Below are 576,716 nucleotides of genomic sequence, written 5' to 3' on the forward strand. Positions count from 1 at the left end.
TGGGGTCTCGAGGCTTGAGCTTGGAGACAGGCTTGGGAAGTTGAGGCTTGAGCTTGGATACAGGCTTGGGGTCTTGAGGCTAGAGCTTGGAGATAGGCGTGGGGTCTTGAGGCTTGAACTTGGAGACTGGCTTGGAGTTTTGAGGCTTGAGCTTGGAGTTAGTCTTGGGGTCTTGAGGCTTGAGCTTGCAGACAGGCTTGGGGTGTTGAGGCTTGAGCTTGGAGAGTGGCTGGAGGTCTTGCGGCTTGAGCTTGGAGACGGGCTTGAGCTTGTAGACTGATTTAGGGTGTTGAGGCCTGAGCTTGGAGACAGGCTGGGGGTCTTGTGGCTTGAGCTTGGAGACAGACTGGGGGTCTTGAGGATTGAGCTTGGAGACAGTCTTGGGGTCTTATGGCTTGAGCTTGGAGACAGGCTTCTGGTCTTGATCTTGAGCTTGGAGAGATGCTTGGGGTCTTGAGGCTTGAGGTTGGAGAGAAGCTTGTGGTCTTGAGGCTTGAGCTTGGAGACCGCTTGGGGTCTTCAGGCTTGAGATTGGAGACAGCCTTGGGGTCTTGAGGCTTTAGCTTGGAGACAGGCTCGGGGTCTTAAGGCTTGAGATTGGAGACAGGGTCGGGGTTTTGAGGCTTGAGTTTGGAGACAGGTCTGGGGTTTTGAGGCTTGAGATTGGAGACAGGCTCGGTCTCCTGAGCCTTCAGCTTGTATACAGGTTTGGGGTCTTGAGGCGTGAGCTTGGCGACAGGCTTGAGGTAGTGAGGCTTGAGCTTGGAGAGAAGCTTGGGGTCATGAGGGCTGAGCTTGGAGACAGGCTTGGGATCTTGAGATTGGAGAGAGGCCTGGGCTGTTGAGGCTTCAGCTTGGAGACAGGCTTGGGGTCTTGAAGCTTGAGCTTTGACACAGGCTTGGGTCTCAAGGCTTGACCTTGGAAACAGGCTCGGGGTCTTGAGGCTTGAAATTGGCGACAGGCTTGAGGTAGTGAGGCTTGAGCTTGGAGAGAAGCTTGGGGTCTTGAGTCTTGAGATTGGAGACAGGTTTGGGGTCTTGAGGCTTGAGCTTGGAGAGAGGCTTGAGCTTGGACACGGTTTTGGGGTTTTGAGGCTTGAGCTTTGAGACAGGCTTGGGGTCTCGTGGCTCGAGCTTGGAGAAAGGCTCGGGGTCTTGAGGTTTGAGCTTGGCGACAGGTTTGAGGTCTTGAGGCCTGAGCTTGGTGAGAAGATTGGCGTCATGAGCCTTGAGCTTGGAGACAGGCTTGAGCTTGGCGAGAGGCTCTGGGTATTGAGGCTTGAGCTTGGAGACAGGCTTTGGGTCTTGAGGCTTGAGCTTGGAGACAGGCTTGCGGTCTTGAGTTGGAGGTTGGAGACAGGCTGGGGTTCTTGACACTGGAGCTTGGAGACAGGCTGGAGGTCTTGAGCCTTGAGCTTGGCAACAGGCTGGGGGTCTTGAGGCTTGAGCTTGGAGACAGGGTCGGGGTCTTGAGGCTTGAGCTTGGAGACAGGCTGGGGGTCTTGAGGCTTGACCTTGGAGACAGGCTCGAGGTCTTGAGGATTGAGCTTGGAGACAGGCTCGGGGTCTTGATGCTTGACCTTGGAGACAGGCTTGGGGTCTTCAGGTTTGAGCTTGGAGACAGGCTTGGGGTCTTGAGTCTTGAGATTGGAGACGCTCTTGGGGTCTTGTGGCTTGAGCTTGGAGACAGTCTTGTGGTCTTGAGGCTTGAGCTTGGAGACAGGCTTGGGGTCTTGAGTCTTGAGATTGGAGAGAGTTTTGGGGCCTTGAGGCTTGAGCTTGGACAGAGGCTTGGGGACTTGAGGCTGGAGCTTGGAGGCAGACTTGGGGTCTTGAGGGTTGAGATTGGAGACAGGTCTGGGGTCTTGAGGCTTGAGCTTGTATACAGGTTTGGGGTCTTCAGGCTTCAGGTTGGAGACAGGCTTCGGGTCTTGTGGCTTGAGCTTGGAGACAGGCTTGGGGTCTTGAGGCTTGAGCTTGCAGACAAGCATGTGGTCTTGAGGCTGGAGCTTGGAGACAGGCTGGGGTTCTTGACACTGGAGCTTGGAGACAGGCTCGGGGTCTTGAGGGTTGAGCTTTGAGGTAGGCTCGGGGTCTTGAGGCATGAGATTGGAGACAGGCTCGGGGTCTTGAGCCTTGAGCTTGGAGACAGGCTCGGAGTCTTGAGGCTTGATATTGGAGACAGGCTCGGGGTCTTGAGGCTTGAGCTTGGAGACAGGCTCGGGGTCTTGAGGCTTGAGCTTGGAGACAGGCTCGGGGTCTTGAGGCTTGAACTTGTAGACAGTCTTGGGGTCTTGAGGCTTGAGCTTGGAGACAGGCTCGGGTTCTTGAGGCTTGAGCTTGGAGACAGGTTTAGGGTCTTGAGGTTTGAGGTTGGAGACAGGCTCGGGTTCTTGAGGCTTGAGCTTGGAGACAGGTTTAGGGTCTTGAGGTTTGAGCTTGGAGACAGGCGGGGTCTTGAGGCTTGAATTTGGAGACAGGCTTGGGGTGTTGAGGCTTGAGCTTGGAGACAGGCTGGGGGTCTTGAGGCTTGATCTTGGAGAGCGGCTGGAGGTCTTGAGGCTTTAGCTTGGAGACAGGCTTGGGGTCTTGTGGCTTGAGCTTGGAGACAGTCTTGGGGTCTTGAGGCTTGAGCTTGCAGACAGGCATGTGGTCTTGAGGCTTCGGCTTGGAGACAGGCTTGTGGTCTTGAGGCTTGAGCTTGGAGACAGGCTCGGGGTCTTGAGGCTAGAGCTTCGAGACAGGCTCGGGGTCTTGAGGCTTGAGCTTGGAGACAGGCATGGGGTCTTAGGGCTTGAGCTTGGAGACAGGCATGGGGTCTTGAGGCTTGAGCTTGGCGACAGGCTTGAGCTTGGAGAGAGGCTTGGGATCTTGAGGCTTGAGATTGGCGACGGGCTTGTGGTCTTGAGGCTTGAGCTTGGAGACAGGCTCCGGGTCTTGAGGTTTGAGGTTGGAGACAGTTCAGGGGTTTTCAGGATTGAGCTTGGAGATAGGCTCAGGGTCTTGAGGCTTGAGCTTGGAGACAGGCTCGGGTTCTTGAGGCTTGAGCTTGGAGACAAGTTTGGGGTCTTGAGGCTTGAGCTTGGAGACAGGCTTGGGGTCTTGCGGCTTGAGTTTGGAGACAGGCTTGGGGTCTTGAGGCTTGAGCTTGGAGATAGGCTTGGGGTGTTGAGGCTTGATCTTGGAGACAGGCTTGGGGTGTTGAGGCTTGAGCTTGGAGACAGGCTTGGGGTTTTGTGGCTTGAGCGTTGGGACAGGCTGGGGATCGAGGCTTGAGCTTGGAGAGCGGCTGGAGGTCTTCAGGCTTGAGCTTGAGGAGAGGCTTGGGGTCTTGAGGCTTGACCTTGGAGACAGGCTTGGGGTCTTGGGCTAAAGCTTGGAGACAGGCTTGGGGTCTTGAGGCTTGAGCTTTTAGACAAGATTGGGGTCTTGAAGCTTCTGCTTTGCAGAGGATTGGGTCTGGCGGCTTGAGCTTGGAGACAGGCTCGGGGTCTTGAGGCTTGAGCTTGGAGTCAGGCTTTGGGTTTTGAGACTTGAGCTTGGAGTCAGGCTTTTGGTTATGAGGCTTGAGCTTGGAGTCAGGCTTGGAGTCTTGATGCTTGAGGTTGGAGAGAGGCTTGGGGTGTTGAGGCTTGAGCTTGCAGACAAGCTTGGGGTTTTGAGACTTGAGCTTGGCGACAGGCTTGAGTTATTGAGGCTTGATCTTGGAGGGAAGCTTGGAGTCATGAGGCTTGATCTTGGAGACGGGCTTGGGGTCTTGAGGCTTGAGCTTGGAGATGTAGGCTTGAGGTTGGAGACAGGCTTGGGATCCTGAGGCTTGAGCTTGGAGACAGGCTGGGGGTCTTGACGCTTGGGATTGGAGACAGGCAGAGTATCTCTAGGCTTGAGTTTGGAGACAGGCTTGGGGCTCGAGGCTTGAGCTTGGAGACAGGTTGGGGGTCTTGAGGCTTGAGCTTGGAGAGCGGCTGGAGGTCTTGCGGCTTGAGCTTGGAGACAGGCTTGGGGTCTTGAGTCTTGAGATTGGAGAGAGGTTTGGGTCTTGAGGCTTGAGCTTGGAGAGAGGCTTGGGGACTGGAGGCTGGAGCTTGCAGACAGGCTTGGGGTCTTGAGTCTTGAGATTGGAGAGAGGTTTCGGGTCTTGATGCTTGAGCTTGGAGAGAGGCTTGGGTCTTGAGCCTTGAGCTTGGAGACAGACTTCGGGTCTTGAGGCTAGAGCTTGGAGACAGGCTAGAGCTTGGACCCAGGTTTGGGGTTTTCAGGCTTGAGCTTTGAGACAGGCTTGGGGTCTCGTGGCTTGAGCTTGGAGAAAGGTTCGGGGACTTGAGGCTTGAGCTTGGCGACAGGCTTGAGCTTGGAGAGAGGCTTGAGCTTGGAGACAGGCTCTGGGTATTGAGGCTCGAGCTTGGAGACAGGCTTGCGGTCTTGTGGCTTGAGCTTGGGGACAGGCTTGGGCTCTTGAGGCTTGAGCTTGCAGACAGGCATGTGGTCTTGAGGCTGGAGCTTGGAGACAGGCTGGGGTTCTTGACACTGGAGCTTGGAGACAGGCTCCGGGTCTTGAGGCCTGAGCTTGGCGTCAGGATTGAGGTATTGAGGCTTGAGCTTGGAGGGAAGCTTGGGGTCATGAGGCTTGATCTTGTAGACGGGTTTGGGGTCTTGAGCCTTGAGCTTGGAGATAGGCTTGAGCTTGGACACAGGTTTGGGGTTTTCAGGCTAGAGCTTTGAGACAGGCTTGGGGTATCGTGGCTTGAGCTTGGAGAAAGGCTCGGTGTCTTGAGACTTGAGCTTGGCGAAAGGCTTGAGTTTGGAGAGAGGCTTGAGCTTGGAGACAGGCTCTGGGTATTGAGGCTTGAGCTTGGAGACAGGCTTTGGGTCTTGAGGCTTGAGCTTGGAGACAGGTTTGCGGTCTTGTGGCTTGAGCTTGGAGACAGGCTTGGGGTCTTGAGGCTAGAGCTTGGATACAGGCTGGGGGTCATGAGGCTTGAGCTTGGCGACAGGCTGGGGGTCTTGAGGCTTGAGCTTGGAGACAGGCTTGGGGTCTTGAGGCTTGGGCTTGGAGACAAGCTTGTTGTCTTGAGGCATGAGCTTGGAGACAGGCTCGGGGTCTTGATGCTTGAGCTTGGAGATAGGCTTGGGTCTTGAGCCTTGAACTTGGAGACAGACTTCGGGTCTTGAGGCTAGAGCTTGGAGACAGGCTAGAGCTTGGACCCAGGTTTGGGGTTTTCAGGCTTGAGCTTTGAGACAGGCTTGGGGTCTCGTGGCTTGAGCTTGGAGAAAGGTTCGGGGACTTGAGGCTTGAGCTTGGCGACAGGCTTGAGCTTGGAGAGAGGCTTGAGCTTGGAGACAGGCTCTGGGTATTGAGGCTCGAGCTTGGAGACAGGCTTGCGGTCTTGTGGCTTGAGCTTGGGGACAGGCTTGGGGTCTTGAGGCTTGAGCTTGCAGACAGGCATGTGGTCTTGAGGCTGGAGCTTGGAGACAGGCTGGGGTTCTTGACACTGGAGCTTGGAGACAGGCTCCGGGTCTTGAGGCCTGAGCTTGGCGTCAGGATTGAGGTATTGAGGCTTGAGCTTGGAGGGAAGCTTGGGGTCATGAGGCTTGATCTTGTAGACGGGTTTGGGGTCTTGAGCCTTGAGCTTGGAGATAGGCTTGAGCTTGGACACAGGTTTGGGGTTTTCAGGCTAGAGCTTTGAGACAGGCTTGGGGTATCGTGGCTTGAGCTTGGAGAAAGGCTCGGGGTCTTGAGACTTGAGCTTGACGAAAGGCTTGAGTTTGGAGAGAGGCTTGAGCTTGGAGACAGGCTCTGGGTATTGAGGCTTGAGCTTGGAGACAGGCTTTGGGTCTTGAGGCTTGAGCTTGGAGACAGGCTTGCGGTCTTGTGGCTTGAGCTTGGAGACAGGCTTGGGGTCTTGAGGCTAGAGCTTGGATACAGGCTGGGGGTCATGAGGCTTGAGCTTGGCGACAGGCTGGGGGTCTTGAGGCTTGAGCTTGGAGACAGGCTTGGGGTCTTGAGGCTTGAGCTTGGAGACAGGCTTGGGGTCTTGAGGCTTGGGCTTGGAGACAAGCTTGTTGTCTTGAGGCATGAGCTTGGAGACAGGCTCGGGGTCTTGAGGTTTGAGCTTGGAGACAGGCTTGAGGTCTTGAGGCTTGAGCTTGGAGACAGGCTTTTGGTCTTGAGGCTTGAGCTTGGAAGCAGGCTCTAGGTCTTGAGGCTTGAGCTTGGAGACAGGCTCTGGGTATTGAGGCTTGAGCTTGGAGACAGGCTTGCGGTCTTGTGGCTTGAGATTGGAGACATGCTTGGCGTCTTGAGGCTTGAGATTGCAGACAGGCATGTGGTCTTGAGGCTGGAGCTTGGAGACAGGCTCAGGGTCTTGAGGATTGAGCTTGGAGTCAGGCTCGAGGTCTTGAGGATTGAGCTTGGAGACAGGCTCGGGGTCTTGATGCTTGACCTTGGAGACAGGCTTGGGGTCTTCAGGTTTGAGCTTGGAGACAGGCTTGGGGTCTTGAGTCTTGAGATTGGAGACGCTCTTGGGGTCTTGTGGCTTGAGCTTGGAGACAGTCTTGTGGTCTTGAGGCTTGAGCTTGGAGACAGGCTTGGGGTCTTGAGTCTTGAGATTGGAGAGAGGTTTGGGGCCTTGAGGCTTGAGCTTGGACAGAGGCTTGGGGACTTGAGGCTGGAGCTTGGAGGCAGACTTGGGGTCTTGAGGCTTGAGATTGGAGACAGGTTTGGGGTCTTGAGGCTTGAGCTTGTATACAGGTTTGGGGTCTTCAGGCTTCAGGATGGAGACAGGCTTCGGGTCTTGTGGCTTGAGCTTGGAGACAGGCTTGGGGTCTTGAGGCTTGAGCTTGCAGACAAGCATGTGGTCTTGAGGCTGGAGCTTGGAGACAGGCTGGGGTTCTTGACACTGGAGCTTGGAGACAGGCTCGGGGTCTTGAGGCTTGAGCTTGGAGACAGGCTCGGGGTCTTGAGGCTTGAGCTTGGAGACAGGCTCAGGGTCTTGAGGATTGAGCTTGGAGTCAGGCTCGAGGTCTTGAGGATTGAGCTTGGAGACAGGCTCGGGGTCTTGATGCTTGACCTTGGAGACAGGCTTGGGGTCTTCAGCTTTGAGCTTGGAGACAGGCTTGGGTTCTTGAGTCTTGAGATTGGAGACGCTCTTGGGGTCTTGTGGCTTGAGCTTGGAGACAGTCTTGTGGTCTTGAGGCTTGAGCTTGGAGACAGGCTTGGGGTCTTGAGTCTTGAGATTGGAGAGAGGTTTGGGGCCTTGAGGCTTGAGCTTGGACAGAGGCTTGGGGACTTGAGGCTGGAGCTTGGAGGCAGACTTGGGGTCTTGAGGCTTGAGATTGGAGACAGGTTTGGGGTCTTGAGGCTTGAGCTTCTATACAGGTTTGGGGTCTTCAGGCTTCAGGTTGGAGACAGGCTTCGGGTCTTGTGGCTTGAGCTTGGAGACAGGCTTGGGGTCTTGAGGCTTGAGCTTGCAGACAAGCATGTGGTCTTGAGGCTGGAGCTTGGAGACAGGCTGGGGTTCTTGACACTGGAGCTTGGAGACAGGCTCGGGGTCTTGAGGCTTGAGCTTGGAGACAGGCTCGGGGTCTTGAGGCTTGAGCTTGGAGACAGGCTCAGGGTCTTGAGGCTTGAGCTTGGAGACAGGTTTAGGGTCTTGAGGTTTGAGGTTGGAGACAGGCTCGGGTTCTTGAGGCTTGAGCTTGGAAACAGATTTAGGGTCTTGAGGTTTGAGCTTGGAGACAGGCGGGGTCTTGAGGCTTGAGTTTGGAGACAGGCTTGGGGTGTTGAGGCTTGAGCTTGGAGACAGGTTGGGGGTCTTGAGGCTTGAGCTTGGAGAGCGGCTGGAGGTCTTGTGGCTTGAGCTTGGAGACAGGCTTGGGGTCTTGAGTCTTGAGATTGGAGAGAGGTTTGGGTCTTGAGGCTTGAGCTTGGAGAGAGGCTTGGGGACTGGAGGCTGGAGCTTGCAGACAGGCTTGGGGTCTTGAGTCTTGAGATTGGAGAGAGGTTTCGGGTCTTGATGCTTGAGCTAGGAGAGAGGCTTGGGTCTTGAGCCTTGAGCTTGGAGACAGACTTCGGGTCTTGAGGCTAGAGCTTGGAGACAGGCTAGAGCTTGGACCCAGGTTTGGGGTTTTCAGGCTTGAGCTTTGAGACAGGCTTGGGGTCTCGTGGCTTGAGCTTGGAGAAAGGTTCGGGGACTTGAAGCTTGAGCTTGGCGACAGGCTTGAGCTTGGAGAGAGGCTTGAGCTTGGAGACAGGCTTGCGGTCTTGTGGCTTGAGCTTGGAGACAGGCTTGGGGTCTTGAGGCTAGAGCTTGGATACAGGCTGGGGGTCATGAGGCTTGAGCTTGGCGACAGGCTGGGGGTCTTGAGGCTTGAGCTTGGAGACAGGCTTGGGGTCTTGAGGCTTGAGCTTGGAGACAGGCTTGGGGTCTTGAGGCTTGGGCTTGGAGACAAGCTTGTTGTCTTGAGGCATGAGCTTGGAGACAGGCTCGGGGTCTTGAGGCTTGAGCTTGGAGACAGGCTTGAGGTCTTGAGGCTTGAGCTTGGAGACAGGCTTGGGGTCTTGAGGCTTGAGCTTGGAAGCAGGCTCTAGGTCTTGAGGCTTGAGCTTGGAGACAGGCTCTGGGTATTGAGGCTTGAGCTTGGAGACAGGCTTGCGGTCTTGTGGCTTGAGATTGGAGACATGCTTGGCGTCTTGAGGCTTGAGATTGCAGACAGGCATGTGGTCTTGAGGCTGGAACTTGGAGACAGGCTCAGGGTCTTGAGGATTGAGCTTGGAGTCAGGCTCGAGGTCTTGAGGATTGAGCTTGGAGACAGGCTCGGGGTCTTGATGCTTGACCTTGGAGACAGGCTTGGGGTCTTCAGGTTTGAGCTTGGAGACAGGCTTGGGGTCTTGAGTCTTGAGATTGGAGACGCTCTTGGGGTCTTGTGGCTTGAGCTTGGAGACAGTCTTGTGGTCTTGAGGCTTGAGCTTGGAGACAGGCTTGGGGTCTTGAGTCTTGAGATTGGAGAGAGGTTTGGGGCCTTGAGGCTTGAGCTTGGACAGAGGCTTGGGGATTTGAGGCTGGAGCTTGGAGGCAGACTTGGGGTCTTGAGGCTTGAGATTGGAGACAGGTTTGGGGTCTTGAGGCTTGAGCTTGTATACAGGTTTGGGGTCTTCAGGCTTCAGGTTGGAGACAGGCTTCGGGTCTTGTGGCTTGAGCTTGGAGACAGGCTTGGGGTCTTGAGGCTTGAGCTTGCAGACAAGCATGTGGTCTTGAGGCTGGAGCTTGGAGACAGGCTGGGGTTCTTGACACTGGAGCTTGGAGACAGGCTCGGGGTCTTGAGGCTTGAGCTTGGAGACAGCCTCGGGGTCTTGAGGCTTGAGCTTGGAGACAGGCTCAGGGTCTTGAGGATTGAGCTTGGAGTCAGGCTCGAGGTCTTGAGGATTGAGCTTGGAGACAGGCTCGGGGTCTTGATGCTTGACCTTGGAGACAGGCTTGGGGTCTTCAGGTTTGAGCTTGGAGACAGGCTTGGGATCTTGAGTCTTGAGATTGGAGACGCTCTTGGGGTCTTGTGGCTTGAGCTTGGAGACAGTCTTGTGGTCTTGAGGCTTGAGCTTGGAGACAGGCTTGGGGTCTTGAGTCTTGAGATTGGAGAGAGGTTTGGGGCCTTGAGGCTTGAGCTTGGACAGAGGCTTGGGGACTTGAGGCTGGAGCTTGGAGGCAGACTTGGGGTCTTGAGGCTTGAGATTGGAGACAGGTTTGGGGTCTTGAGGCTTGAGCTTGTATACAGGTTTGGGGTCTTCAGGCTTCAGGTTGGAGACAGGCTTCGGGACTTGTGGCTTGAGCTTGGAGACAGGCTTGGGGTCTTGAGGCTTGAGCTTGCAGACAAGCATGTGGTCTTGAGGCTGGAGCTTGGAGACAGGCTGGGGTTCTTGACACTGGAGCTTGGAGACAGGCTCGGGGTCTTGAGGCTTGAGCTTGGAGACAGGCTCGGGGTCTTGAGGCTTGAGCTTGGAGACAGGCTCGGGGTCTTGAGGCTTGAGCTTGTAGACAGTCTTGGGGTCTTGAGGCTTGAGCTTGGAGACAGGCTCGGGTTCTTGAGGCTTGAGCTTGGAGACAGGTTTAGGGTCTTGAGCTTTGAGGTTGGAGACAGGCTCGGGTTCTTGAGGCTTGAGCTTGGAGACAGATTTAGGGTCTTGAGGTTTGAGCTTGGAGACAGGCGGGGTCTTGAGGCTTGTGTTTGGAGACAGGCTTGGGGTGTTGAGGCTTGAGCTTGGAGACAGGTTGGGGGTCTTGAGGCTTGAGCTTGGAGAGCGGCTGGAGGTCTTGCGGCTTGAGCTTGGAGACAGGCTTGGGGTCTTGAGTCTTGAGATTGGAGAGAGGTTTGGGTCTTGAGGCTTGAGCTTGGAGAGAGGCTTGGGGACTGGAGGCTGGAGCTTGCAGACAGGCTTGGGGTCTTGAGTCTTGAGATTGGAGAGAGGTTTCGGGTCTTGATGCTTGAGCTTGGAGAGAGGCTTGGGTCTTGAGCCTTGAGCTTGGAGACAGACTTCGGGTCTTGAGGCTAGAGCTTGGAGACAGGCTAGAGCTTGGACCCAGGTTTGGGGTTTTCAGGCTTGAGCTTTGAGAGGCTTGGGGTCTCGTGGCTTGAGCTTGGAGAAAGGTTCGGGGACTTGAGGCTTGAGCTTGGCGACAGGCTTGAGCTTGGAGAGAGGCTTGAGCTTGGAGACAGGCTTGCGGTCTTGTGGCTTGAGCTTGGAGACAGGCTTGGGGTCTTGAGGCTAGAGCTTGGATACAGGCTGGGGGTCATGAGGCTTGAGCTTGGCGACAGGCTGGGGGTCTTGAGGCTTGAGCTTGGAGACAGGCTTGGGGTCTTGAGGCTTGAGCTTGGAGACAGGCTTGGGGTCTTGAGGCTTGGGCTTGGAGACAAGCTTGTTGTCTTGAGGCATGAGCTTGGAGACAGGCTCGGGGTCTTGAGGCTTGAGCTTGGAGACAGGCTTGAGGTCTTGAGGCTTGAGCTTGGAGACAGGCTTGGGGTCTTGAGGCTTGAGCTTGGAAGCAGGCTCTAGGTCTTGAGGCTTGAGCTTTGAGACAGGCTCTGGGTATTGAGGCTTGAGCTTGGAGACAGGCTTGCGGTCTTGTGGCTTGAGATTGGAGACATGCTTGGCGTCTTGAGGCTTGAGATTGCAGACAGGCATGTGGTCTTGAGGCTGGAGCTTGGAGACAGGCTCAGGGTCTTGAGAATTGAGCTTGGAGTCAGGCTCGAGGTCTTGAGGATTGAGCTTGGAGACAGGCTCGGGGTCTTGATGCTTGACCTTGGAGACAGGCTTGGGGTCTTCAGGTTTGAGCTTGGAGACAGGCTTGGGGTCTTGAGTCTTGAGATTGGAGACGCTCTTGGGGTCTTGTGGCTTGAGCTTGGAGACAGTCTTGTGGTCTTGAGGCTTGAGCTTGGAGACAGGCTTGGGGTCTTGAGTCTTGAGATTGGAGAGAGGTTTGGGGCCTTGAGGCTTGAGCTTGGACAGAGGCTTGGGGACTTGAGGCTGGAGCTTGGAGGCAGACTTGGGGTCTTGAGGCTTGAGATTGGAGACAGGTTTGGGGTCTTGAGGCTTGAGCTTGTATACAGGTTTGGGGTCTTCAGGCTTCAGGTTGGAGACAGACTTCGGGTCTTGTGGCTTGAGCTTGGAGACAGGCTTGGGGTCTTGAGGCTTGAGCTTGGAGACAGGCTCGGGTTCTTGAGGCTTGAGCTTGGAGACAGGTTTAGGGTCTTGAGGTTTGAGGTTGGAGACAGGCTCGGGTTCTTGAGGCTTGAGCTTGGAGACAGGTTTAGGGTCTTGAGGTTTGAGCTTGGAGACAGGCGGGGTCTTGAGGCTTGATCTTGGAGAGCGGCTGGAGGTCTTGAGGCTTTAGCTTGGAGTCAGGCTTGGGGTCTTGTGGCTTGAGCTTGGAGACAGTCTTGGGGTCTTGAGGCTTAAGCTTGCAGACAGGCATGTGGTCTTGAGGCTGGATGTTGGAGACAGGCTGGGGTTCTTGACACTGGAGCTTGGAGACAGGCTGGGGGCCTTGAGGGTTGAGCTTGGCGACAGGCTGGGGGTCTTGAGGCTTCGTCTTGGAGACAGGCTTGTGGTCTTGAGGCTTGAGCTTCGAGACAGGCTCGGGGTCTTGAGGCTTGAGCTTGGAGACAGGCATGGGGTCTTAGGGCTTGAGCTTGGAGACAGGCATGGGGTCTTGAGGTTTGAGCTTGGCGACAGGCTTGAGCTTGGAGAGAGGCTTGAGCTTGGAGAGAGGCTTGAGCTTGGAGACAGGCTTGGGGTCTTGAGGCTGGAGCTTGGAGACAGGCTCAGGGTCTTGAGGATTGAACTTGGAGTCAGGCTCGAGGTCTTGAGGTTTGAGCTTGGAGACAGGCTCGGGGTCTTGAGGCTTGACCTTGGAGACAGGCTCGGGGTCTTGAGGTTTGAGCTTGGAGACAGGCTTGGGGTCTTGAGTCTTGAGATTGGATCGCGCTTGGGGTCTTGTGGCTTGAGCTTGGAGACAGTCTTGTGGTCTTGAGGCTTGAGTTTGGAGACAGGCTTGGGGTCTTGTGGCTTGAGCTTGGAGGCAGTCTTGGGGTCTTGAGGCTTAAGCTTGCAGACAGGCATGTGGTCTTGAGGCTGGATGTTGGAGACAGGCTGGGGTTCTTGACACTGGAGCTTGGAGACAGGCTGGGGGCCTTGAGGGTTGAGCTTGGCGACAGGCTGGGGGTCTTGAGGCTTCGTCTTGGAGACAGGCTTGTGGTCTTGAGGCTTGAGCTTCGAGACAGGCTCGGGGTCTTGAGGCTAGAGCTTGGAGACAGGCATGGGGTCTTAGGGCTTGAGCTTGGAGACAGGCATGGGGTCTTGAGGTTTGAGCTTGGCGACAGGCTTGAGCTTGGAGAGAGGCTTGAGCTTGGAGAGAGGCTTGCGTTCTTGTGGCTTGAGCTTGGAGACAGGCTTGGGGTCTTGAGGCTGGAGCTTGGAGACAGGCTCAGGGTCTTGAGGATTGAACTTGGAGTCAGGCTCGAGGTCTTGAGGTTTGAGCTTGGAGACAGGCTCGGGGTCTTGAGGCTTGACCTTGGAGACAGGCTCGGGGTCTTGAGGTTTGAGCTTGGAGACAGGCTTGGGGTCTTGAGTCTTGAGATTGGATCGCGCTTGGGGTCTTGTGGCTTGAGCTTGGAGACAGTCTTGTGGTCTTGAGGCTTCAGTTTGGAGACAGGCTTGGGGTCTTGAGTCTTGAGATTGGAGAGAGGTATGGGGCCTTGAGGCTTGAGCTTGGACATAGGCTTGGGGACTTGAGGCTGGAGCTTTGGGACAGGATTGGGGTCTTGAGTCTTGAGATTGGAGAGAGGTTTGGGGTCTTGAGGCTTGAGCTTGGAGAGAGGCTTGGGGACTTGAGGCTTGAGCTTGGAGACAGGCTCGGGTTCTTGAGGCTTGAGCTTGTAGACAGGCTCGGGGTCTTGAGGCTTGAGCTTGGAGACAGGCTCGGGTTCTTGAGGCTTGAGCTTGGAGACAGGTTTGGGGTCATGAGGCTTGATCTTGGAGACGGGCTTGGGGTCTTGAGGCTTGAGCTTGGATACAGGCTTGGGGTCTTGAGGCTTGAGCATAGAGACAGACGTGGGGTCTTGAGGCTTGAGCTTGGAGGCAGGCTTGGGGTCTTGAGGCTAAAGCTTGGAGACAGGCTTGGGGTCTTGAGGCTTGAGCTTTTAGACAGGATTGGGGTCTTGAAGCTTCTGCTTTCACAGAGGATTGGGTCTCGTGGCTTGAGTTTGGAGAAAGGCTCAGGGTCTTGAGGCTTGAGCTTGGCGACAGGCTTGAGCTTGGAGAGAGGCTTGAGCTTGGAGAGAGGCTTGAGCTTGGAGACAGGCTTGGGGTCTTGAGGCTGAGCTTTCAGACCGGCATGTGGTCTTGAAGCTGGAGCTTGGAGACAGGCTGGGGTTCTTGACACTGGAGCTTGGAGACAGGCTGGGGGTCTTCAGGCTTGAGCTTGGAGACAGGCTTCGGGTGTTGAGGCTTGGGCTTGGAGACAGGCTTGTGGTGTTCAGACGAGCTTGGAGACAGGCTCGGGGTCTTGAGGCTTGAGCTTGGGGACAGGCTCGGGGTCTTGAGGCTTGAGCTTGGAGACAGGCTTGGGGTCTTGAGGCTTGAGATTGGAGACAGGCTTGGGGTCTTGACGCTTGAGCTTGGAGACAGGCTTGTGGTCTTGAGGCTTGAGCTTGGAGACAGGCTTGGGGTCTTGCGGCTTGAGTTTGGAGACAGGCTTGGTGTCTTGCGGCTTGAGCTTGGAGACAGGCTCGGGTTCTTGAGGCTTGAGCTTGGAGACAGGCTTGGGGTCTTGAGGCTAAAGCTTGGAGACAGGCTTGGGGTCTTGAGGCTAAAGCTTTTAGACAGGCTTGGGGTGTTGAGGCTTGGGCTTGGAGACAGGCTTGTGGTGTTCAGACGAGATTGGAGACAGGCTCGGGGTCTTGAGGCTTGAGCTTGGGGACAGTCTCGGGGTCTTGAGGCTTGAGCTTGGAGACAGGCTTGGGGTCTTGAGGCTTGAGATTGGAGACAGGCTTGGGGTCTTGAGGCTTGAGCTTGGGGACAGGCTCGGGGTCTTGAGGCTTGAGCTTGGAGACAGGCTGGGGTCTTGAGGCTTGAGATTGGAGACAGGCTTGGGGTCTTGACGCTTGAGCTTGGAGACAGGCTTGTGGTCTTGAGGCTTGAGCTTGGAGACAGTCTTGGGGTCTTGAGGCTTGAGCTTGGAGACAGGCTTGGGGTCTTGCGGCTTGAGTTTGGAGACAGGCTTGGTGTCTTGAGGCTTGAGCTTGGAGACAGGCTCGGGTTCTTGAGGCTTGAGCTTGGAGACAGGCTTGGGGTCTTGAGGCTAAAGCTTGGAGACAGGCTTGGGGTCTTGAGGCTAAAGCTTTTAGACAGGCTTGGGGTGTTGAGGCTTGGGCTTGGAGACAGGCTTGTGGTGTTCAGACGAGCTTGGAGACAGGCTCGGGGTCTTGAGGCTTGAGCTTGGGGACAGGCTCGGGGTCTTGAGGCTTGAGCTTGGAGACAGGCTTGGGGTCTTGAGGCTTGAGATTGGAGACAGGCTTGGGGTCTTGAGGCTTGAGCTTGGAGACAGGCTTGTGGTCTTGAGGCTTGAGCTTGGAGACAGTCTTGGGGTCTTGAGGCTTGAGCTTGGAGACAGGCTCGGGGTCTTGCGGCTTGAGTATGGAGACAGGCTTGGTGTCTTGAGGCTTGAGCTTTTAGACAGGATTGGGATCTTGAAGCTTCTGCTTTGCAAAGGATTGGGTCTCGCGGCTTGAATTTGGAGACAGGCTCGGGGTCTTGAGGCTTGAGCTTGCAGACAGGCTTGGGGTTTTGAGACTTGAGCTTGGAGACAGGCTCGGAGTCTTGAGGCTTGAGCTTGGCGACAGGCTTGAGTTATTGAGGCTTGAGCTTGGAGGGAAGCTTGGAGTCATGAGGCTTGATCTTGGAGATGGGCTTGGGGTCTTGAGGCTTGAGCTTGGAGATGTAGGCTTGAGGTTGGAGACAGGCTTGGGATCCTGAGGCTCGAGCTTGGAGACAGGCTGGGGGTCTTGAGGCTTGGGATTGGAGACAGGCAGGGTGTCTTGCAGCTTGAGCTTGGCGACAGGCTTAGGGTGTTGAGGCTTGAGCTTGTAGACAGGCTGGGGGGTTTTCAGGATTGAGCTTGGAGTCAGGCTTAGTATCTCTAGGCTTGAGTTTGGAGACAGGCTTGGGGTGTCAAGGCTTGAGCTTGGAGACAGGTTGGGGGTCTTGAGGCTTGAGCTTGGAGAGCGGCTTGGGGTCTTGCAGCTTGAGCTTGGAGACGGGCTTGAGCTTGTAGACAGATTTAGGGTGTTGAGGCCTGAGCTTGGAGACAGGCTGGGGATTTTGTGCCTTGAGCTCGGAGACAGGCTGGGGGTCTTGAGGATTGAGCTTGGAGTCAGTCTTGGGGTCTTATGGCTTGGGCTTGGAGACAGGCTTGGGGCCTTGAGGCTTGAGCTTGGAGACAGGCTTGGGGCCTTGAGGCTTGAGCTTGGAGACAGGCTTCTGGCTTGAGGCTTGAGCTTGGAGACAGGCTTCTGGTCTTGATCTTGAGCTTGGAGAGAGGCTTGGGGTCTTGAGGCTTGGGCTTGGAGACAGGCTTATGGTCTTCAGACGAGCTTGGAGACAGGCTCGGGGTCTTGAGGCTTGAGCTTGGAGACAGGCTTGGGGTCTTGAGGCTTGAGCTTGGAGACAGGCTTGGGGTCTTGAGGCTTGAGATTGGCGACCGGCTTGTGGTCTTGAGGCTTGAGCTTGGAGACAGGCTCCGGGTCTTGAGGCTTGAGCTTGGAGACAGGCTCGGGTTCTTGAGGCTTGAGCTTGGAGACAAGTTTGGGGTCTTGAGGCTTGAGCTTGGAGACAGGCTTGGGGTCTTGCGGCTTGAGTTTGGAGACAGGCTTGGGGTCTTGAGGCTTGAGCTTGGAGACAGGCTTGGGGTCTTGAGGCTTGAGCTTGGAGACAGGCTTGGGGTCTTGAGGCTTGGGCTTGGAGACAGGCTTATGGTTTTCAGACGAGCTTGGAGACAGGCTCGGGGTCTTGAGGCTTGAGCTTGGAGACAGGCTTGGGGTCTTGAGGCTTGAGCTTGGAGACAGGCTTGGGGTCTTGAGGCTTGAGATTGGCGACCGGCTTGTGGTCTTGAGGTTTGAGGTTGGAGACAGGCTCGGGTTCTTGAGGCTTGAGCTTGGAGACAGGTTTAGGGTCTTGAGGTTTGAGCTTGGAGACAGGCGGGGTCTTGAGGCTTGATCTTGGAGAGCGGCTGGAGGTCTTGAGGCTTTAGCTTGGAGTCAGGCTTGGGGTCTTGTGGCTTGAGCTTGGCGACAGGCTGGGGGTCTTGAGGCTTCGTCTTGGAGACAGGCTTGTGGTCTTGAGGCTTGAGCTTGGAGACAGGCTCGGGGTCTTGAGGCTTGAGCTTCGAGACAGGCTCGGGGTCTTGAGGCTTGAGCTTGGAGACAGGCATGGGGTCTTAGGGCTTGAGCTTGGAGACAGGCATGGGGTCTTGAGGTTTGAGCTTGGCGACAGGCTTGAGCTTGGAGAGAGGCTTGAGCTTGGAGAGAGGCTTGAGCTTGGAGACAGGCTTGGGGTCTTGAGGCTGGAGCTTGGAGACAGGCTCAGGGTCTTGAGGATTGAACTTGGAGTCAGGCTCGAGGTCTTGAGGTTTGAGCTTGGAGACAGGCTCGGGGTCTTGAGGCTTGACCTTGGAGACAGGCTCGGGGTCTTGAGGTTTGAGCTTGGAGACAGGCTTGGGGTCTTGAGTCTTGAGATTGGATCGCGCTTGGGGTCTTGTGGCTTGAGATTGGAGACAGTCTTGTGGTCTTGAGGCTTGAGTTTGGAGACAGGCTTGGGGTCTTGAGTCTTGAGATTGGAGAGAGGTATGGGGCCTTGAGGCTTGAGCTTGGACATAGGCTTGGGGACTTGAGGCTGGAGCTTTGGGACAGGATTGGGGTCTTGAGTCTTGAGATTGGATCGCGCTTGGGGTCTTGTGGCTTGAGCTTGGAGACAGTCTTGTGGTCTTGAGGCTTGAGTTTGGAGACAGGCTTGGGGTCTTGAGTCTTGAGATTGGAGAGAGGTATGGGGCCTTGAGGCTTGAGCTTGGACATAGGCTTGGGGACTTGAGGCTTGAGCTTGGAGACAGGCTCGGGTTCTTGAGGCTTGAGCTTGTAGACAGGCTCGGGGTCTTGAGGCTTGAGCTTGGAGACAGGCTCGGGTTCTTGAGGCTTGAGCTTGGAGACAGGTTTGGGGTCATGAGGCTTGATCTTGGAGACGGGCTTGGGGTCTTGAGGCTTGAGCTTGGATACAGGCTTGGGGTCTTGAGGCTTGAGCATAGAGACAGGCGTGGGGTCTTGAGGCTTGAGCTTGGAGGCAGGCTTGGGGTCTTGAGGCTAAAGCTTGGAGACAGGCTTGGGGTCTTGAGGCTTGAGCTTTTAGACAGGATTGGGGTCTTGAAGCTTCTGCTTTCACAGAGGATTGGGTCTCGAGGCTTGAGCTTGGAGAGAGGCTTGGGGACTTGAGGCTTGAGCTTGGAGACATACTTGGGGTCTTGAGGTTTGAGCTTGGCGACAGGCTTGAGCTTGGAGAGAGGCTTGAGCTTGGAGAGAGGCTTGCGTTCTTGTGGCTTGAGCTTGGAGACAGGCTTGGGGTCTTGAGGCTGGAGCTTGGAGACAGGCTCAGGGTCTTGAGGATTGAACTTGGAGTCAGGCTCGAGGTCTTGAGGTTTGAGCTTGGAGACAGGCTCGGGGTCTTGAGGCTTGACCTTGGAGACAGGCTCGGGGTCTTGAGGTTTGAGCTTGGAGACAGGCTTGGGGTCTTGAGTCTTGAGATTGGATCGCGCTTGGGGTCTTGTGGCTTGAGCTTGGAGACAGTCTTGTGGTCTTGAGGCTTGAGTTTGGAGACAGGCTTGGGGTCTTGAGTCTTGAGATTGGAGAGAGGTATGGGGCCTTGAGGCTTGAGCTTGGACATAGGCTTGGGGACTTGAGGCTGGAGCTTTGGGACAGGCTTGGGGTCTTGAGTCTTGAGATTGGATCGCGCTTGGGGTCTTGTGGCTTGAGCTTGGAGACAGTCTTGTGGTCTTGAGGCTTGAGTTTGGAGACAGGCTTGGGGTCTTGAGTCTTGAGATTGGAGAGAGGTATGGGGCCTTGAGGCTTGAGCTTGGACATAGGCTTGGGGACTTGAGGCTTGAGCTTGGAGACAGGCTCGGGTTCTTGAGGCTTGAGCTTGTAGACAGGCTCGGGGTCTTGAGGCTTGAGCTTGGAGACAGGCTCGGGTTCTTGAGGCTTGAGCTTGGAGACAGGTTTGGGGTCATGAGGCTTGATCTTGGAGACGGGCTTGGGGTCTTGAGGCTTGAGCTTGGATACAGGCTTGGGGTCTTGAGGCTTGAGCATAGAGACAGGCGTGGCGTCTTGAGGCTAAAGCTTGGAGACAGGCTTGGGGTCTTGAGGCTTGAGCTTTTAGACAGGATTGGGGTCTTGAAGCTTCTGCTTTCACAGAGGATTGGGTCTCGAGGCTTGAGCTTGGAGAGAGGCTTGGGGACTTGAGGCTTGAGCTTGGAGACATACTTGGGGTCTTGAGGCTTGAGCTTGGAGACAGAATTGAGCTTGAACACAGGTTTGGGGTTTTCAGGCTGCAGCTTTGAGACAGGCTTGGGGTCTCGTGGCTTGAGTTTGGAGAAAGGCTCAGGGTCTTGAGGCTTGAGCTTGGCGACAGGCTTGAGCTTGGAGAGAGGCTTGAGCTTGGAGAGAGGCTTGAGCTTGGAGACAGGCTTGGGGTCTTGAGGCTGAGCTTTCAGACCGGCATGTGGTCTTGAAGCTGGAGCTTGGAGACAGGCTGGGGTTCTTGACACTGGAGCTTGGAGACAGGCTGGGGGTCTTCAGGCTTGAGCTTGGAGACAGGCTTCGGGTGTTGAGGCTTGGGCTTGGAGACAGGATTGTGGTGTTCAGACGAGCTTGGAGACAGGCTCGGGGTCTTGAGGCTTGAGCTTGGGGACAGGCTCGGGGTCTTGAGGCTGGAGCTTGGAGACAGGCTCAGGGTCTTGAGGATTGAACTTGGAGTCAGGCTCGAGGTCTTGAGGTTTGAGCTTGGAGACAGGCTCGGGGTCTTGAGGCTTGACCTTGGAGACAGGCTCGGGGTCTTGAGGTTTGAGCTTGGAGACAGGCTTGGGGTCTTGAGTCTTGAGATTGGATCGCGCTTGGGGTCTTGTGGCTTGAGCTTGGAGACAGTCTTGTGGTCTTGAGGCTTGAGTTTGGAGACAGGCTTGGGGTCTTGAGTCTTGAGATTGGAGAGAGGTATGGGGCCTTGAGGCTTGAGCTTGGACATAGGCTTGGGGACTTGAGGCTGGAGCTTTGGGACAGGCTTGGGGTCTTGAGTCTTGAGATTGGATCGCGCTTGGGGTCTTGTGGCTTGAGCTTGGAGACAGTCTTGTGGTCTTGAGGCTTGAGTTTGGAGACAGGCTTGGGGTCTTGAGTCTTGAGATTGGAGAGAGGTATGGGGCCTTGAGGCTTGAGCTTGGACATAGGCTTGGGGACTTGAGGCTTGAGCTTGGAGACAGGCTCGGGTTCTTGAGGCTTGAGCTTGTAGACAGGCTCGGGGTCTTGAGGCTTGAGCTTGGAGACAGGCTCGGGTTCTTGAGGCTTGAGCTTGGAGACAGGTTTGGGGTCATGAGGCTTGATCTTGGAGACGGGCTTGGGGTCTTGAGGCTTGAGCTTGGATACAGGCTTGGGGTCTTGAGGCTTGAGCATAGAGACAGGCGTGGGGTCTTGAGGCTTGAGCTTGGAGGCAGGCTTGGGGTCTTGAGGCTAAAGCTTGGAGACAGGCTTGGGGTCTTGAGGCTTGAGCTTTTAGACAGGATTGGGGTCTTGAAGCTTCTGCTTTCACAGAGGATTGGGTCTCGAGGCTTGAGCTTGGAGAGAGGCTTGGGGACTTGAGGCTTGAGCTTGGAGACATACTTGGGGTCTTGAGGCTTGAGCTTGGAGACAGAATTGAGCTTGAACACAGGTTTGGGGTTTTCAGGCTGCAGCTTTGAGACAGGCTTGGGGTCTCGTGGCTTGAGTTTGGAGAAAGGCTCAGGGTCTTGAGGCTTGAGCTTGGCGACAGGCTTGAGCTTGGAGAGAGTCTTGAGCTTGGAGAGAGGCTTGAGCTTGGAGACAGGCTTGGGGTCTTGAGGCTGAGCTTTCAGACCGGCATGTGGTCTTGAAGCTGGAGCTTGGAGACAGGCTGGGGTTCTTGACACTGGAGCTTGGAGACAGGCTGGGGGTCTTCAGGCTTGAGCTTGGAGACAGGCTTCGGGTGTTGAGGCTTGGGCTTGGAGACAGGCTTGTGGTGTTCAGACGAGCTTGGAGACAGGCTCGGGGTCTTGAGGCTTGAGCTTGGGGACAGGCTCGGGGTCTTGAGGCTTGAGCTTGGAGACAGGCTTGGGGTCTTGAGGCTTGAGCTTGGAGACAGGCTTGGGGTCTTGAGGCTTGGGCTTGGAGACAGGCTTATGGTTTTCAGACGAGCTTGGAGACAGGCTCGGGGTCTTGAGGCTTGAGCTTGGAGACAGGCTTGGGGTCTTGAGGCTTGAGCTTGGAGACAGGCTTGGGGTCTTGAGGCTTGAGATTGGCGACCGGCTTGTGGTCTTGAGGTTTGAGGTTGGAGACAGGCTCGGGTTCTTGAGGCTTGAGCTTGGAGACAGGTTTAGGGTCTTGAGGTTTGAGCTTGGAGACAGGCGGGGTCTTGAGGCTTGATCTTGGAGAGCGGCTGGAGGTCTTGAGGCTTTAGCTTGGAGTCAGGCTTGGGGTCTTGTGGCTTGAGCTTGGCGACAGGCTGGGGGTCTTGAGGCTTCGTCTTGGAGACAGGCTTGTGGTCTTGAGGCTTGAGCTTGGAGACAGGCTCGGGGTCTTGAGGCTTGAGCTTCGAGACAGGCTCGGGGTCTTGAGGCTTGAGCTTGGAGACAGGCATGGGGTCTTAGGGCTTGAGCTTGGAGACAGGCATGGGGTCTTGAGGTTTGAGCTTGGCGACAGGCTTGAGCTTGGAGAGAGGCTTGAGCTTGGAGAGAGGCTTGAGCTTGGAGACAGGCTTGGGGTCTTGAGGCTGGAGCTTGGAGACAGGCTCAGGGTCTTGAGGATTGAACTTGGAGTCAGGCTCGAGGTCTTGAGGTTTGAGCTTGGAGACAGGCTCGGGGTCTTGAGGCTTGACCTTGGAGACAGGCTCGGGGTCTTGAGGTTTGAGCTTGGAGACAGGCTTGGGGTCTTGAGTCTTGAGATTGGATCGCGCTTGGGGTCTTGTGGCTTGAGATTGGAGACAGTCTTGTGGTCTTGAGGCTTGAGTTTGGAGACAGGCTTGGGGTCTTGAGTCTTGAGATTGGAGAGAGGTATGGGGCCTTGAGGCTTGAGCTTGGACATAGGCTTGGGGACTTGAGGCTGGAGCTTTGGGACAGGATTGGGGTCTTGAGTCTTGAGATTGGATCGCGCTTGGGGTCTTGTGGCTTGAGCTTGGAGACAGTCTTGTGGTCTTGAGGCTTGAGTTTGGAGACAGGCTTGGGGTCTTGAGTCTTGAGATTGGAGAGAGGTATGGGGCCTTGAGGCTTGAGCTTGGACATAGGCTTGGGGACTTGAGGCTTGAGCTTGGAGACAGGCTCGGGTTCTTGAGGCTTGAGCTTGTAGACAGGCTCGGGGTCTTGAGGCTTGAGCTTGGAGACAGGCTCGGGTTCTTGAGGCTTGAGCTTGGAGACAGGTTTGGGGTCATGAGGCTTGATCTTGGAGACGGGCTTGGGGTCTTGAGGCTTGAGCTTGGATACAGGCTTGGGGTCTTGAGGCTTGAGCATAGAGACAGGCGTGGGGTCTTGAGGCTTGAGCTTGGAGGCAGGCTTGGGGTCTTGAGGCTAAAGCTTGGAGACAGGCTTGGGGTCTTGAGGCTTGAGCTTTTAGACAGGATTGGGGTCTTGAAGCTTCTGCTTTCACAGAGGATTGGGTCTCGAGGCTTGAGCTTGGAGAGAGGCTTGGGGACTTGAGGCTTGAGCTTGGAGACATACTTGGGGTCTTGAGGTTTGAGCTTGGCGACAGGCTTGAGCTTGGAGAGAGGCTTGAGCTTGGAGAGAGGCTTGCGTTCTTGTGGCTTGAGCTTGGAGACAGGCTTGGGGTCTTGAGGCTGGAGCTTGGAGACAGGCTCAGGGTCTTGAGGATTGAACTTGGAGTCAGGCTCGAGGTCTTGAGGTTTGAGCTTGGAGACAGGCTCGGGGTCTTGAGGCTTGACCTTGGAGACAGGCTCGGGGTCTTGAGGTTTGAGCTTGGAGACAGGCTTGGGGTCTTGAGTCTTGAGATTGGATCGCGCTTGGGGTCTTGTGGCTTGAGCTTGGAGACAGTCTTGTGGTCTTGAGGCTTGAGTTTGGAGACAGGCTTGGGGTCTTGAGTCTTGAGATTGGAGAGAGGTATGGGGCCTTGAGGCTTGAGCTTGGACATAGGCTTGGGGACTTGAGGCTGGAGCTTTGGGACAGGCTTGGGGTCTTGAGTCTTGAGATTGGATCGCGCTTGGGGTCTTGTGGCTTGAGCTTGGAGACAGTCTTGTGGTCTTGAGGCTTGAGTTTGGAGACAGGCTTGGGGTCTTGAGTCTTGAGATTGGAGAGAGGTATGGGGCCTTGAGGCTTGAGCTTGGACATAGGCTTGGGGACTTGAGGCTTGAGCTTGGAGACAGGCTCGGGTTCTTGAGGCTTGAGCTTGTAGACAGGCTCGGGGTCTTGAGGCTTGAGCTTGGAGACAGGCTCGGGTTCTTGAGGCTTGAGCTTGGAGACAGGTTTGGGGTCATGAGGCTTGATCTTGGAGACGGGCTTGGGGTCTTGAGGCTTGAGCTTGGATACAGGCTTGGGGTCTTGAGGCTTGAGCATAGAGACAGGCGTGGCGTCTTGAGGCTAAAGCTTGGAGACAGGCTTGGGGTCTTGAGGCTTGAGCTTTTAGACAGGATTGGGGTCTTGAAGCTTCTGCTTTCACAGAGGATTGGGTCTCGAGGCTTGAGCTTGGAGAGAGGCTTGGGGACTTGAGGCTTGAGCTTGGAGACATACTTGGGGTCTTGAGGCTTGAGCTTGGAGACAGAATTGAGCTTGAACACAGGTTTGGGGTTTTCAGGCTGCAGCTTTGAGACAGGCTTGGGGTCTCGTGGCTTGAGTTTGGAGAAAGGCTCAGGGTCTTGAGGCTTGAGCTTGGCGACAGGCTTGAGCTTGGAGAGAGGCTTGAGCTTGGAGAGAGGCTTGAGCTTGGAGACAGGCTTGGGGTCTTGAGGCTGAGCTTTCAGACCGGCATGTGGTCTTGAAGCTGGAGCTTGGAGACAGGCTGGGGTTCTTGACACTGGAGCTTGGAGACAGGCTGGGGGTCTTCAGGCTTGAGCTTGGAGACAGGCTTCGGGTGTTGAGGCTTGGGCTTGGAGACAGGATTGTGGTGTTCAGACGAGCTTGGAGACAGGCTCGGGGTCTTGAGGCTTGAGCTTGGGGACAGGCTCGGGGTCTTGAGGCTGGAGCTTGGAGACAGGCTCAGGGTCTTGAGGATTGAACTTGGAGTCAGGCTCGAGGTCTTGAGGTTTGAGCTTGGAGACAGGCTCGGGGTCTTGAGGCTTGACCTTGGAGACAGGCTCGGGGTCTTGAGGTTTGAGCTTGGAGACAGGCTTGGGGTCTTGAGTCTTGAGATTGGATCGCGCTTGGGGTCTTGTGGCTTGAGCTTGGAGACAGTCTTGTGGTCTTGAGGCTTGAGTTTGGAGACAGGCTTGGGGTCTTGAGTCTTGAGATTGGAGAGAGGTATGGGGCCTTGAGGCTTGAGCTTGGACATAGGCTTGGGGACTTGAGGCTGGAGCTTTGGGACAGGCTTGGGGTCTTGAGTCTTGAGATTGGATCGCGCTTGGGGTCTTGTGGCTTGAGCTTGGAGACAGTCTTGTGGTCTTGAGGCTTGAGTTTGGAGACAGGCTTGGGGTCTTGAGTCTTGAGATTGGAGAGAGGTATGGGGCCTTGAGGCTTGAGCTTGGACATAGGCTTGGGGACTTGAGGCTTGAGCTTGGAGACAGGCTCGGGTTCTTGAGGCTTGAGCTTGTAGACAGGCTCGGGGTCTTGAGGCTTGAGCTTGGAGACAGGCTCGGGTTCTTGAGGCTTGAGCTTGGAGACAGGTTTGGGGTCATGAGGCTTGATCTTGGAGACGGGCTTGGGGTCTTGAGGCTTGAGCTTGGATAGAGGCTTGGGGTCTTGAGGCTTGAGCATAGAGACAGGCGTGGGGTCTTGAGGCTTGAGCTTGGAGGCAGGCTTGGGGTCTTGAGGCTAAAGCTTGGAGACAGGCTTGGGGTCTTGAGGCTTGAGCTTTTAGACAGGATTGGGGTCTTGAAGCTTCTGCTTTCACAGAGGATTGGGTCTCGAGGCTTGAGCTTGGAGAGAGGCTTGGGGACTTGAGGCTTGAGCTTGGAGACATACTTGGGGTCTTGAGGCTTGAGCTTGGAGACAGAATTGAGCTTGAACACAGGTTTGGGGTTTTCAGGCTGCAGCTTTGAGACAGGCTTGGGGTCTCGTGGCTTGAGTTTGGAGAAAGGCTCAGGGTCTTGAGGCTTGAGCTTGGCGACAGGCTTGAGCTTGGAGAGAGTCTTGAGCTTGGAGAGAGGCTTGAGCTTGGAGACAGGCTTGGGGTCTTGAGGCTGAGCTTTCAGACCGGCATGTGGTCTTGAAGCTGGAGCTTGGAGACAGGCTGGGGTTCTTGACACTGGAGCTTGGAGACAGGCTGGGGGTCTTCAGGCTTGAGCTTGGAGACAGGCTTCGGGTGTTGAGGCTTGGGCTTGGAGACAGGCTTGTGGTGTTCAGACGAGCTTGGAGACAGGCTCGGGGTCTTGAGGCTTGAGCTTGGGGACAGGCTCGGGGTCTTGAGGCTTGAGCTTGGAGACAGGCTTGGGGTCTTGAGGCTTGAGATTGGAGACAGGCTTGGGGTCTTGACGCTTGAGCTTGGAGACAGGCTTGTGGTCTTGAGGCTTGAGCTTGGAGACAGTCTTGGGGTCTTGAGGCTTGAGCTTGGAGACAGGCTTGGGGTCTTGCGGCTTGAGTTTGGAGACAGGCTTGGTGTCTTGAGGCTTGAGCTTGGAGACAGGCTCGGGTTCTTGAGGCTTGAGCTTGGAGACAGGCTTGGGGTCTTGAGGCTAAAGCTTGGAGACAGGCTTGGGGTCTTGAGGCTAAAGCTTTTAGACAGGCTTGGGGTGTTGAGGCTTGGGCTTGGAGACAGGCTTGTGGTGTTCAGACGAGCTTGGAGACAGGCTCGGGGTCTTGAGGCTTGAGCTTGGGGACAGGCTCGGGGTCTTGAGGCTTGAGCTTGGAGACAGGCTTGGGGTCTTGAGGCTTGAGATTGGAGACAGGCTTGGGGTCTTGAGGCTTGAGCTTGGAGACAGGCTTGTGGTCTTGAGGCTTGAGCTTGGAGACAGTCTTGGGGTCTTGAGGCTTGAGCTTGGAGAGAGGCTCGGGGTCTTGCGGCTTGAGTATGGAGACAGGCTTGGTGTCTTGAGGCTTGAGCTTTTAGACAGGATTGGGATCTTGAAGCTTCTGCTTTGCAAAGGATTGGGTCTCGCGGCTTGAATTTGGAGACAGGCTCGGGGTCTTGAGGCTTGAGCTTGCAGACAGGCTTGGGGTTTTGAGACTTGAGCTTGGAGACAGGCTCGGAGTCTTGAGGCTTGAGCTTGGCGACAGGCTTGAGTTATTGAGGCTTGAGCTTGGAGGGAAGCTTGGAGTCATGAGGCTTGATCTTGGAGATGGGCTTGGGGTCTTGCAGCTTGAGCTTGGAGACGGGCTTGAGCTTGTAGACAGATTTAGGGTGTTGAGGCCTGAGCTTGGAGACAGGCTGGGGATTTTGTGGCTTGAGCTCGGAGACAGGCTGGGGGTCTTGAGGATTGAGCTTGGAGTCAGTCTTGGGGTCTTATGGCTTGGGCTTGGAGACAGGCTTGGGGCCTTGAGGCTTGAGCTTGGAGACAGGCTTGGGGCCTTGAGGCTTGAGCTTGGAGACAGGCTTCTGGCTTGAGGCTTGAGCTTGGAGACAGGCTTCTGGTCTTGATCTTGAGCTTGGAGAGAGGCTTGGGGTCTTGAGGCTTGAGGTTGGAGAGAAGCTTGTGGTCTTGAGGCTTGGGCTTGGAGACAGGCTTATGGTCTTCAGACGAGCTTGGAGACAGGCTCGGGGTCTTGAGGCTTGAGCTTGGAGACAGGCTTGGGGTCTTGAGGCTTGAGCTTGGAGACAGGCTTGGGGTCTTGAGGCTTGAGATTGGCGACCGGCTTGTGGTCTTGAGGCTTGAGCTTGGAGACAGGCTCCGGGTCTTGAGGTTTGAGCTTGGAGACAGTTCAGGGGTTTTCAGGATTGAGCTTGGAGATAGGCTCAGGGTCTTGAGGCTTGAGCTTGGAGACAGGCTCGGGTTCTTGAGGCTTGAGCTTGGAGACAAGTTTGGGGTCTTGAGGCTTGAGCTTGGAGACAGGCTTGGGGTCTTGAGGCTTGAGATTGGAGACAGGCTTGGGGTCTTGAGGCTTGAGCTTTGAGACAGGCTTGTGGTCTTGAGGCTTGAGCTTGGAGACAGGCTTGGGGTCTTGAGGCTAAAGCTTGGAGACAGGCTTGGGGTCTTGAGGCTAAAGCTTTTAGACAGGCTTGGGGTGTTGAGGCTTGGGCTTGGAGACAGGCTTGTGGTGTTCAGACGAGCTTGGAGACAGGCTCGGGGTCTTGAGGCTTGAGCTTGGGGACAGGCTCGGGGTCTTGAGGCTTGAGCTTGGAGACAGGCTTGGGGTCTTGAGGCTTGAGATTGGAGACAGGCTTGGGGTCTTGAGGCTTGAGCTTTGAGACAGGCTTGTGGTCTTGAGGCTTGAGCTTGGAGACAGTCTTGGGGTCTTGAGGCTTGAGCTTGGAGAGAGGCTCGGGGTCTTGCGGCTTGAGTATGGAGACAGGCTTGGTGTCTTGAGGCTTGAGCTTGGAGACATGCTCGGGTTCTTGAGGCTTGAGCTTGGAGACAGGCTTGGGGTCTTGAGGCTAAAGCTTGGAGACAGGCTTGGGGTCTTGAGGCTTGAGCTTTTAGACAGGATTGGGATCTTGAAGCTTCTGCTTTGCAAAGGATTGGGTCTCGCGGCTTGAGCTTGGAGACAGGCTCGGGGTCTTGAGGCTTGAGCTTGCAGACAGGCTTGGGGTTTTGAGGCTTGAGCTTGGGGACAGGCTCGGGGTCTTGAGGCTTGAGCTTGGAGACAGGCTTGGGGTCTTGAGGCTTGAGATTGGAGACAGGCTTGGGGTCTTGAGGCTTGAGCTTGGAGACAGGCTTGTGGTCTTGAGGCTTGAGCTTGGAGACAGTCTTGGGGTCTTGAGGCTTGAGCTTGGAGAGAGGCTCGGGGTCTTGCGGCTTGAGTATGGAGACAGGCTTGGTGTCTTGAGGCTTGAGCTTTTAGACAGGATTGGGATCTTGAAGCTTCTGCTTTGCAAAGGATTGGGTCTCGCGGCTTGAATTTGGAGACAGGCTCGGGGTCTTGAGGCTTGAGCTTGCAGACAGGCTTGGGGTTTTGAGACTTGAGCTTGGAGACAGGCTCGGAGTCTTGAGGCTTGAGCTTGGCGACAGGCTTGAGTTATTGAGGCTTGAGCTTGGAGGGAAGCTTGGAGTCATGAGGCTTGATCTTGGAGATGGGCTTGGGGTCTTGCAGCTTGAGCTTGGAGACGGGCTTGAGCTTGTAGACAGATTTAGGGTGTTGAGGCCTGAGCTTGGAGACAGGCTGGGGATTTTGTGGCTTGAGCTCGGAGACAGGCTGGGGGTCTTGAGGATTGAGCTTGGAGTCAGTCTTGGGGTCTTATGGCTTGGGCTTGGAGACAGGCTTGGGGCCTTGAGGCTTGAGCTTGGAGACAGGCTTGGGGCCTTGAGGCTTGAGCTTGGAGACAGGCTTCTGGCTTGAGGCTTGAGCTTGGAGACAGGCTTCTGGTCTTGATCTTGAGCTTGGAGAGAGGCTTGGGGTCTTGAGGCTTGAGGTTGGAGAGAAGCTTGTGGTCTTGAGGCTTGGGCTTGGAGACAGGCTTATGGTCTTCAGACGAGCTTGGAGACAGGCTCGGGGTCTTGAGGCTTGAGCTTGGAGACAGGCTTGGGGTCTTGAGGCTTGAGCTTGGAGACAGGCTTGGGGTCTTGAGGCTTGAGATTGGCGACCGGCTTGTGGTCTTGAGGCTTGAGCTTGGAGACAGGCTCCGGGTCTTGAGGTTTGAGCTTGGAGACAGTTCAGGGGTTTTCAGGATTGAGCTTGGAGATAGGCTCAGGGTCTTGAGGCTTGAGCTTGGAGACAGGCTCGGGTTCTTGAGGCTTGAGCTTGGAGACAAGTTTGGGGTCTTGAGGCTTGAGCTTGGAGACAGGCTTGGGGTCTTGAGGCTTGAGATTGGAGACAGGCTTGGGGTCTTGAGGCTTGAGCTTTGAGACAGGCTTGTGGTCTTGAGGCTTGAGCTTGGAGACAGGCTTGGGGTCTTGAGGCTAAAGCTTGGAGACAGGCTTGGGGTCTTGAGGCTAAAGCTTTTAGACAGGCTTGGGGTGTTGAGGCTTGGGCTTGGAGACAGGCTTGTGGTGTTCAGACGAGCTTGGAGACAGGCTCGGGGTCTTGAGGCTTGAGCTTGGGGACAGGCTCGGGGTCTTGAGGCTTGAGCTTGGAGACAGGCTTGGGGTCTTGAGGCTTGAGATTGGAGACAGGCTTGGGGTCTTGAGGCTTGAGCTTTGAGACAGGCTTGTGGTCTTGAGGCTTGAGCTTGGAGACAGTCTTGGGGTCTTGAGGCTTGAGCTTGGAGAGAGGCTCGGGGTCTTGCGGCTTGAGTATGGAGACAGGCTTGGTGTCTTGAGGCTTGAGCTTGGAGACATGCTCGGGTTCTTGAGGCTTGAGCTTGGAGACAGGCTTGGGGTCTTGAGGCTAAAGCTTGGAGACAGGCTTGGGGTCTTGAGGCTTGAGCTTTTAGACAGGATTGGGATCTTGAAGCTTCTGCTTTGCAAAGGATTGGGTCTCGCGGCTTGAGCTTGGAGACAGGCTCGGGGTCTTGAGGCTTGAGCTTGCAGACAGGCTTGGGGTTTTGAGGCTTGAGCTTGGAGACAGGCTCGGAGTCTTGAGGCTTGAGCTTGGCGACAGGCTTGAGTTATTGAGGCTTGAGCTTGGAGGGAAGCTTGGAGTCATGAGGCTTGATCTTGGAGATGGGCTTGGGGTCTTGAGTCTTGAGCTTGGAGATGTAGGCTTGAGGTTGGAGACAGGCTTGGGATCCTGAGGCTCGAGCTTGGAGACAGGCTGGGGGTCTTGAGGCTTGGGATTGGAGACAGGCAGGGTGTCTTGCAGCTTGAGCTTGGCGACAGGCTTAGGGTGTTGAGGCTTGAGCTTGTAGGCAGGCTGGGGGTTTTTCAGGATTGAGCTTGGAGTCAGGCTTAGTATCTCTAGGCTTGAGTTTGGAGACAGGCTTGGGGTGTCAAGGCTTGAGCTTGGAGACAGGTTGGGGGTCTTGAGGCTTGAGCTTGGAGAGCGGCTTGGGGTCTTGCAGCTTGAGCTTGGAGACGGGCTTGAGCTTGTAGACAGATTTAGGGTGTTGAGGCCTGAGCTTGGAGACAGGCTGGGGATTTTGTGGCTTGAGCTCGGAGACGGGCTGGGGGTCTTGAGGATTGAGCTTGGAGTCAGTCTTGGGGTCTTATGGCTTGGGCTTGGAGACAGGCTTGGGGCCTTGAGGCTTGAGCTTGGAGACAGGCTTGGGGCCTTGAGGCTTGAGCTTGGAGACAGGCTTCTGGCTTGAGGCTTGAGCTTGGAGACAGGCTTCTGGTCTTGATCTTGAGCTTGGAGAGAGGCTTGGGGTCTTGAGGCTTGAGGTTGGAGAGAAGCTTGTGGTCTTGAGGCTTGGGCTTGGAGACAGGCTTATGGTATTCAGACGAGCTTGGAGACAGGCTCGGGGTCTTGAGGCTTGAGCTTGGAGACAGGCTTGGGGTCTTGAGGCTTGAGCTTGGAGACAGGCTTGGGGTCTTGAGGCTTGAGATTGGCGACCGGCTTGTGGTCTTGAGGCTTGAGCTTGGAGACAGGCTCCGGGTCTTGAGGTTTGAGCTTGGAGACAGTTCAGGGGTTTTCAGGATTGAGCTTGGAGATAGGCTCAGGGTCTTGAGGCTTGAGCTTGGAGACAGGCTCGGGTTCTTGAGGCTTGAGCTTGGAGACAAGTTTGGGGTCTTGAGGCTTGAGCTTGGAGACAGGCTTGGGGTCTTGCGGCTTGAGTTTGGAGACAGGCTTGGGGTCTTGAGGCTTGAGCTTGGAGACAGGCTTGGGGTCTTGAGGCTTGAGCTTGGAGACAGGCTTGTGGTCTTGAGGCTTGAGCTTGGAGACAGTCTTGGGGTCTTGAGGCTTGAGCTTGGAGACAGGCTTGGGAAGTTGAGGCTTGAGCTTGGAGACAGGCTTGGGGTCTTGAGGCTAAAGCTTGGAGACAGGCTTGGGAAGTTGAGGCTTGAGCTTGGAGACAGGCTTGGGGTCTTGAGGCTAAAGCTTGGAGACAGGCTTGGGGTCTTGAGGCTTGAGCTTTTAGACAGAATTGGGATCTTGAAGCTTCTGCTTTGCAGAGGATTGGGTCTCGCGGCTTGAGCTTGGAGACAGGCTCGGGGTCTTGAGGCTTGAGCTTGCAGACAGGCTTGGGGTTTTGAGACGAGCTTGGAGACAGGCTCGGAGTCTTGAGGGTTGAGCTTGGCGACAGGCTTGAGTTATTGAGGCTTGAGCTTGTAGGGAAGCTTGAAGACATGAGGCTTGATCTTGGAGACGGGCTTGGGGTCTTGAGGCTTGAGCTTGGAGATGTAGGCTTGAGGTTGGAGACAGGCTTGGGATCCTGAGGCTCGAGCTTGGAGACAGGCTGGGGGTCTTGAGGCTTGGGATTGGAGACAGGCAGGGTGTCTTGCAGCTTGAGCTTGGCGACAGGCTTAGGGTGTTGAGGCTTGAGCTTGGAGACAGGCTGGGGGTTTTTCAGGATTGAGCTTGGAGTCAGGCTTAGTATCCCTAGGCTTGAGTTTGGAGACAGGCTTGGGGTGTCGAGGCTTGAGCTTGGAGACCGGCTTGGGGAGTTGAGGCTTGAGCTTGAAGAAAGGTTGGGGGTCTTGTGGATTGAGCTTGGAGAGCGGCTGGAGGTCTTGCAGCTTGAGCTTGGAGACGGGCTTGAGCTTGTAGACAGATTTAGGGTGTTGAGGCCTGAGCTTGGAGACAGGCTGGGGGTTTTGTGGCTTGAGCTTGGAGACAGGCTGGGGGTCTTGAGGATTGAGCTTGGAGACAGTCTTGGGGTCTTATGGCTTGGGCTTGGAGACAGGCTTGGGGCCTTGAGCCTTGAGCTTGGAGTCAGGCTTGGGGCTTGAGGCTTGAGCTTGGAGACAGGCTTCTGGTCTTGATCTTGAGCTTGGAGAGAGGCTTGGGGTCTTGAGGCTTGAGCTTGGAGACAGGCTTGTGGTCTTCAGACGAGCTTGGAGACAGGCTCGGGGTCTTGAGGCTTGAGCTTGGAGACAGGCTTGGGGTCTTGAGGCTTGAGCTTGGAGACAGGCTTGGGGTCTTGAGGCTTGAGATTGGAGACAGGCTTGTGGTCTTGAGGCTTGAGCTTGGAGACAGGCTCCGGGTCTTGAGCTTTGAGCTTGGAGACAGTTCAGGGGTTTTCAGGATTGATCTTGGAGACAGGCTCAGGGTCTTGAGGCTTGAGCTTGGAGACAAGTTTGGGGTGTTGAGGCTTGACCTTGGAGACAGGCTTGGGGTCTTGAGGCTAAAGCTTGGAGACAGGCTTGGGGTCTTGAGGCTTGAGCTTTTAGACAGGATTGGGGTCTTGAAGCTTCTGCTTTGCAGAGGATTGGGTCTGGCGGCTTGAGCTTGGAGACAGGCTCGGGGTCTTGAGGCTTGAGCTTGGAGTCAGGCTTTGGGTTTTGAGGCTTGAGCTTGGAGTCAGGCTTGGAGTCTTGATGCTTTAGGTTGGAGAGAGGCTTGGGGTGTTGAGGCTTGAACTTGCAGACAAGCTTGGGGTTTTGAGACTTGAGCTTGGCGACAGGCTTGAGTTATTGAGGCTTGAGCTTGGAAGGAAGCTTGGAGTCATGAGGCTTGATCTTGGAGACGGGCTTGGGGTCTTGAGGCTTGAGCTTGGAGATGTTGGCTTGAGGTTGGAGACAGGCTTGGGATCCTGAGGCTTGAGCTTGGAGACAGGCTCGGGCTCTTGACGCTTGGGATTGGAGACAGGCAGAGTATCTCTAGGCTTGAGTTTGGAGACAGGCTTGGGGTCTCGAGACTTGAGCTTGGAGACAGGCTTGGGGTCTTGATGCTTGAGCTTGGAGAGAGGCTTGGGTCTTGAGGCTTGAGCTTGGAGACAGACTTCGGGTCTTGAGGCTAGAGCTTGGAGACAGGCTAGAGCTTGGACCCAGGTTTGGGGTTTTCAGGCTTGAGCTTTGAGACAGGCTTGGGGTCTCGTGGCTTGAGCTTGGAGAAAGGTTCGGGGACTTGAGGCTTGAGCTTGGAGACAGGCTCTGGGTATTGAAGCTAGAGCTTGGAGACAGGCTTGCGGTGTTGTGGCTTGAGCTTGGGGACAGGCTTGGGGTCTTGAGGCTTGAGCTTGCAGACAGGCTTGTGGTCTTGAGGCTGGAGGTTGGAGACAGGCTGGGGTTCTTGACACTGGAGCTTGGAGACAGGCTGGGGGTCTTGAGGCTTGAGCTTGGAGACAGGCTTGGGGTCTTGAGGCTTGGGCTTGGAGACAGGCTTGTGGTCTTGAGGCATGAGCTTGGAGACAGGCTCGGGGTCTTGAGGCTTGAGCTTGGCGACAGGCTTGAGTTATTGAGGCTTGAGCTTGGAGGGAAGCTTGGAGTCATGAGGCTTGATCTTGGAGATGGGCTTGGGGTCTTGAGGCTTGAGCTTGGAGATGTAGGCTTGAGGTTGGAGACAGGCTTGGGATCATGAGGCTCGAGCTTGGAGACAGGCTGGGGGTCTTGAGGCTTGGGATTGGAGACAGGCAGGGTGTCTTGCAGCTTGAGCTTGGCGACAGGCTTAGGGTGTTGAGGCTTGAGCTTGTAGACAGGCTGGGGGGTTTTCAGGATTGAGCTTGGAGTCAGGCTTAGTATCTCTAGGCTTGAGTTTGGAGACAGGCTTGGGGTGTCAAGGCTTGAGCTTGGAGACAGGTTGGGGGTCTTGAGGCTTGAGCTTGGAGAGCGGCTTGGGGTCTTGCAGCTTGAGCTTGGAGACGGGCTTGAGCTTGTAGACAGATTTAGGGTGTTGAGGCCTGAGCTTGGAGACAGGCTGGGGATTTTGTGGCTTGAGCTCGGAGACAGGCTGGGGGTCTTGAGGATTGAGCTTGGAGTCAGTCTTGGGGTCTTATGGCTTGGGCTTGGAGACAGGCTTGGGGCCTTGAGGCTTGAGCTTGGAGACAGGCTTGGGGCCTTGAGGCTTGAGCTTGGAGACAGGCTTCTGGCTTGAGGCTTGAGCTTGGAGACAGGCTTCTGGTCTTGATCTTGAGCTTGGAGAGAGGCTTGGGGTCTTGAGGCTTGAGGTTGGAGAGAAGCTTGTGGTCTTGAGGCTTGGGCTTGGAGACAGGCTTATGGTCTTCAGACGAGCTTGGAGACAGGCTCGGGGTCTTGAGGCTTGAGCTTGGAGACAGGCTTGGGGTCTTGAGGCTTGAGCTTGGAGACAGGCTTGGGGTCTTGAGGCTTGAGATTGGCGACCGGCTTGTGGTCTTGAGGCTTGAGCTTGGAGACAGGCTCCGGGTCTTGAGGTTTGAGCTTGGAGACAGTTCAGGGGTTTTCAGGATTGAGCTTGGAGATAGGCTCAGGGTCTTGAGGCTTGAGCTTGGAGACAGGCTCGGGTTCTTGAGGCTTGAGCTTGGAGACAAGTTTGGGGTCTTGAGGCTTGAGCTTGGAGACAGGCTTGGGGTCTTGCAGCTTGAGTTTGGAGACAGGCTTGGGGTCTTGAGGCTTGAGCTTGGAGACAGGCTTGTGGTCTTGAGGCTTGAGCTTGGAGACAGGCTTGTGGTCTTGAGGCTTGAGCTTGGAGACAGTCTTGGGGTCTTGAGGCTTGAGCTTGGAGACAGGCTTGGGGTCTTGCGGCTTGAGTTTGGAGACAGGCTTGGTGTCTTGAGGCTTGAGCTTGGAGACAGGCTCGGGTTCTTGAGGCTTGAGCTTGGAGACAGGCTTGGGGTCTTGAGGCTAACGCTTAGAGACAGGCTTGGGGTCTTGAGGCTAAAGCTTTTAGACAGGCTTGGGGTGTTGAGGCTTGGGCTTGGAGACAGGCTTGTGGTGTTCAGACGAGCTTGGAGACAGGCTCGGGGTCTTGAGGCTTGAGCTTGGGGACAGGCTCGGGGTCTTGAGGCTTGAGCTTGGAGACAGGCTTGGGGTCTTGAGGCTTGAGATTGGAGACAGGCTTGGGGTCTTGAGGCTTGAGCTTTGAGACAGGCTTGTGGTCTTGAGGCTTGAGCTTGGAGACAGTCTTGGGGTCTTGAGGCTTGAGCTTGGAGAGAGGCTCGGGGTCTTGCGGCTTGAGTATGGAGACAGGCTTGGTGTCTTGAGGCTTGAGCTTGGAGACAGGCTCGGGTTCTTGAGGCTTGAGCTTGCAGACAGGCTTGGGGTCTTGAGGCTAAAGCTTGGAGACAGGCTTGGGGTCTTGAGGCTTGAGCTTTTAGACAGGATTGGGATCTTGAAGCTTCTGCTTTGCAAAGGATTGGGTCTCGCGGCTTGAGCTTGGAGACAGGCTCGGGGTCTTGAGGCTTGAGCTTGCAGACAGGCTTGGGGTTTTGAGACTTGAGCTTGGAGACAGGCTCGGATTCTTGAGGCTTGAGCTTGGCGACAGGCTTGAGTTATTGAGGCTTGAGCTTGGAGGGAAGCTTGGAGTCATGAGGCTTGATCTTGGAGATGGGCTTGGGGTCTTGAGGCTTGAGCTTGGAGATGTAGGCTTGAGGTTGGAGACAGGCTTGGGATCCTGAGGCTCGAGCTTGGAGACAGGCTGGGGGTCTTGAGGCTTGGGATTGGAGACAGGCAGGGTGTCTTGCAGCTCGAGCTTGGAGACAGGCTGGGGGTATTGAGGCTTGAGCTTGTAGACAGGCTGGGGGTTTTTCAGGATTGAGCTTGGAGTCAGGCTTAGTATCTCTAGGCTTGAGTTTGGAGACAGGCTTGGGGTGTCAAGGCTTGAGCTTGGAGACAGGTTGGGGGTCTTGAGACTTGAGCTTGGAGAGCGGCTTGGGGTCTTGCAGTTTGAGCTTGGAGACGGGCTTGAGCTTGTAGACAGATTTAGGGTGTTGAGGCCTGAGCTTGGAGACAGGCTGGGGATTTTGTGGCTTGAGCTCGGAGACAGGCTGGGGGTCTTGAGGATTGAGCTTGGAGTCAGTCTTGGGGTCTTATGGCTTGGGCTTGGAGACAGGCTTGGGGCCTTGAGGCTTGAGCTTGGAGACAGGCTTGGGGCCTTGAGGCTTGAGCTTGGAGACAGGCTTGGGGCTTGAGGCTTGAGCTTGGAGACAGGTTTCTGGTCTTGATCTTGAGCTTGGAGAGAGGCTTGGGGTCTTGAGGCTTGAGGTTGGAGAGAAGCTTGTGGTCTTGAGGCTTGGGCTTGGAGACAGGCTTATGGTCTTCAGACGAGCTTGGAGACAGGCTCGGGGTCTTGAGGCTTGAGCTTGGAGACAGGCTTGGGGTCTTGAGGCTTGAGCTTGGAGACAGGCTTGGGGTCTTGAGGCTTGAGATTGGCGACCGGCTTGTGGTCTTGAGGCTTGAGCTTGGAGACAGGCTCCGGGTCTTGAGGTTTGAGCTTGGAGACAGTTCAGGGGTTTTCAGGATTGAGCTTGGAGATAGGCTCAGGGTCTTGAGGCTTGAGCTTGGAGACAGGCTCGGGTTCTTGAGGCTTGAGCTTGGAGACAAGTTTGGGGTCTTGAGGCTTGAGCTTGGAGACAGTCTTGGGGTCTTGCGGCTTGAGTTTGGAGACAGGCTTGGGGTCTTGAGGCTTGAGCTTGGAGACAGGCTTGGGGTGTTGGGGCTTGATCTTGGAGACAGGCTTGGGGTGTTGAGGCTTGAGCTTGGAGAGCGGCTGGAGGTCTTCAGGCTTGAGCTTGAGGAGAGGCTTGGGGTCTTGAGGCTTGACGTTGGAGACAGGCTTGGGGTCTTGAGGCTAAAGCTTGGAGACAGGCTTGGGGTCTTGAGTCTTGAGATTTTAGACAGGATTGGGGTCTTGAAGCTTCTGCTTTGCAGAGGATTGGGTCTGGCGGCTTGAGCTTGGAGACAGGCTCGGGGTCTTGAGGCTTGAGCTTGGAGTCAGGCTTTGGGTTTTGAGACTTGAGCTTGGAGTCAGGCTTTTGGTTTTGCGGTTTGAGCTTGGAGTCAGGCTTGGAGTCTTGATGCTTGAGGTTGGAGAGAGGCTTGGGGTCTCGAGGCTTGAGCTTGGAGACAGGCTTGGGAAGTTGAGGCTTGAGCTTGGAGACAGGCTTGGGGTCTTGAGGCTAAAGCTTGGAGACAGGCTTGGGGTCTTGAGGCTTGAGCTTTTAGACAGAATTGGGATCTTGAAGCTTCTGCTTTGCAGAGGATTGGGTCTCGCGGCTTGAGCTTGGAGACAGGCTCGGGGTCTTGAGGCTTGAGCTTGCAGACAGGCTTGGGGTTTTGAGACGAGCTTGGAGACAGGCTCGGAGTCTTGAGGGTTGAGCTTGGCGACAGGCTTGAGTTATTGAGGCTTGAGCTTGTAGGGAAGCTTGAAGACATGAGGCTTGATCTTGGAGACGGGCTTGGGGTCTTGAGGCTTGAGCTTGGAGATGTAGGCTTGAGGTTGGAGACAGGCTTGGGATCCTGAGGCTCGAGCTTGGAGACAGGCTGGGGGTCTTGAGGCTTGGGATTGGAGACAGGCAGGGTGTCTTGCAGCTTGAGCTTGGCGACAGGCTTAGGGTGTTGAGGCTTGAGCTTGGAGACAGGCTGGGGGTTTTTCAGGATTGAGCTTGGAGTCAGGCTTAGTATCCCTAGGCTTGAGTTTGGAGACAGGCTTGGGGTGTCGAGGCTTGAGCTTGGAGACCGGCTTGGGGAGTTGAGGCTTGAGCTTGAAGAAAGGTTGGGGGTCTTGTGGATTGAGCTTGGAGAGCGGCTGGAGGTCTTGCAGCTTGAGCTTGGAGACGGGCTTGAGCTTGTAGACAGATTTAGGGTGTTGAGGCCTGAGCTTGGAGACAGGCTGGGGGTTTTGTGGCTTGAGCTTGGAGACAGGCTGGGGGTCTTGAGGATTGAGCTTGGAGACAGTCTTGGGGTCTTATGGCTTGGGCTTGGAGACAGGCTTGGGGCCTTGAGCCTTGAGCTTGGAGTCAGGCTTGGGGCTTGAGGCTTGAGCTTGGAGACAGGCTTCTGGTCTTGATCTTGAGCTTGGAGAGAGGCTTGGGGTCTTGAGGCTTGAGCTTGGAGACAGGCTTGTGGTCTTCAGACGAGCTTGGAGACAGGCTCGGGGTCTTGAGGCTTGAGCTTGGAGACAGGCTTGGGGTCTTGAGGCTTGAGCTTGGAGACAGGCTTGGGGTCTTGAGGCTTGAGATTGGAGACAGGCTTGTGGTCTTGAGGCTTGAGCTTGGAGACAGGCTCCGGGTCTTGAGCTTTGAGCTTGGAGACAGTTCAGGGGTTTTCAGGATTGAGCTTGGAGACAGGCTCAGGGTCTTGAGGCTTGAGCTTGGAGACAAGTTTGGGGTGTTGAGGCTTGACCTTGGAGACAGGCTTGGGGTCTTGAGGCTAAAGCTTGGAGACAGGCTTGGGGTCTTGAGGCTTGAGCTTTTAGACAGGATTGGGGTCTTGAAGCTTCTGCTTTGCAGAGGATTGGGTCTGGCGGCTTGAGCTTGGAGACAGGCTCGGGGTCTTGAGGCTTGAGCTTGGAGTCAGGCTTTGGGTTTTGAGGCTTGAGCTTGGAGTCAGGCTTGGAGTCTTGATGCTTTAGGTTGGAGAGAGGCTTGGGGTGTTGAGGCTTGAACTTGCAGACAAGCTTGGGGTTTTGAGACTTGAGCTTGGCGACAGGCTTGAGTTATTGAGGCTTGAGCTTGGAAGGAAGCTTGGAGTCATGAGGCTTGATCTTGGAGACGGGCTTGGGGTCTTGAGGCTTGAGCTTGGAGATGTTGGCTTGAGGTTGGAGACAGGCTTGGGATCCTGAGGCTTGAGCTTGGAGACAGGCTCGGGCTCTTGACGCTTGGGATTGGAGACAGGCAGAGTATCTCTAGGCTTGAGTTTGGAGACAGGCTTGGGGTCTCGAGACTTGAGCTTGGAGACAGGCTTGGGGTCTTGATGCTTGAGCTTGGAGAGAGGCTTGGGTCTTGAGGCTTGAGCTTGGAGACAGACTTCGGGTCTTGAGGCTAGAGCTTGGAGACAGGCTAGAGCTTGGACCCAGGTTTGGGGTTTTCAGGCTTGAGCTTTGAGACAGGCTTGGGGTCTCGTGGCTTGAGCTTGGAGAAAGGTTCGGGGACTTGAGGCTTGAGCTTGGAGACAGGCTCTGGGTATTGAAGCTAGAGCTTGGAGACAGGCTTGCGGTGTTGTGGCTTGAGCTTGGGGACAGGCTTGGGGTCTTGAGGCTTGAGCTTGCAGACAGGCTTGTGGTCTTGAGGCTGGAGGTTGGAGACAGGCTGGGGTTCTTGACACTGGAGCTTGGAGACAGGCTGGGGGTCTTGAGGCTTGAGCTTGGAGACAGGCTTGGGGTCTTGAGGCTTGGGCTTGGAGACAGGCTTGTGGTCTTGAGGCATGAGCTTGGAGACAGGCTCGGGGTCTTGAGGCTTGAGCTTGGAGACAGGCTTGGGGTCTTGAGGCTTGAGCTTGGAGACAGGCTCCGGGTCTTGAGGCTTGAGCTTGGAGACAGGCTCCGGGTCTTGAGGCTTGAGCTTGGAGACAGGTTCGGGGTCTTGAGTCTTGAGGTTGGAGACAGGCTCGGGTTCTTGAGGCTTGAGCTTGGAGACTGGTTTGGGGCCTTGAGGCTTGAGCTTGGAGACAGGCTTGGGGTCTTGAGGCTTGAGCTTGGAGACAGTTGAGGGGTTTTGAGGCTTGAGCTTGGAGACAGGCTCGGGGTCTTGAGGCTTGAGCTTGGAGACAGGTTTGGGGTCTTGAGGCTTGAGCTTGGAGACAGGCTTGGGGTCTTGAGGCTTGAGCTTGGAGACAGGCTTGGGGTGTTGAGGCTTGATCTTGGAGAGAGGCTTGGGGTCTTGAGGCTTGAGCTTGGAGCCATGCTTGGGCTCTTGAGGCTTGAGCTTGGAGACAGGCTCGGGGTCTTGAGGCTTGAGCTTGGAGACAGGTTTGGGGTCTTGAGGCTTGAGCTTGGAGACAGGCTTGAGTTATTGAGGCTTGAGCTTGGAGGGAAGCTTGGAGTCATGAGGCTTGATCTTGGAGACGGGCTTGGGGTCTTGAGGCTTGAGCTTGGAGATGTAGGCTTGAGGTTGGAGACAGGCTTGGGATCCTGAGGCTTGAGCTTGGAGACAGGCTCGGGCTCTTGACGCTTGGGATTGGAGACAGGCAGAGTATCTCTAGGCTTGAGTTTGGAGACAGGCTTGGGGTCTCGAGGCTTGAGCTTGGAGACAGGTTGGGGGTCTTGAGGCTTGAGCTTGGAGAGCGGCTGGAGGTCTTGCGGCTTGAGCTTGGAGACAGGCTTGGGGTCTTGAGTCTTGAGATTGGAGAGAGGTTTGGGGTCTTGAGGCTTGAGCTTGGAGAGAGGCTTGGGGACTGGAGGCTGGAGCTTGCAGACAGGCTTGGGGTCTTGATGCTTGAGCTTGGAGAGAGGCTTGGGTCTTGAGGCTTGAGCTTGGAGACAGACTTCGGGTCTTGAGGCTAGAGCTTGGAGACAGGCTAGAGCTTGGACCCAGGTTTGGGGTTTTCAGGCTTGAGCTTTGAGACAGGCTTGGGGTCTCGTGGCTTGAGCTTGGAGAAAGGTTCGGGGACTTGAGGCTTGAGCTTGGCGACAGGCTTGAGCTTGGAGAGAGGCTTGAGCTTGGAGACAGGCTCTGGGTATTGAGGCTTGAGCTTGGAGACAGGCTCTGGGTATTGAAGCTAGAGCTTGGAGACAGGCTTGCGGTGTTGTGGCTTGAGCTTGGGGACAGGCTTGGGGTCTTGAGGCTTGAGCTTGCAGACAGGCTTGTGGTCTTGAGGCTGGAGGTTGGAGACAGGCTGGGGTTCTTGACACTGGAGCTTGGAGACAGGCTGGGGGTCTTGAGGCTTGAGCTTGGAGACAGGCTTGGGGTCTTGAGGCTTGGGCTTGGAGACAGGCTTGTGGTCTTGAGGCATGAGCTTGGAGACAGGCTCGGGGTCTTGAGGCTTGAGCTTGGAGACAGGCTTGGGGTCTTGAGGCTTGAGCTTGGAGACAGGCTCCGGGTCTTGAGGCTTGAGCTTGGAGACAGGCTCCGGGTCTTGAGGCTTGAGCTTGGAGACAGGTTCGGGGTCTTGAGTCTTGAGGTTGGAGACAGGCTCGGGTTCTTGAGGCTTGAGCTTGGAGACTGGTTTGGGGCCTTGAGGCTTGAGCTTGGAGACAGGCTTGGGGTCTTGAGGCTTGAGCTTGGAGACAGTTGAGGGGTTTTGAGGCTTGAGCTTGGAGACAGGCTCGGGGTCTTGAGGCTTGAGCTTGGAGACAGGTTTGGGGTCTTGAGGCTTGAGCTTGGAGACAGGCTTGGGGTCTTGAGGCTTGAGCTTGGAGACAGGCTTGGGGTGTTGAGGCTTGATCTTGGAGAGAGGCTTGGGGTCTTGAGGCTTGAGCTTGGAGCCATGCTTGGGCTCTTGAGGCTTGAGCTTGGAGACAGGCTCGGGGTCTTGAGGCTTGAGCTTGGAGACAGGTTTGGGGTCTTGAGGCTTGAGCTTGGAGACAGGCTTGAGTTATTGAGGCTTGAGCTTGGAGGGAAGCTTGGAGTCATGAGGCTTGATCTTGGAGACGGGCTTGGGGTCTTGAGGCTTGAGCTTGGAGATGTAGGCTTGAGGTTGGAGACAGGCTTGGGATCCTGAGGCTTGAGCTTGGAGACAGGCTCGGGCTCTTGACGCTTGGGATTGGAGACAGGCAGAGTATCTCTAGGCTTGAGTTTGGAGACAGGCTTGGGGTCTCGAGGCTTGAGCTTGGAGACAGGTTGGGGGTCTTGAGGCTTGAGCTTGGAGAGCGGCTGGAGGTCTTGCGGCTTGAGCTTGGAGACAGGCTTGGGGTCTTGAGTCTTGAGATTGGAGAGAGGTTTGGGGTCTTGAGGCTTGAGCTTGGAGAGAGGCTTGGGGACTGGAGGCTGGAGCTTGCAGACAGGCTTGGGGTCTTGATGCTTGAGCTTGGAGAGAGGCTTGGGTCTTGAGGCTTGAGCTTGGAGACAGACTTCGGGTCTTGAGGCTAGAGCTTGGAGACAGGCTAGAGCTTGGACCCAGGTTTGGGGTTTTCAGGCTTGAGCTTTGAGACAGGCTTGGGGTCTCGTGGCTTGAGCTTGGAGAAAGGTTCGGGGACTTTAGGCTTGAGCTTGGCGACAGGCTTGAGCTTGGAGAGAGGCTTGAGCTTGGAGACAGGCTCTGGGTATTGAAGCTAGAGCTTGGAGACAGGCTTGCGGTGTTGTGGCTTGAGCTTGGGGACAGGCTTGGGGTCTTGAGGCTTGAGCTTGCAGACAGGCATGTGGTCTTGAGGCTGGAGCTTGGAGACAGGCTGGGGTTCTTGACACTGGAGCTTGGAGACAGGCTGGGGGTCTTGAGGCTTGAGCTTGGAGACAGGCTTGGGGTCTTGAGGCTTGGGCTTGGAGACAGGCTTGTGGTCTTGAGGCATGAGCTTGGAGACAGGCTCGGGGTCTTGAGGCTTGAGCTTGGAGACAGGCTTGGGGTCTTGAGGCTTGAGCTTGGAGACAGGCTCCGGGTCTTGAGGCTTGAGCTTGGAGACAGGTTCGGGGTCTTGAGTCTTGAGGTTGGAGACAGGCTCGGGTTCTTGAGGCTTGAGCTTGGAGACTGGTTTGGGGCCTTGAGGCTTGAGCTTGGAGACAGGCTTGGGGTCTTGAGGCTTGAGCTTGGAGACAGTTCAGGGGTTTTGAGGCTTGAGCTTGGAGACAGGCTCGGGGTCTTGAGGCTTGAGCTTGGAGACAGGTTTGGGGTCTTGAGGCTTGAGCTTGGAGACAGGCTTGGGGTCTTGAGGCTTGAGCTTGGAGACAGGCTTGGGGTGTTGAGGCTTGATCTTGGAGAGAGGCTTGGGGTCTTGAGGCTTGAGCTTGGAGCCATGCTTGGGCTCTTGAGGCTTGAGCTTGGAGACAGGCTTGGGGTCTTGAAGCTTGTGCTTTGACACAGGCTTGGGTCTCGAGGCTTGAGTTTGGAGACAGGGTCGGGGTCTTGAGGCCTGAGCTTGGCGTCAGGATTGAGGTATTGAGGCTTGAGCTTGGAGGGAAGCTTGGGGTCATGAGGCTTGATCTTGTAGACGGGTTTGGGGTCTTGAGGCTTGAGCTTGGAGATGTAGGCTTGAGGTTGGAGACAGGCTGGGCGTTTTTCAGGATTGAGCTTGGAGTCAGGCTTAGTATCTCTAGGCTTGAGTATGGAGACAGGCTTGGGGTCTCGAGGCTTGAGCTTGGAGACAGGCTTGGGAAGTTGAGGCTTGAGCTTGGATACAGGCTTGGGGTCTTGAGGCTAGAGCTTGGAGATAGGCGTGGGGTCTTGAGGCTTGAGCTTGGAGACTGGCTTGGAGTTTTGAGGCTTGAGCTTGGAGTTAGTGTTGGGGTCTTGAGGCTTGAGCTTGGAGACAGGCTTGGGGTGTTGAGGCTTGAGCTTGGAGAGTGGCTGGAGGTCTTGCGGCTTGAGCTTGGAGACGGGCTTGAGCTTGTAGACAGATTTAGGGTGTTGAGGCCTGAGCTTGGAGACAGGCTGGGGGTCTTGTGGCTTGAGCTTGGAGACAGGCTTCTGGTCTTGATCTTGAGCTTGGAGAGATGCTTGAGGTCTTGAGGCTTGAGCTTGGAGACCGCTTGGGGTCTTCAGGCTTGAGATTGGAGACAGCCTTGGGGTCTTGAGGCTTTAGCTTGGAGACAGGCTCGGGGTCTTAAGGCTTGAGATTGGAGACAGGGTCGGGGTTTTGAGGCTTGAGTTTGGAGACAGGTCTGGGGTTTTGAGGCTTGAGATTGGAGACAGGCTCGGTCTCCTGAGCCTTGAGCTTGTATACAGTTTTGGGGTCTTGAGGCTTGAGCTTGGCGACAGGCTTGAGGTAGTGAGGCTTGAGCTTGGAGAGAAGCTTGGGGTCATGAGGGCTGAGCTTGGAGACAGGCTTGGGATCTTGAGATTGGAGAGAGGCCTGGGCTGTTGAGGCTTCAGCTTGGAGACAGGCTTGGGGTCTTGAAGCTTGAGCTTTGACACAGGCTTGGGTCTCAAGGCTTGACCTTGGAAACAGGCTCGGGGTCTTGAGGCTTGGAATTGGCGACAGGCTTGAGGTAGTGAGGCTTGAGCTTGGAGAGAAGCTTGGGGTCTTGAGTCTTGAGATTGGAGAGAGGTTTGGGGTCTTGAGGCTTGAGCTTGGAGAGAGGCTTGAGCTTGGACACGGTTTTGGGGTTTTGAGGCTTGAGCTTTGAGACAGGCTTGGGGTCTCGTGGCTTGAGCTTGGAGAAAGGCTCGGGTTCTTGAGGTTTGAGCTTGGCGACAGGCTTGAGGTCTTGATGCCTGAGCTTGGTGAGAAGATTGGCGTCATGAGCCTTGAGCTTGGAGACAGGCTTGAGCTTGGCGAGAGGCTCTGGGTATTGAGGCTTGAGCTTGGAGACAGGCTTTGGGTCTTGAGGCTTGAGCTTGGAGACAGGCTTGCGGTCTTGAGTTGGAGGTTGGAGACAGGCTGGGGTTCTTGACACTGGAGCTTGGAGACAGGCTGGGGGTCTTGAGCCTTGAGCTTGGCAACAGGCTGGGGGTCTTGAGGCTTGAGCTTGGAGACAGGGTCGGGGTCTTGAGGCTTGAGCTTGGCGACAGGCTGGGGGTCTTGAGGCTTGAGCTTGGCGACAGGCTGGGGGTCTTGAGGCTTGAGCTTGGCGACAGGCTGGGGGTCTTGAGGCTTGAGCTTGGCGACAGGCTGGGGGTCTTGAGGCTTGAGCTTGGCGACAGGCTGGGGGTCTTGAGGCTTGAGCTTGGCGACAGGCTGGGGGTCTTGAGGCTTGAGCTTGGCGACAGGCTGGGGGTCTTGAGGCTTGAGGCTGCTAACTCGGAGGCTGGAACTTGGAGACAGTCTGGGAACTGTACATCAACTTCAGGTCGGGACTTATCCTTCAAAAAGCCAGGAGTCATCTTTAACACAACACCAACATGAGACTGGACAGAAGATAGACATAGAGCCGGGGCTTATCCTTCGAGGTGCCGGGACTCAACTTCACCTCCACACCAAGCTGGGACAGGTCTATCTGCTCAATAACGACAGAACAGCCAGACTTTCCGAACAGAGGCAAAGACAAGACAGATCCCCCCACAGGGCAAGGCGGAACGGCCTGACTTACCCCACAGAGGCAAGGACAAGACAAGACAGATCCTCCTGCAGGGTAACAGTAGAACTGCCTGAATTACCCTACGGAGGCAAGGACAAGAAGAGACAAACACTGAAGAACAACAGACAGTTCCATCTCTGCATCGGCGTTGCTCTGAGTCGCAGTTCAGCCAGCAGCCTCAGCTGGCTATGGAAACAGCCCGATCCCTACCTAGCTCATAGTGGCTGGCAGCCACTCAGCTGGCCCAGGAAACAGCCAAATCCATACTGTAACGACAGCTCCAACTACCGACAGCAAGGCTTCATGAAGTGATGGTTCTCCAACATGGCCTAAAGATGGCAAGTGGCCACTCTAGCCTTCCACCGGCAGGTTGCTCTCAGAAAATCTTGACAAGACAAACCAGCCCCTCACACTCAACCCCAAGGCTACTTATATTCCAAACCGCAAGATGGGAATCAGGTGCCCATGATTAACTCAATCAAAACAAGGGGCAGCTGGAAGACCCGGAGTCCTGAGTCCACGGACTGGACCACGAACCGGAATGCAGAGTTCACAGACCAGACCATGACAGGGTCTATTGAGCAATATAGGGTAGCAAGAAAGGAGCTTGAGAAGGGGCTAAGAAGGGGAAGAAGGGGGCATGAGAAGGCCTTGGTGAGTAGGGTAAAGGAAACCCCAAGGCCTTCTTCAATTATGTGACGAACAAAAGGATGACAGGAGTGAAGGTAGGACCGATTAGAGATAAAGGTGGGAAGATGTGCCTGGAGGCTGTGGAAGTGAGCGAGGTCGTCAATGAATACTTCTCTTCGGTATTCACCAATGAGAGGGAACCTGATTACGGTGAAGACAATATGAGAGAGGTTGATGTTCTGGAGCATGTGGATATTAAGGCAGAGGAGGTGTTGGAGTTATTAAAATACATGAGGATGGATAAGTCCCTGGGGCCTCATGGAATATTCCCCAGGCTGCTCCACGAGACGAGGGAAGAGTTTGCTGAGCCTCTGGCTAGGATCTTTATGTCCTCGTTGTCTACGGGAATGGTACCAGAGGATTGGAGGGAGGTGAATGTTGTCCCCTTGTTCAATAAAGGTTGTAGGGATAGTCCGTGTAATTATAGACCAGGGAGCCTTACGTCTGTGGTGGGAAAGCTGTTAGAAAAGATTCTTAGAGATAGGATCTATAGGCATTTAGAGAATCATGGTCTGTTCAGGGACAGTCAGCATGGCTTTGTGAAGGGCAGATCGTGTCTAATAAGCCTGATAGAGTTCTTTGAGGAGGTGACCAGGCATATAGATGAGGGTAGTGCAGTGGGATGTGATCTATATGGATTTTAGTAGGCATTTGAGAAGGTTCCACACAGTAGGCTTATTCAGAAAGTCCGAAGGCATGGGATCAAGGGAAATTTGGCCAGGTGGATTCAGAATTGGCTTGCCTGCAGAAGGCAGAGGGTCATGGTGGAGGGAGTACATTCGGATTGGAGGATTGTGACTAGTGGTGTCCCACAAGGATCTGTTCAGGAACCTGTACTTTCCGTGATTTTTATTAACGACCTGGATGTGGGGGTAGAAGGGTGGGTTGGCAAGTTTGCAGATGACACAAAGGTTGGTGGTGTTGTAGATAGTGTAGAGGATTGTCAAAGATTGCAGAGAGACATTGATAGGATGCAGAAGTGGGCTGAGAAGTGGCAGGCGGGAGTTCAACCCGGAGAAGTGTGAGGTGGTACACTTTGGAAGGACAAACTCCAAGGCAGAGTACAAAGTAAATGGCAGGATACTTGGTAGTGTGGAGGAGCAGAGGGATCTGGGGTACATGTCCACAGATCCTTGAAAGTTGCCCCACAGGTATATAGGGTAATGAAAGTTTATGGGGCGATAGCTTTCATAAGTCGAAGGATAGAGATTAAGAGTCGCAAGGTAATGATGCAGCTCTATAAAACCCTGGTTAGGCCACACTTGGGGTACTGTGTCCAGTTCTGGTCACCTCACTATAGGAAGGATGTGGAAGCATTGGAAAGGGTACAGAGGAGATTTACCAGGATGCTGCCTGGTTTAGAGAGTATGCATTATGATCAGAGATTAAGGGAGCTAGGGCTTTACTTCTTGGAGAGAAGGAGGATGAGAGGAGACATGATAGAGGTATACAAGATATTAAGAGGAATAGATAGAGTGGACAGCCAGTGCCCCTTCCCCAGGGCACCACTGATCAATACAAGAGGACATGGCTTTAAGGTAAGGGGTGACAAGGTCTAGGGGGATATTAGAGGAAGGTTTTTTACTCTGTGACAACAGACCAAATTATCAGAAGATTGATGCCGATAAGAGGACAATGGGGGAACATTCAAAAATGCTAATAAGAGAGACGAGAGAGATTACCGAAAGGAGACACAGTTCCGAGTATTGTCAGAGACCAGTTGCTTTGAACCCGAACTGTTTGAAGTTTGATGGACGGGCGATACCCCAGCAGGGGGATAAAAGGAACAGGTTCGTTAAGGCAAGACACGCATGACACCACGAGGTAACGAGACACTGGAAGCGGTGTGCCCCCACAAGTTGGTGGGAGTTTTGGAGGTCTGGTCGCGGGACCAGCTATAGACACACAGGGTGGAAAGGTGCGGTCGGGCGGGAACCCGATGTGTGTGTCTGCCCTTGCCTGTGTGCCGGGTTCCCCGCAGAAGAACGATCGTATCTGGAACGGAGGGGTCACAGTCGGTGACCTCAGAAGACATTACAAAGGGCTCGCCCAAAAGCTAACTGAGAGGAATATCGAAGGTCTGTTTGGAATCCGATTTGCATATTCATTCATTCTCTCTCTCTCTCTCTCCCCAATGGCACAACGGCGATTACTGCGAACTGAAACTGAACTGAACTCTGTGTCACTTGTGACTGATCATTTTACCCCTAGACTGTGATAGAGCTTGATTGATCCTATTATCCTAGTTCTGTGTACATGTGTGTTTTATCATTGCTAACCTGTTGCATTTATATCCTTACTATTAGAGTACTGTGTTACTTATTTCTTTAATAAAACTTTCTTAGTTCCAGTAATCCAGACTCCAACTAAGTGGTCCATTTCTGCTGGTTTGGCAACCCAGTTATGGGGTACGTAACATAAGTGGGGTTCTTGTCTGGGATTTTGAACGCTAAATTTGGGGGACGGGGTAAATTGATTGGGTTAAAATTCCCGAAAGAAAGAAAAGGCAAACAGCAGAAATGGAGGTTGAGGAATTTCTAAAGGCACTGACCTTGGAGGCACTAGAGGATGCCAGGAAAGCGGAATTGGCAGCTGTGGCCAAACGGTTGAATCTTGTTAAGGGGAAGTCGACAATGAGGAGAGAGGAGATACACAGAGCTATCATAGAGCATTATGTGTCTAAAGGTGTGTTTCCCCAAGGGGAGCTGGAGGTGATGTCTATTGGAAAATCTGGTGGAGACACAGTACAGGTGCAGATTGAAAAACTGAGACTCGAGCACGAGTTCCGGGTACGGCAGCTAGAACATGAAGAGAAACAGTTAGAACGGCAAGAGAAAGAGAGGCAGTTGGAGCGAGAAGAGAAAGAGAGGCAGTTGGAGCGAGAAGAGAAACAGAGGGAAAGGGAATTTGAGCTGGAGAGGTTAAAGATGATGGCAGAGCAGGGGCCCATGCCGAACCAAGGTGGAGGGTTCAGGGCGACCCAGGAGGTTAGGCTGGTTCCCCAATTTGACGATACCGATGTGGATCGCTACTTTCTCCATTTCGAAAAAGTTGCTGCAAGTCAGGACCAGCCGAGGGATAAGTGGGCTGTTTTGCTTCAGAGTGTACTTAAAGGAAAAGCCCAACAAGCTTACTCGGCTTTGTCCGCAGAAGATGCCCAGAGGTATGAGGTGGTGAAAGAGGCCATCCTCAGGATTTATGAGTTGGTCCCGGAGGCATACCGGCAGAGGTTCCGGAATGCAAGGAAGCAGTGGGGCTGCACGTATTTAGAGTTTGCCCGTGAGATGCAGATATATTGTGAGCGTTGTTGCACCTCGAAAGGGGTCAATGGGGATTATGACAGACTGCTACAGCTGATCCTGATTGAGCAGTTTAAAGGTTGTGTCCCTGAAGGTACGAGACCCTACCTAGATGAGAAAGAGGCAGACACTTTAGCCTCAACTGCTAAGTTAGCGGATGAGTACGCGTTGACACATAAAACGAAGTTTGCCCCGAGTAAAGGCTACCAGAAGGGTCGTCAAGATGGCGGGAGAGCCCGCCAGAAAAGTCAGAAAGTAAGCCGGGGACTAGTGAGAAGGATAAGGTAGACCGGGAGCAGTTTGGTAGGAAGTCTCCTGGGGTTGTATGTTATAATTGTGGGTCCAGGCGCTTTGCCCCAAAGTAGGAGACGGGAAAAGGAAAGGCGGTGGTTCCGACTGGTTGTATTGAGCTGGTAAGCAAACCGCTAGGAGGGAAGAGGGCTGACAAAGTTCAGGAAGAGCACGAGAGGTTTATCTTGGCTGGATTGGTGTCGGTGAAGGAGGGCTTAAACCCAGTTCCAGTACGGATCTGGAGAGGCACGGGAAACATAGAAACATAGAAACATAGAAAATAGGTGCAGGAGTAGGCCATACGGCCCTTCGAGCCTGCACCGCCATTCAGTATGATCATGGCTGATCATCCAACACAGAACCCTGTACCTGCCTTCCCTCCATACCCCCGATCCCTTTAGCCACAAGGGCCATATCTAACTCCCTCTTAAATATAGCCAATAAACTGGCCTCAACTGTTTCCTGTGGCAGAGAATTCCACAGATTCACCACTCTCTGTGTGAAGAAGTTTTTCCTAATCTTGGTCCTAAAAAGCTTCCCCTTTATCCTCAAACTGTGACCCCTCGTTCTGGACTTTCCCAACATCGGGAACAATCTTCCTGCATCTAGCCTGTCCAATCCCTTTAGGATTTTATATGTTTCAATCAGATCCCCCCTCAATCTTCTAAATTCCAACGAGTACAAACCCAGTTGATCCAGCCTTTCCTCATATGAAAGTCCTGCCATCCCAGGAATCAATCTGGTGAGCCTTCTTTGTACTCCCTCTATGGCAAGGATGTCTTTCCTCAGATTAGGGGACCAAAACTGCACACAATACTCCAGGTGTGGTCTCACTGAGGCCCTGTACAACTGCGGTAGTACCTCCCTGCTCCTGTACTCGAATCCTCTCGCTATAAATGCCAGCACACCATTCGCCTTTTTCACCGCCAGCTGTACCAGTCATTGATATTAAAGAGTGTGTTAGACTTTAGTTCAGAAACCGAGACTGGGAAAGTCAGGGTCATAAAGGGCATTGAGAAAGGGACTGAGGCAGTACCTTTGCACTGGATACACCTAAAAAGCGACTTGGTCTCTGGACCAGTCACGATTGGGTTGAGGCCCGAACCACCGATGAAAGGCGTGGAAGTCTTACTCGGTAATGAGCTCGCCGGCAGAAATGTGTTCTCAGCAGTAAAACTGACAGGCCAGCCTGCCAGCATTGAGAACCCGCCCATCGACGCACAGGTTCATCTCGGTTGCGCAGTGACTCGGCCTGAGTCCAGAAAGGCTGCCGACGTAACTATAGAATTGGCTGAGATGTTTTTACCAGCCTTGTACCAAGGGGGTTAGAAAGTGAAAAGAAGGAGTGTAGTGGAACAGGAGGAAGTGAGGGAGGTGAGGCAGACTTAGCATTAGCAAGGAAGGACTTTGTACAGACACAGGAGCGAGACGAGGAGCTGATGGTTTTGACGGAGACAGCTCTCTCCAAAGCAGAATTAAAAAGGGAGTCAGTAGGCTTTTGTGTGGAGGAGGGAGTGCTAAGGAAGAAAGGGAGACCAAGTACCATGCCTGCAGATGAGGAATGGGGGATGGTGCCAAAAATTTATGGGGATGAGATTTTTAACCTGGCCCACAAGATACCCCTCGGTGGACATTTTGGGGGGGAGGAAAACAGTCGGCGGAATCATGAAAGAGTTTTACTGGCTGCACAGGAGGAAGAATGTTATTGACTATTGCAGACGTGAGTTAACACAGTTAGAGGCTATTAACATGTTAAAAGCTCACCACGATCAGAAAACAGATCTAGCTGGTGATATGAAAATTAATGAGGCTAGGGTGCCACCTGATAAGGGGAGGACCCATTTTGAAAAGATAAGTATGGGGCCGACCAGATGGGAGATGTCTATTGTTTTGACCAGTTTTGCTGATGAGTTCTCTCCCTTAATACCCAAACAAAGCGACCTGTTAAGAGAGCTAATTAAACGGCACGCACACGTAGGTCCAGATGTCCGGAGGCGATGCAAAGAGCTGGGACGTGGAGTTGTTGTCACGTCAGGTCAGCCTAGTGAGCAACACCCCTATAGAATGGTTAATTCAGTGACAAATGGGCTAAAGAACACAGAAGTGTATATCGGCGATGTAGTGGTCTGGAGTGACACGTGGGAAAAGCACATTGTGGCACTGTTTAAATGGCTGTCTGAAGCCAGCCTGACCGTGAACCTCGCAAAAAGTGAGTTCGGCCGCGCGAAGGTCACCTATCTGGGGTTTGTGGCAGGACAGGGGCAGCTGGCTCCGATGCAAACTAAGGTGCGGGCTATCTCTGAAGTCCCCACCCCGACAGACAAGAGAGCCCTGAGAAGGTTCTTGGAGATGGTGGGGTACTATCGGAAGTTTTGCAGGAAAAAAACAACTTTGCGGATATTACCCACCCTCTTACTAAGCCCTTGCCAAAGAATGCTAAATTGGTGTGGGACAATCCTTGTTATCTGTGTCCGGGACGAAAACCACTGAGAAGCTACACTGATCACCACTCATTAGTGTCTTTGGCCACTATGAAGTTTGCTGAGTTGGAGCCTGGTTTTAGAGGATTATTAAAATAACACATATAAAAGGAACAGAAAATATGATTGCTGACTGTCTGTCAGGTGTTGACAACTTAAAGTTCTCTGTATTAGCCAAATAGCTGATAAACATGTACATCTGTGTGTGTCTAATAGTGTATTCATGACTATAATTTTTACCCCGGTAAAAATCCTTAAAGGATAGGGGTGTGACAACAGACCAAATTATCAGAAGATTGATGCTGATAAGAGGACAATGGGGGAAACATTCAAAAATGCTAATAAGAGAGATAAGAGAGATTACCGAAAGGAGACACAGTTCCGAGTATTGTCAGAGACCGGTCGCTTTGAACCCGAACTGTTTGAAGTTTGATGGACAGGAGATACCCCAGCAGGTGGATAAAAGGAACAGGTTCGTTAAGGCAAGACACACACGACACCACGAGGCAACGAGACACTGGAAGCGGTGTGCCCCCACAAGTTGTTGGGAGTTTTGGAGGTCTGATAGCGGGACCAGCCATAGACGCACAGGGTGGAAAGGTGCGGTCGGGTGGGAACCCGATGTGTGTGTCCGCCCTTGCCTGGGTGCCGGGTTCCCCGCATAAGAACGATCGTATCTGGAACGGAGGGGTCACAGTCAGTGACCTCGGAAGACATTACAAAGGTCTCGCCGGAAAGCTAACTGCGAAGAATGTCGAAGGTCTGTTTGGAATCCGATTTGCATATTCATTCATTCATTCTCTCTCTCTCTCTCCCCAACGGCACGACGGCGATTACTGCGAACTGAAACTGAACTGAACTCTGTGTCACTTGTGACTGATCATTTTACCCCTAGACTGTGATAGAGCTTGATTGATCCTATTATCCTAGTTCTGTGTACGTGTGTTTATTCATTGCTAACCTGTTGCATTTATATCCTTACGATTAGAGAACTGTGTTACTTATTTCTTTAATAAAACTTCCTTAGTTCCAGTTATCCAGACTCCAACTAAGTGGTCCATTTCTGCTGGTTTGACAATCCAGTTACGGGGTACGTAACAACTCAGAGAGTGGTTGGTGCATGGAATACACTGCTTGAGTCAGTGGTGGAGGCAGATACGCTAGTGAAATTTAAGAGACTACTAGACAGGTATATGGAGGAATTTAAGGTGGGGGGTTATAAGGGAGGCAGGGCTTGAGGGTCGGCACAACAATGTGGGCCGAAGGGCCTTTACTGTGCTGTACTATTCCATGTTCTATGTTCTAAAACCTGCCCTCTCATGTTCACCATTTGAGCCCTGGGAAAAAGCCTCTGACTATCCACACGATCAATGACTCTCATCATCTTGTACACCTCTATCAGGTCACCTGTCATCCTCCGTCACTCCAAGGAGAAAAGGCCGAGTTCACTCAACCTATTCTCATAAGGCATGCTCCCCAATCCAGGCGACATCCTTGTAAATCTCCTCTGCACCCTTTCTATGGCTTCTACATCCTTCCTGTAGTGAGGCGACCAGAATTGAGCACAGTACTCCAAGTGGAGTCTGATCAGGGTCCTATATAGCTGCAACATTACCTCTCGGCACTTAAACTCAATCCTACGATTGATGAAGACTAGTACACCGTACGCCTTCTTAACCACAGAGTCAACCTGCGCAGCAGCTTTGAGTGTCCTATGGACTCAGACCCCAAGATCCCTCTGATCCTCCACACTGTCAAGAGTCTTACCATTAATGCTATATTCTGCCATCATATTTAATCTACCAAAATGAACCACCTCACACTTATCTGGGCCGAACTCCATCTGCCACTTTTCAGCCCAGTTCTGCATCCCATCGATTTCCCGCTGTAACCTCTGACAGCCCTCTACACTATCTACGACACCCCCAACCTTTGTGTCAACAGCTGATTTATGAACCCATCCCTCCACTTCCCCCTCCAGGTCATTTATAAAAATCACAAAGAGTAGGGGTCCCAGAACAGATGCCTGAGGCACACCACTGGTCACTGACCTCCATGCAGAATATGACTCATCTACAACCTCTCTTTGTCTTCTGTGGGCAAGCCGGTTCTGGATCCACAAAGCAAGGTCCCCTTGGATCCCATGCCTCTTTACTTTCTCAATAAGCCTTGCATGGGGTACCTTATCAAATGCCTTGCTGAAATACATAATCACTACATCTACTGCTCTACCTTCATCAATGTGTTTAGTCACATCCTCAAAAAATTCAATCAGGCTTGTAAGGCATGACCTGCCTTTGACAAAGCCATGCTGACCATTCCTAATCATATTATGCCTCTTCAAATGTTCATAAATCCTGCCTCTCAGGATCTTCTCCATCAACTTACCAGCCACTGAATTTGCTGGGCCCTCTGTACTTCCCGGTGAGCAATAATAACATTTGCATGGGGTAGAATTTATACATTTAATTCACTATAACCTGTTTTCCCTTAACGGAACATTCCAACTTTCCTGTTTGGTTGAACCTGAATCATCCCAGCCCTAGTCATGTGTTGCTCATTGGAGATGGCTGTCTCACTGGACCCAGGCGTCACTGGTCACATGGCTGTTAGCCAGAGATAGCTAATTTGTTACAAGCCATAGTGAGAGGGTTACATACTGTATGGGAGTCCCAGTCAATATGTGGAAAGGTAAAATTGCCTACTATGACAACCTTATGTTTCTTGCAACAGTATGCAAATTTGTTCCCCTAAATCCCGCAGATTATTGGGTAGTGTATAATATAGCTCCATTAGTGAAGTCATACCATACGTATTCCATAACACCTCACTAGACAAGTTTTCCAGTCCCTGCCTGAGCACTGCCATGACACCACCCCTCCCCCTTTATTCCTTCCCGCTGTGTTGGTTCTAAACAATGAAATCCCGGAATATTGAGTTTCCAGCCCTGCCCCTCCTGCAACCAAGTCTCACTAATGGCTACAGTATCGTAATTCCATGTGTTGATCCATGCCCTGAGCTCATCGGTCTTTCCTACAATATTTCATGCATTGAAATATATGCAGCTCACTAGTCAGGACACTAGTCGCACCATGCTCAAATATTCATTTCCTAACTTTTTCTGAGGACTTAACAATATGCCTCCATAATCTCTCCACTAACTGTTCTCGCACTCTGGTTCCCATCCCCCTGCAACTCTAAACTCCCCACCCCCTCGTACAACACCAGCGAACCATCGCATTAGGATACCAGTCCCCCTCCAGTTTAGGTGGAAACCATCTCTTCTGTACAGGTCCCACCTTCCCTGGAAGACAGCCCAATGATCCAAACATCTGACACCTTCCCTCCTACACCAACTCCTTAGCCACATATTAAACTGTGTGATCTTCCTGTTTCTGGTCTCACAAGCAGATGGCATGGGTAGCAATCCTGGGATTACAACCCTGCAGGTCCTGCCCTTTAACTTAAGCCTAACGCCCTGAACTCACTTTGCAGAACCTCATCACTCCTCCTACCTGTATCATTAGTACCTACATGGACCACAACCTCTGGCTGCTTTCCCTCCCACTTAGGAATGCTGAAGACTCGATCAGAGGTGTCTTGGACCCTGAAACTCGGGAGGCAACATACCATCCGGGAATCTCATTCTCGCCCACAGAACCTCCTTTCCGTTCCCCTAACTAATGAGTCCCCTATCACCACAGCTCGTTTCTTCTCTCCCTTTCCCTTCTGTGCCACACAGTCAAACTCAGTGCCGGAGACTCGGCTGCTGTAACTTTCCTCTGTCATCCCCCTAACAGTGTCAAAACAGTACCTGTTATCGAGGAGAAAGGCTGCCTCCTGACTGTCTCGCAGTTTCCGGTGTAACTATCTCTCTATATGTCCTATCTAACAAACCCTCAGCCTCCTGAGTGATCCAGAATTCATCCAGTCCAGCTCCAACCCCTGGACACAGATTGTTAGAAGCTGCAGCTGGATGCACTTCTCATTGGAGAAGTTGTCAGGGGCACTGGTGGTCTCCCTGTCCTCCCACATCTATAAGAGGAGCATTCTACTATCCTGCCTGGCATCTCTACTGTTCTGAGTAAATGTAGAAAAGAAGGAAAACAATAAACTGGGGAAAAGAAAAAAAAAATCCTTCAGCTTTTTTGCCTTTTCTCAATCAAGCCTCTCCTGCTTGAAGCCTCGAAGAGCTTAAACCCTGAAATCCCTGCTGTAACACTGTCCAATCCACCAAGAATGCTGGATGGACTCAGCAGGTCAGGCAGCATGGATGGAAAAGAGGCCAAGACTCTTCTTCAAGACTGAGAAGAAAGAGGGAAGATGTCAGAATAAAAAGGTGTGGAGGGAAGGGGGTTAGCTGAAAGGTGATAGGTGAAGCCAGGTGTCTGTGATTTACCACTCACTTGCCCTTGCCTTATTTTAATTTGTTCTTGCCAATCAATCCCGATTGCTGATTGGCCATTGCTTAAAACACCAAACTGCCGTGAATCAACGTCCTTATCTACTCAATCGGTGAACCTGAGTAAACGACATCCTCTCATGCTGCAGATGGCTGGTTGGCCGCTTCTCAACACACTGCTCATTTTGGACCCCTCTATCAAATCACCTCTCATGCTTCTTTGTTCCAGAGAAAAGCCCTAACTAGTATGACAATAATAGCCTACCTGACAATAAAATAGGTTATCTATCCGTTAGTCTCATGAGACCATGGATTTGTGCCTTGGAAGGTTTCCAGGGCGCAGGCCTGGGCAAGGTTGTATGGAAGACCGGCAGTTGTCCATGCTGCAAGCCTCCCCTCTCCCCGCCACTGAAGTTGTCCAAGGGAAGGACACTAGGGCCAATACAGCTTGGCACCAATGTCGTCGCAGAGCAATGTGTGGTTAAGTGCCTTGCTCAAGGACACAACACGCTGTCTCAGCTGAGGCTCGAACTAGCGACCTTCAGATCACTAGACCGACGCCTTAACCACTTGGCAGCACGACAGGACAATATCAAAGGAGGAGAAAAAGACTGACTGCTTAAGAAACAAAGTGGAAGTGCTAAAGCAATGGTGTATTTAGGGGAAGCTGCTCAGTCAGCACAGACCCAAGTTAAGAGAGGATAGCTGTACAGATATGGTCTGTCAGCTAGAAAAGGTGTGGCAGTCGGAGGCTGCCCATAGGGCTTAATGGTGACTGGACCCTCTTAAGGTCCGAGTCCTGATGTTGTGAGGAGATGACCCTGACAGGTGGATGGGAGATAGGGACAACTGGTTAGATAGGGGGGATGGAGAAGAGAGGTTAGAAGAGAGCCTTGGGGTTCACCCTCTAAGTGAATGCCCTCCTCCCCATACAGTCAAGCTAGTACAGGCCAGACACTCAGTCTAGGAACTGGTGGAGAAGGGAGACAGAGTTAAGGTCAGGTATTCTCACTCTTTGAGTGGGATCCAAGGCCTGGTGTCCTTATTGTGGTACAATGGGGTGGGGGGGGGTGAGGAATGTACCCGGGGGGGGGGGACGACACCTTGTGTATCTATTGTGGTTCACTGGGGTGGGGAATGTACCAGAGGGACACCTTGTATACATATTGTGGTACACTGGGGGGGTGGGGAATGTACCAGGAGGTGGGGACTCCTTGTGTACCTATTGTGGTACACTGAGGTGGGGGTGGGGAATGTACCAGGGGGTGGGGACACCTTGTGTACCTATTGTGGTTCACTGGGGTGGGGAATGTACCGGGGGGGGGATACCTTGTGTACCTATTGTGGTACACTGGGGGGGTGGGGAATGTACCAGGAGGTGGGGACTCCTTGTGTATCTATTGTGGTACACTGAGGGGTGGGGAATGTACCGGGGGGACACCTTGTATACATATTGTGTTACACTGGGGTGGGGAATGTACCAGAGGGACACCTTGTATACATATTGTGGTACACTGGGGGGGTGGGGAATGTACCAGGAGGTGGGGACTCCTTGTGTACCTATTGTGGTACACTGAGGTGGGGGTGGGGAATGTACCAGGGGGTGGGGACACCTTGTGTACCTATTGTGGTTCACTGGGGTGGGGAATGTACCGGGGGGGGGATACCTTGTGTACCTATTGTGGTACACTGGGGGGGTGGGGAATGTACCAGGAGGTGGGGACTCCTTGTGTATCTATTGTGGTACACTGAGGGGTGGGGAATGTACCGGGGGGACACCTTGTATACATATTGTGTTACACTGGGGTGGGGAATGTACTGGGGGGGGAACACCTTGTGTACCTATTGTAGTTCACTGGGGGGTGGGGAATGTACAGGTTGGGGGGTGGGGACACCTTGTGTACCTATTGTGGTATAATCGGGGGGCGGGGGGGGCGGATGTGGAGGGAATTTACCGGGACCCAAGACCTTGCATACCCATTGCAGGCAGTCGAGTAGGCCTTCCCCTGGTCCCTCTCCAGCGTGTGGAGCTGTTTGAGCTGCAGGTTTCAGGTGACAGAGTGGAGCCTGATTCAGGTGGTGACGGGGCATCACACTCCCTCGGGGTTTTGGATTAAAACCTTTCGCGAAGTGGTGACCAACACATCCCCTTCGAGAGGCAGCTGTTGGCCTGCTACTAGCCACAGAGCATGGGACAGCCTCTGGGTCGGTTTTGCTGTGACCTGTCATGCAGTGGGTAAAGTCTGACAGTGAGGGCCATGCCCACCGGCCTTCCATTGTAAAGTGGAAGCGGTACATTGCTGACTGGGAAGAGATGGGATGAGCTGCCTCCCCGAGCAGGTCATGGCTCTCCCTGATTACAACCACCCCAACCCCGATGAGGTTCCCATGGTCAACCACTCACCCATACCAAGGGGAATACCTGATCGGCGAGCAGAGGCAGGTTTGATTTACCAGAAGGTCCAGCCGTAGGCAGGCTGGTAAACTGTGGTGGAACATTGCTTCTCTCCATCCTTCATTAGAGTGGCTTGTTACTCAGGAGGGTGAGGGATGATCTGAGCTGCCCCTCCAGGAGGTGATGGGGTCTGCGAGGATCTACACCGTCTCCTGGGTAGTGGCTTAAGGCATGGTTGTGTAGGTGCCTCATTGACATGGGCAGGACTGGGAAGTGCATGGACTCCGGGGGCACTCCATCTGGGAGGATGTGCCCATCACAGTCTACCTTGAGGATGGCCATACCTGTTGTCCAACCTGTGGTGAGCCTAACAGTGCCTTGGATCATCTGCCTCATTTGTCGTGCTCGTCACATTTAGGTAAAAAGACCTAACGGCCAAACTTCTATTTCATCTATTTTCTAATTTCTTTTCTCTGCCTTTGGAATTCTCATTTTTCTTTTACTTTACATTTACATATCAAGACAGCAGGGTATGAATCTGAGTGGGGTGTATCTGGGACGCCAGGTAGCACCGTTGAGCCCTCTGGAGACGTCGTGGGCTTATCAACGAAATGTCACAGAAGGAGGATGCCCACCTGATGACCCCGATGACGAACCTACCCTCCCTCCTTGTCACCACTCCAAGCCCACTGCCAACATCGAGAGTGCCAACTTACCATAGGGATTGAAACATCAAGTCCTAGTAGCTCTACTGTATCTTCAATTTCTGAACCTTAACTCAGCTTCCCACCCTCCTGCCAAATTAGTTCAAACCCTGCGGCAACGGCGCAGACAAATGCACCTGAATATTGGCCTCAGCTCCAGCTGAAGTGGAAGGCAATGGCCTGTGCACACCGCACAGTCTCCAGTGCTGCACGTCAGCAGGTCCGAGCAACACACACAAAATGCTGGACCAACTCAGCAGCCAGGCTGCATCCATGGAAAAGAGTACAGTCGACGTTTCAGGCTGAAGCCCTTCGGCAGGACTAGGGAAAAAAGCTGAGGAGTAGATTTGAAAGGTGGGGGAGGGGAGGGAGAAGCACCAGGTGAAGGGTGAAACATGAAGGGGAGGGGATGAAGTAAAGGCTGGGAAGTAAATTGGGAAAAGAGACAGAAGGCTATGGAAGAAAGAAAAGGGGCAAGGAGCACCAGAAGGAAGCATTGGGGAGACAACAAGATAAGTTGAGAGAGGGAAAAGGGGGTGGGAAATGGTAAAGGTGAGGGGGTGGGGGATATTACTAGAAGTTTGAGAAATTGAAGTTTATGCCATCAGGTTGGAGGCTACCCAAACGGAATATAGTGTTTCTTCGTCCAGCCTAAGAGTGGCCTCATCACAACAGTGGAGGAGGCCATGGATAGGCATATCGGCATGGGAATGGGAAGTGGAATTAAAATGGGCGCCCACTGGGACATCCCACTTGTTCTGGCAGGTGGAGTGTAGGTGCTCAGCGAAGTGGTCTCCCAATCTACATCCAGCCTCATCGGTTTGCAGGAGGCCACACTGGGAGCACCGGACACAGTACATGATCCCAACAGAGCCAGAGGTGAAGTGTCACCTCACCTGGAAGGACTGTTTGGGGCTCTGAATGATTGTGAAGGAGGTGTAGGGGCAGGTGTAGCACTTGTTCCACTTGTAAGGATAAGTGCCAGGAGGGAGATCTGGGGGGAAGGGACAGATGGGCAAGGGAGTCACGCAGGGAGTGACCTCTGTGGAAAGCAGAAAGTGCGGGAGGGAAAAATGTGCTTGGTGTTGGGATCCCCTCGGAGTTGGAAGAAGTTGTGGGGAATTATGTGCTGGATGCAGAGACTGGTGGGATGGTAGGTGAGGACAAGAGGAACCCTATCCCTGGTAGGGTGGCCGGAGGATGGTGTGAGAGCAGATGTGCGTGAAACGGAAGAAATGCGGTTGAGGGCAGCGTTGTGCTGAAGGAAGGGAAACCGCTTTCTTTGAAGAAGGAGGACATCTTCTTTGTTCTAGAATGAAAAGCCTCATCCCGAGAGCAAATGGAGAAATTGAGAGAAGGAGATGGTGTTTTTACAGGTAACAAGGTGGGAGGAGGTGTAGTCTAGGTAGATGTGAGAGTCCGTGGGTTTGTAATAGACATCGGTGGATAAGCTGTCTCTGGAGATAGAGACAGTGAGATCGAGAAAGGGAAGGGAAGTGTTGGAAAAGGGCCAGGTGAATTTGAGGGCAGGGCGGAAGTTGGAGGCAAAGCCAGGAAGCAGCTCCAATGCAGTCGTCGATGTAACGTAGGAGAAGTGTGGGATGGGCACCAACGTAGGCTTGGAACATAGACGGTTCCACGTAGCTGACAAACAAGTAGGCATAGCTGGGACCCATGCAAGGGCCCATGGCTACCCCTCTTGTCCGAAGGAAGTGGGAGGAGCTAAAGGAGAAATCATTAAGAGTGAGGACAAGTTCTGCTAGGTGGAGGAGAGTGCTGGTGGAGGGGAGCGGTGGTGGAGGGGAGCGGTGGTGGAGGGGAGCTGGGTGGGTCTGGTGTCCAGAGAAAAATGAAGAGCTTTGAGGCCTTCCTGGTGGGAATGGAGGTGTAGAGGGACTGGACATCCAGAGTGAAAATAAAATGATGGGGATCAGGTAGCCTGAAATAATTGAAAACATCCGGAGTGTGTGAAGTGCCACTGATGTAGGTAGGAAGGGACTAAGTTAGGGGGAATAGAACAGTCAAAGTACGCAGATATGAGTTCAGTGGGGCAGGATAAAGCAGGATCTCCCAGTGGTCACCCATTTTAATTCCCATTCCCATTCCGACATGTCTGCCCACGATCGCTCCTCTGTCATGATGAAGCCACACTCAGTTTGGAGGAACAACGCCATGTATTCCGTCCGGGCAGCCTCTAACCTGGTGGCATGAATATCGATTTCTCGAACCTCTGGTAATTTCACCCCCCCCCACCTTCATCATTCCCCATCCCCCATTCCCTCTCTCATCTCATCTCCTTGCCCGTCCATCACCTCCCTCTGGTGCTCCTCTGCTCTTTTGTTTCCTCCATGGCCTTCTGTCCTCTTCTATCAGACTCCCCCTCCTCCAGCCCTGTATCTCTTTCACCAATCAACTTCCCAGCTCCTTACCTCATCCCTTGCCCCTCCCGGTTTCACCTATCACCTTGTGTTTCTCTCTCTCCTCCCCTCTCCTTTTAAATCCTCTCCTCAGCTTCTTTCCCTTCAGTCTTGCCAAAGGGTCTTGGCTTGAAACATCGAGTGTACTCTTTTCCATAGAAGCTGCCTGGCCTGCTGATTTCCACCAGCATTTTGTGTGTGTTGCTTGGATTTCCAGCATCTGCAGATTTTCTCTTGTTTATGTAATTTGATAATAAGTTTACTTTGATTTGGGCAGTGCTGGCTCATTGGGCTGGAAAGATTATTGTGCTGTATCTCAAATAAGTTTTAAAAAAGTGTGAAAATAGCAGGATTGTTTCATGAATTTATTCATAATTGTAAAATAAAGTATGCTGTCACAAGAATTAAGAATGTGAAATAGAAGCAGATGGTTCCTTCAACCTGTCTGAATACTTTATAAGGTGGCTGATCATGCCATCTTAATTTATTAATTTTGCATGTTTTGTAACTTACAGTAAATGTTTATGTATTGCACTGTACAGCTACCATTTTACAACTTGATTAGTCAGGGCATCAAAGATCCTTGGGAGAAGGCAGGAGAATGGGGTTGAGAGGTATAATTCACCAGCCATGATGGAGTGGCGGAACAGACTCGATGAGCTGAATGGCTTAATTCTGCTCCCTGTGTCCGATGGTCTTGTATGATAATTATACTAAACCTGATACTGATTCAATATTGTGCCTGGTGAGTTTTGGGCTCCTCACCTAAGAAAAGATGTGCTGGCATTGGACAGGGTTCAGAGGAGGTACACAAGGATGATTCTGGGAATGAAAGGGTTATTATACGAGGAACGCTTGATGGCTCTGGGTCTGTACTCACTGGAATTCAGAAGAATGGGGGGTGATTTCATTGAAACCTTTTGAATAGACAGAGTAGATGTGGAAAGGATGTTTCCCATGGTGGGGGAGTCCAGGGCAAGAGGGCACAGCCTCAGGATAGAGGGGCATCCATTTATAACAGAGATGTGGAGACATTTCTTTGGCCAGAGGGTGGTGAGTTTGTGGAATTTGTTACCACAGGCAGCTGTGGACACCAGGTCATTGGGTGTATTTAAGGCAGAGATTGATAGATTCTTGATTGGACATGGCACCAAAGGTTACGGGAGGACAGGGGAGAGGGGCTGAGGAGGGGAGGAAGGGATCATCCATGATTGGTGGAGCAGACTCGATGGGCCAAATGGCCTGATTCTGCTCCTATGTCTCATGGTGTTATGAGAAGATCCTACATGGCCCAGCTCTAATATGTATTATAATATATACTTCACTGATGAAGGGCGACTCGTTGCATGCAGCTCTGATGTAAATTAACAAATATTTCATTCAGGACTTCTACAGCTGAAATCTACAGTCACAGCCATGGCTACTTCACTAAGCAACATCATTTATAGACGATTTTAAAAACCTATTAAAACTCAAAATCAATGGATCCTTGACTACAGATTCAGGCCGCGAGTTGAAGAGAAAGGAAGCACGGAAAGCTTGCTGGGCTGCAGGCACTGGAGGAGCGAAGCTACATAATCACGGGCACGAAACTGCGCACCCTGATGCCTTCCCTAACATCGGGATTTCAGCTAGACCAGCTCGAACAACTACCACCAACATATCACCTGTGGGACCAACACACGCTTGATCACAGTTACACCACCATCAAGAATGCTTAGCGTGCCATCCCATGCCCACACTTTGGAAAGTCCGATCACCTGGCTGTACTTCTATAGGCAGAGCCTAAAGACCACAGCACCAGTGATGAGAGTCAAGAAAGTTATGGTCAAGGGAGACGGAGGAACGCTTAAGGACTGCTTTGCTTTGATCTTCAAGTCTGAATAAATACATCATAGATGTGACCAGCTTCATCAAAGCTTGTGTGGATGAGTGTCTGCCTTCGGACACACCCGAATAAAAAGCCATGGATGAACCAGGAGATCCATAGTCTGTTGAGGACTAGACCCGTGGTATTCAAGAGTGGTGATCCAGAACTATACAGGAAGTCCAAGTATGACCTATGGAAGGTTATCTTAAAAGCAAAACACAACTCTGATTGAGGCTAGAGACAGAATTGGATGACAGAATCAGGACTGGCAGGCTTTTCAGCCATCACTTCCTATAAAGCAAAGCCTAACATCGTGAATGGCAGTGACACTTCCCCTCCAGATGAGCTCCATGCCTTTGTTGCACGCTTTGAAAGTGAGGATAAAACCACATCTACACAAATCCCTGTGATCTCGGTCTCAGAGGCTGACATCAGAGTGTCTTTCAAAAGAGTGAACCCTTACAAGACATCAGGCCCTGGTGATGCACCTGTTAGGGCTCTGAAAACCTGCGCCAACCAACTGGCAGAAGTTCAAGGACATCTTCAATCTCTCCCTGCTGCAGTCGGAGGCTTCCACCTGCTTCAAAAGGGTGACAATCATACCAGTGCCCAAGAAGAGCAGGGTGACCTACCTCAAACACTATCGCCCAGTGGTTCTCACATCTGCTGTGCTGAAGTGCTTTGAGAGGTTGGTCATGGCCAGAATCAACTCCTACCTAAGCAGAGACCTGGACTCCCTGCAATTTGCCTGTCCACAGCAGCTGCAACCTCACTGGCTCTCCACTTGACTTTGGATCATCTAATACTCATGTCAGGCTGCTGTTTATTGACTGCAGCTCAGCGTTCAGCACGATCATATCCTCAGTGCTACTCAAAAAGTTCCATACTACCTCCTGCATCTGGATCTGTGACTTCCTCACCAGGAGACCACAGTCTGTGTAGGATGGAAATAACACCTCTTCCTCGCTGACAATCAACACTGGCGCACCTCAGGGATGTGTGCTTAGCCCACTGCTCTACTCTCTCTACATCCACGACCATGTGGCCCAAATGTCATCTATAAACTTGACGATGACATAACTATTGTTGGCAGAATTTCGGACGGTGACGAGGAGATGTACGGGAGTGAGATAGATCAGCTGGTTAAGTGGTGCCGCAGCAACAACCTGGCACTCAACGTCAGTAAGACCAAAGAGCTGATTGTGGACTGCAGGAAGGGTAAGATGAAGGAACACAAACCAATCCTCATAGGGGGGTCAGCAGTGGAAAGGGTGAGTGGTTTCAAGTTCCTGGGTGACAACATTTCTAAAGGTCTATCCTGGGCCAAACGCATCGATACAGTTACAAAAAAGACACAATGGCGGCTATATTTCATTAGAAGTTTGAGGAGAGTTGGTATGTCATCAAAGACACTCGCAAATTTCTAGATGTGCCATGGAGAGCATTCTAACTGGCTGCATCGCTGTCTGGTACGGAAGGGCCGCTGCATAAGTTGCAGAAAATTGTGAACTCAGTCAGCTCCATCATGGGCACCAGCCTCCCCAGCATCCAGGACAGCTTCAAAAGACAATTCCTCAAAAAGGTGGCATCCGTCATTAAGGACCGCCATCACACAGGACATGTTCTCTTCTCATTGTTACCATCAAGGAGGAGGTACAGGAGCCTGAAAACACACAGTCAATGTTTCAGGAACAGCTTTTTTCCCTTGGCCATTAGATTTCCTAAGGGACAATGAACCCATGAACAGTTCTTCAGTATTTTTTACTCTTTTTTTTGCAGTACTTATTTAGTTTTTTAAATATTCCTATTGTAATATACAGTTTTTATTATTATGCATGTACTGCTCCTGCAAATCAAATTTCACGATATATGTTAGTGATCATGATCAATCTAACCCTTTCCTCCTAAATAACTCTCTACTTATCTAAGAGTTTCATAAATATGTCTAATACATCTGTCCCTACCAACACCCACTACTCTCTGTGAAGAACTTACCTCTGACATCTTAAACTTTGTGACCCCTTGTATTAGCTACTTCTGGCCTGAGAAAAAGTCTCTGGCTGTTCACTTTCTATGCCTCTTATCACCTTTGACACCTCTACCAAAACACCTTTCAGCCTCCTTCCCTCCCGACAGAAAAGGCCTAGCTCATTTAATCTGTCTTCATAAGACACACCTTCTGGTCCAGGCAGCATCCTCCTCCACACAGAGGAGGCAAACCTCCTCTGCACCCTCTCTAAAGCTTCCGGTCTTTCCTAAGGTGACTAGAACTGAACACAATATTCCATATGTGGTCTAACCAGGGTTTTATAGAGCTTCCTCACCCAGCTCTGCATTCCGTCAATATCCTACAGTGAACTACAACAGCCCTCTACACAGCTCCATCAAACTTCATGTTATCTGCAGACTAACTAACCCACCTTCCACTTCCTCATTCAAGTCATTTATGAAACCACTAAGAGCAGGGGTCCCAGAACAGATTCACGTGGAACACCAGTGGTCATAGATTTCCTGGCAGAATACTCTCCATCTACTACCATCCTCTGCCTTCTATTTGCAAGCCAGTTCTCTATCCACACAGGCCAAGTTTCTCTGCATCCCAACCCTCCTGAGTTTCTGAATGAACCTACCATAGGGAACTTTATCAAACAGTTTACCAAAATCCATCTGCAGCACCTTCACTGCTCTGCCTTCATCAATGTGCTCAGTCACATCCTCAAATAATTCAGTCAGGCTCGTGAGGCACGACCTACCCCTCACAGTGCCATGTCGACTATCCGTAATCAGTCGTTGTTTCTCCAAATGCTCATAAATTCTGTCTCTGAGAATCCCCTCTAATAACTTGCCCATTGTTGACATAAGACACACTGGTATCTAATTCCCAGGGTTATCCCTATTCCCTTCCTTGATCAAAAGAATAACATTTGCCACATGCCAATTATCTGACACTACTCCCGTGGCCAGTGAGGATGTAAAGATCATCGACAAGGACCTAGCAATCTTTTCTTGCTAACATAGGGTATATCCCATCTGGCCCTGGTGATTCATCTATCCTAATGTTTTTCCAAAGTTCAAGTACATCCTCTTTCTTAACATTAACATGGTGTGTTCTTTTAAAATTATATAGTGTTAAAGAAAAAGTGATATTAGATACTGTTACAGAATAAAGCAAGGAAACTAACTGCAAATAGTATTTATTGCCAGTGTAGACATGGAAAGATGCTAGGAGTTAAGTCTGAGGTCCTATCAGGGCAAGACATTTTGTAGTACTTTATCTTATTTTTAATAAGTTCATGTTTCATCTTATGCCAGTGTTCTTTGTGGTATCTGTGTTTGCATTACTGTCTGATTTGAGTTGGGTTGGGTTGGGTCTAGTTGGGTTTTGCTGCCTTGTAAGTATTGACTGATTTTCCCATTTAGGTAGGTTAAGGGCTAACTTAGATAACAGGTTTGGGTGAACCTACCAACTCCTTCACCTGCATTACCTTCTCCTTTCTTTACTCATCCAAAGACTCCTACTGTGTGAATCCTACTGTAATCCCCTCTGTAAACTTGGCTCAGTAGTGAACTCTGCTAACAGCCATGTAACTCAATGGTGAGGAGGTCACTTTTCACAAACAATATACGTCTAGGGTTGGTATGATTTGGGGTTCAACCAAACAGGAACATCCAATTAAAGAAACCTCAATTTGAGCAAGTGCTTTGTGAATACTGCCCATACAGTTTTCAGTCAGCAAGAAATAACAGATCATACACCACATAAAATTACAACAAAAGTGTATTTACTAATTTCAGCTTTATCAAACAATTAGTAAGAGAAGAAAAAAAATATAAAGGCCCTAAACCAGTTTAAGTGACCATTGGAGATTGTGTCTTACTAACATCCAATTAAAGAAACCTCAATTTGAGCAAGTGCTTTGTGAATACTGCCCATACAGTTTTCAGTCAGCAACAAATTGTCTTCCAAAAGCTGGGTATAATTGTTACTTACGGCACTGAATTCTCATCACCAATCACTGGTAGAACTTCCCATCTTGGACTCCTTCATCTTGTGAAACACTCCTTGTAATCATGTCTTCCCGTCAAATTGAATCTTACTGCCGTCTCCTCTCGTCCACATCTCCTGCCAAAAGACCACAAACCCCACCAGAGCCCATCACAAATCTCTCTCTGCCCAGCTTTCTATAGAGCAGTCTCCCAATTCCACCATCCTGATTGGCTGACACCACATTCCTAAATTGACTAACATGCCTCATTATCTTTAACTGAAACCAAAACATTCTACCAGCAGGACACACAGCTTTAACCGAAAGCTGCTAAATGAAATACCTACAGCATAGCAGTATAAGTCATAACCAGGGCATTACACTACTTTTTAATCTAATCTTTAACTCCTTAAAACTCTTCAGTAGGACCTGTAACCTTCTTGTACAAATGTCATTATGGACCACAATCTATTCACTACCCACCCCCTCCCTGACAGTTCTGCAGCTGCTCCGTGATGTCTTTAGCCACAGCATCTCTGACTGCAAGAACACCTGTCTGGTGCCCTGTTATTGCTCCTCTCTCTGTTTCCCCACTCTCCCTGCAAAACTGAGCATGGTCTTTGATGGTGTACCCATCAGTGGAAACCTCTCTCCAACCAGAATTTAGAAATTAGTGTCAGTTGGAGACTAGGATATTCCCAGGAATCTCCTGAACCACATATCTGCAGTTACCCTGTTCCCCTCTCTGTACACTCTCTTGGCACATACTTGTGGAGAACTCTGAGCTCAGGCTCCATACGCCGGTGTTGAGTTCCTCCAGCCGGTATCACTTCTTGAATCTACACTTGCTGAGGACACATTCTCAGGATGTGGTTCAGGATGATTCACATGGTTCAGGATGTGCATTTCACAGATCTTATTCTGCTTTGATTAGCTCAGTAAATAGACGCTGAAGTTATTTATACTTAATTACATTAAGGCTCTGTTAATTTGGCATTTTTTGGATTCTGGAGGTGCCAGACTGGCAGAATCCTCAGACAATTGAATGTTATTTCATCAACACTCCATTAGTAATCGATGACTTTAGTACGCCACCCCTGGTAGGCAGTGGAATAATTCATTTTCCAGTCAACGTGTTCAGTTTAAAGGAAGCACAGAAAACAAACTCAGGTAAATTTGAAGGGAGTGTGTGAACAGCGGCCTTGGTGAGTTTAAACAGAACATAATATATTGCTACATTGCCCTAGTGAGTGATACGGGAACTGGGGCCCCGATCAGCTCAAAGGGAGCACGATGAACTGCCCCTAGTGAGTGATACAGGAACTGGGGCCCCGGTCAGCTCAAAGGGAGCACGATAAATGGACCCTAGTGACTGATATAGATTAGATTAGATTAGATTATGAGGACACTCAGTCCTCGTTTATTGTCATTTAGAAATGCATACATGCATTAAAAAATGATACAATGTTCCTCCAGAGTGATATCACAAAAAAACAAGACAAATCAAAGACTAACACTGACAAGACCACATAGTTATAACAAATAGTTACAGCAGTGCAAAGCAATACCATAATTTGATAAAGAACAGACTATGGGCACGGTAAAAAAAAGTCTCAAAGTTCCGATCGACTCCCTATAGTCCCCGATAGCAAGTGGCAGAAGGGAGAAACTCTCTCTGCCATAAACCTCCAGGCACCAACAACTGTCGATGCATTGGAAGCACCCGACCACAGCCAACTCTGAGTCCGTCCGAAAACTTCGAGCCTCCGACCAGCCCTTCGACACCGAGCACCAAGCACCATCTCTGCCGAGCGCTTCGACCCCGCCCCGGCCACCGAGCAACAAGCAAAGCCGAGGACTCGGGGCCTTCCCCTCCGGAGATTCTGGATCACACAGTAGCAGCGGCAGCGAAGCAGATATTTCAAAAGTTTCTCCAGATGTTCCTCCGTTCTCTCACATTAACTCCATTTATAAGTTTGCAGATGATATCACCACTGTGGACCGTATCTCAAAGGATGAATTGGAGATAGAGTTTAGTAATGTGGTGTCATGACATTTCCCTTATTGACAGCAAAGTGAAAGAGCTGCTGATTGGCTACAGGAAGGTGATGGTGCACATGGTCCCGTCTACAGCAATGGTGCAGAGGCTGAGAGCTTCAAGTTCCTCAGAGTGAATAACATCTGGCCACTGTGAATATCAATGGCCAGGTCCAACAACAGTGGCGTTGAGGCCAAGTGAACTTACCAATGCCTCTACTTCCTGAGGACGCTAAAGAAATTACACACGTCTCCATCAACCCTTCAATGCACCACAGAAAGCGTCCTATCCAGATACATCACAGCTTGCTATGGCACCTGCTCTGCATGTGACCACAGGAGACTACAGAGAGTAATGGGCACAGCTCAGCACATAACAGAAACCAGATGGTTTCTGGATGGACTCTGTCTATGTTTCTCATGCCTCAGTAAAGCAGCGAACATAAGCAAAGGGCACACCACTCTGGACATTCTCTCTTCTCCCCACTCCCTCACACTCTCACACAGTCACTCACACTCTCACACACTCCCTCACACTCTCACACTCTCACTCACACTCTCACACTCTCACTCACACTCTCACACTCTCACTCACACTGACTCTCACACATTCACTCACACACACTCACTCCCTCACACTCTCACACTCTCACTCACACTCTCACACTCTCACTCACACTCTCACACTCTCACTCACACTCTCACTCTACCCCACTCACACTGACTCTCACACATTCACTCACACACACTCACTCCCTCACACTCTCACACTCTCACTCACACTCTCACACTCTCACTCACACTCTCACACTCTCACTCACACTCTCACTCTACCCCACTCACACTGACTCTCACACACTCACTCCCTCACACTCTCACACAGTCACTCACACTCTCACACTCTCACTCACACTCTCACACACTCCCTCACACTCTCACACTCTCACTCACACTCTCACACTCTCACTCACACTCTCACACTCTCACTCACACTCTCACTCTACCCCACTCACACTGACTCTCACACATTCACTCACACACACTCACTCCCTCACACTCTCACACTCTCACTCACACTCTCACACTCTCACTCACACTCTCACACTCTCACTCACACTCTCACTCTACCCCACTCACACTGACTCTCACACATTCACTCACACACACTCACTCCCTCACACTCTCACACTCTCACTCACACTCTCACACTCTCACTCACACTCTCACACTCTCACTCACACTCTCACTCTACCCCACTCACACTGACTCTCACACACTCACTCCCTCACACTCTCACACAGTCACTCACACTCTCACACTCTCACTCACACTCTCACACACTCCCTCACACTCTCACACTCTCACTCACACTCTCACACTCTCACTCACACTCTCACACTCTCACTCACACTCTCACTCTACCCCACTCACACTGACTCTCACACATTCACTCACACACACTCACTCCCTCACACTCTCACACTCTCACTCACACTCTCACACTCTCACTCACACTCTCACACTCTCACTCACACTCTCACTCTACCCCACTCACACTGACTCTCACACACTCACTCCCTCACACTCTCACACAGTCACTCACACTCTCACACTCTCACTCACACTCTCACACACTCCCTCACACTCTCACACTCTCACTCACACTCTCACTCACACTCTCACTCACACTCTCACTCTACCCCACTCACACTGACTCTCACACATTCACTCACACACACTCACTCCCTCACACTCTCACACTCTCACTCACACTCTCACACTCTCACTCACACTCTCACACACTCCCTCACACTCTCACACTCTCACTCACACTCTCACACTCTCACTCACACTCTCACTCTACCCCACTCACACTGACTCTCACACACTCACTCCCTCACACTCTCACACAGTCACTCACACTCTCACACTCTCACTCACACTCTCACACACTCCCTCACACTCTCACACTCTCACTCACACTCTCACTCACACTCTCACTCACACTCTCACTCTACCCCACTCACACTGACTCTCACACATTCACTCACACACACTCACTCCCTCACACTCTCACACTCTCACTCACACTCTCACACTCTCACTCACACTCTCACACACTCCCTCACACTCTCACACTCTCACTCACACTCTCACACTCTCACTCACACTCTCACTCTACCCCACTCACACTGACTCTCACACACTCACTCCCTCACACTCTCACACAGTCACTCACACTCTCACACTCTCACTCACACTCTCACACTCTCCCTCACACTCTCACACACTCCCTCACACTCTCACACTCTCACACAGTCCCTCACACTCTCACACACTCCCTCACACTCTCACACACTCCCTCACACTCTCACACTCTCCCTCACACTCTCACACTCTCACTCACACTCTCACACTCTCACACTCTCACTCACACTCTCACTCACACTGACTCTCACACATTCACTCACACACACTCACTCCCTCACACTCTCACACAGTCACTCACACTCTCACACTCTCACTCACACTCTCACTCTACCCCACTCACACTGACTCTCACACATTCACTCACACACACTCCCTCACACTCTCACACACTCCCTCACACTCTCACACTCTCACTCACACTCTCACACTCTCACTCACACTCTCACTCTACCCCACTCACACTGACTCTCACACATTCACTCACACACACTCACTCCCTCACACTCTCACACTCTCACTCACACTCTCACACTCTCACTCACACTCTCACTCTACCCCACTCACACTGACTCTCACACATTCACTCACACACACTCACTCCCTCACACTCTCACACTCTCACTCACACTCTCACACTCTCACTCACACTCTCACACTCTCACTCACACTCTCACACTCTCACTCACACTCTCACTCTACCCCACTCACACTGACTCTCACACACTCACTCCCTCACACTCTCACACAGTCACTCACACTCTCACACTCTCACTCACACTCTCACACACTCCCTCACACTCTCACACTCTCACTCACACTCTCACACTCTCACTCACACTCTCACACTCTCACTCACACTCTCACTCTACCCCACTCACACTGACTCTCACACATTCACTCACACACACTCACTCCCTCACACTCTCACACTCTCACTCACACTCTCACACTCTCACTCACACTCTCACACTCTCACTCACACTCTCACTCTACCCCACTCACACTGACTCTCACACACTCACTCCCTCACACTCTCACACAGTCACTCACACTCTCACACTCTCACTCACACTCTCACACACTCCCTCACACTCTCACACTCTCACTCACACTCTCACTCACACTCTCACTCACACTCTCACTCTACCCCACTCACACTGACTCTCACACATTCACTCACACACACTCACTCCCTCACACTCTCACACTCTCACTCACACTCTCACACTCTCACTCACACTCTCACACACTCCCTCACACTCTCACACTCTCACTCACACTCTCACACTCTCACTCACACTCTCACTCTACCCCACTCACACTGACTCTCACACACTCACTCCCTCACACTCTCACACAGTCACTCACACTCTCACACTCTCACTCACACTCTCACACACTCCCTCACACTCTCACACTCTCACTCACACTCTCACTCACACTCTCACTCACACTCTCACTCTACCCCACTCACACTGACTCTCACACATTCACTCACACACACTCACTCCCTCACACTCTCACACTCTCACTCACACTCTCACACTCTCACTCACACTCTCACACACTCCCTCACACTCTCACACTCTCACTCACACTCTCACACTCTCACTCACACTCTCACTCTACCCCACTCACACTGACTCTCACACACTCACTCCCTCACACTCTCACACAGTCACTCACACTCTCACACTCTCACTCACACTCTCACACTCTCCCTCACACTCTCACACACTCCCTCACACTCTCACACTCTCACACAGTCCCTCACACTCTCACACACTCCCTCACACTCTCACACACTCCCTCACACTCTCACACTCTCCCTCACACTCTCACACTCTCACTCACACTCTCACACTCTCACACTCTCACTCACACTCTCACTCACACTGACTCTCACACATTCACTCACACACACTCACTCCCTCACACTCTCACACAGTCACTCACACTCTCACACTCTCACTCACACTCTCACTCTACCCCACTCACACTGACTCTCACACATTCACTCACACACACTCCCTCACACTCTCACACAGTCACTCACACTCTCACACTCTCACACTCTCACTCACACTCTCACTCACACTGACTCTCACACATTCACTCACACACACTCACTCCCTCACACTCTCACACTCTCACTCACACTCTCACACTCTCACTCACACTCTCACACTCTCACTCACACTGACTCTCACACATTCACTCACACACACTCACTCCCTCACACTCTCACACAGTCACTCACACTCTCACACTCTCACTCACACTCTCACTCTACCCCACTCACACTGACTCTCACACATTCACTCACACACACTCACTCCCTCACACTCTCACACAGTCACTCACACTCTCACACTCTCACTCACACTCTCACTCACACTCTCACACACTCCCTCACACTCTCACACTCTCACTCACACTCTCACTCACACTCTCACTCTACCCCACTCACACTGACTCTCACACATTCACTCACACACACTCACTCCCTCACACTCTCACACTCTCACTCACACTCTCACACTCTCACTCACACTCTCACACACTCCCTCACACTCTCACACTCTCACTCACACTCTCACACTCTCACTCACACTCTCACACTCTCACTCACACTCTCACTCTACCCCACTCACACTGACTCTCACACACTCACTCCCTCACACTCTCACACAGTCACTCACACTCTCACACTCTCACTCACACTCTCACACAGTCACTCACACTCTCACACTCTCACTCACACTCTCACACTCTCACTCACACTCTCACTCTACCCCACTCACACTGACTCTCACACATTCACTCACACACACTCACTCCCTCACACTCTCACACTCTCACTCACACTCTCACACTCTCACTCACACTCTCACACACTCCCTCACACTCTCACACTCTCACTCACACTCTCACACTCTCACTCACACTCTCACACTCTCACTCACACTCTCACTCTACCCCACTCACACTGACTCTCACACACTCACTCCCTCACACTCTCACACAGTCACTCACACTCTCACACTCTCACTCACACTCTCACACTCTCCCTCACACTCTCACACACTCCCTCACACTCTCACACTCTCACACAGTCCCTCACACTCTCACACACTCCCTCACACTCTCACACACTCCCTCACACTCTCACACTCTCCCTCACACTCTCACACTCTCACTCACACTCTCACACTCTCACACTCTCACTCACACTCTCACTCACACTGACTCTCACACATTCACTCACACACACTCACTCCCTCACACTCTCACACAGTCACTCACACTCTCACACTCTCACTCACACTCTCACTCTACCCCACTCACACTGACTCTCACACATTCACTCACACACACTCCCTCACACTCTCACACAGTCACTCACACTCTCACACTCTCACACTCTCACTCACACTCTCACTCACACTGACTCTCACACATTCACTCACACACACTCACTCCCTCACACTCTCACACTCTCACTCACACTCTCACACTCTCACTCACACTCTCACACTCTCACTCACACTGACTCTCACACATTCACTCACACACACTCACTCCCTCACACTCTCACACAGTCACTCACACTCTCACACTCTCACTCACACTCTCACTCTACCCCACTCACACTGACTCTCACACATTCACTCACACACACTCACTCCCTCACACTCTCACACAGTCACTCACACTCTCACACTCTCACTCACACTCTCACACACTCCCTCACACTCTCACACTCTCACTCACACTCTCACTCACACTCTCACTCTATCCCACTCACACTGACTCTCACACATTCACTCACACACACTCACTCCCTCACACAGACTCTCACACACTCACTCACACTCCCACACAGACTCTACCCCACTCACACACACTCACTCCCTCATACTCTCACACAGTCACTCACACTCTCACACTCTCACTCACACTCTCACTCTACCCCACTCACACTGACTCTCACACATTCACTCACACACACTCACTCCCTCACACTCTCACACTCTCACTCACACTCTCACACTCTCACTCACACTCTCACACTCTCACTCACACACACTCACTCCCTCACACTCTCACACTCTCACTCACACTGACTCTCACACATTCACTCACACACACTCACTCCCTCACACTCTCACACAGTCACTCACACTCTCACTCACACTCTCACACTCTCACTCACACTCTCACACACTCCCTCACACTGACTCTCACACATTCACTCACACACACTCACTCCCTCACACTCTCACACTCTCACTCACACTCTCACACTCTCACTCACACTCTCACACTCTCACTCACACTGACTCTCACACATTCACTCACACACACTCACTCCCTCACACTCTCACACTCTCACTCACACTCTCACACTCTCACTCACACTCTCACACTCTCACTCACACTGACTCTCACACATTCACTCACACACACTCACTCCCTCACACTCTCACACTCTCACTCACACTCTCACACTCTCACTCACACTCTCACACTCTCACTCACACTGACTCTCACACATTCACTCACACACACTCACTCCCTCACACTCTCACACAGTCACTCACACTCTCACTCACACTCTCACACTCTCACTCACACTCTCACACTCTCACTCACACTGACTCTCACACATTCACTCACACACACTCACTCCCTCACACTCTCACACAGTCACTCACACTCTCACTCACACTCTCACTCACACTCTCACTCACACTCTCACTCACACTCTCACACTCTCACTCACACTCTCACTCACACTCTCACTCACACTGACTCTCACACACTCACACTCACTCCCTCACACTCTCACACACTCCCTCACACTCTCACACTCTCACTCACACTCTCACACACTCCCTCACACTGACTCTCACACATTCACTCACACACACTCACTCCCTCACACTCTCACACTCTCACTCACACTCTCACACTCTCACTCACACTCTCACACTCTCACTCACACTGACTCTCACACATTCACTCACACACACTCACTCCCTCACACTCTCACACAGTCACTCACACTCTCACTCACACTCTCACACTCTCACTCACACTCTCACACACTCCCTCACACTGACTCTCACACATTCACTCACACACACTCACTCCCTCACACTCTCACACTCTCACTCACACTCTCACACTCTCACTCACACTCTCACACTCTCACTCACACTGACTCTCACACATTCACTCACACACACTCACTCCCTCACACTCTCACACTCTCACTCACACTCTCACACTCTCACTCACACTCTCACACTCTCACTCACACTGACTCTCACACATTCACTCACACACACTCACTCCCTCACACTCTCACACTCTCACTCACACTCTCACACTCTCACTCACACTCTCACACTCTCACTCACACTGACTCTCACACATTCACTCACACACACTCACTCCCTCACACTCTCACACAGTCACTCACACTCTCACTCACACTCTCACACTCTCACTCACACTCTCACACTCTCACTCACACTGACTCTCACACATTCACTCACACACACTCACTCCCTCACACTCTCACACAGTCACTCACACTCTCACTCACACTCTCACTCACACTCTCACTCACACTCTCACTCACACTCTCACACTCTCACTCACACTCTCACTCACACTCTCACTCACACTGACTCTCACACACTCACACTCACTCCCTCACACTCTCACACACTCCCTCACACTCTCACACTCTCACTCACACTCTCACTCTACCCCACTCACACTATCACACTCTCACACAGTCACTCACACTCTCACACAGTCACTCACACTCTCACACTCTCACTCACACTCTCACTCTCTCACTCACTCACTCCCTCACACTCTCACACAGTCACTCACACTCTCCCTCACACTCTCACACAGTCACTCACACTCTCACACTCTCACTCACTCACTCCCTCACACTCTCACACAGTCACTCACACTCTCACACTCTCACTCACTCACTCCCTCACACTCTCACACAGTCACTCACACTCTCACTCTCTCACTCACTCACTCCCTCACACTCTCACTCACACTCTCACACTCTCCCTCACACTCTCACACAGTCACTCACACTCTCACACTCTCACTCACTCACTCCCTCACACTCTCACACAGTCACTCACACTCTCACACTCTCACTCACTCACTCCCTCACACTCTCACACAGTCACTCACACTCTCACTCACACTCTCACTCACACTCTCACTCACACTCTCACTCTATCCCACTCACACTGACTCTCACACATTCACTCACACTCTCACACTCTCACTCACACTCTCACACAGTCACTCACACTCACTCACTCCCTCACACTCTCACACTCTCACTCACACTCTCACACTCTCACTCACACTCTCACACTCTCACTCACACTGACTCTCACACATTCACTCACACTCTCACTCTATCCCACTCACACTGACTCTCACACATTCACTCACACACACTCACTCCCTCACACTCTCACACTCTCACTCACACTCTCACACTCTCACTCACACTCTCACACTCTCACTCACACTGACTCTCACACATTCACTCACACACACTCACTCCCTCACACTCTCACACTCTCACTCACACTCTCACACTCTCACTCACACTCTCACACTCTCACTCACTCACTCCCTCACACTCTCACACTCTCACTCACACTCTCACACTCTCACTCACACTCTCACACTCTCACTCACACTGACTCTCACACATTCACTCACACACACTCACTCCCTCACACTCTCACACTCTCACTCACACTCTCACACTCTCACTCACACTCTCACACTCTCACTCACACTGACTCTCACACATTCACTCACACACACTCACTCCCTCACACTCTCACACTCTCACTCACACTCTCACACTCTCACTCACACTCTCACACTCTCACTCACACTCTCACTCTATCCCACTCACACTGACTCTCACACATTCACTCACACACACTCACTCCCTCACACAGACTCTCACACAGTCACTCACACTCTCACACTCTCACTCACACTCTCACACTCTCACTCACACTCTCACACAGTCACTCACACACACTCACTCCCTCACACTCTCACACTCTCACTCACACTGACTCTCACACATTCACTCACACACACTCACTCACTCACACTCTCACTCACACTCTCACACAGTCACTCACACTCTCACACTCTCACTCACACTCTCACACAGTCACTCACTCACTCCCTCACACTCTCACTCTATCCCACTCACACTGACTCTCACACATTCACTCACACACACTCACTCCCTCACACTCTCACACTCTCACTCACACTGACTCTCACACATTCACTCACACACACTCACTCACTCACACTCTCACTCACACTCTCACACAGTCACTCACACTCTCACACTCTCACTCACACTCTCACACAGTCACTCACTCACTCCCTCACACTCTCACTCTATCCCACTCACACTGACTCTCACACATTCACTCACACACACTCACTCCCTCACACAGACTCTCACACACTCACTCACACTCCCACACAGACTCTACCCCACTCACACACACTCACTCCCTCACACTCTCACACTCTCACTCACACTCTCACACTCTCCCTCACACTCTCACACTCTCACTCACACTGACTCTCACACATTCACTCACACACACTCACTCCCTCACACTCTCACACAGTCACTCACACTCTCACACTCTCACTCACACTCTCACACAGTCACTCACACTCTCACACTCTCACTCACACTCTCACACTCTCACTCACACTCTCACACTCTCACTCACACTCTCACACAGTCACACACACTCTCACACTCTCACTCACACTCTCACACAGTCACTCACACTCTCACACTCTCACTCACACTCTCACACAGTCACTCACACTCTCACACTCTCACTCACACTCTCACACTCTCACTCACACTCTCACACTCTCACTCACTCACTCCCTCACACTCTCACACAGTCACTCACACTCTCACACTCTCACTCACACTCTCACTCACACTCTCACACTCTCACTCACTCACTCCCTCACACTCTCACACAGTCACTCACACTCTCACACTCTCACTCACTCACTCCCTCACACTCTCACACAGTCACTCACACTCTCACACTCTCACTCACACTCTCACACTCTCACTCACACTCTCACACTCTCACTCACTCACTCCCTCACACTCTCACACTCTCACTCACTCACTCCCTCACACTCTCACACTCTCACTCACACTCTCACACTCTCACTCACACTCTCACACTCTCACTCACTCACTCCCTCACACTCTCACACAGTCACTCACACTCTCACACTCTCCCTCACACTCTCACACTCTCACTCACACTCTCACACTCTCACTCACACTCTCACACTCTCACTCACTCACTCCCTCACACTCTCACACTCTCACTCACACTCTCACACTCTCACTCACTCACTCCCTCACACTCTCACACTCTCACTCACACTCTCACACAGTCACTCACACACACTCACTCCCTCACACTCTCACACTCTCACTCACACTGACTCTCACACATTCACTCACACACACTCACTCACTCACACTCTCACTCACACTCTCACACAGTCACTCACACTCTCACACTCTCACTCACACTCTCACACAGTCACTCACTCACTCCCTCACACTCTCACTCTATCCCACTCACACTGACTCTCACACATTCACTCACACACACTCACTCCCTCACACTCTCACACTCTCACTCACACTGACTCTCACACATTCACTCACACACACTCACTCACTCACACTCTCACTCACACTCTCACACAGTCACTCACACTCTCACACTCTCACTCACACTCTCACACAGTCACTCACTCACTCCCTCACACTCTCACTCTATCCCACTCACACTGACTCTCACACATTCACTCACACACACTCACTCCCTCACACAGACTCACACACACTCACTCACACTCCCACACAGACTCTACCCCACTCACACACACTCACTCCCTCACACTCTCACACTCTCACTCACACTCTCACACTCTCCCTCACACTCTCACACTCTCACTCACACTGACTCTCACACATTCACTCACACACACTCACTCCCTCACACTCTCACACAGTCACTCACACTCTCACACTCTCACTCACACTCTCACACTCTCACTCACACTCTCACACAGTCACTCACACTCTCACACTCTCACTCACACTCTCACACTCTCACTCACACTCTCACACTCTCACTCACACTCTCACACAGTCACACACACTCTCACACTCTCACTCACACTCTCACACAGTCACTCACACTCTCACACTCTCACTCACACTCTCACACAGTCACTCACACTCTCACACTCTCACTCACACTCTCACACTCTCACTCACACTCTCACACTCTCACTCACTCACTCCCTCACACTCTCACACAGTCACTCACACTCTCACACTCTCACTCACACTCTCACTCACACTCTCACTCACACTCTCACACTCTCACTCACTCACTCCCTCACACTCTCACACAGTCACTCACACTCTCACACTCTCACTCACTCACTCCCTCACACTCTCACACAGTCACTCACACTCTCACACTCTCACTCACACTCTCACACTCTCACTCACACTCTCACACTCTCACTCACTCACTCCCTCACACTCTCACACTCTCACTCACTCACTCACTCACACTCTCACACTCTCACTCACACTCTCACACTCTCACTCACACTCTCACACTCTCACTCACTCACTCCCTCACACTCTCACACAGTCACTCACACTCTCACACTCTCCCTCACACTCTCACACTCTCACTCACACTCTCACACTCTCACTCACTCACTCCCTCACACTCTCACACTCTCACTCACACTCTCACACTCTCACTCACTCACTCCCTCACACTCTCACACTCTCACTCACACTCTCACACTCTCACTCACACTCTCACACTCTCACTCACACTCTCACACAGTCACTCACACTCTCACACTCTCACTCACTCACTCCCTCACACTCTCACACAGTCACTCACACTCTCACACTCTCCTCACACTCTCACACTCTCACTCACACTCTCACACTCTCACTCACACTCTCACACTCTCACTCACACTCTCACACTCTCACTCACTCACTCCCTCACACTCTCACACAGTCACTCACACTCTCACACTCTCACTCACTCACTCCCTCACACTCTCACACAGTCACTCACACTCTCACACTCTCACTCACTCACTCCCTCACACTCTCACACAGTCCCTCACACTCTCACACTCTCACTCACACTCTCACACTCTCACTCACACTCTCACACTCTCACTCACACTCTCACTCTACCCCACTCACACTGACTCTCACACATTCACTCACACACACTCACTCCCTCACACTCTCACACTCTCACTCACACTCTCACACACTCCCTCACACTCTCACACTCTCACACTCTCACTCACACTCTCACACTCTCACTCACACTCTCACACTCTCACTCACACTGACTCTCACACATTCACTCACACACACTCACTCCCTCACACTCTCACACAGTCACTCACACTCTCACACTCTCACTCACACTCTCACACTCTCACTCACACTGACTCTCACACATTCACTCACACACACTCACTCCCTCACACTCTCACACAGTCACTCACACTCTCACACTCTCACTCACACTCTCACACTCTCACTCACACTCTCACTCACACTGACTCTCACACATTCACTCACACACACTCACTCCCTCACACTCTCACACAGTCACTCACACTCTCACACTCTCACTCACACTCTCACACTCTCACTCACACTGACTCTCACACATTCACTCACACACACTCACTCCCTCACACTCTCACACAGTCACTCACACTCTCACACTCTCACTCACACTCTCACACTCTCACTCACACTGACTCTCACACATTCACTCACACACACTCACTCCCTCACACTCTCACACAGTCACTCACACTCTCACACTCTCACTCACACTCTCACACTCTCACTCACACTGACTCTCACACATTCACTCACACACACTCACTCCCTCACACTCTCACACAGTCACTCACACTCTCACACTCTCACTCACACTCTCACACTCTCACTCACACTCTCACACTCTCACTCACTCACTCCCTCACACTCTCACACAGTCACTCACACTCTCACACTCTCCCTCACACTCTCACACTCTCACTCACACTCTCACACTCTCACTCACACTCTCACACTCTCACTCACTCACTCCCTCACACTCTCACACAGTCACTCACACTCTCACACTCTCCCTCACACTCTCACACTCTCACTCACACTCTCACACTCTCCCTCACACTCTCACACTCTCCCTCACACTCTCACACTCTCACTCACACTCTCACACTCTCACACACACTCTCACACTCTCACTCACACTCTCACACTCTCACACACACTCTCACACTCTCACTCACACTCTCACACAGTCACTCACACTCTCACACTCTCACTCACTCACTCCCTCACACTCTCACACAGTCACTCACACTCTCACACTCTCCCTCACACTCTCACACTCTCACTCACACTCTCACACTCTCACTCACACTCTCACACTCTCACTCACACTCTCACACTCTCACTCACTCACTCCCTCACACTCTCACACAGTCACTCACACTCTCACACTCTCACTCACACTCTCACACTCTCACTCACACTCTCACACTCTCACTCACTCACTCCCTCACACTCTCACACAGTCACTCACACTCTCACACTCTCACTCACACTCTCACTCACACTCTCACTCACACTCTCACACTCTCACTCACTCACTCCCTCACACTCTCACACAGTCACTCACACTCTCACACTCTCACTCACTCACTCCCTCACACTCTCACACAGTCACTCACACTCTCACACTCTCACTCACACTCTCACACTCTCACTCACACTCTCACACTCTCACTCACACTCTCACACTCTCACTCACTCACTCCCTCACACTCTCACACTCTCACTCACTCACTCCCTCACACTCTCACACTCTCACTCACACTCTCACACTCTCACTCACACTCTCACACTCTCACTCACTCACTCCCTCACACTCTCACACAGTCACTCACACTCTCACACTCTCCCTCACACTCTCACACTCTCACTCACACTCTCACACTCTCACTCACACTCTCACACTCTCACTCACTCACTCCCTCACACTCTCACACTCTCACTCACACTCTCACACTCTCACTCACTCACTCCCTCACACTCTCACACTCTCACTCACACTCTCACACTCTCACTCACACTCTCACACAGTCACTCACACTCTCACACTCTCACTCACTCACTCCCTCACACTCTCACACAGTCACTCACACTCTCACACTCTCCCTCACACTCTCACACTCTCACTCACACTCTCACACTCTCACTCACACTCTCACACTCTCACTCACTCACTCCCTCACACTCTCACACAGTCACTCACACTCTCACACTCTCACTCACTCACTCCCTCACACTCTCACACAGTCCCTCACACTCTCACACTCTCACTCACACTCTCACACTCTCACTCACACTCTCACACTCTCACTCACACTCTCACTCTACCCCACTCACACTGACTCTCACACATTCACTCACACACACTCACTCCCTCACACTCTCACACTCTCACTCACACTCTCACACACTCCCTCACACTCTCACACTCTCACACTCTCACTCACACTCTCACACTCTCACTCACACTCTCACACTCTCACTCACACTGACTCTCACACATTCACTCACACACACTCACTCCCTCACACTCTCACACAGTCACTCACACTCTCACACTCTCACTCACACTCTCACACTCTCACTCACACTCTCACTCACACTGACTCTCACACATTCACTCACACACACTCACTCCCTCACACTCTCACACAGTCACTCACACTCTCACACTCTCACTCACACTCTCACACTCTCACTCACACTGACTCTCACACATTCACTCACACACACTCACTCCCTCACACTCTCACACAGTCACTCACACTCTCACACTCTCACTCACACTCTCACACTCTCACTCACACTGACTCTCACACATTCACTCACACACACTCACTCCCTCACACTCTCACACAGTCACTCACACTCTCACACTCTCACTCACACTCTCACACTCTCACTCACACTGACTCTCACACATTCACTCACACACACTCACTCCCTCACACTCTCACACAGTCACTCACACTCTCACACTCTCACTCACACTCTCACACTCTCACTCACACTCTCACACTCTCACTCACTCACTCCCTCACACTCTCACACAGTCACTCACACTCTCACACTCTCCCTCACACTCTCACACTCTCACTCACACTCTCACACTCTCACTCACACTCTCACACTCTCACTCACTCACTCCCTCACACTCTCACACAGTCACTCACACTCTCACACTCTCCCTCACACTCTCACACTCTCACTCACACTCTCACACTCTCCCTCACACTCTCACACTCTCACTCACACTCTCACACTCTCACACACACTCTCACACTCTCACTCACACTCTCACACTCTCACACACACTCTCACACTCTCACTCACACTCTCACACAGTCACTCACACTCTCACACTCTCACTCACTCACTCCCTCACACTCTCACACAGTCACTCACACTCTCACACTCTCCCTCACACTCTCACACTCTCACTCACACTCTCACACTCTCACTCACACTCTCACACTCTCACTCACACTCTCACACAGTCACTCACACTCTCACACTCTCACACAGTCACTCACACTCTCACACTCTCACTCACACTCTCACACTCTCACTCACACTCTCACACATTCACTCACACACACTCACTCCCTCACACTCTCACACTCTCACACAGTCACTCACACTCTCACACTCTCACTCACACTCTCACACACTCCCTCACACTCTCACACTCTCACACAGTCACTCACACTCTCACACTCTCACTCACACTCTCACACTCTCACTCACACTCTCACACATTCACTCACACACACTCACTCCCTCACACTCTCACACTCTCACACAGTCACTCACACTCTCACACTCTCACTCACACTCTCACACTCTCACTCACACTCTCACACAGTCACTCACACTCTCACACTCTCACTCACTCACTCCCTCACACTCTCACACAGTCACTCACACTCTCACACTCTCCCTCACACTCTCACACTCTCACTCACACTCTCACACTCTCACTCACACTCTCACACTCTCACTCACTCACTCCCTCACACTCTCACACTCTCACTCACACTCTCACACTCTCACTCACTCACTCCCTCACACTCTCACACTCTCACTCACACTCTCACACTCTCACTCACACTCTCACACTCTCACTCACACTCTCACACAGTCACTCACACTCTCACACTCTCACTCACTCACTCCCTCACACTCTCACACAGTCACTCACACTCTCACACTCTCCCTCACACTCTCACACTCTCACTCACACTCTCACACTCTCACTCACTCACTCCTTCACACTCTCACACTCTCACTCACACTCTCACACTCTCACTCACTCACTCCCTCACACTCTCACACAGTCACTCACACTCTCACACTCTCACTCACTCACTCCCTCACACTCTCACACAGTCACTCACACTCTCACACTCTCACTCACTCACTCCCTCACACTCTCACACAGTCCCTCACACTCTCACACTCTCACTCACACTCTCACACTCTCACTCACACTCTCACACTCTCACTCACACTCTCACTCTACCCCACTCACACTGACTCTCACACATTCACTCACACACACTCACTCCCTCACACTCTCACACTCTCACTCACACTCTCACACACTCCCTCACACTCTCACACTCTCACACTCTCACTCACACTCTCACACTCTCACTCACACTCTCACACTCTCACTCACACTGACTCTCACACATTCACTCACACACACTCACTCCCTCACACTCTCACACAGTCACTCACACTCTCACACTCTCACTCACACTCTCACACTCTCACTCACACTGACTCTCACACATTCACTCACACACACTCACTCCCTCACACTCTCACACAGTCACTCACACTCTCACACTCTCACTCACACTCTCACACTCTCACTCACACTCTCACTCACACTGACTCTCACACATTCACTCACACACACTCACTCCCTCACACTCTCACACAGTCACTCACACTCTCACACTCTCACTCACACTCTCACACTCTCACTCACACTGACTCTCACACATTCACTCACACACACTCACTCCCTCACACTCTCACACAGTCACTCACACTCTCACACTCTCACTCACACTCTCACACTCTCACTCACACTGACTCTCACACATTCACTCACACACACTCACTCCCTCACACTCTCACACAGTCACTCACACTCTCACACTCTCACTCACACTCTCACACTCTCACTCACACTGACTCTCACACATTCACTCACACACACTCACTCCCTCACACTCTCACACAGTCACTCACACTCTCACACTCTCACTCACACTCTCACACTCTCACTCACTCACTCCCTCACACTCTCACACTCTCACTCACACTCTCACACTCTCACTCACTCACTCCCTCACACTCTCACACAGTCACTCACACTCTCACACTCTCACTCACTCACTCCCTCACACTCTCACACAGTCACTCACACTCTCACACTCTCACTCACTCACTCCCTCACACTCTCACACAGTCCCTCACACTCTCACACTCTCACTCACACTCTCACACTCTCACTCACACTCTCACACTCTCACTCACACTCTCACTCTACCCCACTCACACTGACTCTCACACATTCACTCACACACACTCACTCCCTCACACTCTCACACTCTCACTCACACTCTCACACACTCCCTCACACTCTCACACTCTCACACTCTCACTCACACTCTCACACTCTCACTCACACTCTCACACTCTCACTCACACTGACTCTCACATATTCACTCACACACACTCACTCCCTCACACTCTCACACAGTCACTCACACTCTCACACTCTCACTCACACTCTCACACTCTCACTCACACTGACTCTCACACATTCACTCACACACACTCACTCCCTCACACTCTCACACAGTCACTCACACTCTCACACTCTCACTCACACTCTCACACTCTCACTCACACTCTCACTCACACTGACTCTCACACATTCACTCACACACACTCACTCCCTCACACTCTCACACAGTCACTCACACTCTCACACTCTCACTCACACTCTCACACTCTCACTCACACTGACTCTCACACATTCACTCACACACACTCACTCCCTCACACTCTCACACAGTCACTCACACTCTCACACTCTCACTCACACTCTCACACTCTCACTCACACTGACTCTCACACATTCACTCACACACACTCACTCCCTCACACTCTCACACAGTCACTCACACTCTCACACTCTCACTCACACTCTCACACTCTCACTCACACTGACTCTCACACATTCACTCACACACACTCACTCCCTCACACTCTCACACAGTCACTCACACTCTCACACTCTCACTCACACTCTCACACTCTCACTCACACTGACTCTCACACATTCACTCACACACACTCACTCCCTCACACTCTCACACAGTCACTCACACTCTCACACTCTCACTCACACTCTCACTCACACTCTCACTCACACTCTCACTCTATCCCACTCACACTGACTCTCACACATTCACTCACACACACTCACTCCCTCACACAGACTCTCACACTCTCACTCACACTCCCACACAGACTCTACCCCACTCACACATACTCACTCCCTCATACTCTCACACAGTCACTCACACTCTCACACTCTCACTCACACTCTCACTCTACCCCACTCACACTGACTCTCACACATTCACTCACACACACTCACTCCCTCACACTCTCACACAGTCACTCACACTCTCACTCACACTCCCACACAGACTCTACCCCACTCACACACACTCACTCCCTCATACTCTCACACAGACCCTCACACTCACTCCCTCACACTCTCACACAGACTCTACCCCACTCACACTGACTCTCACACACTCACACTCACTCCCTCACACTCTCACACAGACTCTCACACTCTCACTCTCACAGTCACTCACACTCTCACACACTCCCTCACACACTCCCTCACTCTCACACAGAGTCTACCCCACTCACAGACCCTCTCACACTCTCACTCACACACACACACTCCCTCACACTCTCACACAGACTCTACCCCACTCACACACTCACTCACACTCTCACTCACACTCTCACTCACAGACTCACTCACAGACTCACTCACAGACTCACTCTCACACAGACTCTCTCACACACTCACTCACACTCTCACTCACAGACTCACTCACTCCCTCACACACTCCCTCACTCTCACACAGAGTCTACCCCACTCATAGACTCTCTCACACTCTCACTCACACACACTCACTCCCTCACACTCACACAGACTCTCACACACTCACTCACACACTCCCTCACACTCTCACAGTCTCTACCCCACTCACACTGACTCTCTCACACACTCACACACTCCCTCACACTCTCACACAGACTCTACCCCACTCACACAGACTCTCTCACACACTCACTCACACTCTCACACAGACTCTCACACAGTCACTCACACTCTCGCACAGAGTCTACCCCACTCACAGGCTCTCTCACACTCTCACTCACACACACTCACTCCCACAGACTCTCACACACTCACTCACACACTCCCTCGCACTCTCACACAGTCTCTACCCCACTCACACTGACTCTCTCACACACTCACACAGACTCTACCCCACTCACACAGACTCTCTCACACACTCACTCACACTCTCACTCACAGACTCACTCACACTCTCACTCACAGACTCACTCACAGACTCACTCTCACACAGACTCTACCCCACTCACACAGACTCTCTCACACACTCACTCACACTCTCACTCACACAGACTCTCACACACTCCCTTGCACTCTCACACAGTCTCTACCCCACTCACACTGACTCTCTCACACACTCACACACTCCCTCACACTCTCACACAGACTCTACCCCACTCACACACTCACTCACACTCTCACTCACACTCTCACTCACAGACTCACTCACAGACTCACTCACAGACTCACTCTCACACAGACTCTCTCACACACTCACTCACACTCTCACTCACAGACTCACTCACTCCCTCACACACTCCCTCACTCTCACACAGAGTCTACCCCACTCATAGACTCTCTCACACTCTCACTCACACACACTCACTCCCTCACACTCACACAGACTCTCACACACTCACTCACACACTCCCTCACACTCTCACAGTCTCTACCCCACTCACACTGACTCTCTCACACACTCACACACTCCCTCACACTCTCACACAGACTCTACCCCACTCACACAGACTCTCTCACACACTCACTCACACTCTCACACAGACTCTCACACAGTCACTCACACTCTCGCACAGAGTCTACCCCACTCACAGGCTCTCTCACACTCTCACTCACACACACTCACTCCCACAGACTCTCACACACTCACTCACACACTCCCTCGCACTCTCACACAGTCTCTACCCCACTCACACTGACTCTCTCACACACTCACACAGACTCTACCCCACTCACACAGACTCTCTCACACACTCACTCACACTCTCACTCACAGACTCACTCACACTCTCACTCACAGACTCACTCACAGACTCACTCTCACACAGACTCTACCCCACTCACACAGACTCTCTCACACACTCACTCACACTCTCACTCACACAGACTCTCACACACTCCCTTGCACTCTCACACAGTCTCTACCCCACTCACACTGACTCTCTCACACACTCACACACTCCCTCACACTCTCACACAGACTCTACCCCACTCACACACTCACTCACACTCTCACTCACACTCTCACTCACAGACTCACTCACAGACTCACTCACAGACTCACTCTCACACAGACTCTCTCACACACTCACTCACACTCTCACTCACAGACTCACTCACTCCCTCACACACTCCCTCACTCTCACACAGAGTCTACCCCACTCATAGACTCTCTCACACTCTCACTCACACACACTCACTCCCTCACACTCACACAGACTCTCACACACTCACTCACACACTCCCTCACACTCTCACAGTCTCTACCCCACTCACACTGACTCTCTCACACACTCACACACTCCCTCACACTCTCACACAGACTCTACCCCACTCACACAGACTCTCTCACACACTCACTCACACTCTCACACAGACTCTCACACAGTCACTCACACTCTCGCACAGAGTCTACCCCACTCACAGGCTCTCTCACACTCTCACTCACACACACTCACTCCCACAGACTCTCACACACTCACTCACACACTCCCTCGCACTCTCACACAGTCTCTACCCCACTCACACTGACTCTCTCACACACTCACACAGACTCTACCCCACTCACACAGACTCTCTCACACACTCACTCACACTCTCACTCACAGACTCACTCACACTCTCACTCACAGACTCACTCACAGACTCACTCTCACACAGACTCTACCCCACTCACACAGACTCTCTCACGCACTCACTCACACTCTCACTCACACAGACTCTCACACACTCCCTTGCACTCTCACACAGTCTCTACCCCACTCACACTGACTCTCTCACACACTCACACACTCCCTCACACTCTCACACAGACTCTACCCCACTCACACTCTCACTCACACTCTCACTCACACTCTCACTCACAGACTCACTCACTCCCTCACTCTCACACAGACTCTACCCCACTCACACAGACTCTCTCACACACTCACTCACACTCTCACTCACACAGACTCTCACACACTCCCTTGCACTCTCACACAGTCTCTACCCCACTCACACTGACTCTCTCACACACTCACACACTCCCTCACACTCTCACACAGACTCTACCCCACTCACACTCTCACTCACACTCTCACTCACACTCTCACTCACAGACTCACTCACAGACTCACTCTCACACAGACTCTACCCCACTCACACAGACTCTCTCACACACTCACTCACACTCTCACTCACACAGACTCTCACACACTCCCTTGCACTCTCACACAGTCTCTACCCCACTCACACTGACTCTCTCACACACTCACACACTCCCTCACACTCTCACACAGACTCTACCCCACTCACACTCTCACTCACACTCTCACTCACACTCTCACTCACAGACTCACTCACTCCCTCACTCTCACACAGACTCTACCCCACTCACACAGACTCTCTCACACACTCACTCACACTCTCACTCACAGACTCACTCACTCCCTCACTCTCACACAGACTCTACCCCACTCACACAGACTCTCTCACACACTCACTCACACTCTCACTCACAGACTCACTCACTCCCTCACTCTCACACAGACTCTACCCCACTCACACAGACTCTCTCACACACTCACTCACACACTCTCACACAGACTCTACCCCACTCACACAGACTCTCTCACACACTCACTCACACTCTCACTCACACAGACTCTACCCCACTCACACAGTCTCTCTCACAAACTCACTCACAGACTCTCTCTGTCATGGTCCGGATCGGGGTCCCTTTAAATTTAGCTTGTTTATGTTACGATCTGGTCCGTTGATTCCCTGTTTTCCCATGTCCCTCGACTTTGGTGATTAGAGGCAATTAACACTCGGCTGAACCGGTAGTTTATAGTCTCCGGCTTTCAGCCGTTCGGCGCAGGAGCGTCTGCAAAGTCATCTAAGGTACGGTGTGTCGATGTCATCTGGCCGGAGCAAGCCCAGTCTCTGCCGAAACGAGTACCGGTTATTCACCTTTCCTCACTGGAGCGACTGATGTGTAAGGTGTGATCATGGGGTTTGAAAGTTGTGAGCACAGGCTGTAGTGTGTGTGATCACACGGTGTGTAGGGTGTGATCATGGAGTGTGTAAGGTGTAAACCCTGTTGGCGGAGCGTGTGATCACATGGTGTGTAAGGTGTGATCACAGGATGTGGAGATTGTGATCATAGTGCATGTAAGGTGTGATCATAGTGCATGTAAGGTGTGATCACAGTGTGTGTAAGGTGTGATCACAGGTTGTGGAGGTTGTGATTGCTCAGTGTGATGACTGTGATCACAGGGTGTGTAAGGTATTTGTAAGGTGTGATCACAGCTTATGGACAGTGTGAGTACATGGTGTGTAAGGTGTGATTACAGGGTGTGTTATATGTGATCACAGGGAATGGTGAGTGTGTACCCAAGGTGTGGAAAGTGTGCTCACAGTGTGTGTCAGGTGTGATCACAGGGCACATAAGGTGCAATAACAGGGTGTGGAGAGTGTGATCTCAGGGTGTGTAAGGTGTGTTCATGAGGCATGTAAGATGTGATCAGACTGTGTGGAAAGTGCAATTACATGGTGTGTAAGGCATGATCACAGTGTGTGGTGAGTGTGATCAAAGGGTGTATAGACCAGTGAGCCTTATGTCTGTGGTAGGTCCACACATCCTTCCCCATGGATCTCCCACCCGGCACTTATCCCTGTAAGTGTAAGTGCTACACCTGTCCCTACACCTCCTCTCTTGCCACCATTCAGGGCCCCAAACAGTCCTTCCAGGTGAGGCAACACTTCACTTGTGAGTCTGTTAGGGTCATCTATTGCATCTGGTGCTCCTGGTGCGGCCTCCTGTACATCGATGAAACCCAACGCAGATTGGGGGACCATTTCGTCGAGCACCTCCACTCCGTCCGCCACAACAGACAGGATCTCCCGGCAGCCACCCACTTCAACTCTGCTTCCCATTCCCATTCAGATATGTCCATACATGACCTCCTCTACTGCCATGATGAGGCTAAACTCAGGTTGGAGGAGCAACACCTCATATACTGTCTAGGTAGTCTCCAGCCCCTTGGTATGAACATAGAATTCTCCAACTTCCGGTAATTCCCTCCCCCTCCCTTCCCCTATCCCTATTTCACATCATCTCCCTCATAGTTCCGCCTCCTTCTACTACTGTGCATAGTTCTCCAGCCAATCACCTCCCTGCTTCCCCTCCCCCACCCCTTTGTCTTTCAAATTACTGTTTTTTTCAACTACCAGCATTCTTCAAACCCTCCCCAAAGTTCTTCCTTCAGTCCTGACGAAGGGTTTCGGCCCAAAACGTCGACTAATCTTTTCAACTGATGCTGACTGACCTGCTGAGTTCCTCCAGTGCATTGTGACTGTTCCTTTGACAACAGCATCTGCAGATTATTTTGTGTTTGTGATTAAAAGTGTGTAATGTGTGATCACAGGGTATAGCGAGTGTGATCTCAGTGTGTGCAAGGTGTTATCACAGCATGTGTGAGGTGTGATCGCTGGGTGTGCTAATGTGATCAGAGCTGTGTAAGGAGTGATCACAAGTTGTGCAGATTGTGTTCACAGGGCATGTACTGTGTGATCATGGGTGTGTACAGTGTGATCACAGTGTGTGTAAGTCATGATCACAGGATGTGTAAAGTGTGATCTCAGGGTGTGCAAGGTGTAGGGTGTGGTGTGTGATCTGATCACAGTGTGTAAGGTGTGATCAGAAGGTGTGTAAAGTTGATCAGAGAGTGTGTAAGGTGTGACCACAAAGTGTGAGATGTGATCACAGGGTCTGGAGGGTGTAATCTCTGGGTGTATCAAGTGTGATAACAGGGTTTGTAAGGTGTGTTCACAGGGTGTGTAAAATGTGTTCACAGGGTGTAGAGTGAGTGTAAATTGAGAGCACAGGGTGCGTAAAGTGTGATCATAGGGCATGTAAAGTGTGATTAGAGGGTGTGGTGAGTGTGATCTCAGGTTGTGTAAGGTGTGATCACAGTATGTGTAAAGTATGACCACAGGGTGTGGAAAGTGTGATCCCAGTGTGTGTAAGGTGTGAGCACAGGGCATGTAAGGTGTGATCACAGTGTGTGGTGAGTGTGATTAAAGGGCACATAAGTTGTCTTCACGGGATGTAGTGAGTGTGATTAGATGTGTGTAAGATGTGATCACAGGGTATGGTGAGTGTGTACCCAAGGTGTGGAAAATGTGCTCACATTGTGTGTGTAAGGTGCAATCACAGAGTGTGTAAGGCGCAATAACAGGGTGTGGTGAGTGTGATCAGAGGGGTGTAAGTTGTCTTCACGGGGTGTGGTGGGTGTGATTAGAGGTGTGTAAAGTGTGATTACAGGGTGTGGTGAGTGTGATCTCAGGTTATGTCAGGTGTGATCACAGTATGTTTAAAGTATGACCACAGGGTGTGGAGAGAGTGATCACAGTGTGTGTAAAGTGTGATCACGGGCTGTGGAGAGTGTGATCACAGTGTGTAATAAGTGATCACAGCTTGTGGAGACTGAGTAACTGAGTGCATCCCATTTGAACACAGCAGGTTTCAAATACAGGTAGAGTGGGAGTGCACGGTAGTGTTTAGTGTGAATAGAGAGCATACAAAGTGTGAGCACAGGGTGATAACATTCCGTAGGATCCAGAGCGATTACATGGGGTTTTAGCTGTGATGACATCAAAGTTGGTGATGAATCAACGTAAAGAAGGGAGATTGAAAATCTGCTTCAATGATGCCACAACAACATTACCTCACCCAACGTTAGCAAAACTAAAGAGCTGATTATTGACTACCGGAGATGCAGACCAGAGGTCCATGAGAAGGATTCTTCTTTACTGTTTCTGTAAGAGTTTTGTTTGACCAGTCAGGTTTGTTAGCCCTGAGCTGAACCCCCGAACCTGGAGGGCCGGTCAACCTCTCTTAGTCTGCCCTCTACCCTTTGACCTGTTTGGCATGGGTGACCTTACCAAGAGCCAAAGCACAAAGCCCTGACTCTAGCCAACATATCTCTCTGGGTCATTGAGGCACGCAACTCCCCAAGCCACAACAAGGTTGTGGTCATCCTGGACAATGTTTGTGAGTACTCACAAGAAAATGAATCTCAGGGTGGTGCTGTATATGGAGACAGATACGTGCAGTACTTTGATCATCAATTCACTTTGAGCTTTGAGCGTGGGTCCCAGCGTGTGAGCACAGAGTGTGTCAAATGTGTGTACAGGGGGAGCACACTGCACATAGAAGAGGTGTTTAGAGTACATGAGGGAAACCGGAGGTCCATTGCAGGATCAGAGGTGGAGAGAGTCAGCAGCTTTAAATTCCTGGCTGTCACTATTTCAGAGGACCTGTCCTGGTCCCAGCATGTAAGTGTGATTGCTAAGAAAGCATGGCATTGCCTCTACTTCCTTAGGAGTTTGTGGAGATTCAGCATGACATCTAAAACTTTGACAAACTTCTATAGATATGTAGTGGAAAGTATGCTGACTGGCTGGATCCCAGCCTGGTATGGAAACACCAATGCCCTTGAACGGAAAATCCTACAAAAGGCAGTGGATTTGGCCCAGTACATCACGGTTAAAGCCCTCCCAACCACTGAGCACATCTACATGAAATGCTGCCATAGGAAAGCAGCATCTGTCATCAGAGATCCCCACCACCCAGACCATACTCTCCTTTCACTGCTGCCATCAGGTAGAAAGCGCAGGAGCCCCAGGACTCGCACCACCAGGTTCAACAGCAGTTACTACCCCTCAACCATCAGGTTCTTGAACAAAAGGGGACACTTGCTCCATCATTCAGATGTTCCCACAACCAACCATCTCACTTTAAGAACTCTATCTCATTATCTCATGTTCTCATTATTTACTGCAATTCATTTGCAGCACATTTGTAATTGCACAGTTGTCTTCACACTCTGGTTGCTCCTCATTGGTCCTGTTATAAATTGCTGAGTGTGCCCACAGGAAAGTGGACCTCAGGGTTGTATATGTGTACTTCGATGCTAAAAGTTACTTTGAACTTTAAACATGGACTGAACTGGGGTCAGAGTTTGAGTACAGAGAATATCCACAGTGCCCCCAACCACTGGGCCGCAAAGCATGTGCCACCGGGCCGCGAGGAAACGATATGATTTGGCGATATGAGTCAACTGCACCTTTCCTCATTCCCTGTCATGCCCTCGGTTGAGCCTGAACGCACGCAAGGTCATTACCCGCGCATCATCCATGTCAGCGAGGGAAGGAGATCAACTCCTCGAGCTTGTAAATGACGACGGGCTGAAAAGTATGTTTGACATAACATCTCTGCTTGCATTCTGGATCAAAGTCAAGGCTAAATATCCTGAGGTAGCCACAAAAGCACTGAAAACGTTGCTTCCATTTCCAACATATCTCTGCAATGAATGCAACGAAAACTAAATTGCGGAATAGACTGGACATCAGGAACCTCGTTCGAGTATTGCTGTCTCCCATCACCCCTCGATAGGACCGTCTTGTTGCAGGGAAACAAGCCCAGGGCTCCCACTGATTCAGCGATATTGGTGTGTTGCAATGATTTTATATGTTCATATGGGGAAAATATGTGTTGTGTGTTTAATATCCAAACGTTACTTAAAATATTATGATGCCATTGACTTATATAACCATATAACAATTACAGCACGGAAACAGGTCATCTCTGCCCTTCTATTCCGTGCTGAACGCTACTCTCACCTAGTCCCACCGACCTGCACTCAGCCCATAACCCTCCATTCCTTTCCTGTCCATATATCTATCCAATTTTTTTTTAAATGATCATATCGAACCTGCCTCTACCACTTCTACTGGAAGCTCGTTCAACACTTACTTCAAGCTCCCCTGTCCTCCCCTGATAATTAACTTATCACTATATTCATGTGAGAAAAATATGCGCTGTGTGTTTAATATTAAATTCGTTAGATAAACCCTTTTAGAAACGAAATTGAGTGTATTAGCCACTTATCACCTATATTCCAGTCGTGATTAACAGCCCCCCCCCCAACAGAATCGCCAAAAACAATTTGTAGGAAAACAATTCGGCACGTACACGCATGTGCACACAGGTGCCCGCGCAAGGCTTCATGGTCAATGTAGTCTTTCTCGGGGTAAACACAATGTATGTGACTGCTACTCTTGTCCGTTGGCAATCTTACCCACTGCCCCCCCCATCGGGTTGGCTGGTTCGCAAGAATATTGTCAATAATAAACTGGTCCGCAGTGTAAAAAGGGTTGGGGACCCCTGGGCTAGAGTAAACTGTGAGCAGAGGCTAACATAAAGAGTATAGAGTTAGAGTTCAAAGGATATACAGAATATAGTGTGAATACAGAGGTGTAATCATTGTGAGTAGCAGTGATAGATGCAGAGGTACAAATGTTGTCCTGGGTGTGCAGGGCGTGGGGCACAGGGAGTGAGCACCAGGAGTGTGTACAGGCAAGTACAGAGTGTATGTTAGAGAGGGGAGTGCAGTGTGTGCAGGAGGTGCTGACTCTGGGTGTTGAGACTGCGCAGACGGGAAATGATGCTGAATATGGTGTCGTAAAGGTGATTAGGTTGGTCAGGTCACTGGTCTGAGTGCCACTGGTACCATGTAACCCAGTACCACCTGTCGCATGGTCGGGTGGTCGGCGACTAATCTGGCTCCCCCACCAGGCTTGCCTGGTAACGAGGGTGGCTAGACACCCTGCAGGACGAAAAACAAGACCTGTCAAAGGGCAGATGAACCCTCTCGTAGGGTCAACGGCCATCTAGCAAACACGTGCAGTGCAGGAAGGTCATCCCTTGCATCGAAGCTTGGTCTGGCCATTCACTGCAACAGAGTTTGCCCCAGCCGTCTTGGACCCCACCATGCCACTGGATCAGGGAGGGGATGTCGAGAGGGTGGGTCTGGACCTGTGCAGCCCCCTACTCACCTAAAATCCACTCACGCACACGTTGTCTCTTTCTGAGGAGTGGGGTCAACCCCACTAACTGACTGAAAGGAACCATCATCATCCTATGGGATGGATAGCCAGAGAGAGAGAGAGAAAGGTGATTATGGAGAACACAGGTTCAGGGAGCATAGAGGATAGTTAAGGAGGAACAGAGGGTGTAGAAGAGGTAGAGACTGCGTGATGTGTTACAGCTAGTAACAGTGTGGGTGTAGAGAGTGCAGAGGATGAATTCAGTCAGAGGAAGAGGATGTGAGTACTGGGGAGGATAGGGTGGGTATAGTGAGATTACTGTGTGTGAGGATAATTGGTTCAAAGTGAGTGTATGTTGGTACATGTGATCATTTGCTCTCCATGAAGAAGCTGCTTTGATATTCTGTCATCAGACATTCTTCTGCTATCTCCTGCCTCTCTGGCCTGTGTAAATGCTGGGGAAGTTTGTTTGGGACAGAATCAGTGTGCCATTTGATATGGAGTATAGCACTCAGACAGGATATGTGAATGTGGTTAGGCTACTGGGCATGTCTGGTGTACGCTGCCCATGTCTCAAGCATAGAGAGAGCGAGACAACAACAATCTGCAGTCTGCTTTGTTCCTATCCTTTACTTCGCAGTCTTGTAAATGCAGGACTGCCTTTTGTTATCCCGTTGTTGAGTCTGGTCAATATTGACTGGTCTTGACAGGGTGCTGACAAGGGATGTAAACTTATTCCACTACCTGAAAACTCTGAACATTTACAAGGATGTTTGGTGTGGTGAAGGTAGGTGAATAACATCTATCTACTTTGTGCTAATTTTGTGCAAAGTTGCCACAGGCACTGGCAAAGTTGTCCGGGATTTCCAGCCTATCAGGTTTTGAGCTGCAATGATTACACAGTCATCAGGAAATAAGGAAACTCTTGACGTGGTTTCTTATACTTTGTTGTTGGCTGAAAGCCTCTTTAGTTAAGCCTATTTAGTTGACCGTGATTCTCAGGTAAGTTCCATCTCCTTTGTGAGGGTAGGGATCAAGCAGTGCTGTTGAGAACATCACACTGAACAAAGCGTAGGCAAAAACACAGTCACGTTTCACACCACTGGTAACTGGGAATGGGTCTGAAGATAGCATGATGACCATCTATTACTCTAACCATCACACTATCAATACAGGGCTATGTTGATCAGAAAGACTCTTAAAAAGTCTATCAACACACATCAAAGTTGCTGGTGAACGCAGCAGGCCAGGCAGCATCTCTAGGAAGAGGTACAGTCGACGTTTTGGGCCGAAACCCTTCATCAGGACTAACTGAAGGAAGAGCTAGTAAGAGATTTGAGAGGGGGAGGGTGAGATCCAAAATGATAGGAGAAGACAAGAGGGGGGAGGGATGGAGCCAAGAGCTGGACAGGTGATTGGCAAAAGGGATACGAGAGGATCATGTGTTGCTTGAATTTCCAGCATCTGCAGAATTCCTCATGTTTACGTTTCTAAAAAGTCTATACTGGTCTAACATTTGTCAACTGGTGATTCCTCTCTGCCTAGTGCAGGTGGATTGATCTTTGAGAGATGGGCGGAGCATTTTAACTCTGTCCTAAATAGACCATCAATAGTTGGTGTCGGAGCAATAGATTGCAAGCCACCACTTCCAGCAGGCCTCACTCTTGCAGTATCCCCAGGCCCGGTAGATGTTCAGAAGCTTTACTAACAGAAGCTTCCAGAGAACAGGACCCACTGTTGATTCGGAAACTGACAGAGCTATTTAGGTGCTATAGAACAAGAGAAAAAGCAACCTGGGTCTTCTTGGGTGTCTCAAATTATACACCTATACCCTGTAAGGGGAAACGTCAAGTCTGGGGTAATCACGTTTACTCTTGACTGATGGCAAAATCCTCACTAGATTTCGACCACTCTCTTTGAGGGAACTCTACTTCTAGAAAGCTAAAGTAATTTCTATGAAGAGAACAGAACAATAGACATAATCTTACAACAAGGCAACTCCAAAAGGGCTAAGAACAAAACTATAGCTTTGGCAATCTCACTAAAGCTCTTAGCATTGTTTCACCTGAAGATCACAGCAAGAATGGCTGCCTTGAACAAAAGTAATGGATATACAATAGAGTGTAAGAACTACAGGTGATGATGAGTACGGCATGCGGTAGGGTGTAAGCACAGGGAGAATCAGGGTGAGTACAGCATGGGGTAGACTGTAGGTACAGGGAAAAGCAGGGTGAGTACAGCATGGGTGGGGTGTAAGTACAGGGTGAATCAGGATGAGTACAGCATGGGTGGGGTGTAAGTACAGGGAGAAGCAGGGTGAGAACAGCATGGGGTAGAGTGTAAGTACAGGGTGAATCAGTGTGAGAACAGCATGAGTGGAGTGTAAGTACAGGGAGAATCAGGGTGAGTACAGCATGGGGTAGAGTGTAAGTACAGGGAGAAGCAGGGTGAGTACAGCATGGGTGGGGTGTAAGCACAGGGTGAATCAGGACGAGTACAGCATGGGGTAGAGTGTAAGTACAGGGTGAATCAGGGTGAGTACAGCATGAGTGGGGTGTAAGTACAGGGTGAATCAGGGTGAGAACAGCATGAGTGGGGTGTAAGTACAGGGAGAAGCAGGGTGAGTACAGCATGGGGTAGAGTGTAAGTACAGGGAGAAGCTGGGTGAGTACAACATGAGCTGGGTGTAAGTACAAGGAGAAGCAGGGTGAGTACAGCATGGGTGGGGTGTAAGTACAGGGAGAATCAGGGTGAGTACAGCATGGGGTAGACTGTAAGTACAGGGTGAATCAGGGTGAGTACAGCATGGGTGGGGTGTAAATACAGAGAATCAGGGTGAGTACAGCATGGGGTAGACTGTATGTACAGGGAGAATCAGGGTGAGTACAGCATGGGGTAGACTGTAGGTACAGGGAAAAGCAGGGTGAGTACAGCATGGGTGGGGTGTAAGTACAGGGTGAATCAGGATGAGTACAGCATGGGTGGGGTGTAAATACAGAGAGAATTAGGGTGAGTACAGCACGGGTGGGGTGTATGTACAGGGTGAATCAGGGTGAGTACAGCATGGGGTAGAGTGTAAGTACAGGGAGAATCAGGGTGAGTACAGCATGGGTGGGGTGTAAGTACAGGGTGAATCAGGGTGAGTACAGCATGGGGTAGAGTGTAAGTACAGGGAGAATCAGGGTGAGTACAGCATGGGTGGGGTGTAAGTACAGGGTGAATCAGGGTGAGTACAGCATGGGGTAGAGTGTAAGTACAGGGAGAAGCAGGGTGAGTACAGCATGGGTGGGGTGTAGGTACAGGGGGAATCAGGGTGAGTACAGCATGGGTAGAGTGTAAGTACAGGGAGAATCAGGGTGAGTACAGCATGGGTGGGGTGTAAGAACAGGGAGAATCAGGGTGAGTACAGCATGGGTAGGGTGTAAGTACAGGGAGAATCAGGATGAGTACAGCATGGGTAGAGTGTAAGTACAGGGGGAATCAGGGTGAGTACAGCATGGGTAGAGTGTAAGTACAGGGTGAATCAGGGTGAGTACAGCATGAGTGGGGTGTAAGTACAGGGTGAATCAGGGTGAGAACAGCATGAGTGGGGTGTAAGTACAGGGAGAAGCAGGGTGAGTACAGCATGGGGTAGAGTGTAAGTACAGGGAGAAGCTGGGTGAGTACAACATGAGCTGGGTGTAAGTACAGGGAGAAGCAGGGTGAGTACAGCATGGGTGGGGTGTAAGTACAGGGAGAATCAGGGTGAGTACAGCATGGGTGGGGTGTAAGTACAGGGAGAATCAGGGTGAGTACAGCATGGGTGGGGTATAAGTACAGGGTGAATCAGGGTGAGAACAGCATGAGTGGGGTGTAAGTACAGGGAGAAGCAGGGTGAGTACAGCATGGGGTAGAGTGTAAGTACAGGGAGAAGCTGGGTGTAAGTACAGGGAGAAGCAGGGTGAGTACAGCATGGGTGGGTTGTAAGTACAGGGTGAATCAGGACGAGTACAGCATGGGGTAGACTGTAAGTACAGGGTGAATCAGGGTGAGTACAGCATGGGTGGGGTGTAAATACAGAGAATCAGGGTGAGTACAGCATGGGGTAGACTGTATGTACAGGGAGAATCAGGGTGAGTACAGCATGGGGTAGACTGTAAGTACAGGGTGAATCAGGGTGAGTACAGCATGGGTGGGGTGTAAATACAGAGAGAATCAGGGTGAGTACAGCACGGGTGGGGTGTATGTACAGGGTGAATCAGGGTGAGTACAGCATGGGGTAGAGTGTAAGTACAGGGAGAATCAGGGTGAGTACAGCATGGGTGGGGTGTAAGTACAGGGTGAATCAGGGTGAGTACAGCATGGGGTAGAGTGTAGGTACAGGGTGAATCAGGGTGAGTACAGCATGGGGTAGAGTGTAAGTACAGGGAGAATCAGGGTGAGTACAGCATGGGTGGGGTGTAGGTACAGGGGGAATCAGGGTGAGTACAGCATGGGTAGAGTGTAAGTACAGGGAGAATCAGGGTGAGTACAGCATGGGTGGGGTGTAAGAACAGGGAGAATCAGGGTGAGTACAGCATGGGTAGGGTGTAAGTACAGGGAGAATCAGGGTGAGTACAGCATGGGTAGAGTGTAAGTACAGGGGGAATCAGGGTGAGTACAGCATGGGTAGAGTGTAAGTACAGGGAGAATCAGCGTGAGTACAGCATGGGTGGGGTGTAAGTACAGGGAGAATCAGGGTGAGTACAGCATGGGTGGGGTGTAAGTACAGGGAGAATCAGGATGAGTACAGCATGGGTGGGGTGTAAGTACAGGGAGAATCAGGGTGAGTACAGCATGGGTGGGGTGTACGTACAGGGAGAATCAGGGTGAGTACAGCATGGGTGGGGTGTAGGTACAGGGAAAAGCAGGGTGAGTACAGCAGCTTAGAAACATGACTCCGGGTGGTGGGGGAGGGTGGTGTTTAAAATGTCATTGTAAGGGGGTGAGATAATGGGGTGCAGTGTGCGAGTGAAGCATGTTGGAGAACATGACTGCAGCGGGATGAAGAGTGGACACTGTGAGTACAGAGGGTTAAAAGGTGAGTGCAGAAAGCTCTCGGGTGTGAATATACAGTGAGTAGGTTGTGAGTACAGGAGGTGTCGAGTGAATTGCGAGGGGTGTAGAGGGTGAACACAGACGGCGAACTTTGCTGCAATAGTAGGCACATAGCACTGGGAAACGTACAGACATGTATATTTTGCCACAGGTCTTCAGGAGCAACCCAGAGCCAACATGCCATCTGGAGATGCACAGGGAACATTGAAAATGCTGGTGTGGGACTCGGGGCAGCTGTACCTGCTGCCTGACATGAGCAGTGAGAACAGAGTATGACCTGGATGGTTGATGACAGATACTCTCCTTGAGGAAGCTCCTTCTGTAGATGTTGCCCGTGTGGGAAGAGCTGAGCCTGTGATAGATTGGGCCGTGCCAACTGCTATCTGCAGCCTTCAGGGTCTTACCCATTGGAATTGCTGTGCCAAGGTGTGATGCAGCCAGCCAGAATACGGTCGACATAGAAGTTAGAGTATTTGATGATGTGCCAAACATCGAGACTGGAACACTGAGACAGCAGACAGTGTGCTGGCTCATCTCTGGCTGCTCTCAGACGAAGGACACTGAATTCGGGGGATTCCACCCTTTCTCTCTTTCCATGGAGCGAGAGAGAGCCTGTCGGTCTCCGAGATGGGGGCTAGGCATATCAGCATGGAGGATGGTAACGTTGGAACTGCAAGTGGCTGGACTCCACTCTCGTTGTTTCCTGGAATGATGTCTCTGTCCCATGATGGGAGGGGAGGGAGCCTGTCTGAGATATCAAAGTGCTGGTCTGTGAACTGTCATTGGATAGGGTGGATTTGGGTGGTAGAGGGAGTGCTGGGGTGGGGGGGGCGCGAGACAGAGCCTGTCTGAGGTACCAAGGTGTGCTGGTTTGTGAACTGTTGTTTGGGGGGGAGAGTTGGGTGGGGGAGAGAGCTTGTCTGAAGTACTGAAGTGTTGGTTTGTGGACTGTAGTTTATTGGGGGGGGGCGGAGTGTGATGATGGGTGGTGCAGTGTGAGGGTGGGGGGGAGCGTGAGGGTGGGGGGAGTGTGATGGTGGGGCGGGAATGTGGAGGGGGCTGTCTCTGGATCAATGGGCTCTTTCGGGATTCTGTTGCTGTTTGCACAGTGGGGCTGGGGTGAGGGGTGAGGAGAGAGGGGAGAGGGGAGGGGGTGAGATGAGGGGGGAGGGGGCTGAGGGGAGGGGGGAGAGGGGAGAAGGGAGTGAGGAAGGGGTGAGGGGAGAGGGGAGGGGGTGAGATGAGGGGGGAGAGGGGAGGGGGCTGAGGGGAGGGGGGAGAGGGGAGAAGGGAGTGAGGAAGGGGAGAGGGGAGGGGGGTGAGGGGAGAGGGGTGAGGGGTGAGGGGAGAGGGGAGAGGGGAGGGGGCTGAGGGGAGGGGGTGAGGGGAGGGGGAAGGGGTGAGGGGAAGGGGAGAGGGGAGAAGGGAGTGAGGAAGGGGAGAGGGGAGGGGGGTGAGGGGTGATGGGAGAGGGTAGGAGGTGAGCGGAGGGGGGTGAGGGGAGAGGGGAGAGAGGAGGGGTGAGGAGGGAGAGGGGAGGGGGAGAGGAGAGGGGGCTGAGGGGAGAGGGGAGGGGGTGAGGGGACGGGGAGAGGGGAGGGGGGTGAGGGGGAGGGGAGAAGGGGAGGGGGAGGGGAGAGGGCAGAGGGGAGGGGGTGAGGGGGAGAGGGGAGAAGGGGAGAGGGAGACAGGGGAGAGAGGGGGGAGGGGGAGGAAGTGAGCGAAGGGGGTTGAGGGGTGAGGGAAGAGGGGAGAGGGGAGGGGTGAGGTGAGGGGGAGAGGGGAGGGGGAGAGGAGAGGAGAGGGGGCTGAGGGGAGAGGGGAGGGGTTGAGGGTATGGGGAGAGGCGTGGGGTTGAGGGGGAGAGGGGGAGGGGGAGGGAAGAGGGGGAGGGTAGGGGAGAAGGGGAGAGGGGAGAGGGGAGAGGGGGTGAGGGCAGAGGGGAGAGGGTAGGAGGTGAGCGGAGGGGGGTGAGGAGTGAGGGGAGATGGGAGGGGTGAGGGGGGAGAGAAGGGAGGGGGAGAGGAGAGGGGGCTGAGGGGAGCGGGGAGAGGGGTGAGGGGGAGAGGGAAGGGGGAGAGGGGAGGGGTGAGGTGAGGGGGAGAGGGGAGGGGGAGAGGAGAGGGGTCTAAGGGGAGGGGGAGGTGGTGAGGGTATAGGGAGAGGGGTGGGGGTGAGGGGGAGAGGGGAGAAGTGGAGAGGGGAGGGGGGGTGAGGGCGAGAGGGGAGAAGGGGAGAGGGGGAGGAGGAGGGGAGGGGGAGAGGGGAGAGGGAGAGGGGAGGGGAGGGGGTGGGGGCTGAGGGCAGAGGGGAGGGGGTGAGGGGAGGGGGGAGAGGGGAGGGGGTGAGGGGAGAGGAGAGAGGGGGAGAGGGGAGAGAGGTGAGGGGGAAGAGGGGGAGAAGGGAGGGGAGAGGGGTGAGGGGAAACGGGAGAGGGGACGGGGTGAGGGGTGAGGGGGGGTGGGGGTGAGGCAGAGTGGAGAGGGGAGCGGGGAGAGGGGAGGATGGTGAGGGGTGAGAGGAGAGGTGAGAGGGGAGATGGGAGGGCGTGAGGGGAGAGGGGAGGGGGTGAGGGTTGAGGGGAGGGGAGGGGGTGAGGGGGAGGGGGAGAAGGGGAGAGGTGGAAAGGGGAGGGGGAGGGGGGAGAGGGGAGGGGGGAGGGGTGAGGGGAGAAGGGGAGTGGGGAGGGGGGTGGGGGAGGTGACAGGGGAGAAGGGGAGAGGGGGAGAGGGGAGAGGGGAGAGAGGTGAGGGGGAAGAGGGGGAGAAGGGAGGGGGAGAGGGGAGAGGGGTGAGGGGAAACGGGAGAGGGGACGGGGTGAGGGGAGAGGGTAGAGTGGAGGGAGAGGGCGTTGAGGGGTGAGGGAAGGGGGATGGGTGAGGGGAGCGGGGAGAGGGGAGGGGGGTGGGGGTGAGGCAGAGTGGAGAGGGGAGGATGGTGAGGGGTGAGAGGAGAGGTGAGAGAGGAGATGGGAGGGCGTGAGGGGAGAGGGGAGGGGGTGAGGGTTGAGGAGAGGGGAAGGGGTGAGGGTTGAGGGGAGGGGGAGAAGGGGAGAGGTGGAAGGGGAGGGGGAGGGGGGAGAGGGGAGGGGTGAGGGGAGAAGGGGAGTGGGGAGGGGGGTGGAGGAGGTGAGAGGGGAGAAGGGGAGAGGGGGAGAGGGGAGAGAGGTGAGGGGGAAGAGGGGGAGAAGGGAGGGGGAGAGGGGTGAGGGAAACGGGAGAGGGGACGGGGTGAGGGGTGAGGGGAGAGGGGAGAGTGGAGGGAGAGGGCGTTGAGGGGTGAGGGGAGGGGGATGGGTGAGGGGAGCGGGGAGAGGGGAGGGGGGTGGGGGTGAGGCAGAGTGGAGAGGGGAGCGGGGAGAGGGGAGGATGGTGAGGGGTGAGAGAAGAGGTGAGAGGGGAGATGGGAGGGGGTGAGGGGAGAGGGGAGAGGGGAGGGGGTGAGGGTTGAGGGGAGGGGAGAGGGGAGAGGAGAGGGGGAGAAGAGGAGAGGGGAGGGGGAGAAGGGGAGAGGTGGAAAGGGGAGGGGTGAGGGGAGAAGGGGAGGGGGGTGGGGAAGGTGAGAGGGGAGAGGGGGAGAGGGGAGGGGGTGAGGGGAGAGGGGAGGAGGGAGGGGGAGAAGGGGAGAGGTGGAAAGGGGAGGGGGAGAGGGGAGGGGTGAGGGGAGAAGGGGAGGGGGAGAGGGGAGGGGGTGAGGGGAGAAGGGGAGGGGGGTGGGGGAGGTGAGAGGGGAGAAGGGGAGAGGGGGGAGAGGGGAGAGGGGAGAGGCAAGAGGGGAGAGGGGTGAGGAGGAGAGGGGGGAGAGGGGAGAGGGGTGAGGGGAGGGCGTTGAGGGGGTGAGGGGAGAGAAGGGGGGATGGGTGAGGGGAGAGGGGAGAGGGGAGGATGGTGAAGGGTGAGAGGAGAGCGGAGGGGGTGAGGGGTGAGGGGAGAGGTGAGAGGGGTGAGGGGAGAGGTGAGAGGGGAGATGGGAGGGGGTGAGGGTTGAGGGGAGAGGGGAGAGAGGGTAGGGGAGAGGGGAGGTGGATGAGGGAGAGGGAAGAGGGGAGAGGGAGAGGGGAGGTGGATGAGGGAGAGGGGAGAGGGAAGTGGGAGGGGGTGAGGGGTGAGGGGAGAGGGGAGTGAGGAGAGGGGAAGGGGTGAGGGGTGAGGGGAGAGGGGAGAGCGGAGGGAGGAGAGGGGAGGGGGGCTAATTACTTCTGCTGGCGTGGGTGGGGATGGAGGGGAAGTTGATGATTTAGTTGTCGTTTGTTTGAAGGGAGGGTGAGGAGGGCATCGGGTTGGATGTTGCTGTCATCCTGCCGGGTTTCTTTGTGTCGTGGATGTCTGTGAAGAGGACAAATTTCAGGTTCTCTACTGTATACATACTCTGATATTAAATGTACTTTGAAACTGGCACACTTTCTTCATGATTGCCAATGTAGTTACTTCAAACAGAGCACGGAGCATTCACAATTTGGCCCTTTGTGGTATTGAGCTTCAGCAGATGAATATTCAGGGAGCTCTGTACTCCTATGGGCCAATTCAGAATGATGAGGCAAAGTGGGAATTAATTTGTGGTATGGAGAGGACAGGCGAACAAGTGAACAGACTTGTACAGGTACAGTATCAGTAATTCGGAGTAGTACTGATTGTGGGTTCAATCCACCATTCGGCAGTCCTGAGTTACTAATCTGTCATCCTGAAATTCCCTAACCTTTTTCTAAATAATCCTTCATTCTGAATTCGACACACGATTGTGGCAGAGTGGCATTCTTTTCTTTAGACTCTTAGATTTTCCACCAGTCCTCTGATGCTTCCTGGGGTCTGGGGTTGTTGAGCGGACCGGTCGCTGTTGGGATATCCTGACGAATGCAGCGCACAGTTGGTCTTTTGAGGGAGATTTTTTTCTGAAGGTGAAATGGTGTTGATTTCAAACGTAGAAATCAATAATGAATCGGGATCAGGGCTAAACACTTACATAGCAACATGAGGGTAGCGAGGGTAGTGACTGGAAGAAGGAAGGGCTGGAAGGAAAAAGTTAACGTTTGATTTGGGAAATTTTCAACCTGAGTTTGACTGATTTAATTTGGAAAAAAAAAGGATGTAATGGTCTGATGCAGGGTCAGATTGCTTGCAACCTTCACATTGCATCTAAGTTTCCTGTCACATGCCCAGCGAACACAAGGCCGCTGAAAGCCTCGTCCGTACCTTTACCGTGCTTCCTATTGTGTCTCTCCCCGTGTAAACATGCGCACAGCCCTCTCTTCAGTTTGCCCTGAGCTCCTGTCATCCATCGCCCGTTGTTGACATATTTTGGCTTCCTGTTTGCTAGTATTTCAATTCCGAATTCATCTGTGGAGTATTTTGTAGTCCTTCTGTGACATTGTTATCGTTTTTGGGGCGGGATGGTGGGTGGGCGGGGTGTCTCCTGAAAACCTCTGAGATCGATTTGCGCAGCCTGTGATTTAATCTCTCCATCACTCGCGGTCCTGCCTTTAGCCCAAAGTTGTGAAATTTCGTCTTTTAACTGTTTTGTAGCATTTGCCTTTCTCTCTGGAAATCGAACCACTGTTCTGCGCCCTCAGGTCCTCATCCAGTTTCATGAGTTCAGTTTAGAACGGACAATCCCGGGGTCAGTCTGGTGTCCCATTGGGATGTATCCTCGGTCCTTCCCGGTTTCCCACCAGCATCGCCCAGAAGCTGCCTGTTGCCCACGCTGGAGCCCTGGAGAGCCCACGGCCGCTGGCGACCACTTCTCCAGCTGTCCGTAATGTGAGATCAGAACTCTCGCCCGAAATCATATCACACTTTCTGCATCTGTAAGAAGCTTCCTAAAATCAATGAACGACTTCAGCCTGTCTGATCCTGTGCCGAAAGCGGACCGTGGTGCCGCGGAGCTGGCTTGGATAACTTGTTCAATGAGTGAAAGTGGCTGTTTTAAGATGCTCTGGAAACCGCCTCTCGGCTCAGATACCCAGGTATTTTTCCGGAGTCACACTGCGTGCATTAAGATCGGAATAGAAACCAAGCCTTTATTTAAGAGCATGGGCGCGTGTTTTCGGAGATCTTGTATGTACGAAGCACAAATGGGAATGAGGATGACAGATGGACGACTGGGCGGGCGGTTTGGGACAGGGTTAAGGGATGCGCGCAGTATCTGCGGGCTCGGACTGGGATACGGGTTGTCCAAGAATGAGACCGTGACGAGACAGGTGAGGCGATTACCGAGTTCGGCGTTCTTTATTCTTTTCAGAATTGCCGCAGAATCTGAGACCTTCATTTCCCCGCCGTGATCTGTTTTTTAAGGGGGGGGGGGGATTGGAGGGATCCTGGTCTTTAAGGGGACCGCAGAGTCTTCGATCGCCCGCACAACATTCGACAGGAGCAGCCGCCTCCGTCGGAGTGTTTTTGAAGAGGGCGACTGTGGGTCAGAGGACCGGCGGGACTTCTTGCTGAGTATACCTGGAAAGGGATATACCGGGATGGAGATGGGTGTGAGGATGTCTGGGATTGTGAGACTGGCTGTGGATGCTGGAGTAATGAGCTGTGATCCGCGAGCTGGGGTCTTGGGAGACCGGGATCTGGGTCTGTGTTTGTTCAGAAGCCACACAGACACCCGACAACGGCGCGGCGTGGAGGTTTTAAGTCAGCGGCTTGGTTCTGGGGACGGTGGCCCTGGAGTGGGAAACTACGCGGTGGTGCCTGGCAGTCGGTTCTGGGTCGGGAGTCACCCTGCTGTCCCTGTGAAGCGCGGGTCCGGTAACGATGACCCGGATACTGCGCGTCCGCAGAGTGTTGCTGGCTGCGAACCCGGGATCTGCCATGGGCAACTTGTTGTGGAGTTCTCGGCTTCCTTATCTCCATGACCCCGGCACCTGGTGACGGGACTGGGGATCGGGAGAGCAGCGGGTGTGCTCTCATCATTCACGGCTCCTCCAGACCAGGCATTTCAGGTCTGGAATTCGCTGACAGCAACATGAGCTCACGGCAGGGATACCGATTCTCGGGACCGACTTCCAGATGGGTTGAGAATTCTGGGGTACTGGGGGCTTAGAACCGGAACTCGGTTCCCGTGGAAATGGGCGCAGGGGATAGAAGTGTGGGGCATGGGACGTCCCGACTAGCATAAAGGAAGGAGCGTGATATTTGGAAACCGGGGCGCAGGACACGGGGAGCTTAGACAACTGAGTAGTCAGGATGTCTGCCATCTGTGAGTGTGGGGGTGTCTGAGGGTACTGGAATACCTGTATCTAAGTGGGTGGGTGGGTGTGGGACTGTCTACAACCGAGGAGAATTGGTACATAGGTTTGTTCTTGACACATTGTACGGAGGCAGATTGAAAAGCAGGTAGTGTGATATAGTGTGTGGGTGCTGGACAGAGCATGTATTGGGCAGAGCGTGTGGGTGTTGACCAGGTTGTCTTGGTGTTGGACAGAGCATGTGGGTATTGACGAGGTTGTCTGTGTGTTGACCATATAATGTATGCGTTAGATAGATTGTGTGCGCATTGGACAGATTGTGTGGGTATTGTAAAGATCCTGTGGGTCTTGGACAGAGTGTGTGGGTGTTGTACAGATTTTACGGGTGTTCGACAGATTGTGTGTGTGTGTTGGACAGAGTGTGTGGGTGTTGGGCTGGTTGTGTGGGCGTTGGACATACTGGGTGGGTGTGGGACAGAATGTGGGTATTGGACAGTGTGTGTGGGTCTGGGACAGAGTGATTGGGCGTTGGACAGAGTGCGTGGGTGTTGAACAGATTGTGTGCGTGTCAGTCTGATTGGGTGTTGGACTGATTGTGTGGGTGTTGGACAGACTGTGTCAGTATTGGTCAGATTGTGTGGGTGTTGGACAGACTGTGTCAGTATTGGTCAGATTGGGTGGGCGTTGGACAGACTGTGTGGGTGTTAGACAGATTGTTCGGGTATTGGACAGATTGTGCGGGTGTTGGACAGATTGGGTGGGTGTTGGACAGATTGTGTAGGTGTTGGACAGACTGTGTGGGTGTTGGACAGACTGTGTGGTTGTTAGACAGATTGTGCGGGTTTTGGACAGATTGTGTGGGTGTTGGACAGACTGTGTGGGTGTTGGACAGACTGTGTGGGTGTTGGACAGACTGTGCGGGTATTGGACAGATTGTGTGGGTGTTGGACAGAGTGTGTGGTTGTTAGACAGATTGTGCGGGTTTTGGACAGATTGTGTGGGTGTTGGACAGACTGTGTGGGTATTGCACAGATTGTGTGGGTGTTCAACAATGCGTGTGGGCATTGGTCAGATTGTGTGGGTATTGGACAGAGTGTGTGGGTGTTGGATGGATTGTGCAGGTATTGGACAGATTGGGTGGGTGTTGAGCAGATTGTGTGGGTGTTCGACGGATTGTGTGGGTGTTGGACAGATTGGGTGGGTGTTGGACAGAGAGTGTGGGTGTTGGACAGATTGGGTGGGTGTTGGACAGAGGGTGTGGGTGTTGGACTGATTGTGTGGGTGTTGGACAGAGAGTCTAGGTGTTGTACAGATCATGAGGGTGTTGGACAGATAGTGTCTGGGTGTTGGACAGAGAGTGTGGGTTTTAGACAGAGTGTGGGTGTTGGACAGAATGTGGGTGTGTTGGACTGATTGTGTGTGAGTGTTGGACTGACTGTGTGGGTGTTGGACAGACTGTGTGGATGTTTGACAGTGCATGTGGCGTTGGACAGATTGGGTGGTTGTTGGACAGAGAGTGTGAGTGTTGGACAGATTGGGTGGGTGTTGGACAGGGCATGTGGCGTTGGACAGATTGGGTGGTTGTTGGACAGATTGGGTGGGTGTTGGACGGAGAGTGTGAGTGTTGGACAGATTGGGTGGGTGTTGGACAGAGCATGTGGGTGTTGGACAGATTGGGGGAATTTCCCTACTGCAACCACCTCCTGTAAGTTTCACTATCCATAGCGTCCAGTACTGTTTCTTGAACTTTCAGTGGGCCTGTGCTACTGTTCGCTTTTACTCCAAGATCGATATTAAAATCAGGATAAACTAGCCTTAGATTTTAAGGTCTTAAACTGGCTAACATGCATCCAAAGTATTCAGTGCAATTGTCCTACCCCCAACCAAAGACAGATAGTTTATAAAGCTTCATGAAGATTAACTTCCCTGTTTCCATTCCTTACCCCTTTGAGATTAATCTTTTTCATGTATTGTCTTGTTTGTTTTCTTCAGTGTTGCTTAATTATTATCATCATTAAATTACATAATCCCACCCCTTGTCTTTGTCACTGCTACAAATTCTATATTCATGGGGAGAGCAGCTTGAACAAATTTCAAATTGATCTGCAATTGGAGACATTCTCCTTGATCTGACCACCCTCCCCCACCCCCTCTGTAACTCTAAGCTAACCTGCTTTCTCATTTCCCCAGTTCTTCATGATGTATATTGTATACATTTCCGGATGTATATTGTATACATTTCAGGATGTACATTGTATACGTTTCTCTGACAATAAATTGGACCTTTGAACCTTTGAGATGTTCACATTGTTTTTCTTACCACCGATGCCTGATGTGCTAAGTGTTTCTGGTAATTCCTGTTTTTATTTCAGATTTCCATTGTCTGCAATTCTTTTTATGGGCAATTGCACGGACTGTAAATTTGTCAGTCTCTAAAGCAACGTTAAGCCTATCCTGTTTACCCTAATCCAGGTCCTGCCTTTTACTTTCTCTTCTCTCCGCTTTTCCCCTTGAATGCATCTGCCCAGGTTGTATGGCGTGCTCTATGTATCCGGAAGATTCCAGTGTTCCCTCATAGAATATTGCCAGCTGCAAAGTTATAGAAAACTATTTTTATCCATGATAATCCAGTGTTCTTTCAGCAGGGCCAGTCTCTCCCACCTTTTAACTCGGAGCTTGTTCCTAATTCACGCTAAAACGTAGAGTATCTCCCTTCTTTTGCCTTAGTTGTTTACATTTCATTTTATGTTTTGGACCCTTGTTGTGCTCTTTTTCCTTCTTTCTTGTAATAGACTCTTAACCAATAGATTTGGCAGCTGAATAGATCTGTACTGTTACTGCTCGGAATGCTGAGCATCAACCCTGTAGTCTGGGAGACAACACTCAACCTATGTTCTTCCTCAGAGTTTCTATAATTAGGCAGTTATGTTACTTTTTCTCTTCTCTACTCATGCCGTAGTTTTTAGAGTCACTTGCAATATTGAGCTTAATTTATAAAACCAACCCTCTGAACCAAATGCTCTTGCTCTTCACCCAGGTCAGAATCAGAATCACCTTAATTATCACTAACGTATGTTGATAAATTTGTTGTTTTGTGGCCCCAGTACAGTTCAAGACATGCAAGACATAAAAATTACAATAACTAAATAAACAGTGAAAAGAGGAATAAAGATGGGCCATTCAGAAATCTGATGGCAGACGGGAAGAAGCTTTTTCTGAAGTACTGGCTGTGGGTCTTCATGCCCCTTTACCTCCTCTCCAGTGATAGTAATGAGAAGAGGGCATGTCCTGTATGGTGACTGACAAAAGGGAGGGTCATGCCCATGATGGAGCTACGAAGCTCTGGAGCCTCTCTCGATCCTGCACACTGGAGCCTCCATACCAGGAACCAGTCAGAATGCTCTTCCTTGTACATCTGTAGAAATTCGTAGGAGTCTCCAGTGACATACCAAATCTCCCTAAATCCCTTATGATGTAGAATCACTGGTGTTGTTTTTGGGCCCAGTGTAGATCCTCTGCGATGCTGAGCAGCCTGGAACCCAACCCCACTTTTCACTGTGAAGTGAGTTCTCCCAACTGCCCCTTCCTGAGGGCCACACTCCATTTCTTGATATTGCTGATGCTGAGTGTGGGTTTGTTGCAGCGGCACCACTCGAACAGCCAATCTATCTCACTCCTGGACACCTCCTCATCATCATCTGAAATTCTAACAATAGCAGTGGTTCCATCGGTAAATGTATAAATGGTACTGTAGAGTGATCAGAGCAGTGGCCGATTGTCAATGATGAATACAGTCCATATGAATGACCACTATTTAAACTGACTGTAATGCTTTCATTAACTGCGAGTGAACACTGTACTTCACTGTGTTTTATTGTCCTACCCACCATATAATGGGCACTACCTGGAACCTGTCCAGCTTTCAGACCAATTTCAACATTATCAATGGACATTGTGAACAGAAATGCCCACCAAAGCAGAACCCTGCAAAGCCAATACAACCACTCTGAACTGAAATGGTCTGTTTCCTCCTTTAAAAATATACTTTTTAGCCCAGATAGCAACATCTTTCTCTCACTGTTACAGGCAGAAGTTCCCACTTGCTTCAAAAAGAGAGCAATTATACCAGTGCCTAAGAAGAATAATATGAGCTGCCTTAGTGACTATCACCCGGTAGCACTCACATCGACAGTGATGAAATGCTTTGCGAGGTTGGTCATGATTAGATTGAACTCCTGCCTCAGCAAGGACCTGGACCCATTGCAACTTGCCTATCATCACAACAGGTCAATGGCAGACGCAATCTCAGTGGCTCTTCACACAGCTTTAGATCACCTGGACAACACAAACACCTATGTCAGGATGCTGTTCATCGACTATAGTTCAGCATTTAATACCATCATTCCCACTATCCTGACTGAGAAGTTGCAGAACCTGGGCCTCTGTACCTCCCTCTGTAATTGGATCCTTGACTTCCTAACCGGAAGACCACAATCTGTGTGGATTGATGATAACATATCCTCCTCACAGGTCAACACTGGCACACCTCAGGGGTGTGTGCTTAGCCCACTGCTCTAATCTGTATACCCATGACTGTCTGGCTAGGCATAGCTCAAATACCATCTATAAATTTGTTGATGATACAACCATTGTTGGTAGAATCTCAGTTGGTGACGAGAGGGCGTGCAGGAGTGAGATATGCCAACTAGTGGAGTGGTGTCGCAGCAACAACCTGGCACTCAACGTCAGTAAGACAAAAGAGCTGATTGTGGACTTCAGACAGGGTAGGACGAAGGAACACATACCAATCCTCACAGAGGGATCAGAAGTGGGAGAGAATGAGCAGCTTCAAGTTCCTTGGTGTCAAGATTTCTGAGGATCTAACCTGGTCCCGACACACCAATGCAGTTACAAAGAAGGGAAGACAGCAGCTATACTTCATTAGGAGTTTGAAGAGATTTGGTGTGTCAACAACTACACTCAAAAGCTGTTATAGATGTACTTTGGAGCGCATTCTGACAGGCTGCACCACTGTCTGGTATGGAGGGGCTACTGCACAGGACTGAAAGAAGCTGCAGAGGGTTGTAAATCTAGTCAGCTCCATCTTGGGTACTAACCTAAAGTACCCAGGACATCTTTAGGGAGTGGTGTCTCAGAAAGGCAGTGTCCATTATTAAGGACCTCCAGTACCCAGGGCATGCCCTTTTCTCACTGTTACCATCAGGTAGGAGGTACAGAAGCCTGAAGGCACACACACAGCGATTCAGGAACAGCTTTTTCCCCTCTGCTATCCAATTCCTAAATGGACATTGAACCCTTGAACACTACCTCAGTTTTTAAATATACGGTATTGCTGTTTCTTGCACGATTTTTAATCTATTCAATATACATATACTGTTATTGATTTATTTATTATTATTAATTTTTTTTTCTTCCATACTATTTATTGCATTGAACTGGTGCTGCTAAGTTAACAAATTTCACAACACATGCTGGTGATTATAAACCTGATCCTGATTCTGATCTTTAATTGTGCACCCCTTGTTTTCCTCCCAGCTCCTCTGGTACAATGTGCTTTTGAAGCTCAGCTTCCAGCTATCTGCCACTCTAACTTTCTATCCCGTCCCCACTCTGACCTCGTGCCTTTGACTCCAGCATTGTTACAGTGAAGCCCAACATAAGCTCAAGAAGCTGCATCTCGCCCACAGCCTCATCATGTTAAACCCACAGATTCAACAAAGAATTCAACGCTTCAGATAACCAGCCTTTCCGGTCTGCATCAGAATTGGTCCCCTCAATGAAAGATCAGTGACTTGCATTGTTAATTCAGTGTTTCTCACTTCTAATCCAGCATTCATTTTTGCTTCAGATGTCTAGTACTCCTATGCTCTGTGTCCCACCATTGAGTTCCCCACTGTTAACACCTCCTCCAAATGGATCAATTGTCATCAACAAGCCTTTGCCACCGTCTCTTAGATAGAACTAATACTCCTGTGTCATCTGGATCAACGTGACTTCACATTATTGTAGCAGTCCCTTTGTTCTCTCTGCCCAACCCCTCTCTGTAACTTTAAACACACACTTGTTTGATAAAAGGTCATCTGAAAAAAAAACTGACTGGACGTCAGTATAAATGTTGCCTGACTCCCTGGGTATTTCCATATTTTCTGCTTTTGTCTTTGTTCTTTCCCCTTTGCACCATAACATTAACTACTTTAAAATGCATATAGCTGTGGGTTTCTCTTAACTGGACAACTCTTGTATTTCTTCAGTGAGTCTGTCAGCTGTCTACACCATGGATCAATTGCTTAAGGCTGTTCTGTTCCTGTATATGGCAGAGTCTGCCTTTGCCAAGGAACCCATCCAACCTGCGGTCAACATCGCTGTTATACTTGGAGGCTCTTGGTACCACATGGAATTCAAAGGTAGCTTCAATGGAGACATCTTCCAAGACCTGCCCATACAAATCAACACTGTCACACTAATAATGAACAACACTAATCCCAGCAGTCTGATCTCAAACATCTGCGAGGTGCTGCCCAGATCCAGGATCCACGCCATTATCTTTGAGGACATCATTGAATCTGAGGCTGTGGCGTTGATTCTGGACTTCATGTCTGCACACGTCTCAGTACCCATCATCGGAATGAACAGAGGTTCCACACTTGTGCTGAATCCAAAGGTAAGTTCCAGTGTCTCTCTCCCTTCCCTTCACCCTCTCCCTTCCCCTCTCCCTCTCTCACCCGTCACCCTCTCCCTTCCCCTCTCTCACCCCTCCCTCTCCCTCTTCTCTATGCCCCCTCACTCTCTCCCTTCCCCTCTCCCACTCTCACCTCTCTCTCCCCTCTCCCTCTCTCACCCCTCTCTCTCCCCCTCTCCCCTTCTCTCTCTCCCTCTCTCTCCCTTCTCTTTCTCCCTCTCCCTTCTCTTTCTCCCTCTCCCTCTCACTCTCTCCCTTCCCCTCTCTCACCCCCCCTCTCTTTCCCCCTTCTCTCTCTCTTTCTCTCTCTCTCTCCTTCCCTCCCATGACCTCCCGTGCCCTGGCAATTCAGGTGCTTGCCAGGAGACTTGTTAAATGCTGTGAGCATCCCTGTCCCTGCCACAGTCTCCTGGGTCTGGAAGATGTTTTGGAGAAGTCTTGGCAAGTTTTTCTGCTGACACACCAAGCCAGCACAGACTGACCCTGCACAGTGCACAGTGCCATCACAGAGTACTGGAGATGGAGAGAATAAATGTTTTGGTGTGGATGAAGTGCCTACAACAGAGTTGCTCAGGCCTGAATGCAGATGTTGTGAATGTAGTGGAAATGTTTCCTGACAGAAAATGTTGTCCACCTGCCAGAAACTGAAAGGACGGTTTTGTGCTGTTGCACTGGACAGAATCTCATGGAAAATTGCCTTAAGCCCTTTAGCTAACATTGTTGCTGCTGTACAATGTTAACAGTCTGACTAAGCATGTCTTCTTTACAAGAGTGTTCCATGGAATAAGCTTATTCTCCAGAGTGCGATGTGGGCACATGTGTACTGACAGTGTGAGCCTTGTCTGTCAGTCTCACACTCAACCTTATTCATTAGACAGTGTCACCAACATGTCTGATTCACCAGACAGTGTCACAAGGGGTGGTCTTGAGCACCAGGTACAGAGGTTGTTTACCGTGGCAGTGTGCACGGTGAGACCTGTGCACCCGATAGCCGTCTCACAGGCTGAGTCTCTTCATCAGCCTTGTCAGACAGAGGCTGGTAGAAGTGCTCCGGTTACCAGATGCCTATCCCGGAGATCCTGCCTTGACTCCCAGCACCGGTCCATGCGATATCAGGCGGAGCGGCACGCATCAAACAGCAAAGTGCCTGTTGGAGGGGATCCTCGGTGTGGTGCCTGGCAGAGTAGCAAGCTGCAAGTGATACCTGTGAAAGTGGAAGGCTCCAGGTGTACAGTCCAGTCCAGGTGTGACCTGTGCAAAAAGGCCAGTTGCACTTGAATCCCAGGGGGACCAATATCCCGGCAGGGAGGTTTACTAAGTCTACTGGGGAGAGTTTAAACTAGAATTCTTTGGGGGTGGGAACCGAACTGAAGAGACTGGGGAAGAGGCGGTTGGCTCACAAATAGAGAAAGCTTGGAGACAGTGTGAGAGGGAGGATAGGCAGGTGATAGGGAAGGGATGCGCCCAGACCGAAGGTTTGAGATGTGTCTATTTTAATGCAAGGAGTGTTGTGAACAAAGCGGATGAGCTTAGAGCGTGGATTAGTACTTGGAGATATGATGTGGTGGCCATTACAGAGACTTGGATGACTCAGGGACAGGAATGGTTACTTCAAGAGCCAGGTTTTAGATGTTTCAGAAAGGACAGGGAGGGAGGCAAAAGAGGTGGGGACATGGCACTGTTGATCAGAGATAGTGTCATGGCTGCAGAAAAGGTGGACGCCATGGAGGGATTGTCTATGGAGTCTCTGTGGGCGGAGGTTAGGAAAAGGAAGGGGTCAATAACTTTACTGAGTGCTTTTTACAGGCCACCCAATAGTAACAGGGATATCGAGGAGCAGATTGGGAAACAGATCCTGGAAAGGTGTAATAATAACAGAGTTGTCGTGATGGGAGATTTTAATTTCCCAAATATCGATTGGTATCTCCCTAGAGCGAGGGGTTTAGATGGGGTGGAGTTTGTTAGGTGTGTTCAAGAAGGTTTCTTGACACAATATGTAGATAAACCTACAAGAGGAGAGACTGTACTTGATCTGGTATTGGGAAATGAACCTGGTCAGGTGTCAGATCTCTCAGTGGGAGAGCATTTTGGAGATAGGGATCATAATTCTATCTCCTTTACAATAGCATTGGAGGGAGGTAGAAACAGACAAGTTAGAAAAGTGTTTAATTGGAGTAAGGGGAGTTATGAAGCTATCAGGCAGGAAATCAAAAGCTTAAATTGGAAACAGATGTTCTCAGAGAAAATTACGGAAGAGATGTGGCAAATGTTCAGGGGATATTCGTGTGAAGTTCTGCATAGGTACGCTCCAATGAGACAGGGAAGTTATGGTAGGGTACAGGAACCATTGTGTACAAAGGCTGTAATAAATCTAGTCAAGAAGAAAAGAAAAGCTTACAAAAGGTTCAGAGAGCTAGGTAATGTTAGAGATCTAGAAGATTATAAGGCTAATAGGAAGCAGCTTAAGAAGGAAATTAGGAGAGCCGGAAGGGGCCAACGATATAGGTAAAAAACAGGATGAGGTCCTACAAGGTGAATCTAGGGAGTTAGGAGATAAACTAAAAAGTAGGACCACAAAGGTAATAATCTCTGGATTACTACCAGTGCCACGTGCTACTCAGAGTAGAAATAGGAGGATATTTCAGATGAATACGTGGCTTGAAAAATGGTGTAAGGGGGAGGGATACAAATTTCTGGGGCATTGGAACTAGTTCTGGAGGAGGTGGGACCGGTACAAACAGGACAGTCTGCACCTGGGCTGGACTGGAACCAATGTCCTAAGGGAAGCGTTTGCTACTGTTGTTCAGGAGGATTTAAACTAATGTGGCAGGGGGATGGGAACAAGTGCAGAGAGACAGAGGGGTGTAAAATGAGGGTAGAAGCAAAAAGTAGTAAGGTGAAAAGTAAAAGTGGCAGGCTGGCAAATTCAGGGCAAAAATCAAAAAGGGCCACTTTTCAACATAATTGTATAAGGGCTAAGAGTGTTGTAAAAGCAAGCCTGAAGGCTTTGTGTGTCAATGCAAGGAGCATTCGTAACAAGGTGGATGAATTGAATGTGCAGATAGTTATTAATGAATATGATTATCGTTGGGATCACAGAGACGTGGCTCCAGGTTGACCAAGGATGGGAGCTCAACATTCAGGGATATTCAATATTCAGGAGGGATAGACATGAAAGAAAAGGAGGTGGGGTAGCATTGCTGGTTAGAGAGGAGATTAATGCAATGGAAAGGAAGGACATTAGCTGGGAAGATGTGGAATCGATATGGGTAGAGCTGCATAACACTAAGGGGCAGAAAACGCTGGTGGGAGTTGTGTACAGGCCACCTAACAGTAGTAGTGAGGTCGGGGATGGCATTAAACAGGAAATTAGAAATGCATGAAATAAAGGAACAGCAGTTATAATGGGTGACTTCAATCTACATATAGATTGGGTGAACCAAATTGGTAAGGGTGCTGAGGAAGAGGATTTCCTGGAATGTATGCGGGCTAGTTTTCTGAACCAACATGTCGAGGAACCAACTAGAGAGCAGGCTATTCTGGACTGGGTATTGAGCAATGAGGAAGGGTTAGTTAGCAATCTTGTCGTGCGAGGCCCCTTGGGTAAGAGTGACCATAATATGGTGGAATTCTTCATTAAGATGGAGAGTGATATAGTTAATTCAGAAACAAAGGTTCTGAACTTAAAGAAGGGTAACTTTGAAGGTATGAGACGTGAATTAGCTAAGATAGACTGGCAAAAGAATAAACCAGGGAAGGTAGTGCACCCGTGGCTGACAAGGGAAATTAGGGATAGTATCAATTCCAAAGAAGAAACATACAAATTAGCCAGAAAAAGCGGCTCACCTGAGGACTGGGAGAAATTCAGAGTTCAGCAGAGGAGGACAAAGGGCTTAATTAGGAAAGAGAAAAATGATTATGAGAGAAAACTGGCAGGGAACATAAAAACTGACTGTAAAAGCTTTTATAGATATGTGAAAAGAAAAAGATTGGTTAAGACAAATGTAGGTCCCCTACAGACAGAAACAGGTGAATTGATTATGGGGAACAAGGACATGGCAGACCAATTGAATAACTACTTTGGTTCTGTCTTCACTAAGGAGGACATAAATAATCTTCCAGAAATAGTAGGGGACTGAGGGTCTAGTGAGATGGAGGAACTGAGGGAAATACATGTTAGTAGGGAAGTGGTGTTAGGTAAATTGAAGGGATTAAAGGCAGATAAATCCCCAGGGCCAGATTGTCTGCATTCCAGAGTGCTTAAGGAAGTAGCCCAAGAAATAGTGGGTGCATTAATGATAATTTTTCAAAACTCTTTAGATTCTGTATTAGTTCCTGAGGATTGGAGGGTGGCTAATGTAACCTCTCTTTTTAAAAAAGGAGGGAGAGAGAAACCGGGGAATTATAGACTGGTTAGCCTAACGTCGGTGGTGGGGAAACTGCTGGAGTCAGTTATCAAAGATGTGATAACAGCACATTTGGAAAGCGGTGAAATCATTGGACAAAGTCAGCATGGATTTGTGAAAGGAAAATCATGTCTGACGAAACTCATAGAATTTTTTGAGGATGTAACTAGTAGAGTGGATAGGGGAGAACCAGTGGATGTGGTATATGTGCATTTTCAAAAGGCTTTTGACAAGGTCCCACACAGGATTAGTGTGCAAACTGAAAGCACACAGTATTGGGGGTATGGTATTGATGTGGATAGAGAATTGGTTTAGACGAGGGAATTAAATGCAGCATCTCCAAGTTTGCGGATGACACGAAGCTGGGTGGCAGTGTTAGCTGTGAGGAGGATGCTAAGAGGATGCAGGGTGACTTGGATAGGTTAGATGAGTAGGTAAATTCATGGCAGATGCAATTTAATGTGGATAAATGTGAAGTTATCCACTTTGGTGGCAAGAACAGGAAAACAGATTATTATCTGAATGGTGGCCAATTAGGAAAAGGGGAGGTGCAACGAGACCTGGGTGTCATTATACACCAGTCATTGAAAGTGGACATGCAGGTACAGCAGGCGGTGAAAAAGGCGAATGGTATGCTGGCATTTATAGCGAGAGGATTCGAGTACAGGAGCAGGGAGATACTACTGCAGTTGTACAAGGCCTTGGTGAGACCACACCTGGAGTATTGTGTGCAGTTTTGGTCCCCTAATCTGAGGAAAGACATTCTTGCCATCGTGGGTGTACAAAGAAGGTTCACCAGATTGATTCCTGGGATGTCAGGACTTTCGTATGATGAAAGACTGGATCGACTAGGCTTATACTGTCTGGAATTTTGAAGATTGAGGGGGGATCTTATTGAAATGTATAAAATTCTAAAGGGATTGGACAGGCTAGATGCAGGAAGATTGTTCCCAATGTTGGGGAAGTCCAGAATGAGGGGTCACAGTTTGAGGATAAAGGGGAAGCCTTTTAGGACCGAAATGAGGAAAAACTTCTTCACACAGAGAGTGGTGAATCTGTGGAATTCTCTGCCACAGGAAACAGTTGAGGCCAGTTCATTGGCTATATTTAAGAGGAAGTTAGATAAGGCCCTTGTGGCTAAAGGGATCGGGGATATGGAGGGAAGGCTGGTACAGGGTTCTGAGTTTGATGATCAGCCATGATCGTACTGAATGGCGGTGCAGGCTCGAAGGGCCAAATGGCCTACTCCTGCACCTATTTTCTATGTTTCTATGTTTCTATGGGTCATGAGAAGGCCTTGGCAGGCAGGATTAAGGAAAACCCCAAGGCATCCTACAAGTCTGTGAAGAGCAAGAGGATAAGACATGAAAGAATAGGACCTATCAAGTGTGACAGTGGGAAAGTGTGTATGGAACCGGAGGAAATAGCAGAGTACTTAATGAGTACTTTACTTCAGTATTCACTATGGAAAAGGATTTTGGTGATTGTAGGGATGACTTGCAGCAGACTGAAAAGCTTGAGCATGTAGATATTAAGAAAGAGGATGTGCTGGAGCTTTTGGAAAGCATCAAGTTGGATAAGTCGCCGTGACCGGATGAGATGCACCCCAGGCTACTGTGGGAGGTGAGGGAGGAGATTGCTGAGCCTCTGGTGATGATCTTTGCATCATCAATGGGGACAGGAGGGGTTCCAGAGGATTGGGCGGTTGAGGATGTTGTTCCTTTATTCAAGAAAAGGAGTAGAGATAGCCCAGGAAATTATAGACCAGTGAGTCTTACTTCAGTGGTTGGTAAGTTGATGGAGAAGATCCTGAGAGGCAGGATTTATGAACATTTGGAGAGGCATAATATGATTAAGAATAGTCAGCATGGCTTTGTCAAAGGCAGGTCGTGCCTTACGAGCCTGATTGAATTTTTTGAGGATGTGACAAAACACATTGATGAAGGTAGAGCAGTAGATGTAGTGTATATGGATTTCAGCAAGGCATTTGATAAGGTACCCCATGCAAGGCTTATTGAGAAAGTAAGGAGGCATGGGATCCAAGAGGACATTGCCTTGTGGATCCAGAACTGGCTTGCCCACAGAAGGCAAAGAGTGGTTATAGAGGGGTCATATTCTACATGGAGGTCGGTGACCAGTGGAGTGCCTCAGGGATCTGTTCTGGAACCCTTACTCTTCATGATTTTTATAAATGACCTGGATGAGGAAGTGGAGGGCTGGGTTAGTAAGTTTGCTGATGACACAAAGGTTGGAGGTGTTGTGGATATTGTGGAGGGCTGTCAGAGGTTACAGTGGGACATTGATAGGATGCAAAACTGGGCTGAGAAGTGGCGGATGGAGTTCAACCCAGTTAAGTGTGAAATGATTCATTTTGGTAGGTCAAATATGATGGCAGAATATAGTATTAATGGTAAGACTCTTGGCAGTGTGGAGGATCAGAGGGATCTTGGGGTCTGAGTGCATAGGACGCTCAAAACAGCTGCGCAGGTTGACTCTGTGGTTAAGAAGGCATACAGTATATTGGCCTTCATCAATCATGGAATTGAATTTAGGATCCGAGAGGTAATGTTGCAGTTATATAGGACCCTGGTCAGACCCCACTTGGAGTACTGTGCTCAGATCTGGTCACCTCACTACAGGAAGGATGTGGAAACCATAGAAAAGGTGCAGAGGAGATTTCCAAGGATGTTGCCTGGATTGGGGAGCATGCCTTATGAGAATAGGTTGAGTGAACTCGGCCTTTTCTCCTTGGAGTGACAGAGAATGAAGGGTGACCTGACAGAGGTGTATAAGATGAGAAGCATTGATCGTGTGGATAGTCAGAGGCTTTTTGCCAGAGCTGAAATGCTTGCCACAAGAGGACACAGGTTTAAGGTGCTGGGGAGTAGGTACAGAGGGGATGTCAGGGGTAAGTTTTTTACTCAGAGAGTGGTGAGTGTGTGGAATGGGCTGCTGGCAACGGTGGTGGGGGCGGATATGATAGGGTCTTTTAAGAGACTTTTGGATAGGTACATGGAGCTTAGAAAAATAGAGAGCTATAGGTAAGTGTAGTAATTTCTAAGGTAGGGACATGTTCGTCACAACTTTGTGGGCCGAAGGTTTTCTATATTCTATGATGAAAACCTGGCTGAACCAATGGCATCTGACAGATGTACAGCAGTGTGTGAGCAATCATTGTCCTGCCAAGCTGACACTCCTCACAGAGGAATCATAGACTCTGGCCTCTGTAACAGGGAGGGATCTCTATGGACACATAGTGTATCTGAGTATTTGATTTTCCTTTTCCATTGCAGGCCCATCGCTCTGCATTTCTCCAGCTAGGGGCTTCTGTGGAACATCAGATCAGGGTCATATTCAAAGTAATGGAAGAGTATGACTGGGGACGCTTTGCCATCATCACCAGCTTCTTCCCTGGATATTTGGAGTTTCTGGACCACATCAGGCTTCATGTTGACACCAGCTATTTTGAGTGGGAAGTTGTACAGACTCTTACGCTGGAAATGACGCGAGATGGCAACGATTCGACAACCAAGCGGCTTCTCCAGCAGATTGATGCACAAGTTCTGATTCTGTACTGCTCGCGACAGGAGGCGGAGTACCTCTTCGAAATGGCTGACCAGGCAGATCTCTTAGGCCCAAGCTATGTCTGGATACTTTCCAGTATTGCAGTTGGCAACCCAGAACAGGTGGCAAAGCAATTCCCTGCAGGCTTGATCAGTGTAATGACAGAGCGGTGGAAGATGAGCGTCAGGGAAAGGGTGCTGGATGGCATGGCAATCATCGCAAAGAGTGCAGAGAACCTTTACGAAACATATGGATATATTCCTGAAGCAAGAGCTGATTGCATGAATCCAGTTCAAGGGGGCATGGAGAGCATATTGTACAGGTATGGATCTGTTAATTGATAAAGCAGGTTCTCAATAGGGAGCTATGATTCTCAATGGCCAGAGGCGAGGCACAGTTAATCTGCAGCGGACAATGACCTTTCACTGCTTTATGTCCATTCATGTGAATCAATTCATCAGTGTCGAATACTGATACCTTTAAGGTACCTAAGAATGATTCATGAGAGCTGAATTATTAGCATTAAACCGTTCCTGGTAACAATCAATTACAGTTGGTTCCCCTTTACATTTACTGCTGTGGATTTTAATGTAATGATCCCTCAAAGAGTAACCCTTACACTTACTGCTATGGTGGAGGAAGCTTTTGTTTGAAAGTTATGACTTGGGGAAAACACTTAGCCCTGATCTGAACTTCATTTAGGTTAGAGTAATTCTGGAAAAACACTCAGGTAAAATTGCTCAGTTGTGGAAGAGTTAATTTAATCAATTTAAGAAAGAATCCTGGCACAAGTTGGTCGAAGCAATAGGAGGATTCAAGGAGGACAAACCAGGAATGCCCTTTGAGGGGAAAAAATAGGACATCCAGGGTTAATATGACCTGAAAAACAAAGGAAATAAAAGTTAGAGCAACAGAAAGAAAAGAGGAGTCACAATGGAAAGGAAGCTTATGACAGCGAAAGATTCATACTCAGTGCTTAGTCCATTCCAGTAAATCAAATCATTAGTATGACTCTCAAAAATGCTGATACCTTTAAGACAAGTATGTGAGGGAATTGAGAAGGAAGACAAGTAACTGGAAAAGGTTAATAAGTAGTATTAAACTAAAGCACATTTTATAAAAATACTTCCCCATATTTCCTTTCCAACCAACACTGTCTTGTCGATTACTTTGAAAGGAAATTACAAAAACACATAAATTTCAGAGCACACACACAAAATGCTGGAGGAACTCAGCATCATAAAGGTGGGTGGTGGGGAAGGAACAGAAGGCTGAAGGAGATAGGTGAAGCCAGGTGGATGGGAGAGGAGGGATGAAGGCAGAATCTGGGAGGTGAGAGGTGGAAAAGTAAAGGGCTGGTGAAGAAGAAATCTGACAGGAGAGGAGAAAGGGAAGGAGGAGGGGTACCGAGGGAGGTGAGGAGAAGAGGTAAGTGGTCAGAGTGGAGGATGGAAGAAAAGAGAAGGGGAGAGAAGAAAGTACTGGAAGCTGGAGAAATCAATATTCATGTCATCAGGTTGGAGGTTGCCCAAATGGAGTATGAGGTGTTGCTCCTCCAAACTGAGCATGGTCTCACTGTGGCAGTATTGGAGGCCGTGGACTGACATGTCAGAACAAGAGTCAGATGGAGTAGAGGTGCTCGACAAAGCGGACCCCCAATTTACTTTGGGTCTCACCAAGGTAGAGGAGGCCATATCAGGAGGACTGGATATACTGTAACAGACGACATCAGCAGATCCACGGGTGAAGTGTTGCCTCACCCAGAAGGGCTGTTTGGGGCCCTGAATGGAAATGACGGAGAAGATAAGTGGACAGGTGTGCATTTCTGTTGCTTGCGGGAATATTAGGAGGTAGATTAGTGGGGAGAGACAGATAGACAAGGGAATCACAGAGAGAGCAAACCTTGCACAAAGTAGAGATCCAGGGTGGGGGGAGGGGGGAGGCAAAGATGTGTTTGATGATAGGGTGCGTGAAGATGGTGTAAGTTGCGGGGAATGATGCAGAAGTTAATGAGGTGGTAGGTGAGGACAAGAGGAACTCTATCATTGTAAAGGTGATGGGATGAGTGTGGATGTCCAGGCAATGGAGGTGAGAGCAGCATCAATGGTGGAGGAAGGGAAACCCTGTTGTTTGAAGAAGGAGGACATCTCTAATGTCATGTAAAGGAAAGCCTCATCCTGCAAACAGATCATAAGCATGCTGGAAATGCTAAACAACACACATAAGATACTGGAGGAATTCAGTAGGTCAGGCAGCATCAATGGAAAATAATAAACAGTCAGTGTATCGGGCTGAGACCCTTCTTCAGGAAGATGATCCTGAGAAGTCCATTATGATGAGTGATTTATAGCTGTCACTCTCTTCTACAGTCTGTAGTCGAGGTCTCCAGGAGACTGCCTACAGCTGATACCAATGCAAGAGATGGCTACAGTGTTCCCCTTACCAAGAAAATCACCACACAGGTCAGTGCATTTCCATGTGCTAACACTTTTCATATTCGGCAACACATCCCATTCATACAGCTCTTAGTTGTATTGCTTACAGTAGTCCTTTGTCCACAAATAGACACACACACACACACATACACACACACACACACACACACACACACACACACACACACAGAGTAAATGGTAGAGAAGGTGGCAAGGATTTGTTACCATGCTCTGTAAATGGAGGGATGTCCCTATAGTCCTAATGGTTCAGCTTCTATGGCAAGTACAGTCCATAAGACATAGGAGCAGAATTAGCTCATTTGGCCTATTAAATCTACTCTAGCGTTCGATTATGGCTGATTTATTTTCCCTCTCAACCCCATTCTCTTGCCTTCTCCCTGTAACCTTTGACACCCTGACTAATCAAGAGTCTATCAACCCCACTTTAAATACACCCAATGACTTGGTCTCCACAGATGTTTATGGCCTCACCACTCTCAGGATAAAGAAATTCATTCTCATCTCTGTTCTAAAAGAACATCCTTCTAATATGAGACTGTGCCTTCTGGTCCTAGATTCTCCTGCTATTGGAAAAATCCTCTCCACACCCACTCTATCTAGCCCTTTCTAGGTAGTCCAAAGTCGGTATGCAGCAGTAGAAGCTCACTCTACCCTCTCTCTGTGCCAGCCAGCCAGTGATTGTTGCCACTGACCACTGACATCAACCCAATGGCAGTAATCTAGTTTTACTATAGTGATGGCAACATTACAATTGGGTCCTCTTGATCATGTAATTCCTTGTGCTGCCATCCTCTCTCAGGATTACGGCACTTACTTCCTCATTATTAGCACGCTAACAGTATAATTTGATGGCAGGATCTCCAACGTGGCTGTTGTAAGCCCAGGCTCAGCTGGTCGTATGCAGCCTTCAACTGGCACAGCTCCCCTCACAGTGGGTATATCATGTTGAAGTATTACACTGGTCAATTAACATCAGAAAACTGACACTAAAGTGTGAAATGTCACCTGTTTTTGTGTTGAAATTCAAGTTTACAGACTTAACAGTTTGGGTTGCTGAGAGACCTGTGTCAACCATGGTAATGGAGATTTCAATGTGTTAGGAATTCAATTTGTCATGGTAGTTGAATGATGTGGGCTGCATCTCATGGTAGATTGCTTGTACCCTTGTGACAAACTACTCCCGTTTAAAAACTAAGTGACTGTAATCATTCTTACACAGTTCTTGTCTATCTGAAACAAGGGAGCATTTAGTCCAGGCACATTAGAGATATTTAGCAGGTAAAATTTCAGCCAACAAAGTAATGTCACCACTAACAGAAAGGTTAAGGAGCAGTTAATTAGTACAAGTAAACAACGGGGCATCTATTTTGACCTTGTCCACATTATGAGAATTCCATTGGTACAGACTGTGACCTTGAGCAGGTTGTAAACATTCCAGATTTACTATTACAGTACAAGGAGCTGATGCAGTCAGCCAGTTTGGAGGATTTATGAGCAGACTGTAGACTGGGAGTGCTTTGCCTCGACCAAAGGGAGCTCCGTGTAACATTATAGAGATCTATAGAATTGTGAGGGACCGCAATACCGTGTGCAGGTGAAGTGACTCAATATCTTTGTCAGATTTTATTTTGAGGGCAATGGGCGGAGAAGTGGAGCCTCTATAGCCATCTGTGGCAATGAATTCCACAGATTTACCACCCCCTGGCTAAAGGAATTTCTCCTCGTCTCTGTTCTAAAGGGATATGATTGTATTCTGAGGCTGTGCCCTCTGGTGCTAGATCTCCCACTACCGGAAACATCCAGAAGTCTTTATTTATGTCTAGTGCGGGGGAGTCTAAAACAAGAGGGCACAGGTTTAAAATCTGAGGGGGAAGATTTAAAGGGGGACTGAGAAGTAAGATTTTCACACGGAGGGTGGTGGATAAATTCGGAATGAGATTCCAGAGGAAGCAGGCACAATAACAATAGTTTAAAAGCTTTTGGAAGGGTTCATGGATAGGAAAGGTCTAGAGAGACTTAGGCCAAATTGCAGGCACATGGAACCTGCTCAGGAAGGCAACTTTGTCAACATGATGAGTTAGGCCAAAGGTCTTGTACCCGTACTTGGAACTCGATGACTTTATAATAGTAATGCAAGTACTATGGGCATATCTGATATTTAAAGTGATACAGTGTTTGTAGATTTCTTACATTTGAAGGGCAGTAATTTTATGTGAAGAATAGTAAAAGGGATTGAAATTAAGAAGTATCAGCAGGAACAGGTCAAATGACCCTCTGTCATTCAGTGAGATTATGGCCCACCTGGTCTTGACTTCAGCTTCAATTCTCTGCCCATTACTTTTCCTCGAGCCCGTTACCCTTCTGCAGCAGAGGTTGCTGACAGTAGCTGGCCAGAGCCCCCTGTCCTGGGCCAGTCTTTCAAGTTTTCCCCAAGAATAAATACATTGCCCTTTAAAGAAGGAGACTGCACACAATACTCCAGGCAGGGAGTACTGGATAATGCTACGACTGTACAATGTCCCTGTAGTTAAAGGAAAACTTCCTTACTTTTATACTCCATGCTCTTTTGCTTTTCTGATTACTTGCATGTACTTGCTTGCCAATTTTGTATATCGTGCTGAGGTCACTCTATCCTCGTGTCAACTCTCTCTATTTAGCATATTCTGCTTTTCTATTCTTCTTCCATTCTATGCTTTCTCGCATTATATTCCGCATGCGAATCCACTTCACCTGTCTCGATTCCACTGTGGACTCATGTCCTCTACTCAGCTTGCATTCTTGCTTCAGCTTTCTTTACCTAGAGCCTGGTCTCTCCAGCTAGGTCACTAACGGAGATTGTGAAGAGCTGATGCTCCTGCACTGATGCTTTAGAACCCCACCAGGAACAGTCTGCCTGCTTGACATAGATTAATCTTTTATCTCTAGGGGACTCCAGGATTTTGGGGAACAGGCTGCAAATTGAAACAGAAGCTAAAATGAGATCAGGCTCAGGGGTCAAATGATCTAGTCTTTACTCTATTTGCTTACGCAATGTCAAAATTAACCATTTATTCTTTCTCTCAGCCATCCATTCTATTCCCAAAGGCATGAGCTTGTACTTTGTACAGTGAATTTCTGTGTGACACCATTCTGAATGCTTTCAGGAAATCCAAATACACTGTGACTATTGTATCTCCTTTCTCAACCTTATTTGTTACATTATCAAACAACGTCAATAAATTGATCATCAATGATTTCCCCATTGTCCCATTACACACACCTGCGACAGAGAGAGAACTAGACACAGTGCTGGAAATAGTCAGCAGGTCAGGCAGTACACATGGAGAGAGAACCATTTTTAACATATGAGGTCATTAACCCTTTGTCAAGAGAACAGTTCAGATTTCCTTCATCTGCATCACTTTGCCTTTGGATACTGTGAGAGACGAAGGCCGAGATGGCTGCCACAACACTGTATCCACATCTCACCGCCTCTAACAGTAATCCTGAAATATATTTTACAGGCACATGTTGAATGTTAGCTGGGGAAGTAAAGAATTCTCTTTCAATGAGGATGGATATTTGGTGAGACCACCGATGGTTGTATTGAAGTTGAACAATGGCAGGATTTGGGAGCAGGTAAGTATCGGATGAGTGTCCCTTTACTGATAAAGTTGCATCTTGATATTTCAGTAATTGTGTTCTATGTTTACATTGCATTTAGATTCTCTTTGATCAGCTTTTATTCTCAGGCAATAAGTAATGTGTATCATGTGTATAATGTGTCAGTGTGTGTCAAGCCTCTGGAGAAGTAGCAGAATGGCTAGAAAAAGAAACAGAAAATTCTGGTCAGGCAGAGCTATGGAAAGAGAAACAGTTTCAGGTTAAAGACGATTCATCAGAACTAGAAAAGTGAGAAAAGCAGTTGAATTTAAGTTGCGGAGAGGGTGGGTGAGGGATCGGTAGTTTGAGGCTCCTGTGGTGATGCAGTACTGGAGGTGCAACACCTGCTCTTTTACCCCTTTCCTTCCTACCACCCAGGGGCTCAAACTGTCTTTCCAAGTGAATCTGATTCATACACATTCTGTCCAATCTAGTGTATTTCATGTGGTTGTTCTCTGCATTGGAGAAATCAATCACAGAATGGGTGACTGCTTTGGGAATTTGACAGAAAAATTCTTACTTAGAAAACAGTTCAGGCAATTTGTAATAGATAGCTAAATAAACACTAAGGAATTAAGGAATAGAAACTATGTTTAGGATTGTTATCTTGGACTTGTCCACTGACTAACCTGCTTTTGTGCTGTATGTTCTTGTATTATGCTGGTCACTGTTCTGATTACCTCCTAATACTCTTCCCCATTCCCAAGCTCAGAGAAAAACCTTATGGAAAAAGTTTCCCAGTGCACAATCTAAAAACTCTCCATAAAGTTGCAATATAACCTCTTGAATTTTGAACTCATTATCTCGACTAATAAAGCAAGCATTCCATAATCCTTCTTAACTACCTTATTGACCTGTTTAGCCACTTTCAAGGAGCTATGAACTTGGATCCCAATATCTGACTACTCTAACACTGTGAAGGATTTTGCCCTTAACAGTGTATAGTCTCCTTGCATTTGCCCTACTAAGGTGCAACACCTCACATTTATCTGGGTTAAACTCCATCTGCCACTTCTCTGCCCATATCTTCACCTGGTCTACAGTTTATCACACTATATTCTTTGCCGGACTTCTACGTTATCTACAACTCACCAATCTTGGTACCATCCACAAACTTACTAACCTCATTCATCTACATTTTCATCCAGGTCATCACAAACAACAGAGAGGCTATTAGATAGGCACATGATTGTGCAGGATGTGGTGGGATACGGACATTGTATAAGGAGAAAGGATTCGTTGGCCATGTGATTACTAATGAATTAGTTCAGCATCACACTGTGGGCTGAAGGACCTGTACTGTTCTATGTATTTGTTTGAATATATTGCTCCCAGAGTTGGCACCCACAAATGACCCTGGATTGGTACCTTACCACATGCATTTCGTTCTTGCTGATCGCATCTTTTTAGCTTCCTAATCCCCTATTGTTTGAGTTGTGCCCTGTCTTGTCTTATTTAGCCCCAGAAATACATCCCCAGCCACTCTTTTCCCACATGTAATCCCTGCTGCTGCTCCTAACCCAATCCATTATTCCAGTCCTCCTTTTCTTCTGCCCACTCATGTGCATCCCAACTACCTTTTCTAAAATATATTCCTCTTTCCATATTTCTTGATTTGGAGCTTTAAAACCCTTCAGCATTTTCCCCATCAACTGACCGTTGTACAGTTGGTGTCTGAGGGACATCAACTATATAGGAACAGAATGTATTTACATGTGCAACAAGACAGACACTACTTTATATATTATAAAGTATTGATACAATATATAGATATATTATATTATTACTGATATTACCAGTCTGCTTGTTGGCCTCTTTTCCAATAACTTAGGAGGGTTATAAGGAGTGAGAAGGCCTCGGTATGTATGATTAACATAGAACACAGAACATGGACATCTACAGCACATTACAGGCCCTTTGGCCCGCAATGTTGTTCTGACCATGTAACCTACTCTAGAAACTGCTTAGAATTTCCCTCTATTTTTCTAAACTCCATGTACCTATCTAAGAGGCTCTTAAAAGACCCTATTGTATCCGCTTCCGCCGCCGCCGCCAGTGGTGCATTCCACGCACCCACCACTCTCTGTGTGAAAAACTTACCCCTGACATCCCCTCAGTACCTGTTTCCAAGCACTTACAACTATGACCCCTTGTGTTAACCATTTCAGCCCTGGGGAAAAAAACCTCTGGCTATCCACATGATCAATGCCCCAAGGTGTTTAAAAGATTCAAGGTACATTTATCATCAAAGTATGTCTGCAGTAGACAACCCTGAGATTTGTCTTCCCCAGACAGGCACAAAACAAAGAAAAACCATGGAACCTGCACTAAGAAAAACATCAAAACAACAGGCAAAAAAATGAACAAATCGTGCAAGCGGCAAAAAATCAGCGAAAACACAGAACATAAAACATCAAATCACAAAGTCATTGAAAGAGTCCAGGAACGTTCAGTTAGCTCTGTGACTTTAGCAGTGTGCCGCTCATTGACCGCAGGCCACAGAGCTAGTCTCCCTGATCAAAATCACACAGAATAGCCATAAAAAATTAGCGACCAGAAAGCAGAAAAACATACAACAGGAACTGCAGAGTCCAATCCACAAACCACTTCAACTAAGCCTTGTCCAAGACCAAAGGCCTGCACCATCCACCGGAAGCAGCGAGCAGAAGGGAGGTGGAAACTGATCAAACACAGGCACCTTTCTCCAGCAGAAGCGTATGAGAGGGAGAGAGAGACTGATCACCTGCTCGCCTCCCGCTCTCATCCTTGTTGATTTCAATCTTCCTTGACAATTTATTGGTGAGAAATGGAGTCAATCATGGGCTCGTGCTCTGTCTCCAGGCCTCTTGGCCTCCAGTCCACAGAACACTCGAAACCTGACTGACCTACCTCGGAGACAGCAAAGCACCAGATCACTCAGTCAGCCGGAAAACAAACCATCAAAATGTAGATCACAGGTTCCAATAGTAGCAGAGTCATATTTGAAAGAAGAATAGTGAGAGAAGTAGAGTCATGAACTGTTCCATTGTTATCTGGTGCCACCTTCTTCAGAACACGTACATGAAGAAAGAGAATGATAGATCGGGGAAAGTAGAGGACATCTGGCTGGAGTCAGAGGAAGGGAGATCTTAATGAAATTTAGTTTCAGTATTCACCACTGAGAGGGACTTTGATGTTTGTGAGGACTGTGTAGGTTGGCTGATATGCTGGAACATGTTGTCATTAAGAAAGGGGATGTGCTGGAACTTTTGAAGAACATTTGGATAGGTAAGTGAACATGAGATTCTGTAGATGCTGGAAATCCAGAGCAACACACACAAAATGCTGGGGGAACTCAGCAAATCAGGCAGTATCTATGGAAATGAATGAACAGTCAATGTTTTAGGCCAAGACCCTTAAATCTACAGGGCCAGATGTGATATACCCCAGGTTACTACAGGAAGCAAGAGAAAAAATTGTTGCGTGCTTGGCAATTATCCTCACTGGCCAGATGAGTAGTACCAGACGTTTGGAGAGCAGCAAATGTTATTCCTATGTTGTAGAAAGGGAGTATAGGTAACCCTGGGAATTATAGATTAGCGAGTCTTACTTCAGTGGTGGGAAAACTATTGGAGAGGATTCTTAGAAACAGGATTGACATGCATAGTGTGATTAGGGATAGTCAGCAACTCCTTGTAAGGGGCAGGTCATGCCACATGAGCCTAATTGAATTATTTGAGGTTGTGACTAAGCACATTGATGAAGGTAGAGCAGTGGATGTGCTGTATATGGATTTTAGTAAGGAGCTTGATAAAGTTCCCTATGGCAGGTTCATACAGTAAGTATGGAATCCAGGGAAACCTGTCTGTGTGGATATAGAATTGACTTGCCCAGAGAAGGCAGAGGCTTTTAGTAGATGGACAGTATTTTGCCTGGAGGTCAGTGACCAGTTATATTCCACATGTTTCTGCTCTGGGATCCCTGCTCTTTGTGATTTTTATAAATGACTTGGACGAGAAAGTGGATTATGAGGACATTCCTTTAAAACGGAGATGAGGAGGAATTTCTTCAGTCAGAGGGTGATGAACTTGTGGAATTCATTGTCAGATGGCTGTGGAAACCAAGTCATTGGGTATATTTAAAGCAGAGATGAAAGGTTCTTGATTAGCAAGGGTGTCAAATGTTACAGGGAGAAGACAGGAGAATGGAGTTGAGAGGGATAATAAACTGGCCATGATGGAATGGTGGAGCAGACTTGATGGGCTGAATAGCTATTATTTGGCTTCTATGTCTGATGGTCTTATGGAGGGATGGTTAGTCAGATTGCGGATGGCACGAAGGTTGGTGGCGTTGTGGATAGTGTGGAAGGCTGATGTAGCTTGCAGAGGGACATTGGCAGGATGCAGGTATGAGATGAGAAATGGCGGATGGAGTTCAACTGGAAAAACTGTGAAGTGATTCATTTCACAAGGTGGAATTTGAAGGCATAATATGAGATTAATAGTAGGATCTTGACAGTGTAGAGGAATAGAGGGATCTTGGGCAGTGTTTGCCCTAATTTGTAATGACCACAGTGCGAGATAATCTTGTGCGGTGCAATTTTTTTTGCCCAGTGACAACATGTGCACACTGAGTTTTTAAGTAGAATGAAACTTGAAGCTATCCTAAGGATAATAAACTACCTTACTAAATGACTCCACTTCTTCCCACTTGCAAATTCTCCGGCAACTCTTGCATCATGACAATAAACGCAGGTATCACCAGTTCCTGTATTGTACATAAATATTTCTCGTGGCTCTCCATGTTCCTGACCTCATGAACTTTCAGTGTAGCTGTTTCTACTGCTTCATTAAGCCATTCCACTTTAAGTGAACTAACAGTTGTTTGGTGCTGCACGCCCTTTGCTTCTTTGGAATTTGACGTAGTAAATCAATAATTTCTTCAATAAAAACAGTATAATTAAGCTAGTTTTAATATCTGCAGACAAATCAATGCAAACTCCAAGTTGTCAACACCGTCGGCATCAGAAACTGGAAAAGGAAAATGTGATTGTGTACAATCGTGAAATACACTTAACAAGCTAATGAGGTAGAGGGTGACAACCTTTTGTGCACAGTTTAAATTCCTTTGTGTGCTAGTAGCAAAAGGTGTGTGCGCGCACACCCTAGAGACAACATTGATCTTGTGGTCCATGTCCATAGTTTCCTGAAGTTGCTGCACAAGTTGATAGGATTGCTAAGTAGGTACATGGTGTGTTGGCCTTCATTAGTCAGGGAGTTGAGTTCGAGAGCTGTGAGGTAATGTTGCAGTTCTATAAAAGCCTGGAGCACTGTGTTCAGTTCTGGTCACCTCATTAGAGGAAAGATGTGGAAACTAGAGAGAGACTGCAGATGTTATTTACCAAGATGCTGCCCAGACTGGAGGGCATGTCTTATGAAGATAGAGATCTTCTCTTTGGAGTGAAGGAAAGTGAGAGGTGACTCGATAGAGGTGTTCAAGATGATAAGAGGCATAGATAGAGTGGATAGCCAGAGACTTTTTCCCAGGGTGGAAATGGCTAATACAGTGGGGGGGGGGGGGGGGGGGCATAATTTTCAGTGATTGGAGGGAAGTATTGGAGGGAAGTGAGAGGTGTGAGAGGTAGTTAAGTGTGTTGGGTGCATAGAATGCCCTGCCAGGGATACTGAGGCAGCTATATTAGAAACATTTAAGAAACTCTTAGATAGGCATATGGATGATTGAAAAATGGAGGGCCATGAAGGAGGGAAGAGTGAGATTGATCTTAGAGCTGGTTAAAGTTCAGCAGCACATCATGGGCTGAAGGGCCTGTAGTGTGCTGTAATGTTCTATATTCTCCATAATGGATATTACTTTCCTCTGCCTAATTCCTTGTCCACATACTTTCTCCTTTCTGAACTGAGGAGACCTGTTGAGAGAACTAGACAGGGTGGACAAGGAGAGGATGTTTCCTATGGTGGAGATATCCATGACTTAGAGGGCACAGCCTCAGCATTGAGGGGTGACCTTTTAGAACAGAGATAAGGAGGAATTATTTTATCCAGAGAGTAGTGAATTTGTAGAATCTGGGGGCAAGGCCTATCTGATGGGTATGGATTCAGCAATTATACATAGCCCAAATATTTGACGCAATGAGCAAATAACCTACTAACCGGAACGTCTTTGGAATGTGGGAAGAAACTGGATGAAGCCCACGCATTCACGGGCAGGACACACAAATTCTTTACCAATGCTGTCAGAATTGAATTTGGAACTCAGACACCCTGAGCTGTAAAGGAGATACAAGTCTTTTACATTTAACCTGAAAAGAATATGGGAAGTCAGATCCTCAGTGTATCATAGAGTCATGGACTTTGGCTCAACTGTGTTGGTCCCATTGCTTCCATTTGGCCCATATTCCTCTGACCCTCTCCTATTCATTACTTATATAGATAGCTTTTAAATGCTAATATGCTTACCTCAACCAACCAATATTCCTGACAGCTCATTCCAAATTGCACTTACAGCAAATATTCTATAGCCTTAGCCTCACCACATTTAAAGCCTACATTTTTATTCTGAATTTAGATTTGCCTCAAATATATCTGCATTCTAATTGTCTTGAATTTATGAAGTATGTGACAGTGTCTTGATAAATTAACCTGTTGTTTGTCTTACACTAAATATTTAATGGTGTACTATTATCAAAACCCTGTACCTGTCTGAGGTGTAATTCTCAGTGCCTCACTTGCGACTAATTACATTTCCGCACTCACTGTGGTGCCCTGGTGTCACTGACTTGCGTCATCCAATACCAGCAGATGGATTATACCCAGGCAATTTAATCTCATTCAAAAAGCAATTTTGTGAAACTGCTCTTTTGGCAGTTTCCCTGATGTGATTGTGGATGTTTGATTTAAATTACTGGATAAATCACTGTCCAATATAATATTTCTATAACAGCTTATTCCTACAATGTCTAAGTTACTGTTTGATTAATTAGGGCTAGTGATTGGTATAGTGTATTAGTATAGGGATTAGTATAGTATATTGGTGTAGGGGTTAGTATTCTGTATTGGTGTAGGGATTGGTATTCAGTATTAGTGTAGGGATTAGTAAACTGCATTGGTGTAGGGATTAGTATACTGTATTGGTGTAGGGGTTAGTATAGTGTATTAGTGTAGGGGTTAGTATTCTGTATTGGTGTGGGGGTTAGTATTCTGTATTGGTGTAGGGGTTAGTATAGTGTATTAGTGTAGGGGTTAGTATTCAGTATTGGTGTAGGGGTTAGTATACTGTATTGGTGTAGGGGTTAGTACTCAGTATTGGTGTAAGCCCATTTGATGACGGCCCATTCACCACTGAGGAACTGAAGAAGGCCAAATATGCACTCAAACAGGGCGGGAGTGCTGGACCAGATGGGACACCATCAGACGTCCTGAAGAACTACGACCTGGACGACATTTTGCTGGACATATGTGATACGGCATTGATGAAGGGTGACAAACCAGAACAGTAAACACGAGAAATTCTGCAGATGCTGGAAATTTAAGCAACACACATAAAAGTTGCTGGTGAACGCAGCAGGCCAGGCAGCATCTCTAGGAAGAGGTACAGTCGACGTTTCGGGCCAAGACCCTTCGTCAGGACTAACAGTTCCTCTTCCTGGACTGTACCTCTTCCTAGAGATGCTGCCTGGCCTGCTGCATTCATCAGCAACTTTGATGTGTGAAACCAGAACAGTGGTCACTCTCAAACGTTATTCCAGTCCCCAAGTCTGGATCCCTCACAAAGACAGATAACTACCGTGGTATCAGCTTGACCTGCATCTTAGCAAAGTTATACAATCGAATGATCTTGAACAGGATTCGCACCGCCATTGACCCTAAGCTAAGATTCAATCAGAATGGTTTTCGGCAGAAGCGCACAATAGTAATGCAAATACTTACTCTCCGTAGGATCATCGAGGAAGTCAAGAAGAACAACCTACCAGCTGTGCTTATTTACATCGATGTTCGCAAAGTTTTTGACTCCATTCACCGAGGTAAAATGCTGAAGATAATGAAAGCTTATGGATTGCCAGACCATCTACTGAGAGCGATAGAGTCCAACTATACCAAAACCATGGCGAAAGTTGTATCACCAGACAGAGAAACAGCAGTGTTCGAGCTCCTAGCTGGTGTGCTGCAAGGAGACACTCTGACACCCTACATCTTTATAATCGTCCTTGATTACGCTCTGCGTCAAGCTACCAAAGATCATGACAAGCTTGGTTTTACCATAAAACCAGGGCGAACCAAAAGGGTCAGACCAGTTACAGTCACCAGATCTTGATTTTGCAGATGACATAGTCCTGCTCTCTGACCAGATGGAGGAAGCACAGCAGCTACTGACAAAAGTGGAAATAGAATGCAATAAAGTTGGACTTCACCTAAACGCTAAAAAGACAGAGTACATGGCGTTTAGCTGCGATGAAGGTACTCTCAAGACCTTAAGGAATGATACCATTAAGAAAGTCTTTGATTACAAGTACCTCAAGTCAAGAATGATGAGTTCGGAGAAGGACATAAAAATATGGAAGGCGCTGGCGTAGAGGGCTATGAACGACATGAAGGAAATCTGGAAGTCGAACCTGACCAGAAAACTTAAAAAAGAGGATTCTTATAGCAGTCATAGAGTCCATTCTCACGTACGGATGCGAGACATGAACACTCACCAAGACAATGCGAGTCTCTAGATGGTTGCTATACACGAATGCTCCGGATGGCTCCTGATGTGAGTTGGCAACAGCACATGACGAACGTCGAGCTCTATAACAACCTACTGATGCTCACCACTAAAATCGAGGCGAGAAGACTGCAACTAGCGGGGCATTGTCTACGCCACCCCGAGCTACCTGCCAGCCTAGTCATCATATGGGAGCCCAAGCACGGGAGGATGAACCCTGGGCGCCCTCCCAAGACTATGGTCAACACGCTCCTAGAAGACAGCGGCGCGGCTAATGTAGATGAACCGAACACACTGATGAGGGAGAGGGAGAAGTGGAGAGTCTGTCATCGTGCCTGACACCAGCCCCCTAGGCCTGAGTCGACGTAGTAGTAGTAGTATTGGTGTAGGGGTTAGTATCCAGTATTGGTGTAGGGATTAGTATAGCGTATTGGTGTAGGGGTTATTATGCAATATTGGGGTAGGGATTAGTATTCTGTATAGGTGTAGAGGTTAATATCCAGAATTGGTGTAGGGGTTGGCATCCAGTATTGGTGTAGGGGTTAGTATACTGTATTGGTGTAGGGGTTAGTATCCAGTATTGCTGTAAGGTTAGTATAGTGTATTGGTCTAGGGGTTAGTATCCAGTATTGGTGTAAGGTTAGTATAGTGTATTGGTCTAGGGGTTAGTATCCAGTATTGGTGTAAGGTTAGTATAGTGTATTGGTCTAGGGGTTAGTATCCAGTATTGGTGTAAGGTTAGTATAGTGTGTTGGTGTAGGGGTTAGTATCCAGTATTGGTGTAAGGTTAGTATAGTGTATTGGTCTAGGGGTTAGTATCCAGTATTGGTGTAAGGTTAGTATAGTGTGTTGGTGTAGGGGTTAGTATCCAGTATTGGTGTAAGGTTAGTATAGTGTATTGGTCTAGGGGTTAGTATCCAGTATTGGTGTAAGGTTAGTATAGTGTATTGGTGTAGGGGTTAGTATCCAGTATTGGTGTAAGGTTAGTATAGTGTATTGGTGTAGGGGTTAGTATCCAGTATTGGTGTAAGGTTAGTATAGTGTATTGGTGTCGGGGTTAGTATCCAGTATTGGTGTAAGGTTAGTATAGTGTATTGGTGTAGGGGTTAGTATCCAGTATTGGTGTAAGGTTAGTATAGTGTATTGGTGTAGGGGTTAGTATCCAGTATTGGTGTAAGGTTAGTATAGTGTATTGGTGTAGGGGTTAGTATCCAGTATTGGTGTAAGGTTAGTATAGTGTATTGGTCTAGGGGTTAGTATCCAGTATTGGTGTAAGGTTAGTATAGTGTGTTGGTGTAGGGGTTAGTATCCAGTATTGGTGTAAGGTTAGTATAGTGTGTTGGTCTAGGGGTTAGTATCCAGTATTGGTGTAAGGTTAGTATAGTGTATTGGTGTAGGGGTTAGTATCCAGTATTGGTGTAAGGTTAGTATAGTGTATTGGTCTAGGGGTTAGTATCCAGTATTGGTGTAAGGTTAGTATAGTGTATTGGTCTAGGGGTTAGTATCCAGTATTGGTGTAAGGTTAGTATAGTGTATTGGTCTAGGGGTTAGTATCCAGTATTGGTGTAAGGTTAGTATAGTGTGTTGGTCTAGGGGTTAGTATCCAGTATTGGTGTAAGGTTAGTATAGTGTATTGGTCTAGGGGTTAGTATCCAGTATTGGTGTAAGGTTAGTATAGTGTATTGGTCTAGGGGTTAGTATCCAGTATTGGTGTAAGGTTAGTATAGTGTATTGGTCTAGGGGTTAGTATCCAGTATTGGTGTAAGGTTAGTATAGTGTATTGGTGTAGGGGTTAGTATCCAGTATTGGTGTAAGGTTAGTATAGTGTATTGGTCTAGGGGTTAGTATCCAGTATTGGTGTAAGGTTAGTATAGTGTATTGGTCTAGGGGTTAGTATCCAGTATTGGTGTAAGGTTAGTATAGTGTATTGGTGTAGGGGTTAGTATCCAGTATTGGTGTAAGGTTAGTATAGTGTATTGGTGTAGGGGTTAGTATCCAGTATTGGTGTAAGGTTAGTATAGTGTATTGGTCTAGGGGTTAGTATCCAGTATTGGTGTAAGGTTAGTATAGTGTATTGGTGTAGGGGTTAGTATCCAGTATTGGTGTAAGGTTAGTATAGTGTATTGGTCTAGGGGTTAGTATACTACAGGGTTTTTCAGCTGGGGTTCTGCAGAACCCTAGGGTTCTTTGAGAAGTCCATAAGACCATAAGACTATAAGGTATAGGAGCAGAATTAGGCTATTCAGCCCATCGAGTCTGCTCCATCATTCCATCATGGCTGATCCCAGATCTCACTGAACTCCATACACCTGCCTTCTTGCCATATCGTTTGATGCCCTGACCGATCAGGAAACAATCAACTTCCTCCTTAAATATACTCACAGTCTTAGCTTCCACCTCAGTCTATGCTAGAGCATTCCACAGATTTAGTACTAAAAAAATTCCTCCTTACCTCTGTTCTAAAGGGTCGCTCCTCAACTTTGGTGCTGTGCTCTCTAGTTCTGGATACCCCATCATAGGAAACATCCTCTTCACATCCACTCCATTAAGTCCTTCCAACATTCGGTAGGTTTCAGTGAGATCCCCCCACATTCTTCTAAATTCCAATGAGCACTGACCCATAACTGCCAAACCTATTCACCTTGAAATGAATGCCAACATTGCATTATCCTTATTTACCATCGACTCAACCTGTAAATTAACCTTCTGGAAGTTTTGCATGAGGACTCCTAAGCCCCTCTGCACCTTTGATGTTTGAACCTTCTCCCCATAGTCCGCACTATTGCTGCTTTTAACAAAATGCTTTATCATACATTTCCCAACATTGTATTCCATCTGCCACATTTTTTGCCCATTCTTCCGATTTGTCTAAGTCCTGCTGCAATCGCATTGCTTCCTCAGCACTACCTACCCCTCCACCTATCTTCGCATCATCCACAAGCCTTGCCACAAAGCCATCAATTCCGTTGTTTAAGTCATTGATAAAGACAAACAATATGGGAAGTAATAGTCCCTATACTGACCCCTGAGGAACACCACTAGTCATTGGCAGCCAACCAGAAAAGGCCCCCTTTATTACCATTTTCTGCCTCCTCCCTGTCAGCCATTCCTCTGTCCATGCCAGTATCTTTCCTGTATCGCCATAGGATTTTATCTTGCTCAGCAGCCTTATGTGTGGCACCTTGTCAAATGCCTTCTGAAAATCTCGGTAAATGACACCCACTGCCTCTTCTTTGTCTATCCTGCTTGTTGATTACTCAAAGAACTCACAGATTTGTCAGGCAAGATTTCCCTTTACAGAAACCACGGTGACTTTGACTTATTTTATCATCAGTCTCCAAGCACCTTCAAACCTCATCCTTAATGATAGACGCCAACACTTTCCCAACCACTGAGGTTAGGCTAACTGGCCTATAATTTCCTTTCTTTTGCCTTCTTCCCTTCGTTCGGGGTTCTGCGAGAGATCATGATTATAAATAAACATTGCTTTTTGAACTTCACGCAACCTGTTGTGCTATCGCTCGCAGTGCTGGGCACTGACCGAGCAGACCCGTTAGCAGTCTCATTAGAGATTCTCAGCCCAGTATGGCAGGGCGCAGTAGACCCAGTTTATTTGGTTGAGCCCATTCTCAGTTTTAGATGTGAGATAGGAGAGGCCAGTGAAAATTGGGAGGGCGCTGTATTGCATAGGGCGAGGATGGATGCTGATAATTGGTGAGTGGTGTATTGCATGGAGGGGAGGATGGTTTGCTGATAATTGGTGAGTGCTGTATTGCACAGAGGAAGGACGGTAGGCTGATATTTGCTGAGTGCTGTATTGCATGGAGGGGAGGATGGTAGGCTGATAATTGGTGAGTGCTGTATTGCACGGAGGGGAGGATGGTTTGCTGAATATTGGTGAGTGCTGTATTGCATGGAGGGGAGGATGGTTTGCTGATAATTGGTGACTGCTGTATTGCACGGAGGGGAGGATGGTAGGCTGATAATTGGTGAGTGCTGTATTGCACGGAGGGGAGGATGGTAGGCTGATAATTGGTGAGTGATGTATTGCACGGAGGAGAGGATGGTAGGCTGATAATTTATCAGTGCTGTATTGCACGGAGGGGAAGATAGTAGGCTGATAATTGGTGACTGCTGTATTACACAGAGAGGAGGACTGTAGGCTGATAATTGGTGAGTGATGCATTGCACGGAGGGGAGGATGGTTTGCTGATAATTGGTGAGTGATGTATTGCACGGAGGGGAGGATGGTAGGCTGATAATTGGTGAGTGCTGTATAGCACGGAGGGGAGGATAGTAGGGTGATAATTGGTGAGTGCTGTATTGCACGGAGGGGAGGATGGTTTGCTGATAATTGGTGAGTGCAGTATTGCACGGAGGGGAGGATGGTTTGCTGATAATTGGTGACTGCTGTATTCCACGGAGGGGGGATGGTAGGCAGATAGTTGGTGAGTGCAGTATTGCAGAGAGGGGAGGATGGTTTGCTCATAATTGGTGAGTGCTGTATTGCACGGAGGGGAGGATGGTTTTCTGATAATTGGTCAGTGCTGTATTGCACGGAGTGGAGGATGGTTTGCTGATAATTGGTGAGTGATATATTGCACGGAGGGGAGGATGGTAGGCTGATAATTGGTAAGTGCTGTATTGCATGGAGGGGAGGATGGTTTGCTGATAATTGGTGACTGCTGTATTGCACGGAGGGGAGGATGGTTTGCTGATAATTGGTTAGTGTCCTATTGCACGGAGGGGAGGATGGCAGGCTGATAATTGGTGAGTGCTGTATTGCACGGAGGGGAGGATGGTTTTCTGATAATTGGTGAGTACTGTATTGCACGGAGGGGAGGATGGTAGGCTGATAATTGGTGAGTGCAGTATTGCACAGAGGGGAGGATGGTAGGCTGATAATTGGTGAGTGCAGTATTGCAGAGAGGGGAGGATGGTTTGCTCATAATTGGTGAGTGCTGTATTGCACGGAGGGGAGGATGGTTTTCTGATAATTGGTCAGTGCTGTATTGCACGGAGTGGAGGATGGTTTGCTGATAATTGGTGAGTGATATATTGCACGGAGGGGAGGATGGTAGGCTGATAATTGGTAAGTGCTGTATTGCATGGAGGGGAGGATGGTTTGCTGATAATTGGTGACTGCTGTATTGCACGGAGGGGAGGATGGTTTGCTGATAATTGGTTAGTGCTCTATTGCACGGAGGGGAGGATGGCAGGCTGATAATTGGTGAGTGCTGTATTGCACGGAGGGGAGGATGGTTTTCTGATAATTGGTGAGTACTGTATTGCACGGAGGGGAGGATGGTAGGCTGATAATTGGTGAGTGCAGTATTGCACAGAGGGGAGGATGGTTTGCTGATAATTGGTCAGTGCTGTATTGCACGGAGTGGAGGATGGTTTGCTGATAATTGGTGAGTGATATATTGCACGGAAGGGGGATGGTAGGCTGATAGTTGGTGAGTGCAGTATTGCAGAGAGGGGAGGATGGTAGGCTGATAATTGGGAAGTGCTGTATTGCATGGAGGGGAGGATGGTAGGCTGATAATTGGTGAGTGGTGTATTGCACGGAGGGGAAGATGGTTTGCTGATAATTGGTGAGTACTGTATTGCACGGAGGGGAGGATGGTAGGCTGATAATTGGTGAGTGATGTATTGCACGGAGGGGAGGATGGTTTGCTGATAATTGGTGAGTGATGTATTGCACGGAGGGGAGGATGGTAGGCTGATAATTGGTGAGTGCTGTATTGCACGGAGGGGAGGATGGTAGGCTGATAATTGGTGAGTGCTGTATTGCACGGAGGGGAGGATGGTAGGTTGATAATTGGTGAGTGATGTATTGCACGGAGGGGAGGATGGTTTGCTGATAATTGGTGAGTGTTGTATTGCACGGAGGGGAGGATGGTAGGCTGATAATTGGTGAGTGCTGTATTGCACGGAGGGGAGGATGGTTTGCTGATAATTGGTGAGTGTTGTATTGCACGGAGGGGAGGATGGTAGGTTGATAATTGGTAAGTGCTGTATTGCACGGAGGGGAGGATGGTAGGCTGATAATTGGTGAGTGATGTATTGCACGGAGGGGAGGATGGTAGGCTGATAATTGGTGAGTGTTGTATTGCACGGAGGGGAGGATGGTAGGCTGATAATTGGTGAGTGCTGTATTGCACGGAGGGGAGGATGGTTTGCTGATAATTGGTAAGTGCTGTATTGCACGGAGGGGAGGATGGTAGGTTGATAATTGGTGAGTGATGTATTGCACGGAGGGGAGGATGGTTTGCTGATAATTGGTGAGTGTTGTATTGCACGGAGGGGAGGATGGTAGGTTGATAATTGGTAAGTGCTGTATTGCACGGAGGGGAGGATGGTTTGCTGATAATTGGTGAGTGATGTATTGCACGGAGGGGAGGATGGTAGGCTGATAATTGGTGAGTGTTGTATTGCACGGAGGGGAGGATGGTAGGCTGATAATTGGTGAGTGCTGTATTGCACGGAGGGGAGGATGGTTTGCTGATAATTGGTGAGTGTTGTATTGCACGGAGGGGAGGATGGTAGGTTGATAATTGGTAAGTGCTGTATTGCACGGAGGGGAGGATGGTAGGCTGATAATTGGTGAGTGATGTATTGCACGGAGGGGAGGATGGTAGGCTGATAATTGGTGAGTGCTGTATTGCACGGAGGGGAGGATGGTAGGCTGATAATTGGTGAGTGCTGTATAGCACGGAGGGGACGATAGTAGGGTGATAATTGGTGAGTGATGTATTGCACGGAGGGGAGGATAGTAGGGTGATAATTGGTGAGTGCTGTATTGCACGGAGGGGAGCATGGTAGTCTGATAATTGGTGAGTGCAGTATTGCACGGAGGGGAGGACGGTAGGCTGATAGTTGGTGAGTGCAGTATTGCACAGAGGGGAGGATGGTAGGCTGATAATTGGTGAGTGCTGTATTGCACGGAGGGGAGGATGGTTTGCTGATAATTGGTAAGTGCTGTATTGCACGGAGGGGAGGATGGTTTGCTGATAATTGGTGAGTGCTGTGTTGCACGGAGGGGAGGATGGTTTGCTGATAATTGGTGAGTGTTGTATTGCACGGAGGAAGGACGGTAGGCTGATATTTGCTGAGTGCTGTATTGCACGGAGGGGATGACGGTAGGCTGATAATTGGTGAGTGATGTATTGCACGGAGGGGAGGTTGGTAGGCTGATAATTGGTAAGTGCTGTATTGCACGGAGGGGAGGATAGTAGGGTGATAATTGGTGAGTGATGTATTGCACGGAGGGGAGGATGGTAGGCTGATAATTGGTGAGTGCTGTATTACACGGAGGGGAGGATGGTTTGCTGATAATTGGTGAGTGTTGTATTGCATGGAGGGGAGGATGGTAGGCTGATAATTGGTGAGTGGTGTATTGCACGGAGGGGAGGATGGTTTGCTGATAGTTGGTGACTGCTGTATTGCACGGAGGGGAGGATGGTAGGCTGATAATTGGTGAGTGCTGTATTACACAGAGAGGATGACGGTAGGCTGATAATTGGTGAGTGATGTATTGCACAGAGGGGAGGATGGTAGGCTGACAATTGATCAGTGCTGTATTGCACAGAGGGGAAGATAGTAGGCTGATAATTGGTGAGTGCTGTATTACACAGAGAGGATGACGGTAGGCTGATAATTGGTGAGTGATGTATTGCACGGAGGGGAGGATGGTTTGCTGATAATTGGTGAGTGATGTATTGCACGGAGGGGAGGATGGTAGGCTGATAATTGATCAGTGCTGTATTGCACAGAGGGGAAGATAGTAGGCTGATAATTGGTGAGTGCTGTATTACACAGAGAGGAGGACGGTAGGCTGATAATTGGTGAGTGATGTATTGCACGGAGGGGAGGATGGTTTGCTGATAATTGGTGAGTGATGTATTGCACGGAGGGGAGGATGGGAGTCTGATAATTGGTGAGTGCTGTATAGCACGGAGGGGAGGATAGTAGGCTGATAATTGGTGAGTGATGTATTGCACGGAGGGGAGGATGGTTTGCTGATAATTTGTGACTGCTGTATTGCATGGAGGGGAGGATGGTTTGCTGATAATTGGTAAGTGCTGTATTGCACGGAGGGGAGGATGGTTTGCTGATAATTGGTGAGTGCTGTATTGCACAGAAGGGAGGATGGTAGGCTGATAATTGGTGAGTGATGTATTGCACGGAGGGGAGGACGGTAGGCTGATAATTGATCAGTGCTGTATTGCACGGAGGGGAAGATAGTAGGCTGATAATTGGTGAGTGCTGTATTACACAGTGAGGAGGACAGTAGGCTGATAATTGGTGAGTGATGTATTGCACGGAGGGGAGGATGGTTTGCTGATAATTGGTGAGTGATGTATTGCACGGAGGGGAAGATGGTAGGCTGATAATTGGTGAGTGCTGTATAGCACGGAGGGGAGGATAGTAGGGTGATAATTGGTGAGTGCTGTATTGCAGAGAGGGGAGAACGGTAGGCTGATAATTGGTGAGTGTTGTATTTTACGGAGGGGGGACGTTAGGCTGATAATTGGTGAGTGCTGTATTGCACGGAGGGGAGGATGGTTTGCTGATAATTGGTGAGTGCTGTATTGCACGGAGGGAGGATGTTAGGCTGATAATTGGTGAGTACTGTATTGCATGGAGGAGAGGATGGTAGGCTGATATTTGGTGCGTACTGTATTGCATGGAGGGGAGGATGGTAGGCTGATAATTGGTGAGTGGTGTATTGCACGGAGGGGAGGATGGTTTGCTGATAACTGGTGAGTGCTGTGTTGCACGGAGGGGAGGACGGTAGGCTGATAATTGGTTAGTGCTGTATTGCACGGAGGGGAGGATGGTAGGCTGATAATTGGTGCGTGCTGTATTGCACGGAGGGGAGGATGGTTTGCTGATAATTGGTGAGTGCTGTATTGCACGGAGGGGAGGATGGTAGGCTGACAATTGGTGAGTGTTGTATTACACAGAGAGGAGGATGGTAGGCTGATAATTGGTGAGTGTTGTATTGCACGGAGGGGAGGATGGTAGGCTGATAATTGGTGAGTGCTGTATTGCACGGAGGGGAGGATGGTTTGCTGATAGTTGGTGAGTGCAGTATTGCACAGAGGGGAGGATGGTAGGCTGATAATTGGTGAGCGCTGTATTGCACGGAGGGGAGGATGGTTTGCTGATAATTGGTGACTGCTGTATTGCATGGAGGGGAGGATGGTTTGCTGATAATTGGTAAGTGCTGTATTGCACGGAGGGGAGGATGGTTTGCTGATAATTGGTGAGTGCTGTATTGCACAGAAGGGAGGATGGTAGGCTGATAATTGGTGAGTGATGTATTGCACGGAGGGGAGGACGGTAGGCTGATAATTGATCAGTGCTGTATTGCACGGAGGGGAAGATAGTAGGCTGATAATTGGTGAGTGCTGTATTACACAGAGAGGAGGACGGTAGGCTGATAATTGGTGAGTGATGTATTGCACGGAGGGGAGGATGGTTTGCTGATAATTGGTGAGTGATGTATTGCACGGAGGGGAAGATGGTAGGCTGATAATTGGTGAGTGCTGTATAGCACGGAGGGGAGGATAGTAGGGTGATAATTGGTGAGTGCTGTATTGCAGAGAGGGGAGAACGGTAGGCTGATAATTGGTGAGTGTTGTATTTTACGGAGGGGGGACGTTAGGCTGATAATTGGTGAGTGCTGTATTGCACGGAGGGGAGGATGGTTTGCTGATAATTGGTGAGTGCTGTATTGCACGGAGAGAGGATGTTAGGCTGATAATTGGTGAGTACTGTATTGCATGGAGGAGAGGATGGTAGGCTGATATTTGGTGCGTACTGTATTGCATGGAGGGGAGGATGGTAGGCTGATAATTGGTGAGTGGTGTATTGCACGGAGGGGAGGATGGTTTGCTGATAACTGGTGAGTGCTGTGTTGCACGGAGGGGAGGACGGTAGGCTGATAATTGGTTAGTGCTGTATTGCACGGAGGGGAGGATGGTAGGCTGATAATTGGTGCGTGCTGTATTGCACGGAGGGGAGGATGGTTTGCTGATAATTGGTGAGTGCTGTATTGCACGGAGGGGAGGATGGTAGGCTGACAATTGGTGAGTGTTGTATTACACAGAGAGGAGGATGGTAGGCTGATAATTGGTGAGTGTTGTATTGCACGGAGGGGAGGATGGTAGGCTGATAATTGGTGAGTGCTGTATTGCACGGAGGGGAGGATGGTTTGCTGATAATTGGTGAGTGCTGTATTGCACGGAGGGGAGGATGGTAGGCTGATAATTGGTGAGTACTGTATTGCACGGAGGGGAGGATGGTAGGCTGATAATTGGTGAGTGTTGTATTGCACGGAGGTGAGGATGGTTTGCTGATAATTGGTGAGTGCTATATTGCACGGAGGGGAGGATGGTAGGCTGATAATTGGTGAGTGCTGTATTGCACGGAGGGGAGGATGGTAGGCTGATAATTGGTGAGTGCTGTATTGCACGGAGGGGAGGATGGTAGGCTGATAATTGGTGAGTGCTGTATTGCACGGAGGGGAGGATGGTAGGCTGATAATTGGTGAGTGCTGTATTGCACGGAGGGGAGGATGGTTTGCTGATAATTGGTGAGTGCTGTATTGCACGGAGGGGAGGATGGTAGGCTGATAATTGGTGAGTGCTGTATAGCACGGAGGGGAGTATGGTTTGCTGATCATTGGTGAGTGCAGTATTGCACAGAGGGGAGGACAGTAGGCTGGTGGGATGCGTGATATGCCTTTTCTGGACGTTAAATGGACTTGCCCATTTTTATATTTTATTAACCCTGTGTTATACAGATGTGTCTGATGGTCCAGTGTGGAAATTTATGAATTACAATCTTCTGAGTCATTTCACTGCACAAGTGCAACAACGGACATAAAAAGTCCATCTTTATAATTGAAGCTACTTATTAATGGGTTTTTCATGGACCGGTAATCCAAGCTATCCTATTCCATCGTGCAAACAACTTACAAATGTAGCAATGGCTCCGGCAAAATTGAAAAGTCACTTAGCTACAAACTAGACTCATATGGCATGCAAAAGTGCAGATTGTTGTAAAAGGCTATTGGAATCTCAGAACAGAGTAAAGTTTTTGTTAATAAAGTCACAGTGATTAAAACGACCCAGGGGGCAAGTTATTTAGTAGCAGAATTTATTACCCAGAAAAGGAAGAGTCACACAGTTGGTAAGAACCTAATAAGGCTGCTATGTAAAATTATAGTGGGTATAATGCTAGGACGAGATGCAGTACGAGAAGTTGAAAAGGTTTCATTCCCAATGATGAAGATGGTTGTTTCTTCACTTGCGTAGATCAGGAGGGAAGACGAATTCACAGGAGCGACAGCACGATTGTTGGTGACTGTGGAGGCCAGTTCTGGATCTGCAGACTCTGGAACAGTAGGGACACGGGAACAGCTGGGATTCAGGTGCCTGGGTAGTGGGATCCTTCCTGTGTCTCCTCATTTCTTCAGCACTCACTCTTCTGGATTCCTCAGAACTCTTGACTGCTCCATGGATCAGCGTTCTCCAGTGGTCTCAGTCACAATCCAGTTGCATCACTTGTTGACATCAATATTTGTCTGAGAGAGCTGTTGCTTAAATTGGTCTTTGCACCTCTTGTGCGGGGCACCATGATCTCCCTTGCCCCGAGAGAGTTCTCTGTAGAGTACTGTTTTCAGAAACCTGGAGTTGTCCATGCAAGACATGTGGCCTGGCCAGCAGAGCAAAGTGGCTTCAGTGCTTGGAAGCTGAACCTTCTCCAGGACCCCATTGTTGGAGACATGATCCTGCCAGCTGATATCCATGATGGAGCAGAGGCAGTGCTGATGGAAGCTCTCGAGCACCAGAGTTTTTCGCAGTACAAGACCCAGGCTTCGGAGCTGTATAGTAGTGTTGTGATAACAGCAGCCCTGTACACCTGGATTTTTTTGGATGGACGCAGCTGGTGGTTCTTCCACACACGTTTCTGGAGGCACCCAAAGGCACTGCTGATTCTGGTGAGTTGATTGCCAATGTCCCCTACTACCATAGCATCGTTGGAGATGACACTGCCCAGATGGGTGAACTGCACAATCGTGGTGAGAGGGTGGTTGTTAATGGTGATCCGAGGTGGGTTGTAAATGTCATGAGGAGGCTTTTGATGGAGGATTATTGTTTTCTTCAGACTGACCGTTAACACAAAAGCCCTTGCAGCCGTGGTGAACTGCAGCCTGTAGCACATCCCCTGCGTGCGTGAGATGAGCACAGTTGTCCTCATACAGTAGCTCAAGAACGACTCTTGCATGGTTCTTGTTCAGGTGAGAAGGCAGCCACTCTCAAACAGTACATCAAATCGATGTACTGATGACCTGTCACATGATGCTGAAGAGGTTTTATGTAGTGATCTGAAAAACAACAGCTCCTCTATCCAGGTTGATGAGTCAACAGATTTCACCAATTAATATCATGTTGTAGCATTTGTAACATTTGTAAATGATGGTGACATTCAAGGAAACGTTTTCTATTGCAAAGAGTTGCCCAAAACAAGCAAAGGCCAAGATATATTTCATGTTTTGTCTTCATACCTGGAAGCAAAAGGTCTGTCTTGGAGGGACTGTGTTAGCATCTGTACTGACGGTGCCCCATCAATGACTGGCTCTGTGAGAGATTTTGTTTCTCTTGTAAAAAAAATCCTGACATTACCACAACACACTGCTTTCTTCACAGAGAGGTGTTGATGTCAAAAACTCTTGGAGATGACTCGAGAGTGTTCAAAAAAAACTTTGTGAAAACCTGGACAAAGAGCACACCAATCTCCTATTCCAGTTCCAGAGAGAAATCCAGCAGCTTAGCGGGGGAGAATTCTCAGCAGCATGTTTGAGCTGAAAGGTGAATTGCAGGAGTACTTTCAAGAAAATAGTGGGCCAGATTTTGCTGAGTGCTTTGGAGGTGAAGGATGGCTAACCTACTTAGCAGACATCTTTCATCACATGAACCAGTTGAACAAGTCTCTGCAAGGCTCTGGAGAAAATGTTTTGACTTCAAGTGACAAAATTCTTGTATTTAAAAGGAAATAACCTTTGGGAAAAAACATGTTGCAAAAGGAAATCTTGAAATGTTTCCCCTGTTGCTTGGGATTGAGAATGAGGAAGGATCGAAAAGTCTCGAGTCTTATTGAAAACCACCTGAAATAACTGCAGAACAAAACTGAACAGCATTTTTCCTCCCTTTCGACACAAGTGTATGAGTGGGTGAGGGACCCTCTCTCTGAATCTTCTGCTCAACCTGAGAACTTGACTTTGAGAGAAGAGGAAGAACTTTGGGAATTGCAGTCTGATCGTGCACTCAAGATAAGATTTACTGACCTGCCCCTGGACAAGTTCTGGATTTCTGTGAAAGAAGAGTATCCGGCCATTTATAGAAAAGCAATGACCATTTTGCTTCAGTTTTCAATTTCTTACATGTGTGAGCAAGCTTTTTCTTGTTTAACAAGCATCAAGAGCAAGGACAGAAATTGTCTCATTTCAGATGAAGGGGAACTCTGTGTGTGCTTATCTCAAGTTTGACCCAGAATTGACTATTTGTGCAGCAAAAAACAAGCACAGGGCCTATATTTGAGCCTGATCATGTCACTTAGTAAGAAAATGTTTTTTCAAAGTCTTGTATGAAATTGTGTCTTACGCTATAGTTTCATTCAAATTATTTTGGCTTAAGGTTTTTAGTAATTTTACTACTCAACACTGTCAATAAATTTTCATGTTGCAAATAGAATTAATTAAACTCAATTTACCAACTTTACTTATATTAAATCTACCTAGCCTATCTTTAGAAAAAATAAATCCCATTATTCTTAAGCCAATTATTCAACAGAAGTTTATTATGTTTGCCTTATGAGATTTTAAAATTTATGAAAGGGAAAAAAAGAAATTAGTTTCAAGAAAGGGAAGCTAACCTTAACTACCTTTTTTTTAAAAAGATAGTTGACTAAAAATTTATTCTCTACTCAAAAGAGCATTGACAATTAATTTTGGGTTAATATATCTACAATTTACAGATCTTGCTAACATAGTGTGAGCTGTAGGGATAACAATTTTTATGCAGGGGTTCTTTGAGATCTGAAAATTATATCAAAGGTTCCTCCAGGGCAAAAAGATTGAGAAAGGCTAGTATACTGTATTGGTTTACAGGGGTTAGTATACAATACTGGCGTACAGGTGTTGGTAACACACATCAAAGTTGCTGGTGAACGCAGCAGGCCAGGCAGCATCTGTAGGAAGAGGTGCAGTCGACGTTTCAGGCCGAGACCCTTCGTCAGGACTAACTGAAGGAAGAGCGAGTAAGGGATTTGAAAGTTGGAGGGTGTTCCGTGCCTATTCTGGTATCTGTCCCCCACTTTTCCTTCGCTACATCGATGACTGCATTGGCGCTGCTTCCTGCACACATGCAGAACTCGTTGACTTTATTAACTTTGCCTCCAACTTTCACCCTGCCCTCAAGTTTACCTGGACAATTTCCGACACCTCCCTCCCCTTTCTAGATCTTTCTGTCTCTGTCTCTGGAGACAGCTTATCCACTGATGTCTACTATAAGCCTACTGACTCTCACAGCTATCTGGACTATTCCTCTTCTCACCCTGTCTCTTGCAAAAACGCCATCCCCTTCTCGCAATTCCTCCGTCTCCGCCGCATCTGCTCTCAGGATGAGGCTTTTCATTCTAGGATGAGGGAGATGTCTTCCTTTTTTAAAGAAAGGGGCTTCCCTTCCTCCACTATCAACTCTGCTCTTAAACGTATCTCCCCCATTTCACGTACATCTGCTCTCACTCCATCCTCTCGCCACCCCACTAGGAATAGGGTTCCCCTGGTCCTCACCTACCACCCCACCAGCTTCCGGGTCCAACATATTATTCTCCGTAACTTCCGCCACCTCCAACGGGATCCCACCACTAAGCACATCTTTCCCTCCCCCCCCCCCGCATTCCGCAGGGATCGCTCCCTACACAACTCCCTTGTCCATTCGTCCCCCCCATCCCTCCCCACTGATCTCCCTCTTGGCACTTATCCGTGTAAGCGGAACAAGTGCTACACATGCCCTTACACTTCCTCCCTTACCACCATTCAGGGCCCCAAACAGTCCTTCCAGGTGAGGCAACACTTCACCTGTGAGTCGACTGGGGTGATATACTGCGTCCGGTGCTCCCGATGTGGCCTTTTATATATTGGCGAGACCTGACGCAGACTGGGAGACCGCTTTGCTGAACATCTACGCTCTGTCCGCCAGAGAAAGCAGGATCTCCCAGTGGCCACACATTTTAATTCCACGTCCCATTCCCATTCTGACATGTCCATCCACGGCCTGCTCTACTGTAAAGATGAAGCCACACTCAGGTTGGAGGAACAACACCTTATATTCCGTCTGGGTAGCCTCCAACCTGATGGCATGAACATCGACTTCTCTAACTTCCGCTAAGGCCCCACCTCCCCCTCGTACCCCATCTGTTACTCATTTTTATGCACACATTCTTTCTCTCACTCTCCTTTTTCTCCCTCTGTCCCTCTGAATATACCTCTTGCCCATCCTCTGGGTTCCCCCCCCTTGTCTTTCTTCCCAGACCTCCTGTCCCATGATCCTCTCCTATCCCCTTTTGCCTATCACCTGTCCAGCTCTTGGCTCCATCCCTCCCCCTCCTGTCTTCTTCTATCATTTTGTATCTCCTCCTCCCCCTCCCACTTTCAAATCCCTTACTCACTCTTCCTTCAGTTAGTCCTGACGAAGGGTCTCGGCCTGAAACGTCGACTGTACCTCTTCCTACAGATGCTGCCTGGCCTGCTGCGTTCACCAGCAACTTTTATGTGTGTTGCTTGAATTTCCAGCATCTGCAGAATTCCTGTTGTACAGGTGTTGGTATAGGGTTTTATATGCTGTATTGGTGTACAGGGGTTGTTGTAGGGGTTAGTATATGTATTAGTGTACAGGGGTAGGTATACGGTTTGCATACTGTATCGGTGTACAGGGGTTAGTGTACAGAGGTTGGTGTAGGGTTTGCATACTGTATTGGTGAACAGCAGTTGGTGTAGGGGTTAGTATACTGTATTGGGGTACAGGGGTTAGTATACTGTATTGGTGTACAGGGATTAGTATGCTGCATTGTTGTACAGGGGTTGGTATACTGTATTGGTGCGGGGTTTAGTATACTGTATTGGTGTACAGGGGCTGGAGTAGGGTTTGGTCTACTGTATCGGTGTATAGAGGTTGGTGTTGGGGTTGGTATACTGTATTGGTGTACAGGGGTTGGTATACTGTATTGCTGTGCAATGGTTGGTGTAGGGGTTGGTAAACTGTATTGGTGTACATTGGCTGGTATACTGTGTTGGTGTAGGGTTTGGTATACTGTATTGGTGTACAGTGGTTGGTATACTGTATTGGTGTACAGGGGTTGGTGTAGGGGTTGGTAAACTGTATCGGTGTACATTGGCTGGTATACTGTGTTGGTGTAGGGTTTGGTATACTGTATTGGTGTACAGTGGTTGGTATACTGTATTGGTGTACAGGGGTTGGTGTAGGGGTTGGTAAACTTTATTGGTGTACAGTGGTTAGTGTAGGGGTTGGTATACTGTATTGGTGTACAGGGGTTGGTGTTGGGTTGTTATACTGTATTGGTGTACAGTGTTTGGTATGCTGTATTGGTTTACAGGGGTTGGTATGCTGTATTGGTGTACAGTGGTTGGTATACTGTATTGGTGTATGGGGGTTGCAAACCTATGAGACACTGTTGGCCAACCAAGATGGCACACAGCATACAGTGCAACCCCTCAATTCTTAAACCCCACCCATAATATAAATAACAAAGTTTATCATTACTTGAATCCCTGATGTTGGAATGTACCTGATGCAGACATGGTATACACATCACCATTTGGATTAAACGGTACGGTCAGTTGTCATTGGATTTGCTCTGCTTAATTTTGACTTTTGTCATTGTGAGTAAATATTGGATATTCAGTGATAATAAGCATAAGCATGAAAGCTGCATGTTGTTTCACACCTCAATTAACATTTAACAGTGATGAACTTGGTCCAGCCTAATTATAGGAATCCACTTACCAATTAAGTCATTGCTACAGTATGTGCATGGCTTTCAAACTAACCAAATTTAAGTCAGATATAAAATATTTGTCATTGTTAATGCGGCAACAGAAATCTCACTGAGAGTAATGTGTGCTTATTTTCTTTTCCCTGATCTTTTATTAATATGCACCAAAACTTATAATTTCACTTTCACAGTTCTTATGTTATTTATGAGGTGTATTTCAATAATATTGAGAAATTATGATACTTTTCAATTTATTTTCAAAAGATTAATGTTAATAACTTTTCAACAGGTTTTCTATAATCCTTTGCTTATTTCAATCTGTGTCTGTTATACTTCTATTAATAGTAAAACACTGACTACACGTAAACAACCGACAAGATTCATCCTTTTCCTTAAAAAGTCCATAATTATTGTTACAATTCATTAATAAGATCATAAAACGATAAGACGGTGAAGCAGAATTAGGCCATCTGGTCCATTATGTCTTCTCTGCTATTCCATCATGGCTGATTTATTAGTCCTCTCAATCAAATTCTCCGGCATTCTCCCCATAACATTTGACACCTTTACTGATCAGAACATATCAGCTTCTGCTTTTAATACACCCAATGACTTGGCCTGCACAGCTGTCTGTGGCAATGAATTCCATAGATTCATTACCCTCTGGCTAAAGAGATTCCTCCTCATCTCTGTTCTGAAGAGATGTCCTTCTATTCTGAGGATCTGTCCTCTGGTCCGACACTCTCCCACAATAGGAAACATCCTCTCTGTCGAGGCCTTTCAATATTCAATAGATCCCCCCCTCATTCTTCCAAACTCCAGTGAATAATTGCCAAGAGCCATCAAACATATGTTAACCCTTTCATTCCCAGGATCATTCGCCTGAACCTCCTCTGGACCCTCACCAGTGTTTTTTTTAGATAAGGAGCCCAAAACTGCTCCTTGGCCAAATGCAGTCTGACCAATGCCTTATAAAGCCTTAGCATTATGTCCTTGCTTTTATATTGTAGTCCTCAGAATGACTGCTAACACTGCATTTACCTTCCTCACCATCAACTCAACCTGCAAGTTAATCTCCAAAATCCAAAATCACAAAGACTCCAAAATCCCCTGACCTCTGATTTTTGAATTCTCTCATCATTTAGAAAATAGTCTATGCCTTATTTCTTCTACCGAAGTGCATGACGACACACTTCCCTACACTATATTGCATCTGCCAATTCTTTGCCCATTCTCCTAATCTGTCTAATTCCTCTGCAGACTCCCTACATCCTCAACACCACCTGTTCCTCCATCTATCTTTATATCGTCTGCGAGCTTGGCTACAGAGGCATCAATTTTGTCATCCAAATCATTGACATATAACGTGAGAGGAAGTGGTCCCAACATCAACCCCTGTGGAACACCATTAGTCACAGGTCAGCAGCCAGAAGAGGCTCCCTTTATTGCCACTCTTTGCCTCCTGCAAGTCAGCCAATACTCTACCCAAGCTGGTATCTTTCCTGTAATACCACGGGCTCTTAGCTTGTTCAGCAGCTTCATGTGCAGCACTTTGTCAAAGGCCTTCTGAAAATCCAAGTACACAACATCCACCAACTCCCCTTTGTCTCTCCTTAAAAGTTCCCAACAGATTTGTCAGGCAAGCTTTCCTCTTTAGGAAACTATGCCCCTATTGGCCTTTTTAATTGTATGCCTCTCAGTACACTGAAACCTTATCCCTAATAAAGGAATCAAACATTCTAGCAATACTGAAGCCAGACTAATTGGACTATAATGTCTCTCTTTTGCCTGTCTCCATGCTCAAAGAATGGAATAGCATTTGCAATTTTCTAGTCCTCTGAAACTATTCCAGAAAGATCACTACTCATGCCTCCATAATCTCTTCCAGAACCCTGGGATGTAGTCCATCTGGTCCATGTAACTTATTTACCTTCAGACTTTTCATTTTACCAAGCAATTTTCCTTAGTAGTAGCAACTGAACTCTTTTCTGACTGAATTTCTGGTATACTACTACATTACAACCAAACCTCAAAAAGGCATGTGAGGGATTTTCTTAAGAGGATTATTGTCACTTTGAGGCCACACTCTCAAAAAGGTTCTCTACTCCTGTCGGTTTGGATTGGGGCATTACTGACTAACAGAAAACAGAGCGTAGGCATTAGCAGTATTCTTTTTTGGTTGGCAAGATGTATTGAATGGTGCACCATAGTATTTGTTGCTGATAATCCAACTGTCCAGCGCCTGTTGAAATGCCTTGAATGAAGGCTTGTTTGCTAAATTTCCTGATGACACACATAGTTATGCAAGTTATGTTGTGAAGAGGATGTAAGGAGGCTTTATGGGACTATGCGAGTGGGACTGTTTTCTTATGAGGAATGTTTGTAGAGGGTAGGCTTGTATTTGTAGAAGTTTACAAGAATGAGGGGTCTTCACTGAAATATTTAAAATCAGGAGAAGTCTTGACAGGTTAGATGTGGAGAGGATGTTTCCTGTTGTGGGAGAATTTGGGAATAGTGGGCCCTGTTTGAATATAAGGCTTCATCCATTTAAGACAGATAAGGTGAAATATTTTTCAACGTGGCTATGGAGTTTTTGGAACTGCTTTCCTGAAAAACCGGTAGAAGCTCTATATGAGGTAGAGATAGAGATATTCTTGATAAGAAAGGGGTGAAACTTACTAGAGATGTGTTGGAATATGGAGATGAAGTTTTCAAATCAAATCAAATCACAATCTTACTTAACGGCAGAGCAGGCTTGAGGATCCAAGCAAGTTACCACTCGTTGTGTATGCTAATGTATTCATAAAACAGCAAGCACCCTGAGTCGGCTAAGTTCATGCTTCTGAAGCTGAAGTTTAATTTATCATTGTTCTGCGTCATTTGCTGCCTGCCCTGCAGATACATTTTTAAATTCTTAAAACTGTTGCTTTCTATACCTCTTATGAATTTAAAATGCTATTAATGCTGCCAGCTTTTTCAATAAAACAGAATCTGTACTGATTCTACTTAGGAACCAAAGAGGTTAATTTTTCACTGTCGGAATGTGCTCCCTCTCCTTGTAAATGCCAATGGTGTATGCATTTATTTTCCTGTTGAATCTGGAGTCAGAGTAAGGAAGTCACCTTGAATTTTGCAAAATGCTAATCAAGTTAGTCACAGTGCTCGATGTTCTTGTGAGTTATTCTACTTCAGCATTCTTCAATATTCTCCCTTACCCTTTACTCATATTGTCTCATATCCAAACATTGCTATTGCATTATGTTTAATTGGCGTGTACATTTTGAAAATGGTTACACGGGTGGTGGAGAGAATCAATGTTTAGGGTGGTGGATGGTGAACCAGGATGTTGGTTTGCTTGGTCTTGGATTATGCTGAGCATCTTGAGAGTTATTGGAGTTGTACTTATCAAAGTAGGCAGAGGTGTTTATCAGGTTCCCGACTTGCCTGGCGGATCATCACAAGGCTTTGGGGTGTCAGGAGCTGAGTTATTTGCCACTGGGTGACCAGTCCCTGAACTCTCCTTGTGCCAAATTTATACAGCTGGATCAGTTGTGTTTCTGGTCAAGGATGCTAAAGGTGCAGGACCTGCAAATAGCAATGCCATTGAATGTCAAGGATAGGGGATTAAACTCACGTTCAAAACCTGGGCCTTTATACCTCTCTGCAACTAGATCCTCAACTTCCTCATCAGTGCGGATCGGAAGTAACATCTCCTCCTCGCCGACAATCGACACTGGCGCACCTCAGGGATGTGTGCTTAGCCCACTGCTCTATTCTCCAGACCCATGAGCGCGTGGCTAGGCACAGCTCGAACTCCATCTGTAAATATGCCGATGACACAACTTGTTGGCAGAATTTCAGATGGATACAAGTGAGATCTGGTTGAGGAATGCCAGAACAACAACCTTGCACTCGAAGTCAGTAAGGCCGATTTCCCCACCACACAGCCCTCTGTTTTTCTAAGCTCCATGTACGTATCTAAGAATCTCTTCAAAGAACCTATTGTATCCACTTCCACCACCTTTGCAGTGTACACGTACCCACTACCTTTTGTGTGGAAAAACTTACCTCTGACATCCCCTCTGTACCTACTTCCAAGCACCTTAAGTCTATGCCCCCTCATGTTTGCCATTTTAGCCCTGCAGAAAAGCCTGTGGCTATCCACGCGATCAATGCCTCTCGTCATCTTATATTGATGCAATTACAGAAGGATCACATTAAGCAATAGCTAACCGCCTCATCATACTTTTAAAATATCATGTAAATCAGTACAAGTTAGATAATAATGAAACAGAAATACTAAATGAGTAGCAAGTGAAATTTTAATGAAGTATTATACTGTACAGGCACAGGTAAAATAAAGGGTACAGGTAAATTAGATCAGATTATATTATGAGGACACTCAGTCCTCGTTTATTGTCATTTAGAAATGCATGCATTAAAAAATGATACAATGTTCCTCCAGAATGATATCACAGAAACACAGGACAAACCAAGACTAAAACTGACAAAACCACATAATTATAACATATAGTTACAACAGTGCAAAGCAATACCATAATTTGATAAAGAGCAGACCATGGGCACAGTAAAAAAAAGTCTCAAAGTCCCGATAGCCTCATCATCCCACGCAGATGGTAGAAGGGAGGACCTCTCCCTGCCATGAACCTCCAAGCACCGCAAACTTGCCGATGCAGCACCATTGGAAACACCTGACTGCAGCGGACTCTGAGTCCGTCCGAAAACTTCGAGCCTCCGACCAGCCCCTCTGACACCACCTCTCCGAGCACCATCCTCTGCCGAGCGCTTCGACCCTGCCCCGGCCGCCCAGCAACAAGCAAAGCCGAGGACTCGGGGATTTCCCCTCCGGAGATTCTGGACCACACAGTAGCAGCAGTAGCGAAGCAGGCATTTCAGAAGTCTCACAGATGTTCCTTTGTGTTCTCACGTCCATCTCCATCAAATCAGGATTATGCACGGCACCCTACTTGACAAATAACAGACATCACCACTGCAGTGGCCGCTGCGAGCTGTGTTGCATCGCCATCTTCTCCTCCTGCCAGAATGTACAGGAATTAACTTATACAGAACAGTTGTGCACTTCTGCTTCTAGAGTGAGACATTTAATATCCCGTCAGGCAAAGTTACATGTCTGTAAGGGTCGGGTTGTCAGGATCATCATCTTCATCTTGAAAAACGAGTGAAGCATCAGGAGCTGGTGCTGAAACTGGCACGACAGTTTCTCCAAAAACTGTTGATGATGGTGGCAGCACATCTGGATGAGCAGAAGCAGAAGTCGGAGAAGGGAGGTCTTCTAGATGTCACATTTCACGCGACTGCCAGGCGGCCGGGGATTCGGCGCTGGGCTCTTCCCTCTTCACTCGCAGTTACTGAGGGAATTCTCGTTAGTTTCTTTTCCTCCGCTTAGTAATACGCTTAAATTCCATGGGTTACCACGTCTGATCTGAGGTCATAGGCAGAAGAGAACGGAGCATCGGCTGGGCAACGCTGGGGGGCATTGCGTGACTGTCGGCAGGCGGGTGAGAAGGTGGACCGACCCAGCACGCGCCAGCTCCCCTGCCACTGGCGGGTGAGATGGGTGGGTACCAAGCAACCGCGCCTCACGCAAATGATATTAATAAATGCAGGAAAACAAGCAGGAATCGCCTGTCTGTGCTTACAAGAGCGCGCCAACACGTGAACAGACCTAGCACAGCCAAAGCAATGCGCAGCAGATTGGTACAGTGGCTTGGGAAATTTGAAATTACACTTGTGCAAAAAATTTGAAATCAGTGCCAGATTACCGAAGGAACCGGATTACAGGTAGTCGGATTAGTGAAGGTCGACCTGTACAAGGAAGGCGTAACAGTGGCTATATTTCATTCGGAGAATTAGTAAGTCACTAAAGACTCTAGCAAATTTCTGCAGATGAGCTATGGAGAGCATTCTAACTGGTTGCACGTAGAGGGGTATGGAGGAACCACTGCACAGGATCAGGAAAAGCTGCAGAAAGTTGTAAATTCAGCTAGCTCATGGGCACTAGCATCAAGGACATCTTCAAAAGGTGATGCCTCGGAAAGGCTGCAATCATCATCTCCCTGACCCAGGACATTTCCTCTTCTCATTGCTACCATCAGTACAGGAGCCTGAAGGAACACACTCAACTTTCTAGGCACAGCTTCTTCCCTTCTGCCATCAGATTTCTGAGTGGACAATGAACCCATGAACACTATCCCACTATTCCTTTTATGTTCTGTTCTCCTTTTGCACTAGTGATCTTATCGTAATTTGTAGCTTTTTTATTACGATGTATTGCAATGTACTGCCGCCACACAACAATGGATTTCACAAGATATGAAACCTGATTCAGATCCCATGTTGGAGATGATAAGAGAAACTGGATGCTGTCCGGCCTGCTGAGTTCTTCCAGCATTTTGTGTGTTGCTTGGATTTCCAGCATCTGCAGATTTTCTCTTGCTCCTGATAAATCCTGGTAGCAACTATCAGGCAGAACTTTAACAATTTCTATCAGGGCTAATAACAAAGGCAAGTTCAGGTCTGACTGGAGTGTACTTTTCCTCCTTCTCTGTATGAGACAGAGTGAACGAAGATGCACCGACTCTAAAACTGTTCGTAGCAAAAGTTGATTGGCGAGTGAACTATAGGAAATAAAAGGGAAAATATTTTTCTGTATGAAGAAGGTAGAATTGGCTAAAATATTATATTTTTGTTGTCAAATAGGAAGTAGATAAAGATTTGGAGAAGGAAAGAATGCAGAGTTGAGAATGAAGTGGGAAGAGAAGGAATGAATAGCATTTGAATGGTCCCTCTCCTTTGCTGGCTCCATTCCTCTGCTGTCTTTTTGGAGGTTTTTCTCAGAGTCTTCAAAACCCAGCAAGCTTATTTTCAGCATTTGTACATCTTGCATGAGACAAAGAACATTAATTGCAATAGTAGTACTAAATCCATAGCAAAGGCAAAAAATTTGTTAAACTTCAGTAAGCTTTGCTGGTTTTATCCAATAAATTACTGATTAAAATGTCAATAACTATGCTTGGCATCTCTTTTAATGTTTTAGTTTATTCAGTTGCGAATTGCTTCTGTGAGGTGGAACTGACAGAAATCTGTTCCTTGCACAGGTTGGGAGATGGAAAAATGGCCTGATAAGGATGAAGTATCCAGTGTGGCCAAGATACACAGCATTCCAGGAGCCTGTTCTCGACAGTGATCATCTAACTGTTGCCACGTTAGAGGAGAGGCCCTTTGTGATTGTTGAGGAAGTGGATTCTGAAAATGGCGCATGTGTGCGGAACACAGTTCCCTGCAGGAAGCAAGTGAACCTCAGTGACAGGTAATGACCATACCTGGGGAGGCATCTAAGCTAGCATCCTCATCTTCTCCGTCAGCTGGAAATCTGGTTTATCCAGCTCTCCTATAAAATCAAACATGATTAGAACAAGACGGGCCTCATTTGATGTGTGGCTTATTTTTTGAACATTATGTAATTGCCTTCTATTGAATCTGTTTCCACTTCATTCTTCTGAGAAAAGGATTTCCACATGTCAATGCTGATGCCCTTACCAGTAGTTTATATCTGTGGTTTGAGATTATCAAAGCTTCTCTCTCTTAATTAATCTAAAACTGGCATGACTTTTAACAAACATCTGTCAAATCATCTCAACTATCTCTGCTCTGGAGCAATCTAGCTTCTCCAGTCTGTCCATGTAACTAATTCCTATTGATGGCACCAAGCTCATAAATCTTATCTGTACCATTGCTAAAGCCGCCTTTTCCTTTCTCATACTGGCAAATTGAACACATTACCACAATTGTCGTGAAAATAAACTCAGCAAGATGGTATGAAACAAAAACAGGAATGCTGGAAGAACTCAACCAGTCAAGTAGCATCTCTGGATTGGCTTCTGCTCTGGAAGGTGAGATCAGATGGGATTCAGGGGGAGCCAGCTGTCTGGGTACAAACGTGGCTTGGTGGAAGGAGTTAGAGAGTGGTACTCACATAGTAAGCTCATCCGGAAGGTGAGATCACATGGGACCCAGGATGGTCTGTACAATATTACAGGGTGTAGTGAAGGGTTTTTCAGCTTTGGGGTCTGTGACCACCAGTGTGCCACAGGGAAAGGAGACTGAAGGGTAACTTTTTTACATAGAGGGTGGTGGTATACGAAATAAGCAGGCAGGGAGAGTGGCAGGTGTAGGTACAATTACAGTGTTTAAATATATCTGGACAGCTACATAGAAAGCAACATGGGCAAAAGGTGGTAAATGCAACTAGCTCAGCAAAACAGCTTGTACAACATGGATGAATTAGGCCTAGGGCCGACTTCCTTGCTGTACAACTCTATGTTGTGTGTGATTGGTAGGAGAAATAGATGGCTTCCTTGCCAAGTGCGCAGATGATACACAGATTGGTGGAGGGAGGACTGCAGAAGGACTTGAACACATTAGGAGAATGGGCAAGAAAGTGGCAAATGAAATACAATGTTGGAAAATGCATGGTCATGCACATTGGGAGAAGAAATAAATGTGCAAACATTTTCTAAATTGGGAGAAAATCCAAAAATCTGAGACGCAAAAGACTTGGAAGTCCTTGTGCAAAAAACCCTAAAGGTTAACTTGCAGGTTGAATCAGTGGTGAGGAAGGCAAATGCAATGTTAGCAATCATTTCAAGGGGTCTATTTCAGGGCTGTGATGCTGAGATTTTATAAGGCACTGGTGAGGCCTCACCTTGAGTAGTGTGAACCGTTTTGGGTTCCTCATCTAAGAAAAGATGTACTGGCATTGGAGGGGGCTTAGAGAACTTTCACAAGGATGATTCCGGGAATGAAAGGAGTATCATACAAGTACATTTGATAGCTCTGGGTCTGTACTCGCTGGAATTTAGAAGTATGAGGGGGGATCTCATTGAAACTTTTCAAATGTTGAAAGACCTAGAGAGAGTAGATGTGGAAGGAATGTTTCCCATGGTGAGGGAGTCCAGGACAAGAGGGCACAGCCTCAGGATAGAGGGGCATCAATTTAAAACAGAGATGCTGAGAAATTTCTTCAGCCAAAGGGTGATGAATTTGTGGGATTTGTTGCCAAGGCAGCTGTGGAGGTCAGGTTGTTGGGGGTATTTAATGCAGAGCTTGATAGGTTCTTGATTGGACACAGCAACAAAGGTTACGAGGATTGGGGCTTAGGAGGGGTGAAAACAATTCGGCCATGATTGAATGGTGGAGCAGACTCGATGGACCAAAATGACTTAATTCTGCACCTATGCCTAATGGTCTCATGGAATCAAAAAAACGACTATTATCATGGAGATATATTGCATATGAATGGAATACAGAGAGATCCAGGTGAACTTACAGATGAATTACATTAAAAAATTACAAGCTGCTGTTACAGTGAGGGAAGGGCAGGGCAATAAGTGGTGCAGGTATCAAGAATAGGGTGAGGTGATGAACATTTAAACTCTACCAGTAAATGTTCCCCGTGCCACAGTTCCATTTTAACTTCATCAGTCCACAGGACTTGTTTCCAAAATGCATCAGGCTTGTTTAGATGTCCCTTTGAACCTTTTGAATAGAACTTTTTGGCCGCAATGAGCAAAGGTATGTTTGGAGAAAAAAGGGTGCAGAATTTCATGAAAAGAACTCCTCTCCAACTGTTAAGCACAGGGGTGGATCGATCATGCTTTGGGCTTGTGTTGCAGCCAGTGGCACGGGGAACATTTACTGGTAGAGGGAAGAATGGATTCAATTAAATACCAGCAAATTCTGGAAGCAAACATCACACAGTCTGTAAAAAAGCCGAAGATGAAAAGAGGATGGCTCCTACAACAGGATAAAGATCATAAACACACCTCAAAATCCACAATGGACTACCTCAAGAGACGCAAGCTGAAGGTTTTGCCATGGCCCTCACAGTCCCCCAACCTAAACATCATCGAAAATCTGTGGATAGACCTCAAAAGAGCAGTGCATGCAAGACGGCCCAAGAATCTCACAGAACTAGAAGCCTTTTGCAAGGAAGAATGGGTGAAAATCCCCCAAACAAGAATTGAAAGACTCTTAGTTGACTACAGAAAGTGTTTACAAGCTGTGATACTTGCCAAGGGGGGTGTTACTAAGTACTGACCATGCAGGGTGCCCAAACTTTTGCTTCAGGCCCATTTCCTTTTTTGTTATTTTGAAACTATAAAAGATGGAAATAAATAAGTTTTCTTGCTTAAAATATTAATATTGTTTGGTACGGACTAGAAGGGCCGAGATGGCCTGTTTCCGTGCTGTAATGGTTATATGGTTATATATATATGGTTAAAGAAATGTGTCATCTTTAACTTTATGCGTTTTTGAAATCAGTTCATCTTTTACTCGCTTAGCTATTCATAGTAACAGAAATTTTAACCAGGGGCGCCCAAACTTTTGCATGCCACTGTATATTGCACCTTTACCAGAAAATCTGGAACAGTTTAAGAAATGTTAATCTCTACAAGGGCAGATGGACAATAATATTCCAGATCTCAAAAAAGTCTCATGCACATTTCCATTTTAACTTGTGTTACAGTGCTCTCTTTCTCTCTCTGCTTATATTCCAGTGTTGTTGATGGATATACCAAGTTGTGTTGTAAGGGGTTCTGCATTGATATACTAAAGAAACTCGCCAAAACAATCAAGTTTTCCTATGACCTTTACCTTGTGACCAATGGAAAGCATGGAAAGATTGTGCACGGGACGTGGAACGGAATGATTGGCGAGGTACCGAGTCTGCAGCTTCACAGCTGCTGACTGGCTGCATGTTTGTTCTTCAATGATTCATTAAAGAAACCAGTAAATACACCTGGCAGCTGATAGGTGGGATGGCGCATGCTCGGGGGAGGAAGTAGATGTGGACTGTGGCGTTGAGAAGCTTTGGGTATCTTAAATTGAAGAAGCCAGGTAGTGCTGGGTGAGGGAACTACTACATTAAAACACCAATAATCCATCATCGTGGTGTTTGAAATTCCTCACAGTTCAGCATGTGATTCATCCATTGGCTTGTGAAAGGTTGGAATGACAGGTGAATGCATGATATATAGTACGTGTTTAAGTACACAGTGATGTCATGTCATGTAATCGTCATGCATAGGGAATTGGAGCAAAAAACTGCAAATGTTAGAAACAGAACACTGGATATTCTCGGGTCAGACAGCATCTGTGAGCAGAGAAACAGAACTAAACATCCTTCTACAGAACGGCGAGAGTGAGAAGCACATTTTTAAGTCATGGAGAAGGAGGTGGATCAGGGACCAAAATCAACAATGTTACACGTTTTTAAAAAGCACCAGTTGAAGACAGAAGGAACTAAAGAAATTAATTGAAACAGATGGGAACAGACACACCTTTGGAGGAAATGAAAAGGAATGGTTACCTGAAATAGTTAAATTCCGTGTTGTGTAAGAGAACAAATGATTTAGTTGAACTTGTTAGGCACAGAACATTTGGTTTGGCATGCAGTTTAGTGATTTCCATGGAGGTGGCAGCCAAGGATGTGGGGGAATTCTGTCCCGTGTCAGTCACAAAATGAACAATATGTTACAACTGTGAAAGTCGAGAGTAAGCATATTATTGTGTAACTGCAAGTAAGCAGTTATTGTTACAGATGTACCCACCTTCATTCTCTAACGCATGTTGTTATAAAGAACTGGAATGTTATTTGTAACCAAAGTGAGCCAACATGACAGTAAAGTGAACAGACAGAGCTGCAGTCTTGAAATTAGCACCAGCATGGAGAGAATGAGTTTCCCATAAGGAACTGTTGCTGTGAGACGTTAGGGTTTCAAGGTTACGGTCTTGATTGACAGAAAGAGACTGGAGATGTGGACCAACAGATCAATACAATGTTTTGTTACAGGAAAGATTCATTTGGCAAGTAGTTTGGTTATTAGGAAAGGTCAAGGGAGGTACGATGCCAAGTATACCACAACGGACAGAGTCTTGAGTTTCTCACTCATGGATGGTCACTGGGTAACCAGTGATAAATAGCAAAGATTGATTAATGAGAGCAGATGCTGATTGTTCAGATTACCACATAAATCATCTGATATTCTGGTTGAAGTTGATTTCATGTTGTAACTCGTAGATGTAGATATTACAGGAACAGCCACTGAGATTACTCAAGCAACTCAGAATGTCATCGTGAAATTTCTGCTTGTCGGACCTGAATTATTTTAAGGTTGTGACTCCAGGTTCTTAACGCCCCAGACAAGAGCAATCATCCCAGCACCTAGCCTGTTAAGCCTCATTAGAAATTTGTAAGACCAGCCTACTTAATCTCTTCTTACACAACAAACTAGAGAAAATAGTTTCCACTGAGAGACTTAGTGTCATCAGTGCAGTGAGCAAGTAGGTGAGCTGGCAATAGGACCATAACATCATAAGACCATAGAGACATAAAAGCAGAATTAGGCCTTTCAGCCTATTGAGTTTGTTTGCCATTCCATCATGGCTGATTTATTATCCCTCTCAACCTCAGCTCCTGCCTTTGCCCCATGAGGTGCCACACATGAGGCTGCTTAACAAGCTACGAGTCCACCGGATTACAAGAAATATTCTAGCAAGAGGCAAAGAGTGGGAATGAAGGGAACCTTTCCTGGTTGGCTGCTGGTGACTACTGGTGTTCCACAGGGGTCTGTGTTGGGACTGATTCTTTTTACGTTATATGTCAATGATTTGAATGACGAAATTGATGACTTTGTTGCAAAGTTTGAAAACAATATAAAGATAGGTGGAGGGGCAGGTAGTTTTGAGGAAATAGAGAGGCTACAGAAGGACTTGGACAGATTAGGAGAATGGGCAAAGAAATGGTAGATGGAATAGTGTCTGTCATGTAGTTTGGTAGAAGAAATGAAAGGATTGACTATTTTCTAAATGGAGAGATAATACAAAAATCTGAGGCACAAAGGAATTTGGGAGTCCTTGTGCAGGATTCTCTAAAGGTTAACTTGCAGGTTGAATCTGTGGTAAGGAAGACAAATGCGATGTTAGCATTCATTTCAAGAGAACTAGAATATAAAAGCAAGGATGTAATGTTAAGAATTTATAAAACATTGGTGAGGCCTCACTTGGAGTATTGTGAGCAGATTTGGGTCCCTTATCTTAGAAAGGATATGCTGAAACTGGAGAAGGTTCAAAAGAGGTTCATGAAAATAATTCCAGGAATAAATGGCTTGTCATATGAAGAGTGTTTGATGGCTCCGGGCCTGAACTCACTGGAATTCAGAGGAATGAGAGGTGACCTCATTGAAAGCTACCGAATGGTGAAAGGCCTTGATGGAATGCCTTACATTAGTTGGATGCATCAGCAAGGGAGATGAAGCTGAGTACAGGGCTACGGTAGGAAACTTTGTCACATGGTGTGAGCAGAATTATCTGCAGCTTGATGTGAAAAAGACTAAGGAGCTGGTAGTAGACCTGAGGAGAGCTAAGGTACCGGTGACCCCTGTTTCCATCCAGGGGGTCAGTGTGGACCTGGTGGAGGATTACAAATACCTGGGGATACGAATTGACAATAAACTGGACTGGTCAAAGAACACTGAGGCTGTCTACAAGAAGGGTCAGAGCTGTCTCTGTTTCCTGAGGAGGCTGAGGTCCTTTAACATCTGCCGGACAATGCTGAGGATGTTCTACGAGTCTGTGGTGGCCAGTGCTATCATGTTTGCTGTTGTGTGCTGGGGCAGCAGGCTGAGGGTAGCAGACACCAACAGAATCAACAAACTCATTCGTAAGGCCAGTGATGTTGTGGGGATGGAACTGGACTCTCTGATGGTGGTGTCTGAAAAGAGGATGCTGTCCAAGTTGCATGCCATCTTGGTCAATGGCTCCCATCCACTACATAATGTACTGGGTGGGCACAGGAGTACATTCAGCCAGAGACTCATTCCACCAAGATGCAACACAGAGCGTCATAGGAAGTCATTCCTGCCTGTGGCCATCAAACTTTACAACTCCTCCCTTGGAGGGTCAGACACCCTGAGCCAATAGGCTGGTCCTGGACTTATTTCATAATTTACTGGCATAATTTACATATTACTATTTAACTATTTATGGTTTTATTACTATTTATTATTTATGGTGCAACTGTAACGAAAACCAATTTCCCCCGGGATCAATTAAGTATGACTATGACTATGACTATGAGTGGATGTGGAGAGGATGTTTCCTATGGTGGGACTGTCTAAGACCAGTGGACAAATACTCAGGATAGAGGAGTGTCCATTTAGAATGGAGATGAGGAAGAATTTCGTCAGCCAGAGGGTGGCGAATCTGTAGAATGTGTTGCTACAGGCAACTGAGGCCTCCTCTATGTATATTTAAGGCAGAGGCTAATAGATTCTTGAACAGTCAGGGCATGAAGGCAGGAGATTGGGGCTCAGAACAAAATGGATCAGCCATGATGAAATGGCCAAACGGCCTAATTCTGCTCCGGTATCTTATGGTAACCTTTCACACCCTTACCAATCAAGAACCTATCAAACTCCTCTTTAAATATACCCAATGAGTTGGCCTCCACATAGATTCTCACAGATTCATCACCCTCTGGCGAAAGAAATCCCTCTTCCCTTATGTTCTAAAGGGACATCCCTGAACTCTGAACTCTGAGGCTATGCTGTCTGGTCCTAGCCTCCCCCACTATAGGAAACATCTGCAGCATGCCCGGTCTATCTGGGCCTTTCAGTATTCGATAGGTTTCAATGTGATTCCCCCTCATTTTACTCAACTCCAGTGAGTACAAGCCCAATTCATTAAATACTCCCTGTACTTTAACCCTTTCATTCCTGGAATCGTTCTCATGAACCTCCTCTGGATCCTCTCCATTGCCAGCACATCCTGTGGCATGTTGAATAGCGGGTGAGTCGTGAAGTCTTTGGGGTAACTACAAGTCTGTGTCTTTGCTGTTGCTTTGCCTACGCTTGAGTGCCTGGTGATGTGTGCTGATGCTTTTTTTTGCCGGTGGGGGGGAAAGAGGGATTGTTGCTCACTGCCACTTAGTTGCAGGAGGGGAGCGGGGTGGGGAACTTAGGGGCTCTAACATTTAACTGTCCTTCATTCTTTGGGGCACTCCTCTGTTTTCGTGGATGGTTGCGAAGAAAAAGCATTTCAGGATGTGTATTGTACACAGTTCTCTGACATTAACCATACCTCTGAAACCGGTTTTTAGATGAAGGGCCCAGAACTGCTCACTTTCCTTCTTACCTGGAGGCCTTATCAGTGTCTTGTAAAGCCTCAGGGTTACATCTTTGCTTTTATATTCTAGACCTCTCAAAATGAATTGCATTTACCTTCCATACCACCAGCTCAACCTGCAAGTTAACCCTTAGGGACCAAGACACTGGGTCTCCTATGTTCCTTAGACCTTTACTTTCTGAATTTGCTTCCTGTCTAGAAAATAGTCTACGCTTCTATCCTTTCTAACAAAGTGCATAACCATGCACTTCCCTACACTGTATCCCATCTGCCACTTCTTTATCCATTTTCTTAATCTACTTAAATCATCTGTAGACTTTCTGCTTCCTGAACAGTATCTGCCCTTCCACTTATTGTTGTATTATCCACAAACTTAGCCTCAAAGCCATCAATTCTGTCATTCAAATGATTGACATATAACGTGAAAAACAGCAGTCCCAACATCAACTCCTGTCTCTTGCAGCCAACCAGAAGAGAGTCTCCCACTCTTTGCCTCCTGCTAGTCAGCCAATCTTTTATCTAGGCTAGTATCTTTCCTGTAATGCCATGGGCTCTAGTTTAGCAGCCTCATATCCGGAACCTTGTCAAAGGCCTTCTGAAAATCCTATTAAGCAGCCTAAGTCAGAATCAGAAAGAAATCGTGTCTGAAATGATGATCTACCTAAAGAGATTGAAGTAATTATAGTGATGGATTGATTTAAGATCATGATATATAATCATTTACTGTTCAAGAGCCAGAAATCGGGAGTATGTCATATCTGGAGATTACAAATTAGTCAGTATCAGGGACAAGCTCATTTCAGAGGAGTGCTCTGCTATCGTTCTGATTACAGAAGCCAGCTTTAGACTGAATCTGTAATGACTATGCTTGTCTGTGAAATGTATTTTCACATTATCTTCAAAGAGGGAAAGGAGTGAGGTGAACTCTAGTGAGAGGATACAATCCATCATTCCTCATGTATGGGGTGCTATTGACTTCTAGAATGACCACTATTCTGGAAGTTAGTGTGTCCTGGAGCTGTTTGTGTGAGAACTCATTTCATTTCCAGTCCACCTTCACAGGGAGTGCAGGATTGAGGGCTCACGACGAGTGTGGGCCTGAGGCCAGAAAGCGGGGCAGTGGCAGAATGCACTCTTTGAGGTGGGGTTAATGGAGAGCCTAATGCTTAGACCATACACACTATCTCAGCTAAAATCAAACCACAAGATGCAACACACATGCTGATCATACTTGCTTATAAAATAAAAAACCTCTCACAGTGGATAAATGTAGAGATAAACCAAGAAATTGATGGCTAATTATTCCAACACTGTTGGTGGGGAAATGACTGGAAATCAATATTGGTGAAAAATAAACTTATTTGGAAAAGTTGAAAGTAATTTTTTATTATCAAATTACACATATGTCACCTCATACAACATTGAGATTCATTTTCTTGTGGGCATACTCAATAAATCTATAGAATAGTGACAATAACAGAATCAATGAAAGACTGCCCAACTAGGACACGCAACCACAGTGCAGAATACAACAAAAGACCATAAGACCAAAAGACATAGGAGCAGAATTCAGCCCATCAAGTCTGCTTCACCATTCTATCGTGGCTGATCGCAGATCCAGATCCCACTCACCTGCCTTCTCGTGATATCCTTTGATGCCCTGACCGATCAGGAAATGATCAAATTCTGCCTTAAATTTACACACGGACTTGGCCTCCACCGCAGTCTGTGACAGAGCATTCCACAGATTCACTACTGATTGGGTAAAAAAAAATTCCTCCTTTCCTCTGTTCTAAAGGGTTGCCCCATAATTTTGAGGCTGTGCCCTCTAGTTCTAGATACCCCCACCATAGGAAACGTCCTCTCCACATCCATCCTATCTAGTCCCTTCAAGATTTGGTAGGTTTCAATGAGATTCCCATGCATTCTTCAAAGTTCTAGTGAGTACAGGCCCAAAGCTGCCAAACCCTCCTCATATGTTAACCCCCTTCACTCCCGGAATCATCCTAGTGAACCTCCTCTGGACTCTCTCCAATGACAATTTATCCTTTCTGAGATATGGGGCCCAAAACTGTTGACAATATTCCAAGTGCAGCTTGACTGGTGCCTTATAAATTATCTCCTTGCTTTTATATTATCTCCTTATATTTAAATTATCTCCTTGCTTTTATATTCTATTCCCCTTGAAATAAATGCCAATGTTGCATTTGCCTTCTTTACCACAGAATCAACCTGTAAATTAACCTTCTGGGAGTCTTGCATGAGGACTCTTAAGTCCCTCTGCACCTCTGATGTTTGAACCTTCTCTCCGTTTAGACAATAGTCCGCACTATTGTTCCTTTTACAAAAATGCATTTCCCAACACTGAATTCCATCTGCCACTTTTTTGCCCATTCTTCCAACTTGTCTAAGTCCTGCTGCAATCACATTGCTTCCGCAGCACTGCCTACACATCCACTTATCTTCATATCATCTGCAAACTTTGCCACAAAGCCATCAATTCCATCATCTAAATCATTGTCAAACAATGTGACAAGTAGCAGTCCCAATACTGATCCCTGAGGAACACCACTAGTCACCGGCAACTAACCAGAAAAAGCCCCTTTTATTCCTACTTGCTGCCTCCTGCCTGTCAGCCATTTTTCTATCCATGCCAGTATTGTTCCTGTAACACCATAGGATTTTATCTTGTTAAGCAGCCTCTTGTGTGGCACCTTATCAAACTCCTGAAAATCCAAGTAAATGACATCCACTGCCTTTCCCTTGTCCACTCTGCTTGTTACTTCCTCAAAGACCTCCAACAGATTTGTCAGGCAAGATCTTTCTTTACAGAAACCATGATGACTTTCACTTATTTCATATTTTTTTATTTAAATAAATATTATCATAATAAATAAATAAGCAATAAATATTGAGAATGTGAGATGAAGAGGCCTTGAAAGTGAATCCATAGGTTGTGAGAACAATTCCAATGATAGAGCAAGTGAAGTTATCTATCCCCTTTGGTTTCAGAGCCTGATAGTTAAGGGGTAATAACTGTTCCTGAACCTGGTGGGGTGTGTTCTGAGGCTCCTGTGCAGCAGTAAGAGAGCATGGCCTGGGTGGTGGGGGTCCCTGATGATGGATGCTGCTTTGCTTAGACTCTCTATCATGTAGATGAGTTCAATGGTTGAGAGGCCTTTACCCGTGATGGAAATGCACGAATTGATCAAGAAAACTGATCATGGATTGGTTAATGGCAAATTGTATTTGACTAATACAATTTTAATACATGCATTTCTAAATGACAATAATCTAATCTAATAGGATTAAATTGGTGAAGGTTGATCAGGGTAGTGAAGTGGATGTATATTTGAGTTCTTGGAAGGCATTCAATAAGCTGGCAGTGGCAAGGGTTTATCACGATAATGGACATCTAGGGAATTAACGGAAAGGTGGCAGTGTGGACACAAAACTGGCTCAGTGACAGGAACTACTCGAGATGATGGGTGAGAGATTTGCAGGTCTGTGAGATATCCTGTACAGGAGGATACAGATCCATCTCTCATATTTTCATGGGCTACCAGATTCTGGTGCAGCGAATATAATTCAAATGTTTTCAGATGATGTGAAGTATGGCAAAGCGGGGGTAGTGAAAGAAGATTGTAGGATAGAATCCGTGAGCTGGGAAAAGGCAACACCCCCCGTTGTCATGAATTTAAAATGACTAACTTCCGTTTGCCATCCTCGGGGCCTTGTGAGTATCAGAAGCAGTGTCACTGAGGTGATTAAAAGCTTGGCCAGAAAGGGAGCGGTTAACTTTTCTAAAAGAAGAAGGGAAGTGAGAGAGGATGGAAGCGGGAAGCAGAAAGCAGAGATGTCAGAGGTGCAGTGATTTAAAAATCCACAAGCAGATGGAGACTCACTCCAGGCCAATCAATAAGGAAGTATTCAGACATTAGTCAGGTGAAAAGGATGCTCGACTCCTGAGTCTCGTTTCGGGACCTTTAATCTACGTGGTACCAAGGAGAGAGAGAGGGCTGGTCTCCACCAGCACCCGGCTCTACTCTCCTGTTACAACAGTGTCCTTTTGTACAGTTCAACCTAGTAACAACAGACTTATTATAATATATCCAATCATTGTATAGAAATATTACCACTCTAACAATATGTTACTCTTCACTTAAAAAAAACTTGAGAGAAAGGAGCAGTTACAAGTTAAACTATCTTGCAAACTCAGCACATTAGTTCTTATTTCTAGGGTTGCAGCAGATTAGACTCGTACCTTATCTCACAGGAGTTAGCATGGAACATTCTTCTATTTGCACACAGTGCTTTTTGCTTTGCAGTCTGCTTGACCCAAGTCACGTAGCTTATTAGCCCTTTTCCTCCACAAATCCCTCCTTGTTGATCTTCTAGATCAACACTCCTATCGTTTACCCTACTCACATTCATATTCTCTCATTGAGTCTAGCTCTGGGTAGGGGACCTCGTAACCCTCAGGAAAGAGGCGCATTTTCAGACATTCCTCCTCATCATAGCTATCACTACCATCCTTTTCCTCCTCCCCTTCCCTAGAGGTTCCAGTCCTTCCAGCTGGTCTTCGTACATACATGGGGGCTAGAGTCATTGGGTCCTCTCCTCTGGAGGGTAGTAGGGCACAGAGGTACCTTGTGGCCAGTACACAAACTACCACCATTACAGGTATTATCCCATAATGTACCAGCGGCCCCCACCAACTTCCAAGCAGCCACCACTCACCCCCAGGTGGGTTACAGTTGTGGAACAGTCACAACATGCTGGAGGAACTCAGCAGGTCGGGCAGCATCTGTGGAAACGAACAGTCAATGATCTACACCTGTCCCTACAGTTCCTCTCTTGCCACCATTCAGGGCCCCAAACAGTCCTTCCAGGTGAGACAACACTTCACTTGTGAATCTGTTGGGGTCATCTATTGCATCCGGTGCTCCCGGTGCGGCCTCCTCTACATCAGTGAAACCCGACGCAGATTGGGGGACCGCTTGGTCGAGCACCTCCACTCCGTCCGCCACAACAGACAGGATCTCCCAGTAGCCACCCACTTCAACTCTGCTTCCCACTCCCGTTCAGATATGTCCATACATGGCCTCCTCTACTGCCATGATGAGGCTAAAGTCAGGTTGGAGGAGCAACACCTCACATACCGTCTAGGTAGTCTCCAGCCCCTTGGTATGAACATAGAATTCTCCAACTTCCGGTAATTCCCTCCCCCTCCCTTCCTCTATCCCTATTTCACTCTGCCCCCCCTCCCCCAGCTGCCTACCACCTCCCTCATAGTTCCACCTCCTTCTACTACCCATTGTGTTTTCCCCTATTCCTTCTTCACCTTTCTTGCCTATCACCTCCCTGCCTCCCTTCCCCACCCCTTTATCTTTCCCCTTACTGGTTTTTCACCTGGAACCTACCAGCCTTCTCCTTCCCACCTTCTTTATAGGGCCTCTACCCCCTCCCTCTACAGTCCTGACGAAGGGTTCCGGCCCGAAACGTTGACCGATCTTTTCCACGGATGCTGCCCGACCTGCTGAGTTCCTCCAGCGTGTTGTGAGTGTTGCTTTGACCCCAGCATCTGCAGAGTATTTTGTGTTCATAGATGTGGAACTCCCTGCCCACCTGTTTTATTTTAGTCACTGATTTCTTTATGTGGTCTGCAAGATTGGTGATGGGTGGCTCCTTTCACTCTACTCGGCAGCTGAACAGGTGCTATTTACTCAGGTCTATTGTTCCTCTCCTTTTCTGTAGTGCTGTTTGCACCGAGTGGCATCTATCCAGTTGGGTCTTCCTCCTACCTCCACTGCGGTCTGAATGATCAATAGGACTTGATAGGGTCCTTTCCACCTCGGAGAGAAAGGATCTTTTATCATATTTCCAACATATATCCAATCACCTTGTCTGAAGGGGTGCACGTTTTCTTTGGTCAGGGGAATTTGGGCGTCCCTCACTTGGCCATGTAGCTTTTCCACCTCCTGACACACTGTTTGTGCATATTTTAGGGTTTTTTTCATCATTCCAGATCAAAGCTGCTCTCTCCGGTGTCATGGGGGGCTTCAGCCCTGTTGTTATTGGTCTACTCATCAATATTTCATGTGGGGTGAGCTCTGTACTCCTATTCTTCCGGTTTCGCAAAGCATAGATTACCAGAGGCAAAGCCTCGAGCCATTTAAGGTCATTTTGCTGACACGCTTTGCCTGGTGCATTTTTTATTTCCACCATTCCCGAGGATTGGGGTTGATAGGGGATGTGTAACTTCCACTGAAATCCCAGGGTGTCTTTCAGCCCTTGTACTAATCTGTTGGTAAAATGAGTCCCCCTATCACAATGAATGCACGATGGAATCCCAAATCTCGGTCTGATTTCCTTCATTTGGGCATTCACTATTGTCCTAGCATCCCGGTCGGGTATGCCTGCACCCACCGAGAGAACATATCTATTACCACCAATATATACTTGTAACCTTTCTCTACTGGCATATGCACAAAGTCTATCTGCAAGTTTTCAAATGGCATTTCTGGCTGGGGCAAATGATCGTACTTTGCCAGAGTCTTCCCTTTATTGTTTTGCTTACATATCAAGCATGTCCATGTTACGCTTTCGATTGTGACAGTCATCCCAGAGGCATACCATTGCTCACTAATCGCATGCTGCATCGCTCCTTTGCCCATGGGCCAGGCGAGCCAGGGACAAAAACAAGCTGTGGGGGACAAACAACAGGCCTGCCAGGGTGGCACCATAAGCCCGCTCGGAGGCTGCAAGCAGCTTTTGTCCACACATACTTTTCCTGCAGTGTGGCAAGATCTTGGGCGGATACTGAGCTCTCCCTCCCCTGTTTCCACCCGGGGGACCTGCAACATCGGCTGCTGCTGGAGCACCACCTGCTTCGCTGTTGTGTCCCTTTGGAAACCTCGTCTCCTGCCGCGGTATGTGCCTCACATTTAATTATGGCTAAGGCCTGCGGCAACTGGATGACCTCTAACAAGTTAATAACCAACTGAATGTTTAATAGGTTTTCTGGAAGAGGTAATGAATCCTCTGTTCTTCCAGAGCTGTCCAAAATCATGGGCTACTCCAAAGGCATAACGGAAATCAGTGTAAATGTTTGCAGTCTTGCCCGAGGCCAATATACATGCCCGAATGAGGCCGAGATGTTCTGCTGCCAGTGCGGACATTGCATTTGGCAGAGCGTGAGCCTCCATAACCTCATGGGGAGAAACGCTGGGTGGCAGCGGAATTGAGGAGCATGGTCACAGCATGAGGTGGCAACACAGTGCAAGGGTGATCAGGCACTATGGGGATGGATTTTCTGACGATCACTGCTCGGGCTGCCACTGCTCACAGGCAGGAGGGCATTCCCTTTACGACAGCAGGTAAGGAGGCGGATGGAGTAATAGGCCACTGGTTGCTTGCCACCCCCCGTATTTTTGGCAAAGTACTCCGGCAGCAAATCCTTGCTTCTCATTAACATACCGCAGGAACGGCTTCTCTTAGTCAGGTAGGCCCAGGGCTGGCACCTCACAAAGGGCATCTCTTAGGGCTGTGAATGCCCGATCCCCCTCGTCAGTCCGCCACACTGTTGCTGGCTGATTCTGCAGGGTGGCCGTCTGGAGTACAGCATCAATTTCTCTATACTCCGGTATCCACCCAACCATTCCCAGGAAGGAAAGAATTTCCTTCTTTGTCTTTGGTATTGGGATGTGCCAGACAGCCAATATACGGACTTTTCCTAGTCCTCTCATTCCCTCCATCAGCTTGAACGCGAGATACTGCACGGTGTCCTGGCAACACTGCAACTTTTCCAAGGAAGCCCGGTGTCCCCTCTCAGCCAGATGATGTAACACCCTAATTGTATCAGCTAGGCAGTGAGGGCCGGTGTCTGAAGCTATCAGGATATCGTCAACGTATTGGATAAGGGTGGAATGATTGACAAGGTTTACTTATCCAGGTCATGCCTTATGGCTGCCGCATGCACTGCTGGGCTTTCCGTGTATCCCTGCGGCAATCGGATCCAAGTATACTGCTGGTATTGTAGGTAAAAGCGAATAGATACTGGCTGTCAGCATGTAGGGGTATAGAGAAAAACGCCGAACATAAGTCTATGGCGGTGAAGGTACTGGCGGAGGCGGATATAGAAGTGAGGATGATGTTGGTATCGGGGACCAGTGGGGCAATGGGTATAACAATCTTATTTATTGCTCTTAGGTCCTGCACAAATTCGTTCTTCCTTCCTGGTTTTGGAATTGGAAGGATGGGGGTGTTGCAGGGACTTTGTGTCTTAACCAGCACCCCCTCTTGCAGGAGAGACTGTGTTACTCTGCCTGAGCTATCAGGCCATATTGTTTCACACAGGGCAGGCGGGATCCCTTCATAAGGGTCACCCGATGTTCTGGTGCTGTGCACCCCATACCGACATGGTTCTTGTGTTCGGTCCACAGTCCAGTGTTAAAGCTGGCGAGAGCTTTCGGGTAAAGCGGGGGCCCTGGCTGGGGCGGGCCCTGCTGCTGGAATAATGCCTTTCACATTATAGGTCTTACGGTAATCCTTCCTGTCTGCCTGTCAAACAACTCGATGGGGAGCATAGTTGCGCCCGGGGTTAGAGCAGATATTGTATGAGCTGGGCGCGATATTTGTGATAAATGGTGCACCATAGGTCCAATGTGCTTTGGTCTGGTGGGGGTCTGCAGGTCCCCTGTGAGAGAGCCCCTCTGCTTGCCATCGGTTTCATTGCTGGTTGTTTAGTTTTACTGCAACTCCCAGCCCTTCAGGGCCGAAGAACAAAAGGGGCCCGGTTCTCAAGGTCTCCGTGCTTCCAATGTAGGGGGCTGCCTGCTCATCATAGGTTGGATCTGTGCCCTGTTCGTAAAAGGTGGTGCAGTAAAGCCCCTTGTTTTTCTAGCTGGTTTCAAGGAGGTATTGCAAATACTGTCCTTGCAAGTCAGAGGGATTCCCCAGGGCAGTGTGTAGTTGTTGCATGAGCAGGGAATAAGGGTTGCAGTCCTGTTGCCAGCAGTACAGTACTGGAGTATCAGGACAATCATCCACTCTTCCAGTGAGCTTTAACATCTGGGGGACCCGAGTTTGCGGGAGATGCATGCAGATACCATCAGGTCGACAGTACAAGGAGTCTGTCTGTCTAACAAGCGGAGGGGGCTTGTTTTAGAAATTATAAATGTATCAGTAACATCCATGTTATCTATTGTTAGCAAGGTGGGTGCCGAAAGGGGGTCTGTCATCAGGACACCGGCTACCCCAGTGGTGCCAATCAGCTGTCCATCAGCTTGTACGTCTGCGGAGGGGGCACAGAAGACAGAGTAGTGCTGGCATCAATCAGACAAGCCACCTCACTATCTCCTGTTTTTACAACCATCATGGACTCTTCTGTCATACTTCTGGATAGTCCGATAGCTGCTGCCTACACCTCTGGTTCTCCGCAGCACCCCGGTTGCTGAGATAAGGGATGAGTAAAAGAGGAAGTGGGCAACTGTTGATCCTCTGAAGCCCGGGGAGAGGGATGGCAAGGGGAGAACAGACAGTTCCAGTCCCAAAGGCCCTTTTCCCCACAATTTCGGGCATATAAGTGGGCAATCATGGGCCCAGTACCCCTTCTCACCACAGCTATAGTGTTGGTTGCTTGGGGGTTCAGGGAGATTTCTTCAGAACCCCGAATTCCCTCCCCTTTCCTGTCCTCATCCCTGAAGTGAGCATCCTTTGCCTTGGAAGTATTAGCCTACTGGCATTTTCCCTCTCTCGTCTGTTTTCTGAGAAAGGAGTCCCTCCCGATCAATATTGTACAAAGCCGTCATTGTCTGCACCCACGTTTGATTTTGCCAGTTCAGATCCCGTAATTTATGTACTTGGGTTTGCTACGGCCACATGTACTTCAACAAGGTCCGGATCGCCAAGAGGTCGTTCCCCTATAAGGGTATCCCTGCACTCTCTTCCCACTTCTGCTTAAACCTTGCTAAGAAACCTGGAATTGGTTCACCCTTCTTCTGCAAGCACCGTGCCACCTCCCTTGTATTGCTATGTTTTCGTGCTCCCCCCATTATAGCATTTTTCCCTCCGTTCTCCAACCAGTGTGTTGTCGTCTCATCACTGGGCACCTTGTCATCCTGTCTCCAGTCTCCCCCTTCCCTCAGGGGTATCACAAAGGTCTCCTTTAGCAAAGGCAAGGAGGACCCATAGGTACATTATAATAGCATCGCACATCCCCTGGGGAGGGGCGAATATATAGTACACATCTGGACCGACCAATTGTGGAAGGCGTTTGGTTTTCAAGGGGGGCAGGTGCCTCCGTGACCGTGGTATGTACTTCAGTTGGGGTCCAGGGTTTTAAAACAGGGACGTCACCCATCATGATTTTTGGGGCCTGGATTGTTTGGTTTGGCCCCTCCTTTCCTTCTTTCTCTCTTCGTCCCCGTGTTTGCGGTTGAGTCGCACGGCCTCCCACAGCACCTGTGGTGCTGCTCACTTCGGCCTCATCTGCAGCAGCCCTAGCACCTCCAGGAACTGTCACGGCCATGTCTTCATAGGGAGGGGGCAGGGGCAGGGGCCTGGCTGTCTCTGCATCTGGCTTTGCCCATAGTTAGTGGTCATCTGTATCAATTCCTCTGTGTCCCCCACCGGGGAGCGCTTGGGGCCGACCTGGGATACTGTCCCAAGGATTATTCTTACCTGCTCCTTAATCTTTCTTAGGGGGCTGGTGTCTCTTGGCTACCTCTTCCCATTTATTAAAACAGTGGATCATATAATCCGTATCCCAATTCAGATCCCCATCTCCCATTTCCACAGTCTCTTTCCAATCCCTTACCTTACGCAAGTTTAGTGTGCTGCGATTGGATCAATCTCCTTGTGACCACCCATACAGGTTACCCCATATCGATCATCCCGTTTCACATTTTACTAAATTGGCCAGCAATCCGGGTGGTACCATGGCGTTCCCAATTAATTTCCGGTGCTCTCTTACCTTCTTGATGTTCCTCTCCATCTTCTTACTTACTCTCAAAGTCCCTTTATTAGCAGGACCAGCATTACCTGATCAACTGCTGCTGTTTCCCATCCTTCTTGTCTTTTTCTCTTCTCCATGTCAACAGAGCAGTTTAATTCACACTTTCTCCCAACCCCAGTTTCCCTTTGAGCGCTCACCTGTTTACGTGGCCCCTTCCCAATCAGTGGGAATCGAGTCGTTGTGTTCTTTTTGTTTCCTTCCAATTTCAGCCCCCTATCTTTTCTCAGTCCCCCAGGAACTGAGTCTCCAGCCGGAGATAAGCCTTACTCCCAGAGTTAGGTCCCTTGAACTTTGCCTTACTCCTAGAGTTAGACCATAACACCATAAGGTATAGGAGCTGAAGTAGGCCATTCAACCCATCGAGTCTGCTCTCCCATTCAATCATGGGCTGATCCAATTCTTCCAGTAATCCCCACTCCCCTGCTTTCACCCCATGCTCTTTGATGCCCTGGCTAATTAAGAACCTATCTATCTCTGCCTTAAATACACCCAATGACTTGGCCTCCACAGCCACTCGTGGCAAAAAATTCCACAGATTTACCACCTTCTGACTAAAGTAATTTCTCAGCATCTCAGTTCTAAATGGATGTCCTTCAATCCTGAAGTCATGCCCTCTTGTCCTGGACTCCCCTATCATGGGAAATAACTTTGCCATATCTAATCTGTTCAAGCCTTTTAACATTCGGAATGTTTCTATGAGATCCCCCCTCATTCTCCTGAACTCCAGGGAATACAGCCCAAGAGCTGCCAGATGCTCCTCATACGGTAACCCTTTCATTCCTGGAATCATTCTTGTGAATCCTCTCTGAACCCTCTCCAATATCAGTATATCCTTTCTAAAATGAGGAGTCCAAAACTGCACACAATACTCCAAGTGTGGTTTCGCGAGTACCTTATAGAGCCTCAACATCACATCACTGCTCCTACATTCTATACCTCCAGAAATGAATGCCAACATTGCATTCGCCTTCTTCATAACCAACTCAACCTGGAGGTTAACCTTTATGGTATCTTGCACAAGGACTCCCAAGTCTCTTTGCATCTCTGCATTTTGAATTCTCTCTTCATCTAAATAATAGTCGGCCCGTTTATTTCTTCCACCAAAGTGCATGGCCATACACTTTCCAACATTGTACAGTATTTCATTTGCCAGTCCTTTGCCCATTCCCCTAAACTATCTAAGTCTTTCTGCAGGCTCTCTGTTTCCTCAGCACAACCTGCTCCTCCACCTATCTTTGTACCATCGGCAAATTTAGCCACAGATCCATTAATACTGTAGTCCAAATCATTGACATACATGGTAAAAAACAGCGGTCCCAACACCAACCCCTGTGGAACTCCACTGGCAGCCAGCCAGAATAGGATCTCTTTACTCCCACTCCCTGTATTCTTCGACCAGCCAATGCTCCACCCATGCTAGTAACTTCCCTGTAATTCCATGGGCTCTTATCTTGCTGAGCAGCCTCATGTGCGGCACCTTGGCAAAGGCTTTCTGAAAATCTAAGTACACCACGTCTACTGCATCTCCTTTGTCTACCCTGCTTGTAATTTCCTCCAAGAATTGCAGTAGGTTTGTCAGGCAGGATTTTCCTTTCAGGAAACAGTTAGGTTGGTTCCTTGGGCTGACAGCCTTTTTCAGCTGTAATCGCTCCTGCCAATTCTCTCACTTCTTACAAATGTACTCAATTGCCAGACCATGTGTTTGGTCCCGGCGCTCCTTATTTCTGCTGGAGCAGCCAGGACTGTCCCCCAGGCACAGGAGTCGCAGCTTTCTTGTGCACGTTAGGATAGCTACCCCGATCGTTTTCCTTTTCTGCTGGGGTTTTCCCAGCTGTCCCCCATTCGGATTCTGTGATGCTGGGATCCTGCCAACAACGCGAGATTGTCATGGAAGTTTGACCCCAGTCAGGTGAAAAGAATGCTCGACTCCTGAGTCTCGTTTCGGGACCTTTATTTTACTCGGTTGGTACCAAGGAGAGAGGGCTGGTCTCCAACAGCACCCGACTCTACTCTCCTGTTACAATAGCATCCTTTTATACAGTTCAGCAGACATGTTATAATATATCCGATCATTGTATAGAAATATTACCACTCTAACAATATGTTACCATTCAAGTTAAACTATTTTGCAAAGCTCAGCACATTAGTTTCTGTTTCTGTAGTCGCAGCAGATTAGACTCATATCTTATCTTGTAAGAGTTAGCATGTAATGTTCTTCTATTTGCACAGAAGGGACTTTGCTTTGCAGTCTCCTTGACCCTAGTCACGTAGCTTATTAACCCTTCTCCTCCACATAGACTTCCCCAAACCATACGCTCCTAGATCACATTATCTGTTCCCTTGTATTCACTCTCTCCAGTTGCACTTCTCCCATTCTCAGGATTAAATTCCTTTTGCCACTTTTGTGTCCATCTAGCCACCCAACAATCAATCAACCAGGTTGATAAATACCTTATATTCCGTCTGGGTAGCCTGCAACCTGATGGCATGAACATTGACTTCTCTAACTTCCGCTAACGCCCCACCTCCCCCTCGTACCCCATCCGTTATTTATTTATATACATTCTTTCTCTCTCACCCCTTTTTCTCCCTCTGTCCCTCTCACTATACCCCTTGCCCATCCTCTGGGTTTTTCCCCCCCTCCCCCTTTTCCTTCTCCCTGGACCTCCTGTCCCATGATCCTCTCATATCCCCTTTGCCAATCACCTGTCCAGCTCTTGGCTCCATCCCTCCCCCTCCTGTCTTCTCCTATCATTTTGGATCTCCCCCTCCCCCTCCCACTTTCAAATCTCTTACTAGCTCTTCCTTCAGTTAGTCCTGACGAAGGGTCTCGGCCCAAAACGCCAACTGTACCTCTTCCTAGAGATGCTGCCTGGCCTGCTGCGTTCACCAGCAACTTTAATGTGTGTTGCTTGAATTTCCAGCATCTGCAGAATTCCTCGTGTTTGATAAATACCATGGGAAGTATAGAGCTGCATAGGAAGAGCTTTCTATTTGTCCATTTTTCCGGCAGTTGCTACACATTGCCTCCTGCTGCTAAATCAATATTGGATCCAATATTGAGTCCTGACGAAGGGTCTCGGCCCGAAATGTCAATTGTATTTCTTCCTATAGATGCTGCCTGGCCTGCTGCGCTCCACCAGCATTTTGTGTGTGTTGCTTGAATTTCCAGCATCTGCAGATTTCCTCGTGTTTGGATCCAAATTAAACTTTCCCTCAGATCCCATGGCCTTTTACTTTTCTGACCAATCTGCCATGTTGAACCTTGTCAAACATTCTGTTAAAATCCATGAAGATAACTTCAAACACATTGTCTTCATTGCCCTTCCTTGTAACCTTTTCAAAAAATGCTTTGTTAGTCAAATACAGACCTCTATTATGCCACAATAGCAGACTGTTCGTGTGACACTATTACTGCTTGGCGGGGGTGGGTGGGGGGGTCTGAGTTTGGAGTCCAATCCCAGCACCCTCTGTAAGGAGACTCTGTACGTCCTCCCCGTGAAATGTGCCGATTTTCTCCGGGTGCTCTGGTTTCCTCCCACAGTCCAAAGTTCCGGGTAGATTAATGGGCCATTGTAAATTGTCCCATGATTAGTTTAGGGTTAAATCTGTGTTGTCGGAGAGTGCAGGGTGGTTTGGCTCGAAGGGTTGGAGAGGCTTATTCCACATTGTATTGCCAGATAAAAATAAAATACATTGCAAATATCCTGGCAGGGAGGTTTGCTAAGGCTGTTGTGGAGAATTTAAACTAGAATTGCTGGAGGGTGGGAACTGAACTGAAGAGACGGAGGAAGGAGCAGTTAGCTCAGAAATAGAGAAATCTTGGAGACAGTGCGAGAGGGAGGATAGAGAAGGGATGCGCTGACACTGGCAGGTGATCGAGAAGGGAGGGGCTCAGACTGATGGTTTGAGATGTGTCTATTTTAATGAAAGAAGCATCATGAACAAAGCGGATGAGCTTGGAGCGTGGATCAGTACTTGGAACTATGATGCTGTGGCCATTACAGAGACTTGGATGGCTCAGGGGCAGGAATGGTTACTTCGAGTGCCAGGCTTTAGATGTTTTAGAAAGGACAGGGAGGGAGGCAAAAGAGGTGGGGACATGGCACTGTTGATCAGAGATAGTGTCACAGCTGCAGAAAAGGAGGAAGACATGGAGGGATTGTCTACGGAGTCTCTGTGGGTGGAAATTAGGAACAGCAAGGGGCCAATAACTCAACTGAGTGTCAAGGGGTCAATAACTGGAGGGACATCGGGGAGCAGATAGGGAGACAGATTCTGGAAATGTGTAGTAATAACAAGCACGTGGTGGTGGGAGATTTTAATTTTCCACATATTGATTGGCAAGGAGTTTTGATGGCGTGGAGTATGTTAGGTGGGTTCAGGAAGGTTTCTTGACACAATAGTGGATGAACCTACAAGGGGAGAGGCTGTTCTTGATCTGGTATTGGGAAATGAACCTGGTCAGGTGTCAGATCTCTCAGTGAGAGAGCATTTTGGAGATAGTGATCATAATTCTATCTCCTTTACAATAGCATTGGAGAGGGATAAGAACGGACAAGTTAGGAAAGCATTTAATTGGAGTAAGGGGAAATAGGAAGTTATCAGGGAAGAACTTGGAAGCATAAATTGGGAACAGATGTTCTCAGGGAAAGGTACGGCAGAAATGTGTCAAATGTTCTGGGGATATTTGTGTGGCGTTCTGCATAGGTACATTCCAATGAGACAGGGAAAGAGTGGTAGGGTACAGGAACTGTGGTGTACAAAGGTTGTTGAAAGTCCAGTCAAGAAAACAAAAAAAGCTTATGAAAGGTTAAAAAAACACTAGGTAATGATAGAGGTCTAGAAAATTATAAGGCTGGCAAGAAGGAGCTTAAGAGTGAAATCAGGAAAGTCAGAAGGGGCCATGAGAAGGCCTTGGCGGGCAGGATTAATGAAAGCCCCAAGGCATTCTACAAATATGTGAAGAGCAAGAGGGTAAAACGTGAGATGAATAGGACCTATCAAGTGTGACAGTGGGAAAGTATGTATGGAACCGGAGGAGATAGTGGAGGTACTTATGAATACTTTGCTTCAGTATTCATTACAGAAAAGGACCTTAGTGATTGTAGGGATGACTTGTTGTGGACTGAAAAACTTGAGCATATTAAGAAAGAGGATGTGCTGGAGCTTTTAGATTAGGTTAGATTTAGATTATGAGGACGCTCAGTCCTCATTTATTGTCATTTAGTAATGCATGCATTAAAAAATGATACAATATTCCTCCAGGAAGATATCACAGAAACACAGGACAAACCAAGACCAAACTGACAAAACCACATAATTATAACACATAGTTGCAACAGTGCAAAGCAATACCGTAATTTGATAAAGAGCAGACCACGGGCACGGTAAAAAAAAGTCTCAAGTCCTGATAGCCCCATCATCTCACGCAGACGGTAGAAGGGAGAAACTCTCCCTGCCATGAACCTCCAAGCGCCGCAAACTTGCCGATGCACAGGAAGCACCCGACCGCAGCCGACTCTGAGTCCATCCGAAAACTTCCAGCCTCCGACCAGCCCTCCGACACCGAGCACCATCTCTGCCGAGCGCTTCGACCCTGCCCCCGGCCACCGAGCAACAAGCAAAGCCGAGGACTCGGGGCCTTCCCCTCCGGAGATTCTGGATCACACAGTAGCAGTGGCAGTGAAACAGGCATTTCAGAAGTTTCACCAGATGTTCCTTCGTTCTCTCACGTCTGTCTCCATCAAATCAGGATTGTGCACAGCACCCTTCTTGACAGATTACAGACATCATACACCAGAGTGGCCGCTGCGAGCTGCGTCACGCCGTCATCTTCTCCCCTCCTTTGGAATGCATCAAGTTGAATATGTCTCCGGGACTGGATGAGATATACCCCAGGCTACTGTGGGGTGCGAGGGAGGAGATTGCTGAGCCTCTGGCAATGATCTTTGCATCATCAATGGGGATGGGCGAGGTTCCAGAGGATTGGAGGGTTGCAGATGTTGTTCCCTTATTCAAGAAATGGAGTAGGGATAGCCTAGGAAGTTATAGACCAGTGAGTCTTACTTCAGTGGTTGGTAAGTTGTTGGAGAAGATCCTGAGAGGCAGGATTTATGAACATTTGGAGAGGCATAATATGATTGGGAATAGTTAGCATGGCTTTGTCAAGGGCAGGTTGTGCCTTACGAGCCTGATTGAATTTTTTGAGGATGTGACTAAACACATTGATGAAGGTAGAGCAGTAGATATAGTGTATATAGATTTCAGCACAACATTTGATAAGGTACCCCATGCAAGGCTTGTTGAGTAAGGAGGCATGGGATCCAAGGGGACCCTGCTTTGTGGATCCAGAACTGGCTTGCCCACAGAAGGCAAAGAGTGGTTGTAGATGAGTCATATTCTGCATGAAGATTAGTGACCAGTGGTGTGCCTCAGGGATCTGTTCTGGGACCCCTTCTCTTCATGATTTTTATAAATGACCTGGATGAGGAAGTGGAGGGATGGGTTAGTAAGTTTGCTGATGACACAAAGATTGGGGGTGTCGTGGATAGTATGGAGGGCTGTCAGTGGTTACCGCGGGACATTGATAGGATGCAAAACTGGGCTGAGAAGTGGCAGATGGAGTTCAACCCAGATAAGTGTGAGGTGGTTCATTTTGGTGGGTCAAATATGATGGCAGGATATAGCATTAATGGTAAGACTCTTGACAGTGTGGAGGACCAGAGGGATCATGTGGTCCGAGTCCATAGGACACTCAAAGCTGCTGCACAGGTTGACTGTGTGGTTAAGAAGGCATATGGTGCATTGGCCTTCATCAACCGTGGGATTAAGTTTAAGAGCCGAGAGGTAATGTTACAGCTGTATAGGACCCTGGTCAGACCCCACTTGGAGTACTGTGCTCAGTTCTGGTCGCCTCACTACAGGAAGGATGTGGAAACTATAGAAAGGGTGCAGAGGAGATTTACAAGGATGTTGCCTGGATTGGGGAGCATGCCTTACGAGAATAGGTTGAGTGAACTTGGCGTTTTCTCCTTGGAGCGACGGAAGATGAGAGGTGACCTGATAGAGGTGTATAAGATGATGAGAGGCATTGATCGTGTGGATAGTCAGAGGCTTTTTCCCAGGGCTGAAATGGCTAGCACAAGAGGGCACAGTTTTAAGGTGCTTGGAAGTAGGTACAGAGGAGATGTCAGGGGTAAGTTTTTTTACACAGAGAGTGGTGAGTGGTGGAATGAGCTGCCTGTAATGGTGGTGGAGGCGGATACAATAGGGTCTTTTAAGAGACTCCTGGATAGGTATATGGAACTTAGAAAAGTAGAAGGCTATGGGTAACCCTAGGTAATTTCTAAAGTAAGTACATGTTCGGCACAGTATTGTGGGCTGAAGGGCCTGTATTGTGCTGTAGGTTTTCTGTGTTTCTATTTACAAATCCATTCTTAAACAATAAAACCTTTTGAAATGGCTAATAGGCTCCTTGAGTGGATGCCAATAATTTTCCCAACACTCTCTAAAGACTGTCGAGTTGATAGGAACTACAGAGTTGCAGGAAGAAATTTGAAAAGAGAAATGAGATACTTTTTTCAAGCCAGGTGTAAAGGGTTGCTGAACCTTGCGGCAGTGTGATTCAGGAAGTGGGATCTGGTGCTGACTCAGACATGAACAACAGCGTTCAGATCAGCTCTAGATTCCAGGCAGGAAAGCTTTGGATTAGTAAACTCGGAGGCAATGAGTGCACTGCTGAGTGTTCCAACAGCAAAGAGATGGAACCAGGTGATGTTCAGAGATAGAAGAAGCTGGTTTTAATGATGCTTTAGAAACGTACCTGGTTGACATGTCATCTCAAGGTAAGGAGCCAGCTTGATTCACTCTCAGCTACCAGAGCAGACGATGTAGTCTGTAGCCTCAGGAGGCTCCGGAGGTAGAACATGACAGGGTCTGTGCCATCGCTGCAGGGACTTGCAACTTAGAGGCAGGGGGGCCGTGGGAGGTGTCCTGAGGTAAACCGGGGACAGCTGTTGCACAGAAGGAATATGATACTTGAGTTATATAGCACACCACAGGCCTTTTGGTTCATCAAGTCTGCACCAACCATCAAGCACCCATTTGTGCTAATCCACAGTGAGCGTACTGTACTCTTCCCACATCCTCATCAGATGCCACTACTCAGCTACACCAGCGAACCTCCCAACCAACGTGTCTTCAGGATGTGGGAAGAAACCGGAGCACGCGAGGGAAGTACATGGTCACGGGGAAAACGTGAACACAGGCGGGATTTACTGTGTCATCTAGATGCCACCCTCAGGTGATGCTGTCAGAGGAATAGTGACGAGGTGAGAGATAGCAGGACAAAGGTAGAGTACTCCTGGTCTATGTGGGTTATGGTGGGGAGCAGGAAAGGTGGTTCATGCCTGTGACTGGGTGAGTATAAATGAATGCAGACCAATCATACCAGTTGTTGAAATTCAGTAACTACACAGCAATCATATCAAACAAATTACAAAATCAGGGCCACGCATTTTAATTCAAAGTAAGGAAACACAAAGCTGTCATACATACTAAATATTTAAAATGCAATGCAGACCTCTCCCACTCACAAGTGTGAACCAGTCATACACAGCATCTCGAAACTACAGGCACTACATAAAGCTGGGCAACCCAATCACTCATGTTGAATAAATACAGTCTATTTCTTTTGAATAAATATACATTGGCTTGTAACACTATTCAGCCGCAACCCTTTGTTCACATAAATCAGTTTAACTGAGAATTTTTATTTGCGAATCTCATGCTCCATTTTTCACAGCAGAGCCACAAAACAGGGGAAATTGTAAAGCAAGAAAAACTAAAAATTCGAAACCTGAAATGTCAGCATTTCAAAAATTCCCCCTTACTAAGTACTTAGTCTCAGCAATTACGGCCAGTCACCACACACACAAAATGCTGGTGAACGCAGCAGGCCAGGCAGCATCTATAGGAAGAGGTACAGTCAACGTTTCGGGCCGAGACCTTTCGTCAGGAGTCCTATTCAAAAGGTTCAAAGGAACATCTAAACAAGCCTGATGCATTTTGGAAACAAATCCGGTGGACTGATGGAGTTAAACTAGAACTTCTTGGCCGCAATGAGCAAAGGTATGTTTGGAGAAAAAAGGGTGCAGAATTTCATGAAAAGAATCCCTCTCCAACTGTTAAGCACAGGGGTGGATCGATCATGTTTTGGGCTTGTGTTGCAGCCAGTGTCATGGGGAAAATTTACTGGTAGAGGGAAGAATGAATTCAATTAAATACCAGCAAATTCTGGAAGCAAGCATCACACCATCTGTAAAAAAGCTGAAGATGAAAAGAGGATGGCTCCTACAACAGGATAATGATCCTAAACACACCTCAAAATCCACAATGGACTACCTCAATAGGCGTGAGCTGAAGGTTTTGCCATGGCCCTCACAGTCCCCCGACCTAAACATCATCGAGAATCTGTGGATAGACCTCAAAAGAGCAGTGCATGCAAGACGGCCCAAGAATCTCACAGAACTAGAAGCCTTTTGCAAGGAAGAATGGGCAAAAATCCCCCAAACAAGAATTGAAAGACTCTTAGCTGTCTACAGAAAGTGTTTACAAGCTGTAATACTTGCCAAAGGAGGTGTTACTAAGTATTGACCATGCAGGGTGCCCAAACTTTTGCTTTGGGCCCTTTTCCTTTTTTGTTATTTTGAAACTATAAAAGATGGAACTAAATAGTTTTCTTGCTTAAAAGATTAAAGAAATGTGTCACCTTTAACTTTATGCCTTTTGGAAATCAGTTCATCTTTTACTCGCTTAGCTATTCACAGTAACAGAAATTTTGTCCAGGAGTGTCCAAACTTTTGCATGCCACTGTAAGATGTAGGAACAGAATTCGGCTATTCGGACCATTGAGTCTATCCCATTCCATCATAAGTGATTTATTATCTCTCTCAATCCAATTCTCCTGTTTCTCCCTGTATCCTTTGACGCTCTGACTAATCATGAACCCATCAAGCTCTGTTTTAAATATACTCAATGACTTGGACTCCACAGCCACCTGTGGCAATGAAGCATCTACGTATGTTCTAAATGGATGTCCCTCCAGTCCTAGGCTCCCCCCCACCCCACTATAGGAAACATCCTCTCCACATTCACTCTGTCTAGACTTTTCAATGTTCGATAGGTTTCAATTAGGTCCCCCCCTCACTCTTCTATTCATTCCCGGGATCATTCTGACCCTCTCCAACGCCAGCACATCCTTTTGTAGATAAGGAGCCTGAAACTACTGACAACCACCGCTTTATAAAGCCTCAGCATCGCATCCTTGCTTTTATATCTTAGTCCTCTCAAAATGAATGCTGACATTGCATTTGCCTTCCTTACCACCAATTCAACCTGCAAGTTAACCTTCAGGGAATCCTGCATGAGACTCCCAGTTCCCTTTGCATCTCTCATTTTTGAAATTCCTCTCTATTCAGAAAATATTCTACAACTTTATTCCTTTTACCAAAGTGCATGACCATACACTTCTCTAGACTATATTCTATCTGCCCCTTCTTTACCTGTTCTCCCAAACCGTACAAGTCCTTCTGCAGACTCTCTGCTTTCTCAACACTACCTGCCCCTCTACCTATCTTTATATCGTCGCAAACTTGGTCATAAGGCCATCAATTCTGTCATCCAAATCACTGACATATAACATGGAGAGAAGTGGTCCCAACACCAACCCCTGCAGAACATCACTGGTCACAGACAGTCAACCACAATTAGCCCCCTTTATTCCAACTCTTTGCCTCCTGCCAGTCAGCCAATCTTCTATCCAAGCTGGTATCTTTCCTGTAATACCACGGGCTCTTACCTTATTAAGCAGCCTCATGTGTGGCACCTTGTCAAAGACCTTCTGAAAATCCAAGTAAACAACATCCACTGACTCTCCTTTGTCTATTCTACCTGTTATTTCTTCAAAGAATTCCGACAGATTTGTCAGGCCAGATTTCCACTTAAGAAAACCATGCTGACTTTGGCCAATTTAATCATGTGCCTCCTAGTACCTGAAACCTCATCCTTGACAATGGACTCCAACATCTCCTCAACCTCTGAAGTCTAGCTAACTGGCCTACAATTAGCTGACTTTTCCTCCATCCTTTCTTAAAGAGTAGTGACATTTGTAATTTTCCATTCCTCTAGAACCATTCCAGAAGCTGGTGCTACTTGAAAGATCACTACTAATACCTCCATAATGTTTTCAGCTACCTTTCTCAAAACTCTGAGTGTGGTCCATCTAGTCCAGGTGACTCAGCTGCCTTTGGACCTTTCAGCTTTCGAGCACCTTCTTCTTATTAATAGCAACTGACCCCTGACACTCTTGAACTTCTAGCACACTTTTAGTGTCTTCAACAGTGAAGACTGTTATTTCTTTGACCCCCATTAATACAACTCCACCTCCATTTTCCAGACCAATATCCACTTTTACTTCTCTTTTTCTCTTTATATACCTGAAAAGTCTTTTGGTATCCTTTTTATTTTATTAGCTACCTTTACTGTATACTTCTTTTCTCCTTACGGCTTGTTTTTGTTGCCTTCCATTGGTTTTTAAAAGCTTCCCAGTCCTCTAACTTCCTTCTAATTTTTGCTTTATTATATGCCCTGTCTTTTGCTTTTATGTTGTCTTTTATCTTATATAGAGTTTAAGAGTCGCGATGTGATGATGCAGCTCTATAAAACTCTGGTTAGGCCACACTTAGAGTACTGTGTCCAGTTCTGGTCGCCTCACTATAGGAAGGATGTGGAAGCATTGGAAAGGGTACAGAGGAGATTTACCAGATTTGCTGCCTGGTTTAGAAAGTATGGATTATGATCAGAGATTAAGGGAGCTAGGGCTTTACTCTTTGGAGAGAAGGAGGATAAAAGGAGACATGATAGAGGTGTACAAGATAATAAGAGGAATAGATAGAGTGGATAGCCAGCGCCTCTTCCCCAGGGCATCACTGCTCAATGCAAGAGGACATGGCTTTAAGGTAAAGGGTGGGAAGTTCAGGGGGGATATTAGAGGAAGGTTTTTTACTCAGAGAGTGGTTGGTGCGTGGAATGCACTGCCTGAGTCAGTGGTGGAGGCAGATACACTAGTGAAGTTTAAGAGACTAATAGACAGGTATATGGAGGAATCTAAGGTGGGGGCTTATATGGGAGGCAGGGTTTGAGGGTCGGCACAACATTGTGGGCCGAAGGGCCTGTACTGTGCTGTACTATTCTATGTTCTATGTTCTATCTTGTCGGATACGATTGCCTCATCCTCCCTTTAGAATACTTCTTCATCTTTGGGATGTATCTATCTTCTGCCTTCTGAATTGTCATCATCCCTGCTAGTGGCCCCTTCCAATCAACTTTGGCCAGCTCCTCTCTATAACTCCCTTTACTACACTTTAATACTGATATATCTGACTTTATCTTCTCCCTCTCAAACGGCAGGTAAAATTCTATCATATTATGATTACTGTCTCCCAAGGGTTCCTTTACCTTAAGCTCTCTAATCAAATTTAATCACAGAACACACAATCCAGAATTGCCTTTCTCCTAGTGGGGGCTCAACCACAAACTACTCTAAAATTCCATAGGCATTCTACAAATTTCCTCTGTTGGGATCCAGCAACAATCTGACTTTCCCAATTTACCACCATATTGAAATCTCCCCCCGCACCCCCCCCCATGACTATCATAACCTTGTCCTTCGTACATGCCTTTTCTGTCTCCCATTGTAATTTGTAACCCACATCCTGGCTACTGTTTGGAGGCCTGTATATAACTTCCCGCAGGGTGTTCATGCCCTTGCATTTTCTTAACGCTACCCACAAGGATGCTACATCTTCTGATCCTATGTCACTTCTTTCTAAGAGTTTGATTTCAGTTTTTACCCACGGAGCCATTGTACCCACTCTGCCTTCCCGCCTGTCCTTTTGATACTGTACAATGTGTATCCTTGGATGTTAAGCTCCCAGCTATGATCTTTCAACCATGACTCAGTGACACCTATAGTGTCATATTTGCCAATCTCTAACTTTGCTGCAAGTTCATCTACCTTATTCTGTATACTGTGTGTACTTGAATATAAACACCTTTCGTTCTGTATTCAGTACCTTTTTTGCTTTTGCCCTCTTGTTACAATTCAACTCACCCCATTGACTGCGATTTTGTCCTGTCATCTGCCTGTCCTTCCTCACAGTCTCACTACACACCGTATTTGCTTGTGTACCAAGAGCCCCATCCTCAGCTGTCACTCAGTTTCCCATCCCCCCTGCCAAATTACTTTAAATTCTGCCCAACAGCTTTAGCAAACCTGCCCACAAGGATATTGGTCTCCCCAGGGTTAAGGAGTAACCTGTCCTATTTATACGGGTCATACCTTCCCCAGAAAAGATCCCAGTGATTCAGAAATCTGAAACCCTGCCCCCTTGAACTAATTCCTCGGTCATGCTAAATCTCAGTCTGCCAAATTCTTACCCTCACTGGCTCATGGCACAGGCTTCAATCCAGGGATTACTGCCCTTGCAGGTCCTGCTTTCAGCTTTCTGCCTAACTCCTTATGTTCTCTTTTCAGGACCTCCTCCCTATTCCTACCTATGTCAAACCACGACTTCTGGCTGCTCATCCCCTTTAGAATGCTGTGGACCGGATCTGAGACACAAGTCCCATTAATGCAACACGTACAATATTACCTAATATAAACTATTGTCAGTACAGTAGAGCTACTAGGACTTGATGTTTCAATCCCTATGGTAAGTCGGCACTCTTGATGTTGGCAGTGGGTTTGGAGTGGTGACAAGGAAGGAGGGTAGGTACATCATGGGGGTCATCAGGTGGGCACCCTCCTTCTGTGACGTTTCGTTGATAAGCCCACAACGTCTCCGGAGGGCTCAACGGTTCTACCTGGCATCCCAGATACACCCCCCACCCCCTCAGTTCCATACCCTCCTGTCTTCATCTTGCAGCCCAGTTTTGTCTTTCCTTTTAATCCAAATCCAGTTGCTGCTTTCTTCTGCTGCATTTGACAAGGACTTGATTGCTTGTTGGAGGGAGTGACCCCTCACCCCCATCTTCTTCAATAGACTGGTCGTAGATGTCGCAACGAATCCCAGAAAACACTGGGCAACATAAATACCCAACGGTTATGTTGATCATGGAGCATGTACCCTTGTAACGTTGTGCATTTCGGAATGACTGTGGATCTTTCATTTTGTCAGGCATTGTTCAGAATCGGATGGGAGGGTGCTTGTTTCGGGGTATTTTGTCTTGTTACTTGTCTCATTGAAGAGCAGTATGGGGGGATCTGCAAGTGAGGATGGAATATTACTATTGGGGAAGCAGCAGAGCAGTGCAAGGGAAAGGAGGCCACTATACATTACTGACAATAGCAGGCAGTGTGCTTGGTAAATATCTCGATGGGCTGGAAGAGTATGAGAGATCTCAGCTGTTGGCTCTAAACATGGAATTCTTGGGAACATGATCACTCAATAATAAATGGCGTAATTTATGCTGGATTCCATATAACGTTGGAAAGTGTATGGTTATGAACTTTGGCAGAAGAAATAAATGGGAAGACTATTATTTAAATGGGGAGAGAACTCAAAGTTCTGAGGTGCAACTGGACTTGGGAGTCCTTGTGCAGGATACCCTTAAGGTTAACCTCCAGGTTGAGTTGGTGGTGAAGAAGGTGAATGCAAGGTTGGCATTAATTTCCAGAGGAATAGAGTATAGGAGCAGGGATGTGATGTTGAGGCTCTATAAGGCACTGGTAAGACCTCACTTGGAATACTGTGGGCAGTTTTGGGCTCCTTATTTAAGAAAGGATGTGCTAACATTGGAGAGGGTACAGAGAAGATTCACTAGAATGATTCCGGGAATGAGAGGGTTAACATATGAGGAACGTTTGTCCGCTCTTGGACTGTATTCCTTGGAGTTTAGAAGAATGAGGGGGAACCTCATAAGAAACATTTCAAATGTTGAGAGGCATGGACAGAGTGGATGTGGCAAAGTTGTTTCCTATGATGGGGGAGTCTAGTACAAGAGGGCATGACTTAGGGATTGAAGGGCGCCCATTCAGAACAGAAATGCGAAGAAATTTTTTTAGCCAGAGGGTGGTGAATCTATGGAATTTGTTGCCACAGGTGGCAGTGGAGGCCAAGTCATTGGGTGTATTTAACGCAGAGATTGATAGGTATCTGAGTAGCCAGGGCATCAAAGGTTATGGTGAGAAGGCAGGGGAGTTGGGACTAAATGGGAGAATGGATCAGCTCATGATAAAATGGCGGAGTAGACTTGATGGGCCGAATGGCTGACTTCTGCTCCTTTGTGTTATGGTCTTATGATTCAAAGAATGTGGACGAGGTACTAAATGAGCACTTTGCATTGGTATTCGTCAAAGAGAAAGATATGGAGGATAATGAGATTAGCATGGAGCATGCTAAAGTGCTAGGACATTTCGAGATCAAAAAGGAAATGGTGCTGGGTCTTCTGAAAGGATCAAGGTGGAAGACCCCAAAAATGGATGGTTATTGAAAGAAGCAAGAGAATCAACAATCAACAGGTGATGTCCCAGAGTACTAGACAGTAGCCAATATTTTCCCTTTGTTCAAAATGGAAAATAGGGATAATTGATGAATATTCCAGCCGGGTGAGGATCACATTGGAAGCTATTGGAGAAGATTCTTAAGCGTGGCTTTGTGCAGGGTAGGACATGTCATAAACTTTTTGAGAAGGTGGCTGACATGGGGGGTGGGGTAGGGGGACGGTGAATGTTATCTACATGGAATTTAGTAAAAGCCATTTAACAAGGTCCCTCGTGGTAAGCTGATCTAGAAGCTCTAAGATGACTGGATAGTTTGGATTCAGAATTGACTTGTCCATTGAAGAGGGGGGTAATGGTGGACAGGTGTTATTGTAGCTAGAGGACAGTGGTGCTTCACTAGGTTTGATGGGGGGGCACGAAGCTTGTGATATATGATATACTTGTGATGGCTTGGATGATAATGTAGGTGGGTGGATTATTAAGTTTGCAGACGACACAAAGATTGGTGGAGTTATGGACAAAGTAGAGTGCTGTAAAAAGGATACAGCAGAATATTCAGATAGATCAGCTACAGATACAGGCAGAGAAATGACATAAGGAGTTTAATCCAAGCAAATGTGAATTGTTACACTTTTGGGGGGTCACATGTTAGGGAAAAGTATATAGTCAATAGCAAGGCCCTTAACCACAGAGTGACCTTGGGGTCCAAGAGAAGGAGTTTGTAGAAGGCCCACAAGATTGTTTTTTAGAGGAGCTTGTAGTTGAACCCACTAGGGAAAAAATTAATTCTGGACTGTGTGTTGTGTAATGACCAGCTTTGATTAGGGAGCTGAATATAGTGGAACCCTTAGCAGGCAGTGATCCAGTGATCATAATATGATAGAATTCACCATGCAGTTTGAGAGAGAAGATAAAATCAGGTAGCATTATCACAGTGGATTAAAGGGAATCACAGAGGCAGGAGAGAGGAGCTGTCCAAAGTTGATTTGAAGGGGACACTATCAGGAATGAGGTGGAACAGCAATAGCTGGGGTTTCTGTGAGCAACTTGGAAGGCGTGGGATAGATACATCACAAAGAAGAAGTAGTATTCTAAAGGGAGGTTGAGGTAACCGTGGCTGACAAGGGAAGTTAAAGACAGCAGAAAAGCAAAAGAAAGGGCATATAACAGAGCAAAAAAAAAATGGGAAGCTGGAGGTTTAAAAAAAAATAACAGCAGGAAATTTAAAAAGCAAAGGGAAAGAAAAGATGAAATATGAAGGTAAGCTAACCAATAATATTAAAGAGAATACCATAAGTTTTTTTCAGTTATGTAAAGAGTTAAAAAGAGGCAAGAGTGGAAGAAATGACAGACGACCTTAATAAAGTATTTTGCGTCAGTCTTCACTGTGGAAGACACTAACAGTGTGCCAGAAATTTGAGATTGTCGGGGGCAGAGTGAGTGTAGTCACTATTACTAAGTAAAGATGATTAGAAATCTGAAATGTCTGACGATAAGTCACCTGAACCACATGGACAACAGCCCAGGGTTCTGAAAGAGGTAGCTGAAGAGATTGTGGAGGCATCTTTTAAGAATCACCAGATTGTAGAATGGTTCTGGAGGACTGAAAAATTGCAAACGTCACTCCACTCTTTCAAAAGGGACTGAGGAAAAAGTCAGAAAATTATATAGCTTGTTTCAGTGGTTGGGAAGATATTGGTGTCCATTATTAAGGATGAGGTTTTGAGGTACGAGGAGACGTGATAAAATATGCTGAAGTCAGCATAGTTTCCTTAAAGGAATTCTTTGAGGAAATAACAGACAGGATGGACAAAGGAGAGGGCGGCCATTGTTTACTTGGATTTGCTAAAGCTTTGTCAAGGTGCCATACACGAGTCTGCTAAACAAGATAAGAGCTGATGGTATTACAGGAAAGATACTAACGTTGATAGAAGATTGGCTGACTGGCAGGAGGCAAAGAGTAGGAATAAAGAGGGCCTTTTCTGGTGATTTTATGAGCAGCTGGTGTACATCACAAGTCCAGGTTGTGCAACCACTGACGCAGGCAGACAAAGTCTGAAGAGTATTGATAATGGCTGGGGTCACCCATCTTGTAAAGACAGTTGGACCGTGCGGCAGTGGGAGTGTTTAAAAGCGAGAAGATTGTCGGAGTGGGCAACGGAGTAGAGGGAGACAGAGTAGGAAGGCTTTGGCTCGAGAGGCTGAGGAAGAGCTTCACTCCAAGTGAGGTAAGGCCGGGTAAGTTCCTTTAAAAAATCTAATTACCTTAAGAGTAGGTAATGGAGGCAGCAGTTAGGGCAGTCCAGTGCTCCGTTTGCAGGGTGTGGGAAGTCAGGGTGAGCACAATCGTCCCTGATGACTACACCTGTAAAAGGTGCATCCAGCTGCAGCTCCTGACAAACCGAGTTAGGGAACTGGAGCTGGAGCTGGATGAACTTCAGATCATTCAGGAGGCAGAGGCAGAAATAAACAGGAGTTACAGGGAGGTAGTCACCCCTAAGAGTCAGGAGATAGGCAGTCAGGAGAGGGAAGGGGAATAGACAGAATAAGCAGAGCACCCCTGTGGCCATTCCCACCAATAATAAGTACACCGTTTTGGATACTGTTGATGGGGACGACCTACCAGGGACAAGTTGCAGTGGTTGCGTCTCTGGGACCGAGAAGGGACCCTCAGCTCAGAAGGGAAGGAGGGAAAAGAGGAGAGCAGTAGTGTTAGGGGATTCGATAGTTAGGGGTCAGATAAGAGGTTCTGTGGAAGAGATCGAGAATCCCGGATGGTCTGTTGCCTCCCTGGTGCCAAGGTCCGCGATATCTCGGATCGAGTTCTCAGTATTCTCAAGAGGGAGGGTGAGCAGCTGGATGTCGTGGTCCATGTAGGGACCAATAACATGGGTGGGAAGAGTGAGGAGGTCCTGAAAGGTGAGTTTAGGAGTTTAGGGAGTTAGGCACCAAGTTACAGGACAGGACCTCCAGGATAGCAATCTCAGGATTGCTACCAGTGCCACGTGCAGGTGGGTTTAGAAATAGTAAGATAGCGCAGATCAACACGTGGCTGAAGACATGGTGCAGGAGGGAGGGCTTCAGATTTATAGATAATTGGGCAGTTTTCCAGGGCAGGTGGGACCTGTTCCAGTGGGACGGTCTACATCTGAACTGGAGGGGGACAAATATTCTTGCAGGTAGGTTTGCTAGAAAGGCTCCAGTGGATTTAAACTAGACACAAGGGGGGAGGGGAACCAGAGTGTAGGAACAGATGTAGGGGAGAAGAAAGAAAAAGAAAATAGTAAAGTTGTTTGCACCATGAGTGATAAACAGAGAGTAAGAGGTGGAAAATTTCTTAAATGCATTTATTTTAATGTGAGGAGCATTATAAGAAAGGTGGACAAACTTAGAGCATGGATTGATACCTGGAAGTTTGATGTGGTAGTTATTAGTGAAACATGGTTACAGGAGGGGTGTGATTGGCAACTAAATATTCCTGGATTTCGTTGCTTCAGGTGTGATGGAATCGGAGGGACAAGAGGAGGAGGTGTCTGCATTGCTTGTCAGAGAAAATATTACAGCTGTGCTCTGGCAGGATAGATTACAGGGCTTGTCTAGGGAGGCTATTTTGGTGAAATTGAGGAATGGGAAAGGTGTAGTAACTCTTATAGGGGTGTATTATAGACCACCAAATGGGGAGCGAGAATTGGAGGAGCAAATTTGTAAGGAGATAGCAGATATTTGTAGTAAGCACAAGGTTGTGATTGTGGGAGATTTTAATTTTCCACACATAGACTGGGAAGCCCATACTGTAAAAGGGCTGGATGGTTTGGAGTTTGTAAACTGTGTGCAGGAAAGTCTTTTGCAGCGATACATAGAGGTACCAACTAGAGAAGGGGCACTGTTGGATCTCCTGTTAGGGAATGAGATAGGGCAGGTGAAGGAGATGTGTGTTGGGGAGCACTTCAGGTCCAGTGATCACAATGCCATTAGTTTCAATATAATTATGGAGGAGGATAGGTCTGGACCCAGGGTTGAGATTTTTGAATGGAGAAAGGCTAACTTTGAAGAGATGCGAAAGGATTTAGAAGGAGTGTATTGGGACAAATTGTTTTATGGGAAGGATGTAATAGAGAAATGAAGGTAATTTAAAGGTGAACTTTTAAGGGTGCAGAATATTTATGTTCCTGTTAGGTTGAAAGGAAAGGTTAAAAGTTTGAGAGAGCCATGGTTTTCAAGAGATATTGGAAACTTGGTTCGGAAAAAGAGAGATATCTACAATAAATATAGGCAGCATGGAGTAACTGAGGTGCTTGAGGAATATAAAGAATGTAAAAAGAATCTTAAGAAAGAAATTAGAAAAGCTAAAAGAAGATACGAGGTTGCTTTGGCAAGTAAGGTGAAAATAAATCCAATGGGTTTCTACAGTTATATTAATAGCAAAGGGGATAAAATTGGCCCCTTAGAGAATCAGCTATGTGTGGAACCAAAAGAGATGGGGGAGATTTTGAACAATTTATTTTCTTCAGTATTCACTAAGAAGAAGGATATTGAATTGTGTAAAGTATGGGAAACAGGTAGGGAAGTTATGGAAACTATGATAATTAAAGAGGAGGAAGTACTGGCGCTTTTAAGGAATATAAAAGTGGATAAGTCTCCGGGTCCTGACAGGATATTCCCTAGGACCTTGAGGGAAATTAGTGTAGATATAGCAGAGGCTCTGACGGAAATATTTCAAATGTCATTAGAAACGGGGATGGTGCCGGAGGATTGGCGTATTGCTTATGTTGTTCCATTCTTTAAAAAGGGTTCTAAGAGTAAACCTAACAATTATCGGCCTGTGAGTTTGACGTCAGTGGTGGGTAAATTGATGGAAAGTATTCTTAGAGATGGTATATAATCATCTGGATAGACAGGGTCTGATTAGGAACAGTCAACATGGATTTGTGCGTGGAAGGTCATGTTTGACAAATCTTATTGAATATTTTGAAGAGGTTACTAGGAAAGTTGATGAGGGTAAAGCAGTGGTTGTTGTCTATACGGACTTCAGTAAGGCCTTTGCCAAGGTTCTACACGGAAGATTAGATAGGAAGGTTTAATCGTTAGGTATTAATATTGAAGTAGTAAAATGGATTCAGCAGTGGCTGGATGGGAGACGCCAGGGAGTCGTGGTGGATAGCTGTTTGTCAGATTGGAGGCCGGTGACTAGTGGTGTGCCTCAGGGATCTGTACTGGGTCCAAGGTTGTTTGTCATATACATTAATGATCTGGATGATGGGGTGGTAAATTGGATTAGTAAGTATGCAGGTGATACTAAGACAGGTGGAGTTGTGGATAATGAAGTAGGTTTTCAAAGCTTGCAGAGAGATTTAGGCCAGTTAGAAGAGTGGGCTGAAAGATGGCAGATGGAGTTTAATGCTGATAAATGTGAGGTGCTACATTTTGGTAGGACTAATCAAAATAGGACATACATGGTAAATGGTAGGGCATTGAAGAATGCAGTAGAACAGAGGGATCTAGGAATAATGGTGCATAGTTCCCTGAAGGTGGAGTCTCATGTGGATAGGGTGGTGAAGAAAGCTTTTGGTATGCTGGCCTTTATTAATCAGAGCATTGAGTATAGGAGTCGGGATGTAATGTTGAATTTGTACAAGGCATTGGTAAGGCCAAATTTGTGTACAGTTCTGGTACAGTTGTATTGTGTACAGTTCTGGTCACCGAATTATAGGAAAGATGTCAACAAAATAGAGAGAGTACAGAGAAGATTTACTAGAATGTTACCTGGATTTCAGCACCTAAGTTACAGAGAAAGGTTGAACAAGTTGTGTCTTTATTCTTTGGAGCGTAGAAGGTTGAGGGGGGACTTATATTTAAAATGATGAGGGGGATGGATAGAGTTGACGTGGAATGGCTTTTTCCATTGAGAGTAGGGGAGATTCAAACAAGAGGACATGAGTTGAGAGTTAGGGAGCAAAAAATTTAGTGGTAACATGAGGGGGAACTTCTTTACTCAGAGAGTGGTAGCTGTGTGGAACGAGCTTCCAGCAGAAGTGGTAGAGGCAGGTTCGATATTGTCATTTAAAGTTAAATTGGACAGCTATATGGACAGGAAAGGAATGGAGGGTTATGGGCTGAGTGCAGGTCGGTGGGACTAGGTGAGAGTAAGTGTTCGGCATGGACTAGAAGGGCCGAGATGGCCTGTTTCTGTGCTGTAATTGCTATATGGTTATATGACACTGCCCAGAAGAAGGCAATGGCAAACCACTTCTGCGGAAAGCATTGATCAGACTGCACTTGGAGTATTGCGAACAATTTTGGGCCACTTATGTAAGAAAGGACATGCTGGTGTTAGAGAGGGTCCAGAGGAAGTTCACAAGAATGATCTTGAAAACGGAAGGGTTAACATATGAGGAATGTTTGATGGCTCTGGGCCTGTACGTGCTGCAGTTCAGAAGAATAAGGGGGAATCTCCTTAAGACAGGTTCTTGATTAGTAAAAGTGTTAGAGGTTCCTGCAGGGGGATGGTGGGGGGTGGTTACAAGACAGGGGTGCAAGATTGAGAGAGATAATAAATCAGTTATGATGGAATGGTGGAGCAGCCAATGGACCAAATGGCGTTATTTCCTATGCCTTCAGGTCAAAGTCCACCTCCCTGAAAGTGACCACATGAGTTGATTGGTAATAAATAAGGCATCTGGCCTGTCTGCCTTCATTGATTGATAAGGATGTAATGTTACAGCTATATAGATCTTTGCTTCAGGTTCACTTATTGTGTGTATTAAAGTTCCTTAAGACTGTTATAAGCTGGGGAGGTGCTTAGGGAGTGAGGATAAGCTCCCACTACCTATTAAATGCTCCCAGTGCATGCACCTCAAACAGCCTCTGACAACCGAGTCCTGCTCCTGGACAGCCAGTGAGATTGTAGACCAATTGTGGCGATAGACAAACTGCAAGGGGTCCAGGTCCTTGCTCAGGCAGGAGTTGATTCTCAAAGCACTTCATCGCAATAGATGTGAGTGCAATTGGGTGGTAGTCATTGAGGCCGCTCACCCTGCTCTGCTTGGACAATGGCATGGCTGTTGCCCTTTTAAAGCAGGGACCTGCCGCTGCAGAAGTGAGAGATTGAAGATGTCCTTGAACCCTCTTACCAGTTGGTTGGCACAGGTTTTCAGAGCTCTGCCTGGTACACCATCAGGGCCTGATGCCTTGTGAGTGTTCACCCTCTGGTAAGATGTTCTGATTTCAGCATCTGTGACAGAGGTCACAGGGTCACCAGATGCTGCAGGGATTTGTATATGTGTAACTTTATTCTCCCTTTCAAAACATGCATAAAAGGTGCTTAACTCATCTGGGAGAGAAGCAGCACAGACATTCCTGATGTTAGGTTTCACTTTGTGGGAAGTTTTGACCAACAAACTCTGCTGGAGCTGATGTCCATCCGATTCTATCTCTAAGCTCAATCAGAATTTTTTTTTCACTCTTAAAATAGTCTTCTGTAGGTCATACCTGGACTTGCTTAGTTCTGCATCATTGGTCTTGAATAGCACAGATCTAGCCGTCAGCAGACGATGAATCTCCTGGTTCACCCACAGCTTTTGGTTTGGGTATACATTCTTCTCCACCTCCCTTGTCCATTCCTCCTTGGTCCTCACCACTACTACTGTTTTCTTTAGTCTCTGCTTTTAAGCTGGGGAGTGGGTAGAGGAGAGAAATACAGTCATGTGACCAACGTGTGGGCGTGGGGTGGCATGGTGTTGGTGGTATCACCAGCTCTACGGGTGATATATTGCTGGTGGATACTCAGAGACTTCTTCAGGCTGGCCTGGGTGAGATAACCCGTGATGATAGGGAACACAGTCCTCGTAGTTAATAATCTCTAACTGAGCCAAAACATGATGAATTCCTTCTGCATTCATTGCAATGGCTGCACATTCTTCTGGCAATATCATTTGTATTAAAATCAAAACAACCTCTTACGCCAAATTTAATAAAGATAAATCATTTTTATTTGGTAAATTCAGACCTATCTTCTTCTCGATATACATTGGGTGTTGTGTGCTTCATTTCCATTTGCAGGTGTTCTATCAGAGGGCAGATATGGCCATTGGCTCACTGACCATAAACGAGGAACGCTCTGCAATTGTGAGTTTTTCTGTTCCCTTTGTGGAGACTGGGATTAGCGTGATGGTTGCCAGGAGCAACGGGACAGTCTCCCCATCGGCTTTCCTTGGTAAGAAAGGCTGCTTTGATGTGAAACGTCTATAGTTTTATCTGATCTAAAAGTTAAACATTGTTGACAGTACCAGGTGGTGCTTTGGACTCAGATGTGGAGACTGATTAAAAAATTTAAAAAATGGACAAGACTCTGTGGGATACAAGTGGTATTGGTTCAACCCCAGGATAGGAGAGGGGGGGTGGAAAGTCAGACTCAATTGGGAAGGAGGGGAGAAGTGGTTTGGTGGACAGGAGTTTGGTTAAACTTCAGAATTAACATCACCTGAGTTTATGATCACATTTGTGATGTTGAGCCCCATTGATTGCATCTTTCAAGGCAGGAGGGGAGATCCGAGCCTGAAGCAGCAAAGTGATACCCAGAGGAATTCCTCCAGGTTATGGGTTAAACTGGAGAAGAATAGATACACTTCTAAAACTAGGCAAGGGGTACACACTTGTCTCAGCTGTCACTCTTGCCTTTTCAGAGCCCTACAGTCCGGCTGTGTGGATGATGATGTTTGTGATGTGCCTGATGGTAGTTGCTCTCACTGTCTGTGTTTTCGAGTACTACAGCCCTGTCGGATATAACCAAAACCTCCAGAGTGGCAAGAGTAAGTTACCATTTCTTGCATTGCCAGAGAGGGACTGGGAAAGCCTCGTATCTGGTTCACACTATTCCATGACAATGGTGTAAGTTTACGGTTTCCATTGAAATTTTCCAAAGATTATGAAAAGATTTCAGTAAACCGTTGGTGGTGTGAGTGGTCAAGAACGGGACAAAGTATAAACAACTTGTTTGTTTGTTGCTAGATTAGGGAGTGAACGGAAGAACAAGTTGGGAGCTTCCCTCATTCTGTGTATCTAACTGTCTCTCCACAGTTACAGGGGGTCCAACGTTTACCATAGGCAAATCGGTGTGGCTTCTCTGGGCATTGGTCTTCAACAACTCTGTCCCCATTGAAAATCCCAAAGGTACAACCAGCAAAATCATGGTCCTAATCTGGGCCTTCTTCGCTGTCATCTTCCTGGCAAGTTACACCGCAAACCTGGCAGCATTCATGATCCAAGAGCAATTCATTGACACCGTCTCAGGCCTCAGCGACAGGAAGGTAAGGAGCAAACTTGCCCCAACGATGCTAGCACTATGCTGAAAGCCATCTGGATCCACCGCCTCCTCTAGATCCTACTTAGTGTCTCAAAGGCAATTGTAAACTCACTCCCAGGGCTCCGCTCAAATAAGCCTCCCTCATCAGTAAGATCACCTCCGCCTCCCCTTGTACCGAGGTGTGAAGGATAATCTTGCGGAAGTGAATTAGTGTCCGAGGGCATGAAATGGCATCCTAATGAATGGTGGAGGGAGTTGGTGTTCAGTGATCTCTCTGTAGCTGGGGTGTCAGTCAGGTTCTGATGAAGGTTTGTGGCCTGTCATGGGATGTCTTGTGTTAAGGATGATTTCCTGGATAACTGGGAGAGGTCATAGGGAATTCAGTAATCTGAACAGCTGTCTTCAGGTGTAAATGATGTCCTGGAGCTACCTAGCTTGTTCAGGGAGTTCTGGTATATTAATACTGATGGGATTAGAATTTAGAACATAGGACGCTATTAGCAGAGCACAGACTCTTCGGCCCACAATGTCGTGCTGACTTTATAACCTACTCTTCGCTCCTGCATAGCCCTCCATTCTCCCATCATCCATGTGCTTATCTCTGGGTTTCTTAAATGGTCCTAATGTATCTGCCTCGACCACCACCCTTTCTTGAACAAAGGAATTTGACATCCCCAGTCATCTGTACTACTCCTGTGGTCAGTGAGGATGCAAACATCATCGCCAAAAGCACAGGAGTATCTTCCCTTATTTCCTGAAGTAACCTGGGGTGTATCCATCCAGCCCTGGCGATTTATCTGTTAATGTTTTTCTAAAAGTCCAGCTCATCCTCTTCTTTAACAAGAACTCGTTCTAGCATCTCCTCCTGCTTTACTCTGCCCTCACAAACATCAAGGATTCCTCTCACTGAAGCAAAGTATTCATTAAGGACCTCCCTACTTCCTCTGACTCCAGGGCATTTCCTCTACTATTCCTGATCTGTCCTACCCTCACTCTACTCATCTCACTGTTCTTCACACATGTGTAAAATGCCTTACAGTTTTCCTTAAACCTACTCACCAAGACCTTCTCGTGTCCTCTTCTAGCTCTTCCAAGTCCTTTCTTCAGTTCTTTCCTGGCTACCTTGAAACTCTCGAGTCCTGTCTGATATTTACTTCCTAAATCTTAAGTAAGCTTCTTTCTTCCTCTTAACTAGATGTTCCACATCTCTTGTCAATATGGTACCTTCACTCCACTGTCCTTTCCCTGCCTCATGGGACAAACCTATCCAAAACCCCATGCAAGTGCTCCCTAACAACCTCCACATTTCTGTTGTGCATTTCTCTGAGTACATCTGTTCCCAATTTATGCTGCCAAATTCCTGCCTAATAGCACTATAATTTCCCCTCCCGCAATTAACTATTACCCTATACTCTCTGTTCTTATCCCTGTCCAAGGCTATAGTAAAGGTCAGGGAGTTGTGGTCACCACCTCTGAACTGCTCTCCCAGCAAGAGATCGGATATCTGGCCTGCTTCATTGCCCAGCACCCGATCCAATATGGCCTCTCCTCTAGTTGGCCTGTCTATATAAAGTACTTCATCAGGAATCCTTCCTGGAAGGACATAACAAATTCTGCCCCATCTAAAAGTTTTGCACGAAGGAGGTGCCAATCAATACTTGTGAAGTTGAAGTCCCCAATGACCACAACTCTGAGTTATTTTTGAACCTTTCCAAAACTTGCCTCACAATCTGTTCCTCAGTGTCTCTGTTGCTACTGGGTGCTGGAGCAGCGGGAGGGGTCTATAGAATACTTACAATCGTGTGATTGCTTCTTTCCTGTTTCTGACTTCCATTCACACCAACTCTGCAGATAATCACTCCATAATGCCTTCCCTTTCTGCAGCTGTGACACTATCACTGATTCACGCTTCCTCCTCTTTTACCTCCCTTTTGAAATATCTAAACTCTGGATATCCAGCAGCCATTCCTGCTCTTACAGTAGCCAAGTCTGTGTAATGGCCACAATATTGTAGCACCGATCTATGCTTCAAATTCATCAACCTTGTTACTGATACTTTCGTGTTAAGAAAGACACTTTAATCCATCCCATTGACCCTAATTTTGCCCTATTTGTAACCTATCCCTTTAGTACAGGTGATACCTTCCCCAGGAGAGATCCCAATGATCCAGAAATACGAAACCCTGACCTCTGCACTAATTCCTCAGCCACACATTCATCTGCCAAATCATTATATTCTTACCCTCACTGTTGCACAGCACAGACAGCAATCTAGAGATTACTACTCTGGAATTGGAATTCTCAGAGTCGACTCTGGGATTTTCTCAGGAGTTTGTTTTGAGGAGATTTTCATTATGTGAAAGGAGGTGCTGAGGTCGAGTTTCAAGCAAAGGGGCCATCTGTGGGGGTGTGGTGGGTGCTAACATTGCCACTGATTGTTAAAGGTATTGCAACAGGTGAGGGGAGATGTGGTATTCAGGAGATTCTTGGTGCTAAACTGTGTCCAAGAATGTGAAAGGGGCATCTTGAGATGTTGATTAGTGTCTGGGAATCTCTTACTGTTGTGCTATAAATTTGATTTTAAGAGGTACCTTGATGGATTTCAGGTTTCTCTGGGACATTAAAACAGTTGCAGAACTGTATCAGAGTGTTTCTGATGTGTTTAGGTGCATCTTCATCCAAAGATAGATATTTGGTTCCTGAGCCCGGGACTTGAGGCTTTTGTACCTCCGTCCTGATGCAGCAGTGAGAAGAGAGCGCAGCTGCATGGAGGGGGCCCTTGATCTCAGATCTCATTGGATGAATATTTGGGTTTCTCATGTTCTAATCTCATATGTTTGGTGCAAAACGCAAATTCCATGACTTGAGCCATAACTCCCCACCTCTAAATAGTGAGTTATTTTTGGGGGGTGAGGCTGGGAGCCCTGGGCCGTGTCAATGAAGATCCTACAGTGGCTCCCGTTCTCCTCTTCGGTTTTCTTACTGACTACAAGTGGAATGAATGTGGACTTGTAGGCCAGTAATGTGAGATTCCAGTGATATCTTTTCACGGACAGTTTCAGAAACCTCAGGATCAATACCCGGCATTTCGATTTGGCACAGTTCCCAACGGCAGCACCGAGAGGAACATCAAAAACAACTACCCAGATATGCACTCCTACATGACCAGATACAACCAACGTTCAGTGGAGGATGCTCTGGCTAACCTGAAATCAGGGTAAGCTGTGGGTCTCATTAGCACCCGGCATCTGGGTGGGATCTTCTGGCCCCTGCTATGCTACACATAGCCAGTCTTTGCTCAGGATGATGGATGGTTTGGGCAAAATAGAAATGTAGCCTCATTGGCTGATTGTAGATCTGGCGGCTACAAATATAGGCGTGGAATTAGTTATGAAGAATTTTTTACCTGGTGAGCAGTGATGAGCTGGAATCTGCTGTCTATTGAGCAGAGATTATTGATAACTTTAAATGGAATGAGGACCAACATGCGAGGAGAACAACCCTGCAGTGTTATAGAGACCAAGCAGAGCAGAACAGACAGCACTAGTCCAGAGAGCCAGCATGGACTCACTGTGGGATGATTGGCCCTCATACTTTGGCTCAGGTTGGCTCACCTCTTTTAGAAATTCAGGATCACTGTCTACTGCCAATTTCAGGAGACATTTCTGAGAGTTACTTCCCCTCAGTTTTTTTATCCAATTTTTATGCACTGCTGCTGGAGGTGGCTCTGAGTGGAACGATTCGTAATTGCATTAGACAGGGCTGATGGACCAGACGGACTTCATCTGTTTGTCTGCTATTTAAATCCTGCAGAGGCCATTACGGGGACAGTGCAGATTCACCAAGATAATCTTAGACCCTTAGACCTACAAAGGTTAAATTACGGGGACATTTTGCTTGAACTAGACATTACAAGTGCAGATTTAGATTATGATTATGGGAATATCAACTTTATTCGCCATGTACATTACGTATAATAGGAAGTTCCTGTGGTGTGTTGTCATGCAGAAAAAACAACAATATTCAACCATTCTAAAAAAATAAAGAACCATATAAAAATAGGTTGAAATATGCATATGGTGACACGTAAATCCCAGCCTGTATTTCCAATGTAAACATTACAAAAAGTGGCTTAAGGTGTTTACAGTGCAGTACGGAGACTGAGGTAATAGATAGAAGGGGCTGGGGAGGGAATTGGGGCTAACCAGAGTGATCGGTCAGATTAACTGCCTGGGTAAGAAACTTCTAAGATGACATGAAGTTTTTGTTTTAATAGCCCCATAGCACTTTCTGGAAGGGAGCTTTAGTAAAGTCCAGTTTGCAGAGTGGTTAGTTTTGCAATGATTAATCCTGCCCACAAATACAAATCCGGCAGTGATGGTAAACTGCAGCCAGTCATCTTTTCCACTGACCTGACAGCTTGCTGTAGTTTCTGTAAGGACAGTATTGGCTGATGTGAGATGCTGTCGATGACGGCATGTACAATTGCTCCCGTGTGTTCTGGGGAAGCTAGAACTTCACCAACTGCCTCAAGAAGTACATCCTCTTCTGAGCCTTTCTGTTAATGAAGGAGATATGGTTCTCCCAGATGATGCCCAGAGGATGAATGAGTAGAGGGGACACACATTTCTCCTGAATTTGATATATGTATCTATGGTTTTATGGGCATTCAGCTGCAAGCTGTTGTGATCGAGCTTGCTTAGTTCCTGGTGGTGCTTGGATTTGTCACTCTGGTGATTAGTGCAATGACAGTGGTGTTATCTGCAAACTTTATCAGTTTAAATAGTGCATCACTGGAGATGCAGATGCAGCCACCAGCGTACAGAGAAAGGGAGGGGAGAGAATACCCTCCTGTGCCACACGAGTGTTGGCTGAGTTGGATGTGGACTTCCTCATGATAGTCCTGAACAAGAGTGTATTGTTTAAACCTAGAGTCTGTCTACTAAAAACCATAAGACATGGAAGCAGAGTTAGGCCATTCGGCCTATTGAGTCTGCTCTCATCCCATCATGGCTGACTTATTATCCCACTCAAACCCATTCTCCTGCCTACTTCCTGTAAACTTTGATACCCTGCTAATTAAGAACTCATCAACCGCCACTTTAATTATACCCATTGACTATAGATTTGCTACCCTCCAGCTAAAAAAAAATCCTCCTCATCTCTATTTTAAAGGAATGGCCTTCTATTCTGAGGTTGTAGCCTCCGGTCCTAAACTCTCCCACTGTAGGAAACATCCATGTCCACTCTGTCCAGACCATTCAATGTTCGATAGGCTTCAAACGAACACCCCTCCTTCCGCATATTCTTCTAAACTCCAGTGAGTATAGGCCCACGGCCATCAAACACTCCTCATACATTAACCCTTTCATTCCCAAGATAATTCTCATGAACTTCCCCTGGACCCTCTCCAATGTCAGCACATCCTTTCTTAGAAAAATCTGCTCAGAATACTCTGTGCAACCTGACTAATGCCTTATAAAACTTCAGCATTACATCTTTGTTTTTATATTCTTGAAATGAATGCAATCATTGCCTTTCTTACTGCCAACTGAACCTGCAAGTTAACCTTTAAGGAATCCTGCACAAAGACTCCCAAATCTCTTTGCACCTGAATTTTCTCACCACTGAGAATTTAGTCTATATATTTACTCCTTCTGACGTAACCCCACATTTCCCTACACTCTGCCACGCGTTGCCCATTCTCTCAATCTGTCTAACTCCTTCTGCAGATTCCCTGCTTCTTCAACACTGTGTGCCCCTCACCTACTTCACATCATCTGCAAACTTGGCCACAAAGCCATGAATTTTGTCATCCAAATCATATACCTACTGTATAATGTGGAAAGAAGCAGTCCCAACACCAACCCTTGTGGAGCACCACTAGTCATCAGCAGCCAACTGAAAAAGGCCCCCTTTATTCCCACCTCTTTGCCCCTTGCCAGTCAGCCAATCTTCCATCCATGCTAGCTTTTCAAAGACCTTTTAAAAATCCAAGCAGCACTATCCATGGACTCACCTTTGTCTATTCTGCCTGTCAGACAAGTTTTTCCTTTGGCCTATTATAGGAAATTTTAGCCTATATTATCATATGCCTCCAAGTACCTTGAAGCCTCATCCTTGGAATCCAACATCATACCATCACTGAAGTCAGGCGAACTGCCACATTTTCCATCTTTTGCCACCTTTATCAAAGAGTGGAGTGACAACTGAAATTTTCTGGTCCTCTGGAACCATCCTCGAATCTAGTAATTCTTGAAAGATCTCTACTAATGCCTCCACAATCTCTGCAGCTACCCTGGGGTTTAGTCCATCTGTTCCAGGTGACTTATCTCCCTTCAGAATCAGAATCAGATTTAATATCACTGGCATACGTTGAGCGGTAGTGATAGGGAACTCAGAGGAACAGACAGGAGATTCTGTGGACGTGAATGGGATGCCCAGATGGTATGTTGCCTCCCAGGTGCCTGGGTCAGGGACATCTTGGGTCACGTCCACAGCATTTTAGAGGGGGAGGGAGAGCAGCCAGATGTCTTGGTACACATTGGTACTAGTGACATAAGAAGGAAAAACAATGAGGTCCTGAATGGAGAATTTAGAGAGCTAGGACCTCCCGGGTAGCAATTTCTCGATTGCTACCTGTGCCACACGCCAGTGAAGATAGAAATGGGATGATTTGGCAGATAAATGTGTGCCTGAGAAGTTGGCATAGGGGCAGGGCTTCAGGTTCTCCGGTCACTGTAATCTGTTCTGGGGGAGGCATCACCTGTAGAGAAGGGACGGGTTGCACCTGAACCTGAGGGGGGACCAATATTCTTGGGCAGGTTTGTCAGAGCTGTTGGGGAGGGTTTAAACTAATTTGGCAGGGAGATGGGAACTGGAGTGAATTGACTCAGGATAGGACTGGTGGCATAAAAACAAAGATAGCATGCAGTCAGACTGTCAGGCAGACGATAGGACAAAATTGCAGCCAGCAGGGTGGGTATCAGTGCATTAGGGATGCAGAATCAAAAAGGGTAGCAGATAGAATACTCAAAAAGTTATATCACAATGCATAGACTATAAGAACTAAGGTGGACGATCTTCTCGCACTTTTACAGATTGTCGGGTATGATGTTGTGGCCATCAAAAAACTAGGTAATGATAGCGATCCAGAAGATTATAAGGCTAGCAGGAAGGAGCTTAAGAATGAAATTAGGAGAGCCTTGCATACAGGATTAAGGAAAACCCCACGGCATTCTATATGTATGTGAAGAGTAAGAGGATAAGACGTGAGACAATAGGACCAATCAAGTGTGACAATGAAAAAATGTACATGGAACCGGAGGAGATAGCAGAGGTACTTCCTGAAGATAAATCCAAGGAAGGCGACCAGCCCAGATGGTGTCCCGGGAGGGGTTCTCTGGGCCTGTGCGAGCGAGCAAGCTGGATTGTTTGCTGACATCTTCAACTGCTCCTTGCTTCCGTCTAAGATCCCCTCGTGTTTTAAGAAGGCAACGATAATCCCAGTGCCAAAGAAGAGCAAGGTGGCATGCCTGAATGACTATCAACCTGTGGCTCTGACATCAATTGCTATGAAGTGCTTCAAGAGATTGGTTATGGCACACATCAATCACAGCCTACCGGTCAACCTCGATGCTTTGCAATTCGCCTACCGGAGCAACAGGTCAACAGCAGATGCCATCTCTCTGGCCCTACATTCCTCCTTAGAACACCTGGAGAATAAAGATGCATACGTAAGGCTCCTTTTCATTGACTACAGCTCTGCCTTTAATACTGTCATTCCAAATAAACTGATTCCTAAGCTCCAGAACCTGGGCCTTAGCACTCAGATCTGCAGCTGGATCTTCAACTTCCTCACAGACAGGACCCAGGCTGTAAAAATAGGGGACAGGCTCTCCTCTACAATCACTCTGAGCACCGGTGCCCCACAAGGCTGTGTACTCAGCCCCCTGCTGTACTCACTGTACACCCATGATTGTGTAGCCAAGTTTCCATCAAACTCAATATATAAGTTTGCTGATGACACAAGAATTGTAGGCCGTATCTCGGGTAATGATGAGTTTGAGTACAGAGAGGAAATTAAGAACCTGGTGGCATGGCGCAAAGACAACAACCTATCCCTCAAAGTCAGCAAGACGAAGGAATTGGTTGTTGACTTCAGAAGGAGTAGCGGACCGCACAACCTAATTTACATCGATGGTGCGCAAGTGGAACAGGTCAAAAGCTTTAAGTTCCTCAGGGTCAATATCACAAATGACCTGACTTTGTCCAACCAAGCAGAGTCCACTGCCAAGAAGGCCCACCAGTGCCTTTACTTCCTGAGAAAACTAAAGAAATTTGGCCTGTCCCCTAAAACCTTCACTAATTTTTATAGGTGCACCGTAGAAAGCATTCTTCTAGGGTGCATCACAACCTGGTATGGAAGTTGTCCTGTCCAAGACCAGAAGAAGCTGCAGAAGATCGTGAACACGGCGCAGCACATCACACAAACCAATCTTCCATCCGTGGACTCACTTCACACCGCACGCTGTCGGAGCAGTGCTGCTAGGATAATCAAGGGCATGACCACCTAGCCAACACACTTTTCATCCCTCTTCCCTCCGGGAGAAGGTTCAGGAGCTTGAAGACTCGTACGGCCAGATTTAGGAACAGCTTCTTTCCAACTGTGATAAGGCTGCTGAACAGATCCTGACCCGGATCTGGGCTGTACCCTCCAAATATCCGCACCTGCCTCTCAGTTTTTTTTGCACACCTTACTTTCCATTTTCTATTTATAGTATAATTTAAATTTTTAATATTTACTATCGATTTGTACTCCAGGGAGTGGGAAGCGCAGAATCAAATATCGCTGTGATGATTGTACGTTCTAGTATCAATTATTTGGCGACAATAAAGTATAAAGTATACTTAATGAATACTTTGCTTCAGCATTCACTATGGAAAAGGATTTTGGTGATTGTAGGGATGACTTACAGCAGACTGAAAAGCTTGAGCATTTAAACATTAAGAAAGAGGATGTGCTGGAGCTTTTGGAAAACATCAAGTTGGATAAGTCTCCAGGACTGGATGAGATGTACCCCAGGCTACTGTGGGAGGCAAGGGAGGAGATTGCTGATCCTCTGGCGATGATCTTTGTATCATCAATGGGGTCGGGAGAGGATCCAGAGGATTGGAGGGTTGCAGATGTTGTTCCTTTATTCAAGAAAGGGAGTAGAGGTAGCCCAGGGAATTATAGACCAGTGGTTGGTAAGTTGATGGAGAAGATCCTGAGAGGCAGGATTTATGAACATTTGGACAGGCATAATATGATTAGGAATGGTCAGCATGGCTTTGTCAGAGGCAGATCGTGCTTTATGAGCCTGGTTGAATTTTTTGAGGATGTCACTAAACATATTGATGAAGGTAGAGCAGTAGATGTAGTGTATATGGATTTCAGCAAGGCATTTGATAAGGTACTCCATTCAAGGTTTATTGAGAAAGTAAGGAGGTATGGGATCCAAGGGGATATTGCTTTGTGGATCCAGAACTGGCTTGCCCACAGAAGGCAAAGAGTGGTCGTAGACGGGTCATATTCTGCATGGAGGATGGTGACCAGTGGTGTGCCTCGGGGATCTATTCTGGGACCCTTATTCTTCATGATTTTTATAAATGACCTAGATGAGGAAGTGGAGGGATGGGTTAGTAAATCTGCTGATGACACAAAGGTTGAAGGTGTTGTGGGTAGTGTGGAGGGCTGTCAGAGGTTACAGCGGGACATTGATAGGATGCAAAACTGGGCTGAGAACTGGCAGATGGAGTTCAACCCAGATAAGTGTGAGGTGGTTCATTTTGGTAGGTCAAATATGATGGCAGAATATAGTATTAATGGTAAGACTCTTGGTAGTGTGGGGGATCAGAGGGATCTTGGGGTCCGAGTCCATAGGGCACTCAAAGCTGCTGCACAGGTTGACTGTGCGGTTAAGGAGTCATAAGGTGCATTGGCCTTCATCAACCATGGGATTGAGTTTAAGAGCCGAGAGGTAATGTTGCAGTGATATAGGTTGAGTGAGCCTGGCCTTTTCTCCTTGGAGCGACGGAGGGTGAGAGGTGACCTGATAGAGGTGTATAAGATGATGAGAGGCATTGATCGTGTGGATAGTCAGAGGCTTTTTCCCAGGGCTGAAATGGCTAACACAAGAGGGACAGTTTTGAGGTGCTGGGGAGTGGGTACAGAGGAGATGTGAGGGGTAAGGTACTTACGCAGAGAGTGGTGAGTGCGTGGAATGGGCTGCCGGCGATGGTGGTGGAGGTGGATACGATAGGGTCTTTTAAGAGTCTCCTGGTACATGGAGCTTAGAAAAATAGAGGGTTATAGGTAACCTTAGGTAATTTCTAAGTAAGTTCATGTTTGGCACAGCATTGTGGGCCGAAGGGCCTGTATTGTGCTGTAGGTTTTCTATGTTTCTATCACTGAATCATGACTGAAGGATGGCTGTAGTTGGGAGCTGATTGTCCAAGGTTACATAGAAAACATACAGCACATTACAGGCCCTTCGGCCCACAATGCTGTGCCGAACATGTACTTACTTTAGAAATTACCTACGGTTACCCATAGCCCTCCATTTTTCTAAGCTCCATGTACCTGTCCAGGAGTTTAGTTACACATTGTATCTGAGGGATAGGAAGGTGGGGGGGGGGGGGGGGGCGGAGTTCTGTTGGCAAAGAATGGCATCAAATTGTTAGAAAAATGTGACATTGGATTGAAAGGTGCTGAATCCTTGTGAGCTGAGTTAAGAAACTGCAAGGGTAAAAGGACCCTGATGGCACTTATATACAGGGCTTCCAATAGAAACAGGGATTTGGACTACAGATTACAACAGGAAATAGGAAAAGTGTGTCAAAAGGGCGATGTTATGATAGTGGTGAGGGATTTTAACATGCAGGTATGGTAATAGATCTCAAGAGTGAGTTTGTTGAAAGCCTACAGATGTCTTTTTAGAGCAGTTTGTCATTGAACCTACTAGGGGATCAGCTCTTCTGGGTTGGGTGTTATGTAATGAATCGGAGGTGATTTGGGAGCCTAAGATAAAGAAATCCTTAGGAGGCAATGATCACAACATGATTGAGTTCAGTTTGAAATATGATAAGGAAAAAGTAAAGTCTTACGTAGCAGTATTACAATGGATTAAGGGAAATTACAGTGGTATGAGAGAGCAGTTGCCAAAGTAAATTGGAAGGAGATGCTGGCAGGGTTGACAGCAGAGCAGCAATGGCGTGAGTTTCTGGGAAAAATGAAGAAAGTGCAGGATCGATTTATTTCATAAACAAAGAAATATTCAAATGTCAAAATAATACAACCGTGGCTGACAAGGGAAGCCATAGCTAATGTAAAAGCAAAAGAGAGGGCACAACAAAGCAAAACTTAGCCGGAAGACAGAGGACTGGTAAGTTTTTAAAAACCTACAGAAAGCAAGCAAAAGAATCATTGGGAGGGAAAAAATGAAATATGAAAGCAAGCTGGCAAACAATATTAGGGTGGATGGAAAAAGCTTTTTCAAGTATATATGAGAGTGTATATAAGACTGCTAGAAAATGAGGCCAGAGAAATAATAATGGGGGGTTGGGGAACAGGAGATGGCTGATGAACTAAATGAGTATTTTGTATCAGGCTTCACTGTGGAAGACACTAGCAGTGTGCCAGATGTTGAAGGGTGTGAGGGAAGAGAAGTGGGTGCAGTTACTATTACAAGGGAGAAGATGCTCAAAAAGCTGAAAGACCCAAGGGTACATAAGTCACCAGGGCCAGATGAACAACACCCTAGGGTTCTGAAAGAGATAATGGTAATGATGGTGGAGGCATTGGTATTGATCTTTCAAAAATCGTTGGACTCTGGCATGGTGCCAGAGGACTGGAAAATTGCAAATGTCAGTCTACTTTTTATGAAAGGAGGGAGACAGCAGAAAGGAAATTATAGACCAGTTTGCTTTACCTCAGTGGTTGGAAAGATGTTGGAGTCAATTGTTAAGGATGAGATTATGGAGTTCTTGGTGACACAGGACAAGTGAGGAAAAGTCAGCATGGTTTCCTTCAGGGAAAATCCTGCCTGATGAACCTGTTGGAATTCTTTGAGGAGATTACAAGTAGGATGGATAAAGGGGATGCAGTGAATGTTGTATATTTGGACTTTTAGAAGGCCTTTAACAAGGTTCCATACATAAGGCTGCTTACCAAGTTAAGAGCTCATGGTATTACAGGAAGTTACTGGCATGGCTAGAGCATTGGCTGATTGGTAGGAGGCAGTTAGTGGGAATAAAAGGATCTTTTCTATTTGGCAGCCAGTAACTAGTGGTGTTCTGCAGGGGCCAGTGTTGGGATAGTTTCTTTTTATGCTGCATATCAGTGATTTAGATAATAGAATAGCTAGCCTTGTTGCCAAATTTGCAGATGATGTGAAGATTGGTGAAGGGGTAGGTAGTGTTGAGGAAACAGGTAGACTGCAGAAGGACTTGGACAGATTAGTAGAATGGGCAAGAAAGTGGCAAATGAAATACAATGCTGGAAAGTGTACGGTCATGTGCTTTGGTAGAAGAAACAAATGTGCAGACTATTTTCTAAACGGGGAGAAAATCCAAAAATCTGAGATGCAAAGGAACTTAGGAGTCCTTGTGCAGAACACACTAAAGGTTAACTTGCAGATTGAGTCAGTGCTGAGGAAGGCAAATGCAATGTTAGTACTCTTTTCAAGATGTCTAGAATACAAGGGCAGGGATGTGATGCTGAGGCTTTATAAGGCACTGGTGAGGCCTCACCTTGAATATTGTGAACAGTTTTGGGCCCCTTATCTCAGAAAAGATCTGCTGGCATTGGAGAGGGTCCAGAGGAGGTTCACAAGGATAATTCCAGGAATAAAAGGGTTATCATATGAGGAATGTTTGAAGGCTCTGGTCCTGTACTTGTTGAAATTTAGAAGGATGAGGGGGGATCTCATTGAAACCTTTCAAATATTTAAAGACCTAAACAGAATAGGTGGGGGAGTCTGGGACAAGAGGGCACAGCCTCAAGATAGAGGGGTGTCCATTTGACATGGAGAAATTTCTTTAACCAGAGGGCGGTGAATCTGTGGAATTTGTTACCATAGGCAACTGTGGAGGCTAGGTCATGCGGTGTATTTAAGGCGGCGATTGATAGGTTCTTGATTGGCCACAGCATCAAAGGCAACAGTACAATGAAATATGTAATAAATAAATAGAGAAAAAACTGAGTTACATTAAGCATGTCTATTAAATAGGCATCCGTTAGTCTCGTGAGACCATGGATTTGCGCCTTGGAAGATTTCCAGGGCGCAGGCCTGGGCAAGGTTGTATGAAAGACCGGCAGTTGCCCATGCTGCAAGTCTCCCCTCTCCACACCACCGATGTTGCCAAAGGGAAGGGCACTAGGACCCATACAGCTTGGCACCGGTGTCGTCGCAGAGCAATGTGTGGTTAAGTGCCTTGCTCAAGGACTCAACAAGCTGCCTCAGCTGAGGCTCGAACCAGTGACCTTCAGATCACTAGACTGATGCTTTAACCACTTGGCCACGTGCCAAGTCAAGTTAAATAGACAAGTTAAAATAAGTGTTGCAAAGAAAAAAACAGAAATAAAAAAGAAGTGAGGTAGTGTTCATGGGTTCAATGTCCAGTTAGAAATCAGATGGCAGAGGGGAAGAAGTTGTTCCTGAATCACTGAGTGCAAACCTTCAGGCTCTGTACCTCCTTCCTGATGGTGACAATGAGAAGAGGTGTTGGGGTTCCTAAATGATTTCCTAAGGCACTGCTCCTTGGATATGTCAGAGGCTGGTACCCAGGATAGAGCTGACTAATTTTACAAGTTTCTGCAACTTACTTTGATCTTGTGCAGTAGCCTAGTAGTAGTAGCCTTCTAGTAGTCTCTTAAACTTCACTAGTGTATCTGCCTCCACCACTGACTCAGGCAGTGCATTCCACGCACCAACCATTCTCTGAGTAAAAAACCTTCCTCTAATATCCCCCTTGAACTTCCCACCCCTTACCTTAAAACCATGTCCTCTTGTATTGAGCAGTGGTGCCCTGGGGAAGAGGCGCTGGCTATCCACTCTATCTATTCCTCTTATTATCTTGTATACATCTATTTTGTCTCCTCTCATCCTCCTTCTCTCCAAAGAGTAAAGCCCTAGCTCCCTTAATCTCTGATCATAATCCATACTCTCTAAACCAGGCAGCATCCTGGTAAATCTCCTCTGTACCCTTTCCAATGCTTCCACATCCTTCCTATAGTGAGGCGACCAGAACTGGACACAGTACTCCAAGTGTGGCCTAACCAGAGTTTTATGGAGCTGCATCATTACCCTGCGACTCTTAAACTCTATCCCTCGACTTATGAAGCTAACACCCCATAAGCTTTCTTAACTACTCTATCTACCTGTGAGGCAACTTTCAGGCATTTGTGGACATGTACCCCCAGATCCCTCTGCTCCTCCACACTACCAAATATCCTGTCATTTACTTTGTACTCTGCCTTGGAGTTTGTCCTTCCAAAGTGTACCACCTCCATCATGAACTCCATCTGCCACTTCTCAGCCCACTTCTGTATCCTATCAATGTCTCTCTGCAATCTTCGACAAACCTCTACACTATCTACAACACCACCAGCCTTTGTGTCAACTGCAAACTTGCCAACCTACCCTTCTACCCCCACATACAGGTCGTTAATAAAAATCACGAAAAGTAGAGGTTCCAGAACAGATCCTTGTGGGACACCACTAGTCACAACCCTTCAATCAAAATGTACTCCCTCCACCACCACCCTCTGCCTTCTGTAGGCAAGCCAATTCTGAATCCACCTGGCCAAACTTCCCTGGATCCTATGCCTTCTGACTTTCTGAATAAGCCTACCGTGTGGAACCTTGTCAAATGCCTTACTAAAATCCACGTAGATCACATCCACTGCACTACCCTCATCTATATGCCTGTTCATCTCTTCAAAGAACTCTATCAGGCTTGTTAGACACGATCTGACCTTCACAAAGCCATGCTGACTGTCCCTGATCAGACCATGATTCTCTAAATGCCTATAGATCCTATCTCTAAGAATCTTTTCCAACAGCTTTCCCACCACAGACGTAAGGCTCACTGGTCTATAATGACCCGGACTATCCCTACTACCTTTTTTGAACAAGGGGACGACATTCATCTCCCTCCAATCCTCCAGTACCATTCCCACGGATGACGAGGACATAAAGGTCCTAGCCAGAGGCTCAGCAATCTCTTCCCTCACCTCGTGGAGCAGCCTGGGGAGTATTCCATCAGGACTACTCCACTGCAACACCACTCATCTAGCTGGTATATCTCGTTCTTGTACGTCCTTTCATCACCATCTGAGATTCTGCCAACAATAGTTGTATAATCAGCAGATTTAGAGATGGCATTTGAGCTATAAAGAGCCACACAGTCATGGGTGTAGAGAGAGTAGAGCAGTGGGCTAAGCACACACCCCTGAGGAGTGCATAATCCACCTGATTCTCAATCTCAGCCACTACCTTTCTCATTTAACCTTTGGTTTATTTTTGGAGATGAAGAGATCCAGAGAGTCATAGATGTGCAGAGGAGAGCAAGGTGGAAATTGGGAGCAAATGTAAAGAAATTGTTAAATTCAGCAGGAATGCAGAAAATAGCATCAATGCAGTTAATGCAGCAGAAAGGAAACAAGGGACTGATCCAGCCAAAGTGTATTCCATATATCCCAGCCAGGCACAGACTGGGCCCAAGAAACATCCTGTAGCTTTATCTTTGGTGTGAAGAAAGTGAGTGGAGTTGAAGTTATTCACTATCTTTAAATGTCTGGCTCTTCACTGGCACTGACCTGAACATCATCTTCTGAAGGTGATGTAATTAGGGACGGTGGTAGCAACACTGAGATCAAAGAAAATTAAAACCACTTTTCAGTTGACGCATTTCTTTCTTGCAGGAAGCTTGATGCATTTATTTACGATGCAGCTGTTCTCAACTACATGGCTGGGAAGGATGAAGGCTGTAAGCTTGTTACCATTGGAAGTGGAAAGGTATTTGCCACAACTGGTTATGGGATTGCTCTGCAAAAAAATTCCAGATGGAAGCGAGCCATTGACTTGGCCCTTTTGCAGTTCCTGGGTGACGGTAAGCTCGAGGTTCTAACACCCGTTTCACAGGGAACAGGCGGCAATGGGGAAAGTGAGTGATGGCACATTGGCCTTGTGCACCATGCGGTCCAGTGTAATCAGCAACAAAACTCAGGTTGGATAGACATATCAGAATGGGAATGGGACATCTATCCACGGCCTCCTCTACTGTAAAGATGAAGCCACACTCAGGTTGGAGAAACAACACCTTATATTCCATCTGGGTAGCCTCCAACCTGATGGCATGAACATTGACTTCTCTAACTTCCGTAATGCCCCACCTCCCCCTCGTACCCCATCCGTTATTTATTTATATACACACATTCTTTCTCTCTCTCTCCTTTTTCTCCCTCTGTCCCTCTCACTATACCCCTTGCCCATCCTCTGGGCTTCCCCCCCTCCCCCCTTATCTTTCTCCCGTCCCATGATCCTCTCATATCCCTTTTGCCAATCACCTGTCCAGCTCTTGATCTCCCCCTCCCCTTCCCACTTTCAAATCTCTTACTAGCTCTTCTTTCAGTTAGTCCTGACGAAGGGTCTCGGCCTGAAACGTCGACTGTATCTCTTCCTAGAGATGCTGCCTGGCCTGCTGCGTCCACCAGTAACTTTGATGTGTGTTACAAAAATCCCAAATAGTTTAATAAATTACACCCACTTTAATGCCTATGGTCCTTCACCATCCAGCTGCGCATTAATAGTTGAACTTGAAGCAAAAGAAATCAGAATAAGTATATACCACACAATTATGGCCTGGGATAACATACTGTGGTATTGAGACTTTTTATAGGAAGAATTCTAGAAGCAAGACAAACATATCACACACTGTTATTTCTGCTGTCTCACAGCTTCAGAAAAGGGTTTAATCAGACCTCAGGTGCTGTCTGTGTGATGTTTACATGATCTCCCTCTTGACACCAGGGTTTCCTTTACCTAGGTGCTCCAGCCTCCTTACACGTTAACTAGCTACAGTAAATTACCCTGCTGCGATGAGGACAAAAAGAATCAAAGCATGTAGATGGGGTAATGAGGTTCATGGAACAAGGAAGAGGTGGAATGAGATAAATGGGATTGCATCCCTGGAAGCCAGCATTGATCCCTTCCTTGTTGTTACCAAAAAAATGAGATACAACTTGTAGCGGGGCTCACAACTGGCATAACTAAAAATAAGCCAATCAACCTACACATTGGAAAGTTTGCCAAGATATGGTCAAAGAACAAAGAGATCAGACTATGCAGATATACAAATCACTGTGTGATAAGGCCATTCAATAAAGCACTGGTTTCCAATGGAATGGACTGGAAGAGCAGAGAAGGTTAAATTTTCACAAAATCTTAACTGAATCATACACGCAGCATTGTGAATAGTTCTCCACATTATGAACAACATCACTAGAAAAGTACAAAACTTATTTACCAACATTATATTGGAATGGAGGGATATATTGAACAGAAAAATTAATGGACAGGCCTCTTGCTTCCAGAACAGACCAACTGGGGTGGATTGTGGGAAATTGCGTGATGGGTACTTTTAGAATTAGGGAAGACTTTTGTGGGATAAACAGAGGAAATGTGTACTCTTGTGAATGTAGGAGACTGAGGACCATCAATATTAACCCAATTCCCCTCGGGATCAATAAAGTATATCTATCTATTAAATTGTCTCTCATAATGTAAAGGGGAAACTGAAAGAAACTTCACTTCTGTAAGTAGAGTCCAGTAACAAAGATGTATCTAAGGAAAACTAGATACAGATGAAGAGGAAGGTAAGGATATATTGATAGGGTTAGATCAAGTTAGATAAAGAATGCCACAAATGACACTGGTGAAACATCTACTTTTTTGCTTCAAACATTAAACAATACTATGTGAACCTATCCAATCTCATTCATTGCCCTGCTGACTTTAACCCTTCCATTGACTACCTGGTAAGATCCTGTTTTCCTGTTCATTCACATCAGTTGCTATCCAACTCTACTGATCGCTCACTCACTCTCATCTTCCACCCTCACACTCCATCCTTTGCCCCCCCCATCTCTTACCCACTAATTAGTGAAGTACCTCCTCTCTCCACAGGAGATATACACAAGTTACACACTGTCTGGCTGACAGGGATCTGTGAGAAGGAGAAGAATGAGGCGATGAGCAGCAAACTCGATATCGATAACATGGCTGGTGTCTTCTATATGTTGCTCGTGGCCATGGGCCTCAGCCTGCTCGTCTTTGCCTGGGAACATTTGGTGTATTGGAAGCTGAGGCACCATGTGAAAGAAGCTAGCAAAACTGATTGTCTGCTAGCTGTCAGCAGGGTAAGGCGCATGGAGCAAGTCAGGAAAGGAACTCACCACTGGCAAACTTGCCTAGCATGCCACAGACCCCCCCCCCCCCACCCCACATCCATTTGAGCCAGTATGAGTGAATTGACTTGTACTGTTGACCCTGTCAGTAGGGTGATCAGGGTAATCCTGAAGTTGAAGAATCACATCTATTGTGGTTTGTTTTGACAACGGTTGCCCCTTGTCAATTTAATTTAACTGAAATATTCTTCTTGCGTAGCATGCTCCAACTGTGGTCACTCTGACCGAGTAGCAGGATTCCAACACCAGCTTTTGATTTACTTTATTTATTGTTGTTCTGCACAGCTTTGATGCTCAGTTACTGAGGTTACTGTCATACAGCTTTTACTTGGTTAAGTAGGGCAACCTCCAACTGTGGGCCTTCCAAGATGCACAAACCCACATTACATCTATGCCTCAAGATGGGATACCCAACATTTCATAAGTGCTTATAATGTTTTTGAGTTCCTATGCACCTATCTTCCTTAGGTCTCACATCTCTGACTATTTCCTTAAGCCAAGGGATCCTAACCTTTTCTATGCCATGGGCCAATAACATTAAGTAAAGGGCCTCTGGATCCCAAGTTGCGAACATCTTTAGCCACCACATAAGACTGCCTTATTCAAAGCCTGGCTAGGTCTAATAGAACCTCAGAACTGCTACTATACCCTGTCAAAAGTTAACACCCTCATACATCTTCAACTGTATTAAGGATAAGTGTAGATGTTCTATGCTAGAACCAAACTCAAATATCGTTGCTCATAGACAAACCATCTCAAAACTTGTTGAACCTCAGATAATTTTCAAGGACATGCTGGTTAGTAGGTTAATTGGCCACAGTAAATTACTCGTGGTATAGGTGACCGGCAGGAGAATCAGGGTAAGTTACGGGGCAATAAGTGGGAGAATGGAATTGCTCTGAGAGACAGCATAAGCTTGATGACCAAGAAGTCAGGAGGAAATCTGAGTATGTGAGGGAGCATATAGTTTGTTACAAGGATCTAACATGTACTTGGGGCAACTAGAGAAATACCGAGGCAGCAGAACATGTCAAGAGGGTGTTGATGCTGCCTATAACCCAAAGCCTTTCCAGTATCAGGAAGGCACAGGTCTGGAGACTAATGGCGTCCTGCTCACTTGCCTGGGTGAATGCAGCTCCAACAGCTCGCAAGAATTTCACCACCTTTCAGGATAAAGAGGCTTGTTTCACTGCCCACCCCATCAACCCTCCCAAATGACTCCTTGCACCACTGTGATTGTACTAAAAATATACTACAGCAATTTCCATAGCATCTCCCCAACTTCAAGGGTTTACCTCCAAATGTCACACCACTCTGGCCTAGAAATATCATCCATATTACTGTACCCCCATTGCTCAACCTTAGGTTCAAATTCTGTACCTCTCTTTCCAACCATTAGTTTCCTTGCTATGGCCCAAACTTCAAAGTTCAAAGTATATATATCATGTACAACCTCAAAACAAAGAAACATGGTAGAATCCACGAAGAACACACAGAACAATGACGACACCCATACCACGTGCAGAAGAGTACAAATTGTGCTGAAATAATACATGGAACATGAACTGCAGACTCGCTGAAAAGTGAGTCTACAAACTGCAGAGTCTGTTCGGCGCTGACGAGAGTGAACCGACCCCGAGGGCTGCAGGGTGACAATGGCTCCTGAATCTGGTGGCATGGGACCCACACTTCTTACCAGCAACAGCACCCCATGGGCTGCTGAAAATGGGCAGTGAATGTTTGTATCAATGATGCCAGCAGCCTGCGGGCAAGTAAAATATGAAGAAATCTGAAACTAAATCAATTCTAGCAGCATAGGGGAAGTGGAGGAATACAAACAAAATATCAAAAGGATTTGAAAAGAACTGACAAGGCGTTACTAAAATCAAAAAAGAAAGACCAGAGTTTTGTTAGGAAAATGAAGGTGGCCTGGCCCTTTAAACAGGTAAACTGTAAATGAGAGGATTATATGTCAGATATCATTTTGCCTTTCTAATCAGTGGAAAGTCTCACTTCATAATTAATGGCTGCAGTTTCCCAACAGTAGACGTTAACAGTTTTATTCCTCTTCATCTTTCTCAAATAGTAGACTTCTCAATGTAAAGGAATGGCTCTCTCATGGCGAGCAAAATTGATTGACTATGTGGCTTTCCAGACATGAATAGAAACTGAAAAGTAAAGCTACAGTAGTGAGGAAGATGAATGCACTGCCAGTAGTAAACTCCCAGGGCTGGGTGGTTTCATAGGACACAGGACAGTACAACACAGGGAAAGGCTCTTCAGCCCACAATGTTGTGCTGAACTAATTAAAGTAGTAATTAGACGTGTAAGTGAACTAGCCCTTTCTCCCAACACAGTGCCTCCATTCAGGCACATGAATAAGCCTATCTAAAAGCCTCTGTGGCATTGCCTCCACACCTTCCCCTGGCAGTGCATTCCAGATACCCGCCACATATTTCCTTTCAGCTTATCACCCCCCGCCTTTAAATGCATCCCCTCTAGTACTACGCATTTTGACCCAGGGAAAAAGATACCAGCTGTTGACTCTTACTAGGCTTCTCAAAATCTTATTAACTGCGATCAGGTCTCCTCTCAGCTTCTGCTGCTCCAGAGAAAACAATACCAGTTGGTCCAGCCTCTCCTTATAGCACGCGCCCTCCAATCCGGGCAGCATCCTGGTAAATCTCTTCTGCACTCTCCACATATGCTTCCTATAATGGAGCAAGCAGAAAGGAATGTAATATTTTAGAAGCAGCCTAACTAGAATTTTAACTGACTCTTAAAGCTCAATGCATCAATAAATACAAGGGTGCTATAGGGCTTTTACCACCCTATCAAACGTCCTGCAGCAATTGTTAAGGAGCTATGTACTTGGACCCCACGAAACCTCTGCAAATCAACACTGTTGGGGTCTTGCCATTAACAGTGTATTCTACCTTCACACTTGATCTCCCAAATTGTAACATTTCCACACAATTGATCAATATCCCGCTGTATCCTTAGACAATCTTCGACACAATTCACAAAACCACTAGTTTTTGTATCGTCTGTGAACTCACATTTTCAATAAGGCCCCAGTGCAAACTCCTGTGGCACACCATGAGTCATGGCCTGAAAACTAGCCTAACTTCCATTGACCACTACCTTCTGTCTTCAAGCCAATTCTGCATCCAAACAGCCCAGTTACCACAGATCCCATGCAGTTAATGCACAATTTAATGGCCTCCTGGAACAAGGGTGGAGCAAATATTTCTCACACTGCACCCGTTCAGTGCCTAGCCCATGTTGTGCGCAAACCCAGACATTTCTCCAAAATGAAGCTCTCCTGTGAGAAATACTCACTTTCTGACCTTTATTCTTGAAAGCAAATCAAATTGTACTTGTAGTCCTGATATTGCACCTGCCTGGCTGGGAATGAAACACATGGGATTATGCTCAAAGCAGTACAGAGTGCTAACAATGTTTCGTACTCTATTTCAGGGAGTTTACAGCTGTTTCAGTGGTGTCCAGGTGGTCCCCAGCCCACTTCACATTGCATCTCCTATCATCTCTTCCAACTTTTCTCAGGCCAGCGTGCTGAAGATGCTACAAGCTGCCAAGGACTTGGCCTCCTCCACAAATATGGAAAGTTCTCTGGAGAGTGAAACCAAGGCCACAGGGTTGTGGGCACCGGCAGGTGATGACATTGCCAGTGATCTTCCTAAAGGCCCACTGCAGAATATCAAAGGCGCACATTCCACCGAGAGGAGGCCTACTGCCAGCGTACTGCCCACCCACTACCCATCATTGCTAAGACCCCCGACATCGGTTTCACACCCACTCACTGCCATCAGAACATCTCCCGACAAAGAGGCAGTCTGGCTGAATCAGACGGTTACTAAATACAAACACAGGTCAATCAGCAATCGTCTTACTCCAAGGTCAACTGTAAACAACATCCCACATCCCATTTGTCCTAGTGAGCTTCCCATGCTTTCTCAACACAGCAAGGAATTTGATGAGAGAAAGAATATGAAGCCCTCTAGTATCCCATTTATCTACAGTGATGAATATTTACAGGATATTTACAACAGAAAGTATTTCAGAAGGAGACTTCCCTTGCCTTGCAGGAAGCTAGCCCATCCTACAGACACTGCATCTGGTCAGAGTGGGTCAGAGGTCACTATCCTAAAACCTTCCGTTGGAATGGATGAGAGATGGCTTATGGCAAACCTGCATCCCTCTGTTTCATATTCCAGGCAGGAAAACCACAGGCCCTGCAGCAGGTGTTACCCTGGGCTGCAACCAGAGAAACTACCCCTCATGACCAGGCGATCATCATACATCAGAGCTACAAAGGGCGAGGAGGAAACCACAAGATTTCAGGTCAAACTAGCAAATTTGAAGTCAGGGTCACAAGGAGAGGTCGTTGGGCCATTCCACAGTCATGACAGTGAGATTCTGAAACCTGATAGGAAAACTACCAATGTCAGGGAAGGACTCTCAGACCACAGGAGGAGGCATCTGGACCTCAGTACACCCAGAAAGCTCAAGTATTCGCTGTCTGCCAGGCTTCCCTCCTACAGAGAGGCCTGTCTGCAAAGCTCAGCGAGCCTGAGATGTGCCTCCCTGGCACTGCAGCATCACTCATGGCCCAGGCCCTCTCTGTATGTCTGGCAGCAGAGATGGGGCTCACAGCACCACCGCTGGTTGGCTGGCTCTGAGGACTGCTCCTGTGACAGGAGCATTCACATGAAGTACTTGGAAAGAAAGACCATGCACCAGGGCAGCACTCTCAGGCATCCCGCAGTTGGCACATGCAAGGCCATCCAACGTGGAACAAGAGCCACAAGCAGCTTCAACCTGGAGCTGAGAAGTGCAGAAGACAATTCCCCTCGTTTGAGAAAATGCGCGAGGATTTTAAGCTTGGAATCTGAGGTATAGAAGTCAATAAAGTTCAGAGCTGATCAACAGGATGGAAGTTATTTTGATTCAGAGAACTCCCTCCCTTTCAGTGAGTTTAAAAGACTTAACTCAATGATCAAAGTGCAACTTGATTGGCAATGCATCAGTGTGGGTTAAAGTAATATTTCCGGACGCTATTCTTGATCTACTTGCCCATAATACAACTTAGCAAAAATCCCATCGTGCTTCAAGGGTCTTAGTGAACAGACAGAACATGGAGGCGAAAGATTTTGAATTCAGGAAAGACATTGACAGACCGTACTCAGGACCATAGCTCTCTTGGGACACAAGCCTTCACCAGAGAAATGAAGTTTTGTTTCTTTAAATCTGATAAGTATAGTGTTTTGCAACATGAACAAAGTTTGTCTTGCCTTCAACAGATTAGCAACCAAGCTTTAAGAATAGGCTAAATGAACTGTTGAGTGGTCATCAAAAAACATTCTCTGATCGGCAAACATGTAAAATGGATTACAAAACATTAAATGCTTCAAGACTCTGGACTATTCCAAAGCACAGCTGCTTGTTACGTTAATACCAATGCAGGCAGAATCAACAGCACCAACCTTAGCCATAATGTGATCAGTGTCAGAGCCACCTCCCTGCCGGAGAAGCTCAAATCCCTTTGTTACCGAGGCTCTTCGGCACTAGGGAAGACAAAGGTGCAGGGAAGTGTGGTCAGCACAATGGCCCAGCCACTGTTCTCAACAAAGGCTCAAAAGTTTGGAAGAATCAAGGGCTTCTTATCTGACACAATCCCATGTAAATTTAACCATTCTTAGTCTGAAATAAACAGGAGTTAATGTTTCAGGTGAAAGACATTTCATCAGAACTGGGGAAAGTTGGAAAATTGCAGATGAAGATGGGTGAAGCAGAGGCAATGTCTTTGATAGGCGACCAGGAGAAACCGAGGGACAAGTGGCAGGGCAGGGCAGGGCATGTTAATTGTAGCTGATGTGTTGGAACATGGAAGGAGGTGAAGGACATAGGGAAAATAGAGTGCAAGAACTGAAATCCAAAATCACTCCGTTTTTTCAGTGATCCAACTTTAAACAATTAGATCTCAGAATGAGTTAACTTCAAAAAATGTACTTTAGATATCAAAATGAATCAAATGCTAACATTACATTAAAGATTTCAAAGTCACTTAGCTCAATCATTACACAGTTAGAGAATAATTTCAGACTGAATCAAATCCTAATATTACAGAGATGAGAAAGTCAAGTCAAGCAAATCTGATACAGCTTTGAGTGTGATTTCTGACTCAAATTTTTACAGTGGATGCTCGAACAAGATCTCAAATGACCTACATGAGGGACCTTATATATGAATTACAAAGTTTGTAGATGAGTGCAACTTCAGACTCAAAACTAAGTCCTTGCGCTGTACATTTAGTGATAGAACTGAGTCAAGTTTTGCTGATTCTTCCTCAGCTAATGTGCATTCGGGAGTGTCATGGAACATTGTTCCCTTGTTATTCCAACTTAAGAGCTTTACAACAGTCAGGACAAACCAGCTCCCTTTACTAGCCACCTGAAATATTCATTCTTTCCATAACCAGCTCAAACTGACTACAGATTGTGCCATCAAAATGTACTGCAATTATTCACCCAGGCTGCTCTAATGGCATCTGAACGACCAAGGACAAGTGTACTAGCCACCTGCAGTTTCCCTCAAGCTGCACAACAGCATAACTTAGAAATATCTTGCTTGCTTTTAACCATTGTTGGGTCTATTCTGGAGCTCACTTCTCGATCATACTGTGGGGATCCTCTCATGAGAAGAACTACGGCAGTTCAAGGCAACAGCTCACCACTATCTCCTCAGGGGTAAAATTTGTAGTCTTCCCAGGCTTGCAAAAACTGAATAAAATGGTTCACAAGAAACAGATTATGATGTAAAATTAGTTAATAGAACAGTGAAATTGCAAAGTTAGAGAGAGAGAGACGAGTGTGAAACTGTGTCTCTAGCTAATTCAGTTTTGGGGTTGAGTAGATTTTCATTTTACTCAATAAATTTAATAAAAGTAACTTTACAGTTAGATAAACCTTGAAGTGAAACCATATCCATAATTAACATATCTCAAAATATTTGAACATTATTTGATGTCAACCTTTTGCAGCCGTATAACTTTTTATTGATGAAGATCAATTTCTTCCCTTGTGCAATGAGATGGTGCTTTGTGTGAATCAGGTTCTAACCTGACGATTCTGATGAAGAGGCAGAGGGAGCTGAGTGCTAACTCTCTTTGATCCAACATCTTTGTAAAAATATCAACTTTTCATATTTGACACTGAGAGATCAAATGGAAATAAGTTACAAGGTCAGACAACTGGAATGAATTAGTCTGGCAAGTATTTCAAGCTGCGGAATATAAATAATTCTAAAATTAAATAGAGTGAGATCACAAACTAAGTTGAGCACTCCAATCAAAATCAGAGTGATTCAATGTGAATCAAGTTCCAACTTCAAACATTAGCAAGAGATCTAAATGATGAAATCCACAACCAGCGGAGCTCTGCCCTGGCAGCTCAGGATAACTCAGTATGAATCGAGTCCGGTGCCAGTCAGACTGTACACACCTCCTGACATGGTCAGTACCCGTTTGTCACCTCGTATTATAAACACTACCTCAGGTACACCGGCTATCACTGGTCATCACAGGTAAACCCGCGTATTACTGGTTCCAAAGAGGACACATGAAGGCTGTGCTATTGATTAACAACAAGGCAGACAAATAGGTTCCAAATACTTTACTGTACAATTAGAATAGGGGATACATAACTATACATTGGTATTGAGTGCTGAAACACAAAACCACCTTCTCCTGCAAAATTCATAGCTTTTTGTTTTAAATTCTTCCCACGCAAAACATGATGCATTCTGGGGTGTGCAACGGAGTGAAGGCTGCGACAAAAATCCAGCTCGAAGCGGAGGCTTGTGATTGGGTGGTAAACCAGTCTGCCTGCACTGTCCGGCAGTTTGAGCAGTCACCATCCCATCCCTGTCTCTCCAAGTGGAGAGGGTTGAAAAGTAGGCACAACAGAATGGTCTGAGGAACCAAAGCACGTTTCCTCACAGACAGAATACAAGGCACTGGAGGAAAGTTGAACAGTGAATTATTGGGAACAGGGAGTTATGTTGGGCGGGGCGGGGGATGGAATCCTGGGTTATTAAGGGTAGGAAAGCAGACTTAAACTGGATATGTAGAGTTGTACCTCTACACCTGGCAAATCAGCAGCCAAGGGATGCCGGAGTCTGTACATTCTTTGGAAAACATCTGCCCTTTATATCCAAATCAGCACTGGGCAGGTTAAAAAGTACCAGGTTATATCCAGCAACAATGTTGTCACTTCAGATTAAAGCTGCTTTATCCCACAGAACCGCACCAAATGCTTTACATTTTACAGCTGAGGTGTATGGCTGTTTTGTCTGCAGCCATCTTGTTTAATCATCACCAATAATTGTAAACCACAAGGAATTTGTCTTGGTTCACAAGAACATTCCTCAACAGGAACAGTCACTGATAAACATTCAAAGCCGGAACGGTGGTGAATCACTCTAGGGTTAACAATGTACATGATTCCTTTTGCAAGAAGCTGCTCATTTAATTTATAAACTGCCCAAATTAAACACCACTTTCTGCCAAAAGTAAACCAATCAGTACCCTGGGGAGAGGAATGAAGATTTATATGTTTGCAAAACAGCAACTGACTAGCATGATGTAGTGACCTGCAAAATCTTCACTTTTAGTCACAGTGAAGGAATTAGGGCTTTCAAGTCTGATAGACAAGGCAGGTGTCCTTTCAGGCAGTGTCAATGCTCAGTGCTTAGTTTCCGTCAGTACAATGTTGGCTGTTACAAATATGAAGCATGACATTGACCACACCAGTACAAATACCACCCAGAAAGTGTGCTTGAATGGTGAGCTGTGCTTATTTTGAGCGTGACTTCCGAACACCAGTTCAGTGTCCTTTCTGCTGAAGTGAACCAAACAGGCAGGAATGATATACTGAATGCCTGTGCCTGCATAAGAACCAGTAATGCCCACCAGAGTCTCCAGGTCATGGGTGCAGAACGCCACTAGGATAGCGGGAATAATGGTGATCAGGGGAAAGACAATCCGGTCAATGAGCCACGGATACATTCCCCCTTCCCTGTGAAAGACGGTCTTCCAGTTATTACGCAAGGTAACTGCAATTATCGGGAAGTTTGTGCTGATTGTGAAAACTGGGAAAAGCCCTAAGAAGTAGCGGATAAAGGGCACACTGACGACATCACAGTTGCTAGTGAAGTTGAGAGTGTACATGTCCTTCAGGTTACTGAAGCAGAAGATGGCCGTGAAAGACAGTAAGCTGTAGAAGGCCAGGATGAGCACATAATCGACCAGGACCAATGTGTTCATGTGCTTCTTCTTACTGATGGGGGTGATGAGGGAGGGCAGGGAATGTTGACACATGAAAGAATAGACGCAGACACCAAACAAGTTGGGGATTCCGGAGAAGTTGGCAATCTGTGGATGACCCTCTCCTCTCCCTTTACTTATCCTGATCAAAGCCAGGATGATCATGATTGTAAAAGCTGAAAGGCAAGAAAACAATGGTTAGAAAATAAAGCAAGAATTTAACACATTGAAAGAACAGAAAAGAAAACAAAAATCAGAAACAAGCTACATAACAAAACCAGAATACTGGAAATACTCAGCAGGTCAGGCAACTTCTGTAGAGAGAGACACACACAATGCAACTGTTTTAGGCTATCACTTTGCATCATATTAAAATTAAAAGTGAGTGCTCCATCAAGCAGCTAAAGTTGATTGCTCCTGACTTCTGCCAACACATTTGCATTGGCCCAAGAGGATGCCAGCTTCAGTGGCATGAAAGCCAAGTGGCCTACAATGACTAGCTCACTTAACAAAAGCTCCATGGGGAAATTACCTGAATGCAAGCTGTGCAAGGAGCCACAGCAAAGATAGCTCTGGCCACTTCCCTCCCAAGTGTGAACGTGAAGCTGAATCTGTCCACCACATACATTCAATGGCCACTCTATCAGGGACCTCCCAAACCCAATGAAGTGGTCACCGAGTACATGCTTCTGGCCATCAGCTGCTGTAGCCCATCCACTTCGAGGTTCGACATGTTGTGCATTCAGAGAGGCTCTTCTGCACACCACTGTTGTAATCCATGGTCATGTGAGTTACCGTGCGCACCTGTCAGTTTGAATCAATGTGATCATTCTCCTCTGACCTCTCGAAATAACAAGACATTTTCACCCACAGAACTGCTGCTCACTGGATGCTTTTTGTTTTTCACACCATTCCCTGTAAATTGTTTTGTGTGAAAATCCCAGGAGATCAACAGATCCTGATATACTCAAACCACCCCATCTGGCACCAACAGTCAAAATCACTTAAGTGACATTCCTTCTCCATTCTGCTGTTTGGTTTCAAGAACAACTGAACTTCTTGACCATGTCTACTTGCTTTTATGCATTGTTGCATCATCACATGATTGGCTGATTAGATATTTGCATTAACAAGCAGGTGTACCTAATAAAGTGGCTGATAAGAGTATAAACCGTTGCCCAATATTTACTTAGGAGAAACCTGCTGTGCGTTGACCAACTTCTCATGCCTGTATGTTAGCAAATTCAAGTTTCAGTCATAACTCCGTCCATTATTGGATGTCAATTAGAAGAAAAAGATCAATTTCAAGTAGTTGGGGAGTAGGTGGTGGGGAAATGAGAATGAGAAGTGGAGTCTATAATATGAGTGGAAAGCAGGGAAATTGCTTGGAATATAATACTCATATAATATAGGCCATCCAAGATAAATTCCAGAAAATGCTGCACCTGAACCTCCTTCCATTATTTTTCATATTGGTATAACCCTCAATGTGCCTCCTTCTTATATTTACTAACTTTTCATTAAATGCACACAAACTCCAAAAGTACCTACACTTTTTCTAACTTCTCCCAGTTTGGATGCAAGGTCTCCGCCCTGAAACATTAACTGTTTCTGACTTCACAGCTGCTGCCCAACCTGATGCGTTCCAGCATTCTTTGTGTTAAGACTATATTGCCAGTTCCTCCTATTGTGTGATTCATATTGCTATCAGGGTTGGATAAAGAAATTCTACCAGTAGAAATATGACCTACTCTATCAGCACCTACAGTACATTAGGTCACATGGAAAAGTCCCTATCCAGTTCAAAAGTACTGTTCATATTTGCATTTCTTAAGACGTACAGGACCATTATCTCAGAGTTGATAGCAGGGGTGGTGAACTTTTTTGAGACCATGTGTGCAAATTGGCTGTAATCTAAAAAAAAATCTCACATGCCATGGTAACTTGAGCAGAGATTATTGCTGATAAATGAATTAGTAACAACAATTATTGGTGTTTACTGCAAAAACATTTCACTGTTCTCAGGTTGTAAAAAGAAATTACTTGCTGCTTCATTTGGCAGTAAAGATAATCATTATGCATCTTTTTATTATGAAGGGGGATTTATTATTGACAGGCAGCATTGCATGACATGTGCCAACAGAATCTTTGCATGGGCCATGGGTTCGCCATCCTCACAGCAACCCTATCAATCCCATTCCAGAATTATTTCCTTGTAATCCATTAACTCTCACCCAAACAACAGGAATTCTGCAGATGCTGGAAATTCAAGCAACACACATCAAAGTTGCTGGTGAACGCAGCAGGCCAGGCAGCATCTCTAGGAAGAGGTGCAGTCGACGTTTCAGGCCGAGACCCTTCGTCAGGACTAACTGAAGGAAGAGACCTCACCCAACTCTGCTACTATTCACCTGCACTAGTGACAACCTAGTGGCCAATTATCTACCTAGTATGTGGGATGAGACCATGGCACCTGGAGTAAATCTACCCTGTCACAGCAGAGAACATGCAAACTCTACATAGACAACACCAAGCCCAGTAATATGTCGGCAGTTCTAATGCTACCTTGTAAACATTTTTGTGTCATCTCCTCTGCCTCAATTCTCTTCCCAACAAGTTTTTCCAATGCGGAATTCATCAATTTCATCCACTTTGCCTCCAACTTCCACCCTGCCCTCAAATTTACCTGGTCCATTTCTGACACCTTCCTCCCTTTTCTCAATCTCTCTGTCTCCATCTCTGGAGAAAGCTTATCTACTGATGTCTATTACAAACCCATGGACTCTCACAGCTACCTGGACTATACCTCCAACCCTGCTCTTACTTGTAAAAACGCCATCCCCTACTCTCAATTCCTCTGCTTTCGCCGTATCTGCTCTCAGGATGAGGCTTTTCATTCCAGAACAAAGAAAATGTCCTACATCTTCAAAGAAAGGAGCTCCCCATCCTCCACCATCAACGCTCACCTCAACCGCATTTCTTCCATTTCATGCACATCTGCTCTCACCCCATCCATCCGCCACCCTACCAGGGATAGGGTTCCTCTTGTCCTCACCTACCACCCCACCAGCCTCTGCGTCCAGGACATAATTCTTCACAACTTTTGCCATCTCCAGAGGGATCCCACGTCAAGCACATCTTTCCCTCCACCTCCCCCCACTTTCTGCTTTCCGCAGGGATTGCTTCCTATGTGACTCCCTTGTCCATTCATCCCTCTCCACTGTAGCGGAACAAGTGCTACACCTGCCCCTACACCTCCATTCAGGGCCCCAAGCAGTCCTTCCAGGTGAGGCAACACTTCACCTGTGAGTCTGTTGGGGCACTTACTGTGTCTGGTGCTCCTGGTGTGGCCTCCTGTATATCAGTGAGACCCGAAGTAGATTGGGAGACTGCTTCGCCGAGCACCCATGCTCCGTCCACCAGAAAAAGTGAGATCAGTGGCCACCCATTCTAATCCCACTTCCCATTTCCATTCTGACATGTCAGTCCATGGCCTCCTCCACTGTCACGATGAAACCACACTCAGGTTGGAGGAACAACACCTTATATCCTGTCTGGATAGCCTCCAACCTGAAGGCACGAGCATCGATTTCTTGAACTTCTGGTAACGCGCCTCCACCCCCATTTCACCACTCCCCATCCCATTTTCCCCCTCTCATCTCCTTGCCTGTCCATCACCTCCCTCTGGTGCTCCTCCCCCCTTTTGTTTCTTCCATGGCTTTCTGTCCTCTTCTATCAGATTCCTCCTTCTCCAGCCCTCTATCTCTTTCACCAATCAACTTCCCAGCTCCTTACCTCATCCCTCCCCCTCCTGGTTTCACCTATCACCTTGTGTTTCTCTCTCCCCTCCCCTCACCTTTTAAATCTACTTCTCAGCTTCTTTCCCCAGTCCTGCTGAAGGGTCTCAGCCCGAAATGTTAAGTGTACTGCTTTCCCACAGATGTGCCTAGCCTGCTGAGATCCTCCAGCTTTTTGAGTGTTTTCCAAACCCGATTTTACTGCAAATGTGTCAAACAGTGATTGGTACAATCTATGGACAGTTTTTATCTTTTCCTCTAAAAAAAATGGTCTGTTATGCAACGAGATCAGAATCAGAATCAGGTTTATTATCACCGGCATGTGACGTGGAGTTTGTTAACTTAGCAGCAACTGTTCAACACACTACATAATATAGAAGAGAGAGAAAAAAATAAATAAAATAAAAATAATAGTAATAATAAATAAATAAGTCAATCAATTATGTATATTGAATAGATTTTAAAACTGTGCAAAAACAGAAATACTGTATATTTTAAAAAAAACTGAGGTAGTGTCCAAAGACTCAATGTCCATTTAGGAATCGGATGGCAGAGGGGAAGAAACTGTTCCTGAATCGCTAAGTGTGTGCCTCCTACCTGATGGTAACAGTGAGAAAAGGGCATGCCCTGGGTGCTGGAGGTCCTTAATAATGGACGCTGCCTTTCTGAGACACCACTCCCTGAAAATACCCTGTGTACTTTGTAGGCTAGTACCCAAGATGGAGTTGACTAGATTTACAACCCTCCGCAGCTTCTTTCGGTCCTGTGTAGGAGCCCCCCCTAAACCAGACAGTGATGCAGCCTGTCAGAATGCTCTCTATGCTACATCTATAGAAGTTTTTGAGTGTATTCATTGACATGCCTAATCTCTTCAAACTCTTAATAAAGAATAGCAAATGTCTTGCCTTCTTTATATCTACATCAATATGTTGGGACCAGGTTAGATCCTCAGAGATCTTGACACCCAGGGACTTGAAGCTGCTCACTCTCCCCACTTCTGATCCCTCCATGAGGATTGGTATGTGCTCCTTCGTCTCACCCTTTGAGTGCCAGGTTGTTGCTGCGGCACCACTCCACTAGTTGGCATATCTCACTCCTCTACGTCCTCTCGTCACCAGCTGAGATTCTACCAACAATGGTTGTATTGTCAGCAGATTTATAGATGGTGCTTGAGCTATGCCTAGTCACACAGTCATGTGTATATAGAGAGTAGAGCAGTGGGCTAAGCACGCACCCCTGAGGTGCACCAGTGTTGATCGTCAGCAAAGAGGAGGATATGTTATGACCAATCCGCACAGACTGTGGTCTTTTGCAGAGGGATGTACAGAGGCCCTGCTTCTGTAACCTCTCAATCAGGATTGTGGGAATGATGGTATTAAATGCTGAGATATAGTCGATGAACAGCATCCTGACATAGATGTTTTTGTTGTCCAGGTGGTCTAAAGCCATGCGTCTGCCGTTAACCTATTGTGGCGATAGGCAAATTGCAGTGGGTCCAGGTCCTTGCTGAGGCAGGAGTTCAGTCTCGTCATGACCAACCTCTCAAAGCATTTCATCACTGTCGATGTGAGTGCTACCGGGTGATAGTCATTAAGGCAGCCCACGTTATTCTTCTTAGGCACTGGTATAATTGTTGCCTTTTTGAAGCAAGTGGGAACTTCTGCCTGTAGCAGTGAGAGGTTGAAAATGTCCTTGAATACTCCCGCCAGTTGGTTGGCACAGGTTTTCAGAGTCTTACCAGGTACTCCATCGGGAACTTCCGCCTGGTGAGGGTTCACTCTCTTTAAAGACAGCCTAACATCGACCTCTGAGACGGAGATCACAGGGTCATCAGGTGCGGCAGGGATCTTCACAGCCGTAGTTGTGTTCTCCCTTTCAAAGGTTACAGGTGATCGCCAAATCCAGCATCAGTTTTCTGGTATCAACCCTATAACCATTCATTTTTGTGTCTAGATATTTACTGTTTTCTTAAATATAGTAACTCAGTCTTCAAGAAGCTTTGCAGGCTAGATAATTCCAAAAATTCACGAATTGCAAGGGATGAAATTTCTTCTCGTATTCGTTCTAGACGGTCAGCCCCGAACTTTGAGCCTCTGTTCTGGTTCTATGCACACAGACATGGAAAGCCATCCTTGCATCCACAGACAAGTTCCATAACAATATTGCATATTTTAATAAAATCATGTTATTCTTCAGAATGTCTGTTTCATCTCCCCTTGTATGACAAACCTAACATCCCAGGGATCAATATGGTCAACGGACACTGTCCTCCCTCTAACATGAGCAAATCTTTTCTTAGACAGGAAGACTGGACCTGCATGTACTCAGTATTCCAGACACCATCTCACCAGGACCCTGAATAATTGGAGCTAGATGCTGCCATTCTTAAACTCACATCCTTTTTCAGTGAAAATCAGCATACCCTTTGCCTTCCCACTTGTTTCCTGCACCAGCAATCTAACTTCCTGTGGTTTGAGTACAAGGACACCCAGATGTTACCACTGAACACCAACCCCTTTCAAACTTTCACCATTTAACAACTATTCTGCCTTACTAACAAAATTATATTATATTTCATCTGCCTTTTGCTTGCCCATTCATTGATATGTTGGCACTCCCCCACACCCTGTATGTATCCTTTTGCAGTCCACACTGTCAGCTAGCTTCAAATTATCAGCAAGCTTGGATATATTGCCCTTGTTCCAGATCATTCATATGGATTGTTAGCAACTAGAGCCCCAGTGTTGATCCCTGCAGAATCCAAGACCAAAAATTACCTGTTAATTCTGACTGTTTTTGTGCCCACTAACCAAACCAATGTCAAAGTTAACTTATTATTCCTAATACCAACCACTTGGAAATTGTTTCATAATCTCTCATATCACCTCTCTGAAGACCTAAAAATCTAATATGCCACAGTAATTAATTTGCTTCATTATGCTAGTTATAACCTCAAAAATAAATTCCTTATTTACAAACATCATTTTTCTTTCATTAATCAACGTGCATTCTGCCTCTCCTATTATCATAATAATACATTACAGTATTTGCCCCACGACTGATATCAGGCTAGCTGCTCTACACTTATGATTTCCTTTCTTAACCACTTCCCACCTTCCAGTCTGCAGGAACCTTGCTGGAATCCTTGGAATTTTGGAAATGGCGACGGTACAACGACCATCTCCACAGCAGTCATTGTTATACTCCTAGGGAACAGATCCTCAGACCCTGAGGGGTTATCACCTTCCAGCCCCATTCACTTCTCCAGCACTAATTTCTTTGTGCTCCTTATTTACTTTAGACTTGTATTTCTCTACTATTTCCAGAGGTTTTCTGTTTACTGCCTCTGTCTTCTGACAAAAGGCAACATAGACCTTCTCTCATATTCTACCTCCCTTTGCTTATCAGTGCTTTGGTCTCAAGGTGAATCAGAAATGCTCCCAATTCTTGCTACTGATCTTTGTTGACAATGTTATAAACATTTCCCTTTGATCTCAAACTATCACTGACAAAGGATAAGGACAGCGATCATTCAGGCTGATTTAAGGGAGCCAGGAAAGAATTAAAAAGCAAAGCTGCAGAAACAAAAAATAATTCTCTGCTGATGCAGCAAGTCCATGATAATGGAAACAAAATGGTACTGAGATTTGGTGAAAAGACACAGGCATGGAGGGATTTCGATTTCTGGGTCACTGGGGTCATAAAAATCTAAACAGGTTATATTGCGGCAAACAACAGGAATTCTGCAGATGCTGGAAATTCAAGCAACACACATAAAAGTTGCTGGTGAACGCAGCAGGCCAGGCAGCATCTCTAGGAAGAGATACAGTCGACGTTTCAGGCCGAGACCCTTCGTCAGGACCTAACAAAGGGTCTCGGCCTGAAACGTTGACTGTACCTCTTCCTAGAGATGCTGCCTGACCTGCTGCGTTCACCAGCAACTTTTATGTGCGTATATTGTGGCAAGGTGTTTTTGGTGAGGGGCAGGTAAGGAAGAGAGCTAAGATTAAGTTGGCAGAGATATGGACAGAGAATGCAGAATTTGGTTTGCGGAGGACAGCGTACACAAGGATCAACGGTATGGAGCACCTGCCTCAGAGTACCATGACAGCCTTCTGAAATGCCTCTGATAAAAATCAGTTAACTCATGTGATTATATAAATAAACAAAGTCATAAAAATGGTGAAAAATAAAAAAAATGATGTAATCAAAACACCTTAAGTTACCAGCAAATGATTGAGATGATGAAAGTAGCCAGACCTGGCTTCAGAGAGTACTTGGCTCCTTCCTTTAGAGACTCAGTATCCCACAGTGAGACCACTGGTGGATCTAGGACAGCCAGCCTGTTGCCCAGCTTGTTTGAGACTTGTAAGGTGCGTAGCCAAAAGCAGAGGTCCAAGATAAACTGAGCCACAAATGGCAACTATCAGTCATCTTGATTTGGCCCCATCATCTGGGAAAAAAGTAAATCCAGCAAACGCAGATTAAATGATTTGCTGAATTAGTTTGATATTTTTGATGAAGTAATTAAGGGAGGTGATAAAGACAAAGTGACTGTCAATATGGTTATGAACCAATGCTTTATGTGAAAGAAATGGTTATGAACCCAATGCTTTATGTGAAAGAAAATTTGAAATTCCAAGATTCAAAAGAATAGAGTTTGTTGATAATTCATTTTAAATGGAAATGCCTGTTGCACAGCATGATATTAGGAGATAAATTATCAAATCTACTGTGCATTACTCAGATGCCAGATTGAAGTGGCAGTACCTATAGCTCACTACAATCAAATGACCCACCCCCAACAGCCAATCTGTGATTGTGTGCAAAAGTTAGCCTTTAACTTAAGAAGCTGCTCTTATAAAAGGAACACACAGTCACGTGCATTCTTGAAACCTCAGTTCTGGCAATGTACTTACTGTGCAATGGATCAAATCAACCGTCTCTTTTGCAGAAAGTGAGTTCATTTTGCAAAATAAAATTCTTACCTATCCATCTCATCAGGGAGGTGATAATCTGGAGATATTTGGTCTTCTGCACATTGAAGAAGGTGAATGGCCCAAGAAGCAATGAAAACGCTGTCTGCATAACAATGGAAAGTGACAGCTATTAAGATGAACAGAACAAGGTCAAAATCTATAACATGGTTCCATTACAATATGACGCATAATGCTGCAGAAAAATAGGGCAATTATTCAGATCTTAATGTAACTTGTTAGGTGATGACTGTCCACATGGTGCATGGAACAGGTGCTGTTTACAACCTGGGTAGTTTTGACTCCTCTTTTACCACTGTTATCAAAAGTTCACATTCCTGAGGAAGTTTTACAGCATGGCTAAGGTGACAATTAGGAAAAAAAACTTCTGATTGCTTTAGTTGAGAGCTACGTAAGTTACATCCTAGAAAACCCTAAGATTACTGCCTGATTTTCCAGCTTTAAATATATATAATGTAAAATATATAACATGTAGTTCAAAGTTAAAAGTATATTTATTAAAGTACATATATGTCACCCTATACAACCCTGAGATTCATTTTCTTGCAAGCATTCACAGCAGATACAAAAATACAATGGAGTCCTCAGATAAAGATGGAGAAATTACCAATGTGCGAACGACAAACTGTGCAAATACAAACAAATAATAATACTGACAAAGTGATTTGCAGAGTCCTTAAAGGTCAATCTATACTAGTTTATGGAGTCAGTTTGACATTGAGGTGATTGAAGTTACCCACGGTCTTTCAGGAGTCTGATGGTGAAGGGTAAAAACTGTTCCTGAACCTGGTGGTGTGGGACCTCCTCCCCAATGAGAGCAGCAGGCAGAGAGCATAACCTGGATGAATGCTGTTTTCGTCTGGCAGTGCTCCATGTCGATGTGCTCAATGGTAGGAAGGGCTTTTCCTGTGATGGACTGGGCTGTGTCCACTACTTTTTGTAGGCACTTCTGATCCTGGGCATTAATGTTTTCATACCAGGCCATGATGCAACCAGTCAGGACAATGTGCATCTATAGAAGTTTGTCAAGTTTTAGATGACATCTCAAACCTGCACAAATTTCTATGGAAGTAGAGGTACTGCCATGCTATCTTTGTAATGACACTTACTTGCTGGTCCCAGGACGTATCCTCTGAAATGATAACATCAAAGAATTTAACATTACTGACCCCTCCATGTCCAATCTCCTGAAGAAGGCTGGCTCATGGACCACCAGTTTTCTCCTCTTATAGTCAATCGATGCTTTGGTTGTGATGACATTGAGTGAGAGGCTGTTGTGGCACCATTCAGCCAGGTTTTCGATCTCCCTCCTATATGCCAATTTGTCACCACCTTTGATTAGGACAATGACAGTGGCGTCGTCAGCAAACTTGAATACGGCACTGGAACTGTACCAAGCCACAGTCATAAATATAAAGTAAGTAGAACAGAGAGCTCAGCACACAGCCTTGAGGTATACCTGTCCTGATGGTGATTGTGGAGGAGATGATGTTGCCAGTCCGAACTGACTGAGGACTGCAAGTGAGAAAATCAAGGATCCTTTGCACAAGGAGGTATTGAGGCCGAGGTCTTTGCATATTGATTAATTTTGAGGGGTTCATAGCGTTGAATGCAAAGCTGTAGTCAATGTATGCATCTTCACTGTCCAGATGATCCAAAGCTGAGTGGAAAGCAAATGAAATGGCTACTGCTGTTGACCTGTTGTGATGGTGGGCAAATTGGAGTGGATCCAAGTCGCTCCTCAGGCAGGAGTTGATGTGTTTCATGACCAACCTCTCAAAGCATCTCATCACAGTGGATGGAAATGGTACTGGACAATGCTCATTGAGGCAGGATACCATGTTCTTCTTGGGCACCAGTCTGATTGAAGCTTGCCTGAAGTAGGCTGTGGAAGTGAGAAGTTAAAGATGTCAGCAAATACTCTAGCCGGTTGATTAGCACAGGTCTTCAGTGCTTGGTCTGGGCTAGATGCTTTCCATGGGTTCACCAACCTGAAGGATTCTCTTATGTTGGCCTCAGAGATTGAAATCACATGGTCATTTGGGGCTGCGAGAGTTCATGAAGGTGCCTCCATTTTCTGTCAATCAAAAAGAGCATAAAAGACACTGAGCTCATCTGAAAGTGAAACCTTATTGTCACATACTGCGCATCACTTGGTTTTACTTGGTAGGAAGTGACAGCACTGAAGCCCTGCCACAGCTGCCAAGCATCTTTCTGTGATTCAAGGTGAGACTGGAATTGCCTCCTCACACGTGAGGTGGCTTACCGCAGGTCATATCTGGACCACTTGTACTTTCCTTGGTCACCACACCTACATGCCATCAACCTAGCCCTCAGCAGACTGCAGAAGTCTTGGTTCACCCAAGGCTTCTGGTTGGGGAAGACTCTGAATGATTTTGTGGGGAAACCATGGTTGTCTGTGACATTCCGATCCTCTGATGAGTACTTGAAAGTGGTCCTGTTCAGCTACTCGAAGCAGGCATATTAAAAATAATTCACTGAACTAATCTCGGAAGAAGCGAATAACTATTTGCCAGTCATACAGTGAACTCTCAGAATTACTCTTGAAGGTGCTTCATGTCACAACTGCAAATACAAAATGTAACTCCAAATCACAGAGTAGGGATTAGATTTGAAGAGGAGGTCTCAGGGGTGAGGGAAAAAGGGCAGTCATAGGGATTTGCAAACAAGCATAACACTGGTGCAGGCTGGGAACAAATGCAAGACAGCAAGCAAAGGGACGAGGAGGGAACAGGGCTTGAGGAGCTAGAAAACAGGCCAAGCTCGGCAGGTTTTATAGGGAGAATCATGGATCTAACTAGAAGTTACGGAATAAAATCCATAGATAACCAAAAACTGTACAGGACAAAGCAGAGGCGATGACATTGTAGTTAGAGCACACTCCTGGTGATCACGTGAATGAAGCGCAAACTCATCCTCAATTTTTCAGCATTAATTGCAGAATTAATTTACTTAACAGAAAGTGAAAAAATAGCAGAAACTTAACACAGTACACATTACTAATATATTATTAACTCATTCGATTAAGATTGAATAGCTGTTATTTTTCTCTAATCATTCGGTATTCTCCCCAAACGACACTGAAGGTCAAGGCTTTGGTGATGGCAGAAACTTCCAATCGTCCAAGAGGGTTTGAGAAAGGAGATGTAATCTACATTCACAATGCAAGTGCTGAACCTGTAATAAAAACAGGCTCCCTCAGGATGGATTTAATCTAGTGAACATTATACAAGTTCTTGTTAGAAAATATTTTGAGATGAGTGGAGCAAGAAATCCTTTGTGGCAAATGCACCTTCTCTACACTGGACCGTTCCTTACATTGTGATTGGGCTTGCTGTAGACAAATCGATCAATTCATTGTAATTAGTCAACAACTCCATTACTCAGCTGCAAGGGCAGCAGAAGGATACAGATGGACCTTCAATCATTTATCAGCAGCAACTCCTACACTGCTCTTATGCGACTCCAGAGTGGGAATGCCCAGGAAGAAAGCACCTTTCAATGCAGCTGAGGGCCAAGTTGTCATTTTTAAACGATGCAGTGGGCAACAGAGGGGATGCTCTCTTCCCTGGCGCTGTATCACCTAGAAGACAGTGTGAGTTCCCATGGGGAACAAAGCAACACAGGCGATGCCTGGGCCACCACACATCACACGAAACTGCTGTTTATTTAAATAAAGCAGCTCAAATGAATGGAAAACTGACTTCAGTCTCCTTCAGAATAATTGCTGAACCTTGGTGTTCTGAAGGGAGAGACCCCTCCAGAAGTCCCCAGCATCCCAGATGTCAGTATGCAGCCAATCCAATTCACTCCACATGATATCACGAAGCAGCTGAAAGTACTGGATACTGCAAAGGCTATGGGCCCAGACAAAATCCCGGCAATAGTCCTGAAGACTTAGAAACATAGAAACATAGAAAATAGGTGCAGGAGTAGGCCATTCGGCCCTTCGAGCCTGCACCGCCATTTATTATGATCATGGCTGATCATCCAACTCAGAACCCTGCACCAGCCTTCCCTCCATACCCCCTGACCCCCGTAGCCACAAGGGCCATATCTAACTCCCTCTTAAATATAGCCAATGAACTGGCCTCAACTGTTTCCTGTGGCAGAGAATTCCACAGATTCACCACTCTCTGTGTGAAGAAGTTTTTCCTAATCTCGGTCCTAAAAGGCTTCCCCTCTATCCTCAAACTGTGACCCCTCATTCTGGACTTCCCCAACATCGGGAACAATCTTCCTGCATCTAACCTGTCCAATCCCTTTAGGATTTTATACGTTTCAATCAGATCCCCCCTCAATCTTCTAAATTCCAACGAGTACAAGCCCAGTTCATCCAGTCTTTCTTCATATGAAAGTCCTGCCATCCCAGGAATCAATCTGGTGAACCTTCTTTGTACTCCCTCTATGGCAAGGATGTCTTTCCTCAGATTAGGGGACCAAAACTGCACACAATACTCCAGGTGTGGTCTCACCAAGGCATTGTACAACTGCAGTAGTATCTCCCTGCTCCTGTACTCGAATCCTCTTGCTATGAATGCCAGAATACCATTCGCCTTTTTCACCGCCTGCTGTACCTGCATGCCCACTTTCAATGACTGGTGTATAATGACACCCAGGTCTCGTTGTATCTCCCCTTTTCCTAATCGGCCACCATTCAGATAATAATCTGTTTTCCTATTTTTGCCACCAAAGTGGATAACTCCACATTTATCCACATTAAATTGCATCTGCCATGAATTTGCCCACTCACCCAACCTATCCAAGTCACCCTGCATCCTCTTAGCATCCTCCTCACAGCTAACACTGCCACCCAGCTTCGTGTCATCTGCAAACTTGGAGATGCTGCATTTAATTCCCTCATCCAAGTCATTAATATATATTGTAAACAACTGGGGTCCCAGCACTGAGCCTTGCGGTACCTCACTAGTCACTGCCAGCCATTCTGAAAAGGTCCCGTTTATTCCCACTCTTTGCTTCCTGTCTGCTAACCAATTCTCTATCCACATCAATACCTTACTCCCAATACCGTGTGCTTTAAGTTTGCACACTAATCTCCTGTGTGGGACCTTGTCAAAAGCCTTTTGAAAATCCAAATATACCACATCCACTGGTTCTCCCCTATCCACTCTACTAGTTACATCCTCAAAAAATTCTATGAGATTCGTCAGACATGATTTTCCTTTCACAAATCCATGCTGACTTCGTCCGATGATTTCACCGCTTTCCAAATGCGCTGTTATCACGTCTTTGATAACTGACTCCAGCAGTTTCCCCACCACCGACGTTAGGCTAACTGGTCTATAATTCCCCGGTTTCTCTCTCCCTCCTTTTTTAAAAAGTGGGGTTACATTAGCCACCCTCCAATCCTCAGGAACTAGTCCAGAATCTAACGAGTTTTGAAAAATTATCACTAATGCATCCACTATTTCTTGGGCTACTTCCTTAAGCACTCTGGGATGCAGACCATCTGGCCCTGGGGATTTATCTACCTTTAATCCCTTCAATTTACCCAACACCACTTCCCTACTAACATGTATTTAGCTCAGTTCCTCCATCTCACTGGACCCTCTGTCCCCTACTATTTCTGGAAGATTATTTATGTCCTCCTTAGTGAAGACAGAACCAAAGTAATTATTTAATTGGTCTGCCATGTCCTTGCTCCCCATAATCAATTCACCTGTTTCTGTCTGTAGGGGACCTACATTTGTCTTTACCAGTCTTTTCCTTTTTACATATCTATAAAAGCTTTTACAGTCAGTTTTTATGTTCCCTGCCACTTTTCTCTCATAATCTTTTTTCCCCTTCCTAATTAAGCCCTTTGTCCTCCTCTGCTGAACTCTGAATTTCTCCCAGTCCTCAGGTGAGCCACTTTTTCTGGCTAATTTGTATGCTCCTTCTTTGGAATTGATACTATCCCTAATTTCTCTTGTCAGCCACGGGTGCACTACCTGCCTTGATTTATTCTTTTGCCAAACTGGGATGAACAATTGTTGTCGTTCATCCATGCAATCCTTAAATGCTTGCCATTGCATATCCACCGTCAATCCTTTAAGTGTCATTTGCCAGTCTATCTTAGCTAATTCACGTCTCATACCTTCAAAGTTACCCCTCTTTAAGTTCAGAACCTGTGTTTCTGAAATAACTATGTCACTCTCCACCTTAATGAAGAATTCCACCATATTATGGTCACTCTTACCCAAGGGGCCTCTCACGACAAGATTGCTAATTAACCCTTCCTCATTGCTCAAAACCCAATCTGGAATAGCCTGCTCTCTAGTTGGTTCCTCGACATGTTGGTTCAAAAAACCATCCCGCATACATTCCAAGAAATCCTCTTCCTCAGCACCTTTACCAATTTGGTTCACCCAATCTACATGTAGATTGAAGTCACCCATTATAACTGCTGTTCCTTTATTGCACACATTTCTAATTTCCCGTTTAATACCATCTCCGACCTCACTACTACTGTTAGGTGGCCTGTACACAACTCCCACCAGCGTTTTCTGCCCCTTAGTGTTATGCAGCTCTACCCATATCGATTCCACATCTTCCCGGCTTATGTCCTTCCTTTCCATTGCGTTAATCTCATCTTTAACCAGCAACGCCACCCCACCTCCCCTTCCTTCATGTCTATCCCTCCTGAATATTGAATATCCCTGAACGTTGAACTCCCATCCTTGGTCACCCTGGGGCCATGTCTCTGTGATCCCAACTATATCACAATCATTAATAACAATCTGCACTTTCAATTCATCCACCTTGTTACAAATGCTCCTTGCATTGACACACAAAGCCTTCAGGCGCTCTTTTACAACTCTCTTAGCCCTTATACAATTATGTTGAAAAGTGGCCCTTTTTGACGCTTGCCCTGGATTTGTCGGCCTGCCACTTTTACTTTACTCCTTACTACTTCTTGCTTCTACCCTCACTTTACACCCCTCTGTCTCTTTGCACTGGTTCCCATCCCCCTTTTGTGAACTAACCTCCTCACGCCTAGCCTCTTTAATTTGATTCCCACCCCCCAACCATTCTAATTTAAAGTCACCTCAGTAGCCCTCGCTAATCTCCCTGCCAGGATATTGGTCCCCCTAGGATTCAAGTGTAACCCGTCCTTTTTGTACAGGTCACGCCTGCGCCAAAAGAGGTCCCAATCCAAAAACTTGAATTCCTACCTCCTGCTCCAATCCCTCAGCCACGCATTTATCCTCCACCTCATCGCATTCCTACTCTCACTGTCGCGTGGCACAGGCAGTAATCCCGAGATTACTACCTTTGCGGTCCTTTTTCTCAACTCCCTTCCTAGCTCCCTATATTCTCCTTTCAGGACCTCTTCCCTTTTCCTACCTATGTCATTGGTACTTATATGTACCACGACCTCTGGCTCCTCATCCTCCCACTTCAGGATATCTTGAACACGATCAGAAATATCCTGGACCCTGGCACCAGGGAGGCAAACTACCATCCGGGTCTCTGGACTGCGTCCACAGAATCGCCTATCTGACCCCCTTACTATCGAGTCCCCTATCACAACTGCCCTCCTCTTCCTTTCCCTACCCTTCTGAGCTACAGGGCTGGACTCTGTGCCGGAGGCACGGCCACTGTCGCTTCCCCCGGGTAAGCTGTCCCCCCCAACAGTACTCAAACAGGAGTACCTATTGTTAAGGGGCACAGCCACCGGGGTACTCTCTATCACCTGACTCTTCCCCTTCCCCCTCCTAACCGTGACCCACTTGTCTGCCTCCCGTGGCCCCTGTATGACCACCTGCCTATAACTCCTCTCTATCAACTCCTCACTCTCCCTGACCAGACGAAGATCATCGAGCTGCAGCTCCAGTTCCATAACGCAGTCCCTTAGGAGCTGCATCTCGATGCATTTGGCGCAGATGTAGATGTCCGGGAGGCTTAGAGACTCCAGGGCCTCTCACATCCGACACCGAGAACAACAAACTGCCCTCACACTCATACTGCCCCTCTCCTCAAATAACAACAGAAAATGAATACCAAACCTTCCTCGCCTCGCCCGTTTCCGCCTAAGCCCATTGAGCCGAAGCCCTTAAGCCTTCACTCTGCTCCCAGCTCACTCCGCAGCCCGCAAACTCCGCTGCCCGCTGTATGAGGCTCTGTTCCTTTTAAATCTGCCGCGCTGCACTGCCCAACGTCACACGCCTGCGCAGTCCCGCCTCTCTGAACACCGATGGAGAAAAAAAAAAGAAAATTTCAAAAATGTCTTTCTCCGCACTCCCGCTCCGACTCTCAGACTTCCTTCTTCGAATCAAACCCGAAGCAGGATTTCTGCCCTTTAAATCTGCCTTTTAACAATGAAGAGCTTCAAGAATTGGCAGAGCAATGGATCCTGGGTGAATCTGAGGACATGGATGGAGAAGGGGAAACACCAGCAAGGAACCTCACCACAAAATCCCTCAGCACGGGCATCACCATAATCATGCAAATCATGACCAGTTCATCAATAATGACCCCGACTGGGATCAAAGCAATAAGGCAAAGAGAGGAGTTCTCCACATGATTTCCTGATACCAAGAACTGCTACATGAGATGAAACTTAAGAAAAGGCATACAAATTAGCCAGAGAAAGTGGCTCACCTGAGGACTGGGAGAAATTCAGAGTTCAGCAGAGGAGGACAAAGGGCTTAATTAGGAAGGGGAAAAATGATTATGAGAGAAAACTGGCAGGGAACATAAAAACTGACTGTAAAAGCTTTTATAGATATGTAAAAAGGAAAGGACTGGTAAAGACAAATGTAGGTCCCCTACAGACAGAAACAGGTGAATTGATTATGGGGAGCAAGGACATGGCAGACCAATTGAATAATTACTTTGGTTCTGTCTTCACTAAGGAGGACATGAATAATCTTCCAGAAATAGTAGGGGACAGGGGGTCCAGTGAGATGGAGGAACTGAGCGAAATACATGTTAGTAGGGAAGTGGTGTTAGGTAAATTGAAGGGATTGAAGGCAGATAAATCCCCAGGGCCAGATGGTCTGCATTCCAGAGTGCTTAAGGAAGTAGCCCAAGAAATAGTGGATGCATTAGTGATAATTTTTCAAAACTCGTTAGATTCTGGACTAGTTCCTGAGGATTGGAGGGTGGCTAATGTAACCCCACTTTTTAAAAAAGGAGGGAGAGAGAAACAGGGGAATTATAGACCGGTTAGCCTAACGTCGGTGGTGGGGAAACTGCTGGAGTCAGTTATCAAGGATGTGATAACAGCACATTTGGAAAGCGGTGAAATCATCGGACAAAGTCAGCATGGATTTGTGAAAGGAAAATCATGTCTGACGAATCTCATAGAATTTTTTGAGGATGTAACTAGTAGAGTGGATAGGGGAGAACCTGTGGATGTGGTATATTTGGATTTTCAGAAGGCTTTTGACAAGGTCCCACACAGGAGATTAGTGTGCAAACTTAAAGCACACGGTATTGGGGGTAAGGTATTGGTGTGGGTGGAGAGTTGGTTAGCAGACAGGAAGCAAAGAGTGGGAATAAACGGGACCTTTTCAGAATGGCAGGCAGTGACTAGTGGGGTACCGCAAGGCTCAGTGCTGGGACCCCAGTTGTTTACAATATATATTAATGACTTGGATGAGGGAATTAAATGCAGCATCTCCAAGTTTGCAGATGACACGAAGCTGGGTGGCAGTGTTAGCTGTGAGGAGGATGCTAAGAGGATGCAGGGTGACTTGGATAGGTTGGGTGAGTGGGCAAATTCATGGCAGATGCAATTTAATGTGGATAAATGTGAAGTTATCCACTTTGGTGGCAAAAATAGGAAAACAGATTATTATCTGAATGGTGGCCGATTAGGAAAAGGGGAGGTGCAACGAGACCTGGGTGTCATTATACACCAGTCATTGAAAGTGGGCATGCAGGTACAGCAGGCAGTGAAAAAGGTGAATGGTATGCTGGCATTTATAGCAAGAGGATTCGAGTACAGGAGCAGGGAGGTACTACTGCAGTTGTACAAGGCCTTGGTGAGACCACACCTGGAGTAGTGTGTGCAGTTTTGGTCCCCTGATCTGAGGAAAGACATCCTTGCTATAGAGGGAGTACAAAGAAGGTTCACCAGATTGATTCCTGGGATGGCAGGACTTTCATATGAAGAAAGACTGGATGAACTGGGCTTGTACTCGATGGAATTTAGAAGATTGAGGGGGGATCTGATTGAAACGTATAAGATCCTAAAGGGATTGGACAGGCTAGATGCAGGAAGATTGTTTCCGATGTTGGGGAAGTCCAGAACGAGGGGCCACAGTTTGAGGATAGAGGGGAAGCCTTTTAGGACCGAGATTAGGAAAAACTTCTTCACACAGAGAGTGGTGAATCTGTGGAATTCTCTGCCACAAGAAGCAGTTGAGGCCAGTTCATTGGCTATATTTAAGAGGAAGTTAGATATGGCCCTTGTGGCTACGGGGGTCAGGGGGTATGGAGGGAAGGCTGGGGCGGGGTTCTGAGTTGGATGATCAGCCATGATCATAATAAATGGCGGTGCAGGCTCGAAGGGCCGAACGGCCTACTCCTGCACCTATTTTCTATGTTTCTATGTAAATCTCGACGCCTGCTCAAAGAACAAGCCAAAGTTAAAGGAGGATCCACGGCCTGGTCCCTCCTGTAAGATGTAATCGACACCCGCTTCCCTCCGCCACTGCCGCAACGTGTTGCTGCTTCACTGATGTACCGGTTAGGCCTCTTTGTGTGTTTGTTACTCCACGAATTACTCTGTGTACATAACACAATATATCATACATCTTGGGTTTAATTTTTTTTTAAAAGTCAGGCACACATGTCTGCATGTTATAATGACCCTGCATGGCGCTGATTTACATATCGCTCCACCTGCGAGGAACGTATCCTTAGCATTAGCGGGGTATGAGTGTATTGCGTTCAGCTTTGAGTGAGCATTTTGGAGACAGTAACCAAAATTCCCTGACTATTAGATTGAATGGCTTATCATATGAGAAGCATTTGATGGTTCTGAGCTTGTACTCACTAAAATTCTGAAGAATGAGGGTGGATTTCATTGAGATCGATCAAATGTTGAAAGGCCTATATAGAGTGGATTGGAAAGGATGTTTCCTAAGGTTGAGGTGCCTAGGGCCAGAGAACACAGCATCAGAATAGAGGGATGTCCATTCAGAACAGAGATGAGGAGGAATTTCTGTTCATCACTGATTTGTGACTGAAGGATGGTTGTAGTTGGGAGCTGACTGTCCAAGGATACACATTGTAGCAGATGGATTGGAAGGTAGGCAGAGGGGGAGGTGTGGCTCTACTGGTAAAGAATGGCATCAAATCAGTAGAGAGATGTGACATAGGATCAGAAGATGTTGGATCCTTGTGGGTTGAGTTAAGAAACTGCAAGGATAAAAGGACGCCGATGGCAGATATATACAGGCCTCCCAACAGTGGCTGGGAGGTGGACCACAGATTACAACAGGAAATAGAAAAGTCGAATCAAAAGGGTAATGTTATGGTAGCCATAGGAGATTTTAACATGCAGGTCAATTGGGAAGATCAGGTTGGTAATGGACCTCAAGAGAGTGAGTTTGTTGAATGCCTAAGAGATAGCCTTTTTAGAGCAGTTTGTCATTGAGCCTACGAGGGGATCAGCTATACTGGATTGTGTGTTATGTAATGAACCAGAAGTGATTAGGGAGCTTAAGTTAGAAGAGCCCTTAGGAGGCAGTTATCACAATATGATTGTGTTCAACTTGAAATCTGATAGAGAGAAAGTAAAGTCTGATGTAGCAGTATTTCAGTGGAGTAAGGGAAATTACAGTGGTATGAGAGAGGAGTTGGCCAAAGTAAATTGGAAGGAGCTGCTGGCAGGGACATCAGCAGAGCAGCAATGGTGTGTGTTTCTGGGGAAAATGAGGAAGGTGCAGGACATATGTAATCCAAAAATGAAGAAATACTCAAATGATAAAGTAGTACAAACGTGGCTGACAAGGGAAGTCAAAGCTATTGTAAAAGCAAAAGAAAGGACATACAATAAAGCAAAAATTAGTGGGAAGATAGAGGACTGGGAGGTTTTTAAAAACCTACAGAGAGCAACTAAAAAAGTCATTAGAAAGGAAAAGATGAAATATGAAAGCAAGCTAGCAAATAATACCAAAGTAGATAGTAAAAGGTTTTTTCAAGTATGTTAAAAGTAAAAGAGAAATGAGAGTGGATAGAGGAGCACTAGAAAATAAGCAATAATAACAGGGGACAAGGAGATGACTGATGAACTAAATGAGTATTTTGCGTCAGTCTTCACTGTGGAAGACACTGGCAGTATGCCTGATGTTGTAGTATGTGAAGGAAGAGAAATGGGTGCAGTTACTATTACAAGAGAGAAGGTGCTCAAAAAGCTGAAAGACTTAAAGGTACACAAGTCACCTGGACCAAATGAACTGCACCCTCGGGCTGTGTACATATATCTACTGATGCCTCTGGACACATCTTCAGTGATGTTCCTGGATCATCGGGTAGATTCGGGTCTTTCAACATCGTACACCCTCCTCTAGGTGACCCAGCCAGGGCTGATCAGACCCCAGCTTGTGTCCAGATGACTAGCTACTAAGAGGTAGCAGTAGAGATTGTGGGGGCAGTAGTAATGATCTTTCAAAAATCATTGGACTCTGGCCTGGTGTCAGAGGACGAGAAAATTGCAAATGTCACTCCATTCTTTAAGAAAGGAGGAAGGCAGCAGAAAGGAAATTATTTTCGTGATTTTTATTAACGACCTGGATGTGGGGATAGAAGGATGGGTTGGCAAGTTTGCAGATGACACAAAGGTTGGTGGTGTTGTAGATAGTGTAGAGGATTGTCAAAGATTGCAGAGAGACATTGATAGGATGCAGAAGTGGGCTGAGAAGTGGCAGATGGAGTTCAACCCGGAGAAGTGTGAGGTGGTACACTTTGGAAGGACAAACTCCAAGGTAGAGTACAAAGTAAATGGCAGGATACTTGGCAGTGTGGAAGAGCAGAGGGATCTTGGGGTACATGTCCACAGATCCCTGAACGTTGCCTCACAGGTAGATAGGATAGTTAAGAAAGCTTATGGGGTGTTAGCTTTCATAAGTCAAGGGATAGAATTTAAGAGTCGCGGTGTAATGATGCAGCTCTATAAAACTCTGGTTAGGCCACACTTGGAGTATTGTGTCCCGTTCTGGTCACCTCACTATAGGAAGGATGTGGAAGCATTGGAAAGAGTACAGAGGAGATTTACTAGGATGCTGCCTGGTTTAGAGAGTATGGATTATGATCAGAGATTAAGGGAGCTAGCGTTTACTCTTTGGAGAGAAGGAGGATGAGAGGAGACATGATAGAGGTATACAAGATATTAAGAGGAATTGATAGAGTGGATAGCCAGCACCTCTTCCCCAGGGCACCACTGCTCAATACAAGAGGACATGGCTTTAAGGTAAAGGGTGGGAAGTTCAAGGGGGATATTAGAGGAAGGTTTTTTACTCAGAGAGTGGTTGGTGCATGGAATGCACTGCCTGAGTCAGTGGTGGAGGCAGATACACTAGTGAAGTTTAAGAGACTACTAGACAGGTATATGGAGGAATTTATGGGGGCTTATATGGGAGGCAGGGTTTGAGGGTCGGCACAACATTGTGGGCCGAAGGGCCTGTACTGTGCTGTACTATTCTATGTTCTATGTTCTAGTTAGCTTGACCTCAGTGGTTGGGAAGATGTAAGAGTCAATTGTTAAGGATGAGGTGATGGAGTACTTGGTGACACAGGACAAGATAGTACAAAGTCAGCATGGTTTCCTTCAGGGAAAATCCTGCCTGACGAACCTGTTGGAATTCTTTGAGGAGATTACATGTAGGATAGATAAAGGGGTTGCAGTGGATGTTGTATATTTGGACTTTCAGAAGGCCTTTGACAAGGTGCCATACGTCAGGCTGCTGCTTACCAAGTTAAGAGCCCATGGTATTACAGGAAAGTTACTGGCATGGATAGAGCATTAGTTGATTGGTAGGAGGCAGTGAGTGGGAATAAAAGATCCTTTTCTGGTTGGCTGCCAGTGACTAGTGGTGTTCAGCAGGGTCAGTGTTTGGGACCACTTCTTTTTATGCTGTATATAAATGATTTAAATGATGGAATAGATGGCTTTGTTGCCAAGTTTGCAGATGATATGAAAATTGGTGGAGGGGCAGCTGGTGTTGAGGAAACAGGTAGGATGCAGAAGGACTTAGACAGATTAGGAGAATAGGCAAGAAAGTGGCAAATGAAATATAAATGTTAGAAAATGTATGGTCATGTACTTTGGTAGTAGAAATAAATGTGCAGACTATTTTCTAAATGGGGAGTACATCCAGGAATCTGAGATGCAGAGGGACTTGGGAGTCCTTGTGTAGAACACCCTGAAGTTTGACTTGGTGGTGAGGAAGGCAAATGCCACATTAGCATTCATTTTAAGAGGTCTAGAATACAAGAGCAGGGATGTGATGCTGAGGCTTTATAAGGCACTGGTGAGGCCTCACCTTGAGTATTGTGAACAGTTTTGGGCCCCTCATTTTAGAAGCGATGTGCTGACATTGGAGAGGGTTCACAGGAGGTTCACAAGGATGATTCTGGGATTGAAAAGGTTATCATACGAGGAACATTTGGTGGCTCTGGGTCTGTACTCGCTGGAATTCAGAAGGATGAGGGGGGATCTCATTGAAACCTTTCGAATGTTGAAAGGCCTAGATGGAATAGATGTGGAAAGGATGTTTCCCATGGTAGGACAGGGTAGGACCAGAGGGCACAGCCTCAGCATAGAGGGGCAACCTTTCAAAACAGAGATGTGGAGAAACTTCTTTAGCCAGAGGGTGGTGAATTTCTGGAGTTTGTTGCCATAGGCAGCTGTGGAGGCCAGGTCATTGTGTGTATTTAAGGCAGAGATTGATAGGTTCTTGGTTGGACAGAACATCAAAGGTTATCAAGTCAAGTCAAGTCACTTTTTATTGTCCTTTCGACCATAACTGCTGGTACAGTACACAACAAAAACGAGACAATGTTTTTCAGGACCATGGTGCTACATGAACAATACAAAAACTACACTGAACTACGTAAAACAACACAAAACTACACTAGACTACAGACCTACCCAGGACTGCATAAAGTGCACAAAACACTGCAGGCATTACAATAAATAATAAACAAGACAATAGGCACAGTAGAGGGCAGTAGGTTGGTGACAGTCCAGGCTCTGGGTATTGAGGAGTCTGATGGCTTGGGGGAAGTTACATAGTCTGGTCGTGAGAGCCCGAATGCTTCGGTGCCTTTTGCCAGATGGCAGGAGGGAGAAGAGTTTGTATGAGGGGTGCGTGGGGTCCTTCATAATGCTGTTTGCTTTATGGATGCAGCATGTGGTGTAAATGTCTGTAATGGCGGAAAGAGAGACACCCGATGATTTTCTCAGCTGACCTCACTATCCGCTGCAGAGTCTTGCGATCCGAAATGGTGCAATTTCCGAACCAGGCCATGATGCAGCTGCTCAGGATGCTCTCAATACAACCTCTGTAGAATGTGGTGAGGATGGGGGGTGGGATATGGACTTTTCTCAGCCTTCGCAGAATGATTCCAGGAATGAAAGGATTAAGGTATGAGGAGCTCTGGCATATACTCAAGGGAGCTTAGAAGAATGAGGGGGATCTTATTGAAGCCTATTGAATGCTGAAAGGCTTTGACAGAATGGATGTGGAGAAGATGTTTCCTCTGATGGAGGAGTCTAAGACCGGAGGGCACAGCCTCAGAATAGAGGGACATCCATTTAGAACAGAGATGAGGAGGATTTTCTTTAGCTAGAGGGTAGTGATTCTGTAGAATTCATTGTGACAGACAACTGTGGAGGCCTAATCTTTGGGTATATTTAAAGTGGAGGTTGATGGGTTCTTGATTAATCAAGGCATCAAAGATTACAGGGAGAAAGCATGGAAATGGGGTTAAGAGATATAATAAATCAGCCATGATGGAATGGCAGAGCAGACTTTGATGGGCCAAATAGCCTAATCCTGCTCCTGTATCTTCTGGTCCTGTTTGACAGTGGATCCAACCCACCAGTCAGTAAACTCTCTTTCAAAAAAGGGTTGGAAGTAAATCTGTGGCTTGTATCTTACAGATGTCAATGGAGGGCAGTGGATTTTGTTCCAAGGGCATACATATAATTGCAATTAGCAAAACCAGCTGCACTGCTTGGGGACTCTGACCCTCATTAGACTACTCCTGCAACAAGTAAAAGAAAACACACTGAACAAGGAGATGCTTTAACCTTGGTGGTGGGGAGAGAGTCACTTCCAAGGGTCATAAATTAATGGTTGCTGTATCAAATTGAACAGGCGTCTGCCCCTGCCCCATGCATCAGACTGAAGCTTCAGTGAAGGACACAGTAGAGGTATTTAGCAATTAAGAAACAGGTGTTGGCTGTAATTTAACAGAAGCTTGAGCCAACTGGTAAAACAGCAGGATTTTAGCACAGAGCTCGGAGAGAAATAAGCCCAGAGAAAAAAATCTTAACTCCTTTCCACAATCGCCGTCACCTACTAGGTCCAAAAGGCAGCTTGCAGAATCTCAATGAGAAATAGCTGTTGTCAGAACAAAAAACTGACACCATAAATAATGTTGAAGTCTCAGTTATCTGAATGCTAAACATTTTAGCATGGAACTTCACATCATGTGTTACACTTCATCTGAGGTACACAGCTCAAGAAATAGCAGAAGGTCATTTAGCCCTTTGTGCCAATTCTGTCATTCAACAAAATCACAACAAATCTTCTACCTTAATACAGTTTTTCCTGCTCTATTCTCAATTCCTCCAGTACCCAGGATCCAGTCACAGCAGACTGCTTCTGAATAGATTCCTGATCAAATCACCTTATACAGCAATTCCACATCCCTGCTACCAGTCTGGTGAATCGTCACCACACTGCCTCACCAACAAATACATTTTTCCTTTGCGAAAGGAGAGTAAAATTACCCCAACACTACTGATGTGGTTTCTCTACTACACACAAATTCTCTCACAATATAAAAAATAAACCATTTGCCCTTGTCATTATTGTAGTCCTTGCACATTCGCTTACAGCAATTTATGCATAAGAGCCCCCATTCCCTTTAACTGCACCTCTCAGTTAGTCACCATCTTAAAAAATTACTGCGCTTTTCTACTTTGTGCAGCAAATGCATACCTTCACATCTTCCCACAATTATACTATCACAACCATGTCCATGTATTTTCTTCATTTACACCACTTCCATGTCTCCCTACTCATAATCCCACTCACTCTTGTACCATTTACAAACTTGAAACTATGACATTTGACCCCCTCAGTCCCAGTGTTGACCATAGATCACAATCAGTTGGGATCCAAGCACTGGCCCTGTGGAATTACTTCAGTTACAGCCTGCCAACATGTTCATTCCCACTCTTCACTTTGCCTGATAATTGATCTCTGCATATCTCCTCAATTCCATGTGCTCTAACATTGTTCACCAACATCCCATGGTGGATATAATGAAAAGCCTTCAGCAAATCCCAATACACCACATGCATTGTTCCTCCTTGTGCATTTCACCGAACTCCAGCAAATCAATAAAACAGGGTCTCATTAACAACAAGTGCACACCAACTTTGTTCTAACCTGTCATTCTTTAGTAAGTACAAGCACAAGAGCTCTACAGATGCTGGAAATCAATACTCAAAGTGCTGGAGGAACTCAGCAAATCAGGCAGCATCTATGGAGCGAAACAAACAGCTGATATTTTGGGCTGAGATCCTTCATCAGGATGAAGGGTCCTTTAGTAAGTGTTCTGCTATTACATCTATTATGCATTCCATTATCAATATCAAGCTAACATCTACATTCCTTAACTTCTCTCTCTCTTTCCTTTCTTAAATCAAGATTACATTTGCTACCATCCAATCCACAGGAACAATTCCAGAATCTATAGAGCTTTCATAGTGGATCCATCATCTTTATTGCCACCTCTTTCTCAACTCTGGAAGGCAGATCACTTGCCCTTGGGATTTATTAGCTTTTAGACTCACTAACTTCTCTAGTATAACATTTCAATTAATTGTAATTTCCTTCAGTTTCTCAAGTTAATAAGAAATGGAAGGGTGAAAGATGCTTGATAATCAATGAGAAAAAATGTTGACACATCTGCTCAATTTCCTTTAAGGCAAAAGGTGATGTACACAGTTTTAAGGTGCTCGGAGGTAGGTACAGAGGGGATGTTGGGGGTAAGATTTTTAAGCAGAGAGTGGTGAGTTCATGGAATGAGCTGCCCGCGACGGTGGTGGAGGTGGAAATGATAGGGTCTTTTAAGAGGCTCCTGGATAGGTACAAGGAGCTTAGAAAAATAGAGGGCTATGGGTAACCCGAGGTAATTTCTAAAGTAAGTACATGTCCAGCACAGCTTTGTGGGCCGAAATGCCTGTATTGTGCTGTAGGTTTTCTATGTTTCCATGTATAATATGGAGAAGTACACTCAGTGGCCACTTTATTAGGTACACCTGCTCATTAATACAAATATACAATCAGCCAATCATGTAGCAACTCAATGCATGAAAACATACAGATATGGTCAAGAGGTTCAGTATTCAGACCAAACATCAAAATGGGGAAGAAATGTGACTTTGACTGTGGAATAATTGTTGGTGCCAGACAGGTAGTTTGAGTATCTCAGAAACTGCTGATCTCCTGGCACTTTCATGCACAATTGAAGACAAAAGAATTTTTAGGCTAAATAGACGTAGAATGAGAGGAGACATGATAGAAGTGTTTAAAATCATTAAGGGTATAAGTAAGGTGGATGCCAGCTGCTTCTTCAAAATTAATCCACCATCAAGGACACGGGGCCATAGGTGGAGACTGGTTAAAGGGAGGTTTCAGACTAACATCAGGAAGCATTTCTTTACACAGCGAGTTGTGGACACATGAAACAAATTGCCTAACTGTGTAGTTGAGAGTAGTAACTTAGAGACTTTCAAATCTAAACTCGATAGCTATTTCAACACACTATGTAAAGAAGAATTTGGCAAATCATAAAGAGTAAGAGTCAAGAGGGATTTGGCAAGCTTGATTGGGCAGAATGGCCTGTTTTTGTCAAAAACTTTCTAATGTTCTAATATATATGGATTTTAGTAAGGTATTTGATAAGATTCCGCATGGTATGCTCTTTCAGAAAGTCAGGAGGCTTGGGATCAGAAAAACCTTACTGGCTATCTGATAGAAGGCAGAGGGTGGTACATGGAGCGTATTCTGCCTGGAGGTTGGTGTCCAGTGGTGCTCCACAGAGATCTGTTCCTACTCATGATTTTTATAAATGACTTGGATAAGGAAGTGGAAGGGTAGGTTAGTAAGCTTGCAGATGACACGAAGGTTGGTGAAGTTGTGGATAGTGTTGAGGGCTGTCGTAGGCTGCAACGGGATGCAGAGCTGGGCTGAGATGTGACAGAACAGTGTGAAGAGATTCACTTCAGAAGATTGAACTTGAAGGCTGAACACAGGATCAATTGCAAGTTGATACAGTTGCTAATAAAGTATATGGTGTGTTGGCCTTCATTAGTCAAGGGATTGAGTTTGAGAGCCACGAGATAATGTTGCAGCTCTATAAAATCCTGGTTAGACCACACTTGGAATATCGTGTTCATTTCTGGGTGCCTCATTATTGGAAGGATGTGGCACCTTTAGAGAGGGTGCAGAGGAGATTTACTAGGCAGCTGCCTGGACTACAGGGCTTATGTTATGAAGATAGATTGAACAAGCTAGGACTTCTCCCTTTGGAGTGAAGGAGAATGAGAGGTGACTTGACAGAGTTGTATGAGATCATAAGAAGCATAGATTAAGAGGATAGCCAGAGACCTTTTCCCAGGGCGGAAAAGGCTAATACAAGAAAGCATAACGTTAAGGTGACTGGAGGAAAGTATAGTGGAGTGGGGCGTCAGATACAAGTTGATTGCACAGAGGTGGTGGGTGCCTGGAACGTCCTTCCAGAGGGGCTGGTGGAGGCATTTAAGAAGCTCATAGATAGGAAAAGAAATGATAGAAAAATATAGAGCTATGTAGGAGGAAAGGGTTAAATTAAATGGTTAACATCATGGACTGAATGTTATAATGTTCTGTGTTCTAATGTTATGTTTATCAATCAGCTCCCTCCGCTGAGACATTAAGACTGCTTGGGCTTTGCTTTCTACAGGGGCACTTCAGAAGTATCTAAGTTGTCTGCAACCTCTGAAGGTGGTGCAAGGGTCGAGAATCCAGGCATCTTAGTCAGTGATATCCGTCACTCTACACTAAAAAAAACAACAGTAATTCTTATAATAGCACACACGGTCTTCACTACATTTCACCTGAGGTTTATCTCTCAGCATCAAACAGTGCACTATAGAAGCATTCCATAATCTGATCAGGATATCTAGCAAGGCAACAGCACTTTTCTTAATGAGGTCTGTACTCTAACTGTGATAATCCTCATCAACCATCTGCATTTCCACCTAAAAATCAAACCCATCAACTCTGCGAATCTTGCTGTCAAGGGGCTCCAGCTTTTGATTACATGTGCCCTTCAGACATGGAAAGTAAACTCAGAATCCAAACTAATTTCCGCTGGGGCTCAAGATTCAATTCACACCGAGTTACATAAAGCATTTTACTAAATTCAATATGTAGTATCTCACGTTTTAGTTTTAAATAATTTCACATTAATTCTCAAATGCAATAATCAAAAGATTTAATGAGCAAATTGGAAGGCAACAAAAAATGTAACCAATGCCCCATTAGTGACAGGCAAGTCTCTCCTCAGCTTCTCCATGTAACCCCTTCATAATACTGAATATTGATATTAAATCTCCTTATAACCTTCAGTGCTGAGGAGAACAATGCCAGCTTCTCTTGACTCACCACATAAATCATCCATCCATATTACAGCCTGCAGCTTCTTTAGACAATGACAGCCATTCCACTGTGATGTCAGAATAGAAAAGACTGCTCCAGCAAGCAATGATTTATAAAGGCTGACCAGAACGTTGCTCTATTCTGTGTTTTGAATTAATACAAAAACAATTTAGGAATAAATATAGAAGAATTTCTGACGTTGCAACAGTGAGAAACACCAAGTTTTATTGCTGCATCAATCTACTGGACAGCATGATCTACTCAAACTCCTTCTCCTTTGTCTTCAGCAGATCTCAAACTTAGCGTTCAGTTTCCTTTACTGCTTCCCTCTCTACATCAATTCTACCTGGACATAAGGTTTCCCTGCTCCAACTTCAAACCAACTCCTTTCTCAAAAAACTCTAAAATATGCTCCTAAACACGCAAAAATACTTAAAGCATTAAGACAAAATACAGAGACAGGTATACTATGCATAGTACTTTTAACACACTGAACTTTAACATAAAACATTACACCACAGGTAGCAGATAGAATTCATTCCTTTGTCAAAGTTTTTGTTTAAAAGCATTTCCAGCAGAAAGGTTTAAGGACATAATTCTCGAGTTTGAGACACAGCTATAAGCAGGGAAAGAATTAAAACCTGAGATGCTCAAGCCAACTGGAAAAGGCCAGAACACAGTTCTACAGGTGGAGGTTGTACAGCTTAGACAACAATGAGAGGATACTGCTGAGAAGAATTTAGCTTTAGAGTTGGGCAGAGGAACTTCATGCCCTGGCTGGCTAAAGAAAAGGAGTGGAGTGGCAAAGAAAGCTGAACACAGAATCAGCCTTAGCAACAAGTTCCTCACACTTTCTGAAGACGAGGGAGAAAGATTCTAGATAGGTAGAATGCAATGAAAAAAAGGTTTTCAGGGTGATTGTGGAATAGTGAGTAGGTCTGGCAGGTGAGAGCAGGGCCTAACTGTGATTTAGGAGGTCCAGCTGGTTTATGTGTTAATGGCTCAGTTGTCAGCCTAATTAAGGAAGTCGAGAATAGCAGTGAGAAAGGCTTGGAGCAGAGAGCAATATATCAATAGCCCTCAAATTTGTTGAAGACCCCTTCAAACACAATGACTGAATCTACTTTGACCATTTCCAGACACCAACCTCTCACCACACCTATTCTGTAGCCAGTCGCCTTCACTGTATTCTCTGATCTTTACACTTCTACCAAAAGAAACAGCTTCTAAGCTGTTCAGAACACATCAACAATTCCTTCCCATCTGTCCCCAGTATTATTCCCAGTCTATACTTGAATTGTTGATCTCTCCCATTATCACTCATCACACCTATAACCTCCCTGCAAATTGGTTTCTCCAACTTCAGTTAACGATACAAAATTAAGAAAGTCTTGTTAACTGTGAACTGGAGGCTACAGCTTAATGCTTTCTATCATATCCCAAGGGAGGAAATCTGCCTTCCCTTCCCCTGTTTGGCCCATACACATCTCTAGTCCCACAAGGAGGTTGACTTTTAAATGACCTACCAAGCCAATTATTGTTTTCCAAGTGACCTGGCCACCAAATCTGAACGTGCCAATTTCCTCTCGGCCCAATCATCCTTGTGAAAGCTAGCTCACAAACATCCGGGACTGGCGCCCAAACTGGAAGAACATGTCAGTCCACGGCCTCCTCTACTGCCGTGATGAGCCCACACTCAGGTTAGAGGAGCAACACCTTATGATCCATCTGGGTAGCGTCCAACCTGATGGCATGAACATCAATTTATTGAACTTCTGGTAATGTCCCTCCCCCCCACTCCTTCACCATTTCCCATTCCCCTCTCTCACCAAATCTCCTTACCTACCCATCACTTCCCACTGGTGCTCCTCCCACTTCCCTCTCTTCCATGGTCTTCTGTCTTCTATCAGATTCCTCCTTCTCCAGCCCTTTAGCTCTTTCACCAATCAACTTCCCAGCTCTTTACTTTGACCCTCTCCTCTCCCAGTTTCACCTATCACCTACCGCCTTGTACTTCTTCCTCCCCTCCCCCCCACCTTCTTACTGTGACTTCTCATCCTTCTTCTCCAGTCCTGATGAAGGGTCTCAGCCCAAAATAAGGACACCCCCATCCCTGGTGAATGCAGTCCCTATATCCGAGTACTAAAGACCAGAATTCACAACCATGTTTGAGCATTAGTGCCGACTGCATTATCCATCTGGGTTTCACCCAAGATCCCTATTAAGGAAGGCAATCTTCAGTCAACTTGATTCACTATACACTAGATACGACTGTTCAGAAGCATCCTGGAGTTACATGAGTATCACTGATATTAATTCAAGGCCAGCCTTCAGTTCTTATTGCAAATTGCAAACAGTAAATTGAAGTTAAAAGTACAAGCTGTCCCACAGACTTGGAAAATGATGAATGTGAGATGTTTGCACATGCATCAACCAAACATTAAAACAATGGGGCTATGTTGCATCAATCCAGGCAACTATGGGTTTAAGTAATTTGCACCATTATAAACATGTTCGCTTTAGAAATAATATCACAAGTTCTAAAGCCTACCTAGGAGCAGACTGTGGTTCAGATAACCATCCAGTAATAGCTACCATCAAAACAAAATTAAAGAAACTGAAACGTGGAAAAAAGAGAAAGAAGTATATGTTGGGGGAACTTAAAAATGATAGCATACTTAAGCAACAATTCAACACAGCTGTAGAAGAACACCTCAACGAGAACGAAACAACACCTATTTGGGACAGATTTAAATATACTATACAGCAATCAGCAGAGGAGATAATCCCAGTGCAAGAAATCCAAGACACCAACAAGGGGTGGATAACCAAAGAAGTTCTAGATCTGATGGAACAAAGAAGGTTAGTGAAGAATAATGAAGTGCAATACAGAGAGCTACACAGACAGACCAGACAATTGTGCAGTATTGCAAAGGAAGAATGGCTGAATCATAAATGCAATGAAATAGAAAGCCTTATTAACAACAGCAAAGAAATGCACAAGAAAATTAAGGAAATGACTGGAATTAAGAAAACCTCCTCTACAGGATGCATAAGATCAGCAGACGGATCCATACTAACAGATCCAGATAAAGTATGCGAGAGGTGGATTCAGTATATAGAGCAGCTGTTTGAGGATAATAGAGGGGAACCCCCAGATATTAAACACCCTAATTCTGGACCACCTATTACCAAAGAAGAAATAACTAAAACAATGAAAAGCATGAAACATGGTAAAGCCACTGGACCTGATGAAATTTCAGTGGAAATGATACAAGCCCTAGAAGATCTGGGCATAGATATTCTTTTTGATTTCTTTAATGGCATATATGAGTCTGGTGTATTGCCTGACCATCTCTTGAAATCAGTATTTATAACTCTGCCAAAAATTCCTGGAACTACTGACTGTGAAAATTATAGAACAATCAGTCTTATGAGTCACATAATTAAGATTTTGTTCAGAATTGTTCCGAGTTGAATTAAAAACAAGTTAAGACCAGAAACTTCTAAACAGCAATATGGGTTTACTGAAGATAGAGGATCTAGGAACGCAATTTTCATATTATGAATGCTTTCAGAAAGGGCAATCGAATATCAAAATGATGTCTTTTTATACAAAAAATGCTGGCGAATGCAGCAGGCCAGGCAGCATCTATAGGAAGAGGTAGTCCATGTTTCGGGCCGAAACCCTTCGTCAGGTAAGAAAAGTGAGAGATTTGAAAGTGGGAGGGGGAGGGGGAGATCTGAAATGATAGGAGAAAACAAGAGGAGGAGGGATGGAGCTAAGAGCTGGAAAGTTGATTGGCAAAAGGGATATGAGGCTGGAGAAGGGAGAGGATCATGGGACAGGAGGCTTAGGGAGAAAAAAAGGAGAAGGGGGGAAGCCCAGAGGATGGGCAAGAAGTATAGTGAGAGGGACAGAGAGAGAAAAAGGAGAGAGAAAATAAAGAAATAAATAAATAACAGATGGGGTACGAAGGGGAGGTGGGGCATTAACAGAAGTTAGAGAAGTCAATGTTCATGCCATCAGGTTGGAGGCTACCCAGATGGAAAATAAGGTGTTGTTCCTCCAACCTGAGTGTGGCTTCATCTTGACAGTAGATGACAGTCGGCTTCCCTTCCTCCACCATCAACTCTGCTCTCAAACGCATATCCCCCATTTCACGCATATCTGCTCTCACTCCATCCTCCCACCACCCCACTAGGAATAGGGCTCCCCTTGTCCTCACCTACCACCCCACCAGCCTCCGGATCCAACATACAATTCTCTGTAACTTCCGCCACCTCCAACGGGATCCCACCACTAAGCACATCTTTCCCTCCCCCCTCTCTGCTTTCCGCAGGGATCGCTCCCTTCGCGACTCCCTTGCCCATTCGTCCCCCCCATCCTTCCCCACCGATCTCCCTCCTGGCACTTATCCTTGTAAATGGAACAAGTGCTACACATGCCCTTACACTTCCTCCCTCACCACCATTCAGGGCCCCAGACAGTCCTTCCAGGTGAGGCGACACTTCACCTGTGAGTCGGCTGGGGTGATATACTGCGTCCGGTGCTCCCGATGTGGCCTTCTATACATTGGCGAGACCCGACGCAGACTGGGAGACCGTTTTGCTGAACACCTACACTCTGTCCGCCAGAGAAAGCAGGATCTCCCAGTGGCCACACATTTTAATTCCACGTCCCATTCCCATTCTGATATGTCTATCCACGGCCTCCTCTACTGTCAAGATGAAACCACACTCAGGTTGGAGGAACAACACCTTATATTCTGTCTGGGTAGCCTCCAACCTGATGGCATGAACACTGACTTCTCTAACTTCCGTTAATGTCCCACCTCCCCCTCGTACCCCATCCGTTATTTATTTTTATACACACATTCTTTCTCTCCCTCTCCTTTTTCTCCCTCTGTCCCTCTCACTATACCCCTTGCCCATCCTCTGGGCTTTATCCCCCCCTCCCCCTTTTCTTTCTCCCCAGACCTCCTGTCCCATGATCCTCTCATATCCCTTTTGCCAATCACCTGTCCAGCTCTTGGCTTCATCCCTCCCCCTCCTGTCTTCTCCTATCATTTTGGATCTCCCCCTCCCCCTCTCACTTTCAAATCTCTTACTAACTCTTCCTTCAGTTAGTCCTGACGAAGGGTCTCGGCCTGAAACGTCGACTGTACCTCTTCCTATAGATGCTGCCTGGCCTGCTGCTTTCACCAGCATTTTTTGCGTGTGTTGCTTGAAATTCCAGCATCTGCAGATTTCCTCGTGTTTGATGTCTTTTTATGTTTTACTGATTTCACTAAAGCATTCGACAAAGTGCAACATGAAAAATTATTTTAAATTCTTGCTAAACTAAACATTGACAGAGGGGACCAACAACTGCTTCAAACTTTATATTGGAATCAAACGGCGGCGGTAAAAGTTGATAATATAAGCAGTTGGACTAAAATTCAAAGAGGGGTTAGACAAGGATGCATTGCCTCACCGGAATTATTTAATATCTATAGTGAAATGATTCTCAGAGAAATAGAAAAAATAGATGGGATAAAAATTGGAGGTGTTAACATCAACAGTATAAGATATGCAGACAATACCACCCTAATAGCAAGTGCTGCAGAAGACCTACAAATCCTCCTAGACAAAGTAGTACAAACAAGTGCAGATTTTGGTCTAACCATCAACTGTAAAAAAACCAAATGTATGGTAGTATCAAAACAGCAGGATCCTCCCAACTGCCAATTATACGTCGGTAACCAAGAGATTGAATAAAAGACGAGCTTTAATTAAAGTAGAAATAAAAAGAAGAATTGCCATTGCCAAAACCAACTTCCAAAAAATGAAACCCAGTTTTACCAACAGACACATTTCTATGACAACAAGGCTTAGGCTACTAAAATGTTACATCTGGTCAATCTTGCTGTATGCCTCCGAAACACCAGAACTCCAAAGAAACTTAGAAGCAACAGAAATGTGGTTTCTTGGAAGAATGCTGAAAGTATCATATAGAGATAGGGTAACGAATGAGACAGTACTCCAACATGCCCATACAAAAAGACCTTTAATGAGAATATTAAATGAGAGCAAACTTAAATTCCTGGGCCATGTCATCAGAAAGGGAGAAAACGAATGCCTTACATTACAAGGCCGTATGCCTGGGAAATGCGAAAGAGGAAAGCAAAGAAGAAAATATATGGACACTGTGAAAGAACTAACAGATCTAAGTGTGCGAGATATCATTGAGGGATCGTTCGATGTGGAGAGCCATGATCGCCCAAGCATGTAATGCACAAGGCACATGAAGAAGCAGTAGTAAACATGTTCAAGAAAGCTTGCAGACCAAACTGATGTAGTTATTAGCATATCAGACATAGTCACAGATATAGGCAATCAATGGTAGGGGAAATTTGTGTACTCAGAGAGTCAGCGTGCACAACCACTAATCTTGGAGTCCTGGCTCTCTGTCTTCAGAAGTTTTAGGACTATCTGTCAATTAATTTGTCCAGACGGGGGTGTCTGAACATTCAGAGGTATCAGCCACTGTAGATAGTTAATTCAAAGGAAGCACTGTCAAACCAAAAAATTGAAGTAAATGATATCACTGTAATTACAGGATTAATATTGTTATCTTTGATCTTAAGGGTAAAAATGTGATGTACTTTTTGAGTTTAAGAGACTCACCCAAGAGTGTTTCCAGAGGAATGCCTGCTCGTCATGATGAATAAAGACTTCAATCACAGTCATAACACCAACAAAGGCTATGGGACCAAACAACATTCCAGCTGTAGGATTGAAGACTTGTGCTCCAGAACTAGATTCTCTTCTAACCAAATTGCTGCAATACAGTTACAACAATGGTATCTACCTGACAATGTGGAAAATTGCCCAGATGTGTCACATCCACAAAAAGCTGGACTAATCTAATCTGGTTGACAGCTACTCTCCGGTAACCTCCTCGCTAACGCTCAATGCCAGAGCTGAGGCAAGACTGACTGCCCTTGACATTAAGGTAACATTAAGAAACCCTGATAAAACTGGTCAATGAGCAGCAAGGGGAAAAGCTCTCTCCTGTGTGCAGTCACACCTTGTACAAAGGACAGTGAGTGTTGTTGTTGGAGATCAACCATCGCTGCAGGACGTCCTCAGGATTGCGACAGGCTCAGCCATTCCCAGCTCCTAAATCAACACCCTTCCTTCTAGGAATATTTACATGACATTGCATTCCAGTTACAACTCTTCACTAAATGAAACAGCCCATGCCCATATTCAATCAGAACCTGAACAAGTGGCTCACAAATAGCAAATAACATTCACGCTACTCATGCGCAAGGCAATGGCCACCTCCAAGAGAGCCTAACTACCAATCAGATACAATGCTGATACCACATCCCATCCCACCAATATTCCGTCCAACACTTACCAGGATCCATCACACAGGTACTGTCATTACAAGAGTAGATCACGTGATGATTATTCTACACTTTCAAACTCCCCAAAACCAATCACCTCCATCATACAATTAATAGAGTGTCTGAATATTCTCTATTTGCTAAATCCCACAACAATTCAACACGGCACTACCCGAACACAGCAGCCTGCTCGACAGGTAATACCATCACTCGTTCCCTGCTCCAGGCAGTGATGGCTGACCACCAACAAGAGCACTCACCCTCCCCTGTACAAGGTGTGACTTCAACCAGTAGTGTGCTTCTCCCCTTGCTACCCATTCATTGACCAATGACTGGAGCATTCAATGATCTTCCAGGACTTTAACAGTATCTCTCAAAGCCTTGCTATTCAACTACCAACATAATAAGAGCTGCTGGCTCGTGAAAATGTTGAGATTGCAACTTCCCATCAAGTCACACCTCATTTGTACTTGGGCATACATTACCATTCTTTCACAATCACTGAGTCCAAATCCTGCAACTCCAAACTTGTCAACGTCTGCTGTGGCAGCAGCTCATCACCTGAAGAACAGTTAGGGATGGAAATCCTGGTCCGTGATTCTTCTTCAAAATAACATTGGGTGAGTTATAAACACTCAGTGGCTAAAGGAGCATTTAAGGAATTACGCATTTATATTCCTGGGATAGTATTATTCCAGATCTTTACACTGAAGTTACTTTTCTATTTATTCCTCTCTCCAGACATTTTACTTTGTCCCGCTCAAAATGGACTTCCTCAAAGCAAGCTTTCTTTTCCCCACACACAGAGGCCAGTGTTTTTATAGAAGAATCTGCCAGAGGAAGCAGTAGAGGTAGGCACAATTACAAAGACATTTGTGAAGAGGGATGTGGGCCAAACACAGGCAAATGGGACTAGCTCAGGTTGGCACTTTGGTTGGCATCAACCAGTTCGGTGAAGGACTTGTTTCCATGCTGAATGACTCTATTAAAAATGTCAACACCGTGCCTCTCTGTAAGCAGCTCCCAGATACAAAAATAAAGGTGAACTCTAAGTTCAAAGTTCAAAATAAATTTATTATCGAAGTACATATGCTGTACGTCACTATATACAACCCCGAGATTCATTTTCTTGCAGGCAATTACGGTAAATACAAGAAACACAACACAATCAATGAAAGATCGCAATCAACAGGACAGCAAAAGTATGCTGCTAAAGGGAAATTACAGGCTGCAGATTGCAGTGAGAGTAATTGAGAAGTATATTTATAAGTTTTGTAAGCAGTCCGCAACCTGTCGCCGTGGTTCACTAGCGCCATCTTGCCTCTCTTCTGACCTATTCCATATTTTCAGACCTTACATAACTAAGCTTTTGTGCCATTGCTATTACCAGTTTTTTACTCACACCATTATAATTTGTCACAGTATAGCCCAGGTTTTCTAACAGCCTCCTATTGGCTACCTTCTGAAAAATCAATTTACTACATTCCACTCATTTAATTAGTCATTTCAAAATGCCAAGCTTGATTTAATACTTTTGTAATCATCCCTGACTGCCCTTGAGTAACTCCTACATTTAGAAATGCTCAGTTTGATCAAGAATTATGGGTTCTGAAAAACTGATATTAGATAAACTGGTTTTCTAGTTTGAGCCTATTCTTTGCTGCCTCCTTGAATCGACCTGTTAAACAGACAACCTCTACACAAGGCCTTTTAAATGTGACAGCTAACATGAGTTAGTTCTAACAAAACAAATTAAAAAAGCACAAACTGCACTGCAGACAGATTACCATTGAATGAGCTGCCCTCATTCAAAGTCTTTCGAAGGCAGAAGGAATGATTGAACGGGGAAGAAAAGCTGTGTCACCTACAGCTAAAGGCAGATTAAAATCAGTCTGTAACATTCAAGCCCAAGTCAATGTCAAGAGGACTGGCTTAAAAAGGCATACGGCAATGTTAGGACCAATCAGGAACTTGTTTATTCATGCAAGAACAATCGGCACTTGGGATATAGAAGGGAAACTCCAAATTCTTTGAAGAACCAGTTTGATTGTGAAACTCAGTAGAAGGGTTGGAATGTAGTCAGGTGCAGAATACATGGATGTAACACTGAATGCCGTTATGCTATAAGACAACGGATAAACCTCTCCCCCCTCACAGCAAGTAACTGGAAAATGGGCCTTTACTTATGTACAGACATTAGAGCAGCTAGTGATCACTTCCAAGATAATGAGTAGTACAATCACTTGAGCTGTCATTGCCTGGGTCAGTTGTGCAGGGGCTCATATACTCCACTGCTGTCAGAAATTGGGGCTTCCGGGAAAACCTATGCCTTTCAACAGGAACAGAAATACTGAAACACTGAGGCCCCAGATAACACTGGCAAAGGCAGGAAAATGCAGATGTTAAATAATTCACTGCAACTCCCTTCACCAGCAGCAGCCTTTGGAAACACTTGTCAAGGCAGGCAACGGTTTGGGAAAATGTTAAAACTACGTAGATTTAAGAGCCAGCATGTGCATAATACCCGAACAATTAAAGAAATCTTAACTGGAATTGTGGTGCAGAGACTGAAGCTTAAAACAAAACACAAAGATATTACCCAATCTACCTTCTTTAAACTTAAGAGTTGGAAATTATATCTTAAATGATGCTTCTGTCCAATTAGACCACAATCAAATAATGGCACATCTCAATACATTACCTCAAATAGCAGGAAGTCCTACCTGATTAGGGTTTGCCAAGTGGTACATTCCAGGAATCATTCTGGGACCCCAGGGAGTACGTTCCATCAGCAGTCCCCAACCACCGGGCCACAAAGCATGCGCTACCGGGCCACGAGGAAGCGATATGATTTGGCGATAGGAGTCAGCTGCACCTTTCCTCATTCCCTGTCACACCCACTGTTGAGCCATTACGCACGTGAGGTCATTACGCGTCCATGTCAGCGCGGGAAGGATATCAACTCCTCGAGCTTGCAAATGCCGGCGGGCTGTAAGGTATGTTTGACATAACATCTCTGCCGGTATTTTGGATCGAAGTCAAGGCTAAATATCCTGAGATAGCCAGGAAAGCACTGAAAACGTTGCTTCCATTTCCAACGTATCTCTGCAATGAATGCAACGGAAACTAAATTGCAGAATAGACTGGACATAAGGAACCCCGTTCGAGTATCGATGTCTTCCATCACCCCTCGATAGGACAGTCTTGTTGCAGGGAAACAAGCCCGGGACTCCCACTGATTCAGCGATATTGGTGTGTTGCAATGATTTTGTATGTTCATACGAGGAAAATTGCGCTGTTTGTTCAATATCCAAACGTTACTTAAAATATTATGATGCTATTGACTTATATAACCATATAACAATTACAGCATGGAAACAGGCCATCTCTGCCCTTCTAGTCCGTGCCGAATGCTACTCTCACCTCATCCCACTGACCTGCACTCAGCCCATAACCCTCCATTCCTTTCCTGTCCATATACCTATCCAATTTAACTTTAAATGATAATATCGAACCTGCTTCTGCCACTTCTACTGGAGTTCGTTCAACACTTACTTCACGCTCCCCTGTCCTTCCCTGATAATTGACTTATCACTGTATTCATGCTCGGAAAATATGCGCTGTGTGTTTAATATTAAATTTGTTAGATAAACCCTTTTAGAAACAAAATGGAGTGTATTAGCCACTTATCACCGATATTCCGGTCATGATTAACAGCCCCCCCGCCCCCCGAACAGAATCGCCAAAAACTATTTGTAGAAAAATAATTGGCACGTGTAGGCATGCGCAAGTCACACATGTGCACTGGTGCCCGCGCAAGGCTTCATGGTCATTGTAGTCTTTCTCGGGGTAAAACCCAACGTATTTGACTGCTACTCTTGTCCGTTGGCAACCCTACCCACGCACCCCGCCCCCCCCGGGTCGGCCGGTCCGCAAGAAGATTGTAAATATGAAACTGGTCCGCAGTGCAAAGAAGGTTGGGGACTCCTGTGTTGGTCTGACCCCACAGTACCTGACGCAGTTTTGAGCAGGAGGGATAAATTGGAGGAGATACAATGACAATTCATCAGAATGGTACCAGAACTTAAGGGGTTAAATCACAAAAGAAGGTTCTATAGACATGACTCCCATCCTCTTCCTCTGATGCTCCCCTCCCCCTTTCTTTCTCCCTAGGCCTCCTGTCCCATGATCCTCTCATATCCCTTTTGCCAATCACCTGTCCAGCTCTTGGCTCCATCCCTCCCCCTCCCGTCTTCTCCTATCATTTCGGATCTCCCCCTCCCCCTCCCACTTTCAAATCTCTTACTAGCTCTTCCTTCAGTTAGTCCTGACGAAGGGTCTCAGCCCGAAACGTCGACTGTACCTCTTCCTAGAGATGCTGCCTGGCCTGCTGCGTTCACCAGCAACTTTGATGTGTGTTGCTTCTATAGACATGACTGTCATTCCTTTTTTTTTTAAGGAATGATCTGTCAAGCCATTTAAAAGAATCTGGATGGAAAAGAAAAAGAGGAAGAGAAAACTAATTCTGGTGTAGGATGGACCAGGAACACAAACTTCGAACAACTTGGAACTAAAGCTAGAATGTCCAAGAGTACACGCAGGGAATACACCTGCACACAAGGGCAGCAGAAGTTAATAGCTCTCTCGAGGTTTGTGATAACTGGTACTTTCAGAACAGAGAGAAGTAAACCTATAGCAGTTAGTACAATAGACACAACCATGACAACACCTCCTCCCTCACCACCACTCAGAGCTCTAAACAGTCCTTTCAGGTTGGATGACACTTCACTCAGTCTCAAGGTGGCAACCCCTTCCCACACCGGCATGTCTGTCTATGGCCCACTCTACTGCCACGATGAGCAACACCTCATATTGTCTGTCAGGTTCCTCTCCAACCTAATGGTATAACTCTCAATTTCTCTAACCTCTGGGAACCAATTTCCTCTTTTTGCCCCCACCCCTTTTTGTGACTTTATAACCCATTTTGATGGCCTTCTCACCTCTTCTTTTTCTGTAATCTATTTTTTATTGAAGTTCATCATCAAACAAACATTTCCATAAGATGCACTTCAGATACTGTGTGTGTGTGTATGTGTGTATATATATATATATATATATATATATATATATATATATATATCATAGAGTCATATATGCCACAAATCTCCACGTAATATTTATCTGAGGTATACACCCATAGAAAAGAGAGGAAAGAAAGAACAAGCAAAAGGAGAAAACTATATACAAGTAGGGAGTGATCTTTTTTTTTACAACATATTCATTGACATGTGAGAATAAAATCAGGCCTATGAGGTGTTATGTAGTTAAACCACTTTTCCCAGTATGTTCCAACTCATGATTAACAGATGCTGTTATCTTCTCCATTTTGTAAATGTCCATTGCAATTTCCATCCATGCATTTAAAGTTGGGCTCTCCTGTGATAACCATTTCCTGGTAAGAGTCTTTTAACCAGCCACCAGCAGTATATTCATTAAATACTTATCTCTTTTCAACCATTCTTGAGGTATATACCCAAAATATATGGTCTTACTTTCTAAGGGTATTTCACATTTAAAGATGTCTTGTAGGGCATTGTGTATCCACTCCAATAGTCTTTGATAATGGGGCATTCCCAGAAAATATGATAATGGTTTGCATTTTGATTTCCACAATTTCTCCAGCAAACAGGGAGGTTACTATCATAATGGGATTTCTGAGAGGGTGTAATAAAATATCTTATCACCTCTTCTCTTTTTCCCTATCCTCATGACCTGCCGTCACTTTCCTCCAGTCCCCTATCTCTGTCTATTTACTCCACTGTCCTTTCCTATCAAATTCCTTCTTCCTCAGTTCTTTATCTCCTTCACCCTATCACTTCCCAGTTTTTTTACTCCGTTACTCTTCTCCCACCCACCCACCTTTCCCCTCACTCCACCCTCTTCCTGATTCTGGCTTCTGCTCTCTTCCTTTCCAGTCCCAACGAAGGTGTTGGTCCGAGACTTCAGCTGTTTATTCCCCTCCATAGATGCTGTCGGACTTACTGAGTCTCTCCAGCAATTTGTAGGTTGACCTGTAAAAGTTTTATCAGGGTTACAAAGAAAAGGGGGGTAAAATTAAGGTGCTGTTCGGCACGATCTAATTAAAAGGCAGAGTTGCTAATAGGGCTGAATTGTGTTCTTGGGAGAGAGACAGAGAGAGGACCATGATTTGCTAAAACTGACACAGACCAGGCAATTTAAACAACACAAATTCTCAAAAACTGACTTCACTGTAGTTCAGCTTCTGTAACACTACCATTCTCCTTCGGTCTGCGTGACCAAAGTCATTTGATCCAGATCTTCTGACACAATCCCTTCCAACAGAAGTATGAATTTTCATGTGTTTGGTAAATATTAAGATTTATGTGTCAGATTGCAGAATTCCATTTTTATCAGTCTTCAACAGGATTTAAAAATACCTGGAAGGGATATATTATTAGATGAAGTGCTCTGTGTACTTCCTAAACATGAATAGATGTTGCCCTCAGTACACAGCAGAAAGCAAAATCAGGTTTAATATCACTGGCATATATTATGAAATTTGTTGTTATGCAGCAGCAGTACATAATAACTGAGAAATTATAGAAAAAATATACAAGTTAAGTTAACTCAGTAGTACAAAATGCAGTGTTATTGTGTTCAATGTTCATTCAGAAATTGGATGGCAGAGGGGAAGACACTGTTCCTGAATCATTGTGTACGTGCCTTCAGGCTCCTGTATATCTTCCCTTTTCTTTTTAAATCTTTTTATTGAATAAGTATACAAAAAGGTAAGCCATATAGGCACTAATACACTGTTAGAATATAATAAAATTACAGGAGATATTAATACAAAAAAAATACAAACAATGTAATTTAAACATAACGTACCAAGGTAACATAATAGTATACTAATTTTTATATATATATCAATAGAGAAAAGGAAAAAAAAACCCCAAAAAAAACCCACCGTGCAACTAACTAAAAGCAAAGCAAAGCAATGGGCTAACTTGAAACCAAATAGAGTTAAAAAAACTTAAAATCACGTCCTCAATCCCGACCTCCATAAAAAACAGTAAAAAAAAACAAGAAGGGTATATATTACATTAAATCATATATTTAGAATCTCGAGGAGACTCTGATTGATATAAGGAAGAATAAAAATCACAGAAAGTTTGATTAATCCCCACATGATCAAGTATCAGTCGGTCATTTTGGTTATAAATCTGATTAATTTGAGATTTAGCATAATTAGACTTCAGTTGATTAGCCAACAGTTTGCCAATTTTGTCACTGTGTACATAAAATTCATTTCTTGTTTTCTTTAATTGGTTTACAATCGAGGACGAAAGTAATAAACTGTGTTCCATTTGAAGTTCAGTTCTTTGTTTATATAACTCCTCAGAAGGAGCTATAACATATTTCTTATCAATTTCCTTAATCTTGTCCACGATTGCCAACTCCTCCTGCTTCAGCTTCTTCCTCAAAGCAACAGAATACGAGGTAATCTGACCACGAATATAAGCTTTAAAAGTATCCCAAAGAATGTTCACAGAAATATCCTCTGTATAGTTAATTGTAAAAAAAAGATCACTGTTCATTCATAAAATTAACAAAGTCCGAGTCCTGAAGCAACAGCGAATTAAAACGCCATTGTCTATTATTTTGTGTATTGGCCTGAATTTTAATAGAAAGCTTAAGTGGAGCATGATCCGAAATGGTTATAGAGTCATAATCACATTTAATCACTGAAGAAATAAGACGAGAATCAATAAAGAAATAATCAATTCTTGAATAGGAATGATGAACATGTGAAAAAAAAGAAAAATTTTTTTCCTGAGGATGCAAAAAACGCCAAATGTCAGTCGACCCAGAATCAGAGAGGAATGAATTGATCAAAGTTGCAGATTTATTAGGTAAGGTCCGTAGAGGAGCCGAATGGTCCAAAGCTGGAGATAAACAGGTATTAAGATCTCTGCCCCAGATCAATGAAAACTCATTCAAATTCGGGAACTGATTGAATAATGATTTATAAAATTCCAGACAGTCCATATTAGGAGCATAAACATTAACCAAAACTACCTTTTTATTAAATAGTAGACCACTAACCAATAGAAATCTACCATTCGGATCAGAAAAAATATCATGTTGTATAAAGGTAACTGAGGAGTCTATAAAAATAGAGACGCCTCAAATCTTAGCATTGGAGTTCGAATGAAACTGTTGTTCCTTCCAGAATTTAAAAAAACGTAGTCTGTCCCCCCTCCGCACATGGGTCTCTTGTAAAAATAAAATTTGTGCTTTAAGTCTCCGGAACACTTTAAAAACTTTTTTCCTTTTAATAGGATGATTAAGACCATTAGTATTCCAGGAGACAAAATTAATAATAGACTCCATAAACCCTAAAGTCAACCCGCAACAAGGAGGATTGACGATAGGCTCAACCCACGAACCCAGAAAGGGAACAGAACAAATAAGAGATACCGGGAAGGAGAACGCAACCAATACTTCGATAATGTACATAGCCCAAGAAGAAAGAAGCTAAAACGTGAAGCCCCTCCCTCCACCCCACACCCCATGACCCCAAGGCTAAATCTAACGCAGACCAGCCCAAAAGAAGCAAGCACTAAAACTACCCCCATGACTTCCGGTATACTCTCCCTAAAAAAAGTGTAAATATAAAAAAAATCAGCTAATTATAAAACAGTAAGAGAATAAAAAAAGATAACTCAATTAAAACAAACACATAATATAACAGAGTAAAAGCCAGAAAATATAAAAAAACGCAACAAACCCCAAACCCTATAAGTAAACAAAACAAAAAAAATGAGATTATTAACATAAACTAGTTATGAAAACCAAAGTAGATTTAAAAAAACTACACAATTTAAGGCCACAAAGGAAATACGTAAAATGACGGTGAGGGAATAACCACCCAGAATTCCCTGGGAAAAAGAAAGGAATGACGCAGTTAAAAAAGAAAGTTTAGCAACCATATTAAATAATCAAAAATAAACTTTTCTGCCCATATAGGACAAAAAAAAATTAAGACTGACAAATTCACAACCTCCGATCAACGGAGATAGTTAAAAATTACGATTAAGATGTTGAAGGTGAAAATTGATCCAGATAACTCTGGGCATCCGCTGGAGATTCAAAAAAACGGAGTGCTCCATCCGATGTACGAATCCTTAGACGTGCAGGGTAGAGCAGCGCTGGTTTTAAATCCATCTTGTAGAGTTCTGACATCACAGATCTATAACGAACCCGTTGATCCCGGATTGGTTTACTGAAATCCTCCACGAATCGGAACTTAAGATCCAGAAAATCAACGTAACCTTTAGATCGAACGAAACGAAACAGTTTCTCCTTGTCTTGAAAGTAATGAAAACGTAAAATGACATGTCGAGGTTTATCTGACCTAAGCGAGTATGATGTAACTCTGTGAACACGATCCAATAACGGTGGTTGGTCAGGAAATACAGTAGGAAATGCATCTTTTAAAAGTTGAGAAAAATACTTCATAGGGTTATCAGATTCAACAGCTTCACACACCCCAATCATTCGAAGATTCTGCCGTCGCATTCTGGATTCTAAGTCAGAGTTTTTAAAGGTCAGAAAGTCGAGTTTCTTCTTCATTACATTAATTGTTTCTTCGATTTTCTCCATCTTGAGCTCACTTTGTTGCATGGATTTTTGAAGATCAGGTATAGCCGACTGATGTTCCGTAATAGATATTTGTATCTTCTCGATTGAATCGGCAATTTTCTGGAAACTAATTGAAATTTCCTCACGAATCAGCTCCGTAATAGAGGTTGAAATTTCCCTTTGAATTAGCTCCGATATAGCTTTCAAAGTCACCGGTGGTTCAGTCGGAGGGAAATCGGTACCTTTCGGTCTACCCGGAGGTTTGCTGTCCTTCCTGTTTTTTCCATTCTTAGACATAGCAGACCTTAAACGCATCCGATTATCAAAGAGCCCAATTTGTTTCAAATTATTGTAAAAGTCGATGCCTTAATGGTTAATTAAAATATAGTTGATCATAAGAAGAAAAACTCAGAGGTAATGGAGCAAGTCAAGAACGCGACTTCACTCCATGAGTGCTACCGGAAGTCTCATATCTTCCCTGATGGTAGCAATGAGAAGAGGGCATGTCCTGGGTGATGGGGTCCTTAATGAGGGGTGCCGCCTTTTTGAGGCATCACTCCTTGAAGATGTCTTGGATGCTGGGGGGCTAGTGGCCATGATGTAGCTAACAGAATTCACAACTTTCTGCAGCTTTCTTCGATCCTGTGCAGTGCCTCCCACCAAAACCAGAAGGTAATGGAGCCACTTAGAATGCTCTCTACAGTTCATCTGTAGAAATCTGTGACAATCTCCTCAAACTTTGAATTTTGTTAATCTGGACAAAATAATGATTGCACACATGCAGAATAATCAAAGTTCCTTGCAGTTTCTTCAATATACCCATCAGTTTAGAAAGCTATTTTACTGGTGATGTTCCCAAAACTATTACCAAAAGAGGCCTGACAGAGAACACTTTCAAACCTGCTCACTTACCAAGAAGATCCTGTAGGCATCGATGCGTTTAATCGATCCCCAGCATGGGTCTGTATCGTTGGGCTTTACCTTGCTGACAGCACTGCATGACAGATTACCACTGAGAAGACAGATAAGCAGTGAGTTGTTACTCCATCATTAGCATAGAGTCAAAAAATATGCCATTTCTCATTCAACATACAGAAGAATACAAATTAAAATATAACATCATCTTCGCGACAACTCTGTCTGGTTAAAATTCATATACTCCAGTGTCACATGGCAGCCTAGCTTCAAAGTATTGGAGCAATTACGCTCAAGTTTTAAGCAATGCAGCTGTTCATAGTGTTGCAAACTGAATTGTAAAGTGACAGCTTCATTGAGCCCACCTTGCAGCAACGATGAGGTCCAGGGCACTCTGAACATTTGGGCCTATCTCCATCCGTGCTTAAGGCAAGAACGATAACAGGGCACTGCTACTTGTCACTTGGCTCCCGGATGAGAAAATTCACAGCTAGGAGCTGCTGATTGTTTGAGAAACAGAAATCAACCCACTGGGGTACTTCAAGCTGGCTCCACTTAAACGTTGCATTTCCCTACCGGGGCAGAACCTCACAAAGGAGCAGGGTCACGGCAGAGTTAGAATGGGGATAAGGACGAGGGGTGGGAGTGCAGAAACTTCAAAACACAGTGCACCAAAAAATGCAGCAACATCCAAATTAAACCACAGGTGATTTGGATTTTAAGCCTACACCACCATAAAACCCAGCTACTCATCCTTGGCTGATAATAACTTGCCCTCTAATTCTAATATGAAGTTAACAACAGGCCAGAACTTCACAACAGCTACAGGTAGTCACCTGAAAAATGAATAGATTGCACTTCCTCAAGATACAATGATAGGAAGAAACTCCTTACATTACTGATTTTCCAAGTAATGGAATTGGAATTGGTCTTGTTGTCACACATACTGAGGTTCAGTGAAAATCTGGTTTCGCATGCCACCCGTACAGATCATTTCGTCACATCCGGGTAACACAAGGGAAATCAATATAAGAATGCCAGGGCAGGTGGGAGCTTTGATTACACCGGCAACTCTGTGAGTTGTGAGCACAGGGTCCGTGGAGGTGAGGCTGAATTCTGTCTACAACTCTCTGCAGTTTCATGCAATCATGCGCAAAGCAGTTCCCTTAGCAAGCTGTGATGCTTTTGATGGAGCATCAATAAAAACTGGCAGGGATCAAAGGACATGCCAGATTTCTTTAGCCTCCTGAGGAAGTAGAGGTACTGGTGACCTTTCATGGGAACGGTGCCCACAAGTTTGGATCAGGGCAGCCTATTGGTGATGTTCACTCCTTAGAACTTGAAGCTTTCAACACTCTTGAGCTCAGCACCGCTGAAGTAGATACTGCCACCTTTCCTTTGTCCAATAACCAGCTTAATTAATTTACTAGCACTGAGGGAAAGGTTGTTGTCATGATACCATGTCCTTCCTGTACCAGCTTACACCTACAGAATGTAGATGATTAAGTACAGAACTATGTTAGCGTAAGCTGCAAAAGAAACTCAAAAGCAGTCGCTGTACATGACCAGGGTTATCCCACTCACTAAACAGACAGCTCCAGGGGCAATAGGTCCAGTTCAAAATGTGTTCATTCATATTGTTGAATTAATGGTGGGACCAACGGAAAGTCTTATGAGAAGAACAAGAACATGTCTTATGAGAAGATTATCTCCCAGTTCTTCAGAAACACAGCGAGATTGCAATCTTTCATCTTAAAAACTGAGCAGGCTCCAATTATGATGAAAACACAGGACAAGTATTGGAAGAGAAAAGCTGGAAGAATCCAGCAGTGTACTGATATAGACAACACAAATATTCCTTGATACTCTCAGAACAACCTGATATCCAAATCTGGAGCCACAAGTGACTGTAGTTGCAGTTGACTGATGCTGGAGAAACTCAGCAGGTCAGGCAGCGTCCATGGACGGAAACAGCTGACAGTTTGGATCAACCATTCATCAGGACTGAAAGATAGAGGGGATGTAGCCATTTTAAGAAGTGGAGGGAAGTGGAAGAGCTGGTAGGCAATAAGTAGATCCAGATGAGGAGGTATGATACATAGATTAGATGAAGGAGAGAAGAGTGGAAATAGCAACAGAAGCTGGGAGGTGATAAGAGGAGATGAGAAAGGACTGCAGATAGTGGGATCTGATATGAGAAGGTGGAGTGTGAAACCAAAGAAGGGAGGTGGAGAAGGCAGATGGGAACAGTGGGGGGAGTAGACCCAGTTGATGGAGTGTGTGGGAGAGGAGAAAGAAAGGGGGGATTGGGGCTTGGGTGAATGTAGGAAGAACTGGCTGGATTTAGAGAGAGAGAACAGGGTACTGGAAGTTAGAGAATTCAAGCAGCACTCAGCAGGTCAGGCATTCTCTTGATGGAGAATTCAATACGGATTGTAGACTACCCAGGTGGATCATGAGGTGATGCTCCTCTAATTTGCCTCTTCTTGACAGTGGAGGAAGTTGATAACAGAAAGCTCAGTGTAGGGGTGGCAAGATGACTTAAACCGGTCGACAATCAGGAGCTGCAGACACCCAAGACTGATGGATTGCAGGTGTGGTTAGCAAATGGACACCTAGTTTGTGCCTGGTCTCACCAATGTACAGTAGGAGCACCTGATGCAATAAATATGAAAATTCTCCAGCCTCATTTATTACCAAGCAACTACACACCATCTGCTAAGGTTGACAGAAAACTTCACTGCCTTTGCTTGCTCTGTACTGCAGTAAAACACTACCTTGTATTCTACTGCACAATGCATTTAAGGAGATTTTTTTCAAGGAAGTATTATGGTGCTGCACCGTCACAGGACCATGTGTTAGACTCGTCACTGGGCAGTTGAAGGGAAATATTTCAGAACAAACCATGGACCAGTGTGTAGACTTCAGTTATTGACCAGTACAGTCAGAGGGGGTTGTGGATGATATTTCATAAATCTGGCTGCCCAAGAAAGTTTACACATGATCAGGCTGTTCAATGACTGGTGACGTGGACATACATGGTGATCCTTCTCAATTCTCATTTATTTTCCGGTTTGTTCTTCAGAGAAAACATTTCATTGTTTTCACAGGGCAAACGACTGGTGACAATTAAATGTGGAAAGTTTCATAGCTCCATGCTACTGTCATTGGGCAGATTTACAAACTGAATTACAGCTCTGAAGAAGGGACTTGGACTTGGGCTGTGAGTCTGAGAGTTCTGTGCCCAGTGTAATGACAAAGTTGGCAATACATCTGTAGTTGAGATTGAATAACTAAATGCTTTTTAATTGGTGTGTTCATTTATATTTTTCCAATATGCATGAGCATAGGCTCCATTTGGGAGGTTTACAAATACCATAGAAATTATCCAAATCTGTAGTCCAAAAACAACTGTTCCTTCCAACTGAAGATGATCAAAGTCTTCCTTCCCACTTATTTCACTTTTACTATAAATCATAACTTGACAATTTCATTTGGTCAAGCTACTGCTTTTTTAAGATACAGGTAAGATATTCCTTTTTAGTTATATTTAAAAACATCTTTTAATTAATGTCATTGGATGAATGACAATCTTACAGATCTGCCAAGATCATTCCTGGGTTCAAGCTATCTGATGTGGAGATTAGGTGTTGCATGTTGACAGGTAATGCTATGACCAATTTCAAAACAGTTCCCTCTCAGGCCAGGCACGAAAGGACTGTACAAAGCAAAATGCCAATTTTCACAAGTGCTGCTCATCAAAATCTTAGTTAAAAGCTTTCAACAGCATTCAAGACATGGCCTTTTCAGTTTCCTGCCTAGGCAAAAACCAATTCCTATAAACCTCCAATTCTAATGTGTATAGTGTGTCCCCTCTCCGCCAGCAATTCGCTGCCATTCAGTCATTTGATTGACACGCCCAGTTACAGCTTCCTCATCAATGTAGACAGCACCCAGCTCCATCTCTGTGCACCAAATTATCAGATTGAATTTTACTGACACTGACACATACTGTAACAGTTTCCTCAGACTGGTCAAAGCCAAAGCCACCCTTTTCATTACACTGCCGCCAAAACTCCTCTCCTCACACTGACAGATCTTCAAACCCAACATCATCTTCATTACCAAGACCACATACCATTGCCTCACCCATCTCCACTACAGGCAGATGTTTTGTTCATACTTAATTCACTGTACGTCAGCCTCCATTTCTATTACATAAAACATATTCCATCTGCTTACTGCTGCTGTTGTCACAGATCCACACTTGCCCCACATCTCATGGGAAACCAGATTAAATTCTCAAAGTTCAATTTACACTCTTACATAATCTCAACCCAATTTACTCACTGTCCAGCTTTAAGTCTTTCAACTTTCAGACAACAGTAATAGTGAGAGTAGTTAGCTTGACCCTACGTTCCGAGCACAAAATTATGTATCTGTCAAAGCAACAAGATTTTGATCATGCATCCCAACTCCTAGCATTAATTTCCTTTGTTAAGGACTTTTAAATATTTTTCAGAGTTACAAAGTGCAAATAAAAGTTGAAACGGCATTTGCTACTTATATTTGGTTCAGTCCAATCAAAACTCAAATGCTTTATTTGCATTTGCTTGACATCCTTGTATTCACAGGATGTAGGGCTGGGACAGGACCATAGGACACAAGACTCTTGCCAATACACTATGCAGCAAGGCAAAAGCTCACATTGAAACTTCTTTGATCAAGTTATTCTGCAGTTCTATAATTGCATGGGTTAATGAAGCATATCTATATTATGAAAATTATTTCTTTACTGTGATAAATATCACAAAGTACAATGAATACAAATAACTTCTCTGCAGAACAAATCAGTACTTATTGCTTGTGGTATTGCAAAGAGGCTGCTTGAAAAGTACTATTCTGCTTTTATTCCATAATCAGTTTTCTTTTGTTGCACTTTTAAAATACCTGCATAAATCTTTCACCAGTCTTATGATGAATAGCCAAGAGGGTCAGCAACAGCCTCATTGACATTGAAGCTAAGTGAAGGGCAAGAGCTTGAAATACTTACCAGACAACTTCTGTGAGGGAATATGGGACAGCAGCTGCGTAGATAGCCAGGTCCCCATAGAGGTAGATTATGATGCAGATGTAGAACATGTTGACTCCCACTGTTCAAGAAGAAACAAAACACATTAAAAATCCTGCAAACCATATGCGTTTGTAAATCTTAGGGCAAAAACAGATGCTCTTCTCTGCTACCAACTTTATTTCCAGTCACTGGCGTTTGATATTTGAGAGGTGACTGCCAAGTCCAACCTGAGCACCAATATGTCCTTTGCCTTTATGCTCATTTAAAAGATTAGTTACCGTGGCAACTGTGAGAAATGAATCAGTTACTCTCCTCCAATGATACCTACATTTTATAGTAAATTACTAAAATACTTTTCAGAATGTGACATATCTGAAATACTATATTTCAAAGATACGGAACAGCCCCCCCCCGCCCCATCTGAACAATTACTAAAGTGGGAACATTACTGTAATAGATTATTAGAAGCCATGAGCCCCAGGTTCAACCATCAATCTGTGCAAAATAACTGATCTCAGCTAGCAGACTGGTTCTGCACAAGAGGGCTTCGGGGTCCTGGAGTGAGAAAAAAATAGAACTAGTGTTCCTACTTGCCTGCTTGTTGAAACACTGCTAATGATATGGTCACTGCAAATTACATACATACTTGCTTGGGACAGAATCAAACTCAGTGGGAAATAGCATTCAAATTCTAGGCCACGTGAATGAAGCAGTGAAAATTTGCCAGGATCCTTAAAATGGGACCCAGTAAATATTTCACTGATATTGAAAAAAGCAAATCAAACACCCAAACACCAAGTCAACACTATTGTCTAAATTCCCAAGCATTCTTTTCAACATGGTGCGTGTCTCCCCACTTCACCTTCTGCCCTACACCCGTGTTGGGTGTAACTCCTTGCTGAAACTCATGGACACAGGGACATGTTGGAGCAAAGGCAGCTTCTGTTCCCTGTTACAGGGAAGGTTCGCCATTTAGAATAGATGCAGACTAGGTCTGCAACAGCACTTCAGCAGCAACTGGGAGCATAGAACCAGGTAGCGATGTCACAAGCTTTATCCAGCTATCAGGATCACTTCACATCTTAGCCCACTTACAAGATATTTGGAATGCAGTAGAATTGCTACAGTCAACATAGGCTCCAGAAGTCAGAGCTTTATCAATTACCTTAGAAATGGAGTGACAACAAGGTATCCTTAATTCCATGGACAATCTGGCACCCTGACCGCCAACACTTTCTTACGCCAGATTGCCAGCAGTAGTTGAGATCTGTATCTCAGTTCCAAAACTGTTTTTTTAATTCACTTTTCTAATTTATCTCCCTCCACTTACACCTCAAGACAGATCAACTGCAATTAACAAGCTTTCACCATGCTGTCACAGTCAGAATGAGCTCCATCTGTGTTATTCATTCCCTTGGTCTCAACTTGATCACAGAATGTCCCTTTCCTCTTTCCACACCTCCCCTTCACTGCTCATTTTCTAAGTTCCTAGTTCTTATGAAAGGTCATCAACTTAAAATATTAACTGTTGTTCTCCACAAATGGTGCCAGAGTACTTTCAATATTTGCTTTTTTCTAATTTCCAACATATCTAGATTTTATGTTTCTGAAACCTTAAGAAATCTGGCATAAGCATTTGATGCAGGGAGTCAGCCATTAACAAATTAACAGACTTCATTTTTAATGTTAGCAATACAGTGTGGAGCAGGCCTCTCCAGTCCTTTGAGCCACACTGCCCCCAGCAACCCCTGACAAACCCAATTAACCCTAAGCTCATCACAGGACAATTTACAATGACCAGTTAACTTACTCGATACATCTTTGGACTATGGGAGGAAACCAGAGCAATGGGGGGAAAGCTACACATTCCACGGGGAGGATAGCCAGAAACTCCCTGGAGAACGGTGAACTCCGATCTCTGTAATGCCCCGAGCTGTAAAGGCGTTGCACTAACCACTACCCTACTGTGGTGCCATCAACCCCTGGACATTACATTGACCTGAAGCAACAATGTCTTTCTGCAATATAGCTCAAAGGCAAAGGATACCACAGGAGGTTGTTATAATCATCAAGACAGCATCACTGCTATTTATTAGACTTACAGTTTAAAGATTTATTGCATTGATCAGTGGTCAGCACGAAGGTGGTGACCTGAAGGGCCTGTTTCTGTACTGTATGGCCCATCAGTTATCTTTTTTCATTATGGCACCTTCTCTTGGGAATGTGTGGAGCCAGCAGGGAAAGCAACAGCATATCCAACCTATCAATACTCACCAACATTTAGCCCTTAAAACTTCCTCAGTTATCTGGCGCTGATGAAGGAACATCGATGGGCACTACTCAATCTATGGGTTCATCCAACATTTTCACGTTTCCTTCAGAGTTTTAGCATCTTAGTTTTCTCCTAACTTGCAGAAGGTGGTGGTGAACTGCCACCTTGAATCTGCAGTCAGCCTGGTGGAGAGACTGTCAAAGCGCAAGGAAATTCCGAAATATTTCCCAGCAGTGAAGGTGGAATGCAAAACTCTGCGTGTGTATACATGGGGAAAGGAACTTGGAGATTCAATATGCCTCTTTTGTCAGATAAGAGATCTCAGAGGTTTCCAATCATGCTTCCAAAATGAACAAGTTCCACAACCCATGACTTTGAGAAAGGTATTTATATTTCTCTCCTTTTCTTCACCCATCATGTGATTGAGCACACAACCTCCTACAACACCTCCCCAAGCCCATGCATTCACCTCTACCATGTCCTGGCAAAGAATGGCCAATGACTTCACCACATCCACAGTTACCTCTGCTTTCTCTCCCAGGACATCTCCATTCTCTCATCATACTGCCCATCCAGAAACACAATGCCAATTTTCACATATTAAAAACATACTGGTTCTACCTCACCACCCCCTTCTTTGACCTCACACCATCTCTGATTTGTTGCCTCACCATCTGAAGCCCTCTTATTGCCACTATAGAAGGTTGAGGTCCCACACCACTAGGCTCAGGACAGTTATTGCCCAACAACCATCAGGTCTTGAAACAACAGTGCAAATTCTATCACCACTAATTTGAACTGATTCTATGATCTACAGACGTTTTTTCAAAGACTCTTTACAACTCATGTTCTCAGTATTATTTTTTATTTACACAGCTTGCCTTTGGTACATTGGTTATTTATGTGTTTTTTTTTGTAAATTCTATTGTATTTCCTTTTTCCTCATAAATGCCTGCAAGAAAATAAATCCCAGGACAGTATATGGTAACATTTTACATATTTTGATAATAAATTTACTTTGAATTTTGATTCTGTACAAGCAGGATGTTCCTCTGATCAAACAAGACCTTCAATCTATTTTCCCTTGTCTCCTCTATTCCACAACTAAACTGAAATGAATCACAAACCATGATTGAAAAGGGACACCCTGCCAGTTGTTTTGGTGGGATCTAGTTCCATCGTGGCTTTCAAGAGGAATCTGTATCAATAAATGGCAGGGGAAATTTTGCAAAACAATAAAGGGGTGGCGTAACTAATAAGTTAGTTTGGTACCGAGCTAGAGAAGGCACAATGGGTATGATACTCAATACATCCTATCATAATACTTTGCTGGATGGTGTTAAATCACTTAGCTAGGCAAATGGAACACATTCCATCTAACTCCTAACTTTTACCCTTTGGGGAGCCATGGATAATGACATTTTAGAACACAAAGCTCTGAGCATCTTTTGCAAGCTCAGGATTTAAATAGTTGGTACAGCTACTTTCCCGGTCAATAGCTATTCTGAAGATTTAGTTGTTTAAACATTCTGTGATAATTATACCTTCGAATGTTAATGAAGGGCAGTTAGCCTATTCGCTAGAGATATTCACTGTCTGGCAGTTGTGTGCTATAAATGCTACTTGCCAATTATCACCAAAGCCTGAATATTATCCAGATCTTAAACACAAGAGAATCTGCAGGTGCTGGAAATCCACAGCACACACGCAAAATGCTGGAGGAACTTTGCATGTCAGGCAGCATTAATGGAAGTGAATAAACAGTTAACTACATAATTCTCTGCAACTTTTGCCATCTTCAACGGGACGCTACCACTAAACACATCTTTACATTCCCCCCTCCCCCCAACTCTCCACTTCCTGCAGAGATCATTCCCTCCGTCCATTCATCCCTCCCCACTAATCTCCCCCCGACACTTATCCCTGCACTTGCCCATTCGCCTCCTCCCTCACCTCCATTCAGGGCCCCAGACAATCCTTGCAGTGAGGCAACACATCACCTACAAATCTATTGGGGTCATTTATTATGTCCAATCCTCTCAATGCAGCTTCCTCTACATTGGAGATCCAAAGTAGATTGGAGAACCAATTTGTTGAGCATCTTCCAGCCCTCCACAAAAAGCAGCATTTAGACCATTATACCATAAAACAGAGGAGCAGAATTAGGCCATTCAGCCCATCAAATCTGCTCCACCAGACCGATTTATTATCCATCTCGACCCCATTCTCCTGCCTCTCCCCGTAACTTTTGACGACCCGATTAACCAAGAATTTATCAACCTCTGCTTTAAATATACTCAATGACTTGGCCTCCACAGCCATCCGTGCTAATAAATTCCACAAATTCATCACCCTCTTGCTAAAGAAATTCCTTTTCATCTCTGTTCTAAATGGACATCCCTCTATCGAGGCTGTGCCCCGTTTCTAGACTCACCCACTACAGGAAACATCTTCTCCACATCCACACTGTCTAGGCCTTTTAATATTCAATACGTTTCAATGAGATTCCCCCCCCCCACAATTCTTCTAAACTCTAGCAAGTACAGGCCCAGAGCCTTCAAATGCCATGGTGTTTCCTTACCAGGCTGTGATAGAGCTAGTCAATATACTCTCCCCTACACATCTATTGAACCTTGTCAAGGTTTTAGATGTCATGCTGAATCTCCACAAACTCCTAAGGAAGTGGAGGCGTTGCCGTGCTTTCTTCGTAAATGTGCCCAGGACAGATCCTCCAAAGTACAAACACCTAGAAATTTAAAGTCGGTAGCCTTCTCCAACTCTGGTCCTCCAATGAGAACTGGCTCATGGGCCTCTGGTTCTCTTCTGAAGTCTATAAACAGCTCCTTGGTCTTGCTGACATTGAGTAAGAGGTCGTTATTATGACACTGCTCAGCCAGATTCAACCCATTTAAAAACAGACTTTGCCTTAATTCCTTCCAAGCAGCTGCCCCAATGCTTTTAAACTATGTAATTATATCTCCCTCTGCCAACTCATTACAGGTCAGCACTACCCTCTGTGTGGAAACACTTGACCTTCTTTAAACTTCTTTCCTCACAACATAAAACTACTCATTCAACGAACCACACCAGGAAAATGACTTCATTATACCCTAACTATGCCCCTCATAATTTTAAAAGTAGCCATAAGAACCCTTCAGGCTGCTATGCTCCAGTGAGAATAAATGGAGCTGATACAATTCCTTCTTATAACTGCAGCCCACCGCTCCAGACAATATCCTGGTGAATCTCTTCTCACTATTTCTAATGCCACCTCCTTCCTGTAGTCACAATACTCCGGGTGTAGCCTTACCAATAACTTGTACAGCTGCAACCAGACATCTCAGCCTTTAATACTCAATGCCTCTGTACATCAGCACTCGTAAAGATCCCTGTCATGTACTAAGAATGTTCAGTAAGCATTTGATATCCCAAAATGTATTCTCTCACACTTGTCTGGTTTAAATTCCATCAGGCACCATTTGATTTATGTCTCACTGTATGCTTAGACCATCTTTGCTACTATCCACTCCATCAAATAATATATCATTAGCTAATTTACCAATCAATCCAGCAACATTCTCATTGAAATCACTATATACATGACTGCCAACTGTGTAACCACTTCTTACTCTTGAAACTTCAATCCCCTGAAATACTGGGCTACCAATCCTGCTCTTTCCTCATCCACATCAGAATCAGGGAAAATCTGCCGTCCTGTGGCAGCAGTGCCATGCAAAAGTATAAAATTACTATAAATTACAAAAATAAATTAGAGCAAAAGGCAGTCTTCATGGACCATTCAGAAATCCAGCGGATGGAAACTTTAAGAATGCAACAATATCATAATTGCATATGATGACCCATGTTCTTTGTCCATTGATCTTACTCCTTGCAATAAAACAAGTACAGTTAAACATACCAACCCTCCATTGTTCCCAACCCATTAAGCCCCCACCTGCAGAGGCTTAATGTGTGTCTGCCCAAGCTGTCTTTGTTCTTCCTCTGTTTCTTCCAGTTTTCTTTAAGCCATAGTTATATAATACAGAGAACAAGCCCGTCGGCCCAACTTGCCCCATGACAGCCATGTTCTCTAACTGAGTTAGTCTCATCCTGTCCAGGTTTGGCCCACATACTTTCTTGGTCCCACTAGATTGGCCTTACTAGATTAAACCCAGCCAGATGCACTAGCAAACCTCCCTCAAGAATGGAGACAAGAGACCATCCTTGTGCAAGGTTTCACTTCAAGACATTAACAATTCCTTCCCATTCACCGATTCAGCTCAATCTGCTGTGCTCCTCCAGTAGACTGTCAGAGGCTCCCTCCAAGGGTACTGCACCCTGTCCCGTTTATGGTTGCCTAGTTTGGAGCTAAACAATCCATGGGGATCATTCCGCAAAACAGAATGAAAAATACCCTCATATTCAGTCCCCACTCGGATTGTGGGGTAGACATGGAGAATGAAATGAATTCCGGATTGCCATTGCACTTCAACAAACTGTAGAGTGGATACAGGTTTCCTTCCCTGTGAAGTGGAACTCACAAATCCGAGTTGAAATGACAGGTATGCTGCTCCGATTACACAGCAAGAGATGATTTCCTAAGAATACAGAATCACTGCCTACAAGTACAATGCACATTTATGTTATTTATTAACTTACCAAAAATAATGCTTTGAAACCTTTCTAATTGTAACACTTCAGTAAACATTCCTTCTTAATTTGTCTATTTAAATAATATATGCAAATTTGGCAATTATATAACATTTATGAGAATCAAGCTTACCCACCAGCAAGAGTGATAGAAATCAACCTGGTGGGTCATCAATTATGACAAAAATTGCAAACCCTAACTGGGTGTTTTTTTGGTTGGAATCTTCACTTTGATAAAGAACAGGCTCAAGGTTCCATGTTGTCTAAATTTATTATGCAATACTAAATTTCTGAATTATCTTTTATTAAGCTGGTTACATTTTAACAACAATTACTCATGTCTTAGAGTAGTTTACATTCCAGCTCATTCACAGGCATCTAAATTACTTCTATTTCAATGGGATTTTCAATGAGCATTTAAATCTTATTAGGTTCGTTTCTTAGAGGACACACAGACGTAAAAGCAGCAGCAGGTAGGTCATTATAAAAAAAAAAGGCTGTTGTTTAGTCTTACAGTTGATTAATCTCTCATTAGTACAAATTCCCCATACACTCTGTAACGTTGTTAACACAATTGAGTTGACAAGCTCTGCAAAATGAAGGTCAAATTCTTACATTCAAGGACAAGTTACAAACCTATCAAATTAAAGAATTTAAAACAAAATCTCCTTATGCAATGCAATGTGTAATAACTCCCTCAATATGAAGATTAAATTAATTCATTTGTGTAGTAAGTCACAGGGCAAAACCAATTTCAATGACAGGGTTGGGAAGGACACAAAATGGAGTGATGTAAAGGTCAAATCAACCAACACAGGGAACAGAGGCACAAAGTTATCGTGCATCAAGAACAAACTCTCTCAAAAGTTTGATTGGTCTGGATATTAAGTACAGGAGTTGGGACAGCTGTACTAGAAATTGATAAGGATACATTTGATACATTGATACATCTGGATTACTGCATAAAGTCCTCATTTGCCCAGCTACAGGAAGGATGTCATTAAACTGGAGAGGGTGCAGAAAAGATCCACAAGCATGTTACTGGGACTGGAGAGCGCAAGCAATAACAAAGGGCTGGACAAGTGAGGAGTGATTCCCCTGGAGCGCAAGAGGCCGAGGTGTAACCTTGGTGACTTATAAATACGAGGGACATAGAGCCACAGAGGAATACAGCATGGATACCATCCCTTCATACCATCCAGTCTGTACTGACACAGATAACGTGACTGGTCAGTCTACTTCCCAGAGTAGGGGAGGCTAAAACAAGAAGCCGTAGATTTCAGGTGAGAGGGGAAAGATTTTAAAAGGAACTCAATAGGAAACTTTTGCCACACAGAGGGAGGTGAAAATATGGAACAAACTGCTAGTGGAAGTAGTAGAGGTGGGTACAATTATGACATTTAAAATACATTTGGGAAGTTACATAAATAGGAAACATCTAGGATGAAAGTCTCACCTTTATTGAAGAACATGGAAGCCATTTGACCCATTTCTATTCGCTCCGCAATGTCAAAAGCATTGTAAGTGTTGGCTCTTTCTACGCATAAAAGAAGTTATATGATGGTTAGTACATTGATTCATTGTTGGAAAAGACAATTGAGAATCAGTTGCAATGTTTAAAACAAGTTATATAATCCACAAATTAATACCCAAACAAAGAATCAGAAATAATACCACTGGCATATGTTGTGAACCTTACTATTTTTGCAGCAGCAGTACAATGTAATACATAAAAATGGGGAAGGAAACTGAATTACAGTAATATATACACACACATTATATATATATATATGTAAAATTAAATAAGTAGAGCAAAAATAGAAATAAAATAATAGTGAGGTAGTGCTCATGGATTCAGTGTCCATTCAGAAATGAGATGGCAGAGCGGAAGAATTGCTTAGTCTAATTAGCTGGATATTGCAACGCTTAACCATGACCTACATGGAGAAATCTAACCAGCTTAAGCTTAAGTGCAATGAACAAAGTCCTGTAATGTGCTATAGCATGAACTGTGTTGAGAGAGCAGGATCCAAAAGCTAAAAAACAAGATCTACAAGCCTTGGCTAATTAGTCAAAGGCAGCAGAAACGTTGATTGCAAGTGGAGAGAGGTGATGGGGAGCTACCTCTCTTTTAATGGTTAGCCTTTTATTTTAGACTGACTCTTGGTTCTACATATTCCAGCAAGGAAAACATCATTCCTATATCAACTGTCAAATTCAACAAGAATGCATCTCTTGCAAGTAGATCTCTTGTTCCACTAAATAAGAGCATTTCAACATCCTTCAAGTGTTAGGCTAATCATTCTTTCCCTCTTTCTCCTACCTTACGTTTGTGATCACTTTGTGAGTTGTGAGCATCGATGCAATCACAAAGATGCTCTTTTTCATTAGGAGCTTGAGATCTGGTCTGTCACTGAAAGAGTCCAGAGAATTTCTACAGATGTACAATGCGGAGTATTCTAACAAAGATGCCCTTTTTCATGAGGAGCTTGGGATCTGGTCTGTCACTGAAAGAGTCTACAGATGTACAGTGCGGAGTATTCTAACCGGTTGCATCACTGTCTGATATGGACGTTCCACTGCAGATGGTTACTGGCTTTTGTCAGCTCCATCCTGAGCATCACCCCCTCCACCACTGAGGGCATCTTCAAAAGGCAGCATCGACAATTAAGGACCCTCACCATCCTGGACATGCCCTCTTGGCAATTGAATCATCGGGGAGGTGCAGGAGCTGGAAGATCCACACTTCATGTTTTAGGAACAGTTTCTTTGTCCCTCACCATCAAAATTTTGAACAGTCCAAGAATCCATGAACTTCACTATCACTGATTTACACTATTTAAATTTTTGTAAATTATTTTAATTTTTATATTTTCCAATGTACTGTTGCCATAAAACAAGTTTCACAGCATGTCAATGATAATAAATGTGATTCTGATGTGACCCTTTCTGGAAACTAGGCAGCCTGAAAGGTCAAAACTAAAGCACCCATTCTCTGCAGTCATATTCCAGAACCAAAGGGTACAGGTCATCAGATTGAGGGAATTTGTCAACCTTTGATCCATTTAGATTACTTTGCAGTTTCTCCTCTGGCAATATTAGCTATTTTAAGTTTCACTTTTTTTCCTTAAACTCTCTTGTTTCCCACTATTCTTGATATGCTGTAGGTGTCTTCCACAATCAAAGCGTATCACTTCCTCACTCCTGGTTAATTCCTGTCTCCCATTTATAAGGAACCAACAGTTATCAAGACTACTCTACTGTTTTGCATTTTTGTAGATTTTCCAGCTGGCATTTACTTTCCTCAATAGTTTATTCTCATTGTATTTTCTCACTCCATCAAATGTTTAAACCATCCCTAGCTGGTCTCTAAAATTCTCCCCACCTTCAGGCCTACCATCACCCTTCCTCTTTTCTTTCAGTTCACTTACTGTTCCACGACACCTGGACGTTTAAGTAACTTTCAATATTTCCCTTTACATGAAAGTGATCTTTATTTAGATTGAAGTCAGAACTACCTGGACATTGGCCCCAGCACAGTCCAGCTGAAACTCCCTCTTTCCCAACTACTGCCGCCTGTGTTTTGTCTTTTTTTTCCCCTTTTCTTTCAATTTTAAGTCATGTCTAATCAGTGCTGACCCTGCTCAATCATATTAACAGATAAGAGCCCTGTTCTCACATGCACTCCCACCACTATCACCGTTAGCCTTATTGCCCTACAATTTCTCATTATACTCTCCTTCTTCCTTGAGTAGCCCACTTAGGTTTGCCTCCTTCCTACCCGCAGGGACCCTTCTAAAATCCAGAAAATCAAATCCTCCAGAAGACGGCAGCGCTAGTCTCTTGTGTTAAGTAAGAAATTAGATAGCTGAACAAGTAATGACTTCTCAGTTTCACAAACTGCCACAGGCTACCCTTTTCAAGGTTAGGCAATAGACTCTACAAAGATGATACAACTTAACACTGAGGGATGTAAACTCCAATATGGGCACTAGCCTCCTCACCAGAGGACATATTCAAAAGATGGCCCATCATTAAGGGTCCTCACCACCTAGGACATGTCTTATTCTCATTACTGCCATCAGAAGCCTGCAGACACCCACTCAGTGTTTTAAGGACAACTTCTAACTTGCCATCTGAATGGCCCACCAAAACTACCTCACTATTTTGCATCTCTTTTTGATTTACTTATTTATTTTTTACATTTCTTATCGTAACTTGATTGTAACTTTTTATGTACTGCACTGTATAGTCCTGCAAAACACGCCATTTCATGAAATATGTCAGTGATATTAAACCTGATCCTGATTCTGACTTCTCAAGTGAAGCACAAATACTTAGCAGATATGCTGGAAACACCAGGTGTGCTTCTCCTGTGGAAACACATATACAAGGATAAGCAGGCCAGCAATATCACACCTTTGGTTACCATACCTGAACAAGCCACCAAATTAGTCTTCCTATAAACAAGATGGACTACATCATGGCTTGGACAACACCAGAGCAAAACCCAATGCTCCACAGGCCACTAATCCCTGCTATGTACATTAATGACTTTAATTCACGTGGTGCTAGGACACAAACAGTAAGAAGATATGGGAATGGATATCATTTGAAAAACCTGCGCAGGGTCCTAGTTCACAAAATGCCCACAGCACGTAGCAGAAGTTTATTGTTGCCATGACACCATCCACAATCTTGGGAATCATGTGAAACTAAACTTCATTGTTAATCCAGTGAACTGCTGAACGCAGGGAGGTGGCCAAGGTTCTTCTGCACAATGACACTAACACTGGTTTGTCAGCATTCTTATTCTGCCGTTGCCTGAAACAGCACAGCATATTAGACAAAAGAAACCTAAGAACTACTTCAACTATAGTCAGTGACATAGTGGCAAGGTAGCAAATTCCCTGTAGGTTCTCTAGATCTAGCAAGCCAACATCAGTGTAGTGGGAGTCTGAAGATTTGGACTTCACCCACATGCTGGGATCGTCCTACAGCAATTTAGATATAATCTCCAGAGCCCAACAAAAATACTGGATACTGATAGTGGATGATCAGCCATGATCACAGTGAATGGCGGTGCTGGCTTGAAGGGCCGAATGGCCTACTCCTGCACCTATTGTCTATTGTCTATAAAAATCAATAGTCCGTTAAATGGAGGACAACAAAGTCATTCAACGTCACTGATAAATCGAAGAAACACCACCAAATCATCAGATGCTGACCACAAGGATTTGCACCAGGAATTGAAAGTGGGGTTTCCTCTGAGGAAATGAGAAAAGCTCCACTGGCTGACAAATTGTCCACACTATCCCCTCATGCATCTTTCTGGAGAAGCTTTAACAATTTTTATATTGCTAGTTTACACCTGATTCTGATTGTAAAAGAAATTGAAAAAAAAACAGAAATTTGAGTGTTTTTGTTTTCAAATCAACGAATGTTATGTGTGGATACAGTAAGGATGAAAGAAGACAATTGATTGATTACCTTTAATGCATGAGGCTTTGAGTATAGAGAGAGCTCTGGTGAGACCACATGTAGAACAATCTCTCACCAGCAGTGGTTCACCAGAATGATGTTGGGGAGAAATTGCTCCACAGAGGAGATGAAGCAGATGGGGCCTATTCTCTTGAGCGTAGAAGAGGTGATCACGTCGAAGCATCTTACGAATTTTTACAGGATGCAGGGACATTTTCTTTTGCTAGGGTGTTTAGGACCAGGAGTTAGCTATTCATGACTGAAAGGAAACACTTTCACCCGGAATACTGTATTCTTGGAATTCTCTATTCTGGACACTCGTCAGAGTGTGGGAATGAGTGCAGAAGAGGTTTACCGAGATGTTCCCTGGATTAGAGAGCTGTTACTATAATGGGAGGTTGGACAAACTAGGGCTTTCTTCACTGGAGCAGCAAAGGCTGAGAAGAGACGTGCTAGAAGTTAATAAAATTTTCATAGGTAAAGATAGGATAGTCAGTCAGAATATTCTTTTCCCTCCAGAGTTGAAATGTCTAATACCAGAGACATGCCTTAAAGGTGAGGGGGTGCAAGTTCAAAGGGGATGTGCAGCCAAGTTTTATTCTATATAGAGAGGGCTCTGCCTGGAACATAGTGCCAAGATTAATAGTGGAGGCAGATGCAATGGTGGTGTTTAAATGCTCTTGGATATCCAAATGAATATGCAGAGAACGGGAGGAGGGGTGGGATACAGACATTGTGTAGGTAAATTAGTTTAATTGGGCATCATAATCTTAATTAGTTTGGTACAATATCATGGGCTGTGTAGTACTGTTTCATGCTTTAAAGTCAAAACATGAAGGAAATTTAGGGAGTTGGAGTTTGTGCAAGAAAATGACACTGGATGGTGAGGAAGCCAAATGATCTACTGCTTTGACTATTTTCCCTTTGTCCTCATGTAAACTCCAAGTACATCACTGATTTGCAGAACAAACCTACCAGTAGGGCTGTCGCAATGGAGGGAGAAGCCTTGGGACTCCTCAATGTTGACCAGACACCAAGCCTCACCAAGCAGCATTCTTCACCAGCTGACACATCAGCACTCCTCCTGGCGGGCAGCGCTCGGAACACAGCAGAAAAGAAATGTATTCTAGATCGGGGGCCAGTACCTGAAGTAAAATATTGACTAGGCTTGCCATGGCAAAAAGGAAGAGGTGCTCAGATAAAGGATCAGCCACAAACGGTAGTGTGTAAGTAGCTGACTGGCACACTCGTGGCACCTCTGTGTGCTTGTCATGTTTTTTAAAAATAAAATTGTAAAATATTAAAGACCAATTCTTAATTTTTAATAGTGAGATTAATTTTTAATAGCTTTTCATTGTTTTGATTGCTCCTGAATGTCAGAGATTCTGGCAGGTGATAACTTAGATTATGTGGCAGTTGTCAAAGCGTGTTGACAGGCAGGGCTCATGACTCTGCACCAGTCAGAAGATAGCTTCAGGATCAAGCAGTCGCCCCTGGTAAAGGGAGGGCAGCCAGCAAAGGCACCTTGGAGGTCACGAGTAAACAGCATTTCCCCCAGAGTTTTGCACTGTACAGCAAATAGTTACTACGACTATAAGACATAGGAGCAGAATTAAGCCATTGAGTCTGCTCCACCGTTCCATGGTGGCTGATTTATTTTCCCCCTCAGCCCCAGTCTCCTGCCTTCTCCCCATGACCTTTGATGCCCCGGCTAATCCTGACGCTCTCAACCTCTGTTTTAAATATACTCAATAGGTTGGCTTCCACAGTCACCTGTGCAATGAATTCCACAGAGGGCTATGGGTAACCCTAAGTAATTTCTAAAGTACATGTTCTGCACAGCATTGTGGGCAAAAGGGCCTGTACTGTGCTGTAGGTTTTCTATGTTTCTATTACCCTCTGGCTAAAGAAATTCTTCCTCATCTCAGTTCTTAATGGACATCCCTCTAGCCTGAGGCTGTACGCTCTGGTCACAGACTCACCCATTATCGGAAATATCCTTCCTACATTCACTCGATCCAGACCTTACAATATTCAATATTCAATGAGATTCCCCCCGGCATTCTTCTAAACTCCAGCAAGTAAAGAATCAGAGCCATCAAACACTCCTCATACGTCAACCTTTTCATTCCCAGAATCATTCTCATGAACCCCCTCTGTACATTCTACAATGTTAGCACATCTCTTCTTAGATTACGGGCCCAAAACTGTTCATAATACTCCAAATGAGGCCTCACCCATACATTCAAAAGAATCAGCATTACATCCTTGCTTTTATGTGCAAGCCTTCTCAAAACAAACGTTAACATTGCATTTGCCTTCCTCACTACAGACTCAACCTGCAAGCTGACCTTTCAGAAATCCTGCACAAAGACATCCAAATGCCATTGTACCTCTGATTTTTTGAATTTTCTCAGTTTAGAAAATAGTCTAGGCCTTTATTCCTTCTTCGAAAGAGCATGACCATACACTTCTCGACACTCTATTCCATCTGCCACTTGGGTCATTCTCCAAATTCGTCTAAGTTCTTCTGCAGACTCTCTGCTTTCTCAACATTACCTGCCCCTCCACCTATCTTCGCCTTGCAAAATTGGCCACAAAACCATCAATTCTGTCATCTAAGTCATGTGAAAAGCGGTCCCAATACCGATACCTGCAGAACACCACTAGTCAGCTCTATCTATGCTAGTATCTTTCCTGTAATGCCATGGGCCCTTATCTTGTTTAGCAACCTCAAGTGCAGTACCTTGTCAAAGGCCTTCTGAAAATCCAAATATGCAGCATCCACTGACTCTCCTTTGTCTATTCTGCCTGTTATTTCCTCAAAGAAATCCAATAGATTTGTCAGGCAAGATTTCCCCTCAAGGAAACCATGCTGACTTTGGCTTATTCTACCATGTGCCTCCAAGCACCCCAAAACCTTATCCTTAATAATGGACTCCAATATCTTCCCAACCATCGAAGTCAGGTTAACTGGTTTATAATTTCCTTTCTTCTGTCTCCCTCCCTTCATAAAGAGTAAAGTGACATTTGCAATTTTCCAGTCATCCAGAACCAGTCCAGAATCTAGTGATCCTTGAAAGATCATTACTAATACCTCCACAATCTCTTCACCTGCCTCATTCAGAACCCTAGGGTGTATTCTATCTGGTTCAGGTGATTTATCTACCTTCAGACCTTTCACCTTCCCAAACACCTTCTCCTTAGTAATAGCAATTACACACTTCTGCCAAACCTCGCCCCCCCCCCATCCCCGAAACTCTCAAACATCCTGCATTACTGCTGGTGTCTTCCATAGTGAAGGCTGATGTAAAATACTTATTATGTTCCTCTGCCATTCCTTTGTCCCCATTACTACCTGACCAGTGCCATTTTCCAGTAATCTCGGTTCTCTTTTACTCTACATTTGAAAAACTTTTGGTATCCTCCTTTATATTATTGGCTATCTTCCCTTCATATTTCATCTTTTCTCTCCTTATTGTTTTTTTTTAAAGTTACCTTCTGTTGGTTTTTAAAAGTTTCCCAATCCTTTTAACTGCCCACTAATTTTAGCTACATTGTATGCCCTCTCCTTTGCTTTCATGCTGTCTTTGACTTCCCTTTCTCAGCCATGGTTGCCTCATCTTCCCATCAGAATACTTCTTCATCTTTGGGATGGATCTATCCTGCGCCTTCCGACTTGTCCCCAGAAACTCCAGCCATTGTTGTTCTGCGTCATCTCTGATAGTAATCTCTTCCAATCAACTTTGGCCAGCTGCTTCCTCATGCCTCTGTAATTCTCTTTACTCTACAGTAATACACTTACATCTGACTTTATCTTCTCCCTCTCAAACTGCAGGGTGAATTCTATCAAATTATGATCACTGCCTCCCAAAAGTTCCTATACCTTAAGATCATTAATGAAATTTGATTTATTACACAATACCCAATCCAGAATTGCCTTTCCTTTGTAGTATCACACATTGTGGATACTACGTAGAGGCCTGTATATAACTCCCATCACAGCCTTTTCACTCTTGCAGCTTCTTAAATCCACCCACAAGGGTTCTACTGCTTCCGATCCTTTGTCTCCCCTTTCTAAGGATTTGATTTTACCAACCGAGCCACCCTATCCCCTCTGCTTACCTGCCTGTCCTTTCAATACTAGGTGTATCCTTAACTCTGGAATACACGGTTGGATATATTCTGTGACATATCCTCATATACAGTATATCTTCCCAAGTTAAAACATTTAACTTTCCTATTCTACACACGATTAAATCTCTGTGGATTATTGTATTATCCTCATTGCATGTACGTCTTATTTTCCAACTGTTTTGCATTGTGCCCAACTGTCCTCGCTGGGTCTCAACACCTCCCTCTGGACTTTGTAACAGAAAGGTCACTGTCAGTCTGTGTACACAGCAACATCTCTGGTGCCATTACACTCAGCACTGGCGCTCCCCAAAGCTGTGTGCTCAGCCCGCTCCTGACAAACGACTGCATCGCAGGACTCAGCTCTACCCAGGTCATCAAACTTGCGGATGACACAACAGTGGTTGGCCTCATCAGTAACAAGATGAGACAGGAAGTAGAGTGGCAAGCGGATTGGTGTGAGAGGAACCACACAAGTCTGAACGCGGAAACCATTGTGGACTTCAGGAAGCTGCAAATGAACCATCCCCCTCTGTGCAGAGTTAGGTGCACCAAGTTCCTGGGAGTTCACATTACGGATGACCTCTCCTGCTCCCTCAATATCACCTCCCTGAATAACACCTTCACTTCCTAAGGAATTGAGGGAAGTGAGGCTCCCCCCTCCCCATCGTAACTGAATTTTACAGGAGCACCATTGAGAGCGTCCTGACAAGTTGCATCTACATCTGGCTTGCAGCAGCCGAGCAACAGACCAGAAGTCCCTACAAAGGATTGTGAGAACGAACAGCTGAGAGGACCATAGGGGTCTCCCTACCATCCATCGGGGATATTTATCAGGAGTGTTGTGTACGCAGGGCCCTTAGTACTATTAAGAATCCCACCCATCCAGAATCCAGCATCCTCTTTGACTTTCTACCGTCAGGCAGGAGACTATGATCATAAAAACAAGAACGGTCAGGATGGGAAACATTTTCTTCCCCGAGGCCATTAGGCTTCTGAGCTCCCTGCTGCATCATATTCCAAGTGTCACCGGTTAATCTGTTCTTTACCATACGATATTTAATTTATGCACTTTAGTTTGTTATTTATGCAGATTTCTGTAAATTTTATCCTTACCTTCTTAAGTTATTGTGTGTTATGTGTATCACTGTGCTTCATACCCTGGTCCGGGAAACATCCCGATTTAATGGTATACATGCATTTAGTTAAAATGACAATAAACTTGACTCGACTTAATTAAACCCTCTGACTTTGGTTCAACACACAGTTCTTTGCTGTCTCGCACTGTTCACTTCCTGAAAGTTTCCTTTAAAGATTTTGAACTTATCCTTTCAGCTATTTGTCCCACCAGCTCATTGCACCACCATTATCAATGTAACCTGTCGACTGCTCGAGTTACTCAATTCATCGGAAGGGTAGTACACCCCCTCCACCCCCGTTGGTATGTGATGACAGTCAAACTCCTTCAAAATGGAATGGGACCTGCTGGCTTTCACACGACTTTTCCAGTCTTCATGAATCTGTGGGTCACATTAACGAATAGTAGCAGCAGACTATTGCTACCACACTTAAAACCCTATGTCTGGTGTAAAGAGCCTGATAGAGGAGTTCAAATCCTATCAGCCAAAAAAGGGAACTTAAATGTACCTAATTAAATAATGAATGGTGATTAAACTGCTGAGAGCTGTAAAACCCTATTTGTGTCAGGAAGACCCCAGACCCTCTGTAACATTGTGAACACAAGAAAATCTTCAGATGCTGGAAGTTGGAGGGAGGAGAAGATGGCGGCGCGACGCAGCGCGCGCAGCCATTCCGAATGATATCGATATGTGTTAACTAGGGGACTGTGCACAATCCTGATTTGATGGAGACAGCTGTGAGAAGCACAGAGGAAGATCTGGAGAAACTTCTGAAATACCTGCTTCGCTACCGCTGCTACTGTGTGATCGAGAATCTCCAGAGGGGAAGACCCCAAATCCTCGGCTTTGCCTATTCGCTGTTGCCGGGGCTGGGGTCGAAGCGCTCGGCAGAGATGGTGCTCGGTGTCGGAGAGCTGGTCGGAAGCTCGGAGTTTTCGGACGGACTCGGAGTCGGACTGTGGTCGAATGCTTCCAGGATGCTGCATCGGCAAGTTTGCAGTGCTGGAGGTTTACTGTCTGCGTGAAATGATGGGACTTTCGAGAGACTTTGAGACTTTTACTGTGCCACGGTCTGTTCTTATCAAATTACAGTATTGCTTTGCACTGTTGTAACTATATGTTATAATCATGTGGTTTTTGTCAGTTTTTCAGTTGGTTTGTCATGTGTTTCTGTGATATCATTCTGGAGAAACATTGTATCATTTCTTAATGCATGCATTACTAAATGACAATAAAAGAGGACTGTGTGTCCTCATAATCTAATCTAAATTCAAGCAACACACACAAAATGCTGGCAGAACACAGCAGGCCAGGCAGCATCTATAGGAAGAAGTACAGTCGATGTTTCGGGCCAAGACCCTTCGTCAGGACTAACGGAAAAAAAAGATAGTAAGAGATTTGAAAGTGGGAGGGGGAGGGGGAGATCCGAAATATAGGAGAAAGCAGGACGGGGAGGGATGAAGTCAAGAGCTGGGAAGTTGATTGTAAAAAGGAATACAAGGCTGGAGAAGGGGGAGTATCACAGGATGGAAGGCCTTGGAAGAAAGAAAGGGGGAGGGGAGCAAAGGAGGAAGATGGAGAACAGGCAAGGAGTTATTGTGAGAGGGAAAACGAGGGGGAGAGGGGAGAGAGAGAGGGGGAGGGAGAGGGGGGAGGGAGAGGGGGAGAGGGGGGAGAGGGGGAGAGGGGGAGAGGGGGGAGAGGGGGAGAGGGGGAGAGGGGGGAGAGGGGGGAGAGGGGGGAGAGGGGTAGAGGAATAGATAAATAACAGATGGGGTACGAGGGGGAGGTGGGGCATTAGTGGAAGTTAGAGAAGTCAATGTTCATGCCATCAGGTTGGAGGCTACCCAGACGGAATATAAGGTGTTGCTCCTCTAACTTCAGTAACATGGATTTTTTGCTGCCCTGAGAAACAGATTGTCAAACCACTACAAGAAAATGTTAAACAATCAACCAAGAAGATTTGCATAAGGCAAAGAGACACACTGTTCACAAACCTCACAAGCATCTGGGGACTTGTGGCTAAATCTGGAGCACTCTTGCCTCAACTAGGAAAGCAACATTTAGGATGATACTGCTTGGCCGAGGCAGCAGAGCCTGTCATCGTCCCAGGGCATGTTCTACCCACCAGCTGAACAGATCAACCCGTTGCCTCGGAAGTGGTATACACTTGGCAACGTTCCCCTGGCAGTGATAAGCAACTCCACGTTATTATCTTCGGCTGAGCATCTTGAAAGAAGCTCTGAAAGGACACAGAATGTACCCTAGGTAGAAGTACAGAGTCCATCACCAGGAATGACTTGACAGTATCATCAATGACCAAGCTCTGAAGGGCAGAGCTGTTATATTCGGTCTGTGGCATGGACAAACAGGGACGAACCTCCAAACACATTCTTCCCATCAGTTAAAGATATATTTTTTCATGACAGCAGTGACCACAGCTTTACAGGAGACACAGTCCCTCCCTCACATTAGAACTACAACTGGGCCACAAGTCACTGACACAAAATGAACCTAGCACCCTAATACTGGGTATCAACGAGGTTCTCTGGACTATCAGTAGAAATGTATACTATCAGAATCGGTGAACTTATGACCTGGTACAATACTCAACTCTAACATTACAGCTCAATAGAAAGGACGTCCTAGGAACAGTATAACGATGTCTTGATGTGGTGAAGCTGCACAGGGTTCCTCATATCCACAGGAGCAAAATTAGCAGGTCGTAGACAGGAACAAGTGATCCCAAGCAAACATATCAGATCATAAAAAGGATCTAGTGCTTTCCCAATATGATGCATAAACTCTTCTTTAAGTGTGTACTTCAGAATAGTTTATGCCTATCAGATCATAGTTCTGTGGTCCTGTCAGTCATGAGTGGCTGTGGATACTTAAGCAGCCAACAGGAGGCAACTTTAAGAACATCCCTATCTTCCACGATGGTGGGACTCAGCATGAGAATTCACAACATGCTAACCAAATGAACAAGCAGATCATTTACAGTATCTTGGCTTCCATCATCACAGAAGCCCAATCATTCTCCAAACTTAGCTTGACAGGTTGAGAAGGTTGTTTGAAAAAATAAGTTAATACAGATTTCCTAAGTTACAAGCAGAGGCACAGAGTGTTAGAGCAAGCAAGTCGTGAATCACCTATACAGACACTAGTTTAACTATGACTTCAGTTAGTGGGTCCAGTTGTGGGTGCCACATTTCTCTGAAATTGCAAGAGAGCCTGGAGAAGAGAAGAGATAAACTAAAATAATTCCAGGGAGAAGGGACTTTAGAGCAACACATGCAAAATGCTGGAGGAACTCAGCAGGTCAGGCAGCGTCTATGGAAGTGAAAAGATAGTCGGCATTTCAGGCCAAGACCCTTCTTCAGGACTTCAGTTATGTGAAAAGGCTGTAGCTTTTCTCTTTGAGATGAATGGAGAGGGTTATCAGGGGATCTGATGGAGATATTTAAAATTATGAAGCGTATAGGCAATAACGGAGAGAAACTTCCCAGTGGCAGAGAGGTTAAGACCCAAAATGACGCAGAATAAAGTCACTGGACCAAAACCATTTTTTTAAATAATATGGCTGGGTCTGCCTCGCTTTTTTTTGGAGAGAACATGTTGCAACTGCCACTGAGATCCACCAGCCTGGGGTATAGGCAGGAGAAAACCCAACTGGACTTTGTACTGAGTGAGTCATGCCAATACTCCAACCCATACCGGCCAGACATGAAGTGTCGAAGTTGAAGAAGACCAGGCCATCAGCAGGCTGCAGCACCAAGAGGTTGTCAACAGAGTCCAGGCTGGACACGCAGGACTCGGCTGGGGAAAGGCAACACGCTTCTGGTCAAAGGCCTTGAAGAAGGAGAAAGATAGGGAAGAAAGCCACGGTAATGAAGGAGGTGACAAGGACAGAGCAGGAGCGCGACAGGGTGAAGGCAGTGGCCTAGGGCCGCCAGCAAAGCTGGACAACATGGGAAGATAGCAACAATAGGTCATTGAACTAGTCTGACCTATGGAAGATCCCACAAGCCAGACTCAGCTTCCTCATCAGGGCAACCTATTAGCTTGCTCCTGAAATCTTCACCAGTCGTTCAGCAGCGAGGATAGTTTCCCCCTACGTGATACCACCAATGCCAACATCCAACACATCCTCACAGGATGCAAGACTGCGCTGTCCCAAGGGGGTTACGGATGGCAGCAAGACTAGGTCCTAAAGAAGCTGGCAAGATCCTAGAGACCTGCAGGTGGGACGTGAGAAGCAGCCTTTCCCCAGCGGGACGAGAAATCATCGCACTTGTTGAGGCTGCTAAGAGCATTGAATGCACCTGCCCAAGGCTCCTCTCCCGAGTCAAGGAGTGGAACATGAGCGCCAATCTCGGCAGACAGCTACAGTTCCCCACAGAAATCATCAGCATATCTCTCTGCCCAGACATTGTACTGTACTATGGTCCAAGACTCCCACCCCCTGGGAGAAAGGAGTGGAGGATGCTCACGAGCGGAAGAGCTGAAGTACTCAGACCTGACAGCTGGCTGGAGGACCATCATCTACCCTGTGGAGGTAGGATGTCGGGGCTTCGTTGGCACATCGATGACAAGGTTAATCCACGACATGGCAGTGACTGGAGCGAGGCTCAGGAAGGCCACCAGAGAGCTGGCTGAAGAGGCAGAAAAGGGCAGCTTTTGGCTACGGCTGAGGAGGAAGGACAGAAATTGGGGGAACGACTAACCCCTGTGGAAGCTGCAAGGGGTGGCACAGACACATGCTGCCACTGCTCTGCCACCAGGAGACGTACCAGGGCTAAGGGAGCAAAACATCAATCAGCGGTGCTCCCTGGCTATTTCACCCTGCTGCTGACTTAGGGGCACTGGTGGAGGTGCGGCAGGCAGGAAATCTGGTCTGTCATCAGGGGCAAGAAGATACAATTGTGAGTGAGGCAGTTAGGGAGATCAAAGAGGTAGTGCTGGAGGAGCCTCTGCTGTTGAGCTTGCTCAACAGGTCTGACAGTGGGGGTTGAAGGACCAGATGAGCAACTGAAAGGCTCAGGGAGGCATTCAAGAGTGGGCAAAGAAGAGAAATATAGTTCTAATTGGGGATAGCATAGTCAGGAGAATAGACACAATTCTCTGTCACCAGGATCTAGAGTCCCAAAGGCTGTGATGTCTGCCTGGTGCCCAGATTCTGGACATCTCATCTGACCTGCAAAGGAATTGGGAGTGGGAGGAGATCTAGTTGTTGTGGCCCATGTGGATACCAACGATGTAGGAAAAACAAACAAAGAGGTTCTGCTGAAAGAATTGCAGCAGCTAGGGATTAAATTAAAAAGCAGAACCAAAAAGGTTCTTGAGATTGTCACCTGAGCCACATGCAAATAGGCACAGGGTTAATAAGATCAAAACACAAAACGCATTCCCAAAGCTTGGCAGAAGTGAGGTTCAATCCGTGGGCCATCGACACTAGTATTGGGGAAGGAGAAAGATGCTCCACCTGAAGCAAGCTGGGACCAGGGTCCTGATGAATCACATAATTAGAACTGTGAGTAGGGCTTTAAACTAAATCACAGGGGGTGGGTTCAACAGCTTGGAAAAGAGGACAAAGTGAAAGGGAGGGAGAGTGCAGCAGAGGCTACTGAAGTCTCCAGATTAAAGGAAAAGACAAGTAGTTTAGAAATGGATAAGAATTTAACTTCCAGTAACAGAATCAAAATTGAAAAAAAGGTGATGAGTACATGTTTAATGGTGTTAAATCTGAATGCACGTAGTATACAAATTAAGGGAGAGATCTTGTAACGCATTTAGAAGTTGGCAGGTATGACGTGGGCATCACAAGAGCTGTGGTTGGAAAAAGATCAGTTGGTGAGCTTAACATCCAAGGATACACATCATATCAAAAGAACGGGCAGGTAGGTGGGCAGCTCTGTTGATAAAAAATGAAATCAAATCCTTAGAAAAGAGTGACCAGAAGATGTAGAAACTGCAAGGATAACAAGACCCTGATGGGAGTTACATACAGGCCTCCAAACAGTAGCCAGAATGTGGGTTACAAATTACAATGGGAGATAGAAAAGGCATGTAAAAAGAGCAATGTTAGTATAGTCATTGGGAATTTCAATATGCAGGTAGATTGGGAAAAGTCGGGCTGGTGCTGGATCCCAAGAGAAGGAATCAGTAGAACGCCTACGAGATGGATTTTTAGAGTAGCTTGTGGTTGAGCCCACTAGGGAAAAGGCGATTCTGGATTGGGTGTGGTGCAATAAACTAAATTTGATTAGGGAGCTTAAAGTAAAGGAACCCATTGGAGAAAGTGATCATAATATGCAGTTTGAGAGGGAGAGACTCAAGTCAGACGTGGAGTAAAGGAAACTCCAGTGTAATGACAGAGGAGCTGGCCAAAAGAATTGGAAGGGGACACTAGCAGGGATGGTGGCAGAGCAGCAATGGCTGGAGTTTCTGGGAGTAATTTGAAAATCACAGGATCAGTTCATCCAAAAAAAAGTAGTATTCTAAAGGGAGGATGAGGCAACCATGGTTGACAAGTGAAGTCAAAGACAGTAGGAAAGCAAAAGAGAGGGCATATGATAGAGCAAAAATTAGTGGGAAGCTACGGGGTGAGGAATGTTTCAAAAACCAGCAGAATGCAACTAAAAATGCAAAAGGAGAGAAAAGGTGCAATAAGAAGGTAAGCTACCCAATAACATAAAAGAGGATACCAAAGAAGTTTTTCAGATATATAAAGAGTAAGAGAGGTAAGAGTGGATATTGGACTGCTAGAAAATGACACCGGAGAGGTAGTAATTGGGGACTCAAATCACAAACTCAGTGAGAATTTTCAAAGTTCGATGTACGTTATCAAAGTATGCATAAATTATATAGCCTTGAAATTTATTTGCATTGGTCTTCATTGTAGAAGACACTATTAGCGTGACAGAAATTTGAGAATGTCAAGGTGCGGAAGTGAATGCAGTCACTTTTAGGAAGGAGGTGCTTTGGAAGCTGGAAGGTCTGGAGGCAGGTAATTCACCCTGGACTAGATGGACAACACTCAGAGCTCTGAGGGAGGTGGCTGAAGACATTATGGAGGCATTAGTAGTGATCTTTCAAGTATCACTAATGGTTCTTGAAGAATGGAGAATTACAAACGTTACTCCACTCTTCAAGAAGGGAGGGAGGCAAGACAGTAAATTATAGGCAGTTAGGCTGACTTCAGTAGTTGGCAAGATGTTAGAATCCCTTTTTACGGTTGAGGTTTTGGAGTACTTGGAAACACATGATGCAGTCAGCATGGTTTTAAGGGGAAATATTACCTGATAAATCTGTTGGAGAAATCTTTGAAGAAATAACAGACAGGATAGACAAAGGTGAGTCAACGAACATCGATTACTTGGATTTTCAGAAGGCCTTTGACAAGATGCCGCACATGAGGCTGCTAGATAAAATAACAGCAGCAATATTTCTTTAGCAATTTGAGGAGATTTGGGGTTTGTCAACTAGAACACTCGAAAACTTCTACAAATGTACTGTAGAGATCATTCTGACAGGCTGCATCACTGTCTGGTATGGGGGAGTTACTGCACAGGAATTGAAATAAGACACAAAACTTCGTAAGTTTAGTCAGCTCTATCATGGGTACTCGCCTCCACGGTATCCAAGATATCTTCAAGGAACGGTGTCTTAAGAAGGCGGTGTCCATCATTAAGAACCCTCACCGCACAGGACATGCCCCCTTCTCACTGTTACATTCAGAAAGGAGGGACAGGAGCCTGAAGCCACACACTCGATGATTCAGGAACAGCTTCTTCCCCTCTGCCATCCGATTTCTGAATGGACGTTGAACCCAAGAACATCACTTCATACTTTTTTAACTTGACTATTTAATAGAGATAAATATACTCACTGTAATTATTTTTTCTCTATATTTATCATGCATTTCATTGTATGGCTGCCGTAAAGTTAACAAATTTCATGATATATGCCAGTGATTTTAAACCTGATTCTGATACTACAGGAAAGATACGAGCGTTGACAGAAGAACGGTTGACTGGCAGGAGGCAGAGTGGGAATACAGGGGGCCTTTTGTGGTTGTCTACCAGTGACCACGGTGTTCTGCAGGGTTGTACTTTTGTGGTTGTCTACCAGTGACCACGGTGTTCTGCAGGGTTGTACTTATGTGGTTGTAATTTGTGGCTGTAGCGCCTACCGGATAGGAGGAGAGTAAAAAGTCCATGGTTAGGGTGAGATGCATCCCTGATAATGCTTTTCGCCCTGCCCAGGCAGCGTTTATGGTAGATGTTCTCATTGGTGGGCAATTGGGTGCCGATAATCCGCTGGACAGTTTTCACCACCCGTTGGAATGCTTTGAGGTCTGATACGGGACAATTGTCGTACCACACTGAGATGCAGTTGGTGAGTACGCTCTCAATGGTACAGCGGTAAAAGTCCGTCAGTATCCTGGGACAGAGTTGAGCTTTCTTGATGCTCCGCAGAAAATAAAGGCACTGTTGCACCTTTTTGATCAGGATGGAGGAGTTCAGGGACCAGGTGAGATCCTCGGAAATATGGACACCAAGGAACTTGAAGCTTGATGCACGCTCCACTACAGCTCCGTTGATGTAGATGGGGACGTGAGTGTGGCTCCTAGCATGCCTGAAGTCCACAACGATCTCCTTGGTCTTCTGGGTGTTAAGGGCCAGGTTGTTGTCGGCACACCACGCAGCCAGGTGCTGGACCTTGTCCCTGCAGGCCAGACCCCTCTGATCAGACCAACCACCGTGGTGTCGTCTGTGAACTTGATTATGGAGTTAGAACCATGTACTGGAACGCAGTCATAGGTGAAAAGGGAGTACAGAAGAGGGCTCAGCACACAGCCTTGAGGTACACCGGTGTTCAGGGTGAGAGTGGAGGAGGAGAGGTTGTCTAACTTAACTGATTGGAGTCTGTTAGTCAGAAAGTCCAAGGTCCAATTGCAGAGGGATGAGCTAATACCAAGCTGGCGAAGTTTGGTGATCAGCTTGGAGGGGATCACAGTATTGAATGTCCAACTAAAGTCAATGAACAGCATTCTGACGTAAGAGTTGGGGCTGTCCAGGTGGGTCAGGGCAGAGTGAAGTGCTGTGGAGATGGCATCCTCTGTAGGCCTGTTCGTGCAATAGGAAAATTGATGGGGGTCCAGGGTAGTGGGCAGACAGGATTTCAGATGTGATAGAACCAGTTTCTCAAAGCACTTTGCAATGATGGGGGTGAGTGCAATTGGGCGGAAGTCATTCAGGCCCGTGGCATTGGAATGCTTCGGCACTGGCACGATGGTGGCGATCTTGATGCTTGTGGGGACAACTGCCTGGGCCAGGGACAGATTAAAAATGTCTGTGCTCTGACTCTAATCTCTGCCTGTAACCACTTTCTGATCTAGGCAAAAATCTCAAACTTGCAGAGTGTTTTCAACACTTTCAGTACCAAACGCGGCATACAATTCTGATTAGCGCATTTCAGCAAGGATGAGAAAGACCTTGAAAGGGTGTAGAAAAGGTTTACTCAAATGGTTCCAGAGAAGAGGATTTCAGATGGAGGTTAGTTTGGAGAAGCTTTAGTTTTCGTCCTTGGAGTGAAGGATGAGAGATTCGATAGAGATGCTGGTTTGGGCAAGGAATCCATATTCGCAGGTATTTCAAAGATCAGAGCCATAGGTTCAAAATGATGTGCTGAAGGTACAAGGGGAATATGAGCAAAAGCTATTTATGCAGAAAATTATTACGATCAGCACCTCACTGTCTTTAAAGGTGGTGGAAACAGATAACTTGGAGCTTTCAAAAGAGAGTTGAATGGGCACAAAAGAAGATAATTTGAAAAAGGGATGGTCAGGATTTTGTTTTATTTGTGTACAAGCTGTGAACGTCACTGACATCCCCACAGTTATAAACTACCCCATATACGGGAGAATCCAGCGCTCTTCTAAAGATGGGTAGCTCTACAGCAAGTGCTAATGCATTGATGAAGGAGTCCCACTACAGGCAACCTCACTATTTCTTGACCACTGTAGCTTATGTAATTTGGGCAAAGTTGCCATAACGATTAATTTGCAGATTTTAGTTAACATTTCTGTACAAGAGGGTTAATGCAGATCACAGAAGTTATTTTCCTGAATACTCACGCACTGAGAGAATAGGCCTCGTCTCTGACCGTTCAGGACCGTCCAGCAGTCCAACCTCACTCCTAGCATCCTCGTCATAGGAGTCTGAAGAGGCATCACTATCATCCACCTTTAATGCAAAAACAATAGTGATTGCAACCTTCAGCACATGCAGCTCTGTTTTGATGTTCACATGGATCTTACAGCTCCAAAACAACCGAATGGTCTTTACCACATGTTTGAGAGTAGCACTTTTCTCCACTCTCCAAGATAGCTGGCAGCCATGTGTGGTGGGAGTCAGAGATGCAGATATTGCAACCCTCCCTGTCTTCCTTTCCTGACGTGCATAATATGCCCAGGGCCACCTTGCTAGAGGAAACCTGCACTTAGAACAAAAAGCTTTGGCCAGTTGAGCTGAGGCCTATTTCAGGCCTGTCTCAGCACCCACACATCTCTCATTGCAGTCTTGCGAGAGCAATCCTGCAACATTTCTCTCCTGGCTCCAGACCTGCTCCTCCGGGAGCAGCTGTATGACCCACTGAATAACAACATTTGAAAGGCATTTGTATGGCTACATGGGCAGTTCAAGTTCAAAGTCAATTTACTCTCAAAGTACATATACTGCCTATCACCATATACAACCTTGCGGGCATACCCAATAAATCCGAAATCTAGAATCAATGAAAGACTGCAGCAACTGGGCGTACAATCAGTGTACAGAAGCCAATAAACTGCACAAATTCAAAAAGAAATAATAAATAAACAATAAATATAAGGACATAAGATGAAGAGTACTTGGAAGTGAGTCCATAGGCTGTGGGTACAGTTCAGTGATGGGTAAGTGACCCTTTGGTTCAAGAGCCTGATGGTTGAGGGGTAGTAACTGTTCCTAAACTGATTGGTGAGAGTCCTGAGGCTCCTGTACATCCAAAATGATAACACTGAGTAATTAAAGTTGCTGACCCTTTCCACCTCTGATTCCCCAATGAATACTGGCTCATGGATATCTGGTTTCCTCCTCTTGAAGTCAATAATCAATTTCTTGATCTTGCTGACATTGGGTAAAGGTTGCTGTTGTGGCACCACTCAGCCAGATTTTCAATCTCCCTCCTATACGCTGATTTGTCACCACCTTTGATTTGGTCAATGACAGTGGTGTCGTCAGCAAACTTGAACAAGGGATCCTGAAAAATGCATCTTTGGTGTCCAGATGTTCCATGGTTGAGTGATGGGGGACAAGGAAAGAGCAGAATAACTGAATGAGTATTTTGCATCCGTCTTCACTGTGGAAGACACAGAATGTCAGGGGTCAGAAGTGTGTGAAGTCACCATTACTACGGAGGAGGTTCTTGGGGAAACTGGAAGGTCTGAAGGTAGATAAGTCACTCGAATCAGATGGACTACACCTCAGGGTTCTGAAAGAGGTGGCTGAAGAGATGGTGGAAGAATTAGTAATAATCTTTCAAAAATCACTAGATTCCAGAATGATATTTATTATAAATATCAATATTTAAACATAGAACATAGAATAGTACAGCACAGTACAGGCCCTTCGGCCCACAACGTTGTGCTGATCCTAAAACCCTACCTCCCATATAACCCCCCACCTTAAATTCCTCCATATAGCTGTTTAGCAGTCTCTTAAATTTCACTAGTATTTATTATACATATTTCTTATAAATTTCTGAATATTTATTATAAATTACTATAAGTGCACATTTGAACGGTGATGTTACGTAAAGATTTTCACTCCTCATGTATATGAAGGATGTAAGCAATAAAGTCAATTCAATTCAATTCCGGAAGACTGGAAAATTGTAAATGTCACTCAACTCTTCAAGAAGGGAGAGAGGAAGAAGAAAGGAAACTATAGGCCAGTTTGTCTGACCTCAATGTTGAGGATAATGTTGGAATTGATTACAGGTGTCCCCTGCTTTTCGACCATTCGCTTTACGAAACCTCACTGTTACAAAAGACCTACATTAGTTCCCTGTTTTCGCTAACAGAAGGTGTTTTCATTGTTATGAAGAAAAGCAGCGCACGATAAAAAAAAAAGCAGCGCGTGCCCCGAGCAGCCGCTCTCCCCTGATTCGGAATGGCATTCTAGCCGGCATTGCTTAAGCACATGCCTGTGAGCAGCCGTTTGCAAGATGAGTTCTAAGGTATTGGAAAAACCTAAAAGAGCTCGTGAGGGTGTTACACTTAGCGTAAAACTAGACATAATTAAGCGTTTCGATCGTGGTGAACGAAGTAAGGACAAAGTGAGTTCGGCTTGTGGAAGTTGACAAAGATGATGTTGAAGAGGTTTTGGCAACCCATGACCAAGAACTGATAGATGAAGAACTAATGCAATTGGAAGAGAAAAGGATAACAATCAAGACCGAATTCAGTAGCGAAAGTGAGGTCATCCAGGAACTGAACGTGAAGCAACTACGTGAGATTTTCGCTGCAACGATAAAGTACGACTTTAATTTTGAAAGGGTACGTCGGTTTAGGGCATATTTGCAGGATGGTTTGAGAGCTTACAAAGAACTGTATGATAGAAAAATGCGCGAGGCTCAGCAGTCAAGCAAGCCTTCCACATCAGCCACAGCAGACGACGATCCTCGACCTTCGACATCGAGGCGGGCAGTCATAGGAGAAGATGACCTGCCTGCACTGATCGACGATGAGATGACACCCCAGTGTCCCACCACCCCAACCCCCAGGCCACGGACACTGATTTGCAGAGAATGCAGTGGTAGCGGGGAGGCACACAGCACATATTTAAGAAAAAAGCAGAAATAAACAAGCTAATTAATTAGGTGCCACCCGGCACATAAATGTCAGCCCAGATCAGAGGTGATTGCCGATTGCGTCGCTCTGATCTGGGCCGACAATTACGTGCCGGGCGGCACCTAATTAATTAGCAAGTTTATTTTGGCTTTTTCCTTAAAGGTGTGCTGTGTGCCTCCCGGCTACCGCTGCACCCCTGTATGCTTCGTGGATTGGTATTGGGTCGCTGCCCGGAGGCTGGGGGCCACTGCACCACCCAAACTCCCGACGACTCAGTCTAACACACCATCATCAGTGTGCTCAGCAAGCTGTCTTCCTGATTCCCGTAAGTGATACTACACTGTACATACATTATTTCTACTTCATACAGGCTGTGTATTTTTATGTGTTATTTGGCAGCTTCATAGCTTAAAGGTTACTGGAGAGAGTGTTTTTGCCAACAGCGCTTGCGTGAGATTTTCGCTACGGAGAACAGTTCAGGCAATGATTGTGGAAAAGTACTTCTACTTTATATAGGCTGTGTATTTATCATATCATTCCTGCTTTTACTATATGTTACTGTTATTTTAGGTTTAATGTGTTATTTGGCATGATTTGGTAGGTTATTTTTGGGTCTGCGAACACTCACAAAATTTTCCCATATAAATAAATGGTAATTGCTTCTTCGCTTTACGACATTCCGGCTTACGAACCGTTTCATAGGAACACTCTACCTTCGGATGGCGGGAGAAACCTGTATTAAGGATGTGGTTCGGGATACTTGGAGGCAGATGATAAAATAAGCTACAGCCAGCATGGTTTCCTCCAAGGAAAATCTGGCCTGACAAATCTGTTGGAATTCTTTGAAGAAATAACAAGCAGGATAGACAAAGGAGAATTGGTTGATGTGTACTTGGATTTTCAGAAGGCCTTTGACAAGGTGCCACACGAGGCTACTTAACAAGTTAAGAGTCCGTGGCATTACAGGAAATATACTAGTGTGGATAAAGCAGTACTGACTGGCAGAAGGCAAAGAGTGGGAATAAAGGGAGACTTTTCTGGTTGGCTGCCAGTGGGCTAGTGGTGTTCCACAGGGGTCTGTGTTGGAACCGCTTCTATTTATGTTATATATCACCTTCGAGACATCAGAGCTCAGAGAATTCTCCACTAAGGAATTAATGAGTTTAGGAGATACGTACAGACAAAAGGTTGGGGAGTCTTTTGCCTGATGATAATTGAGGATATGGGGGGTAATAATAGAGTGATCCTATCTAACAGTGAGGTGGGTGTCTTAGGAAGCCTATCGTCCCAACACACAATCAATAACACCCTGAGAACACTGCTTGTTTCCCGAGCTGCTTGGTTCCAGGTAACAGCAGCAGTTAAACTTAGGTATCCCACTCTTACTGAATGGAATTTAGAACCCCGAGCAGAATGCAGCACAGTAGAGGTGGGTACTAAGGCTACGTCCACACCACGCCGGATAATTTTGAAAACACTGGTTTCGAGTAAAAACGACAGGCGTACACACTAAGTGTTTTTCAAAATATCTCTGTCCACACTAACACGAATACTTGGGCGAATCTCCTCTACTGGGCATGAGCAGGACACACAGAAAACAAGCGAAGAGGAAACGGCGCGTTTGTCCAGTTACAGAGTAGAAAAACTTCAAAGGAATTGCTCTTGGCTCTCGCGCAGGAGGACTTAAAACTAAAAAAAAAATACTGGAGCGTATGGAGGCAACCGACAGGGAGTTCACGGACAGTATGACCCGGCTGATGACGAACATTGAAAAACTGACTAACTCTGTTACATTAATAAAGCACCTTGTTAAATGTATAAAACATGTTTGCATTGATGTTATCTTGTATTTCCATACAATGTTACATTAGGCTGTTACACATCTATTGTCAGAGAAGTACTTGCATAAATAGGTAAACCACCTTCATACAAGCAAGGACAGAAAACTGGGCAAAGTGAGTATTTATTCAGTAAGCTATGGGTCAAAGTATTTGGTGAGTACATTTCTAACTCTTCTGTCTTTAGTCTCGTTGCCGTCTGTTCTGCAATTGTGAGGTTATGTGGGGGGTTGCGTTCAATAAAACAATGAAATGCCGCGCTGTGGCCACCTGTTCCAGCACGTCATGACAGCGTTTTTAAATAGTCAAAAAAGCTCACTTTACAATTTAACCCTCACGCCGTTCACACCCACTGTGCGTTATAACAGCCGTCCGGCAGTGCTTGCGCAGCACCAAGCAGAAGCAGAAAAACCATTGTTGTTGTGGTGTTGTCATGACAGCGTTTTTAAACATCTCCGTTTACCCCCTACACACTACAACGGATATTAGGCGTTTTCAGATTTATTCACTCTGGAGACCGTTTCTGAAAATCTCCGTTTTCAGGAGATGAAAATGCCGCTTTAGTGTGGACAGGGGGTCAAAATGAGGAGAAAAAGCTTAGTTTTCAACATTATCCGGCATAGTGTGGACATAGTCTAAATTTCTTATCACAGAAATATACTGCGATAGTGGTAACCCACCGGAGAATGTTGAATTAATTTCTGGAATGGTGGGACACATGATTAGTTTGGCTATTTTTCCCATAAAAGGTGTAGTGCTGTCTTTAATAGCACCAGCTGTAGGTCATTCTGTAAGTACAGTGATTCAATTATGACAAGGTTTAGAGTATGTAGAAAAGGGTGCCTGTAGCCAGTTAGATAAGCAGACAGGGAGGAGGGCAGATTCTGTATTTCTTTGTGGGATATGTTTTTAGTGTTGCTTAAAGCTGGGTTTCTGGAGGAGCAGGCAAATAGGGTTCCTACCCCAAACCTCTATGCAATGTGGAGGAAGTACTCTATGGAAAAGCAAAAACAGAGAGACTATTGAAGAGGAAGGATCATTCTTCAAGTCCTCCGCAGATAAAGGATCCTTTTGTCCTCAGCCAGATTCCTCCCATTCCATTCAGGATTCCTTGCAAAGGATATCAGCTAACGTTCACCAGCAGTGGGAATCTTGGGGTGGGGGGGGGGGGGGTTAGCACATTTGTGCCTCATTGTTATAGGAAGGGAGTCATTTGACCTGCAGCTCCCCCTTCCCTGTAAATAGAGTGAGAATGATTGGAATGCGGAGAAATGGGAGAAGAGAGTGGGGTGCGTGAGTGGGGTGTGTGTTGGGTCCAGTCCTGTTGCTTTTTCCTTATCACTAACAAGAGAAATCCAAGCAACACACACAAAATGCTGGAAGAACTCAGTTGACCAGGCAGCATCTACGGAAACCAGTACAGCTGATGCTTTGGGCTGACACTGCTCAGCAGGACTGGAGAAAAAAAGCTGAGTAGATTTAAAAGGCGGGGGAGTGGAGAGTGAAACACAAAGTTATAGGTGAAACCAGAAGGGGAAAGCTGAACAACAGTCTACGTTGCAAGCCTACACTGGTGACCGGCCCGCACTTTTCCTACACTACATCAACAACTGCATTGGAGCTGCTTCCTGCACCCAAGCTGAATTCATCGACTTCATCCACTTTGCCACCAGCTTCTACCCTGCCTTCAAATTTACCTGGTCCATTTCTGACACTTGCTTCCCCTTTCTCGATCTCTCTGTCTCTATTTCTGGAAACAGTTATCTATTGAAGCCTATTACAAACCCACAGACTCACTAATACCTGGACTATATCTCTTCCCACCCTGTTACTTGTAAAAACACCATCCCCTTCCCCCAATTCCTCCGTCTCCGCCGCATCTGCTCTCAGGATGAGGTTTTCAATTCCAGAACAAAGGAGATCCCCTTCTTTTTCAAAGAAAGAGGCTTCCCTTTCTCCACCATCAACGCTCACCTCAACCGCATCTCTGCGATTTCACGCACGTCTGCTCTTACCCCATCCTCCCGCAACCCTACCAGGGATAGGGTTCCTCTTGTCCTCACCTACCACCCCACCAGCCTCCACGTCCAGCACATAATTCTCTGCAACCCCCGCCATCTCCAACGGCATCCCACCACCAAGTACATCTTCCCCCCACCCCACCCACTTGCTGCCCTCCACAGGGATTACTCCCTACGTGACTCCCTTATCCATTTGTCCCCCCCATTGATCTCCCTCCTGGCACTTATTCTAGCAAGTAGAACAAGTGCTACACCTGCCCCTAAACCTCCTCCCTCACTACCCTTCAGGGCCCCTTCACCTGTGAGTCTGTTGGGGTCATATACTGTGTCAGGTGATCCTGGTGTGGCCTCCTGTATATCAGTGGGACCTGATGCAGATTGGGAGACAGCTTCACTGAGCACCTATGCTCTGCCCACCAGAAAAAGCAGGATCTCCCAGTGGCCACCCATTTTAATTCCACTTCCCATTTCGATACGTCTATCCATGGCCTCCTCCACTATCGTGATGAGGTCATACTTAGGTTGGAGGAACACCACCATATATTCCATCTGGGTAGCTTCCAACCTGATGGCATAAACATCAATTTCTTGAACTGCCAGGAATGCCTCCCCCTCACTATTCCCCATCTCCTTTCCCTCCCTCTCACCTAATCTCCTTGCCCGCCTATTGCCTCCCTCTGGTGCTCCTACCGCCTTATCTTTCTTCCATGGCTTTCTGTCCTCTTCTCTCATACTCCCCCTTCTCCAGCCCTGTATCTTTTTCAGCAATCAACTTCCCAGCCCTTTACTTCATTCCTTCCCCTTCAGGTTTCACCTATCACCTTGTGTTTCTTTCTCCCCTCCCCTCACCTTTTAAACCTACTCCTCAGATTTTTTTCTCCAGTCCTGCCGAAGGGTCTCAGCCCTAAACATCAACTGTACTTTTTTCCACAGATACTGTCCGGTCAGCTGAGTTCCTCCAGCACTTTGTGTGTGTTGCTTTTGCCCCTCTCAGTTGTTCTCTGATAAGTGCTCTTTCTCTGTGAGAAATTTAACAGATCGTTTCACGTTTTTGCAGTTCCATTGGAAGTTTTAAAGAAGTGGAGTACAGCCTGGCTTTGTGATTTGTGTGTTGTGTTTAATCTGTTACTTTGTTTCTTGTTTTATAAATATGCTGCATGTTTACTGTGTCTTAATATATTGCTTTCTTTCTTGTTTCTCCATATAATTGGGTTTAGGGATGACTCATTTCATACTGGCCATATGAAATCCGAGTTGAAATTTGGTAGAACTTTGGGCAAGTTTGTTCTGGATAGGAGATGCCCACATTTCAGAGGGAATTGCGTATTTGAGGAGTAATCCTTGTCATTCTGTTGTTTTTGTGTTTTCTCAGTGCCTGTGACTGATCAGGACCAAGTGTATTTGTATCTGCGTACATTACAGAATGGCGAAGTGGTGAATGCTGATTTGTGGTGGGAGATCCTGTTATACATTCCTGGTGATGGCGTTCAAATTTACACACTGGACCAATGGGTCACCTTGCTGAATTTGTATGTGGACTCCTTACTACATCACAGAAGGGAAACCACTGATATTGATCCCTTTGATGACAAGAAAAGACTACTGGGGGAAATTATCTGGCTTCTTGGGTTTTGGTTTTCTGTTTTGGGGGAGCTGGGAGAGAGTAATCTATTTCAGCCACCTTCAACACAGAGTATGATAACAACCTTAAGGAACCGGAGCCTTAATAGCCCTGGTGGAGTGAGTGCTTTAAGAGCTGGTATTTCCCTGTGTACAATTTATATAATTGGAATGTCCTGATTTCCCCACCTAACTGAGAGTGTTGGTGTAGGTGGTATGTTGAGTACAGGTACAAGGTGCAAGGTGGAAGGTGGATGGCAAGTATGAGCAGAAACAGTATATTGGGATGGCTGTGTCTACACCAAATGGTGTTGTAAAGCTGGGCACTTGCTGGAAGCTGAATAGCACTTACTGGATACACAGTTCCTAGGCCTACCTGTTGTTCCCACAGGGTGGTGTGGTTAATATGAGGTGCTGTATGTACGCCACCCCAGTGCCCTGGATGAGCACCTTGTGAGAGGGCTATTACAAAGGAAGGGTGTTTTGAATGATAGCCTTTCTCAGCATGGTACAGCCAGACCATCCCAGGAACTGATGCTGTACCGTATAGCCTACAGTATAATAAGGGACTACTTTATCTTTTAGTAACATGTCGCTGAATGCGCTATTAGGCGCATATTGAGCATGCGCTATTAGGCGCGTATTGATCTATACGTGTGTGCCGAGTTCAGTTTCTGCCAGTAAAGAACCATGAACCTTGGCTCCTGTCTCCAGCATTTTTATTAATAGCATTGTTGTGTAACCAGGCCACATACACACAACAAATTGGCGACATCGAACCTACATCGTATCGGAACGCCGTGTTTTAATTGATAACGACACTCGGAAGAAGAGCGCAAGGAACGAGCCAAGGAGCGGGAGAAGGAGGCAGAGCGAGGCCGCGAGTCTGAAAGGAAGCCGGAGCACATACGGAGTCGGGAACGTCGGGAGACCAAGAGACACAGTCGGAGCCACAGCACGTCCAGCCGAGACCACAGCCGGCGCTGACCCCCAGGGGCTGAGAGTCTGCCTGCCCCAGAAGGGAGATAAAAAGGAGCGACACACACATCTAGATGGAGTGCGCTCATGACGCTAGCTAAAAAGGACACGCAAGTCAAAAAAAGAAAACAAGGGGAAAACGGGGCTAAACTAACATGACAAAGATGGCGATGATTGGAACCATTACAGCATTTAATAGTGGCATTGAAGACTGGGCAACTTACATTGAAGAGTGGAATTATATTGTGAGGCTAATGGTGTTAAGGATGAAAAGAAAGCCAGCATCTTACTCAGTGTTATGGGAGCAAAAACATACCGGCTGCTACGGAGCTTGTTAACACCTGAAAAGCAGCTGACAAAACATTCAAGCAAATAGTAGACACTCTCCAACAGCATTTAAACCCCAAACCACTGGTCATTGCTGAAAGATTTAAATTTCACAAACGGAATCAGAGAAAAATGAAAACATTTCTGAATATTGTGCTGAATTGCACAAATTATCAGAACACTGTCAATTTGGAGCTGGTCTATCAGATGCATTGAGGGACGGGTTAGTGTGTGGCATGTACTGTAAAACCACACAGAAGAAACTTCTGTGTGAAAGAGACCTTACATTAGAGAAGGTGCTGAACATTGCAGTATCAACGGAAACAGCGGCATGGAGTGCTTCAGAGATACAACAAAAATCTCTGGAGTGTGCTACGAATAAAATGTCACTGAACAGAAATGAAGGAAAGAAATGTTACTGTTGTGGGAACATGTCACATGACCCTGATGACTGTTGGTTTAAAGACAAAGAATGCAGAAACTGTGGCAAACTGGGCCACACTGGCAGAGTATGCAAAGCTAGTAAACAGCAGAAAAAGGACAAAATACAGAGAAACAAAAAACCCCAGAAAGGAAACCACAACAATGTACACAAAATGGAAGAAAGCAGTTCTGATGAAAATAACTCAGATGAAAGTGAATTGTCTTGTCTGCAACTTCACAGCGTGAAAGAGACAGATGATCGAAGAGTAATATGGATCAATTCACACGTGGTGGGCGTGAGACTGAAAATGGAGTTCAACACAGGCTCAGCTTTAACAGTGATCTCTGTACACAACTACAAATGCTGCTTTCTCACATACCTCTTAAACGAATGAAACTACTACTAAAGACTTACACAGGACAGAAAGTGCATCTCAAAGGTAAAATTAAAGTGACAGTGACCTACGGAGACAAAACACAGCAGCTGAACCTCTATGTACTGAAAAATGGAGGACCACCGTTGCTGGGACGGGAATGGCTCAGGAAAATCCAGTTGGATTGGCACACCATCAAGGCAATAGATGTGTCAACAAAGGAGGGGCAGTTTGGAGGGGAAGATTTCCGCAGCTCTCCTCTCACCCATTGTCGACTATTACAATGACGGGGAGAAGCTAGACAGCATCAACGATGGGGACGAACGCAGTATCTGTGGTCCCGACTCGGATGAAGATACAGAGGCTGCAAGTGAGACAGATATTGCCAATAAGCAGGACGATGAAGACTACCTGGAAGTAAAAGAGCAGGTGTACCAGGAGAAATTGACACCTCTCAAAAGACAGCCACAGCAGTTACAGGAAGGCACTTTGCAGGAGTATCAGAAAAGGATGAAGAATCTAGATCAAGAATACAAGGAAAGAATAAGAAATGCAGAGCTTTTTCTGCAACTGGAGACAGAACAAGTGGAAAGGAATTATATTAAAGAGAAGAAAGCAGCAGTGAAGGAATTTGAAGATAAAAAGATTGAGTTAGAAGAAAAGAGAAAGATGATTGAGAACGAGAGGCTAACAATGGAACTCACAGGAGATTCTATGGAGGTAAAACCATAATGACTAGGAAACTAAGGAGGAGACCTAAATGACCCTGTTCCAATTACAGACAAAAGACAAAAACCTGCACCTGTGCAGTTAAATTACTTGTTAACAGCTGAATGGATAATGGAAGATCTGCGAACTCTCAATAAGCTTAAATCTCCAAAAAGACCAGCATCCCTGTCTTCTCCTGAGCATCTTCTCAGCACTCCTGCTGAATCACCAGCACAAAGATATGAAGCACGAATAGAAGATGGAAAGTTACATTACGATAAGAGATGGTATCATAAAGGTCAGGCTATCTATTTGGAAGCTAAGGAGAACGCAAAGATTGGTTGTGCAATTAGCTCAGTTGGAATGAATGAGATATGGGTAAGGAAGACAAGTGATAGCACAAAGATGCGTATATATCTAAGACAGCTGCACAGAGGAGTCTTCATTATACAGAGCCGATCTGCTGCCTTGAACTCTTAGCAAGTTGGAGGAGCACATCTTCTTAACCCCCTATGCTCAGAGGTCAACCTTTCATGACTTTTATATGGAAATCTGTATTAAAACAAACAAGTTTATTGACAGACGTTACCCGGAGAGGCAGAGAAGACGCCCCCCTTCCCCGAGACTTGAGTTATAAATGGGTCTTAAGCCAAAAGTACAAAAAAAAAGGCTTGTTATAATTTGATATTATTATGTTACTTTGTTATAATTTGATATTATTAAGTTACTAAGTAAACAAATGGTAGGCGTTTGTATGTTAAGGGTAAACATATTTGTTTAGCATAGTGCCCCAGTAAAAAAAAAGTTGATACACGTTTAAAATAAAAGGGGAGGAGTGTACCGTATAGCCTACAGTATAATAAGGGACTACTCTATGTTTTAGTAACATGCCGTTGAATGCATTATTAGGCGCATATTGAGCACGCGCTATTAGGCGCGTTTTGATCTGTACGTATGTGCCGAGTTCGGTTTCTGCCAGTAAAGAACCATGAACCTTTGCTCCCGTCTCCAGTGTTTTTATTGCTAGCATTGTTGTGTAACCAGGCCACATACACAACAGATGCCTTGGATTACCTGCTCACAAAGAAAGGTGCTACTTGTACCGTTATTGGTTAGAGATGCTGTACCAACACTCCTGATGGGTTAGTGAATATCACTCACCTGGCTGATCATTTCTCAAGGGTCAACGTATAAAATTAAGTGAAGGACCAGCTCATTGGTTATTACACTCTGGGGTTGGGCTGGTGGCTTTTGGGGCACAGGGAGGCTGGTGGACTACCATAGTGTACTGGGAAGTGACTAATGGGTTTACAGTACTGGGTATTGTACTCTTGTGATACATATAGAACCCAGTTGGGAGTTTGTGAGAGTCTTACTAGTCTGAGGATTGGATCATCATGTTTTTAACTTTCGAGGGGTGGTGTGCCCTGTGGGGACGTGCCTTATTCTGATTGTCGAAAGTTGCTTCCACTGTAATTGGTTAGTCTAGAAACTGCAGCTGCTTTTCCCATTGGACGGCTGCCTGGTGTCCAGTTTCTAATATCCCGGGTATGTAAAATGGTATGTGGAAGGGGCTTGCTCTCTTCTTCTTTTGTTCACTTTAACTAAGTATGTTTGTTGAATATAAGTGTGTTTGTTGAGTATTCAGCTTTGTAGTGTCTGTAACGGGGAGCATAAATGCTTAGTCAAATTTTTAATGATTGATATACCTTTTTGAAGTCAGTTTCCTGTCTCACTTGCCGGACCTGTGAACCTGATTCAAAATTACATGGGCATATAACGTAAAACGAAGTGGTCTCAACACAGAGAGACACCACTAGTCACCAGCAGCCAACCAGAAAAGGCTCCTTTTTCCCCTACTCTTTGTCTCTTGCCAATCAGCCAATGCTCCATCCATGAGCTCTTAATTTGTTAAGCAGCCTTACATGTGGCACTGTGGTAGAAATGGTTAAAACTGGTGTATGATGGAGCAGCTGCACTTAAAAGATTGCTGATGCGTGTCGAGAATAACCTTGGATGATAAGTGCAGTACCAGGAACTCCAACTAATAAGATACTAGACCCCTGGGACCAGGAGGGAGGATGCAACTGGGAGTAAATTTAAAGGCATCCATTAGTCTTGCAAAACCATGGATCTGCGCCTGGAAAGTCTTCACTCTCCAGGGCGCAGGCCTGGGCAAGGTTGTATGGAAGACCAGCAGTTGCCCATGCCGCAAGTCTCCCCTCACCACGACACCAATGTTGTCCAAGGGAAGGACATTAGGACCCATACAGCTTGGCACCAGTGTCGTCGCAGAGCAATGTGTGATTAAGTGCCTTGCTCAAGGATACAACACGTTCCCTCGGCTGGGCTCAAACTCACGACCTTCAGGTAGCTAGTCCAATGCCTTAACCACTTGGCCATGTGCCCACATGGGAGTAAATTATGAATCCTTATGAGTCGTGATAACAGGGAGCAGGGAGAACTGTTAGGCTTGCATTCAGAAGTAAATCATGAGTCCTGATAACAGGGAACAAAGAGGACTGTTAGAGTCACGCTGAGAGACAATTGACATGTCTTTTAAACGATTGATCATGTACTGACTGTGGAATGCTAAACAAAGCTGTGTGAAGTTGTTTGTCTTGCTGCACAAATATGAGCTTGGTACAACCTAAAAATCGGAGTTCTGGTGGTGGTGGAGACTGCTGTAGACTCTCCATGATGTCATGCTAATAAACTCTTAAAATGAAACTCAAAGTCATTCTGGTGTTCTTAGCTAGTGTCTCCTGGACAGGCACCTTGTCTAAGGCCTTCTGAAAATCCAAGTACACAACATTCACCGATTCTCCTTTGTCTATCCTGTTTGATATTTCTTCAAATAATTCCAACTGATTTGTCAGACAAGATTTTCCCTTAAGGAAACCATGCTGACTGCGGCCTGTTTTATCATGTGCTTCCAAGCACCCCAAAACCACATCATTGACAATGGACTCCAACATCTTCCCAACCATTGAGGTCAGACTAAGTGGTCTATAATTTCCTTTCTTCTGCTTCTGTCCCTTCCTGAAGACTGGAGTGACATATACAATTTCCATTCCTCTGGAACCATGCCAGAATCAATTGATTCTTGAAAGATCATTACTGATAGCTCCACAATCTCTTTTAGCCACCTCTTTAAGAAACCTGGGGTGTACACCATCTGGTCCAGGTAACTTGTCTACTTCCAGACCTTTCAGTTTCCCAAGAACCTTCTCCCTAGTAATGACAACTTCAAACACTTCTGCTCCTTGATACTCTTGAATGACTGGCATACTGCTCGTGTCTTCTGCAGTAAGGACTGATGCAAAATACTTATTCAGTTCATCTGCCATTTCCTTGTCCCCCATTACTTCTTCTCCAGCATCATTTTCCTGTAGTCCAATATTTACTCTTGCCTCTCTTTTACACTGTATGTATCTGAAGAAACTTTTGGTATCCTCTTAATATTACTGCTTAGCTTACTGGAGTATTCCATTTTTCTTACTTTATGACTTTTTTGGTACCTCCTGTTGGTTTTTAAAACCTTCCCAATCCTCTATCAATTTTGGCCAGCTCCTCTCTCGTCTCTGTAATTCCCTTTGCTCCACTGTAATACTGATACATTTGACTTTAACTTCTCCTTCTCAAATTGCAGAGTGTATTCTATCATATTATGATCGCTTGACCCCTAAGGGTTCTTCTACCTTAAGCTCGCTAAACAACTTCGGTTCATTGCACAACACCCAATCTCAGAATAGCTGATCCCCTACTGGGCTCTACCATGAGCTGCTCTAAAAAGCCATCTCACAGGTACTCTAGAAACTCCCCTTCTTGGGATCCAGCACCAACCTGATTTTCCCAATCTACTTGCATATTGAAATCCCCCAAGACTATCGTAACACTGCCCTTTCAACATTCATTTTCTATCTCCCATTGTAATTTGTAGACCACAGTTAAGGAATCTGTATACAACTCCCATCAGGGTCCTTTTACCCTTGCAATTCCTTAGCTCTATCCACGATTCCACACCTCCCAACCCTGTGTCACCTCTTTCAAATGATTTGATTTCATATTTTTATCAACAGAGCCATGCCACCCCGTCTACCTGCCTGTCCTTTCAATATGTTAAGCTCCCAACTATAATCTTCTCAGTCACGATTCAGTGATGCCCACATCATACACGCCAATCTGTAACTGTGCTATGAGTTCATTTACCTTATTCAGTATACAGTACTGCACACATACAAATATACCACCTTCAGTCCTTATTCACTCTTTTTAATTTTGTCCGCCTTTTACATTGCAACTTATCCTGTTGACTGCAATTCTGCCCTATCATTAGCCTCTCCTTGCTAGCAGTATCAATACACACTGCCTTTTTGTAGACCAACAGCCTCACCGTCAGCGCTGTCACTCCAGTTCCCATTCCCCTGTCAAATTAGTTTAAGTTTTCCTGGTACTTTTCTCCTAATGACAGAAACTAGTTTATGTCCCTCCTGACATCAGGCCCCTTGATCATCTACTACGTTGTGAAAATCAATCCAAGGTAATTATTTAGAACTCTGCAAATTTTTCCTACTTGCCAATATTAATTCCTGTCTGATCCACTTAATATAGAAACATAGAAAATAGGTGCAGGAGTAGGCTATTTGGCCCTTCGAGCCTGCACCGCCATTCAGTATGATCATGGCTGATCATCCAACTCAGAACCCTGTACCAGCCTTCCCTCCATACCCCCTGATCCCTTTAGCCACAAGGGCCATATCTAACTCCCTCTTAAATATAGCCAATGAACTGGCCTCAACTGTTTCCTGTGGCAGAGAATTCCACAGATTCACCACTCTCTGTGTGAAGAAGTTTTTCCTCATCTCCGTCCTAAAAGGCTTCCCCTTTATTCTCAAACTGTGATCCCTCGTTCTGGACTTCCCCAACATCGGGAACAATCTTCCTGCATCTAGCCTGTCCAATCCCTTTAGAATTTTATACGTTTCAATAAGATCACCCCTCAATCTTCTAAATTCCAGAGTGTAAGCCTAGTCCATCCAGTCTTTCATCATATGAAAGTCCTGCCAACCCAGGAATCAATCTGGTGAATCTTCTTTGTACTCCCTCTATGGCAAGGATGTCTTTCCTCAGATTAGGGGACCAAAACTGCACACAATACTCCAGGTGTGATCTCACCAAGGCCTTGTACAACTGCAGTAGTACCTCCCTGCTCCTGTACTCGAATCCTCTTGCTATGAACGCCAGCATACCATTCGCCTTTTTCACCGCCTGCTGTACCTGCATGCCCACTTTCAATGACTAGTGTATAATGACACCCAGGTCGGCCACCATTCAGATAATAATCTGTTTTCCTGTTCTTGCCACCAAAGTGGATAACCTCACATTTATCCACATTAAATTGCAGCTGCCATGAATTTGCCCACTCACCCAACCTATTCAAGTCACCCTGCATCCTCTTAACATCCAGCTTTTATTTTGACACTCTTTTCCTATGTATCTGGAAAAGCGAATTGTCCATTTTTGTATTTGCTAACCAGTCTTGTGCTCCAGCTTTTCCCTCTACAAATTACAAGTCCTTTTTATTTTTTGCCCTTTCATCTGTTACTAATTTTTGCAATAATTTACACTTTTCTTCCTCTCCAAGGTATCTTAGTTGTGATCAAAGTTCATCAGCTTGAACTATTAAGCCCCCTGATGCTGACAAACCTGCTGGATATTTCGTGCAGTCTCTGTTTCAGGTTTCGAGCAACTGCAGCCCTCGTTGGTTAAAGCCCAGTGGAATACAGAGGGGACATAAGTCAGCACATCTTCTTACGTAGACTTGTGAACAACATAAAGCCATTGCCTGAAAGGTTGGTGAGACAGTTGTATCAGTACCTTTGAAAAGGTATTAGCTAGGCAGTCCAGAGAAAGCACCCTGCAGGCTTCCTGGGGAGCAACCTGTGGGTTCTCTGGAAGGGATGGAGAATGGGGACTCGCAATTGTATTCTTCCACACAACACTGGATGAACTCAGCAGGTCGGGCAGCACCAGTGGAAACGATGAGTCGACGTTTCGGGCCGGAACCCTTCGTCAGGACTGAGGAATGAATTGTATTCTTCCAGGAACCTGTCTGAACTGAATGGGCCAAACAGCCTGTTCCTATGCTCAGACCATGTTCTATGAAAGATAATTTGGCTATAATAATCATCTAAATTTAAAAAGGCAGACCAACCAACATCAACTTAGGCATTGGATATGGGCACCAATGGTACCCAAGTCACTACAAATCTTTAGCAGCTGGGGTTTCCAGGCATAGCAACAGCCTGTGATATATTGTGCAAGCTATTCAAGATCAACCAGAACCAGCAAAGGGAATTGCTACTGGCCACAGGGCAGAGTTGTGTTGTGCTGTAAAGCCCTCTAATGAGATCTGGGAGAAAGCATGGGTACCTCACAGAATCACTTCAACCCACTAAGGAACAAAACCATTGACTTTAACTGTTTTACTTGCAATCAGGAACAGGGAGGACCTTTTGATGTCCTCTTTAGAGCCAACAAGATTTTCTGAGATCTGATTGTATGCACGCTTTGGGAAAGAGCGACTCTGTGGAACAGAGTTAACTCTGAGAATGTTCAAAGCTGCCGAGCTCTGGAAAACTTGGGCAGAACCTTTGGATGGACTAGAATGAATGAATTGGATGAATTGAAAGTGCAGATTGTTATTAATGATTATGATATAGTTGGGATCACAGAGACATGGTTCCAGGGTGATCAAGGATGGGAGCTCAACGTTCAGGGATATTCAATATTCAGGAGGGATAGACATGAAAGAAAAGGAGGTGGGGTGATGTTGCTGGTTAAAGAGGAGATTAATGCAATAGAAAGGAAGAACATAAGCCGGGAAGAAGTGGAATCGATATGGGTAGAGCTGCATAACACTAAGGGGCAGAAAACGCTGGTGGGAGTTGTGTACAGGCCACCTAACAGTAGTAGTGGGGTCGGGGATGGTATTAAACAGGAAATTAGAAATGTGTGCAATAAAGGAACAGCAGTTATAATGGGTGACTTCAATCTACATGTAGATTGGGTGAACCAAATTGGTAAAGGTGCTGAGGAAGAGGATTTCTTGGAATGTATGCAGGATGGTTTTTTGAACCAACATGTCGAGGAACCAACTAGAGAGTAGGCTATTCTGGACTGGGTTTTGAGCAATGAGGAAGGGTTAATTAGCAATCTTGTCGTGAGAGGCCCCTTGGGTAAGAGTGACCATAATATGGTGGAATTCTTCATTAAGATGGAGAGTGACATAGTTAATTCAGAAACAAAGGTTCTGAACTTAAAGAGGGGTAACTTTGAGGGTATGAGACGTGAATTAGCTAAGATAGACTGGCAAATGACACTTAAAGGATTGACGGTGGATATGCAATGGCAAGCATTTAAAGATTGCATGGATGAACTACAATTGTTCATCCCAGTTTGGCAAAAGAATAAATCAAGGAAGGTAGTGCACCCGTGGCTGACAAGAGAAATTAGTGATAATATCAATTCCAAAGAAGAAGCATACAAATTAGCCAGAAAAAGTGGCTCACCTGAGGACTGGGAGAAATTCAGAGTTCAGCAGAGGAGGACAAAGGGCTTAATTAGGAAGGGGAAAAAAGATTATGAGAGAAAACTGGCAGGGAACATAAAAACTGACTGTAAATGCTTTTATAGATATGTAAAAAGGAAAAGATTGGTAAAGACAAATGTAGGTCCCCTACAGACAGAAACAGGTGAATTGATTATGGGGAACAAGGACATGGCAGACCAATTGAATAATTACTTTGGTTCTGTCTTCACTAAGGAGGACATAAATAATCTTCCAGAAATAGTAGGGGACAGAGGGTCCAGTGAGATGGAGCAACTGAGCGAAATACATGTTAGTAGGGAAGTGATGTTAGGTAAATTGAAGGGATTAAAGGCAGATAAATCCCCAGGGCCAGATGGTCTGCATCCCAGAGTGCTTAAGGAAGTAGCCCAAGAAATAGTGGATGCATTAGTGATAATTTTTCAAAACTCGTTAGATTCTGGACTAGTTCCTGAGGATTGGAGGGTGGCTAATGTAACCCCACTTTTTAAAAAAGGAGGGAGAGAGAAACCGGGGAATTATAGACCAGTTAGCCTAACGTCGGTGGTGGGGAAACTGCTGGAGTCAGTTATCAAAGGTGTGATAACAGCACATTTGGAAAGCGGTGAAATCATCGGACAAAGTCAGCATGGATTTGTGAAAGGAAAATCATGTCTGACGAATCTCAGAATTTTTTGAGGATGTAACTAGTAGAGTGGATGGAGAGAACCAGTGGATGTGGTATATTTGGATTTTCAAAAGGCTTTTGACAAGGTCCCACACAGGAGATTAGTGTGCAAACTTAAAGCACATGGTATTGGGGGTAAGGTATTGATGTGGATAGAGAATTGGTTGGCAGACAGGAAGCAAAGAGTGGGAATAAACGGGACCTTTTCAGGATGGCAGGCAGTGACTAGTGGGGTACCGTAAGGCTCAGTGCTGGGACCCCAGTTGTTTACAATATATATTAATGACTTGGATGAGGGAATTAAATGCAGCATCTCCAAGTTTGCGGATGACACGAAGCTGGGTGGCAGTGTTAGCTGTGAGGAGGATGCTAAGAGGATGCAGGGTGACTTGGATAGGTTGGGTGAGTGGGCAAATTCATGGCAGATGCAATTTAATGTGGATAAATGTGAAGTTATCCACTTTGGTGGCAAAAATAGGAAAACGGATTATTATCTGAATGGTGGCCGATTAGGAAAAGGGGAGGTGCAACGAGACCTGGGTGTCATTATACACCGGTCATTGAAAGTGGGCATGCAGGTACAGCAGGCGGTGAAAAAGGCGAATGGTATGCTGGCATTTATAGCAAGAGGAATCGAGTACAGGAGCAGGGAGGTACTACTGCAGTTGTACAAGGCCTTGGTGAGACCACACCTGGAGTATTGTGTGCAGTTTTGGTCCCCTAATCTGAGGAAAGACATTCTTGCCATAGAGGGAGTACAAAGAAGGTTCACCAGATTGATTCCTGGGATGGCAGGACTTTCATATGAAGAAAGACTGGATGAACTGGGCTTGTACTTGTTGGAATTTAGAAGATTGAGGGGGGGATCTGATTGAAACGTATAAAATCCTAAAGGGATTGGACAGGCTAGATGCAGGAAGATTGTTCCCGATGTTGGGGAAGTCCAAAACGAGGGGTCACGGTTTGAGGATAAAGGCGAAGCCTTTTAGGACGGAGATGAGGAAAAACTTCTTCACACAGAGAGTGGTGAATCTGTGGAATTCTCTGCCACAGGAAACAGTTGAGGCCAGTTCATTGGCTATATTTAAGAGGGAGTTAGATATGGCCCTTGTGGCTAGGGGGATCAGAGGGTATGGAGGGAAGGCTGGTGCAGGGTTCTGAGTTGGATGATCAGCCATGATCATGATAAATGGCGGTGCAGGCTCGAAGGGCCGAATGGCCTACTCCTGCACCTATTTTCTATGTCTATGTCTAGAATGGGAGGTACATGGGATGACACACAAAACACAAGGTAGAGCTGGAGAAGTACTGACTAGGCAGCTCAGTTGTTGCAAATACTGTGGATGGCAAAAAGAGCACATGAAAAGCAATGCCCTGTATGTGTGCACAAGGTGGTCGGACAATCACTTGTCCAAAGTGCACAATGAAAAGGACATCAGACTTCAATGGAGGGACTAGATCAGTCATGCAACGATAGTCATATCCAGAGCACCACATAACAAATGGGGTGAGTTCTGTGGAATGAACACCCATCGTGTTTGTCTACCCCAAAACGACAGCACACTGGAAACAATAGTCAATTAGAGTAGGAGCTGCCCAGCCCAGAAACAGGCCTTTCAGCCCAACTCATGCATGCTAGTCAGGTTGTCTACCTGAACTAGTTCCTTTTGCCTGTGTTTGAACCACATACCTCTAAACCTTTTCTGTCCATGCAGCTGCCTACAGAGGCCAAGTTATTGGGTATATTTAAAACAGAAGCTTACAGGTTCTCAATTAGTAAGAATATCAAAGATTACGAGGAGAAGGCAGGAGGATGGGCAAATAAATCAGGCAAGATGGAATGGTGCAGCAGACTCAATGGGCTGAATGGCCTAATTCCGCTCCTATGACTTATGGTCTGTGGCCTCTACTGCTTCCTCAATTGACCCAGAGCAGTGGGCAATACCCTCCTGAGCAAACCCCCAGTCTTGTGAGGGATCCCCTCCACTGTCTCCATTGCTTAGCCAGTTTACTGGTCTGGAAATCCAGTAGCTTGGGCACTTTTTTGCTCCTTGGTGTAATATATCATTTGAATGTTTCAGATTGGACTCTTTCACCACATATTTGCATATTTACCTTCGGGTAGAGTCTAAATTTCAGTTTCATTAGTCAACATCACCTGAATACTAGTAAGGTGCTTTTATTTAAAAAAAAAAAACAAGAAAAAAGAATTTAGAAGGGCATGCACCATCAATGTGGATGTTCAGTAAAGATTATGAACACCGTGAATCAAGGGAAATATATGGTGCATTTTACCATAAAGATGCCTCAACCATGCCATCAAGTGATAGGATTGGTAAAGCTTCATCATGGCAGGATTCTGGAGACATCCAAGATAGACTTACAACTCCAGAAGAGCCCAGAGATGTGCCACCATTTAGAGTAAACTGGAGGCAGACAGGATACAGAGTGACATGCCTTATAAATTGTTTTTTATAATTTCCAATTGTTCAGCTGGAAGAAGATGAACCACAATCTTCAGGATTTGTGCTGTAGACGCGAAGAGGGTAGGGTCGGTGGGGCCGGGGGGGGGGGGGGGGGTGCGGTCGTGAGGCCAGAGGGGGATAGATGAATATTTTGCACTAACAAATCAAATTTCAGATGATATTTATGTTCTAACTTTTCTGACTGTAATGGGTGCAAAACAATTTTATTTATTGTTCAGTCCAGTGCAACCTGCTAGGCCTGGCAATAAGCCTTATTGGAGATAGGGCCACTACTCACCTAAACCTTTGACTATTGCTGAGAGGTTTAGATTTCATAAAAGGAATGAAGAGGAAAGGGAGTCTATTTCACAGTTTGTGGCGGTGCTGAAGCAATTGTCTGAATACTGTGATTTTTGGGAGTCACATTACGTGATAAGACTCATATATGGTCTGTGTAGTGAGCCAATTCAAAAATGTTTGCTTACCGAAGACAGACTAATATTACAGAAGGCAATGAAATCAGCACATCTATGCATATGGCAGCTAGACAAGTACAACGACTAAACACATCTCCCCAAGTTCATAAAGTTTCTACTGACTTTAAGAATAAGACATCTATTGGCAAAACTGGGCATTTGGCAAAAGAATGCTGGTATGAGGATTTAGATTGCCAAAGTTGTGACAAAAAGGGATATACAGTATTAAATGTGTCCGTAAAAGTAAAAGGACACTGTCAATCAAAAACACAGTAATAAAGAAAGATGACTTTTGGAAAAACAAAAAGAAACATGACCAAGATGGAGCATCCTGAGGAGAGACTGAGAGACTCTCACTCTGTGGTTGAAGAAGCTTTGTACGTTTACTCTGTTTTAGAACACTAAGATGGCTACTGGGTGATGCCGTGGTTGGATGGAGCCACAGTGAGGATACAGGTGGACACGGGTGCTGCAGTATCGCTGGTGTCAGATGGTTTACAAAAAGAGAGATTGCAGCATCTCACCCCAGAAGGGGCAAGGTTGACTTTAAAGACTAACGCTGGTGAGGTTGTTCCAGTGAGGAGAGTTGTACATGTTACAGTGGAGATTAAAGAACAGAGAAAGAAACTTCTGCTGTACATTGTCAAAGGTTGTTTTCCAGCACTTCTAGGCTGCTCGTGGTTGCAGCAGCTCAAACTCACTGGAACAAAGTACCCTCGACTGGTGGGATCACAGGTCTTGATGAGGTATTGAAGAAACACACAGAAGTATTCAAGGGGCACTGGGCAATTCTTCTTTGGTCAACAGTTTACACTACTGACAGATCGTTGCCCCTTCATGTCAATTTTTGGGGCATGTACAGCTATTCCTTCCCCGGCTACAAGTCGAATGCAACATTGGGCTCTGCTACTATCTGCACATCAGTATGATATAACGTACAGGAGGCCTGAGCACCACTTGAATTCTGATGGACTATCCAGACTTCCCTTAGCTGTTACAGCTCCAGAATCATTCCTGAAAGAGATCTTTTACTTTAAGGAAGCACCTACAGCACAAGTCTGGAAGCACACATGTACTAACTGTTCAATCTCCAGACACACTGTATGACACGCTTCCAAAATAACAAATTTTCAAATTGAAAAAAGCATGTTCGATCCTATATTAAGAAACCAGCAAAGACGAACAATCTTGTAGCAAAAGAAACTAACGAAACTAAAACTAACGATATAATGAAATAAGCAAAGTATAATAGAATGCTCTAATTAGCAAAATAGAGAAATTAACGGTCAACAAAAACATATCAGCCCAGTTGCCTCTAACTCTCAACTAGACTAAACTGGCCTAAAACAAAGTGTGAATACGAAACTATACTTATTTGCTTCTACCACACCCCAACACACGTGACAAATTACCCATAATAAACTTTTTCCCAGGGCTGAAATGGTTGCCACAAGAGGACACAGAGTTAAGGTGCTGGGGAGTAGGTACAGAGGAGATGTCAGGGATAAGTTTTTTACTCAGAGAGTGGTGAATGCATGGAATGGGCTGCCGGCAATGGTGCTGGAGGCGGAATAGATAGGGTCTTTAAGGAGACTTTTGGATAGGTACATGGAGCTTAGAAAAATAGAGGGCTATAGGTAAGCCTAGTCATTTCTAAGGTAGGGACATGTTTGGCACAACTTTGTGGGCCTAAGGGCCTGTATTGTGCTGTAGGTTTTCTATGTTTCTGTGTTTTTAAATGCACAACACAAAATACAGACAGACGTTCAGATGGTTCCTACAATTCCTTTAAACATTTTATATCCGTGGAACACACACAAAATGCTGGAGAAACTTAGAGGATCAGGCAGCATCTATGGAGGGGAATAAACAGTCAACGTTTTGGGCTGAGAGCCTTCATCAGGACTGTAAGGGAAGAGGAAAGATGCCAGAATAAGAAGGTGGGGGGGGTGGAGAGAGGGGGAGGAGGACAAGCTAGAAGGTGATAGATGAAGCCAGGTAGATGGGGGAGGGGTGATGAAGGAAGAAGTTGATAGGTGGAAAAGGTAAAGGGCTGTTGAGGAAGGATTCTGATAGGAAAGGAGAGTGAACCCTGGGAGAGAGGGAAGGAAAAGGGGCACCAAGGGAAGTGATAGGCAGGCGAGAAGAGGTAAGAGACCAGAGTGAAGAGGAGTGAAGAGGGAAGAGAGAGGGGAAAATTATTGGAGGTCAGAGAAATCATTGTTCTTGCCACCAAGTTGGAGGCTACCTAGAGGAGGAGACCGTGAGAATAGGAATTAAAATAGCTAGCCACTGGGAAATTCTGTTTTTTGTGAATGGAGTAGAGGTGCTTGACAAAGCAGCTCCCCAGTCTATGTTGAGTCTCACTAACGTAGAGGAGGCCACTTGGGGAGGGACAAATGGACAAGGGAATCACATAGAAGCGATCCCCGTGGAAAGCCGAGAGTGGGGTGGGGGGGAGGGAGTAGTGTTTAGTGGCAGGGTCCCGTTGAAGGTGGCGGAATTTGCAGGGAATGATTTGCTGAACGTGGAGGCTCATTGGGTGGTAGGCAAGGAAAAGAGGAACTCTATCCCTGTTAAGGTGGCAGGAAGATGGACGAGTGCAGGTGTTCAGGAAATGGAGGAGATGCAGGTGAGGGCAGCGTCAATTTGTAGGAAGGGAAACCCCATTCTTTGGAGACGGACATCTTTGAAGTTGAAAGGAAAGCCTGGGAATGGATGTGGTGGATATGAAGGAACTAAGAAAAAAGGAATGGCTTTTTTTTTATATACAGGAGACAGGGTGGGAAGAGGTGTGGTCAAGATAGTCGTGAGAATCGGAAGGTTTATAAAAGATGTCGGTTGATAGTTTGTTTCCAAGGAGGGAGACAGGGAGATTGAGAAAGGAGAGAGAGGTGTCAGATATGGACCAAATGAATTTAAGAGCAAGGTGGAGGTTGGAGGCAAAGTTGGTGAAAATGACAAGCTCAGCATGGGTGGATGAAGCAACAATGCAGATGTCAATGTAGCGAAGGAGGAGTTGGGGAACCTTATCAGGAAAGGCTTGGAACATGGACCATTCCACTTAGCCAATGAAAAGGAGGCATAGCTGAGGCCCATGTGGGTGCCCGTGGCTACCCCTTGAGCCTGGAGAAAGTAGGAGGAGCCAAAGAAGAAACTGTTGAGGGTGAGGACCAGTTCTGTTAGATGGAGGAGGGTGGTGGTGGAGGCTAACTGGTTCAAGTCTATTGTCGCGGAAGAAGCAGAGAGCTTTAAGGCCTTCTTGATGGGGGATAAAGGTGTATAGGGACTGGACGTCCACAGTAAAATGAGGTATTCAGGACTAGGGTATTGAAAGTTGCTGAGGAGATCAGGAGCGTGTGAAGTGTGACGGATGTAGGTGGGAAGGGACTGAACCAAGAGCGATAAAATGGAGTCGAGATATGCCAGCACGAGTTCAGTGGAGCAAAGTACAGGCAGATACAATGGATCTTGGGTAGGAGGTAAGGGAACTAGGGGGTTGGGGGCAGTGGATGGGAGATCTCCTGAGTTGATGACACCACCTAAATGTTTTTTTAAATTTCATTCAATCCATTTGGTGAAGACTGATTGAATTAAAGGTGACCCCTCAATGGCCATCACTTACTATTTGTTGTCTCTCCCTCTTCTTCCAACGTAAATGTGCATTTGCTGCTGCCATGGCCTCAATGACAAAAGTTGTGGTCATATAGCTGCAGGAAGAAAGAATGTTAAAAGATCCGCTAGGCTAAATGGAAAGGGCTTCTAACTAACAGTTACCCTCATGCAGTACTTCATGTATAAACTACACAAACACACACATTTATTCCTCAATAAATCAGGTGGTAACATCCAAAAATCAGCAAATTAGCAAAGGACAGATACCAGAATAGGTTTGGAACATAGATCGTTCCACTAAGCCAACAAAAAGGCAGGCATAGCTGAGACCCATACGGGTGCCCATGCCTACACCTTTAGTTTGGAGGAAGTGGGAGAGGAGCCAAAGGAGAAATTATTAAGAGTAAGGACTAATTCCGCTAGACGGAGCAGAGTGGTGGTAGAGGGGAACTGATTAGGTCTGGAATCCAAAAAGAAGCGGGGAGCTTTGAGACCTTCCTGATGGGGGATGGAAGTATATAGGGACTGGACATCCATGGTGAAAATAAAGCGGTGGGGGCCAGGGAACTTAAAATCATCGAAAAGTTTAAGAGCGTGAGAAGTGTCACAAACATAGGTAGGAAGGGATTGAACAAGGGGGGATAAAACCGTGTTGAGGTATGCAGAAATGAGTTCGGTGGGGCAGGAGCAAGCTGAGACAATGGGTCCACCTGGACAGGCAGGTTTGTGGATCTTGGGTAGGAGGTAGAAATGGGAAGTGCGAGGTGTGGGAACTATAAGGTTGGTAGCAGTGGATGGGAGATCCCCTGAGCGGATAAAGTTGGTGATGGTGTGGGAGACAATGGCCTGGTGCTCCTTAGTGGGGTAAATTAGAGGAGGTATCCGCGAGTTGTCGCTGTGCCTCGGCAAGGTAGAGGTCAGTACGCCAGACTACAACAGCACCCCCCTTATCGGTGGGTTTAATAATAAGGTTAGGATTAGTGTGGAGGGAGTGGAGAGCAGAGTGTTCCGAAGGAGTAAGGTTGGAATGGGAACAAGGAGAGAGAAACAGTTAATGTTTTTAAGTCATTAACCATGAGGACATCTTCAAGGAACGATGCCTCAAAAAGGCAGCATCCATCATTAATCAAATCAAGTTTAATTATCATTGAACCATACATGGACACAGCCGAATGAAACAGTGTTCCTCTGGGGCCAAGGTGCAAAACATACACAGCACATTCAAAATAGCGAGCAAAAATAAAATTCACATATATGGGCCAAGACCCTGAGCAACATGTCCCACAAATTGATGGTACAGTTCCCTGCAACCCAGTCTGTCACTCCACCGATCGAACACTAGGGGGCAGCACCGACAAGAGGCCAACCCACAACTGACCATGGATGCCAAGCTTCGCTGCCGCATACGTCTCTTCACCTGGACTGCAGCAGCAGGAAAACCAGCGGCTTGAGGCCTAGAACTCACTACAATTGAGGCTACTCAGCTCGAATCCTGTCTCACCACCAAACCAGGGAAACTGGCCTGCAACATCTTACATTATCAATGTTCAACAGGGCTTCTGAGATAACAAGAGAAACATCCGAGGCAATCATCCGCGTTTACACTGCATGCTACCTTTGCGCACCAACTCCAAAGCCTTTAAGTAGCAGGCATCAACAGCATCTGCCCCCAGGTCAGCTTCTTCGAACCCAATCCAGCTTCTCCTCCCACACGCCAGCTGGCTACGCCAATCAACCAGCAGTTCACTGATGAGGTTGACCTGCAAAACCTGAAGTTCTTGGGGTCCAGTATAGTCTTGCAATCATAAAAAACGTATTTAACAAAGGAAAAAAAACACCTTTGGTTGCCCCCCCCCCACCACCTCGAGAGACTGCTGCATCCAAATGTGCCACCATATTACCAGAATAAGGTACAAGAACCTCCATCACCCAAGTCATAGCTTGATCTCATTGTTACTATCAGGAAGGAGGAAGGGGGGACAGAAACCTGAAGGCACACAGTCAACAATTCAGGAACAGCTTCTTCCCCTCTGCCATCCGATTTCAGAATGGACATTGAAGCTATGAACACTACCTCAAAGAGAAAGCCACTGTTGAAAAAACTCACCTGAAATCTCAGCTAGAGTTTGCCAGAAGGCATCTGGGAGACTCTGAAGTCAGCTGGAAGAAGGCTGTATGGTCTGATGAACCCAAAATTGAGCTTTTTTGGCCATCCAGCTAAACACTATGTTTGGCGTAAGCCAAACACCGCACATCACCAAAAACACACCATCCCTCCCGGGAAGCATGGTGGTGGCTGCATCACGCTGTGGGGATGCTTCACTGCAGCAGGCCCTGGTAGGCTTGTGAAGGTAGAGGGTAAAATGAATGCAGCAAAATACAGGGAAATCCTAGAGGAAAACCTGATGCAGTCTGCAAGAGAACTGTAACTTGGGAGGTGATTTGTTTTCCAGCAAGACAATGACCCCAAGCATAAAGCCAAAGCTAAACAGGAATGGCTTAAAACAACAAAGTTAATGTCCTGGAGTGGGCAAGTCAGTGTCCAGACTTCAATCCAATTGAAAATCTGTGGCTGGACTTGAAAGGGGCTGTTCACTCATGACCTCCATGCAATCTGACAGAGCTTGAGCAGTTTTGTAAAGTATGGGGAAAAATTGCAGTGTCCAGATGTGCAAAGTTGGTGGAGACCTACTAACACAGACTCAAGGCTGTAATGGCTGCCAAAGGTGTATTTACTAAATACTGACTTGAAGGGGGTGAAGGATGTTGCCTGGATTGGGGAGCATGACTTATGAGAACAGGTTGAGTGAGCTTGGCCTTTTCTCCTTGGCACAATGGAGGATGAGAAGTGACCTGATAGAGGTGTATAAAATGATGAGAGGCATTGATCGTGTGGATAGTCAGAGGCTTTTTCCCAGGGCTGAAATGGCTAACATGAGAGGGCACAGTTTTAAGGTGTTTGGAAGTAGGTACAGAGGAGATGTCAGGGGTAAGTTTTTTTAAACGCAGAGAGTGGTGAGTGCGTGGAATGGGCTGCCAGCGGCGGTGGTGGAGGCGGATATGATAGGGTCTTTTAAGAGACTCTTGGATAGGTACATGGAGTTTAGAAAAATAGAGGGCTATGGGTAACCCTGGATAATTTCCAAAGTAAGTACATGTTCGGCACAGCATTGTAGGCTGAAGGGCCTGTATTGTGCTGTAGGTTTTCTGTGTTTCTATGTAATTAACTTAGATCACTTTGTAGAGATCTGTTTTCACTTTGACATGGAAGGGTCAAAGAAGAGTGTCAAGAAAAGCCAAACTAAATCCATTATGATTCAATATTGTAAAACAATAAAACGTGAAAACTTCCAAGGAGGGTGAATATTGTTTTTTAAATAGCCACTGTATACTATGTCAAATTTATCACTTCTCTTCAGAAGCTGCCTGACCTGCTGAATAATACCAGCAGTGTGTATTTCTATTTCGGATTTCCAGCATTTTCACCTTTACTGCAGCCTCTCAGGTGCAGTTTGTTAATAGCGCTCTTGGTTTTCTAGTCCAAGCATTCACAGGTGTACATCACTCCTTTATATTAGCTAAATCTGCTTTGCTATCATTTGCATTGTTATTGTTCGACCTCAACATACTCATGTTTTGAAATGATCTGTATCGGTGGCATGCAAAACAAAGTTTTTCAAAGTTGAAAGTAAATTTATAATCAGATTACATACATGTCACACAAACAACTTGAATTTTTTCTTCCTGTGGGCATACCTAGCAAATCTATAGAATAGCAACTGTTAACAGGATCAATGAACAATGAACTGTGCAAATATAGTATAAATAAATAGCAATAAATAATGAGAACATGAAATAACAAGATAAAGAGTCCTTAAAGTGAGACCACAGGTTGTGGAAACACCAGAAATAGAATGGGTGTAGCTATCCCCTTTTGTTCACACCCTGATGGCTGAGGGTTAGTAACTATTCTTGAACCTGGTGGTGCGAGTCCTGAAGCACTTGCACAGGCTACCTGAAGGCAGCAGTGAGAAAAGAGCATGGCCTGGGTGGTGTTCTCTGAATGATGGATGCTGCTTTTCTACGGCAACATTTCATGTAGATGTGCCTAATGGTTGGGAGGGCTTTACCCGTGATGTACTGAGCCGAATCCACCATCTTCTGCAGGATTTTCCACTCAAAGTGTTTCCACTGTATCACAGCAGAATAAACCGATTACCAATAGCGATACTGCTGCACCAGCAACCCGCTGTGAACCCCTGCACTCCACTGGTGCTCTTGAAGCAATGAATGACAACTCCACAGCTCAGTGTGGAGAAGTTGCCTGCAAAGTGTTTGGGCAGGCTCGACGACCAGTGTGGCCACGCTGTACTGTGGGCCTCAGATTGCACTGGCCAACACTGCAAGACCAGCAATTCAAAATGATCATAAGAGGAGAAAAATGGCAGAGACTTGGAGCCTGAAATAAGTTTGACCCTGATCGGCTGAAGTTAAGATAATTGAAGAGAAGTTCAAGGTGATAATGTTGAATTAGGATTGTTCAAGCAAGCAGATGGCAGTCACAAAATAAAAAAAAAATTCCAAGTGGAGTATAATATTCGATGGTCCCATCAACATCTGACATTTAAAATAACAAATAAACAATACACAACATATAGACAAAGGCTCACTATAGAATTTACAGCAGCTACATGTTGGCTCTATAATGAGAGGATCAGTTGTACTTGGCTGTATTTGAAGACCTAATTATTTTCCATAGCAATTCCTACTCTATTCATTTCAGGCAGGAAAACTGCACGGTACATCAACTTACATAAACATCAGTTGGTGAACTGTTTCCATTCGATTCCAAATGTTATGAGCATGAACTAATTTCTTTGGGAACAGAAACAGCATGCAACTTGCAACCTGTTGCTGAGCTTAAAATGGAGAAAACATTGAAATGGTTAAACAAAGGCTGCAGCCAAACAAACAGATAACACACACTATGCTGCCATCTGCTGGCATATACCCATTTCTGCATCTGTAAAAAACAACATCCTGAACAATCAGAATTATAAACAAGATGCAATTTAAATGGAAAATAAATCTTCTACAGAGGATTATGACATATCAGTTTTATCATATACGAATTAGGCATTGCCTCCAGATTGTTTATCTCTGAAATTAAATTACTGACCAACAAGGCATCTGGGGCTCCCAAGTCAAACACTTCCTCCCTTGGACTAGTTAGGGTACTGACGGAGGAAAGGACGAGGACGAAAAGATACAGAATGCATCAACTTTTGGATCAGTACCTGTTACTGATCGACATAACATGGTTATTCACAGCTGATAGTGAACAGGAGGGGACAGCAGTCAGACAACTACAGCAAGGGCAACCGGACAGAACCATTTCAAAGTTGATCCAGCTCGGATAACTGATTGCCATATTATTTAATTTACTCTAACACAACAGGCTGGAGCTGCAACAGGCTGCTCAACAAATCACCCAGTGTTGTCAAAGATATTAGAGGTGTGGACTGCAGTTACACTGGTCAACCGAGGGGTGTCTCTTAATGATTTATTTCTTAAAATTTTTCCTGGTTCATTTTTGTCTCACCCCATACACAGCTAATAGCTTATTTTCAGTTAATTTCCCTTCTATTTCTCCATTACCCTTTATCCATCTCTTGCTAGTTTTCTTTTTAAAAATATATTTGAATAGGAGACTACCACTGACCAATTTGTATAGTTGGTATACAGGCAGAGGCAGTGTGTAGTCAAACTGTCAGGAAGGACAGGCAGATAGGGCAAAATTACAGTCAGTGGAATGAGCTGCAGTGTAGAAAGGGGGACAAAATCAAAAAGGGTGATGAATACAGGACTGATGGCGTTATGTTTGAATGCACACAGTATACAAAATAAGTTAGGTGATCTCGTAGTGCAGTTAGTGATAAGCAGGTATGACATTGTGAGCATCAATGAGTTGTGGCTGAAAGAAGATTATAGTTGGGAACATCCAAGGATACACATTGTATGGAAAGGACAGGCAGGCAGGCAGGCAGAACGGGTAGCATGGCTCTGTTGGTAAAAACAGAAATCAAATCCTTACAAAGAGGTGACGTAGATCACAAGACGCAGAATCATGGGTAGAGTTACGGAACTGCAAGGGTAAAAAGACCCTGATGGGAGTTATATACTGGCCCCTCAACAGTAACCTGGATGTAAACTACAAATTACAATGGGAGATAGAAAAGGCATGTCAAAGGGGCAATGTTACAATAGTCAGGGGGGATTTCAATATGCAGCTAGATTGGGGAAGTCAGATTGGTGCAGATTTTGGATCCCAAGAGATAGAATTTGTAGAATGCCTACGAGATGGCTTTTCAGAGCAGTTTGTGGCTGTACCCACTAGGGGACCAGCTATTCTGGATCGGGTGTTGTGTAACGAACTCAATTTGATTCGGGGGCTTAAGGTAAAGGAACCCTTAGGAAATAGTGATGATAATATGATAGAATCCATCTTGCAACTTGAGAGGGAGAAGCAAAAGTCAGATGTATCAGTATTACAGTGGAGTAAAGGGAATTGGAGAGGAGCTGGCCAAAGTTGATAGGAAGGGGACACCATCAGGGATGACGCCGAGCTGCAATGGTTGGAGTTTCTGGAAGGATTTCAGAAGGTGCAGGTTTAGAGGTTTAGAGGTTCAGAGGTTCTGAGGAGGGCTAGGGCACCGGTGACCCCTGTTTCCATCCAGGGGGTCAGTGTAGACATAGTGGAGGATTACAAATACCTGGGGATACGAATTGACAATAAACTGGACTGGTCAAAGAACACTGAGACTGTCTACAAGAAGGGTCAGAGCCGTCTCTATTTCCTGAGGAGACTGAGGTCCTTTAACATCTGTCGGACGATGCTGAGGGTGTTCTACAAATCTGTGGTGGCCAGTGCTATCACGTTTGCTGTTGTGTGCTGGGGCAGCAGGCTGAGGGTAGCAGACACCAACAGAATCAGCAAACTCATTCGTAAGGCCAGTGATGTTGTGGGGATGGAACTGGACTCTCTGACGGTGGTGCCTGAAAAGAGGATGTTGTCCAAATTCCATGTCATCTTGGACAATGGCTCCCATCCACTACATAATGTACTGGGTGGGCACAAGAGTACATTCAGTCAGAGACTCATTCCACCAAGATGCAACACTGAGTGTCATAGGAAGTCATTCCTGCCTGTGGCCATCAAACTTTACAACTCCTCCCTTGAAGGGTCAGACACTCTGAGCGAATAGGCTGGTCCTGGACTTATTTCCAGCTGGCATAATTTACATATTACTATTTAATTATTTATGGTTTTATATTGCTATATTTATACTCTATTCTTGGTTGGTACAACTGTAACAAAACCCAATTTCCCTCAGGATCAATAAAGTATGTCTATCTATCTATCTAGATATATCCCAAAGAATTAGTAGTATACTAAAGGCACGAGGACACAACTATGGCTGCCAAGGGAATGAAAGTCAACATGAAAGCAAAAGAGAGGGTATATAACAGAGCAAAAATTAGTGGGAAGCCAGAGGATTGGGAAGCTTTTAAAAATCAACAGATGGTAACTAAAAAAAAAGGAGCAAAAAGGTGAAATATTAGAATCAGATTATCACCAGCATGTGTCGTGAAATTTGTTAACTTAGCAGCAGCAGTTCAATGCAATACATAATAGAGATAAAACAATAACTAAATTACAGTATATGTATATTGGATAGATTAAAAATCGTGGAAATACAGAAATAATATATATTTAAAAAGTCAGGTAGTATTCACGGGTTCAATGTCTATTTAGGAATTGGATGGCAGAGGGGAAGAAGCTGTTCCTGAATCGCTGAGTGTGCCTTCAGGCTTCTGTACCTCCTACCTGATGGTAACAGTGAGAAAAGGGCATGCCCTGGGTGCTGGAGGTCCTTAATAATGGACGCTGCCTTTCTGATACACCACTCCTTGAAAATGTTCTGGGTACTTTGTAGGCTAGCACCCGAGATGGAGCTGACTAAATTTACGACCCTTTGTAGCCTCTTTCGGTCCAGTGCAGTAGTCCCCTCCATACCAGACAGTGATGCAGCCTGTCAGAATGCTCTCCATGGTACAACTATAGAAGTTTTTGAGTGTATTTGCTGATATACCAAATCTCTTCAAACTCCTAACGAAGTATAGCCGCTGTCTTGCCTCCTTTATAACTACATGGATATGCTGGGACCAAGTTAGATCCTCAGAGATTTTGATACCCAGGAACTTGAAACTGCTCACTCTCTCCACTTCTGATCCTCCCATGAGGATTGGTATGTGTTCCTTCATCTTACCCTTCCTGAAGTCCACAATCAGCTCTTTTGTCTTACTGACGTTGAGTGCCAGGTTGTTGCTGCAGCACCATTCCAGTAGTTGGCATATCTCACTCCTGTACGCCCTCTATTCTCCATCTGAGATTCTACCAACAATGGTTGTATCATCAGCAAATTTATAGATGGTGCTTGAGCTATGCCTTGCCACACAGACATGGATATACAGAGAGTAGAGCAGTGGGCTACGCCCACACATCAGAGGTGCGCCAGTGTTGATCGTCAGCGAAGAGGATATGCTATCACCAATCCGCACAGACTGTGGTCTTCCAGTTAGGAAGTCGAGGATCCAATTGCAGAGGGAGGTACAGAGGCCCAGGTTCTGTAACTTCTCAATCAGGATTGTGGGAATGATGGTGTTAAATGCTGAGCTGTAGTCGATGAACAATATCCTGACATAGGTGTTTGTATTGTCCAGGTGTTTGATGCCTCTGGGCCTGTTTTCGCTGGAATTTAGAAGAATGAGGTGGAAAATCTAATTGAAACCGATTAATGATGGAAAGGAATTGTGGATAGTTCAGGTCAAACCCCTGCATCAGGAACCTCAGGAGCAACTTTGTTTATGTGAACGGCATGGAGAAGGGATTCTGTGTGGAAAATCCACTCCTTAGATTCCCTTTAAATCTTACTCCTCTCCTCTTAAACCTGAGCTAGAAACATAGAAAACCTACAGCACAATACAGGCCCTTCGGCCCACAAAGCTGTGCCAAACATGTCCTTACCTCAGAACTACCTAGGCTTTACCCATAGCCCTCTATTTTTCTAAGCTCCATGTATCCAAACAGGAGTCTCTTAAAAGACCCTATTGTTTCCGCCTCCACCACCACCGCTGGCAGCCCATCCCACACTCACCACTCTCTACATAAAAAACTTACCTCTGACATCTCTTCTGTACTTACTTCCAAGCACCTTAAACATGTGCCCTCTCGTGCTAGCCATTTCAGCCCTAGGAAAAAGCCTTTGACTATCTACACGATCAATGCCTTGTACACGATCTTGTACACCTCTCTCAGGTCACCTCTTATCCTCCATTGCTCCAAGGAGAAAAGGCCGAGTTCACTCAACCTATTCTCATAAGGCATGCTCCCCAATCCAGGCAACATCCTTATAAATCTCCTCTGCACCCTTTCTATGGTTTCCACGTCCTTCCTGTAGTGAGGTGACCAGAACTGAGCACAGAACTCTAAGTGGGGTCTGTCTGGGGTCCTATATAGCTGCAACATTACCTCTTGGCTCTTAAGCTCAATCCCACGATTGATGAAGGCCAATACACCGTACGCCTTCTTAACCACAGAGTCAAGCTGCGTAGCAACTTTGAATGTTCTATGGACTTGGACCCCAAGATCCCTCTGATCCTCCACACTGCCAAGAGTCTTGCCATTAAAGCTATATTCTGCCATCATATCTGACCTACCAAAATGAACCACCTCGCACTTATCTGGGTTGAACTTCATCTGCCACTTCTCAGCCCAGTTTTGCATCCTATCGATGTCCCGCTGTAACCTCTGACAGCCCTCCACACTATCCACAACACCCCCACCCTTTGTGTCATCAGCAAATTTACTAACACACCCCTCTACTTCCTCATCCAGGTAACTTATAAAAATCACAAAGAGCAGGGATCCCAGAACAGATCCCCGAGGCACACCACTGGTCACTGGCTCTCCAGTTTTCGACCCACCTACCCTGGGAAAACCTTGACCATGTATCTTATCTATGCCCCTCACCATTTTATATACCTCTAGCTTTATAAGGTCACCCTCAGCCTCTTGCACTCCAGGGAAAAATGTCCCAGCCTATCCAACATCTCCTTATGTCTCAAGCCTGACAGTCAAGGTAACACTCATGTATCTTTTCTACACCTTCTCAGGTGTAATCACATCCGTCCATCTAGCATGACGACTAGACGTACAGACACTACTGCAAAAGCAACCTAACCAACATGACACCCCAACTCTTATACTCATTGCTTCGGCAGGTGAAGGCAAGGATACCAGATGTGTTCTTCACCACTCTGTCTACCTTTGTCACCACTTACAGAAAAATATGTACTTGAAATCCAGGATCTTACTGTTCTACACCACTCCCAAGACCCAGCCATTCACTGTGTGTGTCCTGACCTGATTTAACTTCACATTTGTCAAAGTTAAATTCCATTTGCCATTCCTCGGCCCAATTTCCCCAGATGATCTAGATCCTCTTCTAACCTTCTTCAATGCCCACTATACACAAATATTGGTGCCAACTGCAAACTTACTAATCGAGCAAACTACATTCTCTTCCAAATCATTAATATACAATTAATAAAGGACATTACAGCACACCACTGGTCATAGATCTATAACCCGAAAAGCTGATCCATTTGATTTGCTTCTCAGCACTGTTTTTTCGTTTGAAAATAAGACTGGAAAAAGACATGATTGCATTGCCAAAAGTCTGGCTCCCTCAGCTTCTTTCTGCATCTTGGTTTATGAGGACACAATCTTAAATTGTGTCCTGTGCTCATTTCATGTACCTGCACACATGGCTCTCCCCTCATCTCCGTTCCTGTATAAATGGTTTATATTTTATATAATGGTTTATAAATTCTCTGCCACAGGAAACAGTTGAGGCCAGTTCATTGGCTATATTTAAGAGGGAGTTAGATATGGCCCTTGTGGCTGAAGGGATCGGGGGTATGGAGGGAAGGCAGGTACAGGGTTCTGAGTTGGATGATCAGCCATGACCATACTGAATGGCTGAGCAGGCTCAAAGGGCCGAATGGCCTACTCTTGCACCTATTTTCTATGTTTCTATATTCTACCCTAGGCAGAAAAGAAGCCTCATGATTTAATGACTCCATCACTTTACTTTTACCCTTCTCCCTCAATAGTGCAGACACACATCACCCTCTTTTTTATCACCTCAGATTGTTATAACTTCCGGTAATTAGTGCCGCTTATGTCTAAGTATCAGTTATTCAAATCGTATTTAGCTTTTTACTATAAAATAACTTCCATTTCCCCATTTAATTCTGAACAGTACAGTCAGTTTAATTTGTAGCCACCAACTGTCCTTCTATTTTTTGCATCTCATGTTAATAACTTAAAAGATTACAAATTCTGTTAATCAAACATTAAGGTTATAATTTTAAATATCAAGTGTAACTATACTCAGTCAACACACATCAAAGTTGCTGGTGAACGCAGCAGGCCAGGCAGCATCTCTAGGAAGAGGTACAGTCGACGTTTCAGGCCGAGACCCTTCGTCAGCACCAGTCATTTTCTACCCTGCAACAACTTATTGCCAAGAAACAACAGACGATTAAAGGAATTATATTTATGAATCATAGAACATAGAATAGTACAGCACAGTACAGGCCCTTCAGCCCACAATGTTGTGCCGACCCTCAAACCCTGTCTCCCATATAACCCCCCACCTTAAATTCCTCCATATACCTGTCTAGTAGTCGCTTAAACTTCACTAGTGTATCTGCCTCCACCACTGACTCAGGCAGTGCATTTCACGCACCAACCACTCTGAGTAAAAAACCTTCCTCTAATATCCCCCTTGAACTTCCCACCCCTTACCTTAAAGCCATGTCCTCTTGTATTGAGCAGTAGAGGCGACCAGAACTGGACACAGTACTCCAAGTGTGGCCTAACCAGAGTTTTATAGAGCTGCATCATTACCCCACGACTCTTAAACTCTATCCCTCGACTTATGAAAGCTAACACCTCATAAGCTTTCTTAACTACCCTATCTACCTGTGAGGCAACTTTCAGTGATTTGTGGACATGTACCTCCAGATCCCTCTGCTCCTCCACACTACCAAGTATCCTGCCATTTACTTTGTACTCTGCCTTGGAGTTTGTCCTTCCAAAGTGTACCACCTCACACTTCTCCGGGTTGAACTCCATCTGCCACTTCTCAGCCCACTTCTGCAACCTATCAATGTCTCTCTACAATCTTTGACAATCCTCTACACTATCTACAACACCACCAACCTTTGTGTCGTTTGCAAACTTGCCAACCCACCTTTTTACCCCCACATCCAGGTCGTTAATAAAAATCACGAAAAGTAGAGGTCCCAGAACAGATCCTTGTGGGACACCACTAGTCACAATCCTCCAATCCAAACGTACTTCCGCCACCACCACCCTCTGCTTTCTGCAGGCAAGCCAATTCTAAATCCACCTGGCCAAACTTCCCTGGATCCCATGCCTTCTGACTTTCTGAATAAGCCGACTGTGTGGAACCTCGTCAAATGCCTTACTAAAATCCATGTAGATCACATCCACTGCACTATCCTCATCCATATGCCTGGTCACCTCCTCAAAGAACTCTATCAGGTTTGTTAGGCACGATCTGCTCTTCAAAAAGCCATGCTGACTGTCCCTGATCAGACCATGATTCTCTAAATGCCCATAGACCCTATCTCTAAGAATCTTTTCCAACAGCTTTCCCACCACAGACGTAAGGCTCACCTGTCTATAGTTACCCGGACTATCCCTACTACCTTCTTTGAACAACAGGACAATATTCACCTCCCACCAGTCTTCCGGTACCATTCCCGTGGACAACAAGGACATAAAGATCCTAGCCAGAGGCTCAGCAATCTCTTCCCTCGCCTCGTGGAGCAGTCTGGGGAATATTCTGTCAAGCCCCGGGGACTTATCCGTCCTAATGTATTTAAACAACTCCAACACCTACTCTTCCTTAATATCAACATGCTCCAGAACATCAACCTCACTCATATTGTCCTCACTGTCATCAAGTTCCCTCTCATTGGTGCATACTGAAGAGAAGTATTCATTGAGGACCTCGCTCACTTCCACAGCCTCCAGGCACATCTTCCCACCTTTATCTCTAATTGGTCCTACCTTAAACCATAGAAACCATAGAAACTACAGCACAGAAACTGGCCCTTTGGCCCTTCTTGGCTGTGCCGAACCATTTTCTGCCTAGTCCCACTGACCTGCACACGGACCATATCCCTCCATACACCTCCCATCCATGTACCTGTCCAATTTATTCTTAAATGTTAAAAAAGAACACGCATTTACCACCTCCCCTGGAAGCTCATTCCATACTCCCACCAATCTCTGTGTGAAGCCCCCCCCCACAATGCTCCCTTTAAACTTTCCCCCCTCACCCTTAACCCATGTCCTCTGTTTTTTTTCTCCCCTTGTCTCAGTGGAAAAAGCCTGCTTGCATTCACTCTATCTATACCCATCATAATTTTATATACCTCTATCAAATCTCCCCTCATTCTTCTAAGCTCCAGAGAATAAAGTCCTAACCTAGTCAACCTTTCCCTGTAACTGAGTTTCTCAAGTTCCGGCAACATCCTTGTAAACCTTCTCTGCACTCTTTCAACCTTATTTATATCCATCCTGTAATTTGGTGACCAAAACTGAACACAATACTCCAGATTCGGCCTCACCAATGCCTTATACAACCTCATCATAACATTCCAGCTCTTATACTCAATATTTTGATTAATAAAGGCCAATGCACCAAAAGCTCTCTTTACAACCCTATCTACCTGTGACGACACTTTTAGGGAATTTTGTATCTGTATTCCCAGATCCCTCTGTTCCACTGCACTCCTCAGTGCCTTACCATTAACCCTGTATGTTCTACGTTGGTTTGTCCTTCCAACGTGCAATACCTCACACTTGTCAGTATTAAACTCCATCTGCCATTTTTCAGCCCATTTTTCCAGCTGGTCCAAGTCCCTCTGCAGGCTCTGAAAACCTTCCTCACTGTCTACTACACCTCCAAACTTTGTATCATCAGCAAACTTGCTGATCCAATTTACCACATTATCATCCAGATCATTGATATAGATGACAAATAACAATGGACCCAGCACTGATCCCTGTGGCACACCACTAGTCACAGGCCTCCACTCAGAGAAGCAATTCTCTACCATCACTCTCCGGCTTCTTCCATCGAGCCAATGTCTAATCCAATTTACCACCTCCCCATGTATACCTAGCGACTGAATTTTTCTAACTAGCCTCCCATGCGGGACCTTGTCAAAGGCCTTACTGAAGTCCATGTAGACAATATCCACTGCCTTCCCCTCATCCACTTTCCTGGTAACCTCCTCGAAAAACTCCAACAGATTGGTCAAACATGACCTACCACGCACAAAGCCATGTTGACTCTCCCTAATAAGCCCCTGTCTATCCAAATACTTGTAGATTCTATCTCTTAGTACTCCCTCCAATAACTTACCTTCACTCTTGTCATCCTTTTGTTCTTCACGTAATTGAAGAATGCCTTGGGGTTTTCCTTTACCCTACTCGCCAAGGCCTTCTCATACTCCCTTCTTGCTCTCCTCAGCCCCTTCTTAAGCTCCTTTCTTGCTACCCTATATTCCTCAACAGACACATCTGATCTTTGCTTCCTAAACCTCATGTATGCTGCCTTCTTCCACCTGACTAGATTTTCCACCTCACTTGTCACCCATGGTGCCTTCACCCTACCATTCTTTATCTTCCTCACTGGGACAAATTTACCCCTAACATCCTGCAAGAGATCTCTAAACATTGACCACATGTCCATAGTACATTTCCCTGCAAAAACATCATCCCAATTCACACCCACAAGTTCTAGCCTTATAGCCTCATAATTTGCCCTTCCCCAATTAAAAATTTTCCTGTCCTCTCTGATTCTATCCTTTTCCATGATAATGCTAAAGGCCAGGGAGCAGTGGTCACTGTCCCCCAGATACTCACCCACTGAGAGATCTGTGACCTGACCCAGTTCATTACCTAATACTAGATCTAGTATGACATTCCCCCTAGTCAGCCTGTCAACATACTGTGACAGGAATTTGTCCTGGACACACTTAACAAACTCTGCCCCATCTAAACCATTGGAACTAATGGGGTGCCAATCAATATTAGGGAAGTTAGAGTCAGCCATGATAACAACCCTGTTATTTTTGCACCTTTCCAAAATCTGCCTCCCAATCTGTTCCTCGGTATCTCTGCTGCTACCAGGGGGCCTATAGAATACTCCCAATAGAGTAACTGCTCCCTTCCTGTTCCTGACTTCCACCCATACTGACTCAAAAGAGGATCCTGCTACATTACCCACCCTTTCTGTAGCTGTAATAGTATCCCTGACCAGTAATGCCACCCCTCCTCCCCTTTTTCCCCACTCTCTATCCCTTTTGAAGCACTGAAATCCAGGAATACTGAGAATCCATTCCTGCCCTGGTGCCAGCCAAGTCTCTGTAATGGCCACTACATCATAATTCCATGTATGTATCCAAGCTCTCAGTTCATCACCTTTGTTCCTGATGCTTCTTGCATTGAGGTACACACATTTCAGCCCTTCTACCTTACTACCTTTACACAGTTTATTCTGCTTCTCTTTCCTCAAAGCCTCTCTATATGTTAGATCTGGCTTTACTCCATGCACTTCTTCCACTGCTCTATCGCTCCGGGTCCCATCCCCCTTGCAAATTAGTTTAAACCCTCCCAAACCATGCTAGCAAACCTACCTGCAAGGATATTGCTCCCCCTCGACTTCAGGTGCAACCCATCCAATCTGTACAGGTCCCACCTTCCCCAGGAGTGATCCCAATGATTCAAAGATCTAAAACCCTGCTCCCTGCACCAACTCCTCAGCCACACATTCAACTGCCATCTCCTCCAATTCTTACCATCACTATCACGTAGCACTGGCAGCAAACCTGAGAACACCACCCTTGAGGTCCTGCTCTTCAGCCTTCTGCCTAGTTCCCAAAACTCACATTTCAGGACTTCATTCCTCTTCCTGTCTATGTCATTGGTCCCAACATGTATCACGACTTCTGGTTGCTTTCCCTCTCGTACCAGGATGGCGTGCATCCGGTCAGAGACATCCCGGACCCTGGCACCCGGGAGGCAACAAACCATGCGGGTGTCCTTCTCACGTCCACAAAATCTCCTGTCTGCTCCCCTGACTATACAGTCTTCAATGACGACAGCTCTCCTCTTCTCCATCCCACCCTTCTGCACCACAGGGTCAGACTCAGTGCCGGAGGCCCTGCCACCGTGGCTCACACCTGGTCGGTCGTCCCCATCAACAGTATCCAGGACGGTAAACTTATTATTCAGAGGAATGGCTACAGGGGTGCTCTGCACTACCGGTCTACTAACCTTCACTTTCCCCCCTCTGACTGTCACCCAACGACTTGCTTCCGGCAGCCTAGATGTGACTATCTCCCTGTAGCTCTCATCTATGACTGCCTCATTCTCCCTTATGTGTCGGAGGTCATCCAGCTGCTGCTCCAGATTCCTTACATGGTCTTCTAGATCGCCCAGCCGCATGCACTTCTGGCAGATGTGACTCTGCCGAAGAGGGGAGTTCCCCCAAGACTGCCACATCTCACATGAGAGGCACATCACCGTCTCAGGAGACATTGTAAAGACTAACTGGGAGCAAGCTCGTCCTCCGCCTCTTCTCGTCAAAGCCTCTCAAGTCAAAGCCTCAAAGCTCCACTCCTTCACTGGCCCACTCACTCACTGGCTGTTTAAAGGGTTAGTAAAGAAAAGAAAAAAAACAAAAAGGGCCCATTATAATTAAACAGTCTAATGTGCACAAGTTGGAGCTGAACTCTTCAACTCACTGATCTTCAGTCGATCTCAGCACCTGCATCTATTGAATCGCGGTCCCCCACCAGGTTGAATCCTACAATCGTTTCCCCAACATCTTTTCTCCATCTCCCATGGAACAACAAAACAAACCCCAAGACCACTCTTCCTAATTAGTTTTCACACATTCCTCAGCATCCCTCATCTTCAACAATAACCCAAACAACAGACTACTCTCACAGAAGTGCTAAAATGAAATACCTACAGCATAACAGTAAAAATGTGAAGCAGGATAAAGTGGCCACTGAGTGTATGTCCGTGGTCTTCTGCTGCTGTAGCCCATCCACTTCAAGGTTCACCATGTTGTGCTTTCAGAGATGTTCTTCTGCGCACCACTGTTGTAATATGTGATTATTTGAGTTACTGTCACCTTCCTGACAGCTTGAACCAGTCTGGCCTTTCTTCTCTGACCTTTCTCATTAGCAAGGTGTTTTCATCCACAAAACTTCCACTCGTTGGATTTTTTTTGCTTTTCACACCATTGTCTGTAAACACTAGACTGTTGTGCATAGAAATCCCAGGAGATCAGGAGTTTCTGAGATAGTCAAACCACCCTGTCTGGTACCGATAATTCTATAGTCAAAGTCACTTATATCACATTTCTTCCCTTTCTGATATTTGGTCTGAACAACTTAACCTGTTGACCATGACGGCATGCTTTGACGCACAAGGTGCTGACATGCGATTGGTCGATAAGATTAACAAGATGTTCAAGTGTACCTAACAAAATGGTCACTAAGTCACCCTTAAACAATAGAAAACCATTAATTTTCCAAATTGAAATTAATTCATTGCTATAAATCTGAAAGTACTTAATAAAAATCTTTTAAGTTTTAGTTTTACTGCTTCTTAATTTGTGAAGTGAGAATTACAGCACAACAGTAGATGAGTCTGTCCCACAAAATCAGAGTCTTCCCCAACCATAAGCCCTGGATGAATCATGAGATCTGCAATCTGCTGAGGGCCAAATCAGAGACGTTCAAATCTGGTGACCAAAGTTACAAGAGGTCCACATATGATCTCCAGAAGGCCAGCTCATGGGTGAATTGTCAATTCCGGACTAAACTCCAATCAACGAAGGATGCTTGACAGCTGTGACAGGGCTTGAATGCTATCACCTCTTACAAAGTGAAACCAAGCGATATGGTGACAACAGGGCTTTGCTTCCAGTTGAGCTCAATGCCTTCTATGCTCGCTTTGACTGCCAATACATGGAGGAAATATCACAAACTCCCCAGTGATCCTGTGATTTCAGTCTCTGTTGCTGAGGTGAACATATCCTTCAGGAGGGTGATCCCACAAAAAGCATCTGGCCCAGTTGGGGTACCTGGCCAAGTATTAAAGACCTGTACAGTGACCCACTGGACTGCTCACTGACGTCTTTAACTTTTTGCTTCAGCAGTCTGAGGTACCCACTTGCTTCAAGTAGGCTTCAATTATACCGGTGCCCAAGAAGAATATGGTAGACTGCCTCAATGACTATTGTCCAGTGTCATTTACATCCACAGTGATGAAGCTTTTGAGAGGTTGGTGATGAAAGACATCAACTCTTGCCTGAGAAGTGACTTGGACCAGCTCTAATCTGCCTACTAGAGTAACAGGTCCACAGCAGATGCCAGCTCATTGGCTCTTCACTCAACCCTGGAACATCTGGACAACAAAGATTCATACATCAGGATGTTCTTTATCAACTACAGCTCGGCATTCAATACCATATTCCCCTCAAAACTAATCAATAAGCTTCAAGACCTTGGCCTCAATACCTCCTTGTGCAATTGGATCCTCAATTTCCTCAGCTGCAGACCCCAGTCAGTTCAGATTGGTAACATCTCCTCCACGATCTCCATCAACACCAGAGCATCACAAGGCTGAGTACTTAGCCGCCCCACTCTATTCACTTAGCCCCCTGCTCTACTCGCTTTACCCTTCTGACTGAGAGGTTAAGCACAGCTCCAACATCAGTTTCCTGATAACACCACTGTCGTAGGTTGAGTTAGAGGTGGTGATGAATCAGCATACAGGAGGGAGATTGACAATCTGGCTGAATGGTACCACAACAACAATAACTCTTACTCAATGTCAGCAAGACCAAGGAGATGATTATTGACTCCAGGAAGAGGACACCAGAAGTCCACGAGCTAGTCCTCATTGGGGGATTTGGATAGGGTCAGCAACTTCAAATTCTTTGGAGTTATCATTTCAGAGGACCTGTCCTGGGCCCAGTGCAATTATGAAGAAAGCACAGCACCGCCTCTACTTCCTTAGGAGTTTGTGAAGATTCAACATGACATCTAAAACTCTGATAAACTTCTGTAGATGTGTGGTGGCGAGTATATTGACCGGCTGCATCACAGCCTGGTATTGAAATGCCAGTGCCATTGAACAAAATACAGCATTCTACAGAAAGTAGTGTGCATGGCCCATCCATCATGGGTAAACCCTCCCCACCTCTGAGCACATCTACACAAAGCACTGTTGCAAGAAAGCAGCATCCATCATCAGGCACCTCCACCACCCGGGACATGCTCTTTTCTTGCTGCTGCTGAAGATACAGGAGGCTCAGAAATCACACCAACAAGTTCAGGAACAGTTACTACCCGTCAACCATCAGGCTCTTGAACCAGAAGGGAGAACTTCACTCGTCCCATCACTGAACTGTTCTAACAACCTGTTTGGCCTCATCAGTCACCTCCGGACCTACAGCCACCAATCTCCCATTTGACTTTGAAGCCATGGTCATCTTCGACTACGAAGGACGAACAACAACAACAACTCATTTGCAAGGACTCTTCATCTCATGTTCGCAATATTTATTGTTTATTTATTATTATTTATTTCAAATGGTTCCATTTTCATTTTTTCCTTTTGTATTTGCACAGCTTGTGGTCTATTGCACACCGGTTGAACGCCCAAGTCAGTGTGATCTTTCATTGATTCTATTATGGTTATTATTCAATTAGGGATTTATTCAGTATGCCTACAAAAAATTGAATCTCAGCGTTATGAATTGTGACATAAATGTACTTTGATAATAAATTTACTTTGATTTGGAACAACATATACAACTTAAACCCAAGAAAGGTATTGAACATAGACTAAAGCATGAAAGTTTTAAAAGCTGCTATCTGGACGCTGTTCCCCCTGAAAATGACAATGCTGCCTTGAGTTATTGTGACACATCCTGTATATATCATTGCCAAGACAGTCAGGTTGAGATAACAACTGATGATATTCAGTACCACTATTGCATAAATACCTCATAAATGCCAAGAAGGTAAGGAGGGCAAGGCTCACGGCCCAGCCAGAAACAGCAAAGGCCTGTGGCATTGTCAGTGCTCCCGTCCCAACGATCAAGTTAAACATGTAAACGAGCCCCACCTAAAAATGAAGCAGAAAATAAATCTCATTAGTGACACCTACCGCACCCACCTATTACCTCTTCAATTTTCTCCTGTGTGTGTGGCAGTCCCTCAGCACCACTGGAGCACAGGATTTTCAACTGGGGCTCAAGCTGCTAGAGTGGGACTTCTATCATCAAATGCCAAAGTTTAGAGCTTCCAACCGAACCACAGCCAAAAATGATCTTGACACTTGTGCAGTTCCTTATACAGAAAAACTCTGGAACAGGAATAGGACATTTGGCCCATTGGGTCCAGCTGAAGTGACATGCGGGCACAACTCAACAGGAAACACTGGTCTCTGTCCTGGATGGTGGGGGGATGGACCCTTGCCACTTGGAACATGCCCTCTTCTTATCACTACCGTCAGGGAGGGGTTACAGGAATCTGAAGATGCACACTCAACGCTTTCGGAATAACTTCTTACGCTCCACTATCAGATTTCTGAACGGTCCATGAACACTATTTTGCTCTATTTTGACCATTTTTTAATATTGTTATTGTGCTTTATAATACTTCTGTTTATGGACTGCGCTGTTGCTGCAAAACAACAAATTTCATGACATTCCCTGTTAATCAACCTGTTACGATTTTCAAAAATGGACCTGAACACCAGCAAACTTCTGTCCTTATGATGGAAGGTAAGTTAAGAAACTGTTGCTCACAGCTCCATGGACCTGGGCTTCATTGTGACTACAGGCGCTCTTTCTGTGTTGTATTTTGCATATTTGTTCAGGTTTAATTGTCATTCAGCCAAATATGAATACTCATGAATACAGCCAAATGAAACGTTACTCCAGGGCCAGGTATAAACCACAGTACCAACAGTCATACACAGCACAAAGCACATAGCAGAGATCAGTAAAATAATCACACAAGAAAATATAGTCTGAGACCCCTAGTCTATGAACGTTGCAGAAATCTGCAGATTGCAAACAGGAGGAAATCTGCAGATGCTAGAAATCCAAGCAACACACATAAAATACTGAAGGAATTCTGCAGGCCAGGCAACAGCCATGGAAAAGAGCACAGTTGATGTTTTGGCCCCAGACCTTTCAGCAGGGCTGGAAAAAAAATTATGAGTAGAGTTAAAAGGTGGGGAGAGAGGAAGAAGAAACACAAGGTGAAAGGTGAAACCAAGAGGGAGGGGGATGAAGTAAAGAGCTGGGAAGTTGATTAGTGAAAGGGATACAGGGCTGGAGAAGGGGAAATCTAATAGGAGAGGACAGAAGGCCACAGAAGAAAGAAAAGGAGGAGGAGCACCACAGGGAGGCAAGGAGACAAGGTGATAGTGGGAAAAGTGGATGGGGAAATGGGGGAGGAGGGAGGGTGGGGGGGCATTACCAGAACTTTGAGAAATCAATGTTCATGCCAACAGGTTGGAGGCTACCCAGACAGAATACAAGGTGTTGTTCCTTCAACCTGAGTGTGGCCTCATCGTGACAGTAGAGGAGGGAGGCCATGGATAGACATATCAGAATGAGAATGGGAAGTGGAATTAAAATGGGTGACTACTGGGAGATCCCTCTTGTTTTGGCAGACAGAGCATAGATGCTTGGTGAAGCAGTCTCCCAATCTACATCAGGTCTCACTGATACACAGGAGGCCACACCGGGAGCACTGAACCCAATAGACTCACAGGTGAAGTGTCGCCTCACCCGGAAGAACTGTTTCAGGCCCTGAATGGTAGTAAGGGAGGTGGTGTGGGGGCAGGTGTAGCACTTGTTCCGACTGCAAGGATAAGTGCCGGGAGGGAGATCAGTGGGAAGGGATAAATGGAAAGAGAGTTGCGTAGGGAGCAATCCTTGCAGAGAGCAAAGTGAGGGGGGTGAGGGGGAGAGGAAAAGATATGCTAGATGGTGGGATCCCAAATCGGAGGCAAAGTGGATAAAGTCATGGCTGCAGGAAGCAGCACCAATGCAGTTGCGATGTCGTGTAGGAAAAGTGTGGGATGGTCACCAGTGTAGGCTTGGAACAAATATTGTTCCATGTAGCTGACAAACAAGCTGGCATAGCTGGGACCCATGCAAGTGCCCATGGCTATGCCTTTTGTTTGAAGGAAGTGGGAGGAGCCAAAAGAGAAATTATTTAGAGTGAGGACAAGGAGATGGTGCTGGAAGGGAACTGGTTGAGTCTGATGTCCAGAAAGAAGCGGAGAGCTTCAAGGCCTTCCTGGAAGGGGATGGAGGTGTATAGGGACCGGACATCCATATTAAAAATATGATGGGGGTCAAGGAACCTAAAATCATTGAAAAGATCCAAAACACTAAGACCAGTCGAACACAATACAGCTTGTCGTCTGTCGAGCAAAGACTAGGGGGCAGCACCAACTCCAGCTTGCTCTCCATGATACACTGACTGGTGGAGCACACCAAATCTGACACATTTCTCCATGGCGGCTGCAAACAGATGACACTGCGGCTTGAGGCCTAGTCCTAGCTCAAACGAGGCCACACAGCTTCCCCGCTGTCTACCAATAAATCAGTGAATTGGACACAGCATTGCACATTAACTATGTCCAATAGGGTCTTGCAATCACAAGAAAAGCGAGCAAGATGATCACTCGCTGTGAGACCGCACACCACCTTCACACACCGACTCCTCTGATGCCCCTCTGACACAGACAGTGGAACCATCTGCACCAAGTCCAGCTCCTTCAGTTTTTCTGATAATGAGAAACTCGCTGATGGGCTAGAACCTTACTTTCTTAATGTTCAGCAGGGTCTTGCGATCGTAAAAACAAGTTGAAAAAGGACAACTACACTTTTGGTTGAACCAGAAGTGCTGTAATTGAGCATGCTGATATCTTACCGCAAGTTAAAACTCTCCCTGGGAATAAGCAATAGATAGTCAAACTGGGTCTGCCCTGATTTTTGTGGAGAGGATACAGAGGATTAGGATAGGTGCCAATGTTGAACTACAGGGGCACAATATCATAACTTCTACAGTATCACAACCATGGCTCTACCCTGTACTGTCAGTGGCTTCTTGTTATTCCATAGGGTGAAACAAACTGGCCGAAGACTGGCTTCAGTGACAGTGGGAACACTGGGAGAAAGATCATGAGAGACAGGAGCAGATTAAGTGATTCAGCCTGCTGAGTCCACTCCACTATTTGATCATGACTGATCTACTTTTCCCTCTCAACCTCAGTTTCCTACCTTCTCCCCATAATCTTTGATGCCCTGATGAAGAACCTATCAACCTCCACTTTAAATATACCCAGTGGACTTGGACTCCATAACAGTCTGTGACAGTGACTTCCACCCTCTGGCTAAAGAAATTTCACCTCATATCTGTACTAAAGAGACGCCCTCCTATTCTGAGCCTGTATCCTAGCTGCGCTTACTATTGGAAATATTCTCTCCCCGTCCATTCTATCTAGGCCTTTCAATATATGGTAGGTTTCAGTGAAATGCCCCTTCATTCTTATAAACTTCAGTGAGTACAGACCCAGATCCATCGAATGCTCATCATATGTTAACCTCTTCATTCCCGGGATCATTTTTGTAAACCTCCTCTGGATGCCCTGTAATGCCAGCACAAACTTTCTTAGATATAAAGCCCAAAAACCAAGATGCATTATCCACTCAGCAGTGCTAGCTGTAGAGTTGCAAATATTTCAAATTCTGCGACCAACAGAACCAAGAAACAAGATGCTCATCTGTGCACTGCTTATGAGTCAGTCTGGAAGGAGGACAGTGCTCTGAACTTCCTCTCCCACCCACTCCACAACATCTCTCCCGACTCTTCCCCTCAACACTAAACTAATGACCTAGCTTTCAAAAGCTCACTGACTGTACAACACTTACTCCAAACCCAGGATTCCTTCTGACCCCAAGTACAACCACATTGACCATTAAATTCGTCTGTTAACAGTGATTCTTTCTCATACAATGGTCAGTTAATCCAGCATCACCAGTTGGGATATAAATGCTGGTCTTTTCCTTTGACAAAACATGGCATGATATCCTACATCCACCTGGATAGACAGATGGGCCCTACTAGAAAGCCTTACAGTAAATGATAATCTATATTTATCTTTATGAAAAAGGAGGCAGACAGTTATACTTGATCACAAAACAAACCCATTGCTCCACTAGTTTACCCTGTAACTACCATTCTGTAAGTGCTTTCAGTAGAATAACTAGAAAAAACAAGCAAGCACTGCAGTACATAATGGAAGAGAGCAACAGAGAGGTTTTTTTTAAGCTAAAGCGTTTTTTAAAAATTAGAAGTGAAGGGGGAGGGTAGGAAGAATATTAAGCTAGCCTTAATGAAGAATTGTTTTAAGCTCCTTTTCTCTGATGCTGGCCTCGGATGAGGTTTCAGAGTGATGCTATCTTCAGGTGGAGGTTGGTCTCTTTAAACAGAGAAAAATAATGCAATGCAAAGAATCTTCTGAGATTAAAATGGGCACAGCTTCTTTTGATGGTCAAACATGAATATTCTTGGAATGGTAATGGATGTGGTCATGAGCCAGTATCAGAGAAGAGAAGCTTAAAACAATTCTCCTTTGAGGTTGGTTTAATATTTCTCCAACCCCTCTTCGTCACTGCTGATTGAAAAAGGCTTCCAGATAAAAAATCTTCCCTCATTGCAGTGCTTGCCTCTTGCTTTTTTCTAGTTAATGTATTGTACCCTGATACAACACTTTTGCTCAAAATCCTTGAAACTACAACACACGTATATTGTATAACAGTGGTTGAAAACTATCATTTTAAACATTATTCAATTAAAAAACTAAATAACACAAAATACTGTAACTATGCAGCTATTATTGTTTATTCCAATTTCAAAGAATTTCAACAGCCCCTTCACCCTGGCGGCAATGTCTATGCACAGTTCAATAGTTATGATCAGATGTAACAATGCATTTGTAAATCACCCTTAGCCTGGCACCTCCATCATTAGCACCCAGCTTTTTGAGTGCACAATAGGCTCACCAACTCACCAGCTAATACTTACATATGGAGAGTACAACTCCCCCGTTTCTGTAATCCCACCCGGCATTTTCAGTTCCGAGAACAGCGACTTCCAAATGACCTGCATTAGAAAATACTCCAATTAAAAACAGTAACATTATGTAAACTCAAAATATTCTCAAATCAATAGAAGGTCACAATAATCATCTTGAAAAGTACAGTCCATTAGAAAACTGGAATTGCTCTAAATTTTTCCGGAGCCCTCATTACTGAATCCTTAGATCTACTGTACAATGACAATGAACAGCAGTAAAATTACAGAGGTAGAGATAACCAACAAGTCCACCACGTGCACACTGGAGCTTCCTCACCCACTATGCTTTGAGAATTTTACTCAATTTGAAGAGCTGCGTCTCTGCCCAAATGTAACGTGTTTTGAAAACTGTGTGGTTAGACCAGGACTAGTGAGACAAGTCCAACCCATTCCGTAAGATACTGAAGCTGAATCAGATCAGGCCAATTAGCCCAACAAATCTTCTCTGCCATTCAACCATGGCTGAATTTTCCCCAATACCACATTCTCCCTGTAACTCTTAACCCTTAACCAATCAAAAATCCATCAATCACTGTCTTAAACACACCTAATATAACTTGGCCCCCTCAGTGTTTTTGTGACAACAAATTCCACGAATTCACTAACCTCTGGCTGAAGACCCCCATACCCTTGCTACCAGTGGGTGTTACTAGCAAGGCCTAGATTCATTGGCCCTCTCCAATCCCCTTGATGAAGGAGAGACAATACTTCCGATGGTGTGGTACTTGCAAGGGTATATGAATGATATGCTCTCCTTTTGCACCTGTTGCTCTGGTCCATCTAACTAGCAGCTGCTAGTTTGGCAGACCATATCAAGGTAGCTTTTCTACTTTGAAGACGATGTACACCACAGCTACAATAAAGGGAGTGATTACCAGAATGGACACCACACATCCATGAAGTTACCCACTCTCAGCTTAATACATGCCTGTAGAATTAACATTTTAATCCTGGGACAAAGATGCTGCTGTCTATCTATGCCTCACATGATCTTATAAGCCCTCGACTTGCCTCTGGAAACCTGCGCACAACACCTGATGATTGACAGCAGCCTGACAGCATGACGCTTACTGCATTGGTGTCTCCAGTCTTTTGTCGATTCAGCACATGAAGCTAGGAGAAAGGCTGACTGACTCTGGAGGGCAAGACTGCGCTGTTTCCTGGCCCACCACTCTCCAGCGTCAAATCCATCAGCTGTATTCTGATACCAGACTGGCTGAATGCTGACACATGCTGTTTCCTGGCCCACCACTCTCCAGTGTCAAATCCATCAGCAGTATCCTGATACCAGACTGGCTGAATGCTGACAACAGGACCGGAAAACAAAGACGCACCACCTACCTGGCACTGCTGCACAACAACGGTTACAAATGGCCAGCATCCTCTGCGCCCTGGCTTCTGGTATTGCCAAGAATGGAGATCTTCCTGGGGCTTTTTTCTCTCTTTACCTGCCAATCTCATTGGATAAGATGACATCTCCTTTCCTTTCCAAGTACCTGTCCAAATGCCTTTGAAACATTTAACTATACCGGCCTCCACCAGCTCATTCCATATACTCACCACACACCATGTGGAAAAGCTTGGTCTCCTGTAAATTTCTCCCTCTTAACTTATGCCTACGCCCTCTGGATCTGGAGTTCCCTGCACTGCAGGAAAAAATCCTACTATACATCCTATCTACATCCCTCAGCCTTCTCAGGCCACCCTCAGCCTCCTATGTTCTAGAAGAGATCTAATCCATGCAATCTTTCCTTATAACAACAGTCCTCCATTTCAGGCAACATCTTGGTGAATGTCTTCTACACCTCCCTACTGCCAGAATTAGAATCAGGTTTATTATCACCAGCATGTGTCGTGAAATTTGTTAACTTAGCAGCAGCAGCTCAATGCAATACATAGTACAGAAAAAGAACAAAATAATAAGTAAATCAATTACAGTATATGTATATTGAATAGATTCAGCCAATAGATTAAAATCATGCAAAAAACAGAAATACTGTATATTTAAAAAGTGAGGTAGTGTCCAAGGGTTCAATGCCCATTCAGGAATCGGACGGCAGAGGGGAAGAAGCTGTTCCTGAATCGCTGAGTGTGTGTCTTCAGGCTTCTGTATCTCCTACCTGTTGGTAACAGTGAGAAAAGGGCATGCCCTGGGTGCTGGGGGTCCTTAATAATGGACGCTGCCTTACTGAGACACTGCTCCCTGAAGATGTCCTGGGTACTTTGTAGGCTAGCACCCAAGATAGAGCTGACTAGATTTACAACCTTCTGCAGCTTCTTTCAGATCTGTGCAATAGCTCCCCATTCCAGTGCATACCTGTGCAGTAAGTAGCCCCTCCATACCAGACAGTGATGCAGCCTGTCAGAATACTCCCCATGATACACTGATAGAAGTTTTTGAGTGTATTTGTTCTTTTCAAACTCTTTTCAAGATTTCAAAAAATCTTTTCAAACTCCTAATAAAGTATACCCACTGTCTTGCCTTCTTCATAACTGCATTGATATGTTTGGACCAGGTTAAATCCTCAGAGATCTTGACACCCAGGAACTTGAAACTGCTCACTTCTGATCCCTCTACGAGGATTGGTATGTGTTCCTTCGTCTTACCCTTCCTGAAGTCCACAATCAGCTCTTTATCTTACTGACGTTGAGTGCCAGGTTGTTGCTGTGACACCACTCCACCAGTTGACATATCTCACTTTATCTGAGTTGTCACAGCAACTTCTCTCTAGTGTGGCCATCAGAACTGTGCACAATACTCCCGGTGTGGTCTAAACCAGTCTTTTGCACAGTTGCAAAATGACATTCCAACTCTTATACTCAATGCATTCGCTTATGAAGGCAAGCGTGCAAGTATCTTCTTCACTACTCTAATCACTTTGCTTGCTGAGTTCAGGGAACTACAGACTTGCACCTTAAAGTTATCTCAATACATCGATGTTCCTAAGGTCCCTGACATTTACTTTATACATTCTGCCAGTATTCAATTTCCCAAAGTGCATTTCTTCACACTTGTCCATCTGCCAGAGGTAATTTCAACTTTCCAGCTGATTTCTGTCTCACTGTATCCTTCTTCACTATCAAGCACTCCACCAATTTTGTGTGGTCTATAAACATACAACTCAGACCAAATCATTTGGTGGTCACATGCTCATCCAACTCATTGATAAATGTTACAAACAACAATGGTCCTACTATTAGAACCGTGGTGTACAAAGGCTGTAATAAATTTAGCCAAGAAGAAAAGCTTACAAAAGGTTCAAAGAGCTAGGTAATGTTAGAGATCTAGAAGATTATAAGGCTAACAGGAAGGAGCTTAAAAAGGAAATTAGGAGAGCCAGAAGGGTTCATGAGAAGGCCTTGGCAGGCAGGATTAAAGAAAACCCCAAGGCATTCTACAAGTATGTTAAGAGCAAGAGGATAAGACATGAAAGAATAGGACCAATCAAGTGTGACAGTGGGAAAGTGTATATGGAACCAGAGGAAATAGCAGAGGTACTTAATGAATACTTTACTTCAGTATTCACTATGGAAAAGGATCTTGGTGATTGTAGTGATGACTTGCAGCAGACTGAAAAGCTTGAGCCTTTAGATATTAAGAAAGAGGATGTGCTGGAGCTTTTGGAAAGCATCAAGTTGGATAAGTCGCCGGGACTGGATGAGATGCACCCCAGGCTACTGTGGGAGGCGACGGAGGAGATTGCTGATCCTCTGGCGATGATCTTTACATCAATGAGGAGAGGTTCTGGAGGATTAGAGGGTTGCGGATGTTGTTCCTTTATTCAAGAAAGGGAGTAGAGATAGCCCAGGAAATTATAGACCAGTGAGTCTTACTTCAGTGGTTGGTAGGTTGATGGAGAAGATCCTGAGAGGCAGGATTTATGAACACTTGGAGAGGTATAATATGATTAGGAACAGTCAGCATGGCTTTGTCAAGGGCAGGTCGTGCCTTACAAGGTGAGTGCGTGGAATGGGCTGCCAGCAATGGTGGTGGAGGTGGGTACGATAGGGTCTTTGGAGAGACTTTTGGATAGGTACATAGGGCTTAGAAAAATAGAGGGCTATGGGTAACCCTAGATAATTTCTAAGGTAGGGACATGTTCAGCACAACTTTGTGGGCCGAAGGGCCTGTATTGTGCTGTAGGCTTTCTATGTTTCTGTTAATCCCGGCCCCGGCAGTTCACCACAAATGACAAATGCTGCTCTCGCTGCAGCTTTGCCGCTTCGCACATCAAGTTTCGATAGACCTGATGGTATTTTTGTATGCTCTGCTCTGCTATACTCCCCATTGCTCCTGGGCTGGACTTCTGAGATGACAATAATGGTACAGACAGAGTAGGGACGAGGGAGACGAGGGAGGAATACAATTCTGCTGCTGCTGATGGCTCTCAACACCATATCAGTGCTCAGTCTGGAATTGCCAGATACTTTTTTAATGTATCTTATTTTGTACAGTGACAGACACACAAAAGAAGGCCTCAGTGTGAAGACAGTATTTGGCTTTCCCAATATCATCACCTACAGTGCCTATCAAAAGTATTCACCCTCCTCGAAAGTTTTCATGCTTTATTGTTTTACAATATTGAATCACAGTAGATTCAACTAGGCTTCTTTTGACACTGATCAACAGAAAAAGACTCTTTCGTGTCAAAGTGAAACCAGATCTCTACAAAGTGATCTAAATTAATTACAAATATAAAACACAAGATAATTGATTGTGTAAGTATTCACCCCCTTCAAGTCAGTATTTACTAGATGCAACTTTGGCAGCAATTACAGCCTTGAGTCTGTGTGGATAGGTCTCTATCAGCTTTGCACATGAGGACACTGCAATTTTTCCTCAGTTTTCTTTACAAAACTGCTCAAGCTCTGTCAGATTGCATGGAGATCATGAGTGAACAGCCCTTTTCAAGTCCAGCCACAAAATCTCAATTGGATTGAAGTCTGGACACTGACTTGGCCACTCCAGGACATTAACTTTGTTGTTTTTAAGTCATTCCTGTGTAGCTTTGGCTTTATGCTTGGGGTCATTGTCTTGCTGGAAAACAAATCACCTCCCAAGTCACAGTTCTCATGCAGGCTGCATCAGGTTTTCCTCCAGAAATCCCCTGTATTTTACCCTCTACCTTCACAAGTCTTCCAGGCCCTGCTGCAGTGAAGCTTCCCCACAGTATGATGCAGCCACCACCATGGTAGGGATAGTGTGTTTTTGATTATGTGTGGCATTTGGTTTACACCAAACAAGTCTGATGGCCAAAAGGCTCAATTTTGTTTTCATCGGACCATAGAACTTTCTTCCAGCTGACTTCAGAGTCTCCCACATGCCTTCAGGCAAACCTTAGCCAAGATTTCATGTAGTTGTTTTTTTTTTAAAACAGTGGGTTTCTCTTTGCCACTCTTCCATAAAGCTACGACTGGTGAAACACCCGGGCAACAGTTGTTGTATGCACAGTCTCTCCCCATCTCAGCCAATGAAGCTTGTAACTCCTCCAGAGTTGTCACAGGTCTCTTGATGGCCTCCCTCATTAGTCCCGTTCTTGCACGGTCACTCAGGTTTTGAGGACGGCTGCTCCAGGCAGATTTCCACTTCTTGATGATTGAATTAACTGTACTCCAATGCATATTCAGTGACTTGGAAATTTTCTTGTATCCATCTCCTTATTTGTGCTTTTCACTAACCTTTTTGTGGAGTTGCTTGGAGTGTTCTTTTGTCTTCATGGTGTAGTTTTTGCCAGGATACTGACTCACCAGCAGTTGGACCTTCCAGATACAGGGGTATTTTTACACCTGAAACACCTTGACTGCACATGGTGATCTCCAGTTAACTAATTACGTGACTTCTAAAACCAATTGGCTGCACCAGTGAGGATCTGGTGTGTCATATTACAGGGGGGTGAATACTTATACAATCAATTATTTTGTGTTTTATACTTGTAATTAATTTACATCACTTTGTAGAGATGTTTTCACTTTGACATGAAAGAATCTTTTTCTGCTGATCAGTGCCAAAAAGCCAAATTAAATCCACTGTGATTCAGTGTTGTAAAACAATAAAATATGAAAACTTCCAAGGGGGACGAATACTTTTTTATATATATAGGCACTGTACCTATCCATTTGCAAATCAACCAAAACTTCACCGGTCTCATCATCTTTTTTCGGTGTTTCCCAAAAGAAATATTTGCCATCCATCTTTCCCATCCCACTTTTATAACCCGCTTCTCCCCATTTCCTAAATCAGACATCCCACCTCTCCCGGAAGTTCCGGGATGCAAATTAATAGTGGCTCCCTGATGCCTGCAAATTATATACAATGTCCCGGAAATTGATTTTTTTTGAGAGTGAGCATGAGGGAACACACGAGAGAGAGCGAGAGAGCGAGCGCAAGAGAGCAAGAGCGCGAGCGTGAGAGCGACGAGAGCGAGCGTGCGCGAGAGAGTGAGAAAGCAAGCGTGAGAGAACAAGAGCGAGAGAGAGTGACAGCGAGAGCGAGAAAGCGAGAGAGCGAGAAAGCAAGCACAAGAGAGCACGCGTGACAGCAACCACAAGTGAGAGAGCGCGCGATAGAGAGAGAGCGAGTGCAAGAGCGAGAGAGTTCCAAAAAAAGTCAGAGTGGCAGAGTGTTCCAAAGAAAATATAAAACGTACGTCACCCCAGACTACACTAAAGTGTGCCCCTGCCTAATAGGGGTCAAAATAATGACAGTGTTGTTCGCTGCACTGTTTGCAACAGTGACTTTTCTATCGCCCATGGTCTGTTAAGACTGTAAAAGACGTGTTGAGGTGAGTTTAACAAGTGTCATTCGTTCATTAGCATAGCTAATGTCATTTAAACTAGCTGGCCACCTGCTAAGGAGCTACTCTATTGCAGACATCCCGCCTCTCCCGGAAGTCTCCCACGAATTGATGGTGCTACCTCCCTGAAGTGAGTTTTTGCAGGGTGGGATGTCTGCTAAATGCTCCTCTGTATTTCATAAGACTTTTACAAACTCGAGCTACTTTATCAACTTGGACTTTCGACTGTGGGAGAGCATGTGCAATTAATGGGTTAACTTTCCAACAATCTGAGCTAGTCTCTCAAAGGGGTTCTTGATAAGAAAAGCCACTTAGTCCAGTTTGTCACCGATTCCGTAGACCCTGTGTGAATCACGATCACAGTAAAAAAACAAATGGTCGAAGTTTTAACTTTATCTAATTCTCTATTCCTCTTAAAATGATTCTTCAAGTTTATTTTTTTATTCCCTTAACCATTTTGACTTCCTTCAGGATGATCTTCAGATACCACCTTCACAAGTTTAAAACTACCTTTCTTCTGTTCAGTTCTCTCACGAGGCATCAGTCCATTCACTCTTTTCAGCACTGCCTGCAAGCAGCAGATTGCCCCCTTACCCACTGACTCAGAAAGTAACAGAGTACAGGAGATACTGACTGACCAGAATACCACGCACCTTCACCACGGCTGTTACTCACTATTCTTCCAACTTGCAAAGACTGCACTAATTCAATGACCTAAAGTCTACAAACTACCAACCCGAGTACAGAACCCCAGTGCAGATGACTATAATCTTAGTTGCTCAAGCTCAGGGAGAAGAGAACAGACACAACAGTCACGAGCAAACATTAATGATTGCAAAGGAGGGGATAATGACAATTGCTGCTCCTGTTTTGAAGATGTCAGCTGTAGCTCATTAGCAAGTAGAAACTAAACTATAAACACTGCTTCAGTGATCCTCAATTACCCGAGCACACGAATGCAGAGTCCTAGCCAGAACCAAAGCCTTCACTTTGCTTTTCTGAGCACAGAAGGCTGGATGAACGAATCCTCCTCAGTCAAGCAGCAGCTCTGCTCTAGCCCGAATACCATTGAGAACCTTCCACAGGAGTCCTCCCGTAGCTCACGGACCAACAAGCCATCAAGTAAAATAAATCTAGCACTTTGTACCCACAGACCACTTGAATGGAATGGCACAGAATTCGGTTAACAAAACGTGCCAGCATCTGACCTTCAAGATGTTTAGCATTCATGATTCTGTGCACACACGTAAATGTCTCTTCCCTGCTGCCTGCAAGCAAGCACCAGTCCACCCAACTTACTTAGAGATGTAAGGTCACCAAGGTTCCAAAAATTTGCAAAACCAACAAAACACCCCTCAATGTTCTGGATCAGACACGGGAATAACATAAACTCACATCTTTGTATACCTCGGGGGAAATGAACACACACATTGGCTTTGAATGAAGTTATTCCCATCCAATAGCAAAATGTCCAATGGCATTACTAAAGTCTCATGGCAAAAAGGCCAAAGTAAAACTCCTCTGCTTTGTAACTATTTTACCTTGTTCTACCTCAATGCACTGTGTAATGATCTCAGCTGTATAAACAGCATGCAGGGTAAATTTTTCACATCATCTCAGTACATTAGACACTAGAATACTACAGCACAGTACAGGCCCGTCGGCCCTCCATGTTGTGCCAACCCATATATTCCTTAAAAAAAAGTACTAAACCCACACTACCCCGTAACCCTCTATTTTTCTTTCATCCATATGCCTGTCCAAAAGGATCTTAAATACCCCTAATGTTTTAGCCTCCACCCCCATCCCTGGCAAGTCATTCCAGGTACCCACAACCCTCTGTGTAAAAAACTTACCCCTGATGTCTTCCCTAAACTTCCCTCCCTTAACTTTGTACATATGCCCTCTGGTGTTTGCTATTTGTGCCCAGGGAAACAGGTACTGGCTATCCACCCTATCTATGCCTCTCATAATCTCGTAACCTCTATCAAGTCCCCTCTCATCCTTCTATGCTCCAAAGAGAAAAGTCCCAGCTCTGTTAACCTTGCCTCATAAGACTTGTTTTCCAATCCGGGGAACATCCTGGTAAATCTCCTCTGCACCCTCTCCATAGCTTCCACATCCTTCCTACAATTAGGTGACCAGAACTGAACACAATACTCTAAGTGTGGTCTCACCAGAGATTTGTAGAGTTGCAACATGACCTCTCTACTCTTGAACTCAGTCCCCCTATTAATGAAGCCTAGCATCCCATAGGCCTTCTTAATTATCCTATCGACCTGTGCAGCGACCTTGAGGGATGTATGGATTTGAACCCCAAGGTCCCTCTGTTCATCCACACTCTTAAGTAACCGACCATTAACCCTACACTCAGCCTTCTGGTTTGTCCTTCCAAAATGCATCACCTCACACTTATCCGGATTGAACTCCATCTGCCACTTTTCCGCCCAACTCTGCATCCTGTCTATATCCTCTTGTAACCTTCGACAACATACAGCTCCATCCACAACTCCTCCAATCTTCGTGTCATCCGCAAACTTACTCACCCATCCTTCTGCCTCTTCATCCAGGTCATTTATAAAAATCACAAAGAGCAGGGGTCCCAGGACAGATCCTTGTGGCACTCCACTAGTCAACGACCTCCAGGCAGAATACTTTCCTTCCACTACTCCCCTCTGCTTTCTTCCTTTAAGCCAATTTTTTATCCAAACAGCCAAGGCTCCACTGATCCCATGCCTCATGACTTTCTGGATGAGTCTCTCATGGGGGACCTTGTCAAATGCCTTGCTAAAATCCATGTAGACCACTTCTACCGCCCTACCCTCATCAATTTCTTTTGTTACCTTTTCAAAAAGCTCAATTAGGCTTGCGAGGCACAACCTTCCCTTCACAAAGCCATGTTGACTATCCTTGAGTAGACTATACTTCTCCAAGTGCTTGTAGATCCTATTCTTAAGAATCCTTTCCAATAGTTTGCAGACCACCAACGTAAGACTCACCGGTCTACAGTTGCCAGGATTCTCCCTATTACCTTTTTTAAACAAGGGAACTACATTTGCCATTCTCCAATTCTCCGGCACCTCCCCTGCAGCCAGAGAGGAGTCAAAGATCATAGCTACTGCTCCAGCAATCTCTTCTCTCACTTCCCACAGCAACCTGGGGTATATCACATCTGGCCCTGGGAACTTATTAATCTTGATGTTTTTAAGAAGATCCAACACTTCTTCCTTAATCTCCACATTGTCCAGCACACAGGCCTGTTCTATTTCGATCTCACCCTGATCAAGGTCCTTTTCACTTGTGAATACTGAAGCAATTTAGGACCTCCCCAACCTCCTCCGCCTCGAGGCACATGTTGCCTTCTTTATCCTTTAGTGGCCCCACCTTCATTCTTGTTATTGGGGTTCTCCTTAATCCTACATGCCAAGGCCTTTTCATGCCCCCTTCGAGCTCTCCTAAATCGTTTCTTAAGCTCCTTCTTGGCTTCCCTATATTTCTCATGAGTCTCTCCTGCTTCCTGATTCTTATATCTAACATATGCTCCCTCCTTCCTTTTGACGAGTTGCCTCATGTGTTTCGTCAGCCATGCTTTCCTTTTCTTACCATTTTTTCCTTGTCTCAGTGGGACAAACCTATCCTGAACCCAGCACAAGTGGTCCCTAAACTTCCTCCACATTACTTCTGTGCTTTCACCCTTGAACATCTGTTTCCAATTTACTCTCACTAGTTCCTGCCTCATCCCTTCATAGTCAGCCCTTCCCCAGTTAAGCACTTTCCCATTTTGTCTGTTTTTATCCTTTTCCACAGCTATGCTGAAGCTAAGGGAATTGTGGTCACTCTCACCAAAATGCTCCCCCAACCAAGAGGTCTGCCACCTGACCAGGTTCATTACCCAGAACTAGATCCAGTCTGGCCTCTCCACTCGTTGGCAATAATAAAACAATTCCAATTCCAGACAAAAAAGTTTACTGAAGCAAAGGTGGGGAAATATTGCAAAAGGAGACACAAGCTTGGGCAAAGTATAAAGCAGGTGTAATAAAACTTTCTGAGAGTGTGCACCCAAACTGGCAATAATCTTCTCAAAAAATTCTCCCGCATGCCATGCTTATTTTTTTTCTTTTACAGGAAAGGAGCAGACTCTGGCCATGATCCTTTATCGTGTTTCTTATCATCGACTCATTGGCTGCTTGGAGATACAGCATGGTTTCAAGCCCTTCTGACGCAACCAGCCGCAATTTCACCCATGTGACCAACTAACCTACTAACCCGTACACCTTTGGAATGTGGGAGGAAACCACAGCCATTGTTTTATTTTAGGCAGGGTTTAAAGAATCAAAGGGTGTCTCTACATGCTGAGTGTCAACAGAACTTTTACAAGTGCCATATCGGTCATGCATGCATGCCTGAACTAATGCATCATTGAGGGTCTTCAGGGAGAGGCAGGGGTGCAGGATGAGAATTTCACAGCTTAAATTCTCTGACAACACTGGAGCCACTGGTAGGACAAAGTGGGATTGTACAGCAGGCCAGGTAGGAGCAGTGAATGAAAATGGATCGGAGCTGTTTGGAAAGAGTCAAAGTTCTGGGTTAGTTCAAAGTTATACAAGTCCGGGATAACTGTAGCTGTCAAATACATACGTGACAAGAACTGGGAAGCTGGGCTTTTACAACACCTAGACTGAAACAGCAACAGAGACACAAGACAACATGGAGGTAGAAGGCGGCTTACTGAATGAAACAATGGGGGAAGGTTTTTTATGCAATATATGGTGAAGGTGTTCAAGGCACAGTTTGTTACGGGGTGGATAAAGATATAAACCAAAAAGGAACTAAAAATATCAAATCAAGAACCCATCGTTGCAAACAGACCATTTTTTTTCACCCCGTTTCCCTATGGGTTCAACAGCAAACAACATTTCGGTAGTATTCTGCAGTTCCACTATTCTACACTTTGATAGAGTTATGTAAAAAATTAGGGGGATAGATAGGGTAGATCAGGGTTGTCAAACTCATTTTAGGTCACGGGCCGGACTGAACAAAATGTGACTTCATGCGGGCCGGATCAGTTGCACGTGCGTGCTCCCACAGCTTTCGTTGCCTTCGTTTTTTCCAACCTGCTCTCATGTGTCTCAGTCTCTGCTATAACTACAAAGTGTTTCACTTTACAAATTTGGTTTCTTATGAAGGAGAATGCCTAGCAAGCATTATTTTTATGATTGGTATTAACTTACAGGGACTTCCTGCTGGCAGTGGATGGAATATACCCTATGCTCGTCATATGCGTCTTTAGACTATGCGGATGCACAGTTATGCAAGGAACCTATTTCTACCAATGTCTTGTTATATGCGTCCAAAATTCAGTTATGCGAGGAGCACCACTTTCCCGCCAATACAAGTCACGTGCACATGACAGATGGAAATAAGTCCAGGACCAGCCTATTGGCTCAGGGTGTCTGACCCTCCACGGGAGGATCTGCAAGTTCAATGGCCACGGGCAGGAACGACCTCCCGTGACGCCCAGTGTTGTATCTCGGTGGAATATGGCCGAAGTCCAACAGCAAAAAATTCAATATCCCATCTACAAACACGTTCCTCGATTGTAATATGACTCTGATTGCACCATCTGTTGTTAGCCAGAACAGTAAGCACCCAACTCCTTTACGCTTACCGCTCTCAGTGCACTTCCGGTCAGCCGGAACGGTCTGGAAGCCATCCATGGAGAAGTTTTGATCGGGTGTGTCCTCGTGCAGCCCCGTTCCAGTGAAACACATAACACTGCACTCCCGAAATGTTCTCTGACGCCTGGCTAGCACCGTGAACTCGTCCATTTTATTACCCACCGAACTCCTCTTCTCCATTAGTCTCTGTTGTCTCAACCTGGTCCTCTTTCCCTGACTTTGTGATCCCCCTCTGCATCCTCTGTGTGTTTTCCTCCAGATTTCAGCAGGGGTGTCCGCCGCTCTGCTCGCTAAACCGGCCGACATAAGCTCAATCAGCTGGTCCCTGGAATACACAATGCGACCATGCTTCTGTCCCACTAATGAGACGTGTCGGAATGTAACTATTTCCAGCGCTAAAAACCCAAATAAAACTCTCCCTACCAGCATGTTAGAGAGGGCGCAGCTTCGACGTGTTACCATGCAAAAAAAATACAAAAAATAACATAAGTTAAAAAGTAAGAAGAAAAAAGTAAGAATACTGATGAACGGCTGCAACAGGCTGCATGCACGACCGGCGCATGCGCACTAAATGCCTGCTTTGCTACCGCTGCTACTGTGTGGTAAGCGGAATCTCTGGAGCTGTAGGCCTCGAAATCCTCGGCTTTGCATGTTTCAACGGCCGGGGAGAGGTCGAAGGCGCTCGGGAGGCTGTATCAGAGAGGCTGCTCGGAAGCTCGGAGTTTTCGGACGGATGGACTTGGGGTCGGCTGCGGTCGGTTGCTTCCAAGGTATCGGCAAGTTGACGGTGCCTGGAGGTTTATGGCAGGGAGTTTCTCCCTTTTGCCACCTGCTATCGGGGACTTGGTAGTCGATCGACTCGGGACTTTGAGACTATTTTTTTTTACTGTGCCTGTGGACTGTTCTTCATCAAATTATGGTATTGCTTTGCACTGCTGTAACTATATGTTATAATAATGTGGTTTTGTCAGTGCTAGTCTTTGGTCTGTCTTGTTTCCTGTGATATCATTTCTTAATGCATGTATGCATTTCTAAATGACCAATAAAAAAGGACTGAGTGTTCTCATAATCTAATTTAATTTTGTTATCTGACAAGGATTTCTTAAAGTTCTTGGAGAGGCAAATTACTCTCTTTTTTGATGAGAATACGGTGGAGGAGACTTCTAGCCTTGTCATATGGGATGCATTTAAAGCATATATTAGAGGACAAATCATTTCTTATACTGCAAGTGTTAAGAAAAAAGCTAATAAAAAGAGAATTAATTTAGCCAATCAGCTGAAACAATTACATGAAGAATATGCTTTGACTTCAGATCCTGTTTTATATAAAAGATGGGCTGAAATTAAAACTAAATGTGATTTTTTATTAACATACCCTATTGAAACTCAACTTCTAAAGAAAAAAAGTCAATTTAGATTATGAGAACGCTCAGACCTCTTTTATTGTCATTTAGAAATTTCCCCCAGGATCAATAAAGTATGACTATGACTATGACTAGAAATGCATGCATGCATTAAGAAATGATACCATGTTCCTCCAGAGTGATATCACAAAAAAAAGGACAAACCTAAGACTAACACTGACAGAACCACATAATTATAACATATAGTTACAGCAGTGCAAAACAATACCATAATTTGATAAAGAACAGACCATGGGCACGGTAAAAAAAAAAAAGTCTCAAAGTCCCGAGTCGATCGACTCCCGAGTCCCCGATAGCAGGCAGCAAAAGGGAGAAACTCCCTGCCATAAACCTTCAGGCACCGACAACTGCCGACGCATTGGAAGCAGCCGACCACAGCTGACACTGAGTCGGTCCATCCAAAAACTTCGAGGCTCCGACCAGCCCCTCCGATACAGCATCACAAGCGCCATCCTCTGCCCAGCGCCTTCGACCTCACCTGGCAGCCAAAACAAGCAAAGCCGAGGATTTGGGGCATTCTCCTCCGGAGATTCTGGATCACACAGTAACAGCAGCAGCGAAGTGGGCATTTCAGAAGTTTCTCCAGATGTTCCTCTGTACTCTCATGTCTGTCTCCATCAAATCAGAATTGTGCACGGTCCCCTACTTGAGAAATAACAGACATCACCACTGAAGTGGCTGAACGCGCTGCGTCGCCCCACCATCTTCTCCTCCTCCTAATTTTATATTCATGGAGATAAAACAGGTAAATTATTGGCTAACCAAATTAAAACCTCTAGTGCTAAATGACAGATTTAAAAAATTTATAAAGCTAACGGTATTAGGACAACTGATCATTTAGAAATAAATGATACTTCTAGAGAATTTTATTCTAAACTTTATAGTTCTGATCTTCTTAAAGATAATACTGTAATGGATAATTTTTTAGATCAAATAAATATCCCTATGCTTTCTGTTGATAACCGAAAACAGTTGGATTGATGTATTTCTCATGAAGAAGTAGCTGAAGCTGTACGTTCACTGCATTCAGGGAAAGCTCCAGGTCCTGACGGATTTTCTGGAGAACTTTATAAGGCTTTTTCTTCTTTGCTTATACCTCATTTATGTTCAGTTTTTTCAGATTCTTTTAAGTTAGGTAGGTTGCCGCAATCCTTTTACAAAGCTTCTATTTTGCTGATCCTTAGAAAAAAATAAGAACCCAACTGAATGTTCTTCTTATAGACCAATTTCCTTACTTAATGTTGATGCTAAAATTCCATCTAAAGTTCTGGCCCGTAGGATGGAAAATATCTTACCATCTATCATTTCTGACGATCAGACGGTTTTATTAAAAATCAATATTCTCATTTTAATATTCGATTATTAAATGTTATCCATTCTCCTTCTAAGGAGATATCGGAGTGTGTGATATCCTTAGACACTGAGAAGGCTTTTGATCGGGTTGAGTGGCATTATTTATTTAAAATCTCAGAAAAATTTAATTTTGAGTCCAACTTTATTCAATGGATTAAACTACTGTATTTATCCCCTTTTGCCCGGGTTCTCACTAATTCTCAGAATTCTAAACCGTTTAAACTTCAATGTGGAACCAGACAAGGTTGCCCTTTGAGTCCTTTGCTCTTTGACCTGGCTTTAGAACCTTTAGCTATTGCTTTTCGAGAATCTAACGATATCACTGGTATTTTACGGAAGGGTACTATCCACAAAGTTTCACTTTATGCGGATGATTTATTGCTTTACATTTCTAATGTCGAAACTTCATTACCTTCTGTGCTTTCTTTACTATCTTGTTTTAGTCAGTTTTCTGGATATAAACTAAACCTTCACGAGAGTGAACTTTTTCCTTTGAATAATTTGCCATTAACTGATATCAACCTCCCTTTTGAAATTGTAAGAAACCAATTCACTTATTTGGGTGTAACAATTACTAAGAATTATAAATACCTCTTTAAAGAAAAATTTCTTACTTTATTGAATTATATAAAAAGAACATTATCAAATTGATTGCCCCTTTCATTATCATTGATTGGCCGAATTAATTCTATTAAAATGAATGTTTTACCTAAATTTATACACCTCTTTCAGGCTTTACCCATTTTCATTCCTAAATCCTTTTTTGACTCTCTGGACTCTATTTTATCCTCCTACACATGGAAAAATAAACATCCTTGACTGAATAAAGTCCATCTCCAGAAAGTTAAAAAGAATGGAGGTTTAGCGTTACCAAGTTTTAGGTTTTATTACTGGGCAGCTAATATACGATCTCATGTTTTGGTTATACTATACTAATCATGAGGACTGTCCCGGGTGGGTTTCTTTAGAAACTAACTCGGTTAATAAATTTTCTATTATCTCTCTTTTGGGATCTTCACTTCCTTTATCCCTAAGTAAGATAACTGAAAATGTGGTAGTCAAACATTTCTGAGGATTTGGATACAATTTAGAAAACACTTTGGTTTATTGAGATTCTCCCTTTCTAGTCCCATTCTTAAAATTTATTTATTTATTTATTTATTTATTTATTTATTTATTTATTTTTAAAGCCTTCTATGACTGATGTAGTTTTTAAACAATGGGAAGCATTGGGCATTACGTTTCCGGGATCTGTTTGTTAGAGGAAGCCTTTCTTAGTCCGAACAATTGTCAACTAAATATAGTTTACCAAAATCCCATTTTTTTCGGTACTTACAAATTAGAGATTTTCTGCAATCTCAATTATATACATTTCCTAATAGTCCTGATAAGAACGTATTAGATGAAATTCTTAACATGAAATCATTTTATAATGGCTCAATATCCAATATTTATGATATGTTGTTGGGAATGAGAAATGATTCTTTAGACAAAATCAAAAATCTTTGGGAACAAGATTTATAGACTTCAATTTCTGAAGAAACTTAGAATGAGATTTTTAAATTGGTTAACACTTCATCGCTATGTGCTCGTCATTCGCTCCTACAATTTAAAGTGGTTCATAGGGCTTATATGACCAAGGATAAGATATCTCGTTTTTATATGGATAGATCTCCCTACTGTGATAGGTGTAACAATGGAGAAGCTTCACTTATTCATATGTTTTGGACGTGCCCACGTCTTGGAAAATATTGGAAGGAAGTACTCAAAACTTTTTCTGTACTCTTTAAAGTAAATTTTAAGCCTAGTCCTTTCATTGCCCTATTTGGTATTGTTGGAAGGGAAGATATCATTTTGAAGACATCTGATCTGCACATTCTGTCTTTTATCTCTCTTACGGCTAGGAGGGCGCTTTTGTTTAAGTGGAAGGATGCTGTTCCGCCTAATCATGCTCAGTGGTTACGGGATGTTATGGCATGCCTAAATTTGGAAAAGATTCGTTGTTCAATTTCTGAATCGAACCAAGATTTTCAAAATTTGTGGGGGCCGTTTTGAAATTATTTTCATAATCTTTGACTTCTTGTTAAAGTACAGCAGTTGGTTAATAGTATATTTTATTATCTGATAAGTTTTTTTTCTTTTTTTCCCCAAACAGCTTCCACTTTGGTCATAGGTGTAGATCTACTTTTTAAATAAAATTGTTTATATTCTAATATGTGAATTAATCTAATCTATATGAATACAGAGTAAGGAGCTCGTTAATGTGATTCAATATACTGTATAGAAACCATAGAAACTACAGCACAGAAACAGGCCTTTTGGCCCTTCTTGGCTGTGCCGAACCATTTTCTGCCTAGTCCCACTGACCTGCACACGGACCATATCCCTCCATACACGTCCCATCCATGTATCTGTCCAATTTATTCTTAAAAGTTAAGAAAGAACCCGCATTTACCACCTCCTCTGGCAGCTCATTCCATACTCCCACCACTCTCTGTGTGAAGAAGCCCCCCCTAATGTTCCCTTTAAACTTTTCCCCCCTCACCCTTAACCCATGTCCTCTGGTTTTTTTCTCCCCTTGCCTCAGTGGAAAAAGCCTGCTTGCATTCACTCTATCTATACCCATCATAATTTTATATACCTTTATCAAATCTCCCCTCATTCTTCTACGTATCTGGTATTATTATATTTTTTTCTTTTGTTTTATACTATGTATTCTCTTGGACTCTGTATTCTTCTATATAGAAATCAATAAAAATATTGGAAAAGGTTTTACAAGCATTCAAAGGTTTTAGATTTCAGAAGGAGTAGTGGACTGCATGACACAATTTACATCGATGGTGCGCAAGTGGAACAGGTCGAAAGCTTTAAGTTCCTCAGGGTCAATATCACAAATGACCTGACTTGGTCCAACCAAGCAGAGTTCACTGCCAAGAAGGCCCACCAGCACCTTTACTTCCTGAAAAAACTAAAGAAATTTGGCCTGTCCCCCAAAACCCTCACTAATTTTTATAGATGCACTATAGAAAGCATTCTTCTAGGGTGCATCACAACCTGGTATGGAAGTTGTCCTGTCCAAGACCGAAAGAAGCTGCAGAAGATCGTGAACATGGCGAAGCACATCACACAAACCAATCTTCCATCCTTGGACTCACTTTACACTGCACGCTGTCAGAACAGTGCTGCCAGGATAATCAAGGACACGACCCACCCAGCCAACACACTTTTTGTCCCTCTTCCCTCCAGGAGAAGGCTCAGGAGCTTGAAGACTCGTACAGCCAGATTTGGGAACAGCTTCTTTCCAACTGTGATAAGACTGCTGAACAGATCCTGACCCGGATCTGGGTCGTACCCTCCAAATATCCGGACCTGCATCTCAGTTTTCTTTGCACTACCTTACTTTCCATTTTTCTATTTATGATTTATAATTCAAATTTTTAATATTTACTATTGATTTGTAATCCAGGGAGCGGGAAGCGCAGAATCAAATATCGCTGTGATGATTATACATGCTACTATCAATTGTTTGGCGACAATAAAGTATGAAGTATAAAGATTTCTTACGCAGAAAGAAAATAGATATCGCGCTGTTACAGGAAACACATCTTAAACCTAATGACATTCCCAGGGTTCAAAACTGCTTTTATAAACACGTTGTGGAATCAGCTGATGGTACTCGTACAAAAGGAGTTATGATATTAATGAGACGTAATATTAATGTATCAATTGAAAGGACTGGCGCCGACAATAAAGGACGTCTAGCTTTTTGCTGCACATCCATTCAGGGTAAAAGGGTTGCGTTCATTAGCCTATATGCCCCAACTATATTCAAGGTTGAATTTTTTCCCTCAATTACCTCACAATTACTCAAGTTAAGTGACTACCAACTATATGTTGGTTCGGACTTGAATGCTTTGGTAAACATTAACCTCGATAAATCTTCCTCAACTATATCAAGCTCTCAAGAATCTGCTTCCAAAGCACTTAACCTTTTTCTAACGGATTTAAATTTAACTGATGTGTGGAGGGTGCATAATCCATCTGCTAAAGACTATACCTTCTTCGCCACAAGACATAAAACTTTCTCTCGGATAGATTACATCCTTATGTCCTCCGGTCTGCTGCCTTTAGTACACTCAATAGAATTTTTGCCCAGACATCTATCTGATCACAACCCAGTCATATCTACTTTTAATTATGGCAAAATTAAAAATAAGGCTACTGGGCTCTTATACATGCTCTGAAACTTTTCAATGATTTTAAGTTCCCTCCTGGCCCCCACCGCTTTATTTTCACCATGGATGTCCAGTTCCTATATACTTCCATCCCCCATCAGGAAAGTCTCAAAGCTCTCCACATCTTTTTGGATTCCAGACCGAACCAGTTCCCCTCTACCACCACTCTGCTCCATCTAGCGGAATTAGTCCTTACTCTTAATAATTTCTCCTTTGGCTCCTCCTACTTCCTCCAAACTAAAGGTGTAGCCATGGGCACCCATATGGGTCCTAGCTAGCCTGCCTTTTTGTTGGCTTTGTGGAACAATCGATGTTCCAAACCTATTCTGGTATCTCTCCCCCACTTTTCCTTCGCTACATCAACAACTGCATTGGCGCTGCTTCCTGCACGCATGCTGAGCTCGTTGACTTCATTAACTTTGCCTCCAACTTTCACCCTGCCCTCAAGTTTACCTGGTCCATTTCCCACACCTCCCTCCCCTTTCTAGATCTTTTTGTCTCTATCTCTGGAGACAGCTTATCTACCGATGTCTACTACAAGCCTACTGACTCTCACAGCTATCTGGACTATTCCTCTTCTCACTCTGTCTCTTGCAAAAATGCCATCCCCTTCTCGCAATTCCTCCGTCTCCACTGCATCTGCTCTCAGGATGAGGCTTTTCATTCCAGGACGAAGGAGATGTCTTCCTTTTTTAAAGAAAGGGGCTTCCCTTCCTCCACCATCAACTCTGCTCTCAAACGCATCTCCCACATTTCATGCACATCTGCTCCCACTCCATCCTCCCACTACCCCACTAGGAATAGGGTTCCCCTTGTCCTCACCTACCACCCCACCAGCCTCCAGGTCCAACATATAATTCTCCATAACGTCCGCCACCTCCAACGGGATCCCACCACCAAGCACATCTTTCCCTCCCCCACTCTCTCTGCTTTCCACAGGGATCGCTCCCTATGCGACTCCCTTGTCCATTCATTCCCCCCCCCCCATCCCTTCCCCACTGATCTCCCTCCTGGCACTTATCCTCGTAAGCGGAACAAGTGTTACACATGCCCTTACACTTCCTCCCTCACCACCATTCAGGGCCCCAGACAGTCCTTCCAGGTGAGGCGACACTTCACCTGTGAGTCGGCTGGGGTGATATACTGCGTCCGGTGCTCCCGATGTGGCCTTCTATATATTGGCGAGACCCGACACAGACTGGGAGATCGTTTCGCTGAACACCAGAGAAAGCAGGATCTCCCAGTGGCTACACATTTTAATTCCACATCCCATTCCCATTCTGACATGTCCATCCACGGCCTCCTCTACTGTAAAGATGAAGCCACACTCAGGTTGGAGAAACAACACCTTATATTCTGTCTGGGTAGCCTCCAAGCTGATGGCATGAACATTGACTTCTCTAACTTCCGCTAATGCCCCACCTCCCCCTCGTACCGCATCCATTATTTATTTATTTATATGCACACATTCTTTTTCTCTCTCTCCTTTTTCTCCTTCTGTCCCTCTCACTATACCCCTTGCCCATCCTCTGGGCTTCCCCTCCTCCCCCTTTTCTTACTCCCTGGGCCTCCTGTCCCATGATCCTCTCGTATCCCTTTTGCCAATCACCTGTCCAGCTCTTGGCTCCATCCCTCCCCCTCCTGTCTTCTCCTATCATTTTGGTTCTCCCCCTCCCCCTCTCAAATCTCTTACTAGCTCTTCTTTCAGTTAGTCCTGACGAAGGGTCTCGGCCTGAAACGTCGACTGTACCTCTTCCTAGAGATGCTGCCTGGCCTGCTGCTTTCACCAGCAACTTTGATGTGTTTTGCTTGAATTTCCAGCATCTGCAGATTTCCTCATGTTTGCGCTACCAGGTGGAGGTTTAACTCCACCCTTCTAAAAAACAACAAATTTCTATCACAACTGAGAACAAAACTGACAGAATTTATAAATTTAAATAAAAATAGTGTCTCAAATGTGACAGTGATTTGGGCCTCCACCAAGAATTTCTTATGAAATAACGCCATATGGTTCAGTTTTCACCTACATAAAAGCCGGCTTCAAAAGATTTCCACCTTAGAAGAAGAATGTAAGGTTTTGGAGAATGATCTTAAAAGGAGATACACCATAACAAAAACAAAACGAGCTCAAACCAAAACAAGCAGAATTAAATGATTTATTAAGAAGCAGGGCAGAATATATGATCCACATAACCAAGCATAAGTATTATGCAGAAGGCAGCAGACTGAGCCATCTTTTAGCTCTAACGCTCAAACAACAGCAAGCTAAAAGGTCTATACCAGCGATTAGATGTGCTAAACGTGGAGCAGTATCTTCAACAGAGGAAATAAATGAGACATTCAAGAATTACTTTAAAGAACTGTATACAAGTGGTTCAGTTTCTTCTGAGAATGACTTCACAGATTTTTTTAGTGGATTAGACCCTATGTTGTCATTAGAGGACATCAAAACTCTAGACTCTCCTATTACACTGGATGAGCTACTTAAAGCAGTCAAAGCTACAAATAAAGGCCGTACGCCAGGCATAGATGGCATACCTGTGGAACTTTACCTAGCACTTTGGGATATTCTTGGACCAGTATGGTTAGAAACATTAAATTATGCTTTTGGAAATGGCGCTTTCTATAGAGATCTAAACACAGCCCTGATCACAGTTATACCTAAGCCCGGTAAGGACCCCTTGGAGTGTGCCAATCACCGTCCAATTCCTTGATAAATGCCGACCTCAAGATATTTTCCAAAGTCTTAGCCAGTAGACTTGAGACAGTAGTTGGGAAAATAATTAGCCCAGATCAAACGGGCTTTATCAGGGGGCCTCTCGCATCTGATAATATTCGCCGGCTCTTACACATACTGAGTGCAACACATAAAATCCTGCCTGCCTGTGGCCTGCTATTTCTAGATGCTGAAAAAGCGTTCGATCGCCTTGAATGGCCATATCTTTGGAGAGTTCTAAAAGAATTTAAGTTCGGCGATAAATTTATCAATATGATTCAAACATTGTATGCTAATCCTTCAGCCCGGGTATGTGTGGGAGGAGGTTTCTCGGAGTTATTTGACCTGGGACGGGGCACACGACAAGGGGACCCTTTGTCTCCTTTAATTTTTAATATATTTATTGAACCGCTTGCACATTTAATTAGAACGTCTCCTCAGATCTCCCTTATTACAATAGGTACAACATCACATTCAATATCACTTTACACAGACGACATGCTAGTTTATATGGCAAATGTTCAACAAACTCTCCCCTATGTTTTAAAAACACTGGCACAATTTGAATTTCTTTCAGGATACAAAGTTAATTTGTCAAAATCAGCACTGATGCTGATTAATACGAATAAAAGTAAGGTGTCTCTCCCTCCCCAGATTAAGGTTACAAATGAGGTCCTCTACTTGGGTATTAAAATTAATACTTCCCTATCATCTGTGGCTAAAATAAATTACTCTTTAATTCTGAAAAAAATAGAAGAAGATATTAATAGATGGAGACACCTGCCAGCATCAGTCCCAGCAGGGATATCGATCATTAAAATGAACATCTCACCCCGCATTAATTTTATCAGCTCAATGATTCCACTTGCACCTCCAGCAGGATATTGGCAAAAACTGGAATGGTAACGACCCAATATAAAATAGTCAGCTCTACAATTCAGAAAGTTGGATGGGGGATTGGCACTTCCAAATTTTAAACTGTATCACTGGGCATTTGTATTAAAAAGTCTTAGCTATTGGATGGAGGAGGATAAAGTTTCATCCTGGAAAAATATAGAACAAGAGCTAATAGCACCAATAAGGTTGAAGGACTTTCTCTTTATAGCTATGTCTACCAAAAAATGTGATTTGTATTACTGTCCAATTTTAACCCATATGCTACAAGTGTTTAGAGCAGCAGAAAAATTCCTAAAATTTAAAAGCGTATGGTGCAAATCATCTCCATTATGGAACAATAATCATTTTCTATCTGGGGGGGAAACCATTCATTAACAGAACTTGGGAGGATAAAGGTATTACTACTCTTCCAAGATATTAATGGGACGAGTGCTATCCTTGGCTTTCAAGAACTGATATCTCGATATCATATTGATAAACACTCTCTTCTACTTCCGAGTAAGATCAGCTTGTAAAGCCTACGGCGTTCCCTGGGGGTCAAATTTAAAGGACTATCCCATTTTAAGTTGGATACAGAGTGCTCCAGGACAGATAGTCATATATCTATGATAAATTAAACTCCCAGAATTATATGCCCACATCGGGAATGAAAGCTTGGGATAGGGACATATCTGAATTGGGACAAGACTTAGACTGGGATGCGATTTGGGATAATGCTGCCGGTGCTTTGAAAAACCCAAATCATCTTGAAATTTTGTCATAGAGCATATTTAACCCCGAGAGTTAGACATCAAATGGGACTGGTTCCTGACCCATATTACTCATTTTGCCCCCATGGAACCACTGGCTCTTTTATACATGCTGTATGGGAATGTCCAGGTGATAAAGTTTGAGGGAATGGGGGATTCTCAGATCCCAGTAAACAGTGAATTAAGTACTATGTCTGTGACTGCAGTGTGTTTGAATAATGTCTCACAGCTGCCTTCTTTGGAGCAAGGTAAGGGTTAAAGTTCGCCCAATCCACACAAGATATCTCTGGGCTTTTCACACCTTTTGATTTTGACAAAAAGCAGTACCTGATGAAAATTAGACAGAACATTCCTTTCTTAATTAAAGCATAAATTTGACGGATGTTCTTATCTTTGTCATTAAGTTGTGGCTCCAGCAAACCAGGTAGGACATTCTTTTCTTTAATTAAGGTGGCTGGAGAGTCTAACAAACTGATTGTTCTTTGTATCAATAGTCCATTGACTTGACCGGAACAGTTATCAAACTGATTGTTCTCTGTATCAATAGTCCATTGACTTGACCGGAACGGTTATCAAACTGATTGTTCTCTGTATCAATAGTCCATTGACTTGACCGGAACGGTTATCAAACTGATTGTTCTCTGTATCAATAGTCCATTGACTTGACCATAACGGTTATCAAACTGATTGTTCTCTGTATCAATAATCCATTGACTTGACCGGAACGGTTATCAAACTGATTGTTCTCTGTATCAATAGTCCATTGACTTGACCATAACGGTTATCAAACTGATTGTTCTCTGTATCAATAGTCCATTGACTTGACCAGAACGGTTATCAAACTGATTGTTCTTTTGTATTGGTGGCCTTATAACTTCCGACAATTCTGACATCGGCCAGTGAACTTGTAGAACCACCGGGGAGATGAGATGATGTCCAGTCCAAGTTCACTTGCCCGCTAAGCTCGAAGAAATAAACGGGTGAAAAGATAAGTAACGATCTTTTTGTGCTGTTGTTATTTGATCCAGCAAAGTTACGTTTACACAGGGGTTTTTGGTTTGTGGGGGAAGGTTATCAGTACTCTTACTGAACTAACAGGGGTACAATTACCAACGGACCCCTCTGTACATCTTCTAAATGATGACTCCCACCTTTCCCTTACGGGAAAAACACGCAAAGTCTGGCTGGCAGGCCTGACTGCAGCTAAGAAGATTCTAGTCCAGTGTTGGAAACCTCCCCATGATATTTCAAACACTCACTGGCTTCGGAGCTTTTTGGACATTTCTTACCTGGAACTTTCATCAGCAAGAGTAAATGATGCACGACCAAACACAATCTTAATGTGGACAAATTCGATATCTAACCTAAAAGATCTTTTGTTAAAATAGGAATGCTTTGTCTGTGTATGTACTACTATTCAGTTGATTGGTGGAGGGGAGAGGGATGGGGGAGAGAGGGGTGGAGGGGGGATGGTGATGAAGATTGGGGGGTGGCTGGGTTAAACAGTCAAAATGTAATTGGCAACTGGTTGTATTGAATTTAATTTGCTGGTGTTGCAATAAAAAATTAATAATAAAAAATATTGGAAAAGAAAAAACTTACAGTCATAGGCTACAAGAAAGTTGTGATGAGAGAGAGAAAAAACAATGCTATTTTGGCTAAGGTTGTTTTGGGAGCCACACCCTTTCCATTAATAAACCATTTGAAATCGAACATTAGCAGACACAAATGTAAACCTAACAAAGCAAATTGTAAATGTAGGCTACACAACTGCATCTAATTTTTATTAGCCTGCTTCCAGCAATCAAACTCAGACAATGAACACAGTTAGCCTCTAATTTTTATTGAAGTGATCACATTTACAAAAATAGAATAGCCAGAAAATGAATGAATCACAATATTATGACACTCAATATTTCATAATGCATTTTGCTTACATGTCGCAGTACATCGATCAGTGTCACTCATTTTTCACTTGTTGCTTCCAGACACCTGACATCTCTTGGCTTTAACCAGCCTGTCAACATCAGGGACCAGTTTCTGGGCAGTTGTGATTTTCATAATGTCATTTAGATGTCTGTGTGTCAGCTGCTAGCGCAGTTTGGATTTGTTAATGTTCATTATGGAGAACGCCTGCTCACAGAGATATGTTGTCCCGAACATGCAAAGGAACTCTGAGGCAAAGTCTGTCATCTTGGGGTACATCGGTCCCAGGTATTGATAGAATGAGTCCAGACCCACAGTCTTAAATTTATATTTCAAAGCCGAGTTACACTGAATTTCAGTTAGTTCCATTTGGAGTTCCTCCGGCACATCTGATGCTGCGTTGACGGCAAACGGCAAGCAAAATAGTGAGAATTCCTTCTCCAGCTGAGTGAAGACTTGGAAACGATTCTGAAGCTCATTTTTCAGCCGTGATACTTTGCCCTTGTACCTGTCCATGTTGTCACTATTCCCATGAGCGACACACACAGACTGCAAAGAGGGGAAATGAGCTGGGTTGCTCCGGGATAGTTGCACCTCCCACAGGCCTAATTTAATTTGAAAGGCACGAATGCTGTCGTAGTATTCCGTAACAAGTTTGTTGTGGCCTTGCATATTAACATTAAACACATTTAAATGCTCTGTTATATCCACCAAAACTGCAAGATCATGAAGCCAGTCTGGGTCATCCAACTCTGCCACCGGCTTCCCTTTCTCGTTCATGAATAGTCCAATTTCCGCACGAAATTGAAAAATATGTTTGAGCACAACCCCTCTGCTCAACTAGCGGACTTCAGTGTGGTAGGATAGGCCATGTCCAATACTACTTTCGGACAAAAGCGTGTCAAATTGCCGATGGTTGAGTCCCTTGGCTCTAATAAAATTAACCGTTTTGATTACTACGTCCATGACATTGTCCATTTTCAGGCTCCTGCTACATAACGCCACTTGGTGTATAATACAATGAAAATTCCAGAATTCCTGCTCTGAATTCTCTGTCTGAACTTTCTCTCTGAGTTTCACAACAACACCCGCCTTTTTCCCGACCATGGACGGTGCGCCATCTGTTGCCACGCTGACAGTGTGACTCCAGTCAACCCCCAGTCTGTCCAAGGCCTCGACGAGGCTGGAGAAAACGTCGTTCGCCGTTGTGGTGTTCGTCATGGGCACCATCTCCACAAACTCCTCGGTGACAGTCAAAGACGCATCAACACCACAAATAAATATTCCCAATGGAGCTACATCAGTCACGTCGGTGCTCTCATCAATTGCAATAGAGAAGAGACTTTGTCTTTTAGTTGACTGTTCAAAACTCCTGCAAGGTCCCTGATTCTCTCTGCCACAGTATTTCTTGACAAGCTGATATTACCAAAAGCCTGACTCTTCTCAGGGCACCAGCTCAGCCGCCGTCAGCATGCATGCTTTGATGAATTCCCTCTCTGAGTATGGCTTCGACGCGGCAGCTATTTTGTTGGCACTAATATAGCGGCCTTGACAGCTCCATCATGAGTCTCTCAACCTTTAGTGAACATTGATTGCTGATTTTTCAGAGCTGATTCAAGCTCGTTTACCTTTTGCGTTCGGAGTTGTCCTGCGTACTTGTCATATTTTTCTCCGTGTGACATCTCATAGTGTCGTTTGATATTGTACTCTTTTGCCACAGCCACTTGTTGCGAGCATATCAGACACATCACAGAAGAAAAAACGAATCTTTCCAGTTATCATTAATTGAGTATCCCACCTTCGATGTCAACTTTTCTTGGAAAGCATTTTGAACCACAGCAGCAAACAGTCTCAGCCTTGCTACAGGTGTTACTTACCTGAGTACTCTGTGTGTTTATACTGTGTCGGACGACGTATAGGGGCCCTAGTGGTCTTCAGTGCAGGGTGGTAGGTGTTTGTGCACAGCGGCTGGTTAAATGCTGCCTGTTGTTTTCTAAGTGCACACAGCAAGCTGCCGGCACAGACCGCGGTGGGAGAGAGAGCGGCTGCCGTACAGATACATAATACATGGTCGTGAATATACTTTTCTCCCCCCAAATCATCCCGTGGGCCGGTAGTTTGACACCCCTCGGGTAGATGGTACAGTTCCTTCCCACCCCACCCCACAATGGTGAGGTGTCTAAGACAAGGGGACATAGATTTAAGGTGAGAGGTAGAAGTTAAGATGGAAACCTGGAGGGAATTCGTTCACACAGAAGGTGATTGGACTCTGGAATGTACTAACAATGTTACCAGTGGTGTTCCACAGGGGCCGCTTCTTTTTACATTGTACATCAACGATTTGGATTATGGAATAGATGGCTTTGTGGCTAAGTTTGCTGACGATATGAAGATAGGTGGAGGGGCCGGTAGTGCTGAGAAAACGGAGAGTCTGCAGAGAGACTTGCATAGATTGGAAGAATGGGCAGAGAAGTGGCAAATGAAATACAATGTTGGAAAGTGTATGGTTATGCACTTTGGCAGAAAAAATAAACGGGCAGACTATTATTTAAATGCGAAAGAATTCAAAGTTCTGAGATGCAACGGGACTTGGGGGCCCTCGTGCAGGATACCCTTAAGGTTAACCTCCAGGTTGAGTCAGTAGTGAAGAAGGTGAATGCAATGTTGGTATTCATTTCTAGAGGAATAGAGTATAGGAGCAGGGATGTGATGTTGAGGATCTAAAAGGCACTGGTGAGACCTCACTTGGAGTACTGTGGGCAGTTTTGGTCTCCTTATTTAAGAAAGGACGTGCTGATGTTGGAGAGGGTACAGAGAAGATTCACTAGAATGATTCCGGGAATGAGAGGGTTAACATATGAGGAACGTTTGTCTGCTCTTGGGCTGTATTCCTTGGAGTTTAGAAGAATGAGGGGAGACCTCATAGAAACATTTCGAATGTTGAAAGGCATGGACAGAGTGGATCTGGCTAAATTGTTTCCCATGATGGAGGAGTCTAGTACGAGAGGACATGACTTAAGGATTGAAAGGCGCCCATTCAGAACAGAAATGCAAAGAATTTTTTTTAGTCAGAGGGTGGTGAATCTATGGAATTTGTTGCCACGGGCAGCAGTGGAGGCCAAGTCATTGGGTGTATTTAAGGCAGAGATTCATAGGTATCTGAGTAACCAGGGCATCAAAGGTTATGGTGAGAAGGAGGGGGAGTGGGACTAAATGGGAGAATGGATCAGCTTATGATAAAATGGCAGAGCAGACTCGATGGGCCGAATGGCCTACTTCCGCTCCTTTGTCTTATGGTCTTATGGACAAACAGGTAGAGGCAGATACTTTAACAGCATTTAAGATACATCTACATAAGTACATGAATCACCAAAACTTAAGAGAAGCAGACCTAATGTAAGTAAATATAGATTGTGTAGAAAGGTACAATGGGTGCAATCTCACTCAGCCGAGGCTGCTGTTTATTGATTACAGCACAGCATTCAACACAGTTATACCCTCAGTACTAGTCCACAAGCTCCAAAACCTGGGCCTCTATACCTCCTCCTGTAACTGGATCCTAACATCTTCACCGGGAGACCGCTGTCGGTGCAGACCTGAAATAACATCTCCTCCTCACTGACAATCAACACTGGCGAATCTCAAAGATGTGTGCTTAGCCCGCTGCTCAACTTGCTCTCTACGCTCACGACTGTGTGGCTAGGCACAGCTCAAACGACATCTATAAATTTGCCGGCAGAATTTCAGATAGTGATGAGGTGTACAGGAGCCAGATAAATCAGCTGGCTGAGTAGTGTCACAGCAACAAGCTTGCCCTCAACATCAGTAAGATCAAAGAACTGAGTGGGCTTCAGGAAGAGAAAGCCAAGAGAAGACACACCAGTTCTCAGAAGTGGAAAGGGTGAGCAGTTTCAGATTCTGGGTGTCAACATCTCCGGGGATCTATCCTCGGACCAACATATTGATGCAATTACAAAGAAGACATGACAGGGGGTATATTTCATTAGGAGTTTGAGGAGGTTGGTATGTCACCAAAGACACTTGCAATTTTCTACAGATGCACCATGGAGAGAATTCTAACTGATGCATCACCACCTGGTATAGAGGGCCACTGCACAGCATCGGACAGAAGCTGCAGAGAGTTGTGACCTCTGCCAGCTTCGTCACGGATACTAGTCTCCCCAACATCCTGGACAATTTCAAAAGCTGATACGTCAAAAAAGTAGCATCCATCACTGCGGACTCCCAACACCCAGGACGTATCCTGTTCTCACCGCTACCATCAAGGAGAAGGTACAGGAGCTCGAGGACCCACACAAGTTATAGGAACAGCTTCTTCACCTCCGCCATCAGATTTCATACTGGACAATGAGCTCAACACTACCTCGCTTTTTTTCCCTTTCTTTATGCATTACTTGTTTAATATAATTTATACTTATATATAGACACACTTCTTATTGTAATTTATAGTGATTTATATTGTTTTTGTTATGCACTGCTGCCACAAAATAACAAATTTCATGATAAATGCCGGTGATATTACATCTGATTCCGATTCTCAGAACCTGTTTCAGTGCTATAGAAAAGTTGTGAAGAAAAAGTGAGAAATTAGGCCAACAAAGTCCAATGGAGATTTGACAAGAAATTTTAGATTTAGAACTGTATAGCATCAACACAGATCCTTTGACCCATAATTTCTGTACTGACCACGACGCTAAATTAAATGAAAGCTCTTCTACCTGTCTATGATCCATATCTGTCCTTTCCCAGCAATATTCACGTGTCTGTTTAAAAGCCTCTTAAACATCACTATCATAACTACTTCATAGCTCATTCCAAGTACCTACCACTCTCTGTGGAAACTACTTCAAACGTTCCCCCTCACACTCTAAATGCATGGCCTCTAATAATTGAAATTAGAAATAACGTTGGGAGGAGGAGGCAAATAATCAAGCCCATAAGCATTGCAGAAAAGATGACAGCTGACATGGGAGATGATAGCACAATCAAGGCATGTATTCAGCAAAGGCAGCTTTGTGAGGGCATGGGTTCGACAGGAATAGGTAGGCCTTTAGGGGGACAAAAAAAAGAGGCTTTTTCCTAAGGTGGGGAGGTTCAAAAAGTCAAGGTCGAGGCAGTGGACTTCCCCATCTTAGGCGAGAGGGGAAATATTTTCAAGAGGATGTGAGGGCATGTATTTCCCACAGATGATGGTAGATACAGGGAATGACCTGGTCCCTACACCTCTCTTTGGATCCTTCACCTGCACAACAGCAGACCTCAGAGTACCCACCAGTAATACAGGTTTCCCCCGCTATCCGAAGGTAGAGCGTTCCTATGAAACAGTTTGTAAGCCGGAATGTCGTAAAGTGAAGAAGCAGTTACCATTTATTAATATGGGAAAAATCTTTGAGCGTTCCCAGAACCCAAAAAATAACCTACCAAATCATGCCAAATAACACATAAAACCTAAAATAACAGTAACATATAGTAAAAGCAGGAATGCTATGATAAATACACAGCCTATATAAAGTAGAAATACTTTTCTGCAGCACTGTCTAGCGCAGCAAAAATCTCACGGCAGCACTCTCGGCAGAAACACTCTCTCCAGTAACCTTTAAGGTCTGCAGCTGCCAAATCATACCAAATAATAAATCATACTAAATAACACATAAAAATACACAGCCTATATAAAGTAGAAATAATGTATGTACAGTGTAGTTTCACTTACCGGAATTGGGAAGACTCCAATAAATTGCCGTTTCGTCACAGTTAAACGCTTGCTTATACAAATAACCACCTTCTGTAATTATTTTCTTCAGTTCTGCTGGGAACTTTTCAGCAGCTTCAGTATCAGCCGAAGCACTCTCTCCGGTAAACGTTAAACTATGAAGCTGCCCTTGCCTCAGAAACCGATCAAGCCACCTGTGACTACCTTTAAATTCCACTTTCATCACCATTGTCCAGTGCGTTCTGTTTCAGCTTATTAAAAAGACTGACTGATTTATCCTTAAGTATATGATAACACCACGCTTTGTTCACCCATCAATCCACTCAAGCAATAGACTTTCCATTTTATCCATTACTAGATGCCAACTAAGAGAGGCCACTTTGCTACGACCGGAACCAACAGTAACACTGGCAGCTTTCAAAATTCTCTCTCTGCGTATAAATAGTGGGAATGGTGGACGCAGGCAAGTTCAACGTGTGGACAATGTCCTTACTTCGTTTACTACGATCGAAACGCTTAATTATGTCTAGTTTTACGCTAAGTGTAACACCCTTACAAGCTCTTTTAGACTTTTCCGATACCTTAGAACTCATCTTGCTAATGGATGCACAAAATAAATCGAGATAAAGCACGTGTTTAAACAATGGTGCCTAGAATGCAGTTCCGGGGGAGGAGCTTGGCTGTTCGGGCGTGTGTTGCCTTTTTTCGTAACAGTGAAAACACCTGTTAGCGAAAGCAGGTAACTAATGTAGGTCTTTCGTAACAGCGAGGTGTTGTAAAGCAAACGTTTGGAAAACGGGGGCCGCCCGTATCTCTTCCTCACTAATCATCAACGCATCTATAAATTAGCTGATGATACTACTATTGCTGGCTAAATCACGAGTGGTGATGAGTCAGCAAGCAGGAATCAGATAGAACATTGAGTGAGGCTGTGGTAACGACTCACATATAACGTCAAGAAAACCAAAGTTAATCACCGACTTCAGAAGGGGAAGTCAGGAAACCATGTTTCAGTTCTCATTGGCTGGGTCAGAGGTGGAGAGTCAGTAACTTTGAATTCCTGGATATTAACATTTCATATACCTGCCCTGGGCCATAATATAGATGTAGTCATGAAGAAGGACAGACATTACTTCTACTTTCTTAAGGAGATGTGGCAAGTGACCACATACTCTAATAAACTTCTACAGATACTCTGTTGAAACATCCTGCCCGGTTGCATCGAGGCCTAGCACAGCGGTTCCAAACCTCCTGGCTGGTTATACAAAGTCCTTTATTTTGTGAAAAATGTAAAATATTCCAAAAGCCTTCTGGATTTATTTAGGGACATGACTTGGTCCTCATTTCTCACCTGCCTTTCTTAGATTCAAAGAGACCAATCTCTCACTTCTTATATCCAACCTTTGCTGCGATTTAACACTGTACATACCATTTACCTATGTTTCCTCTTGAATGATGTTACTAACTCTGCTTCTATCACTTTTTGAGGCAGATTATCTTAAATCACAAAAACTTGTTGTAAATAGGGAGGAGGGGTCTCTGGCTTTTTTACCTTAAAACTACGCAATGTAACCATTCATCTTATGCTATGGGAATCAATTCCTTTCATCTTGTTCAATCAAAAACTTCATGATCTGTAATGTTTATTAAATCTTCCCTTTCCCTCTCCACCCTGCAAACACCAGCCTTGCTATTTTATGGGATTCCTCAGTCGTTGAACCAACTCCCTGAGCACTGGAAGAGTAACTTTAAAAAGGAAGTTATCTTTTTCATTCCCTGCAACTCTGCAACCCTACTGAAAACGAAGAGGGCTCTGATCTGGTCCAAAATCTACCTCACACCAAATCTAAGAAAACTCCCTAGCTGGAATCTAGTCAGACTAGCAAGACCACCAATGCATTTTCCCTCTCATTTTCAGCATTTCAAAGGTATCTCCCCTTTGTGACTTCCTTGTCCATGTTTGACTGCATCAGCTGCTCCCTAAAGACACTTTTCCCTTACAACACATGTCCCTTCTTCCCTTCCCATCATTCATGAACCCAAACACTCCTTCCAGATGAAGCAGCGATTCATTTCTACGTCTTTCAATATAGCATACTGCATTCCAAGTTCACAATGGGGTCTCCACAGTGGAGAATCCAAAAATACATTGAGTGGCCACTTAGCAAAGTATTAGTGTTCAGACAGGTGTGGCATTTTAATTCTATCTAATCTGATCTGTCTGTGTTCTCCTGCACTCTTACAACAATGCCAAGGAACAACACCCCTTCTTCTGACTTGGCAGGTTGCAGTCTCAAGATGCTTCTAAAATATACAAGGTAAGTGGTAGAAAACCTTTCCTTACAGCAAAGCTGGTAAAAGTAGAGAATATAGACTCGGGCTAAGAGGTGAGAACAGATTTGAAGATGAGATCTTTCCATCCAGGAGTGATTGGAATCTGGAACACACCGACTGGGTGGCTGGTGGAGGGAGAGCCCTTAACTATCTAGATGAGCACTTGAATTGTCAAGGCATAGAGGCTAGACAGTGCAAGTAAACAGGACTGGTATAGATGTATACTCAATGGCCAGGAAGGACATTACTCTACTTTCTATGACTCTATACCGTAGTCATCTTTTTCTTGCTGTCTCTGCTACTCAAAACAATTTCCCCCTTTTACCCAAGTTCTGACAATACGTCTTTGAAACAAAAGTTTATTTCCTTTTCCACAGATGCTACCAAATCTGCTATTTCTATTTAAAATTTGATTTCATATCAGGAAGCCAAGTGCTTAAAAAGAATGAGCAAATTAAGGAACACATCAGTGCAAAACGAACAGCCGTGAGAGTAACTGCACGCAATTCCCCCAATTCTGATCATGTGCAGACCTCCTATTCAAACACAGCAAGTACTCCACAATTCAATCCAACCACAGTCACCAATCACTCACTCAGACATTTACTGGCATTCACCCTGTCACCTCCCCGGGCTGTCCTGTCCATCTCCCCTCTCCCAGGCTGTGCTGGACTGCCTCTGCCTTCCACCCTGTCACCTCCCCGGGTTGTCCTGTCCATCTCCCCTCATCCCTCTCCCCTCTCCCCTCTGCAAGGCTGTGCTGGACCGCCTCTGCCTTCCACCCTCTCCCCTCCCCGGGCTGTCCTGTCCATCTCCCCTCACCCCTCTCCCCTCTCCCAGGCTGTGCTGGACTGCCTCTGCCTTCCACCCTCTCCCCTCCCCGGGCTGTCCTGTCCATCTCTCCTCATCCCTCACCCCTCTCCCAGGCTGTGCTGGACTGCCTCTGCCTTCCACCCTCTCCCCTCCCCGGGTTGTCCTGTCCATCTCCCCTCATCCCTCTCCCCTCTCCCCTCTGCAAGGCTGTGCTGGACCGCCTCTGCCTTCCACCCTCTCCCCTCCCCGGGCTGTCCTGTCCATCTCCCCTCACCCCTCTCCCCTCTCCCAGGCTGTGCTGGACTGCCTCTGCCTTCCACCCTCTCCCCTCCCCGGGCTGTCCTGTCCATCTCTCCTCATCCCTCACCCCTCTCCCAGGCTGTGCTGGACTGCCTCTGCCTTCCACCCTCTCCCCTCCCCGGGCTGTCCTGTCCATCTCCCCTCATCCCTCACCCCTCTCCCAGGCTGTGCTGGACTGCCTCTGCCTTCCACCCTCTCCCCTCCCCGGGCTGTCCTGTCCATCTCCCCTCATCCCTCACCCCTCTCCCAGGCTGTGCTGGACTGCCTCTGCCTTCCACCCTCTCCCCTCCCCGGGCTGTCCTGTCCATCTCCCCTCATCCCTCACCCCTCTCCCAGGCTGTGCTGGACTGCCTCTGCCTTCCACCCTCTCCCCTCCCCGGGCTGTCCTGTCCATCTCCCCTCATCCCTCACCCCTCTCCCAGGCTGTGCTGGACTGCCTCTGCCTTCCACCCTCCCCCCTCCCCGGGCTGTCCTGTCCATCTCCCCTCATCCCTCACCCCTCTCCCAGGCTGTGCTGGACTGCCTCTGCCTTCCACCCTCTCCCCTCCCCGGGCTGTCCTGTCCATCTCCCCTCATCCCTCACCCCTCTCCCAGGCTGTGCTGGACTGCCTCTGCCTTCCACCCTCTCCCCTCCCCGGGCTGTCCTGTCCATCTCCCCTCATCCCTCACCCCTCTCCCAGGCTGTGCTGGACTGCCTCTGCCTTCCACCCTCTCCCCTCCCCGGGCTGTCCTGTCCATCTCTCCTCATCCCTCACCCCTCTCCCAGGCTGTGCTGGACTGCCTCTGCCTTCCACCCTCTTCCCTCCCCGGGCTGTCCTGTCCATCTCCCCTCATCCCTCACCCCTCTCCCAGGCTGTGCTGGACTGCCTCTGCCTTCCACCCTCTCCCCTCCCCGGGCTGTCCTGTCCATCTCTCCTCATCCCTCACCCCTCTCCCAGGCTGTGCTGGACTGCCTCTGCCTTCCACCCTCCCCCCTCCCCGGGCTGTCCTGTCCATCTCCCCTCATCCCTCACCCCTCTCCCAGGCTGTGCTGGACTGCCTCTGCCTTCCACCCTCTCCCCTCCCCGGGCTGTCCTGTCCATCTCTCCTCATCCCTCACCCCTCTCCCAGGCTGTGCTGGACTGCCTCTGCCTTCCACCCTCTCCCCTCCCCGGGCTGTCCTGTCCATCTCTCCTCATCCCTCACCCCTCTCCCAGGCTGTGCTGGACCGCCTCTGCCTTCCACCCTCTTCCCTCCCCGGGCTGTCCTGTCCATCTCCCCTCATCCCTCACCCCTCTCCCAGGCTGTGCTGGACTGCCTCTGCCTTCCACCCTCTCCCCTACCCTCACTCACTGTCCCAAGTTATTGCCTGGCACCTATCACTTACCTGCCGCCCCTCTTCGTTCCCCGCCTCCGCTCCCGTCCCGGTCCCGGTGCCGATGCCGATGCCGATGCCGATGCCGATGCCCGCGCCCGCTCCCGTCCCGTCCCGTGCAGTCCCGTGCCGTGCCCGAACTCGCCCCTTACCCCCGCTCCGCCGCCGTTCCTCCGGGTCGGGCCGCGCCGCCCGATGATTGGCTGTCTGCCTCCGATTGGGTTTAAAGACGCGTGGCGGTGACGTCAGGAGGAGCGACCGGCTGACGGCTGACGGCTGCCGGCCGCCGGCAGTCGGCAGTGGTGCGTCGGCGCTGAAACCACTGCAAATCAGCGTAAATCTTCATACACCAGCAGGGAGGTGCAGCCGGGGCAATGCATTGGATACGGAATCAGGTTTAATATCGCCGGCATATGTCTTCTTGTTTTGCGGCAGCAATACATTGCAATGCATAATAATAAAAACTATAAATTACAATAAGTACAAAAAAAGCGGGAAAATACCGAGAAAATGTTCATGAGTTCATTGTCCATTCGGAAATCTGATGGTTCAGGGGAAGAATCTGTTCCTGAGACATTGAGTGTGCATCTTCAAGCTCCCGTACCTCCTCGATGGTAGCAATGAGAAGAGGGCATGTCCTGGGTGATGGGGGCCCTCAATGATGGATGGCACTTGGAAGGTGTCCTTGCTGCAAGGGAGGCTAGTGCATTGATAGAGCTGAGTTTACCACCTCTTACAGCTTATTCCGATCCTGTGCGGTGGCCCTTCCATACCAGACAGTGATGCAACCAGTTAGAATGCTCTCCATAGTATATCTGTCAAAATTTACTAGTATCTTTGGTAACATAACAATTCTCCTCAAATTCCTGATGAAATATAACCACTATTGTGCCTTTTTTGTAACTGCATCAATATGTTGGGCCCAGGATAGATTCTCAGAGATATTGATGCCCTGGAACCTGAAACTACTTACCCTTTATGTTGTGGATCCCTCAGTGAGGACTGATGTGTGTTCCCACAGCTTACCCTTCCTGAAGTCCACCATCAATTCTTTGGCCTTACTGATGTTGAGTGTTATTGGGGCGACATCACTCAGCCAGCTGATCTATCCACTCCTGTACGCTTCCTCGTCACCATCTGAAATTCTGCCTACAGTAGTTGTGTAGTTGGCAAATTTAGAGATGGTATTTAAGAATAAGGGGTAGGCCATTTAGAACGGAGTTGAGGAAAAAATTTTTCACACAGAGAGTGGTGGATATATGGAATGCTCTGCCCCAGAAGGCTGTGGAGGCCAAGTCTCTGGATGCTTTCAAGAAAGAGATGGATAGAGCTCTTAAAGATAGCGGAATCAAAGGTTATGAGGATAAGGCAGGAACTGGATACTGATTGTGGATGATTGGCCATGATCACAGTGAATGGCGGTGCTGGCTCAAAGGGCCGAATGGCCTACTCCTGCACCTATTGTCTATTGTTTATTTGAATTGTGCCTAGCCACACAGTTGTGGGTGTATAGAGAGTAAAGCAGAGGGCCAAGTTTGCATCCTTGAGTTGTGCCAGTGTTTTTAGCGAGGTGATGTTATTTCTGATCCACACTGACTGTGGTCTCTCAGTGAGAAAATTAAGGAAACGTTGAAGAGGGAGGTACAGAGGCCCAGGTTTTGGAGCTTTTTGATTAGAACTGAGGGTTTAATTGTGTTGAACGCTAAGCTGTAGTAAATAAATAGCAGCCTGACATAAGTATTACTGTTGTCCAGGAAATCCAAGACCAAGTGGAGAACCAGTGAGGTTGCATCCACTGTAGACCTATTGTGGCGATAGGCAAATTGCAGCGAGCCCTGCCGGAAGTTGATTCTGGCCACGACCAACTTCTCAAAGCACCTCATCACAGTAGATGTCAGTGCCATTGAGCGATAGTCATTGCTCTTCTTGGGCACTGGTATGATTGTCGCCCTTTTGAAGCTGGTAAGAATCTCCAACCGTAGCAGTGAGAAATTAAAGGTGTCCTTGAACACTCCTGCCGGTTGGTTGGCATGGGTTCTCAGAACCTTTCCATGGTGGACCCACCATGAAGGCCTTGCCAGGGTTCACTCTCTTGAAAGATGTTCTGACATCAGCCTCCTCAACAGAGACCACAGGGTCACTCACTGCATACTGCAGGGATGTGCAGAGATGTAAGGCCAATGATGTTGTGGGGATGGAACTGGACTCTATGACGGTGGTGTCTGAAAAGAGGATGCTGTCCAAGTTGCATGCCATCTTGGACAATGTCTCCCATCCACTACATAATGTACTGGGTGGGCACAGGAGTACATTCAGCCAGAGACTCATTCCACTGAGATGCAACACTGAGCATCATAGGAAGTCATTCCTGCCTGTGGCCATCAAACTTTATATCTCCTCCCCTGGAGGGTCAGACACCCTGAGCCAATAGGGTGGTCCTGGACTTATTTCCATCTGGCATAATTTACATATTATTATTTAATTATTTATGGTTTTATATTGCTATATTTATACTCTATTCTTGGTTGGTGCAACTGTAACAAAACCCAATTTCCCTCGGGATCAATAAAGTATGACTATGACTATGTAGATTCTCCCTTTTAAAGTGAGCATAAAAGGCATTGAACTCATCTGGGAGTGAATCATCGCTGCCATTCGTGATGTTAAGTTTCACTTTGTAAGAAGTAATGGCTGCAAACTCTGCCAGAGCTGACGTGACCTCAGTGACAGCAGTACGTGTCTAGGTGCTCCAAAGCAGAGGGGAGCTGAGTTAAACAAGAGAAATCCAGAGGTACAAACACAAAATACTGGAGGAACTCAGCAGGTCAGGCAGCAGCTATGGAGAGTAATGGACATTAACTATTCATTCCTCTCTCTAGATGCTGCCTATTTGCTGAGTTCCACCAGCATTTGAACTAGTGAGACTGCATTCACTGTAGACAAATTGGTGAAGTGCAAAGAAGCAAGGGGATGTGTCGTAAATGGAAAAATGTAGAGAGGTGTGGACATATAGAGATCCACCAATCTTGAAAGATAGCAGGATGTAAACATACAAGGTTCAGTATGTTAGCTATGGCACGGAATACAAGAACAGAAAGATAATATTAGAACTGCACACACCATTGGACCACAGCCTGAGCATCATGTGGAAGCCTGGTCTCCACATTAAACAAATTATGTTATTGTACAGGGGAGGATGTAGAAAAGATCTATGAGGAAGTGACAAGAAAACCAGGGCTATAAAGGGAAAATAAACTATTTTCTATGTTTCTATAAGGAAAGATTGGAGAGCTTGGATTGTTTTCTTTGGGACACTGGGGAGACTTAACTGAGAGGTATAAAATTATGAGGAGCCTAGATGAGTTAACAGGAAGGGTTTATTTCTCGAAGAGAGGGGTTAAAACTCAGGGGTGGAGATTTACAGCAGTAGTATTAGAGCAGGAATGGAAAAAATGTGAGCTACAGAAATCCTAATGACAATATTTTTGCTGATATTTGCACGTCAATGTTCTCAGTAATGCCTTTAAAGCCCTGACTGAACACGGAGAGGATGCAGCAGAGTCTAGTGGGAACAGGTCAATCAGCGTCTGTGGAGGGACAGTTCACGTTTTGGTTCAGATGAAGGTTCTTGATCTGAAACATCGACTGTCCATTTCCCTAAATTGAAATTAAGGGACATTATCTCAGCTCTTGTTCTGTATAACCTTCCAAGAGGAGGACGTAAAGTGATAAATGATGGAAACAATGGAAAGGGAACTTCGGCTTGGTGGGCTAAGGGAAAGAATGAGAATAAGAGGTCCTCCACTCTATTGGACATCAAGAATCTGGAAGTAAAGAAAGCTTGCAATGGAAAGCAGCAGCCAGGTCTTAGACTGCTCGAGAAGGTGACAGACAGGAGGATGGGAAGATTCTGAACAGATTATTTCAAAACAGCATTTATTTTCACATATATGTACATTTTGGCTCAGATAACCACCAACCCAAAAACATCCTTCAAGTTAATGAGGGCTGTGGGAGAGTTGTTCCACTCATTAAAGTCTGTATCGCGATGTAGCGAGACATTAAATGATGCTTAGTTTAATATTCATTTTTGTACAATAGCCACAAAGCGCGGACCAAACTGTTCACTTTTGCTGTCTCCAGGCACAACAGGGCTGATCATGGAGCTGGTCACAGTATCGCAGGTCAGCCCCAGTCTCTAGGTGATGAACTGTTCCAATCCTTGAGCCACAGGCTGCACCTTAGCTGGAAGAGGTTAGAAGTCCATCGAGCTGTGAGCCAGATAGTCCTTGCGGCCGATGTTGCTGACCTGCTTCGTCTGCATGGCCTCCAGTTTTGGACAGTCTGTGATACGATGTCCCAAACCACCACAAAAAGTACAGCCTCGTTCACCTGCACAATGAAGCACAATGACACACAAGGTTAGTTCCACACCTGAACTTAGACAGCACACCGCTGAGCCTCTCACAGCAACATCCGCTTCGGCTCGTGCTTGTCAGCAACAGTTACAACAACCACGATCCTTCCCCCACCCACGCAGCAGTGGTCAGACTCACCCACCTGATTTGTCAAGCAGTCGCAGTGTAAATGGATGGGAGGCAAGGTTGGGGGGGGTGGGGGGGAATGGCATCTGCAGTCTCATGTCTCCAAACAGCAGTAGCAGACACAATTTGACATGGGGAAAAAAAAAAGTGAGGTCATCCATGCCAAGATAAATTTTAAAAAGCAATGTAACTTCTTAAATGAGGAGTGATTAATTGATGTATTGAGGACATGGATTTCCAACTCACTGGAAGTTAATAAGTAGCTACAGCAAGCAATTAGGAAGGCAACCTGTACAATGCCTTTACTGTGAGAGGATTTCAGTAGATAGTAATAACATCCTTCTCCAATTATTGAGGGCACTGGTAAAACAGCAACTGGAGTATTATCTACTTGTCTGGTCTCCCTACCTAAGGAAGCATAAACTGTGATAAAGGAAAAATAGTGAATGTTCCTGGATTGAGTGCTGAGAGTGGAGGACAGTTCAAAACTTACAATGGTTATAATTTAGGATGAGGGCGGAGGTCTCATTGGAATGCGTGGGGCATGGCAGTGAGTCTAAAATGACAATCTCCTTGACTAGCAAATCTACAATCAGGCATCAGTCTTAATATGGGGGTGGGGGGCAAGGGGGTTCTGTTGCTTAGGTTGGAAAAGGGAAGAAATTTCTTTACCCGGGGGTACTGAACTTTTGAAATTATCTGACAAGTATTCTGTCAGTCTGCATCACTGTCTGGTACAGAGGGGCTACTGCACAGGACCGAAAGAAGCTGTGGAGGGTTGTAAATCTAGTCAGCTCCATCTTGGGCACTAGCCTACAAAGTACCCAGGACATCTTCAAGAAGCGGTGTCTCAGAAAGGCAGCGTCCATTATTAAGGACCTCCAGCACCCAGGGCATGCCCTTTTCTCACTGTTACCATTAGGTAGGAGATACAGAAGCCTGAAGGCACACGCTCAGCGATTCAGGAACAGCTTCTTCCCCTCTGCCATCCGATTCCTAAATGGACATTGAGCACTTGGACACTACCTCACTTTTTTAATAGATAGTATTTATGATTCTTGTATGATTTTTAATTTATTCAATATACATATACTGTATAAAGTATCCTAAGTACTTTTTTCTCTTCTATATTATGTATTACATTGAACTGCTGCTGATAAGTTAACAAATTTCACATCACATGCCTGTGATAATAAACCTGATTCTGATAAGAATGACGTAGAGGTTAAACTGCTCACTATGTTCAAGACTGAGATCAACAGACCTTTAGGTATTGAGAGGCGTGAGATAAACGCACAAACAGACAGCTGAATAAATAATTAGCCACTGAATGGTGCAACAAGAACAAGAGGCAGAATTACCTACTCTTATTCTATTTCTTAGCTTATGAATGTATATAGATTTAAGATATAACTTTTAAAAACTCTTAAAGACGAGTTTGTTAGAATCCACCATCATCTCTCTTTGAGGGGAGAGAGAGAGTAATTTTAGAAGAAATGTAAATACTCAGGTAGATGCAGCCCTTGCTCAGGCAGATGGAATCAAATCCACCCCGTGATTGTTCTTCTTGGACACTAATGATCTGAAAATGCGAGTAGAGCACAATTTCCACAATTTCTGCAGATGACAGAACACAAAGGTGGAGTGAGTAGTAACAGGCTTCAGATGACAGAGGGTGTAATGGGCAGGTAGATGGCAAATGGAACTGCAGCATGCTCAATGAGAAAGGCAATATAAACTAAAGGACACATTTCTGAAAGTAGAACAAAGGGATCTGTGGATAAAAAACAGTTTGTTCACAGTGGCAGGGTGATTTGAGAAAATGGTTAAAAAGCAGGAATAGTGGGTTTTATTTTGTACAGAGTACAAAAGCAAAGACATAAATTGTATGAAACACTGGCTCAGCCACAGCTGGTGTACTACATCCAGCTCTGGGCACTGCACCATAGCAAAATTGTGATGGTTTTTGGAGTGGGTGTAGAGATTTATCAAAATGAATCCAGGAATGTGGCATTCATTATGTGGATACACTTGGGAAGCTGGTGTTCTTAATGACACAGTGAAGGCTGACAGGAGATCTGATCAGCTAACTAAAATTATAAAGTGTACAAAGTAGATGGAAAGAAACATTCCCTGCTGAATGGGAAGAGAAACAAAAACAAGACAAGGATTATTTTTTGTTATACACACAGTGCAAGGTTAGGATCTGGAAGGCAAGGCCAGGTGGAGGATTGGAGGCAAGTTAACTGTAATTGGAATTAATTGGCGAGTTGGATAAGTGACTGAACGAAAAGGACCTGCAGCTGTGGAGTGAGCAAGGCAGCAGGACTGACTGGACTGATCTCATGTGGAACTGGTACTGACTCAACAGGCCGAATGCCTCCTTCCATACTACAATTCATCAAACCTGGGAGAAATGATCTCATTTCACTTCTCACTGCAGATACAGCATCTCGCTGAATCTAAGAGCCTATCCCATCAACTCCTCATAAGCACAGGTGCAGTTTATCCCATGAAACCTACAGCATATAGTAGCAGAAAGTGCAGTTTCATACTTTCCCAGTGTTGAGGGAGTACTTTAATACTGCCTCACTACTCATTACTGTAATTGCTAGTCTTGCACACCATGAAGGTACTCTCTGTACTAATGTTGGCAGAAGGACAAAATGGAAACACACAGCTTCCTGCATAACATCTACTTTAAAGGACATCCGGCTGTCCCCTCATACAACATGGTGAGTTGAGGCAATGGACCATAATTTTATATCTAAATTCTCAAGAGTTTTTTTCAGGTCACTCTTTCCAAGTGTCCTGCCCTGGGTAACTGGAACTGCTTTCAGTACAGCTCAATGTACAAAAGTTAAAGCGAAATCTCCCTGGGATGGACAATTGCCGTTTCCCAACAATGGCTAACAGAAAGTCTGATGCTCTGTCAATTCAAGACTTTCCACTCCAACATTTCAATGTTAGGTGGAGAGCTTAAACCAGCTGCTGTTTGCCAGTGATAAGCCAACATACCTCCGATATCCAGCATGGTTTCATCTCCTGTCTGAAGCACCTGCAGAACAGGTGGGACCTTTTGTTTAGCTTCCAGTAACAGGGCCTTTAGATCCATTAGAACCGACTCGTCTGAGAGAGAAACACACATTAACAAAAATATGTATTTTAAGAATTTATTACCTAAATTTAACATTCAGGACATCAAATTCATATAAAGGCTTGGAAAACGAATGACCTTTACGTCAAAAGAACAAAGCAACTATTATTGCCCACTGGCTTTTAGATATAAAACATTTACTTTGCCCTCCTGGGTAATTCTTGTCAATGGGGCAATCAATATGGTTTAACCAATTTATTACATTCCTTGCAACATAACCAAAGGCATGAATAAAAGGAAGCCAGTGCAGTTGTGTGTCCTGTGAACTATCAGGAAGGAGAAACTATAGTTCATGGAACCATAGTAAGACACATTGGAAGCATTGCTATGGGAAGTATTGCCATTAACACAGGTAGAATGGAGCTGGAGAAACTGGAATGGAATAGGAGGCAGGGAGGAGATAATGTAATCAAGATAGCCGTGAGAATATGTGGCTTTTGACAGTTGTAACCCATCTACTGTTGGAGAAAGATAAATCAGGAAACAGGAAGGGGAAGGTCAGATATGGACAGAGTAAAGTTGACGCAGGGTAGAGACTGATGAAACATTTGAGTTCAAGGCTCAAGGAAGAAACAATGTGCATATATAGAGCTGAGGGAAGCGTCCTGAGTAGGACTAAAACCAGGACTGTTTCGCATATCCCACAAAGAGATTGGTATAGTTTGGATAAATACAGGTTTCCAACTCTACACTTTGTGTTGGAAGAAGTTAGTGGATGTTCAATGTGAGGACAACTTCAGTGAAGCAAGGGAGGTTGATGGTAGAGAAAGATTGATGGTCCTCTGTTCAAAGAAGTGAAGAACCCTGGGATATCTTGCTGCAGGGGTGAGGGGTGGTATAGAGGAATTGAAATCTATAGGGACAATGTGGTAGTAGGGAACTGTGAAGTCAAATGCCATGGTTGGAAGATTTCCAGTTCCGTGATGAAATCACAGTCCAGAGGAGAGGAATGAGGTGGCATAAGAGAGCTGACACTCAGTCTTTGCAAGGTAAAGATGGGTATGACCAATAAACAAAAGCTCTGCCCTTGTCAGCAGTACAGAGGATGATGCTATTTTGAATGGTAGATAGAATCTGGTACTCCTTCCCATCACCTTGGCCAAGCTCATCCTGAAGGATGTATGATTAAGAGGAATTCAAATAAAACATACTTACACTTTTCCTGTGAACAGTTAAATATTGGGTGCCATCCAAGTGCTGTGTTCACCCATTTCCAACAACTGTACAATGTAAAACTTCTGTTGGGGACTAATAGTCAGAGTCACCACTTACCACAAGCTTTGTTGATAAAAGTTGTTGCTATTCCCGTTTTCCCTGATCGCCCAGTACGTCCAATCCTGTGAACTGAATATTGGGAAAGTATTCAGATTAAATTCCCGAAACAGGGCTAGACTGACAACAGCTGAATATGTCAGCAACCATTACACTACAGAATACATTGGCATGTGGAAACATAAAGGGCAAAGTTTGAAGCACCATTGAGGGAGAATGAGGTGCTACTCTCCAGGACCAACAGTTTAAACTAGAGAGGAAAAGTAACAAGTAAAAGTGGATAATTTCAGTGGATAGGACATTAATAAATATACCTAAAAAGGGAATAAGAGGAGGTTTCTTATATCATGGATAGGCAGCCTGTAATTCCTGTATCATGGAACATGACCAAGTAACAGCCAAAATGCATGCATGTCTAGAACCGGGGTCTTTGTCTCAAAATAAGGGACAGTCATTCAGAACAGAGATGGGAAGAAATTTCTTCATTCAGAGTGTTTGTGAATCTTTGGAATTCTCCACCCTAGACAGCAATGAAGGCTCAGTCCTCAGTCCCACTGGGTATACACACAACAGACTAGTCAGTTTTTAGACATTAAAAGAATCAAAGAGATATAGAGTAAGTGCAGGAAATGCCAACAAGGTAAAAGATCAGCCACTGAAAGGTGCAGCAGGCTTGAGGGGAAGAATGGCCTACTTCTCCCACTTCTTACATTCTTAATGTTAAGTAGCAAAACTAAGGGGGGGGCACCTTACCATCTGTTAAAGGCCTCCAGAGGAGTTTCATAGGGAAGGAGGGGACAACCTACCCTTGTCACATTACTCAACGTCTTGCTGCCAATGATATCCTTTACTTTAGGCCATGAGACCACGCGTTAGCAGTTTCAGAGCTAGCTGACTGTATCCCTGAAATGTGGTAGCTTCTTGTTTCCCATGGGCAGTCCTTTGCTACACAGTACCACATTGTGGGTGGCTCATTTTTAGTACCATATGTGGTTTGGGAATGGCACACAACTTGACAAACAGTCACACATTTGCTATCCTAAATTCCAGGAGGTGCAGCATGTTCCTCCTGAAACATACGATCCAAAAAATTCACAGCCTCCTTAGTTGCCCTGAGATCCCAGGCTCAAGCTGAGTCAGTTGTTGGTACTTTCCGCACACAAGGCTCCTGAGACACAAAGTTCCCACTTACCAGAGGAATTGCAGGCCATAGCTCCCAGCTACCATCTATTATCAGACAATTTTTAAGAATATCTCATATAGTAAACGTTTCTCTATCCCGTTTAGATATGCTTATTAATTTATTATGCTTATTGAACTAGTCCAGCCTGCGTCTTTTTCTATCTTTGCTTCACTAGTTTCTCAATGATAATTTTCCAAATAATGCAAGCTGAATCTTTGGTTTAGTAGCCAACAACACCCTCCTCCCAGCTTCAGAGAATTCTCTTGCTCACCAAATGCCTGTTCTTTACACTGAGAACTTCTGCGGAAATGTGCGAGGTATTCATGGAACAGATGCAAATGGTTTCCTCACCATAATTCTCTATTTCCTCAGGCATATCATAGTTAATCACATGCTGAATATTTGGGAAGTCCAAGCCTTTTGATGCAACATCGGTTGCCACGAGCACATCCTTGTTACCTTCCCGGAATGCCTCAATGGCCTTAGTCCGCTCTTCTTGGTCTGGAAAGACACATAATTGGAACAAATCCAAGATTAGGTTAGGGTTAAATCAATGGGTTGCTGGGCGTTGTGGTGCGAAAGGCTGGAAGCGTATAAAACTCACTGTATTTATAAATATAATAAATAAATACCATTTCTCATTTATTATTATTTGGTTTTCTTCATATATTTGAACAGTTTGCAATCTTTTACACTTTTTTGTCTATCTTTGTGTGTAGTTCTTCACTGTTTCTATTGTGTTTCTTTGCATCCATCTACTGTGAATGCCCGCAAGAAAATGAATCTCAGAATGTATATCGTGACATGCAAGAACTCAAGTACTTTGATAATAAATTTACTTTGAACTTTGAAGTTCTAGTCCGCACGACAATATCTGCAGTATATCAGGGAGGCACAGAAGTGGCAAGTGCACCTTGATATGGAAAAGCGTGAGGAAATGCAACTCAGGTGAGGTTATCACCTGCATTACTCCTGTCCCTTCGTCCCTGGCCCCCGACGATGTTTAATGAGCATCACTGCTCCCTATAACCTTCACAAAACATCAAATTCAGATATGAGTGCAGACAATGTGCACTGGGACTCACCTTTCCCTCCATGTATGGCAACAGCTTCCACACCCTTCAAAAGAAGGTATTCATGGATGGCATCCACATCAGCTTTCTTCTCTGCAAATATCAGCACCTGAAAAGGTACATTGAAGCTTGTCGTTAATTAACAATGCTCATTAAGTTTCTGAGGACTCACAAAACCCTGATTTTGCTTCATAGAAACCACAGGAAAAACTACAGCACAGAAACAAGCCTTTTGGCCCTTCTTGGCTGTGCCGAACTATTTTCTGCCTAGTCCCACTGATCTGCACACGGACCATATCCCTCCATACACCTCCCATCCATGTATCTGTCCAATTTATTCTTAAATCTTAAAAAAGAACCCGCATTTACTACGTCATCCGGCAGCTCATTCCACACTCCCACCACTCTCTGTGTGAAGCCCCCCCCCCCCACAATGCTCCCTTTAAACTTTCCCCCCTCACCCTTAACCCATGTCCTCTGTTTTTTTTCTCCCCTTGTCTCAGTGGAAAAAGCCTGCTTGCATTCACTCTATCTATACCCATCATAATTTTATATACCTCTATCAAATCTCCCCTCATTCTTCTAAGCTCCAGAGAATAAAGTCCTAACCTAGTCAACCTTTCCCTGTAACTGAGTTTCTCAAGTTCCGGCAACATCCTTGTAAACCTTCTCTGCACTCTTTCAACCTTATTTATATCCATCCTGTAATTTGGTGACCAAAACTGAACACAATACTCCAGATTCGGCCTCACCAATGCCTTATACAACCTCATCATAACATTCCAGCTCTTATACTCAATATTTTGATTAATAAAGGCCAATGCACCAAAAGCTCTCTTTACAACCCTATCTACCTGTGACGACACTTTTAGGGAATTTTGTATCTGTATTCCCAGATCCCTCTGTTCTACTGCACTCCTCAATGCCTTACCATTTACCCTGTATGGTCTACCTTGGTTTGTCCTTCCAAAGTGCAATATCTCACACTTGTCTGTATTAAACTCCATCTGCCATTTTTCAGCCCATTTTTCCAGCTGGTCCAAGTCCCTCTGCAGGCTCTGAAAACCTTCCTCACTGTCTACTACACCTCCAATCTTTGTATCATCAGCAAATTTGCTGATCCAATTTACCACATTATCATCCAGATCATTGATATAGATGACAAATAACAATGGACCCAGCACTGATCCCTGTGGCACACCACTAGTCACAGGCCTCCGCTCAGAGAAACAATCCTCCACTACCACTCTTTGGCTTCTTCCATTGAGCCAATGTCTAATCCAATTTACCACCTCTCCATGTATACCTAGCGAATGAATTTTCCTAACTAACCTGCCATGCGGGACCTTGTCAAAGGCCTTACGGAAGTCCATGTAGACAACATCCACTGCCTTCCCTTCATCCACTTTCCTGGTAACCTCCTTGAAAAACTCCAATAGATTGGTCAAACACGACCTACCACGCACAAAGCCATGTTGACTCTCCCTAATAAGTCCATGTCTATCCAAATGCTTGTAGATTCTGTCTCTTAGTACTCCCTCCAATAACATACCCACTACCAACATCAAACTTATCAGCCTATAATTTCCCTGATTACTTTTCGATATTTTTTTAAACAACGGAACAACATGAGCCATTCTCCAATCCTCCGGCATCTCACCCTTAGACACCAACATTTTAAATATATCTCCCAGGGCCCCTGCAATTTCAACACTAGTCTCCTTCAAGGTCCGAGGGAATACCCTGTCAGGTCCTGGGGATTTATCCACTTTAATTTGCCTCAAGATAGCAAGCACCTCCTCCTTTTCAATCTGTACAGTTTCCATGATCTCACTACTTGTCTCCCTTAATTCCATAGACTTCTTGCCAGTTTCCTTAGTAAATACAGACGCAAAAAAACCATTTAAGATCTCCCCCATTTCTTTTGGTTCTGCAACATAGCTGACCACTCTGATCTTCAAGAGGACCAATTTTATCCCTTTCAATCCTTTTACTCTTAATATACCTGTAAAAGCTCTTTGGATTATCCTTCACTTTGACTGCCAAGGCAACCTCATGTCTTCTTTTAGCCCTCCTGATTTCTTTCTTAAGTATTTTCTTGCACTTCTTATACTCCTCAAGCACCTTATTTACTCCCTGTTTCCTATACATGTCATACAACTCTCTCTTCTTCTTTATCAGAGTTGCAATATCCCTTGAGAACCAAGGTTCCTTATTCCTATTCACTTTGCCTTTAATCCTGACAGGAACATACAAGCTCTGCACTCTCAAAATTTCTCCTTTGAAGGCTTCCCACTTACCGATCACATCCTTGCCAGAGAACAACCTGTTCCAATCCACGCTTTTTAGATCCTTTCTCATTTCTTCAAATTTGGCCTTCTTCCAGTTTAGAACCTCAACCCTAGGACCAGATCTATCCTTGTCCATGATCAAGTTGAAACTAATGGTGTTATGAGCACTGGAACCAAAGTGCTCCCCTACACAGACTTCCGTCACTTTACACCTTTCTTCAGAATTTATTTTTCTGTAGTTTCTTCAGATATAGCACCTTATCATATTCTCTGTAATTTTGATTGCAACCTCAAATTCTTTGTTTAATACAGTCTGGATTGACTGTGGTTCCATTTTTAGAATATGTATATTGTCATACTTGCTCTGTCTCTCTCACTCACTCACACTCACACACACACACACGATGAGCATTGTAATATTTTCAGGGGCTCAGCTAGGGAACTGTGTACAATGTGGAATGATTTATTGCCTTTGTGAGAGGTCACTACTGAGGGTGCATAACACTGAATGTGACAGAGGGAAGTGTAACAATCTTATTTCTGTAAAGAGATGAGGTAGAACCTCATCACAGATACATGGATGAGCACTTAAAAAGCTGTAACCTACAAGACTGCAGATCAGGAAAAGGGAAGTGAAGATAACTTTAGTAGCTGCAATTTTGCTCAGCAAGGACACGTTAGGCCAATTGGCTTCATATAGAACATAGAAATCTACAGCACGTTACAGGCCCTTTGGCCCACAATGTTGTGCTGACCATGTAATCTACTCTAGAAACTGCCTAGAATTTCCCTACCGCACAGCCCTCTGTTTTTCTAAGCTCCATGTACTTATCTGAGAGTCTCTTAAAAGACCCTATTGTATCCACCGCTACCAACACACCATATGCCTTCTTAGGAACACTGACAACCTGCACAGCAGCTTTCAGCGTCCTACGGACCTGGACCCCAAAATCTCTCTGATTCTCCACACTGCCAAGAGTCTTACCATTAATACTATATTCTGTCAAAATTTGACCTACCAAAGTGAACCACTTCACACCAGTCTGGGTTGAACACCATCTGCCACTTCTCAGCCCAGTTCCACATCCTATCAATGTCCCGCCGTAACCTCTAACAGCCCTCCACACTATCCACAGCACCCCCAACCTTTGTGTCATCAGCAAACTTACTAACTCATCCCTCCACTTCCTCGTCACCGACCTCATTGCAGAATACGATCCCTCTACAACCACGCATTCACAAAGCAAGGTCTCCTTGGATCCCATGCCTCTTTACTTTCTGAATGAGCCTTGCGTGGGGAACCTTATCAAATGCCTGACTGAAATCCATATACACTACATCCACTGCTCTACTTTATCAATGTGTTTTGTTACATCCTTAAAGAATTCCATCAGGCTCGTAAGGCACGACCTGCCCTTGACAAAGCTGACTATCCCTACTCAGAATATGTCTCTCCAAATGCTCATAAATCCTGCCTCTCAGGATCTTCAACAACTTGCCCACCACTGAAGTAAGAATCAGAATAAAAATCAGGTTTATTATCACCGGCATGTGACGTGAAGTTTGTTAACTTAGCAACAGCAGTTCAATGCAATACATAATATAGTCATTGTCATACTTTATTGATCCCGGGGGAAATTGGTTAAATTGGTTAAAAGAGAGAAAAAAAATAATAAATCAATCAATTACAGTATACGTATATTGAATAGATTTAAAAAATGTGCAAAAAACAGAAATACCGTGTATTAAAAAAAGTGAGGTAGTGTCCAAAGGTTCAATGTCCATTTAGGAATCAGATGGCAGAGGGGAAGAAGCTGTTCCTGAATCGCTGAGTGTGCCTTCAGGCTTCTGTACCTCCTACCTGATGGTAACAGTGAGAAAAGGGCATCCACGGTGCATCCACAAAAGTTTTTGAGTGTATTTGTTGACATGCCAAATCTCTTCAAACTCCTAATGAAGTATAGTCACTATCTTGCCTTCTTTATAACAACATCGATATGTTGGGACCACGTTAGATCCTCAGAGATCTTGACACCCAGGAACTTGAAACTGCTCACTTCTGATCCCTCTATGAGTATTGGTATGTGTTCCTTCGTCTTACCCTTCCTGAAGTCCACAATCAGCTCTTTCATCTTACTGACGTTGAGTGCCAGGTTGTTGCTGTGGCACCACTCCACTAGTTGGCATACCTCACTCTTGTACGCCTTCCTGTCACCACCTGAGATTCTACCAACAAATGGTTGCATTGTCAGCAAATGTATAGATGGTATTTGAGCTATGCCTAGCCACACAGTCATGGGTATAGAGAGAGTAGAGCAGTGGGCTAAGCACACACCCGAGGTGCGCCAGTGTTGATCATCAGCGAGGAGGAGATGTTATCACCAAACCGCACAGATTGTGGTCTTCCAGTTAAGAAGTCAAGGATCCAATTGCAGAGGGAGGTACAGAGGCCCAGGTTCTGCAACTTCTCAATCAGGATTGTGGGAATGATGGTATTAAAACCGGAGCTATAGTCAATGAACAGCATCCTGACGGGTGTTTGTGTTGTCCAGGTGGTCTAAAGCCGTGTAGAGAGCCATTGAGATTGCATCTGCCATTGACCTATTGTGGTGATAGGCAAATTGCAGTGGGTCCAGGTCCTTGCTGAGGCAGGAGTTCAGTCTAGTCATGACCAACCTCTCAAAGTATTTCATCACTGTCGATGTGAGTGCTACCGGGTGATAGCCATTAAGGCAGCTCACATTATTCTTCTTAGGCACTGCTATAATTGTTGCCTTTTTGAAGCAAGTGGGAACTTCCGGCCATAGCAGTGAGAAGTGAAAATGTTTCTGAATACTCCCGCTAGTTGGTTGGCACAGGTTTTCAGAGCCTTACCAGGTACTCCATCAGGACCTTCCGCCTTGCGAGGGTTCACTGTCTTTAAAGACAGCCTAACATTGGCCTCTGAGACAGAGATCACAGGGTCATCAGGTGCAGCAGGGATCTTCACAGCTGTAGTTATATTCTCCCTTTCAAAGAGGGCATAGGAGGTGTTGAGTTCATCTGGTAGTGAAACATCATTGCCATTCATGCTATTGGATTAGCTTTATAGAAAGTAATGTCTTGCAAACCCTGCCAGAGTTGACATACATCCGATGTCAGCTTCAACCTCGTTTGAAATTGTCTCTTCGCCCTTGAAATAACCCTCCACAAATCATACCTGGTTTTCTGGTACAAGCCTGGGTCGCCAGATTTGAATGCCACAGATCTAGCTTTCAGCAGACAACGTACCTCCTGGTTCATCCACAGCTTTTGGTTTGGGAATGTACAGTAAATCTTTGTAGGCACACACTCATCCACACAGGTTTTAATGAAGTCGGTAACAACTGCAGCACACTCATCCAGGTTTGAAGATGAATCTCTGAATACAGTCCAGTCCACTGATTCAAAGCAGTCCTGTAGGTGCTCCTGTGCTTCCCCTGTCCAAATCTTCTTGGTCCTCACCATTGGTGCTCCAGTCTTCAGTCTCTGCCTATACTCAGGGAGTAGAAGTACAGCCAGGTGATCAGACTTCCCGAAGTGAGGGCGTGGAATAGCGCGGTAGGCATTCTTGATGGTGGTGTAGCCATTGTTGTTGTTTCCTCTGGTATTGCAAGTGATTTGTTGATGGTAGTTGCTTAGTGATTTTTTTCAGACTGGCCTGGTTGAAATCTCCCTAAACAATGGTGAAGGCGTTAGAGTGTGCTGTTTCATGCATGTTGATCCCATTGCTCAGATCATCTGAAGCCTGACTGACACTGGCCTGAGCTGGAATGTAAACTGCTACCAGAATGACCCCAGAGAACTCCCGTGGTAGATAAAAAGGACGGCACTTTACTGCTAGATATTCCTGGTCTGGTGAGCAGAACTGGGACAGTACTGATATATTTGTGCAGCAAGAAGAGTTGATCATGAGGCATACTCCTCCACCTCTGCTTTTGAGAGACCCTATAGATCTATCCTGACAATGTATAGTAAACCCGTTGATCTGAATCGCTGCATCCGGTACGGAAGGGGTTAACCAGGATTCTGTAAATCAAAGGACACTTGCAGTCCTAATATTCCCTCTGATTCAGCACCCTGGCTCTGAGATAATTGATTATATTCACCAGAGACTGGAGTTTGCCAGCAAGATAATTGGTATAGGCAGTTTAAAACCCCGTTTTCTTAAACGCACTTGTAACCCCGCCCTGCACCAGCGCTTCCTCCGAGGTGTCCTACGTGGGCACTTCTGACCACAATCGGTGTTGTTTCTGTCAGTTTTAAGCAGTGGTCATTTGTTTAAACACATTAAGACATCTTTGTTGACTGTACCGACCTTGGAAGCAGTTGTGCTTTTTAGCTGTATCAGGCTGAAACGGGAATATTGAATCGTATCCATTGAGAGTACTGCTGCTACTCGAGTCGTGCCTGGGCGCATCGGAAAACTCACTGGTCTATAATTTCCTGGGTTATCTCTACCACCTTTCTTGATCCTCAAATCCTCTGGTACTTCTCCCGTCCTTATTGATAATGCACTCACTTCCCAGAGCAGCCTGGGGTATACCTCGTCTGGTCCCGGCGACATCTAACTTAATGCTTTTCAAAAGCTCCAGCACATCCTCTTTCTTAACATATATATGCTCAAGTGTTTTAGTCTGCTGTAAGTCATCTCCACAATTGCCAAGGTCCTTTTCCCTGGTGAATACTGAAGCAAAGTATTCATTAAGTACCACCGCTACCTTCTCCGGCTCCACGCATGTTTCCACTCTCACACCTGATCGGTCCTATTCTCACATGGCTCATTCTCTTGCTCTTCACATACATGTGGAATGCCTTGGCACTTTCCTTAATCTTGCTCACCAAAGCCTTCTCATGGCTCCTTCTAGCCCTCCTAATTTCACTCTTAAACTCTTTTCTGGCAACCTTGTAATTTTCTAGAGCTCTAGCTGTACTAGTTTCTTGAACCTTTTGCATGCTGTTCTTTTCTTAACTAGATTTTCCACATCCTTTGTACAACATGGTTCCTCTACTCTTCCATCCTTTCCCTGCCTCAATGGAACATACCTATGAAGAACACCGTGCAGAACATTTGCCACATGTCTGTCGTTCATTTCCCTGAGAAAATCTGCTCCAAATTTATGCTCCCAAGTTCCTGCCTAATATCATCATATTTCCCCCTACCCCAATTAAATGGTTTCCCAAATTGACTGCTCCTATCCCTCTCCAGCACTATGGCAAAGGAACACAGAACATAGAATAGTACAGCACATTACAGGCCCTTCCGTCCACAATGTTGTGCCGACCCTCAAACCCTGCCTCCCATAGAAACCCCCACCTTAAATTCCTCCATATACCTGTCTAGTAGTCCCTTCTTAAACTTCACGAGTGTATCTGCCTCCACCACTGACTCAGGCAGTGCATTCCATGCACCAACCACTCTCTGAGTAAAAAACCTTCCTCTAATATCCCCCTTGAACTTCCCACTCCTTACCTTAAAACCATGTCCTCTTGAATTGAGCAGTGGTGCCCTGGGGAAGAGGCATTGGTTATCCACTCTATCTATTCCTCTTATTATCTTGTACACCTCTATCATGTCTCCTCTCATCCTCCTTCTCTCCAAAGAGTAAAGCCCTAGCTCCCTTAATCTCTGATCATAATGCATACTCTCTAAACCAGGCAGCTTCTTGGTAAATCTCCTCTGTACCCTTTACAATGCTTCCACATCCTTCCTGTAGTGAGGGGACCAGAACTGGACACAGTACTCCAAGTGTGGCCTAACCAGAGTTTTATAGAGCTGCATCATTACATCGCAACTCTTAAACTCTATCCCTCGACTTATGAAAGCTAACAACCCATAAGCTTTCTTAACTACCCTATCCAGCTGTGAGGCAACTTTCAGGGATCTGTGGAAACATAGAAACATAGAAAATAGGTGCAGGAGTAGGCCATTCGGCCCTTCGAGCGTGCACCGCCATTTATTATGATCATGGCTGATCATCCAACTCAGAACCCTGCACCAGCCTTCCCTCCATACCCCCTGATCCCCATAGCCACAAGGGCCATATCTAACTCCCTCTTAAATATAGCCAATGAACTGGCCTCAACTGTTTCCTGTGGCAGAGAATTCCACAGATTCACCACTCTCTGTGTGAAGAGTTTTTCCTAATCTCGGTCCTAAAAGGCTTCCCCTTTATCCTCAAACTGTGACCCCTCGTTCTGGACTTCCCCAACATCGGGAACAATCTTCCTGCATCTAGCCTGTCCAATCCCTTTAGGATTTTATACATTTCAATCAGATCCCCCCTCAATCTTCTAAATTCCATCGAGTACAAGCCCAGTTCATCCAGTCTTTCTTCATATGAAAGTCCTGCCATCCCAGGAATCAATCTGGTGAACCTTCTTTGTACTCCCTCTATGGCAAGGATGTCTTTCCTCAGATTAGGGGACCAAAACTGCACACAATACTCCAGGTGTGGTCTCACCAAGGCCTTGTACAACTGCAGCAGTACCTCCCTGCTCCTGTACTCGAATCCTCTCGCTATAAATGCCAGCATACCATTCGCCTTTTTCACCGCCTGCTGTACCTGCATGCCCACTTTCAATGACTGGTGTATAATGACACCCAGGTCTCGTTGCACCTCCCCTTTCCCTAATCAGCCACCATTCAGATAATAATCTGTTTTTGCCATTTTTGCCACCAAAGTGGATAACTTCACATTTATCCACATTAAATTGTATCTGCCATGAATTTGCCCACTCACCCAACCTATCCAAGTCACTCTGCATCCTCTTAGCATCCTCCTCACAGCTAACACTGCCACCCAGCTTCGTGTCATCCGCAAGCTTGGAAATGCTGCATTTAATTCCCTCATCCAAGTCATTAATATATATTGTAAACAACTGGGGTCCCAGCACTGAGCCTTGCGGTACCTCACTAGTCACTGCCTGCCATTCTGAAAAGGTCTTGTTTATTCCCACTCTTTGCTTCCTGTCTGCTAACCAATTCTCTATCCACATCAATACCTTACCCCCAATACCGTGTGCTTTAAGTTTGCACACTAATCTCCTGTGTGGGACCTTGTCAAAAGCCTTTTGAAAATCCAAATATACCACATCCACTGGTTCTCCCCTATCCACTCTACTAGTTACATCCTGAAAAAATTCTATGAGATTCGTCAGACATGATTTTCCTTTCACAAATCCATGCTGACTTTGTCCGATGATTTCACCGCTTTCCAAATGTGCTGTTATCACATCTTTGATAACTGACTCCAGCAGTTTCCCCACCACCGACGTTAGGCTAACCGGTCTATAATTCCCCGGTTTCTCTCTCCCTCCTTTTTTAAAAAGTGGGGTTACATTAGCCACCCTCCAATCCTCAGGAACTAGTCCAGAATCTAACAAGTTTTGAAAAATTATCACTAATGCATCCACTATTTCTTGGGCTACTTCCTTAAGCACTCTGGGATGCAGACCATCTGGCCCTGAGGATTTATCTGCCTTTAATCCCTTCAATTTACCCAACACCACTTCCCTACTAACATGTATTTTGCTTAGTTCCTCCATCTCACTGGACCTTCTGTCCCCAACTATTTCTGGAAGATTATTTATGTCCTCTTTAGTGAAGACAGAACCAAAGTAATTATTCAATTGGTCTGCCATGTCCTTGTTCCCCATAAGCAATTCACCTGTTTCTGTCTGCAGGGGACCTACATTTGTCTTAACCAATCTTTTTCTTTTTACATATCTATAAAAGCTTTTACAGTCAGTTTTTATGTTCCCTGCCACTTTTCTCTCATAATCTTTTTTCCCCTTCCTAATTAAGCCCTTTGTCCTCCTCTGCTGAACTCTGAATTTCTCCCAGTCCTCAGGTGAGCCACTTTTTCTGGCTAATTTGTATGCTTCTTCTTTGGAATTGATACTATCCCTAATTTCTCTTGTCAGCCACGGGTGCACTACCTCCCTTGATTTATTCTTTTGCCAAACTGGGATGAACAATTGTTGTAGTTCATCCATGCAATCTTTAAATGCTTGCCATTGCATATCCACCGTCAATCCTTTAAGTGTCATTTGCCAGTCTATCTTAGCTAATTCACGTCTCATACCTTCAAAGTTACCCCTCTTTAAGTTCAGAACCTTTGTTTCTGAATTAACTATGTCACTCTCCACCTTAATGAAGAATTCCACCATATTATGGTCACTCTTACCCAAGGGGCCTCTCACGACAAGATTGCTAATTAACCCTTCCTCATTGCTCAAAACCCAGTCTAGAATAGCCTGCTCTCTAGTTGGTTCCTCGACATGTTGGTTCAAAAAACCATCCCGCATACATTCCAAGAAATCCTCTTCCTCAGCACCTTTACCAATTTGGTTCACCCAATCTACATGTAGATTGAAGTCACCCATTATAACTGCTGTTCCTTTATTGCACACATTTCTAATTTCCCGTTTAATACCATCTCCGACCTCACTACTACTGTTAGGTGGCCTGTACACAACTCCCACCAGCGTTTTCTGCCCCTTAGTGTTACGCAGCTCTACCCATATCGATTCCACATCTTCCCGGCTTATGTCCTTCCTTTCCATTGTATTAATCTCACCTTCAACCAGCAACGCCACCCCACCTCCTTTTCTTTCATGTCTATCCCTCCTGAATATTGAATATCCCTGAACGTTGAGCTCCCATCCTTGGTCACCCTGGGGCCATGTCTCTGTGATCCCAACTATATCATAATTATTAATAACAATCTGCACTTTCAATTCATCCACCTTGTTACAAATGCTCCTTGCATTGACACACAAAGCCTTCAGGCGCTCTTTTACAACTCTCTTAGCCGTTATACAATTATGTTGAAAAGTGGCCCTTTTTGATGCTTGCCCTGGATTTGTCGGCCTGCCACTTTTACTTTTCTCCTTACTACTTTTTGCTTCTACCCTCACTTTACACCCCTCTGTCTCTTTGCACTGGTTCCCATCCTCCTGTTGTGAACTAACCTCCTCTCACCTAGCCTCTTTAATTTGATTCCCACCCCCCAACCATTCTAGTTTAAAGTCACCTCAGTAGCCCTCGCTAATCTCCCTGCCAGGATATTGGTCCCCCTAGGATTCAAGTGTAACCCGTCCTTTTTGTACAGGTCACGCCTGCGCCAAAAGAAGTCCCAATGATCCAAAAACTTGAATCCCTGCCTCCTGCTCCAATCCTTCAGCCACGCATTTATCCTCCACCTCATCGCATTCCTACTCTCACTGTCGCGTGGCACAGGCAGTAATTCCGAGATTACTACCTTTGCGGTCCTTTTTCTCAACTCCCTTCCTAGCTCCCTATATTCTCCTTTCAGGACCTCTTCCCTTTTCCTACCTATGTCATTGGTACCTCAAGATCCCTCTGCTCCTCCACACTACCAAGTATCCTTCCATTTACTTTGTACTCTGCCTTGGAGTTTGTTCTTCCAAAGTGTACCACCTCACACTTCTCCGGGTTGAACTCCATCTGCCACTTCTCAGCCCACTTCTGCATCCTGTCAATGTCTCTCTGCAATCTTTGACAACCCTCTACACTATCTACAACACCACCAACCTTTGTGTCGTCTGCAAACTTACCAACCAACCTACCCTTCTACCCCCACATCCAGGTCGTTAATAAAAATCACGAAAAGTAGAGGTCCCAGAACAGATCCTTGTGGGACACCACTAGTCACAATCCTCCAATCTGAATGTACTCCCTCCACCACCACCCTCTGCCTTCTGCAGGCAAGCCAATTCTGAATCCACCTGGCCAAATTTCCCTGGATCCCATACCTTCTGACTTTCTGAATAAGCCTACTGTGTGGAACCTTGTTAAGTGCCTCACTAAAATCCATATAGATCACATCCAGTGCACTAGCCTCATCTGTATGTCTGGTCACCTCCTCAAAGAACTCTATCAGGCTTGTTAGACATGATCTGCCCTTCACAAAGCCAAGCTAACTGTCCATGATCAGACCATGCTTCTCTAAATGCCCATAGATCCTATCTCTAAGAATCTTTTCCAACAGCTTTCCCACCACAGATGTAAGGCTCACTCGTCTATAATTACCCAGACTATCCCTACTATCTTTTTTGAACAAGGGGACAACATTCGCCTCCCTCCAAATCTCCGGTACCACTCTCGTGGACGAGAACATAAAAATCCTAGCCAGAGGCTCAGCAATCTCTTCTCTCGCCTCATGGAGCAGCCTGGGGAATATTCCGTCAGGCCCCGGGGACTTATCTGTCCTAATGTATTTTAGCAACTCCAACACCTCCTCTCCCTTAATATCAACATGCTCCAGAACATCAACCTCACTCATTTTGTCCTCACCATCATCAAGTTCCCACTCATTGGTGAATACCGAAGAGAAGTATTCATTGAGGACCTCGCTCACTTCCACAGCCTCCAGGCACATCTTCACACCTTTATCTCTAATCAGTCCTACCTTCACTCCTGTCATCCTTTTGTTCTTCACGTAATTGAAGAATGCCTTAGGGTTTTCCTTTACCCTACTCACCAAGGCCTTCTCATGCCCCCTTCTTGCTCTCCTCAGCCCCTTCTTAAGCTCCTTTCTTGCTACTCTATATTCCTCAATAAACCCATCTGATCCTTGCTTCCTAAACCTCATGTATGCTGCCTTCTTCCACCTGACTAGATTTTCCACCTCACTTGTCATCCATGGTGCCTTCACCCTACCATTCTTTATCTTCCTCACCAGGACAAATTTATCCCTAACATCCTGCAAGAGATCTCTAAATATCGACCACATGTCCATCGTACATTTCCCTGCAAAAACATCATCCCAATTCACACCCACAAGTTCTAGCCTTATAGCCTCATAATTTGCCCTTCCCCAATTAAAGTTTTCCTGTCCTCTCTGATTCTATCCTTTTCCATGATAATGCTGAAGGCCAGGGAGCGGTGGTCACTATCCCCCAGATGCCCACCCACTGAGAGATCTGTGGCCTGACCCAGTTCATTACCTAGTACTAGATCTAGTGTGGCATTCCCCCTAGTCGGCTTGTCCACATACTGTGACAGGAATCCGTCCTGGACACACTTAACAAACTCTGCCCCGTCTAAACCATTGGAACTAATCAGGTGCCAATCAATATTAGGGAAGTTAAAGTCACCCATGATAACAACCCTGTTATTTTTGCACCTTTCCAAAGACAGAGTTGCGATCACTACCTCCAAAATGCTCTCCCACTGAGAGATCTGACACCTGACCAGGTTCATTTCCTCTCCTCTAGTTGGCTTTTCTACATATTGCATCAGGAAACCTTCTTGAACACACCTAACAAACCCCACCACATCAAAACCTCTTGCTCTAAGGAGATGCCAGTCAATATTAGAAAGTTAAAATCTCCCATCACAACAATCCTATTATTATTGCACCGTTCCAGAATTTGCTTCCTTATCTGCTCCTCGATATCCCTGTTTCTATGGGGGGGGGGGGGGGGGGTCTAAAAAAAACACTCAGTACGGTTATTACTCCCGTCCTGTTTCTAAATTCCACCCAGAGAGACTCAGTAGATAATCCTTCCATGACTTCCTCCTTTTCTGCAGTTATGATACTATCCCTTATTAGCAATGCACTCCTCACCTCTTTCGTTTCCCTCCCTGTTCTTTTGGAAACATCTAAAGCCTGGCAGTCAGCAGTCATTCCTGCCCCTGATACATCCAAGTCTCCGTAATGGCCACAACTTCATAGTTTCGCATATTGATCCAAGCTCTAAGTCCATCCACCTTGCTTGTGAAGCTCTTTCCATTAAAATAGACACATCTCAAACCATCAGGCTAAGTGCATCTTTGCTCTATGGTCTGCCTATCCTTCTTCACAAACTCCCGGCAAGCTAACTCTACTTGTGGCTTCTGGTGGCATTGTAAATTTCTACACACCTTTATACATTCATGATGCACACCCAACGGAGCACACAGGTGAAGCCCAAATACAGCTGTGCATTAACACCTTCACACATGTACAAATAGGCACCCACAAACGTGAAAAAATACACTTGGGTAAATACACAAGTATAGACACATACACACAGGTATTCATGCACTTTACATAACCTGACGAAGCATTCCAAAGCAGCTTCACAGGAATGTTGTCAAATAAGTGATATCAACCTTGTGTCCAAGTTGGTGCACAAGTGACAAATGGAATTCAGTATCGCAGCTTAAGATAATGAATCTGCAGACAGCAAACAAATCAAGGGAATAATGGGATACTAACAAGTAAAGTGCAGACAGGCAGAGGAAATTTGGAGCAGATGCCTTTCATTTTGAAGGCAGTAGTGAAGGGGAGAAAATGGCGATGTCTGTGTTTAGCTGCCAGAACATATAACATTTAGAAGACCAAACAAGAACTTCACAAAATAGTTTCGGGGCCACAGCTAGGGAACTGTGTACAAGGCGGAATGATTTATTGCCTTTGTGTGAGAGGTCACTACCTGGGGTGCGTAACACTGAATGTGTCAGAGCAAAGTGTAACAATCTTATTTCTGTAAAGAAACACATGGATGAGTACTTGGAAAAGCTGTAACAAGCCTGAAAATCGGGAAAAGGGAAGTGAAGGTAACTTTAGTAGCTCCAATTTTGCTCAGTAAGGTCATGTTGGGCTAATTGGCTTCTGGCGGTATTGTAAATTTCTGCAGATTTGTGAAGGTCTTATCGGCAAAGCTGCAGGAGATGATGTGACAATGGTTGAGTCAATGAGATGAAGAGGACAGGAGGTAATTAAAAAGGTAGAAGGTGCTCATTGAAGAATTCAAAAACAATGAGAACATTAAATCTGAGTTGTTGCTTCACTAAGCAACATAACCAACAAGTATGGGTGCAACAGAATGGGATGCATTACAAATAGAAACAGGCACAGCAGGGTTTTACTGATAAACATACAGAGGGTAGAATGAGGGTAACAGTCGGGGGCATTGGGAAACAATTTCTAGTAATAACACAGAAATGGGTGACGGCTTAAGCAGAACTGGGCAAATAATGGGGGAATTAAATGCTCTTAATAACACACAATTATGTAGATTGTAGCTTGAAGATGATCCTCTTCTAAAATACAACTTCTAGTTTGCAGACAGTTTGAGTTGCCAGGAAGAATGTGGAGTGGACTCAGTAAATGGGGAAGAGAGCTTATGCGAGGAACCTAAAGCCATAGCTCTATTATTTCTCAATACTTAATTGGGGGAAGTTTCTGCTTATCCTAGACAGGATGCTGGACAAGCAGTTAGAGAGCTGCTGCTGATATGGAGTAAAAAGAAGTACAGTGTTATTTATTTAGAGATGCAGGCCCTTCTGGCCCACTGATCCGCGCTGCCCACCAATTCAACCCTAGCCTAATCACAGGACAAGTCACAAAGACCAATTAGCCTACTGACCAGTCTACCTTTGGGCTGTTGGAGGAAAACGGAGCATCCGGAGCAAACACACACACATACATGGGATGAATGTACAAACTTTCTTACAGAAGATGCCAGAACTGAACTCCAAATTCTGATACCCCGAGCTATAATAGCATTGCACTAACCCCTGCACTACAGTGTGAAACCACTTCAGTAATTACAAGGGAGGCTATTAAGTGGCTATTATTAGAGGCTATCAAGGGAGGTATGAAGTAGGGCTGGGTCTCATCTGTGTATCTATGGAAATGGACACATTTTTGGATAATGTTATTGAATGGAAATACAGATGAGAAACTGGAGGGGCCCAAGAGCTTGAGGATACCACAGCTAATAGCCTGACACTGCTTTTAAAAAAATCTCAGTGTGGCCCCAAAACAGAAAACCTAAGAGTGGGGATGACAGGTCAAGGATGAAAATCTTCTTAGTCAGAGTTGCATTGGATGACATCAGTTTCAGTCTATTGCTGGAGGTTACAGCTGAATGGAAGAACACTGGCTAAGATGGAGACAGAACCTGGCGATGATGTGACAGATTGCAGGACAGATTTGAAAGTAGCTAAATTAGATACTTGGCTCGCTAAAGTTCAGCAAACCAGAGAGATGGCTGCCAGGTATTGATCTGGCCACTCGTTTCACATTCCACAGAGAGTCACAATAAAGAGGTGGAGTCTTCCTTTACCGGGGGTGGAGTCTTCTGCAGACATTCCAGTAAGTAAACCATCTTAGCTTCTTCCTTCACGTATTCGACTTCCTAAACACAAGCAGACATTACCTTGTCATTTACCATGCTGAGCACAAAAAAAACCCTCTCAAAGAAAACCATGTATCAGCCGTGAATAAGGAATTGTGGAAATCTTCCCACATGTATACCCCTATTTATTAAGTTCCAGAGATCCTCAGCTCACTGATCTCTTCAAAATGTGACACCCAAGAGGTTCCACGGAAGGGGACAATGAGAGACGGGTGGAACAGAAGGGTGGGGTGGAGGGGGAGAAAGGGACATCAGAGAATTGGAAGGTAAAGCATAGGCAAGGAATGGCAGGGAGGGATAGGGGTCAGGGAATTGAGTAAAGAGTTGAAGGGCAGAGAGAGATAGCAAAATTGGATAGGACGACAGTGAATGAAGGTGTACACAAAGAAACCAGCAGGAGCAGTGGAAAGAGCAGAGATGGGGAAGGAATGACAGCAAGAAGACAAGTTCAGGGTGGAAGTGGGATGGAGCAAAGGAAAGGAGGAATGGCAGGGTGTGGAGATGATAGAACAGAGGAACAGAGAAAAAATGGTAAAGGAAGAGAAGAAGATATGGAAGAGGTAAAACAATGAAAGGATAGACAAAAGGAGGTAAGAGAGCAAGCCGTGGTGAGAGAGAGCCTGGGCAGCAGAGGGCAAAGAAAGGAAGGGGAAGGGAGGAACCAGAGAAGTGAAGAAAAAAAAGGCGGTGGGGGTGAACAACGAAAGGAAGTCAGGGAGGCAGGTTGAGCACTTGAAACCTGTACCTGAAAGCTAGAGACTGGGGTGGGGAGGGGGAGTGGGAATAACTAATTTTTCATTGCAGTCACAATAGGGTGAATTCCCTCTTCCAATGCCACAATTTTTCATAATTTCTCAGAAAAAAATTTACATTTTGCCAAGAAGTTGAAGTTCTTGAAGTGGCATGTGGCCACTGCGCCATACATGGATCTCACCTGGATCACATCGAGGCTGGCAGCTCCAGCCCGACCCACGTTGATGGTGATGGGCTTCACGAGAGCACTCTTGGCAAAGTTCTGAATCTTCTTCGGCATTGTGGCACTGAAGAGAAGAGTCTGGCGCTGGCCCTGTAGGATGGACAGAGTGATGAGAACACAGCACCGTCAGGACTTACACCAGACCTGCTCAGGGAGGAAGCTGCTTCTATCAGAGTAAAGGGCAACAGCTGCAGAATGGCTGACTGAATCACTCGAAAACAACCCCGAAACAGAAGGGCACAGAGATCAATGTCAAAGTCAGTACTGGGACTGGGGGAGAACGAAAGAACGTTTAAAGCCATGGCTTGGAAAAGGGATAAACAAAATATTAATCCGACAATAACCAAATGACCAATCCTAGACAAAGAGCAAATAATCAAAGTACATTTATTATAAAAGTATGTATAATTGATACAACCTCAAGCTTCATCTCCTCCAAAATGTCAGTTTGTTAAAGTTGTCATTCCCCTTTACCTGAAGGAAATGGGTGGGGAAGAGACACCGTCCAGAGGGTGGCGGTGTCACACCCCTCCTTCCAGGGTGTGAAGTTTATTCCATCAGTGTGGAGGCTAGTTATTCTTATGATTTTGAGGTGGTTTTTCTTATTTTTTTCAGGGTATCAAGTTTGTTCTCTTTTTGCCCTGGGAGCCTAGACCAGTTGTACCCCTTCAATCGTGGGATTCAGATTGTTTATTATTTTAAGAAATGTGGCACCTTAATAAAGACTGGGTGGGGGCAGTAAGCTTGTGACTACATCTACCAAGAATTTTCTGACTGATTATGACGTGGATGCCATGTAGTAGAGGTGAGTAAATTTCATTCAGCTCCTACACATTTGCTCAATTCACCGCATTGTCACAGTTACTGGTTCCAGTGACACCAAACCTTCTCACTGAATGTTTTATCAGAGTAAGCTGTCACCTTAAAGTAGGAAAAGATGGTGCGGATGTCCTCCTCAAAGCCCATGTCTATCATCCTGTCTGCTTCATCCAGTGCCAGGTAGCGACAGATGTCCAAGCCAACCATCTTCTTCTGCAGGAGGTCCATCAGACGTCCAGGAGTAGCAACCATCATGTGCACACCTCTGCAGAGTTACAACCAGTAAATTCCAAATGTGCTAACAGACTTTCTCAAACCAAAATCCAAATCAGCTCCCAACAAATGTGATCATTCAGACCATCCTACAGACTGAATGATATTCCCAACCCTGGGTATGTCATTATTTCTTGGCATCACTGTGTCCCACCAAAATCCATTCACACTCTGAATCCCTCCAGCAGTCTTGGTGAAAAGTGATAATCTGCAGTTTCTGAAAGTCATTTGCAATTAAGAAAGGAATCAGCCTTAATGTCACTCCCACTGCAGGACTCCCCATTTCCTCAGACGCTGTGATCTCAACGAATTGCTGTACAGGCATGAAAGGCCAACAATCCCACTCCTGCTACACTTGTGTTCAATCTGCCCATGATTCATACGTGAAATGAAGTCATCTTTATTGTCCGATCCAGATTGACACTAGTTGTCCGCTGGCAGTGCCCTGCTCCTAACCAGGGTCCCCAGCAACACCCTGACAGATACGGTTTTTCTGTGCCCTGGCTGATATTGATTAACCAACTTCACTGAGAAGACTATTTGGCTATTTATCTCCTACTCTGCAAGGAGTCCCATCAAGTCAAATCCAACGTCATTATTCATTCTCTACTGAGTTTCAGTGCTGACCTTCATCACAGGGATGTGTATATTAACCTTTTCCTTTTTAACTTGTCTCAAAGCAACAAAGCCATTACATTCTCTCTCAGCATCAGGACAGAGCATGGCAGGAAAGGTTAACAATGGACTACTGAATCATCGCACTCACTGTTTGACAACCTCCATCTGCTCCTTGATGGACATGCCACCAATGCAGAGAGCACAGCGAAGCTGGGGAAAGCCCTCCTCTTGCAGCAAGCGGCAGTAATAGTCAATGATCCCATGGGTCTGTCTCGCTAATTCTCTCTGCATTGGGAAGGAAGGAACGTTGTTTCAGCCTACAAACATTCAGCTGCACAAACTGCACACATCAATATATCTCTGAATTACTGAAAACATCAGTTCCCATCAGCGACACCTGTACAGCAGTTGCAGGACACAAGATGGAATATGTTCGGTACACATTTAAACGGGCTGGAGTGTTGGGGGTGTGGCCAGGGCAGGCAACTGAAGGGAATAAGATGCCAGCTTTAGTGAGGCTTGGTTTGCAGTAGTTTTTGACATGGGTGGGAATTCAACCCACAGGTGATTGGTACAAGGCTTTATTGGTTTTCCTGTTTGAGGAGTCAAAAACTGGGGACGCTATAAAAAATTGGGAGGGTAGATGGGGAGGATGGTTGGAGGTGGTGTTTGGCTGAAGAACATGCAGTGCTAGAGTTAAGAGAGGAATAATGAGTAACAAAGACATTACAGAACTCTCTAACCGGGCAATTAAATGAGAAATGGACTTTAACAAAATAAACAGAAAACTAAAATGTCAACCATCCTTTAGAAAATAAGGAACGGGTGTGGGTAGAAACTGGTGAATAGACCCCTTAAAGGCAGAATCACGGGTGAACTAAAGTATTCAAAGTGTTCATGGAACACCAGGGATTACTTACAGGGCTATAGAGTTCAAAAGCAGTGATGCACGTCCTGGTCAGGCTGTACTTTCAGTGCAATGAATATAGTTCTAGTTTTTATACTGAAATAAATAGGCATAAAACCATCACAGAAAGTCCAAAAATAACAGTGCAAAACAGAGATCCTACTGTAGGGACAAGAGACTGCAGCTGCTGGAGTTTGCAGCAACACAATAAACTCCAGAGAAACTAAGTAGGTCAGGCAGCATCTGTGGAGAGAAGTGGATAATCCATGTTTTGGGTCGAGACCCTTTATCTGGGCAGTAAGAAAGAAGGGTTAACCCCATAGACAACCATTTCAATTCCACTTTCCATTCCCACACTGACATGCCTGTGACATGCATGATCTTTCACTACCAGGTCATGGCCAAGCAAAAACTAGAGGAAGAACACTTCATATTTTACCTAGACAATCTCCGACCTGGTGGCATGAACATCAAATTCTCAAGCTTGCAGTAACTGTCTGTCCCCTTTCCCTTTATTTTTCTTTCCTTTACTTCTCTCTTCCTGATGCAATTGGCCTCCACTGCTTTGTCTTTCGCCCACCTTCTCCATCTGCCCATTATCTACACTCTCCTCTCACTGGCTCCCCTCCCCTCCATTCCATCCCCCACCGTCCTCTCCTACCAGATTCCAAGTGTTTGAGATTTTTGTCATGTTCAGCTATCATCTCCCGGCTTCTATCATCTTTCCTGCCCTCATCTGCCCGTCCCCTCACTTGGATCCACCCATCACAAGCCAGCTCTTACTCCACACATTTCCCCCGCCTTTTTATACTTTATCACCCCACTTTCTTTCCAATTTAGATGAAGGGATTCAACCCAAATTGTCAACTGTTCAAAAAGGATCTTGTGCTTTCCTGGTAAATATGCATAACCCAAACGAGTTATTCAAGTCAAAGATGATCTGGGACGCAGGTCAGCTGGCGTTTACAGGATTCCCTGTGAATGTTGAGCAGCGTATTTCAGCCAGACGGGACACACAGTGGAAACCTGCATCAAGGAGCACAGGAGCTCTATCCATTTGGCGGTAGCAGAACACTGCATTTACAATGGCCATAGGATTGACTTCAATGGCACAAAACTACTGCTTGGTGGCTTTTGGGATGGCCTGGTGAAGGAAGCCATTGAAATAAAACTAGAGGAAAAGAATTTTAACAAAGACATATGTCTCGATCTAAGAAAGAACTGGAATTTGATTGTAAACAAGGTAGGAGAGCGGAAACCTAATTGGATGCAGACTAATCAATCAGGAGGGACAGACTATGGGGATATAAATACCACCAGACATGCCCAGGCATCATCTCTGAAGAAGATGGCAGAGTTTGTTATTGAAACATTTGTTATAATCGACATCTGTACTCAGCTGGAAGCCCGAGAAGAGTTTATTCATCAACTGTTGATTTTCCCTTCAGAGATGCAGCCTGACCTGCCGAGTTTTGCAGCGTTTCTTGGGATATTACTGCTATTAGCAAAGATTAAATAATCTGGCTTTTTTTTTTCTCTTTAAAGTGATTAAACCTAAGATTCCTGACAAAATGGTTTAACATTATAAATGGATTGGATGAGGTGGATGTGTGAGAATGTTTCTAATTAATGGGGAGTTCAAAGAGAACCTAAAATATAAGGTACTATATTGAATCAAACAGGGAGTCAGGGGGAAATTTCTTTAAACAGAAGAGAAAAAATTAACTACTTGCCGGAAAGTAATCGAGCCAAATGGCTTGAGTGTTTTTGAATAAAAATGGATCAAATACATGAAAAGGGAAATAAATTGCTATGCTGCAAAGCTGAGATGAGATAGATGGAGGGAGACTCTTAAGTACAGATTAATTGGGTTGAATGACTGTTTATTCTTTATAATTAATTTATAAAGTACAAAATACATTAAATTATGCTAAATCTATTTAAAACACTAGCACAGCCCTTGCTATAGTATTGTGTCCAAATCTGGGCACCATACAAGAGGAAGGACATTGAAGAGCTTTACAAGAATGAATTCAGCAAAGGACTTCAGTTCTAAGGAAAGACTGGAATCTGGAGTTGTTCTAACTAGAATACAGCGATTTGGTAGAGGTATTTAATAACATTAAGAGCTTAGATTTATAAACGAGAAGTTGATTTCAATAGCTGGAAAATTGGTACAGACTTGCAGCGACTAAGCAAAGAACCAGAAGGGACACAAGGAAGCTTCCAGGTCGGAGGAGGTGCGGCAGGTGAAGGAGCGAGTGCGGGGATTGGCTGAGAAGGAGCGGCTGATTTAAAAAGCCGGCGTGAGCAGCGAGCGAAACAGACCTTCCAGGTCGGAGCAGGCTCGGCAGGTGAAGCTAATGACTCAAATTATCAGCTGATATAAGCAAGGCTCACTCTAGGGGAGCGACCTTGTCCAGGGAAGTGCCTTGCGAGAAAAGTGCGAGTCTTTGGCTCGAGAGTCTTCGGCGAGGAGGCTGAGAGAGGAGACTATGCCACAGTTGGAGAGGGTGAGAAGTGGTGAAGAGATAAACGCTAGGCTGATTCAGTGTGCTGCGTGCATGATGTGGGAGGTCAGGGACACTGATAATGCCTCTGGATCCTACACCTGCGGAAAACGTGTCCAGATTCAGCTTCTGAAGGACCGTGCTGCAGCACTGGAGAGGAAACTGGATGACGTTACGTTCATTCGGGAGAACGTGAGTTTTCTGGACAGGACCTAGAGTGAGGTCATTACACCCAGGATACAGGAAGAGAGAAGGAGGACGATGATGAGCAAGGAAAGGATGCTTGAAGTACAGGAGACCCCGGGAGATGTGCCTCTCGTAAACAGGTTCTCCCTCTTGGAAGCTGTCGGGACAGAAGACAGTGCCAGTCTGAGAGGCAGACAGGTCTGTGAGTCAACAACTGGCGCTGAGGCAAAGCCGAGGAGACAGACGTCAGGCAGAGCCGTGGAGGTAGGGGATTCCATAGCGAGAGGTACAGAAAGGGGTTTCTGTGGCAACAGGCGAGACTTAAGGATGGTGTGTTGCCTCCCTGGTGCCGGGATCCAGGATGTCACGGACCGATTGCAGGGAATCCTCAAGAGTGAAGGTGAACATCTGGAAGTGGTGGTGCATGTCAGCACAAATGACGTGAGGAAGAAGAGGAAAGACATTCTACAGCGTGACTTCAGAGAACTCAGAAGAAGGCTGAAAAGCAGGACTTCCAGGGTGGTTATCTCCGGTTTGCTTCCAGTGCCCCGAGCTGGAGTGGTCAAGAACAGGAAGTTAATGGGTCTGAATGTGTGGCTGAGGAACTAGTGCAGGAAGTAAGGATTTACATTCTTGGACCACTGGGGTATGTTTCGGGGTAAGGACAAATTGTACAAAAGGGACAGGTTGCACCTTAATAAGCGGGGCACCAGCATTCTGGCAGGCAGGTTTGCCTCTGCAACACGGGTGTGTTTAAACTAAGTAGTGGGGGGGGAGATGAACTGGAAACATAAGGGTGGGGGTAAAGGGAAAGTGAGAATTAGAAAAGTTCAGAAAGACAGCAGAATCAACAGAGCAGAAAGCTCAAGAAGGGATCGTACAGTATGGCCAAGTGAAATAGGAATTGATATGGGAGGTGAGGGGAGTAATGAATTAAAAGTATTGTATATGAATGCACGGAGTATAAGAAATAAAGTGGATGAGTTGGATGCACAGTTGGAAATTGGTAAGTATGATGTTGTGGGAATAACAGAGACATGGCTTCAAGTGGACAGGGCCTGGGAAATGAATATTCAAGGGTATACGTCCTATCGAAAGGACAGACTGATGGGCACAGGGGATGGGGTGGCTCTGTTGGTGAGGAATGATATTCAGTCCCTTGCGAGGGGGGAACATAGAATCAGGAGACGTAGAGTCAGTATGGATAGAACTGAGAAATTCTAAGGGTTGAAAGACCCTAATGGGAGATATCTACAGGCCCCCAAACAGTAGTCTGGATGTAGGGTGTAAGTTGAATCAAGAGTCAAAATTGGCATGTCGCAAAGGTAATGCTACAGTTGTTATGGGGGACTTCAATATGCAGGGAGACTGGAGGAATCAGGTTAGTACTGGACCCCAAGAAAGGGGGTTTGTGGAGGGCCTCCGAGATGGATTCTTAGAACAGCTTATACTGGAGCCTACCAGAGAGAATGCAATTCTAGATTTAGTGTTGTGCAATGAACCGGATTTGATCAGGGACCTCGAGGTAAAGGAGCCATTAGGAGGTAGTGACCATAATATGATGTTTTAATCTACAATTTGAGAGGGAGAAGGGAAACTCGAAAGTGTCAGTATTACAGTTGAACAAAGGGAACTATGGTGCTATGAGGGAGGAGCTGGCCAAAGTTCAATGGAACAATACCCTAGTAGGGATGACAGTGGAACAGCAATGGCAAGTGTTTCTGGGAATAATGCAGAAGGTGCAGGATCAGTTCATTCCAAAGAGGAAGAAAGATCCTAAGGGGAGTAAGGGGAGGCCGTGGCTGACAAGAGAAGTAATGGACAGTATAAAAATAAAAGAGAAGAAGTATAACATAGCAAAGACGAGTGGGAAGCCGGAGGATTGGGAAACTTTTAAAGAGCAACAGAAGGTAACTAAAAAGGCAATATGCGAGAAAAAATGAGGTACGAAGATAAACTAGCCAAGAATATAAAGGAGGATAGTAAAAAGCTTCTTCAGGTATGTGAAAAGGAAAAAAATAATTAAGACCACAATTGGGCCCTTAAAGACAGAAGCAGGTGAATTTATTATGGAGAACAAGGAAATGGCAGACGAGTTGAACAGGTATTTTGGATCTGTCTTCACTAGGGAAGACACAAACAATCTCCCAGATGTAATAGTGGCCAAAGGACCTAGGGTAATGGATGAATTGAAGGAAATTTATATTAGGCAGGAAATGGTGTTGGATAGGCTGTTGGGTCTGAAGGCTTTTAAGTCCCCAGGACCTGATGGTCTGCATCCCAGGGTACTTAAGGAGGTGGCTTTAGAAATCGTGGACGCATTGGTAATCATTTTCCAATGTTCTATAGATTCAGGATAAGTTCCTGTGGATTGGAGGGTGGCTAATATTGTCCCTCTCTTCAAGAAGGGAGGAAGGGAGAAAACAGGGAATTATAGACCGGTTAGCCTGACGTCAGTGATGGGAAAGATGCTGCAGTGAATTATAAAAGATGAAATTACGACACATCTGGATAGTAGTAACAGGATTGGTCTGAGTCAGCATGGATTTACGAAGGGGAAATCGTGCTTGACTAATCTTCTGGAATTTTTTGAGGATGTAACTATGAAAATGGACAAGGGAGAGCCAGTGGATGTAGTGTACCTGGATTTTCAGAAAGCCCTTGATAAAGACCCACATAGGAGATTAGTGGGCAAAATTAGGGCACATGGTATTGGGGGCAGAGTACTGACATGGATTGAAAATTGGCTGGCTAACAGAAAACAAAGAGTAGTGATTAACGGGTCCCTTTCGGATTGGGAGGCGGTGACCAGCGGGGTACCGCAGGGTTCAGTGCTGGGGCTGCAGCTGTTTACAATATATATTAATGATTTAGATGAGGGAATTAAAAGTAACATTAGCAAATTTGCCGATAACACAAAGCTGGGTGGCAGTGTGAAATGTTAGGAGGATGTTTTGAGAATGCAGGGTGACTTGGACAGGCTGGGTGAGTGGGCAGATACATGGCAGATGCAGTTTAATGTGGATAATTGGAGGTTATCCACTTTGGTAGTAAGAACAGGAAGGCAGATTATTATCTAAATGGAGTCAAGTTAAGAAAAGGGGAAGCACAACAAGATCCAGGTGTTCTTGTACATCAGTCACTGAAAGCAAGCATGCAAGCACAGCAGGCAGTGAAGAAAGCTAATTGCATGCTGGCCTTCATAACAAGGGGAATTGAGTAGAAGAGCAAAGAGGTCCTTCTGCAGCTGTATAGGGCCCTGGTGAGACCACACCTGGAGTACTGTGTGCAGTTTTGGTCTCCAAATTTGAGGAAGGACATTCTTACTATTGAGGGAGTGCAACGTAGGTTCACAAGGTTAATTCCCGAGATGGCAGGACTGTCATATGTCGAAAGATTGGAGCAACTGGGCTTGTATACTCTGGAATTTAGAAGGCTGAGAGGGGATCTTATTGAAACATATAAGATTATTAAGGGATTGGACACGCTGCAGGCAGGAAGCATGTTCCCACTGATGGGTGAGTCCAGAACCAGAGGCCACAGTTTAAGAATAAGGGGTAGGCCATTTAGAACGGAGTTGAGGAAAAACTTTTTCACCCAGAGAGTGGTGGATATATAGAATGCTCTGCCCCAGAAGGCTGTGGAGGCCAAGTCTCTGGATACTTTCAAATAAGAGATGGATAGAGCTCTTAAAGATAGCAGAATAAAAGGTTATGGGGATAAGGCAGGAACTGGATACTGATTGTGGATGATCAGCCATGATCACAGTGAATGGCGGTGCTGGCTCGAAGGGCCAAATGGCCTACTCCTGCACCTATTGTCTATTAAGCAACAACTAGTTAAGCTTTGGACTAGATTGCTCTTTGAATGACTACCTACTTAGCTGTATTCATTTACATTTCAACATTAAGCTCCAACAATGTCCATATGTACACTACATAGCAGTTATCCCTGAGTCAATTGATTTCCAGAGAATTAGAATAGAAAACTTTAGAATAGAAGGGCATTCATTTAGAACAGAGATGAGGAGGAATTTATTTAACCAAAGAGTAGTGAATCTGTGGAATTCATTGCCGCAGACAGTTGTGGAGGCCATTTCATTGGATATATTTAAAGCAGAGATTGATAGGTTCTTGATTAGTAAAGGCGTCTAAGGTTATGGAGAGAAGGCAGGCGAATAAGAGTCAGGAGGGAAAATGATTGGAGGGCAGAGCAGACTTGACGGGCCGAAAGGTCTAATTCTATTCCTATGTCTTGTGGTCTTACTTATAATTCCTCCGCTCCTGATATTGAAGTGCCAGTAGTTCACTGATTGAATGTGCCATCCTTGGAGCGGAGGTAAGGGGTGCTGTACAGGAGAATAGTACTTACTGATGGGCAGATGATGAGTCCATATGGACCTTCTCTCTTGGAGAATGGCAGCCTTTTTTCCTGCTCTTGGCAGAACATGATCATGGGTAGGGTAAACACCAGAGTCTTGCCAGACCCAGTAAATGCAATCCCAATCATGTCCCTGCCCGATAAACTGGAACAAGCACAACAAAGTTAGAGAGAAAGGGAGCACCAGGTCAATCCCAGCACTCATATTTTCTTCGTTTACTTGGCCATCACACGAATGGTTAAAGCCTTTAATGTGCAAATGCCATCATCGACCTCCCCCATATAGGCTCCTGCTGAATCTTCCGCATTCAGGATCATGCTGGCAGCACAGATTTAATTTCCCAGTTCAGAAACTCCATTTAGCAGAGTGAACTTGCATAAACAAACATCCAATAATATTGAGACCAATTCCTACACTGCTGGAATTCACAGGATCTAAAAGAATATTCTTTCTTTAATCATTTGAGACATTAGTGAAAAACTACCTTTTTGAGCAGTGCTGATGAATCTCCCACTGTGTAGGCAGTTTCAAGATTTTGGCCCATTGGCATTGAAATAAGGTTAATATTCAGTTGCAAGAAAAAGTTTGTGAACCCTTTGCAATTACCTGGTTTTCTACATAAAATGTGGTCTGATCTTCCTCTAAAGGCTGATTTATACTTCTGTGTACTACCTTGTGCCGTAGCCTACAGAAGTGGGCTACGCCATTGTGAGCATTTATACTTGTGCACTGGTGTGTCTGCGTTTCTCTGCAATTCACCGCCAAAATGCTAGTTGGTGGTGGGGTTTCTATGCCACTGTGTTGAGTTTCTTCGTGTTCAAACTTCAAACAATGGCGACTGAAACTGAGGGAGGGTGAATTTTCTGTGCTTGTCTGGCCACTGAGAGACATGGACGAGGAAATGCATTTCAAATATTTTCGGATGTCGGCAGGTAGATTTGACGATTTGGTTCATCGTCTCCAACCATTTATTTCGCATCAGTGTACGCACCGTATACTCAGAGACTGGCAATCACCATTTGAGTTTTAGCTTCAGGTGGAAGTCAACAGGCTGCAGCAGCCAGCTACAAACTGGCGTCAAGCACAGGATCCTCCATAATTTCGGAGGTCTGTAAAGCTTTATGGAAAGCATTGCAGCCAGAGTTCCTTCCCTGCCCTTCAGTCGCCCAATGGGAAGCTATTGCAGCGTAGGAGGAAGTGCGATGCTACCAAGCAGACCCATCACAGTTGTTCAGTCCGCGTTGCCACGACGCATAGGTACATTTTGGGAGAGGTGCACATTAGGCTACAGCGTAGGGTTGGCGTAGAGTACAGCGTAGGGTATGCGGCTACTCTGTACCTGCAGCGTACATTTGACGCACAAGTATAAATCAGCCTTAAGTCACAATAATAGGCACAATGATCAACACACACAAAATACTGGAGGAATTCAGAAGCCCAGGCAGCATCCACAGAAAAGAGTAATCAACGTTTCAGGCTGAAACACTTCGGCAGGACTAGAGAAAAAAAGCTGAAGAGTAGATTTAAAAGGTGTGGGGAGGGGAGAAAGAAACACTGGGTGAAACCTGAAGGGGGAGGGGATAAAGTAAAGAGCTGGGAAGTTGATTGGTGAAAGAGACAGAAGGCCATGGAAGAAAGAAAAAGGGGAGAGGAGCACCAGAGGGAGGCGATGGGCAGGCAAGGATATAAGATGAGAGAGGAAAAAGGGGATGGGAAATGGTGAAGGAGAGGGAAGCTGGGGGGCATCACTGGAAGTTAGAGAAGTCAATCTTCATGCCATCAGGCTGGAGGCTACCCAAACGGAATATAGGGTGTTGCTCCTCCAACCTAAGTGTGGCATTATCACGAAGTGGAGGAGGCCACGGATGGACAGATGGGAATGGGAAGTGGAATTAAAATGGTGGCCACTGGGAGATCCCATTTTTTCTGGTGGAGGGAATGTAAGTGGTCTCCCAATCTACCAACATACAGGAGACCACAGCAGAAGCACCAGACACAGTATATGACCCTAAAAGACTCACAGATGAAATGTCGCCTCACCTGGAAGGACTGTTTAAGGCTCTGAACAGTAGTGAGGGAGGAGGTGTAGGGGCAGGTGTAGCACATGTTTCACTTGAAAGGATAAGTGCCAGGAGGGAGATCAGTGGGGAGGGATGAATGGACAAGGGAGCTGCGTAGGGAGCGATTCCTGTGGAAAGCAGGAAGTGGGGGGGGGAGGGGGGAGTATGTGCTTGGTGGTGGGATTCAATTGGAGATGGCGGAAGTAGCAGAGAATTATGTGCTAGACGTGAAGGTTGATGGGGTGGTAGGTGAGTTTGGAGAATTATGTGCTACTCCGTAAATTTTTCTCTCCAGTCCTGCTGAAGGGTTTGCCTGAAGCGTCGACTGTACTCTTTTCCATAGATGCAGCCTGGTCTGCTGAGTTCCTCCAGCAGTTTGTGTGTGTTGCTCGGATTTCCAGCATCTGCAGATTTTCTCGTTTGTGAATAGACAAATACCATCTGCCTAAACTAATAACACACAAACAATTGTACTTCTTCTCGTCAATACTGGTATAAAAGCCCACTAAGCCCAATGTTCAAGTTCCCTCTGAGTGTGTTAGATACAAGATCCCTGTTCTTACACAGTTGGAATTCCCCTCTGAGTGTGTTAGCCACAAGATCCCTGTACTTACACAGTTGGAATTCCTTGGATCTGAATTGGAGTTGGATGTAAAATTCCCTTCTTCTTCAGGCCTTTCAAAATTGCTGGAATCATAGAACCAAGAACACACGGATCAGGTAGAGCCTGGATCCCATATTCCCTGAGACTGAGCTAGGACAGCAGCAGCACATCGTGTGTAAGTGGTACAATGCTTGCCATTCTCCAAATGAATTCCAGTACCTGAGAAAATAGCTCAAATTGCATCAACTTTTCACCACTGATGTTGAAAATCAAAAGCTCCGTGGCCTGGGATGGAGCTCAGAAGATGCATCAAAAGCTCCGTGGCCTGGGATGGAGCTCAGAAGATGCATTTCCGTTAGCTTTCAATCTAATCACCAAATTGCAACATGGCAATGCAACAACAGCTTTTTGCATGGACTCTGTACAGCAAGCTATCCAGTGCCACGGTTCCCTCGTTACAAGTTGCATTTTGGTGCACCATGTGTATAATGAAGTGATTGACATTCCTCACAACTTACTATGGATATGTTCAAGGAAATGCAATGCGTTCAACATACTCTGCAGGCAATTAACAATCCATTCCAACAGCAAGAACAGGATTTAACCATAGTAAATGCCACTGGATCCAGTGTGAACGCTAATGTTTGGGATTTCATTACTGTTTTATTTTGTCGGATTGTATGTTTTAGGAACAGAGCTTGGGAAAGCTTGCACAATATGAAATTATCAGGGTTTTTTTTCCAGAGCTTAGGACCAAGGGCTGCACACACTTTCAATATGAGGAGTGCGTCACTTAGCACTGAGATGATGAGAAACTTCTTTACTTGGAGAATGGTGAACTTATAGAATTCTCCATGCTGAAGGAATGCAATGGCTCAGTCACTCAGTTCATTTAACACAAAGGTTGATAGATCTCTAGATATTAAGGAAACGAAGAGATTTTCACAGAGAAATTATATTGAGGTAAAATCAAATGGAAGATGGAGTGGGATTGAAGGGGCAAATTCTGCTGCCTTCTCCTGTAATTTTAAGATACATTGTAAAACAGACAAGTCAAATATTGATGGAACTTACTAGAGCACAGTATCAATCAGCCTTCACAATTGATTAAACAAACTATTCTTTGTTTTATACCAGCGATCCCCAACCACCGGGCCATTTGGGCCTCCACCACGGCTCAATCACGCTTACCTGGTGGGAATTTCATTTCTCTGAAGTGTTTGACAGGACACGGCAAACCTTCCCCCTCCACCAAGATATGGTATTTCTTCCGCACTCGGTCATTGCGAGCTTCAGGCATAGAGCGTATATACCGAGGTGGTTTCCAGCTGCAGAGACAGGTCCATGTTGCTGGTTATTTAACTCGACCAACAGCCCAATCACCTGAAGACCATACATGCTCTCAGAGCTGTTAAACCATGCAATTCAACAGCTTGCTGCTCAATTCAAAACATAGGTATTTCAAACTACTAGGTAGAACTACACACCATAATTACAGCCAACAAACACCTTGCACAGGTGGCACAAAGTGCAGTGCAGCAGCTATCAGTCAGCACCAGAAACCCAGGTCCAACCCGACCTGGGGCACAGTGTGCACTTTGTACGTTCCCCACACGACCATGAGGACTTCTCTCATATACTAGGGATGAGCTGCTAAATTCACGGATTACTGTCAATTTCCTCTTGTATGGCTGAGTGGCAAAAGAAGCTGATGAGCATGTGAATGAGAATAAATTGTAGGGTTACAGGAAAGGGGGAGAATGGAATTGATGGGACAGCCCTTCAGGGAGTTGGCATGGACCTGATGGGCCAAATGGTCTCCTTCTCTTCGCGATAAGAAAACACAATATACAAGTAACTTCTAATTGCTGGACATTTATACAACAAATTCTCCTGGTGACTTAATAATGTCTTTTTTTTTTCCATTTTCTGTTTTAAAGTTTTGCATTAACCACTGGCATTTCTCTAATGTTCACACAAGGGCTGCTGATGCATTGGTAAAGCAAAGGGTTTCAATCAGACTCAATTAATTGTTATCATTGACAATGAGATCATGGAAGCCACACCAATTGCCCTGCTTTAGCCTCCCCCTGTAGACAGGCACACAGAACACGGACGAAACAAGAACTGTTTAGTCAGGAAGCACACACACTCACCTGGTTCTGATTGGGTCATCGTAGGTTATACCCTTTGCCATTTCCTTCACAGACATCAGAGCTACAATTGAAACAAAGTCAGTTATGATAGGAATGTCAAACAATGCCAATTACAGGCAAAAAAACCTGAAGCATCCCCGCCACTTACACAAACCAGACCTTCGTCATCTCAACACAGACAAAATATATGGTCTGAATCCTTCCGGCCTGCAAGACATTCCCTTGTTCCTTCTCGGTGTGGTAGTCTCTCTTTTCTCTTCTTTATCCAATTCTGGCCCAGAACAGACAAAATTGTCACCTTCCATGTCCTTAGATTACATATTTACTTTAAAACTGTGATTTTCAGACGTACTGATGTGAATCACCTCGGATAATTCAAGCCTGCAACCCCACCTACAACACAAGGCATGCACGACTTGAAATGCTTCAGCCTTTGTTGATGCAGAACAATGCTAATTGTTGTAATCCAGTAACCAAAAAAAAGCTTCAACTTCAACAGCACTGCACTCCCTCCTGAAACAAAACTTCTCTCAACTCAAAAAGCCACAAAGCTAGCAAGGCCAGAATCACTGCATGCACAATAGCAGCAAGTTGGAAAGACAAAGGATCACTACGACAAGTACCAATCACTGTCCAATAATAAAGAAATTATTCATACTGAAGGTCAAGATCATGAACTGAAACAACTGTGGGAATGTGGATAGGCAAAGGCAAGCTGCATGGCAGAATTACTGGTAAAATATTATCACAGATCGTAGTTAAACAAGCCCTTCATCACATCTTGCTCATGTCAACCAAGGTAGTTTCATTTGCCTGCATTTGATCCATATCCCTCTATCTATATGGTGTGCAAATGCCTTTTAAACACTGTAGTTGTACCCGGCACTACAATTTTGTCTGGCAGCTCATTCCACATAAACGCCCTCTTCTGTGGAAGAAGTTAGTCCTTAGGCCACTTTAAATTTTTTCACCTCTCACCTTAAATCCACTCCCTCTAGTTTTACACTCGCCTACCCTGGTAAAAAAAAGACTGGGACCATTCCCTTTATCTGACTCCATAATGTTTACTGACTTGGAGTGAACAATAATTTAAAAAGTAGAGATGAATAGAGTTCAGCAAAATTACCACCTAAGGGGTGTCACACTAGTGTCTGGCCAGGTGTCAAATTAAAAACTGTCTAATCACAGCCAATCTCAACCACAGCACTTGGGAATTTGTTCCAGATGAACCTACTATCAATGTAGCATAACCATTGCAAATGTGCTATGGACGAGCAAAGCATCCCGAGGATAAAGTATGGAGACAAGTTAGTATGGCCTGGTTTTGCATAGTCCATATGGAAGGATGTCATTCTGCCTACTCACGCTCAATGGTTATGTGATGCTATGTCATGCTTAAATTTAGAGAAGATCCGTTGTTCAATTTCTGAATCTAGCCAAGACTTTCAAACATTGTGGGGACCATTTTTGAACTATTTTCAAAATCTTTGACTTGCTGTTAAAGTACAGATGGTGGCTAATAACATATTTCACTTTATAAGGATTTTCTTTTCCTTTTTTCTTTCTTTACCAAACAGCTTTGATCTTGGTAGTGGGTTTAGATTTTTTTTCTGTACAATAAAATTATTACATTTCGATATTATGATTTAATTTACATGAATATAGGGTAATGTGATTGCAAGTGTGATTCTAATATAACGTATCTGGTATTATTTTATCTATTTTTTGACTTATATATCTTCTTGTACTCTGTAATCTTATATGTAGAAACTATTAAAAATATTGAAAGAGAAAATGTGAGCAACATTCATTAGCAACAGAGGATGACAAAGGGGAATCCGATGAATTTGGGAAAACAACTGGAATTCTGAAGAAAATACCAAAAGGTACTAATGAAAGCTATTAGATGCTTGAGAAGCAAAGAAAAGAATTAAGATAAGGACAGGAAATGAAGGAAGGAAAAAAATAAACTCAAGGGAGAACACACTGAAAGGAGAATGAGATGCTTTGTGCCCAGTTTTCAATAAAGAGACGACATGTCAACAGTATGAGAAAGTTAAGAGGGAGTGTGTAATAGAAAAATCGTTTTTGGCAGTTAATAAGTAGGAAGCTGGAAAATTCAATGTTTACACCACCAGGTTTTAGGTTATCTAAACAGAATACAGAATGTTGTTTTTCCAATCTCACACTGGCAGTGCAGAAGGCTGAGATCAGACAGGTCCATGTGGGAGTTGGGAGGAGAGGTAAAATGACATGCAATCAGAAGCTATTTCAGTCCGAGTACAGGTATTCCACAAACCATTGTCACACCAACCAAAAGCTTGATCTCCCTGGTGAAGTGGAGGCCATAATCACATGTACAAAATACAATAAATAAGATTGGGAGAGGTGCACGTGAATCTCTCCCTCCCCTGGAGGAGCTGTTTAGGTCTGTGGATAGTGGTGAGAGAAGTGGTGTGGGGACAGTGTTGCATCTTCTATTGTTTCTAGGTGACAAAAAAGGTGGGTGAAAAGTGATGAGCACTCAAGGGAAACGTGGAAAGAGTGGTCCTAGCAGAAAGCAGAAATGGGGGTGGGAGGGAGAAGGAAAGATGCAACTGGTGATTGGATCCTGTCACTGCAGCTAATGGAAATGGCAAAGTATGCTGGTTGTGGAGGATAATGACCAACTCTAACTCTGCTCTGTTTGGTGGGGGGGGGGGAGATGTTGGGGAAGATGAGGACATTTCAGAAGTACTGGAATGGGAACCTTCATCTTGAGGACAGATACAACAGAGAGAAAATGAGAGAAGAGGTAGGTATCCTTACTGGAGATAAGGTGGGAGGAAGGGTAGTCAAGATAATTGAGGGAGTCAGCAAGAGTTTTGTGGATAATCTGTCTCCCAAGGTAAGGAAATGAGGAAGAAGGGAATTGAGTACAATGCTAATGAAGATTGCTTGGACAAGGAAGTGGCCAAGACCTATTTCTGTGATGTAAATTCAATTAACAGAAAAATGGTTAGAATAAAAAGATGGAAAAATTCAACAAACCAAAGGACAAAGCTTTGGTCCCCATATACTCAAAGTAGATAAAAGAGAGCATCCATACACACCAATGAATAGCAAAATGAATAGTGGTAGAAAACCAAATATTTAACCCAAATTCTAAAAAAGGAGACAGACTAATCTAGCAAACTCTAGACTGTTTACTTTAACGATAGTACTAGCAAAACTAGAGTGGTTTCTACAAGGATAGGATGAGGCCAGCAAAATGAGAATCCAACACAGTACACATGTAGCATTAGTGCCATACGAAGGCAGGATGGGAATAATGGGGTTAGAGAAAGGGTGGCAAGAAACAGTAGGCCGGCATGGGAAGTTAAGGGCAGGCTGGATATAGAGGGGCAAGGAGCAGAGCGGAAGAAATATACGAAGAGAGGTATCGGGGTGGTATCTAGGGTGGAGGCTGAAGTGGAAATAGAAAGGCAGAGGGTCAAGATAATAGGGAGTTTACAAGGACAAGGTGAGAATAGAAGAACCTTAGCAAGGTGGGGACAGTGGGGGAATAAGGCCCAAGAGCTTAATTTCGGAAAAGAGCGATTCAGTGATGAGTATATGTGGGTTGCTAGCATTTATTGCCATCTCAAATTGCCCTTGTGAAGGTAGTGAAGAAGATAGACTGTCTGAGCTGTTGCAGACCTTGAGATATTGCCCCTCCACCCCAACTTAGGATTTAGAGGCAACAATGATGAAAAGTATATAGATATTTCCAAGTCACAGTGATGTGTAATTTGCATCTTGTTGCTAATACACACTGCAGCCACAGTGTGCCAGTGACAGAGGAAATGAATGTTTGGGGTGCTGTTACAAATCTACAACTTTCCACGTCATATGTAGGTGATAATAAATCTGATTCTGATTCTGGACGGCGTCCTAATTGAATGATCTGCGATAGTAATGCCTTTGAATGTCAAGGGTAAGTGGCTGGACTCCCTGCTGTTGGAGATGGTCTGTAGCATGAATGTTCTGGTCCCTTATCAGCCCGGGCTTGACTATCATCTAGGTGTTGCTGCATGCAGGTGCAGTCTGGTTTATTTGCCGAGGAACTAGAGATGGAAATGAAAATTGTGCAATCAGTGAATGTACCCCCTTTCTAAAACTTGCAGATGTCAGCACTGGATAGGGATGGAAAGGTGAGGCTACAGAATGGATAGGTAAATAGACAGATACTTTGATCCCAATGAAAATTAGTGTCACAGTAGCAGTAGCAGGCACGGTAGAATGGAAATAGTGTGCTGGGAGCACTGAGTGGGGAAAGAAGCGAAGAGTGTAGAGTGGAAATAAAGGTATGGGTGGATACAATGGTGACTGGATTGTGTAGGAATAGGACCATTAGGAATAGATAGGGTGGAATCAGAAGAACTCGAAAGACAGGATGGGAATAAAAGCAGTGTGAGATTTGGGAGAAAAGTCAAGGTGCGATAGTGGAATACAGGCAGACTGGTGATGATTTACCAGAAAGTAGGACAAGCAAAGTGGGATTAGAGGAGGTGGGTGGAGACAGAGGTGGATATTAAGAACTAGAAGTTGGGAATGGGGACGTGAAGATGGGAATATGGCAGTAGAGGTGCAATTTAAGGCAGTAGAGGTGCAATTTAAGAAACAAGAGGCACAGGGCAGGGGTGAGTAACAGGATGAGAACGTATTACAGGGACAGACTATGTACGCAGACACAAGGACAGAATGGAAATGGAGGAACCAGGTGGCAGGTTGGAAAAGGTTGGGGGGTGGGGTATAGGAGACTTGTGCACAATGTAAGCAGCGGCACCCAATGGCCTGGTTCTTTTGTAGACTGAATGTTACAGCCCACTGCTCCAACATTTAAACTGACCTCTGCCTTCAGCGACACTTTCCAAAATCTTTTCCTCTTCTTTCAGTCGTTTTTCTTTAGCAGATTCTTTGCGTGCTATAAAACACAATCCACACAATCAGCACTTTCAAAGTTCGCGTTCAAAACCCAAACATCGTGAACACTATTACTGATGCTGAACTGAACTGTTCTGACTGCCTCCACCCCCAACCCCACATCCCAGGCGTGTTATGGGTACTTTCCACGGAACGTTTGCTCCTGTGAGTGCCTCATGCTGAGGCTCACACTACCCAAAGTCCCAGCACCTTTGGAAACACCCACAACCCCACCTTGACTTTCAGACTTCTTTGCATTTAACTGTAAGTTTCCATCTCCCCATTCTCTCACAAGTTTCCAATTACCTTTCATTTTGTTGTTACTGACTACCTCAGCCCAACATTACCCACATCAAGCCTCCTGGTCTCACATTTGTTGAAGGAATGCCTAGCGTCGCCTTGCTGTTAATATTTTGATGTTAACTGACAGCAAGGCAGGCTCCTCCCACAGAGCTCCCAGCTCCCAGTACCAGCTCAGAATGTGTCCACGGATGGAAATGCTGGACCTTCTGCTTTTTCCTTCAGCTGCTGGTGCTGGTCCAGCAGGCTGATATTGGATCGTGGTCCCAGGGGGCCATCGCCATCATCTTCTCTGTGGTCACTGCCGCTGTCCTGATCATCATCCACGACACCCTTCCTCCTCATCCGTGCCAACTTCTCCATCTGTGCAGACGACATCAGAGAAATCAGTCACCAGATGACACCAAGAAAGGGTTAAACCAGAACATTACCACTGCTTTCCCCAGCAGTCACTTCAACTCTGCAAAGTAAAAATATCGCTGAGAATCTGAAATAAGCAGAAAATTCTGGAAATCCTCAGGAGGTCAGGTGACCTTGGTGGGGCGAATGGAACAGAGTTGGTCATCCAGATTGATGACTCCTTGGGCAAAACACAATATCATTGAGACTGCATGGCTAACATTTCATCCATGCCAGTCTGACTTCCATTTCGTCAAAACACGTCCAATCCATTCTGCAACCGTGGAAGTTGAAGTAAGGAAAAGGTTAACATAATATCAAGGCAAGGGTACAGTGCAGACAAGGTAAGAAAGGTCTTTGAAGAGCACAGAAGAGAACTGCAGCCATTTCAAGATTAGAATATAACAAAAGGATGCAAAGCAGACACAGTAACTACGGGACAATTGCTTTAATAACTTAAGTATCATGTGTGAACGGCAATTCATCCCTGAGCAGCTCAGGGATTCACACCTCTACTGTGAATGGCGACTGATTTTGCACGCAAGAATTTCAAACATACAGGTTACCAAATGGTCAATAGTCATAACTGCTTGTCAATTCTATATAAAAATAACATTTTCCTGTTCTGGTTTCAGTACAGTGTGGAGACATGCTGCTCTCCTTGTGCACAAGCAAAGTACAGTATGCTTGAGGAATGAGTGCACATACTCAGAGCACAGTTGATTGGCAACACTACTTTGAATATAGTCAAAGAAGCACCAAAAAAATGGAATGTAAAATGTTTTCAACTGTTTAAATTTTCTTGCCATCTATTTATATACTTGAATCAACAGAGGTCCATGAAGAAGGAACTAAATATCTTACAAATTTGACTAAGTTCTTTTGAAGAGCTGACCAAGTGAAATGATAGGGCAAGGCCATGGACATAATCAAGGTAAGAACACATTGGATCCAGGATGAGCTAGCCAAATTGATATAGAGTACTGTGCAAAAGTCTTAGGCACATGTAAAAAAAAATCTGTAAAGCAAACATGCTTTCAAAAATAAACCAATGAAAAGTTTCTAAATATCAAAAAAATTACTATAAAATAAATAGCGAAAGACTAAATGTAATCGATATTTGGTGTTGTAGCGGTGTGCTACACACAGCGCTAGAATAACCACACGGAGTCAGTGAGTTAGAGTTGCGATGAAAGAGGTTTATTCAAACTTCGCGGCCTGCTTTAAAGCCTTCCCGTTCCCGCCCTCCCTGGGGCGGGACTGCTGTGGGGAATGCATATTCCCAGACCCTTTCTGCGCGCGGGATTTTCCCCCTGCTGGTGAAGATGGCCTGGTGCCCTTTTTGGGGCCGGCCCTCTGCCTGCGCGCGCCGTTGTCAGCCGGTTCGTGGGTGCCAGAAAGTGGGTCGCCACAGTGTGACCACTCTTTAAAACTGCATCAATTCTCTCAGGTACACTGTCGTACAGTTTTATAAGAAAATGAACTGGTAGGTTGTTCCAAGCATCTTGGAGAACTTGCCACAGCTCCTCTGCAGACTTTGACTGTCTCGCTTGCTTCTGTCTCTCCGGGTAATCCCAGTCAGCCTCCATGATGTTGAGATCATGGCTCTGTGGAGGCCGTACCATTTGTTGCAGAACTCCTTGTTCTTCTTTTCGCTGAAGATAGTTCTTTATGACCTTGGCCATGTGTTTGGGGGCATTGTCCTGCTGCAGAATGAAGTCGGGACCCATCAGACGCCTCCCTGATGGTATTGTGTGTAATGGATGAGAATCTGCTTGTTCTTCTCAGCATTGAGGGTTCAATTAATTTTGACCAGATCACCAACTTCATTTGCAAAACTGCAGCCCTAAACCTGCTCTGAACAAGACAGGTTGCCCAGATAAATAAATCAGAGGACTCCAGTTGGACAAAATGGTTTTGTTGAATCACACCCAAAAACATGATCACAGCATTGGAAAGTACATTCCAGGAGCAGAGTGAAATTGAACAGCAATATCCAAACATACTGAACAGGTCAGAGTCACTTACCATCTTCTGTTTTCTTTCTTTAACAGGAATATATGGAATATATTCCTCCTCGTCATCCTCATCTTCAGACCGTGCACGCTAAAATACAAAAAAAACAAAGTGCTGAAAGAGCCCATCTCTGATCGGTTGATACTGCAGGGCTATCATCAGTAGAGGAGCGCAGTAACCTTTTCACATGACAACCAGCGAGCAGAATGCTGCATTCTACCCTTCCAGACTGGAGCGGACACAAGCACATGTACCTGGAGCTGAGTGGGTCACTGTCCGTGATGGTTCTAGAGATCTATCTTAAGTAATAAATGACGAGGAATAGAGGAAAAGGGAGTAAGCATTCAGCTTGAAAGCTATTTTGCTATTCAGTTGCACTGCCAATCCTTTAACCCCAGCTGCTCCTGTACTGTGCTCCTTCACAAAACCTTAGCCTTGAAACTTCTGAATGAGCCCTTCTCAGTTTTCAAATTCCCGACACTTTTTTGAGAGAACAGTCCTTTGGTCCTCCTCCAGAAAGTCATGGTTCTCATTTTAAACATGAGAAAATCTGCAGATGCTGGAAATCCAAGCAACACATAAAATGCTGGAGGAACTCAGCAGGCCAGGCAGCATCTATGGAAAAGAGTAAACAGTCAACATTTCAGGCCAAAACCCTTCATCGGGACTCATGAATGAACGGTCCTGATGAAGGGTCTCAGCCCAAAATGTTGACTGTTTATTCTTTTCCATAGATGCTACCTGGACTACAAAGTTCCTCTGGCATTTTGTGTGTATTCTAATTTTAAGGTTGAAATGCACAAAGAGAGCTCCTCATGTTCCTAGTGGTTGAAGGGGCAGTCAGGGGGACAGATAAGAGGTTCTGTGGGAGAGATTGAGAATCCCAGATGGTCTGTTGCCTCCCTGGTGCCAGGGTCTGCAATATCTCGGATCGAGTTCTCGGTATTCTCAGGAGAGAGGGTGAGCAGCCAGATGTCGTGGTCCACGTGGGGACCAATGACATAGATAGGAGTAGGGATGAGGGCCTGAAGAAGGAATATATAGGGAGTTAGGAAAGAAGTTACAAGGCAGGACCTCAAGGGTGGTAATCTCGGGTTTGCTGCCTGTGCCACAAGACAGAGAAGGTAGGAACAGGAAGTTATGGCAGATGAATGCGTGGCTGAAGAGTTGGTGCAGGGGGCAGGGTTTCAGATTCCTGGATCATTGGGATCTCTTCTGGGGAAGGTCTGCACCTGAACTGGAAAGGAAAGGGACCAATATCCTGGCAGGCAGGTTTGCTAGAGCTGTTGGCAGGGGGTGGGAATCAGATTGTGAGTGCAGAGATTAGGGTAGAAGGACAAGGGCATGATGCTATGTGTTCTGAGTTGGTGACGAAGGACAGGCGGGGACAAAACATAAATGTAGCCAGTTAGAGGGGTTGAAATGTGTCTATTTCAATGCCAGGAGTATTAGGAATAAAGGGGATGAACTTGGAGCATAGATCGGTACGTGGAACTACGATGTTATGGCCATTACTGAAACTTGGCTGGAGGAAGGGCAGGATTGGCTGATGCAGGTACCGGGGTTTAGGTGTTTTAAAAGGAATAGGATGGGAGGTGGGGGGGGGGGGGGAGAGTAGCATTACTGGTCAGGGATAGTATCACGGCTGTAGCAAGGGAGGACGCTGCAGAGGGAGTGTCCACTGAGTCGGTGTGGGTGGAAGTCAGAAATAGGAAGGGATCAATCACTGTGCTGGGAGTAGTCTATAGGCCCCCAAATAGCCCTCGGGACACCGAGGAGCAGACAAGCAGGCAGATTTTAGAATGGTGCGGGAAATAGAAGGTTGTAGTTATGGGTGATTTCAACTTCGCTCATATTGACTGGCACCTCCTGACTGCAAGGGGGATACATGGGGCTGAAGTTGTCAGGTGTGTTCAAGAAGGATTCCTGACACAGTACGTGGACCGGCCGATGAGAGGAGAGGCCACACTGGATCTAGTTCTAGGTAATGAACCTGGTCAGGTGGCAGACCTCTTGGTGGGGGTGCATTTTGGTGAGAGTGACCGCAACTCCCTTAGCTTCAGCATAGCTATGGAAAAGGATAAAAACAAATAAAATGGGAAAGTGCTTAACTGGGGAAGGGCTAACTATGAAGGGATGAGGCAAGAACTAGTGAGAGTAAATTGGAAACAGATGTTCAAGGGTGAAAGCACAGAAGTAATGTGGAGGAAGTTCAGGGGCCACTGGTGCTGGGTTCAGGACAGGTTTGTCCCACTGAGACAAGGAAAAAAATGGGAGGAAAAGGGAACCGTGGCTGACGAAATACGTGAAGCAACTTGTCAAGAGGAAGAAGGAAGCATATGTTAGATATAAGAAGCAGGAAGCAGGAGGGGCTCGTGAGAAATATAGGGTAGCCAGGAAGGAGCTTAAGAAACGGTTTAGGAGAGCTCAAAGGGGCATGAGAAGGCCTTGGCATGTAGGACTAAGGAGAACCCCCAGGCGTTCTATGTGTATGTGAAGAACAGAAGAATGACAAGAATGAAGGTGGGGCCACTAAAGGATAAAGAAGGCAACATGTGCCTCGAGGCGGAGGAGGTTGGGGAGGTCCTAAATGAATACTTTGCTTCACTATTCACAAGTGAAAAGGATCTTGATCAGGGTGAGGTCGAAATAGAACAGGCCTGCATGCTGGACAACGTGGAGATTACGGAAGAAGTAGTGTTGGATCTTCTTAAAAACATCAAGATTGATAAGTCCGCAGGGCCAGATGTGCTGTGGAAAGCAGCCAGTGAGTGAGTGGGCCGGCCAGTGAAGGAGTGCAGCTTTGAGGCTTTGACTCGAGAGGCTTCGCTGAGAAGAGGCAGAGGACAAGCTTGCTCGCAGTTAGTCTTTACAATGCCTCCTGAGACGGTGATGTGCCTCTCATGTGAGATGTGGCAGTCTTGAGGGAACGCCCCTCTCCCGCACAGTCACATCTGCCAGAAGTGCATATGGCTGGGCGATCTGGAAGACCGTGTAAGGAATCTGGAGCAGCAACTGGATGACCTTCGACTCATAAGGGAGAATGAGGCAGTCATAGATGAGAGCTACAGGGAGGTAGTCACACCTAGGCTGTCGGAAGCAGGTCGTTGGGTGACAGTCAGAGGAGGGAAAGCGAAGGTGAGCAGACAGATAGTGCAGAGCACCTGAATAAAAAGTTTACCGTCCTGGATACTGTTGGCGGGGACGACCGACCAGGTGTGAGCCACGGTGGCAGGGCCTCTGGCACTGAGTCTGACCCGGTGGTGCAGAAGCGTGGGATGGAGAAGAGGAGAGCTGTCGTCATTGGAGACTCTATAGTCAGGGGAGCAGACAGGAGATACTGTGGACATGAGAAGGACACCCACATGGTTTGTTGCCTCCCGGGTGCCAGGGTCCGGAATGTCTCTGACCTTGTGCACGACATCCTGGTATGAGAGGGAAAGCAACCAGAAGTCGTGATACATGTTGGGACCAACGACATAGGCAGGAAGAGGGATGAGGTCCTGAAGTGTGAGTTTCGGGAACGAGGCAGAAGGCTGAAGAACAGGACCTCAAGGGTGGCGTTCTCAGGATTGCTGCCAGTGCTACGTGACAGTGATGGTAAGAATTGGAGGAGATGGCAGTTGAATGCGTGGCTGAGGAGTTGGTGCAGGGAGCAGGGTTTTAGATTTTTGGATCATTGGGATCTCTTCTGGGGTAGGTGGGACCTGTACAGATTGGACAGGTGGCACCTGAACTCGAGGGGGAGCAATATCCTTGCAGGTAGGTTTGCTAGCATGGTTCGGGAGGGTTTAAACTAATTTGCAAGGGGGATGGGACCCAGAGCGATAGAGCAGTGAAAGAAGTGCATGGGGTAAAGCCAGATCTAACATATAGAGAGGCTTTGAGAAAAGAGAAGCAGAATAAACTGTGTAAAGATAGTAAGGTAGAAGGACTGAAGTGTGTGTACCTCAATGCAAGAAGCATCAGGAACAAAGGTGAAGAACTGAGAGCTTGGATACATACGTGGAATTATGATGTAGTGGCCATTACAGAGACTTGGCTGGCACCAGGGCAGGAATGGATTCTCAATATTCCTGGATTTCAGTGCTTTATAAGGGATAGAGAGGGGGGAAAAGGGGAGGAGGGGTGGCATTACTGGTCAGGGATACTATTACAGCTACAGAAAGGGTGGGTAATGTAGCAGGATCCTCTTTTGAGTCAGTTTGAGTGGAAGTCAGGCACAGGAAGGGAGCAGTTACTCTGTTGGGGGTATTCTATAGGCCCCCTGGGAGCAGCAGAGAAACAGAAGAGCAGATTGGGAGGCAGATTTTGGAAAGGTGCAAAAATAACAGGGTTGTTATCATGGGTGACTTTAACTTCCCTAATATTGATTGGCACCTGATTAGTTCCAAGGGTTTAGATGGGGCAGAGTTTGTTAAGTGTGTCCAGGACAGATTCCTGTCACAGTATGTGGACAGGCCGACTACAGGGAATGCCATACTAGATCTAGTACTAGGTAATGAACCGGGTCAGGTCACAGATCTCTCTGTGGGTGAGCATCTGGGGGACAGTGACCACTGCTCCCTGGACTTTAGCATTATCATGGAAAAGGACAGAATCAGAGAGGACAGGAAAATTTTTAATTGGGGAAGGGCAAATTATGAGGCTATAAGGCTAGAACTTGCAGGTGTGAATTGGGATGATGTTTTTGCAGGGAAATGTACTATGGACATGTGGTCAATGTTTAGAGATCTCTTGCAGGATGTTAGAGATAAATTTGTCCTGGTGAGGAAGATAAAGAATGGTAGGGTGAAGGAACCATGGGTGACAAGTGAGGTGGAAAATCTAGTCAGGTGGAAGACGGCAGCATACATGAGGTTTAGAAAGCAAGGATCAGATGGGTCTATTGAGGAATATAGGGAAGCAAGAAAGGAGCTTAAGAGGGGCTGAGAAGAGCAAGAAGGGGGCCTTGACGAGTAGGGTAAAGGAAAACCCCAAGGCATTCTTCAATTATGTGAAGAAAAAAAGGATTACAGGAGTGAAGGTAGGACCGATTAGAGATAAAGGTGGGAAGATGTGCCTGGAGGTTGTGGAAGTGAGCGAGGTCCTCAATGAATACTTCTCTTCTGTATTCACCAATGAGAGGGAACTTGATGATGGTGAGGACAATATGAGTGAGGTTGATGTTCTGGAGCATGTTGATATTAAGGGAGAGGAGCTGTTGGAGTTGTTAAAATACATTAGGGCGGATAAGTCCCCAGGGCCTGATGGAATATTCCCCAGGCTGCTCCACGAGGTAAGGGAAGAGATTGCTGAGCCTCTGGCTAGGATCTTTATGTCCTCGTTGTCCACGGGAATGGTATGGGAGGATTGGAGGGAGGCGAATATTGTCCCCTTATTCAAAAAAGGTAGTAGGGATAGTCCGGGTAACTATAGACCAGTGAGCCTTACGTCTGTGGTGGGAAAGCTGTTGGAAAAGATTCTAAGAGATAGGATCTCTGGGCATTTAGAGAATCATGGTCTGATCAGGGACAGTCAGCATGGCTTTGTGAAGGGCAGATTGTGTCTAACAAGCCTGATAGAGTTCTTTGAGGAGATGACCAGGCATATAGATGAGGATAGTGCAGTGGATGTGATCTATATGGATTTTAGTAAGGCATTTGACAAGGTTCCACATGGTAGGCTTATTCAGAAAATCAGAAGGCATGGGATCCAGGGAAGTTTGGCCAGGTAGATTCAGAATTGGCTTGCCTGCAGAAGGCAGAGGGTGGTGGTGGAGGGAGTACATTCAGATTGGAGATTTTGACTAGTGGTGTCCCACAAGGATCTGTTCTGGGACCTCTACTTTTCGTGATTTTTATTAATGACCTGGATGTGGGGGTAGAAGGGTGGGTTGGCAAGTTTGCAGATGACACAAGGGTTGGTGGTATTGTAGATAGTGTAGAGGACTGTGAAAGATTGCAGAGAGACATTGATAGAATGCAGAAGTGGGCTGAGAAGTGGCAGATGGAGTTCAACCCGGAGAAGTGTGAGATGGTACACTTTGGAAGGACAAACTCCAAGGCAGAGTACAAAGTAAATGGCAGGATACTTGGTAGTGTGGAGGAGCAGAGGGATCTGGGGGTACATGTCCACAGATCCCTGAAAGTTGCCTCACAGGTGGATAGGGTAGTTAGGAAAGCTTATGGAGTGTTAGCTTTCATAAGTCGAGGGATAGAGTTTAAGAGTCGCGGCTTAATGATGCAGCTCTATAAAACTCTGGTTAGGCCACACTTGGAGTACTGTGTCCAGTTCTGGTCGCCTCACTATAGGAAGGATGTGGAAGCATTGGAAAGGGTACAGAGGAGATTTACCAGGATGCTGCCTGGTTTAGAGTATGCATTATGATCAGAGATTAAGGGAGCTAGGGCTTTACTCTTTGGAGAGAAGGAGGATGAGAGGAGACATGATAGAGGTGTACAAGATAATAAGAGGAATAGATAGAGTGGACAGCCAGCGCCTCTTCCCCAGGGCACCACTGCTCAATACAAAAGGACATGGCTTTCAGGTAAGGGGTGGGAAGTTCAAGGGGGATATTAGAGGAAGGTTTTTTACTCAGAGAGTGGTTGATGCGTGGAATGCACTGCCTGAGTCAGTGGTGGAGGCAGATACACTAGTGAAGTTTAAGAGACTACTAGACAGGTATATGGAGGAATTTAAGGTGGATGCTTATGGGAGGCAGGGTTTGAGTGTTGGCAAAATATTGTGGGCCGAAGGGCCTGTACTGTGCTGTACTATTCTGTGTTCTATACACCCCAGGTTGCTGTGGGAAGTGAGAGAAGAGGTCGCTGGAGCAGTAGCTATGATCTTTGACTCCTCTTTGGCTGCAGGGGAGGTGCCGGAGGATTGGAGAATGGCAAGTGTCGTTCCCCTGTTTAAAAAATGTAATAGGGAGAATCCTGGGAACTATAGACCTATGAGTCTTATGTCAGTGGTCTGCAAACTATTGGAATGGACTCTTAAGAATAGGATCTACGAGCACTTGGAGAAGTACAGTCTACTCAAGGATAGTCAATATGGCTTTGTGAAGGGAAGGTCGTGCCTCACGAGCCTAATTGAGCTTTTTGAAGAGGTAACAAAAGAAATTGATGAGGGTAGGGCGGTAGATGTGGTCTACATGGATTTTAGCAAGGCATTTGACAAGGTCCCCCATGAGAGTCTCATCCAGAAAGTCATGAGGCATGGGATCAGTGGAACCTTGGCTGTTTGGATAAAAAATTGGCTTAAAGGAAGAAAGCAGAGGGGAGTAGTGGAAGGAAAGTATTCTGCCTGGAGGTCATTGACTAGTGGAGTGCCACAAGGATCTGTCCTGGGACCCCTGCTCTTTGTGATTTTTATAAATGACCTGGATGAAGAGGCGGAAGGATGGGTGAGTAAGTTTGCTGATGACACGAAGATTGGAGAAGTTGTGGATGGAGCTGTAGGTTGTCGAAGGTTACAAGAGGATATAGACAGGATGCAGAGTTGGGCAGAAAAGTGGCAGATGGAGTTCAATCCGGATAAGTGTGAGGTGATGCATTTTGGAAGGACAAACCAGAAGGCTGAGTACAGGGTTAATGGTCAGTTACTTAAGAGTGTGGATGAACAGAGGGACCTTGGGGTTCAAATCCATACATCCCTCAAGGTCGCTGCACAGGTCGATAGGATAATTAAGAAGGCCCATGGGATGCTAGGCTTCATTAATAGGGGGACTGAGTTCAAGAGTAGAGAGGTCATGTTGCAACTCTACAAATCTCTGGTGAGACCACACTTAGAGTATTGTGTTCAGTTCTGGTCACATTGTAGGAAGGATGTGGAAGCTATGGAGAAGGTGCAGAGGAGATTTACCAGGATGTTCCCTGGATTGGAAAACAAGTCTTATGAGGCAAGGTTAACAGAGCTGGGTCTTTTCTCTTTGGAGCATAGAAGGATGAGAGGAGAATTGATAGAGGTTACGAGATTATGAGAGGCATAGATAGGGTGGATAGCCAGTACATGTTTCCCAGGGCACGAATAGCAAACACCAGAGGGCATATGTACAAAGTTAAGGGAGGGAAGTTTCGGGGAGACATCAAGGGTAAGTTTTTTTACACAGAGGGTTGTGGGTGCCTGGAATGACTTGCCAGGGATGGTGGTGGAGGCTAAAACATTAGGGGTATTTAAGAGCCTCTTGGACAGGCACATGAATGAAAGAAAAATAGAGGGTTACAGGGTAGTGTGGGTTTAGTACATTTTTTTTAAGGAATATATGGGTTGGCACAACATCAAGGGCCGGAAGGCCTATACTGTGCTGTAGTATTCTAGTGCCTAGTGTCTAGGAACTTCCTGGTGGAACCCCATCTTTCAGCTCAGCAGCTCACAGCTCTTTGAGTACACATCCAAGTACTATTTAGATGTGATGAGAGCATCTGCTGCTCCACTCTTACAGGCAGTCAGTACCAGATCCTCAAAAGGATACAAGTGACACCCTACACATAACTGGAAAGGAGGAAGTGGAAGTGACAGGAACTCGGAAAATTACAATAATCAGGGGAGCAGTAGAAAGCAAATTGTTAGAGCTGTGGACTGACATTTTAAGTGGGTCCTGTTGGATTTCACTGTAGGATCATAAAAGAAGTGGCAAGTGAGATGAATGATGCATTGACTGAAATATTCCACATTTTCCTAGATTCAGGCAAGATTCCACCATATTAGAACAAAGAAGTAAAAGCCACTCCTTTATTCCAAAAGGAAGATAAACAGGATGTTGGCAGCTACAGACCAGTTCTTGAACATCTACAGTTGGTAAGTGTGTGTTATTATTAAAGACATTCCAATTCAAGGAAGTAGGGAAAATCAATCTTATCTCAGGAAATCTTGTTTAACCAATGTATTAGAGGTCATAATATGTGTTCAGATAAATGGGAATCTATGGATATATTCCACATTGATTTCCAGAAAATGTTTTATCACGCTGTGTAAAGAAAAAGGCTGTGATATAAGAGATAATATGTTAGCATGGATAGACGATTGGCTTGGCATAAATAGGTCTTTTTTCTACTGGTGAGACATACTGAGTGGTCATCAGCGTTTTTACAGTTTATATAAACAATCTGGATGAATGACACAAACAAACATTATCTAAAAAGTTGTGCAGCTCAGGGAAGAAGTGGGTGGGACCCAAGTGCCTGGGCACACAATTCACAAAAGGCTAGTGTGTAGGTACTGCAGACAATACAGAGATCTATCACAATGTTACTGTTCATTGCCAGAGGAACTAAATGGAGAAATTGGGACGTTGTGTATCAAACATGGTTGAGACAACATCTGATGAATTCAGCAAAACACACAAAATACTGGAGGAACATCAACTGTACTCTTTTCTATAGATGCTGTCTGGCCTGCTGAGTTCCTCCAGCATTTTGTGTGTGTTGCTTGGATTTCCAGCATCTGCAGATTTTCTCTTTTTTCTGATGACCTATTTTCAGTTTTGGTGCCTTTATTTAAGAAAGGATACATAGAACATAGAATAGTACAGCACAGTACAGGCCCTTCGGCCCACAATGTTGTGCCGACCCTCAAACCCTGACTCCCATATAAGCCCCCACCTTAGATTCCTCCATATACCTGTCTAGTAGTCTCTTAAACTTCACTAGTGTATCTGCCTCCACCACTGACTCAGGCAGTGCATTCCACACACCAACCACTCTCTGAGTAAAAAAACCTTCCTCTAATATCCCCCTTGAACTTCCCACCCCTTACCTTAAAGCCATGTCCTCTTGTATTGAGCAGTGGTGCCCTGGGGAAGAGGCGCTGGCTATCCACTCTATCTATTCCTCTTATTATCTTGTACACCTCCATCATAAGATCATAAGACCATAAGACAAAGGAGCAGAAGTAGGCCATTCCGCCCATCGAGTCTGCTCCACCATTTTATCATGAGCTGATCCATTCTATCTTATTTAGCCCCACTGCCCCACCTTCTCACCATAACCTTTGATGCCCTGGCTACTCAGATCCCTATCAATCTCTGCCTTAAAGACACCCAATGACTTGGCCTCCACTGCTGCCCGTGGCAACAAATTCCATAGATTCACCACCCTCTGACTAAAAAAATTTTTTCGCATTTCTGTTCTGAAAGGGTGCCCTTCAACCCATGCCCTCTCGTACTAGACTCCCCCATCACGGGAAACAACTTTGCCACATCCACTCTGTCCATGCCTTTTAACATTCGAAATGTTTCTATGAGGTCTCCCCTCATTCTTCCAAACTCCAAGGAATACAGTCCAAGAGCGGACAAACGTTCCTCATATGTTAACCCTCTCATTCCCGGAATCATTCTAGTGAATCTTCTCTGTACCCTCTCCAACATCAGCACGTCTTTTCTTAAATAAGGAGACCAAAACTGCCCACAGTACTCCAAGTGAGGTCTCACCAGTGCCTTATAGAGCCTCAACATCACATCCCTGCTCCTATACTCTATTCCTCTAGAAATGAATGCCAACATTGCATTTGCCTTCTTCACTACCGACTCAACCTGGAGGTTAACTTTAAGGGAATCCTGTACGAGGACTCTCAAGTCCCGTTGCATCTCAGAACTTTGAATTCTTTCCCCATTTAAATAATAGTCTGCCCATTTATTTTTTCTGCCAAAGTGCATAACCATACACTTTCCAACATTGTACTTCATTTGCCACTTCTCTGCCCATTCTTCCAATCTATGCAAGTCTCTCTGCAGACTCTCCATTTCCTCAGCACTACCGGCCCCTCCACCTATCTTCATATCGTCAGCAAACTTAGCCACAAAGCCATCTATTCCATAATCCAAATCGTTCATGTACAATGTAAAAAGAAGCAGCCCCAACACTGATCCCTGTGGAACACCACTGGTAACCGGCAGCCAACCAGAATAGGATCCCTTTATTCCCACTCTCTGTTTCCTGCCAATCAGCCAATGTTCTATCCATGTATGTAACTTTCCTGTAATTCCATGGGCTCTTATCTTGTTAAGCAGCCTCATGTGTGGCACCTTGTCAAAGGCCTTCTGAAAATCCAAATACACAACATCCACTGCATCTCCCTTGTCTAGCCTACTGGTAATTTCCTCAAAAAATTGTAATAGGTTTGTCAGGCAGGATTTTCCTTTAAGGAATCCATGCTGAGTTCTGCCTATCTTGTCATATGCCTCCAGGTACTCTGTAACCTCATCCTTGACAATCGACTCCAACAACTTCCCAACCACCGATGTAAAGCTAACAGGTCTATAATTTCCTTTTTGCTTCCTTGCCCCCTTCTTAAATAGCGGAGTGACATTTGCAATCTTCCAGTGCTCCAGAACCATGCCAGGATCTATCGACTTTTGAAAGATCATTGCTAATGTATCCTCTCATCCTCCTTCTCTCCAAAGAGTAAAGCCCTAGCTCCCTAGGGCTAGGGCTATCTCCCTAGATACAAGGGAAGATCACTAGAATGATACCTGGCTTGGATATGGATTATCTTCTAAGCAATCAGTAGGCAAGCTAAGCTTGATAAAAATACAAAATGCTAAAGGTTCATAACAGGTTGGACATCTACAGGGTGTTGTGAGAGAATCTAGAACTGGGGACACCATGAGGTGAAATTTCATCTTTCAGAATATATGAGGCTTCAGAAGTTTCTTCCTTAATACATGATGGATGCACATATGTTCCTGATAAACAAGGGGCAAGTGGAAAGCTATCACACAGAAGCAGTAAGCTAACGAGGGGTAAATGGTGATGCCAGAGTTGTGGATCATGAATGGCAGAGCACGGTCTAGAGGTTGCAGGGGCAACCTCTACTTCTTGTACATATGGTCCTTTGAACCCAATGAGTGAGAAAGTGTTTTTCAGTGCTTCTTTAATTTTCCACTATTTGTTTTCCTTTGAGGGGTTAAGACTGTAGGATGGCAAAGTTACTTGACGTAACTTCCTATCTCAGTTTTAACCTTCAAAGATAAACTGGATCCTTTTTTGAACTCTGTACAGAACCCCTTCTCAGTTTAAACACTTCAATTAATTATTGCTTCACACTGCTCTGTTCCAAAGAAAACAATTCCAGTTTCTCTAATCTTTCTTTATAGCAACAATGTTCTCATCCTGGTAATACCCTCATAAATCTATTCTGCATCCTCTCCCATCTAATCAGATCTTTCCTATGTTCCAGAGATCAGAAATATATAAATTGCTCAAGCTGTAACCAAATTAGAGTTGCACACTGCACTAGCACAACATCCATGTTTTTATGTTATACCTCAACAAATAAAGGCCAGCGTCCCATGTACAGATGCAAGGAAAAGTTTGTGAACCCTTTGTAATTACATGGTTCTCTAGATTAGTTACTCATAAAAGTCACATTAATACACAAACACAATCTGCCTAAACTAATAACATACAAACAATTGTACTTTTCATGTCTTTATTGTTTAATCATTCACAGTCTAGGCTGGAAAAAGTATGTGAACCCTTGTATTTATTAACTGGTCAAACCTCCTTTAACAGCAATAACCTCCACAAACGTTTCCCGTAGCTGCTGATCAGACTTTCACAACAGCGAGGATGCATTGTCGACCATTCCTCCATACAAGACTCTCTCAGTTCATCAATATTTCTGGGATACCTTGCATGAACAGCCCTCTTTGGGTCAGGCCAGAGCATCTCAATTGGGTTAAGGACTGGACTGTGACTTGGCCATTCCAAAACACAAATTTTTCTTCTTTTTAAACCATTCTGTTGAGTTACTCATGTTTCAGATTATTGTCTTGTTGCATCATTCAACTTCTATTAAGCTTCAGGTGACAGACAGCTACCCTGACATTCTTCTGTAAAACGTATTGATAGTTTTAAATTCTTTGTTCCCTTAACGATTACAAGCTGTCCAGTCCCTGAGGCAGCAAAGCAGCCCCAAACCGTGGTGCTCCTTCCACCGTGCTTCACAGTTGGGGATGAGGTTTCGGTGTTGGTATGCAGTGCCCTTTTTCCACCAAACATAGCAATGTAAATTTCTGCCAAAAACTTCAACTTTTGTCTCATCTGTCCACAGAACATTGTCCCAGAGAATTTGTGGAACATCCAGGTGGTCTTTTGCAAACTTGAAATGTGCAGCAATGTTTATTTTGGAGAGCAGTGGTTTCCTCCGTGGTGTCCTTCCATGAATACCATTCTTGTTCAGAGTTTTTTTTTAAGAGTGGACACATGAACAGAGACTTTAGCAAGTTCTAGAGATTTCTGCAGGTCTCTCGCTGTTACCCTTGGGTTCTCTTTCACCTCCTTCACCATTGCACGTTGTGCTCCTGGTGTGATCTTTGCAGGACACCCACTCCGAGGGAGAGTAGCAACGGTACTGAATTTCCTCCATTTGTAGACAATTTCTCTTACTGTGGACTGATGAGCACTCAGGTCTTTAGAAATGCTTTTGTAGCCTTTTCAGGCTTCATGCATCTTCACAATTCTTCTTCTACAGTCCTCTGAAAGTTGTTTTGATTGAGGCATGGCGTTCTTCTTTGAGAAGAGCAGGCTCTGTCAGTAACCTGACTTAGTCTTCTTTATGGGGCAGGGCACCTCTACAATCCACATCTAATCTCATCTCATCGATTGGAACATCTGACTCCAAATAGCTTTTGCGGAAGGTATTACCCCAGAGGTTCACAAAATGTTTGAACTTAGACTGTGACTGTTTAAATGGTATACTCAGTATTGACGAGAAGAAGTACAATTGTCTGTGTGTTATTAGTTTAGGCAGATGGTGTTTGTCTATTATTGTGACTTAGATAAAAATCAGACCACATTTTTTTATTCACTTACGGGATGTAGGCGTCGCCAGTGATAATAACAGTAAATATTGTAAGCAGTTTAGTGTAATTTTTTTTTGCAAAAGAACATTTTATTTATATTAGCGAAACATGTTACTTAAGTTTATCAGTGAAATATTTTGAATTGTGTTCACCTTTTTCAGTTTTCAGAACATCAGACATACCAGCAAAGAAACAAAGGTGTTTAAATAATAGGGAAAGTGACAAGAGATTTTGAAGGATGGTGAGTGCAAGATTTGATATTATTAAAATGGATAATAAAGCAGTTTGGAAATGTTCTTCCTCCATAAAGTGGCATTATTAAACCGTCCGCTAATGTCTTTGTTACAAAGGTAAGCAAGAACAAAAACAACACATTTCTTGAGGAATCAGCAACAAAAAAATACAGTTAAATATTTTGACAACATTTATTCTGGTAACTCCAATTGCTGCTAGTTTTGAGGCTTCAAAATAAATGAAAAAACAACAGCAATCATGTCTTTCCTTTAAACAGTCCCTAATTATTGTTACTAATTCATTAACCAATGATATTTATTGTTTAAAATTATTACCGCATGCAAGCTAATTTTTTAGAACATTATTGACAATTTTGGCACATGCTCTCAAAAAGGTTTGCCAACCCTGGTCTATACCTTTCCACAGTGTTCTGTGTGTGCCAGGTTAATTCGGACCACCCACCACTGGAAACATTTAATTTATCCTTTAAATATCTTAAGTACTTTAACTGGATCAGTGCTTTATCTTCTATTCCAAAGAGAATTCAAAAGCCGTCATCTTCATCCTGACTGATTACCAGCACACACCACTGTCTGTACTACTTTTAGAAGTCAGATGTCCAAAGGGAGTCCCATAAAACCATGAGAAATAGTAACAGGTTTGTCATTCAGTCCATCCCCCATTCCCATACCATCACACTGTTCTTAAATCTGAGCGGGCAAGTTTTTCCACAGAGGGTGATGGGGATACGGAACAAGATTCCAGAGGAAGTACAATTGCAGCATTTAAACACAAACATGGATGGGAAAGGTTTAGAGGGACATAGGTCAAATCTCAGGAAGATACTTCTGGTCAGTAGAGATAAATTGGGCCAAAAGGCCTGTTTCCACACTGTGACCCTCTGTGTCAAAATTATATCTATTGGTTTCCATTGTACCTAAAAATCTACTGGTCTCTGTACTGAATACATTCAAAGTACGAGCCTCCACAGCTCCCTTGAGTACAGAATTCCAATATTAGCTACTTTCCAGTAAATACATTTCTTCCAATCCCGTCCTGAATGATCTACTCTTTCGTTTTTGACATTATGACCCTAATTCTAGGCTCCTCTGGGGGTGGAAACATCTCCCCACATTTACCTCATTAAGCCTTTCGAAATCTTTAACATTCAAGCCTCATTCTTGTAAACTCTAGAGAGCACAACACTGTCTGCTCTATCCCCAACTCAAGGGACAGATCCCCACTCCCAGGAACAGACTGGAGATCCCTCACTGACTGCACCAGGCACGTAATATTCCACAGAGACAGAAGAGAGCAAACCCAATCCCTCTATACTGTGGCGGTGGCTTCCCTCGGAGACCGGCCACCCTTTCACCAATACCAGAGTCTGTGCTCAGGCACCGTCCATGATGCGGCGTCGCTGCTTCCGCCCGCGGCACCGGGCCCCACACGGTTCCCGGCTCCCCGCAGCCCCAGGCCGCACACGGCGCTTACCTTCCCACTGCCGCCGTCGAGCTCCCCGGTCACAGATTCGGACTCCATCGCCGGACCTTCTCCCGACGTACTGTAGTTGCACTTCCCGTCCGCTTGCCAGTTCCTTCCGGTCCGTCCGTTTCCCTGCTCCCCCTGGCCTTTGGGTAGAGTGTCGGACGGACGGTGGCACTCAGTCTCGGCACTGAGAAACATGCCTGCGGACTGAGCATAGGCTCTCCCTCCACAACCAATCTGCCCCTGGTCTCTCCCGTGGCAACCGCTATCTTGCCTGGAAGGATTCCTATTGTGAATCTGTGAAGAGACAGAAGCCTTCAGAGTGCTTTCAGGAAAGGGAAGGTGGATCCACTATAGGATCTGTCAGTCGTGAAGGCTGAGGGGGAAAGTGTCCTTGAAGAATCCTGTCCCTGCTGTGTGGGATGTGAGTTGGAGGAAAGTGAGAGCAGTGATGCAGAAGGTGGGACGGATGTTATTGCAAAACATTTCAACTCTTATCCAGGAGAACCCGTAACGAAGAGAGAAAGATAACATCTTGAAGTGATAGTACCAAAAAGTATCGTCTTTGGAATAGAATGTGGGAGAATGGAATGCAGTCCTTGTAGGTGGAGATATTACCCAGAAACTTGGGGAGTCTGTGGGCTTGTGACATTTATTGGCCTAAGATGGAGATAGAAAAGTTAGGGAAGAGAAGAGTCAGACGTGGGCCATATAATAATATGAGCAAAGTAAAGTTTAGCTATAAATGTAGCAAACCTTTCAGGTCTGAATGGGTGTGAATCAGTATACCAGAAAGTGACTTGAGGATTGGGACTTGAGTTGCTCAGATTCTGACTAACTTTACATCAATGTAGCATTGCTTGGTAATGTCATCCAGAAAGGCAGAAGGACCCGTCACTGGGTCTTGCTTGTCACCCATAGTGAAGACAGATGAAAATTATTCACAAATACCTTACTTACATTCAGTGTGTCCTCCAGCTTCATGCACAGATCAATCTTTTTGTCTCTAGTGGGCTTCTGTGGTCACCCTTCATATAACTAATAAAATGCCTTGGCCAAAATAGAGCAGCATCTCAAAGCATGCAATTTTTTTTACATTATGAGAACACTCAGTCCTCTTTTATTGTCATTTAGAAATGCATACATGCATTAAGAAATGATACAATGTTTCTCCATAGTGATATCACAGAAAATAAGACAGACCAAAGACTAACACTGACAAAACCACATAATTATAACATATAGTTACAGCAGTGCAAAGCAATACCATAATTTGATAAAGAACAGTCCACAGGCACAGTAAAAAAAATAGTCTCAAAGTCCCGAGTCGATCGACTCCGAGTCCCCGCTAGCAGACGGCAAAGGGGAGAAACTCCCTGCCATAAACCTCCCGGCACCGTCAACTTGCCGATGCCTTGGAAGCAGCCGACACTGAGTCCACCGTCCGAAAACTCTGAGCTTCCGACCAGCCTCCCCGATACAGCCTCCTGAGCACCATCCTCTGCTGAGCGCCTTCGACCTCTCCCCGGCTGCTGAAAAACGCAAAGCTGAGGACTTCAGGGCCTTCAGCTCTGGAGATTCCAGTTTCCACACAGTAGCAGCGGTAGCAAAGCAGGCATTTCAGAAGTTTTCCAGATGTTCCGCTGTGCTCTCACGTCTGCCTCCAACAAATCAGAACTGTGCATGGTCCTCTACTTGACAGATAACAGATATTCATCACTGTCGTCGCGCTGCCATCTTCTCCCCCCTCCCGGGAGGAATTTGCCTTTATTTTCAGTGTGTCAGCAGAGTGACTGCTCACAGAAAAGAGTGTCTGAAGATCAAATCATCAAAGCTGGAAGGTGGCTCGAGTCTGTAATCCCTGCACCTCAGTCCTGCTTGGAGACGTGGACTAGTGATGAAAAGCACTGCAGAGATACAGTATAGGCAATGAGTTCTGTGTAAAATCCTTCAAAGCCATTCTCAGTATAAGGATCAGAGTCTTCTCCCAAGGCAATACCCCCACTGAGGCGTTGATTACATTCCACCCGCTCTGGTAGGCAGGCTATGTTGTCTCTATGTCTGGGACCACACTCTGAAAGTAAGCACTCCACCTTTGTCTCCAACATGAAAGAGATTTCCAGGAGTACAGAGAACTCGCTTTAAAGATTTTGCAGTGTCTGCTTAAGAAGCACAATATCTGCAGTGATGCATGGGAACCATTAAACTTTGGATCTGTCTGGAGTAAAAGCTTCCAGGAGGACTGAGAAATTCAAGTCTGTATTGGAAGCACATGAAAGGAAGTGGGTGTCACTTGATCTCTCAGACAACGGCTACAAGTTCAGAAGTTCGTTAACTGAAAACTTCTATATCTATAAGTGATCCTTTCAGATGAAATGTTAAGCTGAGAGAAATGATGAACATCCTGTGTGGTTATCCTTCACACCCTACCCAGAGATACCTCTCAGTGCACATCTTGTTTCAGCTAGTCTTTCAGGTCAAAGTTGGCTTATTTCCAAACCAGGAGTGACAGATGAGGTAGGACCTACACGAATGGAATATGCAGGTAGGGTGCCCGGGAGGTGATGCTCTCCTGTGGTTAATCCTAGACCTGAGAACCTGGGAGTGCCCTGGCTTGTGTATCAACTAAATGTGGACAGAACCTCCATGTGTCAACCCCGACCAACGCAAGGCCTCAAAATGGGTGTGATACAGGAGCAGAGCTGATGTTTGATGTGGATTTGGTGGCTGAAGGACCAGTTTAGCACTGTGTGAGCCTCTCTGGCTACCAGTCAGATTAAAGATGGTCATGATAACAGCATGTTCCCCTTTATAGCTAAACTTCCACCTCTTCCCAGATGTGGGGAATGTTGTGAATTTGTTACTAAAGTCCCTCTCTGCCAAGCTTTAGAACTTCATTTGAAATGCCATTTGCTCCTGAGGCAGACTTGTTTCTCGTTTAGCACAGCCTGAGTTACAGAAAAGTTGAATAGGTTAAGACTTTATTCCCTGGGGCTCAGGAGAATGAGGTGAGATCTTATGGAAGTATTCAAAATGATAAGGGGTATTGATAGAATGCTACTAAATCATGCAAAGGAAGAATAACAAGATAGTGCTGATGGGTTCATGGACCATTCAGAAATCTGATGGTGGAGGAAAGAATGTTCCTGAAACATTGAAGGTGGGACTTCACGCTTCTGTACCCAGGTGGTCGCAATGAGAAGAGGACACGTCCCGGATGGCAAGAGTCCTTAATGATGAAAAGTTTTGGTTAATAAGAACGAGACAGAGACAATGGTAGTAGGATTGGACGCTGAGAAAGCTTTTCATTCAGTTAGTTGGGCGTTCCTATACAGAGTGTTAGGAAGATTCGGCTTTCAAGAAAAGTTTATTAAAGTAATTCAGACTTTATATGACAGCCCTACAGCCCGAATTAAGATAAATGGGGACCTCTCTGACTCCTTCATCTTAGAGAGAGGCACTAGACAGGGATGCCCAATTTCTCCTCTCCTTTTTGCGCTATATATTGAACCGCTTGCCCAACTAATAAGACAGAGCGAAATCGTAAAAGGTATCAAGGTGGCAGGGATTGAACAGAAAGTGGCGTTATTCGCAGATGATGTTTTGGTCTATCTGAGTGAACCAGAAAAATCATTTACAGGATTGTTTACACTGTTGGATGACTTTGGGAAAATATCAGGTTATAACATAAATGTAAAGAAAATGCAGGTTACGTCCCTAAATTATACACCATCCAAAAAATTGCAGGATACATATGATCTTAAGTGGGAAGCTAAATCATTAAAATATTTAGGAATAACCCTGCCGAAGGATCTTTCAACACTGTCACAGGTAAATTATGGGCCATTAATCTCAGAGATAAAAGCAGATATGCATAGATGGAATCTTATCCCCTTTTTAAGTTTAAATTCAAGGATAAATACTATAAAAATGAAAATTCTTCCTCGGTTATTGTATCTTTTCCGTACTTTACCGATGCAGGTGGATGATAATCAATTCAGGGAATGGGACAAATGGATTTCCCGCTTCATTTGGCAAGGAAAGAAATCTAGAATTCGATATAACACCTTACAGTTAGGGAAGGAAGGAGGAGGTATGGTTCTTCCTTGCCTGAGAAATTATTTTTATGCCTCACAGATAACCCCTCTGTTATATTGGTGTAATAGGGAATATAAGGCTAGATGGAAGGAAATAGAATTTGGATTAGTTGACAGTTTTCCTCTTCAGGCCTCAATAGCTGACAAAGGATTGATGGCCCAGTTGGAAAAATCTAAAAACGCTTGGATAACTCTTACATTAAAAGTATGGCAGAAGGTGGTTAATTCATGTGGAATTAATAACATGTTAAAACTCTTTAGATGGTGTGCATATGATACCGAATTCCTTCCCAACAGAGGAGATAAAAGATTTGAGCTATGGATAAAGAAAGGTCTTACAACCTACCTCTCATTTATAGATAAAAGAGTATTACAAAGTTTCCAAATCCTGCAGGACAAACATGGCCTAGAACATAATGACTTTTTTAGGTACCTTCAAGTACGAAACTATGTTAACCAGAGTTGTAGATATACAGACCTATCAACAGTAGAATTAGAATTTTTCAAGATTCTGAATTCGGCTTGCAGTTCAATACCTAGTAAATCAGTTTCTCGATTATATAATGCACTCTCCCATGCTAAAAATGTAAATACACTGTATATTAAAGAGAAGTGGGAGAAAGAAGCGGGGTTGGTACTTTCAGAGGAGGCTTGGGGGAAAATCTGCAGCTTTCAATGGTCCTCGACTAATTCTTTGACTTGGAGAGAACATTGTTGGAAAAACATTATAAGATACTTCAAGACCCCATATCAGGAAAAATATAAAGATACAAATGTGATGTGTTGGAGAAGGTGCGGCTCCAAGGAGGCAAATCATTTTCATATTTTTTGGGATTGCCCTAAATTAAGTCTATTTTGGGAAGGTATTCATAGAATATTAATTAAGGTACTTAGGTCCCAGATACCTCTGAACTTTGAGATGCTCTATTTGGGGCATGTATTGTTTCTTGAACAGAAGGAAGATATAAAGTTGCTGCAGGCCCTCTTAGCGGCAAGTAAGAAATCAATCACTAGAAAATGGCTAAATCCAATACCACCTACATTAGAAGATTGGTACGAAATTATCTTGGAAATATTTAAAATGGAAAAGTTGACTGACTCCTTGAGAACTCAAAAAGAAAAATTTTATCAAATCTGGAATAAATGGATTGAATATATAACCCCAATGCGAGCAGACTTTAGATGACTCTCCTAATGATTTATACTGCTCTTCTCATCAACACAGTAATATTGCTAACGTAAGCACCCCTAGTCTAAATGTTTGTTTTTTTTGTTTTCTTTTGGAAAATAGAGAATTAACACAAGTAAAGGGAAAGATTTGGGAAAGGGATAAAAAAATGAAAAAATTAAGTAAATAAGTACATAGGGATTGGATAATTATGTCTGCGGGCAGGAGCAAGCATGAACAAATTAGGATATAAACACCTACAATGGTTGATACATAGGCCTATATACAAATTTTTGGACCAGTGGAAATGGTCCAGAAGGGTTATATGGAAACTATTATTACCATTTTTCTTAACAACTAATCCCATTACTTAGCCTAATAGGTTAGATTTACCACAGTACATAATTATCTATTTAAATGTTTATTTTCCTTTTACATCATCTCAATGTGTACTTAAAAATGTAAAATAATTGTAGTTTTATACATATAAAAAAATGGAAAAGGTTATATGTGTGAAAAAAGTACATGATATTTGTGAATTCCTTATCCAAATAAAAATAAAATTAAAAAAAAAATGATGAAAAGTTTTGAGTGAAAGATGAAATATTTAAGGGGAATCTGTGGGGAAACTTCTTCACTCAGAGGTTGCAGGCCCCAGTCAGTTTAGATTGGCAACAGTCACCACAAGCCTGTGTGCTTAACCCCACCCCCCCACCTTACTCTACTTGATTTATACTTATGATTGTGTGATGAAATACAACTTCAATGCCATATTTCCCTCCAGGAGGACCACAACCTTGTTGTGGTTTGAAGGGTTGTGTGGCTGGAGTCAGGGTCTTGTGCTCTGGCTCTTGGTAAGGTCACCCATTCCAAACAGGTCAAAGGGTAGAGACCAGACTAAGAGTGGTCCACCAGTCCTCCATATTTGTTGCGGGGGCGGGGGGGGGGTGATGGTTCAGCTCAGGGCCAACAACCCTGACTGGTAAAACAAAATTGTTACGGAAACAGCAATGGAGACCCCTTCTACATCTGAGTGCAATGGTATTCCTGAGTCTCCAGCTGGGACTTGCACGACTGACGGTAGTAAAAACCGACCTACTAACTTGATGAAGGAAGCCCTGAACACTGCCAGAGATGGAGGACCTTCATTGCTGCCCTAAACACCAGCGGTGTAATGGGCAGTAAAGGAAGAAGCCATTGACAACACCACTGTTGTTGCCTGAATCAAAGGTGGTGACAAATTGGCATGTTGGAGGGAGATTGAAAATCTTGGTGAATGGTGCCACAAAAACAACTTCTCATTCAACTTCAGCAAAACCAAAGAGCTGATTACTGAATACGGGAGGAAGAAACCAGAGGTCCATGAGCCAGTCCTCATTGAGAGATTTAAATTCCTTGGCGTTATCATATCAGAGGTTCTGTCCTGGGACTAGCAGTAAGTGCCATCACAAAGGAGGCACAACAGCGCCTCTACTTTTTCAGAAGTTTGCACAGATTCAGCACGTCATCTAAAGCTCTGACAGTCAAACTTCTATAGGTGTAGAGAGTATCCTGACTGGGTGCATCACAGCATGGTATGGAAACACCATTGCCCAGGAACAGAAAAGCAAGTCCATCACAGGCAAAGCCCTCGCCACCTTTGAATACATTTACATGGAGCGCTGCCACAAGAAAGTAACACTCATGATCAAGGCCATGCTCTCTTCTTTCTACAGTACTACCAACAGGCAGGAGGTACAGGAGCCTTAGGTCCCATACCACCAGGTTCAGAAACAGTTATGACTCCTCAACCATCAAGCTCCTGAACTAAGATGGATAATTTCACTCACCTCAGTACTGAACTGATTCCACAACTAACAGAGTCACTCTCAGTTCTCAGTGCTATTTATTTATTTATCTGTCTTTCTATCTATTTACTTACTTATTTGCACAATGTGACCTCTTTTGCACATTGATTATAACTCTTTATGTATAATTTATCATAAATTGTATTGTATTTCTTTATTTTCCTGTGAATGCCTGCAGGAAGATGTATCTCAGGGTGGTGATACTGTAAACTAATAAACTTACTTTGACTGCAGTGTTAGCTGTGAGGAGGATGTTAAGAGGATGCAAGGTGACTTGGATAGGTTGGGTGAGTGGGCAAATTCATGGCAGATGCAATTCAATGTGGATAAATGTGAGGTTATCCACTTTGGTGGCAAGAACAGGAAAACAGATTATTATCTGAATGGTGGCCGATTAGGGAAAGGGGAGGTGCAACGAGACCTGGGTGTCATTATACACCAGTGATTGAAAGTGGGCATGCAGGTACAGCAGGTGGTGAAAAAGGCGAATGGTATGCTGGCATTCATAGCGAGAGGATTCGAGTACAGGAGCAGGGAGGTACTACTGCAGTTGTACAAGGCCTTGGTGAAACCACACCTGGAGTATTGTGTGCAGTTTTGGTCCTCTAATCTGAGGAAAGACATTCTTGCCATAGAGGGAGTACAAAGAAGAATAACTCCTGGGATGGCAGGACTTTCATATGATGAAAGACTGGATTGACTAGGCTTATACTCGTTGGAATTTAGAAGATTGAGGGGGTATCTTATTGAAACGTATAAAATTCTAAAGGGATTGGACAGGCTAGATGTAGGAAGATTGTTCCTGATGTTGGGGAAGTCCAGAACGAGGGGTCACAGTTTGAGGATAAAGGGGAAGCCTTTTAGGACCAAGATGAGGAAAAACTTCACACAGAGAGTGGTGAATCTGTGGAATTCTCTGCCACAGGAAACAGTTGAGGCCAGTTCATTGGCTATATTTAAGAGGGAGTTAGATATGGCCCTTGTGGCTAAAGGGATCGGGAGGTATGGAGAGAAGGCAGGTACAGGGTTCTGAGTTGGATGATCAGCCATGATCATACTGAATGGCGGTGCAGGCTCGAAGGGCCGAATGGCCTACTCCTGCACCTATTAAGAGAAGTTTGGATAGGTTTCTTAAGGTTGTTATAGCTGGTGGGGTGGGAATGGGGACAAGCTCCCATTACCTATCAAATGCTCCCAATAGCATGTGCCTCAAATAGCCTCTGACAAACAGGTCCAGCTCCTGGCCTTCATGTGTGGCTTAGCTACTAAGCCTGCGGAACCCTTTCTATTGACAAGGGAAAGGGTAAGGGCGGGTTACTGTGCCTTAAAACCAGTCGCTTTGGGCAGATGGAGCTCGTCAGCTGTAGATTTAGATTAAATTTTAGATTATGAGGACACTCAGTCCTCGTTTAATGTCATTTAGAAATGCATGCATTAAAAAATGATACAATGTTCCTCCAGAATGGTATCACAAGAAACACAGGACAAACCAAGACTAAACCTGACAAAACCACATAATTATAACATATAGTTACAAAAGTGCAAAGCAATACCATAATTTGATAAAGAGCAGACCATGGGCACGGTAAAAAAAAGTCTCAAAGTCCCGGTAGCCGGATCATCTCACGCAGATGGCAGAAGGGAGAAACTTTCCCTGCCATGAACCTCCAAGCGCCGCAAACTTGCCGATGCAGCACCATTGGAAGCACCCGAGCACAGCCGACTCTGAGTCTGTCCAAAAACATCGAGCCTCCGACCAGCCCTCCGACGCAGCCTCTCCAAGCACCATCCTCTGCCAGCGCTTCGACCGCGCCCCGGCCGCCAAGCAACAAGCAAAGCCGAGGACTCTGGGCCTTCCCCTCCGAAGATTCTGGACCAGACAGTAGCAGCAGCAGCGAAGCAGGCATTTCATAAGTTTCTCCAGATGTTCCTCCATGCTCTCACATCTGTCTCCATCAAATCAGGATTGTGCACGGCACCCTACTTGAAAAATAACAGACATCACCACCGGAGTGGCCGCTGTGTCGCGCCGCCATCTTCTCCTCCCTTCACTAGTTGGCAGCTCATCTAGAAGGAAAGCTCTGGTCTAAAACTCCTGCCACCTTGCAGCTATACCCACTCGTGGGGATGGTTTTGGGAGTAAACCCTGAGGGAAAAGTCCAGAGCGGGAGACACTAAGGCAGTCCCACATTGAGTTCAATGCTGACTGGCCACTCCTGCAATGTTTCTGGTGCCAAACATTATTGGTCTCTGCCGTTCCTCTGGATTCATCAGCTCTGTGGAGAGGGCGAGCCTGGTACATGGGCAACAGCTTGCTCTCCATGTTGTACTGACCTGGCTCGCGTAACGTGGAGACAGCTGGGAGCAAGGTCCGTGGTCAAGCCCAGCCAAGGGAGGGCCTCATGGGATATGTACGTGGAGGGTATTGGTTTGGAAGGATATGGACCAGGTACAGATAGATGGGACTAGTCAGAAGATTAGGTCGGCATGAAATAGATGGGCCAAAGGGCTTGTTTCTCTTCTGCAAAGCTCTATGACATGGCCTTTTTGATATTTATTGATTAGGGGGAGGAGCCAGGTTAGACCAGATAGTTTATGTACTGTGGAAGATAGTTAAGGGCAATCATGTCAAGGACAGATTTGTGGTTAAGGAGAGTTTTGAAGTGTTCCTTCCATAATTACAACAGATTATGCTATCGCTAACACAATACTGGTATCAGGTCCAGCTGTATGTCAATAATTTCTCCTGTTTTCTCACAAGTGACTACCTCCAAAAGAACTTTCATGTTTGTAGAGATTTTTGGGTTGAGTTTCTGAAAGGAGTAATATAAATGACCTTTTGTAATGCAGAGGACTAAAATATGTAGATGATCCTATTTGGAAAACAGTCACTATTTATAAGCAGAGAACCAAATCGATCAGCGCTGCTGCAGAAGCAGGATGTGTGGGCCAGGGGTCGGGCACCAGTCGATAGTTGCCCCTCTAAGGCAGCTGGTATTACCTGCCTGGATTCATGGGGTTTGAGGAACTGGATGTAGGTAGGGTTGGAACTGTAACACAGTGTTCATAGGGATTTAGTCATGAGTCCAGACAGAATTATTTTCACTTCACTCCTGCGAAAAGGTGAGAGAGGGAAATGCTTCCATTAACCTACTCTGAACTCCCTGATATCACAAGGTGTTTGTATCTTCGTAATCAAATAGTTGTTCATTCAAATACCATCTGTCAGCTCAAGGGAATCCTACCTATTTCCCTCTCTGCACACCTCCCAATAATACCTTGCTGTGAAAGAGTGAGCCAGTTTGTTCTTCCATCCGTGGTTCTGTGAATCCAAGTGTGCTACTGTCTAGAGAGTAATGCAGAGACTGACAAGAGCGGAGGGCACTGGCTGCGTTGTGGACAAGTCCATAATGCAGGTCACAAATTAAAGGTTTCCTCATCCTCTGAACTGTTGCTTGTAGGACAAAGATTGTTCAACAATTGCTTCTACTTGCACCGGTGTAAGAAAAGAGTTAAATTTGATTCTTTCTTGATCTGTGCTACGGTGTGTAAAACAAGATGGGAAGTTTGTAAGATAAAATAATGTCAGCCTGGAATGTGGTGGTAGTCTAGATATATGCATGAGTGCACATCCTTGAGATGAGGTGCTGGTGAAGAATGCTTTTCTCCTTACAGACCTTTTGTCTCTATTTCTAAGTTATGTGCCTAGGCCAAAGGTCACAAGAGATAAGGTACAGGCTGGTACTACTAAGGGATGGAAAAGTACAAGGGTAAAGTTGTTAGATTTTTAAAGGGATCCTTAAGAGCATAAAAAGGGGGTGATTTGTCTGTGCAAGGGCAATCTTCTCTTTGGCTGGGTCATGACTAATGCTGATGTCCGGAGTTAAAGCCAAGAGGGAGAGAGACCTGAAAAGCTACAAGGACACTCGCAGTTTCCTCCGGTGGTTTATTGTGTGGTGTGGCTGCAAGTATTATTTTGTCTCTTTTACTACTTCATTAACCATTTTTTCTTTGTGTAGTTTATTCGAATTAATTTCTCATAATAAAAGATTCAAAGTACATTAACTATCCAAGTATGTATGCCTTATACACCCCTGACATTCATCTTCCCACAGACAGCAACGAAACAAAGGAAACCTGTTCAAAGAGAAACGTCACCCCCCAGCACAAAGAAAACATCATGCACACGGCTACCGAAAAAATCAGCGAAAACCTCAGAACATAAAACACAAAACCAGGCATATTCAGTTCAGCTCAGTATTCTTATCTGCAGGCCACCCCGATTCAAAATTGTCCCAAAATAGCAACAAAAAAAGGAGAAACCAGAAACACATTGTAATGTGAACTGCAGAGTCCACTCCACAAACTGGGTCGATTAAACCTTGCCCATTGGTGTTGCTCCCTCCATCCATGCTGAGCTAGTCAACTTCATCAACTTTGCCTCCAACTTCCACCCTGCCTTCAAATTTACCTGGTCCATTTCCAACACCTCCCTCCCTTTTTTCGATCTCTCTGGAGACAGTTTATCCACTGATGTCTATTATAAACCCACAGACTCTCACAGCTACCTGGACTATACCTCTTCCCCCACTGTTACTTGTAAAAACGCCATCCCCTTCTCTCCATTCCTCCATCTCCACCGCATCTGCTCTTAGGATGAGGTTTTTCATTCCAGAATGAAGGAGATGTCCTCCTCCTTCAAGGAAAGAGCTTCCCTTCCTTCACCATCAATGCTGTCCCCAACCGCAACTCTTCCATTGCACGAACGTCTGCTCTTCTCCATCCTCCCTACCAGGGATAGCATTTCTCTTGTCCTCACCTACCACCCCACCAGTCTCCGCATCCAGCACATAATTCTCCGGAACTTCCACCATCTCCAACGGGATCCCACCACCAAGCACATCTTTCCCTCCCTCCCCCCACTTCTTGCTTTCCATAGGAATTGCTCCCAACACCACTCCCTTGTCCATTCATCCCTCCCCATTGATCTCTCTCCTGGCACTTATACTTGCAAGCGGAACAAGTGCTACACCTGCCCCTGAACAGTCCTTCCAGATGAGGTGACACTTCACCTGTGAGCCTGTTGGAGTCATATACTCTGTTCGGTGCTCCCGGTGTGGCTTCTTACATATTGGTGACACCCAATGCAGATTGAGAGACCACTTCACTGAGCACCTATACTCCATCTGCCAGAAAAGGTGGAACCTCCCAGTGGCCCCAATTTTAATTCCACTTCCCATTCTCATTCCAATATGTGAATCCATGGTGTCCTCTACTGTCGCCATGAGGCCACACTTGGGTTGGAAGAACAACACCTTGTATTCCGTCTGGGTAGCCTCCAACCTGATGACATAAACATCGATTTCTTGAACCTCTGGTAACCCCCCTCCCCCCCACTTCACCATTCCCCATCTCCTTTTCCCACTCTCACCTTATCTCTTTACCTGCCCATCACCTCTCTCTGGTGTTCCTCCCTCCATTTCTTTCTTCCATGGCCTATCCTCTCCTGTCAGACTCCCCCTTCTCCAGCCCTGTATCTCTTTCACCAATCGACTTCCCAGCTCTTTACTTCATCCCCCTCCCTCTTGGTTTCACCTACCACCTATCTCCCACCTTTTAAATCTACTCCTAATCTTCTCCGGCCGGCAGTCGGCTCAGCCCAAAACGCCTGCTGTACTCTTTTCCATAGAAGCTGTCTGGCCTGCTGAGTTCCTCCAGCATTTTGTGTGTGATGCCTGATCCTCCACCTTAATACCATATGCCCAGTATCCTCCCATATCACCTGATCCCTTTGTGTCCAGAAATTTACCAACTCCTGCGCTCTGACACCCTGAAATGGCCAGAGAGCGTATCGTATTGACATTGAAGGGCCAATCCCAGCGAACGGAACAATGGCACTGAACAGCAGCAACGACGCAGCCATCAGTAGATTTGTTACTCAAGCAAGGACTCAGCGGTCACGTGTCCAAATTTGTTTATAAACTGAAGGGAGATAAAGTTAGTCCTTTCGGAGAGGAACACGTGGATCGTAATATGCCAGTGATTTCTCTATTCCTTCCATAAGATGTCGGCTCACGGTCTGTACCCTGGACCGACTCTGTCACTGGCGTTGCAATGAGCTCAGGGACTTCGTCTTTAAGGTTAAAGATAAGGTTTGACAATGTCGGGAATCTGAAGTAAGAGAAAAGCTGGCAAGACAATAGGAAGAAATAAATTCGGGTCAGGCGGGCAGCAGTCTGGGACCCATCCTGTAGCCAGGAAGTACAAAGTCACAAATATTTTTTACCCATTGGAGTAAGTGGGCGTGTTATCAGCCTCGTGGACAGGTTGTGATTGAGGAGCCGAAAGTCCTGACTGTGCATTCCGGAATTACAATAAATAACCAGCAGCTCCCCGCCCTAACCGGACCAGCTGACGTGGGCAGAGCAGAGGGTGGCAGATACCACAGTCCCGGGCTTCGCCCACTGCCCCAGCCCTGCTCTGGGGCGGGGGGGACCAGGGACGGATTCCCCGGAGTGCCGGGCTGAAGACCGCCGTTTGAAGCAGCCCCGGGGAAGGAACGCGCCCTCACACGGCTCGTATTGTCTCTTCCCGAATAGTATCAAACATTTTATATACAATTAAATAAACTGGTTTAAACGCTAGGGTTAAACACTGCTGCTCATGTTAAAACACGTTTAAAAAAAACTTTGCATAAAAGGCGACCACGAAGGGACTCGAACCCTCAATCTTCCGATCCGAAGTCGGACGCCTTATCCATTAGGCCACGCGGTCAGTGCAGCTGCTGCTGTGGGCTACACATCGGCAGTGGTGACGGGAGGCTTGCAGCCAGCCCCGATCGTCACTCCGCCTGCTTCCTGCACCCGCTCGCTCTCCATCACTCCCCATTGCAACCGAACATACCGGAAATTGGAAATAAGAGCCCAGAAAATGTTGAAAACGCTCAGCCGGTCAGGAAGAATCTGTGGAAAGAGAGGCAGTTAACCTTCCGGATTCTGCAATTTAAAACTAACTTGTTTCGCCCAGGTCTGACCAAGATAGAAACGTAGAAAACATACAGCACAATACAGGCCCTTCGGCCCACAACGCTGTGCCGAACTTGTCCCTACCTTAGAACTACCTAGGCTTTACCCGTAGCCCTGTATTTTTCTAAGCTCCATGTACCTGTCCAGGAGTCTCTTAAAGACCCGATTGTATCGGTCGCCGGCAGCCCATTCCACGCACTCACCACTCTCAGCGTGAAAAACTGCCATCTCTTCTGTACCTACTTCCAAGCACCTTAAAACTGTGCCCTCTCATGCTAGCCATTTCTGAGGTAGAAAGATTTTTAAAATTAATGATCATCAATACTAAGACTAATTGTACTTTTTTAAAAATCCCTCATTACTAACCAAGGTACAGTGCGGAAGCTGAGGTTCGTCTCCCTCACAGAGATGGGCAAGATCAACTATCATTTGTTTAGTAATCTCTTCAGTGGATGGTTTAGGAACCTAGCCATTGGCTTTGACCTCCACTGGACAAATGATATGGGGGGGGGGTGAATAAATTGGTTTATTCAGAGAATAGTAGATTGAGACAATAGACAATAGGTGCAGGAGTAGGCCATTTGGCCCTTCAAGCCTGCACTGCCATTCACTGTGATCATGGCTGATCATCCACAATGAGTATCCAGTTCCTGCCTTATCCCCATAACCTTTGATTCCGCTATCTTTAAGAGCTCTATCCATCTCTTTCTTGAAAGCATCCAGAGACTTGGCCTCCGCAGCCTACTGGGGCAGAGCATTCCATATATCCACCACTCTCTGGGTGAAAAAGTTTTTCCTCAACTCCGTTCTAAATGGCCTACCCCTTATTCTTAAACTGTGGCCTCTGGTTCTGGACTCACCCATCAGCAGGAACATGCTTCCTGCCTGCAGCGTGTCCAATCCCTTAATAATCTTATACGTTTCAATCAGATCCCCTGTCATCCTTCTAAATTCCAGAGTATACAAGCCCAGTCGCTCCAATCTTTCGACATATGACAGTCCCGCCATCCCAGGAATTAACCTTGTAAACCTACGCTGCACTCCCTCAATAGCAAGAATGTCCTTCCTCAAATTTGGAGACCAAAACTGCACACAGTACTCCAGGTGTGGTCTCACCAGGGCCCTGTACAGCTGCAGAAGGACCTCTTTGCTCTTCTACTCAATTCCCCTTGTTATGAAGGCCAGCGTGCCATTAGCTTTTTTCACTGCCTGCTGTACTTGCATGCTTGTTTTCAGTGACTGATGTACAAGAACACCTAGATCTCATTGTGCTTCCCCTTTTCCTAACTTGACTCCATTTAGATAATAATCTGCCTTCCCGTTCTTACCACCAAAGTGGATAACCTCACATTTATCCACATCTGCATCTGCCCACTCACCCAGCCTGTCCAAGTCACCCTGCATTTTCATAACATCCTCCTCACATTTCACACTGCCGCCCAGCTTTGTGTCATCGGCAAATTTGCTCATATTACTTTTAATTCCCTCATCTAAATCATTAATATATATTGTAAACAGCTGCGGTCCCAGCACTGAACCTTACGGTACCCCACTGGTCACTGCCTGCCATTCCAAAAGGGACTCGTTAATCGCTACTCTTTGTTTTCTGTCAGCCAGCCAATTTTCATTTCAATCCATGTCAGTACTCTGACCCCAATACCATGTGCCCTAATTTTGCCCACTAATCTCCTATGTGGGACTTTATCAAAGGCCTTCTGAAAGTCCAGGTACACTACATCCACTGGCTCTCCCTTGTCCATTTTCATAGTTACATCCTCAAAAAATTCCAGAAGATTAGTCAAGCACAATTTCCCCTTCGTAAATCCATGCTGACTCGGACCAATCCTGTTACTGCTATCCAGACGTGTCGTAATTTCATCTATTATAATTGACTCCAGCATCTTTCCCACCACCGACGTCAGGCTAACCGGTCTATAATTCCCTGTTTTCTCTCTTCCTCCCTTCTTGAAGAGAGGGACAACATTAGCCACTCTCCAATCCACAGGAACCGATCCTGAATCTATAGAACATTGGAAAATGATTACCAATGCGTCCACAATCTCTAAAGCCACCTCCTTAAGTACCCTGGGATACAGACTATCAGGTCCTGGGGACTTATAAGCCTTCAGACCCAACAGCCTATCCAACACCATTTCCTGCCTAATATAAATTTCCTTCAATTCATCCATTACCCTAGGTCCTTTGGCCACTATTACAACTGGGAGATTGTTTGTATCTTCCCTAGTGAAGACAGATCCAAAGTACCTGTTCAACTCGCCTGCCATTTCCTTGTTCCCCATAATAAATTCACCCGCTTCTGTCTTCAAGGGCCCAATTTTCGTCTTAACAATTTTTTTCCTTTTCACATACCTGAAGAAGCTTTTACTATCCACCTTTATATTCTTGGCTAGTTTACCTTCGTACCTCATTTTTTTCTCCATGTATTGCCTTTTTAGTTACCTTCTGTTGCTCTTTAAAAATTTCCCAATCCTCCGGCTTCCCACTCATCTTTGCTATGTTATACTTCTTCTCTTTTATTTTTATACTGTCCATTACTTCCCTTGTCAGCCACGGCCTCCCCTTACTCCCCTTAGGATCTTTCTTCCTCTTTGGAATGAACTGATCCTGCACCTTCTGCATTATTCCCAGAAACACTTGCCATTGCTGTTCCACTGTCATCCCTACTAGGGTATTGTTCCATTGAACTTTGGCCAGCTCCTCCCTCATAGCACCATAGTTCCCTTTGTTCAACTGTAATACTGACACTTCCGAGTTTCCCTTCTCCCTCTCAAATTGTAGATTAAAACTTATCATATTATGGTCACTTCCTCCTAATGGCTCCTTTACCTTGAGCTCCCTGATCAAATCCGGTTCATTGCACAACACTAAATCTAGAATTGTGTTCTCTCTGGTAGGCTCCAGTACAAGCTGTTCTAAGAATCCATCTCGGAGGGACTCCACAAACTCCCTTTCTTGGGGTCCAGTTCCAACCTGATTCCTCCAGTACACCTGCATGTTGAAGTCCCCCATAACAACTGTAGCATTACCTTTGCAACATGCCAATTTTAACTCTTGATTCAACTTACACCCTACATCCAGACTACTGTTTGGGGGCCTGTAGATATCTCCCATTAGGGTCTTTCAACCCTTAGAATTTCTCAGTTCTATCCATACTGACTCTACGTCTCCTGATTCTATGTCCCCCCTCGCAAGGGACTGAATATCATTCCTCACCAACAGAGCCACCCCATCCCCTGTGCCCATCAGTCTGTCCTTTCGATAGGACGTATACCCTTGAATATTCATTTCCCAGGCCCTGTCCACTTGAAGCCATGTCTCTGTTATTCCCACAACATCATACTTACCAATTTCCAACTGTGCCTCAAGCACATCCACTTTATTTCTTATACTCTGTGCATTCATATACAATACTTTTAATTCATTACTCCCCTCACCTCCCATATCAATTCCTATTTCACTTGGCCATACTGTACGATCCCTTCTTGAGCTTTCTGCTCTGTTGATTCTGCTGTCTTTCTGAACTTTTCTAATTCTCACTTTCCCTTTACCTCCATCCTTATGTTTCCAGTTCATCCCCTCCCCCCCACTACTTAGTTTAAACACACCCGTGTTGCAGAGGCAAACCTGCCTGCCAGAATGCTGGTGCCCCGCTTATTAAGGTGCAACCCGTCTCTTTTGTACAATTCATTCTTACCCCGAAACATACCCCAGTGGTCCAAGAATGTAAATCCTTACTTCCTGCACCAGTCCCTCAGCTACACATTCAGATCCATTATCTCCCTGTTCTTGACCACTCCAGCACGGGGAACTGGAAGCAAACCGGAGATAACCACCCTGGCATTCACTAACTGTAGGACTGATGGGAACAGAATCAATCAGCACCTTCAACATGGAACTGGTAGGTATTCGAATCAGAATCAGAATCCGGTTTATTATCACCGGCATATATAGTGACATCGGTTAACTGAGTGTCAGCATATAAGTGATAACATATAAATAAGCCAATTACAGTAAGTATATATATGTATATTAAATGGTTAAATTAAAATATTGTAAAAGTGGTAGTGTTCATGGGTTCAATGTCCATTTAGGAACCGGATGGCAGAAGGGAAGAAAAAAAGAAGTAAAACGAACAGAATTAAAATTAAATAAATGGGAAACTCAACAGAAGTCATCCGTGTAGAGAGAAACAGAGATAAACGTCGAAGGCCCAACACCCGACCCCCCCCCCCACACCTCTTCAATTTCCAGTTTTTTGTAACATCGCGATCTTACCTCAGCGACTCTGAAGGGCAGCACCGAGGTGGAAGTGGTAAATAAAAGAAATAAAAAAGAAGGAAAATCCAGAGAAATAGCCTCTGCCAGAGACAGATCTCACACGACTACTCACTCAATTGTCCGAATTCATTCCTGGGCAGACCTACAAAAAGCAGACAGGTAAGGTTAATGGTTTTTAACATTAGTTAGTTGGTTGGGCAGTTGTTTTTGATAGCACTAGTTAATGTGACTAGTATGCCACTAGTTAAGGCATAGGATGTATTGGCCTTCATCAACCGTGGGATTGAGTTTAGGAGCCGAGAGGTAATGTTACAGCTTTATAGGACCCTGGTCAGACCCCACTTGGAGTACTGTGCACAGTTCTGGACACCTCACTACAGGAAGGATGTGGACACCATAGAAAGGGTGCAGAGGAGATTTACAAGGATGTTGCCTGGATTGGGGAGCATGCCTTATGAGAATAGGTTGAGTGAATTGAGCCTTTTCTCCTTGGAGTGGCGGAGGATGAGAGGCGACCTGATAGAGGTGTATAAGATGATGAGATGCATTGATCATGTGGATAGTCAGAGGCTTTTTCCCAGGACTGAAATGGCTAACATGAGAGGGCACAGGTTTAAGGTGCTTAAGGTAGTTTCTATGTTTCTCTATGTTCTAGAAGTAGCCAGGGCACTCAGTGGGAATTTTAATGTCTATCCCCCAGAACTCATACAGATGGAGTAAGATGTAGAAAGATCTAAAATAATCTACAACAATGCAACAACAAAATAACACAGTAGTTTCAAATGGTGGATAATGTTAATGTTCAAAGGACCTAGATTGTCCATGGACAAAAGCCAACATGCAGGTGACAATTAGGAAGGCAAAGAGCGTATTAGAAGAATGTGAGGTAATCTACTGGAAACTCACAACATTTTTACAGGGCTTACACACAAAAGGAAGTCAGTCATGGGTTAGGGAAATGAACAATTGACATTTTGGGCCAAAACCCTCTGTTAGGACTGGAAAAAAGAGGGCAGAAGCCAGGATAAAAAGGGCAAGGGAAGGAGCACGAGCTGGCAGGTAGTGAGTGAGTCCAAGCGAGCAGCGAGTGTGAATCATGTGAGAGACTGAGAGGTGATAGGTGGAAGAGGAAGATGATGAAATCTGATAGGAGTGGACAGTGGATCACAGAATAAAGAAAAGGAATTGGAAACCAGAGGGAGGAGGAGAAGGGTGTGTGTGTGTGTGTGTGTGTGTGTGTGTGTGTGTGTGTGATTGTGAGGGTAGGGGATGGGAAAGAGAAGAGGTAATGCAGCCAGAGATAAGAGAAAATAAAATGGGGGGGGGGGAGAGAACAATAGAGGGGGTGGTTACCAGGAGTTAGAGAAATCGGTGTTGATGCCATCAGATTGGAGGCTACAAGGACAGAATATAAGCTGTTGTTCCTCTTGGTGGCCTCCAACCTGAGGGGGCAGGACATATAATACTGAGATGAGAAGAAACCATCACACAGAGGGTAATTAATCTACCAGGCAGCCTATTTCAATGTGCAGAAAGACCTGGATACTTTTCAAGCATGGGCTGATAAATGCCATTTCTGGGAAACATTCTACCCAACATTCAGAGTCAGGTTTAATATCCCCGGTGTATGTCATGAAATTTGTTGTTATGCAGCAGCAATGCATTGCAATACAAAATGAAATCTGTGAATTACAGGAAGAAGCTGTTTCTGAATTGTTGTGTGCGCACCTTCAGGCTCCTGTACCTCCTCCCTGATGGTAGCAATGAGAAGAGGACATGTCCTGGGTGATGGGGTCCTTAATGAAGCATTGCTGCTTGAAGATGTTCTGGATGCTGGGGAGGCTAGTGCCCGTGATGGAGCTGATTGAGTTTACAACATTCTGCAGCTTATCTCAATCCTGTGCAGTGCCCTCCTCCCTCCATATCAGATGGTGATACAGCTAGTTAGAATGCTCTCCCTGGTACACCTGTAGAAATTTGTGTGTCAATGGCCCAACCACCACCAAGACCCTCCATAAACATCCAGAATGGCCCCATTGACCAGAATCACAAGCTGACCAGTTGCAGAATACCACGGCCATAGGAGCAGGTACGAGGCGTGGTAACTCACCTCCTGACAACGCACGAGGAGTGGGATACTATGGTGACTCACCTCCTGACAACCCACGGTCTACAAGGAGAGCAATGGAATACTCTCAACTTGCACGTATGAGTGCAGCTCCAATCTTTCACACGAACACCGTAGTGTATGGTTAGTACAACACTATTACGCCATTAGCACCGTGACCCGTGTTCAATTGCGCCACTCTGCAAGGAGTTTGTATGTTCTCCTCATGACCGCGCGACCTCGTGTACTGTGGAGAGCGTTCTAGCTGGCTGCAACAGCGTCCGACATGCACGGCACAGAATCAAAACCAGCTGCAGAGAGGTGCGCTGCTCTGACAGGAGTTTGCATGTTTTCTGGGTGCTCTGAGTTCCTCCCACATTCCAAGGACGTATGGGTCAGTAGGTCAGTGGGTGTTCTTGGGCAGCATGAGCTTGCTGGGCCTTAAGGGCCAGTTACCACGTTACATCTCGAAATGAAATCAGGTAAATAAGTGAACAATGCCAGGCAGTGGCCACAACGCACGGTGCCCAGGCTATTCTGAGAGCACTTCCAAATCCTTGGATCTTTACCACCAAGAGCGGCAGGTGTATGGGAGCAGCACCATTTGCAGCCCCTCCTGGGTCGCACCCCATCCTAGTTTGGAAAAGTATTGCAAAAAAAGACTTTAATGTTGGAAAAACGCAGCCACCCAAGCAGCATGTGTGGATAGAGAACCGCATCACTGTTTGAGATCAGATATCCTTCTTCAGAAACTAATTGAGTGGTTTTCCTGCTCACCCTTGCTGAGGTCTTCCAGTGTTTCTGTTTTCAATCCTTTCACTGAAGCATTGAGTGCTGCATGTCATTGCCAGCAGCCATAGCGATAGCTGCATTTTTAAAAATCGGCCATAAAAAGCGTCTGGCCCTGTCTCTCACAGATTGGTTGTCACACAATGGAGAGGCGGCTGGTTTTGCCAACAACACACAACCTCTACCGTACCTTCATAAATACTGCCTGACTTGCTGAGTTCACCCAGCATCTTATGTGTATTGCTTGAGATTGCTAGCATTTCCAGAATCTCCCGTGAGGCAGGTTTGTTTTTCAGGTTGGGCTGTTTCCACAACTCTGCAATTTATTGTGGTCTTGAGCAGTGCAGTTGCCAAGCATCAGGGTGTGCACTGACACAGAGAAACACAGAAAACCCACAGCACAATACAGGCCCTTCGGCCCACAACGCTGTGCCAAACGTCCTCACCTTAGAAATTACTAGGGTTACCCATAGGCCTCTATTTTTTGAGCTCCATGCACCTGTCCAGGAGTCTCTTAAAAGACCCTATTGTATCTGCCTCCACCACCATCACCAGCAACCCATTCCACGCACTCACCGCTCTCTGAGTAAAAAACTTACCCCTGACATCTCCTCTGTACCTACTTCCAAGCACCTTAAAATTGTGCCCACTTGTGCTAGCCATTCCAGCCCTGGGAAAAAGCCTCTGACTAGCCACACGATCAACGCCTCTCATCATCTTGTACGCCTCTATCAGGTCACCTCTCATCCTCTGTCGCTCCAAGGAAAAAAGGCTGAGTTCACTCAACCTATTCTCATAAGGCATGCTCCCCAATCCAGGCAACATCCTTGTAAATCTCCTCTGCACCCTTTCTATGGTTTCTGACTAGGGTCCTATTTAGCTGCAACATTACCTCTCTGCTCCAAAACTCAATTCCACGATTGATGAAGGCCAATGCACCGTTTGCCTTCTTAACCACAGAGTCAACCTATGGACTCAGACCCCAAGATCCCTCTGATCCTCCACACTGCCAAGAGTCTTACCATTAATACTATATTCTGCCATCATATTTGACCTACCAAAATGAACCACCTCACACTTATCTGGGTTGAATTCCATCTGCCACTTCTTAGCCCAGTTTTGCATCCTATCAATATCCCGCTGTAACCTCTGACAGCCCTCCACACTATCCACAACACACCCAACCTTTGTGTCATCAGCAAACTTACTAACCCATCCCTCCACTTCCTCATCCAGGTCATTTATAAAAATCACAAAGAGCAAAGGTCCCAGAACAGATCCCCGAGGCACACCACTGGTGACCGACCTTCTTGCAGAATATGACCTGTCTACAACCTCTCTTTGCCTTCTGTGGGCAAGCCAATTCTGCATCCACAAAGCAATGTCCTCTTGGATCCCATGCCTCCTTACTTTCTCAATAAGCCTTGCATTGGGTACCTTATCAAATGCCTTGCTGAAATCCATATACACTACATCTACTGCTCTACCTTCAATGTGTTTAGTCACATTCTCATAAAATTCAATCAGGCTCGTAAGGCACGACTTGCCTTTGACAAAACCATGCTGGCTATTCCTAATCATAATATGCCTCTCCAAATGTTCATAAACCCTGCCTCTCAGGATCTTCTCCATCAACTTACCAACCGCTGAAGTAATCACTGGTCTATCTCTATTTCCTTTCTTGAATAATAGAATAACATCCACAGCCCTCCAATCCTCCGGAATCTCTCCCGTCCCCATTGATGATGCAAAGATCATCGCCAGAGGCTCAGCAATCTCCTCCCTCGCCTCCCACAGTAGCCTGGGGTACATTTCATCCGGTCCCGGTGACTTATCCAACTTGATGCTTTCCAAAAGTTCCAGCACATCCTCTTTCTTAATATCTACATGCTCAACCTTTTCAGTCTGCTGTAAGTTATCCCTACAATCACCAAGATCCTTTTCCATAGTGAATACTGAAGCAAAGTACTCATTAAGTACCTCCGCTATCTCCTCTGGTTCCATACACACTTTTCCACTGTCACACTTGATTGGTCCTATTCTCTCACATCTTATCCTCTTGCTCTTCACATCCTTGTAGAATGCCTTGGAGTTTTCCTTAATCCTGTCCGCCAAGGCCTTCTTATAGCCCCTTCTGGCTCTCCTAATTTCTTTCTTAAGCTCCTTCCTGCTATCCTTATAACCTTCTAGATCTCTATCACAAGCTAGTTTTTTGAACCTTTTGTAAGCTCTTCTTTTCAACTAGATTTACTGCAGCCTTTGTACACCACGGTTCCTCTACCCTACCATCCCTTCCCTGTCTCATTGGAATGTACCTATGCAGAACGCCATGCAAATATCCTCTGAACATTTTTTCTTCTGTACATTTCCCTGAGAACACCTGTTCCCAATTTATGCTTCCAGTTCCTGCCTGATAGCTTCATATTTCCCCTTACTCCAAGTAAACGCTTTTCTAACTTGTCTGTTCCTATCCCTCTCTAATGCTATGGTGAAGGAGATAGAGTTGTGATCACTATCTCCAAAATGTTCTCGCACTGAAAGATCTGACACCTGACCAAGTTAATTTCCCAGTACCAGATCAAGTACAGCCTCTCCTCTTATAGGCTTATCTACATATTGTGTCAAGAGTCCTTCCTGAACACACCTAACAAACTCCTCCCCATCTAAACCCCTCACTCCAGGGAGATGCCAATCAATATTTGGGAAATTAAAATCTCCCACCACGACAACCCTGTTATTATTACACCATTCCAGAATCTGTCTCCCTATCTGCTCCTTGATGTCCCTGTTACTATTGGGTGGTCAAAAAAAACACCCAGTAGAATTATTGATCCCTTCCTGTTCCTAACTTCCACCCACAGAGAATCTGTAGACAATCTCTCCATGTCTTCCTCCTTTTCTGCAGCCGTGACACTATCTCTGATCAACAATGCCACGCCCTCACCTCTTTTGCCTCCCTCCCTGTCCTTTCTGAAACATCTAAAGCCTGGCACTCAAAAGTAGCCATTCCTGCCCCTGAGTCATCCAAGTCTCTGTGATGGCCACAACATCATAGCTGCAAGTACTGATCCACACTCTAAGCTCATCGGCTTTGTTCATAATACTCCTTGCATTAAAATAGACACATCTCAAACCGTTGGTCTGAGCGTGTCCTTTCTCTGTCACCTGCCTATCCTCCCTCTCGCACTGACTCCAAGTTTTCTCTATTTGTGAGCCAACCAACTCTTCCTCCGTCTCTTCAGTTTGGTTCCCACCCCCCAGCAATCCTAGCTTAAACTCCCAGCAATAGCCTTAGCAAACCTCCCCGCCAGGATATTGGTCCCCCTGGGATTCAAGTGCAACCCATCTTTTTTGTACAGGTCACTCCTGCCCCAAAAGAGGTCCCAATGATCCAGAAATCTGAATCCCTGCCCCCTGCTCCAATCCCTCAGCCACACACTTATCCTCCATCTCATTCTATTCCTATACTCACTGTCACGTAGCACAGACAGTAATCCCGAGATGACTACCTTTGTGGTCCTGCTTCTCAACTTCCTTCCTAAATCCCTGTAGTCTGTTTTCAGGGCCTCCTCCCTTTTCCTGCCTATGTTATTGGTACCAATATGTGCCACGACCTCTGGCTGTTCTCCTTCCCACTTCAGGATATCGTGGACGTGATCAGAAACATCCCGGACCCTGGCACCTGGGAAGCAAACTATCATCCGTGCTTCTTTCTTGTGTCCACAGAATCGTGCGGACTCCCATGCAGGGACAGAAGCAAGAGTTTATTCATAGGAATTCTGACTGAACGTTGGAGGCTTGGCCAAGCAACACAGCGTGATGAATCATTCTCGAAACGAGGACCCAGCAATAAGTTCTAATTGTGAGTCCTCTTTCAATAATCACAGTATGCAGAAAACCTGATACTCTACTGTGCATCCATAGGAATTTGAGAAAGTTTTAGATGACATGCGCAAACTTCTAAGACAGTAGAGGCACTGCCACGGTTTCTTTGTAATGGTATTTATGTACTGGACTCAGGGCAGGTCCTCTGAATGATAATGCCACAGGATTTAAAATTACCCACCCTCTCCACCTCCGATCCCCTGAAGAGGACTGGCTCATGGAGCTCCAATTTCCTCCTCCTGTAATCAATAATCAGCTCTCTGGTTTTGCAGACATCGAGTGAAAGGCTGTTTTGTGGTACCATTCAAGTAGATTCTCAATCTCCCTCCATTATGTTGATTCATCGCCACCTTTTACAGACATCCCACCTCTCCCGGAAGTTCCGGGAGTCTCCAGCATATTAATAGTGGCTCCCTGACGCCTGCAAATTATATACAATGTCCCGGAAATTGATTTTTTTGAGAGAAAGTGTGAGAGAGAGAGCAAGCGAGCGAGAGAGCGAGCAAGAAAGCAAGTGCGAGAGTGCGAGCACGAGTGACAGAGACCACGAGCGAGAGAGAGAGTGAGAGCACAAGCAAGAGCGAGAGAGTTCCAAAAAATGTCAGAGTGGCAGAATGTTCCAAAAAAAATAAAACGTACATCACCCCAGACTACACTAAAGTGTGCCCCTGCCTAATAGGGGTCAAAATAATGACAGTGTTGTTTGCTGCACTGTTTGCAACAGTGACTTTTCTATTGCCCATGGTGGGTTAAGACTGTAAAACACATGTTGAGGTGAGTTTAACAAGTGTCATCCGTTCATTAGCATAGCTAACGTTATTTAAACTAGCTGGCCAGCTGCTAAGGAGCTGCTCTGTTGCAGACATCCCACCTCTCCCGGAAGTCTCCCGCAAATTGATGGTGCTATCTCCCTGAAATGAGTTTTTGCAGGGTGGGATGTCTGCTTTTATTCGGCCAACAACAGCGGTGTCCTCAGTAAACCTGAATATGGCATTGGAGCTGAATTAAGCCGGACAGCATGAGTATCAACCGTGTAGCACCCAGTCTTGAGGTACGTCTGTGCTAATGGTCTACACTCTGAACATCGCTGACCATCAACGACTTTCAGTTCAAACATTAACCAATACCAATGATCGGTATCTGTCCTTTTATTCCCGAACTACCTATGGTCATTCCTGTTCTCAGCACTGCGCTCCCCAGTCCCGCCTGCCTGCTGATCCAGTCCGGGTTTGTGGTGTGGCTGGACTGGCGCGGCCGCCATGAAGCCGTTCTCCAGGCGCTCGGCGAAGCCGCTGCTGTTCGGGGCGGTGGGTGCGGTGCTGGCGGCTGGCTTCCTCTACAGGTGAGGCGGCACCGCGTGTTCCCGGTGGGTGCCGTGTGGCCCTGAGAGACAGCAGGACAGGCTGAGGGGCTGTTCGACCACTCTGGCCTACCCAGTCCCCGATGGCGCCGCTCCCTCCCTCCCTCGGCAGGGCAGACATTCCCTCCGCTTGCCTCCGTGATCTTTCCTCCTCACCTCCCTCTGCCGCTATGACCTTTTCACTCCCGTGACCTCCATGACCCTTCTCCTCTCTGACCCGGTGACCTTTCCCTTCTCCCCTGAGCCTGGATCCCTCGTGTCCGGGGAAACCTGGCCCGGTGAGCCCGACAAGATGCGAGGTCCCTTTTGTGGCGAGAAGACCAAAATTATACAACCATATAACAATTACAGCACGGAAACAGGCCATCTCGGCCCTTCTAGTCCGTGCCGAACTCTTACTCTCACCTAGTCCCACCAACCTGCACTCAGCCCATAACCCTCCATTCCTTTCCTGTCCATATAGCTGTCCAATTTAACTTTAAACGACAACATCGAACCTGCAAAAATTGTTCTAGGTATTCTGTCGTCGAGTCCTTGTTAAACCAACTCTTGTACTCAACCCTCTCGCAATAAAGATCAACTCTTAACTTGCTTTCAGTAAATCGTGTACAATGACATCCAGGTCATTTTAAATGCCAATGCTTCCTAATCCATCACGTAAACAATACTCAGCATTTCTGTTTTCATTGGACAATTTTGCATTTTTCAATATTGTCCTGTGCTGTCATGTCATTGCCTATTCACTGCTTGTATGTAGCCCAGAAGACTCCCTGACACTTGGAAGGACTCTTTCAAAGTCCTCAGTATCTGTGAGAGACAGGGGCACGTGGACAACAAAAAGCAGCAACACACAGCAGTCAACTCTTCCGTGGATATAACAATGTCACAGGCTTCAGCTTGTCAGAAGAACCTCAGCTTAAATTGCAAACCTACCTGGTCTCTGAACTTTTCTTCCCAACCCCAGTCCCTGCAGGCTGCACACTGACTCACCTTCCTGATCACAACCAGCCTGCTGCCTGTCTTTCTGAACCTTATCTTGATTCTGGCCACAAACTATCTATCTATTGGTATTTTCACCAAATGACAGCACATTAAATGCAGTCTGCCATCTCATAGCAGATAGGATTCACTAACCTCACAGGAGAGGGCTCTGGAGGAACTTGCTGTACTTAGTCGTGCTCCAGTAGTGCACACCTACATGGATCAACAAATATTAAATCAGCGGATCTCGGGGATTTAGGGTGTAACGTTTGGGTAAATCAATATAGAATGTGATTAGTTGGGGGTCTAAAGACTAATCATGTGGTATCCCATTAGACACAGCCTGCTGTCCTGAGGACCTTTTTATTCCTATTTTTTTTCTATTTGTTAACCAGTTCTCAGCTCCCTCATCCTATGTGCTCGAACTGTGTCAGCAATCTCCCATGTAAGGCTTTATAAAAGCTTTCTGAAAATTGAAATACTTCACCTCTACCCAATTATCTACTGTATTACATATATTCTCAAATAACTCTATTAGATTAGTCGAATATTATTTCCCTTTCAAAATCCAAATTGACTGCTCCATCACGTTAATTTCTAGGTGTCTTGATATCATATCTCTATCAGCATTTTACCCACTACTGATATTGTTAACTGGTCAGGAGTTCCCTGCTCTCTCTCTTCCTCCTTCCTTAGAGGGGGCAGGCACACCTCATCCTCCAGTCAGCAGGAACAATTCCAGAATCTATACAATTTTGGTCTTTGATGCTCTCTTCTTCCAAAAAGTTTGGGAATACCAATTTTTAGGCTCATTAAACTTTCTGGTGTTACTTCTTTACTAATACTAATTTGTTTTACCCGGCTCATCAATATTTTTGATGAGGTTTCAAGGTACTTGGAGACTAATGATAAAATAAGTCAACGTCAGCATGGTTTCTGTAAAGGGAAATCCTGCCTAACAAATCTGTTAGAGTTCTTCGAGGAAGTAACAAACAGGGTGGACAAAGAAGAGGCAGTGGATGTCATTTACTTGGATTTTCAGAAGGCGTTTGATAAGGTGCCACTCGAGGCTGCTTATCAAGATAAAATCCTATGGAGTTATGGGAGAAATACTGGCATGGATTGAGGAATGGCTGACAGGCAGGAGGGGGCAGTGAGTGGGAATAAAAGGGGCCTTTTCTGGTTGGCTGCTGGTGACTAGTGGTGTTCCTCAGGGATCAGTATTGGGACCGCTACTTTTCAGAATGTTTGTCAGTGATTTGGATAATGGAATTGATGGCTGTGTGGCAAAGTTTGCTGATGATACGTGGAGGGGTAGGTAGTGCTGAGGAAGGAATGTGATTGCAGCAGGACTTAGGCAAATTGGAAGAATGGGCAAAAAGGTGACAGATGGAATACAGTGTGGGGAAATGTATGATAATGCATTTTACCAAACATCAAGATAGTGCCGACTATTTTCTAAATGGGGAGAAGGTTCAAACATCAGAGATGCAGAGGGACTTAGGAGTCCTCATGCAAGACTCCCAGGAGGTTTTTTTTTAGCTGGAGGGTGGTGAATCTATGGAATTTGTTGCCACGGGTGGCAGTGGAGGCCAAGTCATTGGGTGTATTTAAGGCAGAGATTGATAGGTATCTGAGTAGCCAGGGCATCAAAGGTTATGGTGAGAAGGCGGGGGAGTGGGACTAAATGGGAGAATGGATCAGCTCATGATAAAATGGCGGAGCAGACTCGATGGGCCGAATGGCCGGCTTCTGCTCCTTTGCCTTATGGTCTTATGGTCTTAAGGTTAATTTATAGATTGAGTCTGTGGTAAAGAAGGCAAATGGAGTGTTGGCATTTATTTCAAGGGGAATAGAATGTAAAAGCAAGGAGATAATGCTGAGCCTTTATAAGACACTAGTCAGGCCGCACTTGGGAGTGTTGGCAACAGTTTTGGGCCTCATCTGAGAAAGGATGTGTTGTCATTGGAGAGAGTTCAGAGGAGGTTCACAAGGATAATTCCAGGAATGAAGGGGTTAACATATGAGGAGCATTTGGCAGCTTTGGGCCTGTACTCACTGGAATTTAGAAGAATATGGGGCAATCTCATTGAGATCTACCAATTGTTGAAAGGACTACATAGGGTGGATGTGGAGAGGGTGTTTCCTATGATGGGGTATCCAGAACTAGAGGGCATAGTCTCAAAATTGAAGGGTGACCCTTTAGAACAGAGCACCTTTGTTCTGTCTGCAACAGGCAGGATTTCTTTGTGGCCAACTATTTTAATTCTACCTCCCATTCCCATTCTGACTCTGACATGTCAGTCCATGACTCTACAGTCACGGTGAGGTCACTCTCAGGTTGGAGGAGCAACGCCTTATTTTCTGTCTGGGTAGCCTCCAACCTGAAGCCACAAATGTTTATTTCTCTGTCTACCAGTAATTTCTCATATTAGCCCCTCTCTCATGTTCCATTCCCCATTCTGGCTTCCCTCTTGCCCTTTCGACTCCTGCCCATTCCCTTTCTCTCATGGTCAGCTCTCCTTTCCAGATTCCTCCTTATTCAGCCCTATACTTCTTCCACCTATTACCTTCAAGTTCTCACTCATCCACTCCTTTCCCCACCCACCTACCAGATTTCACCTATCACCTGCCAGTTTATACTTCTTCCCTTCCCCCATCTTCTTATTCTGGCTTTCTTCCCCTTCCTTTTCAGTCCCGGGGAAATGTCTCGGCCTAAAACGTTGACAGTTTATTCCCCTCCATAGATGCTGCCTGGCCTGCTGAGTTCCTCCAGCATTTTGTGTGTTGCACATATTCTGCTTTCTTTCCAATATTTTTATTTATTTTTATATATATATATATATATATATATATATATATAAGAATACAGAGTACAGGAAAACAATATATATGTCAATACAGTAAACTGAATCGCATATAAAGACTCCTTACCCTATATTTGTACAAGTCAATTAGTTCATAACATTTCAAAAACAATGATATTATATAAAAAAACAAACCCACTACCAGGACCAAAGCTGATTAGTAGAAAAAAAAAGATTGTTAGTCATCATCTGTGCTTTAACAGCAAATCAAAGGTTTTGAAAATAATTCAGAAAAGGTCCCCACAATGTTTGAAAGTCTTGATTAGATTCAAAGACTGAACATCGAATCTTCTCGAAATTTAAACATGACATGACATCACATAACCATTGGGCATGAATAGGAGGGGCCGCATCTTTCCATTTAAGCAAAAGCGTCCTTCTGGCCATAAGAGAGATAAAAGCCAAAATGTGCAATTCTGCTTTCTTTCTTTATCACTTTCTTGGCATCCTTTACTGAATTATAAAAATATTTTCAGTCCTCAGGCTTACTCTTACTTCTGTCAATTTATAACCACCTGTCTTAATGCTGTTTAGTATCCCCTGTAGTCCAAAGTTGCATCACCTTTCTCATTGTGTCTTTTACTCTGAAGCAATGAATATCTGCTGCAAATCATGATTTTTTTTTGCCTTAGGTTCTAGCCTGTACCCCTCAGTGTAGTATCCATTCTACCATAGCAATTCTGCCCCTCTTACCCGTGGAGATTGAGAACTCTGTTACCTGGCTTTCTAATCTGAAAACCTTCATTCTATTATAGTCATTCTTTCTAGAGGCCTCTTTATTATTTTATAATCCTATCACATTGTACTGTACCTGCTGTTTCTTTATTGAGAAATCTATCCTATATAGATTCCATTAATTTATCCTCTACATTACTAGTAACAATTTGATTTGTTGATTAAAGTCCTCCCTGATTACTGCATTACTCTTTTCATGCACCTCTGATATCCTTATTTATACTGTCATTGATTACATCTGCAATTTGGAGGCCAATAGATAACTCCCAGCAATGTTCTCTGCCCCAGATTCTTCAATGCACCATCCAAACCATTCCTAATTCTCTACCAGAACCTGCCAACCCAAGGTCGTGCTGAACTTCTGTATTGATCTCATCTTCTATTATCTGTGCTACCTCACTTCTTTAGCTATTTTGCCAGCCTTTCCTAAGTACCCTGGTGAGTAGGAATCAATGCATTGACAGCTGGAAACATAGCTTGAAGATGCTTGAGAGTGGAGCCTGGGGTCAGGGTGCCCACCAGCCCGGGGCGATCATTGGCCCAGGCTCAGCAGGGTTTTCTGTCTTCAACAGGCGCAGCTTCTTCCCCGACATTGAAGAGATCCGAGCTCGAGAGCAGCAGAAATACAGTGAGAAGCTGCAGCTGGTTCTCGAACGAAGGGAGAGGCAGCTACTGGAAATAGAGCAGAAGAAATCAGCCCGGTGAGCTTGGGAAAGAGCTGAACAATGTCACTACGTAATGGCTGCTTATCCTGCTCTAGGAGACTGCCAACAGGCACCTGAATCCGACCATTAAGACTAAAAGGAAAACGAGTACTGAATCAAAATACTTTTAGTGAAATTTGCCTTAAAGAATCACACCAAGTAATCTGATATGTTTCTACATTGTACACCATATGCTGTAATAAATCATTTCTAATATCATTTTAACATAGGAGTTTTGATTGTCACATTTAACACAAAAGAACTTCTCTACTTATTCTACACTATAGAGAGAATCCAGCATCACCCAGTGGTAAAAGCACAATGAATTGTACTAAGATATTTAAGCCAGGAGATTACAGGTCTAATCCCTTATTCTTAAACATAGGAAAGAGAAAATAATGGATCCAAATTCAGCAATATATCATGGAACTGATCAATGCAATGATAACCATGATTTGATATAATTAACCTTTGTTACTTCCTATGTCATTCTGGCGGAAGATGGTTGAAAATTCTTCAGCTTGTCTTTGCCATTTGTACTGGGTGATCCATTGATGAGGGTAGTGAAAATGATTCCTTCTCCCATTAATTAGTTAATTTCCTATCACTGGATGTAGAAGTTCTGATCTGACCGTTCTACCAACAGCGTTAGGGATGCATGCCTGCCCTGCTGACCAATGCCTTTCACAGCTAAATCAGTTTGGTGATGCCAGTCTTTGTGATGGACACTGAATTTCCCAAACAACAGTAATTCTGCAGATGCTGGAAATTCAAGCAACACACATCAAAGTTGCTGGTGAACGCAGCAGGCCAGGCAGCATCTGTAGGAAGAGGTGCAGTCGACGTTTCAGGCAAGACCCTTCTGATGAAGGGTCTTAGGGCAATCTCATCAATCACATTGCTGCACTTATTTCTTTGTAATTTATTCTTTCTCATGTTTGCCACTGTTTTCCTTACCAGCCACTTACATAAGGGCTAATTAACAGTCGCATGTGTTTTGGACACAAGAGGGCTGAAGGAAACCCACATGGCGACAGGGAGAAAGTGCAGACTCCACACAAAGTACTGTAGGCTAGGATTGAATTCAGGCCTCCTCTGAGTTGTGAAGCACAGCTCTACAGATCCATTGTGTTTCCCAAGGTGATGGATGGAGCAATAGATATTTGGATGTGAAGCTTAAGAACAGAAGAATAAGAAAGTTGTTTTTGTTTAGTAGTTATGAAGTCTGGAGGTAATCTAGCTTTGGATGATTTCAGTGACAATTGTGTTGAGGCAGGACTGAATTAAAAAGTAATCTGTCTTGCTGATAGCCCAAATTTGTGGTTATGTGCTTTGATATTATGCGACGATTGTGAACAGGTGGCAGAGTTTGAGATGTCACTGAGAAAAATGGGAGCGTAGTGTTGGTGCCAAGGAAATGAAGTCCGTTTCAGCAACAAAACACAACTTTAATCTGCCCAACATTTACTGGGAGAAAGTTTGGTAAGAAAGAATTGCTTGGTGTTTGAGTGAGGTCTGTGTATGTCTCCCAGGTACAATGTCCCTGTGTTCTAGTGATAGATGTTTACATTCCTCAGTGCTGTGCATACACTGTGATTAATACGTAGTTAGCCATTGAGTTACCTTGTGTTAAAATCAGATTACAGCAACAATTGTTACTGTACCACTAGATCCTCAGCAGTTGAATATATTCAAGGCAGATGGTATCCAAAAGACGGGGCAGGAAAGTGGATGAACCGAACTGACCAAGTAGTTAGTCCCGAAGAAGTCCTCCATTCATATCTCTTACGTACTTACTGGCACTCAGGGCAGCAATGAAGGTCCTCCATCTCTGTCTGTATGGAAGGATTCTTCATTGCTGTCTCCATAACAATTGTTTTTTGACAGTCAGGATTGTTAGCCCTGAGCTGAACCCCCAAACCTGGAGGACTGGTTGGCCACTGTTAGTCTGTCCCTTTGACCTGTTTCGCATGGGTAATCCTACCAACAGCCAAAGCATAAAGCCTGACCCAGCCAGCAAAGCTCTCCAGGTCACTGAGGCACCAAACCCTATGACGAGGTTGTGGTCCTCTTGGAGGTTACTATTCTCCAAACTTACTGTTAGAGATGGTCTTGTCTCTAGCAAACTTAGATTTGGAACAACGCCACTAATACGTTGGCACCTTGCAGTTTGAAATGAATAGAAACAGAACAGCACCACACTCCAGTGAATGCCTAATGACAATACTGAGTGGTTTAATTATCACATTTTCAGAAAAGTAGTCATCCAATGCAGGAGGAAAAATATGACCTTAACATGAATTACTGAATCACTTCATTCAGTGCTTATGCAATAATTACAATACTGCATCCCAGCCCTCCCAAGAAACCAGCCCTATATTCATTGAGTGGAATCCATGCACACAATGCTCCACAGGAAGAACACAAAAGAACTTTCACTGAGCATACACACTGAAATTAATGGGGCTCTGCTTCCTAGTCATCAAGGAACAAGCAATATCACAGGTCTGTTAAAGGCAATTAAATGCATTGGCTGAATATATACATATTACACAACAAACAATATCACAGGGAGATTTGGCAGCCTTAACAATTAATTTTTGAGACAAGTGCTGTGGGCCTCTCATAGGCTTCAGGTGAAAGGCAGAGAGGTTGATTTCTCAGTAAAACGAGCCCTCAAATCTTGGGAGGCCCATGTGAGCTGAAAGTGTCGAGGCCAGTGTCAGAGGATGGCAAAGGGTTGGTGCCCTCAACAGACGGAGGATTCCTCTTCACAAGGAATGTAAACAGCAATTCTGATCAACAGTGTCACATCCTCGAGCCTCGCTCTTGCAGAATCTGTTTCCAATAAGAAGACAATTATTAAGAAATTGAGTAGGAAGATGAAATCTGGTGAAACCGGTTGGACTATAAAACTGGTTCTAACTACCCCTGTCAAAATATCCCTCATCTCAGAGTGCATCTGACTTCACATCTTTGCCCCCAACAACGCAAAGAATATCTCGAAACACCCCAATCTGACGACTGTAAGTTAGCAACACAAATAAAAATTGCTGGTGAACGCAGCAGGTCAGGCAGCATCTCTAGGAAGAGGAACAGTCGACGTTTCGGGCCGACACCCTTCGTCAGGACTAACTGAAAGAAAAGATAGAAGAGATTTGAAGATGGGAGGGGGAGAATTTAAATGATAGGAGAAGACAGGAGGGAGAGGATGCAGCTAAGAGCTGGAAAGTCCAGGAACAAGCAATATCACAGGTCTGTTAAAGGCAATTAAATGCATTGGCTGAATATATACATATTACACAACAAATAACATCACAGGGAGATTTGGCAGCCTTAACAATTAATTTTTGAGAGAAGTGCTGTGGGCCTCTCATGGGCTTCAGGTGAAAGGCAAAGAAGTTGATTTCTCAGTAAAAGAAAGTCCAGCTCTTAGCTCCATCCCTCCCCCTCCTGTCTTCTCCCATCATTTCGGATCTCCCCCTCCCCCTCTCAAATCTCTTACTATCTCTTCTTTCAGTTAGTCCTGACGAAGGGTCTCAGCCTGAAACGTCGACTGTACCTCTTCCTATAGATGCTGCCTGGCCTGCTGCGTTCACCAGCAATTTTTATGTGTGTTGCTTGAAATTCCAGCATCTGCAGATTTCCTCGTGTTTGCGACTAGAAGTTAGCCTGTTTTGTGACAAATACAGCAAGCAGGTGAGAAAGAACAAGCGGGAAAGCTATGGACAATGTAGTACCTTGGCTTTTTCACTAGGTTCGATGACAATTCCATTAGTTGAGTTATTCAGTTCCCTGGAGACAACGCAGAGAAATTCAGCCTGATCTTCACTGCCATAGTTGTAGGAGGATCCAATACTAATGAGCTGAGACAGGACCAGAATTTAATTAGTAGCAGCATATACAAAGAGGCACCAGATAAATCACACAAACCTTTCATATCGCCTTCCAGAATTTGATCAAATACAACCGGTTACAATGGTAGAGATCACCATACACATCGGCTGGAACATTTAGTTGATCTCTCGAAGTTCAGAGATCTGAACACAAAAAGGCAGCTAACTCCATAATTCTTTTTGCAGGGAATACTGCAGTATCAAACGTGCTGTTTTTCAAAAGAGATATTAAGAAACACTTATAATAAAGACCAACGTCTGCCACAAACATCTTAAGTGTTTGAAACCATCTTGTTGAGGATCTAAATATCTTGTTCCAAAGCCCCAAACTAGACAGCAAATCATATTGGGGAACTATGACAGTTTGCTACAGAATTGCTAGAAAGACCCAAAAAGTTTAAGATAATAAGTGCTTACTAAACTTCAAAAGTAGCTATGTTGCAGATTAGAGAAGAATTTTATGGTCTACCTCGGAAATAAGAATTTGTTTCTTTCAGAATACATCTCGTCATTGTGTTCCCGTTCACATTGACGACTAGGACTCCTCCTACAAAGGGCTCAGATTATAAACAGTATTTCTAAAGGAGGAAATGTTGTGGTGCTCCTGATGGATGGATGGATGGGCTGTATATTCCGTTGGCTCTTGCCAATATGATATTATCCACACATTCTACAATATGTTTCAATGGATGCAGTCTGCATGAATCTTATAGAAACATAGAAAATAGGTGCAGGAGTAGGCCATTCGGCCCTTCGAGCCTGCACCACCATTCAGTATGATCATGGCTGATCATCCAACTCAGAACCCTGCACCAGCCTTCCGTCCATACCCCCTGATCCCTTTAGCCACAAGGGCCATATCTAACTCCCTCTTAATTATAGCCAATGAACTGGCCTCAACTGTTTCCTGTGGCAGAGAATTCCACAGATTCACCACTCTCTGTGTGAAGAAGTTTTTCCTCATCTTGGTCCTAAAAGGCTTCCCCTTGATCCTCAAACTGTGACCCTGTTGACCCTGTCAAACTGTTACCTTTTCAATGTGAAATCTGTAAGCACACTATAGGTTAGCAATGATATTAATTGATCAGAAAAGTTATTATCAAGTATAAATCAATGGTTACATGTGTAGATCTGCATGTGCAATCAAATTGCTCAGAAAGCAATCGTAACTTGAGCGGATTCTAGGAGGAGTTTTTCATAAGCAATCCCTATATGTTAATAACACATTCCCTCAGTGAAAGCACATTGAGCACAGTAATGACCATTCAGACCATGCTGATGATAATGCTCTGCTCCAGCCCTTTGCTATTTTTCTTATCTGAATATTTATCACACATACATGCATACATCCAGCTTCTTAAAGTCATCTGTACTATTACCTTAACCAGCAAGAAACAAATTCTCATTACTCTCTGTTGAGTTTTTTTGGGTTTCCTGTTTGGCTTCTTACTAACTAGTAGATACTGGTGAGAGTTTTTATACAGCACTATCAACACCTTTTCTACGTGTCATTAAAGTAATCGAGACTGCTGGTTATAGGGGCTGATGGATTGACACACAGCAATGCTGAGCACCAGCAGTCCATTCCCACCTTACAAAACACACAGATCAAGTCTCATTCTACGAAAGGCAGCAGGTCACGTCTTCCTTTCACAGTTCAAACCAAGACAACATATTGGCTCTCATAACCTTCAGCTACCTCCGACACCAAAAGGAAACTTCATTTTCTCTTAACCTCTTTGAAAAGCCCACTTTCTAATATCTTGCTGGCAATCAAATGTATATATTAAAGACCCCTCTGTCATAGAGGTCATTCTGACTGTATGTTGATTTTCCCTCTTCTTAAGTTATTGTCTTTTTGTCAATGTTTTTGTTTATCTGTTTATTAACTGCTTAAGAATAATTATTTATGATCCTTAGAATTCAATAACTTTAAATTATGACAGTATTAACGTTTATCATTACCATGCTCTCTTAACCCCTAATTTGCAAAACAGATCGTTTTGATTGAAAATTGAAGTGCTACCTGCTCAAATTTCCATCCGTCCGACATCGTAGAAACCATCTGTGTGAGTTCCTCCTCCTGACACTGTAGGACACGGTAAACATGTTTCACTGGACCCTGTAGAGTAGACAGTAATACCATGAACACGCTACATCAATGGTGTTGAGGTTGAAGAGTTGAAGGCTTCAATTTTCCTAGGAGTGAACATCACCAACGCCCTGGTCCAACCACGTGGACACCACAGCTAAGCAAGCTCACCAATGCCTCTAATTCTTCAGTAGGTTAAGGAACTTTGGCATCAACCCTTACAGATTTTTATCAACGCACCACAGAAAGTATCGTATCTGGATGCATAATCCCTCAGTATGGCAACTGCTCTGCCTGTGACCACGAGAAACTGCCGAAAGTAGTGGGCACAGCTCATCACATCACGAAAACCAGCCTCAGCTCTATCTATCTTTCTCACTGCCTCAGTAAAACAGCCAGCCCATCCACCCCATACACTCTCTCTTCTCCCCTCTTCCACTGGGCAGATGGTACAAAAGCCTGAAAACACCTACCACCAGGTTCAAGGACGTCTGTGACTACTAAATGGTTCCCCAGTAGGATGAAGTGGGCATTTGACCTCACGATCTACCCTGGTATGCTCTTGTACTTTGCTTATCTGCACTGCAGCAGTTACACTTTATTCTGTACTCTGCTATTGTTTTATCATGGTTTATCTCAATGGGACACCATGCAAAGCAAACTTTTTGCTCTATCTTGGTATCATAGTAATTCCTATTCAGATCTATGTAAAAGTCAGTTACAAATACTGAGGCTAATTTTCAGAAGTTGAGCATATAAAAGTCCTTGCAATAAAACAGGATGTGACCAACTGCTAGTGCACAAACAGACATAATCTTGTCTGGACTGCCAGCCAATTTCAACATGAGTTCTTACAAAAAGATAATTATTGGATTCTCACAAAGGATCTGAAACCTGAGACATTGACTCTTGTTGTAGATTCCTACTTTCTCTCCAGAAGTAGTTTGGAGTCTCCTTGAACTACTGGAGCCCACATGGCCACAGTGTTTCCACAATGCTGTTAGTTACGGAGCTCCAACTACTGTGAAAGAAAAGCAGTGTACATGCAACTCAGAAGGTGAGTGCTTTGGAGGGGAATTTGAAATTGGTATTCTCATTCATCTGCTACCAATGTGTTTCCCAAATGATAGACGTCAGAGAATTTGGTAGTGATACCAAATGCACTGCCAAGTGTCCAATTTGCTTTGTTCTAAATAGTGTTTAGCTTGAGAATTGTTAAAGGTACAGTCAAGTTTCACTACACTCTTACTGTGCCTTGCAGGTGGTGGAAATGCTTTGGGAGTCCAGAAGTACATCGCCTGTTGTGGATTATCCAACTCTTCACCTGCTCCAGCAGTCAGTGTGTTGACATTACCAGAAAATATTTAACCAGGTGGCTAAACTTTCTAATTTATACAAATGATCGCTGGCTGTTGTGTGTATGAAATCAATCCTAACTGTCCCATCGGCCTTAGCCTGAATGTTTCTGAGGTCTCGTTCACCTCTGATCGTATGATAAAGGAAAATTCATTGAAAAAAAAAAGTCACTTATTTAGAAATTCCTGCAGGAATATCCTAGGGCAGGGACAAATCACAGTCTCTCCTTTCTGGTTCTTATGGCTACAGCCACTGATCATTTTTCATCCTGGTCCTATTCAGAAATAGTACTCTGCTGTCACCTTTGCAAAAAATAAGCTCACATCTACGTCTGGATCAAGACAACAGCGAGATCTGGAGTCTAAAAGTCAAGTGAGCATTAGTGGAGATGTTATGGGTGCACAAGTGCTGCTGATAGTGCAGTCACCTTGCATGGGTTTTCACACAGCAAAACTTTCCAGCAGGGGTTAACAGTGGTTACGTGCAGCTTCAGTGTTTCCACTGTTGATCAGCCAGTGACTCGGCCACAACAATGCACATGTGGGAAAGTGGGCAAGGAAACAACTGGAGACAACTGTCAGCTGAAGTGTTTCAAAACACGGGGCAAGGAATCAGATGTGAGTGAAATAACACAAGGCAACTCCTGCCTATGGAACAATCTAGGAGAGATTCTGGGTAGCCTCACGTGAGCTATATGCAGCTGATCATTACCCAAATCTCAATTTCTCATCTATGCCAATCAACAGGATGGTGGGATTGGGGTAGGAGCTGCTGATCTGCCTGTCATATGGTCATTAGATTGCCTTATAGTTAGAGTTGGTACCTTTTAATTGGGCAGAGTGGAAGCAGACTTTTGAACAGCATATCCCAAACTGAAACTCACTCCCTTGAATATCTGTACTTACTTTACTGAATTCACAAGGATATGAACAATTACAAAAAGATCAATTATTTTTGAGATTTCTATCCCCAAACTTACCCTAGTACCATTGTCTTTGCAAGGCACACCATCTACTCAGGCAGTTCCAATCTGAATTTTGCTTGAATTGTTGTAAACATAGACTATTTCTCAGAGAGTTGACAGAAACTATTCTGTGACAGAAACAAATCCATTCCTTTCACCAAGCACAAACTGTTATTAGGTAGTTTCCAAATGTTAAAAAAGGATCAAACAGTCAAGGTCAGCTCACCTGTGAGGTCCTATTCTCCAAATCCCGAATACGTTCTTTGACCAATCGGACAAGTAAGGCAATGTTATAGAACTCTGCCTCCTCCAGCACCCCTGTGAAAACAAAGACTGGTTAGGAAGCAGTTGGCCAGAGCTCAAGTCAGGCCACTCTGTATCACATCAAAGAAGGATCCCGACTATTGTACAATCCTTCAGAAACATTCTGACATTTCCACAACTAAACAGCTATCCGAAATACAGCACTGGAATTTCTCAAGACGTCATAACCCTGGAAATCTATCTCTTGAACCAAGCAGGTCAGTTCTACAGGAACTTGTGTTTTGCCTTAACTAGCTTGTCTTGTTAGAAATTGTGGCTTAACCGGCTGTTTCCAATGCCACAAACTAATTGATGGGGAAACCCTAAATTGAGTCTGGCAGCTTTACAAATCTGTGATGAAGATACAGTCAAACTAAAGTTGAGATGAACTTTAGAGCACATTTTTCCCACTATATGAAATTTCCATAACGTAACCAATTAAGGCGGCAACATGAAAAACAGCCACTCTTAGCGCCCGAAATTCGATGTCTGCATCCATCCACCAAGAATACAAAAGAGGAGATTGGAGATTTGAATGCCTGGCATTTGCCTCAGTTACACTGCTCACTCCGACTGGGTGTCTACACCATGGCAACTGTCTCCTCAGCTAGCCTGTACAATGATATTGTAGTAAAGTGGCATTAAAAATAGGAAAGATCTCAATCTTTATAACTTCACAAATCTTAACTTAAAGATCTTTAATTTAGGTTACATTACATGTTTTGACAATAGACTCTTAATTCTTGGTCTTTAAAGATAAATTTATGAATCACACAAGTTCTGAAGTAGTAACTACTTCCTCAGCTTTTTATATTTTCAGTATCCAATCTCACCTAGTGCCAAGTATCCGACATACAAGCTCACCATATATTGTGTAATATTCATACAGATTTTTCCATCACTGATTCAATTACTTTTCTCTGCCTGCCTTGCTAAACTCTAATTCCAAGGCTGCCATACACTATCTGGTACTCAAGCTAATTAGCATCAGACAGTGTATAACTACCGTGAATATCGGAACTTACCCAGCTAGGTCACATAAAATTAAACATAACTTATCAACAGCTCATTGTGCTAATTCAGTACAATATAGAAATTAAACCTAAAAGCTAACTGCCTGTATAGCTCGGCCCATCCCAAGTCTGTACTTAACACAAGACTATGGCGTCATCTGCAGACTTGAGCCTGTAACAAACAGAAAAACCAGAAGCGGTAGGAGGCCAGTCAGCCCCTCTCACCTGGACTGCAATTCAGTAAGATCATGCTGATTCCTTATCGCAGCATTACAATCCCACACAAACACCATACCCCTTGATTCCTCATTACAGAAAAGTCCATCATTCTCAGTCTTGAATATACAGCAGCTGAGTCTCCACGACCATCCTGGGTGGAGAATTCCAAAGATTCACTAATCTCTGGCTCAAGCTATAACTTCTCAAAGATTCAATTTTATCTCTCACTTGTACATACAGTGAAATGTGTCATTTGTGTTAATAACTGAGTGTGTGCTGGGGGCAGCCCACAAGTGTCACCACACATTCCAGTGCCAACACAGCCTGTCTGCAATGGCATTATAACACAGAACACAACAAGCAACAAAACAACTTGTCCCAGTACTGAATAACAGCCCCTTATTTTGAGACTGTGACTCCTAGTACTAGGCACATAAGCAGTGGAAACATCTGTTCTGAATATACCTTGCCAGTCCCTTCAAAGTTCATACATTTCAATGATATTGAGTCAAGAATGATGAGTTCAGAGAAGGACATAAAGATACGGAAGGCGCTGGCGTGGAGGGCTATGAACGACATGAAGGAAATCTGGAAGTCAAACCTGACCAGAGGGCTTAAAAAGAGGATTTTCATAGCAGTTATAGAGTCCATTCTCACGTACGGATGTGAGACACGGACACTCACCGAGATGATGCGAAAGTCTCTGGATGGTTGCTATACACGAATGCTCCGGATGGCTCTTGACGTGAGTTGGCAACAGCACATGACGAACGTTGAGCTCTATAACAACCTACTGATGCTCACCACTAAAATCGAGGCGAGAAGACTGCAACTAGCGGGGCATTGTCTACGCCACCCCGAGCTACCTGCCAGCCTAGTCATCATATGGGAGCCCAAGCACGGGAGGATGAACCCTGGGCGCCCTCCCAAGACTATGGTCAACACGCTCCTAGAAGACAGCAGCACGGCTAATGTAGATGAACTGAACACTCTGATGAGGGAGAGGGAGAAGTGGAGAGTCCGTCATCGTGCCCGACACCAGCCCCCTAGGCCTGAGTCGACGTAGTAGTAGTAATGATATCAGCTTTCATTCTTCTAAATGAAATGGATTACAGACCTCAACTGTTTAATCTTTCCTTGAATGACAAGCATGCCAGCCCAGGAATCATTTTAATAAATTGTTCCTGTACTTGTGCTACTGCAAGCATATTCTTCCATTGGTAGGGAAACCAGATCTGTGAATAGCATTCTAACCCCTTATATCAGAGACCTTCTAACCCCTTATTCTGCTTCCAGGTCGCTCAGGTTGGCTGACTTGGGGCTCCTGGCTGTCCCGCGATCTAAACTTAAGCTCGGGGGTGACCGCACTTTTGCTATTGTAGCCCCTAGACTGTGGAACAGCATTTCCCTCCCTATCAGATCTGCCTCCTTCATTGACTCTTTTAAATCCAGGCTCAAAACTTCCTTTTATTCACCAGCGTTTGAATCCTCCTGACGTGGCTGATTTTTGGCTGTGCCTTGGCCCTTGTGTTGTTTATTTTGTGCCGACAAGCTGTGTGCCTTGTTGTTTATACCTGTATTTCTCATATTAGTAATTTTAGCTATCCTGCTCTGATCTGTACAGCACTTTGGTCAACATGGGTTGTTTTTAAATGTGCTATATAAATAAATTTGACTTCACTTGATTCAGTCTCAGAAGGGCTCTATCTAATCAGAGGAAGGTATTTCTGCTCTTGCACAGATAAAATTAAACTTCAGCAACATATTCATTTTTCAGAATGCAGGAGTTGGTAGCAGAAATAAGCATTTCTTACTAATTGCTAAATGCCCCCATGAGCTGCCATAGTCACTGTGCTGAAGGTGTTCCCATAAGGCTGTTGCATTGAGGACTTGGAACCAATGAATATATTTCCCATACATCAGCTGCCTTGTCCATTGGTGGCAGAGCTCATAGACTCGGTATATGTTGTCAGAGTAACCTCGTCTGTGTTAGAGGAGGAACTGAGCAGTTATAGTGGATGTGAGGTGCCAAACAAGTTGCCTGCTTTGTCCTGGATAGTTTTGAACTTTTGAGTTTTATTGGACATCGCATCAGGGGAAGAATATTCCATCACACTCTTGATTTATGGCATTTAAAATGGTTGAATATCTTTGGAGGTATCAAAAAGTAGACTGCAGGACACAGAATCTGACCGGCCCTCATAGTCATGATATTATCATGCTTCTGGCCAATGGTAAATCTCTAGAATGTGAATGGTGGAAGACTTAACCATGGCAATGCTATTGAATGTCAAGGGTAGATTGATTTTTTTTGTCTTGTTGAAAGTGCTCACTGTTTTACATTTTATGTCACAAATACGACTGATGGGTGAATGTCGTTTCAGTATTGTTGCGTGTAGGCATGTCTCACTTGCTGAAAACTTGTGATTACAATTTGTCATTGTATAATCATGACTTGTGATCAAAATGATAGGAGGAAGACCACTGATAAAGGAGCTGACAGCAGCTGAGCCTTGGCCATTGCCCTGCAAGGCATGGGCTGAGTTTTGGTATGACTCCGCTCATTGCAAGGTTTTCCCTTAATACCCAGTTTTTAGAACACAGGACATAGACATCTACAGCACATTACAGGCCCTTCAGCCCACAATGTTATGCCAACCACGTAACCTACTCCGGAGACTGCCTCGAATTTCCCCAGCGCACAGCCCTCTATTTTTCTAAGCTCCATGTACTTATCCAAGAGTGTCTTAACACAGTGGTCGCCAACCTCCAGGCTGCGGACCGATACTTTGCCGTGAAGAAAGCAGTGGTGCAGCGGTAGCTGGAACACACCCAGCACACCTTTAAGGAAAAAAAGCTGAAATAAACAAGCTAATTAATTAGGTGCCTCCCGGCACGTAAATGTTGGCCCAGATCAGAGGCGACGCAACCGGCAATTGCCTCTGATCTGGGTCAACATTTATGTGCCAGGCAGCACCTAATTAATTAGCTTGTTTATTTTGGCTTTTTTCTTAAAGATGTGCTGGGTGCGTTCCGACTACCACTGCACCGCTGCATTCTTCACGGCAATGTATCGGTCCGCGGCCTGGAGGTTGGCGACCACTGTCTTAAAAGACCCTATCGTATTTGCCTCCACCATCGTTGCTGGCAGTACACTCCACACACTCACCACTCTCTGTGTGAAAAACTTACCCTTGACATCCTCCTGTACCTACTTCCAAGCACCTTAAAACTCTGCCCCCTTGTGTTAGCCATTTCAGCCCTGGGAAAAAGCCTCCGGCTATCCACATAATCATTGCCTCTCATCATCTTATAAACCTCTATCAGGTCACCTCTCATCCTCCATCGATCCAAGGAGAAAAGGCCAAGTTCATTCAATCTATTCTCATAAGGTATGGCCTACAATCCAGGCAACGTCCTTGTAAATCTCCTCTGCACTCTCTCTATAGTATCCTTCCTGTAGTGAGGTGACCAGAACTGAACACAATACTCCAAGTGGTCTAACCAAGCTCTTAAATAATTGTACCATTACCTCATGGCTCTTGAACACAATCCCACGGTTGATAAATGCCAACACACCATACACCTTCTTAACAACTCTGTCAACCTGAGCAGCAGCTTTGATTGTCGTATGGACATAGACCCCAAGATCTCTCTGATCTTCCACACTGCCAAGAGTCTTACCATTAATATTATATTCTGCCTTCAAATTTGACCTTCCAAGATGAACCACCTCACTTATTTGGGTTGAACTCCATCTGCCACTTCTCAGCACCTTTCTGCATCCTATCAATGTCCTGTTGTAACCTCCAGACTATCCACAACACCCCCAACCTTTGCATCCTCAGCGAACATACTAACCCACCCTTCTACTTCTCAATACCACGAAATGTTAAATGTTCCAATGTTATAAAGCAACTTTAGTTCTCCATCCAATCGGATCTGGACTTTTCTGCTTATGGCCTTTAACACATTTTTAATGAAGACCAGGTGTTGGAGCGTGGCCAAGTGGTTAAGGCGTCGGTCTAGTGATCTGAAGGTCGTGAGTTCGAGCCTTGGCTGAGGCAGCGTGTTGCGTCCTTGAGCAAGGCACTTAACCACACATTGCTCTGCGACGACACCAGTGCCAAGCTGTATGGGTCCTAGTGCCCTTCCCTTGGACAACATCGGTGGCATAGAGAGGGGAGACTTGCAGCATGGGCAACTGTCGGTCTTCCATACAGCCTTGTCCAGGCCTGCGCCCTGGAAACCTTCCAAGGCGCAAATCCATGGTCTCACAAGACTAACGGATGCTATTAATGAAGACTAGCCGGCTGATAAAACATGTTACAACTGACGGTGTAGGAATCAACAACACTCTCAACCATTCAAAAAGATCATGTTTTCAGCATGGTTCATAACTCTCCAGCTCTGAACAAAGGGCATCAGCTTCCATGGTAATGCAGTTTCTTTCTCCACTTTCTTCCTCCACAGACACCCCTTTCAGTGACTGCACCGTTGTGCATCTCACAGATCTCTCTTCAGTGTCTTCATTCATCTCCTTTAATTTAAACTTCCTACAAACAGAGCAGCTATTTTAAACATGCCTTCAATACACTCTCCAAAACAAAACTATTCATACCTGCATCATGCCGTTTCTTCCACGAAAGACATTGCTTTTGTTATCTCTATCCCTCCCTCTTCTCTGCAACTTAAAACTTGTTTGATTTCTAACTCTCCTTTGATGAAAGACCATCGATCTGAAATGTTAACTGTTTCTCTCAAAAGATGTAGCCTGCTCTGCTCAGTATTTCTCCTATTTTCTGGTTGTAATACAAGTGACCACATCTTATAAAGAACTTTAGTGGCTGTGTTTAATGTTTCAATGTAAAACCAAGTTCTTAATCATTAAAATTCATCCAAGAACCACTTATTCAACCTAACTTGGGATCTTACTTGTTTTTAAAAACAATTCAGTCTCTGTCATCTTGAATATCTGGCCCATGCAGAGCTAACAATCTGTGTCCGGGTCAATCTAGGAGCCTAGTGTATCTGAGTGTTTGAGTTACTCTCTGGTCCACCCTCCCTGTCAACATTTGGATTCTATTTCAGCAGATATTCATCTCTCACCCTCTTCTGCCAAATCCTTGTTAATGATTAGTTTGCCATGTCGAAGGTAGTTGAGGATCGGGCCAAAGTAACTCGGGTCTCTGTCAATGAGATAGGCACCAGTTTCATCCTGCAAGAGAGAGACCAACACAATGCAAAATCAACTACAACATGAAAGTGGCTCACACATCCCGGCCAAGTTTTGATTATGGACAATGGTGAATGAGCAAACTTGCCTGAGTTGAAGTTGATCATTGTACATTGTCCTATGATTAGGCTAAGGTTAAATCACTGGGTTGCAGGGCTGTGTGGCTCTTTAGGCTGCAAGGCCTGTTCTGCATTGCATCTCCAAACAAACAAATAAATGTCCTCTTATAGCCATATCAGTTCTGTCTCGAGAGAGTGATTCAAGAAATACTTTAGAAGCAGGGACAGCGTGGGTTAGGAGGTATAGAGTAAATCTCCCTCCGTAGTACTGACACACACTCCCAGGGCAGGGACAGCGTGGGTTAGATACAGGGTAAAGATCCCTTTGCAGTTCCCATCAAACACTCTCTGAGCAGGAAAAACACGTTAGTTATAGAGGAAAGCTCCTTTTATATTATTGACACGGCATCTATATTTCCAAAATGACATTAAAAATTAACTGCTAAATATTTTGCAGTACCCAATGGAAAATTGCAGGGATTTATTCACAGAGGAAATAGTATTCTGCAAAAATGAGAATTAATGTTAATAAATATTAATAAAATAATGGTACTGGTAAGGTGGTGAGACTGAAAATTCTCAATATCTACATCCCAGAGTTCGGAAGGAGGTGCCTTTAAGAATAGCAAAAATCATGGTGATCAACATGTAAATCTGTACAGATTCTGGAATTGTATCTGTAGACTGGAAGTAAGAAAACGTGACCCCAATATTTAAGAAAGGACGAAACGAGAAAACTGGGAAATATCGACATATCAGACCAGCTTCAGCAGCTGGGAAAATGCTGGAATCCATAATAGATGATGTAATAACAGAACATTTGAAAAGAATACCAGGATTGAGCAGAATCATTAGGGATTTATGAAAGGAAGTACAGGGTTGACTAATCTAACAGAATTTTTTGGGAATGCAACTTAAAATGTGGGTAAAGGGATGTGGTGTAGTTGGATTTGCAGAAGGTATTTTCAGCAAAGGCCCACGCAGAAGGTTGGTCAATGTGTTCAGAGCACATGGGATTGGGGGTAAAACGACCTGGATGTCCTTGTACACAAGTCACTGAAGGTGCAGCAGGTGATTAGGAAGGTAAAAGGTACTGTAAACCAATAATAACTACACATGTTGGATATTGATACAAAAAACAAATGCTTCATCAGATTCTGAAGGTCACTGATTCAACTTGTTGACTAGTTTTCCTTCCCACATATGCTGCCTGACCGGTGTACTCCCAGCACTTCTCTTTCTGTTTAAGGCACATCATATGTTGGTGGGGCTAGATGAGGATTTGAGTCCTCAAGTAAAGATTATTTTGAGCTTTCATGAGACTGCCCTGGAGTCTCTTACCTCAAAACAATATACAGTATATATCTACCAAAGAGGGGTCTTACTCTCCATGTTTGTATGGCATAGACCATAAGACATAGGAGCAGAATTAGGCCATTTGGCTCATTGAGTCTGCTTCGCTATTCCTTCATGGCTGATCCATTTTCCCCCCTCCACCTGAATCTCCTGCCTTCTCCCAGTATCCCTTCATGCCCTGATCAATCAAGAGTCTATCAACCTGTCTTAAATATACACAAAGACCTAGCCTCCACAGCCGCCTGTGACAACGAATTCCACAGATTCACCACTCTTTGGCTAAAGAAATACCTCCTCATCTCCATTCTAAAAGGATGCCCTCTATTCTGAGGCTGTGTCATTGGGTCCTAGATACTCCTGCCACAGGAAACATCCTCTCCACATTCACTCTATCAAGGCCTTTCAACATTTGATAGGTTTCAATTAGGTCACCCCTCATTCTTCTGAATTCCAATCCATACAGGCCCAGAGCCATCAAACACTCTTCACATGACAAGCCATTCAACCCTGGATTCATTTTCATGAACCTCCTTTGAACCCTCTCCAGTTTCAGCGCATCCTTTCTAAGATAAGCGGTCCATAACTGCTCACAATACTCCAAGTGAGGCCTCACCAGTGCTTTATGAAGTCTCAACATTACATCCTTGTTTTTAGATTCCAGTCCTCCCGAAATGAATGCTAACATCACATTTGCCTTTGTATAGACTCAGCCTGTAAGTTAACCCTTAAGGAATCCTCCACAAGGAATCCCAAGTCCTTTTGCACCTCAGGTTTTTGAATTTTCTCTCCATTTAGAAAATAGTCTACCTCTTCATTTCTTCTACCAAAGTGCAAGACCATACCCTTCCCAACTCTGTATTCCGTCTGCCACTCTTTGCCCATTTTCTAATCTAAGTCCTTCTGTAGCACACATAAAAGTTGCTGGTGAACGCAGCAGGCCAGGCAGCATCTCTAGGAAGGGGTACAGTCGACATTTTGGGCCGAGACCGTTTGTCAGGACTGTGGGGTCTCGGCTCGAAACGTCGACTGTACCCCTTCCTAGAGATGCTGCTTGGCCTGCTGCGTTCACCAGCAACTTTTATGTGTGTTGCTTGAAATTCCAGCGTCTGCAGATTTCCTCATGTTTGCGTTTTTAAGTCTTTCTGTAGTTGCTCTACCTACTCAAAACTACGGGCCCCATTTTCTTGTATGTGATCATTAAGCACTGTTGATTCTCCTACAACACACTACAACTAAGGTGAGTTTACAGCCATTAATCTATCAAGTCTATGCCCAAGATCAACTTGGCTGGTTTCAGAAATGGTGAGTTTGGTAACGTAAGCAGGAAAGGTAATTCAAATTGCCCTGCTATCATGTGGGATTTGAACTCTCAAGTGCCCAGCAGCTTAATTGCTACTTGTATCCATGTAAAACCAGGATTATGAAGCACTAAAAAAGAGGATGGGAGAACCACAAGACTAATCCTTATTGAGGGCTGTGCGGTGGAAAGGGTGAGCAGCTTCAAGTTCCTCAGCATCAACATCTTAGAGTATCTACCATGGGCTAAACACATAGGTGCAATCACAAAGAAGGTATGTCAGCAACAAAGCTTCATTAGCAGTTTGTCTGGATTTGGTGTACCACCAAATCATAGCAAGTTTCTCCATGTGGCTGCAGAGGGTCGTAGACTCAGTCATCTCCCCACCATCAAGGAACATCTTCAAAAGTCAGTGAGCACCTTAAATCATCAAGGACCCTCACCTCACCATACATTACTACCATGGGAAAAGGTACAAGACCTGAAGACCCATACGCAGCAAAATCCGATTCCTAAACCATCCACGAACCTATGAACACTATCTTGCTATTCCTATTTTTGTGAACCACACTGCTCCCCACACACAACACAGTTCTAAGCTAATATGTGTGATTCTGATAACTAGAGAAACGGGCAACCTGAGCCTGTGGACCAAAGTACGGCTGAGGCGAGAGTGACTGCCCTTCAGATCAAGGCATGATAATGAGAGAGAGTAAAACTAAAGGTGAAAAAGGCATTTAGCACATTGCCTTCTTCAGTCAGGACATAAAGTGCAGGAGCTGCATGTTATCTTGCAGCTACACTTGGAAGTACTGTGTGCAATTTTGGTCACATGTTATAGGAAAGATGTAATACAACTAAAAATAGTGTAGAAAATGTTTACCAGGACTAGAGGGAGAGGTTGACTAGGCTGGGTCTTTATTCTTTTGGAATATAGGAGAATAAAGAGCAATCTTACAGAAATGTTTAACATCAAGACGGACATAGATAAGGTAGATGATAACAGTCTTTTCTACAGGGTAGGGGAGTCCAAAACTAGGGTGCATAGCGTTAGGGTGTGAGGGAAAAGATTTAAAAGGGTTTTGAGGGGCAACCTTTTCACTCAAAAGGTGGTGAGTGACAGAGGAGGTGTTTGAAGTAGTACAATAGTTTCATTCAAGAATCACTGGGATAGGTACATGCAGGGGCAATGCTTTGAGGGATATGGGCTGAATGCAGGAAACTGGGACTAGATAGGGGGGGTGGGGGAGAGAGACCATGGTCAGCATAGGCTAGTTGGTCAGAAGATCTTGTATCCCTGCTGTATTGCTCTATGACTCTGAACTCAAGGGGAAAATTATCCAGAGATAGAGCTACAAAAGGAAATCATTACAGTTAATGGAAACCACACATTTCAACCTTACAATATTGTTGCAACACTGTCTTAGAAACAGCCATCCTAATGTATCTCAATGATTCTCCCTGTATCCGAAACTCAGAAGTGAGGCCATCCGCTGATAACTCCACAGACTTCTGTTCCATTCATAATTGCTCTGATGAGATCCATTCCATGCTTCTTTAGTCTCAAGATTCAGCTGGTAAGGGCAAGTGTATATTGTACCAGGGAATGACCCTTTACCCCAAGCAATGTCCTTACGGCATTTAACAGAATTACCATTGTTGGATTCTTGCTGTCATCATCCCAAGAGTCACAAAAGCAAGAGACATTTGCTCAGGTCAGAAGTTTGCTGATTTGTAGAAAGTGATATCTCCTGACTCTCCAATGACCAACAACCTCCAACAAGGAATGTGTCAGGAATACACTGATGTACTCCGGAGGGGTGAAGCTCCAACAATACTATCCAGTGCTATTCAGCCCAAATCAGTCCACCTGATTGCAACACAGTCCTGCTCCCTCACAACTAATACAAGATTACCAGAATGCATACCGTCTACAAGATACACTGAGGGCTCTCGGACAGCACTTTGCAAACCCACGTTCTACCGTTTAGACCAACTAGGCAGCATGAGAGCACCACCCCTACAGGTTCCACCCCAAATATCACAGCATCCTGCCAACCAGGATCCTCCATTGTTAGTGGGTCTAAATTCAGAAACACCTTCTCCATTGGCATTGCAGGAGGCTCTTTAATGAAGATACAGCATTTTTAATTATACTATTTTTGCACTACTTTAAATTCAACTATTTAATATACATATTTACTGGAACTGAATTACTTATTTTTATTTCTCTGTATTGTCATATATTGCATTGTACTGCTGCCGCTGTTAACAAATTTCGCGACCAGTGCCGGTGATATGAAACCTGATTCTGACAGGACTGCCGCAGTCCGAGGCAGCAGCTTGCCAAGGGATGGCAGTGAATGCAGGCCTTCCAGCAGTGCCCACATCCGTGGGTAACTGGCGAAGCAGGACCACCGTAGGAAAGGAATAGGTTATTAATCACCGTGGAGCCGAAAAGAACGGATCATGGCAACCAGTTGCCATGGAGATTGATGGGTTCGTCGGTCACCATGCCAACAGGTGAAATGGTCCTTCACCATGGGGACCGCCAATGACAGGCAGAATCTCCATGGCGACGGCTGGTCCGGGGCCGCCTTACCTTGTCCGAGTCTAGGTCCGGGTCCTCCTGGCACAGGCGGCACAGGAAGGATTTGGGGTCGCGGCACAAGGTTTGTTTGGTGCTGATGAAATAAGTTCCGCCCACGTTCAGCCGCACCCATTTGTTGCCGGGTTTATCGCCGAGCCCGAGGGAGTCCGCGCTGTTCCCGCTCACGGGCCCCGAGCTCTGCGGCTCCGCCATCACATCGCCATTTCCGGAAGTAGCGCGGCGCCGGGGGGCGGGGCCTGATGAAGCATTTCCGCTTCCACCCCGCCATCTTTGCGCCCTTGGTAGACACGGGAGTCCGTCCTCTGTGAGTGAGAGCGTGGGCGGTAAGCCGGACTGAGGGTGAACGGAGGGGAGGGGAAGGGAATGGAGGAGAGGGTGGCGAGTAAATGGGAAATGCAGAGAGGAGAGTGAGCCTGTGTCTGAGTGGGGTTGGGATTGGGGTCAAAGGGTACAGGATGAGGGTTGAAGGTGTGTGGGTAGGAGCGAAGGCAAGTAGGATGGGGAGAGTTTTTTTGAAATTCATTTTCCAGGATGTGAGCATCACTGACAAGACCTGCATTTATTGCTCTTCAGGTGTTAGCGAGCCACTGCCTTGATCCACTGGTGTAGGTAAACCCTGCGGATCTAGGAGTTAAAGCATTTAGATGCTGAAATACTGGCGATATAATTCTGAACCAAGATCTTCAGGGGACACACATCAAAGTTGCTGGTGAACGCAGCAGGCCAGGCAGCATCTCTAGGAACCTCTTCCTTCAGTTAGTCCTGACGAAGGGTCTCGGCCTGAAACGTCGACTGTACCTCTTCCAAGAGATGCTGCCTGGCCTGCTGCGTTCACCAGCAACTTTTATGTGTGTTGCTTGAATTTCCAGCATCTGCAGAATTCCTCATGTTTGCGATCTTCAGGGGAACTTACATTTGGTGTTCTTATAATCTTGACACTTCTGTTCTCCTTGGGGTAATGGTACACACCTCAGATAGTGCATAGTGGTGATGGATGGCATACCAACAAATCTGTCTAGGATCTGTGTTATCCTAGATAATCATGAGTTTCTTTAACAATGCACAAGATGCTGGAGGGACTGTCAGGCGAGGGAAGGGGAAAGGGCAGGCAGAGCAGGGTTCCCCTGTGGCCATTCCCCTCAACAACAAGTATATTGCATTGGATACTATTGGGGGGGATGACTTACCTGGGACAAGCTGCAGTGGCCGGATCTCTGGCACTGAGTCTGGCTCTGCAGTGCAGAAGGGAGGGGGGAAAAGAGGAGAGCGGTAGTGATAGGGGACTCAATAGTTAGAGGTGCAGATAGGAGGTTCTGTGGTCGTGACAGAGAATCCAGGATGGTTTGTTGCCTCCCAGGTGCCAGGGTCAAGGATGTCTCTGATCGCTTGCATGACATTCTGAAGTGGGAGGGTGACCAGCCAGATGTCGTGGTGCACATTAGTACCAATGACATAGCAAGGAAGAGTGAGGAGGTCCTGGAGAGTGAGTATAGAGAGCTTGGTAGGAAGTTGAAAAGCAGGACCTCGAGGGTGGTACTCTCAGGATTGCTACCTGTGCTACATGCCAGTGAGGGTAGGAATAGGATGCTCTGGAGGAGGAACAAGTGGCTGAGGAACTGGTGTAGGGGGCAGGGTTTCAGAGTTCAGGATCATTGGGACCTCTTTTGGGGCAGGTGGGACCTGTACAAGAGAGACGGGTTACATTTGAACTACAAGGGGACCAATATTCTTCCAGGGAGGTTTGTTAGTGCTATTGGAGAGGCTTTAAACTAGATTTGCAGGGGGATGGGAACCAGAGTGCCAGAGCTGACAGTGTGGCTGGGGTGAAAATAAATGATGTTGAAAGTTTAAGCAAATCCGCTAATAGAAAGATTGTGAGTGGTGGTAAAAATCTTCTGAGGTGTATGTATTTCAATGCTAGGAGTATTGCGGGGAAGGCGGATGAGTTGAGGGCGTGGATTGACACGTGGAATTATGATGTTATAGCAATTAGTGAAACTTGGCTACAGGAGGGGCAGGACTGGCAGCTTAATATTCCAGGGTTCCGATGTTTCAGATGTGATCGAGGCAGAGGAATGAAAGGTGGGGGAGTAGCTTTGCTTGTTAGGGAAAATATTACAGCAATGCTCAGGCAGGACAGATTAGAGGGCTTGTCTACTGAGTCCTTATGGGTGGAGCTGAGAAACAGGAAAGGTATGACCACGTTAGTGGGATTGTATTACAGTCAACGAGACTTGGAAGAGCAAATCTGCAGAGAGATAGCAGGCAACTGCAGGAAACATCAAGTTGTGGTGGTAGGGGATTTTAATTTTCCATACATTGATTGGGACTCCCATACTGTTAGGGGTCTAGAAGGTTTAGAGTTTGTAAAATGTGTTCAGGAAAGTTTTCTAAATCAATATATAGAGGGACCAACTAGAGGGGATGCAATATTGGATCTCCTGTTAGGAAACGAGTTAGGGCAAGTGACGGAAGTCTGTGTAGGGGAGCACTTTGGTTCCAGTGATCATAACACCATTAGTTTCAATTTGATCATGGACAAGGATAGATCTGGTCCTAGGGTTGAGGTTCTGAACTGGAAGGCAGCCAAATTTGAAGAAATGAGAAAGGATCTAAAAAGCGTGGATTGGGACAGGTTGTTCTCTGGCAAAGATGTGATTGGTAGGTGGGAAGCCTTCAAAGGGGAAATTTTGAGAGTGCAGAGTTTGTATGTTCCTGTCAGGATTAAAGGCAAATTGAATAGGAATAAGGAACCTTGGTTCTCAAGGGATATTGCAACTCTGATAAAGAAGAAGAGGGAGTTGTATGAAATGTATAGGAAACAGGGAGTGAATCGGGTGCTTGAGGAGTATAAGAAGTGCAAGAAAATACTTAAGAAAGAAATCAGGAGGGCAAAAAGAAGACATGAGGTTGCCTTGGCAGTCAAAGTGAAGGATAATCCAAAGAGCTTTTACAAGTATATTAAGAGCAAAAGGATTGTAAGGGATAAAATTGGTCCTCTTGAAGATCAGAGTGGTCGGCTATGTGCGGAACCAAAGGAAATGGGGGAGATCTTAAATAGGTTTTTTGCATCTGTATTTACTAAGGAAACTGGCATGAAGTCTATGAAATTGAGGGAATCAAGTAGTGGGATCATGGAAACTGTACAGATTGAAAAGGAGGAGGTGCCTGCTGTCTTGAAGAAAATTAAAGTGGATAAATCCCCGGGACCTGACAGAGTGTTCCCTCGGACCTTGAAGGAGACTAGTGTTGAAATTGCAGGGGCCCTGGCAGAAATATTTAAAATGTCGCTGTCTACGGGTGAGGTGCCAGAGGATTGGAGAGTGGCTCATGTTGTTCCGTTGTTTAAAAAAGGATCGAAAGGTAATCTGGGAAATTATAGGCCGGTGAGTTTAACGTCGGTAGTAGGTAAGTTATTGGAGGGAGTACTAAGGGACAGAATCTACAAGCATTTGGATAGACAGGGTCTTATTAGGGAGAGTCAACATGGCTTTGTGCGTGGTAGGTCATGTTTGACCAATCTGTTGGAGTTTTTCGAGGAGGTTACCAGGAAAGTGGATGAAGGGAAGGCAGTGGATATTGTCTACATGGACTTCAGTAAGGCCTTTGACAAGGTCCCTCATGGGAGGTTAGTTAGGAAAATTCATTCGCTAGGTATACATGGAGAGGTGGTAAATTGGATTAGACATTGGCTCAATGGAAGAAGCCAAAGAGTGGTAGTAGAGAATTGCTTCTCCGAGTGGAGGCCTGTGACTAGTGGTGTGCCACAGGGATCAGTGCTGGGTCTATTGTTATTTGTCAACTATATCAATGATCTGGTTGATAATGTGGTAAATTGGATCAGCAAATTTGCTGATGATACAAAGATTGGAGGTGTAGTAGACAGTGAGGAAGGTTTTCAGAGCCTGCAGAGAGACTTGGACCAGCTGGAAAAATGGGCTGAAAAATGGCAGATGGAGTTTAATACAGACAAGTGTGAGGTATTGCATGTTGGAAGGACAAACCAAGGTAGAACATACAGGGTTAATGGTAAGGCACTGAGGAGTGCAGTAGAACAGAGGGATCTGGGAATACAGATACAAAATTCCCTAAAAGTGGCGTCACAGTTAGATAGGGTCGTAAAGAGAACTTTTGGTACATTGGCCTTTATTAATCAAAGTATTGAGTATAAGAGCTGGAATGTTATGATGAGGTTGTATAAGGCATTGGTGAGGCCGAATCTGGAGTATTGTGTTCAATTTTGGTCACCAAATTACAGGAAGGATATAAATAAGGTTGAAAGAGTGCAGAGAAGGTTTACAAGGATGTTGCTGGGACTTGAGAAACTCAGTTACAGAGAAAGGTTGAATAGGTTAGGACTTTATTCCCTGGAGCGTAGAAGAATGAGGTATATAAGATTATGATGAGTATAGATAGAGTGAATGCAAGCAGGCTTTTTCCACTGAGGCAAGGGGAGAAAAAACCCAGAGGACATGGGTTAAGGGTGAGGGGGGGAAGGTTTAAAGGGAACATTGGGGGGGCTTCTTCACACAGAGAGTGGTGGGAGTATGGAATGAGCTGCCAGATGACGTAAATGCGGTTTCTTTTTTAACATTTAAGAATAAATTGGACAGATACATGGATGGGAGGTGTATGGAGGGATATGGTCCGTGTGCAGGTCAGTGGGACTAGGCAGAAAATGGTTCGGCACAGCCAAGAAGGGCCAAAAGGCCTGTTTCTGTGCTGTAGTTTCTATGGAAGTATGTACGGAGGGAAATGGACAGTCGATGTTTCAGGTCAGCACCCTTGATCTGAACATTAGCTGTCTCTATCTCCACAGATGCTGCTCGACCCCACTGAGTCCCCCCAGCATATTGTTTGTTGTTCCAGGTTTCAACATCTGCAGTCCATGCATCTCCATTGCTGGAGCTGTTGTCATCCAGGCAGGTGCAGACTAGTCCTTTCTAAACATGAACTTCCGCCTTGTTGATGTTGGGGAGACCTTGGTGTGTTAAAAAGTAAGCCACTTGTGCAGGATACCCAGTCTGTGTCCTACCACAGTACTCGTATGACAAGTACAGTTGAACTGTTTTTCAGTGGTGATCCACCAGGGTATTGTTGATGAGGCACTTGGCAATGGTAACGTCATTGAAAGGCAAAGGTGGGTGGCTACTCTTTAAAAAGAAATGGCCAAGAGCCAGACAATGACCATCCCCAGCAAAAGCAATATTAATGGGACACCTTTTACATTAACATTGGAGAGTCCCTTCTGTCAGTATCTTGGGATGCTTTATTTGCAGTTTGCAAATGGAATTGAAAGCTTCTGACCCTGTACGGAATGAATTCCTGTCTAAAGCAGCTGAAAACGTTTGGGTCAAGGGCAGTGTTCAGAGCTACTCCTACAGCCATGTTCTGGGGGTGGGTCGGCAGAAAGTGACTTTGTGACAAGCATTTTCTGTTTTGAGGGTTATGACTGGTCAAGCTGAAGCCATTGGGCATCAGAGTGCCTTGATATCATGGACAGCCATTCTTTCCTCACCTTCCAGTTCAATGCCCTTTCACATTTGGACCAAGGCTATGCTGAGGTCTGGGGAAGTGTGGTTCTGTTGAAACTATAAGTGGGCATGGCTGGATGGGTTACTGGTGAGTGCGTGCCACTTGACGGCCACATAAACAGCATTTAATTGCTTTCAGAATGGACTGATTTGGTGGAAATAACCAATTGGATTTATTGTACTTGTGGTGAACAGGACATACCTGGGCATCAACTGGACTGATTCTACAGCTGGGATATTGTCTGCTTCCAAAGCCTTTGCGGCATCCCATTTCTTGTGTCATGTAGAGTGAATAGAATTGGTGAACCTTGTCTTTGGGGTGGCACAGAAGATGGGAGGAAGCAGAGAAGAATTTTCTCACACAACATTATGAATGTTTCAGACATAAGCAGATGTGTGCTGGGCTGTGCCATCAGTAAGAATGGAGAAGCTCTTGGAGCCCCATTCTTTGAGATAGATTTGGTGGGACTGCAGAGCATTGGTGTGATGTTAAGAACAAGAAAGTCTGCAGATGCTGGAAATCCAAAGCAACACACACAAAATGCTGGAGGAACTCAGCAGGTCGGGCAGCATCTATGGGAATGAATAAACAGTCAACATTTCAGGCTGAAACCTTTCTTCATGACTGGAACGGAAAGGGAAGGGGGCAGAATAAAAAAAGGTTGGTGGGGGGAGGGAGGACAAGCTGGAAGGTGTTAGGTGGAAAAGTTCAAGGGCTGGAGAGGAAGGAATCTGACAGAGAGGAGAGTGGACAACAGGAGAAAGGGAAGAAGGAACGGACCTGAGGGAAATGATAGACAAGTGAGAAGAGACGGGGGGCCAGAGTTGCAAGTAGAGGAGGGGATGGGCCAGAGTGGGAAATAGAGGAGGGGAGGGGCCAGAGTGGGAAATAGAAGAGGGGAGGGGGAGATCATTTTTTTTTACTGGAAGGAGAAATTGATATTCGTGTCATGCAGTTGGAGGCTATCCAGACGGAAAATAAGGTGTTGCTCCTCCGCCCTGAAGCTGGCCTCATCTTGCCACAAGAGGCGGCCGTGGACTGACATGTCGGGGTGTAAACAGGAATCAGAATTGAAACGCTTGGTCACCAGGAAGTTCCACTTTTAACGGACGGAGCGTAGGTGCTTGACAAAGCAGTTCCCCTATGTACAATTGTCTGGTCTGTTGTTATTGGCTGCTATTTAGCACGTACGTGGGCTTATAGTGAAGTTGATTTTTTTTGAGTACACCTGGTGCTGCACACTGCTCCTGGCATGCCTTCGACACACTTCATTGAACCAGGGGTTGATCGTGGCGGAATATAACGGGTCAGGATGTGCGAGGACATTCCTGCTGCTGTTAATGATTCGCAGCACCTTGAATGCCCAAGAGCTGCCAGATCTGTGGTGTGGTATCACGGTGATGAAGAGTGAAGATGGGAATTTGTCTCCTCAAGGGTGTATGATAGTCACATCACGGATAGACATATCCGCCAGACAGTGGGGACAGTCTCCCACCCAGGGTACCTTCAGTACCCTTGCTATCTTTGAGCTTTGGTTAGTATCGGAGGCTTCTTCAGACCAGAGAGAGGGCAGTATGTGGAAATCAGATACAGGTTTCCTTGCCTTGTTCCCTTGTCCTCTGATAAAGATCCTGGCTTTGGGACATGCTATAAAAGTAGCTTGAGCAAGTTGTGGGTGGGACACATTGTCCTCCAGTGACGATGGGAATAAATATCTTGGAAGGGGGATGGGCCACAGATTCAGTGAGCTGCTTTATCTCAGATTTCATCAAGTTTCATGGCAATTGGAGTTGTATCAGCTCAGTGTTCAAGCGTCATGCTCGTGAATTGTGGGAGGTGTTACAGTTGAAATCTGTTCCGTGGTGGCTTACAGGATGTGCCTTGAACTCCTGTGGTGAAGATTGACCTTGGACAACTGCAGCCATTGCCTTTGGTGAGAATGGGACACTGGACAGAGAGACACTGAGAGGAGCAGCATGGTGTGACAGACCGGGACAGTGAGGAGAGTGGGACACTGGGGAGAGAGACACTGAGAAGAGCAGCACGGTGTGACGGACCGGGACGGTGAGGAGAGTGGGACACTGGACAGGGAAACACTGAGAGGAGCCGCACGGTGTGATGGACCGGGACGGTGAGGAGAGTGGGACACTGGACAGGGAAACACTGAGAGGAGCCGAACGGTGTGACGGACCGGGACAGTGAGGAGAGTGGGACACTGGGGAGAGAGACACTGAGAGGAGCAGCACGGTGTGACGGACCGGGACAGTGAGGAGAGTGGGACACTGGACAGGGAAACACTGAGAGGAGCAGCACGGTGTGACAGACCGGGACAATGAGGAGAATGGGTCACTGGACAGAGAGACACTGAGAGGAGCAGCACGATGTGACGGACCGGGACAGTGAGGAGAGTGGGACACTGGACAGAGAGACACTGAGAGGAGCAGCACGGTGAGACGGACCGGGATAGTGAGGAGAGTGGGACACTGGACAGGGAAACACTGAGAGGAGCCGCACGGTGTGACGGACCGGGACAGTGAGGAGAGTGGGACACTGGGGAGAGAGACACTGAGAAGAGCAGCACGGTGTGACGGACCGGGACAGTGAGGAGAGTGGGACACTGGACAGAGAGACACTGAGAAGAGCAGCACGGTGTGACGGACCGGGACAGTGAGGAGATTGGGACACTGGGGAGAGAGACACCGAGAAGAGCAGCACGGTGTGACGGACCGGGACGGTGAGGAGAGTGGGACACTGGACAGAGAGACACTGAGAGGAGCAGCATGGTGTGACGGACCGGAACAGTGAGGAGAGTGGGTCACTGGACAAACACTGAGAGGAGCAGCACGGTGTGATGGACCGGAATAGTGAGGAGAGTGGGACACTGGACAGAGAGACACTGAGAGGAGCAGCACGGTGTGACGGACCGGGACAGTGAGGAGAGTGGGACACTGGACAGAGAGACACTGAGAGGAGCAGCACGGTGTGACGGACTGGGACAGTGAGGAGAGTGGGTCACTGGACAAACACTGAGAGGAGCAGCACGGTGTGACGGATCGGGACAGTGAGGAGGGCTGACTGTCCCGATCCGTCACACCGTGCAAGGGGTAGCAAGGGGCTGGTTTGAGTGAAGTTGAGCTGTGAGAGAGTTTTTGTCCAGATGTGAGTGTTGTTGGATAAAGATGTTTTAGCTATATTTGGGCAGATAAATTCAAGGTTGTGCAGCGGATAGTTTAACACTGTTACAGTGTCAGCACCTGGGATCAATACCATCACCACATGTAAGGAGTTTGTAGTGTATGCTCTCCCTGTGACACTGTGGGTTTCCTCTGACTGCTGTGGTGTCCTCCCACATTCCAACGACGTTGGTCACGTAGGTGTAATGGGGCGGTGCGAGCTTATTAGGCCATAAGGGCTGATCTCTAAATAAATGTGGGAGCAGCAGAGAAAATCATTTAGCTTCAGCCTCAATGAGGGTGGTTGTGTTAGCAGAGCAGTGCTTCTGTATGTAGGTGCTATTGTAAGGGATTCTCCCGCACAGTCACAGGAATACTTCAGTTTCCCTGCTGTCACACTGATTTTCTTCTGGTCCTCCAGACAGCAAGGATGTCGAGCCGAAGAGTTGCCATGAAAGCAGTTGACTGGTTGGCATTTGGCGAGCGGGTCCCGCCCAACCAGAGAGCCATGTTCAATGCCCTAAAGACTCGAACTGATGCCCTGACTAGCAGGTGAGTGTCTGTAACTAAATACACTCCTGGTTCACAGATGTAAACTCACAGCCAGCTAATCTTGTCACTCCAACAAAGAACATTTTGACATCCCCACCCCAGTTAATATACAGTGGCATGCAAAAGTTTGGGCACCCCTGGTCAAAATTTCTGTTACTGTGAATAGCTAAGTGAGTAAAAGATGACCTGATTTCCAAAAGGCATAAAGTTAAAGATGACACATTTTAATATTTTAAGCAAGAAAACTTTTTTATTTCCATCTTTTACAGTTTCAAAATAACGAAAAAGGAAAAGGGCCGGAAGCAATAGTTTGGGCACCCTGAATGGCAGTACTTAGTATCACCTCCTTTGGCAAGTATCACAGCTTGTAAACGCTTTCCGTAGCCAGCTAAGAGTCTTTCAATTCTTGTTTGGGGGACTTTCGCCTATTCTTACTTGGAAAAGGCTTCTAGTTCTGTGAGATTCTTGGGCCGTCTTGCAGGTACTGCTCTTTTGAGGTCTAACCATAGATACTCAATTATGTTGAAGTCAGGGGACTGTGAGAGCCATGGCCAAACCTTCAGCGTGTGCCTCTTGAGGTAGTCCATTGTGGATTTTGAGGTGTGTCTAGGTTCATTATCCTGTTGTAGAAGCCATCTTCTTTTCATCTTCGGTTTGGAGAAAAAAGGGTGCAGAATTTCATGAAAAGAACACCTCTCCAACTGTTAAGCACAGGGGGTGGATCGATCATGCTTTGGGCTTGTGTTGCAGCCAGTGGCACAGGGAACATTTACTGGTAGAGGGAAGAATGAATTCAATTCAATACCAGCAAATTCTGGAAGCAAACATCACACTGTCTGTAAAAAAGCCGAAGATGAAAAGAGGATGGCTTCTACAACAGGATAATGAACCTAGACACGCCTCAAAATCCACAATGGACTACCCCAAGAGGTGCAAGCTGAAGGTTTGGCCATGGCCCTCACAGTCCCCCGACTTCAACATAATTGAGTATCTATGGATAGACCTCAAAAGAGCAGTACCTGCAAGACTGCCCAAGAATCTCACAGAACTAGAAGCCTTTTGCAAGGAAGAATGGGCGAAAATCCCCCAAACAAGAATTGAAAGACTCTTAACTGGCTACAAAAAGCGTTTACAAGCTGTGATACTTGCCAAAGTGGGTGTTACTAAGTACTGCCATGCAGGGTGCCCAAAATTTTGCTTCAGGCCCTTTTCCTTTTTTGTTATTCTGAAACTGTAAAAGATGGAAATAAAGTTTTCTTGCTTAAAATATTAAAATGTGTCATCTTTAACTTTATGCCTTTTGGAAATCAGGTCATCTTTTACTCGTTTAGCTATTCACAGTAACAGAAATTTTGACCACAGTGCCCAAACTTTTGCATGTCACTGTATGTATTCCTCAAAGAGAGATGATCAACTATGTCTGGCACCGAGCACCAATACTAAGCAGTTTAGGGCAGTTTTAACAAAGGTTAGAAACTGAATAAAGCTTCCACTGCACTCTTAACAGTGCAAATCGTGTGTGGATGAAATAGATTGCAGCAACATATATGCAGGACCAAAGCTGTACTTTAGGCTGTCTAGTCTATGCTGAGGATCAAAGCTGTACTTTAGGCTATCTAGCCTATGCTGAGGTTTGGGAAGCTCCTGGGGTTCCTCCCACTCTCCTCCTGCAACTTCAAATGTACTTTGAGTCTTTGAAGATTTTATTTCTTGCAAATTAGAAAATGGCTAAAGCTGAAAACATGAGATTCTGTGGATGCTGGAAAAACCCAAAATTCTGGAAGAACTCAACAGGTCAGGCAGCATCTATGGAGAGGAATAAAGAGTCAGTCTTTTGGGCTAAGACCCTTTATCAGGGCTGGAAAGGAAAGGGGAAGATATAGATAGAGTGAATGCAAGCAGGCTTTTTCCACTGAGGCTGGGGGAGAAAAAAACCAGAGGACATGGGTTAAGGGTGAAGGGGGAAAAGTTTAAAGGGAATATTAGAGGGGGCTTCTTCAAGCAGAGTGGCGGGAGTGTGGAATGAGCTGCGAGATGAAGTGGTAAGTGCGGGCTCACTTTTAACATATAAGAAAAACTTGGACAGGTACATGGATGGGAGGTGTATGGAGGGATATGGTCCAGGTGTAGGTCAGTGGGACGAGGCAGAAAAATGGTTCGGCACAGCCAAGAAGGGCCAAAAGGCCTGTTTCTGTGCTGTAATGTTCTATGGTTCTAAGAAGCCAGAATAAGGAGGAGTACGAGCTGGAATGTGATGAGTGAAAGGTCAATGGGTGAGGAAGGGGGGGATGAAGTGAGAATTTGGGAGGTGATTGGTGGAAATGGTAAAGGGCTGAAGATGAGGAGAGTGGGCCATGGGAGAAAGGGAAGGAGGAGGAGAGCCAAAGGGAGGTGATGGGTAGGTGAGGCAAAGGGAAGGGGTTAGAGGGGAGCCAGCATGGTGAATGGAAAAGGAGGGAAGAGGGAATGGGGGCAAGTTATCAAATGTTGGAGAAATTGATGTTGGTGCTGTCAGATTGGACAGGTTGCTACCCAAACGGCGAGTGGCTTTATTGTGGCTTCGGAGGAGCCGTAGACCAACATGTCGGAATGGGAAAGGGGACTGAATATAAAATGGTTGGCGACTGGGAAATCCTCCCTGTTGCGGACAGAGTGAAGTCTGAAGTTGCCTGCGTTCAGAGATATCAAATGTTTCCAGTTGAGATGCAACAGAGCTTTTTCTCTGAGGCTTGAAGCTGACCTTTGTTGCCAAAAGCAAAGTGCATTAATATCCCCAGACTCATACTGAGGGCAGCTGGTATCTGGGAAGTGGAGCTGAAGGGAACAAATTTCATTAAAAAGTATTTGTTTATGCTGGTGTGTGTTTGTGCCCTTGTTTAAAGATGGCGTTATAAGAATGTCTGTGTCGTGAGCAGTTCTATGGTTGTAACCTCTTGATTGTATGTTTTGCCACAGGTTGACGTCACTTCCTGAGCAGCCTCCGGCTCTGGATTGGAACTATTATAGGAAAATGATCGTAAAACCTGGTATGGTGGATGAGTTTGAAAAGAAGGTAAGGGGTCCATCCTGCATGATTTTGGAAAGCTGTGTCTTTGAGAAAGCTGGGAAGCACAAAGAATGTCTTCCTGGGAGTTTTATTTTCACTGGAACACACTGAGAACGTATTTGAAAGGGAATTGGCTCAGGAGTATTGCACAGTGTAGAGAGTGAGGAAAAGGCTTTGATTTAATAGCTTATGATGATGTTGGGGGGGCGGAACATTAGCCCCACAGGCCTGTGTAAAATATGGAATGCTTTGCTAATTGGTGAGTTTAGTCCTGTATGTTAAACCAGTAGATGTGGAATGCTAATAATACCTCCAGATGGGATCTCAGCCTCCTTGTCACTGCACAGAACACAGTGCCTTCGGTGCAGTACATTTGCACAACTTCGTGAGAAGGAAACACCCATACCTGAGCCTACACCCCGAAGGCAGACAGTACGTCAGCAATCCAAGCTTCTTGGCTCAGAGATAAATCTTTGGCTGGTATCAGGGAGCAAGAGTCTCCGCTTAGTTTGCTTCCCTTTAGCAGGAGGTGTCAAGACTGATCACAATACGCCAGTCAGTTCAGCTGTGGCGATGTGAACAGGTCAATAGCCTTAACCACTTGGCCATATAAGTGTTGATGCAGTGGTATGTTCTGTTCATGAGACAATTACTCTACAGAGCTGGATAGGCTCTGAACGAAGATATGAGGGGAAGGCAAGGACCACTGATTTTCCAGTTGTAATGCAACACAACTGGAGGAGCCTGACTAGACACTTCCTATTGCCTGCTTCCACCACTCTCCTGGAGAGGCAAAGGAAGGGAGAGTCGATGTTAAAAGAAATGGAAACAAAATCCAGCTGTTTCTTCTCACCCACCATCACAACTAGACCAGAAGATCTTTGCAGATCATGTGTTAAATGTAAATTCATATCAGCTACTTAATGTGACCTTGCCACAAGCAAGGAGCTGAGGTCCACAACCGTTCGTAGAATCAACATCAACCACGTTGGTCAGCAGCCATTCACTGCTCCATTTAGCTGTGTTTAAGAGGAATGTAGACCTTGAATAGGCAGTGGTTCAAATGATGATGATGTGGTGGAGGAGTGATGTGCTGGCACGGTGGGATTGACAGACCTGTTTTTGTGATGCAGCTTCAAAATAGGGGGAAATATTCCTGTTCTTGAGGGGTCTGAGTGCAAATGCACCACCAAGTCCCAGTGCATTCCAAATCTCTGACCTGAATACGGGTGCTCCCCAGGACATGACAGGGTTCCATTCCTGAGAACTGTTTGTAATGTGAACAGCAAGTTGGAAATGCAGCCAAACAGCGACATATTTATATAAAAACATAGGTCAATGTAACAGCCATTCAGAGGTGGCTGCGAATTGAATGCCCGTGATTCATTTGGTAATCATAATTCCAGCTGAAGAAGGTGAATGGGTTGCAGGGACATCTGTGACTAAAGGATTGTTGTTTAACTTTCTTTTTCTCTCTCTCTCTTTCCTCTTACCCTCCCTCCCATTTATAACAGTACAATGCTTTAAAGATTCCAGAGCCCATCAACACACAGACTGAGAAAATTAATGCTCAGGAGCAAGAGGCTGTGAGTAACACTTTCACTACTGACTGATCACGTTGAAGGATTAAATGTGCACCTTTAACGCACTAGGTTAACATTTAGGTAACTGCTGCCTTCTGTTCCATAGAAAAAGAGTGCTGAAGAATACTGTCAGGCTTCAAAGGAGCGGATTTCCAAATATGAAAAGGAGGTAATGCAATTCTGTGTGTAATTCTCCAGCGACTACTCATTATGATCCTTCAGAATTTTTCCCAGAAGGGGCTGCTTCACTGGCACATAGGGTACAATTCACCGGCAGTCAAAAGCCTACAGATGCTGCAAATCTGACATAAAGTAATACGTGCTGGAACTCTTTAGCTGAGTAGATGGTGTATGTGGAGCAAGTGAAATCTTCTGTCGTTGACATTCCATTAGGGCCCAGTAAGCAATGCCTGTCTGAATCAGGATTACCTCTCTGCTGTTAATATCCAGCAGTCTGTTATTTACAACTTTGTGGCATTGTCGGTGGTACCCAGCTGGAGGAGTGTGGATGGGTGAAAGAGGGGAAAGAGGCTGGGTGATAAGGGGCTTGGGTGGAGTTTGTGTGTGAGAGGTGGTGGATCAGATGGAGAGAGAGAAAGAAAAGAGACAAAATGAAGAGTTTGTCTTCAATGTCAGAATTCAGTATTGGAGAATTCCACTCTCCATGGGTTGGATTTTTCATGGGATAGACCTCTAATTTCAGGTTATTGCCTGCTGTAAAATGCATGTCTTCTCATGTCCGTTTCAGCTCGCAAGCTTCAAAAGTATGGTTCCGTTTGACCAGATGACCATTGATGATCTGAACCAAGCTTTTCCTGAAACCAAGCTGGACATGGAGAAGTATCCCTACTGGCCTCACAAGCCCATCAACGAGCTGTAACTGTCCCTGTGCTGGCTGCAGATGTAACTCTATTTTAAAATAAAGCGTTGTTCAGTGTTGAGTGAGTGCTCCTATTCCACCTCACAGTGTGTCACCATCTGCAATGGTCTTCACCTAAGCAAAATATTACGAGGGCAGGTTGCTTCATTCTTCAGTTTTCTCATGCTTCTATTTTGTGATTTCAAGGAAAAGGGATTTGTCAGTGATGTGGTTGTGACAATTATGCTAATCTTAAATTATGGTATCTTGCTGTGCTCAATTCCTGATACACTTGTAGAAATGATCAAACTTCAAATGGATATAATTGGCTGTGGAAAAACTTTGAAATGTCCTGAGTATTGAAAGGTTTCTCCTTTTTCTCATTCCCTTACAGTATAGGAGAACATTTGGCCTGTCAATATTTGCTGGCTTACAGATTTACCATTATCCTATTCCCTGCTTACTTTTAGAAACATAGAAAACCTACAGCACAATTCAGGCCCTTTGATCCACAACACTGCCTAACATGTCCTTACCTTAGAAGTTACCTGGGGTTGCCTATAGCCGTCTATTTTCCTAAGCTCCGTGTACCTATCCAGGAGTCTCTTAAAAGACCCTATTGTATTTGCCTCCACCACAGTCGCCGGCAGCCCATTGCCCATTCCATACACTCACCACTCTCTGTGTAAAAAAAAAAAAAAAAAAAACAAAAACAAAAAAAAACAACAACTTACCCCTGACATTCCCTTTGTACCTACTTCCAAGCACCTTAAGACTGTGCCCTCTCGTGTTAGCCATTTCGGCTCGGCTCTGGGAAAAAGACTCTGAGTATCCACGATCAACGCCTCTCATCATCTTATAAACCTCCATCAAGTAACCTCTCATCCTCTGTCACTCCAAGGAGAATAGGCCACGTTCACTCAACCTATTCTCGTAAGGCAAGCTCTCCAATCCAGGCAACATCCTTGTAAATCTCCTCTGCACCTTTTCTATAGTTTACACATCCTTCCTGTAGTGAGGTGACCAGAATTGAGCACAGTACTCCAAGTAGGGTGTGACCAGGGTCCTATACAGTTGTAAGATTACATCTTACCTCTTGAACTCAGTCCCACGGTTGATGAAGGCCAATGCACCATATGCCTTCTTAACTACACAGCCAACCTGCGCCAACAGCTTTGAGTCTCCTATTTGACCTACCAAAATGAACCACCTCACGCTTATCTGGGTTGAACTCCATCTGCCACTTCTCAGCCCAGTTCTGTATCCTGTCAATGTCCCATTGTAACCTCTGACAGCCCTCCACACTATCCACAACACCCCCAACCTTTGTGTCATCAGCAAACTTACTAGCCCACCCTTCTACTTCTTCATCCAGGTCATTTATAAAAATGACGGCGAGAAAGGGTCCCAGAACAGGTTACTGAGGCACACCACTAGTCACCAAACTATTTTGCAGCTATTTTTGTCCCACAAATCAAACATTTCCCCCCCAGCAACCTGGAGATATTTAAAGAGTCATCCACCAGCAGATCTGTGGGATATGGGAGGAAATCGGAGAACTCTGAGAAACCCACACAGTAACAAGAAAACATGCAAACTCCACACAGGCAGCACCAGAGACCAGGAGCAAACCGGGTCACGAACTGCGGCAGCTGCACTAACTGCGTCAGCTCATTTGTGTCTTTGGGTGATGGCTGTCCATAAGAAGGTGATAGAATATACAGTGAAATACTGCTTGCACAGTGCATATTTTCAGAGGCAGAGACCACTCTGGTTAGGTTTGGAACATAAGTACTCGTAATCAAATTTATTGAAAATGTCTCAAAATAATCTCGAATGGGTATGCGCTGGAGCATTGAAGATTGCATGATCTGAAAAGTAAGCTGTGATTGCAAGATGGAGCCTTGCAGGTTTTCCTGTCCTTGATCTTGGAAAGTTTCAATGGCAGCAAGAGTCTGAGCCAGGCATTGGTTGAGTTGATCCAGTAAGTCTGTTCTTTCTAGAAGGATGAAGTTGCTGAAAACAATGGGTCCCTGGCTCAGTAGTTCTTGGCTGTGATGGGCCTAGATCTGCTGCAATGTGGGAATTGGCAAGAAGGGACACTGGCCTACAAGTAGCAGAAAGAGGTAGGTAAGTGGCAAGTCACCTTGCTGCTTAACATGAATTACAATATTCTGCCCAAGATCAGTATTGAATCAGATGAGTGCCTTAACTGTTAGATGATTGCTGAGAGTCTTGTACTACTCAGATGCAATAGATCATGGGTAGCATTGGAAATCATTTGAGTTCAAGAGCCGTGAGGTAATGTTGCAGCTATATAGGACCCTGGTCAGACCCCACTTGGAGTACTGTGCTCAGTTCTGGTCACCTCACTACAGGAAGGATGTGGAAACTATAGAAAGGGTGCAGAGGAGATTTACAAGGAAGTTGCCTGGATTGGGGAGCATGCCTTATGAGAATAGGTTGACTGAACTCGGCCTTTTCTCCTTGGAGTGACGGAGGGTGAGAGGTGACCTGATAGAGGTGTATAAGATGATGAGAGGCATTGATCGTGTGGATAGTCAGAGGCTTTTTCCCGGGGCTGAAATGGCTAACACGAGGGGGCATAGTTTTAAGGTGCTTGGAAGTAGGTACAAGGGGGTAAGTTTTCCACACACACTGGTGGGTTCATGGAATGCACTGCCAGAGAAGGTGGTGGAGGCAGGTATAATAGGGCCTTTTAAGAGACTCTCAGGTACATGGAGCTTAGAAAAATAGAGGACTATGCGGTAGGTAAGTTCTAGGCAGTTTCTAGAGTAGGTTATGTGGTTGTCACAACATCGTGGGCCGAAGGGCCTGTAATATTCTGTAGATTTCTGTGTTTCATGTCAGTAAGAATGACCAAAGAACTGGGATAAAGTCTGACCACCATGTGTATCCTAGCCTACCAACACAAAATGCTGGAGGAACTCTGCAGGTCAGGCAGCATCCATGGAAGGGAATAAACAGTCAATGTTCCTGGCCAAGACTCTTCATCAGGACTGGAAAGGAAGAGGGAAGCCAGAATAAGAAGGTGGGAAAAGGGGAAGGAATACAAGCTGGCAAGTGATAGGTGAAGCCAGATGAGGGGGAAAGCAGCTGGGTGGGGGGGGGGCATGAAGTCGGAAACAGGAGGTAGAGGGCTGATAGGAGAGGACTGTGGAAAATAGGAGAAAGGGAAGGAGGAGGGGCATCAGGGAGGTAATGAGCAGGGGTAAGAGGGAAGCTAGAATGGGGAATAGTTAAAAGAGAGAAGGTGAATGGGGAGAAATTACCAGAAGTTAGAGAAATCAATATGCTATTCAGTTGGATGCTACCATGACAGGACGAGGTGTTTCTGCACAGCCCGATAATGGCCTCGTTGTGGCAGGAGAGGAGGCCTTGATAGCTGGGAATACCAAAGAATCAAGATTTGAGTGACAATGACAAATTGAAGGGAGTTACATAAGTTTATAAACTACTAGAGAAATTGATTAAAATTTGATAAGTCCCTAGGATTTGATCTGTAACCCAGTGTTTTGATAGAGATGGCTGTGTGCACTTACCATTTTTCAGAGTTCTACAGATTCTGGAATTGTTCCTGTGGATTGGGAGGTGGTAAGATTGTACATCGAGAATTGTGTCCAAACTTCACATCTAAAGAAGATCAGGCTTGCGACAGAGTGAGTACAGTGCAGATAAACGGATCCCAGGGCTGCTGGGTTTATTCTATGAAGAGCTGGTGAAAAGACTGGATCTATAATTCTCTAAAATTCAGACAAATGAGAGGTGACCTCACTGAAACTAACACTATTTTTGCAAGGTTCAACATGCTTCCATGCTGAAGAGCCCAGAACTGATGTCACGGTCTCAAACTTTACAATTGAGTTAAGGAGCAACTTTCTCATGGGTGTAGCACAGAAAAATAGCAATGAGATGGAAGATCAATCACCAATTATACAGACTGAAACAGGGTCCTTGGCCCCACTCTTCCACACTGACCAAGTTCTTGGTATGATATTGATAACAGCAGAGCATGTTCAAAGGGCAAAATGGTCTACCCCTCTTTCTATTTCTTTTTTCTTCTCCACTTCCCAAAAGACTTCTGAATGTATTGTTTCTCTTGCACATCCCCTAAGGTGTCAAAAGTACATTGCAGCAGCATCCCCTTCAGTCTACAATATTGTGCTAATTAATTGATACTAAGCTAATGAAACCTATTTACACTAATCTCATCAGTCTGCACCTGGTCCATATTCTTCCATTCTTTGCACATTTACCTCACTTTAAATGCATGCTCTCTAGTACGGTACTAGACTTATCGACCCTGGGTAAAAGATATTGGCTGTCTACTCTATCTATGTCTCTCAAGGATTCCTTAATTTTTATTAGATCGGATGTCTGATGTATGCAGATGAAGGGGGGGGTGGGTGGTGGGTTGCCTCTTTAAGAACTGGGTTACGGTAGGGGAGGGGGAAATATGGGGTTGCCCCTTTAAGAGGCGGGGTTACAGTGGGGGTGGGACTACCCCTTTAAGAAGCGGGGCTACAGTGGGGGTGGGACTGCCCCTTTAAGAGGCGGGGTGACAGTGGAGATGGGACTGTCCCTTTAAGAGGCGGGGCTACAGTGGGTGAGCTGCCCCTTTAAGAGGCGGGGTAAGAGTGGGGTGGACTGCCCCTTTAAGAGGCGGGGTTACAAGGGGTGGACTGCCCCTTTAAGAGGCGGGGTTCCAGTGGGGGTGGGGTTCATACTGCTCCGAGGAGCCGTTGGCGGCGGCGATGGCGCTGAACGGGGCCGGTGGTCTGGGCTGCTCCAGGTATTGGGTTGGGGCGCGGGAGGGCCGCCACTTCTCCTCTGACCTGACGGGCGTCACCGCCTGGACGGTATCTGTGGTGTTTATTCGAGCTAAGTGGTGGGAAATAACGGTGGCGAGCAGCAGCTCAGCATCTGGTAAACCTGTCCCCCACTCCACCCGCCTGCCGGACCCACTCGGCCCGTCATGGAGATGCTGTCTGACAGGCTTCAAGCCGGGGTGCGGGGGATATCTGAACGAGGTGGGCTGTCTGCCTCTGGGTGAAAAATGTTCCCCCGTCTCCTCTCGACCTTTTTTAAATGCCCCGTTTAATGTTGGCGGTTCTCATTTACTCTGTCCGGGTTGTTCAAGATTTTACACAGCTACCTACAGCATCATCTCTTGCAGAGAAAAATAATGCAATATGTCCAACCTTTCCAGAGAGCTACAATTCTCCAGTCCTGGCAACATCCCAATCAATATTCTCTGCAGTGCAGTCTCATGTGGGGACCAGAGCTGTTCTCTTTCCGTAGTGCCCTGTTAGCAATTCTAGCCAACCTGCCCTCTAATTCTTTTTCTACCTCTGTGCAGATCAGCCATCACTCTGAGCAGAAAGTGTTGACACAGCCTGAAATCCGTCTGGCACTGTATATTAACATTATATAGAAGAAAATCCCAGCTGCACGACACCAAAGGCTATGTGCACGGGTGCCTCACACCACGCAGCTTAGGAGCAGTGATTTTAGTGTAATCTTCCTGTTCTGTCTTACATAATAAAGGAAAATATGTGGTATGCCTTTTTAAGCCACCTTTTTGAATTATGCTATTTCCAAGAATCCATGAAACAGTGATCATAAAGTTTAAATTTATGTTGGAAAATGAAAACTACCAGAAAAAAATAAATGATGAAAAGGAATAATTTAAAAAGTAGAACACTCAAGCCGAGGAGGAGGGCCTGGCATGGTAAAATGGTTCAATTTAACATCAGAGAATGTATACAGTATACAACCTGAATTACTTAGACATCAAATAAACAAGAAATTGCAAAGAATGAATGATCGTACCGTTAGAAGCTCGAAACAACGTACAGGAATCTCTGTATTGTGGCCGTTAGATAATGGAATTTCACCCCTACTCAATTTGCAAATCACTCTCCAAAATTCTGAGATACAGAACTTACATTTTTTCTGGAGGAACTTGTGTGGGGAAAGTTGACAAATTTATTTCCAAGTTTTGTTTCTTTACACATTAGGTGACACAACTTCCTGTGCCTGAGACAGGCTTGGCTTACAGGAATGCAGCTGCCTCCATCCTATAGTAAAGGTTATGCTGCACGAGAATGTTAAGTGACGTATGAAGACTAGATGTTTTTGGTATGGAGCAGGTACATTCCCACCAAAAAAAGGAAGCCTTTGAAGATGTCTCAGACAAAAGGCTGGTTGGTGGAGTGGGGAGAGAATGAAAGTGGGAAAACTATGTGAAAAAGAGAATGCATGTCAGATGATTAATTGCTGAATACAGTAAGCTGAGAGGAAAGATGAAATGATAAACAAGATGAACAAAGAGAGATGGAATGATAAAAGAAATCCAGAAGTGCTCAATGTAAATTTCTAGAGGCATTAAGTGGGGGAGTCGGTGATTCGGGAGCAAGAAAGTGATCTATGCATGCAAACAAAATGTTTAGCCACAGCAGTCTAATATCTTCAGCAATGAGGAGATGTTGTCAAGATCTTCGGAGGGAAGATGATAGAGATTTGAGGTAGCACAACAACCATAACAATCCTGACCTCTACTTTTGCCTGTATGGAGTTTGCACATTTACCTTGTGGTTGCTCGAGTTTCCTCCGGGTGATCCAGTTTCTTCCCCCAGTGATGGTTACGTGTTGTAAATTGCCCCGAGTGCGTAGACTCTGAGATAGGTGAGATGGGAATGTGCAGAGAATATGATGGATTAGTCCAAGGATAGTACTTAATGTTTGGAATGAACTTGGTAGACGAAAGCAACAGTTTCTGTTCTGTGTCTCTCTGTGACTGATAAAGTGGATGAAAATGGAAAAGAGAGTGTCCTTTTCAGGCTTTTGTATCTTATTGGAAGTTTGGTTGATCGCCAAACTTGCTAAAGTATTTGCATACGTTTTGGCTCCAATTGAGAAGCCATCATCAGTGCGCAACTGGGCACCAATCTTCTGCATGATGGGAAGGGGGAGAAGAGAGAGTGTCCAGGATGAATGGGGTTTGATTATATAGGACATAGAACAGTACGGGATGAATGGGGTTTGATTATATAGGACATAGAACAGTACGGGATGAATGGGGTTTGATTATATAGAACATTGAACAGTACGGGATGAATGGGGTTTGATTATATAGAACATAGAACAGTACAGGATGAATGGGGTTTGATTATATAGAACATAGAACAGTACGGGATGAATGGGGTTTGATTATATAGAACATTGAACAGTACGGGATGAATGGGGTTTGATTATATAGAACATTGAACAGTACAGGATGAATGGGGTTTGATTATATAGAACATTGAACAGTACGGGATGAATGGGGTTTGATTATATAGAACATTGAACAGTACAGGATGAATGGGGTTTGATTATATAGAACATTGAACAGTACAGGATGAATGGGGTTTGATTATATAGAACATTGAACAGTACAGGATGAATGGGGTTTGATTATATAGAACATTGAACAGTACAGGATGAATGGGGTTTGATTATATAGAACATAGAACAGTGCAGGATGAATGGGGTTTGATTATATAGAGGATAGAACAGTACGGGATGAATGGGGTTTGATTATATAGAACATTGAACAGTACGGGATGAATGGGGTTTGATTATATAGAACATAGAACAGTACAGGATGAATGGGGTTTGATTATATAGAGGATAGAACAGTACAGGATGAATGGGGTTTGATTGTATAGAGGATAGAACAGTACAGGATGAATGGGGTTTGATTATATAGAGGATAGAACAGTACAGGATGAATGGGGTTTGATTATATAGAGGATAGAACAGTACAGGATGAATGGGGTTTGATTGTATAGAGGATAGAACAGTACAGGATGAATGGGGTTTGATTATATAGAGGATAGAACAGTACAGGATGAATGGGGTTTGATTATATAGAACATTGAACAGTACGGGATGAATGCGGTTTGATTATATAGAACATTGAACAGTACAGGATGAATGGGGTTTGATTATATAGAACATTGAACAGTACAGGATGAATGGGGTTTGATTATATAGAACATAGAACAGTGCAGGATGAATGGGGTTTGATTATATAGAACATTGAACAGTACGGGATGAATGGGGTTTGATTATATAGAACATTGAACAGTACAGGATGAATGGGGTTTGATTATATAGAACATAGAACAGTACAGGATGAATGGGGTTTGATTATATAGAACATTGAACAGTACGGGATGAATGGGGTTTGATTATATAGAACATAGAACAGTACAGGATGAATGGGGTTTGATTATATAGAGGATAGAACAGTACAGGATGAATGGGGTTTGATTGTATAGAGGATAGAACAGTACAGGATGAATGGGGTTTGATTATATAGAACATTGAACAGTACAGGATGAATGGGGTTTGATTATATAGAGGATAGAACAGTACAGGATGAATGGGGTTTGATTATATAGAGGATAGAACAGTACAGGATGAATGGGGTTTGATTATATAGAGGATAGAACAGTACGGGATGAATGCGGTTTGATTATATAGAACATTGAACAGTACGGGATGAATGGGGTTTGATTATATAGAACATTGAACAGTACAGGATGAATGGGGTTTGATTATATAGAACATAGAACAGTACGGGATGAATGGGGTTTGATTATATAGAGGATAGAACAGTACAGGATGAATGGGGTTTGATTGTATAGAGGATAGAACAGTACAGGATGAATGGGGTTTGATTATATAGAGGATAGAACAGTACGGGATGAATGCGGTTTGATTATATAGAACATTGAACAGTACAGGATGAATGGGGTTTGATTATATAGAACATTGAACAGTACAGGATGAATGGGGTTTGATTATATAGAACATTGAACAGTACAGGATGAATGGGGTTTGATTATATAGAGGATAGAACAGTACAGGATGAATGGGGTTTGATTATATAGAACATTGAACAGTACAGGATGAATGGGGTTTGATTATATAGAACATTGAACAGTACAGGATGAATGGGGTTTGATTACGCTGCCGACTGTACTGAGGCAGTGAGAATCTGAATCAGAATTAGGTTTAATGTCACCGGCATGCATCATGAAATTTGTTAATTTAACGGCAGCAGTACAATGCAATACATGATAAATATTGAAAAACAGTGAATTACAGTGGTTATGTATATTAAAATAAGTAGTGCAAAAACAGAAATTAAAAAAATAGTAGTGGGATGGTGTTCCTGGGTTCATTGCTCATTCAGAAATCGGATGGCAGAGGGAGAGAAGCTGTTCCTGAATCGCTGAGTGTGTGCCTTCAGGCTCCTGTCCCTCCTTCCTGATGGTAACAGTGAGAAAAGGGCACGTCCTGACTGATGGGGGTCCTCAATGATGTTCATTGCCTCTCTGAAACACCACTCCTTGTAGATGTCCTGGCGAGAACCCATGATGGAGCTGACTAATCGTACAACTCTCTGCAGTTTACTTCCATCCTGTGCAGTAGCCCTCTTCACACCCCCCCCCCCAACCAGACAGTGATGCAGCCAGTCAGAATGCTCTCCATGGTACATCTATTGAAATTTTCAAGTGTTTTAGGTGACAAATCAAATCCCCTCCAACTCCTGATGAAATTTAGCCACTGTTTTGCCACCTTTATAGCTGCATGGATATTTTGTGACCAGTATGTACAGACTCCATCGTGAGGTTAACAAATGGCATAGAGCACCGGAGAATCTCGGTGAGCATGACGTTAGAGACAGCAAGAATGGAATTTTTACTTTCTCAGAGCACAAGCGTGGAGGTACAGTGTGGTACAGTACAGTAGCCAGTGTCTGTAAGGAATTTGTTTTCCCGTAACCGCTTGGTTCCTCCAGATGCTCCAGCTTCTACTCACAAACATTCCAAAGGTGTATAAGTGGTAAGCTGGGGGCACCCTGTGTTGGAAGCATGGCCACACTTGCAGGCCACTCCCAGCACATCCTTGGACTGTGTTGGTTGTTGGCACGGATGGCACATTTTACTGTATGTGTTGATGCAGTTATGACAAATAAGGTTCATCTTTAATCTTTAACATTGATTAGGTTCTGCTAGAAAGTTGAGTGCAGTTCTAATTTTCCTGTTACAGCATGATGTGATGGCACCAGAGAGGACAATATCAGGTCTGAAGGCTTCAGCTGTGAGGAAAGATTGGTCAGACAATGCACACAAAATGCTGGAGGATTTCAGCAGGCCTGGCAGCATCTATGGAAAAGAATAAACAGTTGTTGTTTCAGGCCAAGATTCTTCATCAGGGTAGTTTTCTTTAGAACAGAAGAGGCTGGAAAATTGAGTTATGTAAATTTGAGTGGTCTAGACAAGAGCAGGCTGCATGGATAACCAGGGAACATGGATGTAATGTAATTTGTAGTGGGTTAGAGGACAAATGGAGAGCTATTAATCTCACCTTGGAGCAGGTGGTGGTTCCTATCTCTGTGTTGACTCACTCATCACTTCTAAATTTCCTGATATCTCCTAGTATGTGCACCTGAAATGCACAGTTTCCAACTCAGAGCTGGGAAGTAGGATTGGTCTTCCACAAGTAGGATGCACCAATGGTCTTTTGTATTATAAATACAAATTATTAAAAAAAACAAGTAAAATAATTGTAACAATGATCTGTTGTGAAGAGTTTCCTAGTACTTCCTAGTAATAACTTTTACCTAGCTGTCAGCAATGATGATAACTGTGTCATGGAGTCATACAAAATGAAAATCTGTCATTCAGTAAACCAGAGATCTGAATACGTTCACAATAATCCAACACTAACCCCATTCAGTAAACCAGAACCCTGCTGACGTTCACAATAATCCAACACTAACCCCATTCAGTAAACCAGAACCCTGGTGACGTTCACAATAATCCAACACTAACCCCATTCAGTAAACCAGAGCCCTGACTACGTTCACAATAATCCAACACTAACCCCATTCGGTAAACCAGAGCCTTGCTCATCTTCAGGCACACATTCACTTTAATCCAACGCAAGTTCCATTTTATTCTCCCTCCATGTCCATCACCTTTTTCAAGACCTGCCACTCAGCTGGACACTGGGGCAACTTACTGCAACCAATGAGCCTGCGCATTTTTGAAATGCAGGAAAAGACAGTATTGTGTACAGTTCTGCTTGCTCCACTGTAGGAAGGATGTTGAGGCCTTGGAAAAAATGCAGAGGAGGTTTGCCTGTATGTTGCCTGGTTCTGCCTGACGCCGGCCCCCTAGGCCTGAGTGGACGTAGTAGTAGTAGTAGTAGTGCCTGGTTTAGAGGGCATGTGCCATCATGAGAGAACATGAGAACATAAGAAATAGGAGCAGGAGTCGGCCATCTGGCCCGTTGAGCCTGCTCCACCATTCAATCAGATCGTGGCTGGTCTGACCATGGACTCCTCTCCACCTACCTGTCTTTTCCCCATAACCCTTAATTCCCCTACTATGCAAAAATCTGTCCAACCTTGTTTTAAATATATTTACTGAGGTAGCCTCCAATGCTTCATTGGGCGGAGAATTCCAGAATCACCACTCTCTGGGAAAAGAGTTCCTCCTCATCTCCATTGGAAATCTACTTCCCCAAATCTTGAGACTATGTCCCTGAGTTCTAGTTTCACCTTCCAGTGGAAACAACTTTCCTGCCTCTATCTTATCGATCCCTTTCATAATTTTATATGTTTCTATAAGATCTCCTCTCATCTTTCTGAATTCCAGCGAGTACAGTCCCAGATGACTCAATCTCTCCTCGTAGTCTAACCCCCTCATCTCTGGAATCAACTTGGTGAATCTCCTCTGCACCATCTCCAAAGCCAGTATATCCTTCCTCAAGTAAGGAGGCCAGAACTGCACACAGTACTCCAGGTGCGGCCTCACCAGTACCCTGTACAGTTGCAGCAAAACCTCCCTGTTCTTGAATTCAATCCCTCTAGCAATGAAGGCCAACATCCCATTTGTCTTCTTGACAGCCTGCTGCACCTGCAAACCAACCTTTTGTGATTCATGCACAAGCACTGCCAAGTTCTTCTGCACAGCAGCATTCTGCAATTTTTTAACATTTAATAATAATCTGCTCTTTAATGTTTCCTTCCAAAGTGGATGACCTCGCATTTACCAAAATTGTACTCCATCTGCCAGACCCTTGCCCACTCACTCAACCTATCTATATCTCTCTGCAGACTCTCTGTATCTTCTGTACAATTTGCTTTTTCACTCAGTTTAGTGTTATCCGCAAACTTTGATATACTGCACTCTGTCCCCTCTTCCAGATCGCTAATGCATATCGTTATCAGTTTTGTGCCCAGCACCAACCCCTGCAGCACACTGCTCACCACTGATTGTCAACCAGAGAAACACCCATGTGTCTGTTTTCTATTGGATAACCAATCCTCTGTCCATGCTAATACATCACCTCAACGCTACGTAGCCTCATATAGTGTTCGTCTTCTTGGCCCGAAACGTCGACTGTACCTCTTCCTATAGATGCTGCCTGGCCTGCTGCGTTCACCAGCAATTTTTATGTGTGTTGCTGGTCTATAGTTAACTCTCTTGCCTACATCCTTTTTTTGAACAGTGGCGTGACTTTCACCTTCTTCCAGTCTGCTGGGACCTGTCCAGAGTCCACAGAGAATTTTTGGTAAATCATCACCAAAGCCTCTACTATAACTTCTGCCATTTCTTTCAGTACCCAGGGATGCATTCCATCAGGACCAGGGACCTGTCTATCTTTAGGCCCACAAGTTTGCTCAGCGCTACCTCTTTAGTGATAGCAATTGTATCGAGGTCCTCACCTCCCATCACATCCATAACATCTTTCTTTGGCATGTTAGATGCGTCCTCCACCGTAAAGACCGACACAAGATTGTCATTCAAAGCCTCGGCCATTTCCTCATTACCCAATATCAATCCCCCCTTCTCATCCTCCAAGGGACCTGCGTTCACTTTAGCCACCCTTTTCCGCTTTATATAATTATGAAAACTTTTACTATCCATTTTTATATTTTGTGCTAATTTCTTTTCATAATCTAGCTTCTTTATTTCTCACTGAGTGGTACTTTGTTGCTTTTTAAAGTTCACCCAATCTTCCAGTTTCTGACTACTCTTGGAGATTTTGTACTTACAAACTTTTAGTTTGGTGCCTTCCTTTACATCCCCAGTTATCCATGGCTGGCTCTCCCGACCCTTACTGCCCTTGCTGGATAAACGTGGGTTGTTTTCTCCGGAGCATTGGAGGCTGAGGGAAGATCAGATACAGGTTTATAAGATTATGAAAGGCGTAGATAGAGTAGAGAGAGAGAGTAGACAGAGAGTATCTGTTTCCCATGGCTGAAATGTCTAATACCAGGGGGCATGCATTGAAGGTGAGAGGGAGTAGGTTCAAGTGGGATGTGAGGGGTAAGTTTTTTACTCAGAGAGTGGTGGTAGAGGTAAATACATTAGATGCTTTTAAGAGATGTTTGATAGGAAGATGGAGGGATATGGAGATGGTGTAGGTAGGAGGGATTCGTGTTTGGGTTTTTTGATTTGCTTTTTAGCTGGTTCAGCACAACGTTGTGGGCCGAATGGCATGTCCCTGTTCTGTACTGTTGTACAGTTTATGTAAACTAAGGCAGCTGAAGGAAACCCAGACGGTGACAGAGAGGATATGTGGTCTTCAGAGATTGTGATTGACCCTGGGGCAGTGGCTGTGCCAGTATGGTTCCCCACATTGTTAGTAAACAGACCAAAACTTGCAGGCAACAGTGAATGAATGCCTTCTGCTGCTACCTTGGTTAGCTATTGGGGACCTGTCACTCTCTGTGGATTAATCTCTTTTCCCAGTGATGATTACTGTCAGGCAGGCTGGAGGAGGAGGCACAGTGTCCAACTACAGTCACGTAACCAGCCTTTTGCGGTAAGATATGCTGAAGGCTTCAGTTGTGAGGAAAGATTGGTCATTGTAGTTTTCTTTAGAAAGAGGCTGTAAAATTGAGTGGACCAGACAAGACAGCAAATAAGGAAGAAAAAAACATGTTTAAAAAAATAATTTTTAATCATTAACTTTTTATGGCAAAGTAAAATTGAATGTTTGTCTCATTTAGGTAGAATCCTAAACAATCAATCTAATACTTGAGTTCAATATTCATTGTATTTTGAAATAGTTACCTGAGGGACAATAGTCCACAGGTGTAAAATGGTTTTCTTTGGATCAGAAAGTGCTGGGCGCGAGCTATGTCGTTATTACACAGATGTAGTGCGTTTCGTGTTGTACTCAGGCTCACCAGCAGGATAAAGGGGAAGTTCTTTGGTATCAGGCATTTGGAGAAGTTGGTGTCCCTGTGTGAGTCTGATGTTACCTGTTTCCTGTTCCTGCAGTGCCTTGATGTCTCAGGATCATGTGGAGCTGTCGTTCAGTGATGTGAGCAACAACCTTGAAGCTTTCAGAGGCTTAAAGAAAGGAACAGTTTACTTGATGCCTTATCAAGTACGTGATGGTGCAGACACTAAGCGCTGGAAAGTTAAAATACAGGAGATTATGTAAATTTATAGCCAATCAGGCAGCTCCTACAGAGAGAGAAATAGAGTTAACATTTCCAGTTGATGAGAAATCATGGGAAAAGTTTGAAGGTCATTGATCACCTGATTCAAGGACTGTGCCACTCTCAGAGACCAGCCTATGCTAATTTCAGGGACAGGCCCAAGCCGAGACTGGTTCTGTGCCAGTACTGTTCCTGCCCTAGCGAAGTCCCTGCTGGTACTGGGACCCCACCTCAGTAGAGACTAGTCTGCATGTCTACAGTAAGCTCAATTGTACTCTGTAAGCAAACTTGCCAAGCTGTGTCAGGCCAGTCCTGTTTCTGCTTGCACTGAATGACAAGGTTCTCACATCCTATACAATGGCATCTCCTGTCTCTCTCTCTCTCTCTCTCTCTCTCTCTCTCTCTCTCTCTCTCTTTTCTTTTGCAGCTCATCTTTGTGGCAAAAGACAATAGGGAAGCACTGAAATCCTTCACGATGCCGTTTTACTTGATGAGGGGCTGTGAGATCAAGCAGCCCATGCTCGGAGCTAACTACATCAAAGGCACAATTCATGCTGAGCCACATGGTAAGCAGGGGTAGTGGGAATCTGTCCTGTGCGCTTTCAGGGAGAAGCCTTTGATGTCATTTACCCTGCTTGTTTACAATCAGTGGAAGCAATTGAGTGAGAAACAACCATTTTGCTTTTACAGTATTGGGGAGGAACTGGAGCAGGAAGTGGATCAACTGGCTGATACCATGGAGGCAAAGGAGGAGTCAGAACAGAGGCTGGGGCAGTAGCATTCTGTGTTGGTCATGCACAGACGGGAGCTGGCCAGTGTCTCTACAATATTGTACTGCAACAGCATGCATGTATCCTGGGGCTTGAGGGAACTGGTACGAGAGATGGAAGAGAAGCTATTGCAAGAGTTTCTCTGGGTGTGTCTGCTGAGGGCAGATGTATCTGTTGGAAGAGGGTGATGCTGTTAGCTGTGTTGGGTCTGTAGGTAGTTCAGGTACGATAGAGCAGAGGAGATGTCAGAGGGTGACGTTTGCAATCCTGAGTCAGGCTGCTGAGGGCATGAGCTTCGTTGGAGTGATGGTCATGTTTCGCGGGTAGTCCTGCTGATAGGGTTGTGGAATCCCGTAAAATTCTCCTGTGATATTTACAGAACACCTTTCCCCTACTGTTGTTCATCTGCATCCTACAAACACTGGCTGGCGAAAAGCCTGGGACATGTTGTGAGCAGTTATTGGGTTTGCAAGTCTTCGGAGAATAATGCTAAATGGAATGATGCAATGAGTAGCTTGCAGGGATATATGTCAGGAGAGAAATTAATGCGGAAGGATGAATAGACAAGGATTTGTCCAAGTCTCCTGTCCCTCTGAACTTGTGCCCTCATCTTGCAATTCCATTCTTTTCCCATCGGTTCAGTTCCTTCCCAACTATATCCACAATACTTCACGTCCCCTCAATCCCCTCAAAAACTCCCAAATGCCAGGCCCTGACCATCTCATTTTCACTGTGGATATCCTGCCCAATACACTTCTATCCCCCCATCAAGAAGGCCTTAAAACTCTCTGCTTCTTTCTCAAAAAAAGACTTAACCAATTCCCCTCCACTACCACCCACCTCTGATCCAGTTCCCCTCCACCAGCACCCACCTCTGATCCAGTTCCCCTCCACCAGCACCCACCTCTGATCCAGTTCCCCTCCACCAGCACCCACCTCTGCTCCAATTCCCCTCCACCATCACCCACCTCTGATCCAGTTCCCCTCCACCATCACCCACCTCTGATCCAGTTCCCTTACACTATCACCCACCTCTGCTACAGTTCCCCTCCATCACCCACCACTCACCTCTGAACCAGTTCCTCTCCACCATCACCCACCTCTGATCCAGTTCCCCTCCAGTACCTCCCAGCTCTGATCCAGTTCCCCTCCACTACCACCCACCTCTGATCCAGTTCCACTCCACTACCACCCTCCTCTGATCCAGTTCCCCTCCACCATCACCCACCTCTGATCCAGTTCCCCTCCACCACCCACCTCAGATCCAGTTCCCCTCCACCATCACCCACCTCTGATACAGTTCCTCTCCACCATCACCCACCTCTGATCCAGTTCCCCTCCACTACCTCCCAGCTCTGATCCAGTTCCCCTCCACTACCATCCACCTCTGATCCAGTTCCCCTCCACTATCACCCACCTCTGATCCAGTTCCCCTCCACCATCACCCACCTCTGATCCAGTTCTCCTCCGCTACCACCCACATCTGATCCAGTTCCCCTCCATCATAACCCACCTCTGATCCAGTTCCCCTCCACTATCACCCACCTCTGATCCAGTTCCCCTCCACCATCACCCACCTCTGATCCAGTTCCTCTCCACCATCACCCACCTCTGATCCAGTTCCCCTCCATCATCACCCAGCTCTGATCCAGTTCCCCTCAATCATCACCCATCTCTGAACCACTTCCCCTCCACCATCACCCACCTCTGATCGAGTTCCCCTCCAACATCACCCACCTCTGATCCAGTTCCCCTCCACCACCCACCTCTGATCCAGTTCCCCTCCACCATCACCCACCTCTGATCCAGTTCCCCTCCACTATCAACCACATCTGATCCAGTTCCCCTCCGTCATCACCCACCTCTGATCCAGTTCCCCTCCACCATCAACCACCTCTGATCCAGTTCCCCTCCACCATTACCCACCTCTGATCCAGTTCCCCTCCAGCATCACCCACAACTGATCCAGTTCCCCTACACTATCACCCACCTCTGATCCACTTCCCCTCCTTCACCCACCACTCACCTCTGATCCAGTTCCCCTCCACCAGCACCCACCTCTGATCCAATTCCCTCCACCATCACCCACCTCTGATCCAATTCCCCTCCGCTATCACGCACCTCTGATCCAGTTCGCCTCCACTACCTCCCAGCTCTGATCCAGTTCCCCTCCACTACCACCCACCTCTCATCCAGTTCCCTTCCACTACCACCCACCTCTGATCCAGTTCCCCTCCACCACCCACCTCTGATCCAGTTCCCCTCCACCATCACTCACCTCTGATCCAGTTCCCCTCCACTATCAACCACATCTGATCCAGTTCCCCTCCACCATTACCCACCTCTGATCCAGTTCCCCTCCACCATCACCCACCTCTGATCCAGTTCCCCTACACTATCACCCTCCTCTGATCCAGTTCTACTCCATCACCCACCACTCACCTCTGAAACAGTTCCTCTCCACCATCACCCACCTCTGATCCAGTTCCCCTCCACTACCTCCCAGCTCTGATCCAGTTCCCCTCCACTACCACCCACCTCTGATCCAGTTCCCCTCCGTCATCACCCACCTCTGATCCAGTTCCCCTCCACCATCAACCACCTCTGATCCAGTTCCCCTCCACCATTACCCACCTCTGATCCAGTTCCCCTCCAGCATCACCCACAACTGATCCAGTTCCCCTACACTATCACCCACCTCTGATCCACTTCCCCTCCTTCACCCACCACTCACCTCTGAACCAGTTCCCCTCCACCATCACCCACCTTTCATCCAGTTCCCCTCCACCATCACCCACCTCTGATCCAGTTCCCCTCCACCAGCACCCATCTCTGATCCAATTCCCTCCACCATCACCCACCTCTGATCCAATTCCCCTCCGCTATCACGCACCTCTGATCCAGTTCGCCTCCACTACCTCCCAGCTCTGATCCAGTACCCCTCCACTACCACCCACCTCTCATCCAGTTCCCCTCCACTACCACCCACCTCTGATCCAGTTCCCCTCCACCACCCACCTCTGATCCAGTTCCCCTCCACCATCACTCACCTCTGATCCAGTTCCCCTCCACTGTCAACCACATCTGATCCAGTTCCCCTCCACCATTACCCACCTCTGATCCAGTTCCCCTCCACCATCACCCACCTCTGATCCAGTTCCCCTACACTATCACCCTCCTCTGATCCAGTTCTACTCCATCACCCACCACTCACCTCTGAAACAGTTCCTCTCCACCATCACCCACCTCTGATCCAGTTCCCCTCCACTACCTCCCAGCTCTGATCCAGTTCCCCTCCACCACCACCCACCTCTGATCCAGTTCCCCTCCACCATCACCCACCTCTGATCCAGTTCCCCTCCACCACCCACCTCAGATCCAGTTCCCCTCCACCATCACCCACCTCTGATACAGTTCCTCTCCACCATCACCCACCTCTGATCCAGTTCCCCTCCACTGCCTCCCAGCTCTGATCCAGTTCCCCTCCACTACCACCCACCTCTGATCCAGTTCCCCTCCACTATCACCCACCTCTGATCCAGTTCATCTCCACCATCACACACCTCTGATCCAGTTCCCCTCCACTACCTCCCAGCTCTGATCCAGTTCCCCTCCACTACCACCCACCTCTGATCCAGTTCCTCTCCACTATCACCCACCTCTGATCCAGTTCCCCTCCACCATCACCCACCTCTGATCCAGTTCCCCTCCACTACCACCCACCTCTGATCCAGTTCCCCTCCACCATCACCCACCTCTGATCCAGTTCCCCTCCATCACCCACCACTCACCTCTGAACCAGTTCCTCTCCACCATCACCCACCTCATATCCAGTTCCCCTCCACTACCTCCCAGCTCTGATCCAGTTCCCCTCCACTACCACCCACCTCTGATCCAGTTCCCCTCCACTACCACCCACCTCTGATCCAGTTCCCCTCCACCATCACCCACCTCTGATCCAGTTCCCCTCCACCACCCACCTCAGATCCAGTTCCCCTCCACCATCACCCACCTCTGATACAGTTCCTCTCCACCATCACCCACCTCTGATCCAGTTCCCCTCCACTACCTCCCAGCTCTGATCCAGTTCCCCTCCACTACCATCCACCTCTGATCCAGTTCCCCTCCACCATCACCCACCTATGATCCAGTTCCCCTCCACCATCACCCACCTCTGATCCAGTTCCCCTCCTCCACCCACCTCTGATCCAGTTCCCCTCCACCATCACCCACCTCTGATCCAGTTCCCCTCCACCATCACCCACCTCTGATCCAGTTCCCCTCCACCATCACCCACAACTGATCCAGTTCCCCTACACTATCACCCACCTCTGATCCAGTTCCCCTCCATCACCCACCACTCACCTCTGAACCAGTTCCCCTCCACCATCACCCACCTTTCATCCAGTTCCCCTCCACCATCACCCACCTCTGATCCAGTTCCCCTCCACCAGCACCCACCTCTGATCCAATTCCCTCCACCATCACCCACCTCTGATCCAATTCCCCTCCGCTATCACGCACCTCTGATCCAGTTCCCCTACACTATCACCCACCTCTGATCCAGTTCCCCTCCATCACCCACCACTCACCTCTGAACCAGTTCCTCTCCACCATCACCCACCTCATATCCAGTTCCCCTCCACTACCTCCCAGCTCTGATCCAGTTCCCCTCCACTACCACCCACCTCTGATCCAGTTCCCCTCCACTACCACCCACCTCTGATCCAGTTCCCCTCCACCATCACCCACCTCTGATCCAGTTCCCCTCCACCACCCACCTCAGATCCAGTTCCCCTCCACCATCACCCACCTCTGATACAGTTCCTCTCCACCATCACCCACCTCTGATCCAGTTCCCCTCCACTACCTCCCAGCTCTGATCCAGTTCCCCTCCACTACCATCCACCTCTGATCCCGTTCCCCTCCACTATCACCCACCTCTGATCCAGTTCCCCTCCACCATCACCCACCTCTGATCCAGTTCCTCTCCACCATCACCCACCTCTGATCCAGTTCCCCTCCATCATCACGCAGCTCTGATCCAGTTCCCCTCAATCATCACCCATCTCTGAACCACTTCCCCTCCACCATCACCCACCTCTGACCCAGTTCCCCTCCACCATCACCCACCTCTGATCCAGTTCCCCTCCACCACCCACCTCAGATCCAGTTCCCCTCCAGCATCACCCACCTCTGATACAGTTCCTCTCCACCATCACCCACCTCTGATCCAGTTCCCCTCCACTACCTCCCAGCTCTGATCCAGTTCCCCTCCACTACCACCCACCTCTGATCCAGTTCCCCTCCACTATCACCCACCTCTGATCCAGTTCACCTCCACCATCACACACCTCTGATCCAGTTCCCCTCCACTACCTCCCAGCTCTGATCCAGTTCCCCTCCACTACCACCCACCTCTGATCCAGTTCCTCTCCACTATCACCCACCTCTGATCCAGTTCCCCTCCACCATCACCCACCTCTGATCCAGTTCCCCTCCACTACCACCCACCTCTGATCCAGTTCCCCTCCACCATCACCCACCTCTGATCCAGTTCCCCTGCACCATCACCCACCTCTGATCCAGTTCCCCTCCACTACCAACCACGTCTGATCCAGTTCCCCTCCACTATTACCCACCTCTGATCCAGTTCCCCTCCACCATTACCCACCTCTGATCCAGTTCCCCTCCACCATCACCCACCTCTGATCCAGTTCCCCTACACTATCACCCACCTCTGATCCAGTTCCCCTCCATCACCCACCACTCACCTCTGAACCAGTTCCTCTCCACCATCACCCACCTCATATCCAGTTCCCCTCCACTACCTCCCAGCTCTGTTCCAGTTCCCCTCCACTACCACCCACCTCTGATCCAGTTCCCCTCCACTACCACCCACCTCTGATCCAGTTCCCCTCCACCATCACCCACCTCTGATCCAGTTCCCCTCCACCACCCACCTCAGATCCAGTTCCCCTCCACCACCCACCTCAGATCCAGTTCCCCTCCACCATCACCCACCTCTGATACAGTTCCTCTCCACCATCACCCACCTCTGATCCAGTTCCCCTCCACTACCTCCCAGCTCTGATCCAGTTCCCCTCCACTACCATCCACCTCTGATCCAGTTCCCCTCCACCATCACCCACCTCTGATCCAGTTCCCCTCCTCCACCCACCTCTGAGTCAGTTCCCCTCCACCATCACCCACCTCTGATCCAGTTCCCCTCCACCATCACCCACCTCTGATCCAGTTCCCCTCCACCATCACCCACCTCTGATCCAGTTCCCCTCCACCATCACCCACCTCTGATCCAGTTCCCCTCCACCATCACCCACAACTGATCCAGTTCCCCTACACTATCACCCACCTCTGATCCAGTTCCCCTCCATCACCCACCACTCACCTCTGAACCAGTTCCCCTCCACCATCACCCACTTTTGATCCAGTTCCCCTCCATCATCACCCTCCTCTGATTCAGTTCCCCTCCACCATCACCCACCTCTGATCCAGTTCCCGTCCACCATCACCCACCTCTGATCCAGTTCCCCTCCACCATCACCCACCTCTGATCCAGTTCCCCTCCACCATCACCCACCTCTGATCCAATTCCCCTCCACCATCAACCACCTCTGATCCAGTTCCCCTCCACCACCCACCTCAGATCCAGTTCCCCTCCACCATCACCCACCTCTGATACAGTTCCTCTCCACCATCACCCACCTCTGATCCAGTTCCCCTCCACCATTACCCACCTCTGACCCAGTTCCCCTCCACCACCCACCTCTGATCCAGTTCCCCTCCACCATCACCCACCTCTGATCGAGTTCCCCTCCACTATCAACCACATCTGATCCAGTTCCCCTCCGTCATCACCCACCTCTGATCCAGTTCCCCTCCACGATCACCCACCTCTGATCCAGTTCCCCTCCACCATCACCCACCTCTGATCCAGTTCCCCTCCACCATTTCCCACCTCTGATCCAGTTCCCCTCCACCATCACCCACAACTGATCCAGTTCCCCTACACTATCACCCACCTCTGATCCAGTTCCCCTCCGTCACCCACCACTCACCTCTGAACCAGTTCCCCTCCACCATCACCCACCTCTGATCCAGTTACCCTCCACCAGCACCCACCTCTGATCCAATTCCCTCCACCATCACCCACCTCTGATCCAATTCCCCTCCGCTATCACGCACCTCTGATCCAGTTCGCCTCCACTACCTCCCAGCTCTGATCCAGTTCCCCTCCACTACCACCCACCTCTCATCCAGTTCCCCTCCACTACCACCCACCTCTGATCCAGTTCCCCTCCACCATTACCCACCTCTGATCCAGTTCCCCTCCACCATCACCCATCTCTGATCCAGTTCCCCTCCACTACCTCCCAGCTCTGATCCAGTTCCCCTCCACTACCACCCACCTCTGATCCAGTTCCCCTCCACTATCACCCACCTTGATCCAGTTCCCCTGGACTATCACCCACCAGCCACCTCTGATCGAATTTCCCTCCATCACCCACCTCCGAACAGTTCCCCTTCATCACCCACCACCCACCTCTGATCCAGTTCCCCTCCACTACCACCCACCTCTGATCCAGTTCCCCTCCAGCATCACCCACCTCTGATCCAGTTCCCCTCCACCATCACCCACCTGTGATCCAGTTCCCCTCCATCATCACCCACCTCTGATCCAGTTCCCCTTCACCATTACTGAGCTCTGATCCAGTTCCCCTCCACCACCCACCTCAGATCCAGTTCCCCTCCAGCATCACCCACCTCTGATACAGTTCCTCTCCACCATCACCCACCTCTGATCCAGTTCCCCTCCACTACCTCCCAGCTCTGATCCAGTTCCCCTCCACTACCACCCACCTCTGATCCAGTTCCCCTCCACTATCACCCACCTCTGATCCAGTTCACCTCCACCATCACACACCTCTGATCCAGTTCCCCTCCACTACCTCCCAGCTCTGATCCAGTTCCCCTCCACTACCACCCACCTCTGATCCAGTTCCTCTCCACTATCACCCACCTCTGATGCAGTTCCCCTCCACCATCACCCACCTCTGATCCAGTTCCCCTCCACTACCACCCACCTCTGATCCAGTTCCCCTCCACCATCACCCACCTCTGATCCAGTTCCCCTGCACCATCACCCACCTCTGATCCAGTTCCCCTGCACCATCACCCACCTCTGATCCAGTTCCCCTCCACTACCAACCACGTCTGATCCAGTTCCCCTCCACTATTACCCACCTCTGATCCAGTTCCCCTCCACCATTACCCACCTCTGATCCAGTTCCCCTCCACCATCACCCACCTCTGATCCAGTTCCCCTCCTCCACCCACCTCTGATCCAGTTCCCCTCCACCATCACCCACCTCTGATCCAGTTCCCCTCCACCATCACCCACCTCTGATCCAGTTCCCCTCCACCATCACCCACAACTGATCCAGTTCCCCTACACTATCACCCACCTCTGATCCAGTTCCCCTCCATCACCCACCACTCACCTCTGAACCAGTTCCCCTCCACCATCACCCACCTTTCATCCAGTTCCCCTCCACCATCACCCACCTCTGATCCAGTTCCCCTCCACCAGCACCCACCTCTGATCCAATTCCCTCCCCCATCACCCACCTCTGATCCAATTCCCCTCCGCTATCACGCACCTCTGATCCAGTTCCCCTACACTATCACCCACCTCTGATCCAGTTCCCCTCCATCACCCACCACTCACCTCTGAACCAGTTCCTCTCCACCATCACCCACCTCATATCCAGTTCCCCTCCACTACCTCCCAGCTCTGATCCAGTTCCCCTCCACTACCACCCACCTCTGATCCAGTTCCCCTCCACTACCACCCACCTCTGATCCAGTTCCCCTCCACCATCACCCACCTCTGATCCAGTTCCCCTCCACCACCCACCTCAGATCCAGTTCCCCTCCACCATCACCCACCTCTGATACAGTTCCTCTCCACCATCACCCACCTCTGATCCAGTTCCCCTCCACTACCTCCCAGCTCTGATCCAGTTCCCCTCCACTACCATCCACCTCTGATCCCGTTCCCCTCCACTATCACCCACCTCTGATCCAGTTCCCCTCCACCATCACCCACCTCTGATCCAGTTCCTCTCCACCATCACCCACCTCTGATCCAGTTCCCCTCCATCATCACGCAGCTCTGATCCAGTTCCCCTCAATCATCACCCATCTCTGAACCACTTCCCCTCCACCATCACCCACCTCTGACCCAGTTCCCCTCCACCATCACCCACCTCTGATCCAGTTCCCCTCCACCACCCACCTCAGATCCAGTTCCCCTCCAGCATCACCCACCTCTGATACAGTTCCTCTCCACCATCACCCACCTCTGATCCAGTTCCCCTCCACTACCTCCCAGCTCTGATCCAGTTCCCCTCCACTACCACCCACCTCTGATCCAGTTCCCCTCCACTATCACCCACCTCTGATCCAGTTCACCTCCACCATCACACACCTCTGATCCAGTTCCCCTCCACTACCTCCCAGCTCTGATCCAGTTCCCCTCCACTACCACCCACCTCTGATCCAGTTCCTCTCCACTATCACCCACCTCTGATCCAGTTCCCCTCCACCATCACCCACCTCTGATCCAGTTCCCCTCCACTACCACCCACCTCTGATCCAGTTCCCCTCCACCATCACCCACCTCTGATCCAGTTCCCCTGCACCATCACCCACCTCTGATCCAGTTCCCCTCCACTACCAACCACGTCTGATCCAGTTCCCCTCCACTATTACCCACCTCTGATCCAGTTCCCCTCCACCATTACCCACCTCTGATCCAGTTCCCCTCCACCATCACCCACCTCTGATCCAGTTCCCCTACACTATCACCCACCTCTGATCCAGTTCCCCTCCATCACCCACCACTCACCTCTGAACCAGTTCCTCTCCACCATCACCCACCTCATATCCAGTTCCCCTCCACTACCTCCCAGCTCTGTTCCAGTTCCCCTCCACTACCACCCACCTCTGATCCAGTTCCCCTCCACTACCACCCACCTCTGATCCAGTTCCCCTCCACCATCACCCACCTCTGATCCAGTTCCCCTCCACCACCCACCTCAGATCCAGTTCCCCTCCACCATCACCCACCTCTGATACAGTTCCTCTCCACCATCACCCACCTCTGATCCAGTTCCCCTCCACTACCTCCCAGCTCTGATCCAGTTCCCCTCCACTACCATCCACCTCTGATCCAGTTCCCCTCCACCATCACCCACCTATGATCCAGTTCCCCTCCACCATCACCCACCTCTGATCCAGTTCCCCTCCTCCACCCACCTCTGAGTCAGTTCCCCTCCACCATCACCCACCTCTGATCCAGTTCCCCTCCACCATCACCCACCTCTGATCCAGTTCCCCTCCACCATCACCCACCTCTGATCCAGTTCCCCTCCACCATCACCCACCTCTGATCCAGTTCCCCTCCACCATCACCCACAACTGATCCAGTTCCCCTACACTATCACCCACCTCTGATCCAGTTCCCCTCCATCACCCACCACTCACCTCTGAACCAGTTCCCCTCCACCATCACCCACTTTTGATCCAGTTCCCCTCCATCATCACCCTCCTCTGATTCAGTTCCCCTCCACCATCACCCACCTCTGATCCAGTTCCCGTCCACCATCACCCACCTCTGATCCAGTTCCCCTCCACCATCACCCACCTCTGATCCAGTTCCCCTCCACCATCACCCACCTCTGATCCAATTCCCCTCCACCATCAACCACCTCTGATCCAGTTCCCCTCCACCACCCACCTCAGATCCAGTTCCCCTCCACCATCACCCACCTCTGATACAGTTCCTCTCCACCATCACCCACCTCTGATCCAGTTCCCCTCCACCATTACCCACCTCTGACCCAGTTCCCCTCCACCACCCACCTCTGATCCAGTTCCCCTCCACCATCACCCACCTCTGATCGAGTTCCCCTCCACTATCAACCACATCTGATCCAGTTCCCCTCCGTCATCACCCACCTCTGATCCAGTTCCCCTCCACGATCACCCACCTCTGATCCAGTTCCCCTCCACCATCACCCACCTCTGATCCAGTTCCCCTCCACCATTTCCCACCTCTGATCCAGTTCCCCTCCACCATCACCCACAACTGATCCAGTTCCCCTACACTATCACCCACCTCTGATCCAGTTCCCCTCCGTCACCCACCACTCACCTCTGAACCAGTTCCCCTCCACCATCACCCACCTCTGATCCAGTTACCCTCCACCAGCACCCACCTCTGATCCAATTCCCTCCACCATTTCCCACCTCTGATCCAATTCCCCTCCGCTATCACGCACCTCTGATCCAGTTCGCCTCCACTACCTCCCAGCTCTGATCCAGTTCCCCTCCACTACCACCCACCTCTCATCCAGTTCCCCTCCACTACCACCCACCTCTGATCCAGTTCCCCTCCACCATTACCCACCTCTGATCCAGTTCCCCTCCACCATCACCCATCTCTGATCCAGTTCCCCTCCACTACCTCCCAGCTCTGATCCAGTTCCCCTCCACTACCACCCACCTCTGATCCAGTTCCCCTCCACTATCACCCACCTTGATCCAGTTCCCCTGGACTATCACCCACCAGCCACCTCTGATCGAATTTCCCTCCATCACCCACCTCCGAACAGTTCCCCTTCATCACCCACCACCCACCTCTGATCCAGTTCCCCTCCACTACCACCCACCTCTGATCCAGTTCCCCTCCAGCATCACCCACCTCTGATCCAGTTCCCCTCCACCATCACCCACCTGTGATCCAGTTCCCCTCCATCATCACCCACCTCTGATCCAGTTCCCCTTCACCATTACTGAGCTCTGATCCAGTTCCCCTCCACCACCCACCTCAGATCCAGTTCCCCTCCAGCATCACCCACCTCTGATACAGTTCCTCTCCACCATCACCCACCTCTGATCCAGTTCCCCTCCACTACCTCCCAGCTCTGATCCAGTTCCCCTCCACTACCACCCACCTCTGATCCAGTTCCCCTCCACTATCACCCACCTCTGATCCAGTTCACCTCCACCATCACACACCTCTGATCCAGTTCCCCTCCACTACCTCCCAGCTCTGATCCAGTTCCCCTCCACTACCACCCACCTCTGATCCAGTTCCTCTCCACTATCACCCACCTCTGATGCAGTTCCCCTCCACCATCACCCACCTCTGATCCAGTTCCCCTCCACTACCACCCACCTCTGATCCAGTTCCCCTCCACCATCACCCACCTCTGATCCAGTTCCCCTGCACCATCACCCACCTCTGATCCAGTTCCCCTCCACTACCAACCACGTCTGATCCAGTTCCCCTCCACTATTACCCACCTCTGATCCAGTTCCCCTCCACCATTACCCACCTCTGATCCAGTTCCCCTCCACCATCACCCACCTCTGATCCAGTTCCCCTACACTATCACCCACCTCTGATCCAGTTCCCCTCCATCACCCACCACTCACCTCTGAACCAGTTCCTCTCCACCATCACCCACCTCATATCCAGTTCCCCTCCACTACCTCCCAGCTCTGTTCCAGTTCCCCTCCACTACCACCCACCTCTGATCCAGTTCCCCTCCACTACCACCCACCTCTGATCCAGTTCCCCTCCACCATCACCCACCTCTGGTCCAGTTCCCCTCCACCACCCACCTCAGATCCAGTTCCCCTCCACCATCACCCACCTCTGATACAGTTCCTCTCCACCATCACCCACCTCTGATCCAGTTCCCCTCCACTACCTCCCAGCTCTGATCCAGTTCCCCTCCACTACCATCCACCTCTGATCCAGTTCCCCTCCACCATCACCCACCTATGATCCAGTTCCCCTCCACCATCACCCACCTCTGATCCAGTTCCCCTCCTCCACCCACCTCTGAGTCAGTTCCCCTCCACCATCACCCACCTCTGATCCAGTTCCCCTCCACCATCACCCACCTCTGATCCAGTTCCCCTCCACCATCACCCACCTCTGATCCAGTTCCCCTCCACCATCACCCACAACTGATCCAGTTCCCCTACACTATCACCCACCTCTGATCCAGTTCCCCTCCATCACCCACCACTCACCTCTGAACCAGTTCCCCTCCACCATCACCCACTTTTGATCCAGTTCCCCTCCATCATCACCCTCCTCTGATTCAGTTCCCCTCCACCATCACCCACCTCTGATCCAGTTCCCGTCCACCATCACCCACCTCTGATCCAGTTCCCCTCCACCATCACCCACCTCTGATCCAGTTCCCCTCCACCATCACCCACCTCTGATCCAGATCCCCTCCACCATCACCCACCTCTGATCCAGTTCCCCTCCACCATCACCCACCTCTGATCCAGTTCCCCTCCACCATCACCCACCTCTGATCCAGTTCCCCTCCACCATCACCCACCTCTGATCCAGTTCCCCTCCATTATCACCCACCTCTGATTCAATTCCCCTCCATCATCATCCATCTCTAATCCATTTCCCCTCCATGATCACCCACCTCTGATCCAGTTCCCCTCCATCATCACCCACCTCTGATCCAATTCCCCTCCACCATCAACCACCTCTGATCCAGTTCCCCTCCACCACCCACCTCAGATCCAGTTCCCCTCCACCATCACCCACCTCTGATACAGTTCCTCTCCACCATCACCCACCTCTGATCCAGTTCCCCTCCACCATTACCCACCTCTGACCCAGTTCCCCTCCACCACCCACCTCTGATCCAGTTCCCCTCCACCATCACCCACCTCTGATCGAGTTCCCCTCCACTATCAACCACATCTGATCCAGTTCCCCTCCGTCATCACCCACCTCTGATCCAGTTCCCCTCCACGATCACCCACCTCTGATCCAGTTCCCCTCCACCATCACCCACCTCTGATCCAGTTCCCCTCCACCATTTCCCACCTCTGATCCAGTTCCCCTCCACCATCACCCACAACTGATCCAGTTCCCCTACACTATCACCCACCTCTGATCCAGTTCCCCTCCGTCACCCACCACTCACCTCTGAACCAGTTCCCCTCCACCATCACCCACCTCTGATCCAGTTACCCTCCACCAGCACCCACCTCTGATCCAATTCCCTCCACCATCACCCACCTCTGATCCAATTCCCCTCCGCTATCACGCACCTCTGATCCAGTTCGCCTCCACTACCTCCCAGCCCTGATCCAGTTCCCCTCCACTACCACCCACCTCTCATCCAGTTCCCCTCCACTACCACCCACCTCTGATCCAGTTCCCCTCCACCATCACCCACCTCTGATCCAGTTCCCGTCCACTATCAACCACATCTGATCCAGTTCCCCTCCACCATTACCCACCTCTGATCCAGTTCCCCTCCACCATCACCCATCTCTGATCCAGTTCCCCTCCACTACCTCCCAGCTCTGATCCAGTTCCCCTCCACTACCACCCACCTCTGATCCAGTTCCCCTCCACTATCACCCACCTTGATCCAGTTCCCCTGGACTATCACCCACCAGCCACCTCTGATCGAATTTCCCTCCATCACCCACCTCCGAACAGTTCCCCTTCATCACCCACCACCCACCTCTGATCCAGTTCCCCTCCACTACCACCCACCTCTGATCCAGTTCCCCTCCAGCATCACCCACCTCTGATCCAGTTCCCCTCCACCATCACCCACCTGTGATCCAGTTCCCCTCCATCATCACCCACCTCTGATCCAGTTCCCCTTCACCATTACTGAGCTCTGATCCAGTTCCCCTCCACCATCACCCACCTCTGATCCAGTTCCCCTCCACCAGCACCCACCTCTGATCCAGTTCCCCTCCACCAGCACCCACCTCTGATCCAGTTCCCCTCCACCATCACCCACCTCTGATCCAGTTCCCCTCCACCATCACCCAGCTCTGATCCAGTTCTCCTCCGCCATCACCCACCCCTGATCCAGTTCCCCTCCTTCATCACCCACCTCTGATCCAGTTTCCCTCCGCCATCACCCACCTCTGATCCAGTTACCCTCCACCATCACCCACCCCTGATCCAGTTCCCCTCCTTCATCAACCACCTCTGATCCAGTTCCCCTCCACTACCACCCACCTCTGATCCAGTTTCCCTCCACCATCACTCACGTCTGATCCAGTTCCCCTCCATCATCACCCACCTCTAATCCAGTTCCCCTCCTCCATCACCCACCTCTGATCCAGTTCCCCTCCTATATCACCCAAAGCTGATACAGTTCCCTTCCACTATCACCCACCTTTCATCCAGTTCCCCTCCACCATCACCCATTTCTGATCCAGTTCCCCTCCACTATCACCCACCTGTGATCCAGTTGCCCTCCACCATCACCCACCTCTGATCCAGTTCCCCTGCACCATCACCCACCTCTGATCCAGTTCCCCTCCATCATCACCCACCTCTGATTCAGTTCCCCTCCATCATCATCCATCTCTAATCCAGTTCCCCTGCATCATCACCCACGTCTGATCCAGTTCCCCTCCATCATCACCCACCTCTGATCCAATTCCCCTCCGCCGTCACGCAACTCTGATCCAGTTCCCCTCCACTACCACCCACATCTCATCCAGTTCCCCGCCACTACCACCCACCTCTGATCCAGTTCCCCTCCACTACCACCCACCTCTGATCCAGTTCCCCTCCACTATCACCCACCTCGATCCAGTTCCCCTCCACTATCACCCACCAGCCGCCTCTGATCCAATTCCCCTCCACCATCACCCACCTCTGAACAGTTCCCCTCCGTTCCCCACCACCCACCTCTGATCCAGTTCCCCTCCACTACCACCCACCTCTGATTCAGTTCCTCTCCTCTACCACCCACCTCTGATCCCGTTCCCCTCCACCATCACCCACCTCTGATCCAGTTCCCCTCCACCGCCACCCAACTCTGATCCAGTTGCCCTCCATCACCCACCACCCACCTCTTATCCAGTCCCCCTCCACCATCACCCACCTCTGATCCAGTTCCCCTCCACTATCACCCACCTCTGATCCAGTTCCCCTCCAGTATCACCCATCTCTGATACAGTTGCCCTCCACTACCACCCACCAATGATCCAGTTACCCTCCATCATCACCCACCTCTGATCCAGTACCCCTCCACTATCACCCACCACCCACCTCTGATCCAGTTCCCCTCCACTATCACCCACCTCTGATCCAGTTCCCCTCCACTATCACTCATCTCTGATACAGTTGTCCTCCACTACCACCCACCAATGATCCAGTTCCCCTCCACCATAACCCACCTATGATCCAGTTCCCCTCCACCACCCACCTCTGCTCCAGTTCCCCTCCACCGTCACCCACTTCTGATCCAGTTCCCCTCCACTATCACCCACCTGCGATCCAGTTCCCCTCCATCAACCACCTCTGATCCAGTTCCCCTCCACCATCACCCACTTTTGATCCAGTTCCCCTCCACCATCACCCACCTCTGATCCAGTTCCCCTCCACCATCACCCACCTCTGATCCAGTTCCCCTCCACCATTACTCACCTCTGATCCAGTTCCCCTCCACCCTCACCCACCTCTGATCCAGTTCCCCTACACTTTCACCCACCTCTGATCCAGTTCCCCTCCACCAGCACCCACCTCTGATCCAGTTCCCCTCCACCAGCACCCACCTCTGATCCAGTTCCCCTCCACCATCACCCACCTCTGATCCAGTTCCCCTCCACCATCACCCAGCTCTGATCCAGTTCTCCTCCACCATCACCCACCCCTGATCCAGTTCCCCTCCTTCATCACCCACCTCTGATCCAGTTTCCCTCCGCCATCACCCACCTCTGATCCAGTTACCCTCCACCATCACCCACCCCTGATCCAGTTCCCCTCCTTCATCAACCACCTCTGATCCAGTTCCCCTCCACTACCACCCACCTCTGATCCAGTTTCCCTCCACCATCACTCACGTCTGATCCAGTTCCCCTCCATCATCACCCACCTCTAATCCAGTTCCCCTCCTCCATCACCCACCTCTGATCCAGTTCCCCTCCTATATCACCCAAAGCTGATACAGTTCCCTTCCACTATCACCCACCTTTCATCCAGTTCCCCTCCACCATCACCCATTTCTGATCCAGTTCCCCTCCACTATCACCCACCTGTGATCCAGTTCCCCTCCACCATCACCCACCTCTGATCCAGTTCCCCTGCACCATCACCCACCTCTGATCCAGTTCCCCTCCATCATCACCCACCTCTGATTCAGTTCCCCTCCATCATCATCCATCTCTAATCCAGTTCCCCTGCATCATCACCCACGTCTGATCCAGTTCCCCTCCATCATCACCCACCTCTGATCCAATTCCCCTCCGCCGTCACGCAACTCTGATCCAGTTCCCCTCCACTACCACCCACATCTCATCCAGTTCCCCGCCACTACCACCCACCTCTGATCCAGTTCCCCTCCACTACCACCCACCTCTGATCCAGTTCCCCTCCACTATCACCCACCTCGATCCAGTTCCCCTCCACTATCACCCACCAGCCGCCTCTGATCCAATTCCCCTCCACCATCACCCACCTCTGAACAGTTCCCCTCCGTCCCCCACCACCCACCTCTGATCCAGTTCCCCTCCACTACCACCCACCTCTGATTCAGTTCCTCTCCTCTACCACCCACCTCTGATCCCGTTCCCCTCCACCATCACCCACCTCTGATCCAGTTCCCCTCCACCGCTACCCAACTCTGATCCAGTTGCCCTCCATCACCCACCACCCACCTCTTATCCAGTCCCCCTCCACCATCACCCACCTCTGATCCAGTTCCCCTCCACTATCACCCACCTCTGATCCAGTACCCCTCCAGTATCACCCATCTCTGATACAGTTGCCCTCCACTACCACCCACCAATGATCCAGTTACCCTCCATCATCACCCACCTCTGATCCAGTACCCCTCCACTATCACCCACCACCCACCTCTGATCCAGTTCCCCTCCACTATCACCCACCTCTGATCCAGTTCCCCTCCACTATCACTCATCTCTGATACAGTTGTCCTCCACTACCACCCACCAATGATCCAGTTCCCCTCCACCATAACCCACCTATGATCCAGTTCCCCTCCACCACCCACCTCTGCTCCAGTTCCCCTCCACCGTCACCCACTTCTGATCCAGTTCCCCTCCACTATCACCCACCTGCGATCCAGTTCCCCTCCATCAACCACCTCTGATCCAGTTCCCCTCCACCATCACCCACTTTTGATCCAGTTCCCCTCCACCATCACCCACCTCTGATCCAGTTCCCCTCCACCATCACCCACCTCTGATCCAGTTCCCCTCCACCATCACCCACCTCTGATCCAGTTCCCCTCCACTACCTCCCAGCTCTGATCCAGTTCCCCTCCACTACCACCCACCTCTGATCCAGTTCCCCTCCACTATCACCCACCTCTGATCCAGTTCCCCTCCACCATCACCCACCTCTGATCCAGTTCCTCTCCACCATCACCCACCTCTGATCCAGTTCCCCTCCACCATCACCCACCTCTGATCCAGTTCCCCTCCATCATCACCCACCTCTGATCCAGTTCCCCTCCACCATCACCCACCTCTGATCCAGTTCCCCTGCACCATCACCCACCTCTGATCCAGTTCCCCTCCACCACACACCTCTGATCCAGCTCCCCTCCACCATCACCCACCTCTGATCCAGTTCCCCTCCACCGTCGCCCACCTCTGATCCAGTTCCCCTCCATCATCACCCACCTCTGATCCAGTTCCCCTCCACTACCACCCACCTCTGATTCAGTTCCCCTCCTCTACCACCCACCTCTGATCCCGTTCCCCTCCACCATCACCCACCTCTGATCCAGTTCCCCTCCACCGCCACCCAACTCTGATCCAGTTGCCCTCCATCACCCACCACCCACCTCTTATCCAGTCCCCCTCCACCATCACCCACCTCTGATCCAGTTCCCCTCCACTATCACCCACCTCTGATCCAGTTCCCCTCCACTATCACCCATCTCTGATACAGTTGCCCTCCACTACCACCCACCAATGATCCAGTTACCCTCCATCATCACCCACCTCTGATCCAGTACCCCTCCACTATCACCCACCACCCACCTCTGATCCAGTTCCCCTCCACTATCACCCACCTCTGATCCAGTTCCCCTCCACTATCACTCATCTCTGATAAAGTTGCCCTCCACTACCACCCACCGCTAATCCAGTTCCCCTCCACCATTACCCACCTCTGACCCAGTTCCCCTCCATCATCACCCACCTCTGATCCAGTTCCTCTCCACCATCACCCACCTCTGATCCAGTTCCCCTCCATCATCACCCAGCTCTGATCCAGTTCCCCTCCATCATCACCCATCTCTGATCCAGTTCCCCTCCGCCATCACCCACCGCTAATCCAGTTCCCCTCCACCATTAGCCACCTCTGACCCAGTTCCCCTCCACCACCCACCTCTGATCCAGTTCCCCTCCACCATCACCCACCTCTGATTGAGTTCCCCTCGCCTATCAACCACATCTGATCCAGTTCCCCTCCGTCATCACCCACCTCCGATCCAGTTCCCCTCCACTATCACCCACCAGCCGCCTCTGATCCAATTCCCCTCCACCATCACCCACCTCTGAACAGTTCCCCTCCGTCCCCCACCACCCACCTCTGATCCAGTTCCCCTCCACTACCACCCACCTCTGATTCAGTTCTTCTCCTCTACCACCCACCTCTGATCCCGTTCCCCTCCACCATCACCCACCTCTGATCCAGTTCCCCTCCACCGCTACCCAACTCTGATCCAGTTGCCCTCCATCACCCACCACCCACCTCTTATCCAGTCCCCCTCCACCATCACCCACCTCTGATCCTGTTCCCCTCCACTATCACCCACCTCTGATCCAGTACCCCTCCAGTATCACCCATCTCTGATACAGTTGCCCTCCACTACCACCCACCAATGATCCAGTTACCCTCCATCATCACCCACCTCTGATCCAGTACCCCTCCACTATCACCCACCACCCACCTCTGATCCAGTTCCCCTCCACTATCACCCACCTCTGATCGAGTTCCCCTCCACTATCACTCATCTCTGATACAGTTGTCCTCCACTACCACCCACCAATGATCCAGTTCCCCTCCACCATAACCCACCTATGATCCAGTTCCCCTCCACCACCCACCTCTGCTCCAGTTCCCCTCCACCGTCACCCACTTCTGATCCAGTTCCCCTCCACTATCACCCACCTGCGATCCAGTTCCCCTCCATCAACCACCTCTGATCCAGTTCCCCTCCACCATCACCCACTTTTGATCCAGTTCCCCTCCACCATCACCCACCTCTGATCCAGTTCCCCTCCACCATCACCCACCTCTGATCCAGTTCCCCTCCACCATCACCCACCTCTGATCCAGTTCCCCTCCACTACCTCCCAGCTCTGATCCAGTTCCCCTCCACTACCACCCACCTCTGATCCAGTTCCCCTCCACTATCACCCACCTCTGATCCAGTTCCCCTCCACCATCACCCACCTCTGATCCAGTTCCTCTCCACCATCACCCACCTCTGATCCAGTTCCCCTCCACCATCACCCACCTCTGATCCAGTTCCCCTCCATCATCACCCACCTCTGATCCAGTTCCCCTCCACCATCACCCACCTCTGATCCAGTTCCCCTGCACCATCACCCACCTCTGATCCAGTTCCCCTCCACCACACACCTCTGATCCAGTTCCCCTCCACCATCACCCACCTCTGATCCAGTTCCCCTCCACCGTCGCCCACCTCTGATCCAGTTCCCCTCCATCATCACCCACCTCTGATCCAGTTCCCCTCCACTACCACCCACCTCTGATTCAGTTCCCCTCCTCTACCACCCACCTCTGATCCCGTTCCCCTCCACCATCACCCACCTCTGATCCAGTTCCCCTCCACCGCCACCCAACTCTGATCCAGTTGCCCTCCATCACCCACCACCCACCTCTTATCCAGTCCCCCTCCACCATCACCCACCTCTGATCCAGTTCCCCTCCACTATCACCCACCTCTGATCCAGTTCCCCTCCACTATCACCCATCTCTGATACAGTTGCCCTCCACTACCACCCACCAATGATCCAGTTACCCTCCATCATCACCCACCTCTGATCCAGTACCCCTCCACTATCACCCACCACCCACCTCTGATCCAGTTCCCCTCCACTATCACCCACCTCTGATCCAGTTCCCCTCCACTATCACTCATCTCTGATAAAGTTGCCCTCCACTACCACCCACCGCTAATCCAGTTCCCCTCCACCATTACCCACCTCTGACCCAGTTCCCCTCCATCATCACCCACCTCTGATCCAGTTCCTCTCCACCATCACCCACCTCTGATCCAGTTCCCCTCCATCATCACCCAGCTCTGATCCAGTTCCCCTCCATCATCACCCATCTCTGATCCAGTTCCCCTCCGCCATCACCCACCGCTAATCCAGTTCCCCTCCACCATTAGCCACCTCTGACCCAGTTCCCCTCCACCACGCACCTCTGATCCAGTTCCCCTCCACCATCACCCACCTCTGATTGAGTTCCCCTCGCCTATCAACCACATCTGATCCAGTTCCACTCCGTCATCACCCACCTCCGATCCAGTTCCCCTCCACCATCACCCACCTCTGATCCAGTTCCCCTCCACCATTACCCACCTCTGATCCAGTTCCCCTCCACCATCACCCACAACTGATCCAGCTCCGCTACACTATCACCCACCTCTGATCCAGTTCCCCTCCATCACCCACCACTCACCTCTGAACCAGTTCCTCTCCACCATCACCCACCTTTCATCCAGTTCCCCTCCACCAGCACCCACCTCTGATCCAACTTCCTCCACCATCACCCACCTCTGATCCAATTCCCCTCCGCTATCACGCACCTCTGATCCAGTTCGCCTCCAGTACCTCCCAGCTCTGATCCAGTTCCCCTCCACTACCACCCACCTCTCATCCAGTTCCCCTCCACTACCACCCACCTCTGATCCAGTTCCCCTCCACCATCACCCACCTCTGATCCAGTTCCCCTCCACTATCAACCACATCTGATCCAGTTCCCCTCCACCATTACTCACCTCTGATCCAGTTCCCCTCCACCCTCACCCACCTCTGATCCAGTTCCCCTACACTTTCACCCACCTCTGATCCAGTTCCCCTCTATCACCCACCACTCAGCTCTGAACCAGTTCCTCTCCACCATCACCCACCTCTGATCCAGTTCCCTTCCACTACCGCCCAGCTCTGATCCAGTTCCCCTCCACTACCACCCACCTCTGATGCAGTTCCACTCCAGTACCATCCACCTCTAATCCAGTTCCCCTCCACCATCACCCACTTCTGATCCAGTTCCCCTCCACTATCACCCACCTGTGATCAGTTCCCCTCCACCATCACCCAGCTCTGATCCAGTTCCACTCCATCATCACCCACCTCTGATCCAGTTCCCCTCCACCATCACCCACCTCTGATCCAGTTCCCCTCCATCATCACCCACCTCTGATCCAGTTCCCCTCCACCATCACCCACCTCTGATCCAGTTCCCCTGCACCATCACCCACCTCTGATCCAGTTCCCCTGCACCATCACCCACCTCTGATCCAGTTCCCCTCCACTACCAACCACATCTGATCCAGTTCCCCTCCACCATTACCCACCTCTGATCCAGTTCCCCTCCACCATTACCCACCTCTGATCCAGTTCCCCTCCACCATCACCCACCTCTGATCCAGTTCCCCTACACTATCACCCACCTCTGATCCAGTTTCCCTCCATCACCCACCACTCACCTCTGAACCAGTTCCTCTCCACCATCAGCCACCTCATATCCAGTTCCCCTCCACAACCTCCCAGCTCTGATCCAGTTCCCCTCCACTACCACCCACCTCTGATCCAGTTCCCCTCCACTACCACCCACCTCTGATCCAGTTCTCCTCCACCATCACCCACCTCTGATCCAGTTCCCCTCCACCACCCACCTCAGATCCTGTTCCCCTCCACCATCACCCACCTCTGATACAGTTCCTCTCCACCATCACCCACCTCTGATCCAGTTCCCCTCCACTACCTCCCAGCTCTGATCCAGTTCCCCTCCACCATCACCCACCTCTGATCCAGTTCACCTCCGCTACCACCCACATCTGATCCAGTTCCCCTCCATCATAACCCACCTCTGATCCAGTTCCCCTCCACTATCACCCACCTCTGATCCAGTTCCCCTCCACCATCACCCACCTCTGATCCAGTTCCCCTCCACCATCACCCACCTCTGATCCAGTTCCCCTCCATCATCACCCACCTCTGATCCAGTTCCTCTCCACCATCACCCACCTCTGATCCAGTTCCCCTCCATCATCACCCACCTCTTATCCAGTTCCCCTCCATCATCACCCAGCTCTGATCCAGTTCCCCTCCATCATCACCCATCTCTGATCCAGTTCCCCTCCGCCATCACCCACCGCTAATCCAGTTCCCCTCCAC

The 576,716-nt window shown here is 46.1% G+C and overlaps 6 protein-coding genes, 2 long non-coding RNA genes and 1 other non-coding gene across 15 annotated transcripts in view; 5 read left to right on the forward strand and 4 right to left on the reverse strand.

The window, feature by feature from the left end:
• Nucleotides 1-109,503: 109,503 nt before the first annotated feature.
• On the forward strand, nucleotides 109,504-232,513 carry LOC140187222 (glutamate receptor ionotropic, NMDA 2C-like). Of its 4 annotated transcripts, none has more exons than XM_072242312.1 (13): nucleotides 109,537-109,582; nucleotides 117,076-117,485; nucleotides 125,203-125,795; nucleotides 131,433-131,547; nucleotides 164,505-164,716; nucleotides 167,967-168,126; nucleotides 207,234-207,387; nucleotides 207,857-207,982; nucleotides 208,251-208,480; nucleotides 211,533-211,693; nucleotides 224,444-224,631; nucleotides 226,707-226,939; nucleotides 230,468-232,513. In XM_072242312.1, the coding sequence occupies exons 2-13, from the start codon at nucleotides 117,099-117,101 to the stop codon at nucleotides 231,908-231,910; spliced, it is 4,002 nt and encodes a 1,333-aa protein (XP_072098413.1). In that variant the 5' UTR covers nucleotides 109,537-109,582; nucleotides 117,076-117,098; the 3' UTR covers nucleotides 231,911-232,513. The 4 variants fall into 4 exon arrangements, with proteins under 4 accessions (XP_072098414.1, XP_072098413.1, XP_072098416.1 ...); XM_072242315.1 differs by lacking the exon at nucleotides 109,537-109,582 and adding an exon at nucleotides 109,761-109,816; XM_072242313.1 differs by lacking the exon at nucleotides 117,076-117,485 and having other exon boundaries at nucleotides 109,504-109,582.
• Nucleotides 232,514-234,675: 2,162 nt separating this feature from the next.
• Nucleotides 234,676-404,709, reverse strand: tmem104 (transmembrane protein 104). Of its 3 annotated transcripts, none has more exons than XM_072242293.1 (10): nucleotides 404,668-404,709; nucleotides 368,161-368,238; nucleotides 363,051-363,172; nucleotides 342,803-342,887; nucleotides 316,915-317,023; nucleotides 297,476-297,556; nucleotides 289,077-289,176; nucleotides 284,021-284,120; nucleotides 245,119-245,212; nucleotides 234,676-236,509 (listed from the first exon to the last, which is right to left on the reverse strand). In XM_072242293.1, exons 2-10 carry the CDS (start codon nucleotides 368,203-368,205, stop codon nucleotides 235,752-235,754), a joined length of 1,494 nt encoding a protein of 497 aa, XP_072098394.1. In that variant the 5' UTR covers nucleotides 368,206-368,238; nucleotides 404,668-404,709; the 3' UTR covers nucleotides 234,676-235,751. The 3 variants fall into 3 exon arrangements, with proteins under 3 accessions (XP_072098394.1, XP_072098393.1, XP_072098395.1); XM_072242292.1 differs by lacking the exon at nucleotides 404,668-404,709 and adding an exon at nucleotides 404,528-404,648; XM_072242294.1 differs by lacking the exons at nucleotides 368,161-368,238; nucleotides 404,668-404,709 and adding an exon at nucleotides 347,606-347,711 and having other exon boundaries at nucleotides 363,051-363,134.
• A 3,741-nt stretch (nucleotides 404,710-408,450) lies between these two features.
• Nucleotides 408,451-470,984, reverse strand: ddx41 (DEAD-box helicase 41). The gene is made up of 17 exons (XM_072242056.1): nucleotides 470,877-470,984; nucleotides 455,372-455,449; nucleotides 453,151-453,307; nucleotides 452,571-452,645; nucleotides 447,701-447,761; nucleotides 446,736-446,872; nucleotides 445,555-445,627; nucleotides 442,871-443,024; nucleotides 435,045-435,181; nucleotides 434,108-434,270; nucleotides 433,145-433,276; nucleotides 432,139-432,210; nucleotides 415,757-415,853; nucleotides 415,023-415,172; nucleotides 413,489-413,560; nucleotides 412,078-412,188; nucleotides 408,451-408,907 (listed from the first exon to the last, which is right to left on the reverse strand). The coding sequence occupies exons 1-17, from the start codon at nucleotides 470,922-470,924 to the stop codon at nucleotides 408,771-408,773; spliced, it is 1,854 nt and encodes a 617-aa protein (XP_072098157.1). The 5' UTR covers nucleotides 470,925-470,984; the 3' UTR covers nucleotides 408,451-408,770.
• A 13,699-nt stretch (nucleotides 470,985-484,683) lies between these two features.
• On the reverse strand, nucleotides 484,684-484,756 carry trnar-ucg (transfer RNA arginine (anticodon UCG)). The gene has a single exon. It is a non-coding gene; the product is annotated as a tRNA-Arg (tRNA).
• A 3,887-nt stretch (nucleotides 484,757-488,643) lies between these two features.
• On the forward strand, nucleotides 488,644-514,253 carry LOC140187356 (uncharacterized). Its single transcript, XR_011883077.1, has 3 exons — nucleotides 488,644-488,926; nucleotides 495,929-496,064; nucleotides 509,984-514,253. It is a non-coding gene; the product is annotated as an uncharacterized lncRNA (long non-coding RNA).
• LOC140187355 (uncharacterized) lies at nucleotides 497,173-502,953 on the forward strand. The gene is made up of 2 exons (XR_011883076.1): nucleotides 497,173-497,429; nucleotides 502,603-502,953. It is a non-coding gene; the product is annotated as an uncharacterized lncRNA (long non-coding RNA).
• LOC140187353 (BTB/POZ domain-containing protein KCTD2-like) lies at nucleotides 501,340-523,348 on the reverse strand. The gene is made up of 6 exons (XM_072242580.1): nucleotides 523,128-523,348; nucleotides 517,687-517,795; nucleotides 511,269-511,360; nucleotides 508,657-508,752; nucleotides 506,475-506,600; nucleotides 501,340-505,572 (listed from the first exon to the last, which is right to left on the reverse strand). Exons 1-6 carry the CDS (start codon nucleotides 523,326-523,328, stop codon nucleotides 505,543-505,545), a joined length of 654 nt encoding a protein of 217 aa, XP_072098681.1. The 5' UTR covers nucleotides 523,329-523,348; the 3' UTR covers nucleotides 501,340-505,542.
• On the forward strand, nucleotides 523,342-537,966 carry atp5pd (ATP synthase peripheral stalk subunit d). Of its 2 annotated transcripts, none has more exons than XM_072242581.1 (6): nucleotides 523,342-523,440; nucleotides 532,266-532,396; nucleotides 535,352-535,448; nucleotides 536,957-537,028; nucleotides 537,132-537,194; nucleotides 537,774-537,966. In XM_072242581.1, exons 2-6 carry the CDS (start codon nucleotides 532,275-532,277, stop codon nucleotides 537,903-537,905), a joined length of 486 nt encoding a protein of 161 aa, XP_072098682.1. In that variant the 5' UTR covers nucleotides 523,342-523,440; nucleotides 532,266-532,274; the 3' UTR covers nucleotides 537,906-537,966. The 2 variants fall into 2 exon arrangements, with proteins under 2 accessions (XP_072098682.1, XP_072098683.1); XM_072242582.1 differs by having other exon boundaries at nucleotides 523,359-523,459.
• Nucleotides 537,967-542,619: 4,653 nt separating this feature from the next.
• The window catches only part of LOC140187434 (WW domain-binding protein 2-like), a 94,888-nt gene continuing 60,791 nt past the window's right edge, over nucleotides 542,620-576,716 (forward strand). Inside the window, exons 1-3 of the mRNA XM_072242757.1 lie at nucleotides 542,620-542,697; nucleotides 552,263-552,371; nucleotides 552,854-552,992. Of these exons, the coding sequence (XP_072098858.1) occupies nucleotides 542,660-542,697; nucleotides 552,263-552,371; nucleotides 552,854-552,992 (286 nt within the window). The 5' untranslated portion in view covers nucleotides 542,620-542,659. The remainder of the gene's footprint in view (nucleotides 542,698-552,262; nucleotides 552,372-552,853; nucleotides 552,993-576,716) is intronic.

This window comes from Mobula birostris, chromosome 24 (assembly GCF_030028105.1).
Source record: "Mobula birostris isolate sMobBir1 chromosome 24, sMobBir1.hap1, whole genome shotgun sequence".
In the NCBI taxonomy this organism is placed as follows: Eukaryota; Metazoa; Chordata; class Chondrichthyes; order Myliobatiformes; family Myliobatidae; genus Mobula; species Mobula birostris.

Excerpts from the sequence above, each read along its gene's own strand:
- atp5pd (XM_072242581.1), top strand. The coding sequence starts at position 532,275 with ATGTCGAGCCGAAGAGTTGCCATGAAAGCAGTTGACTGGTTGGCATTT. Across the intron at positions 532,397-535,351 it reads ACTGATGCCCTGACTAGCAG|GTTGACGTCACTTCCTGAGC; the intron begins GTGAGTGTCTGT and ends GTTTTGCCACAG. Across the intron at positions 537,029-537,131 it reads ATGCTCAGGAGCAAGAGGCT|AAAAAGAGTGCTGAAGAATA; the intron begins GTGAGTAACACT and ends TCTGTTCCATAG.
- tmem104 (XM_072242293.1), bottom strand. The coding sequence starts at position 368,205 with ATGCCGGGTGGGATTACAGAAACGGGGGAGTTGTACTCTCCATAT. Across the intron at positions 342,888-363,050 it reads ACCTTCTTGGCATTTATGAG|CTATATGACCACAACTTTTG; the intron begins GTATTTATGCAA and ends TTCTTCCTGCAG. Across the intron at positions 236,510-245,118 it reads CTCCCTGATGAGATGGATAG|CTTTTACAATCATGATCATC; the intron begins GTAAGAATTTTA and ends CTTGCCTTTCAG.
- LOC140187353 (XM_072242580.1), bottom strand. The coding sequence starts at position 523,328 with ATGGCGGAGCCGCAGAGCTCGGGGCCCGTGAGCGGGAACAGCGCGGAC. Across the intron at positions 506,601-508,656 it reads ACGGATGGAAATTTGAGCAG|CTCATTAGTATTGGATCCTC; the intron begins GTAGCACTTCAA and ends GTCCTGTCTCAG. Across the intron at positions 505,573-506,474 it reads AACCTAGTGAAAAAGCCAAG|ATTCTGCAAGAGCGAGGCTC; the intron begins GTACTACATTGT and ends TATTGGAAACAG.
- ddx41 (XM_072242056.1), bottom strand. The coding sequence starts at position 470,924 with ATGGAGTCCGAATCTGTGACCGGGGAGCTCGACGGCGGCAGTGGGAAG. Across the intron at positions 433,277-434,107 it reads CCATCTTTTCCTACTTTAAG|GGCCAGCGCCAGACTCTTCT; the intron begins GTGACAGCTTAC and ends TCCATCCTACAG. Across the intron at positions 412,189-413,488 it reads TTTTATCAACAAAGCTTGTG|ACGAGTCGGTTCTAATGGAT; the intron begins GTAAGTGGTGAC and ends TTTCTCTCTCAG.
- LOC140187222 (XM_072242312.1), top strand. The coding sequence starts at position 117,099 with ATGGATCAATTGCTTAAGGCTGTTCTGTTCCTGTATATGGCAGAGTCT. Across the intron at positions 164,717-167,966 it reads CAAGTGAACCTCAGTGACAG|TGTTGTTGATGGATATACCA; the intron begins GTAATGACCATA and ends CTTATATTCCAG. Across the intron at positions 211,694-224,443 it reads CTGGCTAACCTGAAATCAGG|GAAGCTTGATGCATTTATTT; the intron begins GTAAGCTGTGGG and ends TCTTTCTTGCAG.